Raw genomic sequence first — 548,416 nt, 5'->3', positions numbered from 1 at the left:
CCAGCCCCCTCAGCCTTCCCCAGCCTCCCCCAGCCCCCTCAGACTCCCCCAGCCTCCCCCAGCCCCCTCAGCCTCCCACACCCTTCCCCAGCCTTCCCTAGCCTTCCCCAGCCCCCTCAGCCTCCCCCAGCCCCCCTCAGCTTCCCCCAGCCTCCCCCAACCTCCCCCAGCCGCCTCCAGCCTTCCCCAGCTCCCACAGCCTCCCACAGCCTCCCTCATGGCTCTAGCTGACTTTCCTGGGCGGGGCAACATGTCAGCAAATGGGACAGTCTTGCCCTCGCTTCCCCCAGGGAGACCCAGTGTCTCCTGTTTCCTGGTTTGCTCACTGAGAGCCAAGGGACATGTCAGAGTGGACGTGGACGGTGGCGCCTTTGCCTGTTTCTGGTTTTACTAGAACGTTCTGTGTTGTAAGGGTGCCACCACCCCAGCCAGGACTGCATCTGGCCGGGCCCGGAGTGTGTGTGTGGGGAGGATGCCTTCAGGTCCTCTCCAAGACGGAAGAGGGGGTGGACTCCCCTCCCTCAGGGCACCTGTGGTTCTGAGCCCGGCACCTTGGGAGTGGGGGTGGCGGAAGGATGGGGGTTTCACACATTTGTAGCAGCAGAGCCCTTTTCTAGACAGAATCTTAACCAGAAAAAAAAAAAACCAAGGAGGAGCTGTTCTGGTCCAGGCCCTTCGACTCTGAGACCCCCAGGGTCCACGGGTGGGTGGGGGCACCTTGCATGAGTCCAGGAGAGCACAGAGGGTGCTTTGGAGGAAGGAAAGGCGGTGCTATCCTTCGCCCCTCAGCCCTCCCCCAGAGCCTCTTCCTGCCCCTGCCTCGTGGGTCCCACAGAGCCGAGGCCCCGGCTTGGGGCAGGGTGGCCCGGCCTCTGTGTGCCGGCTGGAGGAGCTGTCCAGACCCTCTGAGCTCACAGCGGTCCGGATACTGTCCCCCATCTCAGATGGCAGCTGTGAGGCCTCCGCCCCAGACAGCCCCCTTGGGTGTCCCCACCTTGAGTGCAGGCGTGGCTGCTTGGGGTGACGCCTGGGGTGATGCCTGGATTTGGAGAGGAAGTGCTGAGGCAGAGGGACAGGGCATTCTTTGTAAGCCAGGCATTGCTCAAACAGAGTGGTTGAGACTCAGATCCCCTGAGATGGAGCCACGTGCAGCCCTGGCCTGGGCACTTCCACTCCTGACTGCCTGGCCCAGGGCTCCCAACGCAGCCTCTGCTGGTCAGAGCCCAGCCCCCCGGGCCAGGCTCAAGGATGACCACCAGCATGTGGGGGTTTGGATCCAGGCATCCTCGGCTCTGGGGCCAGGTGGAGGCCCCTGCAGAAGACACAGGGAGGCCCTGCCTTGGGTATCACCCCTGGTCCATCCCAGGCCAGGGCCCTCCTAAAGGCTGGCTGGGGTCCAGCAGGCTGCAGCCCAGCCCTGAGATGACCTTCAGGCCCGTGGGCTCCTGGGTCTGTCCCTGTCACCCGTTGCCACTTCATCCAGTTTGGGGGGCGTCCCGCTCTGGGCTTGGGGCCTCCAGCATGTCCACACCCACTTGGTCCCCTCCAGGTGCCTGCTGGCTCGGACGCCCAGGACAGGGTGCACCTCCCAGGGTTGCCCTTGCCAACGCCCTCGGGAAGATGGCTGGGCTGGAGCACTGGACAGAGCCCAGTGCTGGCCGTTCTGCTGTGGCCGCCCCAGCTGTCCCCCATCCCCACCCGCCGGCTGGCGGCCTGGCCCGGGCGAGCAGGAGCAGATAGCAGTTCTAACTGAAGGAAAGGCAGCGGTGGCTTCTTTTTAAGGCTTCGTGACTGCTTCTCTGAGCAGCAAACTAATCACATTTTCTTGTCAGTTTCATGTCATGGTGGCTCAAGGCCAGCTGTGTGACAGGCCCTCCTCCCAGAGGCTGGAGGGCGGGACCCACACCCACCACTGGTCCCTCAAACCTGGGTGGCCGGCCAGCCCCTGGTGACATCTGGGTGCCCCGGTGACGTCCAGCACTCTGCTCCTCCCCTAACCCTGGCCACTCCCCTAGAGGGCCCAGCACAATGGCTGCAGGAAGCAGGTGGGCTTCCTGGGGGAGGCCTCCCTCACTGGGCACTGGTTGGGAAAGGCACAGTGGAGAGGAAGGCCCGTGCCAGGCCGAAGGGGTCAGGAATGGGGTCCTCTCGATAGAGGCCTCCTCTGGCCCCTCACCCTCACCTTGGGGTGACGACCTGGGCTTGCGATGGTTGGGGGAAAAGCAGAGACCCCGCCTCCAGGCCCAGCTGGGGCTCACTTGATCACCCCAGCGCATGGGGCTAAGCTGCTCTTTGATGGCATGAACCTGGCCCTGGCAGTCAGGCTCCTGGACCCTGTCCCTGTCTGAGCCTGGCAGACCAACGTCCAAGCCCTGCGCACCTCTGGCCTGGTCACCTGCTCCCTGGCGTCTCCCCAGTTCCAGCTCAGCCCCAACCCCTCCCAGCTGCCGTGCTTCCCGCAGGGCCTCACCCTGGGCACCGTGTAACCTGGCTGGGCAGGCAGTGTGAGGCTGGACAGGGACCTGGACCCTGAAGAGGCCTGGGCCTCATGGCAGGGGCCGGGCAGAGGGGATGGGGTGGGGCACTAGCACCCGGACAGCCAGCTCCTGCTCCCCCTCAGGCCCTGAGGCCCCGCACCCCACCGGGCCTCCCCAGTCTCTGCTTCCCCATCAATCACCATGCAGGAACCCACCCAGCACGCTCCTGGAAGCATGCCAGGGGCGCAGGGGGCTGTGGGCAGAGCAAACGTAAGGGAGTCCTCACAGTGGGCCGAGCTCTCCATCGCGCTCTGGGCCTGCAAGGCCCTGTAAGCACGAGCTTCTCCAGCTGAGGACACAGAGTCTTGGAGGGCAGCGTGCTGGTCCCTGATCCCATCTGCTGAGTTTAAGCCCTGGACACTCCGGATCCTGCTGGAGGTGGCGTGACACCCCTGCCGAGCCAAGAGCCTAGTTGGTACCTTCACTTTTCTGCAAGGTTTCTTTTCCTCTAATTAAAAAATAACCCCAGTTGGTGGTAGAAAATTAGTAAAATGAAAGCAGAAAAGAAAGTGAAAATCTCCTGCAGTCCCCGTGAGCCCTCTCGTTCTTCCTGGATGATCTTTCTGGGCACGAGCAGACGTTTGCTCTGCACTCCTGGCCTTGCGCCACCCAGGAAGCACTGCCCAGCTCACCTTCTTGGGCCTTCTCCTGTCCTGGGGCTCCCACCCTGCCCCCTTCCTGCCTGGGTCCAGTGGGCATCTTGACCCTCCTGGATGCTGCAGGGGGAGCTGTCAGCCGGCCTGCGGCTGGGCTGGAGGCAGCCTCTGCCGGGCCCTGTCCCCCAGGAGGCCCAGGCGCCCACAGCCTTCCACAGGGAAGGGAGCCGGTTTCTGACCCCAACCCCCGCCAGGCTGCAGTAAGGAATGGATGTGGAGGAGGCGAGAACCTGCCCTGCTGGCTGGGTGGAGTCCTCGTCCCTAGCCTGAGAGTGGCATCGTCTGCTGGAGGGTGCCTCCCCAGCACCCCTAGAAACCGCAGGAAGCTTCTGGAGCCCATCAGTGCCCAGCTGGAAGGCAGCGCCCAGGGAAGGGGTGGGCTGCCCGCCGCTCTGAGCAGACTGACTTGCTTTTCCACCTTGCCCAGTGTCCCGGCTGCAGATGCCTCTCCCTGGGGTTGGAGGCACATCAGCGGCTCCTCCTGTGTGGCCTTGCTGAGCCCTGGGTCCAGTCAGTGACATGTCCCCGGGGCCTGCCTCCCTTCCTGGCCCACCCACAGAGGCATCCCAGCCCTGCCTGACGCCAGGGTTGGCCTGTCACCTTGGAGATGGCAGGGAGAGGCCAGACCTTTCACAGGGCAGCCACGCCCTCGAGCCCATGCTTTCATGGTCTGGCTGGGCATGGCTGACCATGCGAGGGATGCAGGGCCATGGGGCTCCCCTCCTTCCTGGGTGTGTGTGGCTGAGGGCAGGGGCCAAAGGTGCTGGAGCCTGGGGGTGGGCCCCAAGGAGCCCATTGCAGCGATGTGGGTCAGTGTCCTCATTTTGCAAAGGAGGAAACTGAGGCTGAGGCCTGAGCAATTTGAGAGTGGCCCCTCTGGGTGACAGAGATGAGGATGGGGTCTTGGGCGGCTCGGGCAGCCATAACAAAGAACCACGGACCAGAGGGCTCCACAGCAGACGTGTATTTCTCGCGTCTGGAGGCTGAAGTCCAAGGTCAAGCTGCCGCTCGCCCCGTGTCTGGTGAAAGCCATTTCCTGGTTTGCAGATGGCCCTTCTGCAGGACCGAGAGTGGGAGGGAGAGCCAGGTCTCCTCCTATGAGGGCACCAACCCCCTCATGGGGCCCCGCCCTCATGACCTCATTTAACCCTAAGGTCCAGCTCCAAATACCATCACTTTGGGGGTTAGGCTTCAACATGTGGATTTTGGGGGGACACAAACATCCAGTCCATAGCAGAGGGGTGTGGACATGAGGGCATCCTGGATGGGGCTTTGGACCTGGGCCTCGGGAACAGCAAGGAAGGTAGGCAGGAGTGGGGGTGGGCACTGTGCGTCCCGGGGACTGGAGGCACGGGCTTGAGTGAGCTGGGAGGACCGGAGCAGATCTGGACCCAACACACTGGACAGTGGGGAGGGGTGGGTGGGGCAGGGTGAGGGTGCAGTCAAGGATGAAGGCCTGCGGAAGGTGGTGGGGCTCATGGATGGGGGTGGGCAGCACAGGGCTGGGGAAGGGCAGGCCAGGGGGTTCAGGGAGCATAGTGGGGAGAGCCTGAACCCCTCGGTGGTGGGAGTGCCACAGGCCGTCCTGAGGAGAGCTGGGGGGTGAGATGCAGAACGGAGGCTGGGCTGCCCGGGGCTGCCTGTGTCCTCCTCTGGGCCTGGGCAAGTGGGGCCCTGTGGGGCCAGCAGGAAGGGACCAGGAGGAGGGCTGGGAGGACTGCAGGGAGCAGACACGGCTGGAGCCTGCTTTGAGGAGGCAAGCCTGTGCCAGTCGCCGAGGCTCCGTCCAAACTGTCAGCTCCCTCTCCTACCCCTCACTCCTGCTGCCCCGTGGGGTTTCATGGGAGCAGGACTGGGGACAGTGCCCAGCACTGGCACCCACGGGGCAAACGGGAAGTCCTCATGGCTGGCGCAAAGGGGCTATTTGGGGCCACCTGCAGGGACAATTTCCCAGCCCTTGGGTCCCTAATCTGGATGCAGTTTCAAGCCAGAAGCTCCTAAGGGCTATCTGTCATGGAGAGAATGGCCCTAGTGACTTGAGGCACTCGAAGCGTGCTTTTCAGGTGAGAATTCATCACAGGGGCGAGCACAGGAGTGTGGGAAGCCCTTCAAACCACGGGGTCTTGTCTCCCCACGGGGACAGGAAACGGGTTGTTTTAAAAACCAGCTTATAGGGGCCGACCTGGTGGCGCAGCTGTTAAGTTCTCATGCTCTGCTTTGGCGGCCCTGGGTTCACCAGTTCAGATCCCGGGTGCGGACATGGCACCGCTTGGCAAGCCACGCTGTGGCAGGCGTCCCACAGATAAAGTAGAGGAAGATGGGCACGGATGTTAGCTCAGGGCCAGTCTTCCTCAGCAATAAGAGGAGAGTTGGCGGCAAATGTTAGCCCAGGGCCAATCTTCCTTAAAATAAATAAATAAATAAATAAATAAATAAATAAATAAACCCCAGCTTATTGAGATCCAGCTCACATCCCATCAGGTCACCCATTTACTGTGCAATTTGATAGTTTTTGGAATAGTCATGGCTGTGCAGCCATCAGCACAATCAATTCTAGAACACTTTCATCTCCCCTACCCTTAACCATCGCCCCCCCCCCCACCCCACCCCCGCAACCTCTAATCCACTTCCCGTCTCTAGGGAGCTGCCGGTTCTGGGCTTTTCTTAGGAATGGAGTCCTACGATCTGTAGCCTTGGGTCTGGCTTCCTCCATTCGGGGTCATGTTTTCAGTGCTCGCCCACATTGTACGTGTCAGCACTTCGTTCCTCTTGCAGCTGGGTGATCTTCCATCGTGTGGACAGACCGCATGTTGTTTACCGTGTTTCTGTTGGTGGACATGTGTCTGTCTGCCTTTGGCTGCTGTGCCTGGCGCCGCTGTCAGCACTCACGTCCAGTTTCTGTGTGGACATGTGTTTTCACTTCTCCTGGGTGTGCCCCAGTGTCCTGTGGGTCTTGGTAACGTACGCCTTCTCCACAACGATGTCATGACTGAGAGTTGGGACCTCAGGTGACTTGATGTGACGCCAGCTGTAGTCTGAAGAGCGGGTACTGAAAGAGACGCCGGCTCTGGCCTGTGGCCCTGCTGCCTCACCTGGCCTACCCCACCTGCAGGACTCTCACTTCCCACCCGACCCCACCCCACCCCACTGGAGCAGTTGCTGAGAGGGCAGTCGGCAGGGGTGGGCCTGCAGGTGCAGGTGCACTGGCCTAGCCACGTACTTCTGGCGCCCTGGCTGCTGCACGCTGCTCAGAACCTCCTTTCTCACTATCCTTCTTGCTGTGGCCACTCCAGCCCTTTGGGATGGTCCCCAACCAGCAGCTCCCCATGTGATGAGTAGGGACCTGCAGGCTCATCGTGGCTTGTTCCACTGAGGCTGAGAGGGAGAGCAACAAAGCGGTGAGGTGCCCCCTGCAGCCTGTCCCTGGCTCTACCGGCCTGGCATTCAGCGATGGGGCCTCGGAAGCCCCAAGCCCCAGCAGGGAAGCTCGCACAGCTGAGAGCTGGGTCCATCCCACAGCCATTGCCTTCCCTTGACTGGGTTTTCATTTCACCCACCTCCCTTGCTGAGCCCTCTGCACTTGAGAGCCCGTCCATGTGCCCACGGGCATCTCTGGGTGGGCATAAAATACCCAGGGACCTGGCACCTGGGTGCATGCCCAGCCTGACGTGTGCGCCCTGGCCTCCAGCCTTATTGTGGTGGATTGGTTTCAGCAGAAAGGGGAGCACGGCACTGCTTTTTCGCGGTAGTCGAATGGACTGTAAACGTTCTGTCCACTCCTTCTGTCCAGCGAGGATCCCACTAACCGGCGACAATTGCTACAAGCAACGACCACTTCTGGGTTAAGTTGTAGAGGAATCTTTACTTTCTGGTTCATATGTTGTGCATTTTTTCCCTGAAATATTTGATGTATTGAGTTCCAACTTCAAACACGTTCGCTCTAATCATTTAGCTTGATTGTTAATCTGAATTGGGCTCTGAGATTTTAAAATGGAAAAAGAAAACCCTGCCAGACTGTGTATCCCAATGGTCCACATGGTCGCTCTTTCACAAGAAGGCGTATCCTTTCTCCAGGGGTTTGTGTGGGGTTATATTTACTGGGAGTGGGACCTGTTTGCCCACCAGGACACTATCCGGACCATCAGGCAGACGTCAAACATGGTGTAGAAACTCAAATACTTTGTCTCTTCAGAAGTGAGCTTTTGATTTAATTACTTGGATGTAATGGCTGGGATTAAACCACGGGTGCATTCAGAGTAGAAACTTTAAGCAAGAATTTCACATCCACAAAACTGGGGGCGGAACACACTGGGGTCCAAGGGGGAAGCTGTTTGCCAGTACTGTGCACCCGTGTGCATGTGTGTGCACACGTGCACGTGAGCTGTGTCCACACTGAATTTTCAACGTGATCACTCCTTCTGTACAAGCCAGCCCAGGGCTGTGTGCTGTCCTGTGGCTGCCACTGGCTGTGGAGCTGGGTCTGCCATGGTCCCGGGCCGTCCTGCCCCCTTCACCGAAGCAGAGGCGAAGGCTGACCCCTCCAGCTGGTGCAGGCTGCAGGCTGGCTGGCAGGGCTTGGCCAGCCCAACCCAGGGCTAGCCGTCCCCAAATCCTGCAGTGCTCTGAGGGGTCAGGCCCCTTTGGTGGCCTGGGGATCATTTTTTAAAAATAATTAATAGACCCTAAAAATGTAATACTTACTTTTTTAGAGCAGTTTTTGGTTTACAGAAAAACTGGGCCGATAGGACCGAGAGTTCCCACCCCCTCACCCACGCAGTGTGCCTATTTACACTTGCACTAGCGCGGGATGTTGTTATAAGAGATGAGCGAATATCGATACATTATTGTTAATTAACGTCCATGGTTTACCTGAGGGTCCACTCTTTGTGTCTACATTCTATGGATTTTGATAAATGCACCTGACACATATCCACCATTACAGTATCACGTGGAACACTTTCACTGCCCTAAAAATCTCCTGGGCCTCACCTATTTGTTAATGTTTTAAATGAATAAAGACACATAGGGTTACAAAGGAAACCAGGTATTTTGAAATAACTATCAAAATATAACAAAGCAGATGTGTGAAGTGGTGACGTGTGTGCTCCCCCCGCTGGGTGGTGCAACCCAACCCCAGAAAGCCCCCGCGGTTTTGAGGTTGTGGTGAGCGTGGACAGCACTGCAGTGTCTGCAGCAAGCGAACAGTGATACAAACACGTCTGTGCTCTGTTAGAGCCTGAAGCCCGGGGACCACGGACGTTCCTGATGGAAGGAAATGCTAAATTTCAGTTAGAGGTTAGTGAAGGGGAAGTGTCATTTTCTCCTGTCCGAGTTCACAGACCCCCTGAATTATGGACCTCTGCTCTAGAGGAAACATTGACAGCCTGTGAATCACACATGCCAGTGGGAATAGAAAATGTCTTTTCAAAACCAAAGATGTTGTTCCTGAAATCTCCACGCCACAAGTAGCCAAGTGGGTCCCCAGCTGCTCTGTCCGCACAGCTGGCTCCGAGCGGATTCAGTTACCTCCCAGTAGAGAAAACGGGTTAATCAGGAGAAGTTGATTAGGCTTTGTGAGAGGGAGTGTAATTACTGCCCATCCTCACAACAGGCGCCATGGTTGCCTTTCAATGTCTCCTGGGCTGGGGAGTTGGGGCCTGAGGGCTGGGAGAGGCAGAGGAGCAGCCGGCTGTGGCTCCCCCAGGTCCAGCAAGTGGCCCGGGCGCTGCCCACCTTCTTCATCACCATTCTCGCCTTTCTCGTCATCATCATCGTTGCCACTGTTGTCACCATCTCCTTGAGGATTCCTCGTGCACCCCTCGTGTGCAAGGCGCCCTGGAATGAGCAGCACCATGCAAACTCTCGAGTGCGTGCCGTGGACAGGCGTGCAGAAAAGGTGTGGGCTGGTCCAGGGCCTGGCTCGGGTCCCTCTTGCCCCATGCCTTGGGACACATGCGCTGCATAGATGGAGGTGCAGGTTCAGAGGAGGGGAGGGCATGGCTTGGAGGGCTGTGGGAGGGCCTCCCGCAGGAGGGGCTGGAGCAGCCTGGAAGGATGGAGAGTGCGGTGCCCTCTGGTCAGTGTCAGCCTTGGACCCGCAGCTGCTCGAGGTCTCTGCTGGCTCACGGCCCCCACGCCAGCCCCTCTCTGGCTCAGCATCTCCCGCAGGCACTGTGCCTGGGTCTCCAGCTCTCCCTCCCCCGCTGCGCCCACTCGTCACATTTTCTGCCCCACTTGTTCCGACCTCCTTCCTCGAGGCCCACAGCTGCCCTGCGCTCCCCCTGGATCTGGCCGAGGCCTGCGCTCACAGCAGGCGCCTGCGCACCTGTCAGTCCCTCCTCCCCTGGAGGCCCACCGGCCCATCTGGTTGGCGGGCCAAGGCAGAGGTCTTTCCTTCACCCTCCTCCAGGTGGGCGCCTGGTGCGGGAGTGGGGAGGCTGGGCGGCCTGTCTGAGGCCTGAGGGAGAGCCCGGGTCAGTCAGGCTGGGACTTAAATGTCAGCCTGCACCCAGGGGCTCAGTTACCAAGTGTCCCTGTCTCTTCTGTGGTGACTGCCACCCCCTCCACATGGGACCTGGCTCTGGGCCAAGGGGCCAGCAGGGCGGGGTGTGCCAGAGAGCCCGGGGTGGGGTGGGGGGGAAGGCCAGGGGTCTGAGCACCCATCTGCCCCTCCCTGATGTCCATGCGCTGTCCCTGGGCCCCATGGAGAGCCCCCAGGGCAGGCCCTGGTACACTCAACCCACCTGTCAGCCAGCGGGATGTGTCCTGGAAGACAAACAGAACATTCCATGGCCTTCCACCCCTGTCCTCCACTTCTGTACTCTCTTCTCCATTTCTCCCCCAAATGGAAACTTCTTTTTGTATGTTCATATTTTCTGTAATGAGCAGCTTTTATGATACTTTATTTCATTAAAACGTGATTTATATAAAGAACAGAAAATGCAAGACAAAGCCGTAAGTCCCCAGAATTGTTTCGGGGGCCCAGGGTGGCCACACTGACCCCTCTCCCAGCTGGGGCTGGGCTGAGCTGGGCTGGGCGGGACCCTGGTCCCCAGGGCAGAGGGGGCACCCCTAGAGGGGGAGAAAGTGGGAGCCAGGGTCTCATCCTGCCTCTCGTGGGGCTTCTCTCTCCTTCCTTTGTGGTTGAAAAGCTCCTGTTTCCTAGCAGGACACTGAACTCAGTGCTGCGAATCTCCTCCTCTGGCCAGAGCAAATGGGCTGGTCCTGCAGCAGCTGGTGTTGGCTGGTTCTCCTTGGTCCGAGCAGAGAGCCATCACTTACGCGGTACCTTAATTAGGAATCTTGACAGGCCATTTGTTTCCCGCCTCTGTCTTCGCCTGACAGAGACAAGGGACAGCTCCATGGCCCCCGGCCTCCCAGCGGCCCCCAACCCCAGGCCTCCCTCTCCCCTGCCCTGGCCTCCCCTCCTCTGGGGTCTGAGGAGTCTCGTGGAGCCTATCCTGCCAGGAGGCCTGTGGGTTCAGCACGGAATGGTCACCCTGGGTCCCCTGGGAGTTGGTGAGGGGGGTCCGAGGGTGGGTCAGCCCAGCCCCGCCTCACCTGGCTCCTGGCTGCCCCGCTGCTGAGCCCAGAGCCTTCCCAAGCATTCCTGAACCCTGGGACCCACCTGTTAGCACAGGCTGGCCAGGGGCAGGCGGCCCCAGAGAACCGGCTTTTCCAGCCGCCCCACATGGCGGCCTCGCCCAGGCCCTGAGCTGCCGTGGTTCTGAGGCGTGAGGGGGAGTTGCCAAGGAGACGAGAAGGTGGTTCTCCAGGTCGGGGTTGGCCTTGAAGAAAACTAGGAACGGTGCTTCTTGTCTGAGCTCTACATAAAAACAGGGACCTGAGAACACTGTGCCAAGCACCCTGGTGCCAGTGGGTCCCAGGGCAGTCAGGACAGGCGCAGCCCGGAGGCTGGTAGCTTGACAGATTCAGGGAGGGGGGGGAGAGGGCAGAGGGGGAGGGAGAGGGAGGAGGATGCTGGGAGGATGGGCCCTGGCTCAACCCAGGCTTTCATGAGCTCACACCATATGCTCATACCCACGGCCTCTCACACAGATCTGCCCCCACCCCATGCCCGGCCCATCTGGGCCCTGCCCAAGGCCCCTGGGAGCCTATGGTCAGGCCAGCCTCCTCCCTGTGACTCCGGATTGGGGGCCATGGCTTGGCTCCCGCAGACCCCCCCACCCAACGTCCCCTCTTGCTATCTGCGGACCCCAAGACATGTGGGCTGCTCTGAGAGCCCCTCACCCCACAGCACTGCCCGAGACGGCCCTCCTGAGCCTGCAGAGGGAGAGGCCCATCGTCCAGTTCCTCAGGGCAGGCCGTGAGGCCCAGTGGGCAAACCCTCAGGACCGCTTCCTGCTGGCTCCTGACTCAGAGCGAGGCCGGAAGACCTTGCAGGAAGTCCCAGCCCAGGGGACCCCACAGCTCCCCTAGGCAGGGGCTGGCGGTGGGGACTCAGGTATTACTCTCCCAGGGACCCCACCGAATCCACTTGACCCCTCCCTGGCAGCTCTTCTAGACCCTTCTGCCTGTCGACACATGTGGCCATGGCCTGCCAGTGCCCAGGGCCCTCAGGAGCAGCCACAGAAGGCTCAGCTCAGGGAGGCCCTCATGGCCCAGGCTGGGCCCTCCCCTCAGCCCAGGCCCCTTCTTTCTCCCCATCACTGCCTCCCCCTCCTCCACCTCCCCCCTCCCTCCACCCTCCACCTTCTCCTCCCCCTCATCTTCCTCCTCCCGGCCCCCTCCTTTTATTCCCTGACCCTTCCCCTCCTCCTCCCCCTCCCCCTCCTCTGCTTCCTTCTCCCTCCCCCTCCTGCAGCTCCTCCTGTTTGCACTTCCTCTGCATCTCTCAGGGTGTGAGTCAGCAGGGAGCTGAGAGGCCGTGTCTCAGCCTCAGCCGTGTCTCAGCCTCAGCCGGTCAGTCTAGGAGCCCTCCCCAGGCCTCCTTGGCATTTGACCAGTGTCAAAGCCAGGCTCCTTCCCATAGGGGGAGGGGGGCAGGATGGAGAAGCAGGAGAGCTCACCCAGGGGATCCCACCTCCTCCTGCCCTCCTCACCCTCATGCCCACCTTTATTCTGCTGCTGGGGCCCCGGAGGCTGACCAGGGCCTTGTCCCTCTGCAGGGCCTAAAACCACCTCCCTCGTGCCCCACTCCCTGTGAGCCCCCCAGCTGGGAAGGGGCAGTGGGGAGACAGGCTGGAAGCAGGAGGGACTGGGCATCGCCAGGAAGTGTTGCTCTGGCCAGGGCCTCATGCCCCTGGACACAGCCATGTGAGCCCAGCTCATGCGGGGCAGAGGGGGCAGCGCTGCTGCCCTGGTGCTGCGGGTGCCTCGACTGTCTGTCCCCTGCAGGCCCAGCCTTGCCCAGGACGGACCTCCAGTCACAATGATGAGGATGATTTTAGGCTGGTTACTTTTGAAAACTGCAGTCAGGAAAGAGACTCTGAAAGGTAGAGTTTGCTTGCCCTTTGATGAGAGGCGTTTGCATTTGTGAAGGAAGTCTCCATCTGTGGGGGTGTCTCCCTCTGCACCAGGAGGAAGGGGGGATGACCTTATCTCTAGAAACTCTTAATGGGGACGGCAAGGACTTAAGTCTGCATAATAATCTTGTTCTTGTTTACTGTGTGGTAACCTCATGTAACCGACCCCCCCCCCCACCAACATCCTCCTTTGTCTTTAGCTGAAGATGATATTTAAGGTGGTGGCTTCAGCCATTTACTTAATCCGATCTGATTCTTATCTAAAGTTATAGGAACACCCAATAACCAGACCCCACCTGCACTGATACCATTTTAATGACTTTTTTTACATATTCTTTCCTTTGTCTTGTAAAGAGATAACTCATATACGTGTGCTTTAAATTTAGCCCTACCCTCAAACCAGGCAGCAGCTCTTCACTGTCCATGGGTCCTGTCCCCACGCTATTCTGTAAATAAAAGAGTACTACTGCCAGACCTTGAGGGTCCAAGAAATCTTTCGACTCCTCGACTCAGCAAGCCACATCAACAACAGCTCACTAACAATGGCCTTGCCTTGGGCCTCTCCAAGGAAGCTGTGGGAGCTTCCGGCCCCACCACATTGCTTCTGCAGGTCAAAGGTGCCCTGGCCCATTCTTGAGGTCCCCACTGCCCCCACCGTGGCGGCTCAGAGTCAGCTCTCATCCTGGGTGGGAGAGGGACGGGTCCAGCTGCACAGCCTCACTGCCCCAGTGTGCCTGCAGAGGTGAGGGCACCCCTCCCACACTGCCCCCAACTCCTGTGGCCACCAAGCCCAGCCACCTCCCCCTCAGCCTCCCACGTCTCTGGTGGCCACCTGAGCCTCCAGGGTGTGGACAGAGCCACGGGGAATCTGTTGCCACCCAGCTAGAGCCCAGTCCTGGATGAGCAGTGACCAGGCGGCCGGCAGCAGGGAGGGTGTCCAGGCCCCGCAGGGCCTCCTCACAGCCCCAGGCACTTGAAGGAAGGAAGCACTGAGCACAGGCCTTCTCCAGGAAGCCCCCAGCGCTGCAGAACGTGGGGTGGGCCTGCGCGGTGCTGACAGTTCCCGCAGTCATGGCAGCACCTCCTCAGGCCCGGGAAAGAAATGCTCTGCAGCTTTGGGGACAGAGTGGACTGAGAGATTCCGTCCCCGTTGTCCTTGGCAAGCCAGCGCCACCAGGACCAGGGGCACCAGGAACCCAAGGCTGGGGTGGCCCACCTGCAGCCCTGGCCCCACCTGGAGCCTAGGCCACACCTGCAGCCCACACCCCACCTGCAACCCACACCCCACCTGCAGCCTGGGCCCCACCTGGAGCCCATGCCCCACCTGCAGCCCACGCCCCACCTGCAGCCCACGCCACACCTGCAGCCCAGGCTCCACCTGCAGCCCACGCCCCACCTGCAGCCCGGGCTCCACCTGCAGCCCAGGCCCAGGCCTCAGTAGGACCCCAGGGTTGAGAGCAGATTGTGGCCCTGGAACCATAGAGACCCCACTTCTTCTCTGATAATGGACACCCAGAAGGTCCTTGTGGCATTCATGGGACAGTGTCATCTCAAGGCAGCTCGGCGGCCCACCTGCCACCAGAACTCACCTACCCGCTGCCCTCCTGCCACCACCCATGGAGATGAGTGCCCAGCAAGTTCCCAGGGTGGGCACCTATGTGCCAGGCCCTCAGACACAGTCCCTGAAGGCGGACATAGCCCCTGCATGGGGACACAGCCCCTGACCATGGACGCAGCCCCTGACCAGGACCCAGCCCCTGCATGAGGACGCAGCCCTTGACCAGGACACAACCCCTGACCAGGACGCAGCCCCTGCACGACGATGCAGCCCCTGATCGCAGACGCAGACGCCAGTCACGGACAGAGCCAGTCTCTCGTTTGCAGGACGGACACTCGACAGAGAAGCAGACACAATCTGGAGAGCGTGTCAGGTGTAACTGGGGGCCTCCTTCGTGCTCAGGGGCACATGGAGGCCCGATTCTGTCCCTAGATGTCAACATTAGACAGGAGACCTGGGGTGCCCAGTGTTCCCAAGGACCCTGAGGGGCTGGGGCATGTCCCGGGAGGAAACCTGAGCTTAGCTGCTTATCCCTCAGAGGCATCCTCCCCAACTCCCTTCACGCCCAACGAAGGCTGCATTTCCGCTGCTGGGCCTCCCTGGAAACACCAGGAGGAGACGGCAGCGTCTCTCTCAGTGTGTCCCCATAACTTGGGGCAGGGGGCCTGGGCCTCTGGAGAGGACGTGGGGGAAGAACTCGTGCTCCCTGTGTGGGAACACAGCCTGGGCCCCAACCCCCCGTTCTAGAGGACCCCCGAGGGGGGCCGGCCAGTTCTTCCAAGAGCCAGAGTGCTGGGGGGGGCAATGTGGGGGGGGGGTGAGGGGGGTGATGGGAGGTGAGAGAGGGGTGAGGGGTGAGGCGGGGGTGAGGGTTGAGGCCGAGGTGAGGGGTGAGGTGGGGCAAGGGGGTGAGAGGGGTGACAGGGATGAGGGGTGAGAGGCGGGTAAGGGAGGCGATAGGGGTGAGAGATGAGAGGGGGTGAGGGGTCAGGTGGGGGTGGGGGGTCATTGGGGGTGAGGCAGGGTGAGGGTGAGGCGGGGTTGGGGTGAGTGAGGGGGTTGGGGTGAGTGAGGCGGGGTTGGGGTGAGTGAGGCGGGGTTGGGGTGAGTGAGGGGGGGTTGGGATGAGTGAGGGGGGTTGGGGTGAGTGAGGGGGGGTTGGGATGAGTGGGGGGGGTTGGGATGAGTGGGGGGGGGTTGGGGTGAGTGAGGGGGATTGGGATGAGTGGGGGGGGTTGGGGTGAGTGAGGCGGGGTTGGGGTGAGTGAGGGGGGGTTGGGATGAGTGAGGCGGGGTTGGGATGAGTGAGGGGGGTTGGGATGAGGGAGAGGGGGTTGGGGTGAGTGAGGGGGTTGGGATGAGTGAGAGGGGGTTGGGGTGAATGACGGGGGATTGGGGTGAGTGAGGGGGTTGGGGGGAGTGAGGCGGGGTTGGGGTGAGTGAGGCGGGGTTGGGGTGAGTGAAGGGGAGTTGGAGTGAGTGAGGGGAGGTTGGGGTGAATTAGGGGGGTTGGGGTGAGTGAGGGGGGTTGGGGTGAATTAGGGGGGTTGGGGTGAGTGAGGGGGGTTGGGGTGAATTAGGGGGGTTGGGGTGAGTGAGGTGAGGTTGGGGTGAATTAGGGGGGTTGGGGTGAGTGAGGGGGTTGGGGTGAGTGAGGCGGGGTTGGGGTGAGTGAGGCAGGGGTGGAGTGAGCATGGGAGGGTGGAGCTGAGGGCTGAGAAGGGGAGCAGAGCATGGGGGCGCCCTGGGGCATGAGCCTGGGTGGCCCAAGGCGGAAGCTGCAGACAGGGGCGGGGCCCTTCCTAAAGCCCGGGGTCTGGGGCCTCACCATTCAGCTCGCAGTGGGAGCTTCCAGGCTGCGGGTCTCCCACGCTCACTCAGTGGAGCTTGCAGCGGCTCATAAATAGTCATATAAAAATTGAAGCTCTGATAAAGAGCTAACCTATTGCTGATACTTGTAAGTTATTTCTGTATTAAAAAGATTGAGGTGTTACCCAACTGAGGTCCAGGAAGGAGTGGGACTGGGCCGTCCCCACCAGGGTCTGAGTGAGGTCTGGGCCCCTCCTGCTCGCAAGCATGGACCTGTTGCCAGCTCCAGGGACCTCAGGAGGAGCCTGGCAGGAACCGGTTAGCCTGGAAGAGATATGATTGAGAAGCAGCCCCCAGCCCTGCCCATCTGGGCTGCAAAAGCCTTGCGGTGGTTGTGCAACCTTGTAAGCCCCACACACATTTTCTTCAATTTTTTTCAGAACTTTTCTGGTCCTCTCCTGTTTTTGTTATGGATGTGGCCAACCCTGCACAAAATGTTAACGAGGGCCATCATGCCCGAGGCCCTCTGTCTACCCCACATTCTTCTGGTGCCAGCTCATTTGATCTGTAAATATTTCAGTTTGTCTCTAAAGACACTGAATTCCCTGCTTTGTGCTCTCTCTTTTCCTCTCTTTCGCCAGCTCCTCCTGCTGGGTGTTGGTGAGGGAAATGTTTGGAGGAACCTAAATGTTCAGCCTTTGGGGGCTGGTTAACGGTCTAGTTGTGAGGCAGTGGTGTGCCAGGATCTCACTTCGCTTACCAACGCGCGTGCGTGCACGGGCATGGGGCTGCACCCGCAGGCAGTCCTGAGAAGACAAGACCAGGGTTAGCAGGAGCTGTCTTGGGATGTATGAGGGATTGGGGGTGGTTTGGGACATGATTTTTGATTGTCAATATTTTGTGATTGTTCTGTAAGGAGCACAGATTGCTTTTGTAAATAGAAAATAAGCCTAAAAAATATGGAACAAGACAAGGATATCCACTCTTGCTACTTATATTTAACATAGTATGGGAAGTCCTAGCCACAGCAATTAGGCAAGAAAAAGAAGTAAAAGACATCCAAATTGGAAATGAGGAAGTAAAACTCACTATTTGCAGATGGCATGATATTATATATAGAAATCCCTAAAGAATCCATCAAAAAACTGTTAGAACAATTAAATGAATTCATTAAAGTCGCAGGATACAAAACTAATACACAAAAATCTGTTGCACTTCTATACACTAATAACTATCAGAAAGAGAAAGAAAACAATCCCACTTACGATTGTACCAAAAAGAAAAAAATATCTAGGAATAAATTTAACCAAGGAGGTGAAAGACCTGTATATTGAAAACTACAAGACAGTAATGAATGAAATTGAAGAAAACACAAATGATAATAAAAAAAGATATTCTGTGCTCATGGATTGGAAGAATCAATATTGTTAAAATGTCCATACTACCCAAAGCAATCTATAGATTCAATGTAATCTCTACTAAGATTCCAACGACATTTTTCAAATAAATAGAACAAATAATTCTAAAATTTATATGGAACCACAAAAAAGCCCAAATAGCCAAAGCAATCCTGAGAAAGAAGAAGAAAGCTGGAAGCATCACACTCCCTGATTTCAAACTATACTGTAAAGTTGTAGTCCTCAAAACAGTATGGTACTGGCATAAAAACTGACACATAGATCAATGGAAGACAGTGGAGAGCCCAGAAATAAACCCACGCATTTATGGTCAATTAATTTATGACAAAGGAGCCAAGAATATACGATGGGCAAAGGATAAATGGTGTTGGGAAAATTAGATATTCACATGCAAAAGAATGAAACTGGACCACTATCTTACACCATACACAAAAACTAACCAAAATGGGTCAAGGACTTAAACGTAAGACCTGAAGCCATAAAACTCCTAAAAGAAAACAGGTGGTAAGCTCCTTAACATTGGTGTTGGCCATAATTTTTTGAATCTGGCACCAAAAGCAAAGGCAACAAAAGTGAAAACAAACAGGTATGATAACATCAAACTAAAAAGCTTCTGCACAGCAAAGGAAACAGTTAATACAATGCAAAAGCAACCTACCAAATGGTAGAAAATATTTGCAAATCATATCTCTGATAAGGGATTAATATCCAAAATATATAAAGGACACATACAGCTATATAGCTAAAAAAAAAAATCCGATTAAAAGATGGGCAGAGCATCTGGATGACCTTTTTCCACAGAAGATGTACAGATGGCCAACAGGCACATGCAAAGATGCTCGACATCCCTAGTCATCAGGGAAATGCAAATCAAAACCACAGGGAGCATCTCCTCACACCTGTCAGAACGAACGGCCATCATCAGGAAGTCAAGAGATAAGTCTTGGCGAGGTTGTGGAGAAAAAGAACCCTCGTGCACTGTTGGTGGGAATGTAAACTGGTGCAGCTGCTGTGGAAAACAGTATGGAGATTCCTCAAAAAATTAAAAATAGAACTACCGCAAGATCCAGCAATTCGACTTCTGGGTACTTATCCAAAGAAAATTAAAACAGCAACTCAAAAATATGTCTGCACCCCTATGTTCATTGCAGCGCTATTTACAATAGCCACTATATGGAAGCAACCTGAGTGCCCATCAGTAGATGAATGGATAAAGAAGATGTGGAATACATGCACAAAGGAATATTAGTCAACCATAAAAAAGAATGAAACCCTGCCACTTTCGACAACATGGATGGATCCTGAGGGCACTATGCCAAGTGAAATAAGCCAGACAGAGAAAGACAAGTGCCAAGGATCTCACTTATAAGTAGAATTAAAAACAAAAACAAAAACAGCCAAGTGTGTAGATACAGAGAACAGATTGGTGGTCGCCAGAGGTGGGGAAGGAGGGTGGGAGAAATGGGTGAAGGGGGTCAAAAGGTAAAAAGAAAGAAAAAAATTAAAAATAAATACATAGGGGCCAGCCCCGTGGCCGAATGGTTAAGTTCGCTCTGCTGCAGGCGGCCCAGAGTTTCACTGATTCGGATCCTGGGCGCGGACACAGCACCGCTCATCAGGCTGCATTGAGGTGGCGTCCCACATGCCACGACTAGAAGGACCTGCAACTGAGATATACAACTATGTGCCAGGGGGGATTTGGGGAGATAAAGAAGAAAAAAATAATAAATAAATACATAAATACATAAATAAATAAAAAGCTACCTCTTAGGTTAAAGGCCACTGGCAGCAAGGAACAAGCTCACTCCTTGGTTGGTCACCCGGCCCCTCAAGGCGCTCCAGGCTCCCTTTGCAGGAGCAGCTGTTCCTGAAGAGATGCCCCAAGGATCATGTGGGCAGGAGTGTCTAGACTTCCGTTGTCTACAGGACAGAGACGATGGTTCTACTAGAATTAAAAATATTATACAAGACTTGGAAAACCTAGCCCGTGATCTAAATTCAGTCCAAATATTTATACTATGACATAGGTTTGGGAAGATCCATAATTGACCAAGACACACCCCTTCTCCTCAAGGAGAAAACAATAAGGCTTACTGAAATATAATAACAAAAGCTACATCAATAACGACAGTGCCTACGAGCTCTTCTCAGCCCTTTCCTATGTAGCAATGCATTTTATTCTAAGAATAACATATCCTAAGGAGAAGAAAAATAAATAAAACACCCTTTAAAAATGGCATCAGGAAGACTAGGGGTTTCGGCCAGTTTAACTTTTGCCTCTGTTTCTGCCTTCAGGTTTTGGCCGTAGTTTCGTGATCTTCTTAATTGTTCACACGAATGTTTCCAATGCCCCTTCACATTTTCTAGAATCCGTTCCTTTGGCGTGTGCCCTTTGTGGCCTGCTGTGGTTGATTTATCTGACCTCCTGTTGTTGGACGTGGTCGCTCAGCTATTCACTAGGACACGCAGTGAGCGAGCACCTGGGACCACTTGACACCCACGAGGATCTGCAGATGAGACGGCAGATAATACCGTGCCCTCACTGCCCGTGGGAATGCGGAATGGTGCAGCCACTTTCAAAAACAGTCTCGTGGTTCTCAAAAGGTTAGACAGAGTCACCATACGGGCCAGCAGTCCTGCTCCTAGATGCGAGCCCAACAGAAATGGAAACACGTCCACACGGAAGCAGTACACAAATGCTCAGAGCAGCGTTAGTCACGGTAGCCAAAGGTGGAAACAACCAAATGTCCACCAATGGGTAGTTGGACAAACACAATGTGGCCTATCCATACGGTGGAATATTACTTGGCCATAAAAAGGAATGAGATGCTGACTCACACTGCAACACAGATGAACCTTGAAAACATGACTCCAAGTGAAAGAAGCCAGATGCAAAAGTCCACGGATGGTACAGTGCCATTCATATGAAGAGTCCAGATAAGGGAAACCTATAGAGACAGAAAGCAGATCATGGTTGCCAGGAGCTGGGAGGAATGTGGAGGTGGGGCTGGTGGCTAAAGGATATGGAGTTGCTTTTTTTTTTTTTTTTTGCTGAGGAAGATTGTTCTGAGCTAACATCTGTTACCAATCTTCCTCTTCTTTGCTGAGGAAGATTAGCCCTGAGCTAACATCTGTGCCAGTCTTCCTCCACTTTATATTTGGGTCACCGCCACAGCATGGCTGACAAGTGGTGTAGGTCTGTGCCCAAGATCCAAACCTGTCGGTCCAGACCACTGAAGCAGAGCCCTCTGAACTTAACCACTATGACACAGGGCCAGCCCCAGGAGTTGCTTAATACAATTAATATACGTTCGACCTGATGAGCTGTTCCAAAATGGACCATGGTGATTGTTGCCCATGTCTGTGAATACACTGAAAACCGCTGAACAGTACACTTTGAATGGACGAACTGTATGGTTTGTGAGTTATATCTCAATAAAACTATTTTTAAAAAAAGTTAAGAATAAAAAATAATAGGGCATCCTCTAAAATTTTGAAAATTGGACAAACATCCTTAAAGATGCATGAAAGTTACCCTGCGGCCCCAGGGCGCCGGATGCAGGCGGGTTTGTGCTCCTGACCAGGGCCTCCTGTGCCCACTGCTGGCGCCCACCAGGCCACACCCTGCCGGGCCCTCCCCGTCCCCATCCCATCCTGCCCCTCGGGGTCTCGCTGCCAGCTGGTTTGGGCGGCTTAGTGCAAAGGGTCTGAATGGCAGAATTTAGGGAAGTCGACGTTTAGTCTGAGCATCTCGAAGGGTCAGACCCTGAGGAGCCGAGTCCCTTGGGGCTGCCCGGGTCACAGGCTGGCCTAAGGTCCTCGGCCCTGTACCCCAAGAGCCTTTGGAGGGTCCTCACAGTTGGACCCAGTAATCTCCCCAGAGGACCCTCCGAGGGAGTATGACCTCTCCAGACAGGGCAGACGCACCTCAGGAGTTGCTCAGGAGAGAGCAATCATGGAAGCAAACAGCATGTCCAAGACGCAGGAGCGATGACGTCGTTATGTGAGTCCCACATAGTGTCCCACATAGTGGGACAGCGGGCGGCCATCCAAATCCTCTTCTGGACAAATTTTAATGCATGAAAAAGTGTGTGTGAAATGATGTGTACAGAATTATCTCAACTGTCCTCTCTGTGTATATATGCACGTATCTATGTGTGTGTGTACGTGTGTGTGCCTAGCTCCCCAGAGGAAACAGACCAGAGGCCACCACGATTATCTCTGTTGCCTGTGATTATGGGTTGTTTTAATTTCCTTCTTTAAATTTTTTTTGCATTTTCTACTAACGTACGCTGAGCGGCTGCCATTGTTATAATCAGAACAGAGCAAGAAAGATGCACAGAGGGCGGCCGGCAGGGTGGTCCTGAGGATGGCCCTGGCCCTGCATCTGGGCACCTGAGCCTGTTCTCCTGGAGGGGGCTCGTGGACAGGCCACCCCAGGCCTTGACGGAGAGGCCGCCCTGAAGGAAATCCCAGCCTTGCCATAAGGCCAGATGCCACTGTGCACCCCAGGGTCCAGGCCAAGCCTGGGAAGACCCGATGCCAAGGCCGGGTCCCCTCAGTGTTGGTCCTTCCAAACTGGCCGGGGGCTGCAGGGAAAGGGGCTGGTGTGGGGTCGTGTTGCTGTTGATCTCTCTGCACTCAGTGGGGCCTGGACGTGAGGCTCTGGCAGCCTCCATTCTTCTCAGGGGTGCCCAGTGGGACCCGAACCCCAGAGAGCCCATGGGAGGGGCACGAGCAGCTTCATGTCCCGATGCTCCGGCTGAACCCGGGGCTCTCACAGGTCAGCCCTCCCTGATCCCGGTTTCCCTGTGAGTGTCGTGGAGTCTCTCGGCTGGAGCTCAGTGTCCAGCCAACACCAGACGCTCTGGAAAAGACCAGAAAACGACGAACTGAGCCGATCCGGCAGAGATGCATGGAGATAAGGGCCCCTGCCCCCTGGTCCAGCCCCTGCCTGCAGCACGGACCCTTGTCCTGAGACTGTTGGTTCCAGCCCCTCCACAGAGGCCCTGGGTGATGGGAGCTCCTTTTCAGGAGGCGGCGCCAGGGCAGGCGGGCTGGGGTGGAAAGGAGTGTGGACAAGGCCAAGCTGGACCCTCACATGGCACGCAGGACTGTCCCTGTGTCCACCCAGCCCAATGCCCCTCATAGGGTGGATGGGGTTGGTAAATTAAAAACTCAAAGTTGAAGCAAAGTGAGACTTGAATTTCAGATCAATAAAAAATAATTTTAGGGGCCGGCCCCGTGGCCGAGTGGTTAAGTCCACATGCTCTGCTGCAGCGGTCCAGGGTTTTGCCGGTTCAGATCCTGGGTGGACATGGCACCGCTCATCAGGCCACGTTGAGGCGGCGTCCCACATGCCACAACCAGAAGGACCTGCAACTAGGATATACAACTATGTACCGGGGGGATTTGGGGAGAAAAAGCAGAAAAAAAAATAATAATTTTAGTGTAAGTCTGTACCACTCATTGTTGATCTGAAATTCAAATTTAACTGAATGTCCTGTATTTCGTCTGGCAGCCCTTCCCCAACCCCCTCCCTGTCCTCGGCCCCCACCCAACTCTGAGCCTTGCAGTCTCTTGACCCCAGGCTGCAACCCCAGTGAACCAGATCCTGGATGGAGAGGGGACCTGGACGCCCAGCAAGGAGGCGGCAATAGAAGGGTTGGGCGTGGGGTGTCTGTGGGCTCTGCCCCTTCTCACAGAGGCCCCCCACCCCCGCAGCGTCACTGCTGGGCTGCTGTGTTAGTCAGGATTCTCCAGAGAAACAAAACCAGTGGGACGTGTGTGCATCTGCGAGAGAGAGAGAGGGAGGGAGAGATTTATTTTAAGGAACTGGCCCACACGATTGTGGAGGCGGGGAAGTCTGAAGTCTGCAGGGCAGGCCACAGGCTGCAGACCCAGGGAAGAGCTGATGTCTGAAGGCCATCTGGAGGCAGAATTCCTTCTTCCTCGGGGGATCCCTGTCCTTTTCTCTTAAGGTCTTCAACTGATTAGACGAGGCCCACCACCTCATGGAGAGTGTGAAATAATAGAAAGTGTATATTGGTTTCTGCCCCCAGTTTCTGACACAGAGCTCCTAAATCCCTTGGAATTTCCTGAGTGATAGGAATGTTTTTTGTTCTGATGAGGTGACTCTGGTGGGCTCCTGGATGGGGGCTGGTCATCAGAAAGACCAGACTATGACAGGAAGCTTGGAACTTTCACCCTCGCTTCCCCATCCTCCAGGAAGGGGAGAGGGGCTGGAGACTGAGTCAGTGATCAATCGTGCCGACGTGTTGAAGCCTCCGTAGAGACCTCTGAGGCGCGGGGTTCAGAGAGCTTCCAGGTTGGTGGGCACATCCACGCCACAGGAGGGTGGCGACCTCAACTCCACAGGGACAGAAACTGCTGTGCCCGGGACCCTTCGAGACCTCGCCCTGTGTCTCTTCATCTGGCTGTTCGTCTGTGTCCCTTATTGTATAATACACTGGTCAACGTACGTCAGCGCTCCCCTGAGCTCTGTGAGCTGTTCTAGCAAATAATTAACCCCTGTTGTGGGGCTGGGGCGGGCAGGGGCTCATGGGAAGCTCCGGCTTGCAGCAGAGTTGTGGGACAGAGGTTGTGGGTACCCTGGGGGATCAGCTACTTGCGCCTGGTGCCTGAAGGGGGCAGTGTTGTGAGACTGAGTCTTGACCTGTGGGGTCTGCCCTAACTCTGGCCAGTGTCAGAATTGACTAGGCCTGTGGGACACCCCACTGGTGTGGCAGAGGATCGCTTAGTGTGGGGAAAACCTCACATATCTGGTGTCACCTGTATGAGTGAGGGAGAAACAGAGCGTGTTTTTTCCATGCAGGGTACTCTGCTTCACTCAGAATCCACTGACTGTAGACATTAAACCTCTTCTAAGAAACGCCTTCACAGCGACATCTGGGCTGGTGTGGACCAAACAGCAGGGTGCGCGGCTCGGCCACACGGACACGTGAAATTCACCGTCGCAGGAACTGAGGTCCTTCTCAGGCTCCTGCGGGTCCAGTGGGGCCACGGCACCGAGCCCTGCCTGCATGCCACCGGGGAGCCCTGCCTGTGATCAGGGAAGGACCAGGACCCCCTCCCAGTGGGCCCAGTCCACACTGGACCACGGACAGAGCCCTCCACCCGGCCCGGCCCCGCCCCGCACACGGGTGCTGCCAGGCGCCCATCCCCAGAAGAAGCCCCCACTCCTGGCTTCTCTGGGGCCAGAGTCCTGCGGGTCAGCCACCAGCAGGATTTGTGGCTCCACCGTGCCCAACCCAGTGTCCACGGTGGCTGAATTAATTTGAACAAAGACCATTCTCCACCATCAAAACCATGGTTCTGCTGCTGCTTCCGGAAGCCAAGGAGAGCTGCTTCTCACACTGGCAGAACTGTGCTGAATCAGACTCGGCGAGAATTACATAGTGAAGCCCTCCCCCGCCCCCCAGACTGCGCTCACGCTCGACAAAGCCTGACGGCCTCCTGCACCCCAGAAAGGCTTTCGGCGGCAGAATTAACTTCCTGGCCCCTGTCATTTATATTCCTGCTCCACAAGGCTCAGAAGGGAGGGTGCCCCCGCCAGCCCGCTCCGGCCCCGCTGACCCCGGGCCTGGAGCAGGGGCTGCCACCTGGATGGAGGCTCTGCAAAGTGATGTCGGCCACAGTGGCTATTCTTTCTCATCTGCTTCAGGTGGACATCGTGTTTGTCTTTATCTAATGTCGTGTAAAGCGGAACGCGCTTGTTTAGACTGCTAACTGTAAATTCTGCACGCTTTCTTTCGTTTGCCTCTAAGGCGGACGTATGCCAATTAGCCAAGAGGAGCATCTCCATGTTGGATGCAGTGTGCATCTGACTCGGGGACTGTGTCCACGCGGGGTCTGCTCCTGGGGTCTGGGAAGCAGAACAGTGGGGGAGGGGCAGCCACGGAGGAAGCCCACCCAACAGAGGCAGGGCGGCCTGGGCACTACCTCCCCCTGGCCTTCTTCCCTCCTTGTCGCTCCCCAGTCCCAAGCCCCCTTCTTCCTGAGGGTGTGCACAGAGCAATGGACACCTCTGCTGCTTTACAAAGGGCCTCCCTGGGGCCGTCCACACTGTCAGCACAGTAGACCCCTCAGAGTCCCTGCCCTGGCCCCGGGAGGCTGCTCCCTGCCCTTTGGGGGGCTCTGCTGGCTGGTGACTGGGCCTGGTGAGGCCCAAGCCCCTCCTGATCCAGCCCCCCTGCCCTTCGCCCATCCATGAGCCTGCAGGAAGGGGTGCCTTGCTGGGCTGCTTCTCCTGGGGCCTGGACGTGGAGGGGGAAGCAGAGGCCCCGTCACAGAGTGCCCACGAGCCCTCATGCACTGAATGTGCTATAGTGATCACCGGAGTTTCGGCTCAGCCCCATTTCTCACCACCGATTCACCCAGGCAGACCTCAGGACGGTACACGGACGGGATGCCTGAGGTCACCCGCTTTCTGGATAGCTCTGCTCCCGGGGTGGGGTGAGCCGCCCCACACTTCGCCTATTCGGGCCCTGTCCCCTGTAACTTCCAGCAGTGGCCTCTGCAGCTTGTCCCAGCATTGTTCTCTCCCAAGGAGCCCCCCAAGATTCTGCCACAGTCCACACTGCAGACCTGCCTGGGACAGCCCCCAGCGCCCCCAGGCCCTCCAGGCCCCCCAGGTCCCAGCCCCCCAGGCCCTCTGGCCCCCAGACCACCCGGTCCCCAGGCCCCCAGCCACCCAGGACCTCAGATCCCTAGCCCCCAGGCCCTAGGCCCCAGCTATAGGCTAGCACTTTACCTGGACTGCACCAGGCCCCTTGATTCCTAGGGCCTCCCCCGACCCACCTCCATGGCCCTGCTGAGCCCTCCACCAGCCAGCCCCGCCTACTTCCTGATGCTGACTCCGGGACTCCGGAACTCCGTGTCTAGGCAGGACCAAGACCAACTGCCTCATTCGCTCATTGCACCAGGCCATGAAAACTGTCCAGAAAGTCCCTCCCTTCTCTAGCACCAGCCTCACCAAGCTGACTCTCCCTCTCACTTCAGCAACAGCCTGGAGACGGCCTCCTCCAGGAAGTCGCCCAGCTGCTCCCAGAGGGGCTGTTTCCTTCCTCAGGCTGCACTTCCCCTGACAGCAGTGCGCCCACAAGAAGATGTCTGCAGCAGTGTCAGTGTCGCATTCGACTGAGAACTGAGCCTGAGAGAACCGAGGAGACAGCATCCTCTGGGGCCTGGAGCTCACGGAGGCTCAAAGAACCGACTGACAGCCAAAGACTGAGGACGACTCTGTCCTTGGTGCCTCACAGGGGCCGGGCACCCCCAGGCCCTGCGCCTGCCCCATCCAGTCCCTGGGCCTGCACCTCAGGTGCCGGAGCCTCTGGCCTCTCCAGAAACAGGGCCACCAGAGCTCCCGGGTCTCCCTGCTGAGCCCCACACACCCACAGACCGCAGAGCAGAGTGGGCTGGCCCTACGGTCTGAGCAGGCCTGCAGCCCCCAGGGGACAGGTCACTCTCGTCTTTCCTCCTCGCTGGGTCCTGGGCTTCCTGACACAGCGAGGGGTGACGCTGTGCCACCCCAGTAATACACACACACCGATGGAGGGGAGGCGGAGGAGCGGCCAAGGGCCTGGTGTGAGAGCACCCTGGTCTCCAGTGTGTTCTGAAGGGCACTGGTGACCTGTACCTCCACCCTACCCACGGCCCAGCCCGCGACCTCATGATGACCCACAGCAGTCCTAGTCTCTGAGTCTAGGAGCCGAAGGCCCAGGAGGTCTTCAGACACTAGCAAGCCCCTTCTCGGAGCCTGTGGGCCAGAGCGTGGGACCCCATGGGGACAAATGCTAGGCTCATCCTGGTGTCCTCACAAGCAGAGGAGGGGCGGCAGAGGCCCGGAGGGGTGGGGCTGGGCCGGCAGGAAGCTGCAGGGCAGTGGGCTTTGAGGACCACTCCAGGAACTGGGGACATTGTCCACGTCCCACTGACAGCCACGGTGGCCACATACACTGCCCAGGCCTGCCTGGTCCCTCAGTGGGTCCCGCTGCCCTCCCGGCCAGACCTGAGTTCTGCCCCAGTGACTGTTGCAGGCTGGCCCCACTGTTGTTTGCCAAGGAGAGTTTGTCAGAAGGCCAGGGGCCTCTGCCAGGGGCGGGCAGGAGCTGGGAGCCAGCCTCACCAGCTGACACTGCAAGCTTGGGGCTGGGTAGGCCAGGCTGCCTGTGCTGAACTCCCAGGCAAGAGAGACACACCCATGACACACACACACACACCAACATACACACGCCCACACACAGACACCCCTGTGCCACCCAGACACAGACCCAGGGCACTCAGACATACACCCCACGAAGACCCAAAATTGCACAGGCTCAGAGACACCCCCTATATAGACCTCCCATGAACACACACAACCCGCACACAGCTCCCCACCCCACTCTCACACACACACAGGGACACACACCTTCCCGCCTGGGTGTCCCCGCCTGCATCAGCCGCAGCCTCCCACCCCCACCCCACAGGCAGGCGGGTGGCAGCTGGCTGCAGTTTCCTAGGAAACGCTGTCACCATGGTGGCATCGCTGAGTCTCGAGGGGCCTCCAGCACGTGCCAGACAAGCCCTTGGAGCCCACTGGGACTTAGGCCGCAGGTGGATGTGGGCTGGATGCAGAAGAGATGTCTAGTCGGCCAAGGGGGCTCCAGGGGGCTGGGGACAGGCCCTGGGAAACACAGCAGCAGCAGGCACAGCCCATCCCCGCCAGAGTCCCTGTGAGCTCAAGGTTCTGCCGCCCCAGATCCTGGAACAGAGGGAAGAGGACCCACCCCACCTCTGCCCGTCTGTGGCCATGCCAGCCCGCAGGCCACGCAGCAGTGTCTATGCACGGAGCCCTTCCCGAGGCGTCTGCTTTCCTGCTGTGTGCGCTGTGTCTGCTGCGTGCACCAAGTCTGCTGTACGCACTGTGTGCCTGCCAAGCAGTCGCCAAGAGAAGGAAGGGAGCTGGGAAGAAAGTGGGGCCTGGAGTCCTGCCCCACTGCAGCCAGCTGGAGAAGGACTGAGACAGGGACCTCAGAGCCGAGGAGTCCTGGCTCACGGTGGGTGCTGACTGCTATTGGTGAGGGGCACCTCTAGGGACTGAGGGGTCAAGACTGGAGCCTCACTTCCCAGACATGGAACCAGATGGAGGACCACCTCCAGACCCTGCGTTGGCAGCTGGCCCGCCTCTGCCCTCCCAAGGCCGCTTGGGTGTGGATCCAGGTGTCCATGTGCCAGGTGAGGCCAGGCAGGGCCAGGAGGGTGGGAGGGGCCCCGGCCACACCCTACAAGGTGGCGGAAGCAGGCTTGGCCCTGGAGCACCCTGCAGGACAGGCCACACCTGGAGGCAGCCAGCCTCGGCTGAGCCACTCCCTACTCCTGGCACTGAGGCTCAGGGCAGTGGGCAGCAGAGGGCAATGGCTGCCACCTGAGGTATGGGCCCAGTCTACCTGCACTCTAGGGCAGCCTTAATCCTCCTGATCTGGAAAGGCCAGAGCATCATCTGACTCCCCAGCAGAGGCCTGCTCAGAGCGCAGAGTCTGCAGCAGATGCCTTCTGGGCACTGCCCCCACGGTGCTGGCGACCGTGGGTGACACTGTCTGGGCAGCAGGGCTCCGGGGAAAGCCAAGCCTGCAGAGCCAGGGAGACCCGGGTTCAAACCCTGGGGCTACAACTCAGGAGCTGTGTGGCCCCTCTGAGCCTCCGCCTCCCCATCTGTGAGAGACGCTAGCGTGGGGACCAGAGATGGTATGTGTCACAGGATGTCATACAGTGGGGCTCTGGAGCCACTGACACTGGCTCACAAGAGCTGATTGCGCACATGTTTTCCCAACTGCACACTCAGTGATGTCAGGCAGTGAAATTTGCCAGGGTGGGAGCATTTACACCACGGAAATTGGCAAACACCACAAGTCAGAGCCTCTTATTCCCCAGAGAGCCACTCCTTGAGAGCAGAACACAGGTCAGCCTTTTTCACCTCTGTTGTCCTTGCACTAGACACAATGCATACAGTAGACATTGTACATACAGCAGACACGGTGCACAGAGCAGGCACAGCGCACGCAGTGGGCACAGCACACACAGCAGACACAGGGCACAGAGCAGGCACAGGGCACATGGCAGGCACAGGGCACACAGCAGTAACAGTGCACACAGCAGGCACAGCACACACAGCAGACACAGAGCACACAGCAGGCACAGGGCACACAGCAGGCACAGGGCACACAGCAGTGACAGTGCACACAGCAGGCACAGGGCACACAACGGGCTCAAGGCACACATAGGCACAGGGCACCTTGCAGGCACAGTGCACACTGCAGGCACAGGGCACACAGCAGACACAGCACACACAGCAGGCACAGTGCATACAGCAGGCACAGCGCATACCTGAGGTGTCAATTAGTGCCACTGCTTCTTTGCTCATGCACCTGCCGTCTGCTCTCACCCAGACCCTGTGCTGGGTTCCATGTGGACGACTCCTTCCTTCCTAACTCCCTCTCCAACCCTGCTCCATGGACCTCAAGCAGAGTGAGACTGAGGGAAGGTCTGGTCGGTCCTGGCCCAGCCCCTGAGCTCTGCAGAAAGAGCTAATGTGGGCAGGCTGGAAGGCTTCCTGGAGGAGGGGGCCTGAAGGGGGCCTTGAGGCGGCAGAGGGGAAGGCCCTGTGACCAGTCAGAGGTCTGGTAGCTTCACCACACAGCTCCTGAGGTCTGAGTAGCTTCACCCCAGTGTGGGCACAGCCCAGGTGTGGCAAGTCATCCTGGGGGTTAGCTCTCTCTGAGAAGGTAGGTGTGGGATGGGGCACCCATTTGGTGGGGTGCCAGTGGGGTGGGGTGCTCCCCAGCATGGCCATGATGACCTGCCTCCATGTAGGGAGGGTCAGTGCCTGAAAGGCCTCTAATCCCATGGAGACCCAGACTTGGGCCACATGGGCCCAGGGTGAGGACAGGCGGGGTCCTGCCAGGTGTGGCAGTGGGGCGGTGGTCCGGGGGCTGCAGCCCCCAGAGGGCGTAGCCTATGCCATGAAATGGTCCCTCCACTCCGGCCTGTGTGGGACATGTGGACCCGGAGGCCATCTCCCCCACAACGTGGATCCACTTTAAACTGGGCTGGGCTCCGTCTACAAAGCGGTCACACCATCTTTCTGAATTAAAAGTGCATTGTTTGTGGTGCTGTCTATGGAACATGTGTTCTGAGTTGCGCTGATCCAGCTGGCACCCCCAAAGCAGGTGAGTGGGCAGCAGGCTGCTCTTTCCCAGGTGCCAGGAGGATGCCGGGGCTGGGACAGGTATGCACAGGGGGTTGGGAGGTACGTCCCACCTGGGAGCCAGAACCTTCCCCATAGGCCGCCCCGTCCACTGGGGAGCTCCTGAGTGGGTGGGCCAGGCGGTGGGTCTCAGCCATCCCATGCCAACCCATGTCCAGCTCAGTGCCCAGTGGGCCGCGACAGTGAGCAGGGCACCCCTCGGCCCCTCCTCAAGACCTAGCTGGGGCTGGGGGAGGGGCACGGGCTAGGCCTTCTGCAGGTCCCTCCCTGTGCCCAGAGGCACCTCCACCCCCCACCCAGGGGCACGGCTGTGGGCTGTGGGAGGGAAGGACAGCGGAGGGAGGAGAGGGGAAGGAGGCAGACCCCTGTGGTGTGCAGGAAGCTACTGGGATGTTCAGCTGGCCCAGGAAAGGAGGAGGTTTGGGAGAGGAGAGAGGACGGTCCACCTTGAAATAATGGGGCGCCAGCCTTTCCTGGGTGTGCTTGGGGTGCTGGGACCCTTGGACGGGGGTGTCACTGTGTGGGGGGCAGGGTAAGCTGCAGCCATGGGCAGGAAACCGTGAGCCCAATGGGGCAGCAGTGGAGAGCATGGCCCTGCAGGCCCCCAGCCCTCCTGGCACAGCCGTGTGCGGTTCCTGGGGTGGTGGCCCTCAGAGAGGCTAGCAGAGCTGCTGCTCCCGGAATGGGTGGGAGCCACCATCAGAGCTCAGCTGAAAGTCCCAACAGGGCTCCAGCCCAGAAGGGAGGAGGACAGGATGAGCCAGCTCAGCCCTGGGGCCCTCTGCTGCCTGCTGGGTACCCAGTAACCTGGCCCCGCGGTCTCTGGGGGGGTCCCTACAGCCATGGAGGGACATGGGGGCCCTCTTCTGGCCGCGTAGCAGAAGACTCCCCAGCAGGCAGCTCCCTCGTGCACGGGTGCCACAGAGGTGGACCCTGGCTCTGAGCAGCTTCCCCGTGGTGTGGGCGCAGCCCAGATGTGGCAAGTCATCCTGGGGCTTAGCTTGCTGGGGAGGGTGGCACCCTGCTCCAAGATGGCAGGTGCGGGATGGGGTAGGGTGCCCGTGGGGTGGGGTGCCCCTAGGCCGACGCCCTCACGTTCCCCTGTGGGTGCCGCACCAGCTCCTTGACCCCAGGAGACCTGGCCTCCAGGGCCGAGGGCTGACCCTCCTATCCGTGGGGAGTTGGCTCAGGCCTTGTTGGGGCCTCTGCTCCCGGGGCCGGGCCCTCCCCAGGAGCTTCAGCATTTCCAGTGCCCCTAGAACTGGGCCCCCAAGGCAGAGTTGCCTGGAGCTCACTTGCCAGCTGTGGGTCCATCCACCTGGGGCTCGGGGGTCAGAGGGATGCTGGCAGGGGGAGGTGCTGGAACGCTGGGTCCACTTGGTCACTTCCAAGCAGCTGGACTTAGGCCAGGTAATGACAAACTGCTCCATGCCTCAGTTTCGCCTTCTGAACCCCAGGATCATACCCCCTCCAGGGTGTGTGGAAGCTCCCAGACGTGTGAAACTTCTGCAAACAGCAGAGCCCTATGTGTGTCTCCAAGGCCGTGCGAGTCCCTCCTCTTGCGAGACCTGGCCTCGAGCTCCTGTGGCCTGGAGCCCCACACAGGGGCTTCCCAGGGCAGGATGTCTGGCTGGGAGGGGTGAGCAGCCCTTTGCTCTCCTGGTGGTCATCTTTGAATCTGCCATGAGGGTCGCCACGGTGCAGCGGTGCCACCTGCTGACGCTTCCCGACATCGCTCCCCTAAGTGCCACAGACCAACGGTGGGGGGGTGGGGAATGGGGGCTCTGGAGGTGGGGTGGGGGTAGGAGAGGCAGTGGGCCCAGCTGGGCTCATAAAACAGGAGCAGAATTTCCCAGAGATGCAGACGCAATCGCTGAATGGCATTCCTTTACCTGTACAAACATCTGCTAAAGGGAAGCAGCAAGTAGCAGGCTGACCTCTGCATGGCCTTCAGGGGAGGGGCCTTTGTCTGGGCCTGAGTTGAAGCTAGAGGTGCTCCAGGTGGAGAAGGCCGGACAAGGCCCTGGGTGGGCGAGTGTGGACGCTGCGCTGGGGCGGGAGCAGAGACTGCGGGCTGGGACAGGAGGCAGGCAGCCAAGACCCCACTGCTGTGAAACCATAGTCTCTCCATAAGTGTTGAGTCCATACTGTCAAAACCAGAATTCAACTGAGTAAATCCGAAGATCGAATTGGCTTTATCGGGTGATTCATGAGTCTCGCAGTGTCCCATCTAGCAAGGAGAGGGGCGCAGGAGGGGTTAGACAAGAAGGAAGGTTTCACAGGAGGAGAGGGGGCAGGGGAGCTGTCAGAAAGAAAAGGGGATTATTTTTAGCCCAGGCCTTCTGCTCCTGGGGGAGGGGAAGGCAGTGTCTTTGTCATGCAGATTCCTCTCTTCCTCTGGGCGAGGAGAGAGTGAGGGCCAGGGGACAGATCACCTTACCAGTCATGGACCAGAAAATGCCAGACTGGTCGATTAAGATGACATTTCTGGGAGAGGTTGACACTGCAATCAGACCACGTGTTAAATCCGGGTTTGTGTGATGAGCTTTCGCACAAGTGACGCTGTTTTGGGGGCTGTAGTTTTCTTTTCAACAATACTATACATTTAATTCTATTAATAAGTCTGAAAACTGTCATGGGGTCTTTGCATAATTGTTCCTGCTTAGAAACTTAAGCACCTTCCCACATTTTAAACTGTGTGTATTAGTTTAATATATTTGTTTCCTTAAGTAGTTATATTGTGTGGGTTAACAAATGCAACTTTGGCAAGTAGTAAATAATTCCTATGAATTTAATACATTTGTTAAAAGATAATTTCCAGATAAAGGAGGAGCACAGAGATGGAAATGAGCTTGTGTTAAAGATTTTACTTACTCGTTAGTCAAGGGAGACCCGGGCAGGTGTTATAAGCAGCCCCTGGAGAGAATCTGAAGGACAGACACATGCATAGCTCGCGAATGTTGAAATCAACGGAGGAGATCCTGGTTTTGCACAGAGTCCCCTGAACTCCTGGGAGACACACATCCACCACTTGCCCAGGTAGAAGGGAGCTCTGAGACCCGGTGGGTGAAATCAGATGCCCTAGACAGATGCCCTCTAGGCAACACATCATTTTCCACTGAAACAGAAATTTTTTTCTACAAGTTAAAAGTCTGAAAACGTGAACTTCAGTCTCATTTAGAGTTCTTTCAACACAGGAGCAGGGTGTCTGAGATGATGGCATCATCATGGTATGGAGCCTCTTAATCTCAAGTTGTGTGCTCGATGCGCAGTAAGCCAGTCACGGAGACACGGCTCTTGAAGATGGAGAGAGGTTTATTCAAACTGGCCAAAATGAGAAGGCGGGAGGATGGGTTCTTTCAAATCTGCCTTAACAAGAGAAGAGGGCAGGGGGTTTTCGTTTGTTTGTTTGATATCACTTTTTTTGGGTCAGGAAGATTGGCCCTGAGCTAACATCTGTTGCCAATCTTCCTCTTCTTCTTTCTCCCCCAAAGCCCCAGTACATAGTTGTATATTCTAGTTGTAGGTTCTTCTGGTTCTGCTATGTGGGACGCCGCGTCAACATGGCCTAATGAGCGGTGCTAGGTTGGCGCCCAGGACCCAAACCAGTGAAACCCTGGGTGGCCAAAGCAGAGTGCACAAACTTAACCACTCAGCCACAGTGCTGGCCCCAGCAGGAGGTTTTATAAAGCTAAGGGGCTTGGGAGGAGGAGTTTCAGAGAAACAAAGGGGAAGTCCTCTTTCTTTTACTCCAGATGAGCCCTGGGGCAATCTGACTTCTGGGCATCAAGGCAGTGGTAGGTGGGGGAGAGGCTGTTATCTGGTGATCATAACTTCCTTGAAGGCCTTCTTTTTCTTCTGCAAAACAAGCTCATATATCCTCATGACCCTTGAGTCACCCCTCAGGTTAAACAAGAAAACAGCAGAGGCTGGCCTGGTGGCGTAGTGGTTGAGCTTGCACTCTCCCACTTCGATGGCCCAGGGTTTGTGGGTTCAGATTCCTGGTGTGGACCTACACACTGCTTGTGAAAGCCACACTGTGGCGGCATCCCACATACAAAATAGAGGAAGACTGGCACAGATGTTAGCTCAGGGACAACCTTCCTCACCAAAAAAATAAAGCAAAACAAGAAAACAGCAAATTAACAAGATTAACTTCTTTTCCTCTGTCTGTGTGGGGTACAAGGTCAAAGGGTAACCGTGTTCTTATTGACTATTTAAGGTAACCCTCAGGTACCTGGCTTTGATTACATGTTTTAAACAAACGCAATGAAGCTGTGGCTGAGGCCAAATTCTCTTAAACATTACAGAAAAAAACAAACAAACACATTTACAACATTTACAGTAATCTAGCAGAAGACTGATTTTCCTGCCCGTTTCTAGAGTAAACTCCAGTTGATGCTGGGCAGGACAGGTGCCTCTTAACAGTGATGGTCACTTGGCCAGCGGACGAGACCCAGGGCTGCAGAAGCTGGCAACTCCTCCCTGGCAGCTCAGGGGAGCACTGCACAGCCCCAGCCACCCCAGGGCACCCAGGTCCTGTGGGAGTCTGGGCAGCGGCCTTGGGGGATGTGGTGGCCCCAGCTAGCTGCTGGTCACCCCACCCATGGCTTTAGGGGGAGATAGGCGGGGAGCTCACGGTCGTCCAGGGCACAGGCACCTTTCATTCCCACCCCATGAACCCTTAGCCTGGACGTGATTGATTTTGGCTCTTGAGATGTGCAAAGGTCTCCCAGTGAATTGAGGTACGCCACCGTCCCCCAGTGGACTGAGATACGCGACTATCTCCTGAGGGACTGAGATACGCAAACCTATCTGGATGGATCCAGCCTCCTTCCTGCACCGAACCTGCCGCACTGCACACCTTACAACGAAGCTTCCAGGGTTCCAGGGCCTGGCCGACCAACACTCTTAGATGACCTTAAAAGGTCATCTCACTGACTCTCAGCCCTGGGCAGCAGGGCTGACCCAGGCCCTGTCGGCTCCTTCCCCCGCCCAGACCCAGGGAGGCACCCTCCTCACAGCCAGCCTCCAGGGCCACGCTCGCCCAGGTTCCACCCCTGGCAAGGGTGCTTCTCCAGGAGACCACAAGCTGTGGGACTCGGTGACCCAGGGTAGGAGAGCACGGCTGGGCCAAGGGGTCAGAGCCCCAGCCCTGCGCCCTCCTGTGCAGAGCACCCTGCGCCACGGCGTCAGGCTGCCGGATCCACTCGGGGGCCAGCTGAAGAGTTTCCACTGCCGGGAAGTCTAAAATGGATGTCTTTGAAATTTGACGGCCTCACTTTCATGGTTTCATGGCCAGGAATGAGAAAGGGTGTGGCCACACCAAATCTTACCTGAGCCCCGCCTCCCGGAGGGCTTGCTCCAAGCTCCACCCCAGTTCCGGCAGCGCAGAGGTCCAGGGGTGCCTTGAGTCCTGACAAATGAATGACAAGCAGTAGGATCTAGAAGAGACACGAGTAAGCTGTTTGGTGTCAACCTAATTCAGCCTGACCTTCTTTTTCCAAAAGGGCCCGAGGTGGCCATTGAGCACACACTGTATATCTGCTTTAAGCATTTACTATGTCCCGCAGACAAGAACAATGCCCCTAAAGATAAAAATGTAATTTCCCCGCATTGGCATTTCCTTAAGAATAAGCATCGCTCCCTAGGCTAGGCATTGATGGCCAGCCTGCTGTGACCACCCAGCTCCAGACCACAGACCTGCTACCTGCTGTGTCTGTCAGTTGCTGTGTGAATTGCTGTGCCGGTTAGGCAATCTCGCCACTGTTGTAAGAGGGACGTTGCAGTCGTGTGTGACACATGCTCTTTGACGGCATAAGACCACTCTTCACACCCCCTTTGTGGAGGGACTCCTCTGGGCTACATGCTCCTCAGATCTGGCTCATAATAAACTCACCCCAATTTTGATTTATAGACTGGTTATGGATTATTTGTGTCGACAGCCCTTGGGGATCTTGTGTGGATGCTGGGGACCCACCCTGGGCTCTCTACTGGCCTGAGCTGACTGGTTGTGTGTCACTGTGACCAAAATGGAAACATCTTAAAACTGATCTTCCAAAGAGGAGGACGTGTGGGGACCTGACACTGGTGGGCCATCCCACGGTGACAAGGAGGGTGGCAGGCTGTCCCAAGTTGCTGAGAGGAGTGGCCAGCAGTTCCTGGCCTTCAGCCCATGTCAGACAAGAGTGCCCCGGGCAGGGCCACTGTTGAGAAGTTTCCAGCTGAGGTGGGACAACTTGGGGTGACTCCTCCAACCCCCCACCCCAGCCTGTGGTCCCATGGTCCCATGGTCCTCTGACTCACTTGATGGCCACATCCGGCCTCCAGGGAGGGGTCCCTAGACCCCCTCACCAGGTGTCCCTGGGACCTCAAGAGCCTGTGCCTCCACAGTGAAAGGGCTGGGCTCGCGGGGCTTGGCGGAGAGGAGGCTGGGCGGAACTTTCTGAGACCTGGAGGTCTGGTTGAAGGTGGGTCTTTCCATGTGGGATTGGGCCTTGATTCAGGCTGGGGGACACCTAGACACCTTGGTCCAGAACGGGTGGGAAGAACAAGGGGAGGGCTTCAAGGTGAGAGATTCAGAGAAGCTGAGGGCTCAGCCGTTGGTGTTTTCCACCACAGGGTTGTTGGTCTCTTGGGAAGTCGCTGTCACCAACAACTGAGCCATTTGCTGGGCAGAGGCTCCCGGAGACATAAAGTCCTGCTAATGAAGACAGCGGGACCCCAGAGGCATGTCTGTGGGTGGTGAGGGCTGCCAGGGTCCAGGCTGAGGGGGGCCATGTCTCGGTTCTCCAGTCACTGCTCAGGCTGCACCTTCAGGGCATCTATGGGGGGAGAGGGTCCTGCAGAGCGTGGGGTGGGGCTGGGGTGTGATGGAGGACATGCCTGCCTGAGGGCCCTAGTCCCTCCTTCCTGTGGAGGGGTTCATCCTCCAGGAAGGGTCCTCGGCACAGTCTGAGAACCTGCCCTACCCTGGGTCCAGCCCCTCTGGTGGCCTGGCCAGGCGCTGTGGGACACACTGAAATGAAGCGACCCCAGATGAGACCCACCTCCCGTGTACAGGCTCATCATTAGCTTTCATGGAAAGTCCTGGACCAGGGCCCATGGACCCCAGACTGTGGCTCACCCTGGTAGCTGCATCGGCCATAGGCCACCTCATGGCAGGGCACAATTCAAGTGGTCGGCCAGCTGCCATTATCCCGGCTTCCAGACAACAAGGACCCTGTCCTGCCTGTGTGGCAGCTGGAGCATCTGGAACAGAACCAGGACAGGAACACCTTCCCTCCAAGGGAGTGTTTTCTGAGGCTGTACCATGCGGCTGATTCCCCCTGCAGACATAAGTGTCCTGCACCCGGGCAGTCCAGGGCCAAGGAGGGACAAGGGACGGCGTGGAAGGAGTGGAGATACATCAAAGATGGCACTATGTCCCCAGTGCGTGGGTCCCTGGAGATGAGCAAGGTGTAGCTGTGCTGTCCCTGTGAGGTGACAACTCGTTTCCATAGCAACCATGATGCTTGAAGGGTGATGGCGATGCTCCACCATTCAGAGCAGGTGGGCACGCACGGATGCTCCCCGCAAAGAGCCACATGTCTGCTCAGACACGGGCCTCCGCTGGGGAAGCTGCTCCAGGACCCAGAAGCTTCCAGCCCACCTCCCTGTCTGGCTTCCCCTCAGGGCTTCCAGACCTGCCTCCTCGGGGGTGCTATGGATCGCAGAGCCCAGAGCTTTCTGCGAGTGTGCCCTCAGAGGTTCAGTGCTGGCCCAAGAACTCAGGACCTGTTTGCTGGCCCTGCCTGTGGCCTGGGACCCCCTCGGCTGGGCTTCTGTCCATGCCTCAGAAAGTACTCTCACCAGCTGAGTAGCAGAGGGGGTGTGCTGGGCAGCGGTGTGGGGCCTGAGGAGGTGAGGGTGCAGGCGGGCTGCCCTGGTGTGCCTTTTTATTTACACAGAAAATTCCTGCAGGTGCTGGCTGGTGGTGGCCCGCAGCGAAGCGGCCCCTCACATGGACAGCCACCTGCACAATGTCACCAGGAAGGTCTGTGAGGGACGCCTTCCTCTGCCCCTCCACTGACGCAGGCCAGTGGAGAGCTGAGGAGCGGATGCTTGGCTTCTAAGGCTCGAGTCCTACCCCAGCCCCCATCTCCTGGGCATTCAGCAGGAGGCCTTGACGTGGCCTGAAGTTCCCGCTGGGTCGGAGGTAGTCATTTTCAACCCTGGACTGGCGCCTGGTGAGCCATGATGACAGGGGTCCCGCCAGCGAGCTGCAGTCAGAGTCAAGTGTGAACTAAAAATATGCTGCTGCAATTATGGCACCGTGAGCCATCAAGGGGAGGCCTTCCAGACGTGGTCACAGAGTCCCAGCCCAAGGCGTGCACTCTGTGGGCCTGTCTATTAATAGAAGAGCTAAAAACTCCTCGACCCCACAGAGGCCAGCTCTGCACACCCAAAATGTGACGGCCGCCTTAACCTCAGCCCAGGGCCCCACCCACTGCCCCGTCTGTACAGAGCTGTTGTAGGGGGCCTCCGTGCTTGGTGGGTGAACGGGAATGTGACTCCAATCCTGCCCATTTCCCGGGAATAGTGCCCTGATGTGGGCTCATGGGGGCGGAGGAAGGAGCAGCAAAACACATTCCCAGGAGACCAGCTGACCACGGTAATCAATGCCAAGGGGCCGGCTCTCAGGAGAGGCCCAGGTGGCCAAGACAGTGCTGAGCGGCTCTGGGCACTGCTGAGTGGCCCACCCCTCCCGTGACACCAAGAGCGAGTCCCCAGGGGCCAGTGGGGCCAGTGGCACCCTGGGAGAAGGCCAGCCTGAGTGGGGTCACTAGACCGCTGGACCGGGCACCCCAGCAGGTGACAATGCAGCCCCCAGAGGAGGGCCCGTCCTGCAGGCCCGCTGCGGCGCCCACCTCTGCCAGCAGAGGGCACCCTCCACCCGCACAGACGCCCGCATACCGGCCCCAGACCCGACCCCAAGGCCTGCGCCACCCTGCCCTCCTCCCACCTCCCACAAGCTGCCCCGGACCCACAGCAGTGAATTACTCCAGAGACCCTCTGGCCACAAACCCGTGGGTGTCGCTACAGAAGATCCAGAAGTGAAAGAAGAGGAGGAGGGCCTCCCGACCCGAGACGGCCTCCTGGAGTGTCTCCTGCGGGTGGTGTCACTAGAGGGCGTGCGTGCGTGTGTGTGTGCGTGTGTGTGTGTGTGTGTGTGTGTGTGCGTGTGCGCGCGTGTGTGTGTGTGTGTGTGTGTGTGTGAGCGTGTGATTGCGTGTACCCCTCACCCGCTCCAGTCCCTCACCTTGTACCTCCATTTCGCTGGCCCCGTTGCTGAGCGCTTAGCCCGCCGCCCAAATCCACAAGAACGCCCGATGACATCTCAGCACCCGGCGTCCGTGTGACTCACTACCGCCATCATCGTCATCATGGTCATCGTCCTTGTCATCGCCATCTTCATCTTCACCATCATCTTCATTGTTACCCGTCCTCCGCATCCAGTCCAGAACATGAGCTGCAGTTCAGGGGGCAACAGCCCTTTCTCCAGCAGCACAGGGGGCTTGTCCTTCCTGAGCTGGAAGCGACTGGGCTCTCAGCTCTGAACCCAGGAGGGCTTGACCGCAGTGCAGGCGGCATGGGGGGTACAGTGACGATGGCCCTGTTGTCTCTTTCTCCCCGTAGGGCTCCATCCTGTACGGGGAGGCTGACTCTGGAAGTCTCTGAGGGCCTGGCAGGCTGACCATCCACTGTTCATGACCAGCACAAAGGCCAAGACCCAAGGCTGGAGCACCCAGCGCGAACGGCAGCTGCACTGGCAGCCCCTGTGGGCTAGGCCCCTCAGCCAGGCTGGAGCCACACACAGACTCACAGTCCCACTGACGACCTCAGGCACAGAGGGGAGGCAGGGACCTTGGGCGGCACCGTGTGTGTCTTCTCGTGTGCGTGCTGTGCGAGGGCGCTGTTTCCTCTGACCGGACTCTCGGCTCCAGGAAGGAAGGTATTTCAGTTTATTGTGGTGGCTGTGACAAACTACCACAGCTTACTGGCTTAAAAAATACAGGCTTATCTTCTCACAGGCATGGAGGTCAGAAGCCCAACAGGGTCTCCCCGGGCTAACTCCAGGTGTAGGCTGGAGGGTTGCTTCCAGAGGCCCCAGGGACCCTGTTTCTTGCCTTTTCCAGCTTCTAGAGATGCCTGCATCCCTTGGCTCGTGGCCTCCCTCCATCTTCAAGCCAGGAGGTGCCTCTCTGACCCTTGGAAGCCTCTGCCTCCCTCCTCCCCTGTGAGGACCCTTGTGCCCACTGGACCATCCAGGACGGTCTCCCCATCTTAAAGTCAGCTGATCACCAACCTCGGTTCCATCTACAGCCTTGATTCCCTTTTGCCATGTAGGCAACACATTCACAGGTCCAGGGTCTAGGCCTTTACTTCCCCCCATGTAAGGTCTCTTCCCAGGTGGCCTGCGCCCCCAGCACACCCAGAACAGGGCTCAGCCCTAATCACCAAATACATATTGGGTGCCAGCCCCATCCCAGACGTGGAGTTGAGACTCCAAGGGCAGCACCCAACTTGGGGTGATTGGTGCCTCCCAGGGGGAGGCTGGGCAGCCAGGTGGCCCAGTCGCTAGGAGCACAGACTTGGAGCTAAACCTGCCTGTCAAGTGAGAATAACCTTCTCACCTGGGAGCTCGGTGAACGCCCACCAGTGCTGCAGCCTCACATAGCCCCACGCAGCTGCCCCTCTGCTCCCTCTCCTTCCACGTGTCACCACAGGCTGCCCACGCCAGAGTTCGGCATCTCCAGGGACCCCTCCCCTCCCAGGACCCTCCCCTGCTAGGGCCCCCTCTCCTCCCAGGACCCTCCCCTCCCAGGGCCCCCTCTCCTCCCAGGGCTCCCCTCCCCTCCCAGGACCATCCCCTCCCAGGGCCCCCTCCCCTCCCAGGGCCCCCTCCCCTCCCAGGGCCCCTCTCCCATCCTGGGGCCCCTCCCGCAGGAGCAGGGCCCCCCCAGGGTGAGGCTGCACAGGATGGACAGGGACAGGGCGCCACGTCACAGACGACCCTGCTCAGTGGTTTGGCCCCGCATGGGTTGGAGCCAGTTCTCATGGTTCAGCAAACGCCTCTCGAGGGGACAGTGAAGAAGCACTTCTGCCTGCTTCTCGGCTCAGGAAAACCATTATGATTCAAGTTTGCCCAACCATGGCGCCGTCCAGGATGCTGTCTGCATCTGCCCAGCCCAGGGAGGCTGGCTGCCACGGCAGATCAGACGCTGGAGCAGGGCAGCGTGCGGGGGCCTGTGACAGGACCTGAGCAGGGAGAGGGATCCATCCTAGGCCCGTCCCAGCGCTCTGGTGAGGGCGGAGGTGCACAGAGCAAGCACAGTGATCCCAGGACTCCTTGTTCCCCCTGACCGGCTGTCTCACTGGCAGCCGGTCTGGGCAGGCCTCCTTTCCCCCAAGGTCAGCCGTGGACCCTCCCACCTTCCTCTGCAGCCTGTACCTGCTGGAGTTTCAGCTCTGCTAGGTCCCAGAGGGCTGGGCCTGGCTGGGGATAAGTGGGGACCTGTCCACGTCCTTGGAACCTGGGGTCCCACCCGGCAATGGACCCTGGCCCTCGACTGTCAGCACCAGCCAGGCCTGGCCCGGCCAGCTTTGAGTTTCTTCCCCACCCCACCCCCCACACCAACAGTGCTCTCCAGCTCAGACCTCACTTCCTCCCTGGAGCCCTCCCGACCTCTCCCTCCTCTTCCCAGCAGTACCCCCAGGCCTCTGTCTCCCCACTGCCCTGTGCTTCCCGGGGATTGTGAATTGCTTTGCTCCAGGTCCCCAGCACTAGCCTGGGTACTCACATGTGGGTAGTCAAAATACTAGATGGATGGATGGATGAATGGATGGGAGATGTGGACATCGCACGCCTGGGCAATGCCTGACTGGCCACTGGTCCCTGCCTTGGCATTGCAGTGGGCTCTTGGGGCCCAGAGAGGATGCTGCCTGGAGGGGATGGCAGAGCTGGGTGGGGAGTGGGGCTGCCTGCGGCCGGGCCCAGGATGTGGGGCCTGATCTCCAGGATGGGGTGGACCTTTGGGCTCGAGCTCTCTTAGAGTCACTGTCCTTGCTGTGGAAGGGAGCTTCTATGTGTCCCTGCCTCCCCACCCTGGGGTCTCGGGAGCAGAGATGCGGGGTCCACCCAGGAAGTCAGCCACAATGACATGGGTCTGCACTGCCCAGACTGGCATACAAGCCGGCCCTGCGAGACGTCTCCCTGGGTCCCCGGCATGAGGTCTGCAGCGGGGGCTTGGGGTAGGGGGCACTCTCCTGGGGCAGGCTGCCCCCTCACCAGAGCCCCATGGCTGGCTGCTGCCTGCTCCACCTGCTCCAGGCCTTTGTGGGCGCCTCCTTCTCCAGTCGGTTGCGGGTAAATCAGGTTACCGCAGCTTTTCCTCATGGGACAAGGAGGCAACGTCTGAAACCAGGACAGATGGCAGCGCTTCTCTGGGGGGGCTAACTCATTAGTTGTTTCTAAATTAGACGGAGGGATGGTGGGACTTTGCAGGGCCCTGGGAACCCGTGGAGTCACATTCCCAGCCCAGGCAGAGGCCTCAGCTTCTTCTCAGGCCCAGCGCCTTGGGAAACAACGACGGGGGGGTTTGTGGGACAGAACTGATGGGGGCGGGGGATGGGAGCCAAGGAGGGCAGGGCTGCCGGGAGGAGGAGGGGGCTGGACAGGAGAAGGGGGCAGAGGAGAGGAGGAGGGGCCTGGGAGAGGAGGGGCCGGCTGCAGAGGCTGCCCTCTGGGCCCAGTTCCCAGAGACACGGCCCGTGGGCCTGAGAAGGTCCTCCCTCCAGCAACACAAGGAGTCTGTGGTCCCTGAAGGACAAGGGGCAGCTGGGCACCCGTGCAGGTGAGGTGGCTCCGGGACCAACCCCAGGCCAACGAGGGAAGGGCCCTCGGGGAAGAGGGGCCCCCCTTGGGCCACAACGACAGGAAACTGTGGACAGAAAATGAAAAACAGACCCAGCCTGTGGCACCTGAGTGTTCCTAGAAGGCTCCCACCTGACTGCTGGCACTCAGTGGCCGGTGCCACCCCCAGGGGACACACACCAGCCAGGACTCGGGGCGTGGAAGGCAGCCTGCAGCCCTCCTGAGGCAGACAATGGGGTCCCTGGGAGCCTCTCCAGCTCCTTCCCTCAGAGCGGCCGTCAGAATTCATGGGCAAAGCCCAGACCTTCGCCTGGAGAAATGCTCCCCAGAAGGACCCGACAGGAAGCAGAGCATATCTGTAGCCCCTCCAACCGCCTCTCAGGACGCTGGTTCCCGAAGCCGGCTGCCGACGGGCGGGCCTTGCTCGCTCCATGAGAACCTGGGCAAGCATGTCGCTCCCTGACTCCTCAGAGTAAGCCAGAACACTGGTGTCCACACTGGTGGATGTAGGGCCCCTCACCTTGGCCTCCTGTTCCCTCTCTCTCTCTGTCCCCTCCCCTGCCCCTCCCTCCTTTCTCCTCTCCACACACCTCAGGAGCTTCCAGAAATGTCTGGAAGAGGAGAGCCTGCCTGCAGGAATTCTGGGAAAGGACAGTGGGCCAGGGGGGTGGGTGGGAGCATCAGGCTGCCCCAAGCCCACCCCAGCCACCCCTAGCTGGGACCAAGTGGGACCAGCACCCTGGCCTGGGGGGGCCCTATTTCATGGCTTGGGGCTTCTCCAAGATTCCTCTTAAAGGGCAGACAGAGCTGCAGCTGGACAAGGCCAGGACGGGCAGAGGGGCCAGGACCAGGGCAAGGCCGGGAGGCAGGTGGACCCGACTGCCGGGCAGGGCCAAGGCGAGGGCCGGCAGGGCCCTCCCGGAGCTGATAGACGCTCTGATCTTGGGGACCTGATTGGGAGGCCTGACCCAAGCACCCAGCAGAGGGGAGGCCTGAGTGTGGGTGTCAGGGCCGGGGACAAGGCCCGGGGGTGGAAGAAGAGGGGGGTGTTTTGTGTCCCCGCTGCATAGACACGGCAGCCGGGACAGGCACGAGCTGTGGCATTCTGACCTCCTCACCAGGCGTCAGTGCTGATGGTGGCCGCTCGCTCAGGCCCTCCTCACTGTGCCAGCGTCGGGAATGGGGTGCCCTAGAACCTCCCCCGCCTGCTAGAGACAGAGCCTGGGACCCCTGCACCCCAGGGCCTGGGGTCGACTCGGGGGAGACTCTGCCTCTCGGAGCCTCAGTTTCTCCTCCTGTAAAACGGGGCCCCAAAAGGACCCTGTCGGCCTGCACACCACAAGGTCTGACAGGAGAGTCACCGACAACACCCAGCGGTCAGCAAAGGCCCAGGCAGATGTCGTGCTCAGGGACGCCCTTCCCTGCCCCCCACGGAGACCCTGCCCCTCCCCAGGTTTGTTTCCTCTGGGCCTCTCTTCTCTGCAGGACTCTGTATTCCCTGAGGGCAGGGCCCGTCTCTGCCACCAGCATGGCCCAGACACAAGGCAAGTGGTCAGTGAGCAGCTATGAGAAGAGGGAGATGACCAGTGGTCAGGGAGCAGGCCGCAGGCGCCAGGCAGGGAACAAGTCCCCTCCCCGTCTGCAACCCGGCCGTCTCCCTGAGAAGCAGGAGTGGTGCGGACTGACACAGCAGAAGGGCATTGGGTCCTGACAGAGGGTCACCAGCCCCCTTGGTCCCAGGGAGGGAGGAAGGGCCTCCCCGCTGCCGAGTGCTCGCTCCGGGCTGCACAGGCCGGCTGAGCTCCTCACAGGCTCACGATGCATCTCTGGGGACTTTTACTGTGCCCATGTCACAGGTGGGGAAAGTGAAACTGAGAGGCAGAGAGGGTCACCCAGCCCCAAAGGCAGCACTGGGCTCAAACCCAGAAGTCTGGGCCCTTCACCCAGAGGCCACCTGAAAGCCCCCATGCTCCCATCACAGGTCCCACAGGCCCCGTGGGATCGAGGTCTGGCCAGCAGACCCCCTTGCTGATTGCCCACATGCCCCCGAGGACGGCACCCCCGACAGGCCTGCACACTCGGACAGCTGACCAGGAGCCTGCGGTGGAGGCCGCCCAGGCCCACCCACGTGCCCTGGAAGGGCTGCCCAGCATGTGCAGCCAGAGCCTCATGTTTTCTGGCTGCAGTGAAAACCAGCTTGTTCTGTCCAGGCCTGGACGCAGCCCAGGCTTCCGGAAGGAGGCTGAGCCGAGCCCGAGCCTCACACTTGGCCGGGGAAGGCCCTCTCCTCCCACATTCCTGAGGGCCTCTGCGCTGCCGGCTCCCCCCGCGGGGTGCAGACCGGGCCAGCCAAGCAGATGCAGTTGCCGCAGGCAGGGTGTTCGTGCTGGGCTTGAGAAGGACCGCCCCGAGGGTGGGTCACTGCCCTGGTGGTCAAGCTGCCCCCTGAGTCTCTGGCCTTGGGCCCCGCAGCTTCAGACGAGCCCACGCCATGTCCCGTGTCTGATGACTCGGGGTTGGAGGGGCCGTGTTCCCCAGGGAGCAGGGCTGGAGGGGACGGGGTGTGGCTCATGGTCCCCACTGAGGCCCGCCAGCACACCAGGCCTCCGGGAGGCAGGATGGCGGCTCTGCTTTCTCTCAGGCCTGCTGGCCCCGACAGTGGGAAAGGCAGGGCGGCCTGGTTCTGAGCAAGACCGTCTGGTCTTCTTCTCTGGCTGCGAGTCTGAAGGAGCCAGCTGCCCCAACAGAGAAGCTTCCAGGAGCCCTTAGGCCCAGAGGGAGGAGGGACTGAGCCCAGGCCATGGACACAGCAGCTGTGGTGGGAGCTCTTGGCACTGACCACTCAGAGCCTGGATTCTTTACCTGTGAAATCCTGGCAAGAGCCTGGTGTCACCAATCAACGCCAGGGGCAGTGAGGGCGGCTGCCAGCCCTGGTGGGCACACCCAGACGGGCTGCCTGCTGCCAGGTCAGGGGCCACCAGCCGGGTCAGAGGGCACGCTCTGTGCTGGGCTTCCCGGCTGGCCAGCCCCTGCCCCAGCTCAGAGCTGCCACAATGTCCACTCTGTGGGCGTGACTCCAGCCCTTGCTGGCCCTGCCTAGGCCTGGGTCTCGAAGTCCCTCTTGGACTCCACACGAGGATCCAACAGACCCTCCGAGGTGCCCGGCACTAAGGGTTAGGGTGCCCCCCACGTGTGATTTGAAAAAGAACAGCGCTAAGCTGCAAAACCCATGAGACGAGGTCAAAGTTCTGCTCTTTCCCATAGTACTACTTGGATGCCTTTTTTGAAATAACAAATATCAAATTCTTTCTAAAAAAGTCACTGGTGTCCTGCCCCCTTGCTGCCCAAGACTGTGCCCAGCCCGATGATGGGCAAGTCCAAAATCCAGCCCTCCATGCTACCCCTGCTGGCTGCGCTCGCAGCCCAGGGGCTTAAGGAAGGCAGCGTGAGGCTCCTTTCTCGGGGCAGCCCACGCCGCTCCAGGCCCAGCGGGTGCCAGACCCAGCTCTGCCCCCCTCCAGGGCAGGGTCTGCCCCTCGGCAGTAGAGACGGCCCCAGAAGGACACCCTGTCCTGGCTGGAGATCCGGGAGGAGGGGCTTTCCCCAAGAGCCCACCTGCGCAGGAGAAAGCCAAGAGGTTTGGACAACCTGGAGTGGGTCCTCCAGGAAAGAGGGCCACTCTCCCAGCTGGGACGGAAGACCGCTGGGCATGCGGGAGCAACACTGGAGTCACTCAAGGTGAATCCTTGGGTTGAGACCACACGTCCCCCCACGCCAGCTAGCCATGGAGGCGGACGGCGGGCTCCACCATGTGCTGCATGTGGCTGGCCGGCCCCCCACTCCCCTGCACATATCCGGACAGGAGCGGACAGGGCCCTGGCAGCTCCTGGCCTTGTCTGATCAATCCCTCTTGTAGCACTTGGGGACACTGAGGCCAGAAGGGGTCGGCCCTGCATAAGGACACAGGGCTGTGGTGGGACCCTGGGACGTGGGTGGAAGGAAGGAGCCTCCCCCCACTGGCTGAGGTCCTGTCCTGTCAGCCGCTGAGGCGGGGGCTCCTGGCAGGGCGCACAGCAGGTGACACCCTGGGTGACATCTCTGTGGGGGAGGCCTCGAGCCCCAGGTTGTGTGCCCATGTGACTGTGTGGTCATCATGGCACCCCAGCACCCAGCCATTTGCCTAATGTAGGAACAATCCGGAAGACTGATGGCTGGCCCAGAGGGGAGGAGGCTCGCTGCCTCCTGGGTCTGGGTCTGGGCCACGCTCTGTGAAGGGCCAGGCTTTCGATGCAGGTTGTGGGGGGTGGGGGGTCCCATACCCCAGTCTCACTGGAGACCGTCCAGCCTGAGCTGACCTCTGCTCTGGCCATACCCCCCGGCCTGGGTACCGGGTTGGGAAGTGTGTTGACAATCTGGAAGTAGAGACCGTGGCCAGCCCTCCCTGCAGACCCGCTCTCAGCACAGTGCCCCAGATTCAGCTTCTGGAAATACACTCGCAATTAAATCGAAAAGCCCAGGGAGCTGCCTTGGAGAGGAAAGTGGCGGTTACACAACACCTCATTACCGCGGCTCCCAGCGGCCTGGCAGAGCCAGGGGCCTGGAAGACACATGTGCCCCCGGCACCAGGCTCCGGGCCTGGTCACAGCCTCCCAGGTGGGCACGGACTCTGGGAAGTAGGGGCTCTCCCAAGCCGCCTGGGGCTAGAAGGTGGAAGGAGGGGCCAGGAGGTGATGCGGCCACCAGGCCCAGCTGCTCTCTGCCCCTGGAGAGGGGCCTGGAGCAGCCAGCAGGCCCCTCAAGTCTTCCTGTGGGGGATAGTGTCCCCTCCCAGGGCTGGTTAGAGGACACAGTGTGCGCAGCACAGGGTGACCTGACAAGCAGCCTGCTCCCCTTTCCAGGTGGTCATCCTAAGGGAGGGGAGTCACCTGGGGGCGGGCTCCAGGCTGGGAGGGGCTGCCAGGCTGAGGGTTGGATTCCCAGGGTTGGGAAAGAAGGGTGACAGCCCCCTGGGAGGCACCAGGCCTCCAGTGGGGAAACACAGGCTGCCTGGGCAGGGAGCCCAAGAGCTGAGGGCCAGACAAGGGGGTAGCTCCAGGGGTCAAGCCCCACCCAGGGGTCAGAGCCCCACCCAGAGGTCAGAGCACTGCTGGGATGAGGCTGAGCTTGGCCAGCCTTGCAAGTGGTCTCATGTCCACACCCACCCCATCTGGACAAGTTCAGACTGAGGCTCTTTGTGGCCAACACTGAAACAAATTCAAGCCCCGAAACGTGCTTGAAATCTGAGAGAGGCAGGGAAGGAGGGCAACGGGGGAGCAGGAAGGGAAGCAGCCCTGGGGAGTACCCACTGGCCGCTGGCCGGAAGGGGCTGCAGCAGCACCAGCAGCAGCTCCGTCCTGGCCTGGGGGAGGGTGCTCTTGGCCTGCCCATTCCACACTGCCCCTGCCTGGGGCCTCCTCCTGCCTCCTGGGCTACGGCTGGGGGTGGTGGGGGGCAGGTGGTGCTGTCACCAAACCACGTCACAGCCCAGGAAGCTCTGGCAGAGCTGAGAACTGGCTGCCTGCCTTGGGAAACTGGACGCTTCCAGGGAGGGAGGTGTTTATGGCCCCTTGGCCAGGAGGAGCCCAGACAGGTCCCGTTCTGTGGCCCGAGACCAGCACCAGGCCCTCTTGCCTGCCCCATGCAGTCCCCGCGGCCCGCAGTCTCAGGCCGGCTCAGGCCGTGCTCCGGCCCCTCCCTTTGCTCGGCGTCTGCTGGGTGAAACCTCAGTGGGCCCACCTGGTGTCTGCTTTCCCTTAGCACAGTGATGCTGCCCTCCTCCACGATGGAGCCAATTGCTCCACACCGGAGGTCGTCTGTGGATAGAAGACAACCACAGGTAGCAGAGCCACCAGAGCCAGAAGGAGCCACCGTGACGACGTCAGCCACGTGCTTGCTTTGTGTCTGTCCCCAGGACTCCTCATTGCTGGGCCTGTGCTGCCCTGAGGACAGAGAGTCTCTGTCACCATGATGCTCACGCCCTGGCTGGGAAATGACAACAAACTCTGAACAGGTGAGATCAGTCCCCAAAGGATGAACTGGGCTGGCTGAGAGTGTTGGGGACAGGTGTCCACCAATGCTGCCTCGGCAGGTGCAGGCCCAGCTGAGCAGAGGACATTTGGATAAGATCTGATTGTTCACAGGAGGCCCCAGCAGGAGGATCTGGGGAGACTGTTCTGGTCAGAGGACAGAGAATGTGCAAACGCCCTGAGGTGGAAGGAGCTGGGGACGGGCAGGAGCAGAGAGGGCCAGGGAGTGGGACAGTGGGGGTGGGGGATCCCTGCAGGCCTCAGAGGCTGGGAGAGACCGGACTTTGGGGCAGGCAGGTGGGGGAGGCGGGATGAGTGGGCCCTTGGTGTGTGTGGGGGGGCACCTGCAGCAGGGGGCAGACCTCACTTCCTGTGGTTACACTATGGCTCTCCCTGCTCTGGTGGGGCTGCCAAGTCTGTCTCCCAGGAAACTGCTTATTTGTTTAGGAAAATATCTTACGGGGTTTTTCGGTTCTGGCAGGAAAATGCCAGGGCACAGTCTGGACCAGAAATCAAGACAGAGTCAGAGTGGCCTGAGGCGAAGGCAACGGCTGCCCCTGGGGAGCGAGGAGCTGCCTGGAGACAAAGCTGGCAGGTGACCCCATGGGGCCAGAGGGGAGCAGGGAGGGAGAAGGCCCAGGATGAACCGCACCTCGTTTTCATTTAGTTTCTCTGATGACTAGAGAAGTTAAGCATTTTCACTTTAGACATTTGATTTATTTTATTTAATTTGTTGTATCCTAGTCTTTTCCAATTTTCCATTGGGATATTTGTCTTTTTTATTAGTTTCGGAGCTCTTCATCTGTTGCAAAAATTTTTTCCTGTTTGTCACTTGGCTTTTAATTAATCGTGGATATTTTTATGTATAAAAAGGTTGAGGGGCCAGCCCCGTGGCTCAGTGGTTAAGTTTGTACACTCTGCATCAGCGGCCCAGGGTTTTGCCCGTTCGGATCCTGGGTACGGACATGGCACCGCTCGTCAAGCCATGCGTGGCGGTGTCCCACATAGCACAACCAGAGGCATTCACAACTAGAATATACAACTATGTACTGGGGGGCTTTGGGGAGAATAAAAAAAAAAGAAGACTGGCAACAGATGTTAGCTCAGGTGCCAATCTTTAAAAAAAAAGGTTGAAACTGTGTGCACTCAAATTCATCCAAATTTCCTTTGGTGATTCTTTGGGTTCATGCTTAGAAAACCCTCAGCAAATTCGAACTTGGTACAATACTTACACACGCCTTTTTATTTATGTGTGATTTCCTTTTTTATTTGCTTCTCTAATCCATCTGGAATTAATTTATATGGATGCTGGGCTAAGGATGTAACTTTATTTTTTTGCCATATAATTAACCAGTTATCCCAGCGACATTTGTGGAATATTCATCCTGTAACAGCCAGGGGTCTCGTGGTCTGGTACTTTGAGCAGGCCTTGATGAAGTGGTGTCTCCAAGGTGTGGGCCGGGTTTAAAGGAAGCCAGGAAGACCGAGCGTTCCCCAGGAGGCATGGAGCTGGAGCATCTGGCCTGAAGCAGCACAGAGAGCGCAGAGCCACAGGGACCCCACGGGGAGCTCTTTGCAGGGCCCCCTGCAGTGCTGCGCCCCGGGTGGGAGACTCAGCTGGCCCAGAGCTGCCTGGCAGGAGCCTCGGGAAGCAATTCCCCACCTCCTGCCCTCCATTCTCCCACCTCCGGCCAGCTCCGCCCTTTGCAAACCTAATCTGAAGGGGAGAGTGATGCCACTGTGGAGACTGGACCCCAGGACTTTACCCAGCATGCTGTAGCATGACGTCAACTCTCTACGAGGAACAATTAAAACTAGAAGACGGTGGAACAACATCTTCAAAAATCGGAGCCAGAATTCTTTACCCAGCCAAACGCTCAGTGAGCAGGAAGGTGGCGTAGACACGTACATCTTTCCTCCAGAAGCCAGTAAGGAGAGGAGGCTGTGTCCCGGGTCGGGGTCAATAAACATGCTGTTGGGGATTCAGAGCACGGATTGGTGACAGGACCCAGAAAACCCAGCAAATGGAAATTCTGCTTCCAAGTAGGATGCAGTGGGTCACAGCAGGCCAACACTTCTGCAACCACAACTGGAGAAAGCCAGAGAAAGCGCAAAACTCACGTCTTCAAAGGCAGCAGAGAGCTGTGAGACAATGAAGACGAGACAAACTGAATCCCGAGAGGAGGAAGCTTTTGAGGTGGGCCGTCTGTTCCCGAGGCTGTTCCCCCAGCTTGTTCTGGCTGAGCCTTGCTGGGCCCAGACCAGAGGTTGCCGCTGGGAGAAGAGAAACCAGCCCAGAGCAGAGTGCTTACATGGGGTCAAGGCCGCACTGGACACTGGAGGGGCCTCGACCACACCCTGCTTTTTCCTGGGGACACTTGCTCAGTTTTGTGTCTACAAAGGAGGTAAGGCCAGGCTGAGAGGCTCTAAGAAGCAGAGGGGAGCGTCTGGCAGGCCCTCCTCAGACGGGGAGCTCCTCAGCAAACTGCCAGCCTTTCCCTCAAGACCATCCCCAGGTAACACGCCGAGAATCAGGAGAGCTCAGCTGGAGCCTCAGAAAGGCTGAGCCGGGCCTCTCACAGCCTCGGGGCTCGAGACTGCAGCCTGCTGGGCGTGCACGGCCACGTTGGGAGTGGGTGGACAAAGGATAGACTAAGTCTTAATCTGCAAGGCAGCCCCGCCCGGCTCCATCCCTGACTGCATCATGTGATGGGCCCTCACCATCTCTGCCCTAGAAGATACCGTCTGGGGGAGACAATGTCACCTGGATCTCTCTGGCTCTTTTGTACACAATGTTGAGCATATAATAAACAATTACCAAACAGGGGAAGGGGCAAGAAAATATGACCCAAAATTAAGAGGAAAAAGTAAACAATAGAAGTAGACCCAAAGATGATCCAGATGTTAGAGTTAGCAGACGAGGACTACAAAATACCTGTGATGAATATATTATAGAAAATTGAGGAAAAGGTGAAATAAGTGGATGAAAAGATGGAAAATCACCAGAGAATTGAAATCTTTTAAAAATTGTAATTTAAATTATAAAAACATCAAAGGGATATTCTATAACTATAATATTCAATATCTGAAATGAGTAACCCAATCAGTGACTTCAACAGCAGAACACAGGAGCAGCGAACTGGAAGTCAGGTTAATATAAAATACTCAAGCTGAAGCCCAGAGAGTAAAAACAGAGACACAAGTAACAGACATACGCAACACACTCAAAACTCTATAATTAATAATTATATATATAATATTATATATATATATATAATTACGTATAATTAAGAGTTCCAGAAAGAGAGGAGAAAGAATGGGGCAGAAGCAGTGTACAAAGAGACAATGGCTTGGAATTTTCCAGAAATGGTGAAAGACATCAACTCATGGATTCATGAAGCTCTGCAAACCCCAAGCAGAAAAATCAAGCTAACGAAAAATAAGGCAATTATTAACTCCAGGAAAATATAAAGTTACAGAACAAAGGAAATATAACCACATTACATTTCACAGCTCAGATCTGAATGATATTTACCTAATCTAATAACACAAACTAATTTTGATTTAATAAAAAATTGTGATATATCCCATTAAAAAAGAGAGAAGTTGATGATTCTCTGTCGTGGTGGAGGAACGTATGAGAGTTTAACCTTCACCCTCATAACCAGGAGGCCAACAGATAATATCTAAAACTGAAAACTAAGCAATGATAGGATAAGTATGTTGTTTAGAAATGTATTGGTAAATACCTTAAGAAATTTCTGAAAATAGCTGGAAGTGGTGGCTTCAGGGGAACAGGAATTTTCTAGAAGTAAGAGGAGCTGAGCACCAGACTACAGCATTAGGACAGCTTGCCAAACAATTCTGTCTTTTAAAATTAAGAATGTATTACTCTGATTATAATTAAGGTTAATGGATATTAAGTATTATCAAATCTTTCATGGTGTCTATTGATAAATTATCATATTTCTCATTTAAATTATTGGTACAATTAGATTTTATAATTTTAACTCACCTCTGCCTTCAAGGGATAAACTTGATGCACTCAGTGTATTGTTAATTTAAGATAGTGACTGAATTTAATTTACTAAGAATTTATTTAGAATTCTTATATCTGTATTCACAATTGAGATTGTCTCATAATTTTTCTTATAATGCTGTCTTTGCCAAGTTTTAGTATTAGGGTTGAACTGGATTCATAAAATTAATTAGGAAGCTTTCCATATATTTTTTAAATCAATTATCAGTTTATACGGCAGTGGAAATATCTCTTCCTTAAAATTTTGGAATAATCCCCCATAAAATTTTGTGGATCTGGCACTACTTATAGGAATATTTCCTTGGCAAGCCTTTCAATTCATTCTGCGGTTATTCATCTGTTAAAGTTTTCAAGTTTCCTCTTGAGACAATTTTGGAAAAGCACATTTTCCCAGAAAATTTCCCCTGTCTTTGAGATGTACAAATGTATTTTAATAGTGTTGTATATTATTTGACTTATAATTTTTACCTTACTATGCTATTTTTTAAGAATTGTTTCTGATATTTAATTCTGTTTTGTAACCAAATACATTTTTTTAATTGAGATCACATTGGTTTGTAACATTATATAAATTTCAGGTGTACATCATTATATTTCAACTTCTGTGTAGATTGCATTATGTTCACCACCAGGAGTCTAGTTGCCATCCGTCACCGTACACATGTGCCCCTTTACCACTTTCTCCTCCCTCCCCTCATCCCATTCCCTTCTGGTAACCACCAACCTATTCTCTGTATCTATGTGTTTATTTGTTTGTTTATCTTGCACATATGACTGAAGACACACAGTAATTGGCTTTCTCTGTCTGGCTTATTTCGCTTAGCATAATACCCTCAAGTTTCATCCACATTGTTGCAAATGGCAAAATTTCATCTTTTTTACAGCTGAGTAGTATTCCATGGTATGTATATATATATATATATATATATATATCTCACATCTTTATCCATTCATCCATCGATGGACACTTAAGTTGCTTCCATATCTTGGCTAGTGTGAATAATGCTGCAATGAACAGAGGGGTGCATATGTCTTTTCAAATTAGTGTTTTCGTGTTCTTTGGATAAATACCCAGATGTGGAATGGCTAGATCATATGGCAGTTCTATTCTTAATTTTTTAAGGAATCTCCATACTGTTTTCCATAGTGGCTGCACCAGTTTGCACTCCCACCAGCTGTGTACGAGGGTTCCCTTCTCTCCACATCCTCTCCAACACTTGTTACTTCCTGTCTTTTTAATAATAGCCGTTTGTACAGGTGTGAGGTGATATCTCATTGTGGTTTTAATTTGCATCTCCCTGATGATTAGTGATGATGAAAATCAACAAAGGGAAAAGACAACCTACCAACTGGGAGAAAATATTTGCAAACCAAATACAATTATTTAGCCTAATTCCATGTGTAATTCATTTCAAAACTCACTATGAATGTTTTCAACTTCCAGACGTCTGTCGTCACTGTGCCCTTCCCCTGCGCCCGCCCTCAGAGACCGGAGCAGGAGGGCTCACTGCCCTGCACCGCTTAATGTGGACGTTCCTTCCTCTAGTTACTTTCAGTTTCTCTGAAATCCTTCGTTTTTTCTTTCTATCCAGCAACCTCTTCATTTCTAGCTGATATTTAGGCGGCTACTCTCCTTTTAAAAGTCTCATCTTATCTCCCTAATACCTCTTATTTGTCCTCTGTTTCCTCAGCACATTTATTCTTGATTTTTAGTGAAGGCACAAAGCAGACGCCTTAAAGTACATACCTCTTCTCTCTTAGAAAATCTTCTGTAAAAAATGTTTTTCATCTTCATCTTGGTTGTTAGGTTCTCCATCTTTTAGGATGGACAATTTTTTTACAGGGTCCAAGTGGGTTTTATTTTGAGTGTGTGCATGTGTACATATGTGTGCACGTGCGAATGGGTTGTGTGTGTGCATGCATGTGTGCGCATGTGTGTGAACAAAATTGCGTGTGTCCCTGACTGTGTCTGCACTTGTGTAGGTGTGTTGTGTACGGTGAGGGTGTGCCTGTTCGTGTGCATGCACAGGTGTGTATTTGTGTATGTCAATGTGTGGTGTGTGCGGTGTGTGAGTGCTGCGAGTGTTTCCTGTTTGTCATCCCGGAGTGGCAAGAGACCCCGCAGACCTGGTGGGCGTAGACATCATATGAGCGGAAGCTTCTGGGTGCCCCTCACACATGTTTGCTTTCCAATCAAACCCAGCCCCTGGCCGCCCCAACGTCTGCCAGCACTTCACCTCACGTGTGTGCTGTTGGCCATCATCCCGTGGTGATTCAGTCCTGGTCTGTCCCTTGCAGAGAGTGACTGAGAGCTGCAGCCCTGGGATGAGCTGGCACTTGCTGTCAGGCTGTGTCCATCACAGCCCGAGGGCCTGGGAGGGAACCCTCCCCTCCACGCCTGTCTCCAGCTGGGCTGTGTTCTGGGGACCCAAGTCCCAGAATGGATGTGGACCAGGTGGAGCTCCTCAGGTTCAACCTCGGGTCTGCTGGGCTCAGGCTGGGACACCGGGGCCCTCCCCGGCTGTCTGCTGGCCCGGGGTCTGACCTTCTGCAGGGAATGCATCCCCAGCTTCTGCCCTGTGCTCTTTAGGTTTCTGGAGCTCCCACCAGCAATCAATAAGCCATTTACAGCTGCAGAAAGGGGAGCTCTCTCATGTTGATGGCCCCTGTGGCATTTCAGAGGAGAAGTTTTCATCAGCAGCAACCTTTGGGTCTGTCAGCTGCCCAGCTCACTGGCCTATGTGCTCTGAAAGCTGGAGCTCTGGTGAGATGTTTGTCAGACCAGCCTCTGCTCCTCATCAACTAGGAGGGTCTGGTTTGACACCTGCTGTCACCAGATGGGCCCCACCGCCCACCCCTGCTCAGAGCAGAGGGGAGAACCTGGAGAGCAGGCACAGAATGCACTGGGCACGCGGGGTCGCCCATCACCTTGAGCAGCCCATTGTCGCCATGTCTCGGGCCCTGGGGATACTGGGAGTCTGGGAACAGGGGGTCCTCTTCGACATCCACCCTCATGCTGGCACCCCCCCCCCCCCACATCACTTCTGTTCCTTGTCCCCTCTCTCCACCTCATCCTCCTTCTGTGGCCCAGCCCCGGGTAGTCTCACTCCACATTTGCCCTGATCTCTAACAGGCGCCCCCACCCCTAGCCTCTTCCCCCTGATAACACACGTCTTGGATCATGGGGTGCTAGCGCCCTCGGCGGCCTTCTGGAAAATCTAAGTTCCAGCCAGCGCCAGGCTACGTGGGGCCCCATAGGCCTGGCTGACTGCCTCCTGTCTGCTCTTGCCTCTGCCCCCCCACCCCAGCTGCCTGGAGCCCACTCTCCCTGGTTCCCGGGGTCTCGGGCCTCCTCTCCCCCAGTACTCCAGCATTGGCACCCAGCAGGGGCCAGCCAGTGGTGCTCCAGTGAGCGGACAGGCGGCCCAGGGCCTGCATCCTGTAACCGTCCTGCTAGTGTGGGCTGACCTGCTCCCTCAGAGATGACCTGAGAGACCTCTGCCCCCTCCAGAGCCTAGTCCTCTGAGGGGTCAAGACCACGAGGCCGGAAAGGAGTCAGAACCACCTGCTTCCTAGGGAGCCTCCTGGCAGAGGCCACCCCAGGGCACGTGAGATCCCTGTGGACACCCAAGATGCTGAGCAGAGGTGGGCAGAGCTGTCGAGGACGGCCGAGTGGCCAGGGGCCACGTCCGGGGCACACTCAATGACTAACGCACTGGCCCTAGTAGCCTGGATCCACGGGACTGTCACTCAGAGGCGGCCTGGGGCAGAGATCACTGAAGGCCAGCCTGGTAATCCTGCAAAGCCACCGGCCTCCCGCTTCACTGGAGCACACCCACGCTCTCCAGATGGCCCTGGCTATATTTAGGCCTGCAGTGTGCACCACAGCAGGAAGACGCCTCCAACTGGTGTGGCCGCCGGGACCTGGGGATGTCCCTGCTTCACGCTCCGAACAAGTGGCAGGTGCACCCGCTTAGGAGCTCCCTCAACCTCCGAGGTCTGGAGAGGGGAGAGGGGGTCACAGAACCACAGCCCTAGAACTGAGGCCAGAGAGGGAGGAGGCTCCGGCAAAGGAGCCTGGACGAGAAAGCACGTCCCCTTCCCGTGTCCCCACCTCACCTTGTGGGAGGCCCCGTCAGCCCTGAGGCCAGGCAGAAGAGGCTGCTGGAGAAGGCTCCTGCAGGCCAGCCCTGGGGGAGCCCAGACAGAGTGGGGCGCTGGGACACCCCTGCTTCTGCCAGCTCCTCACTCAGCAGCCCACAGGGGAGGAACCAGGGACACTGCCTTAGGCTGACACCCACGTGGTCTCCTGAGCCTTGTTGGCCTGTCCCCTGTGGCTGGCGTGGAGTCCTGAGAGAGTGAGGAGAGGCCTGGTGGGGGGGGGGGGTCCCCGATGGCACCCTCCACTGTCCAGGGCTGTGGTCAGCAAAGCTGGGTCCTACAGGGCCACGAGGATGTCACAGCTGGACAGTGAGGAGCTGCAGAAGGGGCGGGGGCTGTGCGAGGCCTGCAAACCTCAGGAAGGGGGCCCGGCCTGCCCTCCAGCAGACCCCAGCCCACGGCGGCCACTCCTCCACTGAAACTTGGTTAAATCCTCACGGATGTGTGGGAGGGCCCAGCCTCAGACAGACAGGCCCTTGCCAGGTTAGGAGGGACCCCGAGTCTTCAAGAGGGTCTGAGGGGAGCAGCATAGGGCTCCTGAGGGCCCAGGTAGACAGCCTGGTGCAGAGCCCTCCTCGCCGGCAGACCCCACCACGCCTGCCCCCCGGCTCTGCCCTGCACCAGGTCCATGGCGGGGCAGTCGGTGGGCAGCTTGAACCCAGCCCGCATGGTCCCACCTCTACCGCTTCTCCGTGCCTCAGTTTCCCCATCTGTGCAGTGGTGCCAGCCCGCAGGGTGTTCACAGAGCACCCAGCAGGAGACGTCTGTCATTCCTCCAGTGGTCCCTCCCTTCAGGGGTCTCTATCAGCTCCCCAGGGCTGCCGTAACAAACACCACAAACTCAGGCTTTCTCTCTCTCTGCTCTGGAGGCGCGAGTCCAAATCAAGGTGGGGCAGGCTGGGCCCCTCGGGAGGCTCCAGCGGAGGCTCCTTCCTGCCTCTGCCAGCTTCTGGGGGCTCACGTGTTCCTTGGCTCATGTCTCCTTCACCCCAACTTCTGCAAAGAAGTTTCTATTCCATTTCTAGAGAAGGTCATGTCCTGAGGTTCTGGGGGAGCGTGAATTTGGGGGGCTGCTATTCCACCTGCTCTGGGCTTTGGAGCAGGAGGGGAAGGAGAAAAGGTTCCTGCCTTGAGGCCCCTCCCACAGAAGGCCAGGCCAGGTTTGGGGGTGCTGAGTGACCTCATGGGGCCGTGGTCAAGGCTGACCACCCCACAGCTCCAAGTCTGAGAGGTCTGAGACCCCTGCTGGCTGATACTGGAGAGGCCTTCTGGTCTGGACCCTAAATGCAGGAGAGGACCCCGCTATGCACACCAGGAGAGGTCAACCCCCTCTTCCCTCCCTGGGGAGTCTCCCTGGGGAGAGGCCCCACAGAAATCTGTTGTCACTGTCTTGCTGCCTGACTGGCCTGAGTAGTTCCCGTCCTTACTATGCCCCTGTGTCCTTCGGGCCTGGAGAATGGTGAACCGTGAGCTGGCACTGACTCCTGAGCCCCAGGCCCCCGGTCTCTGCTCTCATGCCTGGGAGGAGCTGCTGTCCATTACAGAATGTGGATGGGCGTCCTATACAGATGGGCAGCTGGACGCACAGAAACCGGCCCATGGGCTTCTCCAATATGCAGAACAACCGACTGTGGCCACTGGCCCAAGGGCCTGGCCACCAATGGGGGAGCGGGGCCGTGCACCCTCGCCCTGGTGACTGACCGAGGGACCACGTGGACCATGCGCCCAGCAAACCCACACGCCACATTCCCTGCCGGGTGGTTGTGAGCCTCACCGTTGCCTGCCACCTGCAGGCCAGCCCTCGGTGCCTAGGGAAGGGCGGTCCTTGTAGAGGCCCGACGGCACAGGCGGAGTGGGCACCCGCTCCCTCCGCCCCTCCCAGATCACAGGCCACGGCCCGCCAGGGCTTGGTCCTTCCTTGCCTTCTCCACTTGAACTGGCACATGGATGCTGCACTGGTCGTTTCAGTCCCAACAGGAGGAGGAGCAGCAAGGACCCCGCCCTCCCTGTCGGCCCGGAAAGGCCCTAACTCGGCCTCCTCCGCCAGCCCCGCTAAGAAAACAGCTGCCACTGGTGTGCTCAGGCCCCACATGGCAAGGCCTCCAGCGGGTTTGCAGCGTGTCCGCCTCTGGACGAATCCCCTGACACTTCTGGACCTCCTGGTCTGTTGTCCCCCACCTGCCTGGGAGCTCTGGCCTGTCCACCTCACCAGTGTGGCCACCGCTCTCCTCAACCTCCCAAGGGCCCCTGGCAGCGCGTCCTGGCCAGGCTGTTCCCGGGCTCCCACATCTGCGGGGTCTCTCCAGTCCATGCTCTGCCCTCCCATTCAGCCTCCTGCTGTTCGCTTTTGGTCCTGCAGCCCCTCCTGTGCGGAGTCCTTCCTCCCCTAGCTGGGCCAGCATTCAACCCTACCTGTGGACCCAGGAGGGGGTGTGTGTGCCTGCAAGGTGGGGGCCTTCAGGCCAGGGGGAAGCACCAGCCTCCAGCAGGGGGGGTGGAGCTCCCACTCTAGAGGAAGGCCTGGGCCGCCTCAGCCCCGTCTGCCCTGCAGCTGGAGGGGTCACCCTGCCCAGGAGGCCTCGGGCTGCCAGCCTCTCACTGGCGATGAACCTCCCTCTGCCTTTCAGCCTATCACTGTCTTTCTTCAAAGGTCTGATTGTCCTAACACGGTCATAAAACGTAGGAATTTTTCCAGCAGATTCTGACTCCCTGCCCCCAGGGCCTCCTAACTATGAAGTACACTCAGGCTATGAAACACTGGCTGGGGGACACCTCCTCCAGGAGGAACGGCCCCAACTCCACAAGAGGGAGTGGATGCCCCAGCCTGGGCTCTGGTTGCTTCCTAATGACCCTTCACCCACCTGGGTCCCTCTAGACAGGGAGGTGGGGACCACCCGTGTCTCACATATTTGTGCCCCCAGCCCCGGGTGCACTCTTGGCAGAGAGCAACTCCGCAGCTCCTCAGAGTTGCTCTCACTCACCCACTCACTCCATTCATTCACTCACTCACTCATTTATTCATTCACTCACTCACTCATTCCCTCCTGATTGAAGGTGGACACCTTTGTGCCTTGGGAGAAGCCCTTACAAGGCTTCCTTACTTTTTTCTGTGCAACAGGAGACTTGAAGCTCCAAGTTCCAGCCTCGCCGCATTAGTGACTTGCATTTTGGACCCTGTGCTTCTCGGTGAGGAAGGAGGACGTGGCCCTGTTAGGAGGCATGGACCGACTGGAGGACTGACCCAGCCCTCTCCTGAGCCCCATCATAACTCATGTCTGGGCCCCAGCGGCCTCCAGAGGGGCTGCTCCTCACCTTCATCTGTGCCCCAGCCTGGGGCAAAGCGACGTGCTTTGGCACTGCAGTCAGGCTTAAGGTCAAAGAGAAGTGCTCTTGAGAGCACATTCACTTTCAGGCCTCATCCTGCTGACGGCCGAGGCCGCTGCCCAGTGGGGCAATGCCGAGTGAGCGGCTTCTAGCCTGGCAGGGCCACCTGGCCTCCAGGCTCACACTCCTCAGGGAGCATCTTCGCATGCTCCTCAGGGAACTGAACAAGAGCTGTGTGTTATAACTTCATGTCTGAGAAACGTCCTCCCTGGAGCCCACCACTGAGCCCAGAAGGTTCTGGAAACCCCATTTGGGGCACAGCAAGGAACTGCTGCTCCAGCTGCTTTAGGAAACAGCTTTGTCTACATAGCCGGGGTATGGGGCCAGAGACTGTCCCAGTTTCTGGAGTGGCTGGTCGGGCACCCAGGCATGGCAGGCAGATACTGCCCAACCTGATGGGCTACCGAATGAAACAGAGCCTGGAGGGTCCCCCCACCTAGACCTCACTGGCAGTGATGAGCAACAGCTGCCTCCATGCAGGCCTCCCGGAGGCCCACCCCAAGGCCTCCGAGGACAAGGACCACAGCTTGCCGACTGTGGGATCCAAGGTCCCGGCCCGGGTCAGTGCCTGAGCCCAGCGCTGCCTGACCACATTGTCTGTTCCCTTCCCTGTCCCCTCCGCTGGCCCAGTGCCAAAGAGCAAAGTCAGAAACTGAGCCGCCAAGCTGGCATGTTCAGAAGCTGGACCTCGTCAACGCACCCTGCACGACAGGCAGTGACCCCACCTTGCTGGTAGAGGAGGAGGAGGAGGAGAGGGAGAGGAAGAGGAGGGGAAGGAGGGGGAGGCGGAGGAGGAGGGTGAAGGAGGGGGGAGGAGCAGGGGAGGAGAAGGGGGAGGAGGAGGGGAGGAGGAGAAGGGGGAGGAGGAGAAGGGGGAGGAGGAGAGGGAGGAGGAGGAGAGGGAGGAGGAGGAGGGGGAGGAGGGGGAGGAGGAGGAGAAGGGGGAGGAGGAGGGGGAGGGAGGAAAGGGGAGGAGAGGATGAAAGGGGAAGGAGGGGAAGGAGGAAGGGAAGGAGGGGGAGGAGAGGGGGAGGAGGGGAGGAGAGGGGGAGGAGGGGGAGGAGGAGGAAGGAAGAGGAGGAGGGGGAGGAGGGGGAAGAGGAGGGGGAGGAAGAGGAGAAGGGGAAGAGAGGCAGAGGAGGAGAAGGAGGAGGAAGCATAGGGTGAGAGACAGAGCAGGAAGGCTCCTCTCCCAGCTCAGCCTCAACCAGAAGTTACTCCTCCAGCTAAGAGCAGAGCAAGATGAGCTGCTCGGCTGCACAGCAGCCCTGCGCCCACAGCCCTGTGAGCACAGAGCCCCACCCCACAGACAAGGACCAGCCGTGCGCCTGCACCCCAGATGCCAGGGCTCAAAGCCCCAGACATTCATCGGCCTCAGAAGGGAAAGGCCCCCTGGGCCTGGAGGGAGCTGGATCTTGCCAGGCCCGGAGGCTCCCTGGAAGCCGCAGTTGCAGACCGCTTGGAGGGTGGGGTGGGACTCAACTCTTCCGTAACTGCGCGGATGGAGACGACACAGCCGTCTTGAGCAGGCACGAGCGGGCGCAGGCCGGGACCTTCTGCAAAGCGCAAAGAGAACCTCCATACATGGAAGGGTTGCTGAGGGGTCGCGCAGACGGAGCCAGGAGCTGGCAAGGGTGGAAGAGGAGGCTGGATGAGACCAGAGGCAAGACGACCCTGAGCGGGGCCCCAGGCCGCGCCGGGGAGTTGGTGTCCGTCCCAAGCACTGTTCAGTGACTGCTGAGCTACTAAAATTTTACCTGTGGTTTTGCAGCTATGCTGACACGTGAGCGTGGACGTCCCTTCCCGCTGTTTGGCAGCCCGGGCCGCTGAGGGGGCCTCCTGTTCTCACGTGTGCCCGGAACACTCAGGAGAAGAACTGCGGCAGAAGCGAGCCCACCAATGCCTGTGAACTGATACCACGCAAACTGTGTTTTCTGACCATAATGCCCTTAGTCAGACTTGAAACAAGATTTTAAAAATCATCTTAATAATTTAAGACAATAAAAATAATCTTTAAAAATCTCCATTTATTTGAGAAATAAAATATGCGCTTCCAAATGGTGCATGAGTTAAAGAATAATGCATAATAGAAATTAGAAGTACTTGGGACTGGATTATAATGAGTGTTCTAAGTGTTGCGTCTGCAGTATGCAGAATTACAGGTACATGGAATATTGCAGGTGGTCCTCAGAGGACATTGTGTAGCCTTAAAAGAAGAAAAGAATGAAAATTAATGAGCCAAGTATTCAACTTAAGTCAGAAAAAGAACAAAAGGCTAAAACCAATAAAAGCAATAGAGAAAAGATACAGAATGAGCAGAAATTAACGAAATAAAAAATGAAAGGCACAGTAGGGAGGATGGAAGACAAAAGAGGGTTGGCGATTGGAAAGACATCTTTTTTGTCTCGGTTGGGGAGACACCTTTGACAAACTGGTTAGAGAGGGAGGGAGAAGCAAATGACTATTAGGAGGGAAAGGGGAACTCATCGAACACACGCAGGACTTTCAAAGGTAAAAGTATCATGAACCAATCCATTTGACATCTTATTCAAAACGGACAATTCCAAGAAAATTATGACTTTCAAAAATTGATTCAAGATGAAAGAGAAGACCTAATATTTCTGTGACCATTAGGATCATTCAACCATTAGTTAAAAATCTTCCTAGAAGAAAACTCAGGCTGATGGGGTTGTGCAGCTGTGTTCTTCCAAACTTCCAAGGGGCGGGATATTCCCGTCCGGCACAAACCTCCTGAGAGCAAAGAGGGAAGTCTCCCAAATTATTCTGAGGCCGGCATACTCTTTAAAACAAAACCAGACGAGAACGTACAAGAAAGGATATATTAGTTCGATCTGCCTCTTCAGTAAGGATGTAAAAATCCTAAACAGATCATGAGCGAACCACACCCAGAGTGGATATTTTTTAAAAGTGATGATACTAAATTGGGTTTATCCCAGGAATGTGAGAGTGAAATAATAAGAAATATATAAATATATTAGAACTTTTGGATGAAAATATTCGATAATCATGTTTTGACCTTATAGTAAGGAAGGATTTAAGCAAGACATAAAAAGGTTAACCACATGGCGGGTGGGCACAGAGGGTAAAGGGGTGCACCTACAACATGACTGTCAAACAATAATGTACAACTGAAATTTCACAAGGTTGTAAACTATAATAATCTTAATAAAAAGTAAAAAAAAAAAAGAAAAGGTTAACCCTAAAAGAAAATATTTCGTAAAGTGACTGTACTAAAATTTCAAACTTCCTTGGTTAAAAAGCACCGTGTGAAAATACAAGCCACTCACCAGAGGAAGATATGTGTTTGTTGGTTTCCAGATTTATTGAGATATAATTGACATATAACATTGTGTAAGTTTAAACTTATTGTAGCAATAATTTTGCAATATATGCCTGTATAAAATCATTATGTTGTACACCTTAATTAATATCCATCACTTCACATAGTTACAAATTTTTTTCTTTGTGATGAGAACTTTTAAGATCTATTCTCTTAGCCTCTTTCAAATATTCAGTAGATTGTTAGCTATAAAGATGTCTGCAATGTAGGTAAATTTCAAATGATCCCTATTCAGTATTTTTAGAAGTACGTTACTCATAAAAGTGTAAGAAAAACCCAAACAGCCCAGTATGAAAATGGGCAAAGGACACAAAGAGCCGAGGAGGAGCAGGGGGGAACCAGGGTGCCCACCACACCATGAAGCAGCTCTTCCATGAGTCCTCGGGAAATGCAGACTGGTAACCCAAGTTCATGGGCAAAAATCAGGAAGTCAGACAAGACCCCGTGTGGGAACGCTTCCTTCCGCGGCACCGCCCGGAGCGCAAACTTGGCCCGGCCCTCTTGGGAAACATCTTGGCGCTTTCCTGTAAAGTTGAATTCTCACAGAGCATTGACCCAGCAGCTCTGCTCCTAGACACGCTGCTTCCCCAGACGCCTGTGGGCTGCCCCCCACCCCCCCCTTGTGGCTTTCTTCACGAGGCCCCTTCGCAGTGAGGTTCCCTGACCGCTCCAGTCCCACTTGTCTCTGTTTTTTCTCCAGAGCTGCATCACCACACCCAAGTTTCTCATTTCCTATGACACTTCCTCCGGAACAGAAGCTCTCAGGGTCAGACTCGCCTGTGACTCTCACCGTTGCCCCCTGTAGGGCAGTGCCTGGCCCACGGTGGACACCCAACACGCGTTTGGCGAACAAAGGTGTGAATGAATGAATGATGGAATGCAGGGCACTGGCCTATTGATGATGGCAGACCCATGCATAATATTTTGGGGCCCAGCGCAAGGTACAACTGAGGCCACACCTCATGCCCCACACGCCTAAACCTTAGGAGCTGTTCATCATTGCCGTTTCCAGCCCCACGAAGCGACTTATGTGGATGCGTGGGGACTTCCCAGACCTGTGTGCACATCTGCACACAGCCACCTCTGGGGCCTAGGGGTGCCACTAGGGCAGGGATGCACCCCCTGGAGGACAGACCCAGGGGAGGGACTCACACATGTCCTGGAGGTGGGCTGGGGACCAGGGAGCAGGCAGTCAGTGGCCAAGGCTCTGGCCCCTGCTCTAGATGTGGACATGGCTCCCTATGGAGCATTGGTCTCCCGTGGGCTCTGCATCTGTGGGCAGGGGCATTGTGGGAGGATGTCCTGCGTGGTCCTTCCAAAGAGGAGCTTCTGGAAGTGCAAGGTGCACAGGGATCCCCTGGAGACCTGGTTGAGAGCAATCCAGATTTGGGCTCTGGGGAGGCGCTGGAGGTTCTGCATTTCTAACAAGCTCCTAGGTGATGCTCAGACATCCTTTGGGTGTCAGAGACTTAGTGCCCAGGGCCCAGGGCAGAGGCCCCCCTCCTTGGACACAAAGGACAGTGTTCAGTGCTGGACTTGACTGGCACAGATCTGGGGCCTGGCTAGAGATGGGAGGGGGCCCACAGGGGACCTTGTGCTCACAGGGGACCAGCCACACCTCTCAGGAAGGACACAGGATGAGGCCAACCATCCCAGGAGGCTGGAAAAGGGTGTCCTGGCAGGAGAGATAGTGAAAGCTCAGGCTGGGTTAGGTGTGCCCCCAGCCACGCAGCTACCCCCCACTGTGCAGGTGTGCCGAGGTCCCGGGCCACAGCACTTCCCCCGAATGTCCTCTCCACCAGGCTGTCCCCAGTGCCAGAGGCCATGCCTGCCCGGACATCCTCCATCCACCTCCCCCACCTCCTTCCTCGTGCCCCAGCTCTGGGACCACCCACTTCAGTCCCTAAGGGTCCTGCTGCCCTGGGCCCAGAGACAGCGGAGGGCACCTCCTCTGGGTGAGACTGTCACTGCAAACTCCGCCCCGCTGAGTGTGGCCCCCTGAATCTGCAAAGGCGAGAGACAGCGGCCCCCCCAGGCACCTCACCCTCAATCTGTCGGGTCCACTTCCTTCCAGGAGGACACGGGGAGACCCTCAGTCACCTGCCTCTTTCTCCAAGGAGCAACGAGAGCTCCTGAAAACCAAGCTGCTGGCCTTGGAAAAGCTGAACTTGTGCAAGAAATAGCTAAATATATTATCAGGACCTGGGAGGGGACGTCCAGAGCCTGGATAAGGCTAGCAGATGATTCTGGAATCAGATCAAGAGGCCCGTTTAGCTCGGCAGAGTTTGGATTTGTGGCAGAGAGAATTGTATCAGAGGCCTGAAGCCCAGCGGCAACGAGATTACTGCTGACAGCATCGCAGTGGGGGCTCCCTGCTGCACCCCCAGCCTGTCCGGAGGGCACAACCCACACAGTGCTCCTGGACAGAGCACGCTTCTTCCTAAGAGACAGATACAGAGACTGGGGCAGCGACGTCCAGTTCAGTCCTTGCACTGCCCTCCAGCCGCTCCTCAAGACCCACATGGCTGGCTGGCGCTCCCACCCTAAAAGTCCGCCCAGCCACTGGAGGTGGGGAGCACACCCCAAGACGGTTTCTTCCCATCTTCAAGTGAGGGTTGTCGGTGAAGGCCTTCCTGGAGGATGGGCTGGAAAGCCAGGGGCCGCAGGAGCCCAGATCCACTTGGCCTCCACCGCCTGAGTGAGGAGTGAACCCCTCTCTGCCCCCATCCCCCTGTGCCAGCCCAGCTGAGAGGGAGGGCTGGATGGGATGGGCTGGGGTCTCTGTGGGAGCCTCCAGGCCCTGCCCTCCACCCCCAGTGCTCCCAGCCCTCAGGTCAGCCCCCGAGGGTGGGCAGAAGCCACAGTCCTGGATTTCCTCTGAGATCTGGCCTATACCCCTCTCAATGCCCCCCAAGTGTCCCTGCTCCCCCACTCTATGCCCTCCTTGGAGTGTCCCCCCTGCTGAGTGCTTCTCTCCCCCTCCCCCAGCTAAGTGTCCTCCACCCCCCACAGCGGCCACCGCAGCTGCCTGGTCTTTCCCGTCTGCAGAGCCCAGAGCAGAGCCTGGTAAAGGTGGGCACCTGTGTACTCCAGCGAGGAGCAGAACAGCCGAACCCAGAGAGTCTGAGGGCTCCCTGGTCAGCTCCTGCAAGTCCAAGGGGGGCCTCCTGAAGCTTATCCTCGCCCACCCAGTGTATCCCAGCCCCCTGCTAACAGGGCCACTGGAGCCCTCGGGCCGCGAGGGGCCCTGTGTGAGGATGGGAGGGCAGGCTGCAGACATCTCTGGTCCTTGCCCTTTCCATGATAAATAGAACCTCAACCTCACGCTTCACCTGCCTGCCTGGGCTCACAGTGCCCATTCCCGCATGTTCTCTGGAGCCCTGGATGTGGGCAGGCCCCCATGTGAGGTGCAGGACACAGGGAGGGTAAGGCACAGCCTGGCCTTCCAGGAACGCTGGGTGCACAGGAGGCGGCCCAGGGCCAGCGGGTGTGCGGCAGCCCAGGGCCAGCAGGTGTGCACCGGCCCCAGGTGGATGGCCTGCTGCCTTGAGATCGTAAGACACTTGGACAGGCAGTGCCTCATCCCTTTACACTTCTGGAACCTGGAGAGACTCAAGGAACCAAGAGGTCCCCGTGCCATCCAGGCAGCATCCCAGACCATCCTGGACACCGTGGCCAGCTTTGGCCTGTCCTCCTCCATGGAAGCAGCACAAGCTCTCCTGTGCCCAGCCAGAGGGGGGTCCCAGTAGTGAGACCCTGAGCACGGCTGCTGCCGGCCCACAGATTGAGGGTGAGCGCTTGGGCCCCAGTGACCTGTGGAAGCTGCAGGTGGCAGCCCAGTGGGACTCTGCAGTGTGGGGAGGGCGGTCTCAGGCTCACCCTTCTGCCAGCCCCCCGGCCTCAATGACAAGCCCTGCATGGAACCACTTGGCCCCTCCCCACCCAGCCTCTTGGGTCACCACACCAATGCACTGGCCGTCCCCAGCGGGCCCAGTGCCCTCTGGCCCCCAGCCTTTGCCTGGGCCTGGAACCCTCACTTCTTGTTGGCCTGAGTCTGCTGCTAAGTGTCAGTCTGGAGGTCTCCCCTGCAGACTGCCCTGCGCCCCTGGCTACCTTACTAGGTCCCCTTTGCTGTCCATGTCCACCCCTGCACTGGAGCCCTGGGAGGACAGCAACCCCGCTGGCTCTGTGCACCACTGCTCACTGTTGTCCCCCTTCCCAGCCCCCAGCTGGCCTTCCCACTCCTTCAGAAGGTGCACGTGGGGCCATGGCCCTGCCTGCGCTCTGGGGCCAGCCTCCGACTCTGGCCATGGCTGACCGCCTGGCAGGCAAGGAGGCGTGGCCCAAGCAGGTGCCCGGGCAGGGAGCTGACGCCCTCACTCCACTGCTGTCCACTCAGTGGGATGCGCTGGCGGCTCCCACAGCGCTGGACCATCTGTCACCAGCTCTTGTTTGCGGAGGTTCCTCTTCCTGTCAGTCGGCCACATTGGGCGTTCCCGCCGCGGGTGGGCTGTCTCTCCTCTGAGAATGGCCAGTTCCAGACCTGCCACGGCCCCGCGGAAGCCATTTCCCCTGATGGCTATCAGGTCGCTGCTTCCTGAAATGGGGCCTTTCTCTTACCCGCCTCTATCTGTTTTTAAGCTTCACATTAAAGTGATTTCTGGTTTAAAATGAATTCCATCTTATTACAGAAAATCTGGAAAATATATAAAATAGAAGGACGGAAAAATGCTCCTGTGGTCCCATTGCCTGCCCACACTCTGAAGTGCCCGGCAGCATCTACGCGCATGTGTCTTTAACCAGAGGTGGACACAGTGCACAGACAGCGTTGTCCTGGAGCCTATCCACCATTCCTCTGCTGCGCCTGGACGGTTCCGGGGCCTTCTTCAGGGGCTCCAGCCTTGAGATGGTTCCTCAGGCCCTGGTTTCAGAGTCAGACTAGCATGAAAGTACCTGTCGCTCCTGGTGGAAGATGAAATAACAAGGGACTGGGAGTCAGGAAACCTGACTGTTGTGGCTTTCTATTCTCTGTGAATAAAAATAGATAAATGCTTCAACGTGAGGTTTCACGACGCAGGAAAGCATCATTCACAAGGCAAGGAATGTGGACACTGTTCTTTACGCAACTGTGCTTTTGCATGCGTGTGTGAGGAAGATTGTCACTGAGCTAACATCTGTGCCAATCTTCCTCTATTTGATGTGGGATGCCACCACAGCGTGACTTGATGAGCAGTGCTAGGTCTGGGCCTGGGATCCCAACCTGTGAACCCCGGGCAGCAGAAGTGGAACGTGCAAACTTCCCCACTGTGCCCCAGGGCCGGCCTCACACAACTGTGCTTTTGAGGAGGGGACTGTCTGTTTGTCCAGCGCTCCTGCCACTCAGGGTCTTGACAATGTGGAAAGTGTTGCCATGGCTAGAACAGACAAACTCTGGCCCTGAGCTACGAGGTCGTCCAGACGGCAAAAGATGCATCTGAGCTCTGGGGGGGGGGGGGGATGTGCGACAGAAACACATCTCCTGGAAGTGGGGACATGCAGAGGGCCACGGAGCCAGGCTCTGAGGGGCAGCATGGTCCCAGGCTGCAGAGTCCCCTGCAGGATGCTCAGCATCAGATCCCTCCCCTGGGAACACTTTCGGGGTCATTCTTATTTGTTTTTCATTTGACCGGAGGATATCTTGAAGGATGCTTGGACAGTGTTATGTTCGCATCAGTATAATTATCACCATTCTTCATATACCAATATATAATAATTATTTTGTTTCATTTTATCAGCAGTTAAACATTGTTATTATTTTGTGTTATGTAGAACATGCTAACTGTATTTGTATGTTCAACGTGCAATGGAGCAATAGTTGCAGAATTTTGAGGCAGAACTGTGTGTACTGGCACCTTGCTCCAGCTGTGTTGGCCGTTGTCCTTTTGAGGGAACGCAACAGAAAGACGTCATTTCAGCAGCAAGTCTGCGGCTGCCCTGCTCCCCGAGGCCTGGGCTGGCTTCCAGAAGCTTGGGCTTTCCTGCAGGCGATTTGATGTTCTCAACGGTGACTGAGCCCCTGCCCGACCTCTCCCTGCGGGTCGTCGAGAGCCTCGCGCACAAGTGCATCAGTCCTTGTGCAAGTGCATCAGTCCTTGTGCAAGTGGCACTCAGTGTCTCTGCAGAGACAGAAGGTTCTGGGCTTTCAGGGTGCTTTCCCACCGCAGGGATTAACTGTGCATTTTGATGCAGGGCCAGCCCTGCACCGAGGGAAAGGTGGGCACCGAGGGGAAAGGCCCCACCTGACTTGGCATCTACTCTTTATGCCTCTTTATTGAAAATAAAGCTCAGATACAGAAAACCACGCTGAGAGAGTGTTCAGTTTAGCAAGTTTGTATAGGGTGAGCACCCATCCAGGCAGCACCCAGGCCGACACAGACCTTCACCAGCACCCCCAAAGCCCCTGCAAGTGCCCCCATCTCAGGACCCAGCCCCCAGTCACCAGTGGCCATCCTGACGCTCACAGTCAGCCTCCCTGAGTTTCTTTGGAGCCCTGTCCCCCAGGTGAGTCCCTCCACCCCAGGTCAGCCTTGCTGATGCTCCCGCCTGTCGTTCCCATGTCCTTTCTCACTCACAGGCCTCGCTCCACCTTTGCTGTCCCTGCACTTACCTGAAACGCTTGCAACCAGCCAGGATCTGCTGCGGGGGCCCACAGGGCAGTGCACACGCTCCTCTGTGCTCCCCAACAAATGATCGCTGGATCCAGAGGCCCAATCGGACGCAGGTCAGGTCCTTCTGGCAAGCCTCGAGGTGGGGCAACCGTCCCTCAGGAGGCATCAGGTCTGCCTGCCAGCGCCCTCTTCCTGATGGGAACAGCCATAGGGGCCCAGAACCCAGGGCCACTCACCCGCGGGGACTGCCAAAGAGTGACATTCGGACCCTGTCCCTTCCTCTCATTCAGTAATTGGCGTGTTCTCACAAAAAGCCACTGCCCCTCATCTACCGTTTGATTGCCAGTCACCCGTTCATGGAGAAGAGGCAGGATAAATGCTTGATTTTTCCCTGTGTTTACCATCTTTCAAGATAGTGAATTGCTGCCTGTCATCTTCCCAAGATGACCAATTAGCTTATGTATCGTTGGCTTTTATATATATTATAAACTAATGTATTTGATGGCATTGTCAATGGCAATTAGTATCTATCTCTTTTGACTGTCAAATTGCCCCGTTTTGGTCAGTGGGGGCCTCTTCAGGCTGACTCTGGAGTTTTTGTTGACATGATTCTAGTGTCCGGGGAGCATCCTCACTCTGGCTTGGCCAGACGTCCCAGGCTGTCTCACATCTCCTCTCCCACGTCTGGAACAGCCCCTCTCCAAGAGCCGCTGGTCCTTACTCCTGGTTGGTCACCCTTTCCAGACCTCTTCCAATGGCAGAGCCCAGAACTGCAAGGTTAGCTGTTTAATTTTTCACTTCTGTGTTATGTCTGTACTTCCTGTCTTCCACAGAGAGAATCTTTGTTCTCAAGGACCAGGGGATGACACAGAGTTGAACGTCCTGCAAATATCCAGGTCCTTCAGCTGATTCACGAGCCAACAGCACCAGATCCTCCTTGGAAATGTGCCCTCCCTCCTCCACATCCCCACAGCACTCAGTGGTGCCATTGCCATTGGGCACCCCCACGCTGGGCATGGAGATGAGGGCACTGCCATGCTGGACATGGAGTCTCGGGGCACCCCCACGCTGGGCACCCCCACACTGGGCACAGAGATGAGGGTACCCCCATGCTGGGCACGGAGACAACAGCACCCTCACGCTGGGCCTGGAGTTATAGGGCACCCACATGCTGGGCACGGAGACGCAGGGCACTCCTACACTGGGCACAGGGTTGCAGGGCACCCGCATGCTGGGCATTGAGATGCGAGGCACCTCCTTATGCATGCAGGCATATGAGCTCCTCCACAGACTCCAGCGAGCTGCCCTGGCCACTTTAGGTCTGAGGTAGGGCCTCCCCCAAGACCTCGTGTGTACCAACACCTTCTGCCTTCCCCCATGGGGTGTCTCATAAGGATCAAAACCACACACACACACAGCCACATGGACACATATAGTCACACATGCACACAGAGTCACACGGGCACACACAGTCACACATGGACACACACACAGTCACACAGTCACATGGACACACACAGTCACACGGGCACACACAGTCACACATGGACACACACACAGTCACACAGTCACACGGACACACACAGTCACATGGATATACACAGTCACAGACACAGTCACATACACACAGTGACACATGCACACACAGTCATACACACACAGTCACACGGACACACACAGTCACACGGGCACACACAGTCACACAGTCACACGGACACACACAGTCACATGGATATACACAGTCACACAGTCACACGGACACACACAGTCACACATGGACACACACACAGTCACACAGTCACACGGACACACACAGTCACACGGGCACACACAGTCACACAGTCACACGGACACACACAGTCACATGGATATACACAGTCACACAGTCACACGGACACACACAGTCACATGGATATACACAGTCACACAGTCACACGGACACACACAGTCACACGGGCACACACACAGTCACACAGTCACACGGACACACACAGTCACACATGGACACACACAGTCACACGGACACACACAGTCACACGGGCACACACACAGTCACACAGTCACACGGACACACACAGTCACATGGACACACACAGTCACAGACACAGTCACATACACACAGTGACACATGCACACACAGTCATACACACACAGTCACACGGACACACACAGTCACACATGGACACACACAGTCACACATGGACACACACACAGTCACACGGACACACACAGTCACACGGGCACACACACAGTCACACAGTCACACGGACACACACAGTCACATGGATATACACAGTCACAGACACAGTCACATACACACAGTGACACATGCACACACAGTCATACACACACAGTCACACGGACACACACAGTCACACATGGACACACACACAGTCACACGGACACACACAGTCACACGGACACACACAGTCACACGGGCACACACACAGTCACACAGTCACACGGACACACACAGTCACATGGATATACACAGTCACACATGGACACACACACACAGTGACACATGCACACACAGTCATACACACACAGTCACACAGGCACACACAGTCACATGCACACACTCTGAGCCAAGTTGAATAGCTGAGGTGTCACTTCCAACACCCCACATGGCCCCGTGCCTGGCACACAGTGGATATCTAATAAATCTCTGTGGCAGCTTGAGTTTCCAGGACAACATGAGTAAGACGGCCTTTGATAAGGGAGGCGCTGGAGGCCTCCACCCGCCGGGGTTTGTGGGCTAAGAGGCTGGTCACGCCCATGAGCCCGGGGACAGGTGGAGCGAGCCACTCCAGTGTGGACTCACCCTTCAGGTCACTCCTCAAGTGTCACATCTTCACAAAGTCCGCTCGGACCCCAGCTGGGCCACGTCACCCTGCTGAGCATCCCTCCCCCGTCTGTCTGGCTTTATCACTGCTGAAGTCCCATGGGGGAGCCCAGGCTCTGCCCTCCGGACGTGAGCCCCCGAAGGCAGGCTGTGTCTGTCGGCTCCAGCCTGCTGCTCCATTCCGTGCCGCCCTCCTGGTTCGCCCACATACTCCACGCAGGCAGGAAGTGGCATGGGAAGACATGTTCTTTGCTAATTCTTGGTTGCAACCGGGGCTTCCGTCCAGCGGTCCATGGGGAACAGCCCAGAGTGCCGCATTGGAGGATGACTGGGGCGGCTGGACTCCTTTGAGAGCTCAGACAGCTCCTAGACACCTTGGGGTGTGAGCTGATGCCATGTGGCCGTTCAGGGAGCAAAACCCTGGAGATTTTCCTGGAACTGAACTTGCAAAGTCTGAAGACTCTCGAGCAGCTGTGCGGCCGGGCTGGAAGCAGGCACAGAATTGTGTGGGGACCACGTTCCCAGGTCCCTTCAGAGACAGCCACATGGCAACCGTGGAGGCTGAAGGCCCTTGAACGAGGTTCAGAAACATGGGAGAGCAGACAGGGAAGGCCCGAACGGGGCACTCGCTCCCCTCTGATGGGAACTGGGTCATGGCTCACTGCCACCCCGGACAGCCGGCTTAAATCCTTCCTCAGAAATTCCGAGAAATGTTTCACAGAAAAGAAGCAGGACGTTGAGATGAGCTCCAGACATAGAATGAACGGACGCCTCCAGCTGGACCACAGGCTGTTTTATCCGAGTGACAGCCTCCGCTTTGAACCAAATAAAAGCATGAGTTTGGGGTTGGGCACTAAGCCTAACTTAGCCACAGGCTCCTGAGAGCGCCACAGGAGCCCAGAAGGCCGCTGTGCCAAAGCCCGGAGCAAAGTCTGGGGCTGTCCCCAGAAGTTTGAGTGGAACTGACATGCTGGGGGAGCTCAGCACCACCAGCCGGGCAGGGGCGGGGAAGCCACCTTCCAAGCCCATCCCTTGTGGAGTGGCCCTGTGATCGAGGCTCTCACAGGCAGGCCCTGCAGCCGGCTCACGTCCTGCAGTGGGGACATGTCCTACAGTGGGGACATGCCCTGCAGTGGGCACACGTCCTACAGTGGGCACACGTCCTGCAGTGGGCACACGTCCTGCAGTGGGTACACGTCCTACAGTGGGGACACGTCCTGTAGTGGGGACATGCCCTGCAGTGAGGACACACCATGCAGTGGGGACATGCAATGCAGTGGGCACATGTCCTGCAGTGGGGTCCTGTCAGGTTGGTTTGGTTTCTCAAGTAGGCTTGGAAGGACTTGAAAACCACAGCCCCGGGAGACACAGAGACTGGACAAATGCCCTCAGTCATGCAGCCCTGCCCAGAGGCCACACCCAATCTGGGGTCTGTCCCCCCAGGACAGATGGCCCACTGACCGGTGGCTCATGGGTAAGGACACTGAGAGACCCCACACGGCTGGAGGGGGCGTCAAGCAGCCCACTGTGAGCAGGCGTCATTGGTGAGCCGTGCAGTTGGTCCAGGACCTGGTCAGCTCCGTATTCCCTCAGCCACCGTCAGGGCGCTGGGCAGGCCATCGTGGTGGACAGACAGCTGGAGCAGCCACAGATACTGTGGCTCACACAAGAGAGAAAGCCGCTGGCCTAGTCCCTCGGCAACAGTGGAGAGCCTTCCCAGAAGCTCCCAGCAGGCTTCCCCTCTTGCCTCCGTGGGATCACGAGCTCCACCTTGGCCATGTCTAACCACCCCTCACACGCCAGGGCCAGGAGGGGACAAGGGGCCCCAGGCCAGAACCCCAGGGGATTGCAAGGGCGTGGGGAGGAGGGAGGGATGGCTGCCAGGGGCGTGATGTGCACTGCCTGCCCTTCTGCGGGCAGGGATGGACTCAAGAGGGATGAGTGAGCTCTCCCTGTGCCTGGTGATCCCCAGGACACCAATGTCTTGTCTGAGAGGCCCACAAACTATATGGAATCCTGAGTCCCTAGGCAATATGGCTTCAGCTTGGAAACTGCCGTGCACCCCACAGCGGCATTCTAGAACATTCATGAGAGGGTGAATGGGGAGAGCTCTCAAGGCTGCAGGACCAAACCCTGCATCTGCTACCTGGACATGGTGGGGGCTGTCCAGGTCCCCACGTTCTGCCCCATAGCCTGGATGTGGGACGGCTGTCTCCCTCAGAGACCACCCCTCTATGTTGTCTGCAATTGGTCAGGTGGTCCATCCAAATCTGCGTGTTCACGTCCCTGCAGGAAGCAGGTGGCCTACTCAATGAGGGTATGCAGGCAGCATCTCTAAAGCTGAGAGCAGGGCTCAGCGAGACCACAGGGGCCACACCACAGAGAGTGGTCTGTGGGACAGGGGCAATGTCCAGCACGGACACCCCTGCAGCTCCCAAGGCCAAGCAGAAGGTGCTTGCCTGAGGGAGGTTGATGTAACTTCACCCTGGGTGCTTCTGTTCTCTCCAAGGAATTTGGTTGTGCAATGCTGTGCGTTTGGGGCTTGCTGCATGGGAGAGTTCTTTCAGCTTTCAGCCCACTGGCTGATTCCTGGGGACATTTCCACTGATCTCAGGAAAGGTGGAGAATGTCTCTTTAAACAATTTTAAGACAGGTCGGATTCAATATTAAAGTCTGTGATTACACCATCAGACAACTCTCAGATGTCATGAGTCTAAAATGGAATGCATCTGCTGTGACCCAGTTTCCTCTTTTGAAAGCTACCAGGGTTGATCCTGGATCCATCCTAGGTTGAGCCTGGGTCCATCCTGGGCTGATCCAGGGTCCATCCTAGGCTGATCTTGGCTCCATCTTGGGCTGATCCTGGCTCTATCCTGGCCTGATCATGGCTCCATCGTGGGCTGAGGCTGGCTCCATCCCGAACCGAGCCTGGGCTCTGCTGGCCTGAGCCTGGGTCCAGTCTAGGCTGAGCCTGCATCCTTCCGGACTGAGCTTGGGTCTACTGTGGGTGATCGGTTTCCTTCAAATATCTGCCCTAAAGCACCACATCAAGTCCTTAAGCTGGCCCTGCTGAGTCGTTCCCCCTACCTGCAGAGCCCTGTTTCCTGTGCTTTCTGTCACTCCTGGACCCCACCCCTATGGAGCCTGAGGTCCTACTCTCTTACTCATTCTTGTCCTTCAGACTGAGCTATGCCAGAACCATGTTTAAGTGAGAACCCCCAGGAACTAGCTTTGCTATGTTTCTTCCATGTGAGGACCAGTACTCTTACCAGCCTTGACCAGAGCATGTCTGTCTCAAGGAAGCAAGTTCCTAATGGCGCTGGCCCCCAGCCCAGAGCTCATCTGCCCCTTGGGAGCAACACGTGCCCATGGGCCACGGCTCCGTCGAAACCAGGAGCTGCTGAGAGTGAAAGGCCAGAGCGACTGTCCGTCTGTCCTCTGGAGCTTTTTAGGTGAAATCAGCAAATCATCGACAAGAAAAAATAGAAGGCAGGATGGTTGGGTTTGGCTGGGGAACCGTGGCTTGTTTTTTAAGTGAAATCTATTGGCTCTTTGGCCTTTGGAGACTCAAAAACACTTCTATCACCTGGACTAGAATCTCATTTGCTGGATTAATGGAACTAAGTGTTTTACACACGTGTTCCTCTCCTAGCGTGTGCGCTGCCTAGCACTGCAGCGCCCATTCAGCAGGGAGCTGGGGAGTGGGGGCTGCTCACGAGGAGTGCCGGTCCCTTCCTGAGGGCTGGTAACTTTTGCAGGTTTCCAGGAGGCAGAGCCTGGAGCAGAGGCTTGTGAGCAACTGCCTTCTAAACCGGGTCACCCAGGGATGCAGGCTTGAGCTGAAGGGAGCAGACCAGGGAGGAGGCGCACCCAGCCCAGGGCGCTAAGAGCAGGCCAGGCCAAGTACATCTGACCGCCAAGCTCCCGGAACATCCCTCTGAAAGGCAAATGCCTGCACCCAGGACAGCGACCCGATGCCCTGGCTCACCCAGCCATGGCGGCCCTGCTCTGGTGACGGTGCGGCAGGCAGTGAGAGCGGAGCACAGGGCGAAGGCCAGGCACCAGGTGGAGCAGCTGAATCGGACGTCTAAAAAATAAGAGCCCTCTCTCACTCTCTCTCTTCAGGGCAACCGGGAGCAAACGCTGACACTTTGAAGAGGGGCCTTTGAGTATTACTTGGTCCCATTTGTAAACTTATTTCAAGTTCTTAGAACATTTTAAACTGAAATTATAAAATTTTTGAATTCCATTTCCTTTCAAAGTGCTCTGTTTGGCTCACAGCCTCCCCGGGTACTCGCGGGCCTTATGCTCCAGGTGAACTCACCCACGGGGAGACTGTTCCCATCCCTCAAAGTCTGAAACAACACATCAAGGTGGTTAGAGATCCACCCATCTTCTAAGGCAAAATCAAGTGCTCGATTGCCTGTCTGAGCTGGAATCCCAGGTGACCTGTTGCCCGAATAAGCCGAATTCTCTGTAGCACTGTGAAGTGATAAAATACCAAATATGTGTAAAATCCTTAGCAAATATTAATACTTTGGGCTTGGTTCTCCAAAAACATTTCTACACTCAGCTATGCTTCTCCCCACTTTGGTGACACCGAACCTGCCCGCTGGACGGCATGGGGCTTCCTGAAGTTTCGCTGCCAGGACCCCCGGGGGCGAGGTTGTTGGTAGGGCCTCTTCCACCTGGGTGGGCGCACCTTCAGACCCCCTGGCCCCCAGCTCTGGTGACACTGGCTTGTCCAGGCTGAGGCTGTACTTTGCATCTCTTTGGCTTTTAAGATATTTAAATATCTCCCATCTAACTAAAGACTTGGTTAAAACAGCTTTTTCTTTCTGTTTGGACGTGGCAGCTCTGAGCTAATGACGTGTCCTCCAGTTGCAGTTTGACTCTCTGGTGGCTTTGTGGGCTGTGTGGACACCGCCTGCAAGCTCGCCCTTCCTCCAGCAGAGCAGAGCCCAGGGAGGGAGGCACGCTGGAGGGGAGAGAGCTGGGGGGTGGGCCAGGCAGGCCAGCATGGGCGCAGGCCCCGATGATACACGGGGAAGACGGCCAACAGCAGGCACTGTTTCCAGGAGAAGCTGCTGCTGCGTCCTCAGAGGGAAGACGAGGATGCTGCCTGCTCACCATGGGAGTCAGAGAACAGACGGGACTCGGGAGCCAGCACCCAGGGGCAGAGGCGAGGCCCAAGGCTGCCCTCCGCTCCTGCAGGCAGAGCCACGGCCTCTCCAGGGCCTGGACGCCCAGAAGCCAGATGTCCAGTGCCACTCTGGTCTCTGGACTTGTAAAGGGAAACAGGTCTTCTGTGACTTTCTTAATTTAAACCTTATACTTGAGGCTCAAACAAAGACTCACCAAGTAAAAGTCACCTGGGGTCAGGAGGGGCCACCCACGGTCAGAGATAAAGTCAGAGAAATGTCCAACCACAGATCACGTGAGTGTTTCAATCCTGCGAAATGTCAAGAACAGGGGACACACAGAGAGAGGGAAGGCGGATGAGTGGTTGCTTAGTCTGGGGGAGGGGGCCATACGAGGGGACGGCTAAGGGATGTGGGGTTTCTCTTGCAGGTAATGAAATGCTTGAGAGTTGATTGTGGTGATGGTTACCCAACTCTGTGAATCACCAAAAACCAGTGAATTGCACAGCGAAACTGGTGGAGTGTGTAGCATGTGAACTCTATCTCAAGAAATCTGTTTAAAAACAAGATAATGTCCCAAAAAAAGAGAGTTTTCTCAGATGACGTTTCTGAGGGTGGATGTGGGTGGGGGCTGGATCCCACGCCAGGAGCAGGCGACCGCCCGCCTGTGCGCAGGGGGCCGTGCTGCACCCCATGTCCTCCCGGCCTCTCCTTCCTGCTGTCGAGGACCAGGTCACTCCCACTCGCCCTGGCCCTTGAGAGAGCAGCCTGCACCCCCCACAACCGGGGATGCCCACTGAACTCGCGTCTCATCAGGAAGGCTGCTGCCTTCTCTCTGGTCCCCGCTCTTCCCCGTCCCATGCATGATCCTCTGGACACTCCGTGTGTTGCACGTAAGAAGTTGCAGAAATTTCCCATGATACTTACACCAAGATGAGTCAGTGGCAAAGGAAATGTTTTTTTAGATTTATCTCTTGTAATGATGACTTGAAAAGGTCAGTCATTAAGGATCTTCCCAGATCATGTTTTTACAAGTCCTTCAGTCAGAGTAAGCCTGTGCTCAGTGTCAGCTCACAGCCTGTACTGGGAGGGAGCGGGGTGGGGGTTAATCCTTCATTGTTAAAAAAGAAAAAGGAAGGTGTCAGTAATAATTCTGAGGCTTTCAATTTCTCTGCCAGGAATGTCACTTTCGCTGCACTCCTTGGGCACAGGGACGTTTCCGAGGTGGGGGCACCTGACTAGGATCTCCGGACAGAGGGCACAGGGGTTGTCCGTGGCCAGGGTGGCTCCTGCCGCCTCTCTCACCAACCCCCGAGAGGGTCCTTGCTGTGACCTTGGAGACCATCCTTCCATCCTCTGACTGTGTGCCCTGGCTCAGGCCCTCTCTGAGGGTCTTACAGGCTCCGGCTGGTCCTGTGCACCTACCGTCTGGGAGGGGCCCAGCCCAGGCGCAGGTCGTCCCATAGGTAGGCTGTGCCAAGCACTGGGAGCTGCTCAGACCATGGGTGCCAGAGTTTCAAGGAGGAGGAACCCCCAAGAGCTACGCGCCCCTGCTGATTGTCCCGTTCTGTAACCGCAGCGCCAGGCCCAGAGGACAGCTGCTTCCTCCCAGTGGATGCTTCTGGGGAGGTGTGCTGCCAGAGCCCACGTCCAGCGGGGTCAAGCAGGACACAGACACAGGGTCTGGCAGGGACTCAGACACCCCATTGGGCCCTTACAGCACAGAGCCCCCGGCGGGTTGGCTGAGGCTCTGTTCACCCCTGTGGCATGTCAACACCCCTCTGCCCAGGGCCACTTCCCTCTCTCAGGTCAAACGTCAGAGCTGTGGACTCCACCCCCCCAGGGGCCTCGGAGACACAGGGCTATTGCAATCCCCAGTGACGGATGGTAGAGGGAGTGCGGGGTCTGTGCCCCTCTGGGAGTGTTCTCAGCCTTTGAGACCGCGGGAACTCACCCTTAGTGGACATTCTCTGAATCTCAGACAAAAAAATTAATGTTCCGATTTTTCTGGAACTCGGCTTCCCAAATGCCAAGGTCAACCATTGAGTTCAGGCTGGCGAATGTAGGAGGCGGAAGAGGGGCCTGGAGGCGCAGCTTGTGCACCCCAAGAAAATCCCATGGAGGCTCCAGTTCTCTCCCCACCCCGCCCACCCAACACACTACTGTTGTTTCCTCCTGAAACCTACTGGGCTCACAAGCTCCTGTGGGGCCGGGGGCACTTTGGGAAGTGGGAATCTATGGGAGGAAACCAGGCCGAGACAGGAGCAGAGGCCAGGGCAGAAGGCAGGTGGCAGTGACACAGGCTGGGACACCCCTGGAAGTGACACTCACGGCTCGGCCACTGGGATGGCCATCCCCTGGGCCAGGAGGGGGGTGTCCCATCTCAGCTATGAGCTCATACCTGGGGGCTGCCCCCACGAGACTGCGGGGGGGCCTGAGTCTGTGAAAAGGGGGCAAGGAGCAAGGATGAGCCACTCTGCTGCAACAGAGCCCCGCTGGCGACCCCCAGAGCTGCGTTCTAGGGTCTTTCTAGGCACTTCGTGAGGGCAGCCCAGGCTGACCACGTTCCCACCTCTGTGCCCCTGGGAAGGGTGGCTGGCTCAGGACCCAGGTCCAACCATGGGGAGCAGGGAGGGGCCGCTCTCCCAGGGTCCCCCTGTGCCCATAGGACACAAAGGATGGGCAGGCCCCGCAAACCAGGCTTGGAGGTGTGACTGGAGCCTCTGTCAGCCCCGGGTCTTTATTTCCCGGCTCCTCCCACAGGGGTCACCCCTGGGGCCGGGGTTGTCACCACATCAGACAGCCAGCCTGCCCTCTCCGAGGGAGCTTGAAACAAGAGCCGCGGGTCCCTTCCTGCCGCAGAGACGGACATGGTTCCAAGTTTACGGGAGGCGTGCTGACAGGGAGCCGTCTTCCGTAGACGGAGGAGCTGCTCCCAGGGCACAGTGTTCCGATTGTAAGTAGGTGGCTCACATTTCAATTTGGCAAGAATATTATGAAGCATCCCGGAGGAGGCCATCGGGCGCTGGGCAAAGGAAGAAGGCTCCCTCGGAAACCGGCTGTGGCCCGGTGCTCGGCTCCCTGAGTTTCAGGCCAACTCTGGCTTCAGTTTCCTCTTGTCGGGGCAGGTGGCTCCGGGAGGCATGGGGCCTGCTCTGTGCACCCAGGGAGGCCACTGAAGGCCACCTTGGCCACTACCTTGCAATAAGAGGGTGGAACCTGTGACCCAGCAAGGCAGCCCTCTCCACCGAAGGCGGCAGAACTTCCAGGTCAGCCTGGGGTCGCACTCCCCCGCCCCCACATCCCCACCCAGGTCGCACTCTTCTCCCTCAACAAAGACCTGCCTGGGGAAATGCTCACCTCCCGAAGTAGCCTGTGGTCCCTGCATTGCGGACGACAGCAGCCTCTGCCTCTGCTGGAGACGCACCTGGACCACTACGGACCCTCGGGGTCAGACTCATTCCCACGTTGGCCTGCCCAGGACCCTTGAAATGCAGGGCAGCAGACCTGCCCCGTGCAGCCCCTTGGCTGGAGCTTCAGTTCGAATAAACTACAGTCAGTGCATCATTACCAGACTGACCCCTGGGAGAACTGAGTTGGCCAAACTGGGATTTGAAGTGAAATATGGCAGGTTAGGGAGACCCAAGGGGCCACGGTGGGGTGGGTCTATGGCGAGCTGGGGCCACAGTCGGGTGGGGGCCACAGCAGGTAGGGGCCACGGAGAGGTGGAGGCCCACTTGGCTCCTCACTCCCCGTGACTCCAGCCGGCATCGGCCTCCTGGAGCCTCCGTCTCCCGGACTGTAGGATGGGAATTGTGTGCAGCCCCGACAAAAAGGTGAGTGAGAAAGCATTCCATAAGTGTCAGGTGCCCCAGTGTGGTTCTGAGTCTCTGTCACATAGGATTCCTTGGGGTGATTTAAAAGTCCAGAGTGGAGACCACACCTGAGACTGTTCCGGGCGGGACCCAGCATCAGCATTCCTGTGAAGCGACTGTGGTCCGAGAGCAGCCTGAGACCGCCCCAAATCAACATGGGTGCACTCGCCCCGGGCCAGGAGCACCCAGGCCTCTGGCGAGCAAGGAGCAGCCTCCGGGGTCCGATGGCCGAGCCCGGGCCCGAGGACCAGGTAGCAGGTTTTGGTGTCATACAGGCTGTCTGGCAGACGGTCATGGCTCAGGCCCCATTAGCTCCAGATTCTCAGCTGCCGAGTCCCTGGCCCAGTGCGCTGGGAACCAATCTAGTGTGTCTGCTGGGAACCGACACTGGCAGAGGCCAGTCCGGCTTCCGCCCATCCAGCCCCAGCACTGTCCCAGGGAGGTGACCCCAAGCCCAGTGAGCAGACCCTGGACGGTCCTGGTTCTCCACCGGCCAGGTCCTGGAATATTTGAGTTTACAGTTTACTCTGCAAACTAGGAGGAAAACCCTTGATGTACACAGGAAAATCAGAACTATCCCAGGTCAACACGCACGGAGAGCAAGTTCCCCCTGTTGCTCCTAAATCGAGGACAGTGGGCACTGGGCAGGGGTGCCCTCCTGGTGGACAGAACGTGGTGCTCACGTTCTGGAAGGACCAGTGGAAAAAAGTCATTCTTCACAGAGGCATCACACATAGGACAAAAACATTCTCGAAATTCCCTTACGTGTTTGTTTCTCGAGGCTGCAGAAACAGGATGACCACACGCTGCAGGGAGCTGCATGGAGTGGACCTGGGTCCTCTGCTCTGAGGGGATGCTGAGTGAGTTTCCCAGAGAGAAGAGATCCCAGCTCCTTACAGGGACCTGAGGAAGGGCCTCCGCCTTCTCCATGGGGGGTCGTCTGTGAGCTGGTGGGCATGGAGGCAGCCGGCAGGACCCACACAGAGCCCTGCACCCTGCACTGGCCCTGGAGGCTGCCCGGGTCAGGCATGGAAAGAGTGTTCCCCACCTGAGGCACGCAGACAGTGGGCAGGAGAGGCAGGGCTGGGGGTGGGGTGTCCCCAACCCCCCGGGGGCCCCAAAGACAGTCAGCTCGGCTGGGCGGGGCTTCTCACTGCCTGCCCGCAGAGCCACATCCCTGCCCTCCCTCCCCGGGGGCATGGGAAAGTCTGTGAGCCCCATCCTCCCGCAGCCCTGGACAGTCACCACTAGACACGCACCACCGCTGGGAGAACCCGGCCTGCTTGCCCAGGACTCAGCAGGCACAGCCGACCCCTGGGCCCTTCGGGGCTCCAGACCCTTCTCGGCAGAGATTCATCTGACACCTTCCAAACATGTGGAGTTCATTCTCCCTCCTGGAGCCACCAAGAGAGTCCCTGTCCCCTGGGTTCACCCTCAAAGGGCAGGAAACCTGGACTGTGCACAGCACGGGAGAGAGCCATCCATGTGAGCTGCCCCGACTGGAAGGGGCCACTACCAGACACGATTCCTGCCCAGCTCTTGGGACCTTATCTCGTGGGAAGGGCTGAAGGTGAAGGAGAAGCAAGATTGTTTGTAGAGTGCCAACAAAATGGGGTGATGTCACAGGTCACAGGGGCTCACTGGATCCATCAGGGAAGGCTTCCTCACAGGGGAGGTCCTGGGGCAAGAAGCCAGCCACTCCCAGTCCACAGAAAAGAGCTCCAGGTGAGGGAATGGCAGTGCCAAGGCCTGGAGGCTGGATCAAGTCTGCAGTTTCTTGGAACAGAAAGGAGGAGAGCAGAAGGGAAGAATGCAGCAAGAAACCTCATGAGCTGGGCCAGAGGCGGCCTGCGTGAGCTCCCTGCAGCCCTAAGACCGTGGGAGGGTCAGCCCAGCCCCCACTGTGCATGTGGGTCCTGGCAAGCAGGCTGGAGCTGTCAGACTTGGGGTTCCATGCTGATCCACCGTGCAGCTGGGAAAGGCCCTCTGGGGTCAGGGCAGGGCTGGGGGCCTCCACCAGGACTGACACCTGGGGCTTGAGAATGAAACCCCATCATCCTTTGGAAGGAGATCCTGTCTGGTTTCTAAGGTCAGTCTGCAAGCCAGTGAGGTTGGGAGTAGGAGATTCTGACGAGGAGAGACCCCGAGCCTCCCCGAAGCATGTCCTCCGTGAGCTGGGTCCGAGGCCACATGGGACAGAGCAAGGCACATGAGTGACTCCCAGGGCCATTCGGGGTGAGGCAGTATTCTGCTGCCCTAAGCCCACACCAGGATCTCGGCCAGAGGTTGGGGTCTCCCAAGCGAGGACAGACCTGGTACCCCCCAGCCCAGTCACCCCTGGTCCACTGCAGCCCAGGCTCAGCCCAACCAGCTCCTGACTCAGAGGAGGTGCCTGACCAGCGGCTCAGGTGACATAGTGCTGCACCTGGACCTTGAGCCCTGACCTTTCGGTCACGCCCTCACCTGTGGCCTCACCTATGACTGGGTGGGACCCTGTCCCATCATCCTTGCCCCCGTCACCTGCCTCCACCAAGGCTGTATTTCTCCTGGAGCCCTGCCCTGGGCCCCACACAGCCGGCCATGTAGCATTCCCCTCATCCTACAGAGAGCTTCGCCCAGCTCCTGCCAGCCCCCCAAACTCCACCACACCCTCGGGACAGGCTAGGGCCAGGCACTGCCACTGTCTTACCCTTGTGGGCCTCGCTGACCTCCAGACCTGGCCGCTCGCTGGCCCCAAGCTGGCTCTGAGGGATAGTTTGCAGCTGTGAGGGGGTGCCAGTTATGGAACAGACCAGGACGGCCCTCATCACAGGACCTGGAGCCGGCCCCGGCCAGCCCTGTGACATCCAGGGTGTGGGCAGAGCGCGAGGCCAGGATGGAGCTGCGTGTGGAGCCCCTACATCTGAGGGGGCATGAAGCCAGCTGGTCCTGGGTACCTCTGTGGGCCAGACCTGATGGGAACAGGCTGAAATGACCAGAATGCTCCCACCACAATCCTGGGGTGGTCACCCCCAGCAAGGTCCCTGGCCCTGTGACACTTGGATGTGGCAGCCGAGAGGAGGAGCTGACAGAGACAGAGGCTGCTGGCCCGGCGTCCAGCTCACTCACTGTTGTGCAGAAGAAACTGGGCCATGAGCCCTGGGCTGGGGGCCCCACAGGCCAGCAAAGCCGAGCACACCTGGCCACACGGCCTGCAGCTTCTCTGCACGGTCTCCCAGTTCCAGAAACCACACTGCCCTCGGAGGAGAAACAGGCCTCAGGCTGGGCCCAGGTCTTCAAAGGAAACAAAACAATGCCCACAGCGCCCCAGCTGGGCAAGACCCCCTCCCAAGACCCTCAGGTGGCCTCTCCCTCCCCCTGTTCAGCCCTCTCCTGGGCTCACACCCAGACAGAAGCAGGACCTGACCACCGGTGCAGCCCACCCTCTGGGGTCACCACGGCCCAGGAGCCCCATGGGTGTCCCGGCCCAGGTCTGGAACAATGTCTCCTCCTCCCCAGCTGTCTCTACTGCTACAGCCGCAGGAAACGCCACCGCCAAGCCCACTAGCCATCGCCCTTCTGACCACGGCACCCCCAGAGCACTTCCTCCCCAGGCCCCTCCTGACCAGCGGCTAGCCCAACTCGCGCCCCGCAGACAGCGGGGCAGGGCCACGAGGGGCTCCTTCATCGTCCCCCGAGTCCTGGGCGCCTGCTGCTGCTTGGCGCAGCCTGCGTCCAGGAGACACCCGGCCCGCAGCTGCTCCCCTGAGGCCAGAACGCTCGGCCGGCGGCGCGGGGCTCCCCAGGCTCTGCCAGCGCACGAGCTCACGCTTCCACAACACTGTTCTGAGAAAAACTGCGCGAGGAGCCCTGAAGGCAGCTGTAGGACTCAGCACAAACCTGGGGGGACACATGTTCTTGTGCGGGAAACACACGGGCAGAAGCCACCAAGAGGCTGGCAGGGCCGTGTGGCACCTGTGTGTGACCTCTGCCCACTGCCTTCTGCCCTAGGCATGGGCTCCCCTCAGGTAGAGGGGGATGTGGCCTTCCCCATCTCATAGGATTAACAGGACAGTCCCAAAATCTGTGTCGTGGCCCGTGCCACTCAGTGTACACTCGCCAGGGTTTGAAGTGATTTGGCATCTGGGGAGATGAGCTGGGAGCTGCTGATCTTTCTAGAATAAAATGATGGTCTCATCATATAGAAATAAAAATGGTTGGAATTTTCAGAACAGTATTAGTTAATAGCGGCGGACATGGACAGGTCTGTTGTGACAGAAGCCTGGATCTGTCTAGACTCTTGCTTCAAGGGCATTTATTCAGTCATGTGGCTTTAAGATTCTGGCACGGCTTGATTAAGCATCCGAGTCTAGTTTCTAAGTGTGTGCGTATGTTCCAGCTCGGATCTCTTCTTTGTCACAAGATGGCTGCAGCAGCTCCAGATCATATATCCCCTTGGGTACAAATTCAAGGGAAGAATGAACATATTTTTCCCAGAATTCCCAGCAAAATTCTCCTTATTCTTCACTGGTCCTCATGGGGTCACTTGTCCATCTCTAGCCAGGAGAACATGATGCTCTGATTGACAAACCTGGGTCACATGCCCACCCCCAGGATGGACTGAAGAGGAGAGAGAAGCAGAATATTTTGGGTGCCCCAAACAACCAAGGCCCACGAGAGAGTGCCCCCCTGCTGCCCCCACCAAGGAGGCCCCTCTCCCTGCCTGACCATGCTGACCGATCCACCCTGCCTTTCCCACAGAGGTGGCAGAGAGGAGCTGAGTGTGTCAGTGACAGGACTCCACAGGAGAAGCCTGTGACTCCACGGCCAGACTGTCCTTCCACCTCCCTGAGGGCATGAGACACCAGAGCCTTCTGGTAAATGCCCTCTGGCTCAAGCCGCCTCGAGAATCTGAATGTCAGTGGGGCACCTCCTTCTGGGCTCCAGCTCTTACCAGGATAACTGTTGCTCTGGACAGACACTCCTCCCCTTTCTGTACCATCCTGTGTGGAGTTTATCGAGAGCGTTAGGAAACAGACTTAGGATTTGTCGAGTGTTCTTTGGCATTTATTGAGAGGATAGGGTTTTTCTCCCTTGACCTTTGGCAGTCACAGAGCTTACAAATTTATTGAAATTAAAGTGTCTCCGAGTTCCTGGGACGAACTGTGTTTGGGTGTCATCGGCTACTCTTTTTACATCTTTTTTTTTTTTTTTTACTGATTACTTTTCTGTACCTAGAGATCTTATGATGTTGTTTTTCCCCCTTTATTTTTACTTTTTTAATTAATTCATTTTTGTATTTTTTATTTGAGTTCATAATAGTTTAAATCAATGTGAGATTTCAGTTGTACATTACTTCTTGCCTGTCACCACATAAGTGTGCCCCTTCACCCCCCGTGCCCACATCCCCCTTCCCCTGGTAACCGCTGAACTGTTTTCTTTGTCCATGTGTTTGTCACATTTCACAAGTGAGTAAAATCATCTGGTGTTTGTCTTTCTTAGTCTGGCTTATTTCGCTTAGAACAATTCCCTCCAAGTCTTTCCATGTTGCTGCAAATGGGATGATTCCATCTTTTTTCTGGCTGAGTAGTATTCCATTGTATATATATACCACATCTTTATCCAATGATCGGTCGATGGGCACTTGGGTTGCTTCTATGTCTTGGCTATTGTGAATAATGCTGCAATGAACATAGGGGTGCATATGTTACTTTGGATGGTTGATTTCAAGTTGTTTGGGTAGTTACCCAGGAATGGGATAGCTGGGTCATGTGGTATTTCTATTTTCAGTTTTTTGAGGAATCTCCATACTGCTTTCCATAGTGGCTGCACCAGTTTGCATTCCCATCAGCAGTGTATGAGGGTTCCCTTCTCTCCACACCCTTTCCAACATTTGCTATTTTTAGTCTTAGTGATTATAGCTATTTTAACAGGTGTAAGGTGGTGTATTAGTGTACTTTTGATTTGCATTTCCCTGATGATTAGTGACGTTGAATATCTTTTCATGTGTTTATTGGCCTTCTGTATATCTTCTTTGGAAAAATGTCTGTTCATATCCTCTGCTCATTTTTTGATCAGGCTGTTTGTTTTTTTATTGTTCAGTTGTGTGAGCTCCTGATATATTATGGAGATTAACCCCTTATGAGCTATATGATTTGCAAGTACTTTCTCCCAATTGGTGGGTTGTCTCTTTGAATTTGCTTTGCTGGGGTTTCATGTATGATCTTGCATCTAGGGCGGTCAACAATTTTCTTTTCTGAATCCGTTTCAATTTCCTGTTCAAGGTTGTGCTAGCCTCGTAAATAGAGTTACAAAATATCTAACACTTTTACCAGAAACGTTTATAGAGCTTGGGAATTGCTTGTTCTCTAAATGTTTGGAAGGATTACTCATGGAACCTGTATTTAGAGGTAATTTTTGGATAACATTTTTCAAGAATCTTCTCTAGTTATTGGCTTTTCTAGTCTTTCTCATACTTCTTGAGGCCGTTTTGTTAATTTATATTTTTATAAAATTACTTTTATTGATATCTTCATATTTTAACTGTATATCTGTTGTTATAATTTTGCTTGTCTATATTTTCATTCATCTTCTGGATCCTGTTTGACAAGGATTTCTTTATTTGTAGCTATTTTTCCCCATAGACTGGCAGCTGGATATCGATCAATTTCGGTTGTTTTTCTAATTTCTCAGATTTTGCTCACAAGGTGTCCAGTTCTTTCCCCAAACTACTTTGTGTGATCCTATTTAACTTCTGTAGCTGGATAATCCACAGATCTTCAGTCCTATTTACGTCAACAACATTTAAGTCCGTCATTTTGCCTCTGGGAAGGGTTGCTGGCATGTCCAGAATTGTAACAAGTAGCATCATCACCTCCACTGTGTCCCGCACCGCCTGTGATTGTGGTTTTGCTGGCCTCTGACCCAATAGCTATTTTGGAGGATTTGTTGTAATCCCCAGTGGCTGGGGTCTCTATGCAAGCCTTGAGGGGTGACACACGCCACTGACGAGGAGGGCTGCCCTGATCCGTCCTGGGAGCACTGCCTTCGTCCCTTGTCAGAGGAAGATTCAGTTACTGTCCCTGTGGCCCTGCTCTGCGGCTGTGAGCATCTTGTCCTCATGGCGTTCTTGTTATTCATTTCTAGTTTATTCCATCGAGGGGGAAAAAACATGGTCTCTACAAAACCAGTTTTTTGGAATTGTTGAGGTTTTACGAGGTCTAGCATATGAACCAATTTTAGGAAGTTCTAATATACGCTTGCAAACATGGGTATTCTTTATATGACACACATCACTCTGTGAAACAATGTGTTCGACCTTGTTACTTGGACTTATAATCTCCATCCGTCAAAAGCTGGCAGCAGTATGTTATTATCTCCCCCCGCAAAGAAACTTCTGAAATGTGTTTCAATATTGCAAGAGTTTCGCTGGATATACTTGGATATTATTCAAAATCTAGGGCCCCAGGCTCCTGCCCTTCATCACGGCTCCTTCCGTCCTGTTTCTTCTCACCTCGCCTGCTCTTTCCCCACAGCAGCCTCCTCCTTGCACGGAGGTCATGGCTCCGTCATCACGGACACTTCTGGACTTCCTTCGGCTCCTTTGTCTCCAGATTTGTGCCTCTGATCTCATCATTGGAACGATGATGATTCGTTTCCCTTACGCTGGACTATTTAATGAGCTCTGTGATGGCCTTGTGTGTGTGGTGTGTGTACTGCTGTGTATGTGTGTGATATATGATGCTGTGTGTGTGCACTGGTGTGTGTGTGTGAGATATATGGTGCTGTGTGTGCACTGCTGTGTGTGTGTGAGATATATGGTGCTGTGTGTGCACTGGTGTGTGTGTTTGAGGTGTGTGCACTGGTGTGTGTGTGTGTGAGATATATGGTGCTGTGTGTGCACTGCTGTGTGTGTGTGAGATATATGGTGCTGTGTGTGCACTGCTGTGTGTGTGTGAGATATATGGTGCTGTGTGTGCACTGGTGTGTGTGTTTGAGGTGTGTGCACTGGTGTGTGTGTGTGTGAGATATATGGTGCTGTGTGTGCACTGCTGTGTGTGTGTGAGATATATGGTGCTGTGTGTGCACTGGTGTGTGTGTGAGGTGTGTGCACTGGTGTGTGTGTGTGTGATATATGGTGCTGTGTGTGCACTGGTGTGTGTGTGTGAGATATATGGTGCTGTGTGTGCACTGGTGTGTGTGTTTGAGGTGTGTGCACTGGTGTGTGTGTGTGAGATATATGGTGCTGTGTGTGAGGTGTGCACTGGTGTGTGTGTGTGTGATATATGGTGCTGTGTGTGCACTGGTGTGTGTGTGTGAGATATATGGTGCTGTGTGTGCACTGGTGTGTGTGTGAGGTGTGTGCACTGGTGTGTGTGTGTGTGATATATGGTGCTGTGTGTGCACTGGTGTGTGTGTGTGAGGTGTGTGCACTGGTGTGTGTGTGTGTGATATATGGTGCTGTGTGTGAGGTGTGTGCACTGGTGTGTATGTGGTGTGTGTAGGGACCCACCCCGTGGCCCATGGCAGGACGTGGGGATCAGTTTTCTTCTTTCCTGGTCCACCTGGGACGGGCCGCATCCCTTCCCACAACTGCAGCTGGACGGGGCGCTGGGGGTGCCCAGCCGCAGGTCTGGGGGCTGCTCTGTCCTCCAATCACCTTTGTCCCAAGCCCTGTGTTCATGGCTCCTGTTGCCTGGCCCGAGGTCCCCTGGAGGGCGCTTCAGGCAGGGGCCGTGTGCGTGGAGAGGAGGTCTGTGGTCCACTGCCGCCTGCTGGGATTCTGAAAGGATGGAGTCTCGAGGGGCCCTTGGGAGTCAGCACAGCTGCCCCAGAAGCAGCCCCCAAGGCCAAGATGGCCACTCGGGTCTCCAAGGGATACAGTCAGGGTCCAAACAGGAGGCTGGGAGTGGGCCAGGGCGTGCCCCACCACCTTCTGGGGCTGCAGGCTCCCCCTGACGGCCAGCGCAGCAGATGTGGGCATTCCTGTTGGTCTCGACCGGTCCTGACGCTCATGAAAATTCCTGCCAGCTTCTCACAAGAGAGTGAAAATCCGGGTTCTCCTGGGTGTTATGGGTTTTTGTGTTTCTCTCTGTCTTCCAGGGTACGTTAGTGGGAGGTTTAAGAGGAAGTCTGCTACAGGAGCAGACAGACAGATATTTTAAATGGAAACCCATTTCTAAGTGATTTTGAAGTTAATAAAAAACAGCATAATGCTTTTATTCTAGAAAATGGCTTTATAAGTCTTTTTTATTTTCCCTTACTTCATTAAAGACAGACAGGAATTAAAAAAAAAAAGACGCAGGATCAACAAGGCATAATTTACTGTTATTATTCATATTTATGAAGCAATTCCTTCCCTAAATATAACAGCGTCCTACCACCTGGAGCAGAGAAAACAACCAGTGGCCGATCCAAAGGCCGTGGCTCCCTGATTGACACCACAAAGCTGTTTCTCCTGACAACCTTGTGCTGGGAAATAAACAGCACAGTGCCCCGAGCTGGAGGGCTCCTCAGACACCTTGTGGGGTGGTCGGGGAGACACTGCAGGCGGGCTGGGGCACCAGCCGGCCCCCCGGGGTCCCCAGGCCGCTTCCCTTCCCTGGCGCCTGCTTCTCGTGTCTGCAGAGGCGACGGCCGCCCCAAAGCCACATGGAACTGCCAGGACTGTCGGGGCCCAGGGCTAGTAAGAACTGCCCCTTCCAGCTGGGGTTCTGGGGTCTTCGACTGACTCACCACGTCCACCCACACCCCAGCTCCAGGCAGACTCCTGCGGTCAGCTCTGTCCCCTCCTGTGAAGTGTCCTGATTCTGGAGAAGGACCCGAGTGCCCTCCCCACTGCAGACACCAGTGTCCCCACAGAACAACCTCCCTTGCCCGGGGTGGCCCTGGAGGTGAGTGGTCTTCCCGTGCCCTCTCAGCCTGGGCATCAGGACACCCAACCACACAGAGGGCTGGGGGCATTCAGGAACCTGGGCTGAAGGCCTGTCCACACGTCCTGCTGGCTGGGAAGGTGCCTAGGGACATCGCGTAAGGTGTTTCAACTCGGTCAGAAGATGCTGAAGAAAAGGCGATTTACTCCCAAGGGACCAAAGCTCCCACATATGCATGTGTAATACACACACGTGTACACACGAGCACGTGAGCGAACACACAAGCACACGGCATGGCACCTGTGTGCACGCATGTGTACATACCTGTGCATGCCTACATGGGCACATGCTCAAGTTCACAGGTGAGTGCACACGTGAACACACACAGTTCTTGCACACAGACAGCTCGCTTGCTAATCCCAGAGCCCTCCCGTCAGCCTACAGATGCTTCCTTGGGGAGTGGACACGATCGTGGCCTCTGCACTGCCAGGCTGTCCAGTGACCTGGAGCTGGGACAGACATCCACCTCCCTGCTCTGCTCTGCCCTAGCGACCTGCTCCAGAAACCCTCCCAGTGACAAATGGCCCAGCCGGCTTCACAGACCAACCAGGCTGGTTGGCAGTGCCAGGGCGAGACCCCCAGAGCCAGTTGGACAAGGGCCACACTGGGGGACTGTGGAGGAGGGATGGGTGGGTGGCTTCCAGGGTGCCCAGGGGCGCCTGCAGGGAGGGGGACACGAGGCCCAGCCCCCTCGAGCCTCGGGAGCCGGGGAGGTGAAGGTCGGGCCACATTCTTTACCGATGCTGGAATTCTGACATCAGATTTTCCATGCTCGGCTTGGGGGAGGATCCGGACGCTGCCAGGAGGGAGCAGCAGGCCAGCGGAGCCAGCAGAAGGCCAGGCTGCCTGGGGTGCCCACGGCTGAGGCCCAAGGTGGGAGGGCTCTGCTGGCCCTGCTCCGGTCTTGCCCCTGGGCCCAGGGTGCCCGCACTTGGCCTCCCGGAGCATCCAGGCCATCCCATTGGCCTTCCCTCGTGTGACTTTCTCATCCGAGTGCGGGGCCTCGCTGAGTCACGTGGGGACTGGGTTAGGGACTCTAAAAATAGCCCTGCGGCTGGGCCAGCATTGGGAGTTATTATTAGGCTGGGTCAGAGCCCCTCGTAGGGGCCCTCCCTTCTCAGAGGAGCCCCCGGAAAATCGAGGGACTTGGCCAAGGGTGGTGGGGCTGCCGGGTGCCCCAGCCCTAGATGTTCAAGCCGGGCCCTCCCTCCTTGGACCCAGGAGCTGGAGTCCCTCTGCCCGGCTTCCTCCACTGCAGATGACCCTTCTTCCCTCACTCCCCACGGTGCCCTATGGGCGGCTCCCGGCCCTTCACAAAGGTCAGAGTGCCCCCTGGAGAACCTGCTGATGTGGGTGCAAGACGAAAACGTGGCCCCTTGTTTGAAAAGGATTAAGGATTTCCAGACAAGTGGGGGGCCCTTCTGAGTTTAGCAAACTATGCGACTGCCCAGGTCATTCCATGAAACCAGCCCTGCACACCATCCTGTCCCCAGAGGTCATTTTGGCGACCCAAGGAGAGAAACCACAGCCCCGGAGCCTGTAGGACCTTGATCTACGTCAGGGTGCAGGGGTCCCCGAAACACCCAAGTCTGGAGCTTGTTTCCACAGGAAAAACAGGCTCCAGGCCAGCGCTTCTCCTGGTACCTCGAGCCATTCATGTAGTATCATGCACCTCGGCACAGTCATTTCTGCCAGTGAAGGAGCAGGTGGCCCCGCAGATGCAGACCTTAGTGAGCCAGACTCCAGACAAGAAGCCTGAGCTGGGAGGCCCCTCACTCAGAAACCCTTCCGTTAACCTCTGAGCCCCAGACAGGGGACTGAGCCAAGGGCGTGCTTGCTGGGCCCTCCTGTGGGCTGGCCACCGCTGGACCCGGAAGATTACCCCAGGGCTTGGGTCACTCCCCACTCTGCTCCCACCCCGCATCCGACCCTGCACTTTTCCCAGCCATGTCTGACAAAGCTTTAGTCCAAGCTCAGCCCGCACAGCCTCCAGCTCCAGCCCCAGCATCTTCCAATGCCAGAGTCCCCTCGGACGTGACCCTGCCCCAAGGGCCAGGCTCTGACCTCAACCCAGGGCAGGCCTGTCCCTGTCCTGCCCACGTGGGGTCATCTTTGGCGGTAAAGCTGCGTCTGAGCAGCAGGGTAAGAAAACACTCGTGCACCAAAGCTAACTTCTGGATCAGAGAGAGGGTGAGCCGGGCATCCTGGGGCAGACCCCTACCCCTCCATTTCTGGGAAGAAGAGTGAGGTCCAAGGCGCCGGCTGGCAGAGCTGGCCCAGCCTGCAGTCAGCCCGGCAGGTCTGGCCCTGGCTCCCAGGAAGCCCCGCAGGAAACAGGAACTCCCCTGGGAACGTCCCTGGGCCGGGCGGGGGACTGCTGTGACTTACCAAACACTAGCGAGGGTGCCCCTAAGTCGGGGTGCCAACAAGGTACTTAGGCCGTGGACGTCCAACACCACCAGAGAGATGGGGCTTCCAGGGAGCGTGGGACACTGTTGTCTCGATCGCGCCCACGGAGTTCAGTTGCAGAGCACAGGCTGCCACCTAGGAGCTGAGGTTGGGGCTCCCGCCACTGCAGGGGCTGCCCTCTCTGGTTTACAGAGGCCAGAGCGAGGCCTGGAGGGCCGCATGCTCACCCCATGACCCCAAGTGGGGCCCGTCCAGACCCCCCTCTAGGGCCTTTTTACATTCTAAAAGAAGAAACCCTTTCCACCTGCTGCCCAGGCCTGTGGCAAAGACGAGCCTCTTCCTGCTGAAAAAGTAATCTGTGGGCTGCCAGGGGCTGCCAGCAGGTCCTCGCCCCTGCCTCAGGGGACACCGGGCCCTCCTGAAGCCTTCACGCAGGTGCGCGGGCATGCACCCCCATGTCATGGAGCCGTGCACACACGCAGTGGCTGTCAAGCCATCTCCTGAAACAGCTAACCCGTCCTGGGAGGTGGCGGCTCTGCAGGGAGAAGGTGGGCAGTCCCTGCTCGGCTGGCGCAGACCAGCGGCTGACCCGAGACAGCAGGGTGAGCCTGCAACTGGGGACACAGGCACAGGGCACAGACGAGATGGGGTATGCTTTCCTTTCCCCTTTCCCTCCACCTTCTCTAGTGTGGAAACCTCCCCCGACCCAGGCCTTGAGGAGACCAGATAGAGTGGAAAGGTACAGCGAGCATGAGAGCCTGAGACCGGGCAGCGGGGGGACCGTGCAGTGGCCACTCACCCTCACAATCACGTCAGCTGCTTGGATTTCCCTGTAGCAGAGCTCAGGAGGTGATGTCCCTCCCCAGGACAAGGCCTGGTCCCTGAAGCAGATGAGTCCAGGCCCCATGGGTGCTCTGGGTGGGGTCAGGGCAGGGGGCACCCGGCAAAGAGCCTACTCCCCATGGGGAGGCAAGAGGCCAAGAGTCAGGCCCTAAATGGGGAAGCCCAGCACCTGAGGCAGGACAGTCTCTGGCCTGGGAGCCATTGACCAATGGGGGCCATCGAGGACCCCAAGCTGCCCCCAAGGCAGAGTCCTACCTGCTCGGCGTCCCCTTTGGAGTGTGGCCGAATGGGCATTTTTGGGTTTGCACCTGTAGAAGCCCTTTGGAAACCAGGATTGGACCCTCAGCACGGCCACCTCTCTGGACACAGGATGATGGTGGTTCTGTGACCTGCTGTTCAAAGGGCTCTCGAGGACGTCTCCATTGGGAGAGGACCCTACCCCAAGCCCTGTGGTCTGTGTCTAGGCCTCTAACCCTGTTGATGCTTGACATGACCAGGCCAGCCAGGGGAACCTGCAGATGGGGTGGGGGACACACAGAAGGAGAGGGAGGTCAGGGGTGCCAACCCTGTGTCCACCTCACCCCCAGACCAGGATGTGGGAGCTGCCTCTGTGGCCACCTGGCCAGCCCCTCTCCAGGCTGGGCTGAGGGAACAGGCCCAGCCCAGCGACAACAGCGGGCCCCCAGCTGTCCCCAGGAGGGCACGCCTGTGTGGGCCCATGGGTCCTATGGACCTTCCATGGCAGCTGGCGCATGTGAGCGATCCAATCCCCCTTCCCTCGGCCCAGCTTCACCTCATGCTGGAGCCTGGGTGGGCGGGCAGCATCCGGGGCGCTCATTACCGGGCCGCATGCCCTCTCTGCTCCTCCTCATCACTAGAGCTGAAAGAGACCTCTGTCTTTACCAAAGGCATGTTGTCAGGGGTGTCATTTTGGCGTCCCCAGCCCAGTCTTCAGGGGTAAACCCCAGGGCAGAAACTGTTGACTCTGGGCCCCTAGTGGGGCAGTTTCTCTCCATCCCCACAAAGTCTGCTACTCGAATCCAGCAAGGGGCCTCCGCGGCAGGCCCCAAATGCTGCAAGGGTCTCCCGGGCCCCAAGGAGGACTCTGGCCTGGGCCCTAGAGGTGGTCCTTGGGGAAGATTGGGCCACATGGGCACTGCCGGGCTGGCTTCGAGAGGGGAAAGGCAGGGCTGTCCTCTCTTCTCCGAGTCCCGGCCTGCGGTGGGACCCAGCTAGACACGGGCCTTGGCCTTTGCCCAGCACCCCCAGCCTGGTGAATCACTGAAACTCGGCCCTCGGACACGGCCCAGGTGCACCACGCACAAAGCCTGGCCTGGCTGGGGGGCCTGCACGCCTGGCTCTGCCAGCGGAGTGTTCCGGCGGCTCAGGGCTGCTGGCGAGCCTCTCCGTTCCATCACTGCAGGAAATGGAAATGTTCCTGAAACTTTTCACATTACAGCTGCTTTTACTTTTGAAGTCCGGGCTTAAAATAGCCTGGAGCGGGCCCCTCTGGTTTGCCTTTTCCAAGGTTAGAAATGGTCGGCTCCGCATGGTCCCTCAGCGGGAACCTCGCTGCAAGGAGGATGAGCTGAGCCAGATAGCACTCCTCCTTTCTACGTGACACTGGGCTGTGATGCTTATATTTTGAAAGTCAAGTAAATACTGGGTTTGTTCCATGAAGTTACTTTCTTTGGCGTGGACCAGAAGGGTGTGCGTGAGGACAACGCAGCAGAAAGTTGCAGGTCTCTAGGACAATGGCTGCTTCTCGCTCACGACTTTGCACTACAGTTGAACTGAGACAGGGCTTGTGCCAGAGAAACCCCCTGCCTCCCATCCCAGGGCCAGGACCCGGCTGAGGTCCTAACCTGCACGCTGCTGTCCTCATGGCAGTCCCAGGCCAAAGCTACTGTTACGCATGACTTCAGGCGGGGAAACTGAGGCTGGGAGGTACAGCTGTTTGCTCAAGGTCATGCTGGAACTGACCTGAATCCCCCATACCCAGCCCTTCCAGTCCAGGAGCACACCCCTTGTGGAAATGTCCAGAAGCTGTCTAGCCTCTTGGAGGGGCTGCCACACCTCCAGACACCCCTGAGAGGGGAGAGTGGCAGGTCTTCCCACTGACTCACGGGGAGTCAGGCTGTTCGTGGGGAGCCCCCATGTCCCCCTCACCCCCCGGAGCTCCTGAGGGAAGTGTCCAGGCCAGCTCTGCCTTCTCATCCACAGGAAGTGGACAGGATTGCATCTGGGGTTCAGAAGGGAGCCCAGCAGAACTCCCAGGTGCCCCTCAGGCCACACTCCCCCCTGCCAGCCCTGCAAGAGGGCCCCTAGGCTCTGCAGGTGTAGGGGACAGACGAGCTGGCCCCCTCGGGACAATGGAGAGCACCAGCCCTTAACCATGCTAGTCATAAGTGGCCCCTGGATGGCAAGGAGAGTCCTCAAGCTGCCTGGAAGCAGGTGACACCCAAGGCCCAGTTTTTAGCAGGTGGGATGAGTCAGACCACACTGTGGCTGGCTGGGGGAAGGGGGCTACCTGTGAGGGTCCGTCCAGGCCTGACCTGACACCCTCATGGCACCAACCACGTGGGGCTGAGAGTCTCACCAGGGTGGCTGAGTGTCTGCAGGCTGGTGGCTCACAGGGTCCTGGGGTCCTGGGTCTGGTTGCCCTCCCTGTCCTCCTCCCTGACCTGGGGGCCCAACTCCTGCACCGTGGTGGCAGGAGGCGGGGCCCTCAGTCTGTGCCAGGAGGCTCCTTGGCCCCTCCCCCCTCAGTCTACTTCCCCTTCCTCCACGACCCACTCCACGGCTATGGGGCTGACCGCACCGAGGTCCTTCCAGGTCATTCTCTGAGACTCGTCTTCCTGAGCTCCTCTGCAGGGCCGGCCATGCGGGGGCTGCCGACCCTTGGGGCTGTGCCCTCTGCTTACTCCCTGTTCTGCCCCAGGGACTGTATTCCCTGGCCCTCACTAACCCCCTTCACTGCAGGAACAGGGCCTGCCGGGAAGAGAGAAAGTTTCAAGCTGACTAGGAGCTCAAGAAGGTCCCTCCTATGCCTCAGTTGAGGGCATGCTGTTGGGGCCTGGGGCTGCAGGAGGTGCCCCAGAGCCAGGAAGTCAGAGCCTTGCCGGCCAGTCCCACAGAGAGGGCAGCACTGTGCAAACCCTGGTTACGAGGAGGAGGGTGTGTGGCCCCACTGGCCGGGGGACTGGAATCCAGGCAGTAGCTTGGCCTGGGAGCAAGTTTCTGCCAGACAGGCAGGAGGGTTGAGGGAAGGTTCTGAGCTCCTGCCTGAGCCGGGGCAGGGCTGGGGCTGGCAGGACCCCAGGAGCTGAGTCCACGTCCAGGCTATCCCATACTCTTGCCGTGGGCACACTCCTGGCCTAGTCTACAGCAGCACCCCGGCTCTACTTGGCTTCCTGGTAGAAGGGTCTGCAGGGAAATGATGTACGGAAACCGGTTCTTGGAGTTTGTTCATCCGTTGTCTCGTGAGGCCAACGTGAGTCTGCCCTGAGAGAAGAAGGCCCCACAGGCCGACTCAGTGCATGAAGCCATCACTCAGGGGCTACTGACCTGGATGAGTCTCTGGGGGTAAGGGAGGGTCCTCCCCAGCAAGGGTGCAGCCTAGCCACCTGCCCCACTGCAGAGCTGGAGGACCTGGGCCCGCATCAACCTGTGCAGGGGGGCGTGAGCCTGGGGAACGCGGGGTTTCTTCCTGCCCTCTCTTAGGGGTTGGAGAGCAGCTTAAGGACCTTGGGGGCAGGGGGTGAAGCTCATTCTCCATCTGTCCCACCCCTGCCCACCCTTCCGCCTCTGCTCTGGCTGGGAGGCTGATCCCAGGTTGCCTGCTGAGCTCCACATGGGTCCAGCCCACCGGAGAGCCAGGGAAAGAATGGCCAGGGCGTTACTCCCCATCCTTCTCGCCCTAGGTTGTGTGATCATGGGCCTCGCAGGTGGTCCCTGGGCTCTGGTCCATCCATCCCCTCCTCTCTCCCTGCAGGACTGGTCACACTCCCCGCCCCTGGTACACTTACCTGCCTGTATCCAGGGGACGTCTTGACTGAGCTGACACCCCCATCACACCCCCTCCGTGTTGGCACCAATGTGGCTCAACCACTGAGCAGCCTTCCTCCCTCGACTCAATTCTATTCTTACGAAGGTTTTATTTCTGGTCTTATGAATATCTCATGTCATACTTAATTAACATCGGTTCTTTGCTTCTGGCCAAAAAGAACGGCATCAGCACCACCCCCACCCCCCGCACCCTCTATCTCTGATTTTAGTCACCACAAGAAACTTCAAAGTCATGTTGTCACTCAAGCGAATGGTCACTCAAGCAATTGTCCCCATGCTCCCAACTTGCGCAAGGAGCCCTAGTGTGTGGAGGGTCACCCTGTCGAGAGTGTTGCCCTGGGCTGGGTCCTCTGAGGAGGGCTGGGACGAGGCTGGCCCTTGTGGGCACCTCACCCCAGTGCACCCCAGTACACCGACTTGCAGGAGCTGGGAGGGAGCTGGGGGCCCAGCAGAGCCTGAGTCAGGCTGGTTCAGGTAGCTCAGCGCCAGGGCTCCAGGCAGGGCTCGGTGATGTAGCCAGACCCCCTCCTTTGCAGTCTCTCTGTGTCTGAGACTCCAGCTTTCTCGGGCTCTGTCAGCCTGTCTCTGTCTGTCTGTCTGTCTCTCTGGCTCTAGCCTTGCTGTCTTTGCAGGCAGCCTCTTGTTTCCTTCTGCAGACGGCTTCCTCTGTATTGTGGGGAAGTTGGCTGAAGGGGCTCCAGTCCGTCTCATCCCCATGGATTGCCGTCCCCGATGAGTGAACTCCATCCTTCCCCCTAGCCGGGGCAGGAAGCCCCCTGGATCTAGCACAGCCCCATGAAGGGATGGGCTCAGTCGAGGTGGCGCCAACGGGGTAGGGGAGAGGGGTCCCTGAGCGAAGGGATCCAGCAGAGCCTGAGTCTGCTGGGCTCGAGGGGCAGGTGGGGTCAACACCTCTCTCCAGCAGGCAGCCAGCAGGCAGGGGACCCAGTGCCTCCTGGACCCCTGAGGGAACCCAGCAGACAGTAAAGAGGGTGGTTCCGCCCTGGCTTCATCCCCCTCAGAAGCCACGCTGTTCAGGAAACCAGCCAGGAAAGGGAAGTAGGCGTCCCTGACCTGGCTGGGCACCCAAGGCCATGTCCCTGGGAGGAGCCCAGTGGACTCTGAAGGATGAAGGACAGGTGGGTCAGGAGGCCGGTCCATGTCGCTCTCTCCGCAGGATCAGCAGGAGCATGCAGTCTGTGCTCACTGGCAGTGTCAGGAAGTGCCTCTCTCCTGTGCTCCGCCTGGGAGGGCAGGGCTCAGAAGGGCCCTTGGAGAGCTGGGAGCAGTTGCAGGAACGACTGTCTGTGCTCTGTGGCTTGGAAGGGGAGCTGCGTCCAGAAAGTCCTGCTGAAGAAACTCAGAGCTTTACCCAGGAGCAGGGCCACGGGCTTTCTCTAAATTGTGCGCGTGCGTTTATAAGTGTAGCCAAGTGTAGCCAAGTGCATCTTCCCGCGAGTTCGGTCTCTGAGCTCTAGGAAGAGCCCACTCTACCCAAATCCAGCCCTGCTATTTGCTCCCCAATCCACCCCAAGCTGAGTCTCTGTCCGTCTCTGGCCAGCGCCATCCGGGTGTGGCCTCCTCACCCTGGTCCTTGCCAAGGCACTGCTGGCCTTGGGTGTCCAGATGGAGGAAGAAGGGCTACCTGGAGCCCCTGACCTCACCCCTGCACCAGGGGAGGGGGAGGGGAGGAACGCCTTCCTGCCTGCGCAGGTCAAGCCCCAGCTCGTGGAAGGGACGGCAGAAGAAGCTGGCCCAGAGCTGGTGGTGAGCCGTGCCAGCGCCGTGATGGGGGACCGGAGCGAGGTTCTTTATTTGCCCTGAAATTTTGGGGACTCCTGTCTGGTTTGTTTCCTGGGCTTTGGCTGCAAGAGGCGGAATCTGCAGTTTCTAAGCAGGCTCTGAGTTTTGAATGAATTTTTTAATCAATACGGTTGTTCCACTAATTGATCCCAGATTCATTCTAAGGGTGAAAGGTGAGGGTACCAGCTGCTGAGTGGGCAACTGCACCATCTGCAACTCTGCTGCTAAGGTTCAGGCAATTTACTGCTGGCAGCCTAACCTAGCAACGGCACAAGAAACCGGGCGATCAAGCAAAAACTAAAGGAAGTGGTGCAGGCGAGGCCTGAGACCTGGAGCTGACCCTCCTCTCTCACGGGCCAGTGGGACTGTCAGGCGGGCTGCTGCTTCTTAAAGAATTGCTTGAAATTCATTATTTAAATAAAAGTACATTTTTTTTTTTTTAAGATTGGCACCTGGGCTAACAGCTGTTGCCAATCTTTTTTTTTTCTGCTTTATCTCCCCAAACACAGTTGTATATCTCCCCTTTATCTCCCCTGCGCACAGTTGTATATCTTAGTTGCACATCCTTCTAGTTGTGGGATGCGGGACGCCGCCTCAAAGTGGCCTGACGAGCGGTGCCATGCCCGCACCCAGGATCCGAACCCTGGGCAGCCGCAGCGGAGCGCACGAACTTAACCACTCGGCCACAGAGCCGGCCCCAAAAGTACATTTAAATAAAGGTACATTATTTAAAAAATTATGATAGAACATGTTGTAAATATTTTACTTGACTCATATTTCAAAAAATAAACAGTCTAATTAAGTCTATTTGTGGCTTGAAAAAAATCTGTCATGTATTTTCCATTCTTGAGTATATCTTAATTTAGCTTTAAATAACACTAAAACCTTCATTTCAAACCTGTTAATTTGATCGCCAGCCTGAAAAATCGAAGAGAATGTCTAACGAATCATTAAAAAGAGAAAACCAGAAGCAACAGTTTTCGAATGTTAATTATATGTTTAGATCAGTAGCATTTCTGTTTACAAACCACACTGGTTTGAATATGTGAGGGAAGATAATCAGATTCCTGATGACTATGCAGAAGATTAAAAAAGAGGAAATGGACTGAAGGATATAGGAGAATCTTGCATTAACAGAAAGGCCCGTTTCTGATATTAACATATTTTAACTCTATAACTAAAGGATAATGAAAAATTCCTACAAAATAAAAGAATACATTGTATAATATCAGAATATAAGGATGCATTTCTGTTTAATTAAGGAGACAAAAACTATGAACATATCTAACAAGAAAACGAAATATTTGGCTTTTACTAATTTTTCTTATTAGACTTGAATTATTCTTAGATATGAACAAACGGTGAATTAAAATAGAGTAAATGAGTGAGGAGGTATCCCTACGTGGCTTAGTTATAGTTATCCTCAAGGCACGCCTGTTTTTAGGAGTGAACCTGTTGCAATAAGGTATTACCAGCTGGAAATAAGTAAATATAGTCGCTCGTCTCTTAATGACGGGGAACCGTTCTGAGAAGTGCGTTGTTAGGTGGTTTCATCATCGTGCAAACAAACATCATAGAGTGCACTTTCACAAACCCAGACGGTAGAGCCCTGCACACCTAGCTTCGTGGTATTTACTGATCTCACGGGACCACCGTTGTCTAGGCGGTCTGTTGTTGACCTGAACATCACTATATGGCATGTGACTATACAATAAATAGAAAGAAATTTGAAAACACATTGCCTTTGCAGTAACAGTAAGGCCCGTGTCTTGGATTACCTTAAAAGGGTGACCCGTACAGGGAGGAAGCAGAAAGACATTCAGCCACAAGTACGTGGGGTTCTGTAGTAATGTAATAATTGTCCTCGGATTATTTCAGAGGTCAGAGTTACCAACTCTTTGTTTTCCTTTTTTTTTAACTCAGAAAAACTAGCTCTGAAATATAGTCAGAGTGGCTTTAGCCTGTGCACAAGAACACACATTTGTGGACATCACCCGTTGTTGGACACGATGAGATAAGTATGGTGACGAGACACACTGCGTTCACCGAGGGACTCACCAGAGAAGAGCCAACATGCATTTCCCGCTCGGATTTGGTCGTTCCGTGGGATCCGTCCGGATCTGGAAGGGGATGGGCTCATCTGGTGTGTTGACTAGTCTGCCCTGCAGGTGGAACTGGGATCCTCGTGGCCATGAGGGACTCTTGTCCCCTTGTCTCCTGGATCCAGTGCTGCTGCCACTTTGTGACTCGCCTCCAAGAACGCGGGGCCCACCACCTCACCACGGTTCTGCATCCCTCCCACAGCCCCCCAGGGCTTATTTCCAGCCAGTGGCGGATTCCCTCCCTTCTAGGGAGGAAGGCCAGGGTGCCTTTGGCTGCCCCTGGACCGAGGCGCCCCCCCCATCCCCTCTCCCGCAGGCGATGCCTGTCCCCACTCTACAACACCTTCTCTCCCCATTCCTCTGAGGATCTCCTGTTTTCTTTCCTTTCAGTAGCAAATTCCCCACGTGAAATGTCTCCAGGAAGCATCAAAACCTCAGTCCCGCCTTCCCTCTCACCCAACCTGTCCTTAAACCGCTCTCAACCGAAAGAGAAAAATGACCATCAACTGCCAAAGCTAATGTCCGAAACTCAGTCCAGTGCACCCAGACTTCTCTACGGCACGTGAAGCTATTGACCGTCACGGGCCACTGACTGCAAGAGGCTCTAACTTCTACCATTTTCCTTAATGACAAAGGCCACAATATGGCGGACAGTGAGTTATTTACAGGATCCACCAAAGCAAGGATGTAGTTGATTGGCGAAAACAAACCACTGACAAATTAATTTTAATAGAGAGATACATAACGTATATAAGTAGTGAGATTTAATTTTGAACAGGCCACTACTCGGGATAATATAAAAATGTGATAGAATGGTATCTTCTCACTAAACCATTTCAACCTCGCAAGATCATTTACTTATGTGTTCACCTGCTTCGTGCATCCATTCACTACCACTGAGGACTCAAGTCTTCATGCTGAGTCTTCATATGTTCCATATGTGCCAACAAATAAACTGACAGGACCCGCTCTACACAGACCTCAGAGAGAAGAGCACAGCAGAGACGTGCTCACGAAATATTGTTGATTAAGGGCTTAGATACCTGTGGGGGTTTTTTTCTTTTAAAACAAAGTTAGGATATTTTTGAAGTCTTCTGAAGATTTGAACAATGGAAAATGGAAATGAATCTTCACAAAGCTGATCTCATAAACAGAAAGTTGCGAAATAGAAATTACAGCTGAGTTGAGAACCCTTGAAAAACGGAGGCTGTGGATGACCAACACCAGCAACACTGATTATCGGAGAGAGCATCGGCACTTCTTCAAAACTGGGTCATCAGGAGAAAATGACAGCATTCTCACTTTCACCCTCAAAATGAACTGACATGACATCAGAAGCTTTGACAACTTTAAAAGAGCTTTGCCAACTCAGAGATTTTCCTTGTAGGATTTTCCTGACTTTGTTTTAGTTCTCATTTAGGACTCTCAGTGATTCTGGAACCAATTTGTCCTTTTGGCCACAACGGGTTAGGTGGGGCCTGGGATGTGCCCCTTAGCAGGGGTGGTGTCGCTCGAGTCCGTCTACCGTAGATGCCCCCATGTCGAGGCGACGAGCACTTCTTCCCCTGAATCGCAGTATGTGCCAACATTTTCTGCCTGTGTAACCTTACGCAATGAATTTGGCCCTGTCAACCATCTGTTTCTGCTGAAGGACAGGAGTTACCTGCCTTACCCATGAGAGCAGGGCTCGCATGCTCTCACATGCATCTGGCCAGAGAGGCAGCTAAGATTTTGCCACGAGAAATCAAAATTCGCTCTTTAATTTCCTTTAAAGTCAAGTGGGATGAAAACAGCGCTAACAAACTCATTCCCCAGTAGGACCACAAGCAAAGGTCAGGACTAGTCAGCGTTCTCAGAGCGAGCGCTCGAGGGGTCCCCCTTGCAAGGCCCACGCTGGACGGGGCCGCCTCAGAGCTGTGAGGAACGGTCTTGGGCACCATGAATGTTATGGGGTGGGTTAAGAACAAACCAAGACGAGGAGACGTGGGGAGCCTGTGGGAGCAGGACGGGAAGTCCAGCTGCTGACGAGGGCTCTCCCTCCAAGAGCTACGCTCTCACTATTGAGGATTCGCGAAATGTGGACAGCGACATTAGAACCTCCATCCCCCGATGGGTGACTCACTTCCATGGAGGACCGGGTTTCATTTGGTGGACTCGGGGGAAGAGGGGGTGTGAGCCATGTGCTGCTGACACCCCCTCGGTGCCTGGGGAAGGAGGCTCCGTGCTGGGGGGCAGGGTGTACCCCCTGCCCAGCCGGCTCAGCGCGCAGCCCCTGCCTCCCTCACCGCTCCTCCCCTGGCTGGGGATGGACCGGAAGCCTGCTGTGCGCCAGGCCCGCGGGCCTACAGTTCCACAGCTTCCGATAAAGCATCGGTTCTGCCTGGGCACCAGGGGAATGAAGAGCAGCTTCTTGCTACTGTGTGTCGAGTCAGGAGACACTCGGAATGCCTTCTCTGAGGAGCAAACTGTGGTCTGAATGCGCCTGTTTTCTCGGATATCGTTGTAATTAAAGCTCCGCAATCTTTACCTGAAACCCTTGGGACCAGACGTACCTTAGAATTCAGCTTTTCCTCTAGACTCCAGAGAGATGACAGCCTGCACATCCCATATATTATGCAGCACACACAGCAGGTCTGGGGAGAACCCCATATCCAGACGATTCAGTGTTTGGGAAACAACACATGGATACTCCCACTAAGAGGGCACCTACACACTCTGTTTTGCCTTAATTCAGTTCAGGTTATGCCAATAAATGAATTAAAAAACCACTTTCTGATTTTAGAGGATTTAGGTTTATGTTATTGTGCATAAGAAATGAAGATGTACCTAAACATTATTTATTAATTCATTTGCTTTTTCAAACTTTTAAGATCAACCTATTGACGTATGATTTTCATACAATAAAGTGCACCTGTGTTGAGGGGGCGGTTCCATGAGTCTTGACAAATGCAGACACCCATGTAACACCCGCACCATAAGGACTGGGAATTTTTCTCCCCTCCAGAAGGTTCCTTCATGCCCCTTGTGCTCGATCTTCCCCTCACACAGGGGCCAGCAACTTCTGAGTCACTTTCTGTCACGGTAAACACAATTGCCTTTTTTAGAATGTCACATAAATGATCCACATAGCACGTCCTCTTCTGTGTCCCGCCCTTTCCTCAGCACCATGTTTCTGAGATGGCCCGGGGCGGTGTTCTTTCCCAAGCAGCATTCCATTGTGCGTGTAAACCACAGTTCGTTTATTCCCTCCACTCTCTTGATGGACTTTGGAGGGAAAAAAGCATAGCTCTTGGTGTGCCTTTTCACTTTATTAATGGCATTTCTTGAAGAGCACAACTTAAAAATTTTGATAAAGTGCAACTTACCCTTCTTTTTTTCACTTACAGGTAGTGCTTTTGGTGTCCTCTCTAAGAAAACTTTGCCTGCTTCAAGATCTCAAAAATATTCTTGTATGTTTCTAGAAGTTTTATAGCTTTAGCTTTTGTGTGTGGGTCTAAGATCCATTTTTAGTTAATTTTGGTATTGTGTGTGTTAAGGGTCAAGGTTTATTTTGTTTCTTGTGGATATCCAATTGATCCGAGCATCATTTGTTGAAGGCTATTTTTTTCTCATTGAATTGGCACCTTTACCTAAATCAGTTGACCCTATAAATGTGTCTGCTTTTTTTTTTTTTTTTTTGGTAAGGAAGATTGGCCCTGAGCTAACATCTGTTGCCAATCTTCCTTTTTTTTCTCCCCAAAGTCCCAGTACATAGTTGTATATCCTAGTTATAAGTCATTCTAGTTCTTCTATGTGGGATGCCTCCACAGCATGGCTTGATGAGTGGTGCTAGGTCTGTGCCCAGGAAATGAACTGGCAAACCCCGGGCTGCCCAAGCAGAGCATGTAAACTTAACCATTCAGCCACGGGGCCAGCCCCCAGAGCGTCTTTAATTTTAATCCTCCACGTTTTATAGGTTTCACTGGATAAGTCTTATATATCTTTCATTGCATTTGTTTCTACACATTATAATCTTCATGCTATTATAAATGGAAATGACTTAAAATTTTATTTTTCAGTGTTCATTTCTAATATACAGCAAAACAATGGATTTTTGAACATTGACTTGTATTCTGTGACCTTGTTAAATTCAGTTATTTTGTAGTATTTTTGTAGATTCCTTAGGATTTTCTTTTTTTTTTTTTTCTTTTTTTTGAGGAAGATTAGCCCTGAGCTAACATCTGCTATCAATCCTCCTCTTTCTTCTGAGGAAGACTGCCCCTGAGTTAATATCCATGCCCATCTTCCTCTACTTTATACGTGGGACGCCTACCACAGCATGGCTTGCAAAGTGGTGCCATGTCTGCACCTGAGATCTGAACCAGTGAACCCTGGGCCACTGAAGTGGAACGTGTGCACTTATCCACTGCGCCACCGGCCAGCCCCTCCTTAGGATTTTCTATGGAGGTGATCATGTCGCCCAAAACCAAAGGCAGTTTTACTTCTTCCTTTGCAATCTGTCTGCCTTTTATTTCTTTTTCCTGTTTCATCGCACAGATGGATCTTTATTTCCATGTTGAATAGAAGGGGCGAACGCTCTTGCCTTGTTCCAAAACTCAGGAGGCGAGTATTTAGTCTGTCGGCACCACACCAGATGTTAGCTGGAAATTGTTCATAGATGCCCTCTATCAGATTTAGGAAGTTCCCTTTATTTTTAGTTTTTGGAGAGTTTTTATCATAAAAAGGATGTTAAATTTTTGTCATATGCCCTTTCTGAATCCATTGACCTGATCACACAAAATTGGCAACAATCTAAACTTACAGTGCTGGGTGTCACCAGCCAGGGAAGTCACAATGTGCCTATCGGGTGACTATTCCACACTCCCCAAGAGCTTCCAGAGACAGCTTTCAGTGTGTCAGAAAGCACTTACGCTATAATGCTGGGTTTAAAAGAGTCAAAACTGTGCAGATAGCACGCCCAGAGTGCTAAGTGAGGAGCTAAGTAGAAACAATACTTGACAGAAGGACTATCAAATCATTAACAGCAAGGGCCAGCCCTCTGGCCTAGTGGTTAAGTTTGGCACACTACACTTCAGTGGCCCAAGTTTGGTTTCCGAGAACGGACCTACACAACTCGTCTGTCAGTGGCCATGCTGTGGTGGCGGCTCACACAGAATAGAGGAAGATTGGCAGGAGATATTAGCCCAGGGCGAATCATCCTCAGCAAAAACAAAAAACAAACAAAACCCAGTACCAGTGCTCAGTTTATTTGTGGTGAAATTATGAGTGGCACCCTTCCTTGCCATGCTCTACACACGGCTCAATGGTTTTCAGACATCCTCTGGCAAGCACGTGACTTTTGTAAGGAAGTTTCAGTAATCTGGCACAATGCCACCTGATGAGAGTGGCCCTGCACTCACTTCCTGCCTGTTCTCTGTGGAATCTCAGCTTCCTGAGGACATTTACCATCTTATCCCCGGCTTCTAGAGCAGTCCACAGCCCACAGCAGGTGCTCAATAGATAGTTGCTGAATGAATAAACGAATGGATAAGTGATTGAACAGATGGATGGAGGTTAAGGCCACATGGTGCTGTTGGGGACCTGCTGGGCTTGGACTTCTGGCCCCGTACCTACTGGCTGTGTGAAGTTGGCCAGCTTTTTAATCCCGAAGCCTTGGTTTTCTTATCTGTAAAACAGAGACACATGCCTCCTAAGACTGCTATGAGGACTGGAAATAAGAATTTCAGAGCCAGCGCTGACGGCCTAGCAATTAAAGTTCAAGTGCTCACCGCATCTGCAGCCCAGGTTTGTTTCCCAGTCACGGAACCACACTACGTGCCTGCCACTTGTCACGCAGTGGTGACGGCTCACATAGAAGAACTAGAAGCACCTACAACTAGGATATACAACCATGCACTGGGACTTAGGGGAGGAAGAAGAACCGAGAGGAAGATTGGCAACAGATGTTAGCTTGGGCCACTCTTTCCAGAAAAAAGAAAAAGAATTCTAAAGCACCTCACACACAAGCAACGCCTGCAAAGCGACAGCCGTTTCTGAGCTGCCTAATGCAGAAAGTATACAAATAGGTCAGAGGGAAAGAAACCTCCCTTTCCCAGACGAGTGTGAGGTAAAGTCATAAGCTGCCAGTTAACTTACTAATGGCACAAACACCTCTGGCTAAAGTGCCCGGGTCCAGCCCCTTACAAAGAGGACAGAGCCCTGGATTCCTTCCCCTATGCGTCCAGCCAGGCTCTCTGCCTACAGAAAACGAATGTGAGTGAGTCATCTAACCCAGAGATTTTATATATAGAGGAATAAGGTTGAGCCACCCTGGCAGGAGTGTTGCAGATTGATTATTAAATGACTGAAACACACTTTGCAACTAAAAAGTGCCGTGTATCTATCTATCCACTCACCTATCTGCTGAAAGAGGACTCAGAAGCAAGCTTGTGGACAGGAATCTCACCTGTAAACCTCTCAGCTATCTGATAAGCCCAATCCATAAATAAATTGGTTACTATCTTAAACTAGGTAACGATGTGGCATTAAGTGGTAACGTGCTGTCATTTTAAAAAAGCTGACAGCATACTGCTGTTCAACAAAAGACTTGGGTCAGTCTCCCTCCTGGGAGCCCAGAAACCATCTGGCTCAGGGGGTTGGAGCAGACTGGCTCCTTTTGAGGAATTGATGTCACAGCTCTGGCTGCTTCTCCCTCCCCTCCTCTGCGCTTGCACACTGAAGGGTCAGATCCAGATGCTAGGTGGGCCAGGCCTCTCCTGAAGCCGAGTAAGCAGCCTCTGCAAAACTTACTATTATTATTTTGGCAAAGGCAACACACAGACATGGGACAACATTCCAAAGGTCATCAAGAACAAGTAAGCTTCCCTGTTACCCACCATGTTATGAACATGGCTTTAACATCCGTGATGTCAGCGTGTACTGTCTCTCTGAAGGTGGGGTAGCCCTGGACCCGGGCTTGGTGATGGTTCTGACGTGTCATCCATCCACGTGACACAGGTTTGCCGTGTGTTTCTCTGTGGCAGGCTCCATCAGACTTCAGAGGCCCTGCTCTCAGTCTGCACCTGTGTGGTGGGGGAGGGGGAAGGAGGGCCTGGTTTCCACTAAGAATAGCAAGGGAGGGGAGCGCATGAGGTGTGGCGGGTGGGCGGGGGGCTGACAGACAAGGGGGCATTTGAGAGGCTGGAAGAGTCAGCAGAAGCCAGTCAAGTCACCTCTGGGGCACAGAGCCAGAGACAGCAGTCAAGGCCCTGAGAAGCCAGAGGCCCCTGGGATGCTACTCGGGCACTGTGGAGTGTGAGTGGCAGGAGGAAGTGGGCTGATCAGGAACCTGTTGCTGCCCCGTGTTTGAGATGGCCCTTCCCAGGGCAGCAGCCGGACAGGTGGGTACAGTCTCAGGCGTGGGTCTGACGAGCTCGGCAGTACCCAGAGGAAGGCGGAGCAAGGACCAAGCATGGGCACCCCGGGACTTCAGGTGGAGCACCAGGAGGAGCCAGCAAAGGAGGCTGAGAGAGGTGGGAAGCTGGGGGAGGATCCGGAGTGCCAACATCCCGGTCGCCCCCGTTCCTGGGAGGCAGTCAGGGGAGTCAATCATATTGGAAGATCAGCAGGTACCAGGGGTGGGGACGGGCTGCTGGATTAGGAGGCCAGTGCTAACTGCGAGGATGGGCCCAGCGGGGTGGGCGCAGAAGCAGCGTGCTTTGAGGGTCTAGAAGAGCGGCCCGCTGGCACTTGGGGCAAAGACTGGTCGGCTTCTAGGAGCTTTGCAGCAAAGGGGTATAGGGCAAAGGAGGATTTTATAGGATCTGAGACAGGCAGCGTGCTTGTGAGCTGCTGGCATGACCCAGGAGGGGGTGGCAGGACGGAGGAGGCACAGATGTCGGCGGGCCTGCCAACTCAGTGGTTAGATCTCCGACTGCAAATCCTTCCTCGGTGAAGGGAAGAGCATCCGTCAGGTGTGGAGGCCTGTTGGTGGCTTGTGGAGAGAGGATCAGGGGTGAAGTGACATCTTGGAGCAATGAGGGCACAGGTGCAGAGAAGCCAGGAGGTCTGGTGCCTGGCAAGGGCGCCCCGAGAGCTGAGGGATGCCAGGGGCACAGGGCTAGGGGTTCTCTAGGTTTTCTCTGGTTTAGTTTCCTCCCATTTAGGCACAGTCAGAGTAAGCGAGTTTGTGTGTGTGCACACACGTGTGTGTGCGGGAGTGCTGGGTGTTTCTCTGCCAAGCAGTGTGAGGGGAAAACCGCCTGAGGCGAGCTGAGGAGGCCACACCACTTCTTAGGAAACAGGTTCCAGGCGTCAGTCTCCATGAAGGGTATCTTTGGCACATGCTGATTTTGTAAAAAAGTAAAACAAGCGATGCTGTATTACTCAGCAGGCTGCTAGAACAAATACCACCGACTGGGCAGCCTAAACAATAGGAATTCACTTCCCATAGCTTTGGAGACCAGAAGTTCAAGATCAAGTTCCCTCAGGGTTTGTTTTTGGGAGAGCTTTCTCTTCCTGGCTTGTAGACTTCTTGCCTTTCACATGACTTCTTCTCCATCTTCTGTTCAAGGGTGGGAGGGTGTGGGAAGAGGGTGAGTGCGCTGGGGTCTCTTATGATAAGGTTAGTAATGCTATTGGAAAAGGGCCCCACCTTACGACCTCATTTAACATTAATTGCCTCCTTATAGGCTCCATCTGCACATAAAGCCACACTAGGGTTTGGGGATTCAACCCAACTTATGAATTTTGGGGGCACACAATTCAGTCCATTGCCCACATCTGCTGAATGAGTTAGACACTGGTTTCTAAATCACAAGGGTTTTGGTGGTCAAGCTGAGCGGTCTAAGCAGGGTGCAGAGGTGATGCCTCTCTTAGCAGGGCCGGGGCCCACAGAGCCTGCCCAACGTCCCTCCCCACAGCCCAGCAGGCAGGCTATGTCTATCGCCTGCTTTAATAGAACAGCACTCACATCTCGTAATGGTACTCGGAATGGGCACTGCCATTCACTTAGAAGCTGAAGGCCGCCTTGCTGGAGCCCAGGGTGCGGGTGAGCCGGCAGGGGTCTGCCTCTTCTCGTGGACACTCTCCGGCCCTAATCCTGTGCAGCACAACTGGGAGGCCAGGCTATGGGGCGCTGGGGACGTGGCCTGTGCGAACTGGGACGTGCTCGGGTGTCAGGTGCGATTTCGAGCCTCGGTGTGAACAAACCACCAGCAGCGTTTGGATGCTGGTTACATGTCGAACGATACTCGTATCTATCGGATTGAATACAACGTATCGTTACGATTCTTTCTGGCCGTTGCCCGTTGCCTTTCTCCAGCATAGCTCTCAGACTCCGAGCACTACGGGCCTGCAGTCCAGTCGCGGAGGGCAGCGGTTCCAGGCTCCGGGCACCAGCCGACTCCGCCCTCCCCGCCGCCGAGGTCCGGGCGGCTCAGGCTGTGGAGTGCATAAAACCTCCGGTCCGCCCTGGCCGGGAACTCGGCCTGTCCTCGTCCTCCTCCCACATGTGCGGCCCGGCGCGGTGAGCTATGGGGGCCACGTGTTCCCGCTACGAGGGACAGGGAAGTCGGTCCGCACTGCGCACGGGACACTGCGCACCGCCGCGCGGCCAGTTCAAGAGGCGCCGTGGGAGCCGGGCCTTTTCGTCGTAGGAGTGCGGAGGGCGGAGTCAGTGCGCGACCGCAGCGCAGGGCGGGATGGGGCGGGGCTGGCACGCAGGCGCGGCTGACTGACAGTAGCGCCGCCGAATGCGGCCCGGGCCAGCAAGCCCCGCCTGGTTCCCCCAGGCCCCGCCCCTCCACTTGGATAGGCCCCGCCTACCCCGTACGTCCCCGCCCCTCCGTCCAGGCCCCGTCCCGAACGCCCCTCCCGCGCACGCCGCTCTCCGCACGCCCCTCCCGTGTATGCTCCGCCCCATACGCCTCTCCCATGCATGCCCAACTCCGCACGGCCCTCCCGCGCATGCCCCGCCCCGCTCGCCCCCTCCTGCGCATTCCCCGCCCACACGCCCCGCCCACAAGCCCCGCCCACACGCCCCGCCCGCACGCCCCTCCTGCGCATTCCCCGCCCACACGCCCCTCCCGCACGCCCCTCCTGCGCATACCCCGCCCCGTACGCCCCTCCCGGCAAACCTCGTCCACACGCCCCGCCCACACGCCCCTCCCGCGCATTCCCCGCCCACACGCCCCGCCCCTCAAGCCCTGCCCACACGCCCCGCTGCGCTCGCCCCTCCTGCTCAAACCCCGCCCTGTACGCCCCGCCCCTCAAGCCCGGCCCACACGCCCCGCTCCGCTCGCCCCTCCTGCGTATTCTCCGCCCCGCACGCCCCGCCCCCGGCCCGGGGCGGGACTCTCCTCCGCGGTCGGCGGCGGCGGCGGCGGCGGCGCTGCGGGAACTTCGGCGGCGGCGGTGCTAATGGCTGCGCGCGGTCCGCGGTGAGCGCAGGCGGAGAGCGACGGGCGCGGGGCCGCGGAGCAGCGAGAGGGAGCGCGCGCGCGGCCGGACCCAGCCAGGCCCGGCCCGACCCGCCGAGCCCGCGATGCGCCCCGGGGCCGTCTCCCGGCGCAGCTGACGCCGCGGCCGCGGAGACCCCGGCCGGCCAGGCCGCGATGGCGGGGAAGGCGGCCGCCCCGGGCACCGCGGTGCTGCTGGTCACGGCCAATGTGGGCTCGCTCTTCGACGACGTAAGTGCCTCCGCCGGCCGGCCCCCGGCCCCCGGCCCCGACCCCGACCCCGGCCCCGGCCCTGAGCCCTGGGAGCTAGACCCTGAGCCTCGGGACCCCGGACCCTGGCCCTGAACCCTGAGACCTGGGACCCCGAGACTCCGACCCTGAGCCCCAAGCCCTGAGTCCCGGCACCCAAACTTGGACACTGAGCCCCGACACTGAAACCCTGAGCCCCGGGACCCTGGATCCCAATTCTCAGCCTGAGTAGTATCCCGGGACCTGGACTTGAACACTGAGCTCGGACTCTGAGCCCCGGGACCCTGACACTGAACCCTCGCCCTGACCCTGAGCCCCGCCTGGACCTTGGACCCCAGCCCTGAACTCTGAGCCTCAGGACCCTAGGACCCAGACCCTGATCCCCGTTTCTGATCCCAGAGTCCTGGGATCTGGACTGGGATCCTGAATCCCAAACCCCGGGACCTGGATCCTGAACCGTGGTCCTCCAAACCCCAGTGCCTCAAACTCTGGGACCCTGAACCCTGGAATCCTAGTTCCCCAGCCCTGGCCTCCAAACTCTGTAGGCTGAACCCAAACCCCAGAGCCCAGTGCCTGAACCCGGGTCTCTAAACCACAGTCCGAATCCCTGTCCAAGGTCCCCAAATCCTGACCCTGGAGCCTTAGTCCTCAGTCCCCAAATCTGGCCCCAACCTTGGTCCCTGAATCTTGACCCCAGAACCTCAGCCCTGATCCTGGTCCCTAAACCCCAACCCCTAACTTCTGCTCTCTGACTCCCAGCTCTCCGTTATCCTGGCCCCTGGCCCCTGGCCCTGTCTGCCTGCCTGGCCGGCTGTGGCTGACTAAGCTGCGGAGGTGTAGGTGCCCTCATTTTACCTTGTAACTTAGTATCTCTCTAGTTCTCAAACAAGGGGTGTCTGTTGAAAGCCATGGAGGACTTGATGTTTCTTGTTTATTAAAGAGAAAGATGCTGAGAAGCTCTTCCAAGGCCAGAAGAGGGATGCTGACTGCCCGAGGCCTTTACCTTCTAGGGCCTCCCATCCCGGCACCCAAGATGGTCCTGGGGAGATGGAACCGAGGCCCGGGTTCCCGGAGCTCCCGAGGCAGGCCAAGGCTGACCTAGTTCGGTGTTTCAGCCGTGGTGCCACCCTGCTGTTGGTATTTAAACTGCCAACCCAAATAAAGCAGAATGCGGCTCTGAGTGGCATGCTTGTGTAAGAAAAAAGGGTGCTGGCACAGATGGAGCCTGTGATGGCCTTGCACTGTTCCCCTTCCCTCCGCAGGTGAGCGGTGGGTGCTGTCACCCCCGTGGTGGGGCTCACTGATCAGGCATGACAGATTCCCCAGGAGGGCTCTTGCTGGGCCTTTCTTTGCCGGCACCAAGCCTGGGTCAAGTGTTTCAGTAAGCTGAGTTCATGTGTAGGCCAGGTTTGATTTTGTTAATAAAAGGTAGGCACTATTTTTGTGTTTTTCTTATGTTAACTTCCAGGCGCCTGTGTATTATACTTCCCTGCTGGAGATGAGCTGCTTTCCTTCTGACTCTGTTACAGACAACTTCATCTAGTTTCATCTTTGATCATTTTCTACAAAAGTGCCTGGGATGGGTGTGTGTCTATATATTTAGCATTCTATTCTCGGCTTTCCAGTAACATGCCACTATAACATGGTTTTGCCCAGATGATTCAGATCCGTTAGCTGCGGCTTCAAAGCCTCAGAAATGTCAGGAAAATTCAGCATGGTGGGGCATTTAAGTCTCAAAGGGAAAAGAATTTTGCTGTGCAAACATTCTTTCCAGTAATCTTTGATTCTGAGTTCTAGCATTCTTGTTGTGTTTCAACTGTATACACACACTTCTCTCTGTTGACATTAAAATGGGTAACTTAATTTTCTTTTGTTTAGCCACGTGTTCTCTCTAAATTTTCATTTGTATTAAAGGCTATATGGAGTTTTGCATTATATTTACATCTGGAAGGAACATTTGTTTCGGTAAACAGTGCACAGGTTAATTCTGCAAGATGTCTTTTGATGTAAGGGCTACTGAGAATTATCTGTCTGTAACCCACAGATTTCTTACTGTGTGGAGCTCAGGCTCGAGGGGCTGGAGCTACCTCCTCCAGTGGCATGGAAAAGCAGCTGGAGGGCGCGTTAGCCAGCCTCACCCATGGACCTGGGTGCCTTCTTTGGTGGAGATTTGGTGCTGTGGTGCTGGTGGGAGAGAAGCCTGGCCGGTGAAAGCAGCGAATTCTTGAGTAAAGGACATTTTAATTCCTTGGTTTGTAGTAGGTTTCAGAGGATCTGTGTGGTGACTCGATTGGTCTTTGCATGACCTGTGCTGGTGCTGACCAACACACTCCAGATGGTGGTGAGGCCTGGGAATGAATTCTTCCTGGCCCAGTTTCATCATCTTGGAAACCAAGCTCCAGCATGTGGCCAGGGCCGTGGTCTCTTCCTGCAGGGTTATGGATCCGAGGAGGAGGGGCGTGTGAATTAGAAGCAGCCATGCCGTGCTGTGAAGGACATGGTTGTCCCTTTGTGCACGAGGCACAGGCAGTGTGTTTTTGCTTCTGTAGGACCGTAGTCTGCCCTTACTACCTCCTGCCATCCGGAGGTGACCACTGTCAGAACTCTGGCTGTAGATTTAACCATGGCTTGGCCCTAACATCCTACGATCCACAGAGCGTTTGCTCTTTCCTTGTGAGCACCCCTGACTCCGTCGTGTCCCCCAGAATGGCCAGGCCACGTTAGTCCCCACGGGGGGCTCCTCACTGTGTGATGTTGCAGACGAGGTGGGGGGTAAATCTCAACAGTACATTGGTTCTCAAACTTTTACTCCTTACGTTCTTAAAAATTGTGGAGGGCCCCAAAGAGCTCTTGGTTTCATAGGCTCTAACTACCGATATTTACCATATTGGTAGGTAGAAACCGAGGAAAGCTCAAACTGAGAAAGTTGCGTAGCTGTCAGAAGGGTGACATCATCCACATGGTGCTGTCTGGAAGGCTCACAGTTCACTCAGGGGTGAGGATGGGAAGGGAAGTCAGTGTGTCATGTTATGATGTGAGCACAGCTCTGACCTTGAGAGCCCATGAATTGGGCTCCTGGGCCCCCCACTCTGAGGACCTCTGTCCTTGCTGGTGGCCCTTCCTGAACCTGCTGGAGCTTCTTCCTGCCTGGGGCCTGGATGTGGCCGGGGGTGCTGTGAGGTTTCCAGGTTTATGGTGACCTCCAGATGACCCTCAGGGAGCCTGTGGTGGGTCTGTAACCTGGACTGGGCTCCTGCTGTCACTCTCCATTTGCCTGGAAAGGGGTGGCCCGGGCTGTGTACCTAATTGTTTTGCTTGAGATGGCTGGATTTTTGACAAGTGAGGTTTCTAGCTTTTGGTTTTTTGCATTTTACTGGAAGTGAGCTGAGGGGGTGGATTCTTGTAGGCTGTGGTGTCAGAGCTGGGTCCCACCCTGACGTGGTAAGGCTGTTTGTTTCTTGGGAAGGAGACAGCTGAGCAGCCGGGCTCCGAGAGCACAGCTCACTCTTGGTGTCTGCCTGCAGGGCCCTGGTCCTGCTGCTCATTCGGAGGTAGGTGTCCATTTCGAGCTGGTTTCCACTTTTGCTCAGTTGCCTCCTGAGCAGAGCGGCTGTGCAGGTGGGCTCTGCGGGGCTCCTTAGCCCTCACTACTGAGGAGCCCGCCGGGTTGCAGGCCTCGAGGGCCTTTCAGACAGCAGGGTCCTCGAGCCCCGCCCTGGGCCAGGATTGGCCCTTGTCTCTCTCTCATGCACCAGTAGTTTTCCCATCCTGCCCTGACCCCATGCCCCCTCCGCCTGCTGCGGCCTCCCTCACTTTTCATCCACAGCGCTGCACGCAGGGTGGGCACCCTCTCCGCCCAGCTTCCGCCCCCGCACTTTCCCACAGGGCTCCATGGAGTCCATCAGGACCTTGGGCCGGAGGGGCGGTGGTCGGTACCTGCCCTGGCGGCTCCTGACGGCGTGGGTCCCTCTGCTGCTTCAAGGGCCGTCGTTCACAAGCCGTGCACTTCACCCATTTAAAGCGTGCCATCCAGTGGTTTTAAGAGCATTCACAGAGTTGGGCACCTATCACCACATCAATTTTAGGACATTTTTTATACCTGAAAAAGAAACTCTGTGTGCCCCAGCAGTCCCCCCTCCAACCCTCCGTCTCCCTGAACCCCCAGCCTCTGGTAGTCCCCCATCTACTTTCTGTCTCTAGAGATTTGCCTGTTCTGGACATTTTCATAGAAATGGAACCGTGTATGTGGCCTCTTCCGCTTGACATACTGTTTTCAGAGCTCACCGTGTTGTGGCGTGTGTCAGTGCTTCACCCCTGTTTATGACTGAATACTCTTCTGCTGTGTGCGTACACCGCAGCTGTTGGTCTGTCCGTCTGTTGATGGACATTTGGGCTGTCTCCACTTCTTGGCTGTATAGACAGTGCCGCTGTGAGCGTTCGTGTACAGGTTTTTGTGTGGACATGTGTTTTCATTCCTCCTGGGCACGCAAGGAGGGGACTGTGGGGGCTTTGCCGACCCCGTGTTTAACCTTTGAGGAAGTACTGGCCATTTCCCACATGGTTGGTCAGCCCCACCTTGTGTCCCCACCGGCTGTATTCGGGGTTCTGACCTCTGCACATCCTCCCGGCACGCGATGTCGTCTTTTTCAGAGATATTTTCTGTGGACACACACGTGTGCTCTGCTCCTCACCCCCACCTCCCAGCCTCGGCTGCCCTCCAACGGGCTTGCTCACGGCCCCGGGGAGCTCAGGCCTTTCAGGACTGTCAATGTGTGGATGCCCGCTGCAGCGCCGTGGGGGCCAGCTCCGCTAATTCCGCTGTCACCTGGGAAGCCAGTGCACAAGGCCAGTGCCGCGAAGTGGTGGAGACGTCTCTTCAGAGAGACTGGGGCTCCTGAGTTCCCGAGCAGCAGTGTCTGCCCTGTCCGTGCGCCCGCAGAAGCAGGCTCCCGTGCGCCCGGCCAGGCATCTTCCCAGGCTCCATCTGTGTGCGCCTGGCCACGTCCCTCAGGGATGGCCGTCTCTTTTGGCATTATTGCCTCTGATCTGAGATCTGGGCGTACTTTCTCTGTGAGGATTTGGTGTGCCTGAGTGTGAGACCGTTGGTAGACGGGGACCCGCTTGTCCCCACAGTGGTCGGATCAGATAATACCGTGGTCTTGAGCCCCGTGCAGTTACGCTGCTGCTTCCTCCGAGTCAGGAAACCACGTCTGCGCCCTGCACACCTCCTCTCCTCGCGACCGACGTCATGCCGCACCCGCCTTTGATGTGCCCTGGAATTCAGGAGCCGCATGGCAGTCTCTGTTTGCAGGCCACACTGTCTCCCTGACCCCTGCCTGGTATCCTAGATCCCCACAGGCCTGCCCTCTGCCATCACCTGTCAGCCTCTGAGAGCAGGGCCTCTGCCTGGTTTGTCAGCCCTGGAGTCGCGGAGGGAGGGCGCAGGTTACTGGTGAGGGAGGTGCTTCGCTGAGCAGTGTTAAATATGGCCGTTTCAAATCCAGTGGAGCGGACACCACAGGTGGGTGGACAGCCCTGGAGAGCTCTGATGCAGGGGACACTGCGTCCACTGCCTCTCAGCCTGGGCCACTCCCAGAAGGCGCGTTCTGGCAGGACGTCGCCGGGAAAGGTCCCCCCACTTGAGTCTGAGGCCCACCTGCTCCCCGCGTTGGACCCACCACCAGCACATGGGCTGTGTGCGTTTCTGGGAATGAGGGGGCTGGGGAGGGGGCCACTCTTTCCTCTGGAGTCTGGCTCTGGTGGGCGATGCTGGGTTTTGGGAGTGATTCCATGACGGGTAGGTTTGATTTGAAGTTGTAGAAATCGGTTCCAGGCCTGCCTCCCGGTGGATTGCCCTGATAGAGCCCCCTGCCCGGAGGGGGAGATGAAGAAGCAGAGGGGCGGCTGCCTGGGGAGGGGGCAGGGTTCACTCAGGGACTCCAGAGTGATGGCTCCTTAAATGTTGACCTTCTCAATGTCTGCCCCAGCGGGTGGGCGGTGGGGCGTCCTGTGGGGAGGTGGGCTCAGTCCAGGAATTGGGTCAGTAGTGAGGGTCAGCGCAGGGTGGAGTGGCTAGTCAGAAGGGCACCAGGGGGTCTGAGCGGCGTCTCGGTCACCCGAGTGTCGTCACTTCTTGGGATGTAGTCCCACTGTCCCCGTGTTCGTGTGTGGGCCCTTCTTGGGCACGTGGGGGACATGAAGTGACTTTTGAGTTCTGCTTCTGTTGCTGCTCCAGTTAACTGGCGCACTTGAGGCTCTCCACCTCGACCTCCTCCCCAGAGATGGTGGGAAGGGGGAGCTGGGCTCAGGCTGCTGCCCGGCCAGGCCCCAGGAGGGACCCTGTGTGCGCTTCCTTCTCTGGGGTGTCAGCTTCTGCTCTGAGGGCAGAGCCAGGCCTGGCCTGAGGGGGCTCCCCGCCCCTGGGGAGTGCCGGCAGAAAACTCTGGAGGCTGGGCTGCCCCTCCAGGGCCTGCTCCTTTTACGGGAGCAGGTGGTATTTTAGTGTGTTTGAGCCTGAGAAGTGTCCAGACACTGAGCTTTTCATCAGGGGCGGGTGCTGAGCTGGTCTGCTCCCCGCATGGCCTTGAGCTCCTGGAAGGGCTTGTATGATCACACACATGTCCTGACAGAGATGCTGACCAGAAAGCCATCAGGGTTTCTGGTCTTTAATGATGGGCGAGGATAATGCTCATGCAGTTGCACCTAAAATGTGGAACCAATGTGAGGCCATTGGCTTTCTTTGGGCAAGGAGAGTGTTAATCCAGAAATGTAACCATGTGATGGTTTACATAAATCTGGAGTGGGAAGATATGGGTAGCCTGCGTGTCCCTGAGCCTGCGGGTCCTCCGTTCCTTGTCGGTCTGGGGAAGTCTAGGCTGCAGGCTCGGGCCTCTCTTTTCGGGGAGGATCCCGGGACTTCCTGTGATTTTCTGGGCTCGTCTTCAGTTAAGATCCTTGCCCCTTCTTGGCCTCGGTGATGAGAGCTTAGAGGGCATCTGCACTGTTTTCTCAAATTCAGATTTCGAATTTACACAGTGTGTTTTGGGAGATGAGGACAGCACTGGGCCAGCTCCATGTGGACCTGCTGCGCACTGCCGCGGGGCTCACCACTCCGTGGTGGGGAGGACGTGCAGGGCGAGAGGGCTGAGCAGCTGTCTGTGGAGGCCGCACTGTCAGTATGGCAGCACAGGGCGTGCATGTGACCTCAGCTGGCCCGGTCCCTGACTGCGGTCAGGATCCGATGATCCCAGGGCAGGTTGGGCAGTGCCGGGCCCGCGCTGTGGCTGCTCTTGGTGCTCGCTCACACACAGAACGGGGTTTCCCAGGCTGACATGTGCCCTGTCTGTCAGTGAAGCACGGGTGCCACCCAGACCGCAGGAAAATGCTGCCTCTGGTTTTGGTTTTCCCTTTAGCGAATAAGAATGTCACCCTCATCTCCAGGAGTGTGGCCTTGAAGTCAGCCTCTTACTGTGAGTCACTGTGACCTCGGTTCTCTTCTTGTTGGTCCTTCGCTCTGACAAAGGCCTGGGCCCCCTCCTCAGGGGTTGGTGGGGATGCTCAGGCCTGTCTGACTGGCGTGCCCTTGTGTTAGGGTGGCTTTCCCAGCTCTTGCCCTGTCTGAGGTGCCCAGGAGGCCTCTACACGGGGTCCCCCGGCACTGCGGAGGCCACACTGAATATGTGCCCTCTGCCTTCTGCACCTGGCCCTGGCACTTTGCGTCCGCCGGGCCTGCCTGGCTCCCATGGCACAGCCCTTGCTCTGGCCCACGAGCCCTGGTGTCTGGGAACTGGTATCTGGGAATGCATCCTGGAGGTCGGACCCTGTTTCTCCCTGGGCAGCGTCCAGCCATGGCCCTGGTTTCGAGGCTCACTGGCCTGGGCTCTGCTACGCCTCCTTTTCGCCCATTCTCGGGGCCTCTGAACGACTAGTAGTTATTGTAGCAACCAGAAGAGATTTAAAGGTGGAAGTCACGGCTTGGGAATTCTGCCCTTAAAGCCCAGTGCTGGGCCACCCTCTAGGGTCTGCGAGGACATATGGTGACAGGAAAGCATGGAGTTGGCTCCACCTTTTATCACGCATGTGACTGTGGGCGTATGATTTAACGTCTTTCCACCTGCTTGTGCATCAGGAAGGTAGGAATGACACCGGGCACAGTGGCTGCCGTAGATGGAGGAGGGAACGGATGCCCTGGCAGGTGTCCCAGGGCACCTTCCTTGGAAGGTCTCTGTCTTCTCCTTCCCGGCTGAGGCCTCTTTGGGTGGCAGCCTTGTCTTCACTTGCGTCCAAGGCTAAGCAGCGCTTGGGCGCCTGGTCAGGCCATCAGCTGTCCGCGGAGCAGGGCTCACGTGTCTGTGGTCACTGGGACGGCCTCGCCCTGCTGCCGGCATTGCCCTATAGGAGCGTTGTGCTCCTGCCTCTTGGCGCTCTTGCTGCTCCTGCTGCTCCCCTGCCTGGGGTCTGGGATGTGTGGCGCCTTCACCGTCGGCGCGCTCGCCTTCTCCACCACCTCCCCCCATCTGGGGGCACACCGGGCCCCTGTTGCCTGGACAGCACACCCTTTCTGCCTTTGTGCTTCTGCCCCAGCTGCTCCTTTCTGAGCAGTCGCTTTGGCCCCGTTGCACAGGCAGGCAGGACTTCACGCTCCCTTCTGGGGAGAGCCCACTGTCATCAGCGCTGTACAGCATTCTCCTGTCCTGCCTCCCCCTTCACCACCTGAATTGATTATAAGCTTCACGCCCTTTCCGTGTTTCCACTGGTGATGTAGCTGTCGGCACATCACATTGCATTCAGGTGTGCTGGCCTCTGACCAGCAGCTGCAGGAGCAGGATTTGGGGTTCTGCGCAGATGGGTGTCGGGGCAGAGGACTTGGCTCTGGGGAGTCAGAGAGCTGCAAGCCTGCTGCGTTCCCGGACCCTGACTGTGTTCAGGGCTGCAAACCTGAAGCTCCAGATGCGTCAGGAAAGGCGAGCGCCCCGCTGCCCTGGCAACTCGTGGGCTCCTGGGAACTAGTGTCCGAGGTGCTCTTGGTGGTCGGTGGGAAGGTCTGCCGGCTCCTGACTCCAGCTTGTTTTTTTTTTCACTTGTAACAGGTTGCTTGAGGTCTGATTTGCATATCACGCAATTCACCCAGTGTCAGTGTACAGTTCAGTGATTTTCAGACAATATTTGCGGTTGTGCAGCTATCTCCACACGCCAGTTTAAACACTCCCCTCCCGGTCCCCACGCGTCTGCTCTCTGCCTCCAGAATTTGGCCTTCACATTGTGGACTCACAAGTCTGTGGGCCTCATGTCAGGCTTCATTTTTCGTCCATGTTGGTGTCGCAGCATTTGCCCCTCCTTATGGCCAAGTGGTTTCCGTTAGGTGGACGTGCACTTTGTCCAGTCACAGTTGATGGATGTGTGTTGTTTCCGGTTTGGGATGCTGTGAACGATTGTGTGCGTCTCTGTGTGGACATGGTGTTCACGTCTCTTGGGTTAAATGGTCAGTGCTTTTAAAACCCTCCTGAGGCCTCCTTCTGCAGAGTCCTTGGGAGCCCGAGAGGCTGCCGTAGAAGGGGTAGGGAGCGGACGGACCCCCCGTCCTGTTTGCCCGAAGATGCCCTCCGGGCCCTCAGGGCCCTACCGATTCAGGGTCCCAGGGCTTAGTTGGGGTGCATGGGGGGGCGCCCGGTGCAGCAGGTGTTGACCCACACCTGCGTGCAGAGCTCGCTCGGCGTCTGCTGCGCTGTGGTCCGGGCAGGGCGGTTTGGGATTTACTTTCACATGGCTTCATTTCTGTTAAGAATGACATCTGTCCAAGTAACAAACAGGTTTGTGGGGACATGTGTTTTGCTTTTATTTTCTCCTTCATCACTGTTACGGTTTTTCAGATCTGTTGCAACTTCCTGTTTTTGCCGTAGCGCTGCTGCTACCCTCGCCGCTGCGCAGCGCACTGTGCGCTGTCCCGGTGGGAGGTGGGAGGCTGGGCTGCGCACGGTGGGGTCATGGTTACTCATGCTCCCAACGGAATGTGGGGGAGCGGCGGGACTGACCGAGGGGAGACAGAAGCGGCCCCAGTGGGGATTCAGGGACTGTCCAAGACAGCGGTCACCAGGGCCCGGGGGGCGGGGATCTCACCTAAGTTTCTGACCCTCTCCACCAGACTCCGTCCTTACACACGCGGCCCTGGGGACATTTGGTGGTGTTAGAGGAGGGTTCTTGGGGCAGGAGGCCTGGGTGCCGCTCGGACCGGCCTGGCGGGCCCCAGCTCCTGGCTTTCAGGTTTCGGTGGCTCTGCTGTGCTGCCCAGCTTCAGCCTTGGCTGAGCTTGCAGGTGCCTGCGTGGCTGACTCGGGGCCCAGGAGAGCTTGTTTGTAAGGACTGCAGTAGCGGGGTCCCAGCGACTCGGGGCCCAGGAGAGCTTGTTTTTAAGGACTGCAGTAGCGGGGTCCGAGCACCTCGGGCTTTCCATTCACTCGTCTTTTGTGAGCTCTCCTCAGAGCTGGACCCCTTCCAGGGGCTGGAGCCTCGACAGGGAGTCCCTGAGGCCTCTCCGTGCTGGTTTCCCACCAGCATACCCTCCAGGCCTGTCTCTGGGGGCGTCCTCTGAATTGGCTGGGCACAGGCCAAGCCCTGGGAGAAGCCTCCCTGAGGCCACTTGTGTGCCACCCCCACCCCCCATTTCCTGCACCTCCCCTGTCAGTCCTTAGCTGAGACAGGAGGGCCCTGCAGGCAGTGGACCTTAAGTCTGGAGCACAGGGAGAGGGCTGGGCAGGAGAGGCCTCCTGGAGAAATGGAGGATGCAGCCTGGGAGTGGGCGAGGTCACAGGAGGGAGCAGAGACAGAGAAGCGAGGGTCCTTGGGCCCAGCCAGGAGAGGTGAGGAGGCCAAGGAGGGGCCCTGGGAGTCCAGGGAGGAGTGTATGCTGGGGGCATGAGGAGCCGGAGCCAGCAGGCTGGAACTGGCAGGCCAGAGCCAGCGTCCGATTGGACGTTGTCGGAGGCGCCTTCCATGTTGTCAGGGCTTCACCCTCCGAGGCAGGGCTTCCACTCCCCTCGTCTTATGGGGACAAAGCACAGTCCGCATGCAGGGCAGGGGGGGACTTGCACCCAGGCAGCTTGGCTCGTGGCTTGCATGCTGGTCCCCGTGCTGCCCCAGCCACCGAACACAAGCAGGAGATGGACTCAAGGGTGGCTTGGGATGTGAGAGATGCCCTGGGTGTGGAGACTACAAATGGCTGGGGAAGCGCTGGGGCCTGAAGGCGTGGGAGCTGACCAGGGCAGTAAGGGAGGGGCGGCCACTGGGGCCACTGCAGGGCAGGGGCGGAGGTGGGAGGGGAGCCGGTCTGCTCGGGAAGCACGTGGCTGGTGTGGGCGGTGTGGCTGGCATGGGTGGTGGGTGGTGGGGCTGGTATGGCCTGGCACGGCCGGCAGGGGCGGTGAGTAGCAGAAGCCGGGCACTGTGGGCCGAGAGGCATGTATATTTGATTTTGCTCAAATGCCCGTTCCTTTAGCACCCTGGGGACTGCGGCCAGTGGGCAGATGCAGCGAGGTGCGCCTGCCTTGGCCTGCCATCTTCATCCCTGGGACCCGCACCATGAGTGGGGACGGTCAGTGCCCTCCTGCAGGCGTGCAGGGGCTGTTGGAACTGCTGTGGGCTGTCCGTGTTTTGTAACTACTGATAAGTGAGTCAGTCCGGAAGGGGAAGAAGGGGGCCTCCCGAGGACCCGGAGGGTGAGTGACTGAGCTGCTCGGGGAAGTGCAGCCAGAGAGGACGGGCGCCTGAAGGCGTGCTGCGGGGTGCCTCTGAGAGTGGGGGCCCACGTGGCATGCGTCCCGAGGACCCAGGGTGATAGACACGAGAGCACCGACCATGTGCTCTCCATTTCTATCTTCTTAATAGATAAAATTCCCACTCGGGAAGAAAGTTAAAGCTTTTTCCTGGTTTCTAGGAGAAAACTTATGTCTGTGAGCCTTGATGACCTTGATAATTTTAGTTTTTTTATAATGAAAAACATCATATAGAGTGACCCCAGAAGGCCTCTGAACTGCCTCCTCCGTATCCTGTGAGGCTTTTGAAGTGCTCTCAGCACCGCCGGCATGGCAGACCCCTGAATGGTGTCAGCGTTCTGGGGCCGTCACTGCACCAGGAGTCTGTGAGGGATGAAGAGCACTAAGCTTTAACATTTTGTTAGCGAATGAACACCCCTTACCTCCTGGGGGGAGCCGACGTGGGGTCTGCTGGTACCCCTGTCCAGTGGGGCTCCCAGGCCTGGTGCATGCGCTAGGTCTGCTCCCTCAAGAACGAGAGCCATGCCCTGCACCCAGACATCTGTCGCAGCATCCAGGTGTCCTGAAGCAGAGCATGGAGCAGAGGGACCCCTGGACAAGCTCTTCTCCTGTCACAGACGGGGGTACTGAGCCCCCTGTGCTGAAGTTCCTGAATGCATGGGTCCTCCTCACACACTCATGGATCGAGTCACGCTGCTCCTGCCCTCCTCTGGCTGCATCTCCTCCAGCATCGTGAGATTTACTCAACATTTTAACTGCTGTGGAATCCGTTTTCACTGCATGGACATCCCGAATGTCTTCACAGACACCGCTGGACAGTTTCTTGCAGTCACAGCTCTGAGCACTGAGCTCTCTCCACCCTCCTCAGGACGTGGGTGGATCCCTGAGTGCCTGTTGAGGAACCGGCTGGTGGGATCTGGGTGAGCTGCTGTCCAGTGTGCCTGGACAGAGTTATGTACATGCATGCTGTGTACACCCCACATTACGTACGTGCACATCACACACGAATGTAGTGCATTCCACACGTGCACACGTGCAACGATACAGCATCTGTACGTGTGTGTCACATACGTGGACGCTTACTGCTACCCGTGGTGGGAGGGCGCCTGGTGTTCCACATCTCGTCAGCTTTGGGTTTTCTCGGGCTTTGGAGGGTGGCTTTGGAGGGTGTGATGTGGTGTCTGTTCTAGTTTAATTACATTTCCCTGGTTCCTTGTGGTATTGAGTGTCATTTTTGAGACTTTTTCCTTGGATTTTCTAGGATCTTTGTTTCAAAATTGTGTAGCCTTTATAGACCTTCTATGTAGATTATTGACAGTTATTTTGATGAGAGGTGACCGTGGGGTTTGTAGGATGGCTACTGTTCTCTTGGTCAGTGACACTGAGTTATTTTGGGTCATTTAGTTTCTCAGGGCTGCGTTTAGATGTGAGCACAGAGAGGTCTTTTAGCACGGGGCTCTGCACTGGAGATTTCTTTGCTGTCTCTTGTTGTGCTCACCTCTTTTGTGACGTCCTCATTGTTTCTCTTCCATGTGCCGTGACACTGTTTGGAAGTCCCTGATCAGAGGTTTGGGCAGTCTTCCTGCCTAAAAGCACTTAGAGTTCCTGGGTGACCCTCTTCACTTGCTGTGGGGCCCTTCCGTGTGTCCGCGGCTGGCTTCTCAGAGCTGGGCCTCGGCCAGCGCTGTTGTGACTCGCTGTGGAATTCCAGTCTGTCTCTGGTTGGGTGGCAGGTGAGCACTTTGAGCGGGCAGGTCCCTCTGGAAGCAAGCCCCTTGGCCGGGAAGAGCCTTCCTTGCCATCTTCCAGCGCCGGATGTCGGGGAGGATTCCACAGTTTGCTGTCAACTCCTCAGTTCCTGGGTGCAGCCGAGACCTGGATGCAGAATCTGAGGAAAACAGCTGTTTGTAACTGGATTAGTTTGCTCGTTTGCGTAGGCACCAGTAGATTTTTCTCTTCTTGCCTCTTTTCTGGGTTGATGTGGCTGTGGAGCAGGGAGGGGCCACGCCCAGGGCCTTCAGACCCAAGTTGTGTGGGGTCGTGAGGTCATCGTGCTGGGTCAGACCACGTGTAAGTTAGAAGGTGAGGGAGCTCGAGCCCGGGCTGCAGTGAGGTGAGGGCTGCCTGGGGGTTCCTGTGCCGGTTGTCTGTCTGACGTGGATGGGTGTGTGCAGGTCACAGCCTGAAAATAGCTTTTTACTCTGGACCTCTGTCAAAAGTTCCTTCCTGCTCACCTACAGCATGGCTTGTGGGGCGCGGGGGAGTGGGGCGCCCCTGGCAGGTCTCCGGCTCCTCCTGCTGTGGCTTTTCTGGCTCCGCTTCCCAGTGGGCCTGGTGCTGCTCCCTCACGATCAGCATCCCTGCGGAGGGTCTGCAGGTTCTCACCCACGATGAGTTAAAAATTAGATGGTGATTGAACGTGAATGTGGCCACCAAGACTTTTTAGTGTACAGAAGCAGCGTGGCCGCCAGACGTTGCGTTTCTGTGCCCCTGTCCCTGGGCAGTCCTTCCCACCGGCTGCATATCTGGCGGGGTGGTCAGGGCCACAGCGGAGCCTCCCTTGGCAGCACGTGGGAGTGTTGTGGGAGCACGCGCCCAGCACGCATGGACACATGCTCGTTGACACGCATGGCCTGCCCAGAGAGGCTCTTGCTCCACAGAGGGTGTTCATGTCCTAATTGGGGATAACCTTCAGGATCGCCGCTCGCCTCAGCTCCCGCCCTGGACCACGAACAGTGGTGGCACATGCGTTGGCGTTTCTGCCTCCCGGAGTAGAGGTCCCATCCGCTCCTTTGCTGGGGACCCGAGTCCCTGTCAGGTGCTCTTGGGTGGCGAGGGGCTCTGTGTGGGTGGAACCCTCTTGGTCCTTCCTGTGGTGGCTCCAGGGTGGCACGGAAGAGCCTCGGTGTGGAGAGGTTGGCTGCAGTGAGGATCTCCACCTTTTTTCTTTTCTCTGCCGCTGGAGAAAGTACTGGAAGGGGGAAGTGAAGTCATAGGCACACGCAGCGTGAATGTTGGTGTGTTGAGTCTTGGCACATTTTCACATGCTTTGCTGCAGTTGATGTGTTGGCTGAAGCCCTTGGACTTTCTCTGCTGGACTGTTGAGAGTCAGAGTGGGACCAGGATATTCCCAATAGCCTTTGGAGCTTCCGCGGCATCTTGCTGACTTCTGTCACAGACCTTCTGGGCCCTTTCTGGCTCCTGTGCAGGTCCAGGCGACACCCTTGAGTCCCCAGCCCTGGCTCTGCCTGCGCCTGCCAGTGCTTCACTTCCAGGAGCCACCAGGGCCTGGGGACATGTGGGCTTGTAGGAACTGCAGTCATCTCAGCATCCCTGACTCAAGCCCTCGGCTTGGTGTGCCCGCCCTGCCTGCCTGCTTTGAGCCGAGCCCTCCCCTTCAGGAGCCGGGTCAGGCGCAGCCCCCTCCAGGACCCTCCCGAGCCCTGCTCTGCCCCGCCCTGCCACCATCACTGCCCCCTTCCTCTTGCCTGGGCTCCCTGAGCTGGCCTCTCGCCATCTTGCAGTCTTCTGACTACGAACCGAAGAAGTGCTCCCCAGCTGGGGGAGAAGTGCCTGCTGGCGTCTCTCCACGCATGGGGCCGTTTGTTCTAGCCTTTGTACACAGATGTCAAGTGGTTGACACAGCAGCTCCGTCCTGCATCTTCCCTGAGGGCCAGGCCCCCACCCAGCCTCGGCCCCACTGACTGCAGCATGCGTGTTGTAAAGGTGTCCCACAGTGGAGAATTAGTCTTCCCTTTGGAAGTCTGTGTTGGCTGCATTTATTATTGTTACTGTTATTTAAAAGTTGAGGCAAAATTCAGATACCGTCAGATTCACTCTTAGTGTGTACAGTTCAGTTTTTCAGTATACTCACAAGGTTGTCAGCCATCACCACTGTCTAATTCCAGAACGTTTTCATCACCCCAGGACGAAACCCAGTACCCATCAGCCTTTGCTCCCCGTTCCTCCCTCCTCCCAGACCCTGGCGATCACTAATCTCCTTTCTCTCTCTGTAGATTTGCCGCTTCTGGACGTTTCATACAAATGGGCTCAAACAGCATATGTCCTTCTGTGTCTGACCTCTTTTACTCAGTGTGTGTTCCGGGCTCATCCGTGTTGCAACGTGTATCAGAACTACATTCCTGTTTATGACCGAACACTGTTTTGTTGTTTGTGTAGACCGCCTTTTGTTTCTCCATTCATCAGTTGTTGGGCATTTGGCTATTATGAATAGTAGTGCTACGAACGTTTGTGTACAAGTTTTTGTGTAAAAGTAAACTTATGTTTTTAAACCTTGGGCATATACTTAGGAGTGGAATTGCTAGGTTGTGTGATAACTCCAAATACAACTTTTTGAGGAACTGCCAGACTGTTTTCCAAAGTGGCTGCAACATTTTGCATTCCCACTGGCAATGCACGAGGGTTCCAGTTTTTCCACTTCCAAAAACAACACTTGTTATTGTCTATCTTTTCCATTCTAGCTGTCCTAGTCCGTGTGAAGTGGTTTCAATTTGTGTTCCCTGATGACTAGTGATGTTGAGTGTTTTTCCATGTGCTTATTGGGTATTTGTATATCTCCTTTGGATAAATGTCTGTTCACATCCTTTGCCCATTTTTAAATTTAAGAAAATTGTTGAATTTTTCTTTGTATATTCTGGATACTAGATTCTTATCAGATACATGATTTGCAGATATTTTCTCCCATTCTGTGTGTTGTCTCTTCTTATTCTTGGTAGTGTCCTTTAAAGCATAAACAGTTTAAATTTTGATGAAGTCCAGTGTATCTGTTTTTTCTTTGGTTGCTATGCTTCAGATGTCATAATATCTAAGAAATCATTGCCTATTCCAAGGTCACAAAGGTTGACCCTGTCTTTTCTTCCAAGACTTACAGTTTTGGCTCTTACATTAGGCCTTCAGGCCATGTTGAGTGAATTTCTATGTGTGGTGTGAGGTAGGGGTGCCACCTCATTCTTTTACATGTGGATGGATATCCAGTTATCCCAGCGCTATTTGTTGAAAAGACTCTTTTCCCCCATTGAATTGTCTTGGCATCCTTGCTGAAAATTAATTGATCCAAAATGCACAGAGGAATTTCCGGACCCTCAGTTCTGTTTGCTTGGTCTGTGTGTCTGTCCTTGTGTCAGCACCGCACTGTCTTGATGACTGTAGCTCTGTGGTAGGGTTTGCATTGGGGAAGTGTGAGTCCTCTAACTTTGCTGTTCTTTTTTGAGATTTCAGCTGTTCTGGGTCTCTTCTGTTTCTGTGTGAATTCAGGGATTAGCTTGCCAGTTTCCACAAAGGAGCCAGCTGGAATTTTGATAGGGATTGCATTGACCTGTGAGTTGGGTTGGGGAGTGTTGGCATAATCTTAACATTACGTCTTCCAGTCCATGGACACAGGGTGTCCCTCCATTGATTGAGGTCCTTTAGTTTCTTCCAGTGATGTTTGTAGCTTTCAGTACAAGTCCAGCACTTCTTTTGTTTAATTGCTTCCTAATCCTTTTGCTTGCTGTAGATTTCCTGTTTCTTCTGAGTTAGTTTTGGTAGTTCGTGTCCTTCTGGGAATTTGTTGTTTCATCTAGGTCACCATTTGTTGGCATGCAGTTGTTCATAGTATTCCCTTATAATCCTCCTTATTTCTGTAGGTTAGTAGTAATATTCTCTCTTTCATTCCCAATTTTAGTAACTTGAGTCTTATGTTTTTTGTCAGTCTAGCTAAAGGTTTGTCAATTTTGGTGGTCTTTTCAAAGCACTGACTTTTGGTTTCCTTGATTTCTCTCTCCTGTTCTTCTGCTCGTGGTATTCTGCCTTTAGAATTAAATCATACAGAAGCCTTTCTTGAAAATCATGTTGCTGCTGCAACTCCTGTCACTCTCTGCTTGTCTGTCCTTGTTTTCCGTCCACACCAGGCCGCTCGCCTGCTTGTTCTGAGCAGAGGCTGTTTCTGCAGCCGCCCCTGTGGCCGCCCTTCTTTTGAGTCACCTGTGGTGGGCACAGGTGGCGTGTGACCCTGATTTGGGGTCCTCTCTCCTGCACGACCAAGCTTCGGGGCAGTTGTCCTCTGTGCACCTGGCACCGGGCGAGGGGCTCTTACCACAGATTGACTGTTGCTTGAATAAATGCAAAGCAGGCACAATCCAGTCTCCGGCCGATGCTCCTCTGAACGCCCTGGCGTCTCGGCTCCGTGCTGGCTGCTCTGAGAACCTGAAGGGACGTGGCTGCCAGCTCCGTGGGGCCTGCGGGCCCGTCGCAGACCTCACGCTCCAGTGGGCTCTCGCCTCTCTCTCAGCTCTTGCACCTAACAGTAGGGAGAAGCAGCAGGTACTTAGAACAGCTCTTTGTTGAGCCACCCCCCGAAGGCCGCCCAGCCTGGGTCTGTTGTGCAGGTGCTCCACTTGGCCCGGGACCCCACACACCTGGATTGACCTGCACGGCGCCAGCTGCAGCTTACCTGTCTGATGCCAGAGGACGAGGCTGTGGTCGGCCCTGGTCCTTGGGGAGTACGGCCACTTCTTGACTTGGAGGCAGTTTGCCTGAAGCCCGTTAGGACCAGAGGTGGCACACTCTGGTGGCCTTCCCTGTGATCACGCTTGTTCCCACCGCCCTGACCCGCCCCCTCTTGTGCTCTGTTGAGGAGAGAAGCTGCTCCCAGCAGCAAGGCCAGTCTTGTGAATGCCTTTCTTCCAGTTTTTTTTTTTTGTTTGTTTTGAGGACGATTAGCCCTGAGCTAACATCCACTGCCAATCCTCCTCTTTTTGCTGAGGAAGATTGTCACTGAGCTAACATCTGTGCTCATCTTCCTCTATTTTGTATGTGGACACCTGCCACAGCATGGCTTGATGAGCAGTGCTAGGTCTGCACCCAGGATCCAAACCTGTGAACCCTGGGCTGCTGCAGCAGAGTGCGTGGACTTAACCATTACACCACTGGGCCAGCCCTGCCAGTGCCTTTCTTAACCAATGTGAGCAAGAGGTTGACTCGACCTCAGAGAAGCAGAGCGTTTTGTGGAAAGCGCTAACCCAGCAGTGTCCCCCAGCTGTCTTCTTCCTGAGAAAGGCTGTTGGCAGCCCCCTGCTGCTGCTCCGTGGCCAGGAGCCCCTGGAGGTCAGGGTCGCAGCTTCCAGCACGGAGTACCTTTTGGGGGTGGCCTGAGGAAGCCTCCTCTCTGGGACAAAAGCTGTAGCAGACGCAGCTGCCAGACTGGCTCCCAGGGCTCTGCTGAGGGGTGGCCTGCTTTCTGCCGACCGCAGCCCTGGACCTTCCCGGCTGGCATGCAGGGGCTCGCTACCTTGAAGAATTTTCAGGAGAGGCGCGTCTCGGCTCACATGGTGAGCCTGGCACCCGTGTCCAGTACTTGGGGTCCTCAGGGGTTCCTCAGGGGCTTTTCTTCCCCCACAGACTGTGGTTCTGCCCTGTGCATGTGGGCTTGGTCTGAGCGCCCTTGCTGTGGGGCCGCCCCTGCTCAGGCATGTGGAGTGTGCTCTGGGGAGGGACACAGGCCTCACCTCACCAGTGTCCAGTGATGGAGAGCAGTGGGTGAGCCTTGCCCTCAGGGAGGATGTGGTTCGTCAGGGAAGAGAATGGCGAGATTATTTTCGAGCTGTATCTTACCTGTGTCAGCCGCAAGGCGCTCTGTGGGGTAGGCAGAGCTTCTCTTGCTAGTTTAAGTAGAAAAGGAAGTTTTAAAGACAGGTGGCTCCTGGGAAGGGCCAGGAGTCAGGCTTGGTGACCCAGGGCAGGAGTGGCCGAGTCTGTCCCCGCCTCTGGGGGCCCTTGCTGCTGCTGTTGGGCAGGGTGTGCTGCTGCAAGGACTGCCTGGCGGCTTCTGACAGCTGGGGTCCCTCTGTCAGCCCCTCCCCTTGCCAAGGCAGGTGCCTGGCCCTGCTTCCTCCTGTCACTGGCTGTGTGGCTGGAGCCCAGGAAACTCCCAGGGACAGAATGACAGCCCTGCTGCAGGAGGAGCAGTCCTGGGAGGAGCCGATGTCATCCACGTCAGCCTGCGCCCCACCCCCCCCCCCCCCCAGCATGCGAGTTGTGGGTCTTTGAGATGCTTAAATTTTGGTTACTATAAAGGACAGTGACACTTTTGCTTAAAAGGGTCTTTTCCAACAGCTTGTTGTTAGCAACCTGAAAACAGACATTTTAATCTGAAATGTAAAGAAAAGAATTGGAGTGTGAAAACTCTCCTTTTCGTGGCTTCTGTTTGATGAGGTGTGCTCTGCGCAGAGCCTGAGCTGAAACGGACCGCGAGGGCTGGCTGCGCGGGGCCACATCAGGGACATGGCTCGTCCGTCTCTGCTGCCTGGGTGCTGGGAGTCGGTTTGCAATGGAACGTGGTTCTTTGTATGTTCCTTGAGAATTTTAAAAATGGCCTTTGCCAGAATTTTTATAGCTCCAAGATGGAGACCAAATGAGAGTGTGTGTGTGTGTCTGGGTGCGTGTGAATCTAACACGTCTGTATGTAAAGAGACGTTGTTTTAATATAAACTGCTTTCCACTTATTGCCTTGACTATACATTGATTTTTAAAAATATGTGAGTGCTGAAGTTACAGCCTTTGCAAGTTTCGCTTCAGGGCGACGGAGGACTCAGAGCCAAGCGCTGACGGTGGAGCAGGGTGTGGGTGCTGGCGGCCCGGCACTGTGCCTGTCTCCCTTCACTCTGGTCTCGTTTCTGAGTCCGCATCACACAAACGAGCAGGTTTCGGGGGCCTCGTGGCGTCACTCTGTGTTCAGATGCAGTGCGGGCGCTGTCACTGAGCATGAGACCTTGGGCTTTTCCCCAGGCTGTTGGCCTGAGGAAGGGGCGGGCGGTCCCCTAGCTCCTGGCTCAGGCGCGGAGCCCCCGCAGTTTGCCGGTCAGTGTCTTGAGGAGCAGGAGTGGAGGCCCTCCCTTCGGGCCCCAGTCTTTTCCTCTCTGTCTGGGCTCCTTCCAGAGGCCGCCACGGCATGCGGCGTCCGCGCCCAGCTCCCCTGCTTCACCACACTGTGTCTTCCGTGTCCTCCTGTTTGCATGCCACAGGAGACCTCTCCCAGATGGCCCACGTGACTCTCCACAGTGCGTCCCCAGCAAGGGGACCAGGGTGACCGTAGCTGGCCTAGATGCCGCCGCAGCTTCACTTTGCCTGTTGGGGGATCCTGAGCCCATCCCAGAATCGGTCAAGGGGCACTGAGGAGGGTGCATGCGCCGGCTGGCCTGGCTGGCCTGCTGCCCCCCCTTCAGGCAAAGGGCAGTGACACCCACTGGCCAGGAGGGGACGAGCGATGGTGTCTCCGAGGAAAGAGGGTGCCTGGGCAGCCGTCCCAGCAGCCAGCACACTGTCTCCTCCATGGCGTGCCGAGGCTGCTGCCACTGTTGGCCAGCGTGGGCCTTTCCTCCTGTGCTTCGCTCAGCTGTGGGAGTGCTCGCCTGTGGGCTGGGCCTCGTGGGGCCAGCAGCTCGGTATCCATGTGTGTGTCTGCCACCTGGAAGCCCTCGTAGGTTTTGCCAGAGTCTGTCAAAGGCTGGGGGAGCTTTGCCTGGTATTTTGAGGTTGGGAACTTTGGCTTTTGAGCTGGGTGTGAAGTGTGATGTCAGGAAGTGGCAGGACTGGATGAACTTGCACTTGTGTATGTCGGCTGTCATGTCTCTGGACCAGCTGTCACATCTGTGGACCAGCTCTCGTGTTCGTGGATATCTGTGTATCAGCTGTCACATCTGTGGACCAGCTCTCGTGTTCGTGGATATCTGTGTATCAGCTGTCACATCTGTGGACCAGCTCTCGTGTTCGTGGACATCTGTGTGTCAGCTGTCACACCTGTGGACCAGCTCTCGTGTTCGTGGACATCTGTGTGTCAGCTGTCACATCTGTGGACCAGCTCTTGAATCTGTGGTTGTCCATGCACCAGCTCTCGTATTCATGGACCAGCTGTCATGTTCATGGGCCTGCTCTCATGTTCCTGGTGGCCAGATGCACAGAGCACTGGGATGGCATCTGGGATTTGGAGCACCTCAGGGCTGTGAAGGACATCTGGGCTGGCCTGGGGGCCTTGGCACCATCTTTCCTGTCAGGACTGCTGCCATCATAGGGTCAGCTGGCTGGTTCTCTGGCAGTGGGAACTTGGGAGGTACTCCTGGTCCTGCTTGTCTGCTCACACCCTGTTTTTTTTTTTTTTTTTGGTGAGGAAGATCAGTTCTGAGCTAACATTTGTTGCCAATCCTCCTCTTTTTGCTTGAGGAAGATGGTCCCTGAGCCAACATTCGTGCCAGTCTTCCTCTACTTTGTATATGGGGCGCTGCCACAGCATGGCTTAATGAGTGGTATGTAGGTCCGCGCCTTGCATTCAGACCTGCAAACCCTGGGCTGCCAAAGCAGAGTGCGTGAGCTAAACCACTACGCCAGCGGGCTGGCCCCATTTTTTTTAGAGAACAAATTGCAGACTTGGATGTCTTGTGACTCGTTTCTAAGTTCAGCCTGGCAGTGTGCTGACAGCCCAGGCCAGCAGACAGTCCCCTACTCGCTGATCCTCCCCTCTCCTCTGCCCCCTGAGTGGGGCCTCTGCCTGCTCACTATGCAGCATGCCAGCCCTCCTCGCCCGGCGCGGCCTCTCCCCACCCCAACCCCAGCTCCTGCTCCTTGGTCCCTTCCCCTGAAGCGGAGACAGCCCCCAGTAGGATCTGTGCTCGGGATCTGAGCAGTGCTTGGGGCCACGTCCTGGGAGCTGGTCCCCATCCTCACCTGTCTGCCAGCTGCTGCTGGGCTGCACCCGCTCCCTGAGGCATCTCAGCCAGTCCACAGCTGAGCTCTCATCCAGACAGCACCCCGGCCCGTTCCACGCTGACTCTCGCACTCATGAGTTGGCTGTGACTCTTTCTCACCCCAAATCCAGTTCATTACCTGAGGGCTTCGTAGCGTGTGTGCAGGTGGTTATCGCGGGGCTGTTGTATGCCTGGGAACCTGGGCCTCTAGGGCCAGCTGGGCCCGAAGCAGCTCTCCGAGGTGGTGAGTTGTGCCCGCTTCTGGTGCCCACTGAGATGCAGCCCATGTCCTCGTGCCCCTTCTGCTCCTCTTCGTAGCTCTCCTGCCACGGACAGCACGAAACCTGGTATCTGTGTCTTGTCTGGTTTGGTCTGTCCCCTGCAGAGCGGAAACTTGCCATGCACATCCACCTTGTGTGTTGCTGGCACCAGAAGGCTTGCAGACTAACCTCAGGTCCAGGGGCCTGGGAATACATCTTGGCGTTCACTCGGGTTGTGCGAAGACTGTTGACATTGATTGTGTTGCCCTCTATCTTCTTCTTCCATCCTTGAGAAGAAAACCTGAGTCGGGGCGAAGGCTGTGGTTTTTTCTTAAGCTGACAAATGACAGGCCTGGGGCCACTAGCTGTGGGTGAGCATGGGGCGGGTGGGAAGGAGGGCTGAGGCCAGACTCTGGGAAGATGTCTGAGGGATGCTTTCTACAGGAGTCTGAGCGGAGGTCCGGCTGGGAGCCCACTCCCCAGCCCGTGAGTCCTCTGAGGCCTGGGTGGCAGTGTCTGCAGAGGAGCGGCCTTTCCACCACACTGCCAGGTCCCCGACCCCATCCCTCTCTTCTGCTCAGCCTAGGCTCACCTTGTCTTCATTCCAGTGCTGCCCTCTGCCCATTGAGGGTGAAGCAGACCTTCTAGAAAGTTTTCAAAGGAGCACTTGTCTGACTTGAACAAAATGCAGTGCTTGGGGTGGTCTGTACATCCTGAGTCTGTGCTGCTGGCCACGCTGAGCTGGGGCTCCTTCCTTGTGGGGTCACGGCAGTCCCTGTTCTCATGAGCTGACAGCAAACACAGGACCAGCTCCAGAGTCACAGCGAGCGGTGAGAGAATGCTGCTGGGAGGAGCAGGAGCCACGTGAGGACCTGGGGAGACCTCCCTCCCACCGTGGCAGAGGGGCCACGAGAGCAGACAGCAGGAGGGGCGAGGAAGAGGTTGGTGGAGGGCAGGTCAGGGTGGAGGGTGTCAGGCTGTCGGGCCTGCAGGGGCAGGGGCAACTGTGGGTTTATTTTGAGTGTGAGGGGAGCTCATTCAGGTGGTTGGAGGAGGAAGGACTGGACTGCCAGCACCGCAGGGCTGATGGCTCCTGTGCACATCTTGGGCTTGGGAGGGGCTTCTGGAAGGTGGAGTCGCCGGGGCCCTGCCTGGATGGAGGTGTCCTTGTCTTCGGGCTGGTGCTCCAGCTGGGGTCATTGTGCTTTCAGGACCTCAGGCCATGACAAGGGGGAGTGGCTGCAAATGACCACAGGACCTTTGTCCTTTTGATTTATATGTATTTCTCTACCTAAAATCTTCGCTAGACCTCCACTTTGGGCTACAGGAATGGATGGGTAGTGGATGGTAATAGTTTGAGTTCGGGAGCAGGGCAAGGCTGGAAAGCAGCTTGATGTTTTTTTCCCTGTCTGGGCTGTGGAGGGGGGTCCCCTGGCGCAGCCATACCTGGCACCTGGGAGCCAGCCAAGGGGTCTCGCCTTGTGCCGGGGTCTGCTCGCTGCCCCGCTGCACCCGCGGTTCTGGTTCTGGCGTTCTGAGGGTCTTTGCCAGTCTGCGCAGGGGGCTGGCGCCCAGGACGGAGCCCCGAGTGGATGTGAGTTCTGTCTGCGGTGCTGCCTGGCGCTTCCGTGATGGTCAGGTCTCAATGTGAGCGTTGGCTGTGTGTTTAAATCAGGGAAGTTAGGCACAGGCACGTTCCTGTTCCCAAGTTCTACAAAAATGGTAATAGTTTGTGTTTTAGTGAGTGAGTGTAGAATGTGCACAGGGCGGGAAAAGCTACAGAAAATACCAGTGTGTCTGAAGAGCTCGTAATTCCGGGTTGGCGTGCTGGGGAAGTGTAAGATCAAAGGCATTCTCTTCTCAGGACTGCTGTTAGAGCGAGAGGTGTGAGTGGGTGTCCCCTGGAAGTGTCAAACCAGAAGAAAAGAGGAGAGAAGGGAAACCAACCCTGAGCCCCCTTCACCTCCGGGTGGCTCCGCTGGTCCGGGCGGCGTTGCCCGTCAGGCGTAACCAGTAGGGGTTTAGCAACTGGAGGGGGTTGCCCTCCGGCCGTTGCCAAGGAGGCACATCCCCGGAAGGCGGGCTCCATCCCGCCCTCCACGGCCATCAGCTGAGATCGCAGAGGGCTGGGGGAGAGTCACCTTGCTTCGTCAGCTCGGACCCCCAGCGTTGGGTCTCAGAACCGCGCTCCGCGAGCCTGTGCTCTGGGCCAAGGTGCCACTTTCGGGGTCTGCTGGCTCCACCACCACCACCTTCCGCTTCCTGGCCTTCACCGCGTGATGGCTTGGGTCTCCTCTCGCATCCTCTCGCATCCTCTTGCTTTGTGACTTCTTCCCACCTGCCACCGTCCTCTTGGTGGTTGAGGAGGTGGGAGGCTCCTGGCACTTCCTGCATGGGAAGACCACAGTCAGTCCAGAGACGGACGGCACACCACCCAGGGAGGCGGTTTGTCCCAGGGGTCCCTTACCAACCTCGTAAAGCCCCAGGGCTTCCTTCTCCGCCCCAGTTCCACCACTGCCTGTTGTGAATTGCATCTTGGATGTGTCCAAGAGCTTCGATCCTGCCTCCGTGCATGTGTGACACGGTTTTCCGTGGTGGCAGCTGTCATGCCCAGTGCCTGCCTTGGGGCTCCTGGGTGGTCCCTTGCCTCCTGTCAGTCAATCACCTGTTTGGTTCTCACACACATTCTGAGTCAGTGCTTGCAAAAATAGCACTCGTGTTGGGGCTGGCCTGGTGACATAGTGACTAAGTTCACACACTCTGCTTCAGTGGCCCGGGGTTTGAGAGTTTGGGTCCTGGGCACGGACCTACACGCTGCTCATCAAGCCATGCTGTGGCGGTGTCCCATATACAGAATGGAGAAAGATTGGCACAGATGTTAGCTCAGTGACAATCTTCCTCAAGCAAAAGAAAAAAAAAAAAGCACTCGTGTAATTGAGAATTGGTTCCAAAAGTTCTAGTGTTGTTTGGAATAGACTATATGTATCAAGAGTGTTTTTTAAGTGGCTAAAAACTAGTGATGAGAAATGAGCACTAGCGCGGGGAGAGGGGAGTGGAAGGTGCCGAGTGATTTCGGGGCACCCAGGACCATCCCATTTGGAGCTCCTGGCAGTGCTGTGACTTTCCATGTGGCCAGAAGGTTCTCGTCTTTAAGATGGCTACATTTGGTTTATGTATTCATGCAGCAAGTGTTCACTGCCTGTCTGCTTTGTGCCTGGCCCCGTGCTGGGTGGAGGAGCAGCACCTGTGGGCTCTGAGCTGTGCTTGGAGAGGCCACTTGGATAGGCCTGGCATGAGCCTCCTGAAGGCGGGAACAGCCACCGTGAACTCAGAGATGGGGGCCGTCTCGGTCGCGGCCCTCCGCCGCCGGGTGCAGTGCAGACGCCAGTGAGCGGTCTCCACACTGTTATTTTACAGCTTTTGTGCTGAGCAGAGAGTTTGAAATGTCACTGCATATTTTATAGAGCGTATTTTAAGTGGTACATGTTTGAAGGTTTATCCAAACCTAAAAAAACCTAAGAAATAAGCCAAAGACTTATCTAAAGCACTTTCCATCCCTTCACCTTCAGCCCACAGCACGTGGAAGTGCACCCTCTGATGTGGATGACACGTGAGGTGTTTGGGTTTACAGTCGGTCTGCACACTGCCTTCCCACATGGCTGTGGAGTGGGGTGTTAGACAGCGGGAGGGTTCAAGGGTGAAGCATTCCATTTTGGCCTAGACCCTGAGACCGGCTCAGCAACGCCTTTCCCGTATACACACGTATGCAGCGGTTCCTCCTCGTTCACAGTCTGTGCGTTTGGGCTTGTGTTGTGGAGGTGACTTCAGCGAGGAGTTAGGAGGGGAGACCCCTTCTCTCCATTTCATCAGGGACAGAAAAGGGGGCCGTGCCATGAACTCTGGGGGCAGTGAGACCTCCTGTCGGCCTGGCTGTGACCTCTGGGGCAGGCTGGGCGGCACCAGTCACCAGGAGTGATCGTGGGGTGTGACTGTCACTTGGACACCTGCATTGCTGTCCTTGGCTCTCCAAGGAAACCTCTCAAAATTAAAACAGTTTCAAGACATTAATTTATTTAACTATGTTTAAATAATTTTGAGAAAATTGATGAAATGGATGATTTTCTAGCAAAATATGCATGACCACACTGACCCAGGAAGAGAGAGAAAAGCTAAATCGGCCAGTTTTTGGGGAAAAAAAGGTTGACCAACTTGTCGAAGTCGCTGGCCCCCAAAAGCTCCAGGGGTAGATGTTTCGAGAGTGGGTTCCACCCAGCTGTCAGGGAGCCTCCAGCTGCAGTCCTGCCCGAGCCGTCCAGCTTGAGAGAGACCAGGAACCATGGCCGACAGGCAGCTGGCAGACCATCTCGCTTCTGCATGTTAGCGAAACAATCCCAGCGGGGATCCGGTAGCAAAGAATCAGAGGGGGAAGGTGTTTGTATTAGACATGGAAGCACGGTTTCCTGTCAGAAAGGTTAGGTAATGTGAGTCAGCATGTTAGTAAGTTAAGTTACCAATAGGAGACAGCTTCTATATGGTCATCTCTATAGATGCTGAAAATATATTTGGTAAAATTCAACATCTCTTGATTAAAAAATGGTTACTCTTAATATAATTGAAATGGGTGTATACTTCCTTGGTATGACTTTAAAATGTGGGATCAGACGTTTCCATTAGAGTCAGGACAAGACAGAGATGCTTGGTGTAACCCTGATTGTTTAATACCCTCCTAGAAGCTCTCGCTAGTGCAGTGAAGAATTAAACATGAAAAGAAGAGTATAAATACTGGAATATTAGAATGGAGAGACAAAGCTATTGACAAACGTGATTACGAGTCTGGAAAACTCAAGAGAATCTGCTGAATTCAGTAATGAAATTAATGCATAAAAGTCAGTAGTATTCTTTTATATCCAAACAATAAGCAGAAGAGTCCCACTTAGGATGATAAAATACATAGGCGTGGCCTTAAGAAATATATTCTCTCTATGAAGATAGTTGGCATAGAAGAGAGGCTGAAGAGAGGATGGGGTAGGTGGAGATGATATGCCCTGGTTATGAATACAAAGACTTAATGACTGAGGGAGAGAGAACTAGTGACTTTTGCTAACAGGAGACACTGTGTGTCACTTGTGGCGCTGTGGGCTGCAGGTGACAGGATCTGTCTCTGACAGGGCTGTTGTTCATCATATACGTAGTGGGGAGGCTGCTGGGTGGGCTGGGCGGCTCAGTGTGTCACCAGTGCTCCAGCCCTCCATCTCTGCATTCTCTCCTTTCTGTGCTGTGACGCTGTCCCTCTTGGATAAAGGCTGGATGCCACCATCAGGTTCTCACAGCGGTCTCTGCAAAAGCAGGAAGGAGACGCATGGTGTGGGGATGGGAGTGCATGCCAAAAAACCCAAACAAAACCCCCCACTTTTTCCTTGGGCAACTTTCATAAAACTCGTTAGTTTGGGATAATTGTAGATTTGCGGCCAGGCTGCGGATGGCACGGAGTCCCTGTGCTCCCTCAGATGAACATCTGACACGACCGTGGAGCCTTTGTCAAAGCTAAGAAATGAACATCCATACGACACTTGGACTGACTCGCGGACTTTATTTGGGTCGGACCAGGTTTCCACTACGTCCCTTCTCCGTCCCGGGTCCCGTCCACGGTCCTGTGAGCACTATGTTTCGTCATCCTGTCCCCTTGGTCTCCTCTGGGGCAGGGCGGTTTCTCAGCCTGGCTTCCGTGTCCTTGGCACACTGGGGAGACTGGTCCAGTATTTGGTGGGATGTCCCCAGTGTGGGTTTGTCTGGCATCCTGTCATGATTAGCCTGGGGTCATGAGTTTCTGGGAAGAAGACCACAGAGGTGACGTGGCCATCTTTCCACATCGTGTCAGGTGCTTGATGTCGTTAGGACTTGGCATCGTGATGCTCACCTGACCTCCAGTTAAGGGGGCAGCTGTCACCTCCATGGTCAGGCCACCCTCCTCCCTGCTCTGCCCTGCGTGGGCCCATCCCTGAGTCCACTCCACACGTGGGGGGAACCAAGCTGCCCCTCGGGGCACCTACATGTGTTGTTTGGGACTCTCCTCCTCTATTGGTTTATCCACTTGCCCATTTCTCTCGGTGTGGACTCGTGGACGTTCGTCTTACTCCTGGGTCACAGTCCAACACCAGTGTGTTCAGGTGCTCAGAGCTCCCCAGCTCTGACCGTTGGGGGTCCTTCAGTTGGCTCCTGTTTTCGTGCCCATCCTGCTGTTTTCTGAGCTCTCCCTGACTTTCCGGCCCTATAACATGCTCCCTGCGACTGAGCTTGTGTTTTCCCTGCCCCAGCCCTGGAGCCAGCCAGTTTTCCAAGGAGTCTGGTTCTTTCCTTGGAGGCTGGTGTTAGGCACAGGATTGGGGTGCTGGGGTGCTCGCTGCTCCCTGGTCATCGCATGCAGCTTTCCTATCAGGGAGGGAATCTTCCCGAAGGCACACCAGGATTCCCGGGTCTTATCCAGACTGTCTGCTGCCCACCCCAGGCAGATGGCAAAGGGAAGCTGGTTTGCTGTGGCCAGCTTACATGACCTCTGGGTCACCCCTGGGCGGGTACATTTGCCTCTGCAAACATCTGGGCTGCTGCCCCCAGGCCACCAGCAGTACTGCCTTAAATCTCTACAGCACTGCCTTGCAATTTGACAAGCAAATGAACATGCAAGTGGCAGCCAGGAGAATTCTTTTTTTTTTGTCGTGATTCAGAACTTTGTTATAAATATAATTTGGTGAGTAGGGGCACCAGAGGTGGAGATGGTGCTGCACACAACTGGTGTAGGCTTGAAGGCTGAATGCCACAGAGAGAGAAAGACAGACAGACAATCCACCCGGCAAGGGCAGGCCAGCAGCATTCTGGGGCCTGTAACGCTGGGTTGGTGGGCACGCAGTGGGGATCTTATCCAGTGCTGGCAGGGCCCCAGCACCCTGGGGGCTCTCTGGCCGAGGTCCTGGGCGGTGCCGGCTGTGGGCTCAGCTCACGTCGTTCAGGGCCTGGTGGGACATGAGGCCTTGTCAGGAGGACGCTAGGATGTGTGGGGGCCGAGGCGACTTGGGTCCCCTGCCCTGCGCCGCAGGCAGCTCACTAACAGCCAGGAAAATTCTGAGAAAGAAGGGTAATGAGTAAGGACTGCTTTAGGGAGACATTAAGATGCGACGTAAAGCTGTGAGAGCCAAACAGTTTGGAGCTCGTGCACCAAGAGAGGTGGGATGAGTGTGGTTAACAGTGCCATACTGCGCATTTGAAAGTTGCTAAGAGAGTAGATCTTAAAAGTTCTCGTCACCATGAAAAAAATTTGTAACTAGGTGAAGTGATGGATATTCACTAGACTTATTGTGGTAATCATTTTGCAATGTATATCAAATCATATATGAACATATATCAACTCATCACATCGTGCACCTTAAACTTGTACACAGCTATATGTCAGTTATATCTCAATGACACTGGGGAAAAAGGAGAGAGGTCAGGGCTGGCCTAGTGGTGTAGTGGTTAAGTTCACATACTCCGCTTTGGCGGCCCGGAGTTCATGGGTTTGGATGCCAGGTATGGACCTACACACCGCTCATCAGGCCATGCTGTGGTGACATCCCACATACCAAATAGAGGAAGGTTGGCATGGATGTTAGCTCAGTGACAATCTTCCTCATCAAAAAAAAAAAAGAGAGGTCAGTGGGACATGTTAGAACCTAGAAAGAGACACAAGCACATGAGAACTTGGTGTGCGATGAAGCTAGCATTTCAGTCAGAGAAATGGATTCTTTGGGCAGTTTCTGGAGCAGTGTGGCAGCCCTGTGAAAGACAGCTGACCCTCCTCCTCAGTCCTCCCATCACGCAAATTCTGAATGAGTCAGAGGTTCATTGGGTCTGAGAGAGTCAACTGCGGGGCACACCGTTGTTTTCTATACTCCTCAGAAAGGAAAAGGAAAACCACTGCCAGAATATAATCAGCATGCACTTGCGGGCGAGGCAGACTTTGATTTCAGAAATGTGGAAAATTTGCATGTGGGAACAGATAAAATATAGTAAATATGGAAAAGAAAAGAAACAGAAGAAATACCAAAAGAATTAAAAGAAAAATCTTGGCATAGAGAAAACCTTTCTTAGTAGCATGTGCACACTCAGGCACTCACACACACGCACACTCACAGGTGCACACTCATACACATACCCCCGGTATCCACAGACATAATAGAAAAGACGGATGAATTCATTCCACGCTTGGCGTATTTGTGTGCCAGGCCCCATCCCAGGCTCTGGGGAGATGCTGGTGAACAGAACAGAAGAGTGTCTTCAGCCATGTTGTGGTCCCGCCAATCTCTAAAGGATGTCATTTTCAAGAAGTTTATTTCCATTTAAATTGGTCTGTGAAGGTGAAGATGCAAGGCGTGGTGTGATTTTTGCACCCAGTGCCCTGCTGTCTGTCCCCCTGGTCCAACTGACCTTCCAACTTCGTTATATCAATACCTAGTTATTTAAAATCTATTATTTAGTTTTCTCTAAATACAAAGTTTACTAAGAAAAGATTTAACATGGATTATGCTTCCACTTTTTTGAATCATCATATAACAGTGCTCAATTACAACATCTGGAAAAACATTAAGTTTTGGTTGAAGCGTTGGACCATCTTCCTAGTGTCCACGTGTGCGTCTGTGCAGATCCGGGTGAGGTTTCACGGGAGAGCTTCTCATCGAAACTGTTCTCACAACGACGGATCGTGACGGTTGCTCTGATATTTCAGGAGTTCCTAGCAGCTCCATGGGATCAACAAAATCATGAAGTGGTCTTTAACTTAATCCTTGAGTTTTCCATTTCAAGCAAATTAAGAATTTTTGTGAAACAATTGAAGCTTAATAAGAATTGAAATTTTATTGCCAAAAACATGTAAATTCACTACATATATTTGCAAGAAGTGAGGCGCTAAATATAAATTGCAATGATATGTTCTCATTAGTATTCTTTTTTGAAATTCTTTTAAATATTGGATATCTGAAAATGTCTGAATAACTCCAGTCACACAGCAGGTAGTGTTAAATTCGGATACTCACTGCATCTTTTCTTTTGGATTGCCATGAGTTCTCTGGTTTAAAATAATTTGTTTTATTTAAAATGTTTTCTGTTGTGGGGCTGACCTAGGAAGTTCTTGTGGACATCGCCTCGTTGATGATCATACATGTGCACAACCTTCAGGGGACCGCGTGGGCCTGGGTCCCCTCTGCCCAGTGCCAGCGGGGCTCTCTGGGCGCGTGGCCCTGTGCCCCTCCGCGTCCACCCAGCGCTCCGGCTTGGCCTGGGGATGTGCTGCAGTGTCTTGAGGTGGAGCTTTCTCCTCCAGGTTCTGTTGTCCTGCTCTCTTGCGTGGTGTCAGATGTCACTGGGAGGGGCAGCCATGGGGGGTGCTCTGGTGTCTCCCTGGCTCCTCTGACCCCCACCTCTTGTCCTCACAAGAGCAGCCTTCACTGTTTCTTCATTTGGGGTGTTTACTTTAATATGCTATTATATATTGTTGTATTTCTAAGTACCAACATCCTCACATTTTCCCCCTAGAATTCCAGTGCACTAAGAATAAAGCCACGGGACGTGCTAGGAGACTGTCTGGGAGCGGCAGTGACTAGTTCAGGGATGCCCATCGGGGCTGCCCGACGCAGGGTATTTCTCAACTGTCAAGACAGCAGGAGGCCAGAGGCCCTGCAGTGGCACTGATCTGAGGCTTCATGTCTCCTGTGCGTGTGGGATCCCTTTGTCCTCCCCGGCTGTTGCTGTGGTGCTGTCTCTCACTGCCGGGGCGGCACATCAGCACTCCGCAGCCCACATGGCTGTCCTGGGGGGGGTGCTGTCCTGGAGGGGTGCTATCCTGGTGGGGTCGCTGTCCTGGTAGGACGCTGTCCTGGTAGGACTCTGTCCTGGGGGGCCGCTGTCCTGATAGGGCGCTGTCCTGTGGGGCGCTGTCCTGGTAGGGCGCTGTCCTGGGGTGCCCTGTCCTGGGGGGATGCTGTCCTTGGGGGGCGCTGTCCTGGGGGGCCTTGTCCTGGGGGGTCGCTGTCCTGATAGGGTGCTGTCCTGTGGGGCCCTGTCCTGGGGGGGGTGCTGTCATGGTAGGGCACTGTCCTGTGGGGCCCTGTCCTGGGGGGTCACTATCCTGGTAGGGTGCTGTCCTGGTGTGCCCTGTCCTGGGGGGGCGCTGTCCTGGGGGTTCGCTGTCCTGGGGGCCGCCCTGTCCTGATGGGCGGGCTGAGGAGTGAAAACAAGATACTCCCAGGGGTCCTGTCCCAAGTCCTGGCTGCCTGGTCCAGTCTGGCCGTGCCCCTGCCCAGCTCTCCTGCCACGGGCTCAGGCCCTGTGCCCTTCGGGCATGTTGCCTGGCCCTGACCTGCGGCCACGTGGAATGCAGATGAGGCAGACCCCTTTGGCTGGATGAGGTGAGGGACGAGAGGGAGACACAGTGGGACTGACCAGCAGAGCCCAGAGTTTGGGGACTCCTGCTGAGTGAGTCTGAAGACCTGCATGGAGGGGAGGCCATGCCACACTAGAGGCCTGTGTGCAGGTGCCCCCGGCCCACGCTGCTGGCTCTGGGCGCTGCCCAGCACTCTGGTGATGACCTGATGGCCCACCTCCCCGCCTGCCGCCGCTGGGTGTGGTTCTGGTGAGCAGGACCATCGCTCACTAGAGACCATCGATAATCAGAACCACCACCTTGGACCCAAATGGCTGTTGGGAAGCTTGGCCAACTTAATGAACAGCCAGTGTGTGCTGCACCCTTTAGGTACGGGCACCGTCGTAGGGCTCGCCTGTGTGTTAGGAATCCAGTCCTTGCAGCAGCCCTGGGTGCTGTGCACTGTGCTGATCCTACTTACAGAAGAAAACCCTGGGGCTTCCAGAGTGCAGAGCTGGGGCCAAGCCCAGGGCTGGGCTCCGGGCTCCTTGCCTACCCTGAGCGTGGAATTTCCCTCAGGGCTGGAGGCAGTGTAGGCCACCTGTCCCCTCCCTGCTGAGGCTCTGAGGAGCAGGGCCTCCTCTTGGGCTGTGTCCCCTGGGGAGTCAGGGGCAGCCTGAGGGCTGGTGGGTTCCGGGGCATTGATGCCCTCTCCCTCTTAGAAGTGCGCTGATGCCTGCCCAGGAGGGATGCAGGACCAGGTCCCCAGAGCCTCTGAGGAGTGCGCAGGAATCTGAGGTCTCACTCCTGCCACTGGAAGGGCAGTTGAGGAAAGCCATCCGCAGAGAGCGACGTGACTTGTCCAGGGAGCAGGGGCTCGGGAGACCCCAGGTGCCCCAGAGGCTGGCTGTGAGTGAGAGCGCTGAGGGGCTGCTCCCACGTGAGGCTGGAGGCTTCGATGGAGAAAATTACTGATGGGGAAATGCCCTTGGCCCAGGGATGTGTCCTTCAGAAGAATATGCAGCGTGTCTTTCTCAGCTGGCGAGACATCCCTGGCGGGGGTCGGAGAGGACATGGGGGTGCGCTCAGCTCTGGATGGAGAGGTGTTCCCGAGGTTCTTTCTGACAGAGACAGATGTTCGCTCTGGAGGAGCTGAGGTCTCTGGGAGAGGCGCAGGTGCTGGAGCGGGCCACCCCGCCCCGCCGTGTCCCAGTCTCGGTTGGAGGAGGGGATGTTGGGGTGCTCGGGAGCCCACAGGGTCGTGGTGGGCTTGCATTTCCCTTGCTTTCGTCGGTGTGTCTGGCTTTTATGAGCATTTTAACATTGCGCATTCTCTGGTCGTGTAAGCTGGCTCACATGCTGTGTCTGGCTTTTCTCGTCACCTTTGTAGCCAGGACCGAGTTCAGAGGGAGCTACGGCCAAGGCAGTTGGAGCTCGTGTAACCCCAGCCTGTCGCACGCTGCCACACCTTCCTGTGTGGCTGTCCCTGTGGCCGTGTGTTTGCAGGGAGCCGTGGAGGTCCCCCTTGCTCTGCTGAGGGTTGAAATGTCAAGACCTGGGTCATTTCCAGAATTGGAATGAAAGCTCCTTTTTAGAGAAATGTCAGCAGAGCTTATTTTGCATATGGCTGCTTTTGCACATCCTTGGGTTTTAGTGAGGTGTTGTGGTGGACATGTCATATGAGCCCTGTGAGGATGGTGTTGTGTCTGTTTGCTGATGTCCCGGGGCTGGCATAGGTGCGTGGCACACGCTCAGGGGCAGTTTCTCCCCTTTTGTTTAAAGGGGTCTGCAGTGATGACTTCTGTGAAGTGCTGCCTGAGGCTCTGGGGAGAGGGAGGAGCCGTGGTCCTGGGTGATGGGCGTGGGAGCTGGGGGCTGAGGGGAGGACTGAGGAGCCTTGGGCAGGAAGGGAGGGAGCCTTAGAGCTGAACTGAGAATAGAAAGTGCGCAGTGCAGCTCTGTGTGCTTCCAGGGTCACGGAAACGCAGTGACACTGCGTCTACAGTACGACAGATGAAGCTTCCCTCGAGATGTGCCTGGAAATGATTCTGCTCCCTGGAATTTTAAAAGTCCGTTGGGCAGTTTTAATGTTAACGTTAGGGCCCTGAACTTAGGAGGAAGGTCCCGCAGAGCCAGGCTCCAGGCCCATTGCAGGCTGTTTGGATTCTTTTGTGTGTTGTCTAAACGCCTGCCTTCTTCCTTTGTGGCCGGGTCTTTGCACATCCCCGAAGGACTGCAGGACACCTGCCTGCCTGTGATGTTGGCCTGGCGCCTGCCTTCTGCCTGAGCGTTGGTGCTTTCTGCCTGACATGTGGCCCCCAGGGGCTGGCGGTGGGCTGGGCGCGGCCCCGGCGGGGTTTTAGGTGACGAGTGGCATCCATCCCCACCAGCTCACTCCGGTCACATGGGGTGGGGAGGGATTGCACAGGCAGAGGCACCAGCGTAAGCTGCAGGCAGGAGTGTGCATCGGCCCTTGATGGACGTCGCTGTCAGTGATGTCAGCCTGGCTAGAAGTCATAAAATTTGTAACCAAAGCAATCTCACCACATCCCCAGTCATTTGGAAACTAGTGACAAGGGAAAGACCAGCACTTCCCTACCCAGACCACAAGCATTTGAGTGTATTTACTTCTAGGCTTTTCCCCCCGTAGAAATCCGTTTATTTGAAATTCTGTAAGCCGTGTTTACATTGGCGAGAAGGAATCAAGGATGAACTTAAACAGCTGGCTTCCGGGCTGCCTCTGCTGCTGGCCCTCAGAGCAGCCTTTCGGCCTGCTGCATGCATGCCCGTGGCCTTCGCTCCTGTGTGGCCGTGTGGCTGGGGCTTCAGGCAACTGGGGGTGCCGAGGACCCCGCCATGTTGCCTCCCTTTAGCTTCTTTCTTTCTTGTTCAATTGCTTACTTCTCAGACTTGCTGCCACAGGGCTGTCTGCCATAGGTAGTGTTGTGGCTCTGAATTTGAAGCCAGTGGCTCCCCTCCACTCCTGCACCACAGTGCTTTGGGGAATGATTTCTCCCTGCTGCCCACTACAGCTCTCTGTGCACCGTGGATGCTGCCTCGCCCACGGAGGCTCCTGAGCTGCTGCCTGTGACCCCCGCGACGGCCCGGGTTCTGCCCTTCTCTGCGCCTCTTGGCTGTGTTGGCGGGGGCCGGGCTGTGTGTACAGCTGTGATGCAGGGTCAGGCTGCAGGACAGAGGTGGGTGCCGGCTGGTCCAGTCCCCTCTCACGGAGCACTGGCACTTCTTTTGTGCTGGTTAAATGGTGTTTCTACAGGGTTACAGTAGGCGCAGCTCTAGGCTTACAGGGTTTGGCTCTGTTTGCAGGGCGAAGGTGGGGTCAGAGTGAGGCGATGTGTAAGTGCCGGACAGCACCCTTGGTTTCCAGAACCCGGTCGCAGGGGGAGTTGGGGGTCCTGGCCCCCGCCCTGGATGGAAAGAGGGAGAGAACCCTTGCCTCGGCCCCTGGCGCTGTGGGCGGCTCCTCAAGGCCTCAGAGGCTGGGAGAGGTCCGAGCTGGGATGTCTTCCTCCTCCCTGCCCCTCCATCTCTCTCCCACTCTGCACTCCACCCGGCTCTGCGGGTCTGAACTGCACGTGATGCAGATATTTACCTTTTCACTCAGTTGGCTAGCAGTGTGTATATTAGAATATTCTAGTTATCCCAGAACACAGACTTGTATACATTACTTTTCAGCAGTAAGTGTTTACCTTTTACGTTAGGCAGATGTCCTGATGGACAGGCGTCTTGCCTGTGCTGACTGGAGCACATGCTTTCTGAGTCCGGGCTTTGTCCTGAGACCTGAGAGGGACTCAGCCTGTCCTCCGACCCACAAGCACAGCCGGAACCTGAGTTTCAGAAGAGACTTCCCTGTGATGTTGGGGTGGGCTCTGCTGGTGTCTGTTCTCTTCTGCTCTTTCCCCAAAACTCTGGTCACAACCCCCCAGATTGGTGAGAACCCACTGAGGGGCCAAGAGGTGCAGTTTGAAGCCCTGTGCCTGGGTGCCTTGGACTCCTGGGGCTCTGGGCAGCTTCGAGGGGACCTCGGAAGGTGGCCTGGGTCTGTGTGGGGTATTCTGGCTGAGGCAGCAGCAGAGCAGGGGGAGGAGGGCCTGCAGGGCATTCCCAGGCAGGGCCGCTGCACCTGAAGAGAAGCTCAAAGGACAGGCCATGCTACAGGCAGCCTGCCCATGGAGCTGTCAGGGCCAGACGCATGTCACTGTCCCCTATATGTTTCAGATCAGTCCTCTGAACATCCTGCAGCTAGCGGGATTGTTCTAATTTGCATCTCAGATTAAATTTATGTGCAGACATGGGATCAGGGAGGCACCAGGAGGCCCGGCGTCCTGCTGGTGTAGCTTCCAGCTTTGTGACTTTGCACAGCAAGCACACATCTGTCTGGGGCTGTGACATGCCTGCCCTGAGCCCAGTGGTGAGTGTGGCTGGGCGCAGGGTCCCTGCCCCCTTAGGCCACGTTTCACTGGGAAGAACAGGTCTGACCAAGGGGCCCGTGTCAGGACCACCCTCCCTAGGGGGCAGGTGGACAGTGACAGCCCTGAGGAAGGGACCCAGAGGAGGGACGGTGGAGGAGATGCAGGGTGGGCAAAGACAGGCATGACCAGGGCCTGAGAGGCCGGGACTGGGACAGTGGGCATTGGCGGCCACCTGGCACAGCTGTTTCTGTCCTGGAGAAGGTCCAGTGCCTGCCCGCAGGGTGGTTGTGTTTTCCTGACACTGGGCAGCACTCTCTGTCCTGAGTGCTCCTCTCACTCTGGTTCCAGCCCTGTTTGTTCCCAGGCAGCCATCAGGCTCCCGATTTGAGGGAGAAGCCTTGCCTTCCTGCGTTGAGGAGCTCAGTGGCTGCCACTCAGAGGCATGCTCCAAAGAGCGGCCGGCAGAACAGCTCTGACACTGAGATTTCTGGGTTATTTTAGTTGTGGGCGTGTTTGCTAAATGTCAGCAATTTGGCTTCACTCAAAATTTGTTTTGAGATTAGGCTCAATATTGAACCTGCATTGAAAGAAGAAAACCAGGATTCTAAAATTAAAACATTAGGGAAAGAATTATTTAATTCTTGGGAGAGTATTATATTCCTACAAAAGATGTTTCCACACTTTGATTCAGCATCAGTAAGAAAGAGCAGGAGCCTTCGGTGGTTTGTGTCTGGTTCGGGTCGTGTGGCCGTGGGCCTGTGCGTGGCCCAGGGAGGACCCCTGCCTCCCCCCGGAGCCTGGCCGCAGGGTGCATGGTACCTGTTTACAGTGGTTTTTGTAGAGCAAACAAAAGATTTACCAAAGCCGCTGGTCTCTGGAAGGTGGAGGACTCTGGGGCAAGGTGGAGGCCCGGGAGGAGGAGGAAGGGGCATGACGGGCACCTGGGAAAGTGTGCGGAGGGGCTGGGCCACAGGCTCTGAGAGAGCAGAGGTGAAGCCTGTCACCCAGGTTTGCAGGGGGCTGGCCTGGGGGACTGGAAGGGAGAGCTGGCGATGGGCTGGCGTCCGCAGGCAGTGGGGGAGTGGCCTGGTGTAGATGGCCTGGCGGTGGGGCCATGGCTGTGGAAGGGTCTCACAAGGCCTGCTGAGGGGCTTACACCTCTGGTTGCCATGTAGTAGTAAAGCTAACCCTGGGGCTGCCTGGGTTCAAGTCCTGCAGCCACCTCTTACTAGCTCTGTGACCTTGGGCAAGTCGCTTGTCCTCGTGCGTCAGTTTCCTCCTGTGTACAGCGGAGCAGTCACAGGGCCAGCCTGACAGGTGATTGAGAAGTAGCTCAGTGCGCCCTGGGGATGCAGTGGACTTTCAGGGTGGGCAGTGGTGCAGCCATGCCATTGGGGCAGCTGCATTAGCCGGGCCAGAGAGAGGATGAAGGAGAACCATGGGGGTAGCTGTAGGGGTGCGTGGAGGAGTGAGTGGGGCAGCTCCCGGGGTCTGGGAGCAGCTGGGGCTGTGGGTGCCCCTGAAGTGGGAGTACGTCCTAGGAAGTCAGATCACAGCTCATGTTCCCTCCTTGAGGCCCCCGAGCATCGTTGTGGAAGTAGCTCCAGTGGTGTGAGCCGTGGTGGAAGCTGTGGGGATGCTGTGGCCATGCGAGAGGGGAGCCCGGATCCAAGGAGCAGCCGTGGAGAGAGCAGGAGCATGTACCCAGCTGTAGATCTGAAGATCCAAGCCTGAGCACTCCAGGAAGAGTGGTCCCTTGTGGATGGCAGGACCCAAGCTGGCCTTGTGTCCTGTGTGCGGGCTGTTTAAACTGGGGAGCTGGACTGACAGCCCACAGGTGGGCGTTGGAGGCTCCGGGTCGCCCTGGGTCGGCTTCCAGAATTCTGTGTGGGTGTGTGCCATAGAGTCCATAGTATTCATGATTCTCTGCTCCCTAACCACTGCCTTCAAGAGGTTTTTGACTCCACTCTTGTAAAGGGCACCAGCACCTATGCACGTGGCCTTGAGTGTGTGAACAGAGAAGCGTGTCCACATTGACCAAGGATTTGCTCCATGTTCACCGTGGTCGTCTGAGGTGGGCCCTGTTTCCCGTGGGCCCTGGGTGGCTCTTAGAGGGCTTCAGAATGCCCGGCTGGCATTGTCAACCTTGCTGGCGTCTTCCAGCGCTTGTCCGTGTCTTTGTGGACTCCACTATGAACACCTTTACTGATGGGCATGAGAAGGCGATGCTGTGATGCGAGAGAAGCCGCAGCCTTGCTGGGACAGGAGGGTGGAATTGAGTGACTCTTGACAAAATTAGGGACAGGAACGAGTTTCCTGATTGTGAGCGTCAGCTTCATTTCAGGAAGCTGCTCCGGGCTTTCTTCGGGCCTGTCCCATCTGCAGTGTTGGGATCACATTTCTGCCGTTTTCCAGCCCTTCTCACTGTTGGTGGGAACGTCTGCTTCTGGAAGCAGGCGGGATTGGAGGGGGATGGGATTGCTTGGCGTGGCGCTGTCTTCTGTGCCCCACATGGTGTGCTCCGTACATTCGTGTACACCCACAGACACCACGCTTTCTCTCTCATTCGTTGTTTATTGATGCTCCTTTTATTTCCTTAAGAGTAATTTTGAAATAAGAGCATGTTTTATGAATTCAGTTATAGTTTATTTGCAGGAAAATGTTTTCTACTTTTTGCTTGGTAAGCTGGTAAGATTTGTAAAAAGTGTGTTTCGGGCATTTGGGAAATATTGACTTCCTCTTGCCCCTGTCTGGCCCTCTCACTCCATCCCCATCGCCCCAGTGTGGCCATGTCCCTTGTGACCCCAGATGCCCTCCTTGTTCCAGTCTCACCCTGCGCAGGCCCCCACCCCACCCCGGGGCCCTGTCCCCTCGCAGTGAGCTCCTCCAGGTGCTCCCACTTTCTGCCCAGAGCGTGTTCCAGGTGCCACCAGGCTGTGGGGTGGGGGGGCTTTGCAGGGTGGGCAGTGATCCAGTGTGACTGGGCTTGTGAGCAGGGCTGACTGTCGGTCTTGAGAGGATGGTCTCGCTGCTGGCCAGACAGTCATTGCTTGAAGGTCAGGTGTGAAGCTCAGGGGGTGATTGGCGGGGCTTGGGGGCTTTGGGGGGCGATGGAGCAGGTGGGAAGTGGCATTCTGTGCAGAAGCTGGTGAGAGAGGATAGCTGAGTCAGAGGATGTCAGCAGCAGCCCTGAGTCCTGCCTGGCCCGAGCGTACAGCTGTGTTTTCCCAGTGACTACGGTCGTCCCTCTGTCCGGTGGGCCGCGGTCAGTAAGTGCTGGTCTGGGCCCATCTTATATCTTGCTGAGTCCCCTCCTGCCCCTGCCTGGTGCAGTGCTAACCTGCCTGATCACAGCCACCAGCGTCTATTGCTCGAGCATGCGCAGGCAACGCACTGAGCGCCCTGTGCCCGTGAGCTCTCAGTGGGGTGGTCAAAGAGTCAGGCTCTTTGAGTCCTGCCAGACTTCCCATGATGGTCTCTTGGCCCCTTTGCTTTGCAGTCCAGAATAGATGGCCTCTCGGCCACACTGTGTGTCCTGCCCCTATAGCCCACTCACAGGGGTCTATCGAAGGCCTGGGCAGGTCGCTGATATGCGTCTGTCCTGGGTTCCTCTGTCAGCTCTCAGACGGTTACAGCCTGGCTGGAGGAGTGCCTGTGACCCCACCCCCGTGTCATGGGTGTCAGTGACCCACGCCCCTACAGGTGCAGATGGAACCAACCCTGTGTCCCCACCTCCAGCTCCCCAGCCTGGGCCTGAGCTGCCGCATGCCGTCCCCTCACCTCTCTGCTGTTCCTCCCATCTTTCAGGGGCCTTGCCTTTGACCCCCCTCCCCTGGGTGCCTATTCCAGGCCTGTCAGGAAGCTTGGGTGAGAGTACAGAAGCCCCGACTCAGAGAGGCTCCGGTGCTCATGGCATCTGCTGGCTCGCACAGTTGTTTCTGCACTAGGTCAGCTTGGGTCTCAGGCTCACTTGCCTTATGGCTACAAAGTAGCTGTGGCCTTGGAAACTGAGGCAGTTCACCATGTCGCCCAGGGTGGGATGGGGCAAGTAAAGACGGGGAGTCCGTAACCGCGCGCTCCACACTGCCTGGATGGGGTAGAGCTGGTCTCTGTGGTTGCTCCCCAACCCAGGGCACCATGCTCTGCCTTGGGGCAGCGGTTGTGCCTGCCAGCATGTGTGCACCTCTCCTGTCCTGGAACAGTCAAGGACACCTCTGTCCCTCAGCAGTTGTGTGCTGTTTTGGGCCAGGACTGTGCCTCAGGCATCCTGTTTTTTCTGGGGCATCCTATGGGTCGGCAGGGCCCAGGAGGTGTGTGGGGTGGAAGCAGGCCCTGTTTCATGGGGGCCAGGGTGCTGTCTGCCTGGTGACGTGGCGGCTGTTTGCATGTGGTGGCTCCTGCTGCACTCCTGCTTCATCGCCGCCTCCGGGCCCTGACTCCTCCTGAACCTTGTGTTGGGCGTCAGGCCATGGGGCTCGGAATCTCTTCCCAGTGCCCGCGGTTGTAGGGGGCGGTGTGGCAGCGCCGCTCTGGGCGTGGGTGGGAACTGTATCTGTAGTTGCCCAACAGGAATGCTGTGTGGATCACATAGTGGTAACCCTGGGTTGGGGGACGCAGAGGCTGGGGGTCCTCTCTTACCTAAGGGCCAGCCAAGTGCACAGTCATCTTATGCATTTTCCCACGAGTGTGCATCAGGGCGCAGCAGGGAGAGTCGGGGAGAAGAGACAGAGCCTGAGGAGCACTCAGCACCGAGCCTCGCCAGGTGAGCCTCAGCTAGTGCCAAAGCTGGTCAGAGGTGCTGATGCCCTGCCCTGCTCTCCTCCTTTACCCTTCTCCCATCCACACCACCTCCTCTGCCCGCATCACCTCCCCACCATGCCTGCACCACCGCCCCCTCCTGCACCACCTCCCCTCTGCATCATCTCCCCCCTGCCTGCACCACCTCGTCTCCACCTGTACCATTTCCCCCCGCCCCCCATTTGTACCACCACCTTCTCGTCCATGCCACCTCCTCACTTGCAGCTCTCTCAGCTCCTGCCTGCCCTGTCCTTGTCACCAGTGGGCAGTGTATTGGGGAGAGTTGCGTCCTCCTTGGGCTTGGTTGGATGTGCATTAGCTTCATGTACAGACTCATGTTGGCTCCATTCCTCTGAGCTCGTGCTGGCCCTGGGGTTTGTCAGCTGACTGCTGATGGCGGGGCCCATGGAAAATTGTCGGGTCAGGTGACTGGGTGATCCTTGGCTCCAGCTGTGAGTGGGTGGGGGCCAGAGGGACAGAGTACATGAAAGCAGGCACTTGTGGAGCACTGGCTCCCTTGTGGGAGGGGGTGGGGACAGGGAGAGGGTGTGGAGGGACCATGGGGTGGAGGGGGCCAAGGGGTGGGCGCCGCCCTTGACCTCAGGAGGTCAGCTGCAGTTGGAGGATCTGTCTTCTCCTCCAAGCCTGCTAGAGGGCAGTGAGGGGTCATCTGCCGCATAGCGCCCAGGGGATAGGGGCTCTGAGCACCCAGAGCTGAGCTGAGGGTTAAAGGGCCAGTGCTTGCAGTGTGCCTGAGAGGTGGGGAGCGTGAGTTCATTCTCGGGTTTGGGGCTGTCTATGTCTCCCGCTGCTCACCAGCAGACCCTTTGAAGCAAATGACCCTCCTCCACTGAGGCCTGATTGCAGCCTGTCGTGCCCATCTGGAAAGCACGGGGCTTTGGAGGTGTGGCTCAGCCTTGCCCGAAGCTGGGGGGCCTCACGCATCCCCAGTGCTCCAGCCCTGTCTCTCTCCTGTGGCATGGGGCCCAGTGAGGCGTGGGGTGGGGATGTAACGCCAGCACTGCTCAGGGCATGGCTCCTTACGGTTGTCAGTGAGGAGGAAAGGAGGGCTGGAAAGACTTCGCATGTGTTTATTTTGCAGGGGTCCTATTTTTAGACTTAAGTTATTCTGGTCTCGAATTTTAAGGTTTTTAAAACTCTCCTGAGACACTTAGACTTAGCAGGTCTGATTGTTGGAGAAAGGATGTTGGGGGCTTCACTGCTTCACGACCCTGACGGCCTCTCTGGCCGCTCACCCTGGTCTCCCTGCTCGGCCTGCAGCTGTCCGGCCCCGTGCAGAGGGTCCCCTGCCTGGAAAGACCCCACGCCGTGGCTGTGCTCTCCTGCTGGGGGCCTTGGCGGTGGTTCCTGGGCTGGGCCGGGGCAGCTCTCCTTGCATGACCTGCCCGTAGGTTCCAGCGGCTGTCTCCCTGTTTGGAGAGTAAAATTCTGTGACAACTTGCCGTGGATTTTGTTTGAGAAGAAGAAAAGCAAACTATTGTCTTTGGAGCTGTCTGGTGGAAAAAGTCATAGAAAGGACCTCAGAGCCCATCAGCCTCAGCCTTTATTTTTTATTTTTAAACTCTTTTCCAGTATTTTATTATAAAAGTTCCGACATACAATAAAGTTGAAGGAATTTTATTGTTAACCTTTGTGCTTCAGCCGCCTGGGTTCTGTCGGTCGCGTCCACTGCCTGTTTGGTCAGACACTTACCCAGCTGTTGGCCCAGCAAGCCTTCTTGTCGTTCGTGCATTTCAAGTTGCAGACATCAGTATGTGTCCCCTGAGTACTTCAGCATGAGTGTCACTAGCTAGGGTTTGTTTGCTTAGTTTCCCTTTTGATACAAAATTTACATGCAGTGGATTGTGCAAATTTAAGTATAATTTGCCGAGTTTTGACAAGTGCTTATTTTTAACCCACACTGTTATCAGATATAGAGCATGCCGTTGTCCCAGAGGCCCAGCGCCCTTTCCCGCTCAGCCCCACCCCCTTGGGAGCCAGGCTCCAGTGTCCCCTCCCAGGTCGGTTTTGCCATCCAAGGATGTCCCGTCGGTGGGTCCCACGTGTGCTCGCTGCTCTGTGGGCAGGTGTTTGAGTCTGGCTGTGTGGCTTGTGTGCGATCCCATTCCTTTTGTTGCTGAGTGGCTCCTCCGGACTCCTCTGCGTGCATTGCTTGCTGCCCCGTGGTGTGTCTGGGGCTCCCCCGTTGATGCACACCTGGGCTGTATCACATTTTGGCTATTATGAGCAAAGACATTGTGAACATTTTTGTACACATCTTTTTGCAAGCATGTGTTTTCCTTTCTTATAGATAATTCTGCCTGGGAGTGGACTTGGTGTGTCATGGGGTAGGTGTGTGTTCAGTTTCATCAGAACTGCCAGGACTTCTCCACAGTGACTTGCTGTCTCACATCCCACTAGCAGCGTATGGCAGTTTTGGTTCATCTTGCCAGTATTTGAGGTTTTGGTCCCTGTAACTTGAGCTGTCCTGGTGGGTGTGCAGTGGTGTCACACTGGTTTTAATCTGCATCCCTGTGGTGGCTGGTGATGTTGAGCCTCTTTTCAGGTGCTCGTGGGCCATTTGTGTACGGATATTTCTTTTGTAAAGTGTCTGTTCTTATCTTTTGCCCATTTTGCATTGAGTTGTTTGTTTTATTATTGAGTTGTGGGAGCTCTTTCTGTATCCTGACTCCGGTCCTTTGTCAGATGCATCTTCTGCGCTGTTTTCTCCCGGACTGTGGCTTGCCTTTTCATTTCCTCAGTGATGATTTCAGTGACCAGAAGTTTTCAGTTAGGGTTCTTCATGATTATTGCTTTCTGCGCCCTGCAGAGTCTGCCTACCCCCAAGTGGCACAGACATTCTTCTCTTTGTTTCTGTAGGAGCTTTATGGTTTTACCATTTACATTTAGGTTGTTGATTTGTTTCTGATTAATTTTGTCTGTGATGAGAGGTAGTGTTGAGGTGTACTTTTTCCATTTGTGATCAAATTTGTTTTCCTCCATTGTTAAAATCACAGTATCAGTGTGTGTCTCTTTCTGGACTCTCTTCTGTTCCATTGATCTGTTCAATGAATTTTATTTTAGGACCACCTGTATTGATTGCTGTCACTTTATATTAAGACGACATCAGTGTATGTCCTCTAACTTCTTCTAAAGGTTGCTTTGAATGTTCTGGGCCTGCTGCACTTCCACGTGTATTTTAGAGGCAACTTGTCAGTTTCCTCAGAAAGCCTGCTGAGATCATGGCCAGTGTCGCACTGAGTCTCTAGATCTGTGTGGGGAGGACTGACGTCCTAACCATTCTGAGTCTCTGCTTGTGAAGGTGGCATGTCACTCCGTTTATTTCGGTCTTCAGTTTCTCTCTGCAATGTTTTGTAGTTGTCAGCGTAGGGGTCTTGTATGTCTTTTGTTAAATGTATTCTTACGTAATTTATGTTTTTTGGATGCTATCGTAAATGGTAATTTTAAACATTTCCTTTTCCAGTTGTTTGCTGTTGTCATATAGACATGCAGATGAGTTTTTGTATATTAATCTTGTGTCCCGTGACCTTGCTAAGTGGTAGCTTTTTAGAGTCCTTGGAGCTGTGTATGTCAGCAGTCAGATTCTGCAAACAGCCGGTCGTACATCTTTCTCTCCGGTCTTGGTGCCCTCTTCTTTCCTTCTCTGCCTTCCTGCACTGGCTGGGGCCTTCTGCTCGACGGGAGTCAGGGCCTCGTCCTGCTCTCCTCTTAGGGCCGGTGCATAGTTGGTCACCAGTACGGGTGGTGGCAGCTGAAGGTGGTTTTTTTTTTCTTCTTTTTTTCAGATGTGCTTTATGAAACTGAGGAAGTTTCCTATTTTGTTTTGAATTTTTTTGTTTTTTTTACCGTGCAGGAACATAGAATGCTGTCAAATGCATGTTCTGCATCTACTGAAATGGTCCTATGTTTTTTCTCCTTTAGTCTGTAAATTCGGTGAATTTCTTGGTTGTGTGTGTTCTGTTTCTTTGTGTTTCTGCATGAGAGAGATTGGTCTGCAGTTTTCTTCCTTTCCACATCTTTGAATGTCTTTGTCAGGGTTTGGTGTTAGGGTTGTGCTGGTTTCATGGGACAAATCAGAAAGTATTCTTCTTCTGTATTTTGAAAGAGTCATGTAAGGTTGGTGCTGTTTCTTCCTTAAGTGATTAGTGGAATTCACTGGTAAAACCATCTGTGTCTTGTGGGAAAGTATTTGATACAAATCCAATTTCTTTAATAGAGTAAAAGTTTTCTGTTTCATTGTGTGTCATTTTATTTTTTAAGCAATTTGCTCATTTGATCTGAATTGTCAAATTTGTCAGTAGAGTCATGTGCTGCATGATGACTTTTCCATCAACAACGGACCGTATATGCGATGGTGGTCTCATAAGATTAGTACCACGTGGCCTAGTGTGTAGCAGGCTACACCATCCAGGTCTGTGTAAGTGCACTCTGATGTTTGCACAATGACATGTTTCTCAGAACACATCTGGTCATGAAGTGATGCGTGGCTAAGTTCATACATCCTTTTTTATTCTTTTAACGTCTGTATTGATAACCTCCTTTGATTCTGATATTGGTCACTTGTGTCCGTTTTTTCTTGATCATTCTGCCTTGGGGTTTATCAATTTTACTAACCTGTTTAAGAGCTAGCTTTTGGTTTTATTAATTCTTTCTTGTCTGCCGTCCACACTCAAGCATGTTCAGAGAGTGTTCAGGGGCCGGCCGGCAGGCTCTGTGGTGCCAGTGTGCTGAGAGCCCAGGATGGGGTGTTTTTCCTCGCTGGTGTGGAAACTGCCTCACTTCACCCTTTATTCTGTCTTATTCTGCATCTGGTGCTTAGAATGCAGCTGGATAAGTCTCTGCTGAGAAACAGGGCCTCCTCTTTGGTCTTGGCCCTGAGGGCTGGCCTGTACATAAAGTGCCTGAAAGGTGGATGATTTCACTTTTTATAGGCTGTGTTATTTCAAAGTTAAACTTATATTGTTTCGTAGAGTTGGATCCCATCTGATGGTAAGTTGTCATTTTACATGTATTATGTTCTGGACACTCTTTAGGGCAACATGTTTATTTTTTATAAAATTCCTCAAGCAGCTGTTGCCCGTGGGTTAAGGTTCTGGGAGAATACATCTTTGTGAGAAGTTTTGGCACAATTTGTAGAGACTTAGCTGGCTTTATCTTTTTATTTAATTAAAGAGGAGGATATTTCTGAATTATCTTCCTGGGAAGACCTCCCTTGCTCTCTTTTATTTCCATTTTCTTTCCAGTTCTCTTGCTCTGCCAGGCTCAGCGAGAGGAGCACCGACCGTCCAAAGAGGAGAGCTGGGCCTCGGGGCGTGCGGCTGGGCCGGCCCTTCTGGCTCCTTGAGCGCCGCCTGAGCCGCCCCTCGCTCTGCACTGCCTGCTGGCCGCGCCGTTTGTGCCTGTCCTTTGGTGGAAGGCCCATCCTTACTTCCTTTGGCGGGACTATTTTTAGCCTCGGGGTATTTATGACTGCACGGACAAGATTTCCCTTCTCATGAAAGGAAGCGGGTTTCTGCAGGGATAAGCGTGTGGCGCGGGGCAGGATTTCCTGAGGAATCAGGCAGCAGGGCGCGGTGCTCACCTCGAGGGCGTGTCCCCGGGAGGCCTCACCGGCTGGTCCAGAGGGCTAGGGAGCCCAAGGAGCCCATTTGTTTTGAATGACTCGTATTTGAAACTTTTAGGAAGTATTTCAGAAAAATGAGTGGATGTGCTGTATACGTTGTCCTCGGTTGTTCCTGTTTCCTTGGAATACAGGTGTGGCCTCCCCCAGCCATCCAGTGAACTCTCGAAGAGCCTGGGGATGCTGCCCCAGGCCTCGGGGTTTGGGCCTTTGAATCCACGTCTGCCCTGCTCCCAGGCTCCAGCCGAGTCACTTGGAGCCAGTAGTCCTTGTCCTGACGGTAGGGGCTGGTGGTGTGATGGACAGCACCATGGCTCCACACACACCAAGTGAGCAGGCGGCTTCCTTCTGGCCCTGCAGGGGCCCTGGCAAAGGGGTCACGGGGGGGTGGGGGGGGGCGGGCGTCAGAATGGGGGCTCTTGTTCCCCAACCCTGAGACCCCAGGAGGAAATGATGCCCGTGGGTGGGCAGCTGCAGGAGGTGGTCCTGCTTGCGTGGGCTCTCCACTCCGCCCTTCCCGCCCTCGAAGGGCTGCTGTCCCTCTCCCTGCCCGCCGGGAGCCCTGCACGGGGCTTTGGCAGGGGTGGAGGTCCCAGGTGAGGCCCTGCGTTCCACATCCGTCCCCAGGACCCGGGTGCTCTCTGTGTCCAGTGTCCTCTTTCCCTGGAGTGGACTCACAGCCCGGGCTGCTGGCTTTGTAGGGAAGTCCTCCTTCCAGACCTTTCTACAGGTTTTAACCGCACACCATAGTCAGTGTGCCTGTGTTTGAGCACCTGCTGTGTCCCCTGCTCACAGAGACCCAGGCGGTAAAGTGGTGAGTGAGCAAACGTGCTCAGGCAAGAGAGAGAGAGAGAGAAGGAAAGAGAGACACGAGCCAGAGGGGGGCCCTTTCTTCACAAATGGTCCTCTCACGGCCATGAGAAGATGGCCCAGAGATGGCTGTGGTGGTGCTCTCCCCTGGCCTCCCCTTGCCTCCCTGTGCAGACTGGGCACGTGGGCAGTGTTTGGGGGTAGAGGGTGGCACTCCCCGACCCGTCCCACATCTGGGCGCCCTGCAGCCACTGCCGAGGGCCAGCACGAGGGAAGTCAGGGGGACATGGGGACACATGCACTGCCAAAGCAGTTCTCACAGGTGTCCCTCAGAGCCCGCGTGCCACATTGCATGGATCTAAGAAGTACATGTTTACGCTATTTCATGGATCCCAACAAGTATATTTTTACCGTATTATGGATTCTAAGAAGTACATTTTTCTTACTTTTAGTATCTCTGAATTGAGAAGAGCTTTCAAAGTCCAAAAACTCCCGAGGGGGCTGACACAAGTGGTGCTTGGTTTTGGTGAAATGTGGGTGTCATCGCTGGTGGAGGCGTGCCGTGGGTGAGGGACACCCAGAGCTGGTTGCTTCTCGTGTGGTCTCAATCTGTCCTGCAGGACGAGGGCGTGTCACCTCTGTCCCTGACAGACCCTGGGCTGGAGGGGCCGGCGCCTTTCCTGGAACCCTGAGGGGAGAGTTGGGGTTCGGATCCAGCCCTTCTGGGAGCCTCCGTCTGAAGTTTACCTCTGCTGCTCTCCGAGCTGAGTTCCTTCTCCGTGAAACAGGGCCCCGGCCCGCCTGGCTGTGGAGACAGACGGGGCAGCAGCCTGGGCTCAGCTGAGCTCACTGGTGCACTTGGGGGCTGCGATGGGGGGTGCTGCAGGAGCTGGCGTGCCGATGCGGCAGTGGGGAACCTGGGGCACACGGGCAGCATGTGGGGCCGGTTCAGCAGCAGGCAGAGGTCTGCTCCAGGGGACAGTGGGAGGGTTGGTCACTCCAACTGTGGACCACTGTGGGCAAGATGAGCCACCAGGACCAGTTTGGTCCTCCACGCTGTCACTCCAAGGCAACCACTAAGGAGTCAGAAGTGGGGGCGATTCCTGGAGCTTGGAGAGAGAGGTGGATGGAGGGGCATTCAGTGAGAACTGAGGCCTCTGCGAGGACCATGGGCCGCACACCCTGGCCGCATCTTGTGTTCTGCTCACATCCTGCCAGGACGTCCCTGGGCCCCAGGCAGCTGGGGGCTGACAAATGTCTGCTGCACAGGCCCACCCCCTGGGGTGCAGAGCAGGCTGCTGAGGAGCACAGGGGCACTCATTAGAAAGTGAGTTGCGAACATCACGACACTGGTAGAGATGTCCGAGACACCCCTGCAAAGAGGGACGCTGTCCCCTCTGAGCACTCACTCGGGCCATTTATCCCGGTACAGAGGTGTCTACACCATTTATCCTGGGGCAGAGGTGTCCACATACGGTGGGAAGTCACTCTCCCCACTCACCTCTAACAGCCTCCTGCCGTTTCTTTCTTTTTTCTAGCGTGTGCTCAGGGGTCACATGCTGATCTCGATAGTTCTTTAGTCCGACACTGACGTTGCCGAGTCTAGAGCACTTGTCCTGTGGAGTGTCCCACTGTTTGGATCTCTGGTCGTTTCTTCTCTTCCTTTCAGGTTAGGCACGTTGGGCAAGAACACCAAAGTGGGTGTGCCCCTCCCCTGCAGGTGGCCCGGCTGCCCACCTCCTTTCCGGGAAAAAGGTGAACATCTTGTCATCCACATAAGGTCATGTAGACATCTTTTTTGTGACTCCTTCATTTGGTTCTTTTGTACATTTTTCTATAGGATATTTTGTCGGTTTTCCTTGAATTTCAAGAGTTCTTCAAATATTAGGAAGATTAGCGCTTTATTCGTGATTTATATTACAGATATTTTCCATCACTTTGACATTTGTCTTTTGATTTCGCTATGGTTTTTGCCGTGCAAAGGTTTTTTTTTAAATTGTTGTTTAACGTGTCATTCTTTTTAAAAGTTGTGTTTGGATTTTGAATCACAGTTTATTTTTCCATATGAACTTTAGAATCAGCTTATCTCGTTCAGCTGGGCGGGGGCCGGTCGCTCGGTGGTGCCTGTGTGGCCTGGTGTTAGTGGATGGTGTTAACTCTGCACCGACTTGGAGAGAACTCCTGGTTTTACGGTGCTGAGTCACCCTCCCTGAGAACGGGAGAGGAGTTCCCATTGACTCAAGTCTATTTTTTGTCTCTGCCAGGAATGTCTCAACGTTTTTGTCTTATAAAATTTTCACATTTTAAAATTTATTCCTAACTTTTATCTTTTCTTATGTGCCTTTGTAACTGGGGTTTTCTTTTCGAACATATCTTCTGACGGGTTATTGTTTGTGTTTATGATGGCTGTCGATTTTTACATCTTCACTCTATATCCTGCTCTTTGTCCTGGATTCTTGTCTTGTTTGGCTTGGTCTCCTCAGTGACCCCTGGTCTCAGATGTGCTGTCAGGCCGTCTGAGACACGGTTGTTCACCCCTTTGTCTCTGAGCGTTAGGCCTCTGATTGTTTTCTCGTTTTGATCTCACTCCTCATATCTTTGGTAGAAGATTTAATAGTCGTGGACGTGGTGGGCTCTTTGCCTTGTTCCTCACTGTAGTGGGAGTGGCTGGTGTTTCCCCATGAGAAAGGGACTGGCTGTGAGACGAGGCAGAGATGTGTGTGTGGTGTGTCCTAGAAAAATAGATATTCCTAGGACATATATTCTGTGACATTCACAGTTGTTGCTATTAAACAAGAAATAATTTAAAAAAGCAAACATTTCACTCAAAAAGCTAAGATACAGAACTATGCCATAAAGGGAAGGAATGTAGGAAGGATAAATATGAACTTAAATATTACTGAATAAAAAAAAGAAAAACCTAGAAAAACAGTAAATAGGAAGTGTTTGTTTGAATACTTAAATGAAATAAGTATTTGATAAGGCTAATTATTTGAGGGAGGGGTGGGGAGGGGCAGAGGGAGACGGGGAGGGATGACAGATGGACACTTGGCGTGCCCACACTGTAGCACTTGGGGACAAGGACTGGGCATATAGTTCCACAGCCTGTTGTGGGACAGTGGGCTAACTGTTAGGGCTGAATTTTAAATCTGATCCTTACCGTAGATCTCATACCTGTAGTAAAATCTGTAAAATCGGAATGTGGCAAAAATGTTCAAAATAATATTTATTTTATTACGTGCAGACATACATATTTCATATTTATAGTGTTAAGGACATGTATTAGTTTTCTGTGCTGTGTAGTAAATTGCCACAAACTTGGTGGTTTAAAGCGGGCACCATTTATGGTCTCGTGTTTCTGTGGGTGGTGCCCTGCACAGCTCGGCCGTGTCCTCTGCTCGGGGTCTCCCGGCTGTGCTCTCATCTGGAGACCGACTGGGGAAGGCCTGCCTGGAGCTCCCGCGGGTCCTGACAGGAGTCACTTCCTGGAGGCCGTGGAATCCCAGGCAGCTTGCTTCTCCAGGGCCGGCTTCCAGCCTCTGACCTTTAGCTGCTTTTCAGATGGCTCACCTGAGGGCTGATAAGGTCAGCCCTACCCAGGATAATGTCCTTTTTGATTAACTTAAGATCAGCTAGTTTTGGAATTGAACTACGTCTGCAAAATTCCTCACCTTTGCCATAGAATGTTACCTAATTGCGAGAGTGACGTCTTATCATACTCACAGGTCCCACCCACTCAAGGGGGAGGATTATATAGGAATGAACACCAGGGCGGGTCACTGAAGGCCTGGATTCTGCCGTCCACAGGAAGTACAAGTCGTTCCTGCTTCATTAAAATTTATCGCAAATGGTTGCTGACTGTTACTGAAGGACTTTTCAGTTAATTTTTTTTACGTTCATTGATTTCTTCTCCATTATTCTTCCTTCTTTATGTAAATCCAAACTTTTGACCTATATTATTTTCCTTCTCCCTGAAGAAAATTTTAAAACATTACTTTTTAGTGCAGGTCTACTGGTCATCAATTTCCTCAGTGTTGTTTGTCTGAGAAAGTCTTTATTTCTCCTTCGCTTTTGAAAGATAATTTTGCTGGACACACAATTCTAGATTGGTGGGTTTTTTTTTCTTTTATCACTTGAAACATTTCACTCTGTTCTCTTCTTGCTTGCATGGTTTCTTTGAAGAAGTTCGCTGTAATGCTTGTCTTTGTTCCCCTGTAGATGGGGTATATATTTTTTCTTCTTTCAAGATGTTCCCTTTGTCTTTGGTTTTCTGCCATTTGAATATTAAATGATTTGGTGTAGACTTTTAGGTATTTATCCTGCTTGGTGTTCTCTGAGCTTCCTGTATCTGTGGTTTGGTGTTTGTCATTAATTTTGAAAAAATTCTCAGCCTTCAGATATTTCTTCTGCTCTCTTCTCTCTTTATTCTTCTGGAATTCCTTACATGTATATCTTTTGAAAGTCTCTCACAATTCTTGGATTCTGTTTTTTTTTCAGTTATTTTTTCTCTTTGCATTTCAGTTTTGGAAGTTTGTATTGACATGTCTTCAAGCTCACTGGTTGTGTCCTTGGCTCTGTCCAGTCTGTTAATGAGCCTCTCAGAGGCATTCTGCCTACTGTTGGCTGTAGCTGTGGTGTCAGAGACTTCCTCTAGTGTCCTTGTTTTTGTCTCCCCTGTTGTCTTTGGGGTTCCCTAAGGACTCCTTCTCCTCAGAGATAGTCTGTGTCTTGCCCCTCTTTTGGCTGGAATCCACTGTCATTACTCTGGAGCCCTGTTGGTGTGGGCGAAAGTGACTACTCTCCCATCCTATGATTCAGTCTCCGGCTGTTAGTGGGCCTGTGTCTCTGGCCTGTGGCCTGTGCACATGTTTCTTATCTTCCCCTTCCCCCATCCCTTAGGTAGGATAGGAATGTTAGTAGGGGAAAGGCCCTTCCCACAGGTGGGCTAAGGCTCTGGTAAAGGCTTCCTATGCAGAGTAGGCTTTTTCTTTTTGTGAGGAAGATTGGCCCTGAGCTAACATCTGTGCCAGTCTTCCTCTGTTTTCTGTGGGATGCCAGCACAGCGTGGCTTGATGAGTGGCGCTAGGTCTGCACCTGGGATCCGAACCTGTGAACCACGGGCCACTGAAGCGGAGTGTGTGAACTTAACCACTATGCTGCCAGGCCAGCCCTCAGAATAGGCTTTTGTTGTGGAGAACGCTGTGGGTGTATTTCAGTGGTTACTCTTCCCCTCCTGCTGCCAGAGCCAGGAGGGGATTTTGCTGTGGGTGCCCAGAAGTCAAACCTAGAAGAATGTGGAGCTCTCCTTAAGGTTGTGGTCCCCAGCAGTTTCTCACTTTCACACGTTTGCACTCAGCTTCCAGCACTTCATCAGAGTTACCATTTACATCTTCCTACTAGGTTATGGCTCCAGCAGCTTCTCTTCCCACTGAGCAGGTCTTGGCTGGGACTCTGTGTATATGTCTGTCTCTCCAGGTTTCAGGGTGGTGGTTTGCTAGCCGTTCTCTGATGGGTGCAAGAAAAGTCCTTGTAAGGACCGGGCTGAGAACTTGCAAGCTCTTTGTGTGTTGGAGCTGTAACTGGAAGTCTCTGTCTTTTGATTTTCTTAGCCTTGTTAGTATGGTGAGTTGTATTAGTGGCTTTCCTGATATTGAACCATCCATGTGTTTGTGGAATAGCCCACTTGGTTACAGTGTGCGAGTTTTTACCACACTGCTGCCTTCTTTAATCTGGATGTCTGCATTGACAGCTGTCATGAGATGGTGTGAAGTTTTCCCTTTTGTGTTTGCTGTCTGTATCATGTTTATATATCAATATTTTGTTTGTTTCACAATAGAGACTTTGAAGTTTCCCCTCTTTTACTGTGGCCTAGAGCTGTGCTATCCAATAATGTAGTCACTAACTACGTGTGACTGTTTAAACAATTAAAATTAAATAAAATTAAAAATTCAGTCATTTAGTCACACTAGCCACATTTCAAGTGCAAATTTGGCTAGTACAAATAGAGAACATTTCTGTCATCATAGCAAGTTCTGCTGGGCAGTGCTGATCTAGAATCAGAGAACTTCCCGTGTTGCTGGAGGCATCATGCAGTCTGCACTCTCCAGTCCAGTGGCCTCTAGCACAGGCGGTTTTTGAGCAGATGTGTACGTGAGGTGTGCTTGTGGTGTGGTGTGTGGTTCGGGGGTGTGTGTTGTGTGGCATGTTTCAGTTGTTGGTCTTTTTCTGGCGTTTTCATAGCAGCTTTTTATGCAGTAGGCAAATAGCCCAATAGCTTTCATATAAATTGCAAATGGTTCTCCCTGTTTGTCTTTCGCGTTTTATTGTTGCTTATAGTAACTAGTGGTTATGTAAAATCTGGCTAAAGTGTTCTGAAAGCTTTCCTTGTTTTTCTCTTCCTCAAGCTTTTAAAATTGAGTTAAAAATATGAAAGTAATGCAGAGTAATTATAAGCATATGAAAAGTGAAGAAAGTGAAAGAAAAAGAAATAACATTGCCTCAGATAAACCACGCTAAAATTTTGGTGTTTTTCCCTCAGTCTTTTTTCCTAACTTGTTCACGAGGCTGTTGAGAGGGTTCAAGGTGGCTAGCCGCCAGGGAGTGCCTGTGACAGTGTGCTGGGGTCCGGGCTTCAGTCCTCGCGGCCCTGCGGGGCCCGTCCTGCCTTAGGGAGGCGTGGGGCAGCTCTCCTCTGCAGACGGCTGTGCTGTCTGCTCCTTGGTGGTGGGCCCTGTGTGTGGGCCTGATTTATCCTGTGCTCCGTCCGTCTCTGTTGAGGTATAAACCGCTTCTGTGTTAACCTGTGCTCCTCATGGATGTTTTTTTTGGTGGAATATACCTAACATGATACTTATCATTGTAAGCATTTGTAAATGTACGTTTACAGTGTTGTATGACATCACCGCCATCTATACCCGGAACTTCTTTATAGTCTCACACATTTGTTTTTGCTGTCTGCCTCTTACTTCTTCAGTGGACGTGCTGCGTACCTTTCCTCATCAGTGAGCCTTGTCTAATCCTCTTCTGGAGCATTCTAATTATAATTCTCTTATAAATGGCGTTATTACAAACTTCTTGTGTACAGAGCCTTCTTGCTATTTAGAATTACTTTTTTTTAGGGTTGACTTCCAGAAATAGAATTCCACATTTGGAAGGAATGAGTATTTTTAACATTTTCCCAGCCGTTTTTTTAATAAAATAGGAGTAAAGTACAGTAACGTACCTAGAAGAAGCGCACAGATGAGCTGAGGCCGCCATGTGGCTGCATTGCTTAAGTGCTGGCTACTTTAGATTTGCTTTCCTTTTTTTTATTGTGGTGAAATATACATAATATGAAAGTTACCATTTTAACCAAGTGTACAATTCCGTGGCATCAGGCACACTCACAGTGTTGCACAGTCGTCACACCATCCGTCTCCAGAACTGTTTCGTGTTTTCAACGGAAACTCTGTCCGCATTCAGCACTAACTCCGCGTTGTCCCCCCAGTCCCTGGGCCCATCTCCTTTCTGTCTCGGTGAATCTGACCCTCCAGGGACCTCGGGTGAGTAGAGTCACACAGTATTTGTCCTTTTGCGACTGGCTTACTTAGCATGTCGTTAAGGTTCATCCGTGTCATGGCATGTGTCAGAATTTCCTTCCGTTTTAAGGCTGAATAATATTCCATTGTTAATGTAGCGTATTTTGTTTATTCGTTCATCCGCCAGTGGACACTTAGGTTGTTTCCACCTTCTGGCTGATTGTGAATAATGACGCTGCCATGAACGTTGGTGTGCAAATAGCTGTTTGAGTTTCTGCTTTCAGTTCCTCTGGATGTGCGCCCAGAAGTGGAATTGCTGGATCATATGGTAGTTCTATTTTTAACTTTTGAGCACCTGCCATACTGTTTTCCACAACGGCTGCACCATTTTACATTCCCACCAGCAGTGCACTGCACAGGGTTCCAATTCCTCCACATCCTCTCCGATGCTTGTTATTTTCTCTGGTGTTTTCTTTTATAATAGATGTGGCGTGGTATCTCATGGTGGTTTTGATTTGCGTTTCCTTAATGACTAGAGATGGTGAGCATGTCTCCGTGTGCTTGTTGGCCATTTTTGTACCTTCCTTGGAGAAATGTCTGTTCAAGTCCTTTGCCTATTTTTGAATAGTGTTGGCTCTTGTTATTGAGTCATAGGAGTGTGTTTAATACGTTCTGGATATTAACTTCTTCTCAGATGTATGATTTGCCAGTATTTTCTTACATTCTGAGAGTTGTCTTTTCACTGTATTGGTAGTGTTTTTTTTTTTTTTTGGGTGAGGAAGATTGGTCCTGAGCTAACATCTGTTGCCAGTCTTCCTTTTTTTGCTTGAGGAAGATTGTCCCTTAGCTAACATCTGTCCCAGTCTTCTATTTTGTATATGGGATGCCACCACAGCCTGGCTTAATGAGTGGTGTGTTGGTCCACGCCTAGGATCTGAACCCATGAACCCTGGGCTGCTGAAGCAGAGTGCACAGACTTAACCCCTATGCCACTGGGCCGGCCCCAGTAGTGTCTTTTGATGCACAAACGTTTTCGATTTTGATGTAGCCCAGTTTATCTTTTCTTTTGTTCCCTGTGCTTTTGGTGTCATATCCAAGGAGTCATTGCCAAATCCAGTGTCATGAAGCTCTCTCCCTGTGTTTTCTTCTAAGAGTTGTATAGATTTAGGTCTTATGTTTAGGTCTTTGTTGCATGTCGAGTTAATTTTTGTATTTGGTTCTAAGTAAGGGTCCAACTTCATTCATTTGCATGTGGATTTTTAGTTTTCCCAACATTTGCTGAAATGATTGTCTTTTCCCAATTAAATGGTCTTGGCACCCTTGTCAAAAATCATTTGACCATGTATGTGATAGTTTATTTCTGGACTGTCTGTTCTGTTCCATCGGTCTGTGTGTCTGTGCCAATGCCACCCTGTTTTGATTATTGTAAGTTTGTAGTAAGTTTTGAAATCAGCAAGTATGAGACCTCCAATTTGTTCCTTTTCAAGATTGTTTTGGCGGTTCGCATGCCTTGGGAATCCATGCAAATTTTAGGATGGGTTTTTCTGTTTCTGCAAAAACAGTAGTTGGGATTTGGTAGGGATTTTGTGGAATCTGTAGATTGCTTTGGGTAGTGTTGACATCTAAACAATGTTGAGTCTTCCAATCCGTGAACAGGGGATGTCTTTCTGTTTTTTGATTTAATTTCTTTCAGCAGTGTTTTGTAGTCTTCAGAGTACAAGTTTTTTGCCTCCTTGCTTATTTTTATTCCTAAATATTTTCTTCTTTTTGATGCTGTTGTAAATGAAATTGTCTTCATTTTCTCTTTAGCTTTTTCTTTGTTAGTGTATAGAAACGCCACTGACTTTTGTCTGTTGATTTTAGGTCCTACCGCTTTGCCGAATTCATTTATTCTAAGAGTTTTTTGTGTGGAATCTTTAGGGTTTTCTACATGTAAGATCATGTCATCTGTGAATAGAGACAGTTTTACTCTTTCCTTTCCAATCTGGATGTCTTTTCTTTCTTTTCCTTCCCTAATTGCTCCGCTATAACTCCCGGGACCGTGTTGAGCAGGTGTCGTCAGAGCGGCACCCTTGACTGTTCGTGTTCTTGGAGGACCGGCTTTCAGCTTTCCACCACTGACAATGGTGCCGGCTCTGGGCAGTTTCGATTTTGAGTGTCGACGTCTACAGGCATTTTCTCCTTGGGTTCCTTTCTTTGCTTTTCGATCTAGAAAGGCCTTCTTTCTTCCATGAGGACAGCTATTTGCTTATATTTTCTAATGATTTTTTTGTGGTTTCAAGTTTTTGTGTTTGTCTTCTGAAGTCATCTAGAGTTTATTTTGTTTGCAAAATAAAGGATCTAATATAGCATTTTAAAAATACTTAGTTGGTTGTTCTGGTACTCCTTGTCGATTAGCACCTTTGCCCACAGCAGTATGAGATGTCTCCGTATCTTCTGCTGACGGCGTCACGTCCTGGGACTGAAGGGGTGCCGCATGTCTTCCGGGGGAGTCTGTGCGTCGTGCCTCTGGCACCCTGGCCTTCTCTGCTTTGGATGCTCTCTGTTAGGGGCGTGAGACACACCTGCCAAAAAGCGAGTCTCAATTCCTTCATGCTTTCTACTGAAATGGAATTATTTGGTGAAGGTCTTTTTTCCCTTAAAGAATAGGCCTTATAGAAAAGTACGAGTCACCCCAGTGCCACTGGAAGGGGTCGCTGTCCACGTGGCACTGTCCTCCCAGAGGCCGTCCACGCAGGGGGGCCTCCGGTGAGGAGGGCGGCCGAGCCACAAAGGGGTTGCCCAGTGTCTGCCCTCCTACATCACATGGGCAGATTTAATTCTGTGGGAATTTTCAGCAGAAAAAATACTGAATTGAAACTGAAGGAACTTCTGGACTGGAGAAAAATGTTTTATTGGTACAAAAAAATAAGATATCTGTAAATTTTCTCTAAGGATACGGAAACTTTTTAAAAACTTAAAGAATTTGGAGCTTACAGGTGCATTCTGAATTTAGAGCGTGCCTGTGAGCTCCTGCGTCCGCAGCCGTCGCTGCTCCCATGCAGTCCCCCGGCCACCTCCTGGTCCTGTCGCCCTCGTTGTTTGCACGCTGTCCAGGTCCTCACGTTCACGCTCCGTTTGGCCAGTCTGCCTCGCTGTCCAGTCCCGCGTCCGTGTGTACATGGCACAGTGCTGCTCCCGTGCTCCCGCGGACCCTGGCTCTGGGTGCCGGTCATCGCGTGGAGCTCTGCCAGTGCCCTCCCAGTTCTTGGTTCCCTTCTCTGCACTGACGGGCTTGTTGCTGCCCATCTTTTCACGTCACTTTTCTCCGAATGCTCTTCCCTTTCTAAGCTGGCCAGTTCTTCTGTTTCAGGGACTCTCTTTCTGTCTCCCTTTCGACCCCCGTCCCCAGGGATGCGCGGCTCCTGCGGTCCCGCACTGTCGGGGTCGTCCGAGTCCTTCCTGGGAGCTTTCTTCTTCCCTTGGCCATGACTTTTCCAGGATGAGGCATGAGGTTGGGCCTCTTTCCTTGTCGTGTTGCTACTGGAGAGTCCCTCACTGCCCCCAGCCCCTTATTGTTGTGTTAGGTTTTGGGGAAAAGAGATGTCTTGATCCAACTTTGTTTACCCTCTCTGCCCCAGTGGTTTGGAAAGTTCTTACTGTCCTCTTGACCTTAACGTCATCCTCCTTGTATACCGTACACAGTAGTGTGTGGCTGGGAAATGAAACGTTCCTCTCCTGGTGATGGTCCTTGAGGAAAGACAGAGAGAGAGTCTGATGCAGCTTACAGCTCAGGGTAGAAAGAGGCTGGGGTTAGGGACCCACCTTCCAGGGCTGGGGGTGCCCGGTGACCGAGGAAAACAGGACTGACTGAGGAGATGGACCTGAGAGCAGTGAAGGCATGGGGCCATGAGAATCTGCGGGAAGAACAAGTGCAAAGGCCCTGAGGCCTGAGAATGGAAGGAGGTCAGCCTCCCAGAGCAAAGCAAGGCAAGGAGAGGGCAGAGAGGTCACGAGTTCAGGCCATGAGAGAGGCAGGAAGGCATTGCAGGGTTGAGCCATTAGGTTTTCTGAGGGTTGCTCTGGTGCAGAGTGGAGGATGGACCAGAGAGAGTCAGGGCGGGGCAGGAAGAGACAGAGGGAGCGTGGACCAGGGCCATAGCAGAGGGGCCGCAGAAGGCGAGGGTAGGTGAGTGTGCCTCTGCTTCAGGGCAGAGGCGGCAGGGGGATGGTGGTTGGATGTGGGGGAGAGAGAAGCCTCCATGTTTTAGCCTCTGCAGGTGAGGAAGGCAAGAATGGAGCTGCGGTTGACGGAGGTGAGGAGGGGCTGCGAGGGCAGCAGGTGCATGAGAGAGGGAGGAGAGAGCTGTCTGCAGTCCAGGGGGCATCTGGTGGTCGTGGCGCTGCCCCACTACAGGGCAACCGAGTCTCCAGGTTGTGGAGGGCTTCCTGGAGGCGACATCCTCGGGCTGTCTCAGGGTAGGAAAGGGACGTCCCATGTGTGGAGGTTGGGGAAGTGAGCACAAACCTGCAGGGAGGACTGGGGAGGGGTGGGCTGGAGGGGCTGTGGGGCCAGGCACACAACGTGCTCTGGAGGAGCTGGCGGTCAGCCAGGCAGACCTGCCCACGAGTGGAAGAAATGCTGCCCAGGGAATGGCCTGGGACGGGCATCGTGGCGGTCACCGTGGCCACAGTGACCCGACAAGCAGGGGGCGGCCAGGGCTCCTGAGAACCTCATCCCTTTTCAGTAGATTTCTTCTCTTCCTTCCTCTAAGTGTTTTTGGCTCCTCTGTCGTTTATTTAGATCTGCAGTTTAATTATTCCCCAGCCTTTGAGTGGCCTCTTTCTAAACAGTAAACAAATACAGACGTATCTTTGTTTAAAGCACTTTTATTAGGACTGTTTGGTTTTATTGTTTCAGTGGATCCCCAGTCAGAGTGGGCTAAAAGTCCTGTTAGTGATTTAGATGAGACAGTGACCAAGAATTGGGCTAGAGGAACGTAAAATCCCAAAGCCACTTCCAGACTGTGACCGACTGTCCCACTGTTGGCTTCCACATGTGCGTCTGCTGGCCTCCAGAGTGTCAGCCGGGCGGACGGCCTCCAGCGGGCGCCCAGGGCTGTGCCTGCCCCAGGCGACGTGGGCCAGGCTGTGAGACGGGCCGCGCAGGCTCTCGGCAGCCTCGCTCGAGGTCCTGATCCATTTTGCAGACGGGACAGGGAGCTGTCAGTACTCACGGCGGCTAGAGCTGGATGTGGGGCTGAAGGCCATGTGAGCAGATCAGAGGGACACGTGCTGGTCAGTGTGAATTGACGGCTTCTTGGCGGCATCAGAGCCAGGCTGTCCTCACTTGGGCCTTGCGACCATTGTCCCTCCTTTCCTTCCCTGGCGGTGGTGCGGGTCGGTGACAGCAGGGAGAGCAGGCCCGTGCGGTGGTGGTTTTGGGTTGGCAGGCTGCTGGCCTCAGAGGCTCTGGCTCCCTGCTGCGGGCCGTGGTCTCCATTGCTCCAAGGCTGGGCCTGGGCAGGGGGGGTGGCCGTGGCAGGCGGTGGCGGGGGTGTTTGCACACATGGGCGTGTGCCTGCTTGTGCTGGGGGCATGTTGTAGAAGGCCCGACTCAGGGGTTCTGCTTGCCAGAGGACAGTAGGAGCGGCCTGCAGGGGCGCCAGGACCGGGTGGAGGAGTGCCGTGGTGGTGCAGGGTGCTCCCTGTCGGGACCTGAACACAGGCCTGCCGTGCTGGCTGACCCACCATTTGTCGGGGTCTGTCCAGCCTCTGCACCCAGGACACAGAGGAGGGAATGTGTATGGCTGCTGTCACGAGGACACACAGGCACACTAAGTCTTCACTTCCATCCCCGTTGTCCCTGCATTGGTCCCTGGTCATCGCAGTCCAGGGTCACGCAGGGAGGCAGGCATTACCACCTACGTGTTCTCGTGCGAGTGGGAGGCAGGAGACGGGGCTGGCACAGAGGAGCCGGGTGCTGGGCGGGCCCATGGGGAGCAAGCTCCAGAGGTGACTGCTGATGCCGCCTGAGTTGGCTTTGCCTCATCCCTGAGCGCGGCGGGCGCAGTGTATTCGCACCTGCCCCTGCAGCCCCGTCTTGGGCCCACCTTGCCACACTCACGTGGCTGGGGCTCCCGGAGCACAGCAGGACAGGAAGTCACGGTCCGCCCTCCTGCGGGCTGCTTCTGGGACTTCCTGTTCAGGGCTGAATAGTGTTCGTTGTCTGGATAGACCACAGTTTGTCCACTCACCCAGGGGTGGGCATCCGGACTGTTTCCCTCTCGGCTCCTGAGACTGTGGGCGTTCGTGTACAGCTTCTGTGTGGACGTGTTTCCGTTTCTCTTGGGCTCACACCTGGGAGGGGAGCTGCGGGGTCGTGTGGTGACTCCGTGTTTAGCATTTTAAGGACCGTTCCGCAGAGGCTGCAGCGTTACATCCCTCAGCCTGTCTCAGGGCTCCAGTTTCTCCACATCCTCGCCAGACTTGCTGGCATTCTCCTGGATTTCAGCCGTCCGCATGGGTGTGCAGTGGTATCTCTCTGTGGCTTGATTTGTGTTTCCCTGACAGCTAACAATGTTCAGCATCTTTCCGTGTGCTTATTGGTCATTCTGTTTACACGCTCTGCCCAGTTTTAATTAGTCACTTGTCTTTTGTGGCCATCTCTTCTTTGCTCACCTGGGAGGGTGATGGGGTGGGTGCAGCACCCTCCTCCAGTGAGCGGGAGGTGGGCCGGGGCCCGCTGGGTGGGGGTGGCCTGCACTGGGCCTGGCTCCCGAACTCGGTCTTGGTGAGCGGAAGGCCCCACAGCTGGCTGGACCCTGGCCTCCATCTCTGTGGGTGGATCTCCAGGGTCTTCCACTCTCTCCTATGGTCTGTAGGCTCTTGTTTCACAGCGGGGTTTTTTTCTTCCTTCGTTAATTTATTTGAAGTTCAGTCTTCCTGCTGGTCAGGCCACTGAGAAGTGTCAGCTGACACCAGGCCTAAGCGCCTGTGGGCGGCCTCCCTATGCTGCTGCCCTGCGGCCTGTGGGTGGTGCCTTCGCCGCCGTGCTCAGCCTGGTCCCCGGGCTCCACGCCACGGCGTCCGAGCTCTGCTCTGGTCGGGCCTGTGGTCTGAGCAGGGGCCTGAGTCCCAAGGGGCGCTGGCTGGTTTTGTTTTGGGTCATGGTGAAGACACACAACGCTGGATCTGTCATCCTCACAGTTTTCAAGTGTGCGGTGAGGCGCGTGAGCGCAGGCCCCAGGGTTCTCACCTCCAGGTCTGACGCTGCACCCGTCGCACTTGAGTCCGGCTGCGGGGCCCTCGTTTTAAAGCGTGCTCTTCCTGAGCAGTCCCATGTCCATGTCCAGGGCTGCGGTTTCCTCTTGGCGCCTCGTCCACGGCTGGGTTTGGTGGGGCCGTGCGCCCCGTTGGCCGGCTGTCTGGTGGTCCAGGACCCCCAGCAGGGATGCATGTGAAGACATCTCATTTCTTGCTTTGTGCGCTCTTTTCTGGCTCTTCCTGGGTGTCCAGAACATCCTCTCTGTTCTGCCTGGTTCTTGAAGCCAGCCCTGGGGTGGCAGCGCGCACAGTCCCGCCATGGCCGTGTGGACGAAGGCTGCTCCTTGGCCAGCTGGCTGGGTCTGCCCTCCGTCATCCTGCAGCAGACACCCCGCCTGAGCTCCTCCCTGTGACCGCCGTGGGGGACTGGGCAGGGCTGCAGGTTGAGCATGGATGCCGGGCGCTGTGGGGCCTGCCCTTTGGCGGGCGAGGTTTGCAGGGGAGGCTGCAGATCAGGCCCTCCATGCAGAGCGGGGTCCCCTCATGTGGAGGGAGAGGCTCCCCGTGCAGAGTGGGGTGACCCCCTTGTGTGCACACCCCAGCTCCCACAACGATCAGGTGTGTTTGGTGCTGTGTCAATGGTCATCTGACTGTCTTTTCTTTCTTCTTAATTTACAGCCAGAAAACCTGCAGAAGAACTGGCTTCGGGAATTTTATCAGGTAAGAACTGCTTGAGCCAGCGTGTTCTTTGAGCTGGATTGCTTATGCAATAATATTTATTCCTGTGGAAATCCCGTCTTGTCTGTGCAGCATGCAGACTGGCACTGTCACGGTGCCGACTGTAACAGGTGTCACATTTCTACTTCACCCTCAGTCGAGTTCCTCCTTCAGGTCCCTTTTCAGGCTCCTCTCCTTTCGGCTGGGATTCCGGAACCTGTCGAGAGGGTCCTGTGTTCGCAGTGTGAAGGTGGTCAGGCCACGCAGAGGGGCTGCTGTGCACTCTGGCAGGACGTGTGGGTGACCGGGCCAGGGGAGGTGCCGTCAGGATGAGGTGCAGACTCCAGCGTGTCTGAGCAGATGTTGAGTGAGCCCCTGGGTCGAGGTGGGTTCTGCTCTGGGTGCTGGGGTGCAGCTCTGAGAGGCGGATGGAGGGTGCTGCTCCCGGAGCCTGTGTTCCACGAGGAGACGCATGGTCAGCACAGCCAAGACCAGCTCAGGACCTGCAAGGCTGTAGCCTGGGTCCAGGTTGTGCGTGTGTGTATGCGTGCATGTTGGACCCCAGGTAGGGTGTTTGAGAGGCCACTCTGAGGAGGGGATGTTTAGACTGAGGCCTGGTGGATGGGAAGGGCTGAGCAGCCAAGGGCATCCAATTTGGCCGGGGTGGCCGGGTGGCTGTGGGCTATCAGGAGGCGAGTGTGGCCGCAGCCCAGAGGGTAGTGCAGGGTAGAGACAGCGTGTGTGTGAGGCAGGGCCCGGCCACCAAGGCCCTTGCGACAGTGGGGGAAGGGCTGTGGGGAACTGTGCCTCTGCGTCCTCCTTGTCCCCCCTGCGTCCCCCCGTCCCCCTTGCACCCCTCTCGCCCTGTCCTCCTGCAGCTCTGCTGAGCCCAGCAGATGTGTTTTGTGAGCAGGAGGCAGTAGCAGATATTGGGAAGTGGCCTCTGGGCCTCCCTTCCTCCCGACCTCAGGGCCTGGTGGGCTGAGACCCAAGGGGCTGAGGGGGTGGCACTGTGGTGGGTACACTTTGGGTGGTGCTGTGTCCTGACTGTCCCCTGAAAGGTGCTGGCTCTGGGCTAGGGAACCTGAGCACAGGTGGATGAAAATGGGCCAGTGAGCTGCTTGGGCTCCTGCAGTCCACGCTGGGCATTGAGGGGCCACCATGTGTTGGGTCTACCGGTGCTGAGCCATCCATGTCCTACTAGATGCTCAGGGCCAGTGGTAGGGCGATGGCGGGTCCTGCTCCTGTTCTGGAGATGACAGTGGGACCTGGAGGGGAGAGCCGTGGGGCAGGCCTTCCTGTCCCTCACCGGAAGGTGTCCGCCTGGGGTGTTTGGAGGTGGTGTCCTTCCCTCCCCGTCCAACATGGACTGTCTGCCAGGCATCCTGCCAGATGCGCTCTGGGGCTCCCTCTTCCCGCGGCCATGGAGTGAGAGGCCCCCTGTCTGGCTGGAGCCCCGTCCAGCTCTCTCCGTGTCTGTGTTGGTTTTGGCCAGAACAGCTGCGGTGTGAATTTGCAGCTTTTGTTTGTTTGTTTGCTTTTCAAAGCAGGGCCTGGGAGGGTGTGTGCTGAGCACGAGTCTGAGATTCGTCGGGGATACACCTGGAGGGGCGAGTGGGCAGCTGGCCTGGCTCCGGGCTGGGAGGGGTCCTGGCAGTGAGGGTCCCAAGGGAGCATGCATGAAGCCTGCCCATGTGCGGGGGCCGTCCTTGGTGACGGGGGCAGTTGTGGGGAGCAGGCAATGAGACCCCGACTTGGTAGGCCCTGTTCTGGGTCTCAGAGCACACTCCCACCTTCCTCTCCTTCGACTTTGCCGAGGACTAGAGTCACTGGTGTGTTTCCGACGGTCGGGTAGCCAGTGGTCTGAGAATGAGTCAGAGCACGGCGGCTCTACTCTTTGTGAACTCGGACCCCCGGAAAACCAGCCCACAGCCATGTCCCTCCTTTCTGAGCCTCCTCGCTGCACACGTGCGTGTCGGGCTGTTTCTGGAACCCAGAACCCGACAGGGCAGGCAGCTGGCACTTTGCTTGAGGCCCGTTTCCAGAGCACCTGGTGTCCTTCCTGGAGCGCTAAGCCTTTACAAAGAGAAGAGGAGATAGCACGATGGGTGCTTTGTGACGGATGCGGCTTTTCCTGGTTCGTAAGCAGAAGCCTCTTTGGAAGGAAGAAATTTCAGTGACACTTAGAGAATTTTCAGTGACAATTCATTAAGAGTAAGATTTGAACACAGTTGCCCCTCCGACACTTTTTTGGGCTGACTTGCTGGATGAGATGATCATCCGGCTGACCGTGGCTCGATGGCTGGCCTGAGTGGAGAGCGAGTGGGCGCCGCCCTGAGCAAGGGCTGACGAAACCGCCTCTGACCACTGCTCGCCGGGCCCATGGCCCAGGGGCGCTGAGCGGCTGCTGCTATCCTTTTCTTTTCTTTTTTAATCCTAGAGTTTCTATTATGCAGTTATTTTACTTTTCAGAGTCGCCTTTAAGACACTGCCTTTATAAACAGAATTGAGTATGAGCTTCATGCTCCTTAGAACACTTGGAATAACTTTTGTTTCCTGTAAACTTGATCACTGTAAAAACGCAGGAGGCAGGAGGAAACGTTTTCGTTTCCATCGTTAGTCCTGACGAGCTCTGAGGCCTTCTCACGCGTTCTGTCCTGGCGTCAGGCCGGGTGGTCAGCCTTGCAGAAGATGCAGATCCTGGTGTCACCCCAGCTGGCGCCCCTGTCCTGTCCTGCCCTCCCGTCCCAGCTCTGACCTCTTCCAAGTGTCAGGCTCCTGGACCCATCGCCATGACCCCACGGTCTTCCGTGTGTTGGGGTGCCAGGCCCCAAGTGCAGGAGCGGGCCCGACTCTCACCCGCCAGGCCACCAGCGCACCTCGTGAGCCCTCTTCACAGCCCGTCCAGGACCTCCCCGGGGCCCGGCCACGTGGCCAGTCCCTTCTCCGGCAGTAGCAGCCGCTCTCTGGAAACGGGACTCAGGTCGTGTTGCTCTCCTGCTCCCTGTCTCAGGTGTTCGAGCTGGGGTCTGTGGGCCTGCCTGCCTGCCCACTGCCTCCCTCTGGCTCTGCTTTGTCCCTCTGGCCATCCTGCGTCCCCAGACATACTTGGTGTTTCGGGCCTTGGTGCTTGCTCTTCCCTGGATGTGCCCTCCGTCCGTGTCCTTGTCCTTGCTGCCCCTTGGGGAGGCCCCTCCTGGTCACCCTCTTGGCCTCCCCCCAGGTCTTAGTGTGCTTCATGGCTTCATCTTGCTCTGAGCTTGCATTCGGTACTGGTGGTTACTTACTTATTTCTCTCTCCCACTGGAAGCACAAGCTGCACACCTGTGGGACTGAATCTTGTGTCCCCAAAGTCCGTATGCTGGAGCCTCATCCCCAGCGTGGTGGTATTGGAGGTGGCACCTGTGAAGGTCACCAGGTTCAGAAGAGGTGATGAGGCTGGGGCCCATGATGGGATGAGTGTCCTTATCTGCAGAGGAAGGGGTCGTGGCTTGGGAAGTGCCAGCTGCCCTTCCAGGTGCTGGGGGCCAGCAGTGCAAGGGCCAGATGCCCCCGCCCTCGGGAGCTTCCACTGCACTGCGGAGACACCGGACACGCCCAGCGTGGCCCAGGGGCTGGCACTGGGAAGGAGGCGAGCCACGGGCGGCTGGGGTGCAGGGCCCTTTCATGGGGTCCCCAGGACAGCTCTCGGGGAGGCCGCAGCAAGGCCCGAAGGCAGGGCGGGAGCAGCCATTCTGCTTTGGTTGGTCATGTCTAACCTTAGTTCCTCAAACTGCGGGCAAGGTTCTAGGAAGTTAATTTGAACCTTTTCCCCATTTACAAAGGTGGTGTGTTGCCTGTCAGCTCTTGGGGCAGGGACCTGTCTTGCTCATTGCTGAATGCTGAGCACCCAGGAGTGTCTGACGCGTGGCTGTGCTTAGCGGTTCTTTGTTGAATAATACTCGGGAAATTACACAAAGCAGAAAAGTATTTATAAATGAATCTCCCCCACGCTGTCCTGCCTCTAGTTTGTGGAGTGCACCCGCGTGTCTGGCCGTCTGCGTGGATGGAGGAAAAGGTAATTCTTCCTTAGCCGGTCACAGATAAGTGTTGTTTTGCAGCTTACTCTTCTTTTGGTAGACCGGAAAATCTTTCTGTATAAATTAATATAAGCTATCTGTTTTAATGGCTTCAGAGTATTTCATTAAATGGATAGGCCATCATTTTTCTCTGGATGGACTCTTAGGTTGTTTCCAGTTTGTTTGTAGTCATGCTGTGGATAAATTTAAAAACAGATATAGTGTTGGCTCACACGCAAATATAGAATAAGCAAGCATTGAAGATTGTGTGGTGAGATAAATATTTTTGTTTATTAACGAGAGAACCAATAAGTTAGAATTGGTTCAAAGAAGAAAACAAACGGCAAACAAATGGATTCTCCCCTCAGCAGTGCTGTGTGCGTTTGCATAATAGATGTAAACCTGGCCAATAATCAGTTGCATTCCACCGACACTGAGCTTCCCTGTGGTCAAGGACCATTTGCATCGCTATCTGTTTTTAGAATTCACAGAATTGTGGAATAGCTCTGCGATAGCTCTGCGATAAGTGGAGGTAGAAATCACCCACATTGGTGAGCCGAACAGGCACTTTCTAGTCTTTTTTGCTCATTTTAAAGTCTTTTCACTTTTTTCTCCTGAGAGTAATTTAAAAAATATGGTGATGAGCAAATCTGCTTCCAACTGACTTGGAGGAACCAGGTGCCAAGTTTACCCTCCTGCCTTAAACAAATTAACCCCAGAAAGCCTCTACGAAACAGGGGTTTTCAGAGATCAGACAACAGGCCATGCATCCAGGGCAGTGACGGCGGGAGGGGGAGGAGAGGGAAGCCCTGTCGTTGGCCTGGTTTGCGCCCCGGAGAGCACTTCCAGGCTGGTATCCAACAGGGTAAAAGTCACAGTTTTATTGTTTGCATCCAATCAAAAATTACCGGGCAGTCAAAGAAGCAGGAAGATAGGACCCATAATGAGAAAAATCCGTCAAGAGTATGGCTAGAGGATCAGTTTTATTGATCTTGGTGAACCTGCTTTTGGTTTTATTGGTTGTGTCTGTTTTTCTCTTTTCTCCTTCACTGATTTCTGCTTTTTATTTATTTTTTTCTTACTTTTGATTACTTTGGGTTTACTTTGCTCCTTTAAATGTAATTTCTGAAGGTAGAGGACAAAAATGACCAATTTCAGAAATTTGACATGGGGCATCATCACTAAAATCCTTCTGACATTAAGAAGATAGTAAGGGGAATCTCATGAACAACTTTATGCCAGTAGATTTGGAAACATATGAAAGGAACATATTTTTTGAAAAGCAAGGTATCAAAGCTTAGTTGAGAGGAAATAAATGAGCTCAGTAGCCTTCTATCTATTAAAGTAAGATTTGCTCAACTTTCCCACAAGAAACCCTCCAGAACCAGATGGTTTCACTGGTGAATTCTATCAAACATTCACTCAAGAAACAACAGTTCTACAGAAGCTTTTCAAGAAGATTGAAGCACAGGTGATACTTCCTAACTCATCCTGTGACGCCGGCAGCACCCTGTCATCAAAGGCAGACAGAGGCACTGCGTGGTAAAAATACAGGTCAGTATCCCCCATGACATAAGTGCAAAAATTCATAAAACTTTAGCAAGTCAAATATAAACCCACACCTATATATAAACATATGTGGTACACACGTAAGCATGTATCAGTATATCAAAAAGTTAATGCATCATGGCCACGGGATGCAAGCCTGGCTTAACACTCAAAAGTTAATAAATAGAGTTTACCATGTTAACTGATTGAAGAAGAAAAACCATATGATCACCTCAGCAGATGCAGGAAAAAGTGTCTGACAAAATTCTATAAACATTTCTGATAAAAACTCCCAGCCAACTAGGGATAGAAGGGGCCTTAACCCTTTAAAGAGCATCTGCAGAGACCCCACGGCCAACAGCGTAGGTAGCGGTGAGAGGCGGGGTGCTCTACAGGCTGGGAGTAGAGCAAGGATGCCTGTCTTGCCTCTCTGTTCACGTGGTACCGATGGTCGTAGCCAGTGCAATGGGACAACAAAGGAAATAGTCACACAGATGTGAAAGGAAGAAATAAAAACTCTGTCTGTTGGCAGAAGTCATGCCTAGGTGTTTAGAAAATCATGAGGAATCCACAAAACTTTATTAATGAAAGTGAATTTATTTAGTTTGCAACATAGAAGTTCCGTTTGAAAACATCTTCTTTATATTACCTATGAACAGTTGGAAACTTAAGAAATAATATTTACAATAGCACTAAAATGAAATACTTGCATATAAATCTAATGAAATATGTTGATATCTGTACACTGAAGACTATGAAACACTGATGAAAGGAATCCGAGAGGATGTAAAGAAAGTGAGAGCTATGCCATGTTCATGGTGGGAAGACTAAACTGTGTTAACACGTTCACTCACGTTCCAGTCAGTCTCTGCAGGATGTTTGGGTGGAAGACTGCAAGATGGTTCTGAAATTTATATGGTAAAGCAGACGAACTAGAATAGCCAAAACAGTTTTGAAAAAACCCCAGTCAAGTTTAAGGACTCACACTTTCTGATCTCAAGACGTCCGTGAAGCTACGGCAGTCGAGACTGTGCTTTTGGCAGGACAGAGATCTAGATGAGGGGAACGAAGAGATGCGGGAATAGACCCATAGGTGTGGCCAGGGCTTGACGGAGGTGAAAGTCACTCGTTAGGGAGAGGTCAGCCTCTCAACAAATGGTGCTGGAATAATTGGACATCCATAAGCAAAGATTTGTTAGAATACCAAAAGCACAATTCATAAAAGAAAAACATTGATAAATTAGAACTTATAATTAGGAACTTCTGCTCTTTGTAAGACACTGTTGAAAGACATGTTGCAGATGAGGACGTGGGGGGAATGTTTGCAAGTTGCATATCTGATGAAGGACTTGTATCTAGAATATGTAAGGAACTCTCAAGTCGGTAATAAGAAATTAAAGAACCCAGTTGAAAATGAGCAAAAGACTTGAACAGACACTTTACCAAAGAAGGTACACAAGTGATAAGTAAGCATGTGAAAAGCTGCTCAACATCACTGTCCTACGGGAAATGCAAATTAGAACCACATGAGATATCAGCTCTGTCCGTTAGATGGGCTAAAATTAACAAAACAAAGTGTGAAAACCCTGACGATGCCCAGGGCTGACAAGGACACGGCACACGTGGCACCCTCACATCCTGCTGCTGGGCATCCAGAGTGGTGTGGCCACTTTGGAAAATGGTCTGTCCATTTTTATAAAGTTCAACTTAGACTCACCATGGGACCCAAGAACCCCACCCTGGACCCCGTTGATGTGAAAATGTGTGTTTACACAGAAGCCTGAAGTGGGTGTTCCCAGTGGCTTTGTTTGTAACCTGTCCTGGAGAGAAGGCAGACGCAACCGCCACATGCCGTCCGATTGTGCTGATGTGGTGTGTGGGACAGGCAAGACTGGGGACCGAGGCAGCCTGCTGCTGCAGGAGGGGCCTTGGACGAGATGGTGCCCAGGGCACGGGGACCTTGTGAGGCCTGATGTCACCACTCCATATTCTGGGGTGGCGCTGGTCATTGAGAAACACGTGTTTTCCTCTGAGACCCCCAGTCTTCCGCATTCCAACCCATGGGTCCCGTCTGTTTTCTAGCTCCGCTCTTGCTGTGGCTGCACTCGTCCTGGGTCTGCAGATCCCATCTACAGGTGCTCCCCACTCCCCGGGTGTTCATTTCGAGGCTGGGCCTCCTTTCCAGATGCGTGGTCCCAGCTGCCAGCCTCCCCTGGATGTCTCTCAGGCTGAACTTCTCTGTCCCCTGCCCCCACACCAGTCCTGCGTCCCTGACTCCCTCCTGCTGATGGAGCTCCCAGCTCGGGCCTCAATCTCGGAATTTGCTCTGCTCTTCTCTGCCTCTCTTGTCTTGCATCCCACGTCGGCAAGTGCTGTCACCACTACCTTCAGAATATCTTTGCTCCTGTCCCTGCTGCCACCCTGGCAGGCCTCTCTAGTCTCCCTGGCTGGCTGCAGTGGCTTCCTCCTGGTCTGCTTCTTCGCCTGCATCCTTCCTGCCTCCTGGCCACTGAGCAGCCTGTTCATGAGCCAGATGCTCACTGAGGCCTCCAAGGTCCTGCATGAGCTCCCTCCTTGTTCTTCCTGCCTCAGGACCTTGGCACATGCTGTTCCCTCCGACTGACCCTCTTCTCCTTGCGTGTCTGTTCACTTGCTCTCTTGGATCATGCAGGCTGGGAGGCTTTAGCTGACTGCCTCCTTTAAAACTGCAGCCCCTTCTTCTCATTCCCTCTCCTGCGCCTGCGGGTATTACTCTTCTCTGTTGCACCAGGTCTCCCAACATCCCATATCATTTTTTACTCTCATTCCACGGAGGCAGGAGTACACCCCAGCTTCTAGGTCAGTAAATATTCATGCCTTATTTGGGGTGCCCAGAGCACACCCTGAGACAGGATCTTGGTGGACCTCGTTCTGGCGGGGCAGCGAGTACCAGGAGGGGACTGGGCTGTGGGACTGGCCGGGAGGCTCAGGGAGTGCTGAGGGGTACGCCTGTGCTGTGAGCAGTGCGACCCGTTGGCCAGTCCTGAGGCATCTTGACCAAGGGCCAGGCTCTGTTATTACTCTCAGTTCTTTTCTCTGGCTGAGGACAGGGGAGCATCTGGCCCGGGGTGCTACAGTGATGTACAGAGATTGTGACCCAGATCAGACTCAGGGCTGGACGCTGGTGTGGGAGGGCCAGAGCTCAGGGCCCAGAGCACAGCCCGGCCGGGTGCTTCCTGTGCACTGGGCCTGTGGACATGTCTGCCCCAGCCGCAGGTCCCCAGTGTGCTCGGTCTGTCTGCCTGCCCAAGGTGTGACCTGTACCGGTGAGAGGCGTTGTCCTGGTGTGCAGCCTTCTCAGTTCCCTCCCCTCGTCCCATCGAGGTGGGGCCCTTCCGTCACCCACCAAGTCCTCTCCTGCCCCTCCCTCCACCCCTCCCCTCACCTCTCCCCGGGTCTGAGTTCCTTCACCGCAGGTGTATGCGTCTTTCCAGAACTGCACATGACTGGAGCCCTGCAGAATATGCTCTTTGATATCCGGCTTCTTTCAGTCTGCCCGGGTTTAGAGGGTATTCTGTCTTTCTGTGTGTGCTGGCAGTTCGCTCATCTTATCCTGAGCACATAGCTTGGGGTCCTCTGATCTGCTGACCCGACCGCCCGTCCGTGGCATCTGGGCTGCTTCCACTTCTGCTTCTTGGGAACAAAGCTGCTGTGAACATTTATGTGCGAGGCTTTCTGGGCACACATGTTTTCGTTCCTCTTGAGTGTGTTCCTAGGGGAGAATTGTTGCGTCGTGGGGCAGACGTGTGTTGAAGGTTTTAAGAAACTGCCCTCAGAGGGCTCCCATCACCGCATCACAGCCCCGCAGTGGGAGGTGAGGGTTCTGGCCTCTCCATCTCCTTGGCCACATTTTGGGTTGTCGGTCCTTTATGTTTTAGCTCGCTGAGTATTAAATGCCTTATGACAATATACAGCCAGTCCTGGGAGTCTAGTGGTTCAAAGTCCATGCTCTCACCCCCACGGCCGGGGCTCGTGTCTGGGACAGGCAACCACACCACCCATCTATTGGTGGTCATACTGTGGTAGCTGTGATGCAGGAAGCTATAGCGCCGGGATTTCAAATACCAGCAGGGTCACCCCTGGTGGACAGGTTTCAGCCGAGCTTCCAGATTAGACAGACCAGGAAGAAGGAGCTGGACACCCACTTCTGAAAAACTGGCCACGCAGACCCTATGAACAGCAGCAGGGCATTGTCTGATGGAGCGCCAGAAGGTGAGAGGATGGCGCAGTAGAGACTGGGCAGGGTCCGCTCTGCTGTCCACAGGGCTCGAGGGGTCGGAGTCAGCCCGACAGCACTGACAACAAGCAGTGTACAAGGAGGAAGCAGGCTGTTCAGAAGTTGTTAGGCGCACGCACAGTGATTTCTCGCTGTTCTAAACGGTTTCTTTGTTAGTGTGTGCAGAGCCCTCGGTAGAGGTGTGTAAAGCTGGTTTGGTGTTCATTTGTGTCAGCGCTTTAGGTTCTTTCTGGAGAGACAGTCAGAGCTTGCTGCGGGGTGCAGGCGTCAGCAGTCTTCGCCCTCTGTCCTCGTGTAGTGCAAGGAAGAGCGTGGTGGCTCTGGGAGGACCCTGCGGTGGCCCCACTCAGAGTCCTGCTTGACTCTTGAAGGGTCACTGCCTCTGCTGATGTCAGCATGACTGCACTGTGGCAGTTTGGTGCTGGGGCTGTGGGACGGACTGAATTGTCCCCCCAAGTTCACACGTTAGAACCCTAACCCCAGGAGGATGGCCTTAGGAGGCGGGGCCTGGGAGGGGATTACAGTGTGAGCTGGAGCCCTCATGGTGGGATTGGGGCCTTATGAAAGAGACCCCAGGGAGCTCCCTTCTCCCTTCCACCATGTGAGGACATGGCGAGAAGATGGCCGTCTGTGAACCAGGAAGCGGGTTCTTAGATGCCAGATCTGCCGGCACCAGGATCCTGACTTGCAGCTTCAGACTGTGAGAGGTGAATGTCTGTGTTTGTGAGCCGCCCGGCCCGTGGTCCTTTGTTACAGCAGCCCAGCAGACTAGGACAAGTGCCCCTTGACGAGAGACCCTGAGAGCTTGCTCTCTCTCCCCCTCCACTGTGTGAAGACACAGCAGGAAGACGGCCGTCTACAAGCCAGGAGAAGAGTCCTCACTGACCCTGCTGGCTCTCTGATCTTGGACTTCCAGCCTCCAGAACTGTGAGAAGATATACGGCTGTTGTGTGAGCCACCAGCCTGTGATATTCTACCAGAGAGATGCCCCGCTGATCTGGTGGCTGGCCCTGCTGCCTGCTGGCGAGGTCACAGAAGCTTGTGACATCCTGTGTGCTGGGCTGCGAGAAGAAATGCCTGCAGCCCACACAGCTGACTCCTGGCACCCTGGCTGGCCTGGCTCTGTGTGGGGTGTGGACTCTGGGAGGCATCTGAGCAGGGCCTCAAGGGGCTGAGTCTGGGCTTCCTCCTGGGGGCAGGCACCCAGCCTCCAACTGCACACAGCCTGGCACAGCCCTGGAGTAGAGGGAGGGCGGCCTGGGCCTTCAGAGGACCAGCCCCCCCACCCACTCCAGGCCAGGGGTAGGCAGACAATCTTTAAGAGCAGAGTGTTTTCAAAGCATAGTTGGTAAACAGCAGTAATCTTTTCCTCTTGAGAAATTCTTTTGTCCCTTCTCTGCTCCTTATCTTGGCTGTCAGGCTCCCACTGGCTTGTTTGTAGGATGTAATTCCTTTTTAGGTCACTCAGATGCTCCTCTTTGGAGAAAGCCTAACAAGGCTGGCTGTTTCTATTTTTAACGCTGACTCTCGGCCAGTGGAGGGGACGTGCACTGGGCAGGCTGCTCAGCTGGTTTCCTGGGAACCGGGAGCCACCTCTTGTGCGGCCCCTTGCATGGTGTCAGGGGGCGGGGAAGCTGCTTTCCTTTGGCTGGTTGGGGTGTGTGTGTTTTAATTGCCCATGCTCTTGCTTGACAAAATTTCTAATTCACTCTTTTCCACAATGTTTTTCTTGGGCCTTCCTATGGAAGAACCCACATATTTTTATCAATTGCCTATTTGTTTCCTTAAAGTTAGAAGAAGCTGCTTTTTTTGGTAGAAGAACTTAGGCCAAGCACATGGGCAGCTTTGGGCAGTGACTCGCTCATTGTCCAGGTGAAGGCAGGCCAGCAGCGTCACTGTCAGGCAAGATATAAACTGCTGAGCAAGAGCTCAGGTGGGAGAGGCGTGGGTCTGCTCACAGAGCTGCTTGGGGGCCTGGGGACACTACCCGTGTCCAGTTTGTGCTTTACCGAGATGCGTTTCCCACCAGCCGCGACATGAGCTCGCCTTCCACACCCTGAAGGGCTTTTCCTGTCCATCCTCGAGATGGCCGTGTGGTCTGCCCTGAAGGGATCTATGTCCAGATTCATCCTGGCTCCAGAGCTCTGTCCCAAGAGGCCGGGGGAGGCCAGCAGCTCTGTCTTCTAGGCTGCAGCTGTTTTCGTATGGTCCTGGGGTGGGCGGAAAAGGTGTGGGGCCTGCCAGCCCAGTGTGTCACCACAGCCCATCTGCCTGGCACCGCGGCATGCGTGGTGGCCTTGAACTGGTCCTGCCCGTCACGGGCTTACTCTGTGTCTGGCCTGTGCTGAGCGCCTGATACCAGCGTCGTTGTCGACCTCTCGCAGTGACCACCCAAGGCAGGCTTGTAAGGAAGTGGATGCTCAGAGACCCCAGGGCAGCAGGCACGGGGTCCCCACCAGGAAGTGTCAGAGGATCAGGAATCCAAGCCGGTGTGCTTCCTGGAAAGCTCAGGCCTCTGCTGCACCCTCCCGCTGTCTTGGAGTGGTGTGCTGGGCCCTGCGCGTCGTGCTTGCTGGAGCTGCTGGAGTTGTCAGGAGCTGGGAACCAGTTGTTCATTGCAGCGTTATTAAAAATCTAACTCTCAGGACTGGCCGGGTGGTGCAGCGGTTAAGTTTCCACGTTCTGCTTCGGTGGCTGGGGTTCGCTGGTTCGGATCCTGGGTGCAGACCTACACACTGCTTGTCGGACCATGTTGTGGCAGGCATCCCACATATAAAGTGGAGGAAGATGGGCACAGATGTTAGCTCAGGGCCAGTGTTCCTCAGCCAAAAGAGGAGGATTGGCAGCAGATGTTAGCTCAGGGCTTATCTTCCTCAAAAAAAAAATCTAATTCTATGGACCTGTAATTGAGTACATTATGTTGAAACCGAACCTCATCACTCATCACTTCCTAATTATTTTACTACATTTTGCTCCTGGGATCCTGGTTGTTTATGCCTGTCGTGTCTGTAGAAGGGAAATACAACGTGACCATGTGTTGCTGAGCCTCTCACTGCTCCGTGGTCAGTGACCTCATGTCAGGAGCTTGACGTGGGCACGTGGGGCATTTACACTCTGGAGAGCGGGGCGTTGGATGCGTAGCAGACCGCTGCCTGTAAGGCAGGCGGGACAGGAGCTGCCTGGTTGGCCAATGAGGACACGTCTGTGCCCAGGGCAGCGATTCCGGGGGTGTTTCAGCACAGCGTAGGATTCCTTTGTCAAACAAGGACGTTGTGTCGGAAGTGCCACCTGTTACTGGGGTGCCGTTTGGTGAGAGTGCAGGGTAGGGGACATGTTCCAGAATCGTCAACCCCAGGGGGAGCCCAGCCCCTCCTCCCATCTTCCTCCTGTCCTCCTGGGGTGGTGGTGCCTCACTCCCCTGCCTTTGGGGTCTGTGGCTCCATCAGTGAAGGTTTACATTTGCCCCATAAGGTACCCCACAGCTTCACTCACTTAAAAGGGAATTGTTTTTCTGCTGGCAGAAATTTCCCACAGCATATCACTAAAAATTATCCTCTTCTAAGGAGAGACTTTGAATTTCTCATGTTGGGCTATAATTAAATCTGTTTTAAAATAAAGTCTCTAATCTGTGTGTCTCAGTCTGCCTCTGCATGATATGATTACAGGTGCCCAAGAGTTGAATGGATTTGCCTCATGAGCACGAGGCCTGCCCTCCCCTGGAGCAGGCCAACAGCAGTGGTTTCCAGGCTGTGTCCCAGAGCGAGCAGTAAGAAGAGCCCTTGCTCTCCCTATCTCCCCTTGTCTTGCCCATAAGGAACCAGGGAAGATCAGAGACTGAAGGGAAATCACATCTTCCATTGTCCAGACTCACAATGAAGTGGCCAGTGGCGGTCCCCACCCAGCTCCAGAGCTCCGATGGGGCTGGACAGCGCTGGCCTGGGTGTTGGGACAGTGAGGTGTCCTTTGGGTTTCTGGTTTTGCTTCCACTGAGGTAAATAGTGAATGTGTTCAGCAAACTTTTTATTATGATGAATTTCAAACATCTGTAGAGAGAATAGTAGAGTACTGGTTACCCCATTCAGCCGTGTTGAACTCATCCAGTTTTGTCTCAGTTCTGCCTCCACCCACTCCTTGCCCCCCCCCCAATCATTTGAAGCAAAAATCAGAAGTGTCATTTCCCTTGTGAATAGCTCAGTGTGTGCCTCCGAGAGAATTAACAGAACAACCCTCACAGGGTCACTGCTGTATCTAAAAAGATTAATAGTAATTCCATCATCTCACTAAATATCCGGTCAGTGTTCACATGTCCCCGGTTGTCTTATGATTTACTTACATAAGATGTGTTGAAATGGGCTGACAAAAGGTTTTACATAACTTTATGGAGGTGTAGTTGTGCTACAATAGACTTCACACGTTTAAAGTGTGTGGTTTGATGAGCTGTGCTGTCCATCTACACCTGGGAAGCCATTGCGACCACAAGAGTGAGCATTTCCATCACGCTCACGAGGCCCCTGCTGCCTGGTAGCTGCCCCCTGCAGCCCTCAGGCCAGGAACCCACCAGTTTGCCTCCTGTCACTCCCTCTCCATCAGGTTGCATTTTCTAGAGTTCCGTATAAATAGAATCAAACGGTGTGCACTCTTCTTGTCTGGCTGCCTTCACTCGGCTTGCCTTGGCTCTGTGTGGTCAGAACACGGACTCTGTGTGGTTTCCATCTTTTAGAGTCCACTGGGGCCTGCTGCACGCCCAGCAGTGACCTTTCCCAGTGCGTGAGTGGTGGCGAGGCTGTGCCCTGCAACTGTGGCCTGGACTGTTCGCTGTGAACTCTGTTAGATCAGGGTGTTGACTGTCATTCTGGGCTGTGACTGTGTGTGTATGCGTGTGCGTGAGTTTCCGTTATTAGCCTGTGCACATTTCTGGTTGTGCTGTCTTCCTGCCGAATCGTCTCTGATGTTATGAAGTGTACTCCTGTCTCTTAGAGTCTCTGTGTCTCGTTAATGCAGTCACTCCAGCTTCCTAGGCCTACCGTTTGCCTGGTGTGTTCTTTCTGCTTGTTACTGTCAGTCTGCGTCTGTGGAAAGTCTGTCCCTCACAGGCAGCGTGTACGTTAGTCCTGCTTTCCTAACCCCCGTCAATCCCTGCCTTTAATTGGGATGTCTAGAGGGCACTGTCTAGTCTAGCAGAACTTTCTTGGATGGTGGGAATGTTCAGTTCTGTGCTGTCCAGTACCGTGGCCACTCGCCACATGTGGCTGTTGACTACTTGACAGGTGACTAGTGTTGAATTTTAAAGTTATTTAATTTTAATTAATTTCAGTAGCCACCTGTGGCCTGTGGCTGCCGTGTTGGACAGTGCAGTCTCAACTGTTAGCCTGCAACGTGACTGTTGCCGCGGTTGAATTTGGGTCTCCCCTCATCACTTGGTTTCTGCCGTGCCCACTGGGTTTGTCACTTGTTCCCCCATTCCTGTTTTCTTTTGGATTGTTTCAATTTTATTTTTTTGCCTTCCATTTTAATTTATCTATTGTCTTTTTTGCCTTTTTAAAAATATGTTTTCAGTGGTTGCTCCATGTCTCTGGTCTCTGGGCCTGGATGTTTCCCCATCTACTTTGAGTTGCCGTTACACTGCGTCGTGTACAGTACGTCTTGAGGTCGTGCGGGTTACCCTGTGGCTCTGTATTGCGTCTCTGTGCACTGAGATCCCAGGGGGCACGATTACAGTTGTTGCTTTAAATAAGGGGTCAGCACCCTCCCCTGAGCCAGGTGCCCCCTGCCGCCTGGTTTGGAATTTAGTTTTATTGGAGCGTGGCCTGCCCATCTGGGTAGCGTGTCTCTGCTGTTCTCATCTACACGTCCACACCGCAGAGTGGAGTTGTTGCCACGGAGACTGTGTGGCCTGCAAAGCCTCGAATATTTACCTGGCTCTTGTTGGGAAAAGTCTGCCAGCCCTCCTCTAGTAGATTCCTCATAAAAGCCTGATGGAGACAGAACTTCTTAGATTTTTGTGTCGAAAGCTGTTTTCTATGGCTTTGCTATTTGAAGGACACTTGGCCTGTGTGTAATCCTTGGCTCATACTTTCTCGTTGAGATTTTCAGAAAAGCCGCGTCCCACTGCTGCCTGATTTCTCTGTTGTCTGTGACCAGCCTGGCGCTGTTGGAATGCTTTCCGCTTTCCTCGCTGATCTTTGTCCTGGGGGCCTTGAGGCTTGTCTCTCTGTCTTTGGATCTGGCAGTTTCACGAGGATGTGGCCTGCAGTTGATTGTTCGGGGTTAATTTTCTCGGGTACTCAGTGAGCCTCACTGTGGAGGCTCAGGTCTTTTTCTATTTTTGGCAAGTATCCCTGGATTATAATTTTGCATCTTAGTTCTGGTCCATTGTGTGGTTTTTCCTCTCCCGGGACCGTGAGAATACAGATGTTTCTCCTCCTTTGCCTGTCCTCCATCACTTCCCTCTTCTTGCTCGCTTCTCGTTATGTCATTTTCACTTTCTTGTTGATTTTTCTGGCTTCAATGCCCCTTGTCAAATCTTCCCTTCAGTTGATTCTCCGTTGGGCACTTTGTAATTTATCCTTCTTTTCTGTGATGATTTTGTCTTTTTCTTCCATTTCTTCCCTGAGGTTAATCAGCAGTCTTCATTTCTTTCTCCCTCTTTGTGGTCCGTTTCTATTTTGGTTTTGCATTTCTGATTCTAAGTGGTTTTCATGTTCTCGAATGCTTGTTTGAGTCTGTTTAATCCTGTCTGCACGTACAGCTCTGCTCTTCTTCGTGGTGGTTCTTCTTTTCCTCGGTTGTATGTGTGATGTTTGTTCTTGCTTTCTTGCAGCAGCTCTGTAGGGACTTGTTGAACCTCCTCGTCGTCGTCTCAATGGTATTAGCGTTCTGCGGGATTCCTAGTTTAACAGCACCCTCTTCTGTCCATCTAGCAAATCCTGGTTTTTAGGGGCTCCCAAGTGTGTCTGTGTGTCTCTCTGTCCTGGGGATGCCGGGGGATTTCATTGTTCTCTTGGGTCTGTGTGTCTGTCTGTCCTGGTGGTGATGGGGGATTTCATGGTTCTCTTGGGTCTGCATGTCTGTCTGTCCTGGTGGTAATGGGGGATTTCATGGTTCTCTTGGGTCTGTGTGTCTGTCTGTCCTGATGGTGATGGGGGATTTCATGGTTCTCTTGGGTCTGTGTGTCTGTCTGTCCTGGTGGTGATGGGGGATTTCATGGTTCTCTTGGGTCTGTGTGTCTGTCTGTCCTGGTAGTGATGGGGGATTTCATGGTTCTCTTGGGTCTGCATGTCTGTCTGTCCTGGTGGTGATGGGGGATTTCTTGGTTCTCTTGGGTCTGTGTGTCTGTCTGTCCTGGTGGTGATGGGGGATTTCATGATTCTCCTTGGTCTTGCACATCCCTGTTTTTCCTTTTCTTCTTTTCTCCTTTGTCCTCAGTGGCCTAGAGCTCCCCCTGCCTCTTGTCTTTCTTCTTCTCCTGAAGCTGTGTCCCCACGTGATGCCGTTTCACATCGCGTCTGCTGCCTGCGTGCCCCTGCGCTGGGCTCCTCCTTGTGGATGCGCTCCGACCAGCGGTGCTCTCCGCTGTTTCCGACTCCTCACTTTCTGGCAGTCCTCAGAACCTGCCTCTGGCCGTTCTCCCGGCCTCTTCCCGCTCTGCCGGTGTCACAACAAGCGCATAGTTACACTGTTCTGTACTTAGATCCCAGAACTTGGTCGTCTTATAGCTGGGAGTCTGTCCCCTTTGACCCACCTCTCCCCACTCCCCCCAGCCCCTGGCAACCACCCCTCTACTCTCTGTTTCTGCGAGTTTGGCTTTTTTGGATTTTGCAACTAAGTGAGATCACATAGTATTTTTCTTCCTTTGTCTGATTTGTTTTACTTAGCAGAATGCCCTCGAGGTCCCTCCACGTTGTCACAAGTGGCTACGTAAATGTATGTATGTGCACCTCCTAATTCCATCATTTCTTCCTCATTTATTTGCTGAGATGTTTCCATACAGGTCATATGCCGTTCTCTATTTGTTCTTCTAGAGATACAGATAATGTAAGAAAGGTGGGGTACATTCTTGCTGCATTTTCTTTATTTACCAGTTTTCAAATGAACGTCCTGATTCCAAGATGACCTGTGTATGGGGTTTTTTTTGGTATCATTGTGAACTCATGGGTAAGAATATATTTCTGTTTCAGTCCATTTTAGGTGATAATACTATCCTGGATGGAGTTTGGGATGTCAGGTGGAGTTACAGTTCTCAATAGACAGTAATTAGCCCAGCTTCCCAGGTGGATGTAGTCAGGGTCTTCCTTCCCTTCATCAATTCCTCCATAGTTCGCTCGTCCCTTTGGCGAGGCTGCCTGGCGCCAGAGGACAGCATCAAGGGTTTTCTGAACCTGCTCTTTTCTCATTAGCCCGCTGCACTTGGTTGTAAAGTGATGTCCGGTTTGTTTAAGGAAAGCCTCGTATGGACTCGTGATGTCGCCTTTTGTATCAATGAAATGTGTGCTTAGAGAGTGTTGATTTGTGGGTCTGGAGAATGATTTGTGTCCCTCAGTACTGTGTTCTTTTCCAAAATCATTCATTAGTTTTCTCCTGAAAATTTTCATGATAAAGATCTTGTCATTTTAATAACTTAGTTTTCGAATGAAATGTGACACTTCATGTGTTTGTGTTACGTTTCTGCATAAGCTTGTCTGTCGGGGGACACTGTGCTTTCTCATGGGCGTGGTGTGGGTTTTGAAACTTCCTCTCGTGTCAGCACTGTTGGAGGCAGCACTTCAGGGCCTTGTCAGTCCTGACGTGTGGCCAGGAGTGTCCGGGGCTTGGTGAGCATCACCCGATCCCCCCACCGTGGACAGGTGCTGGCCTGTGCGGGGTTCAGGGCGCAGTCCGGTGGGAGTGTGGGCATGGGGAGCTGCCAGTGAGCGCAGAGGAGAGGAGGTAACAGAACTGGGAGTCCTGCCAGGGGATTGGGGTCTTTCAGGGTGGCACCGTGGAGCCGATCTGCATGGGGAGGGGGTTGGAAATTTGGGGGAGCCGATTGGGGTTCAGTAGTTCGGGCAGAGGGATGCAGAGCCACAGCGTGATGTGCTGTGCATGTGCTCTGAAGCCGGGCGGCATCTGTGGGGTGAGTCCTGGGCCTTACGGGGTCTGCCTCGATGCCGCTCACTGATGGCTGCAGTTCAGCTCAGGGCTGCTGTGGCGAGTTTGGTTTCCCCGGGCCGCTGCGCCACGGGCTGTGTTCAGTGAGCACGGGAGTTAGCCGGCTGCCATTGCTTTTACGACTGTGTTCCTCCAAAGTGACACCCCGCGTCTCACATAAAGAGGTGTGTTTGCAGTGCTGTGTGGTGTCGGGAACGCCTCCCTCCTCCGTCATGTCTGCCAGCGGTGGTCCCTCCTTTGGCCGGCTCTGGGCCTCCGTCGGTGGATGTTCAGCTGAGTGCGTTCCATTTAATACACAGCTGCTTGTGAGCGAATCCAGGCTGTTCTGGTTTAAGTTAATGGGACCTTTTGTCAACAGCTAAATGAAAGTGTGTCTTTAAGACTCCTGACACACTTCTCCCACTGGGGGGGCAGCCAGTGGGGTTAAGATAACTACCCCCGGTGAAGTTCAGTGTGATTTTGTCATGATAATGACTGTTCATAGTCTTACTTTTCATACTCGTGTGCCTGAAACCTCACCGGCTCGGGGACCTAGAGTGAGTGTGACATTGTTGATAGAGGTGAACTCACACTCGGTCCATTAGAAAGTGTCGCTTGGGTCATTGTGTAGAGTATGTTGAGTTTAAGCAAATGTCACAGAGACAAAATAATGTGACTAATATGACAGGTTCCTCTGAAGAAGGTTCCCAAGAGGAAGGGCCCATGATTCTAGGAGTGAAGAGAAAGCCACCCTGACAGAGCTGGGGAGAAGAAAGTTACCCGGGAGGTGGGGTCTCAGGGGAGTTATTTCAGGCCACTGAATCTGTCAAAATCCTAACAAGAGTATGCCGACAAATATGGAAAATAAAACAGTGGGCTACAGACTGGAGATGCTCAGTATACATCCCAGCCCCCTAGAACAGAGATGCCAAGGAGGGCAGTACCTACACAACTGTCGCTCTGATTTCCTGTGCAAGGAAAGTGATGCTCACGGAGCTGCAGCAAAGGCCTTCACCTCGTGTGGACCAAGAAGTGCCTGATGTCCAAGCTGGACTTTGAAAAGGGAGAGGCACACGAGATCCAGTTGTGACTATCCGCTGGCTACCGGAGCGCTCCAGAGAATTCCAGAGGAAGGTTAGTCTGTGTTTATAGACAATAGCAAAACCTTTGCGTGGATCGTGGACACTGTGGGCTGCCCTGAAAGAACTGGGCATGCTCAGCACATGACTGTCCTGATGTGTGATCTGTGCTGTGGACAAGAAGCCACATCAGGACAGAATGGTTTCCTACAGGCAAAGGTGTCCTTTCATCTCCCCATCTGTTTAATGTGTATGCAGAACACATCACACGAAAGGCTGGGTAGACTCAGACGGAGTGAAAATTGCTGGAAGAAATGTCAACAATCTAAGACACGCGGATGGCACCATCTTACTGGCAGAAAGCAGCAGTGACGTGAAACCACTTCTGACGAAGTGAAAGAAGAAAGAGCCAAAGCAGGACTGTGTGTGAACATCAAGAAGACAGAGATCATGGCTACAGAAGAACTACACAGCTTTAGTGTAGACAATGAAGACTTTGAAATTGTTAAAGATTCTGTTTCCCTCAGCTCAAATTATATGGAGACTGCAGCCAAGAAATCGAGAGGACTGAGACTCGGAAGGGCAGAGACGGAAGAATTAGGAAGGATTATGAGGTGTAGGGAAGGGTCGTTAGAGACCACGGCCAAGGTTATCCGCACCCCCGTCTTCCCACTTACTATGTACGGGCGCAAACGCTGCACAGTGAAGAAGGCTGACAGGGAGAAACTGGATTCACTTGAGAAACGCTGTTGGAGGAGAGCTCTGCGGACACCCTGGACCGCCAGAAAGATGAGCAAGTGGGTCCCACAGCAAATGAAGCCTGAACTACCGCTGGAGGCAAAATGATGAAACTGAGGCTGTCGTACTGTGGGCACATCATGAGAAGGGAGGAGGCTTTGGAAAAGACAATAACGCTAGAAATGTAGACGGCAGCCAGAAGAGAGGAAGAGCAAATACGAGATGGATGACTCCATAAGGAAGCCACAGGCACGAGTCCATGGGAGCTGAGCAGGGCTGCTGACCACAGGGCATTGTGGACAGCACTCACTCACGGGGTCGCCAGGAGTCGGAGCCCACTTGACACATGGCACATGACAATGATGAAATTTTATTTGGCTATCTAAACTTAGGATCCATTAAGATTCAGTTTCAATTTAATTTAATTTCAGTATAAATTTAATTTGGAAAATCGTTGTGTTTACCAATGAAAATATATTGAATATGGGTCTTTCTTCCTTCTGGAAGGATGTCGGTCAGGGTGAAGTTGTTGCTGGGACACAGGAGGGATGCACATTACAGACTAGGGGAGTGCACCAGACCTCAGCCCTTCTCAGTCCCTGCTCGTCTGAGGGGTGCTGCGGTACAGGGGGTCCAGCCAGAGAAGTCACGTGAGAGGTCGGAGAACTGTGTGGTCCTGGGACGGATAACCTGGTACTTGGGCCTAAGGCTCGGGAGGGAAGGTGGAAGGGACGGGAGGTCAAGGACGTGGAGAGGGCAGGCGCCATCCGCGTGGCTCCAGGCTCAGGGCTGTGTTGTTCCAGGCCCTGTGATGAATGGAGGGTGCCCTGGTGAGGGAGGGCGCCGTGCCGCAGCGGGAGACGCTCGCTGGTAGCGAGAGCCAGGCCTGCTGCTCGGGCCACACGGCGCCAATTCCCTGGCTGCCCTCGTGGGTCAGGGCGCCTGCCTGTCCAGTGATGAGGACGTAAGCACAGGACCAATGCCCTCGACACTCAGGCCAGGACATGTGTTCTCTTCCCGTCCCTGTTTTACCAAAGCTGTAAATTTCCTGAGAAAAGGTGACTGAGGGGGCTGTGAGCTCGCTTCCTCCAGGAGGCAAAGAGCTGTAGCCACAGCAAGGGCACAGGAGAGGAGGCTGTTGGTCACCCCTGGAGAGCTGGCCGGTGGGAAAGTACTGCCTGGTGGCCTCGGCGGGGTGGCTGGGCCCTTCCTGGAGAGAGGGGTCAGCTGGGCAACAAGGGTCAAGTGTCCGTGTTCTGCCAAGAGCCAGGAGTGGCTGGACACCTGGTCGGGCAGCAGGTGGAGGGAGGGCAGGGCCCAGCTTGAGCAGAAGGAGGGTCCTACAGGCCTCTTGAGAGCATGCGGTGCTGCGTGACAGATGGACAGACGATTTCTGGGGGTGAGGCCTTGGGCCTGGCTCACTTAACTGCTTCAGCCCAGGGCCCCTCTGATGTTGAGGGCAGCCTGCTGGCCAGAGCTGTCCCCTCAAGGCCTGGAGTGAGCTGGGGTCTGCCGCCCAAGGTGGCTGGGCGGGAGGCCTGGGCTCTCCATGGAGCCTGCGGGGGCTGGTGAGGGAGCAGGGGTGCCACAGTGACTGTCCATGGCCGGTCACAAGCCGACACCTCCACCTGACTGTGTCGGTTACTACATCCGGCCCACACGGGGAGGGGATCGGCTCTGTGATGTGAGGGGAGCAGAGTGGAAGGATTTGTGGGCACATTTTAAAACCATCACCGGGCCTGACTGGAGCAGGCCTTCTGAAGGCTGGGCGGGGGGGTGGGCCTCGTGTTTAAAGGAAGGGGCTGGGAGGCAGGTTTCGTGTGTCCATGGGGGCTCAGTCTGTGCCTAGGGTTTGCTAACCAGTGGTCTTCAGAGACCGTTGTGCCCGAGACTGTCACAAGTGGGGTGACCCCACAGTTTGTCCTTTAGCCTGGGATGGGGAAGCTGGAGGCTGGGGTACCTTGGCGGGGTGGGGCTGCGGCAGCAGAGGCAGGTGTGCTCCTGCGCTAAGTGAGCAGGTGCGCTGCCTCACACCGTTCTCTGTAGCTTGCAGAAGCCGGCCGTTGTTGCAGTGTGCCACCCAGCACCACCCACCTGTGGCTGCAGGGGGTTATCCTGTGACACAGTATGTTGGCAGAAATCCTTGTGGAGAACTTTCCTGTCTAAATAAAACAGGCAGAGTGCTAGAAGAGAAGGCTTTTTCCCTTTTCCTTTAACTTTCCACCTTCTCCTCTTCTTCCTGCCTGGAATGTCGGCCTGGGGCAGGGAGGGGGTTTTGCAGCCATGTTGCAGTCGTGAGGATGAAGGCCTGTGCTAAAGGTGGCTGAGCAGAAGCTGGGAGCAGCCAGTTCGCGGATGCCATCCGTGAGCAGACCCGCCGTTCTGGCTGCTGGCGCCTGCACTGTCTTGGGGCGAGTGGCTGGGGGTTGGGTTCTGTTGTTGGCCAAACACTATCCTAACAGATACCTTGTTAGCCAGTTTTTCCGAGAATTTTGAATTGAACTCCATCACCCTGGTAAAGCTCAGCTTCTCATTTGGTCGCTTTCCTTGGTGAGCCTTCAGCATGAGTGAGTGCTGCTGGAGAGCCCTGCAGCAGGAGAGGCGAAGATGCGCTCAAGGGGGCGCAGCAGGAAGCGCCTTGGGAGTGAGCCCCAAGCCGGGCAGCACGCCCCTTCTCAGAGGGACCCTGCATACGGCTCCTGAAAGATGGGAGGGAGGGAGCAGCGCTCTGGCGAGGGGGCTGAGAGCCTGTGGTGGAGACCCCAGACCCCAAGGTGAGATTGGGCCCCAGGTAGGGCCTGGGAAAGGGTTTGGACCTCACGGCTAGGAGCCCTGGGTCTGACTCCCTCACGGTGCCCGTTGTGGGCCTGGCATTGGCCAGTGTGCCTCAAGGCAGCTGCTGCTGCTCCAGACGCTCCAGCACCCCCTCAGAGGGCGGCCCCAGAACCTCCTGTCTGACAGCCATGGTGGGAGGTGCATGGCTAGTTCCCAGGGATCTGCACTCCCGGCTGTGGGGGGCAGCATGGGTCCAGGGTCCCGGCCACAGGATGCAGGGCAGGCGTAGTTCTCAGGGTGTGCCCGCTGGGCTCACTCCGCTGCGTGTAGCTGAAGCTGGCTCCCTGAAACCGGATCCTGATTTGGGGAGAACATCAGTGGTTAGAAAGCCAGGGAAGAAGCAGGGCTCGTCAGTGCAGACAGATTTGGGTCAGCAGTCTCAGGGTGGAAAGTCAGCCCCGGAGTTCCATTGAGAGTAAGCAGATATGGCAGAAAACCCAGGGGTCGAAGCCAGTGGTGAATTCACATTTGCTGGCGATGCTAATGCAGTGGTGGATGTGCACTGAGCCTCCGCTCCTGGGCCTGTGCAGAACATCCCTCACGCACGTGTCTCGCGTGCTCCCCCCGCCGCTCCACAGACTAAGTGCTCTGGTCATCCCCTCTGCAGAGGGGGGACTGAGACACAGAGAAGCAGCGACGCACCCAGGTGCCTCGGTCACACGCAGGGCGTCATGGTGGGAGATGCACTGCTCAAGGAACTAGCTGCACCCCGAGGGCCAGAGTGAATATGCAGTCGGGGGCCTCCCAGCCTGGCCTGGGAGGGGCCAGCATCCTGGGGGACCATAGCACTGGGAGTTGAGGGCAGGTCCACGGAGGCGAGACTGTCGGGCTGAGAGGGCTCATGGATGCTCGTGCCCAGCCCCAGTGCTCTGTGGCTGAGAGTTGTTGTTTTAAGTAAAGCCCAAGTGGACAGGCTGGTCCTTTGGGAAGAACTTCCAGCCATGCTGTGACGGAGCCATGCTGTGACGGAGGCATGCTGTGCAGGGCGGCCTTGGGCCCAGAGGGGTGGCTGTCAGCCTGACGAGTGCCCAGGGAAGCCCGTGTCAGTGCCCATGAGGGTGGTGCCCACCCCACGCGTCTCAGTTGGTGCCACTGTGAGCTCAGGCAAGGCTGGCTCGTGCCGCCTGGTGCAGCGCTGGTCCTGCCACCCAGCACGTGGTCCAGGCCCAGGCTCTGCCTCCCTAGCTGTGCCCTAGCCCCAGCGCGTCCACCTGGCCCAGCGTCCACCTGCTCGGCTGTGGCACAGGCCGTGATGCGGCTGTTGGGATGGTGAGGTGGGGAGTGCCTTTCGTTCTTCCTGGCCCGGTGCAGGTGCTGTGCAGGTGTCCCGACAGGGCCAGATGAGAGGGTGGCTCATGGATTGCAGCGGTGGGTGACCGCCTGGGCCCTCTCTCCCACCTGCTGAGGTCCCTCCTGCCCTTGGGGAACACAGACGTCGTCCTTCGTTTGTGGAGGAGGCTCTGACAGGCTGGGAAGCTGGCGCAGGCCGTAGTGTGCGGGCTCCTGTGGCTCAGGCATGTCTCTCCCACCTGGTTTTGAGGTGCCAGCACTGCTATGGTGTCCCAGCAAGAAGCCTGCCTGCCGGGCGCCCAGTCCTGCCCGGAGCCCAGTGTCCTCCTTGCTCTGCTGTGGTCTGGTTTCTGTGGAGTCCACGCTTTAGGTGTCGGCTTCCTCTGTGTGGAGCTGCTACTTTTGGATCTTTGCATCATTTTGGAGATCTGCAGGATTAGAGTCAAACGTTCGAGGAGTTCGGTATAACTTGGATATTATATTCTGTGCAGTAAAAGGCTATTTCAGTTTAAACAACAAAATGTCATTTAAGAGGGAGAACGTTACTTAGGATTTAGATTAAGGCAGACACATTTGAACATTTGCAAAGAGGGGTCACGTATTTCTGCGACTTAAAGCGAATGTACCGGTCCTGCTGGCGGGGCAGCAGGGGCTCCACGCACCTGTTTGGGAAACGCTCGAGCGCCCCGTGGCCGCCCTTTGTGACAGAGAGCTGTCCCAGTGGCTTCCATCTGGCTTTTCCTGGGGATTTGGGATTGTGGTTCCCACTTATTCAGTGACTAGTAGCATTCTGATTTCTCTTTTTTTGATAGAAAAGGTGCCTCCACGAAATGCGGGAAGTGTTTCATTGGTGCAGACTCCTGGTCTCAGCCCACAGACCCCAGTGTCCATGCGCGTCCCTGCGGCCTCCTTTTTGTTTTCCTCCCCCTTTAGTAATTGGGTGAAGAACATGCAGATGCTAGGAACTGCACATGGAAGATGAAGTGTTGCTGATGTCATGACATATATACTAATCCTCATAATGATCCGCATGTGCCAGACAGTCCTTCGTCCTGAGTCAACAGTTACCAGCCTTCCGGGCAGGACTGTCTCCAGTGGAATTCTGTGTCCCCTTCGTGAAGCTCTGGTTTTTGCCATCAGAAGCGTGAAATCGTGTATGTTGTCAAGACATTGCAGAGGGAGATGAAGGAAGAGCCTGCCACGTCACGGAGCCTTTGGTTGTTCTTCTGGGTGCCAAGGCCATCCGATCCACCCACTGTAGCCGCCTGCGGCCCCTGGCTCCTAGGTCACTGCCCACCGGTCTAGCCGACATTGTGTGTTCTTGTCCCTGCTGAGCCCTGAGGGCAAGCCTGTCTGGTGACCTGACCCAGGCCGGCCCAGGGCATCTCCTGACCCGGGTCCTTTGTGCAATTTGCAAACTGTGCCACAGGCCAGAAACTGTCCCACCCTATTCCTGTTGGTAAAGGTGCCCATGTGGTTCCCTGAACTTGTGTTGTTATCCTTCCACTCCAGCGAGGGTGTGCTGTCTTGCAGAGATGCCGCGAAATGTATGTGAGAGCATCTGCCGGGGGGCCATGGGGGCGGATGGCATCCTGGCCGCCTTGGCCGTCTGATCATCTGATGGCAGCGCCTGCACTGGGGTTGGGCTCCACTCTGCCCTGCACACGTGGCATGTGGCCTGCTTCCCGCCCCTTGTAGGCAGGGCTTGCTCTGAGGCCTGTCCCCCGGCCCTGACCTCGCTCCAGGTGCCTCGTCCCCACGAGCCTGCGCACAGGGGCTGGTGTTCAGGGACAGGAGAGATTCCATGCTGTGTTTGATGAGAAATGAAAATCGCCTTAGTGAACTCCTGATAAACATTTTTGAAAGGAGAGTAAAGAGCTAGCCAGGAGCAGTTTATTTAACTAGCTGGCACCAAATATGGGTGCTTTTCCCACATGGCTTAAATAAGTGTTCTGGTCAGGATTTTTCCTCCTTTTAGAGAACACGCCCCGTGCCAGAGATCGTGTTTTATGTCACAGCTGGGAACAGCGGGCTGTAGTCGCTCCCAGATGCTGGACGCGCCCATCGAGAGGGGCAGCTGCTGGCCGCACTGCAGGTCATTCGCCCTGTCTGAGACCCTGCCTGGTGCTCTCCCCACTTGGAAGTGTGCATGCAGGCCGGCCACCCCGTGCCCAGTCCCCCACCACTGGCTCTCCAGCTCCGCCTGTACCCTTGCCTGTGAATCCTGGATGCAGCCGCTTTCCATCAGACTGCTCAGCCATTGTCTCCAGAGCAGCCATGTCTCCACGGCAGCCCATGTGTGTCGATGGCACGCTGACCACTGGGCGCTGGCAGCAGCAGGAAACTGAGGCTCAGGCTCGGCCCCAGGTGCTCACGTCGGGGGTAGATAGAGTCGCTTTGTGTGGGGGCCTGTCTCTGGGATGATGTGTTTGGGGATGGGATAGTAATTTTGCAGGTTTTGGTAAATTCTTCAGAGCCAGCCGGTGCTGCCCTGTGTCTGGGGGTGCCTGGGAGAGGGAGGAGAGCACAAAGCCAGGAGGAGCACAGCGGCAGCACGGGAGGTGCAGTGGGTGCAGCAGGCGGGCCGGGCCGGGGAACACACAGCCTCTCGGCCTCCAAGAGTCCCAGTCCCCAGCGTGCTCCCATTGCACCTGCACCCTCAGCCTTCTGGTGCCAGCAGCCCCCCTCACTGGCCCTCTCTGCTCCCAGGGAGCCCTTCCCCCAGCTGTGCCCCTGGGCCAGCCTCACCCCTTTTGTGGCCGTCGTGGCATGGTGGTCTTGTTGCCCCAGCAGTTTGCCCAGTCAGTGACGCACTGCCCCGCGGGCCCAGGAGGGCAGGGCTGGTGAGGGTCACCTGAGACGCCCCACATGGCTCGCTGCAGAGGGTGAGATGGGGGTTCGTGCCGTAACCAGGTGTTGTCAGGTCCCCTGTGCTGGGGGTGTGGGGCAGCCAGAGGGCAGCCCTCTTAAGACAGTCTTCCCTCACCTTCCTGGGGACCACTGGGAGGCTCCACAGGCCGCATCTTCAAGGAGATTTACTCGCTGTCATCTAGGAATAAAAGTGTGTGCAGGTTTGCTGCATTGCAGTGGGGTCAGTTCAGGCGGAAGCACAGGCGTGGGAGGACACTGGTGACCACAGAGTTGCTGCTGAGGGGCCTGGGCCTGTTGGCTCTCGTGGGGTGGGTAGCGCTGAGAGGAGGTGGGCCGTGCTGGTGCTGCCGCCGAGGGCCCGCATGGCCTGGGTGAGGTTGTCCCTGCAGTGATGTGGGCTGTGCAGGCCGTGCGGGAGACAGCCCGGTTCCCAATGAGCACAACACGGTCAGCTCTGCTCACTCCTGGGCGGATTAGGGGTGGTGTGCAGGCACGCACATGCACACGTGCTTGCACATGTGCACAGAGCACATATGCACTCACACACACACACAGGTGCGCGTCCAGGCTTGTGCCCTTTGTGGAGGCCGTGTCCGGGTGTCAGTGGTGGCTGTCCTTACTTGTGAGATTATGACTGGTGTATTTGTTCTTTTGGGCCTTTCCAGATGCTCCACAGTCGATACGTATGACATTTTATGATTGGAAAAAAAAATGACCCTAAAAAATGGAAGAAAGTTCTAAGAAATTCTGAATTCCTTCTAAGGAAGTTATACTAAAGGGGAAGTGGGAGACACTGGACACCGTGATGATCGGATGCATAAAGGCGGTGTGGTTCCTAGGATTTGTTAAAAAACCGGCGTTGTGAACGTGGGTTTGTCCTGACAGCCCCTTCCCCGCGGGGGTGGTGGGCCCCGTGCGGCCCAGGGGAAGCGCTGACGGCCCTGTCCTGTGCTTCCTTCCCAGATCGTCCACACACACAGGCCGCACTTCATGGCCCTGCACTGCCAGGAGTTCGGGGGGAAGAACTACGAGGCCTCCATGTCCCACGTGGACAAGTTCGTCAAGTAAGTCTGGGCGCCCTGCCTGCTGCACCCTCCCTGGGGCGGGGCGGGGCGGGGGCTCCTGGGGGGCGGCGGCCGCAGCCTCACCGTTCAGTGTTCTGGGAGGCACCTTCGGTGGGCCACAGTTTTCCAAAGAGAAAGTGTAGCCCAAGTGTGTGACAGCGTGCCTCCTGGGGGGCGCAGGGTGACAGCGTGCCTCCTGGGGGGCGCAGGGTGACAGCGTGCCTCCTGGGGGGTGCAGGGTGACAGCGTGCCTCCTGGGGGGCGCAGGGTGACAGCGTGCCTCTGGGGGGCGCAGGGTGACAGTGGTACCTTGGGCTTAGAGACTTCAGCCCTGGCTTCCAGGTGGAGAGTCTCGTCCATGTTGGAGGTCACACTTCGTGTGGTCTCATGGCTGCCAGCCTGCTGCTGCTGAGGACGCATGGACGAATGGACAGACAGGACTCTTTCTGTCCAGTAGCTCACAGCTGCATTTGTCACAGTGAAGTGGGGACAGAGCTCCAGTCGCCTTTGGAAAGGGAAATCTCTGTCGTTTGGGAGGCAAGAGCCACAGGCAGCATGCCAGCTTCAGGCGCATGCCCCACGGCTCCTCAGGACAGGCCTCCTGCTGCTGCTCAGGGAGGAGGGGCACCGAGGCCTCTGCACGAGTTCCCTGCTGGAAAGCGGTCTCCCCATCTCCCTGTTGGTGGCGGCAGCTGCTGGAGCGTCCTCTCTTCCTTTTGTTGTGCGTCTGGTCCGAGTGCCTGGGGACGCCCACTCTGCCCTCAGGCACCCTGAGCCCGCCTGCTGTGTCCCCCACGCCCAGACTGGGCACTGTGGCTGCTTCTGCCAGCAGAGTGTGGAGAAGTGCCGCTTCCTGACTTGCGAGGCGGTTGTCAAGGGCCGCTGTGCTGGGAGGCAGCTAGGGCAGGTGTGGGGCCCACCATGGGACAGAGTCCGCGCCCTGTCTGCCTGGAGCCCAGCCTCAGTCCTCCTGTTGAGGTCCCCGATGTTGGCATTTGACACAAGCAATCCATCCATATTTTCACCTGTTAAATTGTGGGGTAATTTGTTAAAGGGCAAATTTTTAAAAGTAAATTCCTCATGTTTCTAAAATAATCTGTCATTTTAAGGCAATTCCAATCAAAAGTTTTCTTAACAAAATAGTACTAAAATTAATATGGAAGAGCCAAGAGTTGAGAATAGCTGAAATAATTCTGAAAAGAACCGGTGGGTGTTCTTAGCTCTGTGCTGCCGGCTTCCTGGAAGCAGTGAATGCTGCGATGGGGACGGACGCCCAGCAGAGCTGCAGTCGAGCCCGCCAGAGTCAGCGGGGTGTGGCGGGTGGCGGCTGGGTCCAGGCAGCAGGACTGGTCCTGTGTGGGAAGAAAGGACTCCAGGTCCCCATTTCACACTGCAGCTGTCCCCACGCGGGGTGAGTGCCAGTTGTGCTGCTGAGTAAATGTGAAGGGCACAATTACAGTTCCGAGACGGAAATGTGGGAGATATCTTTATGTATTATTGGATATATTATATATATTAGAAATTTAATATGTATATGTTATATATAGTGTATCTTTATAGCTTTGGGAGAGGAAGAGGTTTCTTTAAAAATGTGCCGAAAGTATGGCCTGCGAAAGAATAGGTCGATAAACCTGACCATGTTAAAATTAAGAGCTCCTTGTATCAAAAGACTATAAACAAAGTAAAAATTTAGTCCAACTTGGGAAAAAGTACTTTACTGACCAAAATCGGTCTTTAAATGTGTAAAGAACTCCAGGAAGTCAATAGGGAAAAAACACCACTGGAAAAGCCGGCGTTTCACGGAGGAGAGAAGCCGGGTGGAAGGCGGTCCGCTCTGTGTCCAGCAGAGCCGCACAGCTCCTGTCCCCCACGGGCTCCGCCACGCTTTCTGCTCCCCGCCGTCCTTGTGCTGTGCTAGATTTTCCTCCTACCCGTGCTGCACACGTCACACCTTGTTGTCATTTTCGCTTTAGACAGTCTGTTATCTTTTAAAAAGTAAGAGAAAATGTTATTTGTTTTTGCCAGCTCATCTGTCATTTCCGTGCTCTTCCGTTCTTTGTGTTGGTTCGGGTTTCTGTCTGCTGTCATTTTCCTTCAGCCTGAGGGCGTCTTTACCATCTATCTCCACACAAATCGCTGCTGATGGCTTCCCTCAGCTTTTGTTTGTCTGAAAAAAGTCTTTGTCTTCACTTTTGAAAGACATTTTTGTTGTAAATAGAATTCTAGCTTGTCAATTTTTTTCTTTTAGTACTTTAAGGATATTGTTCCATTGTCTTCTGTATTGCATTGTTTCTGATGAGAATCTAGCCATTGTTCCGATCTTAATTTTCTGTATATAATGTCTTTTTTTTCCCCCAACTGCTAGATTTTGTCTTTCTAGCTGGTTTGCAGCAACTTGATTATATTGTCTTTAGTTTGATTCTCTTTGTGTTTATTTTACTTGGAGTTCTTTTGAGCTTTTTCAATCTGTATGTTTATAATTTTAATCAAATTTGCAAAAAGTTTGTCCACTGCTTCTTTAATATTGTTTTTCTTTTCCTTTCCTTCTCTTGTGTCCTCAGACTCCGGTCCTAACGTTGGATAGATGCTGTCGTTCGGGTCCCTAAGCCCTTTTAATTCTTTTCAGTTCGTTTTTCCTCTTTCTTCAGTTTGGATAGTTTCTGTTGCTGATCTTTGAGTCCCTGATCTTTTCTTTTTTAGGTTTTAATCTACTGTTAGGTCCAGCCAGTGAATTTGTTTCTGCAAATTATTATATAAATTTATTTAAAATTACTATATTTATTTAAAATAAATTTATATAAAATTACTATATAAATTATGTAATATAAATATTATGTTGCCAGCTCTAGAAGTTTTGTGTATGGTTCGATGTCGTCTGTCTTCCCTCCTTGTGTTCATGTTTTCATTTAAGTCTTTGATCATGTCTATAATGCTGCTTCAAGGTTCTTGTCAGTGAATTGCCTTATTTTTGTCCTTTCTCGTCTGTTTCTGTTGACTGCGTTTTTGTAGACATGTCATATTTTGTTGCTTCTTCGTGTGTCAGGTAATTGTTGACATGGTGCAGACGTCGTGAAGGGTGTGTCATTCAGTGTCTGCATCTTGTTTCTTCCCTTGAAGCGTGTTGGGGTTTGTTCCTTCAGGCAGTCAGGGTCTTGAGGCTCAGGTTGATCCTTCAGGCTCCTTCCCTCCCTCCTTCCTTCTCTCCCTCCTCTCTTCCTTCCACAGTCGGTCGGTGGTGTTTTCAGGGTGATGGGAAACTTGGTGTCCAAGCTAACATCCTGTGCCTCGTAAACAAATGCCTGTAAAATGATGAGGTGTCTGTGTGACTTTTGCATTAAAGAACTCACTTGTTTCCTTCCAGAGAACTACTGTCCAGTGATGCAATGAAAGAATACAACAGGGCTCGAGTCTACCTGGATGAGAACTACAAATCCCAGGAGCATTTTACAGTAAGTGTTCTTCCGTTCCATGGATCAGCATTAGAAAAAGGGAGCGTCTGCTGAAGCCACCCTTCTTCTAATTAAGTAAAGAGAGTCTGTGGACGGCTCTCTGTCACAGCGTAATGCCATCATGCCTGAATTAAAATGTCACTGCGTTCCTGCAGCCTGTTGGGTGGTCCAAGTCCACGGCTCGCCTGGCAGGAACGTGGGCACAGTGCAGATGGGGGGCCTCGGCTGCTCCTGGAAGGCACCTTGATTGGCTCGTCATCAGCTAGCACGACAAGGCCTGCATGGGAGTTGGAAGGTGGACTGCCAAGGACCCCAGGGCTTTGGCATGCGGGAAGATAATAGGGAGAGTCGGGGGCTCCAAGCCTCACAGAGACGAGGGATTAAACCAGCCGTGGATCTGCTCTGCAGAGGAGCCTGTGCCACCAGGCTTGCTCCTGTACTCAGCCAGTCCTGGGAGCCCTGGACAGACCTCCAGAGGGGCCGGGCTGCCTCCAGGGGCATGGGTCTCCCTCCAGAGGGGCTAGGCTGCCTGCAGGCGGGTGGGTCTCTCTCCAGAGGGGCAGGCTGCCTCCAGGGGAATGGGTCTCTCTTCAGAGGGGCCGGGCTGCCTCCAGAGGGACAGGTCTCTCTCCAGAGGGACCAGGTGACCTCCAGAAGGGCTGGCCATAGCGGAGTGGGACAGAGCCCCCCACAGAGCTAGGTGAGACCTGTCCCTCCTCCTCAAGAGTCCTTGTTCTGACATGGATAGTGGACCCTGGGAAGGCGGCCCCAGGGAGGTGTGATAGCCACAGGATGGACGAGGGGCAGAGGCAGGACTCAGAGGCTTCTTGGAGAAGCAGATGTTGAACGGGTTTGCACAGCTGGTTGTGTGTTTGGAGGATCGTGTCTGAAGCGCCGTGTCTTGAGGGAAGCCCTGAAGCTGCTGCGCTGGCCTGGTTTCCTCTGCTGTCTGTCCCCTGGCATCCTTCCCCTCCCTCTGTCCCATCACTACAAGTACAGGTGCCTGTTTGATGGTCTTCTCCACAATGCACGATGTTGTCTGCAGGCAGCAGCGGTGTGGGTCCTGCCCTCAGCTTGTCCCCTGGCCCTGGGAGCCTGGTGTGCAGCAGGCACTCAGCCACCATTTGCCGGCTGCTTGGAGCACTGGATGCCCATGTGCTGAGGCAGAGGCTGGGGCCGAGGAGAGCGTCCTGTGCAGGGAGCAGCAGGAGCAAAGATGCCACCTCCCCAGGGCTGCAACCTTGAGATCGTCCTTCGGGTTAGCCAGGCATCTGTCAGTTTTCAGTCTTTAAATCTGGGGCATCTAATGCCAGTTAAGTCATGTCTTTCCATTGCTGAGAGTCACATGACTGCAGGTTCATGTCCCCACCCTCAGCTGCATCTGCAGGATGCTGCGTCCTGGTGTCTTTCCTCTGCTGCTCTCCTTGGTAGCTCTCTCAGACCCTCCTCCAGGCCCACCTTCCACCATTCGCAGGTCGCCTCCCTGCTGGCCTGCTGTGCTTGGTCCTCCACCCCACTGCTTGCACCGGTCTTGGCCCTTGTCCCCTGAGGTTGGGGCACAGCCCCATCCCTCTCTCCTCTGGCTTTCTACCTTTTCCATGCTGACTGCGTCGTCTCAGCTTGTCCTTTAAATAAAGATGCTTCTGTCCTGACTCGCGTGCTTCTCCGTGCTATGACCAACTTCCTCCTGTTCTCAAGCAAGGCTTATTCAGATAAAAAAATACACTATCTGGAATTAAAAATACACTAGTTGGGGTTAACAGCAGGTTAGACACTGTAGAACAAAAGAAAAATTAATTGAACTCGAAGACATGGCAATAGAAACTACTCAGAATAAAACAGCTAGAGGAAAAAAGTTAATAGAACATGACTTCCCTGTGATATACTATCTAGTGGTCTAACATACATGTGAACGGAGTCCCAGAAGGAGAGGGCGGAGGTGTCTCCTCGCCACCGTCACCCTCAGAGGCGTTGGTCTCTGCTCGCTCTCTCTGCTGTATCCTTGAAGCCGCCGTGTTCCAGCAGTCATTGGTCACCTCCTCCTCATGGAAACTGTCCTTGGGTCTTCACAGCCTCCTTTAAATAGAAGACACAGGTATTTTAGAAGTAAAAGGATAAAGAAAAGTATATCATGCAGACGTAAGGTAAAGGGAAGTAGGAGTGGCTGTATTAATATCAAAGTAGACTTCAGAATATTGCCAGGGATAAGGGGGGCCTCTCATAAGGATAAAGAGATCAATTCCTCAGGAGGACAGCGTGCACCCAGTGTCAGAACTCACATGTGCGTGAAAGCTGACGGGGCTGGAAGGAGACCTCATCTGTGGCCTACGAGGTTCCCACGCTCTTCTTTCACTAGTTGGTGCTGTGGGTGGACAGAGTCACGCCAGCCAACGTGACCCCACTGACGTCCGGCTAGAGGAACAGCAGGCACAGCCGTGGGAGGAGCACACCACACGCTGAGGGGCAGGGACAGGAGCGCGAGTGGACTGCTCGTTGCAGGGCAGGTGCCAGAGGGCTCAACACCACGTGACTGGGAAAGGATGAGTCGGCTTCCACTCTGTTTCCTCAAAAATATCTTTCCAGAGGAAGGCAAGAGAAATTGCGATAGAGATTTTTCCAGACAGGTGAGCCTCGCTTTTAAGCTTTTCTGGACAAGTGCAGAGCAGCCTTTAGGCGGGGAGTTTAGGTCCGTCTCCGAGGGCTCTGCTGAGGCCCGTGTTCCGGGCGCCTCCACCCTGGCTGCTGAGACGCAGGCCATCTCGCAATTCGTGCGTTCACATGGACCACTCACCATGACACATTGAAATCTGGTCCGTAAGACAAACCTCACAGGTATGAGAGTTTGAATCGTGCAAAATATCTTCTCTGACCACAAAGGAATTAAATTAGAAGTAAACAAAAACATTATCTGGAAAATTCCCAAATATTTGGAAATAACCAACTTGTAAATAACCCATGAGTCAAAGAGAATTTCACGAAGGAAATTAGAAACTTTTTCCGATTACATGAAAAACAAACTGAAAACCTTCAAAATTTGTGAGATGCACCTAACGTAGTGCTTAGAGGGAAATTTCTAGCATTAAATGCTTACATTAGAAATTTTTAAAATGAAGAGCAAATTAACCCAAAACAAGTAGAAGGAAGGAAATAATGAGAGCAGAAGTCAGTAGAATAAAAAATAGAATGGTAGAGAAAATCAGTGAAATCAAGCTAGTTCCTTAAAATGGTCAAGAAATCTGACAAACCTTCCCAGTGGGTCAGAGGATCAGAACAGGAGTGTGTCCAGGACAGAGCCCGGGGCGGGTGGGGTCGTCCAGGTGGGATTCAGGCGTTTCTCCTGGGCTGAGGGACGGCACAAATTGCCTCTCAGGTGTTTCGCACCTCAGTGCCACGCGGGGCTGGAAAGAGGACGTGCAGGGCTCCGTGTGCACCCTGGGTGGTGGAAGGGGCCTTGGCACTTGTGCCCAGAAACTGCAGCCCCGTGGAAAGGCTGGTGGCTGGAGCTGGTGTCACCTCCCCCCTCAACCATACACAACCCTGTGGAAGTTTTCCATGTCTTTTGGAAATGCCCACTTTCCTGGTCCTCCGTGGTCTGCTTTGTGTCACATGTCGCACCTGCTGACATCGTACTTGTGTTTCTCTTCCAGCCCAAATGCTGGGCGGGCCGAGAAGAGCAGTGGTGGGTGCCGGGGAGCCTTGGGGCTGAGAGAGTCCCTTTGGCCTTGCTTCAGCCCTTGAGATTTACCTCAAAAAGTCATTTCACAATTTGCAACAAAAAACAAAAGCCTGAAAAACGAGCATTCCCAAAATTCAGCAGTTTCACCAAAGAAATACACATTCTTGTAAACATTTGTGTATAAGGGTGGGCATCAAAATTACTTGATAGCAAAAGTTGGAAGTAACTTTAAATACCCGAGTTAGCGGTTGTCACACGGTGGAATAGCCGTGTGATGGAGCATCTGCAGCCGCTGCAGACGGCGTGGCACAGGGTGTCAGTGAAGTTAGCGCCCCGCCCAGGGCTCATGGGGCACAGGGGCTGCAGCCCACACTTGCGCCCCTCGAGGATCTTGCCATCCTGTTGGTGTGCTGAAGTACTTAATGTAGTAGTATGTCTAGTCTGTCCTTTGATGCATAGGTTTTCAAACTTAAAACTTCTGAAACCAGGGTGCTCCCACCATTCGTGGCACCGGGGTGCGCCCACCATTTGTGGCATCTCATGGTTAGCCTGGCAGCACTTCTCCTTCTTGGCCGTAAATACAGTGATGGCACCGTAGTTGGTAACGTGGCCATTCTTCTTGGTTCCAGCCTGAGATGGCACTCATGTGGCACCTCACTGGGTGGGTCTGACCCCGGCTCAGGGGCACAGAGGGAACTGCCCAATGTGCTGTGTCAGACTCAGGGACAAGCCCAGGTCTGAAGCCCCTGAGGCTGTGTCTTCAGGTGTCCACAGGACTGGACAGTGTCTGGGAGACACTGCCCACAGAGGGCGTGAGTGGGTGCTAGGCAGCTCTCCTTCAACCCAGCGGTGCCCGTGGCCTGTCTTTCTTTTCCAGGGTCACCGTCCTCCTGGCGATCCTCTCCCACAACCATGGTCCTGTGCGAGTGTTAATGGCCAGTGGGCTAACTGGGACAGCCATATTTGGCAGGTGGAAAGGGTCAGTGATGTTCCACACTCTTTGTCTGGAGCTCATCCCAGAGTCGGCTCAGGGAGAGGTGTGCGTTTGTCATCCCCGCCTTATGACTACCACGGTAATGGTTTGCAATGAAATCCTGTTTGACCCTGGGCCCTTGGAGCACCCCTGTTGTGCCCATCCATCGCCCCTCACTGTGTCATGTGTGGAACTGTCTTTGCTGGGGGCCTCTGGACACCCTGGTCAAGGGGACCCAAGACTCCTGGGGTCCTGGGCAGGGCTGGGCAGTGCCGTGTGGCCACTCTCCCACCCCAGCCTGGTGGCCTCTGGCTGTCAGAGGGAAGAAAATTTAATTTTTACAAGATTAATGGTATTGGAGCAATATTTTTAGCTGAGTGTGGTTCAAATAATAGGCCATTAATTGAAAAAGGAAATTGAAATGAATTTATCTTGTACATAAACGCTGTCACAGGTATTAATAGGGATCAGAAAATAGTGGCCTGTTCCCAGAAAGAAGCTGAACCTGAAGCTGCACCTGGTGTGTGAACATGACATGATGGCGGGGGTTGCTGCATGCACAGAAACATGGAGGGCTGCAGGCCAGGCGTGGGGCATGGCGGGGACTGCAGGCATTTGTGGGGGTGATGGCCTGGAGGAGGCTGTGGGCCTGGGGGCCTGTGGCCTGGGGGAGTGACAACCTAGGGTGCACCGGGCCCGGAGGGGCTCAGGCCTGGAGGGGCTTCACCCTTGGCGGGAGAAGTGCTTTGGGCCTAGGGGGCTGCGGCCTGCAGGGGCTGCGAGCCTGGGGGTGGTGACAGCCTAGGGGGCTTTGGGCTTGGAGGGGCTCAGGCCTGGAGCGGCTTCACCCTTGGTAGGGGAAGTGCTTTGGGCCTGCTGGGGCTGCAGGCAGAGGCAGGAGCCTGCAGATGCACATCTGCACCAGGAGATGGCGCCAAAGCAGCGTTTCGAGGTGCTCAGAGGGCACATTTTAGACTTAGAAAAATGATGATGTTAAATTTTACTTGCTCATAAGAGCCATCCTGAGTGGCCATTTACTTAAGCAGAAGACTTATCCGGTCTACTGGGGGCCTGAGAAGACAGACTGGCCCCCACTGGCTGTCCCCTGAGGAGCATCCCTCTCCCCAGGGCCTTTACTGCTGGCCAGGTTGTCGCCTGCCTGTGTTTCTCCAACGGTCAAGCACTGGAAGCCTGTGCCTTCACAGGTGCTGCCCTGGAAGGCTGGGGCCTGTCCTGTTCACGGGAACTTATTTGAACATCCCACATGGGGTGGACAGAGGACCTTGGCCCAGGGCATCGATGCAGCCATGTGGGAGCTGGACGGGACGGCCGGGAGCTCACAGACTGTGTCCAGGGCCCCTCGTGCCCTAGCTGTTTCCTCCTGGCAGTGGCTGCTCTGATGTTCCAGTTGCTGGCCGTCTTCCTCCCCAAGTTCGACTCCCTGAGAGCAGCAGCTCTGTGTCTGAGGCTCTGGCCCAGGGCCTGGAGTGGCGCCTGCACATACTGGGAGCTGGGAAACGCGTTCTGAGTCCAGGCAGGAGCAGGGCTCCTGGGGCGAGAGGAGCCAGGACTCAGTTGTGGATGAACATGGACACCCTTGGCCCTCCCAGGGAAGGTCCAAGGCTGTGGATGCACCATTGTAAGCTCGAGAGAGAACGCCAGCCTCAAGGAAGAATTCGAGGCCATCGGTGTTTACATTTATTTAAGACCACAGACTGGGTGAGATCCCCCAGGCGTGGGCTGCAGAGGGGTCCGAGTGTGGGGCCCCTGAGCCTGAGGCCCCCACTCTTGGAGACTGGGGAGATGAGCTGGGTTCATCCAGAGCACAGTTGGGGAGGTGGAGGAAGGCAAGGCTGGGGGTGTGCTGGAAGCCACGTGGCAGCAAAGAAAGATCCATGAGGGATGAGGCCGCAGACTGCCTGGGCTGCCTGGGAGGGTCTGGACTTCTCTGTGCCCAGGGGTCAGAGAAGACAACTGGCACCCAGCAGAGGAAGGACTCGGGTCTCAAATGGGAGCTGTGCTGCCATGGCCGCCTGGCTGAACACCAGTAGACGTCCTGGACGCTTTCCCCAAGGGGAGCAAAAGTCCAGTGTTTTCCATGATCGAAGGTTAAATTCCTTCGGTATCCTGGCTGGCGTTTATGTTTTAGCATCCCACTAATGTTTTTGTGTTTGCCCAGAAAGAACAAGGATGTTCCAGTTCTAATCATCAGCAAGTTTCAAAGCTCTAGTTCTGTTCACATCATGCGGTAAATAAAACGTCAGGTTCTCTCGCGGAAGAAGGTACGTGTTTATGGTGCTGGACTCGCTGCGAGCAGAAAGAGGAGCCTCAGAGGAGCTGCATGCGAAACCCCGAAGTGTGGTTGGGTGCCCTGCTGCTGGGGACACTTAAGGCCCCAGGCCTTCTGCCTGCTGCTGGTGTCCCTCCCGCTGGTGTGGCGGGGTGCCGATGCCCCAGGGACGAGACCCGTTGTTGTTGGGGCCACTGCAGTGTCAGGTGGAGAAGCCAGCGGCCTCCACTCTGCGTGTTTGGCTCATCCTCGCTGTCCCCGGATACCTGTGCCTTGTAGAACATTTGCAAAGCACAGAAAAGCAACACGCAGCAGAGGCATTGCTGTCGCTCAGTTGTCCCTCCTCCCAGACTGCAGAGGCGATGTGTTCTGCTGACCCCGCAGGCCCCTTGTCTCAGAGGACGCTGGCTGCCCGCCCTGCTGGCCCTCCATGCTCAGCCCCTTCTGTTCCTTCCCTCCTCGCTCCTGCTGGGGGCTGCGCCTCCCTTCCCTCCTCAGGCCTTTGCACTCACCCCGCCCTCCCTGTGCACTCCTTCCTTCCCCAGATGCCGAGAGCTGGCTCCCCCAGGAGAGGCTGCCTGGGCCTCCCTGTTCAACGCCGCCACCCTCGCCGCCTCCTGGGGCGCTTCCTTCCCTCAGTCCTCCGTGCTCTTCCTTTCCTGAGGCACTGTGTGGATCTACATGTGCGTGCTGCCCCTTCCTCGTGCCTGGCTCCCTGCTGCTGTTGTGTGAGGACAGTGCCAGCACACCTGCTGTGAATCATTGCATTTAGGGGTTGAGCCCACGTGGAGCAGTGTTGGTAATCCAGCACGTGACATGAATGTGTGACTGTCAGAAAAACGATTTGTACAGGAACACGTGAGAGAAATCTCAGTTACACAGATGGGCTCCAAGGTGGGCTGGGAGTCTCTTCAGGTGGGGTCGGCTTCCTGGGACCTGGTGCTCATGTCCCCCCGCTCCCTGTGGGTGCCAGGCCCTGGAGCACAGCAAGGAGTGGGGAGGTCCCTCCAGAGGGTGTGCAGGGGGTTGCCACGTGGCCCCGCCAGGTGAGGTGGGCCAGGCTCAGGGAGGATGGTCCCCCGAGGAGACAGCTGACCCCCGGGCCTGCGAGGAGGGACCTTGAGGCTGTGTGAGTTAGACCGGGCACGTGTGCTGCTGCAGAGCGTGCTCCCCCAGTACCCGAAATGCTCTCGCCACAACCCCCTGCCTCCTGGTCCCAGCCTTTCGTGCCAGCCCCTTGGAAAATGCTTACGCCTAAAGCATTCTAGGATTTTTGCCTCCTGGGAACCACCCCCAAGGAGGTCTCAGGTGCCCGGTGTTGGTCACACGTGTCACTCGGTTAACTTCGCAGCAGCCCAGGCCCCCACGCAGGCCTTGGCACTGAGCAGGTGCCTGGTGTGATTTCCACAGCTTCCAAGTGTCTGTTGATCAGAGGCCCCGATAGCACAGGAGTCGAGTCCTCGTTTCACCAGCCCGCGGAGGAGCATCGAAGACGTATCACTCAGTGCCTGAGAAGCCTGCATATCGATGGCGGGTGTAGAGCTGGTGGCTTTCCTGTCCCCTGGCTTCAGAAATGGCCGAATGAGGAAGAAATGGCAAATTTATTTTCGTATGATTTCCTCGAAGTCTTGTTTCACTGGAGTAAAGGAGTAAACATCACAGAGTGAGATGTTCTCACTATTTCTGCTGGTCGTTTGTCTGACCTGGGGGCCCAGAGGAGGGAACAGAGCGGATTGTGTTTATCAGTGTGAATTCAGGGCTTCCTGAGGTGGGAGAAGCCCCGAGGAGCACGGGCAGGGCCACCCAATGTCCCCTCACCTGGGGACCCCATGCTCTGCTCACCAGGTGGCCCCATAGTTCCCCCTTCACCTGGGGACCCCATCCTCCCCCTCGCCTGGTGAACCCCGTCCTCCCCCTACTTGCCTGGGGACCCCATCCTCCCCTGACCTGGGGATCTCTTCCTCCCCTCACCTGGTTACTTGTGAGGAAGAAGAGGAGGGGGAGGAGAGGAGAATGGGGGGTCACCTGGCTCCTGAGGCAGGCTGGCCGGGGTTCCCCCATGCAGCAGCAGAGGGGCCACCCAGGAGGGCGGCACAGGCTGATGCAGTGCTCAGGGAGCCATTCCTTTTCGGGGACGTGAGTGCTCCTAGAACAGGGCCTGCAGGTGACCGTGCCTGTGGGCAGCTGTTCTCCACAGCGTCTGCTCAGTGCTGGGCAGACCCGGACATTTCTTAATGGAGAAGCCGCAGGCCTGGGCGTTCCGCTCCAGCCTGGAAAGCCCACACTGGTGTGCGTGCTGCTGGGCACGAGGGCTGCTGGGGACAGGATCCCACAGACCCCAAACCCTGCCTGCACTCAGACGGCTGGGCTGGAAGAGTGAGCCGGGGCATCACCGTCTCAGAGTGCAGGAGGCACAGACTGTCCCCTGCGTGGCAGGACCACGGTTGCCTGTTGCTGTGGCCTCCTCCCTCCCATGGCTGCAGCCATGCCAGTGGGCAGCCCCAGCCACGTTTGCTGCGGGAGGGGCTGGGCTGGAGCCTTCGCTGCAGGAGCCTTTTCTCAGAAGTGTCTGTGCAAAGCTGGCCCTGGAGCCGTGCGTGGTGGTCTGTTGGCAAATTTGGCATGCCTGTAGGGCAGTGTGAGCACAGGCAAGACTGGCTGGCAAAAGCTGTCCTCGCTGGTGGCGCTGGGCTGGTGCCTTCGCAGTGGTGGTCCAAGGGGGAAACTCTTGTTAGAGCAGACACTGTGAGCTCCCCTTGGGACTTTTTATTTTTTTGGTGAGGAAGATTGTCACTGAGCTAACATCTGTGCCAGTCCTCCTCCGTTTTGTATGTGGGTTGCTGCCGCAGCATGGCCTGATGAGCCGTGTGCAGGTTCACACCCAGGATATGAACCCCTGAACCCTGGGCTGCGGAAGCGGAGCACGCGAACTCAACCACTAGGCCACCGGGCTGGCCCCACCTCGGGATTTTGAAAGGTGAATGCTCTCAAGCTGTGGCAGCCTGGAGTGGGGCACCAGGCCCCTGGGAGCCTCTGTGCCCTGGAGGACAGGGCATCTGTGGAGAGTGTTGTACACCAGATGGCTTTGGTGACCACGGGGTTGCCTTAACACGTGGTGGTTCTGACTGCCCCTCAAAACTCTAAAAGTGGGGTTCTGACTTGGCAGAGGAGCCTGAAGCCAGGGACCTGATAGGATCCTTCTGTGCCTGGAACTCAGCATCACCCAGGGGCCCTGAGAAGGCCCAGGGTGCTGTGGACTGTCCTCCCCGAGCTCTGAGGCTGCGACTAGATGGACGCCTTCATTGCCGCGGGTGTCCCAGGCCCGTTCTCCTCTGCCTTCCAGAGTCCAGCTAGCACCTACATCCCTTGGTTAATTTGATCCCTGTAAAGAGGCTCACAGGTGAGTTTCATTTTCTGTGAGGCGAGAAGTGCTAGCCCAAACAAGAAATCCACGGACACAAACTTCAGGAACACCGAGGTTCCCCGGAGCGCCGCCTTGCTGTCTGTGTGAGATTAAGGGGGGGGGAGGTGACCGTCTCTGGCTCCTGGAGAAGGCTGTCAGCCCCTCCCCTGCAGGACCCCCTTCAGGAAGCTCCTCCCTCCCAGGACTGAAAGCTTCGCTTTGCAAACCCAGCCTGGCCAGCAGGCTCCCGTTCCCAGGAAAGTGCGGTGGCCTGTGTTGGTGTCCTCCCTGGAAGTCAGACCCTGAGGCCCAGGCACACGCCCTGGAACCCAGGAGGGGTCACTCCATGCCCTGGAGAGGTCGGTCCCCACCCTAGAGGGGTTGGTCCCCCCCAGGAGGAGTCTGTCCACGCCCTGGAGGGGTCAGCCCACCATGTGAGCCGTGTCTCCACACTCCCACTCCTTGTCCATGCTGGTGGCTCCTGGGACCAAGACACCTTGCCTGCTGGTCAACCACTCACTGCTCCTTCCTCTCCTGCCCCCCCTCATTTTGGGGGGCTCCGTCCTCTCCTGTCTGCCCCATCTACCCCCGTGTTTGCACTGCTGAGAAGAGGGTCCTCAGGGCCAGCACAAGCTGGGAGGGCTCTGTGCTGGCCTTGGTGATCCTGCTTTTCCAGGAGAGCGGCGCCTGCAGTCGCCCTCCACGCCCCCACCCTGGGCGCCTGCTGAGGGGTGAGGTGGAGCAGCAGCCACTTCTTTCAGTCCTGGCCCTGGGGCTCCTCCCCCGCTGCCTGGCGGCCGGGGCTGCAGAGGGCTGGGGGCAGGAGGAGCTGTGCGGCTTCGGTGGAGACCCCTCCTGCGTCTCCTGTCCTCCCCTCCGTGATCTGCCCTTCCCCCCCTCTGCTCTCCTGAATCAGATTTTAGGGGAAATTTATGGAAAATTAATGTAGTTTACTGGTGTTCTTTGATCCAAGGAAAGGGAAGGAAGGCAAATGCCTTTCTGATGAGGGGGCTCATCTGCCTTGCGAGCGGCCCCCTCCCGCCCTGGCGGTCTGCCTGCCTGCTCGCCCGCCTTTGGGTCCAGACAGGCCTGATAAAGTGAGAGAAGCGAGATTGGTTTTCCGAGGGCACCGGGCCCCCCGTGCTCAGCTAAATCACGGCTGTCTGCTCCATGGCGGGCGGGGTGATGACCCGCTCCCCCCTGTGCACCCATGGCCCCGCGGGACGCAGTGATGTGCGGCCGGGCAGCGGCAGGGGGCTGCAGTGAAGGTGAAACTGTCATATCGATCTTTTTAGCACTAAAATATGAGCCACTTTACTCCGCTCCCGCTGCTGTGATGTGAAAAATAATAACTCGGATCCAAATTAAAAATATTGATCCCGGGAAGGTGCTGAAAGTAAATAAACACTTCCGAAGTTTTCGGGTCAGCCGAGGAACGGGCTCGGCAATAAATGTGTCGCACGTCGGAGGCCAGGGTTCTGGATCTGTTTTTTCTTTGAATTGATTTTTCATTATTTACTTCCTAAAAGTGTTGGAATTTGGTCCTCCACTGTTCAGTCCCAGTGTTTGGGCAAATTATTTCTTTGGGGCTTATGAGGTGCTTCTAATCCACTCGCTCATTGATTGATTGATTTTTGACTCAATGAGCTTGCAGTCCCTACCTCATTGCGGGCTCCCATTATAATTTTTTATACATTTAGGCTTGACTTTTTTATCTCCCTCTAACAGATGAGCCGATGTTGGGTTATCAGACGGGGGTGGACAATTGCCACAAGGTTAATTTCGTCTGACTCCCTGCTTTCCGAGGACATGTTGGGTGTGTCGTGGCCATGGGCTTGCGCAACGGGGTCTCAGGCTTTCCAAATGCCTTTACCCAGCGGGGCCAAGACCCTGGGGTCTGCGAGCGGCCCACAGCCGGGCGAGGGGGTGGGCGCGCTCAAGTCTCGGGTGCCGTGGTTCTTGCTGAGTGTGAGGGGACGCTGAACCCTGCGCTTCTGGAAAGTTCTCCCCTCAGGAGGCCCCAAAAGTGGGGTGAATCTCCCTTACTGCCGTGTGGGTCCATGTGGCCTGGAGGAGAAGGGAGGTGTGGTGCGAGCAACAGCTCGGGGGGACAGAGGAGGTGGTGGGATGGCCACTCCCTCATGGTGGAGTGTGGGGCAGGTCTTCCTGGGAAGATGTGGGACTAACAATGTGGCTTGTCCTGCTGTCCCCAGAGCTAGGAGCCTTGTGGCCATCTCCCATTCACCGGTGCCCTGCGTGTGGAGCTGCCAGGCATGGAGTCTGCCCAGGCTGGACCCCGGGGTGGGAGGGAGGGGGGCTGTGCCTGGTGCTCTCGGGACACCAGCACTCATTGCCTTGCTCCACATTTTGGGTTCCAGATGTCGGGAGGGCCTGCCGTGCCTCTCAGTGTCAGGAGGGCCCACGTGTGCCCTTTGGTGTAGGGATGGCCCACATGTGTCCCTTGGCATCGGGAGGGTCCACGGTGCCCCTCAGAGTCGGGAGGGCCCACGTGTGCCCCTCAGTGTCGGGAGGGCCCTCTGTGTCCCTTGGTGTAGGGAGGGCCCGCTGCGCACCTGCTGGTGGCCTGCTCATGAGGCGTGAGAAGCAGGGGCCAGATGTTTTCGGTGTGCACTGTCCTGACGTCGGTGCTGCAAGTGGTGGCGGGAAGAGGTGTGGTATGTGGCATGCACGCGTGTAGTCCCTGTGCACTGGCTCCGGTCAACCGCAGTGGTCAGAGGGTCGGCCGAGGGACCCTGTGTGGAGGCTTCTCTACGTTACTCAGACTTGAGTGGGTGGCAGAGAAACTGTCTCAGTACCTCACATGAGCGCCCGAGATTCTGATCGACTGAGGTCAGGACGGGTCAGGAAGGTGGACAGGCATTTCTGAGAGTGGCTGGTGTGCTGGCCGGAGAGAAAGAGGGCCACCAGCTGGGGCATAGGTGGAGGGCCATCGCTGGGCCCCTTGACGGAGGCTGGAGCCCCCAGGGGTCTAGGCAGCCTGTCTGGGAGGGCTAGGGGGTCGTGGAGGAAGGAACTGCTTTTCTCCATGCTGGTTTGGGAGCAAGGGTGGGACGAGGAGGATGTGGAAGTGGCCCTATGTGCAGGCATCCCCGGGTGTGGGGTTGGCCCTGTTGGTAATGTCACCCTGCTCCAAGATTTTGTTCGGGAGGTGGGAGGAGCCGCATCATCCTGGACACATGAGTAGCTCTCCTGGGACCAAGGTGACCACTCCCCAGCAGAGAGCTCATCTCTGAGTTCCAGATGTCTGTGAGCATCCAGCCCTGTAGTCATATTTTCTGACCGTAATGCCCTTTTCTGGAGCGCTGGTACCCACCTCTGCTTTGGCACCATTTCCGCCTCTGGACGCAAGTTTCAGATGAGAACACGTGTCTGAGAAGGATGGTGCATCCTTCAAATGCACTTGGGAGGCTTACTGGCTGCGTGAAGAGGTTCTGCAATGCTGCCACTCCACCTCCCCAAGGACTGGGAGAGGAAGGCTACCTGCAGGCGCGCCAGGACCAGGTTGGTTTGTGCCTCGGCAGATGCAGAGTTGAGATCACAAGTGCTGGCTGCCTCAGCAGCGGGCGTGGTCCAGCTTCCTATGTGTGAAGGTGAGTTGAAGCCTTTCCATTTGGCTGCAGGAACATGGGTGCTGTGCTCTGGGTGCTGGCCCTGCTGCTGGGCACCAGAGGTGCAGAGATTCAGAGATGAGCGGTCACACCTGACCTCTGCCTCAGAAGCCCGTGGTCCAGGGCTGGTGGGCCCAGGGAGGGCCCGCATGGAGGCCTAGGGCCGGGGTGCAGCAGTTCCTCTGCCGGGACAGGGAGGTACTGAGAAAGGCACCTCAAGTCATCATGTTGTACTCTGTAAGTTGGTAGAGTTAAAAATAAGAAGGAGTTTCCTCGGAAGAATCCAGAACTGGAAGGGCAAAGAGCTGCCGTGGCCTCAGCTCTGGGGGCTGGCCATGGTCACCTGGCTGTGGGATTGTGTGCGAAGGTCCTCTGCCTCCATGAGGAAGGCAGGGCGCTGCTCGACAGCGTGGCTGACAGGTCCAGGTGGAGCGTATCTCCAACACCGATCCAGAAGGCTCTGCTGTCTAAGCTGCATTCTGAAGGATGACCATGCTCAGATTTAACCAGGATCTGGAACTGCGATTCCATCTTGGCGATTAGTTGAGACATTCATTCATTCACTTGGCAAACCTTGGTCGGGTCCTGCCATGCACACGTGTTCTGTACTGGTGTCGTGGCGGGCGTAGCAGAAACTGGAGAGGAGCGCTCTTCTGTTGGGAGAGGACGCCCGTGCAAGCGCAAGGCTGGAGCCCAGAGCACCGGGAAGTCGCCCAGGGCCTGTGACCGCATTGGCCTGGCCTGTCTGTAGCCTCGTTTCACAGCGGGAAGCAGGCAGGAGAGGAGTCCAGCAGCTCACTAACCCGACCAGGCGGGGCACAGTGCGAGCCTGCGCTGGCAGCTGGGCTCCACGCAACACAGCACACAACACGCAACACAGCACGGCGTGTCACACCAATGCACCGCACACGGCACACTCACTCTCTGCCATGGAGCTTACACACTCCAGTGAGCGAATACTTACACAACATGCCACATGACGCTCAACCCATGACACAAGACACGCTGTACCTGGCACGCTCCGTGTGACGTGACACACTCTTGCACTCTGCCCCTGTGGAGCATGCAGATTCGAGGGGACAGATAGGCGGATGTGCAGTTTACAAAGTGTGAAAGGAGCCTGATGTGACATGTGGGCCATCTCAGAGCGCCCCGAGGGGCCTGAGGAGACTGGAGGCGAGAGCAGGCTGCTCTGAGCAGGTGGGCTATAGTTGGAACCTGAAGGATGAGGAGTGAGCTGTGGAAGGAAGAGGGGAGAACATTCTGGCAGGGCAGTCGTGTGTGCGGAGGCTGCGTAAACACGGAGATGTGTCTCCTGGGCCCTTCACAGACGGCCTGCTGCCTGCTGTGGGGCATGTGGTCCTGGGTGGCCTTCTGTGCCTGCCGCTCCCCTGGGGCCACACCTGCCTGGACAGCCCACACTGGTGCAGAGTGAGTTGGGGTTGTGCAGACCCAGCTTGCAGGGCCCTGCACGACGCCCTGCAGGAAGAGAGGGAGGGCGAGCTCCGCCAAGGCTTGGGGACCCGAACAAGCTGCACTGGAGGACAGAGACAGAAGATGAAGGATTGTGTCCCCAGCACCCTTTGTCAGGAAGCTTCTGTAAGGAGGTGCTCCACCAAAAGTGTGGACCCCGGGACCCAGGGGATGCGGGAAGCGGGGTTTGCACACACCAGCACGCTTGAGGGCAGGAGCAGAGTTCAGACATGAGTGTTGGTTGCCTCCACCATGACCAGAGGTGTGTGGGCTCTTTGCAGAGGGCGCTGTCTGGCTTCCTAGGCATGAAGAGTTGACGGCCTTTCCATGCAGCTTTAGAAACACCGGTGTGTGCTTCTGTGTGCTAGGCCTGACTGCCAGCAAAGGGAGATCCCAGGACATAACCACATACCAGGCGAGAGAGCACTCATGCAGCTGGTTAAGTTTCTAAGGGAGATTCCCCGAGAAAGTGAAATTGGTAGGTGATGTGATGTGTTGAGACATCCTGAGATGCGATTTAGAGTGTGTGGACGATTATGGTAAATAGACATTAAAGAACTTACTTAACAGAAAAAGAAGGCTGCGATGAACTCCAGGGAAAACGAACAGCTGTTCAAGAGAGGAAAAGCAATCATAATATAATAAGTGGTTCTGTTGGGAGGAGCACTTTCAAAGTTATAATGCTATGAACACTGTTCATTTAAATAAAAGTGTGATTATCTGCAGAGGATGGGGATCAGGGATTGTGTTTGTGTGTGTGTGTGTGTGTGTAAGACGTGAGTGGAGGGAAGACAGTGTAAAGGAGTGAAGTCCTCATCTTTCACAGTGGAAAAATCAGTAGTTAATGTTGAAAAGTAGAAAATGGAGAAGTAGCAATATAAGCTTTAGAATCACGGAGGTCAATACCAAAAGAAAACAATTACGGGAAAGTAAGTGCTTTCTCGTGAGTAGAGAAGAGTAGAAAATTGAAGTGATCGGGGAACTGCTGCTTTTCATAATAAGGCTTGCAGAACTGTGATTTTTTTTCTTAATCAACTTAAAAAAAAACTTAGAGGTAAGAAATTTCTTCTCTTAATGGTAATCTCAAAGAAGACTTGCAAGAGGAGGAGGAGGTGGTGTTTGTGTAGGGGGTAGACAGGAGGTGGCACGTGGGCACTCGCTGGTGCACTGGGGCAGCTGTGACTGGTGAGTGGGAGTGGTTCTGGTCATCTGAGCATGGGCCATCTGAAAGAGATGGGCAGGGAGAGAGGAGGCTGGAATCCTGAGGCTCCTTTGAGCATCAGGCGAAGGAATTTGTATCTGATTAGATGGTCAGTGAGGAACCATGGCTGAGTTTTGGGAAAAGAGGTGAGGTGGTCAGAGGTATGGGAAGACAGAGAGGGGGTGGGTGGGTTATTTCAAATTTAAAAGGCCTGGCATGGACCAGAAGTAGTGGTCCACTTTGGTTTTATTTTCTTGACTCTAGTTCCTTCTCCTCTTTGAGCCCAAACTATCCAGGGGGTGTCCCCAGTGAACACTAAAGAGAAATGGGGTCAAACTGGGAGGGGGAAGACAATGCAGATCTCTGCGTCTCAGCTGGGATGGGGAAGCCAGACAGCGTGTGGCCAGTCTTCGAGGAAAGCTTGCCTTTCTCCCCTTCCCTGCGTGCACACCCTTCACTCCACCCAAACCACACCATGTCCCCAAATGCATATCAACACCCCTTTGTGCTCTAGTTTTGAAAGCACAGTCCACAGCCAAGGGTAAGTTGAAGCTTAAGATCCACTTTACTGAATTGACTACATTGAAAGTAATGAGGACAATATCTGCTTCAGGAAAAAAAACAAAAACCGAATGAAATACTTTCATGACTAGTCAGAATGGATTTGCTAATATAAAAGTACGTTGTTTACATCTTTAAGTTCAGTCATGTAATTATGGCTCGAAGGTGTCAACTTGTAAGTGATTCAGTGGGAAATTGAAATTTGAATAATGTCACCATTTATAATAGCATCAAAATATGAAATATTTAGGAATAAATTAGGCCAAAGATATGCAAGCCCTGTGTACTGAACACTACAACATATTGCTGAGAGAAATTAAAGAAAATCTAAATAAATGGGGAGATAGACCATGTTCATGGATTGGAAGACTCAATATCATTAAGATGTCGTTTCTCCTCAAATTGGTGTAAAGATTCAGTGCAATGCCAATCAAATCTGAGCAGACTTTTTTTGTAGAAATTGACAAGCTGGTTCTAAAATTTATGTGGAAATTTAAAGGACCTAGATTAGCCAAAACAACTTTGAAAATGAACAAAGATCGGGGACTTATGCTACCTAAGATTTATTCTAAATCTACAATAATCAGGGCAGTGTAGTGTAGTATTGGTGTAAAACCAGATGAAAAGACCATGGACAAGAATGGAGAGTCTAGAAATAGGCCCACCATTGATTTTTTTTTTAAAGGTTGGCACCTGAGCTAACTTTGTTATCAATCTTCTTTTTTCTTTTTTTCTTTTCCTCCTCAAAGCCCCCCAGTACATAGTTGTATATTCTGGTTGTAGAGTAGGTCTTTCTGGTTCTGCTGTGTGGGACGCCACCTCAGCATGGTTCGATGAGTGGTACTAGGTCGGTGCCCAGGATCCAAACAGGAGAAACCCTGGCTGCTGAAGTCGAGTGCCTGAACTTAACCACTCAGCCATGGGGCCAGCCCCCTACCATTGATTTTTTTTTTTTTTTTTTTGAGGAATATTAGCCTTGAGCTAACATCTGCCACCAATCCTCCTCTTTTTGCCGAGGAAGACCGGCCCTACACTAACATCTGTGCCCATCTTCCTCTATTTTATATGTGGGACACCTGCCACAGCATGGCTTGACAAGTGGTGCCATCTCCTCACCCAGGATCCAAACAGGCGAAACCCAGGCCACTCAAGTGGAAGGTGTGAACTTAACCGCTGTGCCATCAGGCCGGCCCCCTTCTTGTTGATTTTTGACAAAGGTGTCGGGGCACCATGTGCAAAAAGAGAACCTCAACTTTTACTTCAAAACTTATAAAATTTGAACTCAAAACATGTCATAGACCTAGCATAAGAACTAAAACTAAAATTTCTCCAAGAACACAGAGGAGAAGATGTTAGTGACCTTGGCTTTGGGAAAGATTCCTTAAATATAAGACAAAAAGCACAGACTTTTACAAAAGAAAAATTAATCTATTGCACTTAAAAAATATTTATTCTTCAAAAGATACATTAATGGGTAGTTCACAAAGAGAAAATATTTTCAAAATATATCTGACAATGGGTCTTTCTCAAGAGTACTATATATAAAGAACTCTTGCAACTCAGTACTAACCAGACAAGCAACTGAATTTTTGAAAGATCTGAACAGACACTTCACCCAATATAGAAATGGCAGATGAGCGCATGAAAAGATGTTCAACACTGTTAGTCATTAGAGCAATGCAAATGAAGACCACATTGTCCTTTAAAGAGCACCAATTTTCCACTATTGGCTGAAATTGAAAAGATTGACCAAATCACGTGCTGTTGAGGGTGTGGAGGAACTAGAAATCTGAGCTGTTGCTGTCCTGGAAATGCTGAACCACACAGCCAGTTGGGAAGACACTTTGGCAGTTTCTTAAAAAGTTGAAACTACACCTACCATGGGGCTGGCCCAGTAGGGTAGTGGTTAAGTTCATGTGCTCTGCTTCGGTGACCTAGGGTTCATGGGTTCGGATCCCGGGTGTGGACACACGCACAGCTCATCAAGCCATGTTATGGTGGCATTCCACATAAAACAGGAAGATTGGCACAGATATTAGCTCAGCGACACTCCTTCTCAAGCAAAAAGAGGAAGATTGGCAACAGATGTTAGCTCAGGGCCAATCTTCCTCACAAAGAATATACACCTACTCCAGCCACTCCACCCCTTGGTATCTACCTAAGAGAAATGAAAGCACATGTCCACACAAGGCCTTGTATGTACATTTTTGGGGCAACTTTATTGATAGTACCCCAGAACTGCCAACAATCCAAACATCCACCAGCAGGTGATGGATCAACCAACTGCAGTACAATCCAGCTGTAAAAAGGAGTGAGCTGTTGGTACACACGGCAGTGCAGACAAGCATCGAAGTAATTATGCTAAGGGAAAGGAGTGAGAAAGAACAAGAGCACATTCTGTATGCTTTCACGTATTATAGAACATTCCTGAGAATGCAAACTAATCTACAGTGACAGAAGGCAGGTTAGTGGACTCCTGGGACGGGGCTGGAGGAAGGGGCTGTAGGGGAAAAGGGACACAGGAAGCTCCCAGAGCCATGGATGTGCTCGTTATCTTGATGGTGGTGACAGCCTCACGGGTGTCTAGATGTGTCACACCGCATCTAGTTGCAGACCTTAAAGCTGTGCTGTTTGGTAAATGTCGCTTATGCTTCAATAACGTTGTAAAAAAATCTAGTCGTGGTTAATAGCTGATAAGCGGTCAAACTTTAAATAATTTAATCGAAAAGGGAGATATTTCCATTATGAGCTGACTCCATGTAAAAGCTACACAAATCACTCTGTATGTCGTGATTAAGAAAGCTTAACATTCCACAAGACTTAACAGCAGAGTATGAATGATTTTCAATTTCATGTACACACTATACAGATGTTATCAATATAACATTGAAAATTCAGACATTCTTTCGGTTAAATAAGCCTTTATTGACTTTGAACATAATATCATTCCAACTCAATAAAAGTGATTTTGGTTGACACCCATCCGCGTTTTCTCTGCACTTTGGGTGGGCGGGCGCCGTCTCCTGGTTCACCGTTGCTCAGTCGGTTTGCAAGTGAGTTGCATGTCTGTAATGGGGCTGTTTTTACGTGATTAGGAACCATTGCATTTTTCCATCTGTTGCTCCCATTTTGAATGAATCTGGATTCACAGATGCCTGATTCCCTGTGGAGCATCTTCCTTGGTTCCGTCTGCACCTCATAAGTTGTAGTCTTGTTGTGTGTCTGTCCCCTTTTCCAACTATGAGCTTCTGGGCCCGGAGGCACTCAGTGTCCTGCAGGTGTCCCCTGGGGTCCAGCCGGGCATGCAGTGTGCATTTCTGTCTGGCCAAGTTCCTGCGTTTGTGCGACCTAGACCTGCATCCTGGTCTGGGTGTGTGGTCCCTGCTAGTGGCCTTGCCTATGGCCTCGTGTGTCTGGGAGCCATCCCCTCCCAGCTGACAGCATCACCCTTGTTGGTCCAAGAATGCCTGTGCACCCAAGTCCCGTTGAGTGAAACCAAAGTAGAGGGCATCAGCAGGTGAGTCCAGCGTCACGTGTGGCTGGGATGTCATCAAGAACACCTCCCCCCATCTGGGATCTGGACTCCTGCCTGGACTGGGTGCTGGGGGCTACCAATGGACCCTTTCCGTGACAGAAGGAAGTCACACGTGTGCCTTTGGGAGGAGTTGCGACCAGCCCCTCCCCATGCCAGGTGCATGCACTGCCACCTGCAGTGGCCTTGTCTCTTTGAGGAGCGGGCCCCAGGGGTCTGCCCGGGAGCTGAGTGGGGAGAGAGAGCAGAAGCACCCATGCAGCAGTGGCGCAAGGAGCTGTCCCCATATTGCGGTGGCTCCCTCCTGTCACCACAGTCTGAGCACACAGCTGCCCGTGGCCTTGCCTGTCCCCAGCTGTCCCCGACTGTCCCCTGCTCTCAGTCGGCTCACTGTGTCCCCCAGGGTGGCAGTGATACTGTGAGAGATTCCTTGAACAGGCCCCTGAGAAACCAGGACGGTCCCTGTTCCTTTGCCCAAAGCCCCTCTCGGTCGGTTTTTCTGATCCCCGGGTGTGATCTGTCTTTGCTTCCCTCCCACCCACACAGGCCCGCTCGCTGCTGGGCCCCAGGCTTGAGGTCTTTAGCCGTGAGCCTGGGGTCCCTGCCTGAGTGTGGGGTGGGGTGGCCAGGCATGGCTGTCGCCTGCTCCATGCAGGTCTTAAGCTGCCCCTTCCCCTGTCACTTGCCGGCTCTCTCCCCAGTGGGGAACCCGTGCCGGGCTCTGTGGCACCGGTGGGGCGGAGGAGCCAGTGGCCGGCCGATCCATCAGGCGCAGACAGGCGTGATCGAGTGCCGTGTCACACGCAGCCCGGGAAACAAATACTCCGCGCGGAATGTATTGGTGAACAAACTGAAAAATTGTAAAGCTCTTAAGGACTTTCATGCTTGTTAGCATTTTCTGACAGAAAATCAGTGAAGCGGTGAACATAAAGAAAGAGTCCTGGTCGCTCCGCAGTTAGCTGCTTGTTCCGTTCGCTTGCCCTCGGGGGACGTTTCACTCCGGAGTTCCGCCTGGGCAGCCTGCCCACAGGCTCCTCTGTGACAGTTTCCACTGCGATCCTCCCAGGTCCCTGGGCTCTGCTTTTCCCTGAGCTGTGGCCTCCTGTGGATCCGTTTTCCGTTCCTGGAAGGACCAAAGATGGATACTTTCTCGAAAGCCCAGACGGTTTGACGTCAGACACCAGGAGCCGGTGCGGCGCTGAGATGGTGGCCGGGTCACCCCGTTTCCAGAGCCCGAAGTCTCTAGGAGGTGGGTCTCGGGGGTGTCCCGAGGCCCAGGGAGGAGAGCCGTGCTCAGGGCTCCGGGCCGGGGGCCTCGCTGAGGCCTCCTGGGTGTTGTCTCGTGTTCATTCTCAGGTGGGAGGTGTCCTTGCCAGCCTTCTGTGCTGGTGACTCCTGCACTTCCTGTGTCAGGTTGGGGTCGCCGTGGAGGGTCAGGGTCATGCAGGGTCCTTCTTTAAGGCCTTGCACAGCCTCACCTGGAGGAGAGCGAGGTGTGTTTTTCCGGTGAGACGATGATGCCCGTCGGGCACCTGTTCCACCCCTGCAGTGCTGCAGCGCAGAATGCGTCCTGCACCCAGGTGCTGGGCTCCGGCGCTGAGCCCTGTGTGGTGCTGGCTAGCAGTTGGCTTTGTCGGCCAGTCTCTGGTTGTCCTGGCATTTAATCTCCGCTGCCCGCATGTGCAGACAGACAGCCCGGTGCAGCATGGTGCCTGCTGTGCGCGACCACCCGTCAGTGGTCCTACCTCCTCTCTGTGGAAGCCCGTGGGTTCTAAGTTGGTGGGGGTCGTGGTCATCTGGCTTTGTATTTGGATGATGTCCTTTTTGGGTTTATGTCCCTTAGGCTTGCTCCTGTCCAGATGTCCAAGTAGTGCTGCTTCCTGTTGTGCTGTGTTAAACACGTCGTGTGGCGCGAGGGAGAGGAAAACAATGCTGAGTCGAGGAAACAGCCTTAGTGCTCACCCGGCGCAGGGGTTCCGTGGACTGGTCCTGACTCCTCTGCCCTCAGACTGGATGGAGCGTTCTGCAGACTGGCGCTGGTCCAGGTCCCCCATCAGTGGTGGCTTGTCAGCAGGCGCTCGTTGCTCCCGCTGTGTGGCCTGGATGCTGAGCCGTCAGGGGCCACCCCTCCCTGCCTTGCACTTTCCCAGGTGGGGGCAGGGCCAGCGGTCCAGGCTGTACCACTTCAGGGCCAATCCCAAGACCCAGCCCTTCCTGCCCCAGGCCACTCAGACCTGAAGAAATGAGACCAGGGCTTGAAAGACCTTGCGGTGCTCCTTGCAGATGCTCCAGTTCCCAGCAAAGGCTGATCTCGTAGAGCTGGTGACTGTCTCCTGGAACACATCCTCCCAAGAGCTCACATCCCGAGGAGACACGGGGGCCTTTAGAGCGCGGGAAAACCACCTCTTAGGGTCACAAAGATAGTCTTCCTAAAGGTCAGCTTACTCCACAGTTTCTCCTCGGTTGCGTATCTCTTGCCTTTCGGGAGAAGGCATGACCTTGAATTACTATGAAGAACAGCAGCGTTGACACGTGGGGTTTCCCTTGTGTGTTCGCCAGGTCAGGTGGGGAGAATGTGGTCAGGCACCATCCCCTTTTCACGTTTGCCCTAAAATCAAGCAGCCGTACGCCTGGCTTTACTCAGGGTTCTCTCTCACGTCATGCTTAATTTTTAATAAATCATTCAAGATCCCTTCCTGGCTGGTTTCTCCTTTGTGAGCCTGAGAAATGGTTCACACGCACGGATGTCTGTGTCTGGAGTGCCACGAAGGAGAGGCACTGTGAAGAAGCCCGTGCGCATCTCTGCGGCTTCATGCCGTCTGTGCTGCGGGCCCTGAGTGCGTGGGACGCTGTTAGAGGCGATGAGCAGCCCTCCAACAGCGGGTAAGGACGTGAGGCAGAGGTGGCCACAGGCCTCCTACTCTGCAGAAAGCTTGAAGTCTAGACAAATAAAGCACACGTTGTGTTCTCAGACAGCCCGAGCACTGTCAGACCACCTGGAGCAGATCGGGCAGAGGGGCCTTAGCGGGCCTGGCACTTTGTGGTGACTTCCCCGTCCCTTCTGGCCCCACTGGAATGAACAGTGTCTGTGATTGCCCGAGAAAGCCCTGAAGGATTGGCCACACTCGCTTTTAAACATCTTTCAGACGGAAATTGTTACACTTTGCTCTTCATCTTGAAATTAATGTTTGGTTGTCAATTTTTACTGCTGATCTAATGGATGAGGACCAGTGACTGCAGCTGTCCCCTCGGAGCCAGCCCCGGGTGCGCTGTGCAAACCGTCTCCAGCAGCACCCCGTAAGTGACTCAGCTGGAGAAGCACCTGTGCGTAGGGAGCTGGTCAGCCGGTCTGTGCTGTGCACTCAGTGCTCTGGGGACGTGGAAGATTTTTTTTGTTTCATTTCTTTTTATTAATCCATCACCCTCACCCTGCCAATCAGAAAAAAAGTGGCTGGATGCAGCTTTCTGAGCCGAGGCCAGACCAGCCCACGTCGTGCAAGGCTGAGGCTCCGTCCGAGGCCGGCCGCGTTTTCGGCATCTATTTATGAGACCCAGTAATGTGACAGTGTGCTGGTCTAGTAGATGCTGCCGCACACGCTCCGGACAGCAGGCGCTTCCACATGACCCGAGCCGCCGAGCCGCAGCCCCTTTGGGTCAGAGCTAGGCTCTTTAATAAATGTTGGCTGTTCTTCCAAACATCGTAATCATTTAAAGGGTTTTCAAAAAGAGAGAGAACAAATCAGATCAAACCGTAACTGTTGTGTCTCATTCCAGAGTTAAGTGTGTGTAAAAACGTGGGCTTGTTTCGCGTCCCCTCCCAGTTTTCATCTATTATCACAATAATTGAGTTTGTAGCGGGAATTAAATTTATCAAATTGCGTTATCCTCTTTAGAAATTGGATAGGTACCCTGGCAGGGCGAGGCAGAAGTTAATCCGCTTTGCTAAGGCCCCCAGTGGCAGCACACACAGGCCTGAGGCGGCTCAGACTTCGTCCTGTCACCCTGGACACGATGTAATTTCTCCTCAATCCCTTGTGCAAATAATGACATTTGAATCGAGCATTAACAGGCTTAATTACTTTAAAATTGTCATTTTAATTTACACTGATATAGTATTGATCATACAAGCAGAGATTAAGCTGTTCAGTGGAGCGGATGATGGGGAATTAAACATTAAAGGGTCCTCGAGGGGCCGCGCGCTGCCCAGCGAGAGCCGGGAGAGGGATGATGTTTCTCGGTAATGAACTGGCGGCATGCGGGGACATGAATCTTGGGCTCTTGGAGAAGGGGAAATAATGGGGTTTGGGAAGCATTTGCAGGTTATTCATTCGCTGCCATGCACCAATTCTCCGGTGATTCATCCGCCTCACCAACATTTATTTATCCAGCAGATTCCGAGCTCTGACCTTTTTGCTAAGTACACTGAACATAAGTTGGAGTGGAGATTTTTCAGGTGTAACTTTTATAAGTATTTGTTATTTTTTCTTATTCCTAGGTAACATCAACCAGAATTACTCAGTTCTTCTAATGTCCCCGTGTCCCTGGGCCCTTGTGGCTGTCGGTCATGTGGTGAGAGCAGAAGTGGGGGGCTGAGGGGCCCGCCGTTCACGAGGGGCCATCACGGGCGCGCACCCCTCCTAACACGGCTCCTGTGGCCGCGCCACACTTCCTCCGGGGACGATTCCAAAGGCAAATTTCAGGGTTCAGTCCCTGGTCCCTTTTCAGATGGAATGACGTGAGAGGCGCACTTTCTTGCCGTGGGAATAACAGCCCTTTGCCTCTCTTTTCAGTTCAGTTTTCTCATGATCATTGTGCAGAGCCACGTGTGTAACTGGAGCGGTGCCGCCAGGTGGAGAAGTGCGGAGATGAAGCAGGATGCTTCTTTTTCAGAAGCAAGCACATTTGACGACTTCTTTTGGCTGACATCAGAGCCATCAAATCTTTTAACCTCAAACTGGTTCAGCCTTAGAGGTTGCGTAATAAAAACTCACGTGATTGATTTTATAGCTCAATAGGGAATGATGAAATTCTTGATCACTGTCCATAATGGCTTTATTTTAAACGGTGGGCTGGAGATTTAATTAAAGCATGATCAGGGAAATGAAAAAATGCTGATATTTCTCTCAAGTGAAATGTGGATGTGCGCAGGGATCTTAAGGGGGCTTCCCGTTTCCCCCAGTGTGACTGAAAGCTTGTGTCGTTCTGCTCGTTCTCGGAATTGCTCGGTGGTGCCAGCCCTTGGCCGCGGCACGCTCAGTCTGGTTCAGGTCTGTGGCCAGCTTAGACAGCCATGCTCCGACACGGCACCACTGCCAGCTTCCATTGGCCACCTGTTGTTTGCCAGGTACTGTTCTAAGGACCCGACCACAAGTCCCCCATTTTATAGGTAGGGATCCTGAGACACAGAAAGGCTAAGAAACGGCTGGTGAGGCATGCTGGTGAGCGAGTGGCTGGCCCCCGCTGGGCCCCGCAGCCCCTGCTACGCAGGCCGAGTGAGTTGAGAGGAAGCGCACGCGTGTCCTGTCTCCCCCTTGCTCTTGAGACCAGCTGGCGTGTCTTCACAGAGAATGAGAGGGCGTCTCGCTGACCCCGGGACAGACCCTGTGCTCATGTCTCAGCTTCTCCCCGAGAGCAGGGGGAGGGCCCCAGCGGCTCCTCTCGTTGCTGGCAGAGCACTGGCAGAGGGTGGTTAACCGGGTAGGGAATCAGCCATGTGTACAGTTGAGTCCTGGCCGGCGTGGGGTGACATCAGGAGGGTGACATCAGGGGCTCTCCTTCCTGAGACGGGGCGTCAGCGTGGTCCTGGAGGCAGTTTTGAGATGATCATGTGCAGTGAAGCTTGTGTGGGGATGTTAGGATTTCAGTGCTTGCCTCTTTGACCTTGAGCTCTAGAATAGCTTTGTTCTGTGTGCTCTCTCTCCCACTCTGCGTATTTTGTTCGTTGGCATTTCATTATTTCCTGTGGACCCCAGCTCTGTCCTCCCCCTGCACTGTTCTCATCGAGTGTAGCTCCTGGCATGGTATGTTGAGCATCACACAGCGACCGGGCGGCAACGATGACGTTTAATTACGCGCGTGTGCCCCCAGTCTTGCAAGGGGGATCTACCATCCACACCCGGCCGTGTGCCCTGGCAGCACCTCCTACCACTTCCTGCCCTCTCAGCCCCCCAGCACTCATGGGTGGTGTGCTCTTTCCCCGTGCGAGGAGTCCCCCACCGTCCCCCCAGTCTTTCCGCTCACTATGCCCCTGCCCGTCCCTTTCCGGCCTACCCCAATCCCAAGCCCCTGCAGGGTACTCTGGACCTCCATTGGCAAAGCCCCAGGCTTACACACTTTTTCCCAGAAGACGTTTCTTCTCTCACTGAGCCCTCCTGATCTGTCTTCTGCCCAGCCCTGGGCCCCCGTGCCCTCCGTATCCCCCTTCACACTTCCAGCCCCTCCTCCTTCCACAGGCATCGACCCTTATATCAGACTCTCCCACCGCATCCTGGGCTTGTTGTCATTCCCACCAGTGCAACTCTGTGACTGGGAGGCAGGCCGGGTGCCGTGGGGTCTCTGGTCCCTGAGGAGGGCCGCCTGCTGTACCGTGCCCTGCCTGCCCCCGCCCGTTGCCCTGCAGGGGTGTCGTGCTCCCAGTTGTGCATGACTTAGCATCCCTGCTGGCCGCCCAGGAGATTCCATCAGGAGTCGCCCCAGCATCGGTTAGTCCCTTTGTGCGGGTTGTCTGCCTGTCGACACACATGCCGGCTGTTCCCTCTTCTGAGGGAAGAAACCTCTCGACCCCACAGCTCCCCCTGGATTCTTGGTCCTGTGGAGACACTGATTTCTCTTACTTTTAAGGAAAATGGTAGATACCGTTGTGGTCAGGGTGGCAGCGCCAGAGTGGAGAAAGCACACATGGAGGGGGGTTGATGGGGTCACTCTGTGCTCTTGTCAGTGTGTCTGATTTATGTCGAGGCCATTAGTGGGAGACAGCCTTTCCCGTAAGCCTATTCGTGATTTGGCCTCCTAAGGGCGGTGGGGAAGCAGAGGTCTTTCTTTCACTTCGTGGCCAGCTGGCCACTGCGTGGCGGAGTGTGGGGTGTGCTGCAGCTGCTTCCTCTGCCTCTCCTGGTGGGGGCGGGGGGCCTGCAGTGGCTGGCGGTCAGTCAGGCTCCTGGTGGAGTGGCCTCCCCCTGGCTGAGGGAGGGGCGTCAGACTCACGGGGGAGGGGATTAGAAATGGGCACCTCCCTGCTGTGAGAGTAGGAAGCCTTTCCTAGCTGGCACGCCCCTCCTTACTGTGCCTTTTTATTCCAGTACCAGCTAAGGACACATCTGAGGCTGTCCTCTGTTCTTCCTCTGGGTGGTCAGGGCCCCAGGGATTGGTAGGAAATAACAGTGTCACCTAATCAGATAATTGTCAACACCGAGCTGTTATAACACTGCTCTGCATGCTTTCCATGTGCCCCCATAAAGGGCTCAAAGCTACCCTATGAAGCAGATGCTGGATTGTCTTCCCATGTTACTGATGGGGAAATTGAGGCACACAGAGGTTCAGTAACCTGATTGATGGCTCCAAACTAGGAAGAGGCAGGTGCTGGATTCGAGGTGGGCGTTCTGCTCCAGAGCTGCATTCTGAGCTGCTGGGCACTGCTCACACTCAGTGGAGGAAGGTGGGGTTGAACAAGGATGCGCTGGGGGGACGGTCAGGGTTGGTGTCGATTAGAGGTTGATCCAGTGAACACTGGGTGTTAAAGCTTGAGGCCAGGTGTTTCAGAGGTTGACATAATACAGTACCTAACTCAAGGCAGAGACAGACAGCTACGTATTCGAGTGGCTTCTTTAACGGATGCTTGTTCTGTGTTTGTCTCCTATAGACCCTCACGTAGGAAAGATTAGGTAGTAGCCCTGTTTTACAAGTGGGGGAACTGAGACTTTACTGATGTATGTATTTGCCCAAGTCACATAGCTAGAAATCGCAGAGCTGCAGATGGAGGTAATGAGCTGCACATGGGCCAGGAGACAGTGTTACAGTGAACCGTGGAGAGACGAGAGGACGGGGTGGGGAGTGCGTTAGGCATGGAAGATGTGTGTGCTTACAGACATGTCACTGGAGCCCGAGAGGGGATTGGAAGTCATTTTTGAAGAGATAATAAGTGACAGTTTTCCAACATGTGAAAAATCTGAATACACAAATTCAGGAATCTCAGTGAGCCCCAAACAGGATAAAAAAAGTCCGTACCCAGACAGATCATAGTAAAACTGAGCAAAACATACACCAAGAGGCCGTTTTAAAAGCTGCTGTGGGGAAGGAGGGAGAATGCCTTCCGAGGGGCAGCAGAAGCAGGGAAAGCCGGAGGACATTCAAGGGTACTGTCAGCCCCTAAAGGGAAGCTGCCAACAGAGAATTCGATGTCCAGCAAAAGTGCCTTTCAAGAATGATGGTGGGGGGGAATGGCCCGGTGGTGCAGCGGTTAAGTTCGCATGTTCTGCTTCTTGGCAGCCCGGGGTTTGCCGGTTTGGATCCCAGGTGTGGACAAGGCACTGCTTGGCAAAAGCCATGCTGTGATAGGTGTCCCACATATAAAGTAGAGGAAGATGGGCACGATGTTAGCTCGGGGCCAGGCTTCCTCAGCAGAAAGAGGAGGATTGGCAGTAGTTAGCTGAGGGCTAATCTTCCTCAAAAAAAAATAAAGAAATGACGGTGGGTTGGGGCAGCCCGTGGCCTAGTGGTTAAGTTCAGCGCGCTCCACTTTGGTAGCCTGGGTTTGGTTCCTGGGCGCAGACCTGCACCACTCGTTGGTGGCCGTGCTGTGACAGTGACCCACATAGAGGTCATTGGTGGAATAGAGGAAGATTGGTGTTAGCCCAGGGCAAATCTATCTCAAAAAAAAAAAAAAAAAAGAAGAGGAGTGATGATGGAATAGACATTTTTATTCAAATAAAGCCGAAAAGGCTTTGCGACCAGCAGACCCCCACAGAAGGCAGTACCTACTGAAGGATGTTCTTCACGCAGATAGAAAAGAATCCCAGGTGGAAAGCCGGAGGTGCAGAAAGGAAGGGAAAGCAGTGAGAGAGGTCTCCGTGGGGTATGCGTGTGTGTCGAGCACGTGCCGTGAAATACCTCCCGTGGCTGAGAGCAGAGGGGGGAGTAACGGCCACCGGCACCAGCGGCGCCCAGCTGGGCAGATGTCTAGGGTCAGCGCTGCCAGGGCTTGACCGAGTCCAAGCAATGAGCTGTGAGCCGGGAGAGGTGGACCCGTGTCAGGCACGCCTGTCGAACAACATCGCTGTCCTAGCATTTCCATGGAACGGGGACTGAGTTAAATTATTGGAAACTGAAGTAGACAGCGATTTCCCAGTATAATTGAAATTTAAAAATCAATTAAACCTTTTTAGTAGCATTTTATGCGCCTCAGGCTTTTCATGGCCGAAGGTATTTTGTAAACAGCTTGTGTTCAGTTTGGACATCTCTTAAAGTGCATTTTACTTTAATTATCCTATATCCATAATGCACATAACCTATTTCTCCAGAACATTTGTAAGAATGAAATTGTAATTGAAAAGATAATGATTTTTGGAAGACAAAAGATAAAAGTCAGAGCTGTTTTAATTATGATGCAAACTCTCCACGTAATTTAATTGACATAAAAGTCTATTGATTTGCTTTGGTAGTCATTTAGACACGGAAAAATATGTATGACATAATGAATTTCATAATTAAAACCAGTTGTTATTTGAAGACTGAGATTTTTCTTTGCTCGTTATTGAAACTTTCGATCTGCAAAGTTCTGGATTATTGAAAAGAGCATCCATATTGCAGATGAGTCTCATTTTGAGAGGCAAATACCTAAGTGATGCAAATTAAAAAATAATGTGGGGGTGATTGCAGAGAGACTCAGGATCCCTTCCCAGCTTTTTCACTGATGATGGACAGGACCTCTAGGTCTGCGGCATTTCTTTTCGTCGCCTAGGCTGGTAATGGGCACACAATGTGAATTCTGTAACGTGTACCTCTCCGCCTGCTCGCCCTTCTGCGATAAAACAGGCACGGCCGGCTGGTCTGCCTGCCACCTGTTGTCAGGCCTTGGCTCGTGGAATATGTTGCCCCAGGCGGAAGTCTTCAGGACTCCCTTTTGAAGAGGAAGGTCCAGAATGTTGTGCTGAACGGAAGCGGGTAATTGTCGGGTGAAGGAGACTACAGGGCTGTGGACTGACGAGGTCTGCAGGCCCCTCCTCACACCTGTCCCCTTCAGAAGGGCCAGGGCGGTGTCTTCAGCAGTGGGCACTGCCCACCCGGCCCGCCCTGCCCTAGCAGGGAGGACAGGCCGGAAATGCGGTGGGTGTGGGTCCTTCCTGCCCCGCCTTTCTCCCTTTCTCTGTGCTGGCAGCGTCAGCCACTCGCCGGCACCTTTCATCTCGTACACGTGGGCTGTTCCCCGGGATGCAGGAGCAGCCTCTGCCCCGTGTCTACAACTAACTATGAAGGGAGCTAGGAATTTCATGTTGCAGAATTTCTCACATCACCACCGGCCTCCAAGTTGTGGATCTGGGGGTCACTCTGCGCCCCGTGCACTCCATGTGCCAGGTCAGGCCCTGTGGCCACTCCTTCCTCCCAACTTACTTCCTGGGCACCACCTGCCCCTGGTTCCATCCTCGTCCCTGAGCGCCCTATGCCCCCACCAACCATTCCTGACCTCCCCTTGTCCCCATGACTCTCCTTTCTCCCTGTTGGCCACTCTTTAGTCCCACTGACCACCCTGTGTCCACACGGACCACCCTGTGTCCACACGGACCGCCCTGTGTCCACAGTGACTGCTCTGTGTCCATACTGATCCCTCTGTGTCCAAACTGATGGCCCCATGTCCAGACTGACCGTCCCCATCTACACTGACTGCCCCCCTCCACGCTGACAGCCCTGTGTCCACGCTGACAGCCCTGTGTCCATGCTGACCACCCCATATCCACGCTCACCACCCTGTGTCCACGCTGACTGCCCTGTGTGCACACTCACTGCTTTGTGTCCGCACTGACTACCTCGTGTCCGCACTGACTACCTCGTGTTCACACTGACTGTCCCATGTTCACAATGACTGCCTTGTGTCCCCTACCCTTTGCTCTGGCTCTAGTCCCTCCTCAGCAAGCTCAGCATCCATGGCATTGAGGACTGTCCGCATGTTGACCACCTCCATTTACATCTGTGCCCAGACTTCTGTCCTGGATTCCAGACTGGTGCGTCCAGCTGCCTTCTGATGTCCACTTGAAGTGTCTTACAGCCATTTCAACCTCAGCTTGTCCAAAGCTGGACGCCTTCTTCCCAGAGCCCTCCCTGTCCCAGGTGACGGTGGCGCCCACTGCCAGCTGTCCTGGCAGAACCCTGGCGCTGCCGTCGAGTGCCTCCCCCACTCACAGCCTGTGCTCAGAAGCTGAGCCTGGTGGGCAGCTCCCTCTTGCTGTCCCCATGTCATGGCACCATCTTGCTCTTGGCCGTTTCCCCATCGGGAATTCTCAGACCCTAGGACGGTGCGCGCACGGAGGAGGTGCCAGTGATCATCTGTGGAATGGCTGCGTGAGTGAGCAAATGAGCGAGCGCGCTCAGAAAGGCTATTTCCTGAGCCAGCTGGTGACCTCACCCCGAGTTGAGGAGGGCGCAGAGCGTCCCTGGCTGTTTGAGGATCTGGCATCACCCACTGCGTCACCCTCAGCACCACGTGGCACCCACCCCTGCCTGACAGCCTGTCTGCAGGGCCGCTTTAAAGGCCGTGTCGTTCCATTTAGCTGTTCCTCACCGTGGTAATATGAAATGTTAACAGGCGCATTAATCTGGGGGCATTTATTGTAGGCCATGCGAGGCATTGAGTGGCTGCTGCGTGGACTGTTTGCCCTCCCTGTCAGGATGACTGGTGCTTTGCCCGGCCTTTCACGGGCTGCCTGATGGAGGACACTGCAGCCAGGGGCTGTGACATGGCTCAGCACCCCGTGTCCAGCATGCAGCTTCCACGGGGCATGCTTTATAAAATGCTCTTTAATTCAGGAGCAGAATATCATTAACTTTGTAAGTAGATGAATACAATGGACAACCAATTTAATTAACTTCTGATGTCGGCTGTTGGACAGGAGACAAAATGAAATTATACGTGCATCTCCGGAGCAGGCAGCCAGCCTAGAGAGGGGCTCGTGGTGAGGTCAGACAGGGGGACACCTTTGTGCCGTCATTTCATGTTTAGCCTCAGAAGCTGAAATTGGAAAGTCAGTACTTTGTAAATAAGTCAGCTCTCATTTGAGATGGTTACAGAGCTGCTTGGAGAGGCAGAGCAGCCCTCGTGACAGTGACATTCTAAATGCCACCGTCCCCACATGCTACCCTTCTGGACAGTACTGGATGAAATGAGCAGTAATGCCGCCCCATCCAATTAGATTGCCCGTCCCTGAGTTTATTATACAGGAAAAGATCAATGAAGCTCTACATTGATTTAAACAAAAGCTTTGTTCCATTTATTATTGTTTATAATCTAATGAATGTTATAGTAACTTTGCTTTGATTTATTACTCAATCTATTAAATTGTTTTAAAACCAGAAATCTTGGGCTTACTCTTGTGAAATAGTTGTTCCGCCTGTTGGTAAAAAGTGTGTTATTTTTTGCGCATTATGTTCAGCCTCTTGGAAGCACTGTGAAGCGATGCGTGATGTTGTCCTTTAAAACCAAGCAAACAGCCCTGCATGTGAGATCCAGAGCCGCGTAGCCCGTCACTCCACACACTGCTCCACACAGCCATATCTCTCTCATTTAACCGGGAGTCACTCAGCTCCTGCCGTGTACCAAGCATTGTGCTGGAGACTCACAAGTGACCAGACCACCCTCAAGGAGCTCCCCCTCCAGCTCCAGTAAAGAAGACAGATGGTAGGAAGGAAACAAGCCCACAGTCAGAGTGGGCAGCACTGCAAAAGGACAGCGGGATTTGCTGGGGCTGCTGAGGCTGTATAGAGCAGATGGGAGGGCTACTTGGAGGAGGCTGCATTTCCATGAAAACCTGCAGCAGCAGGGGGTCATGTGAGAAGAAGCTGTAAAGGGGGAAAGGCAAAGCAGGTAAATACCCTGAGGAGAGCAGAACTTGGCCTTCTCTGGGCCCTGAGAGCCAGTGTGGCTGGAACCTTGTGGGCTGCGGAAGGGGGCGTGAGGGATGTGCAGGGGCAGGCCAGGGAGGCCAGCGTGCTAGAGCGTCAGGGTTCCGTTTTCTGTTTTTAGAAGGTCGCCGTGGCATCAAGTGCAGAAGAGGCCGAGGAGCAGTGGCAGGAGAGGAAGCAGGGGTCCCCGGCAGAGACCCCGCCTGGCCTGGAACAGTGGGATGGAAAGAAGTGGCAGGTTGAGATAGACAGTGGCTCTGTAATCCGTGGGATTCATGTATGGAATGGACATTTAGGGGAGGGACACAGAGGGAAAGAAGCCCCTAGAGGAATCTAGAGAAATCCACCTTTCCCCGGGAGCAGGAGGGTGAGCACTGTGATAATGTCCTGACTTGGGAGACTGGACTCCTGATGAGGATCCGGGTGGGGACTGCGTGCCCCTGGACCTGTGAGGCTGGCCTTCAGGGGGAGCCCAGTGCTGTGCCTGTGAGAGCTGTCAACTGGCAGGGGGGACGGGGGAGGCCACCCCAAAGGGAGAGAGAGGGGGAGGGCTTCACAGGGGACCCTGAGCAGATCCACTGTGTCATTGCCATCTGGAGGGGGAGGTGCAGAGAGGCACAGTGTGGTGCCCTGAGACCCGGAAATATAGGTGCTGGCAGGAGGAGGGAAGGGCAGGGTCCCAGGCTGCTGAGATGCCAGGGGCCATGAAGTCTACTTTGGATTTACAACCAGGGCATCATTGAAAACTTGGCATAGAATAATTTCACCGGGTTGGTGAGAGCCAGCACAAGATTGGAAACAGTGCAAAACTCCTAAACACAGAGTTAGCAGACCGGGTCTAGCAATGTGTAAACACATGCATCGTGACCAAGTTAGGTTGATGCCAAGAATGCAAGGCTGGCATAACATTTAAAGTCTCTTAAAGCAATTTCGCTACTTTAACCAACTAAAAACCAGAGCTCCCTGTGATTGTCCATCACGTCACCCTGGCCAGCTCTGCCTTGCTCATTGCCCTGTCCTCTCAGGATGATACCCAGGGCTCAGCCTGCAGACAGACTTCTCTCCCCTCAGCGTTCTCACAGCCTCAAATGTCAGTCTTCACAGACAACTCACAAATGTCCCTTCTTACCCAGACATTGAGCGTGAACTTGAGGCTCAGGAATCCAGCCTCCTGTGTGGCATCCCCACTTGGGTGTCTCACAGGCATGTCAGCATCACAGGTCTAGCCTGATGCCTCTTTCCACCAAACCCTGGCCTCTATTAGTCTCCTCGACCTGAGAAAGTGGCAGCTCCCTCCTCCAGCAACTCTGACAAGGCCCTGGGGCATTGCTGACCCTCCTTTTCTTTGAGACCCTACTTTCAATTTATCGTCAAGTCCCGCATTCAGTTATATCCCCCACTGCGCCCTCACCTCCATGCTCCCCATCCCCAACACGCACAGCCTGTCCTCAGTGCAGAGCTGGGCTCTTTTGTTCAGCCTGGAGCCAGACCTCCTAGCAATGCAACAAGACAAAAAAACAAAAAGAGAAAAAGTATAAGGATTGTGAAGGAGAAACAAACCGTCCTTACTCACAGATTATACGAGGGAACATAGAATTATTCGAACTAAAAGTGAGCAGAGCAGGGTTGCTGGATGTAAGATTAATATACAAAACTCAATAGCATTCCTATTCGCTAGCAACAAATGGTTGTAAGCCAACAGTGGTTTAAAAAATTTTGTTTTCTAACAGCAATAGAAAGTAAAAGAGACTTAAGAATAAATCTAAGAAAAGATCTTCAAGACCTTTATGGAGAAAATTATATAACTTTGTTAAAAGACATTTACAAAAGACTTCAATGTATGGCTAAAGATAGGTCATGTTTATGGGAATGACGTCTGGTTGTGATAAAGGCGTCAGCTCTCCCTGAGCCGATCTGTAGAGGCTCTGCATTTATAGCCCTAATCCCAGCACGGTGTTTTGGGTATAATTTGGCAGCTGTTCTGAAGTTTCATATGGAAATACAAAGGGCCAAAAATAACAAAAGCAATTGTGAAGTAAAAGAAAATGGAGCACTTATGCTACTAAATATTGACTTATTATAAAGGTAAAATAGGAAAAAGTCTTGTTATTGAAAGAGACCAATGGAACAGAATCGAGATCCCAGAGAACAGGCCCCAAATAGATGGAAATGTGGTATACAAGTGTGGTGATGTAAATACTGGGGGAAACCAGACAATATGGAATTCCATCTGAAATGAAATAACACGAGATTTTGCCTTGCGCCACACCCGCAAATAAGTCCCTGTTATTGTAAAAGCCTATATGGGAAAGACACAGTCTTGCGGCTCTTACATAGGAGTATGGGAAAGGTCACTGTGGAGTCAGATTAGGGAACTATTTCCAAATAAGATGTAAAGGCGTAAGCCATAAAGGAATATATCCATTGACTTGACTGCTTTAAAAACAAAAATTTCTATTTAATGAAAGATACCATAAAACGATTGATGAGATAAGCCAAGGAGTGGGAGAAATTCTTTGTAATTCAAGTAATAGACAAAGAAAATAGGAAAATGGACAAGGGATATGAATGAGGAGTCCACAGGAGAAACCCAGCACTCCAATAAATAAAAAGCAGTGCTCGACTATGCTAGTGTAATGCAAATGCAAATCAAACCAATGACACATAACTTCACACCCACTCAAGGGGCAAAGATCACAGTCCACTGCCACCAGGTCTTGACGAGGCTGTGAAGCAGTGGACACTGCCCCACACTGCTGGTGGAGGTGTGGGTCATCATGGAGACCTGTGACGCCCACCTTGAAGATGCACATACGCTATGACCCAAAAACTCCAACCACATATTATATTTATGTGTATGCACACACGTTTAATACAGAAAGATCCTGTGTTTTCTCACGCTTGTGCTCAAGGACACCATGCAAGGATGTTCGTCACAGCAACAGTTGTAATAGTGAAAACATTGGAAACAGTCTTCACGTCCAACAGGAGAATGGATAAATAAATTGCAGTGTTTTTGTATATGGGGTCATTATGTGACATTAAAAATCATCTAAATTTGCATGTCTCAACATTGAACATTTCTAAAATATACCTTTGAATGGAAAAGACTCAAGTTCCTGAGGGCAAGGTAGATGTGATGGCGCGGATGACGCCGAGAGTTCCAAGCCCAACCACCTTTGACCTTGATCATCGCCATTCAAGATGGCAGCCACCTCTGGGGAGAGGACGGTGACGTCAGTGATGCAGAGCAGGGTCCAGATGCAGCTGCCCTTGTGTGGCCCTGCTGGGGTATTGCCACGTGGAGACCCTGTTGCCTTGTCTGCCCACTGGGCGCCCAGCGTGGGACAGGGGTGTCGTCATCATTCATCCATGCTGCGCTGTCCTGATCCGTTTCTTCCTTTATTACTTCATTTCTTATATATAACACAATGAACACCTCTGAAATCCTCATGCAGCATGAGATCTTTCTGGAACAGTAACTTATGTCTGCCTGTGTACTCCTGCCCTGGCTCATGGCCCTACCCCCGCAGATAACACCTATTCTGAATTTTGTGTTTATCATTTTATTCCTTTTTTGATGTAATTGTAATATCACATTTTTTTTGTTTTAGCTCCTTTTGATTATGTTTTTTGTTCTCTCAGTATTGTGCCATATGAAGTTTTCAGAAATTTCCTCTTTCTCGACATTGTTTGTGAAGCTCACCTATAGTTTGAGTGTACTTTGTTTCTTTTCTCCGCTGTATAGTGTTCTTTTGTAGGAATATTTTGAATTTCCTTTACCCATCTTCACATTGTTAAGATTTGGGTGGTTTTTAGTTTGTTAGTGTTTCCAGAATTGCAGCCACTGCATTCGTATGCACCTCTCCTGAGAGCTCCAGCTTCTCTGAAAGGGAGCTCTGTGTGTGTACATACAAGGTGTGTGTGTATTTATGCGAGTCCCCCAGGTGTAAAGCAGCTGTAACATTGTGGGGTTCTAAGCTCATGGGATGCATCCCGTCTCCCGTAGCTGTGTCCTCAGTGCTCGTTGGTCCTTGAAACTGAACGTCTTGGCGTTTGTCCTGTCTTACAAGGGAGACGAGGTGTCGAAAGAGGACACGCCCGCCCAGTGTGCTGATGCACAGCCTCGGGAGCAGTGCCAGGCCCGCCGCGCTCTGACCTTCTAAATTTGTCCTCAGAGAGCGGAGGTGTTTGCAGCTGGCCCTGAGAGAATGCTAGAACTTGAGCTGAGCAGCCTGCACCCCTGACGGGAGTTTCTTCGGGTCCCTCCGCACCCGCATGCTCCTGTGCACGGCCGCATCCCGGCACGGGGTGGTCAAGTGTGAGGGGATCCGTCCGCTCTGCGGTGAGGGGCTTCTCCAGCCCTGAGTCCTTCCAGTCTGTCAAGTCAAACTTAGAACAGCTGATGTTCTGTATTTTGTTGCAAACTTGAGGATTAATTATCCACAGTATCTGATGAAGCTTTTTTCCTGTTCATAGATCCTTGTATTTTATTTTTTAAAAATAACGAGTTGAAAGTGCTTTATCCGTGGAAACACCGTAATGTGCTATCTCAGAGGAGCTTAGAATCACCGAGTTTGGTGCTGCATTTCATAAATGCAGTCGGCCTTCCTGACAGGTAGCATTTCCAGGCCACATGCTGGGCTGTGACCCCCCTCGCACGCTCTCCTGTCGCAGCAGTAGAACGTAGCAGCCAGCTTTGCAGGGGAGCCCCCTCCGGGTCCCTCCGGAGAGGCAGAAGTAGGTCTGTGTCCCCTTGCAACTGTGGAGGGGGCTCCCTTCTGCAGGCCTTGGCGGGCGCACCGGGGGCTCAGACCCAGCTGTTGCTCGCCGGGCTGCTGGAAACCAGCAGCTGATACTTTCTCGAGGATGTCGGCTGCACAGGTGACCGCACCTGTTACCACCTTGGGGTCATACTCGAGAAGCACTTGTGCGTTTTCCTCTTTCCTAGTATCCGAGAAGAAAGATGTGTTCCTGTGTGCCGCTCTCGGCTAAGCTGACTTGATCTGAGCGCTGGGAATTTTCTCTCTTTCCTACAGAAGCGGGCCGGATGCAGGAGGCGCGCAGGTTAATGATATGTACTTTGGCTGCTTACCTAATTGCGGAAATGATTAATTACTGGCCATTGATTTGTTTGCAAATACAAAGTGATGGAGGTGTTTCTAACGAGTAGCTTTGTGTACTTTCCTCCTCGGCTTCTGCCTTGGTGAGGGCGGCCCCATCAGGGAAGTGGAAACACTCAACAGATGTGTGCTGTGCGATTGTGCACCGTCTGCAGTGCATGTCGCTCTCTGTCCCTGTCCTGAGTCAGCGTGTCTGAGGAGCGGGCTTGCTGCTATCAGGGCTCAGCTCCGGAAGCAAACTGATGACTGGGTGTGGTCCTTTGTCGCATTAGCAGGCTCCAGTTGAGGCCGGCAAATGGCTTTAGCAGCAGCGTTTGCAGATGCCGGGTTTGGCCCCCCCCACCCCCGCCGCTGCGGAGCTGCCTGAGGAGCAAGTTTCAGCTGCCCTCCCTGGGCGCTGAGTCGTGCGAGGCCCAGGTCGGGCCCAAGCTCAGGCCGTAGCCCGTCTCAGAGACACACGCCTTGTTCCATGTTATCACGGGAGCTCGAACCTCCTGTGGCCACACAGCTCCATTTCTGCTCCACACCCAGCCCGCCCTTCAGAGCCCTGAGGGCCTGGCTCTGTCAGTGGACCGACCACACCAGGGGGCCGACCTCACACCGTGGGGTGACCCTGCTGCAGAAGGATCCGGGCCCCCGCCCTGCGCCTGCTGTTCTGGCAGAAATTCAGCACCAACTGAACTGCGTTTCACTAATGGAGAATTAATAAGCACTCTTGACAGTCAGGTTTATAAATATGTAAAAAGTATTTTAATTGTTTTTAGCAGAACAGGCAAGGAGTCAATATTCACAGACGTGACAGACACAGTGTTGACAGGTGTGGTGGTCGGAGGACTGGGCGAGCGCAGGACTTCCCGAAGGCAGGCCGGGGCACGCTTCTATTCAGACGTCGTCATGTCCTGTGATAAATGGATGCCCTGAACCGTATTGATAGAGTAGGTCAAACATTCAAAAAAGTTGGGTTGAACTTTGACTTTAAATATTCATTAGAGCTAATTATGGATTTTCTGACTCTCTGAATTACAGTTTCTATACCTGCGTTGGCAATTTATTTTCCATTTATTTATTGTAAACTTTATAATATTATATTAGCTTTATCACATTCAATGAGGTAATAGTTTAAATGTTTGCAATGATATTTATTTACTTACACTTTTTCAGAGTGCTTTCATTTCTAAAACAAATGAAAATATGTCCTTTTAAAGGGCTAATGTCAGTGGTGCAGCTGTTAAGATTCATTCATGGGCTTTCTTTCTTGGGTCCACCTGCTGCATGTGTGCCCCCCCCCTTCCGTCTTGCTTGCAGGGGCCCCAACTGTGTGTTGTCAGGAAAGAAGCCGAATGCCAGCTGTCCTCAGGTGTGTGCTGTCCAGGTGCCTCGGCTCCTGTTGAATGGGTTTGGGGCAGATGCCCAACAAGATGGGAGCAGGTGAGCAGTGACCTTGCTTCCAGTTTATTCTGTCCCTGCTCGGTGGTCAGCCTGTTGCACTGAGAACACATCCGAGCGCCCGTCCCGCAGCTTTTAGGACCTGATGGTATCATAAGATAAATGAGTCCTGGAGGTGTGAGGTACCACACGCCATGCTGATGTGTTGCTGAGGATGCTGTACTGTACTTTTGACACCTGCTAAGAGAGTGGATCTTAAAAGTTCACACCACAAGAAGATAAAATTGTAGCTATGTGGTGATGGGCTTGTTAGCTTAGACTCACTGTGGCATTCATTTGTTATATACAAGTATCTAATCGTTATGTTGTACACTTTATACTTAGACAATTTTGTATGTCAATTATATCTCAGTAATGCTGGGGAAAAAAGAAATACTGTAACAATATTTCTGTTTGGGAAAAAAAAGAAAACCCTAATGGCAGCTCCTGCCCTGGTGTGTGGCCTTGGGCCAGGCATGGCCAAGGGCTGAGGACAGGCAGGCCCTTGGGGCCCAGGGTCAGGTACATGAGACATGCAGCCCCTGTGTCCCCTGGTGGCAGAGACCCTGTCTGTACTGCCTGGGCCTCCCTGTGAGGGGCCATATCACATCTCTCTCGAGGGGGCTCCCTCCGTCCCCCAGAGGGCCCTGTCATGTGTCAGCTGGCCTGAAGTGCTTGCATTTGGGTCGTGGTCAAGATGCAGGCCGGGGGGCCCAGTGGGGTGGCTTCACGTGTGTGCGCGTGTGTGGGTGTGTGTGTGAGACCGGTCAGGGGCGGAATGTGAGTTTGCTGCTTAGTGTACCACTTCAGCTGTCCCTGCCAAGCACAGCATGGGTGGGGGGCCCGCAGCCGCAGCCGAAACAGACTGTAGTCTGGTGCTCAGTAGTGCACCCTCTCTGCCGCTGGCTCCTGGAGCACACTCAGTTAGACAGTGGGTGTCTAGGGGCAAACTGTATTTTCCAGTCAGGTGTCCTTGGACGAGCCCAGCACCCCGTCCTCCACCAGGCCTGTCCCAAGGCCCCACATGTGCGGGCCTGAGGTGAGCCGGCCCATGCGTGTGCCTCGGTCGGTCCCGGCTGGCCCTCACCGAGTGCTCTCGGCAGACGCTGAAGGGTCTTCTCCTCCAGGAAACTGGACGAGGCCTCAGCGCTGTGCCTCCAGCAAGTCAGCAGACGTCTGTCTCTGGGTCTGCAGCTTTGCCTGCCTGTGTGTGGCATCGCCGAGGCACACTCTGGCCTGGAGCAGGGCCCGAAACCTTGGCTCACCCCTGCTGGTGTGGCCCTGCTGCCTGGGCTCTGGGGAGGACGCAGCCGTGTCTGTCCCCGTGCTCCTTGTGCACTGAGCCCTGGAGAGGTTTAAAAGTCCCCAGGCGCCTGGACTGTGGGAACTGTTTAGAGGGGACTGTCTTTAGGTCGGGAGGTTGTCTCTCTTCCCACTTTTCACAAACGTGGTTTTTATTAACCCTAGCATGGCAACACTGAGTTTGGAATTGGGGGAGCTGTTGCCTCTTTGCTCCCGCACTTGCTGGGGACGAAAGAGACAGCTGGCTGCCCAGCACTGGGCAGAGCTGGGACCTGCAGCCGGGTGCCTTGCCTGTGCGCCTTTCCTCGGGAAGAGGGCTGTGGTGGCCTCTGCCAGCTGGGTGTGGTGACCTGGCCTCCTCCCGGGCTGTGGCTCTGAGCAGAGGTGCCCTTAGTGTAATCGGGAGGCCGTGTCGAGAACTACGAGCGTCCGTGTCCTCCCTCCTGCTTGCAGTGTTTGGACCAGGCTTGGCAGAAGGCCACAGTTGCAGCATCGTCCATGAGGGTAGGCCACACTGACACCCAGCAGTGGCAGGAAGGCTTAGAATGCAGTGACAGTGACACAGCACCCCAGGACATAAGAGCTCAGCCAGGAGCCATCCCTCTTGAGATTGCAGCAGCCTTTGCCGGGGGCACGCTGGAGTGGGCCCTGCGAGGTTTGCAGGCATGTCATAGGTCCTCACCGCATACCCCTGTGCGCACGGGTCACCCTGCCCCAGCGCCTGTCACCTGGACTAACCAGCATCATGGGCAGTGGAGCAGGGGCCCAGCAGTCAGTCTTTGGGAAGGCGTGCATGTGACAGCACGCAGGTGTCCACATCAGAAGCTGGGCTGGTGGGATGTGCTGATGGCACCAATGTGGGACGGGAGAGGAGAAGGAGTTGATGGTGGCCCTGCATAGTGTGCAAACAGAGACTGGACTCTGGTTTGACGTGAGGAGGTGAGCACACCTGGGGTGGGGAGTGGCGCTTGCAGGGGCACGTATCGGAGTAAGGGTGCAGGGAGATGGTGTGAGGGAGAGCGCGGGACACAGACACTCGCCCTTCACAGGAGGGGCAGCCAGGTGGACCCAGGGCAGGCAGGTGGCTACACCAGGTAGTGGGAACAGGTGGACGACCACACAGAAACAGCAGTGGGAGCGTGCCCAGCCACCCAAAACCCACCGAGCAAGGAGCAGGACCCCGGGGCTTCTGCAGTGTGTAGTTAGACTTCTTGTAGAGCCGACAGCCAGAAAATACAACTTAGAACCAAGCAGGGGCTCAGGGAGATGTGAGCTCCGGCTTGACAGCTTGACCCATACATTGCCAGCTCTGTGTGTGTGTGTGTATACTGTAATACAAAAGCAGACTGTGTGTGTGCTGTAATACAGAGGCAGACTGTGTGTGTGTGCTGTAATACAGAGGCAGACTGTGTGTGTGCTGTAATACAGAGGCAGACTGTGTGTGTGCTGTAATACAGAGGCAGACTGCGTGTGTGCTGTAATACAGAGGCAGACTGCGTGTGCTGTAATACAGAGGCAGACTGCGTGTGTGCTGTAATACAGAGGCAGACTGCGTGTGTGCTGTAATACAGAGGCAGACTGCGTGTGTGCTGTAATACAGAGGCAGACTGCGTGTGTGCTGTAATACAGAGGCAGACTGTGTGTGCTGTAATACAGAGGCAGACTGCGTGTGTGCTGTAATACAGAGGCAGACTGTGTGTGTGCTGTAATACAGAGGCAGACTGCGTGTGTGCTGTAATACAGAGGCAGACTGCGTGTGTGCTGTAATACAGAGGCAGACTGCGTGTGTGCTGTAATACAGAGGCAGACTGCGTGTGTGCTGTAATACAGAGGCAGACTGTGTGTGTGCTGTAATACAGAGGCAGACTGTGTGTGTGCTGTAATACAGAGGCAGACTGCGTGTGTGCTGTAATACAGAGGCAGACTGTGTGTGTGTGCTGTAATACAGAGGCAGACTGCGTGTGTGCTGTAATACAGAGGCAGACTGCGTGTGCTGTAATACAGAGGCAGACTGCGTGTGTGCTGTAATACAGAGGCAGACTGCGTGTGTGCTGTAATACAGAGGCAGACTGCGTGTGTGCTGTAATACAGAGGCAGACTGCGTGTGTGCTGTAATACAGAGGCAGACTGCGTGTGCTGTAATACAGAGGCAGACTGCGTGTGTGCTGTAATACAGAGGCAGACTGTGTGTGTGCTGTAATACAGAGGCAGACTGCGTGTGTGCTGTAATACAGAGGCAGACTGCGTGTGTGCTGTAATACAGAGGCAGACTGCGTGTGTGCTGTAATACAGAGGCAGACTGCGTGTGTGCTGTAATACAGAGGCAGACTGTGTGTGTGCTGTAATACAGAGGCAGACTGTGTGTGTGCTGTAATACAGAGGCAGACTGCGTGTGTGCTGTAATACAGAGGCAGACTGTGTGTGTGTGCTGTAATACAGAGGCAGACTGCGTGTGTGCTGTAATACAGAGGCAGACTGCGTGTGTGCTGTAATACAGAGGCAGACTGCGTGTGCTGTAATACAGAGGCAGACTGTGTGTGTGCTGTAATACAGAGGCAGACTGCGTGTGTGCTGTAATACAGAGGCAGACTGCGTGTGTGCTGTAATACAGAGGCAGACTGTGTGTGTGCTGTAATACAGAGGCAGACTGTGTGTGTGTGCTGTAATACAGAGGCAGACTGCGTGTGCTGTAATACAGAGGCAGACTGTGTGTGTGCTGTAATACAGAGGCAGACTGCGTGTGTGCTGTAATACAGAGGCAGACTGTGTGTGCTGTAATACAGAGGCAGACTGCGTGTGTGCTGTAATACAGAGGCAGACTGCGTGTGTGCTGTAATACAGAGGCAGACTGCGTGTGCTGTAATACAGAGGCAGACTGTGTGTGTGCTGTAATACAGAGGCAGACTGCGTGTGTGCTGTAATACAGAGGCAGACTGTGTGTGCTGTAATACAGAGGCAGACTGCGTGTGTGCTGTAATACAGAGGCAGACTGCGTGTGTGCTGTAATACAGAGGCAGCTGTGTGTGTGCTGTAATACAGAGGCAGACGGCGTGTGTGCGTGTGCATGTGGACATGTGCCTGTGCCTGAGGTATAGTACAAAGGCAGGCTCTGTGTGCGTTTGTGTGCACGCGTGCAGGCTGTAATACAAAGGCAGAGGAGTGTCCCCTGCTGGAGAGGCTGCGGACCCTGCCCTGGTTGGTGGTCCTCCAGGGTCGTTTTGCTGTCCTGGGAAAGCGTGCCCTAGCCCTTGCCCACATGAGAATGACTTAGTAGTTTTTGAGGCAAGAGTTGATTGATTCTAATACATTGTTTTTTATTTATAATTATTGAAATGTCTCTTTTCCATCTGAATTCCACATAATAGTAAATTTAGCTTTGCTTGCATGATGAAATATTTATTATTTTTTCTTTTTTATTTATTTTTTAAAGATAGGCTTTTTTGTTGTTGAGGAAGATTGGCCCTGAGCTAACATGTATTGCCAGTCTTCCTCTTTTTTTTTCTTCTCCCCAAAGTGCCCCAGTACCTAGTTGTATATCCTAGTTGAAGGTTCTTCTAGTTCTTCTGTGTGGGACGCTGCCTCAGCATGGCTTGGTGAGCAGTGCTAAGTCCATGCCCAGGATCTGAACCCACGAACCCTGGGTGGCTGAAGCAGAGTCAGGGACTTAACCATCAGCCACGGGGCCGGCCCCGAAATGCTTATTTTCAAATGTGGGAGCAGGTGGGTGGCTGTCAGAAGGATGAAAATTGATCTAACTCCATAACCCACCTCTTGTAAAACGCAGACACAGCTGCACACGTGTTGCTCCCTCATGGTGACGCTGACTCAGTGGCTTTGTGGGGGTGCATTGCACTGTGTCGAGCTGTCTTTGCTCAGGGGCACAGCACGGGGACAGTCTCGGACCTTTGCAGCCAGGGTCCCAGCAAGGCCTGGGACACATGGTGGGGGCCCTGTCGTGGAGGGTTTCCCCTCTCCTGGGATTATGAGATCTGGAAAGCTTTCTCTCCCTGTGTTGCTGACTCGCCTTGTCAGTGACACCTAAGGAGGTAAACGCCGTGGATGGCTCTGCCCCAGCATGTGGGTCGGAACTGCCTTTCAGTGAGGCCCAGATTCCAGGGAAGGAGGCCGAGACCCACATTCTCTTGTGGTCAGCTCATCACACCCCTGGGTTGGTCACCAGCCAGCTTCCTGGGCAGGAGGGGGACAGAGGCTCCTGCCTCTTCCTGTGTGTGGAGACAGAGGCAGGCAGGGCGGTGCAGGTGCACGTCCTTACCTGGCGCTGCAGAGCTGGCTGGGATGTCCAGGGGCTGTGAGGCGCCAAAAGGGACCGGTCCCGAGTCACCGCAACCTCGGCCTCCCTTGTCCCGCCGCCAGCAGTCCAGAGCACCCCCGAGGCGGCCACCCCCCCACCGCCCCCACTTCTCTGGGCTCCCTCCTGCCCTGCAGCCCCTCCCCCCACACCCACCAGGCAGCCTTGCACCCAGAAGCCAGCCACTCCCTCCAAGCTCCAGGCCGGGGTTGGGGGGCGCGTAAAGGACACTGGCAGCGAGTTCGGGAACTTGAACTTGTGCTTGGGCACTGGTGATCTTTGGCATCACTGCTGATTTTCTTCATCGAGACCACAGTTGTGTGGTCACGCACGAGAAGGTTCTTCCAGAGAGATCCACGCAGAAGTGTTCAGGCGTGAAGGGTCATGGGGTCGGCAGCTACTTTCACGTGGTTCCACCAAAAACAGCGTGTGTGTGTATGTGTGTGCGTGCATGTGTGTGTGCGTGTGCACTTAGACACAGAAAGATGGAGTGTGCGTGCCAGTGCTGGCAGCTGGGAATCTGGGTGAGGGGCCCTCACGTCATTGTCCTGCTCTTTCAGCTGTAGACTTGGCACTTTTCAAGATGAAAAGTTGGGATTACAAACGCCCGCAGTGGCTCGACGTCTTTCCCCTCCAGGCAGGCCCTGTGTGCTCTTCCCTGACTGCCCTTGGTCACAGCGGGCTCCTCTGCTCGGCAGCTCTGTCCACCGTCTCCCTCGGTCCCTCTTTCTCCACTTTGTCAAGCATCACCACCTGCCCCAGGAGTGTGTCTTGGCCACTGGGATGTGAGCTCCACGAGAGGAGGGCTCGTTGGTCTGTCAGATCTGAGCTATAAAGGTCTAATCCACAGACAGTAATAGTCATCTTTTTGAGGGCATCATTCAGTGGGTTTTAACAAATGTATCATTTTGTACTCACCGCCACAGTCCTGTGGTAGAGTATGTTTATCGCTCGAAAGTTCCCTAGGTCCCTTGTTGGGGTTGTCAGATGTAGCAAAAGAAAAAAATATATATATACACGTATACACATATGTCTCTATATAGACATGAATACACACAGAAATCTTTATGTGTATATATATACACACATACACACACGAAAAACACGAAGTTCAGTTTAAATTTCAGATAAGCAAGTAACTTTTAGGGTCAGGTGTCCCATGCACCCTCCTTTGGTGGCCCTTCCCAGCCCAGCCCGGCCCGTGCAGTTTTGCCTTTTCCTGGATGGGGAAAGCAGGACTGGACCTCCACACCCAGAGTAGCTCCTGGCCCCAGGCAGGCACTCCATGGCTGCTTGTCCAGTTAGTCCCTGGAGGGGCAGGCCTGGCTCGCTCCCCAGGACATGATGATGCAACTCAGTCCTGAAAGACGAGGAGGTGAGAGGGAGGGAAGGACAGGGCAGAGACCCGCATGTGGTGGCTCTGGTGCGGGCCACAGGTGGAGCAGGGACGGCCGGACGGCCTATGGCAGAGCTGAGGGTCCGAGCCCTCCCGGCAGAGGTGGACAGTGCTGGTCGTGCGTCTGTGGGAGGGAGGGCCGACTGCGCGGTTGGCCCCACGGCTTGAGCTCCAGGTGTTTGGGTGTCAGTAGGTGCTGTGGTTAACATCTCGAGTCTGAGGGACTGTGATTAAGTTACAAGCAGTTAAAACCCTTATTCTAGTTGAAAAGAGCTTTTTATTCGCTGCTTACATGGCTTTAGAGGTGTCCCAGGCCCGGCTCACTCGATTTCTCTTTTTGCTCTACAGGCACTAGGAAGCTTTTATTTTCTGCACGAATCCTTAAAAAACATCTACCAATTTGACTTTAAAGGTAAGACTCCATGCTGTCCCTTGGTGGTAGGCCCCCACCCTCTGCTCGGTGGCCTGGCCTCTTCTGGTCCCTTCTGCCCAGTGCCCCTGTGGGAGGGCCAGTGTGGGCTGGGTTTAATTGAGTCACTTGCCGGCAGTCACTAACCAGGGATCTGCCCCGGGGACTTCCCACTGCCGCGCCCTTGCCAGCTCTCCTGCTCCAGGCCAAGCTCAGGCCGTCCCGTGATCAAGTTACGAGGAGAAGGAAATGGTTTTGTGTCTGCGTCCCTATCAAATGTGAGAAAATAGAAAACAGAATGGGAGGATGGCTTATTTCAAAAGTAAGCAGACGAGAGCGTGTTTGGGGCAGAAAATGTTGTCCCATATTAAATGGGCAAACCTGCGTGTCTGTACTGAGAAGATTTGCTCTCAGATGCTCCCGATGACACAGCCTTCGTCTTTGCCTGGGGCATTCAAGTCTGTCACCCCACATCTGAGGAGTTTCCGTCCCTGCCCGCCCAGTCTGCGGGGTGCTCGTGTGTTTCTCTTCCGTTGGAGATCGTCTCTTCATGTTACCTGTGAATTCCTGTGAGCTCCATTTGGGCTGCTGAGCCAGATCACATTAATTTGAAATGTCATTAAAGTTGTAATAACTGTGGAGAGCAACTGATTATGTCACTGTGTTCAGATTCATTATCTTTGCTCGCTTGGAGACAGATCATCTCTTGCGGAATGGAGAAGCAGAGTCTTCTCCAAATTGCTTGAGCAGTGATTCCATCAATGTTGAAAACAGGATCCTGGCCAGCAGGGGACTTCTCGCTGGCCTGTTACCTGGGGATCCTTCACGTACCGTTAAACATGAGCACCTGGCTTCCCACTGAGGAACTTGGTGGAATAGTCAGGTGGACTTGGCAGGAGACGGGCCAGAGGCCGCTCTTCCCACGATCTTAATAAACACTGGACATCAGTGTGTTGTGTCCTCAAGCAATGGAACTGAGAGTGACCGTGAGCAGAGGGGACATGTTCAAACACAGCGTGTTCCAGGGGAAGCTGGAGCAGGCCAGGGCTCCCCTTCCAGGAAGGCTGTGCCTGGAGCTTGAGCTCGCCCCAGATCCATTGGACTTCTCCTTTTGTGAGTAATCCTTTGCATACATATCTTATTACTAAATCAGATCAGTCGTAAGTACCTGGCTCGCCTATGGTTTGTTTAAAACTGTATGTTAGACGTACGTTTGACTCCAGCAAAACTTTACCCAGGGGCCTCCACAGTATCAGTGACAAGGAGTGTGACAATGATGGACAGTGGACAGGTACTGAGCGCTCGCGCCCAGCAGGGGTATGCGTCAGTCCTGACAGCTCTCGCAGTGGTCCGGGACGTGGTGTTCCTGCCGTCCTGCGGCACGGGCGTGTGGTGCGGGGCTCGGCCGCCTGCCCCCTGCTCTTGGAGGCTCGCTCTCCTGCCTTGAATTGAGTTACAGCAAAAGCAATCCAGAATTTGTGAAAAGTTTGAATAAACTTTTTAAAAAGAAATAGCCTGAATTTTAGCGAATAAGTATCTAGTTAGAAATTTAAGGACTCCCAAAAGGTAAAGGTGAAAGGGGTGAGAGGGACTTCCAGGCTCCCATCCAGCATGTGAAGAGCTCGGAAGTCATGGCTCAATATCCTCGTGAGAAAAAAGCCAAACATACTGAACGTAGGCAACTCTTCTTAGAGCCCCCCGAGGAGCGAGGCCACAGGGCATGCCACTGCCCGCAGGACTGGAGAGAAGACGGGCCTCCCCAGAGAGTCGGAGCTGACCGGGAGCAGAGGCTGCTGCTGGAGCTGCCCTGCCAGGAACAGCCAAAGGGTGTTGACCCCACGCTGGAGGCCGGGTGAGGACTAGCCTGAGAGAGATTCCCGGGCCCCAGCTGTGGGGCCCCACACTTTCGCGAGTTGCCTGCAGGAGCCCCACCATGTGCTCGTGGTGAAGATCAGAGAAAAAGCCGCTTGTGCTCCTGGCAGAGGGGAGAGGAGCTGTTTAGAAATATGCCCAGCACGTCCTGTTCATAAAGGCCTGCCCTCAAGGGAGACCACTCACCAGAGCCCCACCCACTGGGGTCCTGCCTGGGCCTAACCGAGGAGGGAGGGAAGAGGAAACTCCAGCACCCCAAGTCTTCTGTCGCACTGACATGGGGTACTGAGAAGCGTGCGTGACAGTCACAGCCCAGGGCACATGCTAAGTGAAAGGTCGAGACCTAATCATTCTACCTAATGTAGAATGTTTTCCTCCACCCAAACTCCACCACATCGTGGCGTCGAGCTGTTGGGATGGAAAGCCCTGCAGAGCTCAGACTCCGCTGGAGAAGGAGTCTCACAAGAACACGGACACTGGAGGATGCTTTAGCCTCCAACGCCTGCAGTGGACGCAGCCCAGCTGCTCGCCAGGTAAGCATGAAGCCTTGCACGGAACTCCTCGCTACCTCAGCCCTTTTTACCCAATTGTTCATGTTCTGCTTTCAAGAAAAAATTACAAGCCATGCTAAGAGGCAGAAACATGATCTGGAGAGAAAGTATGCGTCAGGACCAGACTGGAATGTGGCAGAGATTTGGAATTTTCAGACTAGGAATTTAAAATAACCGTGATTAATATGCTAAGGACTGTAATGGAAAAAATGGATAGCATGAAAGAACAGACGGGTAACTTAAGAGGAACCATAGAAACTAAGAAAGAAGCAAAAGGAAAAACTAGAAATCAAAAACAATGTAACAGAAATGGAGAATGCCTTCGATGGACTCGTCAGACTGGACATTGCTAAAGAAAGAATCAGTGAACTAGAAAATAGGTCGTTAAAAATCTTCCAAATTGAGAAGCAAAGAGGAAAAACGAAAAAGAACAAAACGTCTAAGAACTGTGGGAGGGCTACAAAGCAGTAGCATGTGCGCAACGGGATGCCAACAGGAAAAGCGGGAGGGGGAGCAGCGGGAGAAATACTGGGAGTAATGATGGCCAGGAATTTCCCAAAATTAATAATTGACACCAAACTACGGATCTTGGAAGCTCAGAGAACATCAAGCAGGATAAAAACGAAACAATCTATACCTAAGCACATTGTATGCAAACTGCAGAAAACCGAAGATGAAGAGAAAATCTTGAAAGAAGCTGGGGAGGTGGGCAGGGGGACACGACATCCCTTCCCTGTAAAGGAACAGGGATAAGAATTATATCCACCTTCTCTTCAGAAATCATGAAAGTAAGGAAGATGGTGTGAAATATTTAAATTGTTGGGGGGAAAACCCCCACCAACCTAGAATTCTGTATCCAGCAAAATTGTCCTTCAAAAGTGAAGGAGAAATAAAGACTTTCTCAAACAAAAGTTGAGGAAATTTGTTTCCCATAGATTTGCTGAAAGAAGTTCTTTGTTAGAAGTTCTATGACAGAAGGAAGATGGTATAGGTCAGAAAGTTGGCTCTACATAAATAAAGATTGTTAGAGTAGGAATAAATAAAGATAAAATATTTTCTTCTTCTTTTTTTTTTTTCTGAGGAAGATTAGCCCTGAGCTAACATCTGCCGCCAACTCTCCTCTTTTTGCTGAGGAAGACTGGCCCTGAGCTAACATTGTGCCCATCTTCCTCTACATGTGGGACGCCTGCCACAGCATGGCTTGACAAATGGTGCTAGGTCCACACCTGGGATCCAAACCAGCGAACCCCGGGCTGCTGAAGTGGAAAGCACGAACTTAAGTGCTGTGCCACCAGGCTGGCCCCTATTTTTCTTATTCTTAATTGATCTAACAGATAACTTTTGTTCACAGTATTAAGAACAACAATGTGTTGGGTGACTGTTGCTTATGGATCAGTGAAATGAAGGACAGAAATGTTATAAGGGATAGGAGGGGGAGTTGGGAATGCTCTGTTCTAAGGAACCTGCGCTGTCTCTGAAGGAATGTAGTGCTATTTGAAAGTGGACTTGGGTTAGTTGTAAATGTGTATTGCAAACTCCAAGGCAAGCACTAAAAAATTTTTCAATGAAGTATAATTGATACACTGCAAGTAGAGAGAAAATAGAATTATATATAATGCTCAATTAAAACAGAGAAGGCAGAAAAGAGGGGAAGACAACAAAGCAACAAAGAACAAAGACAATAATTAGAAAAGTTACAAATAGGAAGGTATTAGCTCCAGCTGTATCAACAATCACTTTAAATGTGAGTGGCCTAAATACACAAAAGAGACTGTCATAGTGATTCAAAAAAAATACCCAACTGTGTGTTGTCCACTAGAAACCCACTTAAAATATATAGACACATAAAGATTAAAAGTAAGTGGATGGAAAGAGATATACACTGTTAACACTAATCAAAAAAAGCTAGAGTGGCAATATTAGTTTCAGATAAAGCAGATTTCAAAGCACAGAAAGTTATCAGGGATAAAGAAAGCCATTAAATAATGATAAAGGGGTCAATTCTCTAAGAAGACATAACAATCCTTAACTTGTATGCACCTAACAACAGAGCATCAAAATACATGAGGCAAACACTGGTAAAACTGCAAGAAGACATAGATGGATGCGCTGTTAGAGTTGGAGACCTCAACACCCCCTGTCAGAAATGGACAGACCCAGCTGGCAGAAAATCAATAAGGATGTAGTTGAACTCAACTTCATCATCAATCAACTGGATCTAATTGACATAGACCACCTCATCCAACAACAGCAGAGTGCACCTTCTTCTGAAGCTCAAGTGGAACATTCACCAAGATAGACCACATTCTGGGCCGTAACACACATCTTCACAAATTTAAAAGAATAGAAATCACGCAAAGTATACTCTCGGAGTACAATGGAATTAAACTAGAAATCAATAACAGAAAGCTTGGATATAAAACAACACACTTCTTAATAACACATGAGTCAAGAAGTCTCAGAGAAATTTAAACGTATATTGAACTGAATGAAAATGGTACAATTATCAAAATGTGTGGGGTGTAGCAAAAGCGGTGCATTTACAGCATCAAATACATAAATCAGGAGAGGTAAGATAAAATCAATAATGTAAGCTTCTGCCTTAGGAAACCTGAAGAGCACATTAAATCCAAAGTAAGCACAAGAAAAGAAATAATAAAAATTAGAGCATAAATCAATGAAATTGAAAACAGCAACTCAGTAGAGAAAACTAATGAAATCAAAAGCTGGTCCTTTGGAAAGGTCAATAAAACTGATAAACCTTTAGCCAAGCTAACCAAGAAAAAAAGAAGACACAAATTACTAATATTAGATATGAGAGAGGGGCCACCGCTACTGATCCTGTGGACATTAAAAGGACAATAAAAGTATATTATGAACAAGTCTGTGCCTATAAATTTGATAACTTAGATGGCCCAATTCCTTGAAAGATACAGTCTACCCAAGTTCATGCAAGGAGGACTAGATAATCTGGGTAGTTCTTTATCTATTAGAAGAAATTCAATCCATAATTAATAGCCTTCTAAAAAAAGAAAGCATCAGGCTCAGATGGTTTCACTGGTGAATTCCACCAAACATTTAAGGAAGAAATTATACTAATTCTCTACAATCTCTTCCAGAAAATAAAAGCAGAAGGAACACTTCCTAATTCATTCGATGAGGCCAGGATTACCCTAATACCAAAACCAGATAAAGATATTATAAAAAAGGAAAACTATAGACCAGTAGACCAGTATCTCTTATAAACATAAAAGGCAAAAATCCTCAACATAATATTAGCAACTCAAATCCAACAATGTATGAGAATTATACAGAATGACCAATTCAGATTTATTCCAGGTGTGCAGGTCTCAGAATTCAAAAGTCAATTAATGTAATCCATCACGTCAATATGCTAAAGAGGAAAAATCACATGATCATGTCAATAGATGTTGAAAAAGCATTTGACAAAATCCGACACCTTCTTATAATAAGAACTCTGAGCAAACTAGGACTAGAGAGGAACTTCCTCAACTTGGTAAAGAGCACCTACAAAAGCTGCAGCTAACGTTATACTGAATAGAGACTAGATGCCTTTCCTCTTAAAGTCAGTAACAAGGTAAGGACGTCCCCTCTCCCTGTTTCTCTTCAACATCATTATTGGAAATCTTGACTAATGCAGTAAGCAAAGAAAAGGCTTTTGATGGGAGGAGACTGTCATTCTCAGATGACATGATTATCTATGTAGAAAATCCCAAGAAATCAACAACAAAAACCGATACTAATAAACCAGGTTGCAGGATACAAGCTTACTATACAAAAGCCAATAGCTTTCCTGCATACCAGCAATGGACTAGGGGAAGTTGAAATTAAAAACACAATACCATTTACATTAGCGCACACACAAAAGAAGTACTTACTAATAGCTCTAACAAAGTATGCGCGTGATCTGTATGAGGAAAAATTCAAAATTCTGATGAAAGAAATCAAAGAAGAACTAAATAATAGGAAGGTGTTCCATGTTCATAGGTGGGAAGACTCAATTTTGTCAAGATGTACGTTCTTTCCAACTTGATCTGTAGATTCAGTACAATCCCATTCAAAATCCTGGCAAGTTATTTTGTGGATATCGACAAAATGATTCTAAAGTTTATATAGAGAGGCAAAAGACCAAGAATAGCCACTCAATATAGAAGAAGAAAAAAGCTGGATGACTGACACCACCTGACTTCAAGACTTGACTAAGAAGCTTCAGTAATCAAGACAGTATGGTATTGGTGGAAGAACAGACAAATAGATCAGTGAAATGGAAGAGAGATCCCAGAAGTAGACTCCCATAAAGCCAACTGATCTTTTTTTCTTTGCTGAGGAAGATTTGCCTTTAGCTAACATCTGCTGTCAATCTTCCTTTTTTTTCTTTTTGTATCCACCATTCACAAAAATTAACTAAAAATGAATCATGGATCTAAATGTAAAACATAAAACTCCTAGAAGATAACATAGGAGAAAATGTAGGTGCCCCTGGGTTTAGTGTTGACTTTTTAGATACAACGCAAAAAGCATAATCTGTGAAAGAAAAAACTGGTAAGTTGGACATTGTTAAAATTAAAAACTTATGCTCTACAAAAGACACTGTTAAGAGAATGAAAAGATAAGCCGCAGACTGGGAGAAAATATTTGCAAAAGACATCTGATAAAGGACTGTCATCCAAAATTACAAAGAACTCTTAAAACTCAACAATAAGAAAACCCAATTAACAAGTGAGCCGATGATTTAAACACACACCTCACCCAAAAAGATATACACATGGCAACTAAACATATGAAAAGATGCTCAACATCATATGTCATTAGGGAATTGCAAATTGAAACAACAATGAGATACCACTGCACACCCATTAAAATGGCCAAAATCTGAAAAATTGACAGCACCAAATGCTGGGGAGGATGCGGAGCAACAGAAACTCTCATTCGTTGCTGGTGGGAATGCAAAATGGTGCAGCCGCTTTGGAAGATGATTTGGTGGTTTCTTACAAAGCTAAACATACACATTCTTACCATATAATCCAGCAATCACATCCTTTGGTATTTACCCAAATGAGTTGAAAACTTATGTCCACACAAAAACTTGTACAGAAATGTTTATAGTATCTTTTATTCATAATTACCAAAAACTAGAAGCAACCAGAATCTGTCTTTCATAGGTGGATGAATAAACAAGCTGTGGTACATCCATTCAATGGAATATTATTCAGCAGTAAAACGAAATGAGCTATAAAGCTGCAAAAAGACATGGAAGAAGCTCCAGTGTATATTGCTCAGTGAAAGAAGCCAGTCGGAAAAGGCTGCATGTAATATGTTGCCAGCAATACGACATTTGGGGAAATGTAAAACAGTAGCGACAATAAAAAGATCAGTGGTTGACAGAGGTTGGGGGCAGCACAGAGGATTTGAGGGCAGGGAAACTGTGCTGTGTGATCCTGCAATGGTGGACCCATGTCATTGAGCATTTGTCAAAACCTGTAGAATATACGAGAGCAACAGTGAACCCTGATGTAAAATATCAACTTTAGTGACTGATGGTGTATCACTATTGTCTCGTTGATTATCAGTGTGCCACATTGATGCAAGACGTCAGTGACGGGAGACTGTCGGGAAGGGTGGGGTAATGCAGCTCTGTGCTTTCTGCTCAATTTTCTGTAATTCCAAAACTCTTCTGGAAAATAAAGTCTACTTTTTAACAAAGAACAGAGGCCTCCTCTCCAAAAACTATTTGCAGTAAGCAAGGTGGCACCCTCCCCTGGTCCTGTCCTCTTTGCTCAGGGTGGACGGGTTTTCCTCCAAGCAGGTCACCTTCCTGCAGCAGTCTCTCCGCCCCACTCTTCGTTTACAGGAACACAGCAGGCCCTGCTCTGCAGCCACTGCTGTCCCGTAATAACGCTCTGCTGGTCTCTCTGCACCTACACAAGCCTGGCTCGTTGAGGGCTGTGGGCACCCATCCTTGGGGTGTCTGTCCTGTGGATGTCTGCCCTGGGGGTGTCCATCCTGGGGGCATCTGCCCTGTGGATGTCTGTCGTGGGGGTGTCCATCCTGGGGGTGTCTGCCCTGTGGATGTCTGTCCTGGGGCTATCCATCCTGGGGGTGTCTGCCCTGTGGATGTCTGTCCTGGGGCTATCCATCCTGGGGGTGTCTGCCCTGTGGATGTCTGTCCTGGGGCTATCCATCCTGGGGGTGTCTGCCCTGTGGATGTCTGTCCTGGGGCTATCCATCCTGGGGGCATCTGCCCTGTGGATGTCTGTCCTGGGGGGTATCCATCCTGGGGGTGTCTGCCCTGTGGATGTCTGTCCTGGGGGTGTCCATCCTGGGGGCATCTTCCCTGTGGATGTCGTCCTGGGGGGTATCCATCCTGGGGGCGTCTGCCCTCTGGATGTCTGCCCCGGGGCTGTCCGTTTTGGGAGCGTCCACCCTTCTGTAGCTCATGAGCCGGTGCCCCCTGGCAGGTTGTTGTGATGATCTAGACTTTGCTACGAGGAACCAGAGCAGACGTTTAGAAAGAGTGTTTTTCTTTATTCTCAGGTGCAGGTGAAACTCAAGGCTTGCCATGGCTGTTAGTTGCAGGGGGCCTCTGGAAAAAGGAGGGTGTGTGTGGGCACTCTCTCGTTTGTGACAAATAACTTGCTGTGCAGAGTGCCCCACGTTTGCTCAGCGGTGTGAGCGGTGCCACGGCTTGCGCTTCCCCATGCAGGAGGTCAGCCACATCTGCCACCCCTCCCAGAGTGGTGACAGCAGTAGGTGTGTGATCCTGCGCCTTCCAGTCACTGGCCAAGCTGGGCGGGGAGGGGGGCTGCGAGGCACCCCTTAGAACTGAGCAGAGGTCAGAGCCACTGCGGGGGGCTGGAGCTGCGTCTGGCCCTCGCCCTCCACAGATGCCCCTGGGGCCTGGGCCACCCCTCACTCCTCTAAACAGGCCACTGGCTCAGCCCTGCCTTGGGGGCTCTGGGCTTCTTCCCCTTTCTTGCTGAAGGTGCTCATTTCCCCTGGGCAGTCACCCAAGAGGACATGCCCTCGGGCTTCTCCACACTCTGGCCACAGGGCTTCCTTCCATCTGAGGTGTTCTCCTTCCTCCTTCCCGCCTGGTCCAGGCTCCTCCATCAAGACTCGGCCCAGGCCTCTCCTAGCGGCCACACTCATGGAGTGTTCCCATGCTATGGGTTCAGCACAGATTGTCCCAGATGAGACCATCCCTAGTCCTGTGCCCCTGGAGGTCCAGACTGAGTCCTGTGTCCTCACTCGTGTCCATCTGTATGTTGCATGTCTGCGTTCCATGTCCATGTCCTCACTGCTCCTGGGAGGTTGTGGCCATGCCTCCTGTCCACGTCCTCAGCTCCTGGCTGTGGCCCCACGGTGCTCAGGAGACGTCCTGGTACCAACTGGTGCAGGAAGAGCCCAGAAGGGAGACACCACTCTGCAGGGGGACGTTTGAGCAGGACGTTTGCAGGGACTCAGCAGCGAGGAGGGGAGCTGGAGAAGACTGGGGGTGGATGCGAAGGAATTGGGGTGAGGCCAGTCTGGGAGCCCGCACTGCAGGCTGAATCCACGTGGGAATCGCCACATCATTGAAGGGGTGAGCAAGTGGCCATTTGTGCCGGGGCAGGCCTGCTCTCCCAGGACGTGAGCTCCCTGTCCTGTGTGAGCTGTCCGTCTGCCTCGTGAAGGAGGACACGGCCGTGACGGGCCCGTGGTGGCAGGTGTGCCAACGGCCTTCTCAGGTGGCACTCCCTCTCTGACCTCCTCAGTGTGAAGGCGGCTGTGGGGTGATGTTTGATAAATGCTGTCCTTCTGCAGAGATGGATGGGTGGTTACAGTAAGTGCTTCCCGTGATTAAACACACTTCTGCGCCATTTCCAGTCACAAATGGGTGTTTTGAATGGAATCCCGGCGTGGTAGTCACTCGTTCATTTACGCAAGCCGGTGCCCACCCGCCTGGGGTAGCAGCCACCTTCCCCCTGGGCCTTCGGAGGCGATAGAGATTGGTGAGGGCGTCTGAGGGACCGGCCTCAGAACCAGACGCACCTGTTGTGTGTGACTCGTCTCCATGGTTTGGGAGCAAGATCCGAGGAGCAGGGGTCCAGTGAGTGTACAGCTCCATTCTTGTGCCCTGTTCTGTGTTGCCTGAATCCCAGAACGTCCTGTTCTGTGTCCTGTGGCTGGGCCCAGGCCACACTGGCGCTCCTCACTCATCTCCAGGTCCTCACCCTCCAGCACTGTGGTTTTGCCTGCCGATCGCTCTCCACCGAACAAATGGTGGGAGGGGCCTGGCGTCCTTCCTGGGAGGCTGCCAGCCGGTCTCCTGCCTGCTCTGCCCGTGGTTATGGGTCCATGGGGTGGATGGTGCACCGGAAAGGCTGATACAGGCTGCTCGTGGGACGTGGAGCATGACCCCCGCCCCCCGCAGAAACTCTGATGCACAACTCATCATTTGTTCCAAAGCCAGTCCCCAAGAACCTCCTAACACCCCAGGAACTTCACCCTGGGATCAGGCACCCCTGACCCAGGAGCAGGGGAACATGCGATGTGGGGCTGGCAGTGGTGGGAACAGGCCATCAGCCATCTGGGCCAGGGTCTCCCTGTAGCAGTCTCGGCAGGCCTGTGTGCTGTGAGCTCCCTGCACAGCGTCCTGTGAGGAGGCAGGCAGCCCTCCGCCCACATGGGCCCCCGAGCGTTTGAAGAATAGATTTATGCATTGGTTCATTAGACCCCACAATGGGCGCGGGGAAGAGAAACACTCCCAGGACTGGCTGTAGAAGAGAACTAGACCAAGCCCTGTCTGCAGGGGCTCAGCCCAGTGACAGGGAGGTGGCCCCAGCCTGGGCACTGGAGCCCCGGGGCCACGTCCAGCGAGGTGATGGGCAGACAGCTAGGGCGCGAGTCCAGAGTGCTTGCTCTCTCCGCCTCACATAAAAACTCCTCTTCCCTGGACATGAGTGATGTTGGCTGGATGTGAGGAGGAAATCGATGTTATTAAATAAATTCATATTAGGGTATGAGTGAACGGTAATTCTGCAGCCCTCTTAAATATATTCACGGTTTTAACAGAGGATGCCAATTAGCCTGTAAATCTGCAGGCTGGAAGCCCTTAGGGGATAATGAAGTGGAGTGTCAGATTCCAGGTCCTGGAACTGGAATTTACGAGCCACAGGCATCCCCAGAGCAGCTGGCCTGCCTGTTGGCACCCCGAGTCACATTCTCCTCCTGGGGCCTCCCTCTGCCTAGGGGGCTGCACTGGTGGGACCCAGCGGCATCAGCTGGTTGGAGGGAGCGAGTGACGAAGTTATTCATGTCCTCCTTCCTTTCTTTTCCAGCTAAGAAGTATAAAAAGGTCACTGGCAAAGAGATCTACTCAGACACGTTGGAGAGCACGCCCATGCTCGAGAAAGAGAAGTTTCCGCAGGACTATTTCCCCGAGGTACGCCCAGGAGCCCGCGGCCACTCTCACTAATGCACCCGCTTTCAGAGGGGTCACTTCAGAAGTGAAATTTGGATGTGAAATCCTCGTACTTCGGGGTGGGGTCACATCTGACTGCGTCACGCTCCAGTATTCTGTCTTTCTGGAGGTCCTAAAGCCTCCGCGGTTCATGCGGGGTGTCTAGGTGAGGGCTGAGAGAGTCTCTGTCTGTCATTACGTCAATCAGTAAATTTTCTCATTATCGTGTTCAGGCAAAGGGACCTTCCCCAAAAGATGTAGGAACACAATGATCAGTTCACTTGGGGCCTGGAGCTCCGGGGGCCTCCCAGCAGACTCAGGTGTGACTGTCCATCCGGCCAGTGATGGTCCCCAACCCAGCAGGGGAGATGCGCCGGGGCTGTGGCAGCTGCGGTTTCTTCATGTTCCCAGAGTGCTTGAGTGGGCGCTCCAGCTGTTTCACAGATGAAGCCTTGAGCCTCAAACCTGGAGCTGGGTGCCGCCCACCCCATGTGCCAGCAGGAGTGTCTGCTTCCTACAGAGATCAGAAATTAAGGAAAGAGTTGGGATCATTTATTACCCACTGCTCAGACACAATTAATCAGAAAACGTTGATATAGTTCCTTTGGGTTTTAGTGCATTTTTTATAGTTGTTTTTATGTAGCCATTATACTGCCCACACAATTCTGGATTCTGGTATTTTTAGTAAACATTATAACCAGCATCTTTGGAGTCTCCTGATCCTGTGTGATCACATGTTGATCCGGTGTGGTCGCCCTGCCCTTTTGTCGTCTGTTAAATCACGGTAGGGTGTGATACTGTGATTGAAGCACTTGGCTGTTGAGACTGCAAACCTGGGCGTCTGCCTCTGACAGCCGCGTTTACGCGCCCGCGCAGCCCACCTCCCATGACAGGCTGTCTGTTCAACTGCAAGAAGGATGGCTCCGCTGAGCCTCTTCTGCTGGAGTACTGCTGTGTGGTGGAGAGGCCCCGCCTGCCCGCAGAGCTGACTTCCAGCAAGGCCACAACTTTATTAACTTGCTTTATGACCCGAGCCTGGAGAGAAGGGATTGTGGCCGCCTCCATGAAGGATGGGTGCTCTTGTCACATTGGGGCGAGGCGTCCTCATCCATTGTCCCCAGCCAAGGACACGGTGTCAGGGGGCTGGCCTGCTGCCCACCGCTGTCCCCTGCTACTCCTGAGGTTGGGGGTGGACATGGCCGGGAGGCTCTGGAAGCCTCAGTTCTCGGCCCTCCATGAGCACAGCTGGGTCACTGCGTCCTGGTGACCCTCCCGGAACATTGGCCTGTGGCTCTGTCCCGTCAGGAGGACAGGGCTGTAGTTTCCTGGGAGATGCCGAGGGCCGAGAAGTCAGTTTCAGGGCCCAGTTAGAGCTGAGGCCGGCATCTCGGCCTGTCCCGGACACTGCCCCTGCCCAGCAGGAGAGCAAGTTTAAGCAGGTTCACTGGGCCGGTTTGGGGACAGCCCTGAACTGGCCAGGGAAGAGGCTCTGATATTCTGGCATCTTCTCTGCAGGAAAGCGCCACACCCATGGGGCTGTGCATGTTCGGGTTCTCCTCTCAATGACCCCATACCTGCTGGGTGAGAAGCCCACCAACCCTCTCAGGCCCGCCTCTCCACGCTCTCTGTTTTGGCCAGAGGCACCACTGGCCATGGGTGACTGGGCTGGAGACTCAGGTCATCTCTGGCTCTTCCCTCCTCATCCTGGGGTCCAGGCCCAGCCCAGGAGGGACACGCACGCCCACTTGGGGGTGGGCTGAAGTGTACCCCAGAGGAGGCGGTGCCTGGTAGACAGGAGGCTAGTAGGGGTCAGTCAGGAGGGAAGCCACAGTGGGCGGCGGCAGTGGGCCCTCAGCAAGGAGCAGGGCACACAGGGCAGTGAGGACCACAGGTACCACGAAGGGCAGTGCACCTGGGAGAGAAGGCAGGGCCGACTCGGGGAGGCCATGAGGCCGCCACACCCGGGTCAGTGCAGGGGCTGGGCGGACAGGGTGGGGCTGAGAGATCCCATGATGGCAGGCAGGCAGCACAGGACATGGGCCCACACGGTGTGATGGCTGGCCGTGGGAGCGTTGGAGGCAGTGTCTTTGCTTGCAGCCTCTCCTTAGTTGCTGCATGGAGTCCTGACCTGTTGCACGTGTGAGACAAGTCAGGCAGCAACTGGGCTGGTGCAGCCTCCAGGCTGAAGAGCACCTGGGGCTTCAGGCCCCCCATGCCCTGGAGATGAGCTCACTGCTCTTACCGGCCCCCTGTGGAGACCGTTTGCAAAGAGATGAGCCCACTGCCAGCCCTGCTTCGGCTTGATCCCCACAAGGTGCGTGCTTCTCCAGGCCACTCAGGTCTGGATGTCATTCCCACACACAGGCGGGCTCCCCGAGGGCCAGGACATGCCCTCATGGCCCAGCTCCCAACAGGCACCACTGTGTGGCCCTCGTCACCCCCGGCACTCACCCTGTCTCCCTGGGGTCTTGCCTCCCTCTTGGGTAATTCCATAATTCTATGTCCTCTCACTGCACCTTCATCCTCAGAGCTGGGCTCACTGGTGGCTCCCAGGGTCTGTAAGTGACAAACCATGATGCTCCCCAAAGAGGCTTCTGTGAGGGGCACTGTGTCTTTCTGAGTGGGCAGAAGAAGGAGACTGAGGCAGGGCACCCAATGTGGGTCGGCCTCCGTGGGGAGTCAGGCTTCCTTGACACCTCCGGGTTCCTCCGGAAGAACGTCCGGCAGCCACTTCTCAGCGCAGGATCCTCAGGCATTCCGACCCCCCAGCCCCCGGGCAGCTCTGGCTGTCATCTCTCCCTGGATGGGGGGCCGCCTTCTGAGGGGCTCCCTGCTCCCCCTGGCCTGGAGGCTCTTCTCCAGGCCTGGCATCCCCAGCGCTCACTCCCTAGGCCCCAGCAAATTTGCAGGCTCCCCACAACTCTCTTCACTCCACTAGCCCAGGCAGCCTGGGGCAAGGAGGCCAGGAAGCTCAGGCTGAGGTTGGCATGAGAGGGGGGTTGGGGCCAGGTCTGGGGGCCTCTGCTGTGGTGTCCCACCTCCCAGCACACCCCTTAGAAAGGGCAGATGCCCTGCCAGGAGCTGGGGCACGACCCCTCTGCTTTGGTGCCTGCAGCTGGTGCGCTGTCCCCTGTGAAGTGCTGGCAGAAGCGAGGTTCTGTGGAGGCAGAAGCGAGGGGCTGCCTCCCTCCCCTTGGGGGAAACTTGGCTCCTGGCTCAGCAGACCTGGCTCCAGGGTGACCACACTGTCACACCCATGGGCAGAGGGGAAAATGTGTCTGGAAGGAAAAGCTTGGGTGTCTCTGGGTGGACCCCGCCCTCTCAGCTGGTGAGCAGCATGTTGCTGGGTCGAGGGAACCCCCATACCGGGGGCCTGGCCTGTCTGGGGTCACCAGCCTTAATCCATACAGTGTGACGTTGCTACGTTAGAAATAGTCTCTGTGTCCTGTCCATTTGGTCTGACGCCGTGTGGCCATGCAAACGAGTCCACGAGCGTTTCCAGAAGTGAGTTGTTGCTCATCTTTCTTTTCATCCTGGTAAATTAGCAGAAGGGAAATCTCACTTTAAAAACCACGAGCGCTTCCAGCATCTGTCAGCAGTGTGGTCTTTTTCAGGTTTGTGAAGCTCCGCAAACCTCTTACCACGCTCTGTGAGTCTGTACCAGGGGCCAGTTGGCGGGAAGCCTGCCTCAGCGTGTCCGTCACGGTCGCGCTGGCTGCCCACGGGCCGGAAGGCATGCGAGTGGCGGATCCAGCGCCCGCTCCTGCCTCCTGCTGTGCCTTCAGGCTGCTCCCTTAGCGTTACTGGAACACGTTTGCAGGAGGGAATTGGTTTAAGACTGATTTCTCTTTCTTTTATTACCACCACTTAAGGATAATCTAAACGTAATTACCACGATGGAGGCATAATGCAATTCCAAATAATTACAGCCCGCTGCATATAAAACTAACAAAACTTTCTCTGTTGATTTACGGGTGCCTTTGGCTTGGCATGAATTCCAAACGCTGCCTCTGGGAGTAGCTCTCCAGATAATGTGAGGCCATTTTTAAAAAGCAGATTTGTGTAGTCGATCGGGGCCGAGGCATTTTTTTCCCCTTGCCCGTAGTGAGAAATTGGTTGTTACCATAGATCACGGGACGGCTCCAAGCTCTTATGAAAGATGAATTAATTTCACTAATGCTCCGAAGCGGGCCTTTCACGGGGAAGGCTGTGTGGTGATAACCTGCCTGCAGCCTCCCTTTTCTCAATGGTGATTTATGCTGTCTTTTAGTAGATGAAACCGCCTGTATTCGCAATCCATCTGCTGGCTAAAGGAATCCTATTAACAGGGGATCTGAGCAGAGACTTAATATTGTAAGGTGAACGATGTGGCAGCCCCTAACCCCCCCACCCCGGGTGTGACGTGTTTTCATTTCATGCTGATAAACTCTCTGAGAGCGGAGGGGGCACCCTAGCCCTGCTGTCCCCCATCTGCAATCATATAGAGTCCTTGATGGAGGTTTCAGAAGGTGGCCAATGACCAGAAAGTTCCAGAACATAGACTGGAAGGGAGTAGATCAGTCAGACATTTGAGCAGTCCACCTAGCCCATACACACACCCCACTTCCATTTACAACAAGCAGCTACATCTGGAAACTTCTGTGAGTCCTTCTGTAGCTCCCGAGCACGGGAGCCTGTGATGGAGGCCCTGGGTTTCCCATCTCTGTACCTCCGAGATGCTGGCACTTCCCAGGCAAGCAGGTGGAGGACAGCCATGTGCGTGCATGAGTGTGCGTGTTTTGGGTAGAGGGTCATGCAGGTGAGTCACACTGGGCAGTGACCTTGATGGGAAAGGCACTTGCCGCTCTGATGACGGGTGGACCGACCCCCCCCCCCGCCCCCGCCAGCTTGGCCTGGGTGAGAATCCTCCAGAGCTCAGTGTTCTGCCGCAGGAGGGATGTGATTGTCCGCGGAGGGGACTTGGGCCCAGCAGTCAGGGAGTGAGTGCCACTTGTGCTTCTTTCTCCAGGGGGCTGGTAGTCTTGGGCGAACTGAGGTCTTGGGGCCCTAATTCCTGCACTGTGAACGCAGGCAATGTTTTCATGATCACCTCCTGGCCCTTGGTTGGAAGGGGATGGGGCCCTTGGCGGTTGTTCTGGAAGGACCACGATGTATCCTGGCCGTACCCAAGGACCCATAATCGAAGCTTGGAGCCAGCCCTCTGAAAACGTCAGAATGTCCTGGGCTGAAGCTTCACTTTTTCACACTGTAAAATTGTTCGGAAATGCAGTCTAAACACGTTAACACATTCATGACTGCAGTGATGAACTTACTACAAACGGAAAGTATTTTCTACAAATATTTAATCAAAGTAGTGGGGATGTAATAATGTTATACTGTTAAACTTTCTGAGAGTCGTTTGCAATTTAATTCAAAAACTTTAAATCTAGTTAGAATCCTAATGTTATAGTCATTATACATCTATATTATACAAAAAAGTAACACTATCTCCTGTTTTATGTATTCATTCCATCAATAATGTTGAAAACAGGGCACCGTTCATATGGAAAGTTAAAAAGTGTGAAATATAAGATATACACATGCAAATGTATTGAAGATATGTATACACAGACACCTGTTACAAATAATTGAAAACTGAAGGTAACAATAACTAATTTTTGGTACAGAAACTTACAGAGCCTTCTGTGTTCAATGGAAGAGGAACTGTTGATGGTTATATTAAATTCTATGTAAAAATCCATGTGTCCAACTCAGGCCTCAGACTGAGAGTTCTGATTGCAGGGTGTTGGCCTGTGCCTGTGTCCGTCCTGGCCACGCTGCTCTTCTGGAAAGAACCTTCTAGAAGCGGGTGAGATGGGGGGCCTGGCACCCATAGCTGTTGCTCACTGTGAGGCACATCGCCCTCCAAGTGTGTGGATCGTCTCCATTCACACCTCACAAATGTTACCGGGAGCCATGGGTCCTGAGGACAGCTAAGGCCCTGGCCTCGGGGAGCGTGCGTCCTGGCAGGAGAAACCGATGGCATGTGCTCCATCAGTGAGCCATACGTGAGCAGGACCACATGGTTGGGACGGGCAAGTGTGGGGTGGGCAGGGCACAGTGCCAGTGTGGGCTTGGCAGCTGGAGCTGGGTGGAGGTGACGACATGGTGGCCTGGCTGTCGAGCTGACGGAAGACTCCGGGCCGGAAGACTCTGGGCCGGGCTGGGTGTCTGGTGAGCTGGGAGAAGAGCCAAGAGGAGACTGGTCAGGCGGGAAGGAGACGGGGAAGAGGACGAGGAGACAGCGCCTAGGAGAGTCATGGAAACCTTAGTTTCTGAGACGAAGGAGCAAAAAAATCCTTCCTCCAAGAACTGGCCTCGCCAAAGGAGGGGTCCCGAGTGGTGGGCACCTTGAAGGCGCTCTCGTGATGCAGAAGGGCCTGGGGCAGGGCCGAATGACCAGGCCCTGGAGGCTGTGTTCCTCAGGTGTCCCGGCTTCGAGTCCAGAGTTAGAGGGGGGAGGAGGGAGAAGAGGAGGAAGGGGAGGAGGAGAGAGCAAGGAGGAGGAGCAGCCAGCTCGAGCCCCTTGGTGCAGGGCCTCTCCTGGGGAGGGGGGAGCTGGCAGAGGGTCAGCGCTGATCAGGAACAGCTCCCAGGGTCGCTGCTGAGTCCACACATCCTGCATGGGGGAGGAGGGGGGTCCTCGACTGCACAGGGCACCTACTGCCCTGGAACCTGCCCGTTTCTCCGGAGGAGTGGGTCCTGCCACCCAGCGCTCCCCTCACAGCCTCTGTGCAGCTGGAGCAGAGACCATCAGGCTCTCTGGGTCGTTGTCGATGGTGCCTGTGCACGTGGCTGACTGCCCGCGGTGCGCTTGGCCCTCCCTGGCCCTCTCTCGGTGCTGGTCTGACCTCGGGTCTCGTGCCCTGTGCGTCAGAGAGTCTTCATGTAGGTTGTTCCAGGGAGTCAGCCTGGGCCCTGTGCACACGCAGCTTCTGCCGCGCTGCCTCCGGAGGGCTCGCCGCCAGCACAGAAGTTGGGCCACTCTGAGCCAGGGCTGCTGCGTGCTGCCGCTGCTCATTTCCGAGTGTGCACCCAGGTACCAGGGTCGCGGAGCCACTTCCCACCCGTGGACGGAAGGACAGGGCGTGGGATGGAGGATGTGTTGCTGGTGCTCTGGGAGGGGCCAAGGAGAGGCCTGCCAGCTGGGCGGTGCGCATCGAGACCCCCTTCCCCACAAGGCGAGGTGGCTGTCTTTCTCTTCTGGAAAGATGTGCCTCCTGCTCTGGCTCTAGGAAGAGAGGTTGGCCTTACCAGGTTACAATGAGTTTATCCCCAGTCTCATGTCCCCTCTGGCTCCCACTGTGGCCTGGGTGGGGTGGGGGCAGGGGTGAGAGTTCAGGCTCTGGGGCTCAGGGACTGAGACCTGACTCCAGCTCCACCGCTCACCTACCGTGTGACCTCGGGCACCGTTCTCAACCTCTGGGCCTCAGTTTCCTGGTCTGTAAAATGGGCAGTGGTGCCCACCCCATGGGCTGGTGTGAGAACTGGACACGCTCAGCGTATCTGGCGCTAGGATGACGTCGGCACCACAGCCCCGGCACGGGCCGTGGCTCTGCTGCTGGAGTGCTCCGTTAAGCACACGGGCTGGTGTTCACGGGCCACATGGGTGCTGCACTCAGCCCCCAAGCTTGGGGAGCTCCTCGGCCAGCAGCCTGCTGTCCTGGGCTCTGTTCTCACCTGCACTGGACATGGGCAGAACCCGCAGCTTAGAGTACTTGTCTTGTCCGAGGCCCACGGCTGGGACTCCATCGGACCCGGGCAGTCCCGGCTCCGTTCCTTGCTGCTGCAGAGGAAGGCCAGGCCCCTGTCCTTGGAGCTTGAACGCCAATGGGAGACGTCCTTTCAGGCCCAGTTGGAGGCCACGTGAAGAGGGAGTTGAGAGAGTGTCCTGGCCGGGACGTGGTGGGAAGAGTTCTTGGGGAGAGGGCTGGATTCGGATGTGTGGAAGGTGGAGGAAGGGCATGCTGGACGGAAGCGGCAAGGCAGCTGTCTGGAATCAGGGCGCTTGAAGGGGAGAGGTTTCTGCGTGGGGACTTTCCGAGCATTGGCTCAGCGTCCCGGCCAGGGCACCGAAGGGGCCTCAGTAGCCCCAGCTCCGCGCTGTCTTAGCTGACTTCATCACAGACCCAGTTACTTACGTGGAATGAATAAGAACATTCTATGGGCAAATGCCTACCAGATATTTGGCGCAAGAGTTGAATGTCTCAAGCAGCGGCAGACAGGTCCACTACACGCTCGTGCCCTGCAGTGGTCAGGCCACCTATCTAGTGACAGATGAATTGGTGACACCTCAGTGAGTGTCCAGGGTCTTTCGCACGGTGCCTGTCCTCCCAGCGGGCAGTGCGGCTGGAGCACTGAGGGAGTTGCAGGCTGGGAACCAGAGCCAGCTCATGGTGTGAAGCTGAGTGGAGCTGGAGGAAAAGGTGCCTGCTCTGTGTCTGCTGGGGAGCATGTGGGGACTCTAGGTAAACCTAAGGCCACTCTGAAAACAGGCAGTGATGGAAAGGGCGCTCCCCTGGGGCTCAGGGCGAGAGGAGAAAGGCCGGCTCTGCTGCGGGCAGCGAGTTTGCGTCTGCGACCTCCTCAGTGTCACCAGGGAGCAGGGCCCCAGTCTCCACTGCTTCCTGGTCGGGGTCCAGGGCAGCCGCAGAGCTGCGAGGTGGAGAGGTGGGCCCTTGCTCCACAGGAGGCTGCAGACCAGAAAGGTCTGTGAGACCAACGACCCAGACACCAGTTTACTCCCCGTGAAAGTAATTCTGCGGAACAAGTTGACAAAGAGTTAGAATAAGTATGTTTAGGATGCTCAAAGAGATAAATAAAAGGATGACGTTAATTAAAAAGAAGGTGTTATTAAACAAAACAGAAGCAAAGCAAAAACAAGGAATAAGAAAAAGAGTGTCTAGAAGCACAGTGACTAAAACTAGCAGAGTAGATTCCAAACCACACGTGGCCGAGGAGGAGCCGGTGATCCAGAGGTGGTGGTGAGGGTTTGTCTAGAGCACAGCCAAGAGAGGCAGTGGTTTCTGTTTGCTTGGTGGCTTTTAGGTTTTTATTTTTGCCCTTATGGAAAAGAGCAGCCTGAAGGCCCCTTGAGAGGTTCCATACTTATCCAAAAGAAATTCCAGAAAGAGACAATGGGCAGAAATATTGGAAAAGGTGAGAGGGGACATTTTTCCAGAACTAAAGCCCTGAGTTCTCAGACTGAGTCCTGAGCAGGATATGAAGCCAACTCAAGCCTCGAGCGCAGGGAGTTCTGATCACTGGCTGAAGAGAAACACCTAAGTCACCAGCGAAACATGCATGGGGAAGGGTTGGCCACGGGACGTCGCCAGCCTCGGTGGCGCTGCGGCCAGCGGGATGACTCAGAGCCCTGAAAGGGAGATGGCAAGTGGAGTCATCAGCAGGAAAGCAGCGGCTGTGTCTCCCTCCTCAGACTGGAGGGGACTGGGGAGGGAGCCTGAAGAAGGCTAGTGCCTGGGATCCCAGCACTGCGAGCTGCAACAGAGGGCTGAGAAACGGAGGGCTGAGAAACGGAGGGCTGAGAAGGGCCCTATGGTGGGAAGGGGACCTGGAAAAGACAGCTTGTCAGGGCTGGACGGGCGCGTCTACAGGACAGAGGGCTGCTGGGGTCGCGGCGAGAGCCAGGCGAGAGGGAAAGCAGGTGCCGGGTTTGCACGCGGAGGTGCAGGGTCGTGCAGAGAGCACTCTGGGCAGACGGTTGGAATCCAGAATGGGGTGCTGTGAGGCTGAGCGGCGTGGAAACTCGAAGGTGGCCTGTGCAGCTCGGTTGTTGGGGCTTAAAGTGTAAACGGACGGTAGCTGATGGGGCTGTGGGTCAGGGAGAGCCTTTAGCGGCTGGGTTGTCTGCAGAAAGGAAGGGCTCTCGCTGGGCTGTCTGCAGTCCCATTCTCGGGGCCCTCCTCTCACACAGGGAGCTCTTTGCTGCAGCGTGTGACTTTGGGTTCCCCTGTAGCAAATCCAGGCACACGGGAGGACAGAGTCCTCGCCCTCTGCTGCCACTGCCTGTCCTGCAGGACGCCCGAGTCCCCGCAGGTGCATCCCCTCCTCCCTCCACTGTCCTGAGGACCGTGTGCCAGGCCCATGCTCCTGCTGGCAATACCAGGGACAGTAGACGCCCTGCCCTGGTGGCTGACATTCGAGAGGAAACAGGACATTTTCATCCAGTTTGCTGAAGGGTTTGCACCATGGTCTTTGTGATTGGGGATTCAGGAGGGTCTCCCACTGCCTCCTGGGGGTTTGCAAGAGGGGAGGAGCTCACTCCCCAAACTGCTTAGGCTGTGATGCTCCCGTGTTCAGTGTGGCTATTTAAATTAAAATTGCGCAAGATAACATTGCAGCATTTGGCTGTTCAGTCACACACTTCCAGTGCTCGGTGGCCCTGGATGGCTAGTGGCTCCCGTATTGGGCAGCGTGACACAGAACATTTCCATCATCACAGCTACAGCCCAGCCTCCTTCCCTGCCCAGCGTGGGCATGAGTGTGTGAGATGGTCGCTGGTCATCGATGCTGGACGTGGCAGTAGCCAGCCCAGTCGGCCTCTGGCCCGAGCTGTGGGAGAGGCGCAGGTGTGACTCCCGCCCCCCCGTGCCCTCCCCGCCTGTCTCCTTTGGTCCCCGGGTCACAGACCAGCAAGAGAAGAGTGCGGATTCTAGACAAAGGTTATTCTCAGGGGTAGGCGAGTGTGGCGGCAGCAGTCACTGGGTCTCTGGTTTGCCCCTCCTCTGTCTACAGGCTCCGCACTGTCCCGTCTGCCGCGGCTCAGCTCTCTAGAGTCAGCATCGCAGGCACAGAGCTGTGCCAAGCCCCTCGCTCCCGTAGCCGCTCTCGAGGAAGGGCCTTCCTGGCAGGCCCGCTCACGTCTCTGCAGCCTCAGACTTCCTGTCCCTCGCCAGCTCGCCCGCCATCCAGGACGTCTCTGTGGACGCTGCCACTCAGGCTTGTGTGGGGCGGCCAGCGTGCGCATCCTGATTTCCTCTGGAGGCGCTCCTCGCGTGCCTGTGCTGATGGCGGTTTCCTTGCGGCTTCTCTCGAGGGCGGGGTGGTGCTGTTTCTTGTCCCTTTCCTACCCACACTGCCTGTGGCCCTGGCGAGCTCGTGCCCATGGAGCTCTGCGTCACAGCGAGCGTCTCGGTGCTGAGAGGCTGACGTCGTTTTCCTCTGACTGTAGATGCGTCACATGTGGCCCCTGATCGTGTGTGTTACGTGTGTCCCTCTCGTTCCACTCCTAAGCCAATTTATTTGTGTAACCTCTTTATTTTTCAGTGCAAGTGGTCCAGAAAAGGCTTTGTCCGGACAAGATGGTGTATCGCGGACTGGTATGTGACTGTCTCGACCATCTCCCTCTGTCAACTCTCATGACATCTCCTCCTTTTGTGTTTTGCACAAGTGGTGTGTGGCGAGCGTCCCAGCAGAGGCTGCAACCCGAACCCGTGCCCTTTGACCCTTTTTGTTCTCGGTGATGCTGTGTGACATGGAGTATTGTCGCCTGGCCCTGTGAGTGCAGCATCTAGGCTCCCCACCGAAGGCCATGCTGCTCCTTCTGTCGGCGTGAGGCTGAGCACCCGCAGTGCCAGCCACTGCTGCTCCTGGCAGCCCCGCCTCTGGTGGTCCCACCGTGGCCCCGTGCGGTGGTGTGATTGGTCCAGCAGCACGTCCTGGTGGGCGCTTGAGCACAGGTGAAGTGGACCCTCCAGCTTGGGGACCGCAGGCGTGGCCCTCTCTGAGGCATGAGCCCCACCCTTTCTACCGTGAGAGGAGGCTTGTTATCCGCTCTCCTGACGCACTGAAGGCCACGCGTGCACCCTGCCACCTGGGAGCAGCTGGCAGGACTGAGGGTACAGGGGCTCTGAGGGCGGGCGTGTGCCACCATAAGCAGGACCTGGGGAAGGGCCTCATGCTGGCTGATGGGCTTGTCCAGGTTGGGGATGTGGACCCTATTGGGTGCCTGATGGCCATGCAGGGGACAGCTGGGGGCTGTTGGCAGGCTCTGAAGCACCCGCCAGGACTGGAGTGCCCCCATCAGGGTTCCAGCATCAGCCAACAACTCTCCAACCTGGGGATGCCCAGGGGGCAGGAGCAGTAGGGCCGGCAGCAGCCCCATCCTGGGCCCACTCAGGTTGGGGCTCTCCCCAGGCGGGGCCAGGGAGCCCAGACAGAGCCACTGTCTTCGTCCCTAATCCAGGGAGTGCTGGGCCACTGCGTCCACCTTTTGCAATTGGTCACACCTTGGCACAGTATGGGAGGGGCCACACGGGGGTGGACCTGAGGAGGCGGGGTTGCTGGGGTCCTGGGGTCATAGGAGAGGAGTCCTCTTCTTTACTGTCACCCTGAGGAGATGGCTGTTATCAGTGGATAGGTCCGCTGGCTCTTGGGGCCCGGTGGTCCCGGCTCTGTGGATCACCGTGGCGTGCTCGCATCACTGCACCGTCCTCAGTGTGAGGCAGACACGTCCTCAGTCATGCAAGGGTCTCTCCGGGGTGTAGACAGACTGATGGCTGAATTCCAGCCTCACCCTGTTCCTGCAGATGCAGAGACACACAGCAAGGCCGCCGGGGTTTCCCAGAGGGTTTGCTCCGGGCTGTGAGCTGGGGCTTCTTGAGTGAGATGAACCACTTAGTGCCCCCCACCCCCACGTCACAGGGGTCCCTACAGTGAGCTGCTGACAGGCACTGGGCTGCTTGGGCCGAGCCAACCAGCTGACCTTGGAGGGAGCTCAGGCCTGGAGAGGCAGCTTCCTCCTGCTCCTCTCTTCCTCTCTCCTCCTCCTCCTGCCTCCTCCTCCTCTTCCTTTCTCCTCCTGCTCTTTCCTCCTCCTCCTCATCCTCTTCTTTTCTCCTCCTCCTCTTCCCTTTTTCTCCTCTTGCTCTTCCCTCTTCCTCCTCCTCTTCCCTCCTTATCCTCCTCTTCCCTCCTCTTCCTTTTCCTCCTCCCTTCTCCTTCTCTTGCTTTTCCCTCCTCTTCCTCTTCCTCTTTCCTCCTCCTCTTTCCTCCTCCTCCTCCTGGTTTGGCCAACAGCTTGAGGAAAGTTTCCGTGATTGTGTGTAGGTCATTTCCTTTAACAAGAAATAGCTCCCTTTTCAGTTGGCCAGAGTAACTGCATTTGCAAAGAGGTTTAAAGACTTACACTTAAGGTCCCATGTGTCCTCCTCTGACCAGGTAGGAGGACATACTCTGGGTCAGCCTGGAGTGGCTGTGGAGGGCAGGAACACAGAGTGCAGGCCACCCTGCCCGCCACTAGCCCTGGGGCCCCTGGGGAGCCCGGGCAGGAGCAGCATGGGAGCAGCTGCGCCAGGGGGCCGGTGGCATCGCCCTGTTGCTGAGCCTCCTTCTCTGTCTCCGCAGTGCCTTTGACCTGGTGAACATCCACCTGTTCCACGACGCTTCCAATCTGGTTGCATGGGAGACAAGCCCGTCCGTGTACTCGGGGATCCGGCACAAGGCGCTGGGCTACGTGCTCGACAGGTGGGTGCCGGGCGGCCGGCTCCTCCATGGGGCTCGCAGCTCCGCTCTGGGCCACTTTTCCTCATCTGTTTTTTCCTATTTGCCAAAACTATGAAACTGCAAATGTTGCCCATTGATACGGCACAAGTCCCGACCCCCGTCCCAAGGCCCGAAGGGCTCTACCTCACAGACCCAAGGTGGGCACCCCACTTGTCTTCTGTTCTGTGGGAAAAACAAGAAAGTTCCCCTGAGCCTCGGCAGAACATAGATGTCAGCTGAAGCGTCTTGGAGCCTGATGTCCGCGTTTTGGCTGTGGACCGAGAAGTGTATGCTCCACGGGGTTCTGCTGGTCACGGCCGGTGCCTTCCCAGGGCTCTAGCCCACCACCCCTGCCGGGCTCAGCTCTGAGCACCTTGGAGTGGCCCTGGCTTTGCAGGGTCAGCTCAGCAAAGCCCGTGTGGCCCAGCTGGGCTGAGCGCCACCTCCCTCCTGGCCCTGCCCCTCCACAGTCCAGCCAGGCCTTTGGCTGCTGGCGGGGCGCCGGGGCAGGGCAGGGATGTCGGTGGTCTTCAGAGTGGGGAAACCACTTGTGCTTCCTGCCTAGGCTTCCTGCTGGCCTCCCCTTCCTCCATCGCTGCTGCTTGCTTCCCTCTCACAGCTGGTTTTCAGGACCCTTCTGCCCTGAGTCCTATGGGACCTGCCATCATCTGTGACATCCTCATGTGACTGTCATAGGGGTCAGAGCTGATGGGCTGTCATCTGGGGAAGAAAGGCAGCCCCTCGCACCCCCAGTAGTAGGATCTCTTTGGTCTGGGGACCCGCGTCCCTCTTGATTTCTGCACGGGCCTTTTGTTAAAGCTCAGCGTAGTAGCCTAGGTCTGCTTGTTCTGCTTAGTCCTCAAATTGAAGTCCTCTCCCACCAGTGTCCTGTGGCCTAAGTGACCATCGATGACCCGCTTGTGCTTAGGACAGCTGTTACTGCAGGATGGATGTCTTCCCATTTCTGCCTAGGTGATCTCAGATTTCTCCAGGAACCCCCACCCTGGCCTCTGCCCCCACACACCAGGACGCCAAGTTGTGTGTCCACGTAAATGCGCCAAGGACTGTGGCTGCCTGGCTTCTCAGCCCCGTGTTATGAGCCAGCCTCTTTCTGGTCCTCCTTCTAGGACTCTGACCTCTGACCCCTCCTGCCTGCACCCAGGATCCCTGGGCTTTGGGCCTGGCCGTAGTACGGCTCAATGCAGTTCAGCCTTGGCCATGGCCTGCGTGGGCCCCTTACCTGCTGCGTGCACATTCCATCTGGATTCCCACTGGGCTCCACAGGGATGTGCTCTGGACAAGGAGTCTCATCCCTGTGCTCACATTAGCCAGATGTATCACGGTGGTCATCAGGTCACCTCCAGGGACCCTGAGATCAGGTCCCTCATCCTGTCCGAGCACCCTGTCACCTGCGGCTGCCTGCCAGGTCCACGCAGAGGGACCGTGAGTGTGGGACATGGGGGTCTGGTGCGTCTGTTGGTACTCCTGCACACTGAGGGCCTGGCCCTTTAGCCTGAGCGCAGTTGGGCACTCTTCAGGGGCCCTATTGGCTTCCCGGGCTCAGACTGAGCTGGGCTCAGAGGTGGGACTAACACTGAGGCGATGGAGGGCCAGAGTGGACCTGAACGTGAACCTGAGCTCTCGGCCCAGCACTGGGTGAGACCCGGTACTGTCCCACAGCATGCTGACCCACGACTGCCCATGACAAGGGGCTCCCCATCTCCCTGTGTCCCAGCGTGCTGACTCACGACTGCCCGTGACAGGGGGCTCCCCGTGTCCCAGTGCTGGGGTGTCTCAGCCTTCAGCCAGCTCATCCACTAGTCCTTGATCTTCCGTTCTCATCCAGACCTGCTTTGGAGTACATCCAGCATGCAGGCCCAGCATCACCCCATCTGTGCTGAGGCCCCTGGAGTCGAAAAGGCCAGCCCTGCCCTGAGCAGGTTCAAACACTCAGGTGGGCACTGGCCTGACGGCACCTGGCCAGGAACACAGTGTCTCCATCCGCAGGAGGCGAAGAAGTCATCCTCCTGTGAGGGGTCGCCTGGCAGCAGCTGAGGGCTGGCCTCCCTGGGGGCTGCTTGGCTGGGGCACTGTGGGCAGACAGCCCCTGGGACAGCGAGCCAGCGGCCCGGGAGCAAGGACCTAGTCCAGGTCATGGCCCTGTGCGGTCTTGCAGTCTGACGGGTCCCTCTCTCGCTGGGACCTCCCGCGGAGCATGGGCTGAGATGGATCCATGAATAAGCTGGTCAGGTTGGCAGCGGGCGTAGCATTAAAATGTGTCATTGCCCCAAACTGCTGTTCCTCCACGGCCTCCGGGAAAGCAGCCTTTGGGTCTAGGGCACGCTCCTGTGGCTTCCCGTTCCCATGAAGCGCTGCTGTGGGAGCTCAGCCAGCCACAGATCCGGACCTCCGCTGCGCAGGGCCGGCACCGCACAAAGGGCAGCTCTGTGGGGGCCGTGAGTACCGGGCCGCCCTTTCATCCGGGCTGCTAACCTTTTGGCAGCCACCATCAGACTGCATTCTGCTCTGCCGATTGGGAGGACAATGCCACGCCGGCCCTTTCAATGGACGCCGCCACCAACAGTGCCCCATTCACGGCGTTGGGAACCTCTGCGAGCTTTGTCTGCTGGGCTCCACGCGGAAGCAGGGGACGGCCAGGAGCTCCTGAGAGGGGAGCTGCCTTTCCCGGCTCCGGCTCCTTGTAAAGCTTCTAGGGCCATGTTTCTGTCGGAGCGTGTGGCCTCAGGCCCCGGGGAAGGGCAGAGCATCAGCCTGAAGTCCTCGTCCCTGGGGGCTGGTTGGGGGAACCCTGTGCAAGAACTGAGAGGCACCCAGAGCTGTGTGTGCAACTTTTCTACAAATCTGAGATGATTCCAAAATAGAAACTTCATTAAAAACCCTGGAGAGACACACCCTCCTTGTCTGAAGTGTGGGCACTCCTTGGGGTTCAACCTTCCGGTGGCACCAGCTGCGAGTGACACAGAGCACCCAGCACCACGGCCGTCAGGGACAGCGTGCGTCTCCATGACCTGGCAGGGGTGCCCTCCTGCCCGCAGCCATAGCCGGGGAGCCTTCCCCAGCATGGGCCTGCCTGGAAGGGCATAGACTTGAGACACCAGAAGATGAGAGTGTCACTGTCAATAAACTGCAGACACTGGTTCCTTTGGGTTTTTATTACAAATAATAATCTTTATTTTTTTTGTGCAACTTATGAATTTTTTGCTTTCAATCTCTTGTTATGAGAGGTTAAAAAAAGAAGACAAACCCTAGTTAATGAAGAGTGTCAAGCTGAGAGACTGGGAGGTGAGCGGTGCACGGGGTTTGGGAGATGCGGGCTCGGGGTCCCCCTGCCCCAGGAGCTGGTGCTCAGACCCTCTGCGGGCCGTGGGTGCAGGTGGCACCCTGTGACACACAGTTAAGCTGTTTGGGGAGCATTTGGGGATTAAACCAGAAGCAGAGGCCTCAGCTCGCACAGTCCTTCCTGAGGCGCCAAACGCTGACACTTCCCGAAGCCTCCTGAGCTTTGGGCCGTGAAATGAGATTTTTTTCCACAAGTGACAGGGCTCTCTGTCTCCCCTTTGAAATGTGGCCTGGCCTAGTTCAACAGAAACATTTTTACATTACAACTGTGAAATCTCGGCATAAAGCGCCCCTTTGTACCCCCCATTATTTTCTCACAAATATAGTCCATTGTCACAGCGCTGAAGTTAATTTGATCAACATTGGGACATTTAACTTTTATGTTCGGTCAAAAGAGTTGTTTCATGCTCATTTTGGGCATTCAGAGGAAATGATTGCCAGAAAAATAATGTTGCTGGGAACAATTGAGAGCAATTAGTTTCCCAGGGAGAGGCGATGTGATGCCGTGGCCACACAGCCCCCTTTGTGGTCGGAGGGGTGGTCATCAGTCAGCCGTCAGCCGCTCAAAGACCCTCCAACCTCAGTGTTGCTCTTCAGGCCGTTCCCAGAACTCCCCTTGCTGTGTGGAGAGCAAAAGAGAAGCCGCCCCATCTCCAGGCAAAGGCAGTCCCCGCCCGGCCCGCGGGGAGCCGCCGCCTGACTCCCCACTCCCACTGCCCCCAGTGCAGGGTGCCTTGTCTTTCCTGGTGGTAGCTCTTTGGCTTGAGGCCCAGGTGGCCATTGTCACGCGTCTGTTTGGAGCTACCCTTGGACAGCGTGGAGTCCGGGGCCAGACGGCCAGCCCCCCCATTCCTCCGCAGCCTCTCTGCCTGAGTCTCCGGGCTCCTGGTGTCTTCACGGCGTTGGTGGGAAGGCGCCCACTGAGGACGTGTGTCCAGCTGTAGTGCCAACAAAATGGGCTTGGTAATCCTATGTCTTAGATGATTGATGGCAGCTGTAATTACCTTTTATTTTATTTTATTGAAGAATAAGCATCCAGAAAAGTGTACAAAGCTGCGAGAAGTCAGACCCACCCCTCCGCTGTGAGGTCTCCGTTTTCCCGTGTTTGCCTTGTGTGTCCTGTTCAGAAAAGCAGCACGGACATGCCACTGCCCCTGTCTTCCCCATCCTGAACCCCTGTCCTGCTCCCCCCCCACACACCGTCTCCAATTAGTGCCTGTCATTCCTTTTACACCTGTCCTGCTGTCACACACGCATGCACACTTCTGTTGCTGCATGTGAACACGTGTGCTGATGTTTATATTTTTGTTGCACGTTTGTGTGATTTATGTTTTTACGTGTGTGACCATCCATAAGCCCGTGGACAGACATCTTCAAGCATCATGGGAATGCGTCCTGCTGGGCACCTCCGTCTGCTGCTCGCCTTTGTGGCTCTGTGCTGTTCATGCCCGCAGTGCGGGGGACCTGGCTGTACCTGCTGTGTTCCCCCCCAGCAGCCCCTCTGCTCGTCTGCCCTCTCCTCAGCCTCTGGGATGTTCTCGGCACTTTGCTGACAAGCAGGGTGCCGTGGCGAGCGGTGCTGCCCTCCTGGAGCGTGGCCTGGTGCTCTGCGCTGTGACCAGGTGGCACCACGCCCACACCAGGCTGGGGAACGCAGGGCAGTCACGTTTCCTCAAAACTAGTGAGGTCAAGTGTCGTTTCCAGTGTTTGCTGGTACCAAAGTTTTTGAAGGCTCTGTCAGCTTTCTGAGATTCCAGCTCTTGCCTTTTCTGCCAGACGTTCCAGGAACGAAGCAGCCGCGGGAGGCTCAGGGGCTTCTCTGCCGCTGTCTGGCTTGTGGCAGCAACTGAGCCGACCTAGCAGAGTTTGCAAGGTGATTCTCAGTGTAGAGAAAGCACGTTTAATAAGGAAATGCTATGTTTAAAGAACAGATGGAAACGGTAACTGCTGAGGGGAAGCTCAGGGCGACTCTCCAGCTGGCTCGGGGCAGCTGTGCCCCAGGCGGTCCTGGGTCGGGGACACAGATGTTCAGAGGTTGCCAAGCGGTGACCTAACGATTGAGAAGTGCCGGCCTGGTGACTGGGGCCTGAAGCCCCCCACCCCTGGACTCCCACCTCGGGAAGCAGCCATGAGCGCACCGAGGAGGAAACTGAGGCCCGGGCCAGAGAGGGAGCAGCCCCCCAGGCTGGGACTCTCAGTCAGTGCGGCTGCCGTACGAGGCATCGCGGGTCTCCTGGCTGAAACTGCCTGCGCTCGCTTCCTCAGTCTGAAGGCGCAAGGTCCGAGGTGGTCTGCTTCTGGTGAGGCCGCTTCCTGGCTTCGCACCATGTCCTCACGCAGCAGAGAGCCTTCTGGAGCCTCTTCTTATGAGGCCACCTGCTGTGCGGGATCGGGGCCCACCCTGATGACCCCACTGAACCTCCTTAGCGGCCCCCTCACCAGTGCAGTCACGTGCAGGGCAAGGCTTCAGCATGGGAATTTTGGGGACACAGTTCAGTACCTAGTGGGGCCTCGTGGGCTCTTTCCAACACCTGAATTCGGGACCGGCTAAAACAAGAAGGGGCGTTTCAGAAATGTGGAACAGCTGAGGCGGGCGGAGGTCGTGGGAAAGAGTGGACTTTTCTAATTAACGCCTCACCAACCGGAACTTGCCCTGGCCCAGTTCTCCTTCCTGTTCTGCTCCATCGAGGCCATTGCCGTATTGGGCTGTGACTTCTCCAGGCCTCTGCCGTGAGAGTGGCTGAGGGTCTGTGCATGCCTGAGGTTGGGGAGCTCCACGGCTCGGCACGGGGTGCAGTGGTGTTTGCAACGTGGCGGGCACCTCTCGGCCCACCCGGCTGACGGATGTGTGTGCTGGGGCCTGGGGGCCTCCCTGGCTTGGGGGCAGCTTGCTGGCAGGTGCTGGCTGGAGGAGTCACGGAACATTTGAGGCGTTAGGCCCGGGAGATGCCACGTAATGGAGGATGCGCTGTGTGCTGAGTGTGAGCTGGTCAGCCGGCCGGTCGCTGAGGCCCTCAGGCACTGGTTGTTGGGACTTGACATGAGAGACATTCTCATACCTTGTGCTGACCCTGATGCCGGCAGACCTTCCTGTTTGCCTTGCACGCGGTCCTTTCTTCTGTCCCTGCCTCGGGTGCATCCCAGATAAACTGTCCTGCTGCCTTGTGTTGGCGGCTGTCACGATGGAGTGACCGTCCACCTGGGGGCTGCCAGCCCCACAAGGGCAGAGCCAGCCTGTGTGCAGCACCTGGTGGGGTCAAGTGACAAGTGAAGTCGTGAAAAATAGTCCATCCGTTTCTAGGAAGGTGAAAATAAATTGGTCAGTTTATTTAAAACAGCTTGAATATATCTACAATAAGCCATTCAATTAGATGTTTTAAGATTAAGGGAAACTTTTAAAGAACCCTTAAAATATATGCCCAGTTTTAGTAATTTTTGGTTGTTGATGTTTTTGCTATTTAAAATTGACCGGAGAATGTGGTCTCTACCAGATCCGAGAAATAAAAACTGACGTCAGTGAATTCCTAATTGTAGACAAACTCCACGACATCTAGTAGTTAAAAAACAGAGAAGGGAGGAAGGCAAGGGCACCCGTGTGTTAGAGCTCCTGCAGAGTGCCACCCAGTCCCGTTCGCCTTCCGAACCACAGCTGCTGGGGGGACCGCCCTGAGCAGCCCCATGGTGCTCCCGCCCCGGCTTTCAGGGCTGTTAGACCGCGGTGGTGTAACCTGTGACTCCCGCAGGGCCCTTGTCTCGCGTCAGAGGCCTTCCGCCTGCAGCGTCCTGGGCTCTGTTGTTGCCGAGGCGCACGTGCGCGGCCCTGGTCCCCGTGCGGGCCTGTGACGCAGTCCTTGTCAGCGCCTCTCCCGGCCAGGCTGTCCCGTAATGAAACTGCCTGTCAGAACACAGAGAGACTCCCTCTTCAAGACCTAAAAAATGGATTTTTATGGCTCTTCTTGTAATTCTCTTTTTGAATTAGGCACATGATATGGATGTGGGCCTACTTCTCAATCATAATAGCTCCTGACAAGGTAATTAATTTTAAAACAACTCTTTTTTTTCTCCTGGTCCAAATGGCACTATATTGAAATTAAAAATGCGTGTGGGGAGGGCAGCGGCCTGGCACTCAGGTGATTGCCTGGCCCGTGACAGCCCCTTCATCTTGCTGCTTGCTGCGCGACCTTTCGAGACGGCGGTGGTTATTAATGGGCTCAGGCCATTATATCAAAAACAGCGGGGCACGGAAATATGATAAAGTTTAGGTTTTTAATGATAGTATTACAAGATTCTAGACATGCCGATGAAATGGCTCTGGCAGTTGGCGTGTCCTGCCCATCACCAGGAAGGAGGCCTCGCCAGGAGTCCCTGAGCAGCCTCGGCCTGAGGGCAGTGGGGTGGAGAGGCTCGACCCCCAGGAAGCCTCAAGAAGGTAGTGCTTTTCCTCTCTGAACAGTCTAGGGCTTTTTGAAGTTTACTTAGATATTAAAGCTGAAATTTGTTAGTCTTTTTAAAAAAGGATTTACCTCAAAATGAGTTTTACCATTTAATTAGCTACGTAGTCATTTACTTTCTTTTTCTTTTTTGATGAGGAAGATTGGACCTGAGCTAACATCTATGCCCATCTTCCTCTATTTTGTATGTGGGACGCTGCCAGAGCATGGCTTGATGAGTGGTGTGTGGGTCTGGGATCCAAACCTGCAAACCCTGGGCCACCGAAGTGGAGCCCGTGAACTTAACCACTGTGCCACCAGGCAGCCCTGATCATTTATTTCCTTAATTCATGCTTAGGGGGTCAGCTGTTTACATTTCTTTGTAATCTTTCATTTCCTTTCCGTCAAAAGTGAGGACAGTTCAGCGTGATACGTTAGCCAGGTGAATAAATCGGTGGCCTCAGCCCTCGCTCGCGTGGAAGTGCGAGAGCCGTGGGACCACTCAGGGTCGCTGCAGTGCCTTGTAAACTGGCTCTTGGGTGTTCTTAGGGACATGTGACCCCAGGCTCCTTGCCGCCCATCAGCCACCAGCCCCGGCACTGCCTGGTTCCAGTGCAGAGCGCTATTGTGCGAGAACAGGTGGAGTTCTTTATGGCTGGGATTCACTGTGAGTGTTTGGCTCAGGAAATAGTTGGGAATTGATGGGCGCCTGTTAACATGCTTCCCTGCTTTCTCATGACCCCTCAGCCATCATCCACTGAGCTTAGTGCCCTGAGGCTCGGGGAGCAGAGGAGGAATGCTCGGCAAGAAACAGACTCGATGCATCCGTGACACGTGCACCGTCCTCCCACACCTCTCTGGATGTGTCCTTGTTCCTGCAGCCATGCGCTCAACGTTTAAATCAACCTGCGTGTTCACCAACACAACAGAAGCAGAGTGTTGAGAGAGAACAACTGAGCAGTGAATTTTAGCCTATTAATCCAAAAGTTTTTATCACTTTCTACATTGAATTTTCCTAAGGAATGTGTGTGTTCTTGTGCTTTTTTTTTTTTTTTGAGGAAGATTAGCCTCGAGTTAACTACTGCCAATCTCCCTCTTTTTGCTGAGGAAGGCTGGCCCTGAGCTAACATCCGTGCCCATCTTCCTCTACTTTATACATGGGATGCCTACCACAGCATGGCTTCTGCCAAGTGGTGCAGTGTCCGCACCCGGGATCCGAACCGGCGAACCCCGGGCCTCTGAGAAGCCGAATGTGCAAACTTACCAGCTGCGCCACCGGGCCGGCCCCTCTTGTGCTTTTTAATAAGCAGAAGTTGGCAAATTATTAAGATAAAATGTGTCACTGTTTTGACATTTATGGTGTTTCTGCCCAGGATGTGGGACAGCTCCTCTCCCATCGGCTTCAGCTCTCTTCCCTTCAGCAAAATTGAGCTGGAGCTTTGCTTTGGTTTAGTTTCTCTTTTAAAAAATACTAAGAAAGAAAAGGGAGAGACCGCTCTGGGTAGAATGAGATCACGCGCCGGCTGGGAGAAGGGTGCTGCGTGACGTCTCGTGTGACAATGGTGTGATGATGCTGTGTGACGGTGACGCTTGGCAACACTGTGACGATGGTGTGATGACAGTGGGTGATGGGGCTGTGACCGCTGACAGCACAAAGTGGACGAGCCAGCCGCCCTCACAGGCTGCCCTCAGCCCCGTCCCCAGCGCCGTGCCAGTGTTCCCATTGCCGCGTCCTCTGGCCCCGCAGCCACACAGCAGTGCCTCCCCTGAGCAGCAGAGATGTGTTAGGAAATGGTCGTGCCAACAGCGTCCCCTCTGCTCATGGCCACACCCTGACACACCCCGAGGGCATGTTACTCAGGGCCTTCGAGGAATCCTGTCCCAGGAGCAGCCTGGCCAGGCGGCTCGGCTCTGGTTGAGGAGCCTTGCCCCATGGGTGGAGGAAGGGGCTTGCCCAGCAGTGGCTGGGTGGGGGGAGCAGAGGGAACACAAGAGAGAGGAAGGGACAGAAGGGAGCACGTCCGCTAAGGGCCTCCTGCCCGTCCACCCTCAGCCACCACCGGGAGCTGGCCGTCACCTTGCTGCTGAAGCGCAGGGATGTCAACAGAGCTGCATGAATGTGAGTGACTCCTCAAACCAGGGCAGCGTGGGCTGCGAAGCAGGGGTGGGCAGGCTGGTGGCCACAGGGTGTCAGGGCTGGGGCTGTGGCTGGAGGGGAGCACAGAAAACTGACGGGCATTGCTGAGCCTGGCAGAGATGGCAGACGGAGGTGGGTCTGCAAGCCGAGCCAGCAAAGGAGCGACCAGCTGCCTCTGGGTTCAACGTGCAGGCTGCGTTTCGTGAGGGGTCCCTTCTTTTTTTCCCCCTCCCCAAAGGCCCCCAGTACCTATTTGTATATTCTAGTTGTAGGTCATTCTAGTTCTGCTATGTGGGACGCTGCCTCAGCATGGCTTGATGAGCGGTGTTAGGTCTGTGCCCAGGATCCGAACCCACAAAACCCTGGGCTGCCAAAGCGGAGCATGGGAATTTAACCAGTCAGCCACAGGGCCGGCCCTGTGGGGTCCCTTCTGGCTTGGGCACCAGCCTCCTGAGAAGTTCCTGTGCAGGTTCCACAAACAGCCGGAAATCAGTCACGTGACTGGCTGTGAAGTTTGGGTTTTTTAGAGAAGAACAGTGCGACTGAACCACGATGGTCAGTTCTCTGGACCTCTGGCTGGTCCTGGAAGGCGGGCTTGCAGCAGCGTCATCAGAGCCGGGCCGGTCGAAGGATGCTCCCTCAGTGGGGGTGGGACAGGGCATCCTCATGAGAGCACCATGAGTCACTGTCTTCTCACTTCATGTCGGGGCTATGTGCCCAGGATCCAGACCCCGCACGCGTGAGATGGGGGCCCAGGAAGCCCGTGTCCCGAGGGGCTAATGGGAGGACTCTCCTGTTGGTCTTTCTAGGAGCACACGAAGGCATGGCTCCTAGAAAGGTCCTTGAAGGTGTTTTTTTCTTCTAAAGATGTTTAACAGCAGAAGATTTATCTTTCTGGCCATGGCTCAGATAGCTTCCTGCTGCCGGACTGAGTGCCGTGAGGGCAGGGTCCTGTCCCTCGCTGGCCAGTGCGGGCGGGCGGGAAGAGAGGAGCGCGCACACTGGTCCTGGACGCGCTGGCGAGGCCGTGGAGCTGCGTCAGATGGGCCTCCTGCTGGCGCGCTTCGAGCTTTCATTCCTGAGCAGTATTTCCTCCACAGAAAGATTTGATTTCAAAACAAGTAAATGAAATTACTGGTCGTCTTGCACTATTAATAACAGTCTGTTAAAATATGTCCTTTCTCTTCAAGTATAAATTGAAGATGATTCCAATTAAAAAGGAAAACAAGACTTTTCATGGAATTTAGCAAGATGACCCAGTGATTAATATGCAAGAGAAGTGTGAAAATAGCTGAGACGGTTTTTAAAAGAATTGTCAACAAGAAAGGTTTCCCTATATAAAGTCATATTGATTAAAAGCCTGCAGGAATAGATAAAAGATCTGCAGAAAAGAAGAGAGAGTCTCAAAAAGACCCGTGTAATTTGGAGAATTTTGTGCGATAGGAACTCTGTGGAAAGAGGATGAATGTTTAATAAATGGTAGGGGTCGATCGACCGCTAGGAGCATCGATCAGCGTAGGCCGCTGCTTCACACTAATTCCGATGGATTAAAGGCTACAGTAGACTCTGCCTCCAAGATGAAGACCCTTTCGTGATCTGGGCTGGGAAGGCTTCTGGAGACGACACCAGCAGCCATGAGGGGAAATCAGTACATTTGGTTGCATGAAAATTAAAACTTCCTCATGACAAAAGACACCATAGACAAAGTGAGAAGGCCACTGAGGAGTGTCTGCCACGTCTGTGCAGACACAGGATGATATCACGATTCACAGGGGTACTCCAAGAATTCAGAAAGAGAAAGGCACAGAGCTGCAAAAAGAAACAGGCTCTGCACACCAGCAGACAGGGAGATACAGATTCCGGTGACCACATGAGGGGATGGCCAGCTGCCTGGTGACGGGGGCATGCGAATTAAAGCAACCACGGACTTCTTCCCTCAGCCAGGGCCAGTTGAACAGACTGCCAGCAGGTTCACCCCATGCCCACACCACGTGCCCTGACATAGTGCGGGAGCCGGGGCCTCGCATGCTGCCTGCCGCCACCCTCCTGTCTCTCCCTCAGGGGCGGTGTGGCCGAGGTGCCTCACAGAGCACACGGCAGGACCAGACGCCACCCCTGTGACGCTGAAGACGTGGAAGAGGAGACCACGCTTCTGTCGTTTCTTCTGTTTCTTTAGCTGATGAGTCAAGTGGAAAACGCCGTGACAGGGCCAGGCTGGCCCACAGCCTGCACCTGCACTGGGGGGCGGACGACGGGACACTGGCTTTCTTGGTAGCCAGCTAGAAGGTTCTGAGTTAATCTGGTTAAGACGTTCTCCCTAGCCTTTGCCTCGTGACTTTTAGATTTTAAAAGTGCATCTCAGGACGTGGTCTGTTTGGACAGCGCCCGCAGCCTGTGCCCCTGCGCCCCCCCACGCCCCACACCCCCAGCGGCTCTGTCCCAGCAAGTGTGGTAGTGAAGCCACAGCTTCGCCAAGGACGGACCGTGGCCCCGCGTGCTCCTTTCCTCTGTCCATGACGCGCTCTGCCCGCTGATGGTCTCTTCAGAAGTCGCTGGCGCTTTGCTTCGCCCTCCACAGCCGTGGGCACTGATGGCGCTGCGCCACGTGGTGGCGGGTGGAGGGCTGTGCTGTGAGCCCTTCTCAAGGCGTCTTGTGATGGGGGAGGAAGTCTCTAGAAGGGGTCACCGACACCCTCACTGTGAGACGTGTTTTTCAGTTGAAAAATCTTTATGACACAGGTTGTGCTTGATTTAAAATATGTGGAAAAAATTTTTAAAAAGAAAAGACGCAGCTGCTGTTCCTTTGTAACGTTGCACGTCCTAGTGGGGACGGCACATTCACTTCCAGAACAACTTCACGCTGCCTCCTGGCTGCGAGGAGCCTCCGAGGCCAGGTGCAGGCTGTGTGGGCGCCTGGGCCGGGCTCCGGCCGGCAATGGCGCTGCTCCCCACCCAGTGCACACTGCCCGTCGGCCTCCCGCCGGGTCTCCTGAATCCTGGTTTTCCTGGGAAGCCGTTCCTCCTCCATGCAGCCTGGAGTTTTCCACCAGCTGTGGATTCAGTGCCGCCCTGGCCCCGCCGGGGAGGACGTGTTGGCAGCACACGTGTGCTGGTGTTGAGAGAGCTGCATGCTGTCTGGTGGCGTGTGCTGGCCGGGGCCATGGTGCTGAGTTTTGGGGTGCCATCTGCCTTCAGTGGAGGCAGCAGAAGGCGCTTGGCCAGGGAGCAGCTGGTGGCCGCGTGTGGCGGGGCGGCCTCAGTGCGTCAGTAACCCATCTCCTTCTCTCCCCAGAATCATCGACCAGCGATTCGAGAAGGTGTCCTACTTCGTCTTTGGCGATTTCAACTTCCGACTGGACTCCAAGTCCGTGGTGGAGGTAGGCGCCCAGCTTGGCCCCGCCTGGCCTCTCGCGGGTTCGGCGTGTTGGGAGGAGCAGCCGGGGCAGCTGTGCTTTACAAGCAGGCCCAGGGTTGTTGCCCCTGGGGAACAGTTAAGGCAAAAACTCCCAGTAAAGAAAGATGTTTTACTGTCAAAATCGGGGCCACTGTCAGAATTAGAGGTCAATTCACACTTCCAGACTCAGTGAGCTGTTACCAGCCAGACACATCATGTTCTGCCGTGACGGTTCTGTTGTCAGCTGTTAGAAAACAAAAAAGGAAGTAGCTTCCACACCTGCCAAGGGGAGATAGCCTGATGAGAAGGCTGGCTCCTAATCGACTCTGTTTCAGCTAGTTTTCCCTCGTTGCATGTGTCTAGAAACTAGTTTTTCTATTTCATTTAATAAGTTGTTGATGTCACTCAATCTTTGCGGACTTGGAGGCGTGTGTCCCCCGGGTGCAGCCCGAGAGCCCGCAGGCTGATGCCCCGACTGAGTACCAAGTGCTGTGCGAGAGCTCTGCCCAGCGACCAGCCACAGGGGCACCCATGTCAAAGGCAGGCTCAGCGCGGCCCTGCCAACCCCAGCTGTGTGACCTTGGAGTGGCACCTCCTAGGCCAGGAAGCGGGCCTGCAGCCCACACGCAGAGGCCAGCTTCTCCGTGGTGAGGTCTGCTGCGGGCGGCGCTGGCCCAGCCCGAGGCTCTGGGACGGCGGGTTGAGGGCCCACACTGCTCCGGCTGTTCTCCTGCTCGTGGGACCGGGAACTGCAGCGGGATATTGGTTCTCAGGCGGCAGCACAGGAGACCCACCACCCTCCACCCGTGCCTGCATGGGCACATGCACGGGGCCATCACGGCTCTCATCCAGGCCCCGGTGGCGGGGGCAGGTGGCGCCGTACACCGGGCAAGCCTCCCAAGGGCTCGCTGCAGCACTTGGCACAGCCTGGTCGCGCCCCTGTGGCGGCTGCTGTGGAAGCAGCAGTATGGAGAGGTGACACTCCTCCAGGTGTCATCTTCCTGTTGGTAGCCTTGGGTACAGACACCATCACGCATTAACCTTCCATCCTCAGTCGAAAGTTATTTGTTAAAGACAGACCGAGCAGGCTTTCGATCATGCCATATCTCCCTTTGACAGAAATGAGTAGCATTCTATTGAAATCTTCCTTTTTTATATATGATTTAATTAGGCTAACGGGACCTCACCAGGCAGGGCCTCACAGGTACATGTGTGTGAATGTTTGGACATGTTCCCTGTCTGCGAGGAGGGCACACCTCGCCTGACGTCGCGGGGGCAGCACTGGGCATGGGTGAGGGGGCTGCACCACACGAGTGTTTTCAGATAGACACGTGAATTCGCTGGGGACCATGAGGTCCCTCATTTAGTTCTGCTGAGTTCTCTTTCATTTGGGGTTCTGCTATGCAGTCAGGCGCCAGGGGCCAGGGGCCCTCAGGCTCTGTACCCTTCAGAGAAACAGGGAACGGCACCTGGCTTGTTGACATCTGCCTGTGTCCACGCTGTTTGGGACATGGAGCCAGGCCACAGAGCCCAGGTGCCCTTGCCGAGGCTGCCTCCATTCATTTGAGCCACACTGGGGCTTAAACAGTCGGATTTTCATGAGATCTGGAGACCCTGAGCACAGGTCGTTTCTGGCTGGTACTTGGGGCGGTGAGTTGCTGTGCACGCAGCAGCTGCTCCACTCACCTGAGGGTCTCCTCCCGTCTCGACGGCAGGCAGAAGAGTCAAGAGCTCTCGAAAGACCAGAGTCGATCAGTCAGGATCTGCCCAGCAGACAGCATGTCAGGGAAAGGTCAGAGAAGTTTCAGAAGTGGCCTTTTCTTCCCTGAAAGAACAAATATCACAAAAAAGGGCACCTACTCCAACTCGTCATGTTGTGACCGGTGTGCGTTCTGAGTCGCCCCACGGGGTGCGGCACACAGGCGCGGTTCTGTGTTTCCTTGGTGGATGCTGAGCTGGGTGGCTGGCCGTGGAGGGCGTGAGGCTCAGTGGGGCCACGGGTCCCACAGGGGCTTCGAGCCGAGTGGGACTGCTCCCAGGGGCTCCTGGGTCACTGGGCAGTTAGGCTGACTCATCTGGGCAATCATGGGTTTTCTTACTGAGAGGGAAAGCAGGACGATGTGGACCTGAGTTTGAGCATCGGTGTGACTGCAGGAGGCCATTGCTCTCCAGGAGGACGGCATTTGGGGGAGCTTTGGGGGAGATGCAGTGCATCAAAAAAGTATGCTGCAGGCTTTCATTTATGGCATAACTCGTCTCCTCCGCTTCCCAACCGTGTTTACCCAGTGCCCTTTCTCCTGATCCATCACCTCGAGGGTCCTTCCCGTTTCATAAAGAGAAGGTTCCTGCCACACGGTGATTGCAGCAGGTGGGGCAGTGCTGGCTGGATCTCGATGGACTTTGACGCCGCCACCCATGGGCCCTGGACACAGTGAGGGAGGCACTGCCCACAGCTGGGCTGCTGGTCCTTCTGCATTTCAGGTCAGGGACCTGGGAGCGTTGCCTCCCAGAGTAGGAAGCCTGACAGTGCCCGGCCTCACCTGTCCTCGGATGTCAGCACTGACAGTAAAGGACCCACAGCCGCACGTCCTTGCCCCTGGGCAAAAGGGAGGCAGAGACCAAGGCGGGCAGAGGTGGGCACGCTGGAGCTGAGACAGGTGTGAGTGGCCCCGATGCCTCCATGCCCTGTTGGGGGAAGGAGGGACAGTCCCCCGAGGCCAGCACTTGGGCATATTTCCTTCAGTATGAGAGCTTAAGATCTTTCCAAACAGCCTGCACGTGTGACTGAAATCAAACTGCAAAGGAGCAAATGGATTCTAATCATCTTGTGCCTAAGGGGCTGTTTTGTGAATTAGCAATGAGTTCTCCCAAAAGCAGGCACGTTTTTCTGAAAGTCACTAATGTGCTTCAAGAATCTCCAAGCTACCAATAGCCCGGAAACTTGCGGCATCAGTAAGTCTCAGTATTTGATGGGCTACCTAAGCTTTAGTAAGTTCTTCTAGCTTCCACTTCCTCTTCCTTCAGGAAAATAAAGGGCATCTTCATTCATGATTACTTTCATATCAAAACTAACTGGCCCAGATAGGGAATTATTCGAAGTGCTGTTTTTAGTATATAATCCCCACACATAGTTGATTTTTAGATGAAGCAGAACAGTACGCATAGGCCTGCCCCTCCTTGACCCCAGCAGGGTCCTGCCCCGGCCTCGCCACCCTCATCTTCCACCAGCCTCGCTGCCCCACAGCCCTGGTGTCCTGCCCTCCCAGGGGCATTTGGGGGCAGACCCAGTGCCGGCTGAGAAGACACAGGAAGGTCAGGGGCCGTGGGCACTTCTGAAGCTGACGAGGGGAGCAGGTGTGCCCCCACATTGCTGTCTGCTGTTCCCTCAGACGGGCGTATGTGAAGTCAGGTGCAAAGCGTCAATTTTAAGTGCTAGAAAAAATCATAAATTTGTGCGTTTATGTGGTGCCTTCCCCCTGAGGAGGTCAATTAATGAACAGTATGTTATCAGTATACCCTAGATTAAGCATGTTTATGTGCCTGCTTCTACATCCCTGCTGACAGCTTTGCTGGGAACCCCCGTGTTAGTGGTGTTGGGAGGCCCAGAGGGTCCATAGGCACTTGTGGGTCCTGGAAGCTCGAGAGCTGAGCCCATGGCGGGCCACCCGCCGCAGGGTAAGTAGGGAGTGGGGACACCTGGGCACATAAGAGGGGAGACCGAGGTCTCCCAGTGTGGATGGGTGGTGCAGGGTGGCCTCGGAAGGTCAGAGAAGGTTCTGGAAGAGGAGTGCTGCACTGCAGCCCCAGCAGCAGCTGCTCTTGTTTCTCAGCAGGAGTTTTTCCCAGTGGTGCCTGGTCGTCAGTGTCAGGCTTGGCAGTGCAGAGCTGTCCACGGCTGCTCTCATCAGGGGCCCTGGCACAGCAGGGACACGCAGGCCTCCACGTCCACGTCAGCTCCAGGAGGAGCCTCGTCACTGGGGATGCAGGCTTTTCACTCACAGGCCCAGAGGCGTTCCCGGGGCTTCTGTTTAGTATGAGTCATCGGAATTTGACGGCGTATCTGAATGGACCTCAGTGCTGGCAGTGCACCCTTCCCCCACACCTGGGAAGCCACCCGACCCTGTGCTTCAGCCAGGCGGGTTCCAGGAGCTGTGAACCTCACCCCACAACCGCATCTTTCAGACGCCTGCTGTGCCAGCACCAGTCACTGGGGCGCTGCCCCTGACAGTGGCTGTTGGCGTGTGTTTAGATGCTGGTTCATGGCGCCAGCACACTTGAGAAACCGAGGGCTTCATTGTCGGGTATTGTCAATCTGGCACCTTCAAAGAGTGGGAGGAAAATCAATGCTGTTTAATTGAATTATTTCCTCAATAAATGAACAAATGTATCTAAGACCCATATTAATGTTTGGAAGGTTTTCATGTCCACGTGACTCCCTAAAACCTATGGACAGATGGCTTTTCAGTTGACATATGACAGCTATAACTCCATTCCTGCACTCAGTTTACTATGTAAGTAAAGCAAACATATGGGAAATTATTTTATTCCAAACATATGAAATATGATTTTCAGTATAGTTTTTTAGGACCATTTGGTCAAATGAAGACTTTAGCTCTGGAATTAAAGATTGTTTTCCCCTTGGTGGCATCATCAATGCAGTCATCACCAGATAATAAAAATTCCATGGAGCACAGGAAGCTGAGAGTGCAGCTCAGGGCGGTCATGGACACAGGAAGATGAGGGCTCGGGACTGTCGTGGACTCAGGAAGGTGAGAGTTCGGGATGGTCGGGGGCTCAGGAAGATGTGTGAGGGACGGTCATGGACTCAGAAAGATGAGAGCTTGGGACAGTTCGTGGACTCAGAAAGATGAGAGCTTGGGATAGTCGTGGACTCAGAAAGATGAGAGCTCGGGACAGTCGTGAACTCAGAAAGATGAGAGCTTGAGATAGTCGTGGACTCAGAAAGATGAGAGCTTGGGACAGTCGTGGACTCAGAAAGATGAGCTCGGGACAGTCATGGACTCAGGAAGATGAGCTCGGGACAGTCCTGGCTCAGGAAGGTGAGTGAGGGACGGCTGTGGGCTTAGGAAGAGGAGTGAGGGATGGTTGTGGGCTCAGGAAGGTGAGTGAGGGACGGTCGTGGACCCAGGAAGATCCGTGAGGGATGGTTGTGGACTCAGGAAGGTGAGAGAGGGACTGTTGTGGACTCAGGACAATGAGAGAGGGGCGGACGTGGACTCAGGAGGACGAGAGGCCCACTGAGGCTGAGCACCCAGGCCGCATAGGAACAAGGGTTTAATAGGGAAGGTAGGTACAGGAGTCCCTGCTTTTTCCAAAGTAAGATCCAGTAGTTCCTGAGAATTCTCCACTGACAGCTGGGAGGAAACCGATGCCCAGCACAGCATGTGACATCCCCGGACCCCCACCCCATGGTGGGCTGACCAACTGCCTTGGCCCTGATGCCTGCTGTTTCGCCTCCTGGTTGTTATGTCCCTCCCTGTCAGTCTCAGACTTGTGCAGCCTATCAGGAAAATTATCATTAATTTCGTGTGTTTAGTTAACGTTGACAACACACCTTGTGTGGGTTGTGTTGTCCTGCACTGTCTTAATGTTACCATGTGTACAGTGTCCTGGGGCTCCCGTAACAATGACCACAAACTCGGTGGCTGAAACGATAGTTCTGGAATCTAGAAGTCCAAAATCAAAGTGTGGGCAGGGCCGTGCTCCCTCTGGGGTCTGGAGGAGGCGCCTTCCTGCCTCATCCAGCTCCCGGTGGCCCCGGGCGTGCCTTGGCTTGTGACTGCATCGCCCCAGTCTCTGCCTCTGTCCTCATGGGGACTCTTTCCCGCCTCTCTGTCCTCACTTTTCTCTCATGAGGACACCATCATTGGACGTGGGGCCCCCTAAATCCAGGATGACGTCATCTCAAGATCCGTAGCTAATTACATCTGCGAGGACCCTATTTCAAAGTAAGGTCACGTACTGAGGTCTGGGTGGACATGAATTTTGGGGGACACTTCTCAACCCACTGCAACACATAATGCCAGAATGACACTGCCTCCCACTACTTTGTAGATTGAATACTAACATAGAAAACGTATTTCTTGGCAAAGGTATACCTAAAAATAACAACTGGAAAAGACCAAATTTCTTTTGTTGGTCATTAATTTCAGTTAGGCTGCCTATTAATTTACTGAATTTTAAAATACCATGTAAGCATCTCTCTTGGAAAATCAGATCCTAATTGACATGGCGTGCCTTTTTAAAAGGGTTTCTAACTGTAAAAACAAGTAATAGAAATTTTGTGGAAATCAAAGAAAATTTCTGCATGTTTTCCTGAGAGGCCTTTGGCCGAGTGGAACGCAGTCAGGTGAGGCGAGGGAAGGTGCTGGGGAGGGCGGCCACGTGCGCTGCCCCGGCCTTGGGGATGCGGCTGGCCTCGAGGGGGGGCGCTCTGCAGCTCTGCGGGGCAGGGCTGTCCGCGGGGCCTCTGACATGCTCACTTTCCTTTTAGTTTTCTTCCAAATTAAGTGTTTGATAAAGAGGTGATGGCAGCCTCAGCATGCGCTTCCTGTCACAGCTGCTGTGTGCCAGGAGCGGGGGAAATGCAGGTCCTCGGCCCCAGGCCCTCGGGTGACACTCACGGTGAGCGGCCTCGCGCTTGGGCACCAGGGGTGGAAAGCAGGGTGGTCAAGTTTCGTGTGCGGCGAGGGGCACTTCAGGGTGCACTCCCAACCCCCGGACATGCCAGTGCCCTGAGTCACGTCCTCTCCTGTGACACAGACGCGGTTCACTCCCGGCGGGACCTGACCCATCAGGCCACGGTGCTCTGGGTGCACTCGTGAGAGGCTGCCCCTGCTTTGCTGGATTCCAGACACGCGGGGAGCCTGCGGTTCGCAGCAGTCCAGAGCACCAGAAAGAAAGAACCCTCGGTTGGGAGCAGCGGGTGTTTCTGGGCAGAGCAGACTTAGTGTCTCTTCGGCAGGCGGGGTCACTCTTTTGCACAGGCCCGTGGAGGCCGTGATATTCTGAGTCTGGCGACCGTCTCACAGTTGGCTGCTTCAGGGTGCTGGTGTTTCCTCGTCGTTTGTCCAGCAGGCATTTCCTACACACCTGCTGTGTGGGCCCAGTGCTGGCAGCCGGACTGGGGTGGATCTGGAGTCCTTGAGCCAACAACCCCGCTGCCGGGAGAGCCTTGGGGTAGGGCTTCCAGGTGGGTGGCGCTGCCCAGCTCCCCACCAGCCCCTGGACATTGCTGAATCCTGCACCTGTCTGCCCTTCTGATGCACCTTCCAGTTCTCTTCTGACTCCCCAGGGTCTAAAGAGCAGTGTGGGGACAGCGTCCCCCCAGGCGTCTGAGGTGTCCTGTGTGCCCTTCTTGGACCCACTTGCCTCTCACAGGAGAGCCGTGTTGGGACTCGAAGACAGCTGTTTCTGTGGCACTTGGTACCAGCCAGAGACCAGCAGGGCACTTTTTGGGCTGGGACATCCTGAGGCCAGGCTTGGCTGAGAGCTGTGGGGTCCTGTAGGACTCTCAGACAGTGGCCTGGGGCATCACTGAGATTGGCGGGTAGTCTGTGTCGGACCTGGGGAGGCGCAGCCCTGGGTGGGCACTGGGGTGTGGGAGGGGCCCGGATGTGGGCAGGGTCTCCTTGTCCCACCCCACCAGGGACTCTGCATGCTCTCTGCTCCTCAGCTGTGCCAGGAGGTGCCGGGGTAGGCCACACCTCCTTCCACTGCGGCCCAGGAAAGAGCGTAGGTCAGACGGAGACCCCAGGGCTGCGGTGCCCACCACCGGCCTGCGCCTGGCCCCCTCCTCACTGCCGGGCGGGTAGGCAGACTGCCCTCAGCACTGACCCCTCTCGGGGTGCTTGGGTTTGGTGACCACATTTAGACTGGTTCCAGGGACGGGAGGAGACTATGCCAGCCTTCACCCCTGTGTTCTTGGGGAAGTCTGTGCCCTCAGCTTGGGGGGTCACCCCACAAGTGGTTTTCAGACTGCCCAAGGTCAGTGTGACAGGTGACTGTGAGCATCCTGGCCAGCACTGCATTGTGTCAGAGGCCTGAGGGAGGTGTGGCAATGGGAACGCGGGACCCCTTGCCTGACGGCGTCTTCCAGAAACGCACCCCATGTGGTTATTTAGTCCAGGGGTGACAGATGACTTTCCTCCTGAGGAAGAGAAGTCGAGGTCCCCTTCAGTGGCCCTGTTAGAAGCCTGGCTTGGCATGGCTTTGGTTGTCGTTGCTGAGCCCCCGCTGAGAGCAGCCAGGCAGCCTCACAGTCCTGGGCCGCAAGGGGCTTCTCTGGCTTTCAGGGGAGGCCCATGCACAGCCCTGCTCCTGGGTGCTCGCAGTGCCTTGCTGGGGGCTGCCACGCTCACTGGCAGGAGTCGTGGGAGGTTGATTAAATCCATCTCCAAACAAGAGGCCAGTGAGCCGGATCCGCCACAACAGCGAGTTAGCGGCCCTGACTCTTCACCCTGCTGGAGCTGACCGCGCACCACCGGAGCACCAGTCAGGGCCTGGAGCCCCAGCAAGAGGTGGACACCTGCTTGTCATTTGCAGGAAGGGCAGGTCACCGGGTCCCTAAAGCTCTCCCAGCACCAGCCTCGGAAAGAGGCCCGTGTGCCAAGTGAGAAGACTGCCCCCGGGAGTTAGCAGTGTCGCATTTCTGATGCAAATTAATACAAACACGCTTGCAGAGCAGAACTGAAAAGACGGTACTGTGATCAAATTTGGCGTCACTTGAGCCATAATTAAAACATACACAAATTAAGCACGGTTATCGTGTGCTGTCTGATGGGCCGTGCGTCATGCAACTAATTAATAATGCATCTCCGGCTCAGCTCTGCCAGGATTGCTCAGAGGGTATGTTTTATGCCTTGCGCAGTAGCAACTGGCAGCTGGGGCGCTCAGCTGGCTGCAGTGACAAAGAGTGACAGCAGTGCCAGGCACTCCCAGCTCTGCGTGGCCCGGCCGCGCGCCCACCTGCCGTCCATCACCGCCCGACAGCCTGGGTGATGGATGTGTTTTTGGAGCTGGCGGCTGTTTCTAAAAGCCACTTGCCAGTTCCTGATGGGTACACGTGTGTTCAGGGGCCGGTAAGCCATGGAGAAGCAAGTCCTGTGAGGAGCTCAGACTTTTCAGAAGCAGTGATCGTCCGGCAGGCTCACGTGTGTAGAGGGGCACCCGGGCAGCACCCCAACAGCCGGGCCTCCCAGGGACGCTACTTTCAGATGATGCCAGGTGGGGTCCCAGCACCCCCTGTGCCTCATGAAGCCATAAGGCAGAGCCCACAGCCAGCTCAAGTGCCCACTGGTGTGGTGTGAGCCCCATCCCCTGACTGCGCATACTCCTGCCGCCTCCTTGCCTCAGGTGCACCTGCATCCTGGGGAGGGTGGGTCCCCACTCAGCCAGGAAAGTGCATTGTCCCTGGACATTACTGGGCCAGCCCCTCAGAAAGTCCTCTGAGAACCGGCCAGCTTAGAAGGTCACTGTGCTGACAGATGAAGTGCTGACTTGCGTCTGGTTTCTGGTTACCTTGTTGAACCAAACTCCAGCCATGCCTCAGCACCACAGACCCTTCAGCCCACGGACACAGTGGGCTTCTCAAGAAGCCAAACCCATGAGTCAGCATGCAACTGTGCCAGTCCTGGGGAGTGGTCCCTGGACGAGCTGCAGGCATCCACACGCCTGCTGGGCCTGAGTTTCAGAAAGAGCCACACGGCTTCCTTTAGAAAAACTAGTCGAGCTCTCCTGGCATGGGAGCTCCAAGCCGCTGTGGGGTTTGCCCAGCGAGCCACGCGTGGGCGCTGCCACAGCTACACTGGTGCCCGTCTGAGTTGGAGGCTGGTGGGGAGCCAGCAGGAGCTGTCTTGGGAGAGGAGATGAAAGGGTCTTTATGGCCTGTTGTTGTTCTGGGTGAACAGTGGACAATATAAAACAAAGAGGAGGGAGGCCCCTCCAAGGCTGACATAACCCTCAGAACGCGCCTTTTCACAAACTGCCGGCCAGTGCCCCCACCGTAAGCCCCGGGCCCAGCAGCCCTGGGCCCGGCCTCATGCCTGCAGTGAAGTCAGCGCTTTTGGACCCTCAGAGTAGGTGTCTGCTCAACAACACCAGCAGCTTTTCTCCTCCCCAGGGTCCAGGAGTTTGCCAGGAAAATCTTTGAAAAAGATGGCACTCACTAGAAGGGTCTTTGGGAAGCAGGGCTAAACAGAACGTGGGACATCGGCGCAGTTCCTGCCAGAGCAGTGGGCACCTTTCCAGAGGACAGCAAACCCCTGAGTGCTTTCCAGTGAAAACCCCGACATGGTCAGCTCCACTGCTCGGCCCTCAGATCCTCAGGTCCCATCTGGGACGGTCCTTCTCCTGGAACAAGGAGGCGGCACGCTCCTCTGAGGTTGGGTGTCAGCAGCTGCCAGGCCTGACGCTGCGCCTGCCTGTGGCCATGTCTCCTTCTTGCTTCTCAGAAGCTGACCATGTGTGCATGTGTGTACCCGTGTGTGCAAGGAATGAGTGTATGTGCATGGTACACGTGCTGTTTGCGTGTACACATCTGTGCATGCGCATACACTTGTGTGTGTGCATTATAGGAAAGAAGACAAACACTGGCCAGGGTTCATTCGGGATCACGTGAACGTGTCATTTAGCCATGCCATTTCTGTCACAGGCTGAGTGTGGCACCAGAGTTGTCCTTGCTGTGCTGAATGTAGGCCGTTTCCTTTGCGAGGGCTCCCAGCAGCCTGCTCAGCAGCAGTGTCCCCTGGGGTGCGTGGGCCTCTGTCTCCACGCAGACGGCACGTGTTCCTGTGCACACACATGCGTTCGGTGCGCCACTTACCTTGGTCATGCTGCAGTGTGGAGCAGCTGTCAGGATGCACGTCTCCCTGATGAGTGCTTACTTTTTGGGGTGCAGTGTGTGTCCACCCCCAACAGTGACGGTCAGAGAATTTGATGAGATTCTCTTTTCTGAGCACTCTCTTTCAGATCCACAAGTTTCCAGTGACCAAGGAAAGTCTTAAATCCACTGATTTCCATGTCAGAGTCATTCATTGAACGATTTACCACTTATTCTCCTTTCTGCTCCTTAAATATGTTTAGGCCTTGAACTAATGTCTGTAGACGTTAGTTAGCAAGGAAGAGTTCATCGCTTGGACCAATGATGCTCATCTTGTGTTCCTGGAACTCAGATGGGTGTCCGTGGGACTAGATGTCCTCTTGTCAGAACTGTTAATCCTCTGCACCCACTTTGTGTTGACCAGAGATGTTAACCTAGGACTTTCACACGCTGACTTGTGCGTGGGGTTCAAGAGAGTTCCAGGATGCCCCTCTTCATCCCTTGCTTCTGAGACGTGGGTCTGGGCAGTCTGGAGTGAGGCCGAAACGTGCGGGCCGGGTCGAGTCCGCAGCAGCTGGGGCCTGTCACTTAGAACTTCTTTCAGAGCTAAAGCTTCATGTTGATTTAATAGCATGTGACACAGCAGGACACAAATTTATATTGATGTTCAGCACTACTCGGAGAATTATTAGTGGCATAAAAGATCATGTTTGTTCTCTAGAGTCAGTTCTATTTTCTAGAGTCATTTGAAAATTTTAAATTTAAAAGGTAATGATTTTCCATTAGCTTGTTTTAAGGGAAACCTATGTAAAGTGCTCAGGGCTTTCTTTGTAAAGCACCTCTGAGGAGCCCTCCTCGCTCCTTTCTTTAATCGCTGCTGCTTGGGACATGTTAGATGGAACCTTTATATGTAGCCCTTTTTCATCTTTAGACATTTTTATGGCTAGAACTTAACCAAAAATAACAGGATAACAAGAAGAATGATGGGGCAGTGGTGAATTTCTTACTGAGGTGCCTGTGATCGGTCGGTTTTTCAGCGACGTGCTTCTGCACGGTTGGCGGAGCCCACCTAACAGCATTGACAGCTGAGGGGCAGCTCTCTCTGACGTCTCAGTGGTCTCCTCGGGGTGGGAGAAGAGAAACCCCAACAGTTCAGCTCTAGAGAAAGGAGAGACGGACCATCTTGGGGTTGACTGAGGTGGGCCGTTCAGGGCCCTGCAGCCCAGGTGGGCAAGCAGCTCCAGGCCAAGGAGCTTAGTCTGGTCCCTGCTGGGCACACAGCACAGAGAAACGAGAGTGTCCTCATGCATGAGGACTCAGTTACACCCCAAAAGGAGGGAGAGGCTGGCTTCAGCAGGTGTTTCCTTGTCCCCAGTAGCCGACGTTGTTACAGCGTCCACGGACGACTTCTGTCCCCAGTGTGGATGTTGCCCATGGGGAGGATGCAAAACTGAAATCATCCCCAGGGTCCTGGGTGAAGCGGAGAAAAGATGTGCTGGTGGGAGAGGAGATTTGCTCAGCCTCGGGGTCTCCAGGGTTTGACGGAGAAGCCCCTGCTCCCAGAAGGTGATGGGCACCCAGGCATGTGCCTGGGACCTGCAGTCATGAGCGTGTTGGTCAGTTAGTCCTGATGGGCTGGACCCTGTTCAGACGGGGCAGAGACAGCTGATGAGGCTTCGTTGTGTCACCCATCCTGTTTCCTGGTAGATGGACCCAGAGCAAAGTCCCGTGTGAGTGGACAGGGCTCGTGGGGCCCACCCGAGAAGGCCATGCGTGCGCACGTGTGTGTTCCCAAGTTCATCCCGGCCCCGAGGCCTGCACCCCGGCCGTGGCCCCATTCTCCTTTTGGAGGGCAGAGGCCGGCCTCCTCCCAATGGCACGGTCTCCCCGCGGAACAGCTGCACGCTGTTCTGATAGGAGGAGGCCTCGGCCTGCTGGGAAGCAGACCCCCATCTGACTTCTGCAGGCGTCTCCAGTCTCACTCCCTTCAGTCTGAAACGCTGCCCGTGAGCAGCCAGACATGGCCAGTCACATCCCTTCAGAGCGTGGCTTCCGAAGCATGGTTTTGCTGTCGCTGTTCCTAAGGAAGATCTTGGAGATGTTGGCAGAGTTCACAGACGGCAGTCCTGAGGAGCGCACGCCTCCTGTGAGGGATGGGGCTGGGTGACACCGCATGCTGCGCTCTGGTGATGGGAACCGTGTGTCGACAGCTGCAATGTTTTCCTCCTGGTCTGGAGCCCAAAGTGGACGCCCGAGTTCCTTGGCCAGAGGGCATCATGGAGATTCGTGCTGCGGGCCGCGTGGTGTCTGCTCAGGTTTATCTATGGCAGGCAAAGAGCCTCCTGGGCCCCTTTATCTAAAGCTGAAGACGTTGTTTTAAGGCCCATTTCTTTTACAAGCTCTTCCTTTCAGCTTTTCCGGAGCCCTCCAAACATCTGTTTGTGCTGAAGTTAGGAGCAGCAGCCGCATGGCTCTCGCCTCCTTTGTCTCCCCGCCTTTGTTTGCGATTTCATGCTCTCAGAGGGGCTGCATGTTGTTCTGCGTGAAGTTGTCAGAGGGATGAAAGCTCTGGAGCGGGGTCACACTTAGAGGGATGGCCGTGAAACATTGGGGAGATGTATCTTCAAGCCCACCCACCAGCCTCGGGTCGGCCCAGCGGAGGCCAGCGCGCAGGTGAGCGGCGAGCGCGTCCTGCAGACTAGCCACGCGGGTCCCCCTCCCCCGACTTCTTTCCAGGTGTTAATCAGACTACTGAGAGGTGCCAGGCAGACACTTTACTTAACTGTCGAGCGCGTCCCTCAGGGCTGGTTCTTCCCTCCTCTGTGTGAGAAGGAAGCTTGTAACTGGTTAAAATCGGGACTCAGCTCCCGTCTCCCCAGCGCTGACACCGTCTGCCCACAGGTGGCCCCTCTGCAACCCTGGCACGGCCCGTCGGGAAAGGTCCACGGGGGACGGGGCTGCGCATCAGGATGCTCCTGCCTGGCCCTGGACATTTCCTCCTGCGGGTCACTCCGTGGCTCCAGCAGACCGAGGCTGGGGCGGGTAATGGAGGGTCCATGTCGGTTCTTAGTCACGGGGAAGAACTCCAACAGGGAGAAGTTGTGCCGATGGCTTCCAGCAAGACATGGTCTGCAGCCCGTGCCGTGAGTCCGGGGGCTCGGGCACTGGCCACACGCAGGTCTCCCTCTGGCTCTGGCCATGCACGTCACATCAGAGCCACCTGATGCCAGGCCCGGGCTGGGTGACCCCACCGCTGGGGGTGAGGCGTACCCCCTTGGGGTCCTGTGTGTACCATCGGTGGCTTGGGAGCTTCACAGCCTCAGGAAGCTGGCTACCTTTTGTTGTTTGTTGTTTTTAAGGCTGTTTTACTTTCAGTTTAATGGAAAAAAGTTAACCAAGCCCCTGAGGTCTTACCCAGAAGCTGAGCAGTGGATGAATGGCCCTATTTACGTGCAAAAAGGCCCCAGCTGGATGTGGGAGCCCCGCCTTGCCACCCGGCCCCTTGTGGGAAATGCCCTGCACTCCAGCAGCCCTTGTCGCCGTCAGGGGCACCTCAAGGGGATGCCAGGACCCCAGGTGGGACTGGACGCCCTTGGCCCTGTATTTTGTTGGCGTTAAGATGCGAGGTTCTCCTGGGGGTTTCCAGGCGGAAACGGGAATCACTGTAATTTCCTTCAGGAGGGCTCAACTTGGGGAAAAAAGAAAGGTCTAACTCTGTTGGCAAAGGGGCTAGAATATTTCCTGCAGTAACTGCCTGTTGTGTGTCTAAATTTGGGGGCCACACTGGCTTTGTGGTTCAATTTGATGTTGTTTAACTGTCAGTGTGCTTGCTCCCCACTGGAGGAGAGGGAGCAGGGATGGCTCTGAGCAGACACAGCAGTTGCTGGGCCCCAGGCTGACCCTCTCTGTGCCTTAAACCATCCGCGGACATCTGGCCCGCTGGTTTTCACCCGCTGGCTAAAGTCGGGATTAAACCTTGCCCCACCGCTTTGTGCAGCCATCGAGAGTGGCGGGTGGCCAGAGACAGTGCCCCGAGCAGTCCTCCAAAAGCCCTGCTCCAGCAGACCAGGTGGCGTCTGGCGCCTGCCCACAAGGCCCGGGCCGTGTGTTAGGATCCCTGTCCCCGTGCAGACTGGGGACAGGGTGTACGGAGCCAGCGGCCATGCCAGGAGGCCCCAGTGATGCGTCTGTCTGTACGTCCCTGCTGCTCCAGCGCCCTGGGCAGCTCAGGAGGGAGAGCAGCATCCTCGGGACTGGTCAGGTGGCTTTGCCTGCCTGTCACGGTGGATCAGGGGGCCCGTCCCCTGGCAGGCACACTCGGAATGCTTCTGGAAGATTGAGAGAATGCCCGACACCGCTGGCTCTTTCTGGGGGCCCGGCCGCCCCCTGTAGTGGGCTCCAGTTACAGGAAGGGAGTTCATGGCATCACCAGCTGACAGACTGCCTTGCTTGCGTGTCAGCCGCCGGGGATGGTTAGGGAGTTAAAAGACGCCACCGCAGCAGAAAGGGCACTTTCCCAGCAGGCCGCGTCTGAACTTCTCTCGTGCCTCTGCAGCACCCCCAAGCCCAGCTTCCCTCCTCTGCAGTCCCGTGGCCTCGGCCTTGGCCAGCCTCAGTAATCCTCCCACGGCAGGAGGCGAGGCCCCTAGAATGGGCTGTCACGGACCCCTGACCAGGAGCACGCTGGAGGGCAGGGTGCGCAAGCTCCAGCACCTGCTGACCCCGGGCTCCTCCCTAACCCACCCCCGTGGGACACATTTCCCCCCAAGTCCCAGACTCGCTCCTCCCTGCCCTGTGACCCTCTGTGGCATCTAGAACCTGTCACGGCAGTGTCCGCCCTCAGGCCATGGAGCAGGTGGGCAGCTCCTGAGCCCTTCGGGAGCCCAGAGACCCTGCACTCTCGCTCTTGGGGACTTCTTCTGACTCCGGCTAGAGAGGGAAACCCAAATACGTGTTTCCAGGCCACGCAGGGCATTGCAGACAAAGGCAAGACTAGTTATTCATGTTTAACCAAACAATATTTTTAAATTCAAAATCTGCTTCCAATACATACATCAGTTCCTACATTTTCTCCACTGGAGGAAAAGTGAGCTGGAAATGCACTCTCACGCTCTTCCTGCTGCTGAGCAGAGAAGGAACTCACTGCGCCTGAGCAGGGGTCTGAGCCAATGGGGCCCATGGCTGTGCTGGGGCACCCCAGAGCTCTGCAAGGGCGGCCTCGTCCCCTCAGCTCTCCTCCACACCCCATGGCCCACCCCTGGCTCCAGAGACTGACTCCCAAACATGGCCTGAACCTGATTCACCCCCCACTGACCACGAGCCCTCTCCCCACCCTCCCCCATCTCCTCCCCAACCCAGCTCCCCAGACTGAAGACCCCTGGCCTGTGCACCCCCCCCCCCCCCCCCGCCGCCCCCAGCTCTCACACTGCCTGTCCCTGGCCTCTGCCCAGGCTGGGCCCTCCACATGGAGCCTCCACATGCACCTGCCCAGTTTTACCTGTCTTGTCCGCGTTACCATCATCTCACTAGTTACCCCCACACCCCCATCCCCTCCAGACACCAGGAACCGTGACCACCTGCCTTCCACGACTCGCTCGGAGCTCAGCACACGGCTGCACGCACAGCACCCACCCCAGCCCTGGTGAGTGCTGCCTGGCTGGCCAGGCTGTGCTGGGTCCTTTGGAAACAGCTGGTGAGTGTCACGTGGGCTCATCTTGGCGTGAGCTGCTGCTCAGGCCTCAGTGGCTGAGTACAGGAAACCTGCTCTCTGAAGTCAGCATTGTTAATGGATCCGAAGCTTTAAGGCTGTTGGTAAACGCAAGTTGAGATGGTTTCTTTAATACCTACTGACCTCTTAAAGTGGATACACAGGATTATAGCTTTTATTTAACATTTAGAAATTAGCAATTAGAATGAGAAAACTTTGCAAAGTCCTCTGTCTTTAAATCTGCCTTACCTAGTCCCTGTTCCTGATAGAAACTTTTGAATGTGTATTTATGTTTTGTTTCGTATACTTCTCACCAACACAGACCAAAAATTACTGCGTAGAACTTGCAAACATACTTTCTAAAAGCCGCCCGCCGCCCGCCACCCCTGGGCTCTGTCCTGCAAGCTGTTCTGGTGTCGCGGGCTCCTGCCCTGAGGTCGGCCGGGCTGCCTGCTCTCGCCCTGGCCCTGTGGGCACCGGGTGCGAGCGGCCCTGCAGGACTGCGCTGAAAGGCTGGTGGCTCTTAGGGCCCAGAGGCTCTGCCCCTAAAGAGTTTTGGACTTGGGGGGCAGCGTTGGTGACAGGTGAGTGGGGCAGTGAGGTGAGTGGGGCCGGCTGCATGCGGACGCCTCCGACCGCAGTAGCTTTGTGCGAATCAAGTGGGCTGTAAGACTGCGGGACTCGCTGAAGACAGCCTTTGGGGCTGACACTGGGGCCCTGGATGCTCCAGGTGCCCCATCCCAGCAGCATGCTTCGCTGGTTACCCAGACTGAGGAGAAATGTGGGAATTTCTTTATCCACCCAACAGGTAGATGGCCTTGGCGACAGCGGTCCATTAAATTCCAGGAGAAAAACCCGGCACTCCCAGTGCCCTGGAGTCCAAGTGCTGGGCGGCCCTTTCAGGTGCCCCTTGGTGTGGCTGCTAATAATGGAAGAAATCCTAGCTGGCTCTTTAAAAGTAGCATTTTGGGTATTTTTTTTTCCTTTCAAAAGGGAAAAATCCCTTCCGTCAGGAGGCGAGCTGGAAAGGCGGGCCCTGTGAGTTTCCGCATGAGTGGCCAGGACCTGAGTGAAAGGCGCCTGATCACTTCTTTAAAACCTGGTGAATGGGTGGCTCCGCGGAGGGTGTGGGAGAAAGGGCCCGGGGAGCGGAGGCACGGGCAACCCCTTTGTGCGCCCGCTCGGGGCTGATCAGATGTTTAGCCTTTGGGAGCCCGCCTGAAATGGCGAGATAAAGCAATTTTTTAAAAAGTTTCCAGCAGATGCCTTTGGGAGAAGGACCATGAATTTCCTGAATCGCGTCCTGGGGCGGCTACAATGGCCGTCTGCCCGCCCGAGCCCTCTCCCATTCACAGAAGCGCTTAAGCCACTTAAGCACATTAGCATCTGGATGGCGCCGACCTCCTGGGGACGCGCATGGGCAGGGTGGCCGAGCTCTGCTCCGGATTGTTCCGGCGCTTGTTCTAATCCGAGTGTTTGAAGGCGGCCAGACTGATTTGTGACACATGAGTCCAAAAGCCACTTTGGGGGCTTGACCCGCTGAGCTGGTCTGTGCTCTGAATGTCAATGGCCTGGCCTGGGGGGCGCTTTGGGGACGGTGCGGCCGCCTCCCCTGCCCCACGATGGGCAGTGCGTGTCCGTCGTCCCTGGCAGCCCAGGAGGGGATCTGTGTCTCAGGCTGCCTGCCAAGGTGCTGATGGGGCTCGGCTCGTGCGGCAGGAGGGCTCCCCTCTGAAGCCGGAGCTGCCCTGCAGGCCTGGCCCCGAGCCCGTGGGCAGCCGCACTCTGGAGCGAAGCATTTCTCAAAAGCAGGACTCCACCAGGACCCCTTCACAGAAGAGTGTTTCTAAACAGGAGAAATTAATCGTTTCGTTGCAGTGGTCTTTGTTTTCTTTTAAATAAAAATCATCTGGTCCTTTTTTTAAAAACAGCGTTGCTGAGGTATAATTTACATACCAGCCACAGTTCAGTGGCAGACTCCTCGCCACGCCCCACCCGCCCTAGCCAACAGGGGCTCTGCTTTCTGTCTGGAACTGCCGATTCTGGGTGTGGTGTGTCAGTGGGCTCCAGCAGGGGGGCCGGCTGCCCATGTCCTCCCCACTGTGGACACGGCCTCTCACCATCGTCCAGGGCTTTCATTTCTCTCCCCGATAACTTGCCGGTTTCAGCGCCTGTATGGCACGTCCTCTGTTAGATATTTTCCTGAGTGCCCTCCTGTCATGCGTTTTCATCCCTCTGGAACCTAGAGAGCGGGCTGCACCGCGCTGCCCATGGGGGGCTCGGCGTAGCACAGCACCGTCTGCAGGCCGGGGGCTGCACCTGTGTCCTCCGTTGGGGAGGGGCCAGTTTACATCTCCCCACCACCCCATGATGCCCTTCCCTGCCTCACACTCAGGTTAAGATGAGAAGAATTTTCTGAACAACTCTGATTTAATTTTCTAGCCAATCACTTGGTGGCTTGATCTCTGACCTGGCTTGTTGCGTGGAGTGTGGCAGCTGTGCAGCCTGTCCCTGTGGAGAGTGACAGCGCTCGCTCCTCCTTCTCCCCGACGCTGCCCAGCGGTCACCCTTCCCTCAGTTGGCCAGCATCCTGCATCCGTGCTCCAGGCCCTCAGGGTGGCTTCTATTCTCCTTGGGTTGCCCCGACCCCTCCTGTGGCCTTCTGGGTCCTGTGCCACTTCCCCCGGCCCATGCTGGGCCTGATCCCACTGTAATGCGCCCCGCAGCTGACCCTCCCTTCTCAGCTGTGGAAGCGCAGCTGCTCAGGCTGTTGTCAGTGAAGCCTCCTGCAGACCTCCCGGGTCAGGCCCAGGTCGGAGCTGAAGCAGCTCAGGGGATAAGCTCAGGGAAGCAGAGGTGGAGCAGGGCGTGAGGGCCACGCTGCAGGGGTCCCGCACTCGTCCAGGGCACGTCTGCCTTTGGGCGCTGCTGGTCAGCTCCTGCTTCTGCCCGGTGGATTTGTGGACCCATTACATTTGGAGCTGTGCTTCCTGCCTTCTTCCCTTGGGGAGCTGCTCTGGGGTCCCTTGACTGGAGGTGTGAAATTGGGTTGAAGCAGTGAGGGAGCTGCCTGGAAAGGGCGAGGTCAGGGAGAGAGGTGAGGGCATGTGCGGACTGCCCACAGGCAGCCTGGCAGAGGACCCTCCCCTGGGACTGAGGACTGAGTTCCTTCTGTGTCTTTCCCAGACTCTCTGCACAAAGGCCACGATGCAGACGGTCCGTGCTGCCGACACCAATGAAGTCGTGAAGCTGATATTCCGCGAGTCAGACAATGACCGGAAGGTAAGCTCGCCTGTAATGGTGGGTGCATGGTGCGCCGCGGGCTGCCTGTGGCCGTCCCTGAGCTGGGCCCTGCTCCACCTGCGCTGACGGCCCTTCGTTTCGTTTCGCAGGTTATGCTCCAGCTGGAAAAGAAGCTCTTTGACTACTCCCACCAGGAGGTCTTCCGAGACAACAACGGCACCGCGGTGAGTCTTCCGCACAGACCGTGGCCGACTCCCTGGGGCCACCTGGGGTGACAGCACGCTGGGCCGAGCTTCCTCGGCCTTGGAGCCCCTGCCCTCCTGTGACTTCTCTGCTCGGACAGTTCCTGGACGCAGCCGCCTGCCTCGCTGTCTCACTAATGGGCAGCCTGCCTCTCGCTCGGCCCTTAGCACTCGAGACCCTTCTGTGTGAGAGGCTAGGTGCTGGGTCTCCGGCTCAGGGCCAGCCCACAGAGGCCTGGGCGTCGTTTGGAATGGGGAGAAACCACAGTGTGCACTTGACAAGGCATCCCTGTTGCTGGGTGTGGGCACACATGTGTCTCTGTGCGTGTGTGCACACTTAAGCACGTGTGAATGGAAGTGAGGGCTGAAGCCACTCAGTGAAGACCTGGTCCCTGCCGGAGGCACCCGGCTGTGGGAACCCCACTCTGCGCTGAGCCCCTAGGCCTCCCTGGAGGGCCGTGTGCAGAAAAGCAGGGAGAGGTGGCCAGGCTCGCTGGACTGGTCACTTTTTATTGTGATCTGATTTGGGCCTGATCTTAGGGTATTTACGGATGCCCACTTTGTGCAGTGACAGTGACTGGTAGGTGAACTGTTAGCATGTGACCTCTGCCAATCTCCAAGGTGTGAACAAAGGCCCCACTGTGGCCAGTTCCAAGCTGACAGGACAGCTATATTGAAGAACCAGCTCCAAAATTCCTGAGAATTTAAGAATTGGCTCTTCAAGTGGGTCGGAGCCAGCTCTGGTCCCTCGTGACCCCCGGGGCTCCAGTGGTGCAGAGGCGGGTCCTATCCTGGGAAGCTGCCAGGGGGTGCACATTCGAGAAGTGTGAGGGCTGCCGCCAGGGCAGGTTGGGGACACCTGTGGGCTGCCTCTGCACGTGCGCCCTACCCCCGCTGCTTCCTGGGGGCGCTGTGCCCTCCAGGCCTTGCCTCCTTCCCCATCTGAGGAGCCCACTCGCCCTCTACACTTGCAGCCCTGGTAGGGAGCTGTCTGTCCTGCTGTCCTCCGTTTTCAGCTCCCGGTCATCCAACCCCTGCAGTCTGGCCTCTGCGCCGCCAAGACCGTTGTCACGCCCTCGAGGACGTCTTCATTCCTAAGTCCAGGCACGGTGCTTGGCCTTCAGGCCCTGCCTCCCATAATGTCCCCAGAGGACCACACCTCTCGTGGGTGGGCTCCCTGGTCCCTCTTTGTCCCCACGCTCAGCTCTTTGCACTCTGGGCTCCCCTGGGTGGGCTTGTCACCCCCTGGGCCTTGCGTTTCCAGCTCTAGACAACAACTCTGTCTCAAGTCTGCCTCAGGCCCCTCCGTGCGCTCACATTGGGCCCTGCTGGGTGCTTCAGCTCCACATCTGTGCCTCGGTTTCCCCTCAGGGTCTGAGCACCTTCCTCAGCTCTGTGTGTGCCAAGTGCAGAGAAGAAGGCTGGGCACATTGACAGCGAGGTGACAGACCGCCGCCATTCCAGGGACTCTGCAGTCCCCTGTCCCTCCTTCAGAACCACATCTGCTGCCCCTGTCCCTGCAGCCCCCACATTGGCCCCCTGTGTTTCTGGTCTCCTCCTGGGAAGTCACGTCGGCGTTCTGCCCCCTATCAGCTGCCCGGCCTCCCCTCGCCTCTCACATCAGTCAGGTTCTGGGCCTAGACTCCCTGCCCACCCCGAGTCTGTCCCTTCCCTCCTCCGGGCCCACCGCCTCTTCCCTGGCGCTGGAGCCCCTTGCCGCCTCCTTCCTGCCACCCCTGCCCCTTGGCACACCCCAGCCTGAAGCCCAGCCGGGGGCTTGTTACAGGCCCAGGGGGTCAGGCCCTTGGATGTTTCCCCTGGCCCCACCCCCCCGCCTCAGATATGGCCTGGCATCCTGATCTCCTCCCTGAGGCTGGGCTCACTGCTCCGTCTCCGTGCTCCCCTCCTGCCTCGCCTCCTTTTCGGGTGCCCTGCTTTACCCAAGCCCCGGCAGCACTCAGCTGCCTCTCCTGCTCTTCCGCCAGCCTGTCCCCTGTGGACTCTACGCTGGGCCCTGGCAGCTCATGTCTCGCCTCCTCCCGAGCCCCAGGCCGTGGTGAGGTTGACTGTCCTTCTGTGTCCCCGTGGTGCCCACGCTCAGTATGTGTGTATTTACTAGGTCCCCTGAGACGGGAGGCTCCACAGGGCAGGGACGGCATCCCGCATGCTGTCTGCTGAAGAAGCTGGCATTCTGGTGACCTCAACGGGACCTGGAGCACTCGGGGCAGAGGAGAGGCCCCGGGGCAGGTGTGGGGACAGGCCTTGTCTGGCTGTTCCCGTGTGGAGGTGAAGCCCAGGAAAGTAGGGGGCCGTCCTGTCCTGGGGTGGCTGCATGACCATCTGAGCTTGGGGAAGGCGGGCAGGGTGGGCTCTGAGGTCCCCGACAGAGACGGCGCCTTGAAGCAGGAGTAGTGAAGTCACCAGGGCAAGAAGAAGGCGGAGGCTGCCTGGGAGGAGAACAGTGGAACGGGGGCATGGCACTGGGCCCCCCAAGGAGCCAGGGTGTTCTGGAAGGAGCAAGGAGACTGGTGAAAACGAGGCTCTGTCAGTCAAAAGAGAAACAGGTCTGAGCCGGGACAGGCAGTGGAGGTGGAGAGGAGGCGCACGTGCCAGAAGGGTGGGGAGTGAGTGTCACGTGTGGATGTGAGGTCCCCGTGTCCTCTCTCAGCCTTCGGACAGGGAGCGCGTAACTACCGCTGGAAGTAACAAGTGCTGTGGCTGCTGAAGGTCATCTTCATTTCTGTCTATTTAGCATATGAAATTGGGGTTTTCTTTTTAAGATGGAGGGACGTTAGATTGAACATTCAGGAGAACTTTGCAGTTTGATTCTAAGATTAAAAATACAGCAGAGCTGCGTCAGAGCCTCGATCTCCGCATGGTTATTTTGAACAGCTCCCGTGCCCATGTCTGTATGGCGTCAGGAGTGGCGTGGAGAGAGGGGGTCTGGGGGGCCTGCCTTCGCGGGCTCTTCCCTGTAGTTTCTCCAGGGAGCCACGTGGGAGGGCAGCTGGGCAGCGCTGCCCACCGCTGGCACAGACCCCGGCGTTCAGCGCCTCGCGGTGCTGCTGCCTTCAGAAGCGGCCCATAGGCTCACGCGGATGCGTCTTGTGCTCCTACTGAGCCACCCGGCACTGGGAGAAGTCAGCCTCTGCGTCGGCCACACGCAGGCAGTGGAGTCATCCGGATCACCCACGGGGCACAGTAACAGCCTGAGGAGCCGTCGGAGGTGGTCTGACCTCCCTGGGGAGCCACGAGCACCACGGGCACTGAAACACACGCCCGTCCGCACGATGGATGTGCCTGCGCCCGACGCGGCCCCAAAATCCATCGCATCCTTCATCAACCACCGGTCTTGTACTCGTCTGACAGAAATTTAATTCAAGCTGGCTCCTGAAAATAATTATTGTATTTTAAGAGTAGTAATCATTGGCCGGGACATGATTGAATGTGTCCATGCCTATTGACTTTTTCTATGATTTATAGCTTTGTTTAGTCGATATTCCCATCGAAATTGTATAATTAATTGTAAGTGTGGCTGTCAGGGCTGCAGGATGGAGTGCCCTGGTGAGGATTTGGAGAGATTAAATTTTCCGTGGCTGTCCCAGGGCAGGGCCTGGGAATTTTCACAGCGCTGGGCCTGTTGGATAGAGATGTTTTCTGTGTGTTTAGCGGCTGCTCTGGCTCAGGGCGCATTGATTTTCTGGGCTTCTTTCCTTTATCAGTGAGTGTCTCTGCAGTGACAGTGGAATTCGGGCAGCTGGGCAGATCCTGACAGGTACATATGACCAGCCAGCTGCTTTATCATTGTCCACACACGCCCTGTGCTGTTTTTCACTTCGTAATCAAGAAGAATGTTTAAGATACATGTGAAATTGGTTATCATGTTTGTGAAAAATCTCAAAGAGATACAAATTATCATTTCAACAGAAATGCAGCGTAATTTCTCCTCAGAAACGTCTCCGGTCCGCAGCCCTGCCTCCACCCCCATCATTTCGTGTGGATGCGGGACGTGAGCAGACTCCCCAGGCCGTGGAGCCCTGGGTGCTGACTCCTTGCTGGTCCCGCAGAGGGAGGGTCCCGCCAGCCCGTCAGAGCAGCCAGACGGCAGGGACAGGTTGGCCTCCTGCACCCGCCCTCCCCGAGGCAGCCCGGCTTGGGGTCCGATGGGCTGGGCTGGGGTTTAGAAGTAAACGCTGCCGTGCGTGGGCCGCAGCTGACACCATGCAGGTTTGCATCTGTGTGGCTGTGGGATTAACCTTTGCATTCGACCAGCCGGAAGGTTCAAGAAGGTGAAGATGTCCCTTAGGAAGGCGACGATATCCATAGCCTTAGCCAGAGTGTCCAGCACGGGCCTGCCACATGGCAGAGGCTTAGTAAGTGCACTGGATCAAAATGAAGAAATACTCACGCTTGAGAACATCTCCATGTTAACAGACGGGCACGTTAGCACCAGGTGCCTTAGGGGCAGGCCACCAGAGGAGCCTGTTTCGGCACAGGTTCTGACTGCTGGGGAGGCTCCCAGGGGCCCACCAAGGCCTTGCGGGTCTCTTTTGGAAGCTGATTTAAAACAGGGCAGTGTTCAGTAAGTGCAAACAAAAGCCACTCCCACACCTGTGCTCACGCATACACCTGGGCACCCCTGTGCAGCTGCGCACATATGTCCAAGTGCACACACACAACGCGCAGAAGCCGGTGTGGCCTGCTGTCACCTTGCCCTCCAGTCTCCTCCCGGGTGTCCCTGGAGCTGAGCATGGGGCCTGGGAACCATCTGGCAGTGAGACACATGGCACAGGCGTCAGGATGATCAGCACTGACCCTTGGCTCCGTCAAAACTTAACAAAACAAAGTAGACACGTGTGTGTGTCATGTACACGTGTGTGCACACACGTGTGTGGATGAAACCCTTGCCAAAGAGTGGAAATGGGGTTCTTTGTCCAGGGCCCTCTCATGGAGGGCTCGAGCAGGAGCCCAGGGTCTGGTCCATGGCCAGCGGCCTTTCATTTACAGAGGAGGGTTTTGCATCTTTGTAGTAAATGTGGGAAAAGAACCCACTTTCAGAGAAAGAATCAGGGTGTCCAATTTGAGTGGTTTTTGCATTTGTGTAAAGAAAGTACCGGCACTTCCCCTGGGTGCCGCTTGGAGCCAGGCCCTGCTCTGGGAACAGACTGGGCACGGACCCTGTGGGGCTCTCAGGCCAGCAGGGACAGAGCAGAAGCAGGCGGTCAGCGCCTTGGTCAGGCATGAGCGAGCGCCATGAGCAGCACCGCAAGGGGCGCAGGAGGGCCCAGCTGGGGGTGTCGGTCAGGAGGGAGGGACCCTGAGTCACCGCCAGGGGCGGGAGGCACTGGGGGAGCAGCAGGCAGGCTCCCTCACCCCACTGCCTCCTGGGGCCAGGGCCACACTGGGGGCATATCCGAGTGGGGAGGCTGTCGAGGGTGGAGGGCAGCCACAGCCCTGACGGAGCTCGCTCTGGCCGTTGTGAGTGAGAGGCTGGGGCTGGGCGAGTGAGGCCCAGACCTGCTGGCTGTGGCCAGGCTGGCCAGGGCCAGTCACTGAAGCTGTCTGCTGTCTGCATCTTCTCTGGAGATTGGGGCCTGGGACATGTCCAAGGTTGTTCTTGGAGTTTCCCTCAAAGGGTAAGGAAGAGAATTAAGCATCTTCCCAATACCTTGTAACTTGCGAGGTGACGTTCTGAGTATTTGTATTTTAAGAGCCTGGCTCCTTGTGTGCTGTGTCCTGTCTCTGGACACTGTCTCTTGGAAGGCAGGCCCCACATCCACTGTCACCCCTGTAAAGGTTCCTGCACGTGAAGGTCCATTGAAGATGAGCTTCTGGTCCCAAATGCAAGAGCCCGGAGATACGGCACAGGCGGATGGACCCTCAAGAACACCAAATAATTGAATAATTGGTAGAAATTATAACGTAAGAATATTTTGAAATATTTAAAACATGAAAGAATCAGAAACATAAATACCACACCTTGGAAAGACAAGCAGATTAAAAATATACAGGACTTGTGGGAGTGCGGTCTCCGGAGTGGACACGGAGCTGAGGAGGAGCAGAGTCAGCCCGGCGTCTGCGGGTGCGGTGGACAGGACTGGGAGGCAGACTCCAGCGGGAGGTGTGACGGGGTGGCCTTTGGAGAGCCGCTGACGGAACCATGGGAGACGATCATCAGGAGCAGGGCACATCGGAGCGAGACGGCAGACACCACGCCTGAGAAAAGTGTCAGGTCACCCTACAAGAATGACAGTGGCAGCCGGCTTCCCACGCGGTGACAGAAGCCGGATGGTAATGGAGTCATTTGATGGAAGAGCTGAGAGCCCACGCTCCCCACCCAGAGGTCTGCAGCAGCTGCCTGGTGCTTTAGGAATGCCGGCTGGATTAGCGTGAGTGACACTCATGCCAGGATAGAAAGCCGGCCCCCAGCAGACCCACAGGACCAGGTGGGAGCTGCGCTCAGGAGCGCAGGCCCGACAGAGAAATAACGACAATGCTGGCGTCAAGTCTTGGAACGTGGAAAAGACTGCGAGGTGTTCTTGGTGGACACGCACGTGTGCAGTGATCACACAGAACGTCCGTCGCAGCTGGGTCACCACTGGGGGAGGAGGCAGGTGAGTAGGGTCGGCGGGGTCCTCACTGGACTCACTGTCCCAGGAGCGTTTCCTCTCTTCTAAGAGTCCGAGGTAAATTTGGGAGAAATGAGAAGATCTGGCAGCTCCGGGTGGGTGAACCACGGGCACTTTCACCATCTGTACTTTCCTGAACGCTTGAAACTGTCACCACAAATGGAAGGAAGCTGCCGGTGTTGTTTTGGTTAAATGGCCGATTAGCCGTGGCCACTAGAACTCCACAGTGGTCCTCTGGATGCCTTGCACTGGTCCTTTCCAGAAAGGCCAGCTCCTGACCTCAGACAGGCCACTCCCCTTCTTATCGATTGCGACGGTCAGAGCCTCATCAGCATCTGCCTGGACCCGCAGCCTCCCCGGCCCCACCTGTCAGCAGCCCAGGCCCCACACTGCGTTCAGGGGCCTGTTCTGCCTCTGATCTGGGAAGGCTGAGAACTCAAGTCTGGAATGATCTAGATAAGATACGTGCTTACAGGCCTTTGTGTGTGTGTGTGCATGTGAATGTGTGTCCACAAGTACACACATACATGTAAACACATGTGTAAGCACAAATACACTGCGTGGGTGCTGTACTGGTCCAGACCCGACAGGCATGCCCCTCTCTTGAAGGTGCGTCTCCCTCCCTGGAAACTTCCTCTCCATCTGTTCCCAGCCCCACTGAGGAGCTGACTTGGGGACTTTCCAGAAGCTGCTGGCCTGGAGTCCTCCCTGGGTGTGGAAGCAGGCAGGCCGTTTGGTGCTGTGAAAGCCAGGCGGCTCTTTGTCCCTCACTCCCAAGCCTCCCCTCTCATCCTGCACCCCCAGCCCTGGCCCTGCACCCCCTGCTCCCCCACCCCAAGCACCCAGCCCCAGGGCTGTCAGGGCAGTACTGACTGGGGTAGGTGTGCCCTAGCATTTCTCACTAGCAGATGTGGGCTCAGGGGTCTGGCCCCCGACCCTGGTTCTGAGCCTTGCCAGGCGGGGTCTGAGGCTCTTTGTGACTCTTGTTCTGAGTGTCCAGGAATGCACACGAGATTGAAATTAGGCAAGTGTGCCTGAAATGGTCCCATTTACTCAAAAGGAGCATTGGTCTACCCCTCCCAAACCGTGTACAGACGGCTCCTTCTGGTGGGGACTTCAGTTGTCCCTCCGCCCCACCTCAAGGAGAGTGGCCTGCCGGGTGCCGCTGGGTGTCGCCGGGTGCAGGTGGGTGTTGCGGGGAGGGCCGTGTGCAGGCAGCTCAGGTAGCAGCCTGGCACAGGGGTAATTACTGCTACACAGTGCTGCTGACTGCACGCTTCAGGAGTGACAGATGAGGCGGCAGAGAGGGGAGGATGTGGTGTGGTTTTGAGGGGGGTCTCCCGCACAGCCGAGAGGGGACATGATTAATGAACACATCCCAAGGGTGTGTATGGTGATAGCTCAACAGCCTAGTGTGGTCAGAGGTGCTGCCGGAGTGCCCCTTTCCTTCTGCGGGCACCATGCCTGTTGGGCTTGTCTCTACAGAGTGCTATGGAGCCAGGTTGTGCCATCTCCTCTCCGTGCAGGGGCCAGCGCTCACACCAGGCTGGCTGCTGGAGTCTCACCTGTGTACACACTTGGGCCATTTGTTATCTTCCTGTGCAAGGTTGACGTTGCTTACTCTCTGACTTCATTTGGACAGAACGGGAGCTGTGTCCCCTCTGCTGGACGCTTCCTTAGTGGGGGCACTGCTGTATCTGCTGGACTGTGTGGTTTCAGCAGAGCGAGGCGGCCCTGCGTGGCTGGTCAGCAGCAGGCAGTGCAGGTTCCAGCACCAGCAGCAGAGGAGCTGGAGGCCGGAGCACAGTCTCACGGGCAGAAGGGCCTGCTGGGCACTCATGGGTCTCTGGAGGCACGACAGGGCAGTTCCCAGTAGGCAGCCTGCGCGTGGAGCACACGATGTGCAGTCCAGATGGGCGCTTGAGCCACGCATGTTTCCCGGAAGTTGCAAGGGTCCCTCCCGGCTGCAGATGGACCACCACAACCCCGGGGACTTCTCGGTGCCCCCAGTGAGGTGAACCAAAGTGACTTTATTTTCTTCTGTTTGTTTTCTTTAGCTCTTAGAATTTGACAAAGAGCTGTCTGTCTTTAAGGACAGACTGTATGAACTGGACATCTCGTTCCCTCCCAGGTAAGGAGCCCCCGCTTGCTGGACAAGCAGGTAACAGTACCCCCTTCAGTGCACCCCCATGTCCCGGTGCAAACCACCCCTCCTCCTGCCCTTTCTGGCCTGAAGCAAGCAACCTGCTGAGAGCAATAAGTGTCTGTTGTCTTCTTGTTTAAAAAAAGATAGTTTTTCCAATATGCAAAATATGGCCTTCTCTGATCAGCATCCTAGGGGCCCACAGAGGCAGCCCCATGTTCTGGATCTTTCTGGGAATATCGATCGGCACCTAGTGGAGGGCGGTGTCTTGGGGGTGGGCTCTCCGTTCTGTTTGTCTGTTTTTGTCTTTCTCAGGCACGTTTCCAGAACCTGAAACCTGCAGCAATAACAGTCATTTCCTCTAAGCTGCCCCGGGGTGCAGCCCAGACATGCCCGGGGTGCAGAGGGGCGTGGGGTAGAGAGACTGTTAACAGAGAGTGGCCTGGGGAGGGCACCCCGAGGACCAGGACTCCTCCCCGGCCTTCTCCTCCTCTTTCACATCCCGAGTAGAATTCTTTCCTCTGGGGTGAAACATGGACCTGGCCACGTTCGGGGAGACTTTCTAGAGCAGACAGGACGGCGCTGTACCCCAAAGACATCCCCAACAGCAGGGCCGGCTTGTTGCCGTTTGCTTTGGGTCAGCCTGGCAGTGCACGCTCAAGGTTCTCATGTCGGAAGGAGTGGTTCTGTGTCTGGAGCGCACTCGAGAGCCCAGTGGCCTCTGATGCTCTCTGAGAGGACAGTCCTCGATTCCCCTGCCGCGTTTCAGTGGTCAGACGTGTGGCGACTGGAGGGGCCCCACATCCACTGGTCGTGGGGCTTCCTGCAGAGCATGGGCCATGGGCCTGTGCCCTTCTGACCTCAGGGCCAGGCCCCGGCTGAGACTCGGAGCTCAGGGTCAGCACCCAGACCAGTGGCGCCAGTTCCAGGGACCACAGAGGCAGGGACTGTGGGCCCCACTCGGCCTTCGGGGCTCCTGGCTGTGCCTGGCCAAGGTCTCGGACGCCCCTGAACGTGTGGCTCAAGCACAGGAGCAGGAGGCGGCCCTCAGCACTGACCGTCCAGCGTGCTGACCGAGCACGTCTCCCTCAGGCTCCGGCGCTGGTTGAGTGCACAGTAAAATGTGCAGTGAGATGTGCTTCCACGTATGTTTCAAGTCAGAAGACTTTCTTAGGGATTTCTCAGACTTCCCTCTCGGAGAGTGGCAGGCCAGATGTCCTAGAGGTCCCTGTTTGAAAAGCTCGAGGTTGTCTTTCTCAGGGCTTTGCTGAGCTGGCGAGGAGGAAGGCGGCTTGGGGGCCACCAAGGGCTGATGGCACGACCTTGTGGACACATGTGCCCTAAGCTGGCATCTGCCTCTTGAGTTTCTGCCAAATGCTGCAGCCCTGAGGGTCACCCTGGCCCAGGGCACAGAGGATACAGAAAGGACCTGGCCAGGCCAGGAGCCCACCACCAACACTGGGCAGCAAAGAAACCTGCCTGTCCACACCCAGGCACATCCAGAGGGTGGACAGACAGATCAGCGCTCACAGCCACGTGGTCTAGCAGAGGTCTGGGCTGCCGGTCCCTGTGCAGCTGGCAGAGGAATGCAGGCCTCCTGAGCAGTCGGCTGTAACCGGGCTCTTGGTCAAATCCCACCAGTTTGTCTGGGATCTTTCTCATCCCTGGATGGGGCAAGGGGATGCTTTGGTGCCAAGTGGGAGGAACTTCAGAGAGCTGCCTGTGTGTCAACGTTGGGGTCTCCTGCCCTGTTCACGAGGATGCCTAGGGCAGGCTGTATGCACAGAGAGGCCACCCTGCCCCTGGTTTGGGACAGACCTGCTGGGCAGAAATCTCTACAGAGTTCAATTGGTTCATGGGGTAGGAGAAAGGACCCCAGAGATGTCCCCGCCCTCATCCCAGAACCTGTGAAGGTCCTGTGTGATGTGGCAACAGGACTTTGCACATGTGATTGAGGTGGGTCCCTTACTGCAGGCCTCATGTCGTGGGCCATCCGGGTGGGCCCAACCAGTCGGTGGCCCCACGCAGCAGGGGGTGTTCTGCAGCTGGAGGCGGGAGCCGTGAGCAAGGGCAGTGGGAGCAGCCGGGAGAAGGTCGTGCTGGCAGCCGGGAGGCTCGGTTGGCTGGCTGATTTAGTCACCAGATATTCTCCCTTTAATTTGGAAATACCGTTACAAGTTTTCTGAGATGGATATATGAGGAGAAGAAAGGGAAAAGTGTTCAGACTAAACATTGGCTTTCCAACTGGGGGACCAGCTCAGAGAAAGATGTACACTTGGCCTCTCGGCCCAGTCATAGCACAAGCCTGTGGTGGGAAGCCCACCAAAGGCTCCAGAGGCCGTTCTGCCTCCCCTGCCTGGTCACCCCTCCCCCTCCCCCACTGCCCGGTCCTCCATCCCCCTCCCCCACTTCCTAGTCATTCTTCTCCTTCCCCCACTTACTGGTCATCTATCCCCCTCCCCCACTTACTGGTCATCTATCCCCCTTCCCCACTACCCGGGTCACACCCAACTTCCCCTCTCCCTTGGGTTCTGTTGTATTTTTAAACCATGCTTGTGGCATCAGTTAGCATTCATAGCCCCTAGGGGTTGCATGGGGGGTTGGAGAGCTGTGTCCAGCAGTGGGAGCAATGTACACAGAAGCCCAAGCCAGAGATCAAAGGTGGCAGTTAGAGGTGGCGGTTGTGTGGTTTAGTCCCTGCCCAGGTATGTTCCCTCAGTCTACCGTGGAATGTAATCTCAGGCCTGTTCTGTGTGTGTGTGTGTGTGTGTGCAGGAGTATGAGCTCCTGTACACACATATAGATGTGTGCATGTGTACATGGGATTTGTGTACAGAGGATTGTGTGCAGGATTGCATTCACTCGTATGCACTCTGTAGGCACATGTGCATTTGTGCATGTATGTGGGCATTGCATAGGTTGTGCATGTGTTCATATGTGTGTGCACATGTGTGTAGGTATATGTGTTCATGCATAGGTAAGGGAGGGTGTGTGCAGAATCTATGTGAATGGGTTATGGACTAATTGTGCATGTGTGTGTGCAGCACATGGGTTTGCATGTGTGTATACAGTGTCCGCACATGCTTGGATGTGTGTATGTACATGGGTATGCACGGGTTTGAGTGTGTGTACACGGTATGTGTATACATTTGTGTAGCAGAGTTGTTACATGCATACGTGGTTGTACATGCACACATGTAGGTATGTGGGTGTGTGCACATGTCTTTGGGTGTGGGTTATGTGCATATGCATGGTGTGTGTACACTTGGGCCTGTGTGTGGTTTGTGCATGTATGTGTGTGTATGTACCTGGGTATGTGGAGGTGTGCATTGCAAAGATGTGGGTGTGTGCATGAAGTGTGCACGTGAGCATATAGATGTTTGCATGTACAAGATGTGTACATGGACATGTGTGCATTGCAAGGTGTGTGTAAGTGAGCACGTGTGTGGTTTTGCATCTGGGGTGCCACACATGAGTAGGTGTGTGCACATATATGCATATGGGTATAGGGGTGTGTGTGTGTGCGTGCCTGGGTGTGTGCATTGCCTGGGCGGGGTGTGTATCAGTGGTGCACAGTGGCCAGCACAGAGCAGTCTCTCACTGTTGGAAACCACTGACCTGCGTGGTTTCCCTGCAGACCCTCTCTTGGCCCTCTCTTGGAGCAGAGGGGTAGAAACCCCCAGGACGCAGCCTGAGGGAGCTTAGTGACACAGCCGCCCTGCTCCTGCTCAGGAGAGGCAGTGCCTCGGGCTGAGTCATGGGAATGAGGAAGCACTTGGTTGGGGGAGGAGCTTTCTGGAAGATTGGCAGGCCTGAGGCACTGAGTCCTTTCTCCCAGCTCCTTCCTGTCCTGTGCTCCCAGCGTCTCCTCACCAGGGGTGCAATGTCCCTGCAGGAAAGGAGGCAGGAGTTCCATCCCCATATGCCGCGGCCCAGTGCTGGGCACCCCAGGATGACCACGGGGGCATTCACCACCTTCCTGGAGGGCCGGGTCCCACCACTGGGGTCTCAAGCAGACTACTGGACATTCGGGCTGCCCTGAGGCACCACAGGGACCCCGTCTCACTGGAGGCTGTCGTCCCCCAGTGCCAGGATGCCCAGGGAGGGGGTTGAGCCCCCACTGCCCACAGGCTGCTGCCTACTGACCACGAGGACACTCTCCTGCTCGGAGCTCGGGTGAAGGCTAGCGCCCCTGGGAAGAGGACAGACGTGCTCACCACTTGCACATGTGGCTTCTGGACTGCAGGACACTCCAGCTTGGGTTTCTCCACGCTCATTCCCCTTTGAGAGGGGTTTCTGAGGTCACAGCAGAACCTGCCCGGTCCCTCCATCAGAAGGGCTGGCATTGAAAGTCGCTTTGGGGACAAATCCCAGAGGACCACAGCTCTCCCCCATTTGGTGCCGGGACCCCCTGATGCGCTTCAGTTACTGGGGACCCAGAGGACTTTTGTTCCCGTGGGTTGTGTCTGTTGATAGTGTACCATAATGCACGAGTATTTATTAATTCATTTTAAAATGACCACAGTAAACCCGTTACGTGTTAACATAAATAACGTTTTTATGAAAAAATAACTATTTCCCAAACAAAAAATAATTTTCGAGGAGAGTGGCTCAAACTCAAAGGAGTGTTTCAGACTCAAATAAATTTTTTTGAAGTTCAGCTTAATGAAGGATAGCCCGAGTGTCGCATCTGCTTCTGCCGCGGCCCCGCCGTGGTGGCTCTGGGCAGAGCGTGTGAGGCGGAGCCGGCCTCGCAGGCATGTGCCTGGGAAGGGGTGCCGACAGCCGTTGTGGGTGCTCCTCCTCTCGAGAAGGATGATGCCTGAGAGTTGGCTGCAGTGTGGACCTGAAGCCAGCGGCGGGAGCTGTTCTTGGCCTTGAGAAGGGGTCTTTCGCTGTTGTGTACGACTGGTGACGTCACGATGGTCCTTCAGAAACCCTGGGTCGCCCAATTGTGCAGGTGTCCCAGATGCTGGCATGTGTCCCTTGCGGTGTCAGAGCTGCCTCCCTCAGGACCACCGAGCTCAGCAGAGGACAGTTTACAGTGGAACACCGCCAGGCTCCTGGGGCAAGTGAATACAAGTTCTCCAAAAGGTTGAATTTTGTCATTGGCAACAAACACCCTCAGATGTTTCCCCTGGAGAGGCAGGCCCATTTCATCTTAGTATGACTGAGAACATGGTTTTTACCTTCCAGACCCCCAAAAGCGTCTCGGGAACCCCCAGGGGTCCACACACCCCTCTCCAAAAATTAGCCTAAACCTGGAAATAACCTAAACGCCCACTGACAGTGGAATGGATATTTGCTCCTGAAGTGGAATGTGCAACACACGGTGTGGCAGCAAACTGCGGCTTCACCCAGCTCTGAACAGACCGAACCCCAGGGTGCACGGACACAGCCACACGGCAGTGAGCACTGCATGGTTCCCTCTGGGTGCAGGTCGCTGCAGGCAAGACTGTGGGCGGTGCTGAGGTCATGACCCTTGACCTTCCAGGCAGTGGCAGGGCCCTGACCTGCAGGTCCCATGGGGAATGGGTTGCGGAGCATCCACTGCGCTGTGGGCCCTGCCTGACGTGTGTTAGGCTTTCATATGGACGGAAGGAATAGAAGAGTGTGGAAGTTCTGGGTCTGCCCACCAAAACGTGCAAATATTTGTTCAGAGAAAGGCGAATGGAAACAACCTCTCACACCTTCCCAAAGATAGGTGAGCTCTCCGGGCGGGAGAGAGACGTCATTACAGAAGAAGAGCAAGCTTTAGCTTTTTTTTTTTTTTAAAGATTTTATTTCTCCTTTTTTTTTCTCCCCAAAGCCCCCTGGTACATAGTGGTATATTTTTAGTTGTGGGTCCTTCCAGTTGTGGCATGTGGGGCGCCACCTCAGCATGGCCTGATGAGCGGTGCCATGTCTGCACCCAGGATTCGAACCAGCGAAACTCTGGGCTGCCAAAGCGGAGCACGTGAACTTAACCTCTCGGCCACGGGGCAGCCCCCGCAAGCTCTAGCTTTTGAAAAAGACAGAAATATCCCTAATGCGGGGACCAGCTGCACTGCAGCAGGCCGGCCGAGGTGCTCTTTTCAGCGGAGACATTTATTTTTAAAGTGAGGACTGGGAGGCCCTCTTCAAATTTGTGGGCCGTAATTTAAAGTTCGGCCATCTATGGATGTGTCTGTAACGACACACATCACATCGTAAGATGCTCCCAGGAGGGGTGCACTCTGCCATTTGCCTGGGCACTCGGAGTGGGAGGGAGGACGTCCAGCTGGTCACGGAGCCCCACGGGACCCGGCCACACAGATGCGTGAGGACGAGTGCCGAGGGGTGACAAGGACCAGAGAACCGGTTATACCGAGAAGTGGCTAGCCTGGTCACCCCCGGGGGACGGCGCAGGCTGGCTCGTGCAGGTGCACGCTGGCCGCCAGCTCTCTGCAGCCAGGACTCAGTCTCGGCACGCTTCTGCCGTGGAGTTCTTCCGCGCAGTAGTTTCAGCATCGGCACAGCTCTTGTCCTTCTTTGATTTTGCGTTTGTTTCTTTTCCTTTTCTTTTCCAGGAATTTCAGTAACAGCTGGCACCTTTGGAGTCAAGTCCTTCGACTCTTTGTTGGGCCCCTGGGTCCATGAGCCGGTCTGTAATCTGACAGGCAGCGTCTGCGCCTTTCTTTCCATACATACAGGTCGTCCTCGATGCCGGGGACTTGAGGGAGCCGCGTCCGCCGTCGCCATGCAGCGTCATAACCTGGGAGCAGGTGCTGTGTGCCGGGCCAGGACCCTGGAGGGGCTTCTGCCCTCACACCCTCCCGAAGACTGCCAGGCAGCACCCCCTTGCCATCTCCCACCTCTGGGGGCTGGTGTCGAACTGTGCCTGGTCTGGCCGAGGTTCTGCTAGGTCCCCACCCAGCCACCCCTCCACTTCCTCCTGAGCCTGGCGTCTCCCGCCCTTGCAGCCGGCAAACACAGCAGGGCTTTGTGCCTTCCTGGCTGTGTTGTCCGCTTCAGGGCCCATGGTGACACCCCCGCCTGCCCAGCCCACCCAGATGGAGACCTGAAACTTCCCACATCCTGAGGTGGGAGTCGAGGGGCAGGCAGGGAGGGGCGGCCGCGAGGACAGGTGGGCGATTGTTAGCTTTATCGCACTGCCATTAATTACGGCGATTACTCCGCCACCTTGGGGGCACGGCAGGGCCGGCCTGTCCTGCGGCCCCACCCTGCACAGGGTTTGCTTTCAGATAAGTCTGCGTGCACAGCAAGTGCCCGTATTAATCATTGTCAGCTCCGAGGCGCACAGGCCCCAGGCGGGCAGCGGGCAGCCCAGGCTGTTCAGCCGTCCTCAGCAGAGCGGCTTCGGCAGCGCCTCCTTCCACAGCTCGCACTCGGTGCCTCAACCCCCGGGGAGGATGGAAGAGGTGGCACTGGGCTCCCTCCGTCCCCGGGCCCACCCTGGCCTTCGCCAGACCTGTCCGGACCAGCTCTGCTGCGTCTGCTCCGCCTGGTCCAGGGAGCGGCTGGTCCAGGTGTCTGGGGCATCGGAAGCACCCTGGGCTCTGGGGGTGAGGGCACTGCCCCCGTAGCCCCTGCCCACCCTAGCCAGGACAGCCCTTGGGACCAGCTTCTTTCTCCTGTTGAATCACCTGTGGACACACGTGTGGCAGCATGGAGGGGCGGGGCCACGCAGGACCCCCAGGACTCGCGCTGGGCACCTGGGCTGAGGGCTGGACTGGAAGCTCGCCGCCGCTCTGGGCCTCCGTGGCTCTGCTCGCTTCTCACCCCAGAGCGACTGTCCGAGCGGTGACACCGCCACATCCTGGCCTGTGGGCAGCTGGAGGAAGGGGCAGTGCCACCCAGCACATCCTCCATGTACGCAGAGTGACACAGACTGACTTAGAGTCGCCCTTGTGTGCTCTCTGCCCCAGGACCCCCAGGACTTACACTGAACTTTGGTCCTGGGGCACATCCCCCGAGGGATCTGTGGGTGTCATGCTACAGCCTCTGATGGCACCCCAAGACCGCAGGTGCTGGCGGGCATTTCTGTAGTAGCAACAGTATCCTGGGGGTAACTGAGTCTCAGATGGTGGTTCTGAAGCATGTGGACTTCAGGCCCGGCTCCATCCAGATTGCATCTCAAATGGCGCTTTTAAGCTGGGCCTCGTACACCACTTGTCGAGCCGTGTGCAGCTGTGTGCCCACCCCTCCTCTGAGGTTGCCCAGAGGGGTGCAGCCAGGGTAGGGGACGTGGTGGAATGCTCTGGAATCGGCAGGAAGCACCAGACTCACAACATGAGTCACAGAGAGCTGCCAGATAGCGCTCGCTGCAAAGTGTAGCTGCTTCCTGCGGGGCGGGAGAAGCGGGCAACAGGTGGCAGGCCTCGTCCTCAGGGAGACCTGCTGGGCCGGTCACAGATCCTCTCTGGGTAAACTTGTCCTGCCGCTGCCTCATAGCAAAGAATCCCTTGCTCCAGAACAACTCGTAGAAGGAGAAAATGACACTGCACAGACCAGCCTGCCGTGGGCTCAGAGCCTGCAGGACCTTCTGAGCTGTGGCCACAGGCCTGCCGGCCAGCCTCACCCCTAACCTTTGCCCCCAGCCAGGGAGCTTGCTCTGGGGTGACTCAGCACATTGTCCTTTGGAAACTCGGGGTAGACCCATGTGGACCCCTGATTCCTGCAGCTCCCAGGTGACGCATTCCCCGAGGAGGGCCGCGTGGCCCGTGAGTCCCACTGCAGGGAGCCCGTCCCCCGTGTCCCCTGGGCGCCCAGATTAGGTCCTGCGTTCGAGGCCAGGCAGCTCCCAGCCGGTGGACAGTTCCTTCCTAGTGACAGTCGGGTTACTGAGAAGCCCTGAGGGAGGAGACCCCTCGCTAGGTGCTGGGAAGCAGGACGGCCGTCGGCTCGCCGCTCCTCCTGAGAAGCAGTCTGTGGGTAGTGAGTGCCCTGTGCTCTTCAAAGTGCGATGCCGTCGGAGGGAGGCGCTCCGCAGGCTTGCTTCTAACCCCGTTCGCTGCTTTGGGTCTTCAGTCTGGTAAGGCAGCCGGCCCCTCTGGGCGCCGAGGGGAAGTCCTGCTTCTGTTGAGAGCGTGTGGGGTCCCTCGGGAGGACGGGAAGGGCCCAAACCGCCAGCTCGGGGCAGAGACGTGACCTGTGAATCTGACCGCGCCGCCAGTGCTCGAGGCTCAGGGGTGACGTGGGTCTGGGGCCAGGCCAGAGTCCTCACCTGACCAGGCGCCCTCAGCAGGAGCAGCCGGAAAGCCCGCGTGTTCGTCTCTTCCCGCTAAAGCAGCCAGGAATTTAGTGGAGAACAAGATGCCGCCGCAGCAAATACCATCTGGGGTTGTGGATTAACGTAAAAAACACACGAGACTTTACAAAGAGAAATTTAGACTCTAGTGAAGGCCATACAAGATGCACCACAAACAAGCAGACCCGCACTCGTGTGGGCACCTCGCACAGCCAGGGCTCCCCACAAAGCCAGTTCGTCCCACTGAAGCTCAGTTACTGTTACTTTAATGCAGGTCCGGTCAAACTGCCCACTTGGGGGCGGGGTCCGCAGTTGTAAATGGACCGGGATAGGCCTACTGGGCAGCACAGAACTCAGAGGCAGGACTGTTCTGGTGAGTTCTGGAAACAGGAGGAAGCTGCTCACCTCAGCCAGGCCACTGTGCACAAGTGGCTGGTGTCTGAGGCACAGCCAGCCAGGCCCCAGGACAACAGGGGCATGCTCAACTGGCAGTCACAGGCCGAGCCTTGGGGCTGGCATCACTCCCACTTGCTTCTCGCCCATGTTTGCATGACTTGTCAGTCCGTCATCGGCTGTGGTGCCTCCATTCCCGGGGGCCCAGGCCTCCCAGTGGCCGAGTCAGGGACAGTTACACTGCGCCACAATGATGACCCCAAGGCCAAGGCCTGGTACCTGGTACTTCCTAAGATGGGGACACTGCAGGGGGAGCAGGCTGTGGGACAAGGGTGTGGCCGAGTGGGGCGATGTCCGCAGGCTCCCTCGGAGGCACGCAAGATGTGGAGACAGAGTCCCCAGCAAAGGTGCCTGCATTAGAGGCATTTCACATGAGGAGACAGCCGAGTCACTGGGCGCAGGAGGAAGGAGGGCTGGCAGAGCTGGGTGCGTCCGCGCCACGGTGGGGCAGAGGAGCAGGGGGTCATTTTTTCCCTTACAGATTTGTGCTGTAGACCATGTCCAAAAATAAGGACAAAGTTTAATAGACGATTCACTTCTTTAAGCGATGGTTTATCTGAAGATACTGTGTTAGAACCAAAACTCGAGTGAGAACTTAAATTGTGAGTTTGACTTTCCACTGTGGAAACTTCTGTGTGTGTACTCTCTCCCTGGGTAGCATTGGCCACGCTAAGGTGTGTGGGGAAAGACTCCGCAGGGCCCTCCCCCTCGGGTTGAGGAGGAGGGGCTGGAGCCAGGCAGCACTGACCCGGCCTTTGTGTCCTGTCTCCCCAGCTACCCGTACAGCGAGGACTGCAGCCAGGGCCAGCAGTACATGAACACCCGGTGCCCCGCGTGGTGCGACCGTGTCCTCATGTCCCCCTCCGCCAAGGAGCTGATTCTGAGGGTAAGTGCTGGAGCCCCCAGCGCCCGGCCAGCCATGGCCCCGGGACCACCGCTCAGAGGGACCCAGAGTGCCAGCCCACGTTGGGGAGCCGCTGCGTCTGGAGGGCATGTCTTTCTGTTGACCCAGGGTGAGCCCTGACCTCATCCTGCAAGGCTCTCGGTCTCTCTGAAGGCAGTGCACAGGCTGGAGAGGTCTGCCGCCAGAGCTGGGTGTCTGGCCCCTGCAAGCATCCAGTATCTTTCTGAATCAAAAATGTGCATAAATGGTCATCAGTTAGAGCTTTAAAAATCATTATAGGGACCAGCCCCATGGCCTAGTGGTTAAGTTCAGTGCACTCCACTTCGGCGGCCCAGGTTTGCAGGTTCGGATCCTGGGTGCGGACCTATACCAGTCATCATCTATGCTGTAGCACTGACCCACATATAAGATAAGGGAAGACTGGCACAGATGTTAGCTCAGTGCACATCTTCCTCAGAAAAAAAAAGTCATAGTTTACTGTGTCCTCATGAATTAAGTGCACTGTGCACACAGAGGAGCTTGTGGCTGTGGAGCCTGGTCGAGACGTCTGTCCTGACCTTCTGAAGCTGTAAGTCAGGGCCAGGGCCACACCAGGCCTGAGCCATTAGAATGAATGGGTGACATCCAGGAGATGGCCTCATGCACTGAGCATGGGGAAATTTTAGGGTTTCTTGTAGCCTCTTGATTTTCCAGGTTGTTCAGTACCCACATTTTAACACAAAAGGAGCGTTTTCAAAGGAATCAATATCTGAATTGGTTTTGTCAACTCTGTTACTGAAAAACTGTGATAACGAAGTGTACTGATTCATCGGGACGGCACCCTGGTCAGGGTTCAGAGCAGACGGGCCCTGGGTGTGACGCAGCCGCGTGAGGACGGGCAGGAGGTGCTAGAGCTGCTGCGGGCTGGGCCAGCACACCCTGGCCGGCCCCCGACCTCAACTCCATCTGTTTCAGGCCCCTTCGGCCACAATAGGGGCCCTGTCTGTGCCCATGTGCCAGACCCTGGGCCCTCACCAGGAACACGGGGCTCAGGGGGCAGGAGGGGTCATGGCCAGGAGGGCAGAGCCCCCAGGAGCTGCTCCAGTGGCACACCACGGCCTGTCCCCTGCTCAGCGGCCTTGCAGCCCCCCACCAGGAGGCCCTGCTGGCCTTTCAGAGAGAGCCCAGCCCCCGAGGCTCTTCCCTGAGCCGGGAGCACCCAGGTGCGTGGGGAGGCAGCCTGTGCGGGGCCTGGGCTGGAGGCAGGGGGCTGGTCGGGCTGCAGCAGGCTTGCTCTGATGGGCCAGGGCCTCGGCCCTCCCCCTGGCCTGTAGGCAGGGCGTGCACCCAGGGACCAGCACCGAGGACAGCCACTTGGGCTGCTTCCCCATGAGTCCTTGAGTGAAGCTGCATCGGACGTTGGCTTAAGCACACAGACCGGAGCGGAGGCTGCCTGGCACCCAGCCTTCGACACAGCCCTGCCCTCTTTGCTCGGCCTGCTGGTCTGTGCCCTGGAGATGACCATGGGAGGAATGAAATGAGTGGACAGTATGGTCAGCTCTGAGCACTTGGGACGAGCTGGGCACCGAGCCGCCAGCCAGCTGGGGCACCTCCAGGGGCCTTGGGGTGCGAGAAGAGAGTCATCTACAAGAGAAGCACCGGAGACCCAGAAAAGTACTGTCCGAGGTAAAGCACAGACAGCGTGAGTGCTAGGAGTATGGACGGAAGCTGCAGCCCCACGCCATCCCCACTATTCATTCTTGTTCACATCTTCTCTGGTTTGGGGGCCAGGGTTTGAACGGCTTCAGACACAGTGGGCACCGAGTTGGCTGGGCAGCTGTCATGGGGAGGGCCAACGCCTTCCTGGGGCTCCCTGGCAGCGGCAAGCCTCACAGGACGAGGAGACACACCGCGAGCAGCTTCTTGGGCGCCATCCATCATGCCACGCTCGGTCACCTCGGCGTCATGTTCCATTCTGCTTCGCCAGCCCAACACGCCAAGGTGGGGGCACAGCAGGCTGCCGGAGCCGCGCGGTGACTGCGCAGCGAGGCGTGTGCCTGGGACCGGTGTGTGTGTCTCACGACATGCAGCTGGAAATACACTTATGCTGCCTTTGTAAATCGCCACACCCGCGTGATGGATGGGCCACACGTGATGCAGCAGCATGGCGGCTGTGAAGGATGGGACACGCAGACAAGGCAGCAGGCTGTGCTTTACACCTTCTGGCGGCGACCAGGCTGGAAGTGAACCTGACCCCAGGCCTCGACCGCATCGGAGACACGTCAGTTTTAACTTTATAGTCTCAGAAGCTGCGGCTGTGGATACAAAACTCCAGCCCTCTTGGCGCTGACTGATCACCAGGAACAGACCCTTCACCGTCGCCCCCAGGAGAACGGCGTCTGCAGGCTCGCGGTGGCACGGCTGAGTGGGAGCATTGTGCGCACGGCGGTTAATTAATGTACACAGATCGCCGTGTGCAGCAGCGTGGAATCCAGCGGCATCTGTCCTCATTTGAACTGGAGCTCTGGGTTAATAGAGCCGGCTGTCAAAACAAATGTGAAGGGGGAGTCAGAGCAAGACGGTGCCTCTGTCCCTGGAAGGAGAGTGCCCAAGTGCACGGCCGCAGTGACTTGGGGCTGCACCTCCCCTGCAGCTCCAGGGGCACGTGCCAGAGCAGAGCTTGGGGCCCACACTCCGGGTCCCGGTCCCCACCCTTCCAGAGGCAGGTGCCCTCCAGCCACGAGAGCCAGAGGCTGAGGTGCGACCAGGACTGCCAGAACCTTCTGCCGCGGACTGGCTGCCCCTTCTTAGGTGCCGGGGCACGTTGGCAGCTGTGAGGCGGCCAGAGCCTACGGGGAAGCAGGCAGGGTGGGCGGCGGGCAGCTTGTGCACAGAGACGGTCACCTCTCTGTCCCCGAGGAAAACCTACCCCTCCTGCTTCCCACACCATCCCTCTCTCTGTTGGCTTTTCCCAGTCGGAGAGCGAGGAGAAGGTCGTGACCTATGACCACATCGGGCCCAGCGTCTGCATGGGAGACCACAAGGTGACGTAGCATGGCCGCGGTGCGGGCCGGGCCTGAGGGGCGGGCGGGTGGCAGGGCGGGCCACTTCTTTGGCCTCTGCTACGCCCCCTTAGTCTGGCTTCCCACAGTAGACCACGTCCATCTTTTTTAATTAAATTTTAATAAAATACCAAAGGTTGATAGGTGGATGGGTAGGTAGGGAGGCAGGTAAGAAGGCAGAAATGACTAGTCACAATAGAATAAAATACAATAGTTTTTTTACAAATAGTAAAAGTGTGTATCTACAGCTGGTTTTCTGAAAGCCATTTCTCCAGTGTGCATTTGAAATATTTTAATGGCCTTCCTGTGCCGAGCACAGTGTCCACAGTGTGGAACGTGAGTGTTACAGACCCAGCCCTTCAAGGAAACACTGGGTGTTTGTACACGCGATGCACCCACACTGGAGCACCACGGTCCTCACTGAGGGTCACGCTGGGCGTGTCTCACCTTTGGCCAAACTAGAGATGTCCACCATTTTCAAGGCCTCTGGGCTGAGGCCACTGGAGCATCACCCTAAGACGGGTCTCAAACGGGTGCCCAGCGGGAACAGACCTGGGGACGGGTGCTCTGTCCTCCACGGTATCTAGGGCTTAGTCAGCCATCCTTTAAATCAGTTTTCACATCCGTTTTTATCTGGAAATGGTACCTTCTTCACAAAACCTGGAGGCCCTCTGCCCGGGCCTCTGGCGGCCCAGCCCGGCTTCGGTCCCATTAACCGGGTTCTCCCACTGGTGCTCTGCACACGGGATGGGATGATGGCCTTGGCCCGTGCTGACCACCGCCACTGCTGGACACAGTTCAGGCTGCCCCGTGAGAGCCAGGGTGTGGGGTCGGCAGCACTCACCGTGTGGTCCTGATGCCCTCCTCTTGTCCCCGATGCAGCCCGTGTTCCTGGCCTTCCGAATCGCGCCCGGGGCAGGTAAACCTCACGCACATGTGCACAAGTGTTGTGTCGTGCAGTGACGCGGTGGTAAATATGACCCTTCCCTCAAGTTCACCTTTTCTGAGCTTTTCCTGGTGTGTTTGTTCCGTTAACCAATGACTGATTCCACGGCAGGGCGGGGACGCCCGCGACACAGGAGGACCCTCCGCGAGACCTCCCTGTAGCAGAGCAGCACACGGAAGTCGCAGACTATTGGAATCCACACTCTCAACAGCTGCATCGAGAACCCGCCCGAGCGCCACCTGCTAGACGGCCGGCCCCACACTTCGCTTCAGCCTCCGGCCCGTTCCGGAACAGCCTCACATACCTCACTGTCTCGTCTGTTCATGTGACATTAAGTAGAAATATTGGGTTTTTTAATAAGTCACAGTCCTGTTGCCAAAACTCTAATAGACAGCAAAGAGATTCTGTATTTTAGACTTCACAGTTTTCAATTTTTAATAATTGTCAGCCTGGAGGAGCTTCTCTGTGTAGAAACCCCACAGGTGTCCAGCGTCCCCCCTGCCAGCTGGAGGCGTGCCGGGCAGGGTGGCGGCCGGGCTCTTTGCTGACTCAGGCAGCGTGGCCACGCCGGCAGAGCGAGGGGCCCCTCCTCGTCACTGGGATGGCTCCCCTTCCTTAGTTACTGTACTGCCATGTCACATGGTCTTTGAATCACACTGCAGCTGCTTTCCATTTTTATATATATAAATATATATAAATATATACTTTTTAAGAATAATTTATAAATCTTACCAAAACTTATGCTAAATATACTTTCCAGTGCGATTGCCCGTGCGCGTCCTGTCAGCAGGTGGGAGTGGCGTCAGAGCTGCGTGTCGTCCACAGACCTGTGCACACGAGGAGACCCAGCGTGCCGTCCTGGGGGACCGACCGCAGCCAGCGCGCGAGCCCAGGCCCCCTGCCTCCCCTCTGTCACGTTATGAACTGAATGTGAAGCTGATAGCTAGCTCGGGTGTACCTTTTAAGAATTTTGTAAACTGTTTTGTCTGTCTTTTGTTACTGTTCTATGGTGCCAAGTATTCTACATAAAACAATAATATCCTGGGAGAAATAAAGTAGCCTAGTCTGCTTCCGATAGAAACTGCTTTTAACATGGGCTGTATATAAAACTATTAAGAGAAACTGTAAATGTCCTTGGTTGCCAGCTGCAAACAACCTATGTCATAGCCTCGCTGCAGCCTCCCCTCTCAGCACTAAGGACGGCGTTGAAAGGCCATGGCAGAGCCTGCGAATGAAACACAACCTATGTTTATTGATTCGCTTTAGAACACTACAGGAGTCCTGGACGGGCGAGGCCTCGGCCGGGCGTGTGTTGGATAAAGCACTACCACTGCAGGTGTCGGTGTCCACTTGCCGGATCTGTGTTCTTGACAGCTCGATGGGGTCCGTGTCCGTGCTCTGGTCACTGCTCTGTCCACAGGCCGCACGGCAGTCCGCCCCACGGCGATTCTGTTTAACGGGGTTTCAGCTGTCGCTCACTGTGGAGGCCTTGAGAAAGGACTGCTCCGGTTCCTAAGCAATAAAATTGATGGTGGTGAAGACAGTTCTGGTTTGCTTTCTCTTCCTTCCTTCGCTTCCCCTCCCCCGACAGGCACAGGGACGGCACTGTGCTCCTTGGGAATCTGGAAGTTTCATTCTACCAGATATTGTTACACAAGACTAACCATTAGTTAAAGCAGAAAAGTCATCTTTTGGGTTTTGTACTGTAACTAGTGGGATTTACCCCTCAGCATTTTTAAGTGAGATGATATATAAATACAGTTTCCCTCAAAACTTTAAAACTGGAAATCTCTTTGCTCTTAACTTGAGCAGAGTGAATAGTTCACTCACAGAAATAAAATAAATTTTAATATTTATTAATATATATTCCTTTAAAAAGAAAGCCAGCCAGTGATTCTGGTTTTTAAGTTGATGGTGCAGCCATGTAGTGAAAAAAACAAAACACTTCGGCCTTTTTACATTTCTCTCGCACATTCTCAACAATGCCTTCCAAGAGAAATCTTATAGTGACAATCATTTTTTAAAAGTCAACCGTTACACCCATTAAGATGCAACCAGGCGGGGAATCAGCCACGGAGAGTCTGGGACAGGTCCGATGGTCTGTTGTGAACGAGAAATGCAGTCTGGGGTTCGCGGGTGAGAAAGCAGGCTAGAGCCGGGGGCGGGGGGGGGGGGGGTTGCCGGCCTCCGCGCTTGGGGCTCCGGCCTCCCCGAGTCAGGGCTCCGGTCTCCGCGCTCAGGGCTCCGGCTGCGCCGCGGGCTCGGTCCTCGCGGATCCCGAGCCGCCGCGCTGCTGCTGCGAGGCGGAGGGGCCCGGGTCCCCGCGGCGGGGACCATCCTCCCCAGGACGCCGGCGCAGCCGAGTGTGCTGACCCCGGCGGGGAGAATTGTTTTGGATTTCTCTTTGAGTCCCAGGTAAATTAAATAGCGCTTTCTACCCATGAAAGCTCTCTAAATCGGTAGTTGGAGGGCCGCGGTGCAGAGGACTTGAAACCTGGTCTATTTCGCCCGAGGTGAGCGTTTTCAGGTCTGCTGTCTAAGGCGTTTTTAGACGCCTGTAATCGGGTCAGAACCTGCCCCGTCCCCGGGTCGCGGAAAAGGGGGCCACACGGGCGGCCCACCTGCCCTGTCGGGGCCGAGTGTGCTTCAGTCCGCCCCCAAACCCGTCCTCCTAGCCGGCGCCGCAGCGCTCAGAGCGGCTGTCCGGGGCTGGGGCCGCGGGAGACCCCGAATCGGAGGGGAAAGGTGAAGGGGGGCCGTACCTGCTGCCGCGCGTCGCACCTGCCGGCGCCCCGCTCGGTCCCCGCCGTCCGACTCTGCCCGCGCGGCCGCCGCTGCGTCCTCGTCCCTGCGCCACCGCCCGGGCCGCGGGGAGGGGCCATCGCGCCCGCGGCCGCCCAGCCCGCCGCGCCGGACCCAGGTGACCCTCTGGCCGAAGGCGCGGGCTCTGTGAGGACGAAGACTGGACAGGGGACACGGAACGGGGACCGGGTACGAGGACAAGGGACCGGAGACGGGGACAAGGGACGGGGGGCGGGCCCCGCCTCCCGCCGGGCCGCGCAGGGCGCCTCGCCGGGTTTTCCGTAAGAGACACGCGGTGCAGCCTCGGGAGCCCGGCTCCGACGGGACGTGTTAAATAATTTATTGACCATACAAAGTGATTCCGCCGGTCCTGCGCCGAGCCCGAGCCCGGCCGCCGTGTAACTTATTCTGTAAAAATATATATGCACGCGCCGCTCCGGTGCGGGCGCGGGGCGCGGGCAGCTGCGAACCCCGGGGGCTCGGCCGCGCGTCCTCACGAGGCGTCCCCCGCGCCGCCGCCGCACGGGCTGACCAGCGCCAAGTTCGAGGGTTTGTGCTTCTTGAGCAGCCGCGTGATCTTCTCGTCGTCCGAGTTGGGGTCCAGGGGCCGGTTGTACTCGTCGTCGTCCTCCGCGTCCGAGCCGCCCACCTTCAGCTTCTCGGCGTCCGAGTCCTGCTTCTTCTTGGCCGACGCCATCTCCGCCGCGTGCCGCTTGCGCCACTTGGTCCGGCGGTTCTGGAACCACACCTGGGGCGGAGGGTGACCGTCAGCGGGCGCCTCCCGAAGCGCCCAGGCCTCTGCAACGCGGCCCCTCGGCAGTCCCCGGCCGTGACCCCGCCGCCCGCGTGGACGCAGAGGGACGCCCGCGGCCAGCACTTCGTCCCGGCCGCAGGGCAGCGGCGCCTCCCGGGCGGAGGCCGAGGCCGGCGGCCGCTCGCAGACCGTTCGCAGGACGCGGGGGCCGTGTCTGCTGGGCGCGGCGGGACCCGCGGAGGCCGCCTCACCTTGACTTGGCTCTCGGTCATGCCCAGGGAGTAGGCGAGGCGCGCCCGCTCCGGCCCCGCCAGGTACTTGGTTTGCTCGAAGGTCTTCTCCAGCGCGAAGATCTGCTGGCCCGAGAAGGTCGGCCGCGAGTGTTTCTTCTTGCCGTCCTTGTCCAGGACCCCGCCGGCCTGGGCTGCAAGGGAGGGCGGGTGAGCGCAGCCGGTGGCCCCACCGCCCCACGCCGGACCCCGCGCGCGCCACTTACCCGGGCCGGCCAGGCGCGGGTCCCTCCAGGGCGAGCCCTGCACCACGCCGGGCCAGAAGATGGGCGGGCGGCCGGGCAGCTCGGCCAGTGGCTTGGGATAGCCGCGCGCCACGGCGGCCGCGGGCCCGAAGTAGACGCCGGCGGACGAGGCGAGCCCGTTGAGTCGGGGCAGGCCTCCCAGGAGACCGCCGCCCGCCGCGCCCACGGGCCGCCCCAGGATGTCGCTGATGCCGTGCGGGGTGCCGAGCGGCAGCTGCGCGCCAAGGCCGCCCAGCGCGGGCGCCTTGAAGCCGGCCGGGCCCTGCAGCGCGTACGGGAACAGAGACGTCTTCATCTCGGCCATGTTGTGCAGCGCGGCCAGCGGCGCGCTGCTCAGCACGAACGCGCCCGGGCGGTTAGTGTCCATGGGCGCCGCCGCCGCCGGCCCGAGTGCCCATCCGGGCCCCGCCGCCGCCGCCGCCCGCCGGCCGGGAAGTTCGCGGGGCGCAGCTGCAGCGGGGGCGCGGGGCGCGGGCCCCGACGGCCCGGAGGGAGGGCGGGAGGGCGGGAGGGCGGCGGGCCGGCGCGGGCTGGGCGGTGGCGGGCGGGCGGACGGACGGACGGCGGGCGGCGGTAGCGGCAGCGGCTCCGGGGTCGGTCGGAGCGGCGCCGCGCGGGTCGGACGCGCAGATAACCGCGGGGCCCCGGGCGGCGCGCGCGCTGATTGGCTCCCGGTGCCGCGGCCCCGCCATTGGCCCGCGCCCCGCCCGCCCGCCCGCGGCCGGCACTCCATGAAGCGCCCATTAGCGCGGCAGGTGCCTCCCGGGCTGTAAATTTGCCCCCTGATTTATCTCCCCGGGGACGAAATAAATCCCGCTGGATGGGAGTTTAGTTAGGCAAAGGTTTTAATGGGAAATCAGGAAAAAATACGAGAACATATTTTATCGTCCGAAAGAATGCAGATTTGAGGATCCACTTGGCACGCTCCATGCGCCCCGTTCGGAGAAGAGCCCCAGCGGGCGGGCGGGCGCGGGGAGCCGGCCGGCGCTATCGGGGGACACGGCCGCCCCGGGGTCGGGTTTGGGGGAGCACAGCAAACGTTTTCGGGAGTACTCTCCGGGATGCAGATGGGCCTCAGAGTCAGCGGGCAGACCAGACTGGGCCCGCGCGAATCTGGTCCAGTTTCACTGACAAACGGCTCGTGGTGGCCAGGCCTGTCCCGGGGCCACGCGCCAGGACGCCGACTCGCGCGCGCTGCCGGGCGGGCGGTTCCCTGTCGCCTTGTCCCCTCCCAGCCCGTAGGACTGTCCTCTGCCGGGTCGGGGCACGGGGACGGCCCCGGCCTCCCGCTTGCTCGGGCATTTTCCTGTCGCGAAGTCGCAGCTCGGTTCCCAGATGGCAACCTGAGCCCCCAGCTTCACCCCGGCCCCATGATCCAGCCCACGGACCGTTCCCTCGTGAAGCGCAGCCTGAGCCAGGAGAACGGGGACCCGCGCAGGCTCAGAGCCCAACCCAGGCCGTGTGGGCGCCAAGTTCAGGGCCTCATGGTGGGTGCGCGCCCGAAGAGCAGCAGGCAGAAGCGCGACGTTCAGACGGGCATGTGGGCCCACGGTGTCCTTCTCTGGGTACAAAAAGCCCCCCACCCCGTAGAATGGCTGTGGGGGTTTAAGTGAGATCGCGGTGGACTCCGCGCTGGCGGAGAGCGGGCGCTGGGTAAAATGCGGGGCGTCGTCGCCTTCGTCCTCTTGGGTGGTGTCCCATATTAATTAAGTGACGCCTATCACTATTATTCGCTGCCCGTTGGGAGCGTGAGCCGACCGTGCGCGGACGGACTGCCGGTTCGTGGCCGGGGGGCGGTGTGCGTTAGGCCGGCCTCTCGCTGGTGTGGTTCGTTAGCAACGACTTTCCCGGTTCAACCTGACCACCAGGGTTTTGGTGGCGCGGACGAAGGCGACCCTGGCGGCTCTGTGCAGGGAACCAGCGTCCGCTCGCACCGCTACCCTCGGGGGTCCTTTTTCGTTTTGTGCAGTTAGCTACGGGGTCATAGCTCTGCGGGTCCCTACGCCAGATCGAGGCTCCGACAGCCCCTGGCCGGCCGGGCTGGGCGCGCATTCGGTGGTCGTCCCTGCCTCGCGTGTGCTCCCACTTTGCTGCCCTGGGCGACGCGGCGTGGCGTATGGGGCCGCCCGCTTCGTGTGCAGTGAAGCCCCGCGCGCGTGGGGGTTTCTCTCTCCCCGCTTCTTCGTCCGGGGCCACACTCGCGGGATCCGGGTGTAGCTGCCCCGCAGGCAATCGGCCCCGGTGGAGCCAGGCCCGGGACACTGAGCGTGACCCTCCTGGATTCCCGCGCTGCGTGTGGCCCTGGGTCGGCCTGGCTCGGACACCCGCCTCGTCCTCGCCCGCGCCCCCCTTCCTCGGAGGAAACAGCGCGTGTGCGCCCCGAGAGCCCGCCCGCAGGGAGAAGCCTCGCCCGCAGGGTTTGCGCCCCTCTGGGCTCCCCGGAGGCGGCAGCACAGGCGGCCTAGGCTCGGGGTCTGCTGGGAGCCGCTGCGGGATTGGGGCGGGGCCAGAGGGGGCGGAGTGGAAGGGGCGCGGCCGGCTCCGGCCTCGGACCTCCTCTGCGATACAGAGCGGAACCCGGGCGGCAGCGGCCTGACGGTCCTCTGGAGGGGGCCAGAAGGGGCGCACCTGGGTGGGACGACAGGGGCGCGCTACCCTCCCGAAGGGTCCCTGCGACACTGGCTCCGAGGCGGGAGGAAGGCCGCAGCTCCGGGCGCCGCGCTTTGGTTCCTTGCACAACGCGGCGGGGGCCTCCCCAGCCCTTTTTTTTTTTTTACCGCTGAGGAAACAGATCCCGAGTCGCTGCTCCGCGCCCCAGCAACCCCACACCCCTGCCCGGGTCTGTCTACGCCGGGTCTCCCCTGAGCAGCGACCCGAACGCTTAGAGTCGCTAGTGAGGCTGCCATCTCCACTGCCCGCTGAGTGCGCGGCTCTCCAGAGAGCCAAGGGCCGTAGGTGTGGGATGGGGTGCTGGGGTGCGGTTTGAGGGAACCGGGGTGAGTTGGGGGAGCAGGGGCTGTGGAGTAACAGCCGCATTTTTCCAAGTTGTTCTGGCCGTAGGCGACTCCGTGCGCACCCCAGGCGCAGTCGTGCCCGGCGCCCCGGCGCTCCCCACTCTCCTGGACCCGCGGCGCGGTCCCCTCCCCTCAGCGCCCCGGGCCCGGTGTATAAAGGCTTGTTAACGCCCTTGTCCTCCCCACCCGCAGTCTCCAGGCGCTCCTCTGGGGCCCGCGCCCTCTCCACGCCATACCTGGGGCTCCCACCCGCACCTCCTCCTCCTGAGTCCCCAGGCGCCGCCCCTCCCGAGGATCGAAAGAAATGCCCCTCCTCCAGGGAATGTCCGGGGGCCGCCTGCCGGGAAGGAGCGGCTCTGGGCTCCCGGCGCCCGGGCTGGTTCCGCCGGAGTGGAGAGGTTCGCGAATGCCACCTCCTGGTCTGGAAGAAAAGCTGCAGATGACGGCGGCCGGCGCTTCTCGGCTCAAACATCTGTCTTCGGAAAGCGGAGAGAGCGCCGTTTGGCAGAGCCCTTTGATCATTCGATGTTTATTTATCTGCACCTAGTACGTGCCTGGCGCGCCCTCTGAGACCCACGTGGCCGCGGATCACCCGCGGGAGCCGCGGACGAGAAACAAGAACACACGGCCCTTCAGCGCGTGCCCGCAGACGGGGCAGGACCGTGGATGAGGGCTTGGGGGGCGTGGTCAGGGAAGGTGGAGGGCCGGCCAGGGTCAGCAGGTGTCCGAGCCCTAGGCGGGTCAGAGCCCGGGCTGGGGAGGGGACGGGCAGGCCGGTCCGAGGGGCTTGCACCTCAGAAAGGAGCTGGGATTCTACCTCCGACCGCACAGGAAGCCCCTGAGTGCAAAGACCTTATCGGAGAAGTGGGGATTTGTCCCTGAGCTGCCACCTGCCCGCGCCACCCTGCTGTGGTCCCGGGGCTGCCTGGCACAGGGCCCTGGTTTGCCGGCCCACTGGGAGTCGTTTTCAATCTCCGAGCAGATGAGGCGCCCAAACGCGGCTTTGGGTTCAGGGGGCTGCTAACCCGGCGTCGGTGGGCATGAAGGAGAGAGACACTTGAGGTAACCTGATGTCAAACTCAAAGCGCCCCCCATCCCGGGGCTGGGGGGGAGGTGAAAGGGAGGGGGGCGGACACCAGGACCCCTGAGGGGTGGGGCTCAGGGGAGGCCAGGTGCACAGGCCAGTCCTGGAACCTCCGAAGGAAGTGGGCTGGAGCAAATCCCACCCTCCTGGGCAGATGCCCCCCCACCCCCCACCTCCGCCAGGACCGGCAGCCCAGCCGGAGGAGGGAGGGACTGTTTGAAAAGCAGTGGGCACTGAGCGCTGAGGCTGGGAGGGGCACAGATGGGTGGGGAAGGGAGGCCCAGCTGGTCACCCTGGCCCAACGCGATCCCTTCTCCCACCTGCGATATTGCCTGGTCAGCCTGGACACTCCAACTCGGTCTCATCCCCATGTCATAACCAGTGTGCATCAGATGGAGGCCCACAGTGGCCTGTCCCAGCCCTCTCTCGCCACCCTTCTGACCCTGCAGTGGTCAGGTCCGGCTCCTGGACCACTCTCCCCCATCTCTGCGTGACTCACTTTCTCCTTCATCAGGTGTGGGCTGCACACCACCCTCAGCCTTCTGCTTGCTGACCTGCCCCTCTGCAGCGCTGCTCCTGCTGAATGTGCTTGCTGATGCGATCGTCTCCTCCGAGCATGTCAGCTTCCAGGTGCAGGGATCCCACGTCCTCAGGGCCCGTCGGGACTCACTGAACACTCCTGGAAGAAGGAATGAACGTGACCCCAAGCCCCTGCTTCAGAGGGTTTCTCAGAGCCCCGTGTTGGGGTTGGGGGGTATTCTGTGCTCCCCTAGGAAGTGGGCACTACTAAGGAGCCTCCAGGCATCCTGAGCCAAAGGGCATCATGGAGGTTCGCAGGACCCTCTGAAAGAGACTTTCTGTGCCAAGCAGCATCCCCAGGAAGATTCAGGCAAGGCCCTGGGAAGCTGGGCCCCTCGGTGGGGGGGAGACCCTGGAGGTGTGCTATGGAGGGGGCTGAGGGCTGAGCCCCCATGGCCCACCCCTCCCTGGCAGGCAGCAGTCTGGACAGCAGTTGGGGTCCAGGGGCGTGGGACCTAGTTGCAGGGGGGCAGCTCCCCCTGAACTCTCCAGTGGACCCCCTCCCCCTTGCCCATCCTCCACAGACCTCTGGCTTTGAGGGACCTGACGATCACGCCCAGCCTAGGTCAGGGCCTAGCGCTTCCCACCTTTCAGAGCTCTCCCTGCAAGGCTGCTGCGCCCCGCGCCTCCCCCCTCCCCGCCCCCACCTCTGGCGCCTTTTATTTTCTGAAAGTTGTTTATTTTGGTAAATGTAATATCCACAGAAAGTATACATAACGCAAGCTCTTGTCATCCAAACCCGAGTTCCTGCCATCATTTTGCCCGACTGGCTTTGCCTTTCTTCTCACTGTGGGGACGCGGCTGCCACAGCGTTGAGGTCTGGGCAGACAGTTTCACGGAGGCCTCGATCCCCAGTCTGCGCAGCCGGAGACGTCCGCACCCTCGCTACCCTCCCAGAATGCCCTGGGTGTACGGGCTCCATGCAGGTACCGAGCGGGCAGGACTCCTGACCTGACCCTACGACTGGGTCTGTCATTCCCCGCTGTGAAGACATGTGTCTACAGGCCCCTCGTGGCTGCTGCAAGGCACCCACATGCGAGTGTCCGCCTCGTGCTGACGGTGTCCAGGTGCTTTTGCTCACTTCTCAGGCCAGCTTCTTCAGAGGCGGGGCACCTCCCACCTCCCAGCCCTGCCAAGGCTCACCTGGGCAGCCCTGTCTGATGTGCAGTCTCGGGTTCTCAATTTCCTGACCTCTGCGATTGGGAGGGCATTGACCACGCACCCGCCCCCTCCGGGCAGCACATCTGGTCTTCCTCCCTCTCGGGCCCTCTTTCTTCCTCTCCTTCCAGGACCCGCCCCAGGTCTGCACGGCAGTCTCCACGTGGGCGCCCCACAGGCACCAACCCACCCGGGGCCCAAACTGTGTGCCAAGAGCTTGAATGAATGAGTGGCTGAATGAACGACTGTCCAGCAGAGGCCATTTGGAGCTCAAGGAGGGAAGGTCGGACGTGGGTCTGGTCCAAGCCAAAGGACGTGATGAACATGAACCCTGCCCCCCCCAGTGACCCCAACCCCCATCTCCCCCCACCCACCCACCTGCCCTTCCCTCTTTAGGAGCCTTTCCCAGTGCTTGCTGTTTTGTTCAACTTTCCTGCTTCTGAGAGGCGCCTGACTCTTGGTTGGAGACCTGTGGCCGCCTGTCCCCCACAGCCACAGCGGAGCGGGGCCAGGTGAGGGCTCTGGCCCCCACTACATGCCCAGTGAGCGGGACCACCTCTCCCCCGGGCTGAGGAGGGCCCAGCTGGGGTGATGCTGCCTCGGGGCGTTCTCACCCTGCTAGCCCCCCACCCCCAGCCCCACCCCGTGCTGGGGGAAGAAGGGAGTCAGGTGAGGGGAGGACGGCGCCGCTACCCAAATCACACAAGGGGCTCCTCAAGGAGGAGTCCAAGGCTGAGGGTGGTGGTCACACAGGCCTCAGAGTGCCCCGAGAATCCTGTCTCCTTCAGGAAAGGACGAGGAGAGGTGGCCATAAATCACTGCTCAGCTAATTCCCCAGGGCCTCGCGGGCACCAGATGTGCGGCCGCGGGTAATGAACGCTCTCCGGGGGCTGCTCTCCCGGGGGTGTCTGACCGTGTGCCAAACGCACTAATTGAGCGCCGAGTCCAAGATTTGTGTTCAGGCTCCTGCTCCGCCGCCTTCACTGGGCTCCCAGGATGGGATCCCAGCCTTGCTGGCCAGGTGAAAGCTTCCGAAAAGGCTCCCGGCTACACTCCACTTGGGGGCTAGCCCGCTGTGGGGCTTCCTGGCAGGCGAGGGGTCAAGCTGTGCCATGACCAGCGCCCCACCAGGCATGAGCAGCCTCTCCGGTGCCCCTTCCTGACGATGTCTGGACGGGAGCCCAGGCCCCCGGCGCCCAGCAGCCTTGGCTACCATGGCCACGTGGGAGGAGCTGCCCCGTCATGCAGCCGTCTCTGCCCCCCTGCAGGCGTGGCCTGTGCTCTCTTGGCTTGAACCCCTCTATCCACTTATCCCCGGACTTCAGTAAATGCCCATGGGGAGAGGGGGGAGCGGGGTGCTCCTCTGAGCGGGAGGCCCACGGCACCCAAATTACTGAGAGTCTGACAACTGCGCACGTTGGAGATATTTACACGCCGATCGATGTGCTGCTGCCGCCACTGCTGTGCTGCCGGGGCCCTGCGAGCCGTAAAGGGGGGAGGGCCCGCTTCCCAGAAGCCCTGAGGGCTGGGAGAGAGCTGGAGCAGCAGGCACACGGGGACAGGGGAGGCGGGGCCCGGAGTCCAGCGGGGCGTTGGGTTCAGTCTCCAGGGGAGGAACTGTCTATGATGAGAGCCAACCTGCACATTTACAGGGTCACAGGGCCGCAGGGTGGAGGGCTGGACCCCAGCCGGGACGTGGTTTCAGGCAAGAGCCGTGGGGTCCCCTGGCCGGCTCCTGGGGGGCCAGGCGTACAGGGAGCTGGTCTAGGGGAAGACTGTGTGAGGGGCGTTTGCTTGGACCTGGTGCCCTGTCCTCCAGGGTCTGTGAGGGGAACAGTCAGGCTCTGGAGACAGGCTCTCTGACTTACGGGGGATATGTCTGCTGCGTGAGTCAGGGCTCACCCCACATTCCTTGTAATGCACGAGGGGCGGCCACCACTGCCTGGCCAGTCTGCCTGTCTGGGCGGTAGTTTCAGCAGGGCTGGGGAGGGAGGGAGCTGGGCCCCGTGGTCTGGTCTGGCACACGAGATCCAAGAGCTCAGAGGCTGTGGGCACTGCCAGGCCCAGCAACCCCTCCCTGCCCCGGGGCTGGGGAGGGGGCACCCCAGCTGGTGGTCTGCAGGGGCCTGTCAGCAGCTGCACTTTATAGCATGGCTGGCCAGTCTCTTCCCACTAAGGGCCCGCCCCAGACAGTTCCCAAGTGCCCCCACCACGCTTCCCGGTGCCACAGCCTCCCAAGCCTGGATCCACATTTCGAGTCCCCCCAAGGGAGGGCCCACTAGAGAATGCGGGTGGCTGGAGGGCACCCGTGAGAGGACGAGTCCCTGAGGAGGAGGTGTGAGGCCCGTTTCCTCTCCAAGGTGGGAACAGGCCCTGCCCTGAGTGGTCCTGGGGGTGTTCCTCTGCAGCCCCCTGCTCGCCAATACAGGCCAAGAGAGAGCCCCACCCTGCCTGGCCTGGACACTCAGGGGTATCCCTGGCACACAGGGGCATCCCAGACACACGGGGTGTTCTGGGCACGCAGGGGCGTCTGGGGCACACAGGGGCATCTTGGGCCTGCAGCAGTGTCCTGGGCACGCAGGGGCGTCCGGGACCCTCAGGGGCATCCTGGGCCCGCAGGGACTCAGGCTGGGAGCTCTGGGGCCTCCAGCAGTGGCAGAGACTGACTGACTACAGAAAGTGGCTCTGCCCCTCAGGGACATCCTTGCTGGCTCCCAGGCAGGACAGCATTCTTGGCATCTTCAGTGAAATGATGGTTGTCAGAAATGTGAGTGGAAAGCAGTTTTGTTTTCAAACCAAACTTTATTGTTCCAGTTATGAAGATGGCAGACACTTACTGTAAAACACTGAACAAAGTGAAAAGAGTAAACATCCCCTCATGTCTCAGCACCTGGGATGTCCTTCGGCCATGGTGTGGTGAGCATCCTTGCTAACCTCTCTCCCTTCATTCATTCACTCATTCACTGATCCATACAGGTGCTTAATGAGCACCGGCCCTGTGCCCACTACTGCCCCAGGACGGGGGACAGCGACCTCCAAGGGCAGAGCGCCCATGTTGGGGGGTCTCACTGTTTAAGAGACCCTCACATGCACATTACTCACAAGTTTGCTCCCCTTCGCTCTGCACCGTGAGGCAGGCGTCTTCACGTCACTGTTCACAGCCACTCCGTCTTGTGGGTGGACCGTGGTTTACAGACCCAGCACCTGAGGTTTTCCCAATTTTTCACCTGTAGAAGTCGGACTGTGACGCCCCTGGTACACGTGGGGACCTCTGACTCCTTGTTGGACGACTTCCTGCGGGTTGGGCCGCCTGCAGTTTGTGTCGTCCTGGCAGACACACTGCCCTTCTGTCGTCTCATTGTGTGTTTTGCTCTCCAACGCTCCCGTGCTCCCCTCAGTCCTGTCATTCATCATCGCGCGGCTTTTTCTTCTTCCTCTGCGCTGCATAGAGGGTAGGGGCCAGGAGCTGCCCCCAGAAGTCCTAGGAGGTCCTGGGGAGGAAGGTGGGCGGTTTGTGTGTGACGTACACACGCATGTGAATGGACAATGTGGCCAGACAGTAACATCTCCACGGTTCAACTCCAGACCGAGCCACAGAGCACAAGGCTGGAAGTTACAGGTGTCCCGAGGACAAACACCAAAATGTTTGGAGTCAAAAATGGCAGAAATGCATAAAGAAGAAAAAGAAACCAACTGTGGTCGTGAACTTCCACTCAATTCCCTGTCATGACAGCCGAGCCAGATGTGGGGCCGGAAGAATATACCCTCAATGTTTCGGATCTAATAAACATATCAAATTCTCTGTCCTGAAACAGAGACATGACACGGTTACAAGAGTTGACCGTACGTTATTCACAAAGAGAATATCGATAGTTTCACCAAAGTAGACACATTGCTTATCTTCTGGGGGCCCAGGGACAGGGGGTGGGTTCACGTCTGAAGTGGGAGCTGCCCGTGGAAACAGGCGGAGTGGAAACCTGCCATGACAGCCTCGCTAATATAATAGCATTCTGAAAAATGTGTGTGTCATTTCATTAAATAGATTAATGTCATCTCATCATTAAATATATGAGCATTTTCTCAGAGAAGAAGCCTGCAAGTGCTTGTGGGCACCGAGCCCTCCTCCGGAGGGGGCCTGGTGAGGGAGCGAGGTCAAGCTCGAATTTTCTTCTCTGTGTTCTCTGGTGCACTTTGCTTTTTGTCCTATGAGCACGGATTACTTTTATTAATAAAAACAATAAAGGCCTGCAGTTCAGGAAATGAGAGCAGCACAAGTGGGACGTGTCACCACAACTGATTCCCAGTGTCCGGGAGTTCCTGGAAGCATCATGTCTAAGCTCTGAGACCAGTCTCGCTGGGGTTAGGGAAGCTCAGAGGCACCCGCCCAGTTGCTGTCACCATCGGTCCCTGGTGCGTGACAGGGCGGCGTGGGGCTTTTCCCAAGGGAAGCACTGGGCTGGAGGCAGCCAGGTCCAGAGGGAGCAGCGTCGCTGTCAGGGCTGCGAACGATGGCATCATTACAGACCGCGCCTCTGCAGGAATTTCAGAAGACGACGAAGAAAAGGGGGATCTGTTGTTACTGTTAGAGATGGGGCAAGGAGGAGAGAGAGCTCGTCCTGCCAGATTCAGAGGAAAAGCACAGTTGCTTGGATTTTTAACAGCGATTCTTCCCCAAGGACTTAAGATGCCTGATTATATGTACGTTTCTGTCCCTGACCCACGTTCCCACGACATCCTGCAGCCTCAGTCACATCTCTCGTTCTGCTGGCCTCCCCCTCCAGTTTACAGAGAAGCTGATGGCGTGTTCCACTTTATAAACACGAAATATTCTAGATCCAACTGACTGATACGCCTCATCTACCCCTGGGGGAAACAAGCAGATTATCAGGTCTAATAAAATTTTATTGGTGTGAAATCCTTTTCCAGTTGACTTTTAGAAATAATATTAATCTCTTAACCACTTATATACCTGTAGAAGTAAGAAAACTTTAAAAAGTAAAAAGAAATCACTCCTTGTGCTGTAAATATGTTGCCTCTCTGAATATTTTTTCTTGCTAAAGCTGTAGCTCAGAAAATAGCGTCACTGTGACTTGAATTAATGGCTTTGATTACTAGGTTACAAGAAAAGGAGCAAAACTTACTTTTGAACAAGTTAAATGTTTTAACACCTGCATTGAATTGTCAGGAAAAAGTTCACATCCTGTTCTTAACCAAGATGCCTCTCTGGACAGATGACGCTGATTGAATAAGTTTGCTGTAAAAGTCCTGTGTGTCTTCTCCCATCTGTGCCGTGTAAAACACTGTCAGCACACTGTTCTGATTTATGCATGTTCGGTTATTTTTTTTGTTAACAGCCTAATTATGTGACTTCCTGAATGTCCTCTCCTGGGATGGCGTGTCAGAAGGATCCGGTTAGGGCCGTGTTTTGGGCTGTGCTGATGGACGGGCAGAGGCGTCTGTAGGCAGAGGGGTTGCACATCTTCCCCTGGGAATCCAGTGGGGAGGTGGCCTGAGGTCCCAGAGGGGGCTGCCACTCTTGGTGGGATTCCAGGCTGGGCGTGTCTAGGAACCAGGCCCTGGTTCACAGCCTGTGTGAGTGGCGACGTAGGTCAGCGTGGGCGTGGGCTCATCCTAAGGACTGGGCCCGGAGGGCTGGCTCCAGTCAAGCCGTCCCTGGAGTTCCCGCTTTTGCTGCTGTGCATTCGAAGGGCTGTGAAGAGCATCCAGGGGCGAGCCTGGGAAGTGGCTGCTGTGAGGAGAGGCGAGGGGGCTGGCGGCTGTCCCCACCGTGGACGAGGCCCTGGCTGCTCGGCCACTGGCCCGGCTCTTGGCGCCCAGCTCCTGCCGTGTGTGCCTGGAGCTCTGGCCACTTGGCCGGAGACTTAGAGACAGGACACTTCCCATTCGTGAGTCACCTGTGGACAGGTCACACAGCCACCAAATGGGGAGCTTGGGCAAGGCCAGGCTGGTCGGGGAGTCTCATCTGGGAGAGAAACCAGCAGGGAAGTGGTTCTAGAGCTTCTGTGGGGTCACACAGCCACCTGCTGAATCACCCAGAGGCTGAGGACAGTGTGAGAGGCAAGCCCAAGTGGTATGGCGCATGGGGGAGGAGAGAGGCCTGGGGGCCAGAGCCCATCAGAGGGAGGACGGCCCAGTGCGTGGCCTAGGGCAGGACAGCCCACCTGAGCCCAGGGCACCTCACGTGAGTCCAGGACTCCTCACCTGTGCCCGGGACACCTTATCTGAGCCCAGGACCCCTCACCTGTGCCTGGGACCCCTCACCTGAGCCCAGGACCCCTCACCTGTGCCTGGGACACCTCATCTGAGTGCAAGACACCTCACCTGAGCCCGGTACCTCTCACCTGAGTATGGGCTTTGATCCTGTGCAGGCTGAAGGTTGCTCTCTTCACCATTATAAGAGACTGAAAATGGGCACATTTGATGCCAGAACAATGTGTAAAATGTTAGTGGGGTGAAATGTATCACAAAGGAGACACAGCAATAAATGGAAAACTGGGAAGGATGTTTCAAAGACGGAAGAAAATTAGCATTCATATTATACAAAGAACTAGAAATTAAAAACAAAAAGAGAAGGCCAGCACCAGTGGATAGTGGTTAAGTTCACCATGCTCCGCTTCTGTGGCCCAGGTTCGGTTCCCAAGCATGGACCTACACCACTCGTCTGTCATGCTATGGCGGCAGCTCACATACAAAAAGAGAAAGATTTGCAACAGATACTAGCTTGGGGCTAATCTTCCTCAGCAACAAAACAAAACAAAACACAAAAAGATAAACCCAATAGAAGAAAAGGACAAGTCATGACTAAGAAACTCACAGAACAGGAAATCCAAATGGCCACCAAGTACATGAAAGGATGCCCAACCCACCAGGTGAGGAAATTCATTAAAATCAGCAGGGATGTCCCACCCGCCATGGCAGCCCTGGGCCCACCCGCACCCACCTGTGCCCACCGCCCGGCTCAGTGGCTTTGCCTGGGGCTCCAGCTCCAGCTTATCTGGGGGGTAGTTCTGAGCCCAGGAGCGGCTTCAAAGAGGATGTTTCCCAGGGGGCTGGCCCCGTGGCCGAGTGGTTAAGTTCGCGCGCTCCGCTGCAGGCGGCCCAGTGTTTCATTGGTTCGAATCCTGGGTGCGGACATGGCACTGCTCATCAGACCACGCTGAGGCAGCGTCCCACATGCCACAACTAGAAGAACCCACAACGAAGAATACACAACTATGTACCGGGGGGGGCTTTGGGGAGAAAAAGGAAAAAATAAAATCTTTAAAAAAAAAAAAAGAGGATGTTTCCTGGGGTTCCAGGCTTGGGCAGGATGGTCCCTTGTCTCAATCTGGCTTGATGGGTTCAAGTACCCTAGTCCCTCTGTGCCCCCAGCCCAGAGCCGGCTTGGAGCAGGTGCCCAGGAGAAGGGGAGGGGAAGAGGGGCGTGGGGGCCCTGATCTCGGGGCTCCGGGCAGAGGACATCCGCCTGCACCTTATTATCTTCAAGCCATCTCTCGTCTCTTGTCACAAAGAATTAAAATCTATAATAAGAAAATTTAAGAGCTCCCCTGTAATTTGGCCCATCAGCTCCATCCCAGTCATTAGCCAACCGCATGGGGGTATTAATCTAGTCGTCTCCCTCTGGTCTCAATGAATCGTGATAAAAATGTCAAACAATTAGATTATATTGGCCAACAGCGCCAGTGTGATTGAGCGGCGAGGCAGGGCGCGTCCTGAATCACCCTGACAAAGGGAGCCGCTGCACCCCGCCATAAATCCCCACCCCCCTGCCCCCCACTTCTGTCGTGGGCCCGGCTCTGGGAGGCACAGGGGTGAGCGATGGGGCCGTGCAGAGGTCAGTGTCAGACCAGTGAGCAGGGCCGTCCCGAGGGAACCCCGATGCTGGGGGGCCTGGACGGTGGGAGGGGGGTCTCTGGGGACCAGAGTGATGCTGGCGGGGAGCAGGCAGCCCCTGGGGGCCAAGACTCCTCTGAGAGTCTCCAGGTCCCCACGGGTCGCTTCCCCACGGAGACACTCTATGCAGAAGGGCGGGCACCCGGGAAGGCACCCAGAGTCCAGGCTGAGATCCTCAGGCCAGACCCGCGGTCACAGGGGAGGAGGCCTGGGGCTTGTCCCTGCCGCTCTGGCCTCGGCCCTGAGGCTGGGGGACGGTTTGCAGCAGCCGCTGTGCCCAGGGCTCCGCCCGGCCTGCCCTTCCCAGGAACCGTGCGGCCGCCTTCTTTTTTCAGGGTGAAGACGTATTGAAAATTGATTTCTCTGTTGGAAATGGGATAATTAAACTGGTTGTTTCTATCTTCATCATCGTCATAATAAAATGAGAGGACAGCAGGGTTATGCCTGGCGTGAAGTAATATTGTATGTCCTAATGCAAGGGAGCATTAATTGAATACAAATGGCCTTTCTTGAAGTTGCTGGGTTATATTTCAGAGATATGGGATAATGATGCCAGTTAATCATTTTTACAAGATATAAAATTACTGGCTCCTCTAGGAAGATCATTAAGGAAAACAATTGTTCACAGCAATTGAAAATAGAGTTTTAATTATTTAACACAGAAATTAAACTATTAAGACACCAGTGTTGGCTGAGGGAACTTAATAGAAATTTATACACAAGCGTCTGTGAACATTTTACTTTTATTAACCCACCTAATTTCTTCATCCAAATCAGTCTGGAAGGCCTGTTATCACTGTGCTCGTGAGTTAACTGCCTGGCGAGGAGGGCAGGCCCCGTGTCCGAGGCCCAGGGAGACGGGGAGCCCGCGGAACCACAGACTAGCCTCCCGGGAGGAGCAGCTGTGCCCTCCCAGCGGGCACGGGACATCCACTGGGATTCCTGGGGGGGCCAGGAGCCCAGAGTGCCTGTGCCAGGACGTAGGAGCAGCAGGCCATGGCGGACAGAGGCCAGGCTCTCCCACGCTACAGGCAGCTGGGGACCGGGAAGGGCAGGCATGAGGTGGCCACCACATGGAGGGTGACCTTGGTGCCCAGGGCATGCTATTCTGTGGAGATGAGATGAGGAATGAACGTAAAGTGTTGGCACAGAGCCTGGAGCTGGGGCCACCCACCTCACAGGTCACCTGAGTGTGACCCCGAGTGGGCTCTGGCAGGCGGGGTCCTGACCCCGGCTGCGGGTTCCAGAGCCCCCATTACCTGGCCTGGGTGGCAGGGGCACCAGGTGTACCAGTGCCCTGAGTGCCCTCATCCTCAGGTCCCCCCCATGATGAGGGTCCCCCCAGACTGCCTCACCCCAGCCGGGGAGGCCCACCCTCCACGCCTGGGGGACCCCCAGTCCTGGGGCACTGGGTCCTCCATGTTTGCAAGGGGCCTGGCTGAGGGCAGGGAAGCTTTCAACAAGGATTCTGACCTAAAATCCAGAAGTGGGAAGTCCTCTCCCGCGTTAAGGGGGAACACAGCGGAGCTCGCTGTGGAAGAACGAAGCAGAGGAAAACCAGAAACCCACCAAACGTGGACTTTTGGTGTGGGCTGCTTTTTTCTCCTTCAATTTTTCTTATTTTCCAAATTTCCTACAATAAAACAAGTTTTAAAAAAATCTTATTTTAAAAATATGGAAATCATTATTTCAAAACATAAATTAAGAAAACAAATCAAACTTTAAAAGGGTGACTGAACAGCAAGAACAGAACGCGTTGGCGTTTGCCTGGGACAGAGGGGCCTGGACGCTGCGGGGACACAGGACTGTGGGCTGGGAGGACGCTGCCTCCCCTAACACACGTGCGGGTCTCGGAGCTGGGGCGGGGTCAGGCCCCCGGCGGCCCCAGGCCAGGTGCTGCCTTCTCCAGGGGAGAGGATGGCCCCAGTGACCAGCTCATGGTCAGCAGCCCGGGTAGAGCTCAGCTTGGACCAGAGCAGGTGGCCGGAGACCCCCACCCCCACCCCACACACGCAGGTCCCCTGGCTTCCGGGAAGTCAGGGGCTGAGCGTGGGCAGTGGCGGTCATCTCCTGCAGCCTCCAGGCCCCTGGTGCCAGGGCACCCACGTCCTTCCTGGAAACCATTCAGAACCTGCAGGTCTGGTCTCTCCCTTGAAAGGCTGTCCACCCCTCAAACTACATTCTGTCTCCTATTACTGCCAATAAATCCCCAGTGATCTCCTTTCTCCTTATAGTTTTTAGGGTTACATAAATTTCACCTACGTAATTTTTTCATGCTTGAATATATTACAGAATGCCACTGCTGTTAGAGCAGCTAATTGATAATGTGATTTGTTCTGTTGCTGGGACATAACTCAGAAAGTTATTTCAGAGCCTGTGAGACGGGGACGGCACTCCGGGTAACATTTCTCACGTGAGCAGACGCAGCGTAAGGGAACAGATGTGAGGCTGCACAGATGAAATATTTCCAGAAGCTTTTATTCTTGTTGTTTGGGTGGGTGCCAACATCTTTCTAGAAGAAAGCTCATATTTTTAGTGCTGCTCTGATTTGAATTTATTCCCTGGTCATTAGTTAGCTTTTTTTAAAAAAACTGGAACATGTGTATATATTTGAAAAAAGGAAAAATCAAACAGAAAAGATGGGACTCACCACCTTTCAAGATTACCAAAGATGAGCTTTTTCTTTATCTTTTCTGTTGAATTAATTACAGATTCACAGGAAGTTGCAGACAGTACAGGCAGGGCTGGCCCTGCATGTAGCTTCCCCGGGGCAATGTCAGAAACAGCTGCCAGGAGCTGAGGCTGGTGCAGCCCTGGGCACGCTGTGGCCACATTCCCTTTTCACTGCTTCTTACAGGTGTCTGCACCGGTGTTTGTGTGTGTGTGTAAGCTGTGACATGTCACCCCACATATAGATTGGTGTCACTGACACAATCAAGATGCAGAACTGGTCTGGCACCCCAGGGTCTCCCAGGGCCCAGCCTGCAGCCCCTAGGGAGGGGTGAGTGGGGTGTTTTCTTAAATATCCACAGCCCAGCGCCACCAGACCCCCAGAGCCCTGCAGGAGGTGGGTCTGCCTGGGAAACAGCACCACAGGCTCCTCCCCCAGTGAGGCCCTCTCCCTGCACAGGCCCCTTCAGGGCCCCAGGAACTGCCGGGTGCTGGGGACATCAGGGCCAGCAAAGTCCAGGGCTGGCCACTCAGCCAAGAGGCATTTGGAGAGAGTGGGTGCCCCGCTCAAATTCTGCTGGGCCCCATGGACATGCAGTCCCCACAGTGGGAGAAAGGTGCCCAGAGTCAGAGGGGCCAGCAAGGGGGTCAGAGGGTGGGCACTGCCCTGGGCGGGGGCTCCACAGCCTGGAGTGTTCTGGAGGAGCACAATCCTGCCCTTCTATGCCCTCGAGTCCCCCCGGGGCGTCTCTTCGGACGCTGAGGGACATGGGCACAGAGCCAGGAGAGTCAGGCCTCCTGCGGAGCACAGCAGGCAGAACCGCCAGGCTGCACCATGGAGCCAGCCCCACAAGGCTCACGTCACCCTGTGGCGGCTCTCTCCACTTGTCGTGGTGTGTCGGGTCCCAGGCTGAAGACACAGCCCCAGCCTGAGCCCTGGTGGCGGGAATGCACAGGACCGGCTGACACCCAGTGGTGCTGGAGCTTGGCTGGCCTGTCTCTCCCTCCCATCTTGCTGGCCGCAGTCTCACGCGGACTGGAGGCCCTGGGCTGGGGGCAGGGCCGTGCAGCCCTCAGGGACAGCCTACAGTGGCCACACGTGCCTCTGCAGAGCCGGCTGGAAGGAGGACATGCCCCTTCCCTGGGGACACGCCTCCTCTACTGGACGCGGGCCCCCGGGGAAGGCCCCAGGCGGAGGGCTGGGGCTCATTTCAGCGTGCTCCCTCTGTGGAGGCTGAAGGAAGTGCTGGTGTCCCTGCGGCGGGCAGGAAGGGGTGGCAGCCAGAACCATCGCTGGTTCCAGACCGAGCCCCTGGGGCACAGGCACCACACCACCACAGAGGCTGATTCAATTGTTTACTGAAGCACCTCAACTGAAAACAAGTCTGTCCTGACATGGCTTCTGATCAGGACAGGGCAGGAGCGCCTGGGATGTACTCTGAGAGGGGCTGTCCCCTGAGGGACCAGGAGCCTTGTCCCCAGGGAAAGGAGTCTACCGTCAGCCAGAAGTTGTCTGTGGAGGCCCACGTGCTGCTGAAGCCTTGTAGGAGGTGGAGACCACCCCTGTCCCAACACCCCACGGGGACCCGGCCCCCCCCTGGATTGAGACCACCCTGGGTGCACAGGGCAGGGGAGGGTGCTAGGGGTTGACCCCTGATGCATTCCTCACCCCACCCACCCCTCTGAGCCCCAGAGATATTCTCCTCCCTCCACGAGGGTCCTGTGGGTGCTGGGTGGTAGGCGGTCTGGAGCGGGGGAGCCACAAAGCAGGCCAGACCCTGGGTGGGTCCTGGCCTGACAGTGGTGATGGAGGCAGGCGCCGCCGTGAGCAGAACTGGAGGGGTGGAGGGAACCTGGGTAGTGCAGCCCTGCAGGAGGCACTGGAGGAGGGGCTGGGGCCGTGGCCAGGGCCGGAACTCCTGAGGAACTGGGAGGGACAGCCGTAGGTGGGAATGGAGTGTGTCCAGGGCGGTGAAGCAGGGCTGTTGGGAGGCGGGGCCCAGGCCTCCATCAGCCGATGGCCAGGTGTGGCAGCCCATAGAGGACCAAGTTGAGGGCAACAGGGAGCAGCTTAGAGCCGTGGGGCAGTGGCCGGAACATGAATTTCTCCCTGGAGGTCTGCGGAGACTCACCTGAGGGGAGAGCGGGACAGGGGCCTGTGAAATGCGAGGCTCATGGGCGGCAGGACGTCCGGCCATGGGGGCAAGCAGGGAGGGAGGTGAGGGTGCTCCTGGCTCTGCCTCTGGATGCAGCCCGGGCCTGGACGCTGCCACATGTCCTTTACAGATGGGGACACTGAGGCTGGAAGGCAGCCAGCGCACAGCCAGGGAGTGACCGACCGCACCAGGACTGGACCTGCCTGACCCCAAGGCCCACTCTCCCTTCCACACCACGGCCTGGCACTGAGTGCTGTAAGAATCCAGAAGGTTCTACCAGCTCGCGCTGCCTCTGCTACAACCGGCTGCCACCACTGACTGCAGGGAAGGCCTGCACAGGATCGGGGTTTGTCCCTCCGCGCCCCATGGACGTCAAAACCAACAGAGGTCGCAGGAGCCATGGTTCGCCCCTCCTCTACCTGATGGAAGAGGAACGTGCTGGCGGCTCTTCAGCCAGCAGAGCCACGGGGCTTCTGTTTCTGTCCCGTTTATCGCTCCTGTTCCCAATAAGCTGGAATCCTACCCACCTCCACCCACCTGCCAACACCTGTTCACTCACCCACTCACCCATTCATGCACTCACCCATTCCGTCACTCACCCACTCACTCGTTCACTCATTTAGTCCTCACCCGCCCACTCTCTCATTCATGTTCTCACTGATTCATTTGCTTACTCATCCATTCATTCATTACTCACTCATTTGCTCACTCACCCATTCGTTCCCACACCCATTCATTCCTGTACTCTTTCATTCATTCTCTCATCCAGTCATTCACTCATTCAACAAGCATTTATTCAGCAACTACATCCCAGGCACTGCAGACTATGTGATTTTTAAACGTTAAGCTCCGTTTTGTGTGGTATACTTTGGAGATTTCATGATTTTGAATCACCCTGGGATGTGTCTTTCTCAGTTATGGCAGGTTATTCCTTTAAGGTAGAGCTATAACCAGCATTGTATTGAAGTTGTTTTCACACCGCTAGCTGTGAAGCTGTTGCCAGTGTGACATCAGGGTTCCGCTTGCTCTGAAGGATGAGCGGGGGGCTTCCTCGTTCCCAGAGAGTGTCCCTGGCTTTTAGAATCTGTGTGACTTGAGCTGCTGCAGAGACGAATCAGCAGTTCTGATGCTGCCGTGCCCCCGGGGCCTCTGACACCAGCTCTCCCTGTGGGCCCCTGTTCCTAGGAGGCGCCTGCTGACCTCTGGAGGCCGTGCAGGAACACGGCAAGTGGGGATGCCTCGACCCTCAGGGCTGCGGGGACGGCGGTCTCGAGGGGCAGCACACAGCCTGAAGGGACAAGCAGTGAGGCGGGAAGCGTTCTAGTTACCGTGGTTGGCCACTTCGCTGGCTTCCATCTTCTGAAGGAGACGGACTGCTCTCCCGACCGGCTTGCCGAGTGTCAACAGATCTAGAGCAGAAACTCCCTTCAGACAGGCTGTGGACACTGCGGCAGGCTTCTGGGGAGGCCTGAAGGGCTGCGAACAGGCCCGAGGTGCCCACTTCCACTCACTTTCCCACAAGATGCTGGCACGCAGCGCATTGTCCTGCAGGAGTGTCGGCCACTGGTTCGCCAAGATGCTCCTGACCCCCACCAGACTCAGAAGGATGGCAGTCTTGAGAGGCCCCTCCAAGGACAGCTGGGGTGCACTGCAGGGGACCCAGCTCCCTGGGCTAGTACCAAGGGCCCCCCACCCCCGTCCACAGCCCAAATGGCACCAAGTGTTGGAACGTGTACTTAGACTGACAGCTCTTAGAGCTCTTGAAAGAATCCAGAATTCCCACACATCCCCAAGTTAGCTGGCATCTAACGAGGAAAGGCGTTTCAGAGCGCTGCCACATCCCTCCAGATGGCTCCCAGTCACAGGGTGGAGTCAGGAGGGGAGGCCTCCACCACAAATGGGAGGGCCCCCTCCGCCACCTCGGCAGCCCACAGAGGCCCTGGGGCTTGTGACACAGGGAACTCTGAAGCCAGGGTGCCCCAGCTGCCGGCCCTCTGTCTCCTGGCCCAATCCCGCAGGCCTCAGGGCTCCAGCCTGGCCTGGAGTCGGCCGCAGGAGCTGCCCCCCACCCCCGCGCCCCCAGAGACTTTGCCAGGGGAGGGTTTGGGAAATCATGGAGCCCTGGCTCCCTTGTGGGGCTCTGCCCGTGGGTTCAGGGGCACTCTGTCTCCCTGCGTCCCCAAGGGGCACAGCCAGTGCTCATCTACCGCCCAGGCCACCCCATCAGTGGCCCGGCTGCCAGCTAGAGCCGTGCGGAGGGGACTTCAGGCACCTCTTGTTCTCTGAGACCTCCAGCTGCCGCCGCATGCTCTCGTAGGACCGAGTCAGGTCCAGCACGACCATCATCTGGCACTCTGCAGGGCATGAGGGGCGGCTCAGGGGCTGGGCACCCGGGAGAGGAGGCCATGCAGGCTGGCGTCACCCAGGGCGAGGGTGGGTCATGGAAACCCAGCCCAGTCTGCCCGAGCCTCAGACCTGACGACCACAGGCCCTTTCTGGGGTCCACTGGCCGCACAGGCACACGGGAGCCATGGACCCTTCACAGCCTCCCTGTGTGACGAGGCTGGGCCATGGGGAAGGGGTGGGAAGCCCACTCCGGGCCTGCTGCAGCTCTCCCCGCCGGCAGAGGGGTCTCAGCTCCCAGCACTCCACACTGACAAGGCGTCCCAGCCATGGGGCAGTCACAGGCACACCTGGCCCAGGTCCACTGAAAGAGGCGCCAGTGTCCGCAATGCAAGGCTTGGGTGTGAGTGTGCAGGGAGCCCCAGGAGCACAGAGCCGACGCCCCACTTCCCCGCAGGCGGGCAGGCAGAATCTCCAGCTGTGCGAGGACAGGCCTCAGCTGGAGCAGCAGGGGCCCCCGGCGATGCTGTGGCCCTGCGTGCCGCCTGGGGAGCTTACAGGTTTCTCCGACTTCACTCGCCATCTCTTGAGACGGCTTGCAATGAAAGTACCCAAGAAGCCCTGTTTCCACCTCCCCCTGGGGTAAGGAATCCTTCCAGGTGACCTGCACATGGGTGGGGGGCATCTCTGAAGGGTCCCCTGAAAGGGCCCCCCACCCGCGACTGTGCAGAGTGGCCAGCTGCCCAGGAGAAGGTCACCCCCAAGAAGGCCAGACCAACCCCACAAGTGTCCTGGGGGTGGGGGCACTGATGCCCTCCTCTGCTCTCAGTGGACCAGAGGGCGGGGGGGGGGGGGGCAAACAAAGCCCAGAGTGCCCACCTTAGACCAGAAGAACTGGGGGAGGGGTTGAGATCAGCGTGTTCTGGAAATGCACCCCCAGCCTTCCTGGACTCTGTAGGCCCAGTCCCACAAGGACAACCGCCCAGCTCCTGACCCCCACCAGGCCTGCTGGTCTGGAAATCTGAATCAGAGTCTCTGAGAAACAGAGAAGGGGCACCGAGGCAGGGGCTTCCTCCCTGGAGCCGCTGCCCCCCCAGCCCCTGTAAGACAGATGCTGCCTGAGGAGATGCGGGGCCTGCTCTGTCCCTGTGTGGGTTCATCTCCAGCCCCTGGGCCTGGCGAGGAGTCGGGCTTTCAGGACACTGAGAAGATTGGCCTCACCTTGTAAGTTCATGGCCGCCAGCCTTTCCACTAACACGTGTGACAGCATGCTCTCCATCCCATAGAAGAAAAAGCCGCTGCAGCTGTCCAGGAGCTGCTCCCACTCAGCCTGGCTGCAGAGAGAAGGGGAGTGACGGCGTATGGACTGGCAGCAGATGTCCAGGACGCCGCAACTGGGACCAAGTCTGTCCTGAAGCCCTCAGGGCTGGGTTGCAAGCGGAACACCCTCCCAGGGACTGTCCTGCCTGGTCTTCACTCCACCACCCACTCCCTTGCTAAGACAGAATCAGGACCCGCTTTCCCAGCATCCTCAGACACCTCTATCCTGTGTTGACTCTCAGGGGCCCTGGGTGGCTGGTCCAAGCAGCTCTCCTGAGAGTGGACCTCGTGTCCCTGGAATGAACCCGTCTCACTGGACAGGGGCTCTGGAAAGTGCTAGAAGGGCACTTCCCTGATAGCCAAGCACGCTCAGGTCCCCAAGGGCACCCACAGGATACTGTCCCTCCCCCCAGAGACCCAGTGCCTGTGGTTGGGGTACAGATCCTGTGCAGGACTGGCTGGGCCTGGTGCAGGGACACACTCTTGGGTACCCAGGTTCTCCTCTGTAAAGTGGGGATGAGGACAATGACACCCTCATCCAGGCACAGTGAGGACCAAGGAGCCCAGTGTGTGAGGAAAACAAGCCAGACCCCAGGAGCCTCTGTGCCAGCGAGGATCGGGGGTCAGGGCAGGAGGGAACCTGAGGGAGAGAGGGGGAAAAGGAAGGGACTGAGGACACCAGTCCCCCCCGGGGTGTGGCGCCCCCTGCAGCGGGCTCACTTAAACCACCCCCCAGGACAGTACCCTGAGAGCCCAAACGCGAACCTTGGAAAGTGTGTGCTGCCCAGATGTCCCACCCATCTTGCAGTGAACATGTCTTGGTATCTTCCCAAAATTTCCCGGGTTACGGAGACAGGAGTCAGCGTCTCTGCAATGAGAACTGAATGTTGACAACACGCAGGAGCTCTGTCACATGAGGAGCACTGGGGGCTGCGGCGGGCCCTGTGCCCTCGGTGCCTTGTTGTGGCGCCTGGGCCTAGAGCTCTCCTGGGGTGCAGGCCCGGTGGAGTTGATGTTTGCTGCTCACAGAAATGGAGTGCTTCCCTCCTTGTGGAGAGATTTTAGAAGCCAATGTAACAAAAGGAAAACCCAAGGCGTTAAACCCTTGGAGGGGCAAGGCCCGCACTTGGCTCGTGCACACACTGAGGCCTGAGCAGAGGGATGCCAGGCGCCGCCCCAGGTCCGATCTTCACATGCTGCTGTCCTGACTTGGCCGCAGTTGTGGGGGAGGGGCCCTGAGGCACACGGGCATCCCCGGGGCCAGCGTGACCCCAACCCCCCACAGGCTTTGTGACACGGGGCAGCCAGAGGCGGAGGCCGTGGGCAGGACGTGGGGGCGGAGGCAGAGGCGCCTGAGGCACGGCACTCTGCCTGCGCTGTTCCGTGGGCGCTGTGGGTGGGGCGCGTGTGCTATGAGCTGCGACGAGGCGCGTGGGAAGTGCTCACCTATGCCCTGGGCCTCCTCATAGGGGTCCACGATGACTGGGCCTTGGTTAAGGAGAAACAGGGCCACAGGCTCGGGTGTCTCGGGCAGCGGCCCCGTCAAAGGATACACTTGAAGTCGTCTGAGGCGACTAAGATGCAGTCAGTGGGGATGACACGGGGCGTGCTGCCCTGTAACAGACAAGGTCCGTCGATGTGTCCCAGGAGGCAGTCTGGCCCTGCTGCAGCCAGGCAGGGGCCAAACCTCGGGCCCAGAGCCACCTGTGGGACGCCAGACACCCCGTCCCACCTACCTTCCAGCCCTTCTTTCCTGGACTTCTCTTCTTTAGCTCTTTGCCTTTGCCATCCTTCTTTTTCATGTTCCCTTCTGTTGAGGACAAGAAAAAGAAGTGGTGATCTTCTAGAACCAGATAGAGGTGGTGGTATACAACACTGTGAATGCACTAAATGCCACTCAATTGTTCGCTTCAAAATGGCTAATTTTATATTATGTCAATTTCACCTCAATAAAAAAAAACAAGAAGTAGTGAAGAAAAATGATTATAATTTTTGTAAAGTTGAAATGGCAGTACTTTCTCAAATGTGAAGACTCACAGGGCTGGGGGAGGCATGGGCCAGGAGACCTCAAGAAAGGAACAGTTTCCAGAGGCTCCCAGGCCCGGCTGGCTGACCATTCACACACCATGTTGAGCACCCACCAGTGTGCCTGCCGAAGCAAGCCTCATCACAGGGCCAGGTCCTGCCAGTTCCTCTGCCTTCTGCATAAGGATTTACAACCTGTCCCCTTGCTGTACTCCACTGTTCTGGTGGCTCGTAGATTCTTCTGGAGGTTCTGAGAGTAAAGAAGTCTCTTCCTTTCTTTCTGCCCTCATGTCTTTCATTTCTGTCTGCACTGGAAGGACGATGTGAGGCTCTCAGCCATGTCCCCACTTTTTTTGTTCCAACCAATTTTTGTCTTTTTTGTCTATTTTGTCTGCTTCTGTATTTATTGCAGCCTTTCCTAGGCTTTCTTCGGGATTTTCTGCTCTTGCTCTAAGTTCTTAAATCCAATGCTTAGTTTATAAGCTGCCAATGCTTTTCCTTTCCTCACATAAACACCTACAGCTACAAAGTCCTCCTGGGTTCTGCTGCGGTGACATCGCGATTGTCTTTGACATTCCCATGGCCATTTCTTCTGAGTCCCGAGTGACATTTAGACATGTGTTTTTAATTTCTAAGTGTACAGCGACTTAAGAAATCCCTTCTTAGGTCACTGGTTTCTAACTCAATCACACTGTGGACTCGGCCAATTCCTCTGATCATTCCACAATGTGCACTTGAAGGATGTCTCTACCGTTCAGATGCAGCTCCACCTGCTCGCCACGCCGCGGCTGCTGTTGAATGATCCCAATCTCCTCTTCTTCCTCTTTTCAGTTGTCTCACCCACCAGGAACGAGGGCTGGAGCCCCCCCAGCGGATGGACCCGCCACTCACGCCCAGGGTTTGGGTTACGTGTGCTTCACCTGCTCTGAGGCTAGTTTCTCTTCCTGATGAACTGACCGCTGTCCGGCTGTGCTGGCCCGTGCCCAGCAGTGCTGCAGCTGCACAGTCCTTCCCGCCGACAGTGACACAGCCGCCATTCTGCTCACTCTGCTGACCATGCTTTCCATTCTGTGGCTTCCTGAGGCAGTGTCCTTTTGGTTCAGGTGTGTCTCTGGTGAGCAGCACCTGACAGACGTCCTTCTAACCTCGCTGTCCTGTAGGGGCAGGTGTGGCTCATTGCTTTTTTCTGGTTAACGATCTAAATGGACTAATTTCCACCCCTGATGATTTACATCTATCCGTCTGTTCTCTGCGTGCCGCTCTGTCCTCGGTGCTTTCTAATGGGATTGAGGTACTTGGGTCACCTGTTTTTCTTATTCATTTTCCTCTTCGTTGCTTTGAAGTTCATACACCAATTCTATCTTTGGTGGTTATCCTCAAAGCCTTACCACGGATATTTAACACCCAAGCAGCATCCCTCCAGTGTGAACAGCCAAGGCTCTGACACATCACTGTGGGGTCTGCAGGATCAGTCCTCTTTGTGACCACTCAGGAATGCATTTAAAAAGACTTCACTCACATTCACTAGAATTTTAGTGAAGTTGTGTTGTGGTGAGAGTCTGTATTAGTTTCTCGTGGCTGCTGTAACAAATTACCACAAAGGCAGGGGACTAAAACAACACAAGTTTATCATCTCACAGTTCTGGAGGCCAGAAGCCAAAAAGGGATCCCAGGGGACAAGATTCAGGTGTGGGCGGGGCTGGGTCCTCTGGAGGCCCTGCGGAGGCATCTGTGTTCCTCAGCTCATGGACCCTCCCTCCATCTCCAGAGCCAGCAATGTTGCACTTTCTTGGCCTCTCTGACCTCCGCCTCCCCCTCATAAGGACCCTTGTGATGACATCAGGCCACCGGGTCATCCAGGATCATCTCCCTACCTCAGGGTCCATCACAGAGTCACATGTGCATGGTCTCTTGTCATGTCAGGTCACATACTCACAGTTTCAGGACATCTTTGGGGGCTGTTACTCTGCCGACCCCATCACCTGTTCCATGCTCTCCCATTGCTGCTACAACACTGCAATGCAGGGCAGTGCGACAGGAAGGCCCTTTCCAGAAACGGGGTGCAGACAGTTGGGACTCAGGTGGAAAAGGAAACTTAGACCTTACCTCATACCACACACAAAAATCAATTTCAGATGGAGGGTAGATAAAAATGTGAAAGGCAAAAAAACAGACATATGAACAGCTTCAGGATCCTGAATTAAGAAAAGACTTTGGGGGAAAAAAAAACCCAAAAGCACCAGCTATTAAAAAAGATTGATACATTGGACTATATTGAAATGTTTTGATCATCAAAAGACCCCATTTAGGAGAATGAAAAGACAAGCTTCAGTGTAGGGGGAGACATCTGTAGTTCATATAAATGATAAGAAAATTTACATCCAAATATATGAAGAAACTTTACAAACCTACAGAACAAAACACAGATAAGCCAGCAGAAAAGCTGGCAGAACACTAGAACAGGTTCTCCGCAGACGAGGACTTGTGAATGGCCAGCAAGAAACGAGGGGCTCCGCCTCACCAGCAGGCCAGCGGGACTTACGCCCGAGGCCCCACCCTAACCCCACATGGCCCCTCCTCGGTGTGCACCCGGGGAAGCGGCCTCTTGTGCCCCAAGAGGCTTCTAGGAGTGGTATGGTGTGTGTTTTCCACCCCTCACCACCTCCTTATTTAACCTGGTTTCTGTGAGGAGTGCATCTTGGATCTCGCATTTTTATTCACGCAGAGGAGCTCTGCCCTCTAACGGGGGTGCAGAGACCATTCACGGAGACTGTGATCATGGATGTGGCTGGGTTGAAATCTACCATCCTCCTATTTGATTTCTGTTTGTCCCCTCTGTTCTTTGGCCCCTTTTCCCTCTTTTCTGCCTTCTTTGGGTTCGTCGGTATATTTTATGATCACATTTTGTTGTCTTCATTGGTGTATTAGCTATAACCTTTTGTTTTGTTTTTGGTGGTTGCGGTAGGTCCCCCCTTCGGTTCATCACAGTCCGCCATCAGGCCCTGTCCCACCGCGTCACGTACAGCAACGACAACATCCAGGCAGTCCTTCCACTTCCTGCCGCTCAGCCTTGTTCTGTCCTTGTCTCACATTTTATGGTTATGTTAGAAAACTCCACAACACATTGTTATTACTTTTTTGCTCTAAACTGTCAAAATCTTTTAAAGATATATGAAAAATACAAAAAAGGTTTAAAATATTTACCCACATATTCCTCCTTTCTGGTGGTATTTATTTCCTTGTGTAAACGTACCTTTCCATCTGTTTTTCTCCCACCTGAAGAACACTCTTTAGCATTTCCTGTAGTGCAGGCAGGCCTGCTAGTGAAGAATTCTTTCAGTTTTTCTGTACCTGAAAAAGTCTTTATTTCACTGTTTTTAAAAGTTATTTTCAAAAATATCTCAATTGACAGACCTTTTCTTTAATAATTTAGATGTTGTCCACTGATTGCTTGCATTGTTTCTGTTGAGAAGTCTGTTGTCACTCTTGTATTTCTTTCTTGATCCACAATGTGTATTTTTTCTTTGTCTGCTTTTAGAATACTCTGTCACTCGTTGATAAACCAATAAATCATTGACTGGTTTTAATCAATCTGATTATGATGTTCCCTGGTATAGTTTTCTTTTTGTTTTTTGTGTTTTGGCTTCATGGAAACTCTTGGATCTGTGGGACTACAGTTTTCATCAAATTTGGGGGAAAAAATTGGCCCTCACTACTTCAAATATCCCCCCTCTTTGAAAATTGTGATTACAAGTATATTAGGCTGTGTGGAAGTGAATGACAGAAACCTCAACTCAACTGGGTGGGAGGCATGCAGGGGGAGCCATCACCCCATCCCACATCCTCACAGCACCAAACAGGTACAGAGAACACTGCACCTCCAGCAGGAAGTACAACTACTTTACCATGAAAGAAGATTTCTCTCCACCAGGCAACAGCCCAGCCAATGAGAAATGCCACAGCTCAGCTAATGAGAAATGCCACAGCCCAGCCAATCAGAAACACCACAGCTAAGTCAATTAAAAAATGCCACAGATCAGCCAATGAGAAATGCTGTAGCTCAGCTAATGAGAAATGCCACAGCTCAGCCAATGAGAAACTACTGCTGCCCTGATCTTTTACTCTCCCCCAGTGGGCTTTCCTTTAGAAGAGCCCCTCCCTCTCCCCCTTTTCTCTATAAAAGCAGCTCCCTTCCTTTGTTCTCTTGATTTACCTGTGATTTGCCACAGCATCGCATCTTGAATTGCAATTCTTTTGCCTATCCCAGAATAAACTTGTTTTGAGATAAAATAGGTGAATTTGCTTTTTATGTTGCGAGCTGCTTGAACTTGTCCAACTGATCACTGATGCTCTGTTCATTTTTTACAGTCTTTTCCTACTGCTATTTCTTCAGGTTCACTAATCTCTTCTTCTGGTATGTCTAACTGCCGTTCATGCTACAGTGTATCTTCCATCTCAGACAATGTGCTTCATCACTAAAGTTTCATTTGCGTGTATCTTCCACATCTCTGCTTGACATGCTCAGTCTCTCCTCTCCCTCCTCAGACACATGAATCACAGTTATAGGAACTGTTTTTCACTAACTCTAGCACCTGCATCATTTCTGGGTCTGTTTCTGTTGATTGGTTTTTCTCTTCATTACGGGTCATGGTTTCCTGCTTCTTTGTATGCCTAATCATTTCTGATTGAATGTCAGGTCAGACATTTTGAATTTTACCTTGTTGGGTGCTGGATATTTTTTATTTCTATATATATTCTTGAGCTTTATTTTGGGATGCAGTTCAGTTACTTGGAATTAGCTTGATCTTTTTGAGGCTTGTTTCAAGTTCTGTTAGATGAGGCCAGAGCAAGTGTCCCCAGTGCAGAGGCAATGCCCTGTGAGTTATATATTTTTTCATTCTTGCTAGTGGAAACTTGAACCATTCCCAGCCCTGAGTGAGCTCTGGAGACTGTCCTCTGCTCCTTGTGGGTGGTTTTTTCCCTGACCTTAGGTGGTTTCCTCTCACACCTGCAATGGCCAGTTCTCAGCTGAAGACATGAGGGGGTCCTCTGCAGACCTCTGGCTCTCTCTCTGTGCAGCCCTCTCCTTCAAGTACCTGGCTGCAAAGTCTAGTCTCCGTGAGTCCCCAGCCCCATCTCCTCCACTCAGGGAGACCGTCAGGCTCTGCCTGGCTCCCTCCCTCCCCCGTGCTGTGGCCTGCAGACTCTCCAGGCAGGAAGCTTGGCCTCACCTGCTTGTTTCCTCTCTCTCGGGATCACTGTCCCACGCTGCCTGGTCTCCAATGTCTGAAAACCATTGTGTCATACGCTTTGTCTGGCTTTTTCATTGTTTCAGTTGGAAGGGCAAATTTGGTCCTTGTTACTTCATCTTGGATGGAAGCAAAGGTCTGATCTCTTTATTTTTAACTTAATTTGATATTTAGTGAGGTGCAACATACATGCAGAAAACTGAACAGAGCACCGGTGTACAGCATGGACAACGGTCAGCGACTGGGCATGTCTGTGCACCCAGCACCTGCGCCCCAGCCCCACGGCCTCGGCAGGTCCTCCCAGGCCTCTCCCTCACTGCCCTCACTACCTTACAAAGGAGTGATGGTGACTGGCTGTTTACTGCCCTCCCCTCCTTTGAAACAGAAGTTTGTGAGGGCAAGAACAATGTCTGATTTCTTCTTCAGTATGTGTTCAGCACCTAACAAAACACGTGGCACACAGGAGGTGTTTTATAAATACCCGGAAATGAGTGCCTAGAAAAATGCTGCAACATTTAATAATTATTTTTTGACAGGAGTTAACATTCTCTTATCATAAAAGTAACTTAAATAGTTCCATTTTAAAATTAAATATTAGTGTGGCTAAGGGTAGCTCTTACCTGTCTCCTCTTTACGGAGGCGATTCCACAGCATTTGGAGAGAAAACTCTCGTGACACAGAGGAGACCGTCCCTTCCCTGAACACAGAGAGACCTTCTAGCGGCAGCTCCAAAAGATGCCTGTCCACAATGAGGATGATGTTGTCTGCAGCCTCGAGATGAACTGTGGGAGGGAGGCACCAGCTAAAAGGCAGCAGGAGACAAGCTCCCAAGGATGGGACAAACCCGCAGGGGCGAGCCTGATGGCCCAAGGTCTGTGTCGTTGCTGAGGTCCTTTGGCTGGAGGTGGCAGCGCCCCCAGCTGGAGACATGGGAACAAGTCTGAGCTGAGCACAGCTGGCAGAGAGCCCGGGCCCCAGGACTTGCCGGCGCTCTCTTCCCTAGAGAGACCCTGGTTTGACGGTGCAGCCACCTCACATCTCAGACCTGGACTCGTTGCTCCTCTCTGGTTCTGAGGACCTGCCCTGGCTCGGGCAGCCAGTCCCAAGGCAGGTCCTGGAATGCCATGGCTCTTACTAACCAGGGAGCTCCCTTTCAAAGGACGAGGATAGTCCAGAGAGGGGTCATGGCTGCTCTGGACAGCTCCTTTAGAGGAAGCTTCTCCAGGTGACCCCAGAGCCCACGGAGCTCCTGCCTGGCTCACTAGAGGAAACCTGCTCTTTTTGACAGGCGCAGCGGTCCTAAGGGGTGAGGCCACCAGACACTGTAGTTCACACAGTAAAACAAGTTTACTCAACACCAAGCGAGGGCCCTTCTTATCTCCACCTGGGGAGTTTTTAGGGCAGAATCTCAATTCACAAACGTGGCCTCAGGTAGGCAGACTCTGACCTCGCAACTGGAGTGTAACAGTGACCTGTTTTCCTAAGAGCCCCACACATTCTGGCACTGTGGAAGGGGGGCACCACCAGGCGCTTCTGGAATGGAAGTGCTTTTTGGTAAAGTAGCCGCCCCTTTTCCCTTCTGCTCAATAATTCATTGTGTGAGATAGAAAAGTAGACAAAAATAAAATAAATGAGCGATTTATAAAATCCTAGGCTCCAGGTGAAAGATTAAACCCTTGCAGACACTTAACGCTCCTTTCTAGTTGTGGATTTGAGGGATGTTAGCACATTTCAAACATTTTTAAGCCCATCAAGTGAGAAAGAAGGGCTCTGTCCTGAAGGTGCAGAAACAACCATGAAGCCACCGGCAGCTCAGGCCCGGGGCTGCCCCCATGCGCGCTGACCTTCTCCTGGCGTCGGGCTAAAAGGAGAGCATTCATCTTTTATTCATGAACTCAGTAGACCACTGACCCGGAAGGCCCACTTCGCCCTCCTGTCATCCGGGACGCAAGCTCCGGATGGTGACGCGGACGAGGTATAGGGCAAGGGTCGCACATCGTTACTGCTGTTCATACACATGTGTCGAGCTGCCGGGTCCCCAAGCAAGGGCAGGTCTGCTGGGTTACGTGGTGCTGTCCATAGGGTTGCACAAACCCCCACAGAAGGTGCTGGTCAGTGGCTGTGTGCACCACCTTCTGTGGGCCTTCCCCCCACCTGTGGGTGCTCAGCACCCTGGGAGACACTCAGAGGGAGGCCCCCAGGCAGGGCCTACCCAGCAGCTGCAGAGAGCCTGTCTCTCTGTGGAGAGCCCCAGCCTACGTGCTCAGCAGCAAGCCCTCCGCTCCAGAGGGCAGATGCCTGCGGCCTTCACGGCCTCCTCAGCTGCTGCTCACCCTGGGGCAGGGACGGCTTCCTCTCCTTGTCTTTGCTCTTTGATTTCCCCAAATCCGCGACAATCGTGGGGGCCTGTATTCTGAAAGTCAAAGGCATATATTCAGGTTTTAGAAATACATGGAAACGGCACACACAGAGATGAGAAGCGTCTCTGTGGACTGTCTCACTGTAAGGCCGTGCCTGCCACTCTCCACAGCTCATTTTCGGGGCCGGCCTCACTGCTGTGAGGGGCCCGGGATAACTGCGCACAGACGTGAGCAAGCAGGGCTCAGGACGGTCCCCGATCTACTGCGAATCCAGAGACTGCCGTGTGCCCATCCCCTCCGCCTTCTTTCCTGCCAAAAGTAGGTCAAGGGGCCCTGGCTCCTCAGCCCACATGGGGGCCAGGGGCTCAGAGGACCAAGGGGATACTGTGGGGGGCTCCCGCAGAAAAAGTTTTAAGCAGAACCAGGACTTCTTCCCGACAACAGACAGGATGGAGTTGGGCATCCTGGGTGTGAAGGGCCTTTGCACATCTCCCATTTCAGTGGAACACAGTCCGAGTCAGCACAGAGAGAAGCCCACTGAGCATGCGGTGTCACAGTAGCAGAGAGGCATATTTCCACATGTGAACAAGATCAGGAAAACAGGTCTGACTTTCCACCCGTCCTACAGACAGTCACTCAGCTCGCACTGGGATTCTGGAGAGTTCTGGGGTCTAAGCTAGCCTTCAAGCTAAGCCCCCCGCCTGTCTGCTCCTGCCCCCGGGTGTCACATTCCCGACTGCTCCCTGCACTTGAGGGGACTTGTGGGGACAGAGAGACCCTGTGACCTCCCACCTGTTCGGAGGAGATGCCAACTTTGTGCCACCCCCCCGAGGGCCCTGGCAATCCGGCTAGTGCCTCCTCTCGCCCTCCGCGGCCGCCCTCAGTGCAGGGAGCTGTTCAGTCCCTTAAACAGCTCAGGCTGCAGCCCAGCGACAGGTACCCGGCTTCAGGGCAGCTGAGCAGCGGGAAGAGCGGCCTCAGATAATCCTCCATGGGCTTCAGAACGTCGTCGCTGAGTCTCTGCACAGAGCTTCCCTCCCCTTCAAGGTGCGCGCTTTCCGTTTCCTGTCTCAACCCAAACAACAGCCTGTGAGCAGGGGGTGTCTGAGGGGACCTCGTAAAATCCCCGTGCAGCTGGAGCAAAGAGGAGATCAGACTCCGCCAGGAAAAGCCCGGCCCCTGCCCTTCTGGAAACAGCCTGTGGCCAGGGGCCCAGCCCAGCAGCACAGGAGGGCTCCTTGCTCCCGCCCGCCTGCCTTTGGTGCCAGGGTCAGCCAGGCCCCCTGCAGACAGTGCTCCCTGCTGGTTCACCTGCCCACTCCTCTGAGAGACCACTCGGGCACCCCTAGCCCCACTAGATTCCTCTGCTCGCATCGTGGAGGCATCTGCATCAGACTTAGCTCGAAGATTCAAAGAATTGGCCCCACCCTGGGGGAGCCCAACCTGGGTGTCTGGCCGTGCCTGGGTCTGGACGGCCAGTGCCCGCCACCCACCTGGGCAGTGGTCCTGGCCCAGCCCTCCCCACCCTGCCTCGCTGCAGCCGGACTAGGGGCCCTGTCCCTCCGCAGGGTGGGGGCAGCCCTGCAGCTGCGCTCGGGCCTCACCAAGCCTGAGCTCAGGGCCATGTCCTCACTGTACACTTCGGCCTGGGTCTGCTCCCAGAACTGCTGGGCCCCGGCCAAGAGGCAGGAAAAGGCGGCCGGACTCACAGCCACCCGAGCCACTTTGCAGGAGCCTGCGGAAACAGACACCACCGCTGTCCCAGTATGTGGCCTTGAACACCCGCCCTTCAGGACTTAGAGGACGGCAGGTGGGGACGTGTGCGAACACCCAGAATTATGAAAGGAGCAAACTGTGGGCAGAGGGCTTCTCCACACGGGCCCGCCTGGCGTCCGCTGCCCAGGAGGAGGCTGAGTGGCTGCGAGGCTCTTCCTCAGCCCCACCTGCAGTCACTGAGGTATAATCACCACCAGGGCCCTGCACCAGCCTCCTGGGAGGAAGCTGCCCCATCAGGGTGGGAGGATGGACTGGGAGAGGCAGGGGTCCCGGAAAGGCCAGGAGAGAAGGGAAAACTGAAACCATGTGGTGTTTGAAATGCACCAGGGCTGCGCTGCAGACACTGTGAGGGAAGTCAGCTCCGGGACACACGGCCAGTCCTCCTGGACCCCAGGGGTCCTGCCCAGAGACAGAGCTGGCTCATGGTCATTCACAATTTGGACTTGTGCTCATCGCTTTGTGGAAACAGCCTGAAGGATCCCCAAGAAATAGCAGATGTCTCTCCTGGTCCTGGAGCCTTCCTTCTTTTTAATTGAAATGGCGAGTGGGATTTTGTGCCTGAGGCGTGAGGAGGGAGGTGGGAGCTGGAAGGGGAGGCAGGCCAGGGTTCCATCCTCAGGATCACGGGCTTTCCCGGAGGAGCCTGGACCGCTGGTGGCTGGGACTGTGTACAGGGCTCAGGGCGCTGGGCGCCTGAGATGCAGGAGTCTGGGCTTTGCGGCTGCTGCCAGAGGCCGGGAGGCACATGCCTCTGTGCCTCGTTTCCTCGTCTGTCCCAGGCTCAAGGACTCCCCTCTCAGAGAGTTGCGTTGACTGGGGAGATGATGTGGGGGCAGATGGCCGGGATCGCAGCGCCTGGCGGGGGACCTGTGTCTCACTCAGCCACTGGCTCCAAGGTCGGTGCTCAGGGAGTCCCTGCTCCAGCAGAACTCACCCCCGACCTGGACCACCTTCCCTTTGGCTGCGGGGATGAACCTGGGTCTCTCGTAGGCAGCGCCGTACAGATGGGTCCTGTGAGCAGGATGCAGGGTGGGGTCAAAGCCCAGCTCTTGGGGTCCCAGAGGAGCCACAAGACGTCAATTCTGTGAACCACATGCACACCCAACAGGAGCCCCCTCTCCAAGAGCTCCTCGGCCAAGTCCAGACACAGAATTAAAACAGGCCCATCTAGGCACAGCCATCCACAACAGACTGACTGCAGCCCTGCTAGAGGCGGGCAGACTGCCTTCTCTTCAGACAAGCAAGAGTGGGTCCGCTCCACCAGAGCAGTGACCTTTGGACCAGACTCACAGGCCCGCGCTGGAGACGGGGGTGGCACTGTGGCCCCAGGCATGCCAGTCTGGCCATCATCATAGCAATTCTCCCTAGTCCCCTTCCCAGAGGGTCGGCCACCCACACCATCTCAGCTCGGAGCCCCCACTACCCCTGTCTGTCCAGCACGCTTCCTGGGCCAGCGGGGGGATCTGGTGCAGCCCCGGCACACCTGCAGGTGTGGCAGCCCCCATGCCGTGTCCACACCGTGCAGCTAGCCTTCCTAACAGGATCGAGAACGAACACAAGAGCAGGAATAAGAAGGCCTTACCCGTCTTGTGAATGGTGTAGGAGGAGGATCCGAAAAGTAGGAGGAATTTCATTCAGGAGGTTAAAGTGTTGCTCAGTGACGCAGAGATTTTGCCAAGCCTGTGAGTGACAAACAGGAGTCAACTAGTCAACGGAGGTGTGTAGGCTGCAGGGACGGCCACCGCGCTCTGCAGGAGCGCCCAGTAGAGTTTTGTGCAGCCCTGGGCGCACTGGGGCGGGACCCCTGCAGGACTCCTGGCTGCCACAAGGGGGCAGCAGATGCAGGCGGAATCCGTGGGCTGCTTATTAACATTTCTCCTCTCCAGGTAAAGTCAGAAACTTGAAAAAGTGCAAATGCACCAAAACACAACAACGAGTGGAAAACCTCCAGCACCTCTTCCACCAGCAGTCTTTCCCTCTCTCTTCCTCCTGTCTCCTCCACACCACACATGCAGACACGCACACATGCATAGATGCTCACAGCCATGTCCCCTCTCTTCCTGGGCCTGTGGGCTGGGTCCCCCGGGCGCTGTGGGAGGCTGCGCCTCAGCCCACTCACCACTGTGCCCTCTTTTCTCCTGTAGCTCACGCACTGACAGGTTCTGATGAATGTCAGGCCCTGTGCACCATTCAGGCTCCTCACAGTCCATAGCAGGTGGCTGGCAGGGGGGGCCCAAGGGTTCCAGCCGCCTGCTCTGCCTGTGGGGCAGCCCTCCCCCACTGAGCTGCGACTGCTCAGATGCACATCTCCCCACTTTCTAATGAAATGAGCTTGACCAGGTTTGCAAAAGCTGGCCAGCGTCCACACTCAGCCCATCAGAGTGACTTGGAACACTTGTCCAAGTGGGGTAGACAGACAGAAAGCGGTAACCATACACGGAAAGCTGGATGGATTTCCACAGTGGGCCACATCCGCGTGTGCAGAGAAGGAGACTGCCCACAGGGAACCAGGACAGACTTCTAGTAGCTCAGGGTGGCTTTCTGTATGCTGTCTGGCTTCTTCACCCAGCACCGGAAGGTGAGGTCCATCCATGTTTGTGCACGCGGTGGCTGACCCTCTTCCTCTGCTGCAGAGGATCCCATCTTGGGAAGGCACCACACCTTCTCTAGCCTTCTGTGGCCAGTGGCATCTGGGCCGTTTCCCTTTTTGGCTCCACGAATGCTGCTGTGATGGACACTCGAGCGCACTCTTTGGGAACCACATGGACGTGCTCTGCTGGGCACAGGCTGGGGGCGGCGTTGGTCCATAGAACATGCGCATGTCCAGCGGCTCCAGGGTCTGCTGCACCCACCTGACCCACCCACCCCGACCAGTGTGCAAGAGTCCCTCCTGCTCCACCTTCTCGCCGCCACTCAGGGATTGCCGCCTGTGTCCTTTTAGCCATTCTGGTGGGGTCTAGGAATATCTGAATGTGGTTTTAATTTTTGCATTTCCCTGATGACTAATGAACTTGGATGCCATTAAAAAGGTTTATTGGCCATCTGGGTATCTTTGGTGAAACTCAAGTCTTGGGATGTTTTCTGTTGGACTATCTTTTTCTACTGAAAGGGAACTCGTGCTTTCTGTACACAGGATGCGAGCCCTTTGCAGGCACGTGTGGTGAGCATCTCCTCTGTGTGCCTGTTGACTCCCAGCACTGTCTTTTTGATAAATAGAGGTTCTTAATTTCAGCGTCATCCAATTGTCATTTTTCTCCTCTCGTGGTAAGCGCCTGCTGTTTCCTGTTTAATGAATTTTTACCTACTCCCAAGGTATGGAGAGGTTTCCCCCTAAAACCTGGCCCGCTTGCCTTTCTCAGGTGGATCTGCAGCCCACCTGGAACCGCACCCCTGGTGGAGGCACACCCGCACATCCTCTCTCTTCCTTCACAGTCACCCGAGACATACATCAGGTGGTATGTGTGGAGGGGTCTGTCCTGGACTTTTTCTCATGTCTCCTTGGTGATTTTCTCTACGCATGTGCCAATCCCATGGCGTCTTAACTTCTATGCCTTTAAAAAGGTCTTGACAACTTGTACAGTAAATTGGCATTTCTGTGCAAATTTTAGAATTAAATTAACAGTTCTTAAAAATATATAAGCCTGCCGGGAATCTGATTTGGTTTGTGTTGGATCTATAGATTAATGGCCAGTAGGGGGTCTTCCTGGTTGACTCGGGATTTAGGCTCACAAGGCCCCAGGGGAATAAGGACAGGACTCACAGTGGCCAAGTGGCCAGCAGGGTGGTGCCAGGCACCCCTCTCCGGGAGCGGACCCTGCAGTGGCCCACCAGCTGTTCCCGGTGAGTCCTGTCAGCCTGCTGACAGAGCAGGTGTGGGGTAAGAGCTCCACGGCGGGCTGGATTGGGAGCTGGCATGGCTCCTGGGGTCCCACAAGGGACACACTCCATGACAAGGAGTTGTGGGCACATTGGCAATCATGAGTCACTTTTACGGAACACAGTGTTGACCAGGAACCCAGCGAACAGGGCTAGAACGTCAGGGAAGGACGTTTGTTGAAGTCTGGCCCACAGGGAGGACTGATGTCTGACAACACGGGGCCTTCCACCCCACAGGCGTGGGCTGCCTCTCCATTTTTCCAGTTCTTCTCGAATTCGTTTGCAGTTGTCAGAGCAGAGGTCACGCACATCTTCTGTCAGATTCTCCCGAGGTATTTGATGATTTTTGATGTTCCTGAAAAGGGCATCACTGACACACTTCCATGGTCTATCTGTTTGTAGCCGGCATGTACAAACACAACCGAGACTTGTCTGGTGGCCTCATGGCTGTCAGCAGGACCTGCTAACTCTGCACGTTAATTCTCACGTTAACCTCGAGGCTCTTCGCGCCTTTCAAGGTACGCGATCACATTCATGGGAACAACCAGTTTTGTCTTCCTTTTCAATCTTCTGCCTGTTTCAAGTGTTTCTGTACGAAACTGAATATAAGGGGTGATGGTTAACTTCCTGTGTCATTTCCACTCTTGGAGAACATTTTTCAATATTTTACCATACAGTCTGGTGTTTGCTATGGAGTTTTAAAAACATTCTTTATCAAATTATGGAAATTATCTTCTATCTTAATTTTTTGAAATCACAAATTGGTGTCGAATTTTTATAAATGCTTTTTCTGCATCTATCAAGATGATTTTTTCCTTTTCCTTCTGTTAATATGGTGAATTAAACTGAATGATTTTTTTAACATTAAACCACATGGAGTGCAGCTGCGTGGCCCTGGCGCAGATCCCTTCTGTGATCGCTGGATTTCTAACATTTTTTGTCTGTGTCGATGAGAGGTTTCCTTCCTTGCAACGTCCCTGCCAGGCTTCCCGTGTCGAGGTTCACGGGCCTCTGAAAAGAAGAGTTAGGAGGTACTCCTTTCCTCTTCAGAAGAGTTCTGAAGGACTACTGCTTCCCTCAATGTTTGGAAGAACTTACTGGTGAAGCCAATTTGGTCTGAGATTTTCTTTGTGGGGGTGTTTTTAATAAAAGATTCAACTTCTTTAATAGACATTGAATTATTCAGCTTTTCTATTCTGTCAGCTTTGGTAAGTTGTATTTTTTGAGGAATCTGTCATTTTATCCTAATTGTCCAATTTATTAGAGTAAGGTTATAAAAAATATTCCCTTATTAGCTTTCTGATGTCTAAAGGATCTCTGTGATTTTTTTTTATTACTGATACCGGAATTTTGTGCTTTCTCTCGTTTTTCTTTATTGAGTCTAAGTGTTTATCAATGTTTTTAGTCTTCTCTTTGGCGCCAGCTTCTGACACTTGATTTCCTCTGCCATGTACTTGTCATAATTTCATCGTTAAGTTCTTATTTGCCCCCTCTATTTTTCTCAGGTGTTTTTGTTCTAGCTTCTTGAAGTCAAAGCTTAAATCACTATTTTTAAGACTTTCTTCTTGTGTTCAAGGCTGTATCTTTTCTCCAGGCCCTGTTTAGATAAGTCTCACAGGTTTTGAAATGTACTCTTTTCATTATCTACGTCAACTTAAAATCTTTTCTAAATTCCATTGTGATTTCTTCTTTGACCAATTGCTGATGATAAGTATGCTCTTTAATTTCAAGACAACTGTGTTTTCCACAGGCATCTTTTAGTTATCGATTGCTAGTTTAATTTCATTGTGGTTGGAAAACAAACTGAGTGATTTCAATCCTCTGGAATTTGTTGAGGCTTCCTTGTGGCCCAGCATCTGTCAATTTTGGTAAATGTTCCGCACACACTTGGAAAGAATGTGTACCCAGTGATTATTAGAGCAACGTTCTGTGAACGTCAGGCCAAGGCTGTCCAGACCTTCTGCATGCTTAGATTTTCCTACTTCCTTCTGCAGGCTCACCCGTTTTCCATCTGTGTTCTCCCAGCGACTGAGAGTGGTGAAAGCCTCCCGCTGGAATTGGGGGTCTGTCTGCGGCTCCTCCTATGTCTGTCAGTTCTACTTTGTGTGCGTGAAGCTGCATCGCTGGTGCACAGAGACTCAGATTGTGATCCCTGATGACCGATTCCTGTGCAATTGTGAAATGCCCCTCTTTACCTCTAGTAATACTTTTCGCCATAACACCTGGCTTTCACCTGATTAGTATTTTCATGGTGTCTGTACTGTTTCTCATCTTTTCCTTTCCATATTTCTATGTCCTAACATGTGAAGTGTGTCTTTTTCAAGCAGCATATAATTGGATTTCGTTTTTCTTTTATCCAGTCTGACAATCTTAGTCTTTGACTTGTAGTGTTTAGTCAATTTACATTTATTGTAGTTACAAATATATTTGGGTTTATATCTACTATTGTACTGTTCTTTTTTCACTTGAACCATATGTTTTTATATTCCTTCTTTTGGGATTAATAAAATATTATCATTTATTTCCTTTTTATTAACTTAGTTACACATTATTTTAGGTACCCTAGGGACTATCACATTCATCCTTGACTTAGTATAATCTAATAAAAATATGAATTTTACATTTCCCTGGTAGTGACAGAACCTCAACAGTTTAAATTCTATTTAACTCTTCCTGCCTTTGACAATACTGTTGCCTTCTATTTTACTTCTATAACATAACTTAACTCCACAAAATGTTAAAATTATTGTCTTACACAGTGAATGTTTATTTCCTTGTGCCCACACACTTGTTGTTTGTAGTATTCTTGAGTCTCTCTGGGATTATTTTTTCTCTAACAGATCCCCTTTCAGTTTTCCTTTGATTGTAAGCTACCTGGGGACACACCCTCAGTTTCCGTTTTTTTAAGTGTCTTTACTTCATTTTGACTTCTGCTGGTTGTGGAATCTCGGGAGGCAGGTCTTCTCTGGCCTTGTCCCAGAGGACGTCCCAGGCCGCCCTCCGGGCTCCTCTCTGTCCTTGGTGCCCAGCGGCTCTGCTCTGACTTACAGGTGCCATTTTCCTTGTGTCTCTCCTGCATGAGGTTTGCTGGGACTCCTGACCTGTGAGTTTCACTTGTTTGGGGAAGTTCTCAGCCATCACCTCTTTTCCGTGTTACCTCTGCTCCAGGTTTTGCTCTCCTTCCTTTCAAAGACTGAGGTTAAACATGTGTCTGGACTTTCCAGAGTTTCTCACACAGCACTTATCCCCTGCTCTGCCTTTTCCATTCTTTTTCTTCCCTACTTGGGGAGTTTCTGCTCTTCTGAATTCAGTGCACTGACTCGGCCTTGGGCTGTGTTCGCTCTGCTCTGAATGTGCACACTGACCTCTTCATGTCTGAGACCGCATATGGGAAGGCCTCGCGGGGGGCCAGTGTCCTTGAGGCTGCCTCCTCCCAGCCGGGTCTGTTTTTCCCAGGCACTGTGAGACCACGACAGATTCCACTGCCTTCTAGAAGCTTTCTAGCAAACTCCACGAGGCCCAGGACTCAGCAGCTGTCCCTAGGCTGTCGCCACGTGGGCCTGCGCCAGGTCCCAGTGCGGCGGCTCCACGTGCGCTGCAGGCATGGCTGCCTCTCTTCCTCGGAGAGCTCTCCATCAGGTCCAGTCTTGTCTGCTCCCGGATCAGCCAGTGACCCAGGGGACAGACAGTGACCGTCAGCTCGCTGCTGAGGGCTTACCCCTCACAGAAACTTTAGCTCAGCTAGTTCTTGTTGCTTCCACAACCGATGATTTTAAAAACATCAGTTGCTGCAGTTCACCTGGCTGTTTCTGTGGCTGTCGCAGTCGGCTTGCTGTGACCCACGGCCTCCTCCCCTGCCCCGAAGTGCAGTTGGCCCTGGAGTCTGTGCCTGTCTGTGTGCCTGTGAATCGATGCAGGTTCTCCATGAGGATTCTTGAAATAGTAGGAGGAGGAGCAGTAACAATACCCATGATGGTGATGGCCACCCCTGACCAAGCCCCCTGCACGCCCAGGCCCCACTCTACCCAACTGAGCCCCCGCTGTGCCTAGGCCGCACTCCACCCTTGGCCGAGCCCCTGGTGTGCCCAGGCCCTGCTCCACCCCTGGTTGAGCCCCTGGCAGGCCCAGGCCGGTTCTCAGCACTTGACATGCACTGATGCATTTGGTCCCTCAATTTTCCTATGAGGTGGGCACTGCATTACCTCCAGTCACAGGGGAGGAAATGAAGGCGGGGTGGGCGGGAGTGGCTGGCCAAGGTGTCCACCTATTTGCAGAAGAGCTGGGACAGCAGCCGTCTGCTCCTGGATTCCGCCACCTGACTGTTCTCTCATTACCTCATTCAGTAACGCTGACCGGGCAGCCCATTTTACTCCACATTGCATGTGCCACCCCCACATAGAGTGAATCAGTGGGCATATGTTCTCCAGTGCAGCCGCCCAGGCTGTGCCTCCTCATCCAGGCTGGCCTGGCCTACTCCAGGCTCAGGGCTGGGGCCTCTGCTCTTCAGAAGGCAGAAGGCTCTCCATCACTGGGGTGCAGGCCTGGCTCTCAGCGGGGGCGATTCTGCTCCGTGGTGACGTCTGGAGAGAGTTTTGGCTGTGTATCTGCAGTGGGGGTACGGGCATCTGGTGGGTGGAGGTGGGGATGCTGCTGAATATCCCGCAGTGCAAAGGACGGTCCCCCAGAGAAGCATAGGCCCCAACATCACAGGAGGAAAAGCAGCCCCGGGGGAGGGGTGTGAGGTCAGACCCACACGAGGACACGGAAGCAACCATGAGGGATGGCGAGAACGTCCTGCCCGTCTCCCTGATCTTTTAGACTCTGCCAGCTTCTGTTTCTTTAAATGCTGCAACTCTTCCTGCTAGTCCCAATACAAGAAGAGGTGCCATCAGCTGGAAGGCTCTGCAAACATTTCTCAGAATTAAACCCCGTGACTTCACCGAGGTATAAAACACTTCCTCGAACTCAGTCAGGGCTGAAGGCATTGTGCTGCCCTGTCAGATGCCCTCGGGGCACTGTCCCCTGCCACAGGTCTGCTGCAGGCCCTGGGCCTTTATACCTGAGAGCTTGCGCTCCACACAGTCACCGAGGAGGTGGGCTGCTATCCCCACAGGCCCACAAGGAAGCTGAAGGCCAGAGTGGTCGAGTGACCCTCCCGGAACCACACAGCTAGCAGGAGGCAGAGCCCGGACGTGGACCCGCCTGAGTCCTCTCCACAGTTGGGCCATGACAGTGGAGTGCATCTGGGAGCCGCGGGGCCAGGCAGCAGGGTTAGAGGGTGCCCCCAGCTTGGTTACCTTGGAGATGGCAGCCAGCCTCTGCTCCACACTGGTGAACAGGCTGGTGGACGTCCTCTCCTGGAGCTTCAGCTTGTGCTCGAGCTGCAGCAGGGCCGCCAGCTGGGAGCTGCTGGTGTCGGCCGTGGCCGTGAGCAGGACATCACGCATCATCGCCGAGGCCGAGCAGCTCTGAAACAGACCACGGCGGTGCAAGGGGCCTGAGCCCCGTCTAGGGCGGCCGGGTGTCCATGTGGGACGGGCCAGGCTGGAGCCTGGACGAGGGCCCTGGGGCTGCCCTGGCTCTCGGAACCAGCTCCCTCGGTACGCCCCGCTTCTCCTGGCTGCCAGCCCTTCACGTTGTGAACCCAGTGCCTGCCCGCCATGGGATGCAGGGAGGGACACATGAACGTGTCTTTGCTCTATGCCTCGAGAATGTGAGGCGTGGAGAGCTTCTGCTGCTTGGGGGGTTGGATAAGAATTGATAAGAGGGGTTGGGGCTGAGGAGAATCTCAGCCGCACAGTACGGCCTCCCCGACCTTCTTCCTGGGATCTACGGCTCTCTCCTCTAATTGAGCACCATTCTCAAGACAGAGGCCCCAGTTGCAGCCCAGCTTGGGGGGCCGCCAGCTGGGGGAGCACCGGGTGCTCGAGGACCTCCCTCCCCCGAGGTGGCCGAGGAGGGCCTCATGGAAGGCACCCAGGGCAGGTCCGCACCTGTGACAACACCAGGAACTGGCAGGCGGCCGCTGGGTCCCGGCTGCCGACGCACTCCACCATCTCCAGGCTGGCGGCTGCTGCGACGTCCAGGAGGCTGCTGCCCAGGGAGAGCTGCAGGCACTGCAGCAGCACCTCAGACGCCTGCGCCAGGTACCGCCGGGCCAGCGCCATCCTCCTCTGAGGGCGCAAGGCTTGGGCTTAGGCGGGCTCCACGGGAGGGCATGCGCAGGGCAGAGGCAGCAGCGTACCTTCAGATCTGAGCCTTTCCTGCTGTGCTCCTCGGGGGCTGTCCTGAAGGCCGGCAGGTCGCTGTTGTGCTCCTCGTCGTCCCCCTCCTCCTGGAGTATCTCCAGACCCTTGAGGCTGCTCGGCTCAGCACCTGCCTACAGAACACGCGCTGCCTGTCAGCTGGCGCTTGTCAGTGTGCACACTGTCCACCCCCGAGGGCACCCGCGGCTGTTGGGGCACCTTTGCAGGATGCCTGGGTGAGGCTGTGGCCCAAGGGCCCCGGTGGTTGGCAGGAGCAACAGGGTATCAAGGTGGGAAGAGGAGCAAGCCTGACTGTCACTGGTCTCGGGTCAGCTGCATTCTGTGCTCACTTTCCTTTGGCCCTTCAAAGTCACCTTCCCTGGGTGTTGCAACCCCAACCAGCACTGTGCAGCAGGGACCGAGGGAGTCAGGGGCCTGCCTGCCAGGGGGGTGGTAGGGACAAAGACACAAGCAAGCCCCTACCGGACCTGTGCTGGCCTGTCTGCAGAACAAGCCACCCTGACAGGGCCCTTGGGGATGCCAAGGAGACCCTGCCTGGGGCAGCGAACCCAGGAGAACTGGGTTGAGGGGGAGCCCCTGGGCTCGCAGGGTCACAGCAGGAGCAGTGGGAGGAAGTGGGTGGTGCATTTCTTGGAAGCCTCCTGCGCCCAGCCAAGTGAGACTCAGTGCAGGCTTCCCTGATGGCCCCTCCGAGCCGGCTACTGTTCGCACCACTTCATAGACGAGGACACTGGCTGGGACAGTGGGGGCCATGCTGCGGCCCCATTCCTGGTCCACGTCTACCTGACTCAGAACCACCCGGTACTGGTTGAACCATCAACTCACCCAATATATGTGAGTCCCGTCCTAGGCCCTGGGGACCCAGGACAGATAACCCATTAGGATGACCCCAGACCTGCATGCCCCACCCTGCAGGAAGGCGGGGGCACTAGCCCCAAATCATACTGGAGGGCAAATTTTAGCTGCTTGGGGCTGGGGGTCTTCCCAAAGGAGCAGATCTGTGGGAACAAGCTTGGCCTCCCCGCTGGGCAGATGCCCTCCAGCTGGAGGAGCTGGCACCCGCACAGGTGTTTAGGATGGTGATCTGGACCTTCCCCGACCTGCAGCAGCTTCACCAGAGTTCCTTCCTGGAGTAGGGTGCTGTCGTGAGGGCACCCAGGCCTGCTGGGCAGCCCTGCCGGGGCTTGAGAGAAGGGTTCAGGCCTGTGTGCACCCACGTGGCTGGTGGCCAGGGGGCTCGAGCCCTTGCTTTGGCCTCACTGGCCTGGGTGGCCCCACTGCACATCAGGTGGGGCTTTAGCACCAGTGCTCAGGCACACCCCCGACTCCCTGGCAGAGGGCTGCTGAGCCTAGGGAGACGCCAAGAGTGGAGACGTGCAGGACTCCTCGTTTGGCCCGCTCATGTGCCCGCCCTCCTCTCCCCGCTTACTCTCTGCGAGGGCAACTTTCCCCATAGGTCTGTCCCTAGGAGCCCATGTTTCTCTCTGGCCCCACTGGCCCCACTGGCAACACTGTGTCTCGCCTTTTTCTCCCTTCCTCAGGCCACGCCTTCTTAACCGAGGACAATTTGAGGCCTGTTTTATATCCCAGTTCTTACTAAGATCAGTGACTTTTAATTTTGTTTTTGTTTTACGCACAGGCAGGAGGTCTGTGAAGCAGGAGCACTTACTGAGAGACTCTCCTCCCAGTAGGAGGCAGGGTGCACAGGGTCTGCGTGCACAGCCAGCAGGCGGAGGGCCTTCCCGGCCAGGCCCAGGACCCGGGCACGGATCTCCACGCATCCGACACACAGTGATGGCAGGCTCCCCAGCTGCGCCAGCGCAACGTGGGCCAGGGTTCGCTTCAGCGTGAACCATTGCTTCAGGAACACAAACCTCATTAAGGTTACCCCCACTCCCGCCCCAGGAAACGCAAGAGGCCTACCCTCTAAGGTCCCCGAGATGGGATCCGCCCTCTAAGGCCCCCTGGGACTGGTGACATCCATCACTCTGAGAAATGTCCCCTGCCTGGTGGGGAGGGTCTCCAGAGGATCACTAAAGGTTGCTTGTATAACCTTAATTTGGGGCTCATTGACAAATATGTGAGTTTGTATCAAATTTTAGACTATCTTTGATCCATTTATATTTACATCAAATTAATTTGATTCATACTTCATGAAATCTAAAAAAATGTCTAAAATGGCAGAATATATATTTCCTTCAAAACAAATACTTTGCAAACTCAACTTATTTTTCAAAAAAATGTACTTCCCCTTTCTCAAGCTCTCACATGGTGACATAATTAGTCAAGGCAAAGTCATGACTCGGGAAGGAGAGCCCTAATGTATGTAGGAGACACCCCCCAGTACGACCCCTAGTTCAGCAGCTAGTTAGGTCCCCTCGGGCCATCAGATGAGGCCTTTCCTCAGCAAGGCCTGGAAGCCCACCCAGCCGCCTGGGCTGCTGAGCAGGAAAGACACTCAGGGATCTTGGGCAGAATGCTCCGGGCCCTCCTATTCCCACTGGTCAGTCGTCTTCGCAGGCACACCGTGATGGAGACCCCCTCACAGTATGATAAGCCCCTGTGGATCAGAGAGGCCCCTGGCTAGACCCCAGGATGGGGCCCAGCCAGCCTCCTGATGGTTACCAAGCCGATGGACGTGTAGTCGCTCGTGCTCTGCAGATAGTCCGCCAGCAGCTTGTCCATGGAGCCCTGCTCCAGCTGCTTCTCCAGCGCGTCCTCCCAGCTCAGCTGCAGCATGTCCAGAGACATCTCCACGAGGCTGAGTTTGAGGCGCGCCAGCTTCCTCATCAGTGGAGTGTTGACGTTCTGCAGCTGAGACACCAGGACATGGTCGAGGCTCTGAAAGTGCCCCAACGAGGCTCAGCCTCCGTTTAAAGTCAGCCCCGAGGAGGCACCACGGACAGCGCTGTGCTCTGATGTGTGGACACACCCACAAAACCGCCACCACAATTAAAATAATGGACGGACGCCTCACCCTGCTTCCTCATCTCCCTTTGTAACACTCCCTCCCTCCTAGGAAACACTTGGCTACTTTCTGGCACTACAAATTAGTTTGTGCTTTCCAGGGTTTATGTGCACGGCGTCACATCGTGTGCACTCTCTCTGTCTTGCTTATTAGCTCCCTCCTTTTAACTGACTGCAGTTATCCTGATCATGATTGCCGATAATCCAGGGAAGAATTGACATCTTAATAACAGCAAGTCTTCTGATACATGAACTTGATATATCTTTCCATTATTTAGATCTTTAATTTTTCTCAGCAGTGTTGTGTAGATCTCAGAGTAAAAGTTTTCACTTTTTTGTCGAGTTTCTTTTTTTATGCTGTCATAAATGGCATTGGTTTTTCAAATTTTAATATCTGATTGACCATTCCTAGTATCTAGAAATACAACATTAGTATTTGCGTACTGTTCTTGCGTCCTGCAACCTTACTAAGCTCACCTGTCAGTCCTAGCGGCTCTATTACTCTTTCTGTAGATGCACAGGATTTTCTCTGCAGACGACCACGTCTCCTGTACAGTTTATTTCTTCCTTTGCAAGTGAATGCTTTTAATTTCTTTTCTTGCCTTCTTGAATTGGCTAGAACTCCAATACAATTCTGAATAAAAGCAGAGAGAGGACACACCCTGTCTTAGTCCTTATCTACGGTGGCGGTTTGTCCACTTCTCCAGCGCAGTGTTATCAGTTTCTGCTTCATTTATTTGGAAAGTCTGTTATTAGGTGTATAAATGTTTAGAATATCATGTCCTCTTGGTCAGCTGACCCCTTTACGCTATGAACAAATTCTTTGTCCTGGTGATGCTCTTTCCCTGACACTTGCTTTGTCCCATGTGGACGGGGCGCTCCAGCGCCCCACGAGCGTCGCACGACCCAATCCTTCTGCCCTTTCGCTTTCACGGGGTTAGTCGGCGTGTTTAAGCAGCTTTCTTGCAGGCGGCTGAGAGGCGGGTTTTGCCTTTCTGTGCAGTCTTTGGATTCGTGTTCAGACCAGTTCCATTGGTGTGACTATTTTGTGATTAGGTCATGGCTCGTCGTCTTGCATGGTTTTCTAGTTGCCCCATCTGTTCTTCATTCTCTTTCCTCTTGTTCTGCTTTCTTGTGGAACAGGTGAATAGTTTCCATGATTTCTTTTCATCTCTTTCTTGGCTTATTAGGCATACTGCTCTGTTCTGGAATCTCTGTGGTTGCCTCAGGGTTCATGGTATATTATGCTACTTTGTGCAGAGTATGAAAAATCCTTTATTCTGTTGTACATTTTGTTTTCACTTGTGTTCTAAGCCCTATGCTACATTAGTTTTCTTAAATAGCCCATTATCTTGTAAAGAGACATAAATAATGAGAGAAGATCTTCTGTTTCCCCAGGAAGCTGACATTTCTGACACTCTCCACTCATTGGTGATCATATCTCCATCTGGGATCCTTTTCCTTCTGCCTCGAGGACTGACTTAAAAGTTCTTGTGGTGTGGGTCTGCTGATGATGCATTCTTGTAGCTCTTGAATGTTTGGGAAAAAAGTCTTTATTTCACCTTCACTTTTGAAGGTATTTTTGCTGGGTACAGAATTCTTGATTGACAGTCTTTCTCTCAGTACTTTGCAGATGCTGCTTATCTCTCTTCTCCATCACACTGTTTCTGGTGAAAAATCTGTGGTCTTCTTATCACTGTTGCTCTGTACACAACATATGCTTTTTTCTCCAACTGATTTTGAGAAGTTCTTTTAATCTGGTTTTAAACAATTTAGTTATGGCCTTGGTATAGTTTTATTCCTATTCATAGTTCTTGTGCTTGGCATGCATTGAGTTTATTCGATCTGTGGGTATATGGTTATTTTTATTAAATTTGGAAAAATATCAGCCATTATTTCTTCAAGCTCTTTTTCTGTGCACTCGTGCTTCCCTTCTCCTTGCAGGATTCCAGTTACACCAATTCTCACGCACCCAACCTTGTTTCTCACTCACTGACATGGTTACTTACTCTCTTTCTTCCTTTTTTCTCCCACAGTCTCTATCGCTGTGTTGTCTTCTGCAGTGTCAGCCATTTATCCACCCAGCGCATCCTCCACCTCACACAGTAGTTTTCACAGCAGTAGTAGTCTGATTTTGGTCTTTTCGTGTCTTCAATAAGTCTACCTAATTTGGGGGCATCTAGAACACAGTCATAGTAACTGCTCTAACATCCTTGTCTGCCAATTCTGTGTCTGTTCTGGGCAGGTTTTGATTGATTGGTTAGTCTCCATATGATGACCTGCATTTCCCTGCTTTTTGCGTGGGAAGTTTTGCACGCAGCTTTTGATTGTCCTTTGGCGTGGTGATTTTTGCCTGGTTGCCAGACCTGGTGCATTTTACTTTTCAGTGGATGGACATGTTTCTACTTCTGTAAATGTCCTCGACCTCTGTCCTGGGGCAGGAAGTCACGTGGAGGCAGCTGGTCCTCTCAGGTTCTCCTTGTAAGGCCTTCAGGCGGGTCTGGAGCTGGGCTCGTCCAGGCTGGTGAGCCCGGCAGAGGCAGGCCCGCTGTCTGCTCTGCCCAGCACCCTGTATCATGCGGTTGTCCAGTTCAGCTGGTGGAGTGGGAACTATTCCCAGGTCTGCGTGAGTGGAGCTATTCCCAGGTCTGCGTGAGTGAAAGGCAGTTTCCTAGAATCCTTCTAAGTGGTGCTTCCCGGGTAGCGTCCTCCCAGGAACGTGTTGATCAGCCCCCAGCTGGACACCCTGAGGTCCCCTGAAGACCTCTGGAGCCTCCTTTCTGTGAAGCACTTACCTTGCTGGTCCTCTGTCCTGCAAAGTCCAGCTGCCCAGCCCTCCTTGGACTCGCAGCTCTATCCCCTCAACTCAGGCAGTCAGCCAGACCCTGCCTGGCTCCCCTCCTGTGGCAGCAGTGAGCATGGACAGTGCTGGGGTCACTTCTTCTCGGGTTTACTGCTTCCAGTTGCTGACATCCAGTGCTTTGAAATCCTTGTTTCATGTTTTTGTCTGTGTTGGTTGTTTCAGATGGGAGGGTAAATCTACTTACTGTTGCTCCATCTCAGCCACTAGTGGAAGTCAGCTGTTGTGTTTTCAAGGCAAGTTTAGTGTGTGTATTCACATGCTGACGGGATTGATCTAGGCATGAGGGAGTGACCAAAAATGCGCCCACGCACACAGGACACACACTTACGTCTTGAAGGGACAGCAAGCCCTGAACACTGTGGAATCGTTGCTCTTCTTCCGCCACGGCTCTCTGGGCCAAGTGGTACGCGGCCAAGTAGCACACAGTTTTCTGCTCTTCGTCTTTCTCGTCTTGGGCGCACAACCTTCATAAGATGGAAGAGTGGAACTTAGAGCAGAAATAGCACAGCATTATGTCATCAGTGCTAACAACACATGTGGTATGTAATTTCTGTATAATTACGTTGCATAATTTTATTAGCACTTAAAATTTTATAATTAGATGTTGGACATATAAAGATATTCTCAATATAGCTTAACACAAAAATAAGTAGGCACACTATACTATTTTTATAAAAAATTAAATCTGTGCCTAACAGATCAGATGAACCAAACCACAGTGTTAATCATACTGATTTAAATACCTAATTTTCCTGTTTGTGCTTTTCTGCATTCCTCAATGTTCTACAATGACCATAAACTGTTTCTATAACAATAATAGGATTCAGGCTAGATTGCACAGGTGTCCAGGTTGCTTTTCCCTCACAGAGGCTGTTTTTAACAGCTTACATGTGATCTGCCTGTTGTGTTTTAAAATACCTGCGTGTACACCAAGCACTTGGTAGGCCGGGGCAGGGTGGAGGGTGGGGAGATGGGAGGAGAGTGTGTTTACTGAGGCTTCACCCAGTCCCTCTTCCCTCTGTGGAGGACAGCCCAGGACAGAGGGAGTCAGGCCAGCCCCTGCCCTGGGTAAGAGCGGGCCTCCGAGAGGTCACCTGAGGGCAGAGCCTGAGGCCAGAGCCAGTGCCAGCAGGTGTGTGGGTGTCCCTGAGGGAGGTAAGGGTGGCCAGGGAGTGGGGCCAGGAGGAGGCCGTGTTGGGGGCTGATGGGGGTTTGCCCCAGAGGAAAGCTGGGCATGTGGTCAGGAGGTGGGGGAAGTGGCAGTGGAGAGGAGGTTTCGAGGGGAGAAGGCAGGACGGGCCTGGGGAGGGGCTGCGTACAGGGACTGTCACTGAGCACACTGCAGGCTGGCCCCTGGCCCTGCACAGAGTGGCCTCCAGAGGGCCAGCTCTCGTTGTAGGCAGAATCTGCAGTGAGGCCCGCTCACCTCTTTATCTTTGCACGCTCCAGCTTTATATCCACACAGTGCTCTTGGTAGCCACAGCTGATGAACCTGTTCTCAATCTCCAACAAGTAGTCATCCATCTGGTTCAGCAGAAACGCGCGATCAGAAGGTTCGCCCTCAATTGGCTCCTGGGCGACTTGGATGCGGAGGCTCACAGACCTGCGGGGGCAATTCCTCTTTAGATGCTGCTGAGCACATGCCCTGAGGTAGCTGGTGGTTTCTGACAAAGTCAGCAACTCTAGGACAACATGGACCACCCATGTGGCTGCCACCAGCATCTCTAGCTTTCATCTAGGATGTGGGAAGAAACACCGTCGGGAGTGCTCCTTGAAAACCAGAAATAATGTAGGCCACATTCTTCGATCACAGTGAACAAAATTAGAAAGTAACAACCCCCCCCAGGCATTACATCCATTTGGAAATTCAAAACCACTCTTCTAAACAATCCTGAGCAGAAAAAAAAACCCACGTGGAAATGACAATCCATTCACATATCAAGTCTGGGGTGTGCTACCTCGTAGGGCTCAGAGGTGTGTTCATTAGGGAAGGAGACAGAAGGGGTGGGGATTAAGTGATCCGCTGAGAAAAGAAACGACAGCCATGAACAGCCCCCTCGCCAGCACAAAAAGAAGAGCTGAGCTAAGACGAAGCAGAAAATTAAAAAGCAAAAAGACACGGGCCCTGCTGCTTTGGTCATTGTCATTAAGACAAAAGCTACTTCTCTGAAAAAGTCGGGTTGTAACCTACAACTCTAATTTAGGAGAAGAGAGATGGCACAGATAAACTACAACGAGGGGCAAAGACCTATGCTGAAGACTTTGCAAGTTACAGGACAAGAAGCTGTGAACAGGGCTGGCCCCATGGCCGAATGGTTAAGTTCATGTGCTCCGCTTTGGTGACCCAGGGTTTCGCTGGTTCGGATCCTGGGCGCCGACATGGTACCGCTCGTCAGGCCACGTTGAGGTGGCGTCCCACATAGCACAACCAGAAAGGACCCATAACTAAAAATACACAACTATGTGCTGGGGGGATTTGGGGAGGAAAAAAGCAGAAAAAAAAAAAAAAGAAGATTGGCAACAGTTGTTAGCTTAGGTGCCAATCTTTAAAAAAAGAAAGAAGCTGTGAACATTTATACTAACAGCTGAAAATCCAGAGAAAACAATTTTCTAGGAGAATACAAATTACCAGAAAGATGGCTCAAAATACACTAAAAATCTGAAAGACGGATAACCATAGAGGAAATAGTAACACTCTTCCAAGTTCTGTCTCTAAAACGCCTGCGGCCTGCGTGCCAGCCCAGAAACCCTGCTGCTGCGGCCCCCTCATGAGGCTCAGACCACCAGCAGAGCAGAGACGAAAGGGGGGGCCGCCCCAGAGAGCCCCGTGCAACAGGACGGGACGCCCCCGACAGCCCACCAGCCAGGGTGGCGCCTGTTCCTAACCTCTGAGGTGACTACGGAAACCGACCTCATGCTTGATGGGAACTGAGAAGGTTCCCCGAGAAGTCAGGAACAAACCAGGCTGCCTGCATGCCCACCCCAAGGACAAGGCTCACTGGAAAGGAAGAGACACTGCCTCCAGGAGCCAGCAGGCCAAAGTCGAAGCCACCTCCCTGAGGGGCCAGGCAGCCAGAGGGGCTCGGGGACAGAAGGCTCTGTTTCTCAGAGAAGGTCTGAAGTAAGCACAGGACACGCTGGAGCTTTCTGGAGCTGGGTAGAAGGGTGTGGGTACCTGGCCCTCGATATGCAAGTCCAGGAACTTCACAAGTTTGAAATATGGCATGAAAACTACGAGATGGAAAAAGCAAACCAGACACTCATGTTAATTAACCGTTTTTCTTACAGAACATCACCTGGCTTCCAGGTCTGCGGCCATGAATTCCAACACAGACGATCGGTTAGGCCTTTCTTTCTTGAGAACTTTGAAGGCATCTATGAGTTTTTGAAACAGGTGGCAGACCTGAGGATGACACCGCCTTGGTGTCAGTGTGTCGCCCACAGGCCTCTGTCCCCGCTGGGCATGCCAACCACACCCAGGTACAGCCCGGGGCGCCTGTAGCTCCTCACCGCCACTTCTCTTCCTTCCTTTTCCGTGCACAAGAGCGCATCTGCCAGGGTCAGCGTCGACTTGTACCAAAACTCCTCACCTCCCCCCAGGAGCTGAGCCCTCTCTATCAGCTTCTTAGCTTGGCCATAGTTTCTCTCCTTGTTTGCCAGCTGTGCTAGAAGATACAGGCAGTTTGATTCTGCACAAGGATCCTCAAGCTCCTAAAAAAGATATTCATACGGAGATAGGATGGGGAGGAGGTGGGGGGAGAGAGTGAGCGGGAGAGACAGAGACAGAGAGACAGAGACATAGAGAGACAGTGTCAGAGACAGAGAGACAGAAACAGAGAGAGACAGACACAGAGAGAGTGAGAGACAGAGAGACAGACAGACAGAGAACGAGAGAGAGAGAGAAAGACAGGGAGAGATAGAGACAGAGAGACAGAGAGAGAGAGACAGAGAGAGAGACAGGCAGGCAGAGAGACAGACACAGAAAGAGTGAGAGACAGAGAGACAGAGAGAGAGAAAGACAGAGGACAGACAGAATGATGGAGAGAGAGGGAGGGAGAGAGGAGAGGGAGGGAGAAAGGAGAGGGAGAGAGGGAGTGCGTGAGCACCTCTAGCTATTGGGCCTTTCCACACCCACCATCCACCCAGCTTCTCTGACCACTGAAGAGGCGGCCCCATATTTGCCCTCAGGGCATGGGGGTGAGCTTGAGGCCTGTGCAGGTGTTAAAACCTACTTCCAGGGTTCTAGAACATGCTAATAGCCCTGAAAAGCCCCCTCCCTTCAGCAGCAGACTCCAGTGCCCTCTCAGGGTGCCGGCCCCGGGGCTAGGAGCACCCCTCCAGATGCTGGTCCAGGGCAGAGGGGCAGGTGACCTGGCCGAGCATCCACATCTGTTAGGCTTTCTCTACACTGGCTGGCCAGGGCTACCCTCACTCCCCATGCATTGCACACGGTCAGAGGTGGCCCGCAGGTGGGGTGAGGTGAGGGAAACTGCTGGCCTCTGGACTGAGCCCTGGCAGGAGGACCCAGGGCTTTGAGGTAGGAAGAGGAGCAGTCCACGGCGGCTGGGCCCAGAGAAAGCAGCCAGCATGTGACCCAAAGAGGCTGAAGTGGGGGGCCTGGTAGGCCTGAGACCTCTCATCCCAAGAGCCAGGGCCCCGGAAGGCAAGTGCAGGCGTGGGTGTGGCTGCAATGTGACAGTGGCCAGGGCAGGCAAAGCAGAGGTGGACATAGAGAGGAGGTGGGCGTAGAGGCTGGACAGGATCGGGGACAGCACCAGGAGCTGGTGGGTGGAGCCAGAGGGAAGAGGCTGAGAGCAGGTTCCTGTGGGAACCGTGTATGGGTGCAGGCACAGTCACCTCCTGAGGAGTGGATGGAGACAGGGGCCAGTCCCTGCAGACACGCGAGGGGAGACGTCATCACAGGGAGATGTCACCAAGGTCTGAGAGCCGAGACCCAGGGAGGAAGCCGAGGCGGGGGTGGAACCTGAGACTCGCAGACGTGGGGTGGGGGGCTCAGGGGCGTAGGCGAGGGGAGGACCCTGAAACAGAACAGCTAAGAGAGAGACAGAGAGCCAGGGAGCTGGGGTGGGTGGATGGCCAGGAGGGAAGGTGCCTGTGGGCAGGCTGCCAAGCAGACCTGGTCCCCTGCCTTGTGAGAGAAGGTTCAGGAGGGGTGGGTGGTGGCTGGGCGGAGGTGAGGACGACGGTGTGGGCAATTCCTTTATAGGGCCTGAGGGGGGACTGACGGGGAAGGTCAGGGATGCACAGGCACAGGCTTGGAGGCCAGATTGTGGCAAGAGGGTGGGTTTGATAAAGCAAAGGACTTCTGTTACAAACCAGCGCCAGCTCACAACGGCCCACTGCCTTCGGCCTCCGGGGTCAGAGCGGTGAGTCCCCATCCACCCTTTGCGGCTCTCGCCCCCAGGAGCTCCTCAAGGCCTGTGCTCCTCCTCCTCTGGTCTCAGAAAAGCCTGTGGCCACCAGAGTGCTGTCCCCACCCCGGGTCCCACCCTGTGCGTGCTCCCTTCATCAGCTGGCACAGCCTTCTCAGTCTCTTCCCCAGGCCACACTCCCTCTTGAGTCTGGTCTGCACACACCTGTCCCCACTGCCTGAAACAGAGATTGGAACCTCCCAAGGGCCATTTTTATAGTTTTATCAGGGACTTTTCTCTCTCTGGAGTTCTTCAAAACAAGTGACAACCTGTCTGGTCTGTAGCTGTGCCTCACCCTCCCAGTGGACGCAGTTCTGAATGCTGGATGGAGACGGAACCTCCTGTCTACAGGCTTTGGGGAGCAGCTGGCATGGGCAGGGCATGGGAGCTACAGTCTTTGGGAGGCGGGACGCACAAGTGGGCGGCTCCACTTTGCCCTGGATTTTTCCCAAGGGCATCTATCCTTGTCGGGGACAGAGCCCAGGAGGAAAGCCACAGCCCAGCTGGGAAGAGGAGGCTGGAGCTTGGGGCTTCCAGGGGTGGGGGTCACCACCGGCAGGGCCCAGGGATCTGTGCTCCAAGGCAGAGGAGGTTCCAGAAACCCAGCAGGCCCTAGTAGCAGGGGGCTGGAATGCAAGCCATTCCAAGGGAGCTTGGTCAGCCCAGGCTTTTCATGAGCCCCAGGGAGGCCACAGACACCTGCAAGGCCCCACAGGCCCCGACGCCTGGGCAGGTGTGGGCCCTTACCTGGAAGGCCAGGTACGCCTCCGACAGGAGCAGCCTTGCAGGCTGGTACAGGTCCATCTCAAGTAGAACCTCCGCTTTGAGGGTCCACAACTGGGGAAAGGATGTTCCATCCAGGCCTCTCCCCGTCTCTTCGTTTATCTTCAAAATCTGAAAGACACGGCAGGCCTGCACTGCCACCGCCTCTGATATCTGTGCCCACAGCTCCTCGGCAAAGGAGGTGGGAGCGCCTCCAAGGAGCCTGTGTCAGAGCAGGAGGCTGTGTCATCGGCCCAGGTTCCCACCAGGCCCTGTGCCTCTGTGAGTTTTCCCTCCTGGGACACCTGTCTCCTCTACACCTCACACCCAACCAAGCCCACCACCAAGTGTGTCAGAGCCGGTTCCTGGGCCTCTCCAACTCCCTCCCGGGCTCTGAATTCCGTATCCCCCCTACCCTGCCCCAGCTCCCTCCTCCTGGCCATCTTCCTGTACCAGGTAGCACCCTGACCAGCGTGCAGTGGTCACTGAGCTCTTGCAACTCAGCCTGATGCACGAGGGACCCTCAGCAGCCCTGGGTGCAGGTTGCGGGCTGAGCCTGTCCTGCAGGAGGAGCCAGCATGCTCTGAGGTCTTGGTGTTTTTCTACCCCGAGCATTGACTTTGGGAGCTCTCAAATGGAATCCCAGGGTGACAGGTCCTCTGTGACTTCAGAGCATGGGGTTGGGATGGTTACTTTCCTTTATGGGTGAGCCCATATGAGCTCAGCCCACCGTGTCAGGGAGAGCTTGTCAGGGGTCAGACCTCCTGGGCCCTCCCTTCCGGGCAACATTGTCTCTGCTGAGGACCCGTCTGTGCCCCCTCCAGCCCATCTTCTCTGAAGGGTTGCGTGGGCCCTGGCAGGCCTGTTCTGTGGTGGCTTGCAGGCTCGTCCTCTGGGGAATCCCAGGGCCCCGCAAGGAGGGGCTCACCCATTCCTAGGAAACCAGCACAAGGGTTTGGACCCAGTGCGCAGTTAAGACAAGTCCTGGCTCACTGGCTGGAGCTGCAGTCCTGTCACCACCCCCTGGGCTAGGACTGAGGCACTTCTGGCAGAGTGGGGTACCTTATCCCTCGCCATGAGGGGCTGCATCTCTGCTTGCTGGACTGCAGTTATGGCCTCATTCAGTGCTCGCAGACTCTCTTCTAATAGTGGTTCCTTGTCTTTCTCCTTCTTCAAGGCAATTTCTTTTCTGCAGCTAATATAAGTAAAATAGACAAGATGCCCAAGAAGAAAAACAATGGCCAAGAAATAACTGAAAATGTTCAATTTCATTAGTAACCAAAGAAATATAAATTAAAATAGCTGCAAGAAGCCACTATTCACTCACGTGTTTACAGAGATTTTAAAAAATTCCAATGACTTAGCGGCACATATGACTCCCAATTTTACGTTTCTAGGCCATTCTCTCTTCCAAATTCCGGACTCATGCATCCAGCTGCTAATCTGCTATCCTGACCTGGACGTTTAGTACGCATCTCAAACTCCGGAGCAGAACTCGCCCTGCCTGGAAAGGCAACTTTCCTCTGTGCGCTGGCGCCAACCCCAAGGGGCCCACACAGCTCCAGCTTCCCATTGTCTGTCCTCGTGGTGTGTCTTCAATTGCCACCTCCCTCACCTTCGCCACTCCAGCTGGACTCCTGTAAACTCTCCGTCCTCAGTCTCCCTCCCCTTGCACGGCCTCAGCCTCAGAGATGCCCGCACACAGGAGGGGTCAGTGAGTGATAAACTGCACCCACAACCAGGCACCGCCTCACCCCCGGGCCGAGGCCCCGCAACACCCACTGCCCGGTGGTGGTGAGAGATGGGGGCCAGGGGCTAGGAGAGGACACAGCCGGAGCAGGGCTGGCTGCCCAAGTCCTTCTTTCTTTACAGGTGAGCTTGTGTCAGCTGAGTCAGCAGCCAGGAGGATGCACCACAGGTCCCCTGAACGTACCTCGCCTGCTCCATCTCTCCAAGGTACATCTGCCCGACCACTTCCTCATGGTAGGCAGCTGCTTCTCGCAGCTTCAACTCGGAACAGACCAGGGCAAGTCTGGGGGCGAGAAGGAGTGTCAGCACCATCACAGTGAACACAGGGGATCAGTCAGGCTGCACTGGCCTTAGTGTGCTTGATAAAAATTGGTAAATGCAAACAGAGATGTATAATTTGATATTTTCAATAATTTTTAAAGCTAAGCAAAATTATTAGGGAAAAATAACAGGTGGCTCTATCAAATTTCAGGTGGAAAAACATTTCAACACCAGTTCAGGTATTTCACTCAGTAGGCACTTGTGTTTGCGTGTCAGGGTCCCCTTTAGGGAAAGGTGAGGCACCATGGGGCTCTGACCCCCGCCACAGCTCAGGCAGAGGCTGCTGTGATCCTTGTGTAAAGCGATTTTATTTGAAGTGATTTCAAGCCTACAGAAAAGTTGCTCAAACACTGCACAGAACCCCTGCTGGTCCTTCAGCCAGACCCCCTCGGCGGCCGCTTCGCCACTGCCTCCACTGCGCCTCTCCCTCGCACCCCCGCCCCCCACTTCTCTCTCCCCTTCTCTCTCTCTCTCTCTCTGTCTCTTTTTCTGGACTATTTGAGAGTAAGTTGAAGATACAATGCCCCTTTATTCTAATAGTGTGTATTTCCTTAGAACAATGATATTCTCTTAAGGACCAGGGAGAAATTTAAAAATAAAAATTCTATTTTTGTGTTCAAGTATTTTGATTTATTTGGCTTCAAAAATCATAGGGACTTTATTATTTACAGAAATAGTCAACTACAGAATTAATATTTTAATGCTGTTTGCTTTTACATTGCTGTGGGGAAACTTTCACTTTAGCCACTTAGACGCTTCCCAATTTCCCTGAAAGTAAAACAGGTGTACAGACCGAAGGTGGTAGAGATCTTTGAGGCTCTTGCTTTCTACCACGGAGGCTGCAATCACTACACCCATCTGCAGGACCGGGATTGTGAGCTCATCAAGGGACATCTTCTGCAGGGCCCTGACCAAGTGGTCCAGATAATATAAACTGTACGTCTACATAAATAGACAAGAAACATGTGAGGTCAGAGACGGGGAGGAAAGTCAGGCCACTTGCTCATCAGGTCTCTCTTTAAAGAACTCTGTCCTTCACAGTGCCCAGCACACGGATGATGTTCAACAAGCGGGTTTGTTGACCGAACGAATGGATGTTGTGCTCTCTTCCTTCTTGCCTTCAGTGGCTTTCACTTAGTCATGTGTAATTACCTATAATATTCAGCACCCAAGTTTAGCTAAAGATGCTCACAAAACAATCTGTTTATGTATTGATTCAAATTAACGTTTTTATTTTTTTCCACTAAAAACTACTGGTCCATTAGAAAACAGAACTTTTTATGTGCACAAACAACTGCTTTAAAATTTAACATAGATAGAGAAGAACTGATAATTCTTGTAAAGTCGGAATACGCTTTTTTTTTTTTTTTTGCTGAGGAAGATTCACCCTAAGGCTAACATCTGCACCAATCTTCCTCTATCTTGCATGTGGGTCACTGCCACAGCATGGCCGCCAATGAGTGGTGTAGGTCCATGCCTGGGAACTGAACCCGGCCCCTGAAGCAGACCACGCCAAACTCAACCACTAGGCCATGGGGCTGGTGCCAATGTTGGACTAAGTTTGATAAAACAATTATTCTTCAGTAGAAAATTAGAAGAGTTAGATGAACTATTTTAAAAATCTGCTTAAAAGCATGAAAGAGTGAATAATGCTGGGAAAAATTACTGGGCCAAGAGCTATAAAAAGATGGAAATCCAGAGACATGAACCTGGCCTATTGGGGTACATTTGTCCTGGGGGTGTCTGCTGATTGAAGAGGCAGCTGAGACGTTGAATGGTACTTCTGATTTTTTCTCTGCATAATGGACACAAAACACTGGAGCTGAGAGCCCACTAAAAGCTAAATGCCCAGGTTGCGTCCCCAAACAGTTGCACCTTAGAATTCAGGGTGATCTAGAAGCAGAGCAGCCCTCTCGGGGCCTACATCCAAGCCCAGGGGCATTTGCGTGGCCTGGAAAGCATGTGGTTCTTTGAGAGATTAATAATTGATAACTCCTGGCAAGGTTGATCAAGAAAGATGGGGTGGGGGAGCCACAGAAAGCTCTACAGATCCTACAGACCCCAAAAGGTCATAAACGAATATTAAGAACAACACTACATCAAATGGAAAATCCTAGAAAAACAAAGCCCACAAAAATTATTACAAGAAGAAATAGAAAATATGAAGAGCTCTATAACTATTAAATAAATTGGATCTGTAATTTAATATCTTCACAAATAGAAGACCTAGAGGCTTCACCAGGGAATTCCTCCAAACACTTAAGGAAGAAATAATTCATACAAATTCTCCCCAAGAATAGTAAAAAAAAAAAAACAGGGAATACTTCCTAACTGACTGAAAAGGTCAGGGTGACACTGTGATATAATAAGAAACACATATTTGACCTTTGTCCCTGGTTCCTGGTGCTGAGCTCCTAAAACCCTCAGGTGTCCCAACTGACGGGGGTGAGAGGAGCATCCTGTGCTACTCCTCAGCCCCTTCCAACAGCTCCTGAGTTCATGGTCATGACGAGACTTGTGGCAGCCCCTGGACAGCTCCAGGATGGGCTGGGGGCCAGAGGAACCAAGCTTGGGATCAGAGGGCTGGACCTCTGGGGACAGGAGAGGGGCTGGGGATGGATCAGTCACCAAGGCCAACGACCTCATACATCATGCCTGTGTCATGGAAACTCCACAAAAACCCTAAACAAAGGGGTCTGGAGAGCTTCTGGGTTGGTGGACACATTACCTGTCAGGAGGGTGGCGCATCCCCACTCCAGGGGACAGAGCTCCTGTGCTGGGGACCCTTCCAGACCCGCCCTGGACCTCCTTCTCTGGCTGTTCACTGCATCCTTTATACCATCCTTTACAACAAACCGACAATCGATAACAAGGTGCCTCCCTGAGCTCGGTGAGCTGGTACAGCAAGTCATCGAGCCTGAGGAGGAGTCACGGGAACCCCGGTTTTCAGCCAGGCCAGACAGAAGTGGGATGGCAGGGACCCAATCCTCATGATGGGCTCTGAAATGGGGGCAGTCTTGAGGGACTGAGCCCTTGACCTGTGGGGCCCGCTCTAACTCCAGGTAATTGGTGTCAGGACTGAGTTAATTTGTAGGACAGCCAGCTGGTGTCCACGGAGAACTGGCTGTTGGTGTGGAACTTCTGGTGTCAGAAGTGTTGGAACAAAACACAGTTCAGAGTCAGCATAACCTTTTGCCAAATCCTGACAAGGGTGTAGCATGACAGGGAAATCAAACACTCACCTTTCTCATGAACATAGAGGCAAACACCCCAAACAAGATATGAGCCAGTTTAACCTGACAACGCAGACATGAGTGCTGCCTCCAACCAAAGTGACTGCATTCTGACAGCCCTCAGAGAGAAACCAGCATAATTAAAGGAGTGAAGGAGACAAACATTACCCCTGGATGGATGGACACAAATTTCTGATAAAAATATACAGCCATTCATGATTAAAACTCATAGCAGGGGCTGGGCTGGTGGTGCAGTGGTTAAGTTCGCACATTCTGCTTCAGCAGCCTGGGGTTCACCAGTTCAGAGCCTGGGTGCAAACCTACACACTGCTTGTCAAGCCATGCTGTTGCAGGTGTCCTACATATAAAGCAGAGGTGGATGGGCAAAGATGTTAGCTCAGGGCCAGCCTTCCTCAGCAAAAGGAGGAGGGTTAGAGGTGGATGTTAGCTCAGGGCTAATCTTCCTCAAAAAAGAAAAAAAAACTCGTAGCAAATAGAAATAAAGGAACCTTCTCAGTCAATAAGGAATATCTATAAAAACCTACAAAAAACATCAATTATACTTAATAGTAAAATGTCAAAAACTCCCCCATTGAGATAGAGAGCAAGATAAGGGTGTATGCTGTCACCATTTTTATTCAACGTTATGCTGGAGGTCTTGGCCAGTAGAGTAAGGCAAGATAAGGAAATACAAGGTATAGTGATTGTAAAAATTGTTTACAGGAGTGACGTCATCATCATGGTGGAGTGAGCTTGCCTGGGACTCTCTCCCCTCCAACATACAACAAAAAGGAGCAACCATATTCCAACAGAAAACATCCTAATAGCACAGGAATCCTCAGAGACCCACAGCAGCCAAATGACGGAGGGCTGAGTTGCTGGAGCCCCCCTCGGAGAAGCTGGAACCGGGTAGGAGAGAACTTCGCTCCCTCCCCTAGAGACTGGGATTGCTGCCATGGGAGGCTCCCTGAGGGAAGGAGTGGGGGAGTGGTCGCACGTCCACAGGATCACCCAGGACTCCCTAACACCCTTGCAGCCTAGAGGGAAGCCCTCTAATGGGGTGAAAGCTTTCACGTGGGGTGACCTCGTCAAGCCAAGACCCCAGGAGACCAGATAGCGAGAGCTGATTGGGAAACCTTGGACTTCATGCAGGAGAAAGCACCACTCCTCTGATCTGTGCCACACCGCACCATCTTGGCTGAAGGCGGAGGGCTCAGAATACATGGCTCTCGACCCCCACCCAGTGGCGATAGGCGATAGTGGTAATGTCACAATGGGAAAAACCCATAGTTCCAGCATCCAGCAGTTCATCAAAACTCCAGACCAGAGAGAAAATGACACGCACTCAGAATTTAGTCCTAGGGATGCAGAAATAAGTAAACTAAACGACAATGAATTTAGAATAGCTATTGTCAAAAAACTCAATGAGGTAAAAGAGAATATAGAGAAACAATTCAACGAGTTCAGGAGCTACTTCGCAAAAGAGATTGAAACTATAAAGAAGAATCAATCAGAAACACTACAGATGAAAGACACAATGGAAGAGATAAAACAAAATACAGACTCCCTGAATGCTCGTGTGGACACCACAAGGAGCAAATCAGCATAACTGAAGATAGACATGGTGAAATGCTCCAGACAGAGGAGGAGAGGGAACTGAGACTAAAAGGAAATGAAGAAAGTCTCTGAGAAATATCCAACTCAATGAGGAAATGCAACATAAGAATTGTAGGTATCCAAGAAGGTGAAGAGAAGGAGAATGGAGCAGAAAGTGTGCTCAAAGAAATAATAGCAGAAAACTTCCAAAATCTAGGGAATGAGAGAGAAATGTGTGTGGAGGAAGCTTTCAGATCCCCTAGATTTGTCAATGTAAAAAGACCTACTGCAAGGCATATAGTAGTAAAACTGGCAAAAATGAATGACAAAGAAAGAATACTCAGGGCAGCAAGACAGAAGAAAATAACCTACAAAGGAACCCCTATCAGGCTTTCAGCAGATTTCTCTGCAGAAACCTTACAAGCTAGGAGAGAATGGAATGATATATTCAAAACTTTAAAACACAAAAATCTTCAGCCAAGAATACTCTATCCAGCAAAAATATCCTTCAGATATGAGGGAGAAATTAAATCTTTCCCAGACAAACAAAAGCTAAGAGAATTTGTAGCCATGAGAATCCCCCTACAAGAAATCCTCAAGAAGGCCCTCATACCTGAAAAAAGAAAAAAAAATGGAGAAAGGGGTCACAAAACACAGAGTAAGGAGACAAATAGATAGAATCAGAATAGGATAGAAAACATTCAACTATAGCATAAGGATAAAGGGAAAGAAAAAACAAAGACAATCTTGTCACTTTAACCACAAACTCACAACTCAAGTTGGAATAAGATATGAGAATAATAACTTAGGAGGGGAGGAGGAAAGGGACTGAATCAGTTTAGACTAAGGAAATAAGAAGCCATCAGAAAATGGACTATGCTATGCACAAGATTCTGAATACAAACTTCAGGGTAGCCACTAAACTAAAAAGCAGAAGAGAAACACAAAAAATAAATAAGAAAAAAAACTAAGAAACACAGCATAAGAAACTACAGAAATCAATGGGTAGACCAAAACACACAGGATGAAAAACAAAGGAAATGCAGGAAAACTGGAAAACGAGTGACAGAATGATGGAATTAAGCCCTCATACATAAATAATCACCCTCAATGTAAATGGATTGAACTCTCCAATAAAAAGACACAGAGTGGCAAGATAGATTAAAGAACAAGATCCAACAGTTTGTTGCCTCGAGGAAACACATCTCATCTCCAATGACAAATACAGGCTCAGAGTGAAGGGGTGGAAGACGATACTCCAAGATAATGGCAAACCAAAGAAAGCAGTTGTCGTAATACTTATATCAGACAAAGTAGACTTCAAGATAAGGCGGGTAAGGAGAAATAAAGAGGGGCAATATATAATGATCAAAGGGACACTCCATCAAGAAGAAATAATGCCTATAAATATCTATGCACCCAACGCAGGAGCACCAAAGTTCATAAAGCAACTAGCAACAAAAAGAAGATATTATCAAAAATAACACAATAATAGTAGGTGACCTCAACACCCCACTCACATCATTGGACAGATCATCCAGACAGAAAATCAACAAGGAAACAGTGGAATTAAAAGAAAAGCTAAACCATTTGGACTTAATAGACATATATAGAACACTCCATCCAAAAACAGCAGAATACACATTCTTCTCAAGTGTGCATGGAACATTCTCAAGGATAGACCATATGTTGGGAAACAAGGCAAGCCTCTATAAATTTAAAAAAATTGAAATAATAACAAGCATCTTCTCTGATCATAATGCTATAAAGCTAGAAATTAATTACAAGAAAAAAGCTGAGAGAGAGACAAAGATGTGGTGATTGAACAACATGCTATTGAACAAGCAATGGATCATTGAAGAAATTAAAGAAAAAATAAAAAAACACCTGAAGACAAATGAAAATGATAACATCCCACACCAACACATATGGGGTACAGCAAAAGCTGTATTAAGAGGGAAATTCACTGCAATACAGGCACACCTTAACAAACAAGAAAAATCCCAAATAAGCAATCTCAAATTACACCTAACTGAATTAGAAAAAGAAGAACAAACAAAGCCCAAAGTCAGCAGAAAAAGAGAAATAACAAAAATCAGAGCAGAAATAAATGCTATTGAAACAAAAAGGCAGTAGAAAGGATCAATGAAACAAAGAGCTGGTTCTTTGAGAAGACAAATAAAATTAACAAACCCCTAGCCAGACTTACAAAGAAAAAAAGAGAGAAAGCTCAAATAAACAAAATCAGAAATGAAAGAGGAGAAATAACAACAGACGCCACAGAAATACAACGGATTATAAGAGAATACTATGAAAAGCTATATGCCAACAAAATGGATAGCCTAGAGGAAATGGATAAATTTTTAGACTCTTACAACCTCCCAAAGCTAAGTAAGGAAGAAACAGACAATCTGAACAGACCAAGGACAAGGAAAGAGATTGAAACAGCAATCAAAAGCATCCCAAAGAATAAAAGCCCAGAACCAGATGGCTTTCCTGGGGAATTCCACCAAACTTTCAGAGAGGATTTAATGCCTATACTTTTCAAGCTATTCCAAAAAATTAGGGAGGATAGAACACTTCCTAACACATTCTATGAGGCCAACATCACTCTTATACCAAAGCCTGACAAGGACAGCACGAAAAAGGAGAACTACAGGCCAATATCACTGATGAACATAGATGCAAAAATTCTCAACAAAATTCCAGCAACCCGAATTCAGCAATACATCAAAAGGATCATACATCCCGATCAAGTAGGATTCATACCAGGGACACAGGGATGGTTCGACATCTGCAAATCAATCAACGTGATACACCACATCAACAAACTGAGGAATAAAAACCACATGATCATCTCAATAGATGCAGAGAAAGCATTTGACAAGATCCAACAGCCATTTATGATAAAAACTCTTAATAAAATGGGGATCGAAGGAAATTACCTCAACATAATAAAGGCCATATACGACAAACCCACAGCCAACATCATACTCAATGGGTAAAAACAGAGTGCCATCCCCCTGAGAACAGGAATGAGACAAGGATGCCCTCTATAACCACTCTTATTCAACACAATACTAGAGATTTTGGCCATAGCAATTAGGCAAGAGAAAGGAATAAAAGGAATCCAAATAGGGAGTGAAGAAGTGAAACTCGCTGTTCAAAATGACATGATCTTATACATAGAAAACCCCAAATAATCCATTGGAAAACGATTAGAAACAATCAACAACTACAGCAAAGTTGCAGGGTATAAAATCAACTTATATAAATCAGTAGCATTTCTATACTCTAATAACGAACTGACAGAAAACACAATACCATTCACAATCATAACAAAAAGAATAAAATACCTTGGGGTGAATTTAACTAAGGAAGTGAAAGACCTATACAACGAAAACTACAAGACTTTCCTGAAAGAAATTGATGATGACATAAAGAGATGGAAAGACTTTCCATGCACATGGATTGGAAGAATAAACATAGTTAAAATGTCCATACTACCTAAAGCAATGTACAGATTCAATGCAATCCCAACCAGAATCCCAATGACATTCTTTACAGAAATGGAACAAAGAATCCTAAAATTTGTATGGGGCAACAAAAGACCCAGAATTGCTAAAGCAATCCTGAGAAAAAAGAACAAAGATGGAGGCATCACAATCCCTGACTTCAAAACATACCACAAAGCTACAGTAATCAAAACAGCATGGTACTGGTACAAAAACAGGTGCACAGATCAATGGAACAGAATTGAAAGCCCAGAAATAAAACCACACATCTACGGACAGCTAACCTTTGATCAAGGAGCTGAGGGCCTTCAATGGAGAAAAGAAAATCTCTTCAACAAATGGTGCTGGGGAAACTGGCCAGCCACATGTAAAACAATGAAAATTGACCATTCTTTTTCACCATTCACAAAAATAAGCTCAAAATGGATCAAAAATCTAAAGGTAAGACCTGAAACCATAAGGCTTCTAGAAGAAAATATAGGCAGTACACTCTTTGACATCAGTATTAAAAGGATCTTTTTGGACACCATGTCTTCTCAGACAAAGGAAACAATAGAAAGAATAAACAAATGGGACTTCATCAGACTAAAAAGCTTCTTCAAGGCAAGGGAAAACAGGATTGAAACAAAAAACAACCCACTAATTGGGAAAAAATATTTGCAAGTCATATATCTGACAAATATATCTGACATATATCTCCATAATATATAAGGAACTCACATAACTCAACAACAAAAAATCAAACAACCCAATCAAAAAATGGGCGGGGGACATGAACAGACATTTCTCCAAAGAAGATATATGGATGGCCAATAAGCACATGAAAAGATGCTCATCATCACTGATCATCAGGGAAATGCAAATCAAAACTACACTAAGATATCGCCTTACAACCATTAGAATGGCAAAAATAACCAAAACAAAAAGTAACAAATGTTAGAGAGGTTGTGGAGAAAAAGGAACCCTCATACACTGCTGGTGGGAATGCAAACTGGTGCAGACACTATGGAAAACAGTATGGAGATTTCTCAAAAAATTAAAAATAGAAATAGCATATGACCCAGCCATCCCACTACTGGGTATCTATCCAAAGAACTTGAAATCAGCAATTCCAAAAGTCCCATGTACCCCTATGTTCATTGCAGCATTACTTACAATAGCCAAGATGTGGAAGCAACCTAAGTGCCCATCAACTGATGATTGGATAAAGAAAATATGGTGCATATATATATACAATGGAATACTACTCAGCCATAAAATAGGATACAATGGTCCCATTCACAACAACATGGATGGACCTTGAGGGTATTATGTTAAGTGAAATAAGCCAGATAGAGAAAGACAATCTCTGTATGACTCCACTCATATGTGGAAGTTAAACATGGAGACAAAGAGACCAGATTAGTGGCTACCAGGGGAAAGGGGGGGTAGGGGGTGGGCACAAACGGTGAAGTGGTGAACCTACAACACGACTGAAACAATAATGTACAACTGAAATTTCACAAGATTGTAAACTATCATAATCTCAATAAAAAGTTAAGAAAAAATTGTTTGTAGATGAAATGATTGCATACACACAAAATCCAAAAGAATCCACAGGTAAATTACCAAAATTATTAAGAGGTTAACAAAATTGATGACTGCAAGGTCAACATGAAAACAATATATTTCTATATTTCATGTGGAGTTAAAAAATGAAACAAAAAGGTATATTTATAATAGCATCAAAAATATCAATACATGGAAATAAATCTAACATGTGCATAACCTCCAGGCAGAAACTCAAATCCATTGTCAAGAGAAGTTAGAAAAGAACTAATTAACAGAGACAGACCATGTTCATGGATTGGAAGACTCAAAAGGACAAAGATATCAATTCTGCCCTAAATCTAAAACAGATCTAGATATTCAATTCAATCACAATCACAACTCCACCAGGGCTTTAAATGGAATCTGACAGGCTGGTTCTAAAAATCACGTGGAAGCAAGATGGAAAGCGGAGAGGACCTCCAGGACCTTCCTCAAGAGTCAGGTGAGGGGGCGTTCACCTCACATCAAGGTTAGGAAGCTCAGGAATCCAGACAGTGAGATGGTGGTGCACATGTGCACACTTGATTTGTGACAAACGTGGTGCAAAGAAGGTGGGCAAATGCTTCTTCAGTAAATGATGTTAGAACATGCAGATATCCAGACGTAAAAATCTGAAGCCAGATCCCTCCCTTCATGCCACACACAAACCTACTCCAGGCAGATTATGGGTCTAAATCTCACACGTAAAGCTATAAGGCTCTTGGAAAAACACTGTAAGAGAATATCTACATGACCTTTGGGAAAAGAAGATTTTTTTTAAAAAAAGAGGACACAAAAAGCACTAGTCACAAGGAAAAAGATTAATACTTTTTATTACTTTAAAACTAGGAATCTCTATTCACGAGAAAACCTCAAGAAAGCCAAGGCACGGAGTGGACGGTGATCTGCTGTCCACAAATTGTCACAGTGCTTTTTCCAGAATAGACGAAGAATTCCTTTGCATCAAGAAGGAAAAGACAGACAGTGTAATAAAGTGTGGGCAGTGGATCGGACAGGCCCGTCACAAAGGAGGATCTACAAATGGCCAACAAGCATTGCAAGGCATCCAACCTTGCTGTAACCAGGGAGTGTCCAGTTAAGTCACATGAGATGCTGCCACACATCCACCAACAGTCAAGGTCCAGAAGGTGAGCCACATGAGGCTGGCAAGGCTGTGGGCACAGGGACTCCTGCCCCTGTGGGTGACGTGATCACTTTCTAAGGCAATTTGGCCATATACCCTGTGGTTGAAGATACGCATGCTATGACCCAGAAATTCTGCTGCTGGGCATTTTGCTCCAGACACGTGGGCATGTGGGCACTGAGGCACATGTACATGAATGCCCACAGCAGCTTCCTTTGTAATAGCCACGACTGGAAAGAACCCTAATGTCCATTAACAGTTGAATGGACAAATAGATTGTGGTCCAGTCATGCCATGGAATATCCTACAGCCACAAACATAAAAAAACTGTAGAGACACAAACGAGCACAGAGGAGTCCCACAAACAGAACTGAATGAAAGAAGCCAATACCAAAGATTATACACTGAATGATTCCATTTTTACACAGCACGGAAAACAGGCAGAACGCAGTGGGTTGAATAATGGCCCTCAAAGTCATTAGGTGCTAACACCTGGAACCTGTACGTGTGACCTTATGCGGCAAAAAAGGACTGCGGGTGTGATTAAGATAAGGATCCTGAGATGGGGAGATTATCCTCGTGTCCTAAATGTAATCACATGGGTCCTTACAAGAGGAAAGCAGCAGGAGACGTGACACACAAAGGAGAGGCCACGAGAAGACGGAGGCAGAGACTGGGGTGAGGCAGCCACAAGCCCCAAAGCACCAGGAGCTGGAGGAGGTAAGAGGGATCGTCTCCTGGAGCCTCCAGAGGGAACGTGGCCCCCTGACACCTTGATTTTGGTCCAGTGGTACCAATTTTGGATTTGTGGCCTCCAGAACTATGGGAGAACACATTTCTCCTGCTTAAACCACCTGGTTTGTGGTAACACGTTATGGCAGCCACAGGACACTAACACACAACTAATGTTCACATTTAGGGGTGTTACTTGGGTGGTGAATGTGTGAGGAAAAGAAGGAAGTGTTTCCCATGGATGAGGGTAGAGTGTGGCTGAGTGTGGGCTGCGGGAGGGGCCGGGGCTGACTGTCCCTGTGCCTTGACCCGGGCGGTGACGTGGCTCCCTTCTGAACAATCCACTAAGTAAAGGCCTGTTCTTGTATTCCTCTTTCTGGGAACATTTCACAATGGAAGACCCTGGCTGGACCTACAAGTCAAGGAGACGATACGGCGGGAATGCAGGCTAGCCAGTGTATTTCCAAGGCCTGGGACAATTTCTTTAAGTCAACTTACTGGCTTCTGGATACTCGATGGGTTAATAGTAAAGTCACTTTTATCTTGTTTAAACACAGACACCACTTCTTCAGGGCAGGAGTAGGAAGCCCATTCTTCTATGCTTGCTGGCAAAGCTTCAGGCAGTTTGCTAGGACTTGGGATTTGATACTGAAAGGCAGAAATGCAGGATTTGCTTTATCAAGTGGAGTTGAAAATGTACGCCCAGGTGTTACAGCTTGAGTAGACAGGTCAGGAGCCTTGAGAAGGCAGTGTCCCTGGAGACCGAGGGCTGCGTGTCTGCACTCTCCCTCGAGCCCCACGGCACTTGGCTGCCCTAAGATCCCAGCCCCGGCAGCAGCCAAACCAAAGCCACATTCAGTTTTACCTCCAAACCATGCTCTGACATCACTTCCAAGAGTGCAAACAGAGGCCTTCTGCCCTTGCACAGCCAGAGTCTACCTGGGGTGCCCCAGGCTCAAGGCCCCTCCCCACCTGCACATCCCACACTCGGGAAAGGCTGGGTGAATGAGGGCACGAGGACTTCGTGCTGGAGCCCAGGAGTGCGTCACTGGTCTGGAGGGCTGTGCAGACAGGACCACTGTCAGACGGGCTGCAGTGAGCACAGCCACGTGGACATGCAGACACTTCAGAGTAAAAGGTCCGATGTGTGGTACAGGCCACCATGTGATGGAGAAGCTATTTCTCACTCCCCGCCCTGCACACCCAGGACCCAGATCTGCCTGCATGGAGTGACTGTGCAAAGGTATTTGTCTGGTGACTCGCTGTGGCACGAGATAAGCACCAGGGAGAAGACCAGACATCCCATCGTTACCCTCCTAACAACCCCAGGGTGGGTGAGGGTGAGACCTCTGTGTCCATTTTACAGAAGAAACTAAGGCACAGAGTTCCTCAGATCCCACAGTCTGGGAGTGGCCCCTTCTGGGGCCTTTGCCCACCACTGCCCTGCCTCTGGGACGACCTGTGAGGCCGCCTGGGCACAGGCTGGCGCCTAGGACAGCACGGTTACCTGTTTTGGGTCTCTGCCCTTCTCTCTGTCCTTGTCCTTGCTCTTCTCCTTCTCCTTCTCTTTTTTGGGCAACGACAAACGTGAACTAGCTGCTGCTAGAATTTTATTTTCTAAAATTGACTTTCCTGCTGTCAATAAAGAAACCTGGGAAAAATTAAATCCAAATTTGCAACAGTAAGAACAGCCATACCTCCCCACCTTCTTACTACATGCTCAAATCCGGGGTGCTGGTGACCCTAAGGCTTGGAGCGGGAGCCTCGTGTCCACTCTTCTACTGGCCAAGCCAGTGCGCCCACCCCATGCAGAGGCGGCTGCAGCGTCCCTTGTGGTTGGGACACTCGGCCAGCCCTCCTCTACACTCGGGGCATCCCCCCAGGACTCTGGACCAGTGGGGGTGTGGGGGTGAGGGGCAGACACGCTGACCCTCAAGGAGGCTGGTCAGCTCCATAAAGTGAGTTTAATGTCTAAGTAAGAACGCACTTCAATCACTTCTAGCAGCTCTCCTAAAAGAATTGTAAAGAATTGTTTGCAGCAGGTGGTGGGGGGTGGGGGGTGGCCTGGGACATCTAGAAGACCAAGGATGGCCTTCCCAATCCTTCCTGCTGCCAAGGGACGACGGCCCTGTTCTCTCCAGCAAGTTACTGAGGGCAGGGGGCAAACTTGCCCTCAGAAGAAAGGCCTGTCATGATGGGCACTGTCCTGCTGGGGGTCACTGCCCGCCAGAGAGCCCCGAAAATGACAGGCCATCATCATCAACGAGAGGCCCCTGGGGGGCCCCTGTAAGAGGTGGTGGGGCAGGAGGGGAGCAAGGAGGCCATGAGGGGTGCACAGAAGGTTCTGGAAGCCCAGTGGCAGAGGTGTTCAGGATCTGCGACACCAGGGCTGCCAACAGTCGGCAAGATGTGTGCTTCAGCTGGCTGGCTGCTCCACATGCAGAGGCGTGGGCGACCGTGGTGAGGGTGGGCGGGGGGAAGGTGGGCAAAGGTGTGGGGCTGGTTTCAGAGAGGAGGAAGGGCCCCTCCTCCGAGGAGTTCCAAGCAGGAGGGATGGTGGGGGCAAGAGCGGGATCCCTTTAACACTGACGGAATAAGGTAGAGAGACGCTTGCTCACGTCTCGAAAGTCTTCAGACAACCTGTGCAAGAGCTAACACTCGAGGCCCCAGATTGCAAACCCAGGAGAGCTGAGGACTCGCAGGAGGGCAGCTGCTGCCTCACCTGCCAGATGCGCCTGAGGAAGGTGTAGGCCATGAGGCAGTAGTCCTGGTAGCCGGCAGCACTCGGGGACACCATCAGGGCCAGCAGGATGTGTGCACGGGCCAGCGTTTCTAACTGCCGCACACTTCGCAGGCTTTCCAAGGAGAATGTCCCCCTGTCCTCGGAGCCTGGGCTCTCTGAGGTTGCCTGGGGGGACCTATGTTCCTCTGCAAGACACGAGTGCCCACTGCTGTGAGCACGCCCAAACCAGCATCCATGGGCCTCAGTCATTTCCTCTCTGCCCCTCTCCCAGGCCCTCAAATGGCTCCCAGAGGTCCCACATCGCCCGTCAAAGGGAAGTCATCTAGTCAATGCCCGCCACTTGTCCTGGGGGCCAAGCCACTTCCAGAAGGGGTGACCATGCGTGTAGGGGCCAAGCTGGCCTCAGGGACGGCTGTCCCAGGGCTTCTCCCCGTGCCAGGAGACAACAGGCCTGTCTGCCTGGATGCTGTGGGCCACAGTCGGGGCTGCGAGGAGATGCCCGTCACAGGCCTGGAGTGGTGCCTGGCTGGCATCTTGCAGCTCTGGGGTCTGCTGGTCAGGGCTGGAAGCAATGGAACCTCCCTCCAGGATTTCACCCTAGCCGATCTGAGATGATGTCCAGACTCACCCAGATGGGGGCTGGACGTTGAGTGGGCGGTCTGCGTGCCGCTCGTGCATGCACACAGGAGGCTGCCCCTTTCCCGGGCCCTGAATTCAGCAGCCCCAGGATGGAGGTTGCCTCAGTACTGTGAAAGAGGTCCCACTGGAGCAGGCCTGGGCCGGCCATCACAGGCCTCTGCTGCCCGGAGCACCCACCCTGCTGGGGGCGTGGCCCCTCTGGTGTAAGAGCTCTCTTGCTGGCGAGGCGAGACTTCTTCTGAAAGGCTGATGCCCACCACCCCTGCCTCCCGTCCGCTCTCCCCATCGAGTAGCATCTGTGCACCCACACCACCTTCCCTTTGGCAGGTTGGATGTGGGAGTACCCTGTGTTTTCCCAGAATGCCCCTGCGCCAAGGCTGTGGGGTCCTGAGAAGACCCCTCATCCACTCTGACAGCAGAGGCTTCCCCACAGAGCAGGCTTGCGTCACCTCCCAGCCCTGCACCAGCCATGCAGGGGCCTCTGGAGCAGCCCCTAGGCCTGTGCCCTGTGTCCACTCCCCCGCAGGAAGGCTGACTGGTTTACTCCAAAATGCTGCTCCCTCCAGGACAGGGTCTAGACCCTGCTGCCCACCAGCATCTCCCCCGGGAGCTGTGACCACTGGCTGCACCCAGACCTTCTAGGTGGAGCCTCTGGGCTGATGCCTGGGGCATCTGTGGTTTTTAAGCCCCCAACGTTCAGCCACAGCGGGGCTGCCCGAAGCTCCCCCACTCACCAGCACTCCAGCCCAGCGAACCCTCACCTCTCAGCCCAAACCAAACACATCTCCATCCCTCCACAACCTCAGGGACTGAGCTGAGGGACAGAAGGGAGGCAAGCTCTGGCATGGGGTGTGAAGCCCCCTCAGCCCAGAGGTACATTCCTGCATCTGCTCCTGCAGCCTCGGGGCGGGGGCTGGGGGCTGGCCCCAGATCCTGTCTATCAGAACAGGCTGGGCCTTCCTGTTAGTGCGACCCGATAATGGTGGAGCGGGTCCTGAACCCTCTCGCAAGCATGGGCACTGAGGGGCATCCACATGGAACTTTCCAGGGGGCATGCTGCTGGTGAAGGGGTGGGCACTGTGCTGTGTACATGAACTGTGACTCTCCGAATGAGAGAAGCCATGACTGTTGAAAGGACCTGTGTGCCCAGGAGCCCAGACGGTGGCCAGCCCCCATCCCTGGCGGCGTCTCCTCACCTGCTGGCTCAGGTGTGTCCCTGGCAGGTTTCATCAGCAGCAGCATGTCGATTGCCGACCTCAGGTGGAAGATCACGTCTTCAATAGGAAAGTGCTTGTAATACAGCCATTCGCTGAATTCCATGATATAGTCAATTTTCTGCCAGTCGCTTTCTGGCTTCTTTGAGATTAAACAAAACAGGAGGGTGTCATTCCCATAGCAAGAACTGTATTGAAGATGTGATCTATAACATGAAGTGGTTTTACTATTTCATCTTCTAGAAGCAAAAGGGCTTGTTTTCACCCTGTGTTTACCATAACGAGACCACCTGTGCATCTGCTCTCTTTGTGGCTACCCCGCCCACCTGCCTGTCCTGCCCTGTCCCTCATGGACCCCGAGTGTTGGAGCAGGGCTCCTCAGCAACGCCAGCCTCGAGTGGCTCCCCGCCATCACTCTATCCTCAGCTCTGTGCTTCTCCAGCACACGCTGAATGTGTCCATGAGGCTTTATCTGGATGGTCCTGTGGCTAACTGCAGAGCTGCTGGGGGTCGGGAGGGTGGGAAAGAGCCGGGTGGTGCGCAGGAGCAGGAGTTGATTTGGGTATGCTGGGTTACAACATCAGTAAGATGGAAGCGTGGAGCAGGCAGTGGCACATGTGAGGCCAAAGTGGAGGGAAGTCTGGGCTGGAGACTTAGTTGTGAGGACAATCGGTGCAGGGATGGCATTTAGCCCAGGACACTGGTTGAGGTCACCAGGGAGAGGGGATCATGGAAGGAGGGGATCCAAGCCCTGAGCCTGGGTCCTTTCCCTCATTAAGGGGTGGGGAGAAGAGAAGGAGGAATAACCCTGAGGGGCAGGGGAACTTGGAAGCCAAGTGAAGGAAGTCCAATGGAGCAGAGGGCTGGGCATATGCCCCATCAGGTGGGGTAAGACAGGGTCTCAGAATGACCATGGTGGTTGCTGATGGCTTTGACAAGAGCTGTGCAAGAGGGGTGATGGGAGGGAGAGTCCCGTTAGAGGGCTGGAGAGAGAATGATCATAGTTTCAACAGACAGTGCTGGGAAAACTGGGCATCCACATGCTGAAGAAGGGATTAAGAGACCTACCTCACACCAAATACAAAACTAACTTGAAATAAATCAAAGACCTAAATGAAAGAGCTAAAACTATGAAACTCTTAGAAGCAAACTTAGGAGTGAATCTTCATGACCTTGGATTATGCGATTGTTTCTCAGATACAACACCACAAGCACAAGCAACAAAAAGGGGGCCAGCCCAGTGGTGCAGTGGTTAAGTTAGTGCACTCCACTTCAGTGGCCTGGGGCTCGCGGGTTTGGATCCCAGGCGCAGACTACACACCACTCATCAAGCCATGCTGTGGCAGCATCCCACACGCAAAGTAGAGGAGGCCTGGCACAGATGTTAGCTCGGGGACAATCTTCCTCAAGCAAAAAAAGGAAGACTGGCAATAGATGTTAGCTCAGGGCCAATCTTCCTCACCAAAAAAAAAAAAAAGAGAGAGAGAGAGAGAGAGATAAATTAGACTTCCTCAAAATGATAAAACTTTGGTGCTCAAGTGACATCATCAAGAAAGTGAAAACATGGTTGAAAAGACAACCCACAGAGTGAGAAAATATTTACAAATCATATATGTGATAAGAGGCTTGTATCCAGGATGCATAATGAACTCCTACAACTCAACAATAAAAAGACAAACAACCAAATTAAAATATAGGGAAATAATCTGAATAGACGTTTCTCCAAAGACATACAAATGGCGAATAAGCACATGAAAAGATGTTCAGCATTAGTCATTAGGGAAATGCAAAAGATGAGATAGCATTTTGCACCCACTAGGATGGGTAGAACCAAAAAGTCAGAGGATAATAAGGGTTGGTGAGGATGTGGGGAAAATGGAACCCTTGTGCACTGCTCGTGGGAATGTAAAATGGTGCAGCCCCTGTGGGAAACAGCCTGGCCGTTCCTCAATAGTTAAACATAGAGTCAGCATATGACCCAACAATCCCACTCCTAGGTATATGCCCAAGAGATGTGTAAACATATGTCCACGCAACAACTTGTACACAAATGCTTATAGCAGCATTCATCACAATAGCTAAAGAATGGAAACAATACAAATGCCTATCAACAAAATGTCTCTCACAGTGATGTCCATCCACACAATGATGTCTCTCCACACAATGACGTCCACCATCACAGTGATGTCTCTCCACACAGTGATATCCACCCACACGGTGATGTCCACCCACACGGTGATGTCCCTCCACACAGTGATGTCTCTCCACACGGTGATATCCACCCACACGGTGACGTCCCTCCACCCGGTGACGTCCACCCACACGGCGACGTCCCTCCACCCGGTGACGTCCCTCCACCCGGTGACCTCCACCCACCCGGTGACGTCCACCCACCCGGTGACGTCCCTCCACCCGGTGACGTCCACCCACCCAGTGACGTCCACCCACACAGTGATGTCCCTCCACATGGTGACGTCCATCCACACAATGGCACATTATTCAGCCATAAAAAGGAAGGAAGCCCCAACACACGCTACAACATGATGAACCGTGGAATCACGTTTGGTGACAGAAGCCAGACACAAAGGCCACAGCTTGTCTGATTCTGTTTGTGTGAAATGTCCAGAACAGACAAATCCATAGAGACAGCAAGTAGATTGGTGGCTCCCTGGGGCTGGTGGGAGGGAGGGGGAGTGAGTGCCAATAGACCTGGGTTTTTGGGGGTGATGAAATAGTGAAAAGTTCTAAAATGGATTATGGTGATAGTGGTATAAACCTGTGAATTTACTAAAGAACGCCTCCTACCCCTAAAAAGAAGAAACAGTGGCAGGAAGGGATTTGGGGTCAGCGGTGACAGAGCCTTTTCAAGGTGATGGCTGCAAAGGGAGCCGACAGGCTCACTCTGTCCGGGCGGCATGCCTCTCTCTGGGAGCAGGCCCTCTTCTTTTACTGGTGGGGGACCACACTGCCTGGTCCCAGTGCACCCCATGGGGCCATTGCCCAAGGAGGCCTTGGTCTTTGGCCCAGGAGCAAGGTGTAGGGGCACCCCATAGCCACCTGTTGGGAATCCAGGCCTCGGTGCTGACCACACAGCAAGTGGCAGAGCCCGTGTTTGGACCCAGAGTGGCCTCCTGACCAGCTCCCAGTTAAGCCCTTCCTGAGAGACACCCCAGCCCCTGGAGCTCTCCAAAACCCCAGGGCAGGATTTGTTCCAGGAGGGAGAAACATCCCGCCTAACGGAAAGCCTTTCAGGTGTCTGCTGCGATGCGTGTCTGGGACACCTTCAGGTCCACGATTAGGAGCCTCCTTTGTCCTTGGCAAGTTCCAGATGCTCTTGCATCAAACTGAGGTGCCGTTCAGTCAGATCTACCCTACTTCACTTCAGGTGTACTGAGGAGAATGTCTGTCTTGGCTTCCTGGGGGTGAGGAATGTCCCCAGGACCCATGCATCCCAGAAAGCTGCAGAGCCCAGCTCCCTCCACAGCCCCGACCAGACCTGGGCTCCTCCCCCTCGGGTAGGCCTCCCCGACTCTTTCCCTCTCTCCCATGCAGCAAGAGGATCACCCTCCAGCCCCTACAGGCAAGGACCCCGTCCTTCCATGTGGGAGGAGGGTGACAGAAGATGGGTCCGTCTGCTGCCTTGTCTGGTCATCAAAGGAGACCGTCACGCACCTCCCAGGAGGTGGTCCTGCTGCTCCAGGCAGCAAGAGCTCCTCCAGGCACCTCCCCAGGCAGCTGCTCTCACATGACCACCTCTACTCACAACCACCAGAGGGAACCAGAGTCAGACCTGTAAGGCCTGAATTGCATTATGATAGCAGGTCAGCTCTCCACAGATGGTCTTCGAGTTCAAGGCCAGGCGGTGCCACATGTGTGCCAAATAATCCTCACTTTCGTCTTTGAATTTCTGTATCTCCATTGTAAAATTCTGGCCAAGTTTGGCCTTCACAATGACCATATGCTTAAAAATCAAGCTAAAGAAAAGTAAAAGACAGAAATAAATGCTTGAATTGAATGATAAAAAATTTAAATGTATCTAATGCATCCAAAATGAGTACTTGGCCATTTTCCTTCTTACAAAGATAAAACAAAATAGAACCTGAGTCACTTGGGGTTTTTGTGTTGTGTCACGTTTCATTTTTCTTAATTTTCTCTGATTTTATTCTTGTGCGCGAGTGCCTTGTGTTTTAAGTCCCCACCTTGCTTGTGTCGAATTCTTAGTGGGGAAATAAAGTCCTCAGGGAAAATGGGAGTGCGCAGGAGGCCCTGATGGGGCAGGCGCGAGAAGGCACCGCAGGAAGCAGTGGGGGAGGCACTCTGGGAGCGGGGCAGATGGGCAAGGGGGTCTTCAGGAGAGGGGTCCCCAGGTGGGTAAGGGGATCCCCTGGCAACAAAAGGTCTTGGGTGTGGGGGAGGTTCTCTGGGCTAGGGTGGTCGCCCATCAAAGAGAGATCCCCAGGCATCAGAGGGTGCTGGGGCATCTCTCAGCGAGGAGGGGTCCCAGGCATCAAGGGCAGGGGTCCAGCCCATGGGGGCTCCCCAGGCAGGGAGGGGTCCCAGACGTGGGGGGGTTCCTGAGGTGGGGAGCTCCCGAGACAGGGAGGGGTCTCAGGATCCGGGGAAAGGTCCGGGCGGCGGGGCACTCACAGGCGGTGCGCCGTCCGCGGCAGCACCTGCAGAGCCTCGTCCAGCACCTTGAGGCCTCCCTCCCAGTCAGCGTGGTCAGCGTGGCAGTGGAAGAGCAGGCCATAGAGCGCCGCACGCAGAGTCAGGTCATCCTCGGTCCCTGTGGGGGACAGGGGTCAGGGGGCCCAAGGGTCCTGCCACTGCCAACCCCTGATGGGAACTGAGGAGCACCTGCTCCTGCCGGCTGCCCACCGCTTTGAGGGCCCCGCCTTGTGTGCGGGGGTCCATGGTGAGTGCTCGGGGGCACCCAAGACCCTGGGCAGCTGAGGGCGGCACCTGCGCCCAGGCGGCTGGGCCTCTTGCTGCATAGCCGGCGAGGGGTGTAACCACAGGTTGTAAACCAGCCCTGCACCAGCTGGCAGGTGTGGAATGTGGGCACACCTCGGGACATGTGCACTGCCTTCCTCACACACAGGTACAGCCATGTCTGTGGAGCCAGCCCACGGTGCCAGGAGCGACTCCCAATGACACGTCCCCGAGAACTGCCCTCAGGCTAACTGGAGCTTCTCTGTGGGCAGCAGCGCTGGGCCGGGCGCGGGCAGGAACCAACACATCAGTCCCTGCCAGACTAACCACTGGGGGCGCTCCTCAGGCGCTCACCCCACGGGGCTTTTGACCCTGTTGACCTGCAGGCTGTCCCTTCGTCCTTTCTCTCACCACCTGGCTGACCTTCTGCAGGTACTTCTTGAGCGGCCTGTACCCTGGCTGCCCCCTCCTTAAGCTTTCTCAGACTCCGCAGTCCTTCAAGCTCTTTCTGTTTGAAACTCCTGTTGTTTTTCTGTAACCTTAAAAATAAACAATGTGGGCTTAAGGAGAGAAGAATCCTTTCCCCACTGCCCTAACAGCTCTATGAGTCACGTCGCCCTGCTCCTGCAGGCGGAGAGTACAGAGGGGAGGAATCCGTGAGTCTTGTGGATTCGCCACCAAACACACCGGCACCGCAGCTTCAGCCCCACTGCTTAGCTAAGCAGAGGCCGCGCTGCTAGGACTGGACACCCAGGTTGTTCCCACTGCCGGTACCGGACACTCAGGTTGTTTCCACCACCACAGGTTGTCCCACCGCTGGTACTAGACACTCAGGTTGTCCCCACCGCTGGTATGAGACACTCAGATTGCTCCTATTGCTGGTAGTGGACACTCACTTTGTTCTCACCACTTGTACTGGACGCCAGGTTGTTCCCATCCCTGGTACCGGACACCTAGGTTCTTCCCAACGCTGGTACCAGAAACTCATGTTGTTCCCACCGCTGGTACTGGATACTAGGTTGTTCCTACTGCTGGTGCTGGACACTCAGGTTGTCCCCACCACTGGTACTAGACACTCAGGTTGTCCCTACTGCTGGTATTGGACACTCAGGTTGTTCCCATTGCTGGTACTGGACACTCAGGTTGTTTCCACCACAGGTACCAGACAAGCAGGTTGTTCCCACCGCGGGTAGTGGACACTCACATTGTTCCCACTGCTGGTATCGGACACTCAGGTTATTCCCATCGCTGGTGGTGGACACTCAGGTTGTTCCCACTGGTGGTACTGCACACTCAGGTTGTTCCCACTGCTGGTACCAGACACTCAGGTTGTCCCCATTGCTGGTATTGGACACTCAGGTTGTCCCCACCACTGGTACCAGACACTCAGGTTGTCCCCGTTGCTGGTACTGGACACTCAGGTTGTTCCCACCCTGGTACTAGACACTCAGGTTGTCCCCGTTGCTGGTACTGGACACTCAGGTTGTCCCCACCCTGGTACTAGACACTTAAGTTGTTCTATTTTACATCATTGACCACCCAGCTTCCCTTCTCTTTTTTGAATCAGAGCAAAGCGGTTAACATGCCCATGGATCCTGCCACTCACACTGGCACGCTGCTGGCTAAGAGAACCCACCAGCTCATACTGCCCAGGACTTGTGGGCTCACTGTGGCCTCCACGCTTTCAGGGCTGGGGAGTTAAATATACAGGTGTCTCTGCTCTCCAAGCCCAGGAGAGGGTAGATTTAAACGCACGGCTGGATACGCTGGTCAATGTCTGAAACTTGGGAACCAGGTAGTTTCCATAACATGGACTCCTCCACTGTCTGAGTTCATTACCCACATCTCAGCCAGCCGAACTTGGGAACCACCAACTGGAGTGGCAAGGGCCACTTCCATATGTGATTTCCAGTTCTGATTAGCTGAGAGGCCCCGCCCTTCACACTGCATTTCCTTGATGCACAATCACGGTCATGTCTTTCCACTCAGCCTATGGAGGCACATGGCAGAGACCCTGCTTGCCCAATACTGCAGCAGCTGTCTGGGGCCATGCATGGGACAGTGCTCCTCCTCCGTCGCCCTTGCCCTGGAGGCCACTGGTTGCAGACAGTGCCTCAGGATGAACGAGGGCCTCAAGGGAGGACACTGCTTGTGTGGACCGAGCCGCTGAGCCTGGGGGTTATTACTGCAGTACAGCATATCCTACCCTGCTAATACGACTGTTTAAGTGTTAAAGAGACTAATCATTTAGCTGCCAAATTTGACGCAAATATCTTCCCAGTGTTTATTTTATTTCATTTTTTTGCTTTTTGGTGAGGAAGGTTGGCCCTGAGCTAACATCTGTTGCCAATCTTCCTCTTTTTTTCCCTCCCCAAAGCCCCAGCACACAGTTGTATATCCTAGTTGTAGGTCATTCCAGTTCTTCTAAGTGGGATGCTGGCTCAGCACAGCTTAATGAGCGGTGCGTAGGTCCGTGCCCAGGATCCAAATGGGTGAACCCCAGGCCACCAAAGCAGAGCACGCAAATTTAACCTCTCGGCCAGGGTGCTGGCCCCTGTTTACTTTTTAATTTCCTGCATTTCTCATTCGTAAAATTTTCGTATATTTGAAAGTGTGCCTCTATGATCACTGGTATGCTCAATTTTATTCTCTATTTTTTTTCCTAGAATTTGAATTTTTAAAACCACTACATATTGTACCTATCTGATGTTTACCCTAGCACACAGAGCTCAGTGCAGCCTGACTTCTACCCTCTCCCCAGCAGGGCCGTGTTTTACCCCACAGCCTGGCTCTTTACCAGACGTCGCATTCTCAGTGTCTGGGCCGCTTTCTGCCTCCCAGACGGCCGCACCTACAGCCCTCTCTGCAGCACCAGCACGTGACGCCAACGGCTGGGGTTTAGTGCGCAACCCAGTCTCTAATCACACATGGGCACATTGTCGTTCACTATTTTTATCAAGTTTATCTCTCTAAACAGGCTCTGAAGCACTCCCCAAGACACAGTGGGACTCTTACACTCTCAGGAATGATTAATTTTTAGAAGATAATCATGATTTTTTTCTTTAAACATGAATTCTAAAATATAGTCTTATTGTTCTGAGGTCGGCATTTTTCTTTTTGCAGGAGTATATCTCCAGATTTTTTATGGAAGTAGAAGAATATGATTTATCTGTCAGAATAACCCAGAGGCTAGATTTCAAGCAGCCACTATGAGGCCGAGAGCACTGGCTCTGGACCCAGGTGGCCCAGGAGGACCAGTGTGGCCCTGGACAACAAGGGTCCATCTGGGCTTTGGTTTTCTTGTGCACACAGTGGGGATTTCATAAAGTTGTTCAGGAAAAGCACTCCCAGTGCTTGTCAGGCATTAACTACTGAGCAGACACTGCCTGTGGTTACTGTCATGATAAAGCTGGCTTTAAATAAGGGGCAGGAATTTAAAAGCACAGAGTCCTTCCCTTTCTTTTTGCCTGTGGCTCTGTCTGTCTTGCATCTACAAACCTGGGAGAAAATAACCTTCAGTAGTCCCTCCACTCTGTAAGTCCGCTGTAGGCCACTGGTGCAGAAGGAGCGTTTTCCCTTTTTCCTAAAGTAAAAATGAACAAACAACACATATACTTGAAAGTTGCAATTTATTCTTTCACTGTTTGTTTTCCATTGGCTCAGTATATAATCACAGAAATTGCAGCTACATTTCTGAAGTACCAGGTCACAAAGAGTGACATCACATCTCACCCACAAGAAAAGCTCTCAGTGCGAGGTATACTACATTACGATGCAGAGACTATCCCCCAACACGGCCCACAGCGTCTCCAATGACATGAAGCATCCAAGTCAGTTTCATAGCCTTAAATCAATGGGACCAAAAGTACATGAGAACAGACTTATGGACACAGCACAAACAGTGCTCAGAGGGAAGCTCCTAGCTGTAAATGTCTACAGTGAAAAAGAAGAAAGATCTTCAACAACAACCTATCTTTACATTTTAAGGAACTAGAAAAAGAAGAATAAACTAAACACAAAGCTGGCAGAAGGAAGGAAATAATAAAGATTAGAGCAGAGATAAACAAAACAGAGAATAGAAAAACCACAGAGGAAAATCAATGAAACCAAAAGTTGGTTCTTTGAAATGATCAACAAAACTGAAAATCTTTAGGTAGACTGGTAAAGAAAAAAACAAAGAAGACACAAATAACTAAAATCAGAAATGAAAGTGAGAATGTTACTACTAACCCTAGAGAGCCAGAAAGGATTATGGGAGAATCCCATGAACAACTGCACGCCAACAAATCTGATAACCGAGAAGAAATGGAAAAAGCCCTTGAAACACACAAATTACCCAAGCTGATGCAAGAAGAAATAGAAAATCTCGAGAAACTTCTAACAAGCAGTGATTGAATCAGCAAAAAGAAACCTCCAATAAAAAAAAAAAATCCCACACCAAATGGCTTCACAGGTGAACTCTACCAAACATTTAACAAAGAGTTGACACTAATGCTTCTTAACTCTTCAAAAAATTGAAGAGGAAGGAACACTTCCTAACTCTTTACTTTGACAGCAAACCCAGATAAAGACATCACGAGAAAAGAAAATTACAGGCCAATATCCTTTATGAATAAAGATACAAAAATCTTCTACAAATACTTGCAAATCAAATCCAACAGTATAGTAAAAGTGTTAATCACCGTGACCAAGTGGGATTTATCCCAGGAATACAAGGGTGGTTCAACATAAGAGGATCAATCAATGGAATACATCACATTAATACAATGAGGGAGAAAAACCACATGATCACCATAATTGATGGAGGAAAGGCAGTTGACTAAATCCAACAAACTTTCATCATAAAATCTCTCAGAAAACTAGGAACAGTGGGAAAATTCCTCAACACAATAAAAGGTATTTATGAAAAACTCACAGCTAACATCCTACTCAACAGTGAAAGACTGAAGCTTTCCCTCTGAGATGAGAACAAGACAAGGATACCTGCTTTTACCAATGCTATTCAACATTTTACTGGAAGTTCTAGCCAGAGCTAATAGACAAGAAAAAGAAATAAAAGGTATCCAAATTGGAAAGGAAGAGGCAACACTATCTCTGTTCACAGATTACGTGATCCTATGTATAGAAAATCCCAAAGAATCCACAGGAAAACTACTAGAGTGAATAAACGAATTCAGCAAAGCTGTAGGACACAAGATCAACATACAACAATCAGTTGTGCTTCTATACATCAGCAATGAATAATCCCAGAAGGAAATTAAGAAAGAGCTATGAATTTAACTGTGTGCACCCCCCTCCAATTCATATAGAAGCTGTAATCTCCAATGTGATAGTATTTGGAGATGGGGTCTTTGGGAGGTAATTAGGGTTAGAGGAGGTCATGAGGGTGGGCTCCACGTGATGGGATTAGTGCCCTTAGAGAAAGAGACACTAGAGAGCTTGCTTCCCCCTCCCCTTCCACCATATGAGGACAGAACAAGAAGGCAGCTATCTGCAAGCCAGGAAGAAGGCCTTTATCAGAACCTGGCCATTCTGGATCCTTGATTTTGGACTTCCAGCCTACAGAACTGTGAGAAATAAATTTCTGTTGTTTAAGCCTCCTTAGTCTGTGGTATTTTGTTATGGCAACCTGTGCTGACTAAGACAAAAAGCAATTCCATTTACAACAACACATAAAAGAATTAAATACTTCCAAAGAGGTGAAAGACTTATATGCTGAAAACTATAAAACATTGTTGAAAGATATTAAAGAAGAACTAAACAAATGAACATCCCATGTTCATGGATAGGAAGACTTAACATTGTCAAGACGTCAATACTACCCAAAGTCATCTACAGATTCAACACAATCCCTCTCAAAATTCCAACAGCCTTTTCTGAAGAAATGGAAAAGCCAATCCTCAAATTCATATGGAATTGCAAGTGGCCCCAAGTAGCTAAAACAATCTTAAAAAAGAAGAAGAAAGTGGGAGGATTCATAATTCCTGACTTCAGAATTTACTACAAAGCTACAGTAATGAAAATAATGTGGTATTGGCATAAGGACAGACATACAGACCAATGAAACAGACTAGAGAGCCCAGAAATAGACACTTGCGTATATGGTGAAATGATTTTTGACAAGGATGCTAAGACCATCCAATGGGGAAAGGACAGTCTTTCAACAAGTGGTACTGAGAAAACTGGACATCCACATGCAAAAAAATGAAATTGCACACTTAGCTTACACCATATACTAAAATTAACTCAAAATGGGGAGAAAAAGACCTAAACATAAGAGCTAAAGCTGTAAAACTCTTAGAAGAAAACATTGGGGAAAAAACCTCCATGACACTGGATTTTGGCACTGACTTTATACATCTAACACCAAAAACAAAGGCAACAAAAGAAAACATAGTTGAACTTTATCAAAATTAAGAACTTTTGTGCATCAAAGGGCACTATCAAGGGAGTGAAAAGGCAACCACATGAATGGGAGAAAAAAATCTGCAAATCATGTATCTGATAAGGGATTAATATCCAGAATATATAGACAACTCCTACAATTCAACAACAAAAAACAAACCAATTTAAATACTGGCAAAGTACTTGAATAGACATTTCACCAAAGAAAATATGCAGGTGACTAATAAGCACATGAAAAGATACTCAATATCATCAGTCATAAGAGACACATAAATCAAAACCACAATGAGATACAACTTCACATCTATTAGGATGGCTGTAATGTAAAAAAAAAAAAAGGAAAATAACAAGTATTGACAAGGAAGTTTAGAAACTGGAACCCTTGTGCATTGCTGGTGGGAATGTACAGTGTACAGCTGCTTGGAAACAGTTTGGCAGTTCCTCAAAAGGTTAAATACAGAACCACCACATAACCCAGCAACTCCACTCTCGGGTACATACCCAAAAAAACGGACAGTGGGGACACAGAGATATGTGTACACCCATGTTCACAGCAGTACTATTCACAATAGCCAAAAAGCGGAAACAACTCATCTCCATCAACAGGTGAACAGATAAACAAAATGTGGTCCATCCATACAATGGAGTATTTATCCAGCCATAAAAAGGAAGGACATTCTGCAATATGCTACAACGTGGATGGACCTTGAGGACATTATGCTCAGTGAAATACCCCACTCACAGAAGGACAAATACTATATGATTCTACTTATATGAGGTCCCTCGAGGAGTCCAATTCATAGAGACAGAAAGCAGAATAGATGCCACCAGGGGCTCGGGGGAGAAGAGGTATTGCTTAACGGGTACAGAGTTTTGTTGCAGATGATAAAAACGTTTTAGGTACAGAGAGTGGTGATGGTCACACACACTGTGAATATAATTAACGTCACTGAACTGCACACTTAATGAATGGTTAAAATGATAAATATCATGTTATGTACATTTTGTCACAGTTTTAAAAGGGCACATTAGAAAGAACTGAACTTTTGGTAAGTTTTATTAATTTCTAGACCAGGGCTTGGTCAATTTTTTCTCTAAAAGTGCCAGATAGTAAGTACTTGCGGCTTTTTGGGCCACAAGGTCTCTGTCACAATTACTCCACTCTACTGTCGTAGCAAAGCCACAGACAATCTGTAAATGAGTAGGCATGGCTGTGCTCCAATAAAACTGTATTTACAAAAACAAGAGGTGGACTGGAGTTGGCCCCCCCGCAGCAGTATGCTCACCCCGGCCTAGATTATTACAGGTCATAAATATCTTGGTAAGAAAATAGGAAGCCTCGACCATTCTCTTACATGAGGCTGTGACTTTCAATTTTCTCCTTGCTGTCTCTTGAACTGCAGGCTCCTAGCCTGCCGGGACGAGCCACGGGAAAGCCACACTTTTACTCATGGCTGTGGGCCCTCCTGACACAGGTCCAGCTGCAGAATCAGCCGAGAGGGCAGCTCCCCCATCCTGTCCTAGCCAAACCTCCCATGGCTCGTCTGGCTGCTGGCTTCTGAGGACTTTGCTGGGCCCTGGAGCAAGGGCCCGAGAGCTCCGTCCATGGGCTCGGTTCCTAGTCTCTCACTACAGCCTTGGACCTGCAGACCAGCCCTTCAGCAGGGCCCTGCTGGAAACCACAGGTTTGCAGGTATGCAATCTCAGGACTGGCCTTCCTGGGCAGACAGGAAAAGTACTGGAGGCCCCATGAGAGGCCACGTCCTGGGGCTGGGAAGCTGCAGGACACATGCGGCCAGCAGGCAGGCTGGGTCAGCCTTCGCTGACCTCCAAGCACCCCCTGTAACTTGGTTGGGCCAGCCCTCCCTGCCTCAGGGGCCAGGTGGAGGGAGGGAGCCCCTGGGGCTCCTGAGCCAGGGAAGTTCCCTCCACCAAGAACACACTCACTGGGGGTGGGGATGGGGGTGGGGGTGGGCAATGTCCCCTTATCACAGCCAGGCCAAGACCTCATTGGTCTGGGTGTGCACCTACCCAGCGGCTTCCGGGGTCTTCCTCAGCTGTCTGAATCTGCTGTTCCGTTCCCCAGCCTCCTCCTCTCCCCTCTCCTAATTGAGCTCAGGCCAGGAGCCGCCCCACCCTGTCACATTGGGATTTCGGGATGTCCTCTTCCTCCCCACCCCCTCTCTGCAGGCCACCCTATGCCTTGTTTGAGCAGCTCCACTTGGTCTGCTTTCACTTGCCCTTTCTGGAAGAAGAACCCTAGGAAGCCTGCCCCTCCGTGGCCCCATAGCATACCTGCTTTTTCACTTCTGTCTTGTTGATGATGCTGATGATCCTCTGTAAGGCACCCTTGCATTTCTTCCTGTTGCCCGCAGAGGACAGCAGCGGGAGCCAGGTGTTCCAGTAGTGCCGGGCGGCCAGCATCACCAGGGCACTGCTCCCCGCCATGCCCCCAAACCTGAAAGAGAATTCCTGGCCTAGAGAGGTGCCAATACCGATGACCCGGGCAGCGGCACCTGAAGCCCATGATGCACTCGCTCCCTCCCTCCTGTGGGCCTGTGTCCTGTGGCCGGCTCTGCAGGCCAGGGCTCCTGGGGCGCCCCTGATGGGATCTGCTCAACACCACAGCCCCCTCCCCGTTCCCTGCCCTACCCTGCCCTGTGCCGCTCCAGCTTAGCTTCTCACACCACTGCCCAGGACACTCCGTCTCAGCCACCCAAGGGCCCCTGTGAGCATGGGGCAAGGTGGGCATCCCCACCAGGTCAGGAGATGACCCTAGTCACAAGGCCACCAGGAGAGGGGCCAGCCTCAGTGACAATCCCCTCTGAGCAGCGTGCGCTTCATTTCAGACACTGCAGTTGCCATTTATCTCACAGTCCGCACACCAATGGCAGCCACCCCACGCAATTCTCCTCCCACTCCCCATCCCCCACCCCAGTCACTTAGCACAGTACCTCGCGCTCTCCAGGAAGGCCTTGGCGGCCGGCAGGCGTAGCTGCTTCCTCCCCCTCAGGTTCTCCAGGATGCTCCTGCCCTGCGTGCAGGCTGTGGTGCTCAGCATTTCAGCCATCAGCTGAGCTTCCACCCTGGACACAGAGAGTGCCTTAGCACATGGGGGCTCTCTCTGCAGGGACACAGGTGCCATGCAGAACGGTGAGTGAGCCCTGGGGATGGCCAGTGTGGGACTGATCCCTAGGGATGTCCAGCCATGGGAGCAAGGCTTGGGAACGTCCAGCCATTGGAGTGAGCCCAGGGACGTCCAGAGTGACCTCACGAAAGTCCCCAAACCAGAATTGACTGGCTGAGTCAATGAGACAGAACCAGAAACTGATGTTTTAAATGACTAATTTGCAGGGTATCTTGTGCAGCCACAGGTGAGCAGGACAGGCCCCTCTGTGGGGCTCTCCCCTCTGAGCATAGCTGAGCACACCAGGACCAGTGGGGCTCCGTTCTCTGGCCCCGTGCCTGTTCTGTCTCAGTGCCTCCACTCGGCCAGAGCTAAGTCCTGGACAGTTTCGATTCAGCAGTATCAACAATGCCATGCAATCCCTTGTCCCTAAACATTTTCTAAGCCAGCCAAGCCGTGGCTTGGGCACATACACCACCACACACAGTAAGACATCATTCCCTGTCCAGTGCTGGAGAGGACCACGCACCTGCAACTCAGCTCAGGGGCACCGAACCTATCTAAGAGAAACAGAGTGGTTCCTGGGTAGACTCTCTCCATGGGCCTGGGCTGCTCTGAAGCCCTGGACTTGCCAAGCTCTGCTATTGAGTGTACACACATTTAGGATTTTCCTGTTTCCTGGCTGGTTTAACCCTTTTATCACTAAGCAATCTCTATCTCTGATCACACCTGTTGTCTGTCCTAGTACAGCCACACTTGTGTCCTATGACTAGAGTTCACACAGCATCTCTTCCACTCTTTTTTTTTTTTTAAACATTTTATTTTTCCTATTTCTCCCCAAAGCCCCCTGGTACATAGTTACATAGTTGTGCACTTTTTGTTGTGGCTCCTTCCAGCTGTGGCATGTGGGATGCCACCTCAGTGTGGCTTGACAAGCAGTGCCATGTCCACACCCAGGATTCGAAGCGCCAAAATCCTGGGCCACTGAAGCAGAGCATGTGAACCCAACCAATCGGCCGCAGGGCCGGCCCCTCCACTCTTACTTTTAACGGGTGTCTTTATATTTAAAGAGTGTCCTTGAAAATAGCTTCTAGTTGAGCCTTGCTTTCTGTATTCAGTGTGATGAACTTTGCATTTTAACTGGAGTGTTGGTCCACTTACATTTGATGGATCGATTGAAATGGCTGGACTTAACTTTATTTTGCTGTTTGTTTTCCTTCTGTCCCATGTGTTCTTTGTTTCTTTTTTCCCCTCTTTTGGCTTAACTGAACATTTTTTAGTATTGTGTTTTATCTCCTCTGTTGAGTTTTCAGTTACATCTGCTTGTTTCATCTTTTTTAGGACTGGCTCTAGAGACTGCAACACGCCCTTCACTGGCCGCGGTCTATCTGAATCAATTCCACATCGTCTCACAGATGATGCGAGAACCCTACACAATACACTTCTGTTTCTCGCCTCCCCATCCTTTGTGTTACCACTGTCATCCATTTTACTTCTCCATTTATTAATGATCCCACAATGCAACATATTTTTGTTTTAAACAAGAAAACGTCTTTTAGAGAATTTAAAAACTGAAGGAAAAACCACCTTTTATGTTTCTCCACACGTTTACCATTTATCTGATTACTTCCTGACCCGAGTTCCCACCCGCCTGAAGAATTCCCGTTAGCATTTCTCGTTCTGCAGCTCTTCTGGCAGTGGACTCTCTTAGCTTTAGTTAATCTTAAAATGTCTTGATTTTGCCTTCATTTTTTGAAGGCTATTTTCAGTGGATACAGAAGTCTAGATCGATGGGTTTTTCTTTCTTAACACCTAAAATGGTTTGCAGTGCTTCTGTTGAGAAGTCAGCAGTCTTATCCTTGTTTTCCCATGTGTGATGCCTCCTTTTCCCCTTCTAACTTCTTCCCAAGAAGTTTTCTGGCTATCTTCATCTTCAGCAATTTTACTCCAATGAAAATAGGTGTGGTTTTCTTTGTACTCATCCTGCTTGGGGGTCACTGGAAATCTTGGACCTCTGGGTTGATATTTTTAATTCAATTTGAAAAAATTTTAGTTATTCTGTTTTCAAATGTATGTGTTCTGCCTCCCCACTTGCCCCTGTCCTTCTGAGACTCACTCACTTGTGGCGACCACGCGTGCTGTCCCACAGGCCCTGAGGCTCTGCCCACTTGCTTTTCAATCTTTTCCCCTGTGCTTCAGCTTCAATTGTCTGATGACCAGTATTCACACTCATCATTTCTTCAGTGTTCAGACGCTAAGCTCTCCCAGGGGTAATTTCCATGTCAGATGCTGTATTTTCAGTTCTAGAATTTCCACTTAGTTCTTTATTATAGCTTCCATTTCTTCGTGGGAACTCACCACCCGTACACCAATTTGTCCAAATACTTTCTTGTACTTGTAATAGCTGTTTTGAATTCATTGTCTGCTAACTCCAACATTTGTGTCATGTCTGGGTCTGCTGACTGTTTTCTCTATTCTACTGACCATTTTTTTCTCCTGCTATGGGCCACGTTTTCATGTTTTTCCATGTGTCTAGTAAGTTTTTATTTTACACTGGGCACTGGGGTACATTGTTGAGAGTGTGAGTTATGTTGCCTTCCTTTAAAGGAAGACTGGGTCTCATTCTGACAGGCAGTTAATTTACTGGTGGCTCAGCCTTATCCTACTGGGATTTGGAATAGGCTTTTTTAGGGCAAATCTAGAGCAGCCTGTATAGGCCATGGTCTTTCTGAGTGCCTAAGGAGTTCAGTGAGGCCTCCCCGACTCTTACTGGTTAATTCCAACACCCCAGCACAGGGTGGCCTTCAGCACCTCTCTTCAGCTTAGGAGCCCCGCCCTGCCCCACTACGTGTTTCCTGCCAGGCCCTGTGGAATCTACTCCTGTGCATAGTACTTTTACGCAGAGTGAGTGCACACATTCTCTGTCCAGGAACCCATTCTCTCATATCATATCCTATAAATTACAGCTGTCTCAGCAGCCCCAGGCTTTGATCTCTATTTCCTCCTAGCATTTCTTTGGCCTGGGCTCCACTTTCCAGGGCTGTCATTTGGACAGCAGCCCCCCTACCACCAGGCAGAAAGCAAGGGTGAATGTGGTGCTCACTTTTGATGCTCTCTTTTTACAAGGATTGCTGCTTTATGCCGTTTGCTGTTCAGTGCCTGAAAACAACTACTTTATGTACTTTGTCAAGTTTTATGGTACAAGAGTATGATATTCATTATGGTGTCATGGCCAGATTTTGGATAAAAAGTGACTTTTAAATTTATATAAAGACTCAACACTGATGATGATTATATTAATAAAAACACTGATCAAGTTGTAAGGTCCCAAATATTCTTAGACTATCTCCTCTTAATCTATTTTGTGTCTATTTTAGGGATGTAACTGAGATTTCTTACGAATATATATTCCTTTACATTAATAGTATAAATGTGAAACTGATTCTTGTAATTATAACTCAGAGTTCATAATACTAATTGATTTGTAACTGCACTGTTTTTCACCAAAAACTGAAAACTATTGTCACTATTATTGTGAAATACCATCATAAAAATTACTCTGTGATCAATTCCACACTAGAGTTTCTAGACATAAATTGCAAAATGGAAAAAAATAACACAAACATTTGAAATATGTGTGATTCTTTAAAAAAGGTGAATCGTCTGCAGTGCATGCCACATGGCTGGACGTGACCATATGTCCTACTTGCCTTGGGACAGGGTCCAGTGCTCTAGTGACCAGCAACATCACTGCAGAGCGCAGCATCTCTTACAGAGCCGAGGACCACTCTGTCTCTCCAGCCTCCTAGCACCCAGCTCCATGCCTGGATCCAGCTGCACTCCATGTGGTTGGAAGAATGGTCAGAACCACAGTCATACCCAGGATGGAGGGGCAGTACCACAGAGTGCAGTGACACCAACTACCAGCAGAGGACGACGATGGCCTACGAATGAGTTTTCGAAAGTCTTAAAATGGAAATCAAATTTTTCTAGTTTTGTACAACTTTTTCTTTCTCTATTTCTTTCTCTATTTCTCCATATGTATATATTTATTTTTTTAGCCTGTATTATTATAAGAATTGCTGTTTTAAAATAAAATTCACTTTTAGAATCACTGATGGTAGAATGGAAAAGCCAGGGCACACATACTTCACTGGAGACTGTGCCCAGCCACCCAGTTCCTCCTGACCAGCTCTGCCGTGCCCTCAGAAAGCAGTGAAATCAGCTTTAACACAATTACAGGAAGGCTAGGCAGCAGCATCCATGCACTGACTCTTTCTAGAAGAATGTCTTTGTAGTTTCTTCTCTCTTTTGAAAGTAACTTTTGAATTTTTATCAAAGTGGTACCTATGCTTGGTTCAGAATAACTGTCCCCTACCCAGTTCCCAGTCCTGTCTCCTGGAGGGAATGACTTTTAAATATTTAGCTCTGTCTTCTAGCAGGTACATGCTGACCTCTACAAACAGGCTTCTGCCTGGATTGCCCCATTTCTCAAGGTCAAGCATCACCTATAGGACTCCCACAATGATAAATGGGAATTGAGCTCACTCACACCATCCTTTTGCCCTTTTGCCAACTTACTGATATAGCTGGTTACAGTACTCATTTTAATTCCCCTATTTATCATCTTTGTACCTTAAAATATTACACTAGCTCCCTATCTTATGGACCCCCCAAGAAGTGAGACCTCTCAGATGAGGGCCTTATAACCTATAGTCTCCTCCGCCCCCACTAACATATGTTATATGTGTTTTTATTTTACTTTTGTATTGTCAAAATTGATAACATTTGGAGTGGTTTCAGCATCACGGTGGAGTGAGTTATTCTCTTTGTCTTTCTCCTCTAAGTTACAACCAGTTGGACATCCATTGACCAACAAAAGACTCCCTGCACAGCACAACAGCAACCTGAGAGATCCGTGCATCTACACATCTGAAGGTGGGTGGACTGGACCTCTGGAGGCAGTGGAACTAGAGGACCGGCTCCCTCCACTTCCCCTGGCTGTGGTGATCCAAAACACAAACACCACTGGCAATAGTGGTGGTGCCCTGAGCAGAGGTTTCAAAAGGCACTATGACATGTGCTGGCAACCAGAGGCTGCAGGGGCAGCAGCACTGCACACAGCTCAGCCCCCATCCTTCCCCCAGCACCTGTGACCTGAGGCTTCCAGAACCACAGCAGACCCATGATCCAGCAACCCCTGCTGGTGGCACCCCTGATACAAGCTCTACCAGCAGAGGGGGCTGCATACAAGACCCTGGGCCCCTGGCAGCAGCAGAAACACCTGTGAATCCAGCACCCCCAGCAGTAGAGCTGCCAGTACCCCAGATAACTCAGGAGCAGCAGTGCACGTGGTGCATGGGGCAGCAGCACCCAAGCCTGTGGAGAGCCCGCAGAGAACAAGTGGGAGAACATGAGATGCAGGCAACCCTGGAAGCAGCAGAAGTGTTCGCAGCCTGGTGACCCCAGTGGCAAACCTGCGACTGCAGTGAAATCGTATGCAGCAATGCACCACCAACCTCAGAGGCACAAGCAGCACAAGGAGGGCACTGATGATGCCCCTGGCAGAGGCAGTGAAGGGTGGAAAGTGCAGGCTCTCAAATACAACCAGAAGCAGCTCAGGACCAAAGTAACCAAAACTGTACCCAAACAAGAAAGGTGTTTACCACAAAGCTACTGGCTGTGGATCAATTCATCAAGCTGTTCTGTTTTTCCAAATGGAAAAAAAAATGACAATTCTCTAGAAACCAAACTTGCAGTCACAGAAGATTGCAATCTAACTGACAGAGAATTCAAAAGAATGGTCATGAAGAAACTCAATGAGTTAAAAGAAAACTAAGAAGCAGAGTTCAGTGAGCTCAAGAATAAAATTAATGAACAGAAGGAGTACCTCACCAGAGGCTGAAACTCTAGGGAAGAAAAGAATCTAGAGATGAAGAACACAATTATTGAGATTAAAAATAAAGTAGAAAGCACTGGAAATAGAGCAGACCATATGGAAGAGAAAATTAGTGAGTGCAAAAATAGAAATCTAGAAATGATTCAGGTGGAAGAGGAGAGGGAACTAAGATTTTTAAAAAATGAAGAAATTCTTCAAGAAATATCTGACTCAATTAGGAAAAGTAAAATAAGGATTATAGGTATCCCAGAAGGAGAAGAGAAGGAGAAAGGAGCAGAGAGCTTATTCAAAGAAATAGTAGCTGAGAACTTCCCAAACCTGGAGAAAGAACAGGACATGCAAGTACATGAAGCTAATAGAACTCCTAATTATCGCAACATGAAAAGACCTTCTCCAAGGTACATTATATTAAAACGGTCAAAAGTCAATGACAAAGAAAGAATATTAAAGACATCCAGAGAGAAGAAAATAACCTACAAAGGAACTCCATCAGGCCAACAGTGGATTTCTCAGCAGAAACTCTACAGGCCAGGAGAGAGTAGAATGATATATTCAAAACATTGAAAGACAAAAACTATCAGCTAAGGATACTCTATCCAGCAAAGTTGTTCTTTGGATGTGAAGGAAAAATGACAGCTTTCCCAGATAAACAAAAGCTGAGAATTCATTGCTACTAGACCTGCCTTACAAGAAAGGATGTAATGTTATGTTGAAAGGAGCCCTTCTACCTGAAACAAAAAGACAAAGATTTACAAAGCTTTGAACAAGGAAATAGAGACAATCAGAAAATTGTAGCTCTACATCAGAACAGGTTAGTAAGTGTTTAATTATAACATAATGGTTAAGGGGAAAGAAAGCATCAAAGACAACTCTAACCACTTCAATTTCGTAACAAACTCACAATACAATAAAAAGGATAATCTGTGACAACAAAACATAGAATGGGAGGAGGAAAAGCATGGGAACTGCACGGGCTAATAGAGATAAGATGCTATCAGCAGGAAAAGGACTATCTCACCAATGAGATTGTTTATATAAATTTCATGGTAACAAGAAAACAAAAAATCAGAGCAGAACCATAAATCATATATAAAGAGAAAACTGAGAAAATCATCACAGAAAACCACCAAACTGAAATGGCAATCAGAAATACAAAGGAAGAGAAACAATGGAAATATAGAACCACTGGAAAACAAGAGATAAAATGGCAGCATTAAGCCCTCATATATCAATAATCACCCTAAATGTAAGTGGATTGAATTCTCCAATCAAAAGACACAGAGTGGTTGGATGGATTAAAAAACAAGACTCAACAATATGCTGCCTCTGGCAACCCATCTCAGATGTAAAGACAAACACAGGCTCAGAGTGAAGGGATGAAAGACAATACTCCAACCAAATGGCAAGCAAAAGAAAGCAGGTGCTGCTATACTTAGACAAAATAGACTTCAAGCCAAAAAAGATAACAAGAGACAGAAGAAGGACATTACATAATGAGAAAGAGGACAATTCATCAAGAATACATAACATTTATTAATATATATGCACCTAACATAGGAGCACTGAAGTATATAAAGCAATTATTAATAAACCTAAAGGGAGAACTTGACAGCAACACAATAATAGTAGAGGACTTTAATACTCCACTTCTGTAACGGATAGATCATCCAGACAGAGTCAACAGGAAACATTGACCTTAAATGAAACATTAGACCAGATGGACTTAATAGATACATATAGAACATTCCACCCCAAAGCAGCAGAATATACCTTCTTCTCAAGTGCACCTCGAACATTCTGAAAGATAGATCATATCTTGGGAAACAAAATAAGCCTCAATAAATTTAAGAATATTGAAATTATATCAAGCATCTTTTCTGACCACAATGCTATGAAACTAGAAATCAACTGCAAGAAGAAAGCTGGAAAAGTCACAAATATGTGGAGACTAAACAACGTGCTACTGAACAACTATTGGATCAATAAAGAAATCAAAGGAGAAATAAAAAAATACCTGGAGACAAATGAAAATGAAAACATAATGTAGCAAAACTTACGGGATGCAGCAAAAGCAGTACTAAGAGGGAAGTATATAGCAATACAGGCCCACCTCAAGAAACAAGAAAAATCTCAAATAAACAATCTAACACTATACCTAAGAGAAACAGAAGAAGAAATGAAGCCCCAAATCAGTAGAAGAAAGGAAATAATAAAAATAAAAGCAGAAATAACTGAAATAAGAGACTAAACAGACAACAGAAAAGATCAATGAAATTAAGAGCTGGTTCTTTAAAAGGATAAACAAAACTGACAAACCCTTAGCCAGACTCACTAAGAAAAAAAGAGAGAGCGTTCAAATAAATAAAATTAGAAATGAAAGAGGAGGGGTCGGCCCCATGGCCAAGTGGTTAAATTCACGTGCTCCACTTTGGCGGACTGGGATTTTGCTGGTTCAGATCCTGAGTGAGGACATGGCACCTCTTGGCAGGACATGCTGAGGTGGCATCCCACATAGTACAACCAGAAGGACCTACAACTAGAATATACAACTATGTACTGGGGGGCTTTGGGGAGAAGATGAAGGGGAAAAAAGGACTGGCAACAGATGTTAGCTCAGGTGCCAGTCTTAAAAAAAAGAAAGAAAGAAAAGAGGAGAAATTACGACGGATAACATAGAAATACAAAGGATGATAAAAGAATACTACGAAAAGCTATATGCCAACAAATTGGACAATCTGGAAGAAATGGATAAATTCTTAGAATCATACAACCTCCCAAAACTGAATCAAGAAGAAACAGAGAATCTGAATACACCAATCACAGGTAAACAGATTGAAGCAGTAATCAGAAACTCCCAAAAAACAAAAGTCCATGACCAGACGGCTTCTCTGGTGAATTGTATCAAACATCCCAAGATGATTTAATACCTATCCTTCTCAAACTCTCCCAAAAAATTGAAGAGGATGGGATGCTTCCTAACTCATTTTACAAGGCCAACATTTCCCTGATACCAAAACCAGACAAGGACAACACAGAAAATGAAGATTACAGGCCAATATTGCTGATGAACATAGATGCAAAAATCCTCCACAAAATATTAGCAAATTGGATACAACAATACATCAAAAGGATCATACACCGTGATCAAGTGGGATTTATAGCAGGGATGCAGGGATGGTTTGACATCCACAAATCAATCAATGTAATACACTACACTAACAAAATGAAGAATAAAAACCACATGATCATCTCAATAGATGCAGAGAAAGCATTCGACAAGATATAGCACTTATTTATGATGAAAATTCTGAATAAAGTGGATATAGAAAGAAAGTACCTCAACATAATAAAGCCCATATATGACAAACCCACAGCCAACTTCATACTCAACAGTGAAAACCTGAAAGCTATTCCTCTAAGAACAGGAACAAGACAAGGGTGCTCTCTTTCGCCACTCTTATTCAACATAGTACTGGAGGTTTTGGCCAGAGCAATCAGGCAAGAGAAAGGAATAAAAGGAATCCAAATTGGAGAGGAAGAAGTAAAATTGTCACTATTTGTAGATGATATGATTCTATATATAAAAAATTCTAAAGAATCCACCAAAAAACTATTAGAAATAATTGACCAATACAGTAAAGTTTCAGGGTACAAAATCAACATACAAAATCAGTTGCATTTCTATACACTAACAACAAACTAGCAGAAAGAGAAATCAAGAATACAATTCCATTTACAGTTGCAACAAAAAGAATAAAATACCTAGGAACAAATTTAACCAAAGAGGTGAAAGACCTATGCAATGAAAACTATAAGACATTATTGAAAGAAATTGATGATGACATAAAGAAATGGAAAGACACTCCATGCACATGGACTGGAAGAATAAACTTAGCTAAAATGTCCATACCACCTAAAGCAAACTACAAATTCAATGCAATCCCAACGGAATCCCAATGACATTTTTCAAGGAAATAGAACAAAGAATCCTAAAATTTATATGGAAAACAACAACAAATCCTAAAATTTGTATGGAAAAAGAAAATGAATGTCGAATGCCCAAAAGCCAAAGCAATCCTGAGAAAAAAGAACAAAGCTGGAGATAGTATCACACTCCCAAATCAGTATGGTACTGGTACCAAAACAGACACACAGATCCACAGAACTTAACTGAAGGCCCAGAAATCAACCCGCACATCTATGGACAGCTATTTTTCAACAAAGGAGCCAAGAACATACAATGGAGAAAGGAAAATCTCTTCAATAAATGGTGTTGGGAAAACTGCACAGCCACATGCAAAAAAATGAAACTAGACTACTGTCCTACACCATACACAAAAATTAACTCAAAATGGATTAAAGACTTGAATGTAAGACCTAAAACCATAAAACTCCTAGAAGAAAACATAGCAGTATGCTCTTCGACATCGGTATTAGCAGCATCTTTTCAAATACCATGTCTCACCAAGCAAGGGAAACAAAAGAAAAACTAAACAAATGGGACTGCATCAAAATAAAAAGCTTCTGCATGGCAAAGGAAACCATGAACAAAATGAAAAGACAACCTACCAACTGGGAGAAGATATTTGCAAATTATATATCAGATAAGGGGTTAATTTCCAAAATACATCAAGAACTCATACAACTCAACAACAAAAAAACAAGCAACCTGGGGCTGGCCCCGTGGCCAAATGGTTAAGTTAGCACCTCCACTTTGGTAGCCCAGGGTTTCGCTGGTTTGAATCCTGGGCAGAGACATGGCAGCATTCGTCAGGCCATGCTGAGGTGGCGTCCCACATGGCACAACTAGAAGGACCCACAACTAAAAATATACAACTATGTACCAGGGGGCTTTGGGGAGAAAAAGGAAAAACAAAATCTTTTTTTAAAAAAAGCAATCCAATCAAAAAATGGGCAGAGGATATGAACAGACATTTTTCGAAAGAAGATATCCAGATGGCCAACAGGCATATGAAAAGATGTTCAACATCACTAATTATTAGGGAAATGCAAATCAAAACTACAATGAGATATCACCTTACACCTGTCAGAATGGTTATAATTACCAAGAAAAAAACAAGTGTTGGAGAGGATGTGGAGAAAAGCAAACCCTCATACACTGCTGGTGGGAATGCAAACTGGTACAGTCACTATGGAAAAGAGTATGGAGATTCCTCAAAAACTTAAAAAATAGAAATACCATATGATCCAGCTATTCCATTTCTGGGTATCTATCCAAATAACCTGAAAACACTAATTCAAAAAGATATATGCACCTCTGTGCTCATCACTGCATTATTCACAATAGCCAAGACTTGGAAGCAACCCAAGTGCCCATCAAGGGACGAATGGATAAAGATGATGTGGTATATATACACAATGGAATACTACACAGCCATAAAAAAAAGACACAAGCATGCCATTTGTGACAATATGGATGGACCTTGAGGGCATTATGCTAAAAAAAAATAAGTCAGAGAAAGTCAAATACCATATGATTTCACTCATATGTGGAAGATAAACAAACACACAGATACAGAGAACAGATTGGTGGTTCCAGAGGGTAAGGGGGTGGGGGAGGGTGAAGGGAGTAAAGGGACACAAGCGTACGGCAATGGATGGCAACTAGACTTTTAGTGGTGAACACAGTGCAATCTATACAGATGTCAAAATATAACGATGTACCCGTGAAATTTACATAATGTTATAAACCAATGTGACCTCAATAAAATACATTTAAAAATAACAAATAAAACATTGATAACATTTATATTTTGTTAAGTAACGACAAAGAAGTCTTCTTTGTCAGAATGTTAATCCTAAAAGTAGAATATCAATGAACACCATATCCCATAATGTTTTTCACTGAAGAGTCAGGCTATAATTATGTTTGTGTTTCCTGGATTTTCCAATTGGTAATTTCTCCATTGTACTATTTTCCTTTATCACAAAACCTTTTAAACTCTTCACAACATTGTCCTCTTTTTCCCTGCCCCCACCCCCCAGGGTCTTCCTTCATCTTGCTCCAATTTAGACAGGTGGCTGTCTCAGCAAGCAGCACAACTTGACAACTTTTCTGGATTGAATCTATTATTTCCAGTATCTGACATCTTTCTCTTTTTTTGTTTACTCTGTTGTTTTTCTGGAGCATGTCCTCAAGTAACGTTCTAAAAGCACCTGTGTGGGAAATACATTTTCTAGGTCCCTGTCTGTCTAAAAATGGCTTTCTGTTACCCATATACTTGACCGAAAGTTTGGGTGAGTTAGAATTGTAGGTTGAAAATTATTTCCACTTAGAGTGCTCCATTTTATTTTAGCTTCCAGTGGTGGTTTTTGAGAAGACTGATGCGTTTCTATTTCCTGCTCCTTTGTAAACATCTTTCTTCTGAAAGCTCTGGGACATTCTCCTTATCTGTGGTGGTCTGATGTATCCCCACAATGTGTCTATAGGTGGGCGTCTCTTCATCCTTCTGGCTGGGCATCTGGGGGAGGTCGATCATGAGACGGCATCCTTTGCTCTGGGAAGCTCTCCTGCATGACTCCTTTCTCATGTTCCTTTCTGAAGATCGCTTTCTTTATTCTTTCTGGAATCCCAACAGTTGGATTAAGACCTCCTGTATTGTTCCCACATTATCTTCTGGGTTTTCTGTCACATTTTCTGTCTTTTTTCGTCTTTTTCCTGAGAGATTTCCTCACACTTTACCTTCTAACACTTCACTGAATTTATTTTCAACTCTAGAAATCATCTTTAATTTTCAAGAGGCCTTTAGTCCCCAATTATTCCTTTCTCACAACACTAAGTTTTAACTTTTAAATGCCATATCTTCTCGAATATCTTTGAGGGTTTTTTAGCGCCCTCTTCTGATCGTTGCATAATCTGATTCTTCCAGAGTAGTTTTCCCTATTTCTTTAACTTGGTCTTTTCTTTAAAGCTGAAAGTCCTTCTCAGAAGCCCGCGGAGCCTCGGTTCGTATTTGTGAGTGTGGCTGAGATGCTGGTGGGGCTCAGGTGCGTGGTCTGGCTTCTTTGCTGACAGGCATAGCTGTACAGTGATTGGTGGAGAGCTGACATGGCGGGGGACACCAATGCCAGAACACAAGGCTTCCAGAAAGACCCTGAGTCCCCACCGCTGCTGGGAGTCCTGCCAGGCGGCCAGGTGCTCTCTGCAGCACGGCTCCGCATGCCCAGTCTCAGCACATCGGCACCTGAGTGGGCCGAGGCCGGCAGAGGACCGTCTCCTGGCAGTCACTGGGCTGTGTGGCTAAGGACCCACCCTGGGCCCACATCTTCTGTGTCATCAGGCTGGGGTGGGACATTAGAAAGACTAGGAGCTTTTCCTTTTGGAAGCAAAGTAATTCTCATTATGGATTGTTGTGAAAAATAACCTCTAGGGGCCAGCCCAGTGACCAAGTGGTTAAGTTTGCACACTCCGTTTCAGCGGCCTGGGGTTCACAGGTTCAGATCCTGGTGTGGACCTAGCACTGCTCGTCAAGCCATGCTGTGGCGGCATCCCATATAAAATAGAGGAAGATTGGCACAGATGTTAGCTCAGCAACAATTTTCCTCAAGTGAAAAAAAAAAGAAGAGAAAAAAGGAAAATTGGCAACAGATATTATCTCAAGGTCAATCTTCCTCACCAAAAAAACACAAACGCCACCAGAAGGGTCTACACTGCTTTGGAGAAAGGGTCACTCATGACGAAAAGCCCATGCTGCAGTGAGAAACCACGGGCTGGAGGCTCGGTCACGGCTTTGCTTCAGCTACCTCTGGTTTCGCATGGAAACGTCCTGGCATTCCCACAGCTCTGTGAGGGAAGTCCCTGCCCTCGCCATCGGGCTCTCCTCAGGGAACACGCGGCACTTCGTTCAAGGGCACAGTCGACCGCGTGCTCACGGACTCGCTAGCTCCTACGAGTCTCAGCGGGTCTCGCCCTCTGCCTGCTGGTCCTTCCTCCCCTCTTGCAGGGAAAGCGCGTCTAGCCCCACACCATCCCGACAGATGTCCACAGCTTGGACATTTTCCCAGAAACCTATGCATCTGCTTCTACTGAGCCCTGGGCCTCCGGAGGTGCTGCCCTGAGCTCCAGGCTCCCCGAGCCCGGCGACGTCCCCGCCTTGACAGAGTCGTCCAGCCCACGGTCGTGGGAGTCCATCCAGACTCCTTCCCTGCAGGGCCACCTTCTCATCCACGCTGCCACCTCCTGTGTTGGCCTGAGACTGTAGTCCCTGAGCAGGACTTTATGGCCACACACACTACGGTAACCCAGCCCTCCTCAGGGTGGCACTCCTGTGGCGGCCAGGCTGCAGTAGTGCATGTCTCTACCAGGGCCCTCCCTCCACGCCCCGTCTCCTCAGACAGGATGCCCGGGTGCAAGGACCTGGTGTAGGGGCTCAGTGGGGCAAGGCAGGAGACCAGCATGAAGAAGCGGCCTCGTGCCAGTTGGGGGTTCAGACCACACAGAGGCACTGGGAGCTCACTCGGGAGGCAGCCGCGAGGCTGGGACGTGGCCCGAGGCTGGGGATGCGGGGCTGGGAGGCGCCCCCTGGATGTGGCCTTGGACAAGCAGACCTGCTGTTGGGCCACAGTGATGTCTCCACAGCCTTGGGTCAGTGATTTCTCTTTCAAGAAACAGACTCAGAAAATAAGCCGAAAAGAAGAGCAGAACCTCAAGGAAAATAGTCTTGACCACAGAAGTGTTTATAACAGAAACAAATTTAAAACAGCCTCACATTCAAAACAGGGGGAAGAGAAAGTCCCACAAGTGCTGACCAGCTGAATGGAGCCTGTGCGCCGTCTGGAAGCGTGGAGACAAGCGGCAGCACCTGTGGCTGTGCCGGGAGACCAGAGCACTGCCTCCCTTCCACTGCAGCCGCCCTTTAAACACGTCTGAATTTGTCCAGTGTGCCTACGCTGCCTATTCTCAACTCTTCACACAAGCCGCGCATCTGTCGGGAACGGCACATGGGTGATCTGCGAGCCCCTTTCCACCTCTGAGCCTGTCGCACTCATGGCTAGTGGCGCTTGTGTGGCCTCAGAATCCTTCTGAACACAGCTCTCCAGGGGGACAGCTGGCAGGGTCAGCCCGGCCGAGAGGGAGCTGGCAGGTGGGGGTGCACGGGCACAGGGCAGGGCTGATGGGAAGCTTGCCGAGATGAGCAGCGGCCTGGGGAAGGTCTGGTGCTAGCTCTCTGTAACCTGGATGTGAGTCGTTCCTTAGTCCCGCACACTCGCGTGACAATGAACGCGCTCACATACCTGTCCTGACCCTCAGGGAGCGGTCCACAGCATCCGGACACCAGAAGTCAGGCATGAGGGAAGTACTTACGGATTGGACATCCTCAGGCACTTAATGCCCATCTGGATGGCCTTCTGCGAACACGCCATGGTGATCTCGTGGTCATGGGCGGCGAAGGCGAAGTGGGTCAGGCGCGTGAGGGTCTGCAGCTCCACCAGGGGATCCGACCAGCTGCACTCGCAAGCCATCTTCACCACCTTCCCAGGGGTGAGAGAAGGGGCATCTGTCAATGGATTGAACCTCTGCTGGCACACCCTCGCGGTGGTGGCGGTGCAGTCAGCTGGCGGGCTATTTAATTGGGTAAGACCCTAAACATGGTGCAGTGTTCACCGAGCCGTACACTGTTGTCACGTCACTCCAAACAGACCCATGACTTGTAAAGGACCCCACACACAGCACAACCCACGAAGCCTGAGCTCTTGCTCTCACCACCTGTAAACCGAGGCATGGGGTAGGCAGGTCTGGTGACAAACGCCTCCAGTGTCTACACTGCCTGCGGCTGCACAGGCTCCCCTGCCCTGCACTGAGCCTCGGAGAGAGCACGGAGGGAGCTCCCATGGGAGACCAAACCCAGCTGCCCTGGGGGACAGCGCCAGCTCCGCTGGAAGGCAGGTGAGTGCTGTGGTGGGAACAAGCCCACTCTGGCAGGCAGGGTCCCCACTCTGGACATCTTGGGCAAGGCCCTCTGACCCCAGCTCCTTATCTGAACAGTGGGATTTGAACAAGTGGCTTTGGCTTGGGAGGCTTTGTGCACAGCCCCTGGCATGCCTACCAGGACACCTGGTGACACCTACCTGGGCCAAGGGGGAGAATGGCAACACCTGGGGGGAAGTGACATTTGGGGGGTAGGTGACACCTGGGGGAGATGGTGACATCTGTAGGGGAGGGGACACCTGAGGGGGACAGTGACACCTGAGTGGAAAGGTCACACCTGGGGGCATGGTGACACCTGGGGGAGATGGTGGCACCTGGAGGGAGGTGACATCTGAAGAGAAGGTGAAATCTGGGGGAAGGTGACACCTGGGGAGGAAATGACACCTTGGGGAGATGGTGACATTTGATGGGAGGTGACACTTGGAAGGTAATACCGGGAGGGGTACCCACCTGGGCCAAGGGGGGCACGGTGAAGTCCATGAGGCCCAGCCCGTTGCAGGAGTACATCTCCAGAGCGACAAGGACTCTGGTCACTGAGTTGATGTCCTCATTAGTACTCTGAGGGGAAGGAAGTATAGAATCTGTCAGCCCAAGGGTGGCACGGAGGAACTGGAATACTCAGACTTTAACCCTGTGAAATACCAGCTTTGTGGCCATAATCAGAGCTATCTGTGTCAATGTTCATCTCCAGTGGCCTTTCACGTGATAAAGAGGCTGTAGGCGGTGCCGTTGCTGAGGCAGTCTGAAGGCCAGGCTGACTGGCCCCAAGTGGAGGACAGGCAGCAGGGCACAGTGGGGTGGACCTCTGCCTGCAGGGTCCCCTCCCCTTGCTACCGCTCTAATCCGACCCCCACTCCCAGCCCGGTTCAGATGCCCCTCCCTGACTGCCCACAGCCTTGCCAGCCTCACTTTCCGCCTGGACCAGCACGTCCCAGCTCCAGGTGGTCCCCCATGGGAGTCTCCCGTGGGTCTGTCTGTAGCCACGCAGCCCATGTCTGTGAAAGCAGATGCCGCGGGCTGGCCCTGCCCCTCTCCTCTCTGGGTGCCACTTGCTCCCCCAGCCCCCTACTCCCACATCCTTGTGTTCACAGCACCAAGGAGGTGCCCCTCTGGCCCAAGTGCACCTCCAGATAAGGCCACAGTGAGCAGCCGTGAGGGTGGACAGCACCCCCAGAGGCCCAGCGCTCTTGGTGGACGTTTAGAACAGCGGCCAGTCAGCTGGAGGAAAGAGCAGACACCACGGCCTGCAGCAGTGACCTCAGCGGGGACAGCCCTTCCTGGAGGGGACACATTCCTTTCACAGGAGAAGGGAGCTCTCCCCACCGCGTCCTGCGTCCAGGTTGGCGAGACCCAGGGGTGCCTGCCCTGCTCTCCCTTCAGGGGGAGACTTCAGCAAGGACGTCGGCCCCACAGGTCCAAGCGCATGGGGATGAGCCTCCCCAAACCCCTGGGGTGCTCCCAGACGTTGGACACCACCACGGGCGCCCCGCACCTGCTCGTCTGTGCCCAGCCGCGGCCCGATCTGCTGCTGCAGCAGCTGCTTGCCCTTCACCCAGGTGGCGATGAGCTGCTGCCGGGCGTTGACAGGCACCGCCTCCTCGGGCACCGACCCGTTGGTCAGATTCAGTGCAAACTCGCAGACCTAAAATGGATGTGCCCTTGTTCACAAAACCTGAATTCCAAACAGAGAAACCTGAGCCAAGACCCAAATCACTAAAAATAAGGTGACCGGGCTTTTGGTCCAGACTGCAACGGTGGTTTAGATTTGCACCAGTCCTGGAGCCTGTCTGAGCAGGGTGGCCTGAGATTTGAGAAGCTCCTGGGGCACTGGTGTGGGGGCTTGTGTCCTCTCATGTCCCCACCCCCACGCAGCACACCCCGGGGCAGCTACAGTGCCAGCAGCAGCAAGACCCCCCTGAGTCATCACCACGACCCTGCAGCACTGCTGAACCTAGGGCACAGGTCAGTGAGTGGGGGGCACAGTAAAGCCCTCCGCTGGGCACAGACCAGCCCCCCTCACTGTGGCTGGTGTTGGTTCTGAGGTGCTGCATGGTGAGGACCCAAAGCCCCAAAAGCTGGGATCCCAGCTCCCTGCATTGCCTCCTGTGTGACGAGGGCAAGTACTTCACTCTGTGTCTTGGTTTCCTAACCTTAGGGATAAAACCCAGTATATGGGCTTTGTTCTGTGCCATGCTGGGCGCACTAAAGCCCTCAGCAGGCGTGGGTCCCTAGGAGTGACCATGGTCATGTGCTAACTGCAGGCCACTCAAGCTCTCTCCCCATTTTGTCTGTTTTTCCCCTAAAGTGTAACATGAACACCTGCCCCTTGCAAAAGTTTAGCTGGCATCAAAATGTACAAGCAAAAAATGCCCTTCCCATCCTCTCCGCCTCCATCCGTTCCTTCTGGATCAGCCTGTGCGTGGGCTGGTCTACTTCCTCTAGAACACCCTGTGGCAAGGCGCTGGGCTGCCTGACTCCTAGGTTACCCAGCAGAGATCCCCCTCCCCGCGCCCCCCAGGGGTCCCCACATGGGATGGCACCATTTGTCCCCAAGTTCTGTCATCTTTTGTGTGCGATGAGTGCGTTGGCCAGACCCCTTCCTATTGGATGTCCTAATTACAGGTCACTCCTGGTCCATTCTGTGCTTTCTTGGATCTTCTAGCTGCACAGTCGGACCCTACACCAATGACCGCCTCAGGCTTGCCCTCTGTGGCCCACATGGGGCCATCTCCAACCCCGGCTCCCCACTCCGCCCTCTTTCCCCCCTGCAGGCCTGCCCTGTGGCCCCGCCTACCGAGCAGCTAGTAGCCTCCCCCGCTTTTCAGCCCTGGGTCCAGCTCCCCACAGGTCCCTTGCGCTGACCCCTCTCCTTCTGAGAGTGAAGCCCTAACCCTGAGGGGCCCTGCAGTGCCAGGACCTTCTGCACCCTGCCTCTGATGTCGCACAGGTGCCTGCCAGGCCTCTCCGCTGACCTTACGGCCCCAGAGGACCAACCACACAGCGTGCTCTCCTCCAGGCTTTCTGTCCCTCCCTCAGGGCACCTGGCCACACCCACAGCATGGCGGTGGTGGCCTTTCTCCATCTTCCTCACCAGAAGCGCTCCTCCTGGCTGGCACTCACGTCTGCTCACAGGTTCTGGCAGATTCCCTAAACTCACTCAGGAACTCGCTTTCTTCCACCTTTACTAAGATTCTTCTGAATTAAAAATGACTGATGGATTCCCAAACGCTTTTCCACACCCGTCACTGAGACCATTACCGTCTCCTCCTTTATTATGGATTACTACAGTAAAACCCACGTTTCCTGGGAAACGGCCTTCATGGGGTGACGACCCACTAGGTCACCAAACAACCTGTCCATGCAGCTTTTATCCAGTGTCGCTGCGTTTCTGTTCATGGCTGGCATCGTCTGTATTTCCTCGCTTTGCATCCCTATGTTTGTCGGCTTGAATACCAGCAGAGGTGCAACCTGGGCCTTGCAGGGCATCCCTCCTAACACTGCCACCCACCTCAATTTGTCTTGGTTCCTCGTTTTTTGATAAATGTGTGTTTTCTACTGGCTCCTTGCCCTGCACCCTGTTTCCGGGCAGCTGAAAACCCTGCCACTTGCACTTCCCAAACTGCCCTCCCGTCCACCACCTCCACCAACTTTAGCAAGGCTCTTCCCTGCCTGCCCAGCCCCTCGCTAGCTGCCCATCATTCCTGGCCTCACACACAGCAAGGGTGCTGTACCTCCACTGCGGTTCTCACTTCAGAGCTGGCTCCCGAGTCCACTGGTGCATGAAACACGTTTGGTCGCACAAGTTTCCTAGATTTTTCTGGAGTCTGGGTTGGAATCCAGTTGATAATCAAGCCTCGAGCCAAAGCATTGCACAGCATCACCAACGTCACAGAGTCCCTGGAAAACAATGCATCGGCGGGTGGAGCACAGTCAACTGCAGCAGCATGAAGCCACAGGTGCAGATTTCAGCAGAGGCAGGGCGAGTGCTCAGAAGTCCAGGTCAGAGTGTGTTTACTGGGTTCCCATCTGCTGGAATTAAACAGGAGGCTGGCTGCCCACTGTCCCAGGGCCAGTTCAAGGAGCTAATCTAGGGCCTTCCAGGGACGAAGGAAGCTGGCTGTGACAAGGCTCGGTCCCCTGCCACAGGTGGTCCTCACACTAAGAGAGTGACACCTGTGTCCTGTGGGCCAGACTCCTCAGGGAGTCCTGTGGGGACTGGACGAGGCGTCCCGCAGGCCCGTGGTAGTGGTCCAAGCATTTCCATCAGCTACCAGAGCCAATGGGCTTAGACCAGAACCTTCATGTTTCTCAGCAGAAACATTATTGTACTAAAACATTTAAAATAGTCAAAAATGGCCTCCGTACGCCAAGAATCAGGGATTCAAAGTCTGATCTTTGTCCACAACCGCATCATGCAGGACGACTGCGTGACAAGGAGAGGGTCAGCTTCTGAGGGCTGGTCTCTGGAGCCTGTCACGGTGCTGAGTTCCTCCCCCCTTCCATGGGGACCTGCGCAGGGCCTCACACCCGTTGGAGAGGTGAGGACCACCAAGCAACTCCTTCCTTCACGCCCCATTTTCTTTACCATCCACAACTTTAAAAAGTCATCACGTATGGCTGCATTCTGACTCATTCTAGCATTTCTACTTCAGTATCTGATGAAAAAATTTAAAATCTTATTGTTCAGGCGAAAAGCCAAACCACGAAAAACACACAAGGAGAGTTTTAAAATTTCATCCTAGTTAGGTGAAACTCTGACCCGACTCAGTGTTTTCGAGTGTCTGATTTTAGCTGGTGACAACAGTCCCTCAGGAGTCCCACCGCCTGGCTGAGGAAGCACACAGACGCAGATCTCCACCCTGCCCCACACAGAGTGGGCTCTGCAGGGCAGCCGCTCTTTCCTTCCATTTTCCCGAGTGACTCATGTCTTAGCAAACCTTTCTTGCAACTGTTCTGTTTGGAACAGAGGGAGACAGGCTGGGAAGTGGTGCTGTGGCGATGCCGCAGGGCCGCATGAGGGGACGAGGGCTCCACTGCGGGTCAGGGCCTCGCCAGCGCCAGGCATGGGCCTGAGCTTCTCATCCATCCCCACACGCCACCCTGCAGCTCAGAGAGGCTGAGTAACTGGCTCAGGGGTGCACAACCAGTAAACAGAGACCCTGGGATGACTTAAGTAGCCTTCCCTGTGGCCCCTGCAGGCTTCTCCATGGCTCTGTCACCATCAGGCACCAGGCAACGGTGACCCCAACTCTCATGGGAAGGACAACACTAAAGACAGGAGCAGGCGCCAGTGGTACCACCCCCCAGAGTGAACACGTCTGACTCCACAGCTCTTGGGCCTGAATCCGAGGGTGATCAGTACACGCAGCGGCTGCCAGCCACACCCACCCGCCATGGCCCATGGCCTTGACGATGCTCAGGAGGTGATACAGGGCATCCACAAGCTCTTTCTGTCGCCCGGCCATGATGAGATGGTGGTTGTGATTCAGGACATAGACCACCGCATTCTGCACGATCCAGGCCTCCCGTATCTCTTGTCCAATCTCGGCAGACCGCAGCCAGTTGCTCATGGCGTACTGCGACAGACTCTCTATCCAGTTCCTGCAGAACACACACCGTCCAGCTCTCCTTTAAACAAGACTTTGCCCAAATGTGCATTAAAGACATAAGTGTGGGCTCTGCGATCAGCCCCACCCCTGTCTGTGGAGCCCGGGGGTTAGAAAGGGGCAGCCCACCGCATTCCCTCCTAAAGGATCCTGGACCTGCCCAGCTCTTTCCATCTCCCAGCTGGATGCCCCTTGCTAACCTCTGTGAGCGCCCACACATGCAAATAAGACCCTCTCATTCTCTCCCTCACCTGCAAACCTCCCCGGACCCTCCCCGTCTGTGGGCCAACGCCTGGCCTGAGGCCTGCCTGGCTGCCAGTCCAGCCCTGCAGCCGCCCCTCACACCTGCCCCTGTGCCCAGTCTCCCTGGCCTCCACCCATCACACACAGGCCACATCCTCAGGGCAAGCCCTTGTCACTTAGCACTGTGTGCATGTGACATCTGTCAGCCCTGGAGCAGGGTTCGACAAACCTTTCCCGTAAAGGGCCAAAAAGCATTCCAGGCTTTGTAAGCCACATGCAGTCTCTGTTGCATATTTTTCTCTATTTTATTTTATAAATTTTTCAAATATCAAAACCACTCTTAGCTTGCTGGCTGTGCAAAACCAGGCTGTGGGTCAGATGTGGCCTGGGCCCTGGTTCGTTCACGGACTTTCCTCCAACTGTAAGCAGGGCCACCAGGTGTGGACAGCTCTGCTCCACCCTTGGCCTGGGCCCTAGACAGACGCGCATCCCCTTGCCTGTGGCAGCGGGCTCTGAGGACAGGGCCCAGGGCTGTGCTCTGCACAACACTCTGAAGGTGACTAAGGGAGAAACGACCTTAAAACCAAGACAAACGTCATCTACGCAGAACTGGTGTCCCATTCTCCATCCCCCTGCCTCGCAAGGGCTTGGCGGTTTCCCCTGCCACATGCAGATGCAGAGGGAGATGGGCCAGGGCTCCACCTCCACTCCTGCAAGGGAGCAGGCGGGTATGAGCAGCCTGTTTCCCGGGTAAAGCCAACAGTAAAACAGGCCTTTCTCCTCCCCTTCTAGTGGGGGAGCAGTTAAACAGCGATCAGCTACTGTACCGTAAACATAAAAATACTCACTCGCTGTCACGTCCACTTCCAAAAATACTCAATTTTAGATTTTAAAATACTAAAAGCCATCATTGTTAATACAGCACCTCAATTTTATGACTGTTTTTGTACTTAGCATCTCATATGGGCAAGTTTTCTGGAATGTTCTATACGAATTACTCTTTCTCATCCGCACAAAGGGAGTGTTTGTACCCCAGACATCCTGTGCAGTGCTCCATAATGACAGCTGGTCACAGCCTCTCCTCCAAGCAGACAGGAAGAGCCACTCCTTGTCTATTTTCCACTGTCACATGGTCTCCCTAACACCACACCTTTACTGGTAAGGAGAAAGACTGACCAGAACGAACACAAGTCTGAACTACAAAACACAGGAAAAACCAGTCTCGTCATTCTTCTCACGTGACACCACACCACGCTCCTGGTCTGGACACAGCCACCGTGCCCTGCGCCCTGTCTCCCAGGCCATGAAACCTGCCCTTTCAGTGGACGGGCAGTGCTGCAGGGCAGAGGACACCCGGCCCCATCACTCCACGTGGCGGCTGCCTACCGGTACATGATCCACTCTGCGTTGTCCTCTGTGGACTCGAGTGTGTAGCCGGCCGCGTGCTGGCTCAAGTCCTCAGGGGGGCTGGGACAGTCATTTAGCTCTACGCCTTCTGAGCGCAGCAAGTGGACAGTGGCCTGCGAAGGAAGCAAGCTGTGTGCAAGGACACAGGAGCGAGGACCCAGCGCCAGGCACGAACATGCAGCCAGGCACAGGTGGGCAGATGCTGTGACGAACCCCACAGCCTTCACGGCCTTGAGTATCCTCCCCTCGGGTGACACTCGCTCCCTCCCCACGCAACCATCATTTCACCTGTAAATACTGTGTCTCAGAAACGAAGGACTCCTTCCAAGAACACACTCTGAGCCATCACCACACCTTGGACACATTGGCAAGTGCCCACCCAGAATCCCTACCCACCGACGGCCTCACGAGTGGGTACAGAAACACCAAGGCTGCTGAGAGTACTAGGCACAGGCTGATAGGACGGAGGAGAGACAGGTGGACGGCCTTGCCACCTGTTTCCCTGGGTTGACACTGTCGGCTCCCTGAACACAGGGCCCTGCTCCTGTTATCACCATGTCCCCAGCTTGTGGCATAGGCCTGTAATTGGGAAGTCTCATCAGACCCTTGCTGAATAAACCAGTGAGTACTCTGGCCAGGTCACCCCACCCACCCCCAAAAGAAACAACCTAAAGTGGCTCCAAGAATTCTGAAGTTACAAAACATCACCAAACGTCCGCCCATGTCGAAGCACAGGTGTCGTGGCTGAGAGCTCAGAGCCAGGTCTCAGTGCCGGTTCAGATCCAGCTCTGCCAGCTGGTGGCCCTGGGTCCCCATGTGCTCCCTGTGGGGACGGGGCTCACTGCAGAGACAGCCGTGAGTGCAGGTAAAGGCTGGCGGGGCTGCTCCCCGAAGCACCCAGCCTGCCTTGGATGGCATTAGATCAAAAGCACACGCCTCCCTCCATCGCACCTCGTTCAAAGTGCTCTTGACATCTACTCCGATGCAAACACCCCCTCCCCAATGCAGTAACTCACCGTAGTACCCGTGTGACTTTGAATTCACAATTCAGAAACTATTTCTAAGGAAACATTTGCATCAACACACCGCATTCTGATTTATGATTTTCTCTAGAAGATCTTGCTCATCTAGTCTTATTTAGGGAGCAGTGTGGAGCACGGGGATAGCGTCTTCGGAGGGTCAGCACACTGCACCAGTGCAGACACGAGCGACCGCAGAGGAGGAGAGGACACTCGAGCGGGCCCTCACACCCGCGGGCCGACGCTGCGCGGCACCCCCGCAAGGCTGCCTAGGGGACGCACCTCAGCGCAGATGAAGCCCACCTCCGCGAACTTGCGCAGCAGGCTGGGGGACGCCTGCCTCTGCAGGACAGCCTCTGATGGGCCCCAGGTATCCTGCACCGAGCTGTCTCCACCTTTCTTCTTCTTTCCTGAGGGAACAGCAGAGCATCAGATGTGGTCAGACATGGCACATCTTCTCTAGTTAACAAACAAAAATGCGAGGCTTCCTGGCCTCTTCTCAGCTCTAGGGGGCAGGCAGGGGTCTCTGAGTGGTGGGCATTTTTCCCAGGAAAGGGCTGGAGGAGACCTCCCCAAGTGTGCAGGGTTCCCTGTGGGGTGGCTAAGGTGTCCCCATGGCCAGCTCAGCCACAACCAATCTGCAGCTGACACTCCCAATCCTGCGGTTCTTGGTTTTGCTTGTGCAGTTCTGGTGCTTGAGAAGCACCGGCCCCTCCAAGCCTGCACACCCATGCTCCAGGCCTTCTCGGAGCCCTGGCACGTCCCTGTGTCCTGACCGCCCACTAGACCAGAGCTCCTGCAGGGACCTGCATGCTGGACTCGTCCGGCCCCAGACCCAGTGCTGACAGTGGGGAGCCAACTCCCTGCCCACATTGTGGAGAAACCAGCCTGTCCAGGAGGCTGTGCCACACTCGGCGCCAAGCACGCCACTGGCCTCTGCCCTCTGTCCTCCAGCCTCTGTCTGCAGGCTCCCAGTATGCGGCCTCCGTTCTCTCACTCACAGCAGGTCCTTTCCCCTTTCTGAGCCCCCGATGACCCCAGAGTGACCTTGAAGATCAAATGAGACGAGGGCACATGAAGCCAGCCTGGCAAGAGCCAGATGTACGCAGAGGCCCTGTTATCAGTAATAATAACAATTAGCAGTATCTATGTGATCGTTGTTCTTCATAAATTGTGCCTGGCAGTCAGCTGCAAATGTATTTAAAATCCCATCTCCGTTGGATGGCCCCACTCAATTCAAGTCCTGGCATAACAACCCTTTCTGTCACTTCAGGACCAAATCCTGGCCTCTTCCAGGAGGCGAGGCACAGCATGGCCGCAGCCCGCCAGGACTGCCCTTGCACGGTGACCGCCTGAGGGACTGAACCACTGTGGCCAGGGCAGCCACCGGCCCTTCGGAGAACTGGTGAAGCCGGAGCTGGTCCTGATTGGCTGGCACCTCAGCGCACAGGTGTGGCCGGGGAGTGTGTACCTCTTTTCCACTTCACCGGCTTCTTCACCTTGACTTTGTCGTACAGGAGGCAGAAGCGGCTTGCTGCCCGGCAAACGTCCCACACGCCTTGCTTCCGGGCAACTTTGGCAAGCTCAGCCCAAATCTGAATTCTGCTCACCAAGAGTGATAGGAGGGAAGACGTTCAGAGATGCAATGGGCAAAACCAGAAATCACCTCCAACTACTGCTTGTGAGAAAGAGGCACTGGTGGTGCTACAGCTTCAAGGTTGCAAAGAGTGACCTTGAGATAAATCAATCCTCACAGCCAGGGCCTAGAGGCAGCAGGATGGTCCTGGGTAGGGTGGGGCTGCCCCCGGAGCCAGGGGTGAGACGGCAGGGGGCAGCTGTCTAGCTCCCACTGGCCAAGCGTCACTGTGACAGCTGACTTCCCTCCCTGCGAGCAGTCGCCCTGGGTCAAGCCCCCTGCAGAGTACTCCAGAAATCAGCCCCTGCAGTGACTGCATCCTGACAACCACACACGGAACCTGGCCCGCTGGGCGTCCTACTGGAGCCAGGACAGTCTCAACAGAGTGACAAAAAACCCCCCTTAGGGCTGTGGCTTGCTGTCTCACAGGCAACGGGGAGCTCTGTCCGCCAGGATGCTCAGGAGCCGGGCACCTCCTCCTCCTGCCACCTGGCCGCAATGACTGCTCTCGGTGACAGACCCACCAGGCTGGCTTGCGTCCTCCTCCCTCTCCTCACTCACCGCTCCTTGTCGTTCTCATTCCCCAAACGCCGCAGGTGCCCGGTGGCCTTGTCCACGCTGACAATGTGGTGCCGCGCCTTCGAGGAGAGGTAGGTGAACCGGCCCCTGTTCTTCCCTGTGGAAACTGAGGACAGAAAACGCAATGCAAGTGCTGACGTCGCATGTTAGGGGATCACACGACTGGCAGGAACCCGCCTTTATCCAAGGAAACATTCGTATCATCTGCCCTTGGCACCGTTGCGGTAACCCCAGGGCCCTGGACTCCAGACAGACTGGAGAGTGCTCCCTGGGGGCTCTGCATCTTCTGATGGAAACAGGTGGGCCCGACTGCGCCTCTGAGTGCGCAAAGCCACCAGGCACCTGGAGCAGCATGTTTCAGGGTGGAACTCGTTGCCCTGCGCCTCTTCCACCGACCCAGGCCCAGGGTCAGCTCCCCTCATGCCTGTCCCTGCCCGACACCGCCATCCACGCCCAAGGCCCAGCAGTTTGAGCTACTTGGCATCAGAGGCTCCTCCTGGCAGATCAGGCACCAACTCTGAGAGCTCAAGGGCACTAGAGCCCAGGCTGCCCAGCTAGTTGCATGGAGGACACAGCACGTGTGCCACCGGGCCACCTCCCGCCCTCCCAGCGCAACAGGCCATTACCCTTCAGGAGCAGCTCGTGGAGCCCCATGGACGCCCCCTCGGCCAGGCAGGCCAACAACGTGCATCTCCAGGTGAATGCATCAAAAGAGCACCAGGTGTATGCAGTGTGAGTGCCGACAGAGCCTGCACTCCTCAGATTGTGGGAACAAGATGACACAAGGGAGTCACAACGCCCCCTCCTCCATGAGAATGACTCAGGCGAATGACCAGTGTGAGGCCACAGGAGGACGCTGCCCCCTGGGCGAGGGTCATTCCCAGAGCCACCTTGCTTCCAGCCCTGGGGCAGAACTCCACTGTCCTCCTCCCTCATCTCGGATCTGCAGCAGGGCTCCCGCAGCTCCTGTCTGCGTGACAGCTGGGGTCATGTCCATGAGGGGGACCCTGAGAAGATGGGGGAGGGAGCCCCGAGCCAGGCGCAGACCTGCCGTCCACAAGGGTGCAATACCCTTGAGGGTAACGCAGCCTTCCATTCCTTTACCCATAATTAGTTTATAATCCCTGTGGGGATAAAAGGCACTGGTTGGTATGAGTGGGGACAGAGAGGAGGTCTACTCACGTCGACTGTCATCTAGACAGACATGGCAGAGCAGCCCCTGACCTCGTCCTCATGCCTCAGACAGTGGCGTGGGCGGAAGTGCACCCCCCCAAAAGAGATGTGATCAAGCCCCAAGCCCCAGAACCTCAGAATGTGACCTTATTTGGAGACAAGGTCTTTACAGGGATAATTGAGTTAAAATGAGGTCATTGGGGTGGACCCCAATCCATTATGACTGACGTCCTTAAAAAAAAGGGAATCTGGACACAGAAATAGACATGGAGGGAAGACAGTGTGAGGACACGGGGAGAAGATGGCCGTCTGCAAGCCCAGGAGAGAGACCTGGACGATCCTTCCCTCCCAGCCCCCAGGAGGAGGCAGCCTGCCGACACCTCGATCTCGGACTTCAGGCCCACAGAGCCATGCAAGGATCAATCCTGTCGTGTAAGCCGCCCCGCTGTCAGGAGCGCTTGTCTTGGTGGCCTGAGCTGGCTGATACAGAGTGGGAAGTGGAGATGCCTCCCAGCACCTCCAGAGACCAAGGCTACATGTCAAGGCCAGCAGAGGTCAGGGGTGGGTGGGTTCAGACCTTCGGGGGTGCAGTGTGGTCCCCACACATGTCGGGTCAAGGGTCTGCCTCAGATAGCACGCGGCCCAGGGCAGCTCCTGAGCAGGAACATTCGGGCTCCAGGAGTGAGGACAGCACGTACCCTTGGCCTCATTCTCACTGTCGAGAACAATTTGGAAAGCGTCAGGGGCAAGGGCCAGGCCCGCGTTCACCAGGAGAGCCCGCTTCTTCCTGACACTGTCTTTCGGGATAGCTTTTTTTGCCTGCAAAAGAAAGAGATGCTGGGACGAGTAGCACCATCTCTTGTCTTTTTGGAGTACTCGTAGCCTCTGAAGAGGCACTGCGGGGGTCTGTCAGGTGGGTCACACCCCGGACAAGCCTGCCCTGGGCAGGCACTGAGCCAGCAGGGCCCGAGGTCCTGTGGGCAAGCCCTAAGAAGGCCATGCCAGCACCTGCTCAATGGCCATGGTGGCTTTATCCTCGGGGCGCTCGGGGGACTGGTACAGCATGGTGCACAGGTGCAGCCGGTTGAAGGCGATCCAAAGATTGTCCTGGTAGAGGCCCAGGCTGTCCAGGCGCATGGCCTTCTGCAGGTGCTCCATGGCAGGCTCCAGCCGGTCCTCATCCTCCTCGATGCAGGCCATCTCCATGTGTGCTTGGCAGCGGAGCAGGACCATGAGGCTGGGGAGGGACAGCACAGCATTACAAGGGCCCAGGGCATGCTGGCTTCCTGGGAGACCCTCAAGAGGAAGTATGCAGTGGGCCTCCTGGGCTCCTGGCTTTCCAGCATCCTCCAGGTCCCACCCTGCGTGGCCTTGAGGACTCACACAGGGGGACAAAGAGAGGAGGTCCCTGCAGACCACAGGAGACCTCAGAGCCCAGCTGGTGAGAGCCGCCAGGACCTGGGCTCCAGGGATGAGAACAGCAGGTGGGTAACCAGGGGTCGTGCTAGCCAGATCTGCTGAGGGGAAAGCAAGGTGGAGGGGCTCAGCAAGCACGGGCATATGTGATACTACCACCCGCCACCTCCGTCTGTCAGCGCCGTCTCAGCCCATCACTCCTGGACAGCTCTTGGCATTGCCAACAAGGGGACTTTAGTACAAGTCCATCGCTTCCCACTGTCCACACCCTGAAGCCCAGTCACTGCCTTGAAGGATGGGGCTCTCTGCTCTGCTCTGGTGTCTCACTCTGGTCTCATGGGCTGCGGCTCTTCCCCGACATACACATCCGCTGAGAGCAGCCCTGTGCCATGCAGCCCCGCGCCCCTGCTGGCATTCGCTGCTGCTGCTGCCTCTGCTAGAAGTTCAGGGGCCTGGGTAGGGGCTGGAGTCACTGTGTCTAAACAAGTAAATAAAGTGTCCCTCAAAGCCTTTCCATCGTTAGCATGCGGAGACCCCCACATCACAGTCACTACCCTAGGACACAGCATTAGCAAATCCAAAAAACACGGTGGAGTGAAAGTCCCATAGGACTCCCGCACGGACTCTCAGCCAAGACGGAGGTGTGAATGTCACATCGTATGCATGTAACCTCAGGATGAGGAGCAGGGAGCCCAGGTGCCAGAAGGCTGGAGCTCTGCTGCCCAGGGGAGCCAGGCATCATGGGCGGGAAAGGGCCACTCGTGCCCACTGAGGGGTCCTGGTTAAAGCCAAGGGTGAAGTCTGTGCTCCCCATCAGGGAACCAGGTTCCACAGACTCTGCCTAGAAGTCCAGACTGAAGCCAGAAACAGGTGACTGGCCCCTGGCCAGGGGCAGGAAAAGAAGAAGCCAACAAAATAGGATTGGGTCCAGCACTGAATCACACTCCTCTGGGCAGTGTGAGCCCTAAATCCCATAATGTGAGACTCATCCAGGTCTGGATGATCCAAAGACCTGGTCAAGGGAAGCCGACCCTACACACACAACAGAGAGGTCTACACAGCAGAACAGCCCACATCAGGAACTACCTGGCAAACTGCTCGCTCTAGGAGACTGCCATGATGATAGTGAGTAAGCAGAGCAGATCTGAGTGAGAGAATCCATACCTGCCAAAACAGGATGAATGGGACCAGCTGAAAAGGACTTAGAAATGAGTAATTTTCAGAGTTACCTATTCTTCCAACTGTGAGAAAGTAACTCTGCCAGGCATAACAACTATAGGCTGGACCAAATACATGAGGCAGCTGTTTCAGGCACCAGGCTCTGAGCAGCACAAGACCACGGCCGCTGGAGAAGGAAAGTCAGGCTTGAGGCTGTGACTGCCCACTGTGCCTGGGACAGGTTCCTGTGGCACTGTGGGTAGGGCACAGGGCCCAGTGAGCCAAGGAAGCAGAGATCAGAGCACAAGCTGTCGAAGCAGCCGGAGTCTGTTGTAGGTAGGGACGGAGGGAGGGACTTTGCACAGAGCCCAAGAGGGCTGTGTATGGGCTCTCCAAGAACCCACAACCAAGGGCTGGGCTGCACATGTGCAGGGTGAGACAGCTCCAGGCTTGAGAAGCAATACTGGATACGAGGTATGCCAGAGGGCACAGCATGCTACGGGCTGTGGAAGGTCTGCCCAGCCACAGAGGAAAGACCTGGTTAATCGCTCACTGGCACTCTGGACATCCAGCTGAGACTCCACAGAGGTGCCTCACCCCAGGAGCAAGGACCATCCAGTGGAGAAAGGCCTGCTCTAGACCCAGCCAAAGAAAACCTCAAGTCAGAGTCTGCTTAGGCCACAGGTGTGCTGGGGTTTAGAGGGCGAGTCCCCCAAGACAGACGGGGGACACCTCAAACTTCCAAGCACCCCAGCAACACAGGGAGTCCATTCTCAGCCAGTAACTGACTGCCCACTAGAACAAAATCAGCACTTTTTTAAAGATAACAGAATCCAAAGACGCTAGAGCGCGCTGCACACGAAACATTAGTCTGCAGGGAACAGAGAAACGCAGCCCACTCAGGACGCAAGACGGGTCAGACGGTGGGTTTAGCAGATGAATTCTTTAATGCAGATATTAACAATACAAATATAAATATGTTAAAAAAATTGAAGGAAAACAATACTAATGAGTGAACAGATAGGAGTCTCAGAAGAGAAGTAGAAACTGCAAAAAGTGGAAACACTTCAGCGAAAAACTATAATAACTGAAATGAAGAAATCCCTGGTTGAGCTCACTTGCAAATTGGAGAAGACAGAAAAAAGAGTCAGTGAACCTGAAGACAGATTAACAGAAATGATCCAATCAGAACAACAGATTGCAAAAGATTAAAGAAATGAACTGAGCCTTAGGGACCCATGGCACAACAGTCAACTTTCTAGCACATGCGTAGCTGGAGCCCTGGAGGGAAAGGAGAGTGAGAATGGAGCAGAAATATATTTGACAAAATAGTAGCTGATAATTTCCCAAATCTGATGACAACATCATTTTACACATCTGAGGATCTCAGCAAACCCCAAGCAGGATTTTTGAAAAAAGCTCCAAGGAATACCATAATCAAAAGGCTGGAAACAAAAGTCAGAGATACAAACTGAAAACAGAAATGAGGGAAACACACATCACATCCAGGAGAACCATGCTGAAAATAACTCCTGACTTTTTATCAGAAACTGTGAAGGCCAGAAGAAAGTAAAACTTCTTCAAAGTGTTTAAAGAAGAAGATCTGTAACCAGAGAATCCAACAACCAGTGAAAATATTCTTCAAAGGTGAGGGCAAGGCAAAGTCACTTTCAGATCAACAAAAGCTGAAAGAATTCATCACCTGCAGTCACACATTGCAGGAAAAATAAAGGAACCCCTTCAGGATGAAATGACACCAGATGGAAACCTGGATCTGGGGAGAAAAGAGCAGAGCCAGTGGAACTGGCAAAGACATGGATAAACGCAAGAGACTATTGTTTTCTCTGTAATTTTCCTTAAAAAACCACTGGCTGCTAAAAGCAAAATGAGCACGCTGTATAAGATGCAGTTTATAATATATTTAGAAGTAAAAGACACGAGAACAGCTGCAGAGAGAGAGCAGGTGGGTGGATGGACTGCAATGTCACGAGGGGTTACCGCTGTGGAGTGGGGGCAGTGGTGCTGCACTGGCCTTGCACGACTCTGGTGAGTAGGGAGGTATATTTAGCCCTAGAGCAATCCCCTCCACACCTCCTCCCCAAGATGTACAGCTGAGAAACGAAGAAGCCAACAGAGGAAATAGAATTCTAAAAAAATTCCATTAACCTCAAAGAAGGCAGGGAATGAGCAGCAAATGAAAACAAATAATGAAATTGTAGACAAATTCAAACTACACTAAATGCAAAGAGAGTAAACACTCCAATTAAAAGACAAAGATTGACACACTAGGTAAAAAAGGAAGACTGGGCTGTATGCTGTTGGCAAGCCGTGCACTTAAAAGCTGTTTTTTACGCTTTGAAGATACACAGAGGGGAAAGTTGAAAGGATGGAAGAAGAAATGCTGCACAATAGTAAGCACAGGGAGCTGGGAGGCTGTACTAACATCCAACACAGGAGCCCTCCAGACAAGGGAGTCAGCAGAGACCAGGAGGTCACAAGAGACGACAAGCCCAAGCATGTCACACAGCATTCGGAAACACTAAGCAAAGCTGAGAGAGCCACAGGGAGCGGGAGGGAGACCCATGGGCAGAGGTGGGTTTCACACTCTCCTCTCAGTAATTGTTGGAATGAGCAGACAAGAAATGGGGACACACAAGACCTGAGCCACAGCATGAGCAAATATAAAGGATGCTGACAGGAGCTGCCCAGACCCCTTCAGGAAGAATGGGCTGTGCCTTCAGCCACCAGTAGGAATTCCTTAGCATTCAACCCCACAGAATGTGTCAGCTAGAAAACCTTCTCACAGAAACATAATCACACAGCATCACCCCCGGGCCCAGAGAGTTTCATGGGACTATCAAACACTTAAGGACAAAAGCAGCAATATTACACAAATCCTTCAGAAGGTAAATGAGAAAGAACACTTCCCAACTTCCCAACTCATGTTACAAAGTCAGCATCACCGCGACATCAAAACCTGACAAAGAAATTACAAAACAAGAAAATTGCAGGCCAACATCCTCATGAACATACACGTAGAAACCTTTAACAGAACACTAGGAAATCAAACCTGGCAATACATAAGAAAGCGACTATCTTAGCAACATGTACAGAATAAAAGGTTGGTTCGACTCTCAAAAATCAATCTGTGTAATTCACCACATCAAGGAAGAAAAGAGAAAATTCATGTGATCATGTTAATAACTGCGGAAGAAACATTCGACAACATTCAACCCCCATCCATGATAAAATAACTCATCAAACTGCACATTTAAAATGTGTGCGGTCTATTGTATGCAATTATATCTCAAGAAAGTTAATTAGGAAAAGAATTATCAGAGAAAAAGAGGAGAACTAGGAGTTATTTTTAAAAATCAGACAAATACAAAAATAAATTAAAAGGATATTTTTTGAAATGAGAAATAAAGTCATTAAAATAAAAAAAGGCTAAAGAGAAGAAATAATTTGAGAGTTTGAAAAATAAATGAGCGCCGATGGAAAGGAGGCAGTCTGTCAGAACTCAGTGTGACTGCGCGCAGGACGGCAAGGACGCAAAGATGGAGGGACAGGGAAGTGAGGGCCTTGAGCATGGACCAGAAGCTCCACCATACATCCGAGTGGGATTCCAGAAGGCAAAACTGTTTTCTAAATGGTTAAAAATCTCCAGATTTGAAGAGAGATGCATCTGCACACACACAAGCCCTGTAGGGTAGGAAATGAAGGGTCTTGAGGACGCTGGTGTGCTCTCCTTGCCCGCTGATGACCAGGCCCTGTGCCTTCCCACCCATCTAGAGGGCTCAATAGGTAACAAAACCCAGCCTTCACTATTCACAGGAGCAACGGGGCAGGGCAGCTCTCCCCAGGCCCCTCCCTGCAATCTCGTGGCCCTTCTGCTGCCGGCACCTGCTCTCCTGGGGGTGACCCTCCACACCTTCTCCTCTCTTGCCCACACCCCAAGTCCCCATCTCCCAGCCTCTCTCTCACTTCTTACTTCTCCCAGAAAATGGAGCAATAGGAGGCCGTTCCCACGCATCTGCTCGCCCTGCAGGATTAATTCCCCTAGTCTGAGGGGGGATCATTCTGCAGCATCCTAGCATGCCACGACACCCCCACCAGGAGAAAACAGAATACACCCAAGAAGCGAGACACATAGTCGGCAGGCTTCACCCACTCATGGCCCCTGTCAGATGGCACATTCCCAGTTGTCCCACCCCTGTCCCTTCTCTCCTGCACCTGCTCCAACAGGCCCTGCACCCACCAGGCATCACCCCAGCCTGAGGCAGGCCAGGAGCCCTCCTGACAAAGCCCTTTCTCCACTGGCCGGGACCCGTGTCCTCCTTCCACTGCCTTGCCCATTGTTTCTTGGCCTTTTGAGGCTCCCTTTGCCCTCTTGACTCAAACAGGGTGCCACCTTAGGCTTCCTCCCTTTCTGGAGCCCTAGGAGACCTCCCAGTCTCTGCTCTGCAGCCCCCCTCTCCCCGGGCTCCAGACACACATTTCCCAGGTCTGCTGTCTTCTCCTCCATCTCTTGCCCAGATTCCCACTGCCAGCTTTGTACACAGGCTGTTCTCAACAGCAGCAGGACAATCATTTGACACCTGAAGACCGTTCCTCCATTTCAGGCTCTCGGATGCCCACACCCACTCAGGATAACCCACGTCCCTGGGGCCTCGACAAGCCCTCCTTCCAGCCTGTACCCAGGGTTCAGCTCCTGGGGCTTCACCTCCCCAGTCCCCAGTCCCCTCCCTTCTGTCTGGGCTCTGACTGAAGGTCATATTCTTGCGGGTCAGCTGGGACCACCTGCCTAAAACGGCAGCCCTCTCCTCTCTCCCCTCCCCTCGCTCTGCCTTACTCACCTTCTGCCTTCCTGGGTGTAGACGTAGGTGTAGGTGTGGGTATAGATGTAGGTGTGCTGCAGGTGTAGATGAAGCTACAGATGAAGGCGCAGGTGCGGATGTGGGTGTAGACGCGGGTGTGGGTGTAGATGCAGCGGCATGTGTAGATAGGGGTGTGAGTGCGGGTGTAGACATAGATGTGGGTGTGGGTATGGGTGTAGGTGTGGGTGTAGATGCAGCGGCATGTGTAGATAGGGGTGTGAGTGCGGGTGTAGACATAGATGTGGGTGCGGGTATGGGTGTAGGTGTGGGTGTAGATGCAGCGGCATGTGTAGATAGGGGTGTGAGTGCGGGTGTAGACATAGATGTGGGTGTGGGTATGGGTGTAGGTGTGGGTGTAGATGCAGCGGCATGTGTAGATAGGGGTGTGAGTGCGGGTGTAGACATAGATGTGGGTGTGGGTATGGGTGTAGGTGTGGGTGTAGATGCAGCGGCATGTGTAGATAGGGGTGTGAGTGCGGGTGTAGACATAGATGTGGGTGTGGGTATGGGTGTAGGTGTGGGTGTAGATGCAGCGGCATGTGTAGATAGGGGTGTGAGTGCGGGTGTAGACATAGATGTGGGTGTGGGTATGGGTGTAGGTGTGGGTGTAGATGCAGCGGCATGTGTAGATAGGGGTGTGAGTGCGGGTGTAGACATAGATGTGGGTGTGGGTATGGGTGTAGGTGTGGGTGTAGATGCAGCGGCATGTGTAGATAGGGGTGTGAGTGCGGGTGTAGACATAGATGTGGGTGTGGGTATGGGTGTAGGTGTGGGTGTAGATGCAGCGGCATGTGTAGATAGGGGTGTGAGTGCGGGTGTAGACATAGATGTGGGTGTGGGTATGGGTGTAGGTGTGGGTGTAGATGCAGCGGCATGTGTAGATAGGGGTGTGAGTGCGGGTGTAGACATAGATGTGGGTGTGGGTATGGGTGTAGGTGTGGGTGTAGATGCAGCGGCATGTGTAGATAGGGGTGTGAGTGCGGGTGTAGACATAGATGTGGGTGTGGGTATGGGTGTAGGTGTGGGTGTAGATGCAGCGGCATGTGTAGATAGGGGTGTGAGTGCGGGTGTAGACATAGATGTGGGTGTGGGTATGGGTGTAGGTGTGGGTGTAGATGCAGCGGCATGTGTAGATAGGGGTGTGAGTGCGGGTGTAGACATAGATGTGGGTGTGGGTATGGGTGTAGGTGTGGGTGTAGATGCAGCGGCATGTGTAGATAGGGGTGTGAGTGCGGGTGTAGACATAGATGTGGGTGTGGGTATGGGTGTAGGTGTGGGTGTAGATGCAGCGGCATGTGTAGATAGGGGTGTGAGTGCGGGTGTAGACATAGATGTGGGTGTGGGTATGGGTGTAGGTGTGGGTGTAGATGCAGCGGCATGTGTAGATAGGGGTGTGAGTGCGGGTGTAGACATAGATGTGGGTGTGGGTATGGGTGTAGGTGTGGGTGTAGATGCAGCGGCATGTGTAGATAGGGGTGTGAGTGCGGGTGTAGACATAGATGTGGGTGTGGGTATGGGTGTAGGTGTGGGTGTAGATGCAGCGGCATGTGTAGATAGGGGTGTGAGTGCGGGTGTAGACATAGATGTGGGTGTGGGTATGGGTGTAGGTGTGGGTGTAGATGCAGCGGCATGTGTAGATAGGGGTGTGAGTGCGGGTGTAGACATAGATGTGGGTGCGGGTATGGGTGTAGGTGTGGGTGTAGATGCAGCGGCATGTGTAGATAGGGGTGTGAGTGCGGGTGTAGACATAGATGTGGGTGTGGGTATGGGTGTAGGTGTGGGTGTAGATGCAGCGGCATGTGTAGATAGGGGTGTGAGTGCGGGTGTAGACATAGATGTGGGTGTGGGTATGGGTGTAGGTGTGGGTGTAGATGCAGCGGCATGTGTAGATAGGGGTGTGAGTGCGGGTGTAGACATAGATGTGGGTGTGGGTATGGGTGTAGGTGTGGGTGTAGATGCAGCGGCATGTGTAGATAGGGGTGTGAGTGCGGGTGTAGACATAGATGTGGGTGCGGGTATGGGTGTAGGTGTGGGTGTAGATGCAGCGGCATGTGTAGATAGGGGTGTGAGTGCGGGTGTAGACATAGATGTGGGTGCGGGTATGGGTGTAGGTGTGGGTGTAGGGATGTAGGTGCGGGTGTAAGTGTAGGTTTGGGTTCAGGTGTAGACGTAGGTGAGGGTGTAGGAGGCATGGGTGGAGATGCAGATGTGGGTGTAGGTGTGTGTGTGGGTATAGGTATAGGTGTGGGTTCGAGTGTAGGTGTAGGTATGCGTGTCGATGCAGGTGCGGGTGTAGACGTGGGTGTAGCTGCTTTGGCCATGCTCCTTCACGCAGGGCCACTGCTCAGCAAGTGTGTGGTGAAGGACTTAGACCCAGTGAGGGCAGCAGGCACAGCGTCCTGATCATCTCAGCACTGCCCAGGGAACCACGGTGCTCACTCTGACCTGTGACTGTTCCAGACGCCAGGTGAGTGGACGCAGGCTTCATGGCGAGCTCTTGACCACACCTTGGCTACGGCAGGCCCCTCCATCGGAGCTTATGGAGCACAGGTGACCTGAATTTCATCGATGTTTTGTCCCCAGAGGCTTGTAGGCCTTCAGTGCAGGGATGCAGGCTGCTCTAACTTCATGTTAGCAGGTGGTGATGGGCAGCCTAGCCCTGCTCAGGGCACACTGATGGCTTTATCATTCCAAAGCCATTCAAGCCCTATTTGAATACAGTTGGATTTTCCTGCTTGCATCACTTTCGGGGAAAATGAGTTGGATTTCAACCTTGTCTCTTATCCTTATCCCTTATGGCGTTGTTGAAGGATTCTGCCATAGCCCTCTCCCACCCACGCGTCACCCGTCTCCGAGGGGACAGCCCAAGATAGAGAGGCACAGCTACCTGTCCACCTTCTCCAAGATCTCCACAATGCTGGTCAGCGGCTTCCGCAGGTGGTGCCTCAGGTTGTGCTGCAGCAAAGGGAGACACATGTTCCACTGGGTGGTACAAACCACTTGGATGACCTGGGGGTCACCCAGGCGGATGGCTCGCTGGAGCACGATGTCAAGTCTCTGTATTATATTCAGCTGGGTCTGCACAAAAGACATTGACCAGTTTGTTAGACCGACAGACAAGTACCAGTTATCAGGCCTGCCACCTGTGCCCGAGCCCAGGAAGCTTGAGGGTCACGAGGCAGCAGGTGGGCCAGGCCCAGAGATGAATCTGTCCATGGAAATTGTCGGCGTGATCTTTTCTAGAAGGGACTGGTTGCCTTAAAAGACACTTCCTTAAAAGGCTTAGAATGGGCTCTGCATATCCATGGGAGCATCTTCCGTGAACTGTCTTGATCCAAGTCTGCATATTCCCTGGTCCTCTATTTATTGGGGCTTATGTCTTGTTACATTTATTACTGTTACCGGCTCTTAGTTAATATCAGCCCTGATATCCGTTCGCCTACAGTGAACCCAGCCTATATGGGTTGAAACTAAAAGCACACATTTCCAGTTCCCTGGTTCCTTGGTTATGCTCATATGCAAATGTTTGTTTCTTTAACCTCTGACCCCCTGAGCTGTAGAGCCAAATAGAAGTTACAGATTCTTCAAGTCCAGATGACCTCACCCTGGGCTCCCACTAAAGTTGTGGCTAATCACAGGACTTTGAAGTTCTTTTACAGAGAAACTCAGGTCCAGAGAATACGGAGAAACTGAAGCTTCCTTGGCCCAACTCCTCAGCTTCCTGATGTCAGAGTCTATCTCCACCGTGGAGATAAACAGCCAAGGACGCTCATCTGAGAAATCCTTTGTCTCCTCTACTGGAAGCAGCCCCACACAGAGGCTGAAAGGAAAATGCTGACCAAGAAGGCCATGGACCCCCTCCCCTACATAAAACCTCAAATGAAAACCTCTACCCATTTCTTAATGGGGAGCTAGCAATTTTGGGGGCACTGGCCCTTGCTTTGCCCCCTCTGCCTAGCAAAGTAAAGCTTTTCCTTTTTCACCCAAGACTCTGTTCTCATTATTTGGATTGGCATCGGGATCAGAGACCAAACTTTTGGTAACAACTTGGCAACCCAGATGGGACCTGTGGGTGGTCTCCCCACTGAGATCCCTCCACTTGGATCTGAGACTCCCGAGTCATACTTCCCGCCTGCCCCAATTGTGGAAGTGGAGGGCTAGAGAAGGACTTGGCAGGGGGGGTAGATCGCCAAGGACGGGTGCTTAGTTGGCTGCATCACCCCAGGTTGAATCCAGGTCAGTAACACTACCCAAAGAACATCTCCTCCAGACTGTGCTACACGCGCCCTTCCCAGCAGACAGGCTCTCGACCCGGCATTTCAGGGCCTTTGGAACCAGCCTCACCAGCTCCACACCTTCCTGAGCCCATGGAGCTGCCCATGGTTCTAATCTCAGGCAAGTTCCACGGCCTCTGGCTTAACACCCTCGGGGCCTTTCCTCACACTGCTCCTGTGCCATGGGGTCCAGCCCAGGCTCGGGATTCATGACTCCCTGCCACCTGGCTACTAAGATGAGTCCATCAAAGCCTCACAAACCGATGCCTGCAGACCCTCCAACCAGTGCCCCTTGAAGAGCCCCCAGCTTCTGAGGCCCTCAGAAGGCAGAGGCAGAGGCAAGGGAATGTATTCGACACAGCCAGGCAGCCCCCAGCACCACAAGCACAGCCGCCTCTACTGCAGCATCCCAATCAAACGAGGTGGCCAAAGCGCTCTCTGTAAACCCTTCTCTACACAGCACAGATCCAGCACTGACAACACACTGGGTGGCAGCACGCAGCACAGCAGTCAGTCCTCCCTGGAGCACTGCAGTGCTAGTGGGGGCAGCCACGAGAGCAAGCCCAAAAGGACCGGAATAGACGCCAGGGGGTCAGGGGGCCACGAATGTGCCGCGCAGGGCTTGCGGAGGGCGTGGAGCATAGCACCCCTCCGCCAGGCCACATCTCCTGGCCGAGCGTTCACAGCATAGGCCAGGTGGGTGACGTGGGGCAGGCAGAGCCCGGCCAGGTAACGAGCTAATCCCGGGGAGCCCTACCTCGGCTCCAAGTCAGCACTTGCCACCATTATTCTGTTTCAATAGATTTTTGTTTCTTTTTTTAAACTGCAAAATTCTTATGAAAGCGTAGTCTAAATGATCTCTGGATTCCTTTTCTGGCAATGGCAGCTGGTCCAGATCCTACTGTGTTAAATGAATAGACACGAGAGCAGAGCTGAGCTCAAGGTGTCGCTAATTCTCTGCCATCATATTTAGACGGGTGCTGTGTTGCCAACTCATCAAAAAGACAGCTGTCTCCTCTCTGACTACAGATGGAATATTTCAAACAAGTCCCTGGTGTCCAAATGGGGCGAGTGAGGCACCAAGAGCGGCTGCAGTGAGCTCAGCATGGTACCTCCTCGTAGGAGTCCTCTGGACTCACCTCCCCACACGCCTGGGGGTCCTGCCTCCCAACCCATCCCCTGGAGTCCCCGCCTCCCTACCAATCCCTGGGGTCCCTCTTCTCCCCAGGCCTGTATTCCTGCTCCTCATCCCTTGCAATGACCCTCCACATCCCCAGAGCCCCTCAAGTTTCCAGGCCCAGGGAGGCTGATGGCCCTGCACAGTGGCAGGCGGGGACTTTTGCCTCCTTGGATATGAGTCAGGCTGGTAAAGGGCCCTCAAGGAGACACGGGGGCCTTCACCAAAGGCAGGTGTTACCCGTGTGCAGGGCGGGGGCGGGGGGGGTGTGGGTGTCCAGCTCCGCACAGGCTGCAGGAGGGTTTGGCTGGAAGAAGGTCTCGTCCCAGCCCCTAGCCTTCAGCCCAGCGCACGGGCTGCATGAGCCCAACACGCCTGTGAGGCCAAGGTGGCCCTGGCAGCCGTGGGGGACCGTGCTCTATGCTGCAAAGGTGGTTAGCCCTGGTGGCTCAGGTACCATCCAGCCTCCTGGAGTTGCTGCCAGAAAGGCCGTGTTCAAAGGTGGGAAACTGAGGCAGAGGAGGCTGGCCACGTATCCCTATCACACTGGAACCAGTGACAGTCACAGGGTGAGGCCAGCAGTGGGGTCCCTTTCATGTCCTCAGCACCCTCAAAACTGGCACAACCTCAATTCTCACAAATTATAAGAAATCTGCAAAATAGTTGAGTGTGTCCTCTGACTCCTGGTCGAGGTTTACCTCCACAGCTGCTCGGACGTAGAGTTTAACTTTATTTTCAAGTCTTAAAGCTTCTAATTCACACTCCAGGCATTCGATTTCAATTAGCTTCCCAGGATCCTGCAGGATGCAAATAGTTTTTGTATATACGGAGGTTTTTAACAAAAGCAATCATGTGCATTCATTAACTTCAAAGATTATTTTAAAATACTATTAATAGACTAGACAGAAATTCAACAAATAAAAATTATAAGATAATGCAAAGATACGTAAGAAAAACTCAAAGATGCAAAAATTTGAGAAGGCTAAAAATTTATTTTCTTTTGCCTTTTTAATAGAGGGGAGAAAAGATAATTGCATTGGACATTGAATTTTTAAACAATTACACCAACTTCAGAGAGTGTTTCTGTTATGAAATTTGGCAAACACGCTTTCTTTCACTTAACCCCTGGTGGGGTTCGGAGGAGGGCGCCCTGCTTGGAGGCCATGGAGGAGGGGCTGGAGCTGGATTCCTCAAGTGGGCAGGGTATACCTAACTTCTTCAAAACTGCTAACTGCTTCCCAAGGGCTTGCGCCATTTTACACCCCCACCAGTTGTGTATGACATCCCAGTTTCCTCCACATCCTCTCCCACATTTGGTATGGTAAGTCTTTTAATTTTAGCCATTCTAATAGGTGTGCAGTTGTTAGATAATAGAATGCATATATTGGTCTCTGTCCCTGGTTCCAGCACAGGGCTCCTAAAACCACTGCAATTTCTTAAGTGAGAAGAGTACTAGCAGCATCTTTTGTCCTCCTGAGGCCACTCCTGGTAGGCTGCTGGACGGGGGCTGGTCACGAGAAGGATCAAGCCATGACTAGAAGCTTGAATTCTCCGCTCCACCTCCATTCTTCAGAGAGAGGGGAGGGGCGGGAAATGGAGTTAATAATGATAGATCACTCCGAGGTGAGGACACCTCCATAAAAGCCCAACAGCATGGGGTGCGGGGAGCTTCCAGGCTGACCAGCACATCCACACCGGGAAAGTGACACATCCCAGCTCCACGAGGACAGAAGCTCCTGTGCATGGGACTCTCCCAAACCTCACCCTATGTATCTCTTCATCTGGCTGTTCATCCGTATCCTTTAATAAACTGGTCAACATAAGTCGGTGTTTTCCTGAGTTCCATGATCTGCTCTAGCAAATTATCGAAGCTGAAGAGGGGGTCGTGGGAACCCTGATTTATACAAGTGGGACAGAAGTGTGGGTAACCTGGGAACCTACTACTTATAATTGGCATCTGAAGTAGGGGGGCAGTCCTTGGGGGCTGAGCCCTTCCCCTGTGGGATCTGGAGCTATCTCCAGGTAGATAGTGTCAGAACTGAGTTCAACTGTAGGACACCCAGCTGGTGTCGTGGAGAATCACTTGGTGCGGGGAAAAACCCCACACATTTGGTGACCAGAAGTGTCAGAAGGGAAGTGTTCCGTGTGAAAGTAAAGGAGAGACATACAGGAGGTGAAAAACTAGGTTTTCCCATTTTCCTAAATACAGTAGTAACCATCCTAAGTAATGATATTCAGCATCTTTTTTTTTTTTTTTTTGCCATCCATATATGTTCATATGACAGAAGAAGTGTCTGTTCAGGTCTCTTACATTTTTTAAAGTTGTTTTTCTTGACTATTGAGAGTTCTCTATATATTCTGTATAAGCCCTTTATCAGATCTGGGATTTACAAACATTTTCTCTCAGTATCTAGCTTGTATGTTCATTTTCTATATGGTATCATTCAAAGAGCAGAAGTTCTTCATTTCAATAAAGTTAAATTTATCAATTTCTTCTTATAGGAACTGTGCTTTCGATATCTTATCTAAGAATTCTTTGCCTAACCTAAGGTCACAAAGGTTTCTCTCATGTTTTTCTCTAGAAGTTTTACAGCTCTAATTCTTGCCTTAGGTCTGATATGCATTTTGAGTAATTTCTGAATATGGTGTGAGGTAGGGGTCAACGTTCGTTTTTTTACATGCGCTTATTCAATTGCTCCAGTACCCTTTGTTTAAATAACTATCTTTTATCCACTGAAAGACTTCGCACCATTATCAAAAGTCAGTGGACCCTGTGTTTGTGGGTCCATTCTGTTCCATTGGTCTATATGACTTCCTCCACGTCAATGCCACGTTGTCTTAACTACTGTGCCTTTGTAACAGGTCTCCAAGTTAGGGAGCGCACGTCTTCTGACAATCTTCTGCTCTTTCAAAGTTGCTTTTAGCTATTCTAGGTCTCTTGCATTTCCATATAAATTTTGTAATCAGCTTGTCAATTTCTGAAGCACTTCTGCTGGGATTTTGGTTAGGATGGCATTGAGTTTATTGTTCAACCTGGAGAAAATGGACATCTTAACAATATTGCCTTCTGGTTCATGTAATCATCTTTGCTTTTAACAGCAATTAACTTCTGAAGAGATTTAAGTATCTTTAAGTCTTTTATATTTACTCATGTAGTCACCCTTTCTGGTACTCCTCACTATTTTGTGCAGATGCAGATTTCCATCTGGTATCATCTTCCTTCTGCCTGAAGAAATTCCTTTAACATTCTTGTAGCATGGGTCGGGCTCTTTCAGGTTTTGTTTACTTTAATAAATCTTTATTCTTCCTCTGATTTTGAAAGACAACTTCTCTGAGTGTAGATTTTTGGGTTGATAGTTTTTTACTTGAAAGATGTTGATCCTATGTCTTTGGCTTGTATTGCTGCCAACAAAAAGTTTGCTGTATTCCTAATTTTGTTCCTCAGCACATAATTTTTTACCCCTCTTGAAAGATCATCAAATTTAGAATTTTGAGGCATTATTTCTTAAGATATGTTTTTCTGTTCTCTAATTTCCTTCGGGGACTCCAATCGCATGCACATCAGTCTGCGTCACATGAGCCCAGATGACAGATGCTCTGCACTCTCTTTTCAGCATTCCTCCTCTCTGTTTCATTTTGGAGAGTCTGCATTACTATATCTTCAAAAGTAAGCTAATCTTTTCTTCTGAAATGCCTAATCTGCTTTATTTATTTATTTACTTATTTTTAAAGATTGGCACCTAGGCTAACAACTATTGCCAATCTTTTTTTTTTCTTTCTGCTTTTATCTCCCCAAACCCGCCCCACCCCGTACATAGTTGTATATCTTAGTCGCAGGTCCTTCTAGTTGTGGCTGCTTTATTTTTTATTTGAAAGTTTTACTGAAGTCTAGTGACCAAAAACTTGTATATACTCAAAGTGTAAATGTGATGATTTGATAGATGTATACATTGTGAAATGATTATCATAATCAAATAAGTTAACACATCTGTCACCTCACATAGCTGGGGGTTTTTGGTGAGAATGCTTGATATCTACTCACTTAGCAAATTTCAAGTATACAATACAGTGTTTTTAACTATAGTCACATATCATTAACAGTATCGTATAGTATAACAGTATAGTCAGTATAGTTCTGTCCATTAGACCCTCAGGACTTATGCATCTTATAACTAAAAGTTTGTCCCCTTGATCAACATCCCCCCACTTTCTGCAGCTCCCAGGCTCTGGCAACCACCATTCTATTCCGTTCCTCTGTCTGGCTTCTTTCACTTAGCATAATGCCCTCCAGATTCGTCCATGTTGTCACAAATGGCAGGATTTCTTTCTTTCTCATGGCTGGATAATATTGCATTGTATATACATACATTTTCTTTATCCATTCGTCCATCGACAGACACTTGTTTCTAGATCTTGGCTATCGTGAATAACATTGCAGTGAACATGGGGGTGCAGGTATCTCTTTGAGACATGGATTTCACTTCCTTTGGACAAATACCCAGAAGTAGGATCGCTGGATCATATGGTGGTTCTATTTTTAATTTTTTGAGGAACTTCCATATGGTTTTCCATAGTGACTGTACCACTTTACAATCCCACCAGCACTGCATAAGGGTTTGCTTTTCTCTACATCCTCGCCAACACTTGCTATCTCTTGTCTTTTTGAAAATAGTCATTCTCACAACTGTGAGATGACGCTCACTATGGTTTCGATTTGCATTTCCCTGATGGTCAGTGATGTTGAGCTCCTTTTCATGTACGTGTTGGCCATCTTAATATCTTCTTTGGAAAATGTCTATTCGGGTCCTTAGCCCATTATTTTCATTGGTTATTTGGGTTTTGCTACTAAGTTGTATGAGTTCCTCATATACTTTAGGTATTGATCCCTTATCAGATATGTGGTTTGCAGATACTGTCTCCATTCGGCAGGTGCCTTTCCATTGTGCGGATGGTCCCTTTGCTGTGCAGAGGCTTTTGGTTTGATGTAGTCCCATTTGTTTATTTTGCTTTTGTTGTCCTATTAAAAAAAATCATTGCCAAGACCAGTATCAAGCAGCTTTTTTCCTATGTGTTCTTATGGGAGGTTTATAGTCTCAGATCTTAAAGTCTTTAATCCATTTCGAATTAATTTTTGTGTGTGGTATAAGATAGGAGTCCAATTTCATTCTTCTGATGTGAATATCCAGTTTTCCCAACACCACTTATTGAAGAGACTGTCCTTTCCCCATTGTGCATTCTTGGCACCCTTGTCAAAGATTAGTTGACCATATATGCATGAATTTATTTCTGGGCTCTCTATTCTGTTCCACTGATCTATGTGTATGTTTTTATGCCAATACTATACTGTTTTGATTACTACTGTTAGTGCCATTGAGGTGATTCCGACTCCTAGCGACTCTGTAGACTGCAGAGTGGAACCCTGCCTGGTCTTTTTACTCCATCCTCTCACCTTTTGGCACTGTATCAGACAATGCTCTGCTGCTATTCACAGGGTTTTCATGGCCAAATTTTTCGCAAGTGGGTGGCCAGGTCCTTCTTCCTGGTCTATCTTAGTCTGGCAGCTCCGGTGAAACCTGTCCACCGTGGGGCTCCCTGCTGGTATTTGAAACACCAGTAGCATAGCTTTCAGCATCACAGCAACATGCAGCCACCACTGTATGATGCGTGGCAGACGGGTGGTGTGGTTCCCTGACAGGGAAATGAACCCGGCCCACAGTGGTGAGAGTGCTGAATCTTAACCACTAGACCACTAGGGCTGACTTTGATTACAATAGCTTTGTAATATACTTGGAAATAAGGAAGTGTGATGCCTCCAACTTCATCCTTTCTCAAGAGTGCTTTGGCTATTCGAGTTCTTTTGTGGTTCCATACAAATCATAGGATTGTTTTTGTCAATTTCTGTGGGAAATGTCATTGGAAATTTGATAGGGATTGCACTGAATCTGTAGATAGTTTTGGGAAGTATGGACATTTTAATAATTTTGATTCTTCCAATTCAAGAACATGAGATATCTTTCCATTTATTGGGTCTTCTTCAACTTCTTTTATCAACACCTTATATTTTTCAGTGTATAGGTTTTTCACTTCCTGGTTAAATTTATTACTAAGTATTTTTTAAATTCTACTGTAAATAGGATTGCTTTCTTAATTTCTCTTTCAGATAGTTTATTGTTAGTGTACAGAAACACAACCAATTTTTGGGTGCTGATTTTGAATCCTGCAACTTTACTGAATTTGTTCATTAGTTCTAACAGCTTTTGGTGGAGCCTTTAGGGTTTTCTATATATAAATAGCATGTTATCTGCAAATACAGAAACTTTTACTTCTTCCTTTCCAATTTGGATAATTTTTCTTTCTTTTTCTTGCCTAATTGCTCTGGCTAGGACTTTTAGTACTATGTTGAACAGAAGTGATGAGAGTGGGCATTCTTGTCTTGTTCTTGATCTTAGAGGAAAAACTTTCAGCTTTTCACCATTGAGTATGATATTAGCTGTGGGCTTGTCTAACATGGTCTTTATTATGTTGAGGTACATTTCTTTTATACTTAATTTGTTGAGAGTTTTATCATGACATGATGTTGAATTTTGTCAAATGATTTTTTTGCATCTACTGAGATGATCATATGATTTTTCTTCTTCAATCTGTTAATGTGGTGTATCACATTGATTGATTTGCATATACTAAACCATCCTTGCAACCTCAGGATAAATTCCACTTGAACACTGTGTATGATCTTATAATGTGCTGTTGAATTCAGCTTGCTAGTATTTTGTTGAGAACTTCTGCATCTATGTTCATCAGGGATATTGGCTTGTAATTTTCTTTTCTTGTAGTGTCTTTGTCTGGCTTTGGCAGCAGGGTAATGCTGGCCTTGTAAAATTAGTTTGGGAGTGTTCGTTTCTTTTCAATTTTTTTGAAGAGTTTTAGAAGGATTGGCATTAATTGTTCTTTCAATGTTTGGTAGAAGTCACCAGTGAAATCATCTGGTCCTGGGCTTTTCTTGTTGGGAGATTTTTGGTTATTGATTCAACTCCTTACTAGTTATGGGACTATTTAGATTTTCTATTTCTTCATGATTCAGTTTTGGTAGGTTGTATGTTTCTAGGAATTTATCCATTTCTTCTAGGTTTTCCATTTTGTTGGTGTATAATTGTTCATAATAGTCTCCTAAGATCCTTTGTATTTCTGTAGTATCAGTTGTAATGTCTCCTCTTTCATTTCTGATTTTATTTACTTTTTTATCTTCTTTTTTTCTTAGTTTGGTTAACAATTTGTCAATTTTGTTTATTTTTTTTAAAAAACAGGTGTTAGTTTCATTGATCTTTTCTATTGGTTTTCTGGTCTATATTTCATTTATTTCTGTTCTGATCTTTGTTATTTCCTTCTACTAACTTTGAGCTTAGTTCTTCTTTTTCTAGTTCTTTGAGGTATAAAGATAAGTTGTCTATTTGAGATCTTTCTTTTTTCTTATTATAGGTGTTTCACTATAAACTTCCCTCTTAGGACTGCTTTGCTGCACCCCATACATCTTTGTGTGTTGTGTGTCCATTGTCATCGGTTTCAAGATATTTTTTGATGTCCCTTTTGATTGCTTGCTTGACCCATTGGTTGTTCAGGAGCGTGCTTTTAATTTCCACGTTTGTGAATTTTCTAGCTTTTCTCCTCTTAGTGATTTCTCGTTTCATACCACTGTGGTCAGGGCACCAGCTGGGTGGGAGGTGACAGCTATATCTCTGGAGAAGGTTCAGTGTTGTAGTTTCCATGCAGCTCCATCAGCTGAGATCAGCATTGGCAAAGACTGTAGTGTTCCTCAAAAGCCAAGGCTAGTGATTTCTGTAGCAGTGGCAAGGTCTGTTGGGGTCTTTGGTGGCAAAGGCTGCTCAGGACCTCCTGATCACTTTTTCTCCCACAAGGGATGTCATGACCATGGGGATCTCTCTTGGCATCGGGTCTGGCTTACAGGCACCCTAGCAGTGTTGGTGGAACTAGTGTCTGGTGTGCAGGCACCCCTGGAGCAGCCATCGAGCTGAGGACTGGAGTGTGGATGTTTTCAGAACAACAGCAGCTGTGGGTCCTGGGTGCTGGCTCACCCATAGTGGCAAGGATGTGTGTAACACAGGTGGATGTCACGTGGCCGCAAAGCCAGGGTTTAGATACAATCTGCTTTACTTTCCATTTCAGGAACTAGTCTCAGCCCTGTGTGAGCTCTGCAGACTGTCCCTTGTCTCCCTTCAGGTGGTTCTGTCCCAGCTTGGGTAGTCCCTCACACACATGCACTCATCAGCACCCAACTGAAGACTCGGGGAGCTTCTGCAGATGCCCAGAGCTCTCACTTTGTGCAGTTCACTCCTCTCTGGTCCTCTCTCCTGTGAACTGTAGCTGCCTTACCTTCCCCTATCAGTTCCATCTCCTCAATTCAGGTGGACCACCAGGCTCCACCTGTGTCCTGTCTGCCGAGTCTGCAAACTCCCCAGGCAGTAAGATGGGCATCATAGGACTGACCTCATGTGTTCCCCACTTCTCTAACTTACCTTCCTTCATTATCTATTGTTTGCTGTCTTGAAAACTATTGTTTCATATATTTTGTCTGGTTTTTCAGTTGTTTCAGGCTTGAGATAAATATGGTCCTTTCACTCCATCTCGGCTAGAAGCAGAAGTCCATTTATTGTTTCACTATGCCACTTTCACATTATTCACCCCTTTTAAGAAAAGGTTCAGGGGCTTGCCTGGTGGCGTAGTGGTTAAGTTCATGTGCTCCGCTTTGGCAGCCCGGCTTGGATCCTGGGCGCAGACCTACACATCACTCATCAAGCCATGCTGAGATAGAGTTCCACACAGAAGAACTAGAAGGACGTACAACTAGGATACACAACTATACACTGGTGCTTTGGGGAGGGAAAAAAAGGAATAATGGCAACAGATGTTAGCTCTGGGCCAATCTTCCTCACCAAAAAAGCATACCTTTGAGAAAAAAAAGGTAAGTCTCACTTATTTCTGAACAATCATATAGAATTACATGCCTGATCTGCTTTTATTTTATTTTTGCTTACCATTCCTCGTAAGAGGATACTAAAGTGTCAGGCATTACAGTCAGTGTTGGAAATCTGACTCTGAGGCAGTGTCATTTCTTGTTTCCCAATTATGCCTCTTCCCTCTTGGTTGACACCTCTCCACTGACGTCTGATCCACTGGGAAGGACCCGGCTCTTGGACTTCCCAACCACGTGGCCCATCACCGCAGGAGACCTTATGAGGAAAGAGCTGGCAAATCCTGAAAACCTGGATGTGCCCACTTTGGGGAGTGTGCATTGATCTTAACATATTCGTTCATCCATTCAACAGGTATTCACTGAGCATCTCTGAAGTGCTAGACATTGTGCTAGGAAGTGGGGCTGTAACAGTGACCAGATCAGACAGTCCTCAAAGAGGGTGCATTCTCATAGGGAAAACGGCAATAAACAAGTCACCATACACAACACTATTAGGCATAGAGAAGGTCAAGCTGCAATCATATAACCATTTACCAGGAAGATACATTTCACCAGGAAGATGAAACAATTCCAAACCTGTGTGAACCAATGCACATAAACCAATGACATATGTACAATGTAAAATCGAGATATCCATATTTGCAGAGAGAGATTTAAAACATTTCTCAGAGAAATCAACAGAGCAAACAGGTAAAAATGAGTGAGGATGTAAATATTTGAACCAATCAACTGTGAAGTGGTATTTCACAAATACATATACGATCTTGTATTTTAAAAATAAAGATATTCTTTTCAAGTATGCACAGAATATTTACAAAATGTAAGATCAATAAATACTGGGCACATTGGAACAGACCAGCCCGGACTCAGAGGTACTGTGAACTCAGAGGTACAATTCACTGACCCCTCTGCATTTGAGTTAAAACTTTAATAAAGAGCTGGTATTAGACATTTCCACAGATACCAAAGACATGATATCATCAGACCACACTGTCAGACCACCGTGCCAGGAAGGCTGATAAGCCCCGAGCAGAAGGCTACACTAGTTGGAGGAGGTCACGTTCTATAGGTGGTCCAAGATGGGGTGACATTTGAGCTGAGGCCTGATGCTGGGCAAAGAGCCAGGGAGAAAGTCCCCGAGACTGGGCCATGGGAGGTGCTTGAGGGGCACCAGGGGGTTGAGAGCCCCCCACCTCCACTCAAGCCTCCTTCACAGGAATCCGCTGACAGGAGCAATGGTGACTCACCTTACAAGTGTGTGTTCTCTTCTACAGCAGCCCTAGGAGAAGGGTCTTATCACTGCCGCCATTTCAGAGACAAAAAACTGGGCTCCCGAGGGTGTCATGCAGCTAGTGAGCAAGGGAAGCAGGGTGGGACCCCAGTGCTAAGATTGCGCCACTGCGTCATGGAAACCCAGAACAGGGAAGGGCCGTAAAAGCACTCTGTGAAGTGCTGCAAGAGCGGGCGCCCCCTCATCTTAGAGCTTTATCTGGACGTAAACTCCTGAGTCAGCTGGTATCTAATACCCACAGGGAACTTGGGACTAAATACCCCTGGTGTTCAATGAAGATGGTGTGAGGTGGGGCTGGCCCGGTGGCGCAGTGGTTAAATTCACACGTTCTGCTTCTCGGCAGCCCGGGGTTCGCCAGTTCGGATCCCGGGTGCAGACATGGAATCACTTGGCAAAGGTCACACTGTGGTAGGTGCCCCACATATAAAGTAGAAGAAGATGGGCATGGATGTTAGCTCAGGGCCAGTCTTCCTCAGCAAAAAGAGGAGGATTGCCAGTAGTTAGCTCAGGGCTAATCTTCCTCAAAAAAAAAAGATGGTGTGAGGTGACACTGTGGCAAATGGCTGCACCATCCGAGCAAATCCTTCATCTACCCTATTCATCCTTGCGAGCAGCCGCACTTGAAACAGCATGTGTTGGAGTCCACATACTGCGTTCAAAATGGTCAGCGCGAGCTGCTAACCAAGGCTTCGCTCTGTGGAAGAGCCCTTTCACAGTTTTTTAAATTAAAAAGGAAATAAATCTGAAGTATGCACTCTCATAAACTTTTGTTGGGAATGCAAAATTTCTTTGGCGGGCAATATTGTAACAGACATTTAAAAATCTTAAAAAGCGAGAATTCCCTAGCAATTTCACATCAATGAACTTATCTTAGGGAAAAATTCTAAATGCAGAAAAAGCTTTAGGATGTTCCTTGCAGCCCTTTATATAAAAAGCAAAAAAATGACAGGATTTAAATGTCTAATCACGGGGTTGGGGAGTAAGTTATGGATCATGATTATTATGAAATATTGTGAAGCCCCTAAAGTGAGCTGCAGAAACAAGTGGTGGCAACACATGCCTAAGATGACAGGAAAAGGCAAGGGGCACGATGCAAAAATCACATCATCTAAACAGTAAAAAAGGCTGGAAGGAAATCAGCAGCAGTGCACATTTAGGCCCTGCTGGGGAGGGTTTTCCAATTCCTTTCTCTTCCTTGGCCTCTCATGTCTGGATCACAACGAGCAGGTACTGCGCATCCACAGTCACTAGGCTACTTACTTTGCTGTCAATTTTCTTCAAGTCTGAGAGGCAGTCAGAGGAGACCTCCTCGCATTTCAAGATCAAAGAAAGATGTGCCAATTCAAACAGCAAAAGAATTCTGGAAACAAAGAAACAAACACCAATGGGTCAATAAGGGGTGACAGGAAACAGACCTGCCTGGCAGAATAAGCATGCAGCCACTGTTCATCCGCAGGCAGGAAACAGAACAGAACGTAATCGAGACCCTATGCGGACAGTCCCCAAGCCCAGCCAACCCCAGTCTGACCCGGGATTTGGAGGAAATCACAGGCTGCGTCCTGCTGGGGGAAGCGCCCTCCTCCTCAGCCTTCAGGGCAGGTCTGAGTACAGTCTGGACGAGGCGGGGACAAACACCCTGCACAGCAGCTCGAGCCGTGGGTGTCACTCTCTGAATTATTGGAGCAGTGGCAACATCAGGACAGATGTGTATCTCCTGACTCAAAGCCAGCTCTTCCTACCACGTGACGTGCATCTGGGAGCATCACCAAGAGCATCTGCAGTCACCAATCAGGGTGTCTGTAGAAATGGACATGCTGATGCCGAAATTTATACAGAAATGCGAAGGACCTATGATGGCCTAATCAACTTTGGAAAAGAACAAAGGCAGAGGACTAACCTCCCTAATTATAAGACTTACCAAGAAGCTGTAGGAATGAAGGCTGTGGCCCTGGTGAGACAGGCCAGGTGTGCAGCCCTGACTCTGACACTCTAGACCAGGCAATTCTTTGTGAGTGGGGAGGCCTGTCCCGCGCACCACAGAATATTTAGCAGCAGCTCTGCTTGCCAGCCACTAGATGCCAGTAGCAGCTCCACTAGTGGCCACCAGCAGTGTCTCCAGACACACCAAATGTCCCCTGGGGACAGGCCAATCCCCTTTCTGCCCTGTCCGAGGTAACATCACAGCCTTACCAAGGAACAGAAGCAGCTGCTCCGCTGTAGCAGCTGAACTCCAACCCGTGATGGGAAGGGGTGTGGGCCCCGTGCTCCTCACCGCCCCGCCCACCTCCTCCACCAGCTCAGTCCCTGGACCTCCAAGGGCCCTAGCAGGCCCGGCCTCCCAAACTCCAGCCCCTCCACCCCTCCACTCTCCTTGAGCTGAAGCTACACAGGCCTGCTGTGCAGCTAGGAAGGGAGAATCCATAAAGGTATAAACCATCGGTGTTCATCCTTTTTTGATTTTAAACTATCAGGACCAGTTTTTTCCTACATAGAATTCTAGACAGAGAAGCCCAGTGGAGAGGTGTTAACAGGGCTCCTCACAGAAGGAAACTCTGGGGCTCTTGGGGCGGAGGGAGGACCTGAAGCCCAGGGAAGGCAGATCTGACTGGCTGAGCCTGTGTCCCCAGCAAGCAGAGGACACACTTTCTCTTCCAGTGCCCAAGGAGCAGAGACCAAATGCTGACCGCACATGAAGCCACGGGGAAACGTGACTGTCCAAATGGGAAACTGTCATGGCCATCCTCTCTGGCCACAATGCAACGAAACTAGAAGTTCTTATAAAAGTGAAGCCATAGGGACACTGCTGGGAAGAGAACCATTTTCAAATCCTGAGGGTCAGGGGGCCTTGCCAGGTGCATGGGTAGAGGCAGAGAGCATAGTCCAAGGCTGGTTCACAGGGGGGCACTGGGGCGGGGCAGGGGGCACAGTCAGCTCTGAGCTGGGGCCACGTGGCCTTCGCTTCTGGGGGACACAACGTGCTTCTGGGAGATCCGGGTCAGCATTGACTCACATGACCGTTGGGCCAGGAATTGGGTGAATCCACTGAGAGGCTAAAACAGCCTCTGGGCCAGGATCAGTGGGAATAAATGTTCGCTCAGATTACTCTTCTATTAAATAAAATATTTCTGTAGATCAAGAATTATTTTTAAAAATCTCAGGGTAAACAAACTGGGTCTATTGATAAACACAAGGGGGCTGGAGGGCTCAAATTTCAAAACAGAAAAGGCGTTTGCAAGTCAATAATAAAATGATTTATACCCTACATTCTAAAAATTGGGCAAAAGAAATGAATAGGAAATTAACCAAAGAAAAACAATGCCAGTAAATACATGAAAAACTTCCAACTTCCCCAGCAGTCCAAGAACGTGAAGCAAGCCCATGGCATGCATCTCTCACCTGACACGCTCAGGGCTTCCCGGGAGGCGGGAGGCGAGCATCCTCACGTGTGTGCTTTGTAGAGCTGTGCAGCATGTGTCAAGGGCGCCAGAGGCCCATTCCTAGAAACTGCTCCCAGAGGCTGCTCAGGCTAGTAGTGAGACCCTCCATGGAGCACCCAGCAGTGACGGAGTGTCAGAGGCCACGGCTGAGCCCAGCCTGCCTTCAGTTAGAACAACTTAGAGATTCTGAGGAAAGAACTGACCCTCTTTCCAGAAAAATGCTCACACCTACACATACACATGTATGTATGCATTCACACACCCTAGACAGCCTCCCAGAGGATCTGAAAATCCACGTTAGGATCCTGGTTGTAGGAGAATATTTCCTGATGCAGAAAAATATTCACAATTTACGTGGAAAAAGCAGGTTAAAAACTATGTGATGATAATTTTGAAAACAGACATTGATGCCATTTTCAAACTTCCTATAACATTTACAGATTAAATTTGAAATGAAAAATGATGAAAGTCACTTAAAAAATATGTATATACAACCTTTAACCCATGAAATCTAGATAAATTTCAGAGCAATGGAGGAAGTCACATGCGAAGTGACAACATGAACACGAGATGTCTTGGTGCACCCTCGCACCCAATCCAGCCACCAGCTGTCTCAGGACACCCATGACCCTGCGTTCATGGCCTGTGGCGTACCCTGCTTCTAACCCATAGGAGACCTCAGTGCTGAGCAGAGGCCACATTCCTGATCAGCTCACGAACAATTCTGACTTCCCTGGTGCTAGTTGACCACCCTTTCCGCTTTGATGAGGCGAGCTGTCCTCTGGAGAGGCTCACCTGTAGCCCACAGGCACTGGATGCTGCCAGCACCCACATGAGCCTGGAAGCAGCACCTGCCCCAGTCGAGTCTCAGAAGAGACTGCAGCCCCACCAGCACCTTGATCGCAGCTGTACCCAGATTCCTGTCCCACAGACACAGTGAGATAATCAACACACAATGCTTTAAGCTACGTCTGTGGTAATTTGCTATGCAGCAACGGATAATTAATACTCCCTCGTTTGAGGTTTCTAGGGCTGCCATGACAAATTACCACAAACTGGATGGCTAAATTTATCCTCTCACAGTTCTAGAGGCCAGGAGACGGAAGTCAAGGCATTGGCAGGACTGTGCTCCCTCTGAAGGCTCTAGGGGAGAACCCTTCCTCGCCTCTTCCAGTTTCCGGTGATTATCGCCAATCCTTGGTGTTCCCTGGCTTGTAGCTGCATCGCTCCAATCTCTGCCTCCATCGTCATGTGGCCTTCTTCCCTGAGAGTCTGTGTGTTCCAAATTCTCCTCGTTATAAGGAAAAGTCACTGGATTAGTGCTCATCCTAATCCAGTATGACCTCATCTTAACTTGATCACATCTGCGAAGACTATTTCCAAATAAGGTCACATTCACAGGTAGTGAGGCATAGGACTTGAGTATACCTTTTTGGGGGAACACAATTCAACCCACAACACCCCAAAATCAACTATCAAATGACAAACTGAAAAAATATCCAAAACAATTATTATAGCCAAAGGGCCAAAATTCTCTACATACTAGGAGTGCTGAGAAGTTGATGAGAAAATCATTGAGAACTTAAAAGACAAATTCTCCAAAGTGGAAGTTCAAAGGCCCCCAAACGTGGCTGAGCCTTACGCCTCCCTGGTAATCAGACAGGCAGACAGAAACCAAAACGATAAGATAATTTCAGCCACCACATTAATAAGGGCTTTTTTCCGATCTTTTAAATAAACACACAGGAGAATGTCACAAAACAGCTGCTGGGTTGGAAAGCAAACCCGTCACCTCTGTGGAAATAGAGTGCAGAGTACATTCCAGATCCTTCTGTCAGCCTCTAGCTCAGCTGCCTGCTCTGGGAATCCAATCCAGGATGCAACCTAAACTCTGAACAGAGCTTCTGAAAAGGCTCAGAGGACTCAGGAAAGCCAGAACTTTCCTCGTTCGCCTGGAAATGCTCAGGAAAAAACGCTGCTCTTCCAGCTGCTGAAACATGACACAGCTGTTCAGAAAGGTGTGGGATGTTATGATAGCTTGAGAAGTGCTTGTGCTTACAAGTTAAACGGGACTTTAAAGTAGGATGTGGAGTTATACACCCCAAGTGCTCCCCAAACAGTACGAACCTCAGGACAAAAAAAGACTTGAAAGAAATACACTAAAACCTCCACAATGGCTGGCGCTTGGCAGGGTAGTCATGGTTGCTGTCCATATATTTTCTCATTTTCCTGTACTTACCAAATTCTGTACAATGATTAGGTAGATGTGAAACTGGAGAAACATAAACACTTACTTTTCGTCTCTGATTGAAGGGAGCTGCTGGTGACCGTAAGAACCTAAATGGTCATAGGTCTCCTTCAGAATTTTGTTGACGTCTTCAGGTAAATCATTTTTATCCAGTTTTCTAGAATTAATTCAAACATTAATTAACACAAGAATCCTGTCAGATTAATTCAAATTATCCTAAGAGAAACTCTAAGTCTATAAACCTGTGTTTCCCCCTAAACAGAAGGCCTAGAATAAATCTTTCCTCCTTCCTTTCCTCCACTCTCCAGCCCACTTCTCATATCACCTCATTCTCCCTCACTGCCCGTCCAAATTGTTTCTTCCTACATCGCCAAAAATGAAAACACCTCTGGAAAATGTGCACAAGCCCCTCTGCCAGAACCAGTCCCACACAGAGGGCACACTGTTCTGGGACACTTGGCCCTTCCGATGTCCCCTGCCCCAGGACCCAGGGCGAGCAACCCACCTCCCTCTGAACAGCCTCCCTCTCCTCTCACACACTGTGTCTCCTCACTCCCTCTCCTCTCACACACTGTGTCTCCTCACTCCCCTCTCCTCTCACACACACGGTGTCTCCTCACTCCCCTCCCCTCTCACACACACTGTGTCTCCTCACTCCCCTCTCCTCTCACACACTGTGTCTCCTCACTCCCTCTCCTCTCACACACACTGTGTCTCCTCACTCCCTCTCCTCTCACACACACTGTGTCTCCTCACTCCCCTCTCCTCTCACACACACTGTGTCTCCTCACTCCCTCTCCTCTCACACACACTGGATCTCCTCACTGCCCTCTCCTCTCACACACACTGTGTCTCCTCACTGCCCTCTCCTCTCACACACACTGGATCTCCTCACTGCCCTCTCCTCTCACACACACTGGATCTCCTCACTCCCCTCTCCTCTCACACACTGTGTCTCCTCACTCCCCTCTCCTCTCACACACTGTGTCTCCTCACTCCCCCTCCTCTCACACACACTGTGTCTCCTCACTCCCCTCTCCTCTCACACACACTGTGTCTCCTCACTCCCCTCTCCTCTCACACACTGTGTCTCCTCACTCCCTCTCCTCTCACACACACTGTGTCTCCTCACTCCCCTCTCCTCTCACACACTGTGTCTCCTCACTCCCCTCTCCTCTCACACACACTGTGTCTCCTCACTCCCTCTCCTCTCACACACACTGGATCTCCTCACTGCCCTCTCCTCTCACACACACTGTGTCTCCTCACTGCCCTCTCCTCTCACACACACTGGATCTCCTCACTGCCCTCTCCTCTCACACACACTGGATCTCCTCACTCCCCTCTCCTCTCACACACTGTGTCTCCTCACTCCCCTCTCCTCTCACACACTGTGTCTCCTCACTCCCCCTCCTCTCACACACACTGTGTCTCCTCACTCCCCTCTCCTCTCACACACACTGTGTCTCCTCACTGCCCTCTCCTCTCACACACACTGGATCTCCTCACTGCCCTCTCCTCTCACACACACTGGATCTCCTCACTCCCCTCTCCTCTCACACACTGTGTCTCCTCACTCCCCTCTCCTCTCACACACTGTGTCTCCTCACTCCCCCTCCTCTCACACACACTGTGTCTCCTCACTCCCCTCTCCTCTCACACACACTGTGTCTCCTCACTGCCCTCTCCTCTCACACACACTGGATCTCCTCACTGCCCTCTCCTCTCACACACACTGGATCTCCTCACTCCCCTCTCCTCTCACACACTGTGTCTCCTCACTCCCCTCTCCTCTCACACACACTGTGTCTCCTCACTCCCCTCTCCTCTCACACACACTGGATCTCCTCACTCCCCTCTCCTCTCACACACTGGATCTCCTCACTCCCTCTCCTCTCACAAACACTGTGTCTCCTCACTCCCCTCTCCTCTCACACACACTGTGTCTCCTCACTCCCCTCTCCTCTCACACACTGTGTCTCCTCACTCCCCTCTCCTCTCACACACAGGGTGTCTCCTCACTCCCCTCTCCTCTCACACACACTGGATCTCCTCACTGCCCTCTCCTCTCACACACACTGGATCTCCTCACTCCCCTCTCCTCTCACACACTGGATCTCCTCACTCCCTCTCCTCTCACAAACACTGTGTCTCCTCACTCCCCTCTCCTCTCACACACACTGTGTCTCCTCACTCCCCTCTCCTCTCACACACACTGGATCTCCTCACTCCCCTCTCCTCTCACACACACGGTGTCTCCTCACTCCCCTCTCCTCTCACACACACTGTGTCTCCTCACTGCCCTCTCCTCTCACACACACTGGATCTCCTCACTCCCCTCTTCTCTCACACACTGGATCTCCTCACTCCCCTCTCCTCTCACACACTGGATCTCCTCACTCCCTCTCCTCTCACAAACACTGTGTCTCCTCACTCCCCTCTCCTCTCACACACACTGTGTCTCCTCACTCCCCTCTCCTCTCACACACTGTGTCTCCTCACTCCCCTCTCCTCTCACACACAGGGTGTCTCCTCACTCCCCTCTCCTCTCACACACACTGTGTCTCCTCACTGCCCTCTCCTCTCACACACACTGGATCTCCTCACTCCCCTCTCCTCTCACACACTGGATCTCCTCACTCCCTCTCCTCTCACAAACACTGTGTCTCCTCACTCCCCTCTCCTCTCACACACACTGTGTCTCCTCACTCCCCTCTCCTCTCACACACACTGGATCTCCTCACTCCCCTCTCCTCTCACACACACGGTGTCTCCTCACTCCCCTCTCCTCTCACACACACTGTGTCTCCTCACTCCCCTCTCCTCTCACACACACTGGATCTCCTCACTCCCCTCTCCTCTCACACACTGGATCTCCTCACTCCCCTCTCCTCTCACACACACTGTGTCTCCTCACTGCCCTCTCCTCTCACACACACTGGATCTCCTCACTCCCCTCTCCTCTCACACACACTGTGTCTCCTCACTGCCCTCTCCTCTCACACACACAGTGTCTCCTCACTCCCCTCTCCTCTCACACACTGGATCTCCTCACTCCCCTCTCCTCTCACACACACTGAATCTCCTCATTCCTTCTCCTCTCACACATGCTGGGATCTCCACCAAACTAACTCCCTTTTGCCACTGCAGCAGGTTCTGCCTGCGTCCAGTTCCTCTCCCTCATTCACTCTAACCCACTCCCATCAGGGTTTCACCCACAAACTACTCTTGTTTTGCTCAATTTCATGGTCCAGTCTGTAGCCTCATTGGCAAGCCCTGTAGGAAGCATCTGATACAGCTGGTGACTCTCTCCTCCCAAAACTACTTTCTTCACTGGCTTAGAAGCCATAGTCACCCTTGGCAACCTCATGGGCTGCCTCTTAATAAAGGGAGGCAAGGCGGAGTCCCATGCCCCCTGCAGGGCCTCTCCCTGCCACTCAGCCCTCTCCCAGCCACTGGCACACCACATCCCTTCACTGAGGGCACAGAGACTCCAAGTCAGCACCACAGGTAAAACTCAACTCTTGCTCTCCCTCCCAAACCACTTACGCTTTCAGCATATTAATGTGGAAAGTGACAGACAGGCTAATGGAAGTTTTCTTTTCTTCCTTTAACTGAAGCTCGTCCATTAATTCATGCTGCACCTGTAAAATGGAACAGAATATTAATTTAGATTTAAACACATAATTAGGTAGAGATCTAGATATTATGTAGCTATTATTTTGCAAATATTCCTCATTTAAAATTAATATTTATAATTAACAAGTATCTTCTCATTAATTATGTTTTATATTCAGTTTTTGTACACAACTTATGTTAATTTCCTAGACACAAAAATTATTAGATGATGAACGCTCTTCATACATGTTATTTTAATTGCTTTATCTTTACAAATTTTCTGCTAACCTTTTTTTAAATTCAATGCTGTTATTAAAAAAAAAATCCAAAGAGTCACAATAAAGCAAAAAGACTTTGTTTCGTTTTGTCCACATATGCACATATGTATGTTTTTATATCTCTCAATGGATAGACTTCCTTGCTGTTTCTATAGTTTTCTGAAGAATGACATTTAAGAAAATTATTTCTCTATCTACATTTTTCGATATGCCAATTTACCATAACAGAAAATATTTGTCGATATTTCTGTGGCACGTTAGCTTTTATGAACGGTGCTGCAGTGGCGCAAAACTTAGCGGCCTCCTCCTTTTTTCCAGCCTGAAGATAACACTCCAGAAGCTCCCTGGATAATATAAAAATAATTGGTATTAAACCTTGATGAAATCATTTTGTGCTGCAAATGTGTAATAACTGGGTTATTATACTTGCACTATTTTTATGTTTCACAAACTTCAGACAGATACACAGATGGGCCAGTTCCTAACCGCAAACTCACAGCCTGTGGCTTACCAGGGACATGCCAGCAGGCACTGGGAAAGCTATGCTACTGCTAGAAAGAGGGAAAGAGAATTGTTTTCACTTTAACTACCTAGGACATTTAAAAATGACCTTTTAAAGAAAAATTGTAATTATATTTATTTTCTGTTACAGGCTCCCCAAATGGCCCTAAAGCAGGTGAGGAAAGCCTGTAGATTCTGGATTCTGACTTCAGGGCAGATTCTCTGGGTCCTCTTGGCATATGGCTCCCCAAGTACAGGAAAAGTCTGACAGAGAGCCTTTCATTCCCCCAACACAAGGACCACTTGTTGACATCTCTTGCTGTGGTTTCTCAGGGCCCTCCCTGTGGCAAATATACTCGGCACACGCTTCCCTAACAGGACCACCTGGACCAGCAAGCCCATTCTGGCTGAGTTTTATATTGCTGAAATGTCTACTACATTAACAATTTACTGAACTAAGTTTTTAAAACCATGAGTGAAGACTATGACACAGGCTCTCACTTTCTGTGTTTCGAGTCATAACATTCGCCCTGTTGTAACACTGGTGTAATCAGGACACTGTGACGTCATCTACAGAGTTTAGAAACATCTTCAGACAAATGATACAAACAACATAATTCTAACTACAGAGTAGACAATAATGGCATACACCCTGCTGTGTAAAGTCATCACCCCGTGAGAGAAGGCAGGGCGGCTCCCACTCACAGCATCAGCTCCGCCCGCCAGTCCTTGTCTTCTTCCTCCGTCTGATTCAGCACAGTCACAATTTGGGAGAAGCTGGGGATCAGGTGGTGATGATATCCAGGCTTGAGAAATGGCCTCACCATCTGCCAGTAGAGGACTGAAGCGTTGTACACCAAGAAGTAATACCTGTGGCACAAGAGGAAGTCTGAGACTGGCTCGGAAGGCAGCCTGTCCAGAGCCCCCTTCTGGGAGGGAACCTCGAGTCCTCTGCTTCCAGCAGATGGCAGCAGCCCCATCTGAGAGGCTCTGGCCCACACCGCGTGAGCGTGGTATACAGGCCTCCATGGGGACAGCCACGGCACCCTGCTCAGATGGTGCTGGGTCTGACTAGAGATCCTTTCACTCATTCAGTAACTTGATAAAGTGACTCACTCCCTGTGAAAATACACCAGTGAGCAAGGCCTCCTTTGGTTTCCAAGGGATAGACAAGAATGGGCAAGTGCAGGGAGGAAATCAAGGAAGGCTTCCTGGAGGAGCTGACATCCCTGGAGAGGGAGCAGGAGCACCCTCAGAAGCTAGGCTTTTTCCTGAGGGCTCCGCCAGGGGCAGTATAGGCAAGTGGGGCAGCGCAGGGAGGGAGCCAAGATGCTGAACCCCATCAGAGGCCAGAAAGCGAGGGGGCCCTGGGGACAGGCAAAAAGAGAGGCCCACAGCGAAAGCTGACAAAAGTCATCTGCAGATCACAGACACGGCTGAACAGGGTAGAGGATGCAGTTACAGGAACTGTGCATGCACGCGGCCAGTTCTCATGTGAGAGACATGAGTATGTGACCATCAATGCAGAAAAAACACAAAACAAAACAAGGACAAAAAATCCCAACAGTCTGAACAGATAGAACCACTTGGTAAATTCTGTTTCTGAACCTTTTACACAATCAGTTAGAAACGGCCGATTCCATCGTGCCCACCTCGGTTCCCCTTTGGCAAAGTTGATGGCCTTCATATACTGAGTCACACAATTTTCAAATTCCTCCTAAAACAACATAAAGAACACACAATTAAATTGAATTTGCCAGTGAAACATCAACCACTGCTCATTGTCACTTCCGTGAGCACAAAGCCTCTCTGAGGACTGGCCTGGCCCCCTGTGCCTGAGCAGCAGGAGCTGGAGCGCGGGGCAGAAGCCACAGCTGCGTGTGCTCTCGGGCGCCCCAGCCTCTCTCCCTGGAAGCTCCCCCCTACCTGCCTTGAGGACTGCTGTGGACATGACTGTGGCACTAGGATGCAACGGTCAAATGGCAAACAGGACACAAGTCAGACTCCACTGCTTAGGGAAAAGGCATAAACGGGAAATACTGCAAGTTTCGAGTCACTGAAAATCAATCTGGCCACTTGACTCAACAAAAAACATTTTCAGATTTGTCTAGCCTGACACGAGTTTGGAAGTGGGGTGAAATTTTTACTGTTGCGATACAAGAGGCAGAATTTTGAGGAGAATCAAGGCAACCTCGGGGGAAACAATATAGTCATACAAAGCATGACGTGTTCATTTTAGACAGCGAACCAGCAAAGGCGTGCACTCCATCCTCTGGGGAGTGTGAAGACCGTGTATACGAAGCCTTCACAACTCAAACGAGCTAATAAAGAAAACTGGAGGAACCAGCATGCAGGGGGCGCTCCTGCTGGCAGTTCCTGCTGGGCCCAGGGGCCCGGGACCATCTCTCACCAAGTTTTCGGTGGACTTGGGGGCACACAGCTGGGCCCTGCACAGGTGCGCTCGGCCCAGAAACTGGGTGACCGGCCCCTTCACCTTGAAGTACATCTGGATGCAGTCCTCGCTCACCGCTGGTTGCCCCATCTGCAAGAGAAGACCTCCGCGTGCAACGGCTCCAACGACGCCTTTGGATGGTGCTGGCTCCCTTCCCATAAACACACTCCAGACAGGCTCTGAGGATGGACCTGAGCACCCACCCTGCAGCCTCCTCCAGTGGACCACCCCACCAGGCGCTCCGCTCTCCCCAGTCCCACCTTCTGCTTCCATTATAAACCCAGAAATAGAGATCTCCTGACACAACGCCCTAGGGGCCCTGGGCTTAATGACCTTCAGGGCCTGCTCGGCACACAGAACAAACAGGTCCGGGCTGAAGCTTTCTGTGGGGTCAAACTCCGACTTCCCCAGGTTGGCAGACTTGATCAGTTCATAGGCCCTCTTCAGGGAGGCAGCATCTATCAGGACGGCAGTGAAGGAACTGGTCAGGAAAAGGCACCCGCCGCACCCCTGGGCAAGAGCGGGGAGGCCAGGAGGGGCCGGGAGGGGCCGGGGCAGGCCAGCGCCCCTGGCCGTGCTCCCCCTGGCCGTGCTCCCGGAAGATGCCCCGCACCGCGCGGCCCCGCAGAGCTTCGGACGCAGCGGCGTGAACATCCTGAGGGGCCTCTCAGGACGACAAACCCTTCTCCGGTTCACATTCGCCCAGGGGGACAAATCCGCGAAGCACGGGCTTCCGGAGGTCACCGGGGCTGGCGGCGCTGCGACCAAGGGGATTGGGGCGGGGGGGGGGGGCTCTTGGTGGATCCTGGGGCCTCCCTAGGCCAGGGGTGGGGCGGCTCCGGGCCCCTGCCCACCCTGCTGGCTCTCGGCGCGGGCCAGCTCCTCCGTGACAACCAGGTCCATGGCTCCAGGCCGGTTGGCTTTCTCCTGTGGAGCCGGTGGCGGTTGCTTAGCGACCGAGAGGGACGCGGACCGGGTTCTACGGGCCGGCGGCGGGGCCACACTTCTCCAGAGGCGAACGGCCGCCGGTCCCCGCCCCTGCGCTGGTTTACCCATCCGCACCGGAGCGGGGGCGGGGCGGGGCGAGCGAGGAGCGGGCAGGGGCCCAGGTGGGGAGCAGGGGAGTGGGTAAGCTGGGAGGGGAGGGCGCGCCCACGTAGGGTCATGCTTTCGCAGACCTGTCCGCCCTTGCACTGGCCCCGCATCCCTGCCAAAGCCCCTAGACTAGACATGGATGCTAGTCTCCCGTGTTGGCTGATGGCACCCACCCCCACCCTCCTGATGATGGTGCAAACTGGGGCTGCCCTGGGCTCCAGTCCTGGCCCTTGGCCATCCCCCTCACATTTTCCCGAAACGTAGTCCTGCATTCCTTGGTTCTTTCATCCATTCATTCATTCTACAAATAGTTATTTGCCCCCTGCCATGGGCCATAGCTGAGCGGGGCCTGTGCAGGCAGAGACGTGGACAGGCCTCCCCGTGGGTAGAGGACGTCACACAGAATAAATGTGCGCCTCCTGGGTGCCAACAAGGGAAGCCAGGGAGCCTGACAGCTTGTACAGTGGCCTGATCCTGGGTGTGGGGCCAGGGGTTGGTGGTGGGGAGCAGTAGGGAGAGCACCCTAAAGGCAAAACAATTGACCCCAGATCTAAAAGAGGAGAGGAGGTGCCAGACAAAGAAAGGAGGGAAGAGGATGCCAAGAGAGTAGCATCTTGCAAGGCCTGAAGGAGGGAGGGGGCCAGCTGGGGATGCACAGTGCTGTGGGCTAGGAGGGCAGGAGACAGCCACTGCTGGGGCAGGGTTCCCCTCTTCCTACCTCCCCAGGAAGCCCACAGCGTGTCTTAAACAGTGTGTGTCAGTCTGAGCGTTTTCTGTGGGTGCCGGGTGGAAACTGGTTCGGAGGGAGTGAGACTGATGAGGACCAGCCAGTGCGAGCAAGCGAGCAGAGATGCCGTGGCCTGGCTTACAAGGCAAGGACAGAAAGGGAAGAGCAGATGTGAGTGATGGAGCAGGTATGGGGCCAGGAAGGGCCAAGAGGCCACGGCACTGGGGACAACACACTGGGATGGGGGGGGCGGAATACACTTTTGCAGGGAACTCTGGGAAAGGACTAGCTGGAGGAGGGCTCAGGAGATAGTCCAGGTGTTCTGCCTGGAACTTGCAGGATGTGAGGTACTTAGAGTTGACACTTAGGAGGGATCTGTGCTCAGAAGAGAGCTCTGGGCTGGAGGAACAGGCCTTTGAACAGCTGCTTAGAAGTGATGGGGTGTGGCTGAGATTGCTGAGGGAGAGCAGACCCAGGGAGGCCAGCAGGGGGCTGAAGACTAGACTTGGAGAACCCCAGGCCAAGAGTAGCAGGAAGAGCTTCAGCAGAAACAGAACCGGGGCCAGAGAGGTGGAAAGGAAGTCATACAGGCCTGGATCCAGAAGCCAAGGGAAGGCTGTTTTGAAGCAGGGAGGTGGATCAGCTAGGTCAAATGTGGCCAAAACACCAGTAAATGAGCATTGAGAAATAGCTTTGGGTTTCCCAACATGGATGCCATCGGTGACCCAGGAGTAGACATTTCTCTGAATTGGGGGGGCAGAGCCAGTTGGAGGGGGTAGAAGAGTGAGTGAGGGTGACAGGGTGGAGAGAAAGGTAGATACACAACTCTTTCAAAACATTTGGCTCTTAATGGGAGGAAAGAGGCTGGGTGTTGATGATGTAGGGCCTTTCGTGTCTGGGGAGGGGTCTTTTTAAAGGTAAGACAAGCGCTTTTAAAGCTGATGCATTTATTCACAAACAATATGATTGTGTATGTAAAAAAATCCTGTGGCATCTACAAAAATACTACAACTACTAATAAGTGAAGTTAGCATGGAACAGGATGCCACATCAGTATGTGAATATCAATTGTATCTGTATATATTGTATGAGCAAGAAACAGAGAAGGACAGAAAAATACCATTTAAAATAGAATAAAAAGCGAACTACTTTGGAATAAGCTTAACAAAAGATGTATAGCACTATTACATTGAAAACTACAAAACACTGCTGACATAACTAAAGAAGACCTAAGTAATGGAGAGGTATGCCAAGTTCATGAACTGGAAGACTCAAATGTGTAAGGTGTCCATTCTCCCCATGTTGATCTTTAGACTCGATGCAATCTCACTCAAAATCCCAGCAGGCGATTTTCTGGAAGTTGACAGCTGATTCTAAACTTCATATGGAAACACAAAGGACCTAGAATGGCCAAGATAATCTTGAGGAAGAAGAACAACGTTGGAGGACTTACACTATTTGATTTCAAGACTTACTGTAAAGCTGCAGTATTTCAGACAGTATGGTATTGGTGAAAGATAGACAGGGAGACCAAGGGACCGGAAGAAAGAGTTCAGAACCAGACCCACATGTATACAATCCATTGATTTTGACACATGTGCCAATTCAATGGGGAAAGCAAAGTCTTTTCAACAAATGATGCTAGAACAACTGGATCGTGAATGAGGAAAGAAATGAACCTGCATCTCTGAATCACACCATGCACAAAAACTAATTTGAGATGGATCATAGACTTCAAAAGTAAAACTTTGATGTTTATAGCTTCTAGAGTAAAACATAAAATATTTCACCATCTTGGGGCAGGCAAAATTTCTTGGAGAGTGCATAAAAAGTGAAACCATAAAAGAAGAAATAGATAAATCTGTCCTCATCAAAAGTAAAACCTCTGCTCTTGGAAAGGCACTGTTAAGGAAATGAAAAAGCAAACTACAAGTTGGGGGAAAATATTCACAATAGATATATCTGCCAAAGGACTTGTGTCCAGATTATATAAAGAAAGCCTATAAATCAATATTAAAAAGACAAGTGAAAAAAATGGGCAAAAGATTTGAATAGACACTTGACAATCAAGATATATGAATATCCAGTAAGCACATAAAAAGTGTTCAGCATCATTGGTAATCAGGGAAATAAAAATGTAAATCAAAATGAGATACCACTTTAGAGCCACTAGAATGACTAAAATTAAAAAGACCAACAGTGATGAATATAGTGGGATATGAACAACTGGGATTCTTACACACTGCTGGTGAGAAGTAAAATGGTACCATCACTGAGAAACTGGAAGTTTTTAATCAAGTTAACAATGCACCTACCCTATGATTCAGAAATTCTACTCTTAGGTGTTTACTCAAGTGAAATGAATGCACGTATCCACAGAAAGACTTGTATGAGAATGTTCCTAGCAGCTTTATTCATAATAGCCCCAAAGTGGGAACAACCCAAATATCCAACAATAAACAATTGTGGTATAGTCACACAATGGCCCACTACTCAGCAATCAAAAAGAATGAGCCGGTGATACTGCAACAAGATGGATGAATCTGAACAATGGTGAGCAAAAGACCAGGCATAAAAGAGCCCTCTGTGGGATTCCATTTCAGGAATCGGACCAAAGGCTAGCAAGTTCTGGTAGGAACTGCCTGATTTCAAAGAGTCAGGCCACAGCGCCAAACGAGTACTCACAGAAAGGACAAAGCCTTTAACAGAAAGAATGAAGCCTTCAAAAAAACAAATAAACAAACAAAAAAACCAGATCCCAGATAAAGCTTAGAGAGCTTCAAAATGCAAAAAGAGTGGAGCTTGACCTCCAGGAGAGACTTACCCTCTAACTCCAGGATCGATGAGAAAACAATGAGCCTGATGGGCTCTGTGGGTGTCAACACCTGTTACCTGTTTGCTCACCCACCTCGGAGTTGTCAGGGGTCTTCTCTGGATCTCAGTGGGACCTCCAAATAATGTTAACTTAAAACAAATAAACAGCTAGTTATTTACCAGCAAAATGGGTTTATTTGGGAACAGCTAAGAATTGCAGTTCAGGACATGCATTCTATGGTGAACTGCAGGCAAATCTGGAGAACAAAAGAGAGAATTGTTCTTTTATAGAGAAGGGGAGTTGGGCAGGGCTGTTACAAACAGAGAGTCCATTGGAGGAAACTGGGAGTGCAAAGTATAGTGGCTTTTCACTGGCTGAGTTGTGGCAGTCTCTCATTGGCTGAGCTGTGGCCAGGCAAGAAAAAAATCTTCCTTCCTCCTGCTGGGGTAGTCAGTATCACTTCCTGTCCTAGGTGCGAGGTTCCTCTCTTCTGCTGGGGTCTGTGTTGACGTGGAGTGGTGCTGCATGGGATCTCCTCCTTCTGGCCTGCCAACTCCATTTTAAATGAGGTTTCTGTTTATTAATTTTCACACGTGCGATTCTAGGTTCCCTAAAGGCGATAGAAGTCAGGGTGAGAGGTTAACTGGGAAGGGAGTGTTGGAAAAGGTCCACATCTTGACTGGAGCGTCAGACACACAACTGTATACATTTTTCAAAACTCACTGAAGTCAACATTTAAAGCTGGAGCATTTTGTTTGACGTCCATTGTACCTCAATGACAAACCAAGCCAAACCAAACACAGAGCTCCAGGAGCCCCAGGACATGAGCTCCGACGTAAGAAGGAGCTGGGGCTCCCCCAGGCCAGGCAGGTAGGAGGATGACGAGTTGTCAGCCGTCAGTCACTTTGCCCTGGGAAGCTGAGGGAGTCTCTGCCAAGTGCTCCTGCTTTCAGGGACATTGGAGGCCAGGCCGTCTGCCGAGGGTGAGGACTGTTGGGGTCTGGGCATGGAGGGGGGCGGGAGTGAGTGACGAGAGACTCCTGTGGGGGCCGGGGCAGAGCCGAGGTCCCATCAAGGTTGGGAGCCATGACCCTCGAGTGGCACTCTGGCCCTGTGAGACTCCTGCAGAGCTCAGCTGCTCATGGCGAGGATAGGAGAAGGTCCCATTTTGGTCCTTTTGGTTGTGAGGCTGGCACATGGCAAGGCTGAAAGAACAGGGCTGGCTTGGTGCAGGTATCCGACCGAGAGTACCTGGCATACTGGACATGGAGGTCACTAGGGAAGGAGAGCTGGTGGGTGGGGAGAAAGTGGGGTGTCAGTGTGCTGGGACAGGCTGGGATGTGGTGAGGGTGAGGGGCTGGGTGGCCTGTGCAGTAGGGCCAGGCTGTCACCCAGTGATGTGGCTGAGGAGCTGGACCTGGGGCCCCAAGGCAGGACAGCTATGAGCTGACTCCAGAACTTGGGGGCATAGGAGGATGTCACTGTAGGAACCCAGTAGGACGGACTGAGAACAGGAAAGTGTCTGGGAGATTTTAAAGCTGCTAGCTGAGCACTGGGAGAAGCAACTCCCTCCTTTACCTTGCCTCCCAGGCTTCGGGGAAGTCTGTGCTGTTTCTTGTACTGCTCATCTTTTCTTATTCTCTCTTCTCTCCTTCTTCTTCCTCAGGAATAGACTCCCAATTTTTGGCAGGCACAAGGCTACCCCACTTCCTGTCTCCCTTGTAGCCAGTGTGGCCAAGTGACCAAGTTCTGATCACTGTAAAGCAGGTTTAGGGGAGTTTTCTCAAAAGGAGAGCACCTCTTTTTTGGTCCTTCCTTTTGTCTGCTGGTGGAAATGTGGCTACAAAGACGGGAGCTCGAGCAGCCATTTTTTGCCATAGGAAGAATCCTCCATGCTGCGAGCCTGGGTCTCCTGTCTGTGTGGCAGCTGCTCGGTCCTGGATGGCCTTATGTGAGAAGGAGATAGATTTCTCTCTTGTTAAATCCACGGCTATTTTGTGTTTTCTGGGACACTCTCAACTTATGTGCTTGCCGGGCCTTCAACTTTGCCTGTCAGTGAAGATTAGGATGCAAATGCAGACCACAGGGCTGTTGGGGGAGGGGGCACATGATGAAATATATATACACACACATATGTGTGATATACAGGATATATGTGAGATATATATATATGCATGTGATATATATGTGTATGTATATATATATTTATATACACATACATACACATGATAAAATAAGTTCTGCCTGGATGTAATTTCAAAACCTAAACTCCACATTTTCCTCCGGGTCTAGAGCTGTGCACCATCCTGAAGGTAGAGGCTCGAGTCCCTGTTAAATGAACCAGCTATTAGTTCTCACGGATGGTTCCCAAACGTGCCTTCATTTATTCGTAAAGACACTTGGCACCGTGCACACAGCAGTGATAAAATATTTATTCCCACCAAGGAAGTATCTCCCAAACATTATGTAGTAGGAGGTTTTCTGAATCCTAGAGCATTAAATATTAAAGCTCATTTCTCTAGTTATACAGCAGCCTTCATATTAAGAGTGGAACACAAAGTTGTTTTTTACTAGATGGTATTTCATTTGGTGAAGACAATTCAGGTCAGGCCCAGATTGCTCTTTTGCTTTTTTGGCCCGAGAATCAAATGTGGGAGTTGTGGGGTGCTGTGCATCTCCCCCTGAAATTCTACTCCTCCTATCTCCAAATGTCCCACCTTGTCCTTGCTCTGCACCCCGAGAAGCCTCGAGGAACGGGAGAGGCAAACCAGTTGGACATCACCAAGTGGCCAGGGTCTGCCCTTACAGAGACACACTGCACTCACAGGAAAGCCTCAGCTGAGGGTGCTCAGCACTGGCGCTTTTCCCTGGCTCTTCTCGCGTCTCCCCAGTTGGCTCCAGACGGCGCCTGCACCCATCTGTAGCAGGGAGTCCCTGGTGCACCCTGCCTGTCCCTCCAAGCGGTGTTTCGGGTCACCATCTTTGCACATAGACCGTGTTCTGTGTCTGGGTTTTCCAGGGAGTCCCCAGAGGCCAGCCGTATCAGTCAGCTAGAGCTGCTGTAACAAAGCCCCCCAGACAGCGGCTGACACAGCAGGGATTCACCTCATGGTCCGGAATCAGAAGTCTGAGATCTAGCCCTCTGTGGGGCTCGTTCCTTCCCAGGGCTGGGAGGAGGATCTGTTCCCGCTAATGTTTTCCTTAAGGTTGTTCTACAATTTCTTTTCAAACAAAGGATTCAGAAGCTTGTCCTTGTTTTTCTCTGCTCTTGAACTGGTTCATAACATTGTAATTATGTGTTCCTTAAAGGTTTGCTAGAACATGTGAAACTGGACATTTTCTTGTTTTGTTTTGAGCAGGTGTGTGTGTGTGTGTGTAATGTGTGTATTTGTGTATGTGTGCTTGTGCATATTTGAGTGGATATGTACTGTGGAACTGAACTGAGGAACCCTTGACCAAACTGGATCAGGAAGGCCTATGGGGGAGCTTTTGCCTCCATCACGCACTGTCAGTGACACCAAACAGGAATACACAGAGCTTCCTTACTACTGAAGGAAGATTTCTCTCTCCACCAGGCAACAGCTCAGCCAATGAGAAACACCACAGCCCAGCCAATCAGAAACACCACAGCCCAGCCAATGAGAAATGCTGCAGCTCAGCCAATGAGAAACAAGAAACACCACAGCCCAGCCAATGAGAAATGCCACAGCCCAGCTAATGAGAAGCCATTGTGCCCTGAACTGTTACTCTCCCCCAATGGGCTTTCCTTTAGAACAGCCCCCACCCCTCCCCTTTTCTCTATAAAAGCAGTTCCCTCCTGTATTCTCTGGGTTTGCCCATGGTTTGTCACAGCGTGTGCATCCTGAATTGTAATTATTTTGACTATGCCTGAATAAACTCGTTTTGAGGTTTTTCAAGTCAAGAGTAGTCTGTGTGTATGTATATGTTTGTGTGTGTGCCTGTGTGTATGTATGATGTAGTTGCATATGTGTACTTGTGTGTATTTGTATGTGTGTGTATGTGAGTGTTGTAGCTCTTGACAACACTCTATTTCATCTGTGGTAATTGGCTCCTCCTGAGTCACTTTGGTAATTTATATTTTCCTAGAAAAGCATTCATTTCATCCAGACTTTAACATGCATAGGGTCGAACAAAGTAGTCTTTTATGGTTGTTTTTCATTTTCTGTATTTGAGGCTATTTTCTTATTGTTTCCTTATTTTGTATCTCTCACATTTTTCTTGGTTAGGTTAGCTAACGCTTTTTCTGTTTTATTGTTTTCCCTTTTTTAAAGAATGACCTTTTGGATTTTTATTGATCCTACCATTTTTTGTTTTTCAAATCATCGATTTCTTCTTTAATTCTTACCCATCTTTCTGTCTGCTGAGTTTAGCTGTATTTTGTGGTTCTTGAATTGGATGCTTCATTCAATTATTTTCACCTTTTCTTCTTAATTAATATAAGCAAACAAGACTGAACTTTCATCTGAGCACTCTTTAGCTGTGTCCCACAATTTCTGATACGTAGTGTAAAAGCTTAATTCTCAAATTGTTAAAATGTGTTTTTTTATACAATAGCTAGGAGTATGTGGCAAAATTCTCTTTAACTCATTAATGAGGAAACTGACAAAAGGACTGTGAGTTCAAAGGTTGAAGGAACTGGAACTCAGTCAGCAGGAAAGGGATAAGAAACAAGATTACTAAATTAGATCCAAACCCAGCGCATGTCACACAGGACAATAAAAGCATAATGTTTGGGGTTATCTTCTCTACTAGGCTAAAAGGAGTCCTTTCACGTTGTCATCTTTCCACAGGTGACCTCTAACTTCTCAGGGTGGAGCAGTTGGCCTGGAGCGCCATGGGCAGGACCCCCCCCAAAGAGCTCTCCCCTCTGCACTGGCCTGATAAGATAATCACAGCACTGTTACTTTGCCTTATCTCCAGATTTTGGATGTATTCTCCAGAACAGTGGGGTTTTCCTCATCATTGATTTCTAGATAGTCTGTAATGAGAGTTCTTATTTTTTCTTTGGCTCAATAGTTACTCAAGACAGTTAAAAAGTGTTCAAAAGGTGAGTTTTTTGTTTTCTGGTAGGGCTGTAGCTTCTCGTGGTACTGTACTGTGGTCAGAGGACATTGCCCGGCTACATCTGCTCTGGGATTTACTGAGGTTTCCTTCAGGCCTAGATATGCAATCAGTTCTTATAAGTGTCCCACAGGGCACTTGAAAATCGTTTGATACAAATCCATTAGAACGTGCTATTGATTATCCTCTTTAGGTCTCTACATCCTCACCTTGTTTTACTTATCCGCTAATGTGATCCTGTCTCCTTGCACACCCATAGGCTTTCTCACTTTCAGTGACTCTGATTCTATTTGGCACAAAGGTGTTTACAGCCATTCGATCTTCACTGTGGGTTGTCACCATTGTCTTTATAAGGTGCCCATCTCTGTCTCCTTCAGTGCTTTTTGCCTTGAGTACAACCTTATCTGATGTAACCATCACACCCCTCATTTCTCTCTTCTCTCCTTTACCATTTTTTATTGTGTCCAATTTACCTGTAGGGAAATGCACAGGTCTTAAGTGTCACATGTGGATGAGTTTTGGCAAATGCACACACCCCGTAACCACACCTCTATCAGGATGTGAGTCATTCTGTCACCCTTTGGAGGTCCCTCGTGTCCCTTCCCAGCTAATCCCACCCTCCCCCAAGCAACCTCTGCTCTGATTTCCACCATTAGTTTGCCTGGTTTAGAACTTCCTGCACAGGAGCTCTTACCACAGCTTCTCTTTTGTGTCTGGCTTCTTTTCCGCACAATGTGATGTTCTTGGGCTCGTCCACGCTGCTGCATGTCGGCAGCCTCTCTAGGGCTCGTAGCCTTTCATTACATGAACGCACGCAGTTTGCTTACCTGCCCTCCTGTGGAGGGACTCCTGGGGCGTTTCAGTTTGGGCTACGATGAACAAAGTTGCCGTGAACTCCATGTGCAAGTGTTTGTTGGACATGTTTTCAGTTCTCTTGGGCAAATGCTGAGCAGTGGGGCACTGCGGTCCAGGGCGGGCGTCTTCTTACTTCATAAAAACTGCCAGCCATTTCTCAAAAGCCTGCACCATTTTACACTTCCACCAACAACACAGGAGAATTTCAGTTGCCCTACATATTTGGGAACATTTGGTGTTTCTTTTTCTTTGAGCCATTCTGGTGGGTGTGAAGTGGTATTTGGTCATTAAGCATTTCCTTAATGACTAAAGGAGTCGAGCGCTTTTCATGTGCTTGCTGGATCTTCGTGTATCTGATGTTGTGAAGCGTCTGTTCACGTCTTTTGCCCATTTATTAAAATTGAGTTGCTTGTCTTTTTATCATGGGGTCACTGAGTTCCTATATGTTCTGGATGCGAGTCCTTCATCCACTCTCTGCAGATCATGACTATTTTCCTTCCAGTCTTTGGATTTCACTCTCAATCTTGCGAGAGTCATGTGAACTTGATTTTAAAGAACAAGTTTGTTTCGTCTGGACAGAGAGTAGGGTGGGCAGGTGCATGAGGGCCCCACCGGTGTGATGGAATGGTGACTTCTGTCTGGCTGGAGGGGCAAGAGCCCATGGGATAACTCGAGTGAGGGTGGGCTGGCAAGGCCACAGGGTTTCAGCTGGAAAACCTCAGGTCTCATTTTCCAACACCCACTTTGTGACTGATTTTGAATTTCCAGTGGTAGTTCTGTACAGCTGTTCCCTAGGAATTTGCACTTTTTTTTAGTGTTTCAACCAGTTGAACATAACATTTACCTGTGAGCACAGAGCTGCAGGGCCAGCATGAAGCCATCTCAACAAGGGCACGGACAGAGCCCCTCACTTTATCCATCTCTAGGGACCCCCTGACCCCCAGCTGCCCTGCACACCCGCATGTACTCGAAATGGGGACGCACCCTTTGTCTGGGTGCCAGGACCAAAGGCAGATACAAGCCCGCCGCCTGCCTGACAGTCCCACCCCACACCTCCCCAACCAGCTCCACGGCATCACAGAGGTGGTGAACATGTGGGTTCCGTAACTGGTGGATACCTCAGCCCTCTGGGTGGAAGTCGGCACCTAATGTGACCCAGAACCAGGCAAGGAAAGGGTTGCTGAGATGTGATCAGCAGCTAACATGGTCTGTCAAATGTTTTCCAGATAAGGAGAAAACTAAATGTGCTGTTTTTTCAGAAGTTGACGTCCCCATTTTTGCAGGTATTGCCACCTTATAGTGAAACTTACATGGTTGCAGCAAGACCCCTGCAGATTGCTTCAGCTCCAAGTGTCCAAAAGTCACCATGGATCTATTACATAACGACACGTTCCACTGAACTCATTGTATAATGGCACCTTGAACTCATTGCATAACGGCATGTTACACTGAACTGCTTATGTAATGGCCTGCACATGTGCCCTAATTGGGCCCAGTTGTTACACAGTTGTAACACATTCTCTGCACTCTGGTGTATAAAGTCTCCACCTGCACTAGGCTCTGGGGACACTGCTTTGGGAACTATCCCCAGGGTTCCCCACTGCTTGTGCAAGCAATAAACCTTTTTTTTACCTGCTTCTGCCTTGGTTGTGCTTTTCGGCTCCACACTCACCAAGAGATGCACCCATTGAATTTGGTTACACTACGAAACCACCAACACTGGATTCAAGATGGCAGCTCTTTTGGAAACTTGCAGGAAGGCAACTGAGGGGGGTCCTCCCTCCTGGCCATGCCCTGGTGGGGACGGGGCTCACTTCCTTCACCCCCACCTACTGGGACCCAAGGACTTGCCCACCCCAGCAGTTTGATGGTAGTGAGGGTGGGTTGATGGTGTTTCCCTTCCTGCTCTGTTCTGAGGGTGAGGATGAGGCAGAAGGTCAGGAAAAGGATGCCAGGAAAGGTCCCCATTGTGCACAATACCATAAGGTAAGGGGAACCTTCTAGAATGGCAGCTTTCCTCTTACCCTCCTTGTGAGATAACGGAATGTACATATTGGTCTCTGCTCCCAGTTCTGGGCACAGGGCTCCTAAAACTCTTGTTGAGTGAGGAGAGCACTCGGAGATTTTGTTCTATTGATGTGACTCTGGGTGGGCTCCTGGATGCTCCTGGACGGGAGCTGGTCACCAGAAGGACCAGTCCAGGATTAGAAGCTTGGAATTCTCAGCTCCACCTCCATCCTCCATTAATGATCAATCACGCCCACCAGGACCTTGCATAAAATCCCGACTGTAGGGGTTTGGGGAACTTCCAGACTGGCGGTCAGGGGGAGCTGCGGGGAGGGTGGCATTCTCAGAGAGCCCTCAGAAGCTCCGCACCCCTTCCCACATGCCTTGCCCCATACGTCTCTGCCATCTGGATGGTCATCCGTGTCCTTTATCATATCCTTTTGTAATAAACCGGTAAACAAGAAGTAAACTGTTTTCCTGAGCTCTGTGAGCCACTCTTTCAAGTTAATTGAAACCGAGAAGAGGGTCGTGGGGCATCTGATTTAGAGCCCGTCAGTCAGAAGCACAGGTGACAACCTGGAATAGGCTTGGCATCTGAAGTGGGAGCATCTTGTGAAACTGAGCCCTTAACCTCCAAGTAGACAGTCAGAACAGAGTTAGATTGTGGGACCCCCAGCTGGTGTTGCAGAATTGCTTGGTGTGTGGGGGGAAACCCCCACACGTCTGGTGTCAGAAGTGTGAGCGTGGTGGTGTGTGACAGTAAAAGAGACACACAGGAGGACAGGTTTCTCCCAGCTCACTCTGACAGCAGGATTTAGTGAAGGAAGCAGCCAGTCAGAAATGTCGTCCATGAAAAATATTCTGCAAACAGGAGATCTGCTGGCGAGCTCCTATATTGGGGATTCAGAAGGCCTGTGGGGCTCAGTGTGTTCTCAGCCCTTCAGGGGAGAGGGCTCTGGGGTCATGGTCTGGCTCTTTAGGCAGAAATGTCTGTGGGTAGAAGGAAGACTCTTCCAGGAGACCTTGCAGGACGGGAGCCGCGTTCTCAAAGGACCAGCCTTCTGATCGAGTTCCCCCATAAAGAAGTCACAGGCCAGACTGTAGGGCAGGACCCCAGCATTTGAGCAGTTTTGGAGCAAACACTTTGGTCTTGCCGAGCCTGGGCTTCTTCACCTTGCCGTGGGCTCCAGGGCTCCTGCGGGAATTAAGCCGAGAGAATCACCCAGCAAGTGGGGGCATGCTGGAGTCAGCCCCTGCGAGCCAGGCAGACAGGCCCTGCACAGGTGAACAGTAAGATCGAGTTTCTAAGTATGCAAAGCTGAGTGAGGCCCAGATGATGTGGCCTCTCCCCAGACCTGGCCTGATGCTCCCCAGGCGACCCCCAGGGCTCAGGAGTCTCCGGGCCCAGCCCTAGGGCGGCACTCTTCGTGTCCTTCAGCCACTGGCTTTTTTAGGAGACCCTAAAAGGTTACCTGTGTGTTCAGTTCTCCTAAAACATGCTGCCAGATGGACAGACATGTGTCCAGGGCGTGAACTGCAGTGTCCTGCCCTCAAGGACATTCTGGCTCCCAGGCCAGTGGTCACCAATCCCGAGCCTGCTGGCCGCTCGCCAGTCTCACCCTCTGCATGTCCATCGTCCATCGTCCTTCAGTGGCTGAGATGCCTCCTCCCCCTCGGGGTGACACTAGGGGGCAGGCTTTCTGAACCTGAGGACTGGTGAGGAAAGGAAAGCTCTCTTGGGCCCCAGTGCTCACCTAGATTAATTTTTATAACCCTGATGCTTAAAGATGCACAAACGTAAAACAAGGTATAAATCCCTTATATTTACCCAGATATAAAACCAAAGCAAATTTACAATTTCACTACAAATAAACCAGAAAACCCAGAGACTTTGAGTTAGCAGCACTCGTTCAATTAATTTGCCAAAACCACATTGCTGTCCACAGTGTCCAGATGGGGCCCAGGGGAAGGCTCCCCAGAGCCCGGCAGCCCCTGCAGTGTGAGCCACCCACCCCACTGTGCACTATTCCTTGGGGGAGATCCTTCCTGCACAGGCCAAGGTCTGTGCTTCAGCAGGCGGGAAGGCGCAATTTTGTCCACTCTGCCTTCTCTGCCTGGGCTGCAGATTTAAATGAGCATGTCTGGCATGGACAGGGGGACAGCCCAGACCGTCCCGCTCTGTCGGTTCAGGTTGGTCAGGTTGTCCCTGCGATGAAGACACTGCATTCAAGTGTTTGGACTGGAACTGAGGGCCTCTAAGCATGTGTGGGGCCACAGGGTCAGCAGACCCCAGTGGAAGGAACTCTGCTCGGTTGAACCAGCTGGGGTGAGCCCACTCAGTGGGGAACCCAGACCCCAACCTCAGACTCCAACCTCCCGAGGACGTTCATCAGAGGGGAAGGGGCTGAGCACGTGGAGAGTGGAGTGTGGGGAGCAAACCCAGGCTCAGGAGGGGATGTTGTGGAGGGACTCTGCTCCTTTGTCCCCTTCCGCCCATGTCTCTGGCTGGTTGTTGCTCACACCGCTGACCCTGTGTGGCCACTCATCCCTGCTGGGGGTGGCTCAGTGGCAGGAGAGACTGTCCCCCTGGCCTTCCCTCTTCACTCACTCGGAGTGCGGGCAGTCACAGGGCACAAGATGTGCTTCTTTCTCTACTGCCCCCGCAGGGGTGGACATCACCGAAGTACCCCCATGAGAACAGCAGAGGCTGAATCCTCAAGTGCACTGGAGCAGGGGATCCCCATCACTTGAGTTTGGCAGAGACCCAAAGGCGGGCAGAAGAGTGGAGATTCATAGCGGAAAGGGGGGCTCAGAGGTGCCCTGATGGGGGCTGGGGGCCCAGGAGGCCAGGGCGGGATCTAGAAGTGAGGCATCCTGTGATGGGTTCAGGGAGCATTTTGACTTTCTCAAGTGGGTCCTGAGTTGGAAGGGGAAGCCATAACCAGGGAAGCTGGTGGTCAATGACCAGGTGCTGGCAGGTCTGGGCTCGTCCCTGCAGGTTGTGGGTCAGGGTTTTTGTTGTCAGGTATAGTCTGTCTGTTGTCCATCATGTGTCCAACCTCTCAGAGTTTCTGAGGGTCCCCTGGGGATTTCCTCCCTTAGACCACATGGAGCCCATGGGTTCCCTTTAACAAATCTGCCCCGCTGCCTTGGAGCCTAATTCCTAATTGCTGGCTTGTGCCTCAGGGCACAGGCTGTGTCTCCAGGAGACTTACCCTCCCTTCCTCTGGCCCTCCTGCCCCTCCCTTCCTCTAATGGACATTGGGCAACCCTGGAACCCTGTTACCCTATGCTTGGCCCTGACCACTGACAGCCAGAATGGCACAGATGCTCCCAGCTGCGAGGTCTCAGCAGCCAGACCCGGAGGGCAGGGCACTCCGGGAGTTACCGGGCTCCATGAAGCAGTGTGACCTGGGCAGGGAGGGAAAGGGGCATGCGTGGCGTCCTGCGTCTCGGCTGTCCCATGGGGACAGTCTGGTTCCAGGGCCCTCTGCTTTCCTTCTCCAGGAGGCGTGGATGCCACCCTCCATCCAGGTTAATCCATGTCCCTGGAAGACCCTCTGGAAGCTGGTGATTTCCCAACTGGGGCCCTAGCCCAGCTCTGACTGGGCCTTCTTTGCTAGTTTTGGGGTCATTTTATTCAGTTTTAGGGACTGTAGATTTTTTTCCACTGCACACACACTTCTTTCCTTGCAACATCATCCATCGCCCCCAGCCCTACTCTCTGGGCACATAGGGCCCCTCCCTGTCCCACTTTAGAGGCGTTGTCACTCTCACTGCCCCCAGGGCTGTGGTCCCCGTCACACACCTTGGTTCTGTCCCTGTGTCCAGACCAGCCCTGGAGGGTGGGGACGGTTCCCCGCCCACCTCAGCATGACACCCAGCTCCGCTCAGTAGGGGCTGGGTGGCCAGCAGGCACCGTGTGGACCCTCCTGCTCCCTGTCTGGAGTCTGAATGCCCTTCAGCGCCTGTTCCAGAGGGTGTCCAGGAGCACGTCCCTGTGTGAGCACGCGCCCCTCCATCCTGCGGCTCATCTCACCACTGCGGCGACCACCGAGCGCATCAGCAGTTGGTCCACTGATGTCTCACAGCCACCGCAGACCCACCACAGACCCACCGTAGACCCGCCGCAGGAAGGCCACCCTGGGAGTGAGAAGGAAGATGGTCTCTGACTTGTTGTGACTCCCGGAGGGCTGGGCAAGCCCCGCTTGCCCAGGCCTGAATTCTGCACTTAAACGTCCCCTTCCCCGAGGCACAGAGAGGACAGACCGTGGCCAGGTGAGAGGCAGGATGCCGGCTTGTGTGCTGCACCTGGTGGGGGGCTCCCTGTGCTCAAGGACCTTAGAGCTGAGGTAGGCTCAGGGGGTCTGGTGGTCGGGCAGGGTGGCTGAGCAGGTCCTTCTTTTGCAGGCAGTGGGCAGCTCAGTGAGCAGAGAGGGACAGGGAGGTGGCAACACCTAGAGAAGCGACCGGCGGGGACTGTTCTTCCAGTAGAGCGGGCACTGACAGCGCCAGCGTGAGTCGGCGGGGGTTTCTATCTCTGTTTAAACCAGGAGACTACACAGGGTACCTGGTGGGAAGAGAGGCCCCCGCTGCTCTGACAGCCTGACCCTGGGAGTGGGAATTCCAGATAATCTGGAAAGTTCTAGGGGCGCTGGGAGCAGCCCTGCAGTGTGAACTGGGGTGGGTGGGGATGACAGTAGCCCCTCACTCAGAGATGGGCCCTCCTGACTCAGAGCGGAGGGTGTGGATGGAGGCACCAGAGGCCAGGCGCCGTGCCTGCCCCTCCCATGTCCCTGTGTCCTGGCGGGGAGCGGAGGGCGAGCGCCCCCACGGGCCACAGTGTGGAGCCTTGGGCACCCACGTCCTTTCGCAGCCCCTGTTGGAGGACACAGCTCCCTTAATTCTAGCCTAGCTCCGAAGGTGCCTGGCACTCAGGCCGCCCGCTCCCCTGACCCCATCCTCAAAACCTTGGAGAGTCCTTCCAGTGGATTAGAAGAATTTTATTAGGAAAAAAGTGCATTAAGGGGGAAAAGTCATGGAAAAAGTCACTCTTCCTTAGGAAATTCTAATTCTTACTTAAAGTTCTCTGCTCTGAGGAAGGAAGAGGAATAGGCAGGGCGGTTCTAGCAAGTTTTCTGCGTCTGTGGTGATCGACCCCCTCCCCTCGCCTCCCTGGGGGCCCTCAGGTGGCACCCTGGCCCCACCTGACAGGCAGGGGTGGCTGGGGACTTGCGTCTCCGTGCCCACCTCATCCGCAGTCATCTGTGCTGGAAGACGGAGGGGTGATGGTGGAGGACAAGATGCCAGTACATTCCAGAACAACAGAAACACCTCTGGGCACTGCAGTGACCAGGGACAGGCTCCGCCCCAGCCGTGGGGGTGACTGGCCAGCACCGCCTCCCACGGGGGAGACCCTTCTAACTGGAGCACGGTGGCAGTCTTCTCTGGGCTGGGAACTGGACATCCCAGTCCCCTGTAGGAGCCCCAGGCATTGAGGGAGGCTTGTCCCCACACGACTGTCCCCTGCCTGACCGTGATTAAAACCATGCACTCTAAAGGGAGATGGAAACGTGGCCCTGCCTCTGCGAGAAACGACCACGTGTCCACAAAGAAGGCCCCGTCCACCCAGGACAACCACTGACAAAGAGACCAGCGTGTGGAAGCCACCAGAGGCTGGGGACTGGGAGAGAGGCCTGTCAGGACCCTTGTCCCCCCTGGATTCATGCAAGGTTCCCACAGTCGGGGGTCAAACTCACTGGCTTCCTGGGCGTCTCGGGCTGACCCGCTGAGAGAGCCTTTCTGTCTGGCCGAGTCAGAACCCGAATTCTGGGTAAAAGTGGAGGATTGAAAACACAAGCGCTCCCTCCCTCATTCCTTGACCCTGCTGGGGGGATGGTGTGGGGTGGCAAAGCCAGACCCTACTGCCATGATGGGAACCAGTGGCCTCCTCATTTTCAATTTGTATAATTTCTCTGGGATTGTGCCTTCCCTATGAAAGTTCCCGACCCCCTAGTTCTGCCCGGAAACTCGGGGTCGGGGGAGGTAGTGAGGGTCAGGGGCCCGGGCCTGGGGCGGGGGCAGGGGCTGGGGCTGCGTCCAGAATGGAGACACCAAGTCCACTCCATTGAGACGTCTCTCCGTGTCTGCCCCCTCGAGTGGGCTCAGCCCCCGGGACACACACCTGGAGGGAGGGAGTTGGGAGCAGCCTCCCCTGCCCCAGGCCCGGCTCACCCTGGTCCTGTGCCCGCCTTTCAGGGCAGAAGTGCTGTGTGGCCAGGGAACTGGCATTGCCTTGTCACTGGGAGATGGACGGGGCCCGGGCTCTGTGAATTTTGGGAGTTGGTGCACGCTGGGCCTCCTGCAGCCTCTGCTGGAGCTCAGCTTTTCCCCGAGACTTCGGGTTCAGGGTTTGGAGCACAGAAGGAGAAGGCGGGTCCCCTCAGTTCCCACGGGGCTGTCAGGCCCTGCAATCAGGGCAGGCAGTGCCTATTATTTGGGCCCAGGTCTTGAGGTCAGTCTCTCAGCTCCAGGTCAGCACAACCGTGCGCCTTCTGTGTACAGTTTGACAAACAAGTCACAGGCAGGTTAGCAGACGGCCCCAGCTCTCAGGTGAGAGGCACATCTGGCTCCCAGAGGCCCAGGACCAATCCTGGGACATCAGCCTTGAAGAAAAGGGTTTCTGGGTGCTCACCAACATCTCCCACAAAACCAGGAGACACGGCCACAGGCTGGGCGCCCCCCAGTGCTGCAGGGTCTGGTGGGGCCAGGGAGACCCCTGGAGGCTGCGGCCTCGGTTCTCAAAGAGGAGGATGTCCCAGGCCTCCTGTCCCACCGCCTGGCTGGCCCCAGTGGCTGCAGTAACGGACCAGGGGCCTCTGGTTTTGCCTTCTCCTGAAGACAAACGACGCTGCTGGCCGAGAGGGGTGTGACCCCTGATGGCCTCCTGGAGAGACTTCTGTCAGAGCCTCCGCATCCAGCTCGACTCGACCCTGACTTCCAGAGCCTTTGGGCTCTGTCCCTCAGCTCCCCATGCTCTCTGTCCTGCGTTTACCACCCCTCACTGTCCCCTGGGCAGCCTGAGGGAGGGAGAGAGCGCCTATGTTTCCAGCCTTCGGTCTTTATCCTGAGTTAGAGGTGGCTGACTTAGCAAAAATAAACATACAAGAAAAGGACTCCAGTTAAATTTGAATTTCAGATAAAAAATTAATTTTTAGTATAAATATTTCCCGGTAAAATACTGTACTGATCCAACTAATGCATGACTCATACTTACACTACAAAAATTATTTGTTGTTTCCCTGACATTCAAATTTAACGAGACGTCTTATATTTTATCTGGTAACGCTACCCAGAATCTTCGGCCCAAGAATTTTACATGCAGCCAAACTACCTTTCAACATGCCTGCAAGAAAGCAGTAAATGTGGTTCTCAAGAGTCCTTCCTGAAGACACTGTGGGATGACAAACCTCTGCCACCAGAGACCACACAGAGACACGAAGAGGCGTGGGGTGCGTGGCTGCATCTGAGGGGTCTCTGGGTGCTGGGGCTGTAGGTCAGAGATCAGGACTAATAAGACAGCAGAGAAATGACTTCAGTAAAATAGTTATGCAGTGGGGAGAGCAGGTGGAAAACTGGTTTTTTAAAAAAGCATTTAAAATTGACTTTTCAAGTAATAAAAATACGAGTATATTTAAATGTGTAGGAGAGACCCTGGACAAATTAAGAAATATATTTCCATCAATTAAATTCGGCTGGAGGATGGGGAGGGAGGAGGGGAGGGAAGGAAAGCCTGGCACTTTCTTGTTATGCTGGTGGGTGGCCGGGAGTTAGAGTGGAAGAGAGACCACAGCACTGTGGTCACACGGGAACCACAGGGGACCCTCTGTGGAGGCACGTCCTCCACAGCGTCAGAGGGACAGATTCCCCAGCCAAAGCACAGACGTCTCAGATCATTCGGTAAGAGAAAAAGACGAAAAACAATATAGACAGAAAACTTCACATAAAAATTTAAAAATATCAATAAATACAAAATGTAAATTAAAAAAACAAATAAACATAAATATGTAAAATATAGCCAGACTAATGTAACGTCAATAAATGTAAGTGGCTAAACCCACCTGTTGAATGAAAGATTCACATTAGAGCACAAAACAAACCTAGTTATTTGCTGTTAAAAGAGACACACAATTAAGTGACTCAGAAAGATTGAACATAAAGGAATAGGCAAAGAACTAAGAAAAAATGCAAAAGAGAGACACAGAGACAGAGAGACAAGAGACAGAGAGAAGAAAAAGAAAAGAGAAGCAGACACTGCATCCTTTAACCTTGGCAGACAACGTTGAAATCAAATAAGAAAGCATCGGTCTAAAAAAAAGTAGAAAAATATTAATAAGGAGAGATTTTAATTCTGTCTCTGTTAATGATGGATCAAGTAGACAAACATAAAATTTTATATATTACTAAGAGAACTCCAATTGAGAGATATATGTATCTATCTCTCATGCCGAAAATAGAGAATAGCCCTTTTCTTTCAAGTGCTCTTGGAACGTTCAATTATTGATCACAAATTAGGTCACCAAAAAACCCTCAACATAGTCCCCAATGTAGAAATCATACAGACAACAGTGTCTGATCATAAGAAAAAAATTAGCCCTTACAACACAACTGGAAATGAAACAGGCCTACTAACTGAACAAAAACGCCAGTGTCTTAAACAACTCTTAGATTTCTTCAAGCAGAAATCACAACTTAAATTTATTAAATGGAGTTTCTCAAAAATAACCAGAGAGAAAGTCATACACATCACTGCCAAAGACAGTGCTCAGAGGGAAACAGGCACCTACAATTATAGGCCAAACATAATATTACCCATCAGCTCAAGATGTGGAAAAGAATGACATTAACCTAAGAAAGTACCAGGGAGAAATTCAGAAGGTGACATTAGAACTCAGAGGGCGCAGCGCCCTGACTAACGCACCCAGTACCCGGTTAGCCTGTGCTGATGGAGAAAAGTGGAGAAAGCACACACACACGCAATAAATGAAGGAGGAGAAATCGCACAGAGATTGAAGGCTAAAAATCCTATGAGAAATAAAACTTTGCTTTTATGGGTGTTTGTCTAGGAAAATGTGAAGTATGAACACTCCCCTGGAAGAAAGCAAACCTCTCAGTGGACCAATTACCACAGAAGAAATAGTGAGCGTGGAGGAGGAACCATCGCCCCTGAAGCCAGAACAGACAGCCCCACAGGGACAATGTGGACACTTTCGGGAAACGCGGACTCCTTGCTATCGCCAAAGGACTGGAAAAAAGAGCAGAACTGCCACATTCTTGGATAGAAAGACTCAATGTTGCAGAGATATTCACTCCTTTAAACAGAATTAATAATTAATGCTGTTTAAATGGTTCCAGAGTGTAGAAAAAGAAGAAAAGCTTCCAAATTATATGTATGAAGGCAGAACAACATTGAAATTCAATTTTGAGAAAGGTAGTGCAAAAATGAAAACTGCAAACCAATGTTGCCTATGAATATCAACGTAAAAATCTTAAGTAAATAAAATATTAGTCAGTAGAATCTAGCAGCACATGAAAAAGAACGCTCTTCCAAGGCCAGGTGGGGTCATCCTAGGAAGTGAATGATAGTTTAACACTAAAAATTATTCTTCTAAATCAGTATGTTACAAGCTTAAATGGAAAAACATATGATTATTTCCATAGGTGCCTAAAAGGCATTTGATGAAATCCAGCATCTATTCTTGAATAAAAACCCTAAATCAGAAAGAAATGATGGGGCTGGCCCCGTGGCTGAGTGGTTAAGTTCGTGCGCTCTGCTGTGGCGGCCCAGGGTTTCACTGGTTCGGATCCTGGGAGCAGACATGGCACCGCTCATCAGGCCATGCTGAGGCAGCGTCCCACATGCCACAGCTAGAAGGACCTGCAACTAAGATATACAGCTATGTACTGGGGGGATTTGGGGAGACAAAGCAGAAAAAAAAAAAAAAAGAAAGAAATGAGCATTTTTCAAGTCCTGCTTAATGGGAACATACGGTCATTTTCATGAAGTCAGAAACAAGACAAAGTTGTTTGATATCACTTTGACACCAGTTGATAAGAGAAAGGAATCAGAGGCATAAACATGAGAAAAGAGGTAAAATTACTATAATTTCAGGATGGTGTGGGTGTACACCTGGACACTCCAGGGACACCACTACAAACAAGAGGATTCCATAAGGCCACTGCAAATTGACTGTAACAATACAGAGACTTCCTGTAAAAACATGGCCAGTTGGAAGAAGAACGGGACGATGATCCCATCTACAATAACAACTACAGCTTAGACAAAATGCCGGGAACAAACCTAACAAGAAATAGCCAATATGTTCCCAAAGAAAACTTTAAATGCTATTGAAGATCAGAGAAGAAGACTGGAAAAAATAGAAAGAACTGTCATATTCTTGGATAGAAACACACAGTACAACAAAGATATTAATTCTCTCTAAATTAACCTATAAGTTTAGGGTATAAATTATAAGTGATTCCAATAGTAATACCAATAGGGAGGGGAGAGTGTATGTGTGCTTAAGAACTGACCAAGCTCATTCTAAGTCTTATTTTGAGAAACAAATATACATGAATTCAAAAAAGCTCTGCAACAAAAGCGAGGCTAGACTAGTCCTACTAGATAATAGACTTTTCCTCAAGGTAGAGGCATGAACAAGCCCCACCATGTTCTGGGGCAGGAAAAGATCCCGTGGAACAGCATGAGTGTCCAGAACGCAGTCAGAACCACCCAGAAACACGGGTTATGAGAAGGCAGCCTGCTCATGAGAGAGTGACAGATGGTGCATGTGACAACTGGGTGGCTCTAGACAGGTAAGCGAATGGAGAGTCAAGTCAGAACCACTTCACTCTCACACAAAATCATCCTAGAGGAATCCACATGTTAAATGCAAAACAAGATGAGGCAAAAAGTTCCCAAAGACAGCAAGAGAATTATACAGATTCCTGGTCTAGGGAATGACTAAGTATGACACAAACCCCAGAGACTCTCAAAGAAAGATTGATTAAATACAGCTACATAAAAGCTTCTAAGTGATAAAAATCTCACGACAAACAAGTAAAAAGACAAATGGAAAACTGAGGGAACATTTCCAATATGTAATACAGATGAAGGGCTGGTTTCCATATTGATCCCTACAAATCAATAGGAAATGCTCCCCAGTCAATAAACCGTGGGCAGAGGACTCGGGCAGAGGAGTCGGGCAGACTGCCCGAAGGGAAGAAGACAATTGCATTTAAGCATAATAATCTCATAATGAGAGAACGTAAATCTGAAGAACAAGACAGCTGTCTTCATCTATTGGTTTGAGACAGAGAAAAAACTTTGACAAGACCCTGGTTTGGGGAAGATGTGAAGAAATGGAAAGTCATGCATTTTTGCTGGGGGGTAAACTGGTAACCTCTGAGGAGGGCAACTTCACAAAATCCACAGAAATTCCATATGCCCCAGAATCCACTCCCCAAAGCTCTGCACACGACTCAGGGTGAGCGACAAACCCTACGATGGCACACAGGTGGCGCGTGTCTACCCTGCGTCTCTGGCCTGTCTCCAGCCACCCACCCCCTGGAGGGAAATCCCAGAAGGAGGCAGTGGCTCCCATGGCCTGACAGTCCTGCCTCCGTGGGAGTCAGGTGAGGAAGTCAGAGTTACCTTCGGGGCTTACGCTTATCTAGTTACGATCTAGCGTCTGTCCTGGCACATGCTGATCTAGTTAGGGGATGGCAGAAGGGTCACCTGTGGGGAGAGGAAGCGGCCAGGGGAGGGAGGAGGCGGCCCCACCTCTCCCAGTGAACGCTGTGACTCAAGAACGTAAGTGCTATTTTAAAGAGCCTGTCTGTGTCCAGCGCCTCACCCACCTGTGCTGGGAGCACCTGCCTGGACCTCTCACCTGCTGACTCCCCAACACCTGTGGAGGTTCAGAAATGGACACTGAAATGGACGTTGTAACGAGGTGTGAGAGGCACTGAAAGAACAAAGGGCGGGGAGAGGCAGGGCCGGAGCCACTGGGCCTGCAGGCGGGAGGGGTGCCCAGCAGACCGATGGAGAGCAACACCTGGCCCCTCGCTGCCTCCTGCCCTCTCTTCCTGCCAACACCTGCCCGCCGCAGGCTGAGTCCTGCCAGAAATGCAGAGTGAGCCGCTGAAGGCAGAAGGCCCGGTGGGTCTGAGGGCAGACTAAAGACCAGCACAGTCCCCCATCCAGTTAGGACAGGTAACTGAGCACTTCCTGCTCAGGACTTTGGCCCTGACCTCGCTGCATCCTCATCTCCTCTCCCACAGAGGAACGGGGCTCCAGGCACAGCCCCCACTGTGCTCAGTGCACACACTGCCCCGCCTGACGGAGCCCAGAATGTAAGTGGGGGCAGCAAACACAAAGGTTGAGGTGAGAGGACGGGTTAGGGAATGTGCACAGAGGCCCATCTGTGAAGGAGCCAGATCCCAGGACTAGGAGGGCGGGCACAGGAGCATGTCTACCGGAGCTGATCTCAGGGACAGCCGGCCAGGCCGCAGCTGTCACGGGTCCCCACTGGTTTCCTCCAGGAGACCGTTCTCATCAGAGGTGGCACCTGCACAGGGGCAGGCAGGCGCCAGGGTGCACACTTGCATGCAAGCCATGGACTGAGGGGAAGGGGGGGCAGGATCTGGCCTGATGCTGCCAGGAGGACCCCTCAGGGGCATCGTCCCTCCTTCTCCCCCAGCATCGTCAGGGGCCTGGTCACTTCCTACCCTCCCAGGAGCAGAGTCTGCCTTCAACTATTCCACAGACAGCTCGGCCGTGTGGCGTGTGTGGGGTGGGTGGAATCCTGTCTCAGGACCCCGAGGGTCACTGTGTGTTGGTGGAGGGGGTGTGGGCTCTGGACCCAGAGGGTTCGGGCCCCTCTCTGTTAATTCCTCCATGAGCAGCTGCAGGCCACTTCCTTAACCACGGAGCCTGACCTGTAAATCAGGGACCCATGGTGTCTGGGAGCTGCAGTACAGGGACCCCTGTGTCTCGGGACTGCAGCATAAGGACCCGTGTCTGGGGGCTGGGGCGTGGATGCTGGCGCCCACATTGGGGGGCTGCTGTGAGGCCGGTGAGAGGAGTGTGGACCTGGGTGTGGCTGGGCTCAGGATTGGTATTTGCGGGGCCTTAAGCTATTTTAGTGCCCAAACCCCTGAGTTTGCCTCCTGGGCTCTGATAACGAGGTCCCCAACCACAGAGGGCCCTGCGCGGCTCACTGCCTTGCTTGAAGCAGCAGAATTCAATGGTGTCCGGAGAGACCACCCTTTCCTGCATTTAGGGAAGAAAGGGCCTGGACCTCGGGCCCTGCGGTCCTGCTTCCTGAAGGCCGGGCTGCGTATTTTTAGCCATCCTATTCAGGCCGCCTCTGCCTTCCTCTTGCTGACTGTCTCGGTATGAACGGGCGTTTCCTATTATTCTCCCGGCACCAAGACACAGCAGGCAGCTGTTTAAATGCAAGATCAGTCGGCTGTGACAGGATGCACAGCGATTTGATAGAAATAGAAAGTTTCACAATTCTACCCACCCAAGTCGGCAGCTAAACTGGGATGTCAGCTGTGAGCCCTCTGTCCTCGAACACAGATGGTGACAGCTGTGCTGAGCCGCGGGGCCTGCCCTCCAGGACAGGGCTGCCCACTGTCCCAGCGGCCGGACTCTCCAGGCACCTCGCGCACTCCCTAGAGGAACGGCTGCCCTGCTGTCCCTGGCGCCCTGGCACTGCCCGGCCTCTCGGCAGATGCCACGGGGCAGTACAGGGTCTGGGTCCTGCAGGTGAGCCCCAGTGTGGGGACAGAGAGCCCCCAAGGCTCCTGGTCTCCATAGTCCCACCCACTGGGCACCATGGACGTCCAGGGTGTCCTGTCCTTTCTTGGCACAATGCTGTGACTCCCAGGCTGGCCCTGGGTTGTGGACAGGGCTCAGGGTCCCCCAAGGAGTGGCCACGCCAGGGCTGAGCATCGTTGGGAGTCGGGGGATGCTGGGCAGACCTGCAGAGTCAGCCATGGGGGATCCAAAATGCTGTGGAGGGTCAAGCTAGCCAACTTCTCTTGCCAGGGCCTTGAGCCCTGAGCCCTGAGCTCCAGCCCTGGCCCCCAAAACCAGATGGTGGGGGCAGTCAGAGCCAGAGGTTTCTCAGCCTCAGACAGAAAGTGCTGTGACTCCGAGGGCCACTAGGCACCTCAAAGTTTGCTGCTGGTCCTGATGACTCCTAAGGGGCAGGGAAGGCCAGTCCCAGCACCCGAGGTTGGGACAGGCATCAGCTGAGGCTTTCCCATAATCACGGAAGAGGCAGCCCCTGTGTGCAGATCAGTGAATGTTCACTAGGGTCCCAACCAGGAAAGCTGTAGTGGACAGGTCACTGACAACCAGTGTCAGATGCATTCACCCAGCAGCTGGTCCTTCACTCTCCCTGGACAGCCTGCCACTGGCCTCACTCAGAGCAAGGACGCTTGGTCCCAGGGGGCCCTAGATGTGTGGAGACCCCATTAATGAGACAGCCATCTGGTTCCAGGCCTGACTGCCACCTCGGGACCTCTGGGTGGTCATTCACTCTCTCGAGTGACCGCTGCTGCCTCCATGACAGGGGCATTTTGGATTTCTGTGTCTATTCTCAGCGTTTGGGTATAAAATGAGGAAATGCTCTTGTGCCCCTTGGCTGACCCAGGCTCTTGAAACTGGCAAACAGTTGGCCATTGATGATTAGGTAGCTAGGAACTAAAGTTTTTTTCCTTTTGCAGTTACTGATTATAGCCTTTAGCTGTTTAACCCACCCACTGTTAACTGTGCTGTTTAGGCAATGTGCTGTCTGACTCCCACTAGGCTCCTACAGATAACATCTCCCTGGAGCCTGGGTCACCATGGTAATGGATGTGTGAGCTGTTTTTCAGGAATTAGAACTCTTTGTCCACTTCAGGTCCGTTGAGACCACCAACTCATCAACCAGGCCTGTGCAAATGTCTGATAGGCGACCTTTTGACATCAAGAGGCTAAAAACTCCACGCGCAGATCATGCTAACGCGCCATTTTGTGAGTATGGGTCCTATGCAGAGGCATGGAGTCTGACTACTCTTGCGCTTGCGCAGATCATCAATTACCTCACCTCCGATCACCTCTCACCACATTTCAGACCACCTTGGCACCCATCCCATGAATATCCCTGAGTCACTATTTTTGGGGAAGTGAATCTGAGGCTCATGCTCTTGCTTCCTCACGTGGCTGCCCTGTGAGTAAACCCTCTCTCTGCCGCACTCTCGTAGTCTCTGCGGTCAGTTCCGGGAGGTGGGCAGAAACGAACCTGGCGCAGTAAAACTCTCACCTGCTCGAGGGTCGGGGCGCCGCCTCAGCCATGCTCAGAATACTCGGGGTCTGCAGCCATGTGGGCTCCCCCACGACCTTCCGGGCAGCTCACAACCTCCTCGTGAGGCTGCGCTGGCTGACCAACCTGCCCCTCGGTGAGGCTGCCCGCCCGGGAGACTCAGCTGGTGGGAGTCAGGGCCGAGAGCATCTGTCCCTCGCCCGAGGCATCTCCACTCGTCTCCTGGGTCTCAACGGGACAGAGGTCCAGACTCTAGCAGGACTCCTCTGAGTCCCCTCCCCACGAACCCACCCTTGGACCCTCAGCTCAGGCCTGCAGCTGGGACAGGCCCACAGTGAAGCCAAGCTGCCTCCTGGGGACGGCACTGGCCTTGGGGCTGACCCAGCTCAGCATCGTCCAGTGACCTCAGCCCCAACGTCCACGTCTGACCAGCGGGGACAATCACATGTCCCACCCACCTGACCAAGCTGCTGAGCAGGTGAGTGGGTCATGGACAGAACGTGGAGGACATCGGGGAGGCGGTGGTCCCAGCACAGCCCTCTGGGAACTCGGCCATTCACATCCTCGGCAGGGACCGGTCACCAGCCTCGTCCTCAGATTTTGCTCCCACGTGGATGTGTGCCCAACTCACACTGCCAGGAAAGCGGCCCTCCTGGAATACAGCTGTGCCCAGAGCCTCCCAGGGACGCCACGGATTGTCCCTGGAGGGATGAGCATGCAGAGTCCAGACTGTCCCGCTTGGGCCTCAGGTTGTGTGGGCGGGTGGCCGGGCCTGGGAGATACTGTCTGCAACCCCCAGTTACCAAACCGACCCCGTGGGCACCGGCTCGGCGTATGCTCGGGGCAGAAGGGCTGCAGACCTGCTCCGACTGAGGGAGCCTTTACGATTAAGCTGAGAAGGCGGGAAGGAAGGCGTCACCAGCCAGCGATGTCAGCAAGTGTCTTGGAAATTTGGAAACTTTTTGACTGAGGTTGACTGTAATTATATTCCTAAAGGCTGAAGCAAGGATGAGAGGGCAGAGTTTGCGCGAAGACAAGCAGAGGATGTTGACATTTCTGCACAAACCAAAACCACCGGCCTGGCCCTGGGGACCCCTGGGTGAAGGCCAGCCTGTGTTCTGAGGATGGTGAGCTGCATGTGAGTGTGCATGTGTGAGTGTGAGTGTGCATGTGTGAGTGTGAGTGTGCATGTGTGAGTGTGAGTGTGTGTGAGTGTGAGTGTGCATGTGTGAGTGTGCGTGTGCATGTGTGAGTGTGAGTGTGTGTGTGCATGTGTGAGTGTGAGTGTGCATGTGTGAGTGTGTGTGCATGTGTGAGTGTGCATGTGTGAGTGTGAGTGTGTGTGTGCATGTGTGAGTGTGCATGTGTGAGCGTGCATGTGTGAGTGTGCATGTGTGAGTGTGAGTGCATGTGTGAGTGTGGGTGTGCATGTGTGAGTGTGCATGTGTGAGTGTGAGTGTGCATGTGTGAGTGTGAGTGTGCATGTGTGAGTGTGTGAGTGTGCATGTGTGAGTGTGAGTGAGTGTGAGTGTGCATGTGTGAGTGTGAGTGTGCATGTGAACATGCTCTTATGAGTGTGAGCATGCGTGTGTATCTGTGACAAACTCCTCCACACGTGTGTTCCCAAGCAGTCCTGTTCCCGTCTGTCCCCCTCCCAAGAGTGACAGCTGTCTCTTCCATGGGGACACTCAAGTCACTGGGCTGTCACTGCGACACGAGGCAAGAGCTTGCACGTGTCCGGCATGAAGAGAAGCCACGAAGAGAAGTGAAGACGGCGTTCGCTGCCCTGACCCGTGTCTTCTGGGAGACGAAGGGACAGTGAGGCTCCGGGAGGCCTGCCAGTGAGAGGACCCAAAGGCGTCATCTTGAATCTGAGTATCTTTCTTCAATGAATCGGAAAGTGAAACTCATTCCTGCCTCCATTGTAAACAAATATCATCAAGAGGGTCGGGGAAGAAGGGGGCGCTGGTCCCCTCACCCTTGGAGGCCTTGTTATTGCACCTAAGGAGCCTTCCATTATTTGCTGAAATATTCATAGAGGTATGAAAAATTAAGTATTAGTAGTTTGCCTTGTGTTTCATTATTTATTAAGCTAGCGACTTATTTTTGTTTGGGAAAGGAGCTTCCGATCTTTTCCAAGAAAAAAAAGTGAGCAAGAATAACAGCCCTCATATTTTTAGTGATTGAAATTAAAATTTAAATGACCTCCCCGCCCAACATGAAAACTAAATAAAGATGTTTATGAATGCACATTGATTGAAATGAAAAATGTAAGAGCTTTTCCGTCTTCGTTTTATGAATGTCAATTTTGTTCAGATGGGTCTCCTCGTTGACTCCAAGCCCCTTTCGCCTCTGAGGTTCATTTCCACTTCCGTTCACGGCAGAGGCCCGGGCTTGCTCAATCCGTCATGCTTTCTCCCCTCCATCCGTCCACCATTTCCTGGCACCTGCCCTGTGTCAGTGGGGTGTACAGAGTCCTCAAAGGGGAGCAGCCTGTGACGGCCCCACCCCACAAGGTGCAGAGACAAGGCTGGGCTGTCACTTCCAGGGAAGATGTGCATGGGTGGACGTGGCCCCAAGCCTCCTGCAGGCTCACCCCCTGAGGCTGCTGTGGAGAGCATCCCCAAAGCCCCGTGTCAGGAGAAGGGAGAGGTGACCAGGGGGACTGGTGATCCATAGGGCATTGGTTTCCTAGGGCTGCACACAAACCAGCACGCACTGAGTGGGTCAGACACCAGAAATGGTCTCTGTTAGTTCTGGGGGCCCAAGTCCACACTCAAGTTCAGATTCCCTCCGGAGGCTCCAGGGGAGGCTCCATCCTGCCTCTTCCACCTCCTCACGTCCTCAGGCATCCTTGGTGTGTGGCCACATCACCCCTGTCTCTGCCTCCATCTTCACGCGGCCTCTCCTCTGTGTCTGTCCCCTGTCTCCTTTCTTGCATAATGACACCATCTTATCTCGACACCCTTGATCACGTCTGCAAAGACTCTATTTCCCAATGACATCTTGCTCACAGGGACCAGGGGCCGGGACGTGGACACATCGTTCTGCAGGACACCATCCAACCAGCTATACCGGTGACCCCACGCCCAGAGCAGGGAGGACCGCAGAGTTGCTGAGGTCTTAATCCAAGCTCCATTTCAAGATTTTAGTAAAAAGGAGACTGAACTGCAAGGGTCCAATGTGTGTGTGTGTGTTTTAACACCACCCAGCAATTCTCTAACACCAGCTGGGTGTCCTACAATTCAACTCCATTTCGGCACCATCTGCGTGGAGACAGCGTCAGACCCCACAGGTGAAGGGCTCAGTCCCACAAGACAGTCTCCCCTTCAGGTGCCAGTCGCAGGTCCAGGGTGTCACCTGTGCTTCTGACCGGCCAGCTATAGATTGGAGGTTCCCACGACTTCCTTCCTTGGGTTCAATTAATTTGCTAGAGCAGGTCACAGAACTTAGAGAAATAGTTTACTTACTAGATTGCTGGTTATTATAAAAGGATATAACTCAGGAACAGCCAAATGGAAGAGCCTATAGGGCCAAGCATGGGGGAAGGGCGTGGAGTTTCCATGCTGTGCCCTGAATGTGCCACTCTCCCCACATCTCCACTTGTTCACTGACCCAGAAGCTCTCTGAACTCAGTCCTTTTGGGGTTTTATGGAGGCTTCATTACACAGGCACGATTGATTAAAGCATTGGAGGTCAGAGAGTGGGACTGAAAATTCTAATCCTCCAAGGTCAGGGTCTGTTCCCCAGGCAACCAGCCCCCAGCCTTAGGTGACACGGGGGCTTTCCAAAAGTAGCCTCATTAACATAAAAAAGACACCTTTAAGGCTCTCATCTCAGGAAATTCCAAAACTGTTCCCAGGGGGCCGGCTGATGGCGCAGAGGTGAAGTTCCCACGTTCCGCTCTGGCAGCCTGGGGTTCGCCAGTTTAGATCTTGGGTGGGGGACCTACGCAACTCCTCCTCAAGCCATGCTGTGGCAGGCGTCCCACATATAAAGTAGAGGAAGATGGGCACGGATGTAAGCTCAGGGCTAACCTTCTTTTTCTTCAAAAAAAAAAAAAAAAGAACTAGACTTTATGGAGCCTATAAAGGCCCTTGGATATTACCAAAGCTTTGACTGGAATAGCATATTTGAGAATATGCATAAAATCATATTCTTGCTGCACTTGTGTAATTAATCAGGCCAAGTTCAATGAGACTAGACTTATTTTGCAGACAAATTAGTCTTACTGTGATTATCTTTGGTAAAAAGGGGGTGACAGTAGAAAGAAAAATTGCATTTCAGTAGAAAACTGCAGTGCACGCATTATCAGATGCCGGTCCTGCTCATTGTCTTTGAGACTTTGCTATCTTCTGGAGGACCGGACTGCATCCTAAATTCTTCTAGTTTCCTCACATATCTGCTACAGCTCTTCAAACTAGTGTTTCCGATTTTCCTCCCACCTTCCCGACACGACATCACTAAGAACTAAACCCACCCTTCTCCTGAAACCCGAACGGCTGAAGCTGGATGGCTCGGTGTCAACTTCAGAGGAGGCATACAAAAGATCACTTTGGGATAATCTTACCTTCTTCTGTGTGGGCCCCTCAGAGAGTTCACCAGGCCACCAGACGACATCATCAAAGACATCCAAACTCCATACCAGGGCATCCACCGGATTGAACTGCCATCCTCATTCTACCATCTAAAGATCATTCAAGCCCAAGTCTAGGAATTTGCTTGAATGGCTGCTCTCCAGACTCAGAAACTGAGTTTACAATTTGCTCCAACTATTGACCTTTGTTTTTCTTTTGTTTCCATGGAAACGCCTCTCATTAAATAATACCCGATCGCTGTCGCCGTACAGAGGCCTAACTCTGGGGAAAGCTCACCTGCAACCCAGTCTCCTGAGACAGACACGCTCCCGTTTGTCGTGTTCTCGGTGATCATGCCATGGCTCAGATGTAAGACCCAAAGGCTTATGTTCACCGGGTCCCAGAAGCTTTCTGTGTATCCACTTCCAACAGCAGATCATGTCCCCCAAACATTAGAACCTGGAGACTTAGTTTATTGGAGAAGACATCAACGAAAAACTGCACTTGAACCTCGTTGGAAGGGACCTATCTATTGCAAAATCTCTGCAATTACAGCAAAAATCTGTGAACTCTTTAGCCAGAGTTATCTTAGACAATTGTGTAAACTTAGACTATTTGCCAGCTGAATAAGGAAGAGTATATGTTATTGCTAATACATCAGGCTGTGCCTACACAAATAACTCAGAAAAAATTGAAACCCAATTACGCATGATCCAGAAAAAAGCACATTGGCTTGGAAAAGTCAAACCTAAATCTGATTATAATTTAACCAGTTGGTTGAATTGATTGATTGATTGATTTGATTAGTTGGTTAATTTTGGGCCAATGGACGCCTTGGCTTTGGAATCATCCTCCTGATAGTAACACTCGTAATCTCTCCTGTGGGTCGAATCCTCTCGAGTCTTAAATGTGTTTAAGTGGCCACTGACTTGGCAGATGAGAATCGAGCCTCGATCGTCTGCAGAAGGAGGAAGAGCACTAACATTCTCTCTGAGAGGATGACCAAAGGGGCGATTGTTACAGAAAACCTGGGACAGAGACCACTTCCCCTTGAAGTCTCTCTGTTTGCAAACGGTTTCCTGCTCAATAAACTATCCATATGAAGTCAAGCTCTCAGAATTTCCTCTCTCCTTTAATCTTGAACAGTTTCTTTAGCCTTCCTTTGTATTTCTTAACTTTGAATTTTTTGTAGGGTACAAGTCAACCACTTTGTGAAATGCCTCTTGATCTGGATTGACATTCAGATTTTCTGTTTGATACTAGGATGGTTTGATTAACTTGTGTTTTTCAAGGAGTTTTTCCATTTCATCTTAGTTATCAAATTTATTGGCATAAAATTGTCTATCATATTCTTTGATTTGCCTTTTAATTACTGGAGGATCTCTGGTGATAGCTTCTCTTTCATCTCTGATGTTAGTAATTTATGCTTTTCCCCCTGTTGGTCTCATAGGGACACATCAAAATTGCATTAATCTTTTTAAAGGACCAACTTTTTACTCCAGCTGCTTTAAAAATGTTCCCTTTATTTGTAGTTTCCAGCCTAGCTGGATGTGGTTTCCTTGTATTTATTTTGCTTTGGATTTGCTAGGCTTCTTGGGTCTGTACATTTGCTTTTCATCAAATTTAGGAAAATTTTGGCCATTATTTCTTCAAAATTGTTTCTGCTCCATTGTATTTCTCCTCAGCTTCCCGGACTCCCACATCTATATGTTAGGCCACTTGCTATGGTTACATTCTCTTTATTTCTAAAAATCGTTTTTCTCTCTGTTCTTCAGGTGGGATGATCTCTGCTGATCTGGTGATTCAGAGGCACCAATGGGAGCTGTGGTGGGGCCGGGTGCACAGGGACGTGGGCTGGGCTGGACTCAGGGTCCGCAGTCTTGGTGGTGACTAGGCCTCGTCCTGGGTGGGCTCACTAGGAGTCCATGGGCCCCTTTCAACTGCCATTTGGGGCCAGGACCCTGGCAGAGCACCAGAGAGCAAACCCTGCCAGCCCCTCCCAGCATGGAAAGGGGTGGTGACCCTGAGCCTGCCTTCCCTGTGTGTGGTACCTTCAGGCACAAACCCCCTTGCTGGGCCTCAGCCCCCAGGACATCCTGGCTCACCGTCAGGGAGAGGGGCCCACCCAGCCTGCAGGATGTGGCTGAGGCCACACGAGACAGGGTCCAGGCGTTCTCAGAGGGAGGCAGCAGAGTGGCCAGCAGCAGCTGTGGGGAACGATGCCCGTCGGCCCACCAGAGCCCAAAGACTTCCCCCAACTTCAGATGGAGAGACTGCCCTTCCAGGAACTGCCCGGCTCCATTACATGTGTTCCAGCACCCCCTGTGAGCTGTGTTGACCCCCAGAGCAGCAGGGCCTCAGTCGTCTCGGATGGAGCTCTCTCCATGTTGCACGGCTCCACTGAGTCAAGGGCAACATGGGGGCCCCAGGGTTTACTCTGTGGGCCCCAGACTGTCAGGTGCCCCTCTGGGTGGCCAGCCAGGAGACCCCGAGCCCCTAGCGGAGGCAGACTACGGCCAGGTGGCCAAGGACAGCCCTCCCTCTCTATGCTGGACTGGCCCTGGAGGCTCCTCTCTCTGTCTGTCTCTGTGTCTGTCCCTCTCTGTCTCTGTGTGTGTGTGTGTCTTTCTGTCTCTCTGTCCCTCTCTCTGTGTCTCCCCCTCTGTCTGTCTGTCTCTCTGTCCCTCTCTGTCTCTCCTTCCCTCTCTTTTTCGAAGGTTCACCTTGAAGTTCATAAACACACCGGCCTGGATTATGTAAGTCCCCTCTTGCAGCCTGAGCAGAGACATTTAAAAATAAAACTTGTCAAGCATTATTACCCTCCTGTCTCCTCCAGGTTGGGCTGTGTAGTGGAAGAGCTATTTGAAGCCACACCAGCACTGGCCGGGCCTCTTAGGGGGAAGGATGGAGACCTCCCACCTGGCCACTGGCTTCTCCCCAAACTTCCCTTTGGCACTGACCTCTAGAGAAGAAGAAGGGGCAGCTTCTGAAAGGGGTCTCTTGGGAGACACCCAGAAGGCTTGGGCGTGAATGAGTCAGGGCTGGACAGAGATGAAATGTTTCCCGCTGGAGATGCAGGTGAGTCCAGGCATCAGAATGCCCTGGCGGCCGGGAGCCGGGTGCAGAGACCTGTCCGCCAGGCCTGCACTGGGGCCATGAGACCAGGTCCCTGAAAGGAGTGAGGGGACGGGCTGGAGCCCAGGCAGGGCTGAAGAAGGACCTGGATGCGGATGGAGGCCTGGGGGCTGTCTGGAGGCGATGCTGGTGCTGGAGCCCCCAGGAGCTTTCATCTCACCAAAGAGCATGCTATCCAGAGGCACCGGGGTCCATGGTGTGCAGATAGTGACATGTGCTCTGCACAAGGAAGTGGGTACGTATCCTGGGAGGCACACACAGACTCCGCCGCCTCTGCAGGACAAGGAGGGGCGATGGTCCTGGTCCACTCCCGCTCCTCATTTGTCGTAAAGAGGTCCCCGGTGCCATGTGACGTGGGACTGTATGGTCCATACTCTCCCAAGGTGGTGCAGGCCCAGGCCTTGCAGGCAGGAAAGGCCCCCACACCCTAGATCCACGTCTGTGAGGAGGGACGCCCGCAGTGGAAGGTGGAAGGGTCCCCATGTGGTCAACCGCACTGAGAGGCAACTGGCCTCCCCGAGCCCAGGGTGTGTCGGGCTCAGCCCAGCGGCAGTCTGGCCTCACGGTCTCCCCGTGTTTTGCGGCCAGGCGTCCTGTCTTGAGCAGGGCTCGGGGGCGTCCTAGAAGTTGTTTCCAGAGGCGGATCGTTTCCACGGCAGGCGGCGTGGCCTGTTCCAGGCCCAGGGAGTCTGAGTGTGATTCCCACTGGGACTCGCCGCAGGTCACGCCGCAGACTCTGCCGGATCACACGGCCCAAATGGCCCCCTGGAGCCCTTCCCTGCTCTGGCCTCCTCAAGCTGGCAGCTTTGCCTGTCACCCAGGAAATGAGCCAGATCGGTGTCCCCAGGCGAAGACCATGCTGCCTCCAGGACGCAGAGGCATCCAGCCGCCTTCCTGGGGGCTGGAGGCGCAAGATGCAGTGAAAAAAAAAGGAGGAGGAGGGTCCTGGCATGCCCACCACGGCTCCCACCTACCCCACCTCACCCGCTCATGGAGCATGCTGCCCTGGGGGCCGTGAGCCTGGGTGCCCGCTCCCTGCAGCTGAGGCGACTCAAGTAGTGATGGTGGAAGCACCTGCTGGTCGCACTGCACAGCTGAGGAGCGAGCCCACCCATGCCTCCTCCCAGAGTCCCCTGCTGTGTGAGGGGCGGAGGAGGTGGGAAGCAGGCTGGGAGTCCAACCTGGCCGGCAAGGACAGCATCTGTCGGTGGAGCCTTCCAGGGGCAGAGGAGGGCAATTCATGCCCCTAACAAGTGGCCTCCTGACCTTCAGGCAGAGCCACCCACCTCCTCTCGTCGGATACAGGAAAGCCCACAGCCCCTGAGCTCATGTCGTGACAGTAGGTAGAATCAGGATGGTGGAGAGCAGGGAGACCCTCCAAGGGACACATGTGCCCTCGCGTGTGACCCCAGACCTGTGCCGAGCCCAGGGGCCCGTTACAGACACTGGACGCCAGACCCTCCACAGTGAGGTGGTTGCATTGTCCCCAGCCATGTGTGCCCCAGTGGGAATTGGAGGAAGGGCAGGAAAGTGGGCGCTCTGGTGCACACGGCCCTCAGGTGCTGCTCTTCCCTGGTCGGGTAGAGCTCCTGCAGGCCACAGACACCACAGCGGGGCTCCGACAGACCTTCCTTCTGCGCAGGCCCATCTCTCACCTGCCTTGGCCTCATTGGAGGCACAAACTCCGGGGGAGATTCAGAGCACTGTGCTGTGTGGGGCATGTTCTGCGAATGGCTGGCTGGGGGGTAACTGGGCAGTGAGGAGGTGGGAGAGGGGCGGGAACAGAGCCAGGCCCAGGACACAGGGCTGTGCTCCCACAGCCCCTCACGGAGGCACCAGAGGTTTCTCCAGAAGGTGAGTGGTTTGGTTTGGGCAAGAATAAGGTGGTCAGGTGCTCTGCGCCCTCCATCTTCATAACTGTCCACTTGCCAGCTGCAAGGAGTGACGGACAGGAGCGCAGGCGCCACCTCTCACGACTGGGCCCTGGAGACTCCGGGCACGTGGAGCCTCCCTGGCCTATGCCCTGTCATCTGGGGGTGATGGAAAAGTCACGCCCCCAGCTCCGCTTTGGGATTCTGTGGGCCAGGAGGGCTCTGTGGAGGAGGGTCCTGGCTTCTCCAGGGGATGCTGCGTCCAGTCTCCGCTCCCGGCAGAGGGGCTGCAAGGGCTGCTAAAGGAGGTCACAGGGCCCTGGAAGATGAAGGCAGCCTCGGAGCCTCCTCATGGACGTCATGGTGAGGCCAGACCAGGGGCCATGTGGAGCCTTGGGGAGCCCTGGGGCCCTGTGACCCTGTCCCGGGTCGACCAGGACGCTCACAGCTGCCAGACGCAGGGCTGCTCCCCGGCCGCCTGTGCCCCTCCCAGCAGGAGGCCCTCACAGCCACTCACCATCCAGATGACACCGAGTGAGTGAGACCAACCCCAGGGAGTGTCACAAAAGCGCTTCCATAACTGTCTGGAGCACAGAGGATCCACCCTGCGTCCTGCGAGAGACACATGGACCAGCCGGACGAAAAGGACAGCACAGCTCACACTACCAGAGAGGGGCCCAGGCTGGAGGTCGGCAGCCCTGTGCCTCTGCATCACTGTCCCTGTGCCCTCTGCCTCCTGCACTCTCTGCCCCCAGTGCCCACTGCCCCCTCCACATCCTGCACCTTCCACCTCATGTGCCCACTACCCTTCTGCCCCTGTGCCCCCTATACCCTCCGCCCCCTGTGCCCTCTGCCTCTGGCGCCTTCCACCCCCTGTGCCCTCCAGCCCCTGCACCCTCTGCCCCTTGTGCCTCCACTGCCCCCTGTGCCCATGACCCCTGTGCCCTGTGCCCGCTATATCCTTTGCCCCTGGTGTCCACCACCCTCAGTGCCCACTGCCCCCTGTGCCCTCTGCTCACTGTGTTCTCTGCCACTTGTGCCCTCTTCCCCTGTGCCCACTGCCCCCTGTGCCCCCTGTTCCCTATGTCCACCGCCCCCTGTGCCCACCGCCCCTCCTCTCCTCTGTGGGGCCTGCTGTGTGGTGTCCTCCCCCCATGTGGCTGATGCTTGTCCAGCATCACTCCTGAGGAGGGTCAGCCCATGATTCCCGGAGGCCCAGGCCCAATTTGGGAGGGGGCGCAGCTGGCCTTGCAGAGTGGGCCTCGGGGAAAAGCTATGTAGCAGCACCAGGCCCACTCCTGGCAGCAGCTCCGTCTGTGGGGCCTGAGCCCTCTGGGAGGTTCCGGAGGCTCCCAGGGCCTAGAAACACCCGGGTGGGGTCTGCCCGGGGCCTAGAGCCCAAGCCTGGGCAGGCAGGAGTCTGAAGCAGCCAAAATAAGTGGAATGCAGTTTATTTTTGAACTGCCCTATTAATGAAAACGAAAACAAAAGAAGAGCATTAGAGTCCTAATAATCAGAGACATTTCCTAAAACGCACTTTTTCTGGCTTCTCTTAGGCAGCTACTCCCTTTCCTGTCCTCCCCCACAAGACCCTGAGCTCTTCCCAGAGGTGGGGCCAGCAGTGACCCCCTCTCCCCTCTCTTCCCTATTCCCCCTCCCCCTTCCTTCCTCTCCCCTCCCTCTCTCTTATCCCCTCCCTCTCCTGCCTCTGCCGATGCTCCCGACATCTGCATATCTGTGGGGTTCTGCTTACCCACAAGCCCCCCTCTGGCAGTTGCTGGTGCAGACCAGCCTCCCTGGGCCTCTCCTGCTCCTTCCACCAACACAAAAGCACAAGAAAGGGCCCCTGGCCTCCGGCCACGCCTCCTCCCTGACCTACAGCTATTGCCTCACTGGTGGCGGGGAAAGACGTGGGTGCCGTCCTGCGTTCTGCATTGAGAGCCAGTCCCTTGGTGAATTCGCCACCTCGAGGACAGGGGGCATCGCCAGGAGCTGCGTTCCCAGGCTGAGCCCGGCGCTCTCTGCCCGGAGGACTGGGTGCTGGGCCCTGAGATTGGGCAGCCAGGGCCCCCGGGGAGCATCTTGGGGTGGGCACCCCTACATCCCTTCTGTGGAGGAGTTGGGAGGAGCCCTGAGAGGCACCACAAGGGGAGCCGGGCACACAGGCCCCAAGACAGGGTCTGGTGCCCCGCCTGCCGCTCGTGAAGCTCTGTGTTTCTGACCAGTGGGGTGCGTGTCTTCTGCCCCATCCATGACCCCAGGCGGTCTGCGTGTCAGCTCACAGCTGGGCAACGTCTCAGCCCCTTTGCAGACAGGGATGCTGAGAACAAGGTGCTGGCAGGACCAGGACTTCATAGCTTAATGGGATTTGGGGGAAGTCTCTGGGAATCAGTAGGAAAAAGGTTGACCACATCATATGGTCAATGGGAACAAATGGTCCCCCCTAATGGGAGGGCTGGTGAAGTGACCGAAGACTGAGGATGGGAAGTGGGTTCCCAGAGAGGCCCAGATGGTGCCCTGTGGGTTGCTACCTCCCTGGGCAGCGGCGCCCTCACCAGCCTAGCGGTCAGTGGTCAGTGATCAGCTCTCTCTCACAAACAAACCAACAGGCTGTTAGAGTTGACAGGTGTTTGGGAGGAAGGGGAAGACCGTCTGCGGTGGCATGGTGGGCCCGTCCCTCCCGCTGCCTCTGGCCGCCCCCGGGAGGAGGGAACGGGCCTGCCTTTCTGGGGAGGTGGTGCCTCCACCCAGAACCTGGAAGACACGAAGCAATGAAACAGCCAACACTCCATTTCCAGTCAGCTGGGAGCAAACACGTGCGACAGGACGCCTCCTGAATTTCAGTTCCCGAGGCCAAGGGAAGCAGCTGCTGGAGGAGGCAGCTCAGAGGGAGCCTCGATGCCCTGCGGCCCTGAGCCCCCAGGCACGCCCGCACACCTCCAACGCCCCCAGGCAAACCTGCGTCACCTGTCACCTGCAGAAGAACTGGAGCGACGTCACTGTCCTCACTTGCCTTTCCAGGCATGAGCAGGGCACGCAAGCTTCTGGCGGTGGGTTTCTGCGCCTCCTGTTCACACGGACTTCTCCCCGTGGTTGGGTAGTAGTTTCCAGTGAAACGTTAAGTCACTCATCTTGTAATCATAGTTTTGAAAAATCAAAGCAAATCTCAAAACCAAAGTGTCATTTGTCTTGGAAATTGGGACATTTGTGGTAAGATGGTTTTTGCTAGGTATTGTTATTTTTCTGATAACAGGATTAAAACTGTCGCCCCATCTTCTGAAAACTGGCCTTCAGCTTCTTCTGAAGCAAATAAAGATGATGAGGATTGTGCTTGCAAGGCCGTGGCCCCGCATCGTCCTTCTCTGCATGCTTTTTGTGGATAAACTTTAAAGTGGGTTGAGGCGCCTCGAGGACAGGGAGCATGTGGGCCATGGGTGCAAACCCTGCCGAGCGCGGCTCTCAGTGAAGCTCCCCTCAGACCACCGCATTCAGAAACAGGAGCACCTCAGGCTCTGAAACTCGACGCTTCTGTGTCCCAGCTCAGCCCGGTCCAAACAGCCCCCGCCCCGGGCTCCAGCTGAAGCCGCCCCTGCCTGTCATCCTCACACTTAATTTTCCAAAAGCCAACTTGGCCCAGATGGAGAAGGGGCAGCCCACTGACACGTATTAGTCAGAATAAAATGAAAAACAAAGTAGAAAGCCCTCCTTTGAAGTTTGTTTCACGGAACACTGTCCCGCTGGCTTTACAACAGCACCTGGACCACAGCCCCGACGGATGACAGGTTGTTCGCAGAAGGCCCTGGCGTCTCCCCACCATCTCGTTCCTTCCCCCACCAGCCCGTCACCCAGGACAGCTGGGGAAACTGACACAGAAGTGACTGGTGCGCCCGAAGGTGGAGGAGAGCCAGCAGCTGGTGAGCCGGCTGGACCCAGGCGGCCGGCCCGGAGCTGCTCCAGGCGGTTACTGAGGACTCGTCCATGGGGCACTGATGAAGCAGAGGCCCCCCTACCTCCCCACTGCCACCCCCCCCCCCAACGCCGGGAGTCACAGGGAGGGAAGCATGAGCACAAAACACACAGCTTTGGGGCAGGTGGGAATCCTGTCATGGCTTCCTGGACACGGTGTGACTTTGCCACGTGGCTCCAGGGGTGGGTCCATGGAACCCACCATGAGGGCAGTGTGCATCTGCATGTCCTGGGGACGCCTGTCGGGACAGACAGCCAATCTCAGTTCTGGATTTGCTGTGACTCCCCAGAGAGCAGGAGCCAGCTCTCTGCAGGCTTCAGGGGAGTGCAGCACTGAAACCGCCGGGCTGTGGGGATGCGATTCCACGTTCTGGCAGGCGTTGTTGGTGGCCTGTCCAGCTGCAGGCCTCAGCCTCGGCTGGGGGACAGTCCGTTTCTGCGATTCCACGTCTTTGAGCTCTATTCTCAGTCACACTGCCCTCAGGAGTATTTTCCTTCTTCATCTTGCTGGTTTGCAACCTAATAAAAAGCTCCACATGAAGATTTCATTCTGCACGTTGAATTCATTTTATTACTGCAGGAAGGAAAGTTCAAAAAAAGGTGAGTCCATCCTCGGCAGGCATCAGTCCTCAGCTTCTGCAGGAGGGGACATTGCTCCGGGTGCCCTTTAAATGGTGTGAACACTGGACACTGCAAACTGGAAACTAAGTGCAGGAGAGACTTGGGGCCTTGCAGGCTTTGAAAACCATCCTTCCCAACCTCTGAGGCAGCGTGCGCGGGACGGAGAGGCGAACCGGGGCAAGTCACTGGTGCTCCGGGCCAGTCCCCACTGGGTGCTCACTCTCATCCTCATTCCTAAAAGCCAACAGAGGGGGCTTCGGGGCAGGGAAGCGGGGGGAGGGTGCTCCTGGCAGGTCACAGCAGGGTCACCTCTGAGCCTCTCAACCAGCCTTGGGACGGACGTTGTACCCACTCCCCAAAAAGAAGCCCTCCCAGCCCCACCCTTCAGAAAGGCCCCGGCGAGGGCTGCACTCAGGGAGCCCACGAGGCGAGGCGGGTGGTGGCCGAGTGGGAAGGGTGGGAGGTCACTGCCGTGGGTCACGATGCTGTTGGCATCACCTTCAGAGCATGGCAGCTACTTATGGAAGTTTCTCTAGGGATGCCTCAAGAAAGGAAGGAGGAGGGAGGGAGAGAGGGAGGAGGGAGGGAGAGAGGGAGGAGGAAGGGAAGGAAAGAAGGAAAAAAGGAGGGAGGGAAGGAAGGAAAGGAAAGAGAGAAGGAAGGAAGGGAGGAGGGGAAGGAGCCGTCCTCGGCCTCCTCACACGGCCCCCTCACACAGCCCCACCTAAACGCCTGGCCAGCGCGCAGGTCAGAGAACACGGGGTGAAGTAGCAGGTGGAAAGTGTCTTTCGTCCCAAAATGCAATGTAACCCCAACAGATGCAAAGAAAACCGTGCTCTGTGCCCAGCGGTGATGTCTCTGTGATATTACAGTCAGGGACACAAAGTTCAGCGGAACATCACAAAAACTCAGAAATAGGCCCAACAAACATGAACTGATTTTTGACGAAAGTGCGAAAGCCATCCGGTGAGGAAGGAACCCTTTCAAGTAATGGTGCTGGAACAGCTGGACATCCAGGCAAACCCCCCCAGTGGACACCCAAACCTTTGCCTTCTGGAAGAAAGGAGGCAGAGGGCCGGCAGAGAGCAAGGCCTTCTGTGGCTCACTTCAGACTATAATTTGAAAAGACTTACATAATCACCAACCAAACGTAGATCTATTTTATAAACAAACAGATTCTGTCCACAATAAATTTCATGAAATGCTTCCCCTCTGTGTTTATGTTTACACTGTGTAGACGCCTGATGAAAGTTTTGAACCCAAGGCTCAGCCACGAGTCCAAATGCAAACAAAGTCCTCCATTCTTCTGGGATAAGAGGCTCTGGGCCAGCTGGGGGGACGGGGACAGGGGCAGAGGCAGAGACAGAAGGAGAGCCAGTCATGACTGCACGGCCCTGGCCACACCCCGCATCCTGAGGTTTGCTACGTTGATAGCTGAACTTTAGGGACCGCATGACAGCTGGGGGCCCAGGGAGGCCTGTGTTGTCCCAGGGCGATGACGCGAGCTGGCGCCGGGTTCTCCTTCTTGGCGCTTCCCTCTGGGGCTCTGCTTCACAGTGCCTCTAATTCAGCACATTCCCTCAGCAGGAATTGATAAAGACCATCAGCTTGAGAGGTGACACAGAGGGCGTGCCTCAGATTCCAAGGTCACATGACCCCCACACAATTCCCTAGACCCCAAACCGATGCACTGCATGTCAGTGGGTCCCAAAGTCGTGGCATTTGGCAATTTTCTTGTTTCCTTTGTCACTATGTCAGCAGGGAGCTCACCACCACACACTTGCTCTGTAGGGGGAGGGGTTGGGGGGGCGCAGGGTGGGGGTGATATCCAGCTGCTCTCAGCTCCAGGGGCACTGAGCTCCACTCTGTCTGCAGCCACTGCTCTGGCCTGTGCTGCTGGGGGCGGCTCTGAGCCCGAGACCTGCTTCCCATTTCCGTCCTCACAGACGCAGGAGGGCTCGAGTCCCTTGGAGGTGTTTAGAGCAGGAGGCTCTGCGTGTGTGTGAGTGTGTAAATGTGTGTATGTGGGTGTGTGCTCTCACACAGTTACAAATGCACCCGGACACTTCGCTGGCCCAGCCCCGTCTGCCTTGCCGTGTCCACCTCCTGTGCGCTGTGTCCCTGCAGGTCCCCAGAGCTCAACGTGATGTGCGGGTCACCCACTTTCTCAGCTCTCCACCTCCCTGTGTGTACCACGTGCAATCACAAATAATGGAACTCATGTCTAGATGCACAGAGTGCCCATTTTCTAATACTCAAAGGAAGGAAAGAAAGAAAACACTGACCTTAACTCTAACTCGAACCTCAGGGACGCCTGTGTCCAGGCTCCTCTCATCTACTGAACCAACGCTCCAGCCAAGTTATTCCCTGGGCCCGTCAGACGCAGCGCCTCCTGCCCAACTTCGCAGGAATTTATGTTCTTTTAGCCCAAAGTGCCCCTCTGTGGGGCTAGTTACAGAAGTGACACACACATCTCTGAAGGATGAGCCATTTTTCACGGCCTAGTGGTGGTTTGCCTGGGGTGACGTGGCAGCTTTTCCTTTAAACTTTTTGCAGAAAACCTTGTAACAAGGCACGCCTGCCAGCAGGTACCTGAGTCCAGTGCAGGAGTCAGGGACAAGCACTCAGAGCCGGCAGGCCTGGCACACAGCAGGCTGGCTGGTCCTGTGGTGACATCCACACGGCGGCCCTCGGGGCCCGAAATGGGAACGCGCCTCCTCCCCCGGTGCCTCCCAGGGCCACTCGGGCCTCCATGTGCGACCCTCACTCCACGGACATGCTCGTCCCACTCAGCTCCTGCCTGACCTCCTATGGGCGCTGTCCCCTGACCCCAGGATGAGGCTCCTGGAGTTGGGGGTGGGTTACACAAGCCACACCCCTCACGTATTAAACCTGCCCCGTGTCACAGATCATCTCATTCAGCCGTGTTCATGTTCGTCAAATTCACACTCACGTGCTTGGGACGGTCTAACAATTCCACAGAACTCAAGAATTGCCACAGGCCCAGCTCCTCTCTCCTCTAGGAGGGAGCACACTTCCACCACTTATGTTCATCCTTCTAATGGACTTGCTCAAGCCGCTGTTTCTTGTTTTAACTTTCAGAAATTGTCTCTTGACGGCTGCCTGCAGACAGGCTCCCGCCCCCCCCCACCGGCCCAGACCCCACAGAGCGAGACCAGCGGTTTTCTTGGTCAGGGCTCCCAACTTATACGCCCACAAGTGTTACTCAGATTTTGGGGAAGGAGAGGACACTGGGGCCCTGTCCTCCTCATAGACACACGTCTTGGGGGCTCCTGAGAGACGCTCACGTCTTGAAGACAACAGAAACTTACTCACTGGTGACCCAGCAGCTCCGGCTCAAAGTTGCTCCTTGCCTCCAGATTCGGTTGGGACGTGGTCCTCAGAAGACCTTGCAGCACCAGCACAGAGCCGGGCAGCCCCAGCAGGAGCCGCAGTATTTGGATGACAGAAAACTGCTCCCCGTGCCCTGCAAAGTCTCAGAAAGTGTGTGCTCGAGTCCTGTTTCCTTCTCGGGCGTCCTTACAAATGACCAAAGCTCCACACACTGAACTCCCTCCGGGAGAAATGCCCTCCCTGCAGGGCCATTGGTGGGACTGAATGAGGTGAGATCCCAATGCTAGTGCCAGGCATGGCGGCTTCCAGAATGTTCCTTTCCAGAGACATCTACGAGCTCCCCAAATACTAATTCTTCCAATCGACATGAAGATTTTTTCTGTGTGTTTTCCATGTTTTGACGGATTTGTCCACTTCCTCGAGAATTATCTGGTCTCGTTCCTGTATCAAGGAGCAGACCCGTCATTGCCGCAGCATCTCGCTGCTTCTTCCAGCCCCTGCTTGCCGCGACCCCTGGTTTTGGTATTTACGCTGGTTCAGTCCTCGGTGACCCACACCCAGGGCACTCGGCCTTGTCTCTCCATTCCACTCCCAGCACCATCCAGGGCGCAGGCCGGCAGCTCCCCGTGGAGCCCTCCTTCCCCAGGGCCCATGTTACCTCTTCCCATCTCTGATGTTCCCACCCCCGGGTGGAGGAGACCAGGTGGCCCCTGTCCAGCTCCTGCCGCCGCGGGCGGGGGGCAGAGTACGCAGCCCTAGAGCAGGGCGGGGGCTCCTTTCCTCCAGGTGCAGCCACACCCTTCCTGCAACTCAGAGGGGACTTGACGCTGCCACGCCTGCCCACCGGAACCCGAGCCTGGGGACCCGCTGCCCCCTTCTCCCTGTGGGAGCCTCTCGAGGAAACTCCCAGCCGGGGCACCAGGCTCCTCCTCCCTGTGTGGCAGGCAGCATTCTGACTTGGCTTCTTCTCCTATTGTTGGTGGCACTTTCTGCCCTTTCTGCCTTCCCTTAGGGCGAGCGAGGAGAAGGCGCCTGGGAGTCTCTTCGGATCACCTCTCAGCGAGGACCAGCTCTCCAACTTTCCAGCAAAACCAAAAATTAAAACCCACCAGAGCCCTTCACTGTCTGGTCTCCGAGCCGCCAGATTAGCCACAGATCAGCCAGGCTCACACGTCCCAGGTCGTTCCCACGCGATGAAGTGGGGTGCCCCCGTCCAAGCCTCCGACCTCTCGACACGTTCTGTGGATCATCCTCTGGTCCTAGTGTTGCCGAACCCAAGTGGGTTCCCTTCTGGCGAGTTAAGTCAGACTCTGCACCAGAAGTAGTTGTTTCACAAAGTAAGGTATATTTGCAGCAAATAGGAGACCATGAGGAATCATTTCCACAGTCATGGTGTCCCCAGACAAAGGGAAGCAGGGACATTGATTTCGATGGGGAACGAACATGCAAAGGGAGAGGTGGGTATTCACTTGTGCAGGCTCAACTGGAAACGTGCTTCCACATACACTGCAGGTGATGGTAGTAAGGCCCAAGCGCCTCCTGGAGAGATCTTAGCACTAGAAACGAGGCAAGGGATTATAGGTGCAGCTCTCTGGTGAGGCCTGGTCTGGTTCAGGGTGGTTGGTGATTGCATCTCCTTAACATAGTAAAAGGAAAAAGAACAATTTGGAACAACAGTTAAATGCTTCCAAAACCCACCCTTGAGTTCCCGGGGGCAACTAGTCGGTGACACTAGCCCGTGGCCCCTCCCTGCAGCACTGAGCCTGCGCCGAGGGCCTGCTGCTCTCGGCCTCGCCTCCCCTCACAGCCTCGGAGTCACCCGTTGGGCCCTGCCACCCACCCTCCTGAAAATACTCCTGCCAGGTGACCAGTCACCGCCATGAGCTCAGTGTGCCCGCATCTTCAGTGCCAGCTTAAGCCTCCTCTTAACCTCAGGGGGTCCTTTGCCCTCTTCCACCGGCCTCTCCAAAACCCGACCCCTCATCTTCCACCCCATCAAGCTGCTCCTCCCATCATATCCCTTCCCCAGTGACTGGAGGGACATCCCCAAGTTGCCCCCAACCAGGCCCCTCTTTGCCAACTGTTCAGCAGTATTTAATAAACCTGAACATTAGCATTCCTATGACCCAGCAATTCCACTCCTGGAGGTGCACACCAGCAGCTTTGCTCACGATCCCGCCAAACTGGACACAACCCAAATATCTTGCCCTCAGCTTCCCTGGTGCCTGGAATATTGGGCCTGGGGTCACCGAGGGCTCTGGGTCACCCTGCCTGTTTTCTTGCATCCAGACCTTGGTGACGAGCATGATTCACGGAGACAAAAGGGACATTGGCAAATAGCCTTGGGCAGTGAGATTCCTCCTTTAAAAGTCATCCATGGGAATCAACTGGGAAAGTGTAGAAAAAGCATGGAGAAGGCACCTGATGTGCAGGGTCGGAGAGGGTCCTGTTCACTCTCAGCACCCCTGCACCCTCCCATCCTGGCTGCCACCCCAAGGCCTCTTCTAGAAGGACCACCCCGGCAGCAGAAGCTAAAACATCACCCATCTGTGAGGTCAGGGCTGGAGCACCGGGCTATAAGAGAAACACAAGAACAATTAACACCCTTTGTTCATTTGCAACCTCAGGCACTGTAAGGTTTTTCCTTTCCCTAAATAACTCTGGTCTTCAAAGACTGGTGAGCAGAGGAAACAAAGTCGTCCATACGCATGTGTAGAAAGGAATGACCAGAACCAGACATTGGCTGCGATCTGGGATACTCCGAACATCCATTAACATTTTACCCACCGGTCTAGTCAGCTGCAGGTCCCCAAGTGTCAGAGACTCCAAAGCTTCATAGAGTGTCACTGTGCCACCAAGAGCAAAATAACCATGCGCTGTCCAGATGGTGAAATTGCAAAGTAGAATCACGAGCAGCAAATCTTAAGGATGAGACTGCAGACTCCCAAGTGCAGGGCCAAAGTCTGTGTGCTAGCAAGCGCGCTGTGTGCAACCACCAGAAGTGACTTATGTCCTCTGGTCTCCGGTCCTGTGTTGGGAGTGTCAGCTTACAAAGCAAAGTTGCCTGTACTTTTACCTTAAAACAAGCTTATTCAGGAATAGCCAAAGGAATTGCAATTCAGGATGCGCCTGCTATGGAGTAACACAGCCAAACCCAGAGAACACAGGAGGGAGCTGCTTTTATAGAGAAGAAGAGGGAGAGGGAGGGGCTGTTCTGAAGGAAAGTCCATCAGGGAGAGTAACAGTTCAGGGCACAACAGCTCCTCATTGGCTGAGCTGTGGCATTTCTCATTGGCTGGGCTGCGGTGTTTCTGATTGGTTGGGCTGTTGCTGGGAGGGAGAGAAATCTTCCTTCATAGTAAAATGGTTGTACTTCCTGTCCCAGATGTCCTCTGAGCGCCCTCTGTTTCTGTTTGGTGTCATTGATGATGTGGGATGGGGGTGACAGCTCCTCCGTGGGCCTTCCCCATCCAGTTTAGCTGAGGTTTCTCTCTGTTTCACAGGAGCTCATGACAACACTGTCTCTGCTGTCCCACCTGCCAGGGGCAGTGAGGGTGCCTCCTGGTCGCTGCTCAGCGAGTCCCCCTGAGCACAGCTGGACTATCAGAGAGCCCCATTCTCAGACACTGGGCAGGGGGTCAGCTGTGGGAATTGGGCAAGTAGCTTGACCACTGTGGGCTTTATTTTCCAGACCCAAGTCGAGACAGCCTGACCGTACATATGCAGGGAGGCAACCTGGTAGAGAGGTGGTGGCAGTGACCATTAATTATGATTACCCGGGGCCAGATATCTGTGGTAACAGAAATTGCTCTTACTGGTCAGAAACGTGGGCTGTGCCGGACAGTGGGATGACAGGGAAGCGTGCTCAGGTACTTATGGCTGTTCATTCACAGGCCCCGGGTGTGAGCAGGGGCTTCCTTGCACACCCTCGCTCACACGGGTCAAACTTCCGTGAGAGGCAAGCCCAGAACAGTGTGATCCCACGAGAGGAGCACAGCGTCTCGGATTGCTCCAAGCCCTCCCTGCCTGAGCCTGGGCCACTAGCGGATTTGGCTGCTCTCTGCCAAAGGCACTGGGCCTCTCCTTGGCGTGTAGAGGGCCGTCCTCCCTGTGTCCTCGAAGTCTGGGATTCCAATCTGTCTCGCACGCGGGCTGTCAACTCCGTGTAACAGCAAGTGATTGAAATAAGATCCACACACACAGCGGGTCTCGGAGGAAGAGCTCCGTTCATCCTGACAGGGAGCACATCCCAGCTCAGGCCCGCATCTGGACCTCGTCCTCCAGGGCCTCCTGCTGGGCGCGCCTCCTGTTCCTGGTGCTTCAAGTGCACACTTTGCGAAGGACGGCGGGGAGAGGGCCTGGTCACAGCGTCTGAGGAGCACAGCGGCTGCAGCCTGCCGCGTGTTGCCTGCTGCAGATCCTGGAGCTGCCCGGCCCCGCAGCCCCACCACAGCCCAGGCTCGGCTGGCTGCCCCTGCAGAAGCGCAGTAAACCTCCGCCCTCAGCTTTTTCTTGCGTGTGGAGCCAGCTCTGACACCCCAACTCCTCTGGTGGTGTGCTTGCAGGTGTAGATGTACACACATTCCCATTTCCCCTGGGGGTGGAAATGTGAAGTGCGTTTCCTGGGGTTTTAAGCTCCAGAACCCTTTACTTAGCAATGCTATAACTGGATGCTCCTTACACAGAATGGGTTCCTGTCTTAGCATCAGCCGGCATTTCCCTTTTGGAAAGACTGAGCTGGTGGGGCAGAGGGCGGCGCTCTCCGTGGCGGCCAGACTTGTGTAAGCTAACTGCATTTGGGGCCCCCGGCTGCAGACAAGCGCAAGGCGGTGTGTCTGTCGTCCTGGCAAGGGAGAGGGAGGTGAGGAGGTGGAGGAGGTGAGTCAGCCCCTGTGCCCACAGTCTGAGGCCTGGCACCTGCTTCCTGCTTGTGATAAAGTGAGTTTTCAAATATCCCTACATGTTCAATTAGTACGTTTAAAATAGCAGCCCACTGCAAGTCCGAAATTTGGGATTTGTCGAACTTCCCTGTGCACCACATCACTCAAATGCTCGGCACTTTTTACACATTTCCTGCTGGTTTTTCAAGATGGCGCACATCACTGAGAACAGGCCGATTTGTCAGGCCTGGGGATTTCCAAGTCACATGGACTGTGTTCAGTGACGTTTACCTTTCAAGCATGGAATATTTTTTCCTCGGTAACTGATACTTCATTGAAAAAAATGCACATTCCGCTTGGAAACTCTTAACGAATCCAAGTACCCTCGTCCTGTGTCCCCAGCAGGGGGGTGGAAACGGCTCAGACAACCCTTCACCTGAG

At 53.9% G+C, this 548,416-nt stretch overlaps 3 protein-coding genes and 2 long non-coding RNA genes across 13 annotated transcripts; 1 reads left to right on the top strand and 4 right to left on the bottom strand.

Annotated features, from left to right (window-relative positions):
• Positions 1–10,075: 10,075 nt before the first annotated feature.
• Positions 10,076–11,582, bottom strand: LOC123283273 (uncharacterized). The gene is made up of 3 exons (XR_011506875.1): positions 11,444–11,582; positions 10,821–11,018; positions 10,076–10,530 (listed from the first exon to the last, which is right to left on the bottom strand). It is a non-coding gene; the product is annotated as an uncharacterized lncRNA (long non-coding RNA).
• Positions 11,583–33,509: 21,927 nt separating this feature from the next.
• On the bottom strand, positions 33,510–39,905 carry LOC139044585 (uncharacterized). Its single transcript, XR_011501649.1, has 3 exons — positions 39,797–39,905; positions 36,067–36,174; positions 33,510–34,095 (listed from the first exon to the last, which is right to left on the bottom strand). It is a non-coding gene; the product is annotated as an uncharacterized lncRNA (long non-coding RNA).
• Positions 39,906–114,617: 74,712 nt separating this feature from the next.
• On the top strand, positions 114,618–342,003 carry INPP5A (inositol polyphosphate-5-phosphatase A). 3 transcript variants are annotated; one of them, XM_044748366.2, is made up of 16 exons: positions 114,618–114,967; positions 179,255–179,296; positions 208,078–208,178; positions 211,540–211,627; positions 259,376–259,439; positions 271,201–271,304; positions 282,648–282,700; positions 284,727–284,846; positions 298,084–298,168; positions 317,919–318,014; positions 318,125–318,199; positions 326,904–326,977; positions 337,446–337,557; positions 340,530–340,598; positions 341,499–341,535; positions 341,674–341,869. In XM_044748366.2, exons 1-16 carry the CDS (start codon positions 114,893–114,895, stop codon positions 341,721–341,723), a joined length of 1,245 nt encoding a protein of 414 aa, XP_044604301.1. In that variant the 5' UTR covers positions 114,618–114,892; the 3' UTR covers positions 341,724–341,869. The 3 variants fall into 3 exon arrangements, with proteins under 3 accessions (XP_044604301.1, XP_044604307.1, XP_070376677.1); XM_044748372.2 differs by having other exon boundaries at positions 114,756–114,967; positions 341,499–341,586; positions 341,674–342,003; XM_070520576.1 differs by lacking the exon at positions 114,618–114,967 and adding an exon at positions 126,408–126,696.
• A 2,663-nt stretch (positions 342,004–344,666) lies between these two features.
• On the bottom strand, positions 344,667–346,165 carry NKX6-2 (NK6 homeobox 2). The gene is made up of 3 exons (XM_014856894.3): positions 345,615–346,165; positions 345,370–345,542; positions 344,667–345,112 (listed from the first exon to the last, which is right to left on the bottom strand). Exons 1-3 carry the CDS (start codon positions 346,018–346,020, stop codon positions 344,858–344,860), a joined length of 834 nt encoding a protein of 277 aa, XP_014712380.2. The 5' UTR covers positions 346,021–346,165; the 3' UTR covers positions 344,667–344,857.
• Positions 346,166–361,869: 15,704 nt separating this feature from the next.
• CFAP46 (cilia and flagella associated protein 46) lies at positions 361,870–498,580 on the bottom strand. Of its 7 annotated transcripts, none has more exons than XM_014856853.3 (59): positions 498,468–498,580; positions 497,947–498,071; positions 497,572–497,703; positions 496,814–496,878; positions 495,867–496,031; positions 494,881–495,004; positions 494,314–494,408; positions 490,811–490,921; positions 486,340–486,439; positions 475,498–475,596; positions 472,236–472,426; positions 462,906–463,134; positions 462,596–462,716; positions 460,707–460,830; positions 459,981–460,111; positions 458,792–458,919; positions 457,470–457,603; positions 455,623–455,835; positions 453,966–454,131; positions 451,727–451,876; positions 450,685–450,792; positions 449,611–449,777; positions 434,214–434,345; positions 433,555–433,717; positions 428,353–428,437; positions 424,570–424,708; positions 423,713–423,896; positions 419,905–420,064; positions 418,049–418,254; positions 416,834–416,977; positions 415,825–415,974; positions 404,331–404,479; positions 403,401–403,499; positions 402,530–402,662; positions 401,453–401,599; positions 398,784–398,984; positions 398,570–398,676; positions 396,700–396,876; positions 395,602–395,737; positions 392,069–392,257; positions 391,113–391,301; positions 389,422–389,556; positions 389,171–389,350; positions 388,475–388,645; positions 380,884–380,981; positions 380,236–380,312; positions 379,130–379,260; positions 378,466–378,590; positions 377,499–377,578; positions 375,786–375,947; positions 369,628–369,701; positions 369,445–369,505; positions 369,338–369,373; positions 368,657–368,759; positions 367,793–367,905; positions 366,501–366,582; positions 365,740–365,876; positions 365,557–365,637; positions 361,870–364,204 (listed from the first exon to the last, which is right to left on the bottom strand). In XM_014856853.3, the coding sequence occupies exons 1-59, from the start codon at positions 498,514–498,516 to the stop codon at positions 364,083–364,085; spliced, it is 7,785 nt and encodes a 2,594-aa protein (XP_014712339.3). In that variant the 5' UTR covers positions 498,517–498,580; the 3' UTR covers positions 361,870–364,082. The 7 variants fall into 7 exon arrangements, 6 of the variants coding, with proteins under 6 accessions (XP_014712339.3, XP_070376634.1, XP_070376642.1 ...); XM_070520533.1 differs by having other exon boundaries at positions 472,236–472,303; XM_070520547.1 differs by lacking the exon at positions 365,740–365,876 and having other exon boundaries at positions 364,066–364,204.
• Between the last annotated feature and the right edge of the window lie 49,836 nt (positions 498,581–548,416).

This window comes from Equus asinus, chromosome 2 (genome assembly GCF_041296235.1).
Source record: "Equus asinus isolate D_3611 breed Donkey chromosome 2, EquAss-T2T_v2, whole genome shotgun sequence".
NCBI lineage: Eukaryota > Metazoa > Chordata > Mammalia > Perissodactyla > Equidae > Equus > Equus asinus.
This window is presented reverse-complemented; position numbering and strand designations above follow the sequence as displayed.

Bases quoted from the DNA above. Each gene is read 5' to 3' on its own strand.
- NKX6-2 (XM_014856894.3), bottom strand. From the start codon at position 346,020: ATGGACACTAACCGCCCGGGCGCGTTCGTGCTGAGCAGCGCGCCGCTG. The intron at 345,543-345,614 runs GTAAGTGGCGCG...CCTCCCTTGCAG, and splicing joins CCCGCGCCTGGCCGGCCCGG to CCCAGGCCGGCGGGGTCCTG. The intron at 345,113-345,369 runs GTGAGGCGGCCT...CCTCCGCCCCAG, and splicing joins TGACCGAGAGCCAAGTCAAG to GTGTGGTTCCAGAACCGCCG.
- CFAP46 (XM_014856853.3), bottom strand. From the start codon at position 498,516: ATGGACCTGGTTGTCACGGAGGAGCTGGCCCGCGCCGAGAGCCAGCAG. The intron at 449,778-450,684 runs GTGGGTACCCCT...ACCCCTGGGAAG, and splicing joins CCGTGCCCCCCTTGGCCCAG to GTGGTGAAGATGGCTTGCGA. The intron at 420,065-423,712 runs GTCTGACTCTGG...TTAATCTCAAAG, and splicing joins ATGCAATTCAGGCCTTACAG to AAGCCAGAAAGCGACTGGCA.
- INPP5A (XM_044748366.2), top strand. From the start codon at position 114,893: ATGGCGGGGAAGGCGGCCGCCCCGGGCACCGCGGTGCTGCTGGTCACG. The intron at 208,179-211,539 runs GTAAGTCTGGGC...GTTTCCTTCCAG, and splicing joins CACGTGGACAAGTTCGTCAA to AGAACTACTGTCCAGTGATG. The intron at 337,558-340,529 runs GTAAGTGCTGGA...GGCTTTTCCCAG, and splicing joins CCAAGGAGCTGATTCTGAGG to TCGGAGAGCGAGGAGAAGGT.